The 554,672-nt window shown below is 45.0% G+C and overlaps 3 protein-coding genes across 7 annotated transcripts; 2 read left to right on the top strand and 1 right to left on the bottom strand.

Annotated features, from left to right (window-relative positions):
• Positions 1–6,888: 6,888 nt before the first annotated feature.
• On the top strand, positions 6,889–323,810 carry LOC138671222 (sodium-dependent serotonin transporter-like). Of its 2 annotated transcripts, XM_069759212.1 has the most exons (14): positions 6,889–7,067; positions 60,317–60,434; positions 113,388–113,522; positions 129,965–130,184; positions 149,307–149,445; positions 163,462–163,596; positions 222,786–222,889; positions 232,819–232,946; positions 266,394–266,506; positions 272,283–272,414; positions 280,873–280,972; positions 313,613–313,713; positions 319,184–319,351; positions 322,038–323,810. In XM_069759212.1, exons 2-14 carry the CDS (start codon positions 60,347–60,349, stop codon positions 322,116–322,118), a joined length of 1,644 nt encoding a protein of 547 aa, XP_069615313.1. In that variant the 5' UTR covers positions 6,889–7,067; positions 60,317–60,346; the 3' UTR covers positions 322,119–323,810. The 2 variants fall into 2 exon arrangements, with proteins under 2 accessions (XP_069615313.1, XP_069615305.1); XM_069759204.1 differs by lacking the exon at positions 6,889–7,067 and having other exon boundaries at positions 60,196–60,434; positions 322,038–323,786.
• A 65,613-nt stretch (positions 323,811–389,423) lies between these two features.
• On the top strand, positions 389,424–394,768 carry C1H12orf76 (chromosome 1 C12orf76 homolog). The gene is made up of 2 exons (XM_069759225.1): positions 389,424–389,610; positions 394,191–394,768. Exons 1-2 carry the CDS (start codon positions 389,439–389,441, stop codon positions 394,274–394,276), a joined length of 258 nt encoding a protein of 85 aa, XP_069615326.1. The 5' UTR covers positions 389,424–389,438; the 3' UTR covers positions 394,277–394,768.
• A 32,409-nt stretch (positions 394,769–427,177) lies between these two features.
• On the bottom strand, positions 427,178–501,888 carry ANKRD13A (ankyrin repeat domain 13A). Of its 4 annotated transcripts, none has more exons than XR_011319445.1 (17): positions 501,723–501,888; positions 501,152–501,381; positions 474,389–474,521; positions 473,295–473,419; positions 472,088–472,133; positions 461,069–461,212; positions 451,026–451,215; positions 449,903–449,969; positions 449,721–449,802; positions 445,370–445,431; positions 443,603–443,733; positions 440,004–440,161; positions 437,383–437,493; positions 437,122–437,282; positions 429,839–429,906; positions 428,459–429,623; positions 427,178–428,233 (listed from the first exon to the last, which is right to left on the bottom strand). XR_011319445.1 is itself a non-coding variant. In XM_069759244.1 (16 exons), exons 2-16 carry the CDS (start codon positions 501,245–501,247, stop codon positions 429,428–429,430), a joined length of 1,770 nt encoding a protein of 589 aa, XP_069615345.1. In that variant the 5' UTR covers positions 501,248–501,381; positions 501,723–501,888; the 3' UTR covers positions 427,178–429,427. The 4 variants fall into 4 exon arrangements, 2 of the variants coding, with proteins under 2 accessions (XP_069615345.1, XP_069615337.1); XR_011319444.1 differs by lacking the exon at positions 501,723–501,888 and adding an exon at positions 501,508–501,643; XM_069759244.1 differs by having other exon boundaries at positions 427,178–429,623.
• Positions 501,889–554,672: the final 52,784 nt, after the last annotated feature.

Genomic DNA, 554,672 nt, shown 5'->3' on the forward strand with positions numbered 1-554,672 from the left:
ACTTATCTCCGGACATTAGCTCCGGACATTAGCTCCGCACATTAGCTCCGGACATTAGCTCCGCACATTAGCTCCGGACATTAGCTCCGGACATTAGCTCCAGACATTATCTCCGCACAATAGCTCCGGACATTAGCTCCGGACATTAGCTCCGGACAAAGCCACGGAAGTTGGCACAAATTGCAGGAAGTAGTATTCTAGGCAATTAATCTCCGGACATTAGCTCCGGACATTAGCTCCGGACAAAGCCACGGAAGTTGGCACAAATTGCAGGAAGTAGTATTCTAGGCAATTAATCTCCTGACATTAGCTCCGGACATTAGCTCCGGACATTAGCTCCGGACATTAGCTCCGGACACAGCCACGGAAGTTGGCACAAATTGCAGGAAGTAGTATTCTAGGCAATTATATATTAGATTTGGATGTGAACATTAAAAAGAACTTTTTTTATCTAAGGAAATGTTGTCTTAGCCCCAAATTTGTTATTTTGCACAAAAGGTATTTGTTTCGCAAGTTACCCCAAATGCTGTGATACCCCTCCCCCCCATATGGGATCAAAAAATAACGTTTGGGCACATGGTAAGGCTCAAAAAGTCAAAAGCGTTATTTGAGTTTTGGAGCCCAAATAGGGCTAGATTAGAATTTGAAAACCATGTTGCATTTGCAGAGCCCCTGACGCACCAGAACAGCAGAAATTCCCCTACAAATGACACCATTTTAGAAAATAGACCCCACAAGAGATCCATCTAGGGGTGTGAACTTTATAAAAATTTATAACATTTTGATGTAAAAACAAAAAATTACATTTTTTGCCGTAAAATGTTTTAGCACCAAATTTGTACTTTTCACATGGGGTAATCTGAGAAAATGGATTGCAACATTTGTCATATAATTTCTCCCGAATATGGTGAAATCCCTGTATGTGGTAAAAAATAAATTGTTGATATTATGTTGCATTTGCAGAGCCTCTGAGGTACCAAAACAGCTGAAACCCTCAAAAAGTGACTTCATTTCAGAAACTAGACCTCTCAACTAGAGGTGTGTTCAGCATTTTAACCTACAATTTCATCACAGAACTTTATAAAATTAGGATGTGAAAATGAATTTTTTTTCCACTTAAAGGTTGTTTTACCCCCAAATGTCTATTTCCACAAGGTATATATTAGAAGAAACTAGACCCCATAGTTTGCTATAAAATTTCTCTCCAATGCAATGATACACCATAGCTGGTCAAAAACTAATCCTTGACCATATGGCAGCACTCGGATAAGAAAGAGTGCTATTTGATTTTTGGAGCACAATTTTGTATGCCATTGTGACAATCTGACTGCACTCAGATGTCATCCGAGTGCAGTCCTATTGTGACCGTGAGGACAGAAGAAATGGACAGAGAGTGGACCCTCTGGGTCACAGCACTGAAGCTCCAACGGGCGGGCGAACCTGGGAGACCAACCCCTATACAGGGATCGTGAGGAGCAGGCCCGAGGAGTCAGATACCGCAACTGCTGGAAACCAAGAGGGACGGCTCAGAAGAGTTTAGCAAGAGAAAATAGACTACAGAGAAATCCAGCAAAAAGGCAAGACAGAGAAATAAGGACGAGTCAGATACGGGGCCAGAAGCTTGCATGGAATGCACACGAAAATCAGGCGTCACTGGTAGGGAGAAGACGCCAGATATACCTGATGCCTAAATCTGATTGGAAGGCAAGGACTGCTGGGAGAGAGCAAAAAAGGGTTAATTGAAACAAGGAGTCCGCGCCCGTGCCCTAAAGCACCTGAATGGAGCAGAGACTGACCGAGAGAATGCAGGAAGAGGAGCACCATGCTGAAGCCCCCTACTGGCAGAAGAAGAAAACAGAGAACCAGGAAGACGTCTGGAGCGAGGAGGAGCCGGCCGCACAGGAAGCTTGGGAACAGCAGCGACCGCAATGGACGGAAGGACACTGAGATGAGAAGAGCGGCGAGGAGGAAGAGAGGCGACGGACATTGCAGCAGAACCCGCAGCGGGAATGGGTGCGAGCGAAGAGGAGCCAGTACGACGCCTGGACAGGTAAGAAGAAGCAGCAGTTGTAACAGTACCCCCCCCTCTTAAGACTCCCTTTCCTATGACTGTCAAGAAATCTTCTCAAAATACGTGGAGCATTAATATTCCCACGAGGCTCCCAAGATTTCTCCTCAGGACCAAAACCCTCCCAGTCGACGAGAAAGAAAGTCCTCCCTCTAACTTTCTTCATGGCCAGAATATCTCTCACTTCAAAAGTATTGTCATCCCCGAACGGTAAAGGAAAAACTGTAGGAGAAGAAAATCTATTAAGGATGACAGGTTTAAGGAGTGAGACATGGAAGACGTTAGGGACTCGAAGCGAAGCAAGCAACCTCAATTTATAGGCCACGTTGTTAATGCGTTTAAGGATCTCAAAGGGGCCAATATAGCGAGGTCCCAACTTGTAAGACGGAATCTTCAAGCGAATGTGTCTAGTAGACAGCCACACACTGTCGCCAGGATGAAACGGTGGCAGATCCCTTCTCCTTTTGTCCGCATGTCTTTTCATTCATGTGGCAGCAAGAACAAGAGCATCCTTGGTCTCTCGCCAAACCTGAGAGAAGTCATGAGAAAGGGCATCAGCTGCTGGAACGCCAGAAGACAGAGGCACAGGAAGAGGTACACCAGGGTTACGTCCATATACCACAAGAAAAGGAGACTTGGTAGACGACTCGTTGGAATGGTTGTTATGGGCGAACTCTGCCCAGGGAAGAAGTTCTACCCAGTCATCTTGATGGGCGTTGGTAAAATGGCGTAGGTAAGATGTTAGCACCTGATTAATACACTCCACTTGCCCGTTGGTCTGTGGATGATAGGAGGAGGAAAAATCCAGAGAAACGCCCAGAAGTTTACAGAGAGCTCTCCAAAAACAAGACGTAAATTGTACCCCACGATCAGATACGATTCGCTGAGGTAAGCCATGCAGCCTGAAGATTTGAAGAATGAAGATCTTAGCTAATTCCGGAGCCGAAGGTAAACCAGGGAGTGGAACGAAATGAGCCATCTTGGAGAATCGATCCACTACCACCAAGATTGTTGTGCAACCAGAGGAGCAAGGTAAATCAGTGACGAAATCCATGGCGATTTGCTGCCAAGGACCCTCCGGCACAGGCAAAGGATGCAAAAGACCAGAAGACAATTTTCTAGGAACTTTATTCCTAGCACAAGTTGCGCAGGTGGCCACAAAGTCATGTACATCTTGACGAAGTGACGACCACCAGTAATAGTGAGAGAGAAGATTGAGAGTCTACTTGATTCCTACGTGTCCAGAAATCTTTGAAGAATGCCCCCAGCGAAGTACCTCTAATCTCTTGTCTTGTGGGATGAAAGTCTTACCAGGCGGAGCAGGAAGAACTCTCACAGGGGCTACCGTGAGGAATTTTGCCGGATCAATAACATGTGAAGGAACGTCGTCCACCTTTTTGGGTTGAAAGGATCGAGAGAGAGCATCCGCTTTGGTATTCTTGCTACCTGGTCGAAACTGAAGCTTGAAGTCAAAACGACTGAAGAACAAAGACCACCTGGCTTGTCGGGAATTGAGTCTCTGTGCTGATTGAAGGTAGGCAAGATTCTTGTGGTCGGTAAAAATTGTAAAAGGGTGGATGGCTCCTTCCAAAAGATAACGCCACTCTTCTAAAGCCAATTTTATGGCCAGGAGTTCTCGATCACCGATGGAATAATTGCATTCTGCAGAAGAAAAAGATTTAGAGAAGAACCCACAGGGCACAAGATGTCCGGAGGATGACCTTTGAGAAAGTACCGCCCCGGCTCCTGTGGAGGAGGCGTCCACTTCCAGAACAAAGGGCTTACAGGTCACTGGCCGATGTAGAACTGGCGCAGAAGCGAAGGCCTGCTTCAGGGTGATAAAGGCATCTTCAGCCTTCGGCGGCCAAGAATTAGGCGTAGCTCCTTTCCGGGTAAGAATGGAGAGTGGCCTAGACAAAGAAGAGAAATTGGGCACGAATTGTCTATAGTAATTTGCAAAGCCCAAGAAACGTTGAATGGCTTTTACCCCATGTGGACGTGGCCATTTAAGCACGGCGGACAACTTCTCAGGATCCATTTTCAATCCAGAATCGGAAATAATGTAGCCCAAAAACGGCAACGAGGTTTGTTCAAAAAAACACTTCTCAATTTTGGCGTAGAGACGATTCTCTTGAAGGCGTTGCAAGACCAAGCAGACACTCTTTCTGTGAGAAGCAAGATCGGGAGAAAAAATAAGAATGTCGTCCAGATAGACTACTAGGCAGGAGTGCAGAAGATCCCGAAAAACCTCGTTGACAAATTCTTGGAAGACTGCCGGAGCATTACAAAGACCGAAGGGCATGACCAAATACTCATAATGGCCGTCATGCATGTTGAAAGCCGTCTTCCATTCATCTCCGGCACGTATTCGGACCAAGTTATAGGCCCCCCGCAAATCCAATTTGGTAAAGATTCGAGCCCCTCTCAGGCGGTCGAAGAGCTCAGGGATAAGCGGAAGAGGATACCTATTCGTGACCGTGATGTTATTTAGACCCCGGTAGTCGATGCAGGGCCGTAGAGAGCCATCCTTCTTTCGGACGAAGAAGAATCCGGCCCCCACCGGAGAGGAAGACTTCCGGATGAAGCCCTTGGCCAAGTTCTCTCTGATATACTCGGACATGGCTGATGTCTCGACTGCAGACAAAGGGTATGTTCTCCCTCGTGGAGGCGTGGATCCAGGAAGAAGCTCAATGGGGCAATCAAAGGCCCGATGTGGCGGTAGGGACTCAGCCTCCTTCTTATCAAAAACATCAGCAAACATATGATATGCCTGCGGAAGACCAAGAAGTTTATTGGGTGTTGGAGAGAGGGTAGAAGGAACCACAGAGCGGAGACAATGTTCATGACAGGAGTGACCCCAGGGAAGAACCTCGCCGGTACGCCAATCTAGGACTGGCTCATGCGACCTGAGCCAAGGCAGACGTAGGAGCAAGGCGTGGGATAAATTAGGCAAAACATAGAAATCGATTTTTTTCTCGATGGAGGGCTCCTACTTGCATCTCCAATTTGAGCGTAACTGAAGTAACGGGAACTGATAACTGTTTGCCATCCACAGTCGAGATAATACGCGGATCTTCTAGGGAGACAACTGGAATATGGAATTTGTCCACCTCCTCTTGGCGAATGAAATTGCCAGCTGCACCCGAGTCCACATACGCCTCCCAAGATCTACGCTCCCGACCTAAGAAAAATCAAAACTGAGAAAGTTAATGGTAGAGAGGAATTTGAGTCACCTAGGAAAGCCTCTCTTACCTGTCCTAGGTGGAGGATTTTCCCACTCTCTCTGGACAAGAGCGCAAAAAATGATTAGCTCCCCCACAGTAAAGACACAAGCCCTGCGCCAGCCTATCCATGCATCGCTGTTCCGACAACTTTATGCGATCGACTTGCATAGGCTCAGGGGCAGAAGTACTGGGAAGAGTGGAAGAGGTAGGAACTGGTGACCGACAAGACCTAGGTGGTCTCCTCTCTCTGCCAGACTCGCGGAAACGCTCCTGAAACCGTAAATCGATTCTGGTAGCAAGGGAAATTAAATCCTCCAGAGAGGTTGAAATGTCCCGACCAGCAAGCTCATCCTTAATTTTACCAGAGAGACCCCTCCAAAAAGCTCCAACCAGAGCCTCATTGTTCCACCCCAGTTCAGAAGATAGAATGCGAAAGCGAATGGCGTATTGCCCCACTGTAAGAGTGCCCTGTTGCAGGCTAAAGAGTGACTCGGTAATGGAAGCCAAATGCCCTGGTTCGTCGAAGACCTTACGGAAAGTTTCCAAAAAAACTAAAATATTAGTGACTACAGGATGAGGTGACAAACGATAAAAGCCACTTTGGCTCGATCAGAAGGGTATTGTTGGGGTAATAACTCAAAATGTAATCTGCACTGATTCAAAAAACCCCGACATAACTTGGGATCTCCTGAATATCTAGAAGGTTTAACCAAACGTGGCAGAGGATGGGACACAGAATCACGAGGCAGGACAGAAGCTGCTGCAGTAGCCGTGGCTTGAAGAGAAAGCAGGCGGTCGTCGATAGACGCTATGTAATTGAGTATATGTGACTGTGTATCTCGCTGCTGCGTGAGGTCCTGCTGGAGCCCAGCCAAAAGAGAAGCATTCCCGGGATCAGACGCCTGCAAAGCAGACAACGGGGTGTCCATAGATTTCATAATGGACATGATCTGAGACTGATTTTCACGCAAAAAAAGTAATTCCTTTTGTGTAGCCGTAGTGGAACCAGCGGGGTCCATGGCCTGATTTTACTGTGACAATCTGACTGCACTCAGATGTCATCCGAGTGCAGTCCTATTGTGACCGTGAGGACAGAAGAAACGGACAGAGAGTGGACCCTCTGGGCCACGGCACTGAAGCTCCAACGGGCGAGCAAACCTGGGAGACCAACCCCTATACAGGGATCGTGAGGAGCAGGCCCAAGGAGTCAGATACCGCAACTGCTGGAAACCAAGAGGGACGGCTCAGAAGAGTTTAGCGAGAGAAAACGGACTACAGAGAAATCCAGCAAAAAGGCAAGACAGAGAAATAAGGACGAGTCATATACGGGGCCAGAAGCTTGCATGGCATGAAATGCACACGAAAATCAGGCGTTGCTGGTAGGGAGGAGATGCCAGATATACCTGATGCCTAAATCTGATTGGAAGGCAAGGACTGCTGGGAGAGAGCAAAAAAAGAGTTAATTGAAAAAAAGGAGTCCGCGTCCGTGCCCTAAAGCACCTGAATGGAGCAGAGAATGACCGAGAGAATGCAGGAAGAGGAGCACCATGCTGAAGCCCCCTAGTGGCAGAAGAAGGAAACAGAGAACCAGGAAGACGTCTGGAGCGAGGAGGAGCCGGCCGCACAGAAAGCTTGGGAACAGCAGCGACTGCAATGGAGGGAAGGACAGCGAGACGAGAAGAGCGGCGAAGAGGAAGAGAGGCGACGGACATTGCAGCAGAACCCGCAGCGGGAATGGATGCGAGCGAAGAGGAGCCAGTACGACGCCTGGACAGGTAAGAAGAAGCGGCAGTTGTAACAGCCATGTTGCATTTGCAAAGCGTTTGACGTGCCATAAAAGCAGAATCCCCCACATGTGACCCTATTTAGGATACTAAACCCAACAAGGAATTCAGCTAGATGTAGAGAGCAAGTCCAAAGTGAGTCCATCTGATTTTTTAGGGCTCATACTCACATGCGAGAAACTTGGATGAGTCTCGCACGTCAATACCTGGCACTGCACCCGGCACTCAGATCGGAGCGTGCGGCCGCATAGCAATACATGCAGCCGCACGCTCCGCTCCTGAGTGCCGGGTGCAGTGCCAGGAATTGACCTGCGAGATTCATCCGAGTTTCTCACATGTGAGTATGAGCCTTTGCAGTGAGTTTTTCTGTTGGTGGTTCCGGAATCCGCATAAATCACATTTTTTGAGACTTTACATGGTAACTTGAGTTTAAGTGGTCAGCGGAGAGAACAGTGTAAACGTGAACCTAGTTTAAGGGTATGTGCACAAAACATCATTTAAATGCCAGCATACCAGGTGAGTTTTATTACAGGAAGACGCTTCAGAAAAATTTGGCATTTTTGTGGAAGCTTTCATACCGGTATCTTTTTTTTTTTTTTTTTTTTAAATGATGCCTGAAGAATGGACAGGTCAATTCTCTCAACAGCTTCACATCTTTGGAAAATTGAAGCTGTAAAATAAGTTGAAAATACTGAACATATTAACAGCAAATCGTTTTGACATTACAGTGCATATGTTCATTCTTTTCTTTTTACATTTATTGAGTGCTTTTTCAGATGGGTTAAAAGCACAGTCGCCTGAAAAAGTGCAAATATCCTAAGCCCACTTGTACATGTTGAGTATTTGGTGAGATTTCTGCCTCAGTGTTTGTAAGCCAAAAACCAGGAGTGGAACAGACAGAGGAAAAGTATAATAGAAACACGTCACCACTTCTGTATTTATCACCCACTCCTGGTTTTGGCTTCCAGATACTGAGGTAAAACCTTTTTACCAAAAACTCAACATGTGCATGAGGCCCAACATTGTTTTTTGAGTTGCAGAATTAACAAATTAACAATAATTCAAGAATTGTTTTTTAAAAAAGGTCTGAATCTTATGTGTTGATGTTGCAGATTTTCAAAGCAGATTTTGCCTTTGAGGCTGTGTACCCATGATGAACTTTTGGTTTATCATCTTACAGTTCCAACAAGTGGATGGGATTTATAGAAATCATATGCCCACTGTGCTTCTTTATTACTCCTTATAAACTGACCTGCGGTGCGTGTTTCAAATCTGCAACATGTGAATTTCTCTTGTGGGTATGCTGAGCTTTATGTGCGTATTTCTTCCATAGACTTACGTTAAATGCAGAAAATCCGCAAATAAAAAACAAACATTCGTTTTTAGTGCATTTCCACATTAAAAACGCATGTAAACCAAACAGGACTGTAATAATAAAGTTTTGTCAAAGCCAAATACTTGGAAGAATAAAAAAAGCATCTTTATTTAAAACATGACACATCATAAACAGCAAAAACCACAGCATCAAAAACGTGATAAAAACACAAGTAACCTAATTTTACTTAAACGGTACAGAAATGCTGCTGAAAATCTGCTACGCCAAAAACTCACCAAAAGCTCATCACTGTTACGCCAGCTTAAAATACAACGTTACAGAAAAAATCTGCCGAACAAACTCACCTGTAAAAGTTTGGGCATCTAATGGATATCTTACAACATTTGCTTTCCCGGGTGACAGATTCCCAGTAAGTATAGATGAAAATTCAGAAATGTATCAACAATATATTTGCTTTTGTCACTAGAGGGCCCTTCAGACTGTGAAATAAGCCATGTACATCTCCTGCATAGCATTGCTGCTCATCACTTGCATTATTTTAACTCTTGTGATAAGTATTAGCAAATAAAATATCTATGCAATTAATTTGATTAAAAAAGATCATGTATGTTTATTGTTCCAAGGTCACCTATTTTGAACTATTTCATGCTAATTTTTAAAATCATTAGTATTTATTAAGTTAGTTGATATGTGGTATATAATTTTGGGACTTTGCAATGGGATTTATCATTGTCCTCCATGCGTAAGTAGAGTAAGAAAAAAATTGTCATTTTAGCATAATAAAGGGCGTTTATTGTCTAACTAGATGGTGGCCCGATTCTAACACATCGGGAAATCTAGAATATGCATGGCCATGTAGTATATTGCTCAGCCCACGTAGTATATTGCCCAGCCACGTAGTATATTGGCCAGACACGTAGTATATTGCCCAGCGACGTAGTATATTGCCCAGCCACATAGTATATTGCCCAGCCACGTAGTATATTGCCCAGACACTTAGTATATTGCCCAGCCACATAGTATATTACCCAGCGACATAGTATACAGCACAGAGCCACGTAGTATATTGCCCAGTGACGTAGTATATTGCCCAGTGACGTAGTATACAGCACAGAGCCATGTAGTATATTGCCCAGTGACATAGTATACAGCACAGAGCCATGTAGTATATTGCCCAGTGACGTAGTATACAGCACAGAGCCACGTAGTATATTGCCCAGTGACGTAGTATACAGCACAGAGCCATGTAGTATATTGCCCAGTGACATAGTATACAGCACAGAGCCACGTAGTATATTGCCCAGTGACGTAGTATACAGCACAGAGCCACGTAGTATATTGCTCAGTGACGTAGTATACAGCACAGAGCCACGTAGTATATTGCCCAGTGACATAGTATACAGCACAGAGCCACGTAGTATATTGCCCAGCCACATAGTATATTGCCCAGTGACGTAGTGTATTGCCCAGTGACGTAGTATACAGCACAGAGCCACGTAGTACATTGCCCAGTGATGTAGTATATATAGTATATTGCCCAGTGACGTAGTATACAGCACAGAGCCACGTAGTATATTGCCCAGTGACGTAGTATATTGCCCAGCCACGTAGTATATTGCCCAGCCACGTAGTATATTGCCCAGCCACGTAGTATATTGCCCAGCCACGTAGTATATTGCACAGCCACATAGTATATTGCCCAGCGACGTAGTATATTGCCCAGTTACGTAGTATACAGCACAGAGCCACGTAGTATATTGCACAGCGACATAGTATATTGCCCAGCCACGTAGTATATTGCCCAGTGAAGTAGTATATTGCCCAGTGATGTAGTATACAGCACAGAGCCATGTAGTATATTGCCCAGTGACATAGTATACAGGACAGAGCCACGTAGTATATTGCTCAGTGACGTAGTATACAGCACATAGCCACGTAGTATATTGCCCAGTGACGTAGTATACAGCACAGAGCCACGTAGTATATTGCCCAGTGACATAGTATACAGCACAGAGCCACGTAGTATATTGCCCAGCCACGTAGTATATTGCCCAGTGACATAGTATACAGCATAGAGCCACTTAGTATATTGCCCAGTGATGTAGTATATTGCCCAGTGACGTAGTATACAGCACAGAGCCACATAGCATATTGCCCAGTGACGTAGTATATTGCCCAGTCACGTAGTATATTGCACAGCCCACGTAGTATATAGCACAGCCCACGTAGTATATAGCACAGCCCACGTAGTGTATTGCCCAGCCACGTTGTACAGCCCACGTAGTATATTGCACAGCCCATGTAGTATATTGCCCAGCCCACGTAGTATATAGCAATGTGGGCATCATATCCCTGTTAAAAAAAAAAGAATTAAAATAAAAAATAGTTATATACTCACCTTCCGGAGCCCCCGCATCCAAGCAAAGCGGTTACCGACGCTCCTAGCGCGCTCCGGTCTCAAGAGTGCATTGCGGTCTCGCGAGATGATGACGTAGCGGTCTCGTGAGACCGCTACATCATCATCTCGCGAGATCGCAGTATGGACCGGTTACCCGAACGTTGCGAGCGGAAAAGTCCTGTTGTGGATCCGAGGGGCCGACGGACGGTGAGTATATAACGATTTTTTATTTTTTTTATTATTTTTAACATTAGATCTTTTTACTATTGATGCCGCATAGGCAGCATCAATAGTAAAACGTTGGTCACACAGGCATATTGCCCAGACACATATGTAACAGGTTAAAAAAGACTTAAAATAAAAAATAAACATATACTCACCTTCCGAGAGACCCCTTGTAGTCCGGTCGCCTGTGTGCGGTGCACGCGGCAGCTTCTGGTCCCAGGGTTGGATGAGCGCAGGACCTGTGATGACGTCACGGTCACATGACCATGACGTCATGGAAGGTCCTTCTCGCGTAGCATCCTTAGCACCGGAACCTGCCAATTGCACTGCCGAGAACAGCAGGCCACGTCGGAGGGTGAGAATAACCTTTTTTTTATTATTATTATTTTTAACATTAGATCATACGCAGCATCAATAGTAAAAAGTTGGTCACACAGGGTTAATAGCTGCGTTAATGGAGTGCGTTATACCGCGGTCCATTAACGCTGCCACTAACCCTGTGTGAGCGCTGACTGGAGGGGAGTATGGAGGGGGGCACTGACTGCGGGGAGGAAGGAGCGGCCATGTTGCCGCCGGACGGTGCCCATCGCTGATTGGTCGCGGCTGTTTTTCCGCGACCAATCAGCGACTTGGATTTCCATGACAGACAGAGGCCGCGACCAATGAATATCCGTGACAGATAGAGGGACAGACAGACAGAAAGACGGAAGTGACCCTTAGACAATTATATAGTAGATATATATATATATATATTTTATGTGCATGAGCTATGAAGACTGTGCAATTTCACCACCACTAAATAACAAGGTGAGATATGGCATGTTGAATCATGTTAGCAACTGCCTCCCAACATTTTTTTTCATTCGTAACAGTTCAAATCACATACCAATGTCACCACATCAATGAATGACAAGGTGGGATATGGCATGCTGTTTCACATTTAGCAAGTGAAAAAATAAGATTTAGAATGGTCTACCTGTGCATAGAGCACAACAGAATCAGTGCACAACACACTTTTATGAAATGTGCCCTGCTGTCTTTGTCTGTGGACCTCATTAATGGCACAAAAAAATCTGCTGGCAGGTCAATTTCACAGTCACATAGGACACTAGCTAGCTAAACTATATGACCAATAAACAACCACCTAGCTAACTATATAAAATCTAGCTGCTAGCAGTGACAACATATGGAGCAGCCTCTCTGCGATGTTAGTGTCAAAATGGCGCTAAAACAAGATGTCAGCTCTTTATTTGGAGAGGTGTCATGATCCCAATGGCAGGGGATCACTAAAGGACAAGCACAGATACAAACAAGCTCTAGGGCGATGGAACCTGAGCTGACCGCGACCCTGAACCTAACACACAAATAAAAGTAGCCGGGGAACGTGCCTACGATGATCCTAGACGTCTCGCTCCAGCCGAAGATCTAACTTCCCTTATTAGAAGAAACACAGACCTCTCTTGCCTCCAGAGAAATCCCCCACAGAAATAGCAGCCCCCCACATATAATGACGGTGAAATGAGAGGAAAGCACATACGCAGTATGAAAACAGTTTCAGCAAAATGAGGCCCGCTAAAGCTAGATAGCAGAGGATACAAAAGTGAACTGCGCGGTCAGCGAAAAACCCTTAAAAAAACCATCCTGAAATTACTTGAACTCATGTGCCAACTCATGGTACATGAGGAGCAATTTCAGCCCACTAGAGCAACCAGCAGCAAGAATCACATATCTGCAGGCTGGACTAAAAACCAAATAAAGCAAAACACCAAAACAGGAAAATCCAAACTTAGCTTGACCAGAAGGTTCTAGGAGCAGGGAGCAGAGGTAACAAGACACACTGGATACATTGATAACCGGCGAGGAAATGCCAGCAAAGCCAGGTTAAATAGGAAACTCCCATATGCTGATGGAACAGGTGGAACCCAGAAACCCAGGAAAGACAAGTCACCCAGTACCATCAGTAACCACCAGAGGGAGCCCAAAAACAGAACTCACAACAGTACCCCCCCCTTGAGGAGGGGTCACCGAACCCTCACGAGAACCATCAGGGCGACCAGGATGAGCCCTATGAAAAGCGCGAACCAAATCATCAGCATGAACATCCGAGGCAACCACCCAAGAATTATCCTCCTGACCATAACCCTTCCACTTGACCAAATACTGGAGTTTCCGTCTGGAAACACGAGAATCCAAGATCTTCTCCACAACATACTCCAATTCTCCCTCCACCAGCACTGGAGCAGGAGGCTCAAGCGAAGGAACAACAGGTACCTCATACTTCCGCAACAACGACCGATGGAACACATTATGAATAGCAAACGATGCCGGGAGATCCAAACGAAACGACACAGGGTTAAGAATTTCCAAGATCCTATAGGGACCGATGAACCGAGGCTTGAACTTAGGAGAAGAGACCTTCATAGGAACAAAACGAGAAGACAACCACACCAAGTCACCAACAAGAAGTCGAGGACCCACGCGGCGACGGCGATTAGCAAACTGCTGAGCCTTCTCCTGGGACAACTTCAAATTGTCCACCACATGACTCCAAATCCGATGCAACCTATCCACCACCATGTCCACTCCAGGACAATCAGAAGGTTCCACCTGACCAGAGGAAAAACGAGGATGAAACCCCGAATTACAAAAGAAAGGAGAAACCAAGGTAGCAGAACTAGCCCGATTATTAAGGGCAAACTCGGCCAACGGCAAAAAGGTAACCCAGTCATCCTGATCAGCAGAAACAAAACACCTTAAATAAGTTTCCAAGGTCTGATTAGTTCGTTCAGTCTGGCCATTCGTCTGAGGATGGAATGCAGATGAAAAGGACAAATCAATGCCCATCTTAGCACAGAACGTCCGCCAAAATCTAGACACAAACTGGGATCCCCTGTCAGAAACGATGTTCTCAGGAATCCCATGCAAATGAACCACATTCTGAAAAAACAGAGGGACCAACTCCGAGGAGGAAGGCAACTTAGGCAAGGGTACCAGATGAACCATTTTAGAAAAGCGATCACACACAACCCAGATGACGGACATTTTTTGAGAGACAGGGAGATCCAAAATAAAGTCCATGGAAATGTGCGTCCAAGGCCTCTTCGGGATAGGCAAAGGTGACAACAATCCACTGGCCCGAGAACAGCAAGGCTTAGCCCGAGCACAAACCTCACAAGACTGCACAAAAGAACGCACATCCCTCGACAAGGAAGGCCACCAAAAAGACCTGGCCACCAAGTCTCTAGTACCAAATATTCCAGAATGACCTGCCAACGCAGAAGAATGGACCTCGGAGATGACTCTACTGGTCCAATTATCCGGAACAAACAGTCTCTCAGGCGGACAACGATCAGGTTTACCCGCCTGAAACTCCTGCAAAGCACGTCGCAAGTCTGGGGAGACAGCAGACAAAATCACCCCATCCCTAAGGATACCAGAGGGCTCAGAATTTCCAAGGGAGTCAGGCACAAAACTCCTAGAAAGAGCATCCGCCTTCACATTCTTTGAACCTGGCAGGTATGAAACCACAAAATTGAAACGAGAGAAAAACAGTGACCAACGAGCCTGTCTAGGATTCAGACGCCTGGCAGACTCAAGGTAAATCAAATTTTTGTGATCAGTCAAGACCACCACACGATGTCTAGCACCCTCTAGCCAATGACGCCACTCCTCAAATGCCCACTTCATGGCCAAAAGTTCCCGATTACCAACATCATAATTCCGCTCAGCCGGCGAAAACTTTCTAGAAAAAAACGCGCATGGCTTCATCACTGAGCCATCGGAGCTTCTCTGTGACAAAACCGCCCCCGCTCCAATCTCGGAAGCATCAACCTCAACCTGAAAAGGGAGCGAAACATCTGGCTGACGCAACACAGGAGCAGAAGAAAACCGGCGCTTAAGTTCCTGAAAGGCCTCCACAGCCGCAGGAGACCAATTAGCAACATCAGCACCCTTCTTAGTCAAATCCGTCAAAGGCTTAACAACACTAGAAAAATTAGTTAAAAAACGACGATAGAAATTAGCAAAGCCCAAGAACTTCTGTAGACTCTTAAGAGATGTAGGCTGCGTCCAGTCACAAATAGCCTGAACCTTGACGGGATCCATCTCAATAGTAGAAGGGGAAAAAATATACCCCAAGAAAGAAATCTTCTGGACTCCAAAGAGACACTTTGAGCCTTTTACAAACAAGGAATTGGCCCGCAGGACCTGAAACACCTTCCTGACCTGCTGAACATGAGACTCCCAGTCATCAGAAAAAACCAAAATATCATCCAAATACACAATCATAAATTTATCCAGATATTCACGGAAAATATCGTGCATAAAGGACTGGAAGACTGAAGGAGCATTAGAAAGTCCAAAAGGCATTACCAAATACTCAAAATGGCCCTCAGGCGTATTAAATGCGGTTTTCCACTCATCACCTTGCTTTATTCGTATAAGATTATACGCACCCCGAAGATCAATCTTAGTGAACTATTTAGCCCCCTTAATGCGAGCAAACAAATCAGTCAACAATGGCAAAGGATACTGATATTTTACGGTAATCTTATTCAAAAGACGATAATCTATACAAGGCCTCAAGGAACCATCTTTTTTGGCCACGAAAAAAAAACCTGCTCCCAAAGGGGACAAAGATGGACGGATATGTCCCTTTTCCAAGGACTCCTTAACATAATCCCGCATAGCAGTATGCTCTGGCACTGACAGATTGAACGAACGACCTTTAGGAAATTTACTGCCTGGAATTAAATTTATAGCACAATCGCAATCCCTGTGAGGAGGAAGCGAACTGAGCTTAGGCTCCTTAAAAACATCCCGATAGTCAGACAAAAACACAGGAATCTCAGAAGGAGTAGATGAAGCGATAGAAATCGGAGGTGCATCATCATGAACCCCCTGACAACCCCAGCTTAACACAGACATTGATTTCCAGTCAAGGACTGGATTATGAGTTTGTAACCATGGCAGACCAAGTACTAGAACATCATGCAAATTAAACAGTACCAGGAAGCGAATCACCTCCTGATGAACGGGAGTCATACGCATGGTCACTTGTGTCCAGTACTGAGGTTTATTCATAGCCAAAGGTGTAGAGTCAATTCCCTTCAAAGGAATAGGGACTTCCAGAGGCTCCAGACTAAACCCACAGCGATTGGCAAATGACCAATCCATAAGACCCAGGGCAGCGCCTGAATCCACATAGGCATCGACGGAAATGGATGATAATGAACAAATCAGAGTCACAGACAGAATGAACTTAGACTGTAAAGTACTAATGGCAACAGACTTATCAACCTTTTTTGTGCGTTTAGAGCATGCTGATATAACATGAGCTGAATCACCACAATAAAAGCACAACCCTTTTTTCCGCCTATACTTTTGCCGTTCACTTCTGGACTGAATTCTATCACATTGCATTATCTCAGGTGACGGTTCAGACGACACCGCCAAATGATGCACAGGTTTGCGCTCCCGTAAACGCCGATCAATCTGAACAGCCATAGTCATAGACTCATTCAGACCAGCAGGCGCAGGGAACCCCACCATAACATCTTTAATGGCCTCAGAAAGGCCATTTCTGAACTTTGCAGCCAGAGCGCACTCATTCCACTGAGTAAGCACCGACCACTTCCGAAATTTTTGACAATAAATTTCTGCTTCATCTTGCCCCTGAGAGAGGGCCAACAAAGCTTTTTCAGCCTGAATCTCTTGGTTAGGTTCCTCATAGAGCAAACCCAATGCCAGAAAAAACGCATCCGCATTAAGCAACGCAGGGTCCCCTGGTGCCAATGCAAATGCCCAATCCTGAGGGTCACCCCGCAGGAAAGATATAATTATCTTGACTTGCTGAGCAGGGTCTCCAGAGGAGCGAGATTTCAAAGAAAGAAACAACTTGCAATTGTTCCTAAAATTCAGAAAACGAGATCTATCTCCAGAAAAAAACTCTGGGACAGGAATTCTAGGTTCAGACATAGGAGCATGTACAACAAAATCCTGTATATTTTGAACCTTAGTGGCAAGATTATTCAGGCTGGAAGCCAAACTCTGGACGTCCATGATAAACAGCTGGGATCAGAGCCATTCAAAGATTAAGAGGAGGAGGAAGTAGCCAGGCTGCAATAAGGCTAGGCAGCAAACTCTGAGGGAAAGAGAAAGAAAAGAAAAAAAAAAAAAAAAAAAACTTCCTCAGACTACTTATCCTCCTACTTCAGCCAATACAATTAACACTTTGTGGGCCGGTTATACTGTCATGATCCCAATGGCAGGGGATCACTAAAGGACAAGCACAGATACAAACAAGCTCTAGGGCAATGGAACCTGAGCTGACCGCGACCCTGAACCTAACACACAAATAAAAGTAGCCGGGGAACGTGCCTACGATGATCCTAGACGTCTCGCTCCAGCCGAAGATCTAACTTCCCTTATTAGAAGAAACACAGACCTCTCTTGCCTCCAGAGAAATTCATCACAGAAATAGCAGCCCCCCACATATAATGACGGTGAAATGAGAGGAAAGCACATACGCAGTATGAAAACAGTTTCAGCAAAATGAGGCCCGCTAAAGCTAGATAGCAGAGGATACAAAAGTGAACTGCGCGGTCAGCGAAAAACCCTTAAAAAAACCATCCTGAAATTACTTGAACTCATGTGCCAACTCATGGTACATGAGGAGCAATTTCAGCCCACTAGAGCAACCAGCAGCAAGAATCACATATCTGCAGGCTGGACTAAAAACCAAATAAAGCAAAACACCAAAACAGGAAAATCCAAACTTAGCTTGACCAGAAGGTTCTAGGAGCAGGGAGCAGAGGTAACAAGACACACTGGATACATTGATAACCGGCGAGGAAATGCCAGCAAAGCCAGGTTAAATAGGAAACTCCCATATGCTGATGGAACAGGTGGAACCCAGAAACCCAGGAAAGACAAGTCACCCAGTACCTTCAGTAACCACCAGAGGGAGCCCAAAAACAGAACTCACAACAGAGAGGGACATGTGATTTCAGCATCCAATGACACAAGCCATTGTGACAGGATATTGCTGGATGTTTTAGCTCCCTGATTGGCTAGCCACAATATGCACACATAAGGTTAGAAAAAAAAAATTACAGTTTACAAATATGCCGCGCCTCTGAGCTCTGCAAACCCCCTACCATCATCAAACATGTGCACCACGCTCATCATACACTATCATTATCGTAGCCAAAGTGCTGAAAATATTTTAGTGGTAATGCAAATATTTCCCCCCACTTTTTACCAAAAGTTTCCAATGTTTTCAGATTTTATAAAATTTTGCTCAGGTTTCCGATCACAAATCTGGATGTGCCATATTCGTGCAAAATTTATGTTGACGATCTTTTTTCCAACAAATTCGCTCATCACTAGTCTTGAAACAAAAATAAGAATGAAACATATTTAGCTGGCTGTCTGTATCTTATCTCTGCCAGTTGTACCTCTGCTCAGTTTGATGAGTTTGATTTGTGCTTTGAGTTGTAGTATTTTGATCTTTGTTGACCGACCTTGGATTTGCCTTTGATCATCCATTTGTCTAGCCCCTTTATCTTGATCTGCTACCTTCTTGGAATTCTGACCCCGGACTTCAACCTGACTACAACTTTGCTTCTTTGCTTTTTCTTCCTTCCTTTCTGCATTTTGTAGTGTTTGATGAACTGGGTTAAATTCTCTCTGCTGCTGATTCTATACCTTAATTAAGACAGGAACTAACTCTGTGGGATGTTATGCCATCCCGTTCCAAACCCCATCAACAGAATTGGCCTGAAACAAGACAGTATTTCTGTCAATCTTCTACACTAATTTCCTAGTCTAATAAAGAATAAACTTGCTGGTAGAGATTTGCTGACCTCTCTTTATTATATGATTTCTCCTGGCAACAAAATAGACTGGTGTTCCAAGATATCAAGGGAGAAAGCTCAAGATCTAGGTGAAGGTGGGGGGTTTCCCTTGGGCTTACTGCTACACTCCTCTAAAAACAAGCTGTTTGTGCCTATGTATTTTAATCTTTGGTTCTTCTGAGTTTTCTGCACAAGTCTTCTTTAAATTCTGGAACCACAGAAAATGTTATTGATGTCACATTGGCGAAAAGGTGAATTTCTTTACCTTCATCGCTGACAATTGTTTCCGCAAATAACTCTCCAATTCTGAATGGCTATATCTAATTTTGAACTAAGAAGTTGTATGAGCATTTAATATTGAGGAAATTTTTTCCCTAGTTTTGCGACTTACTATTGCACTGATGCTTTTGCAACTTCCTTAGTCAAAATTGACTTAATACTCTAACTCAAAAACATTTTCTGAAACTTTGCTCTGCTTCCATCATCTCCAACCTGCCAATTTCCTATTAGGCCCTTGTAGATGTGTTTTCCAAACAAGTGGCTGAAACACTACGTCCTCATAAACCCCTGTCGGCATGATTCTTTTCTTTACCTGAGACTGTGTAAGGAGGAAGGCCGCGGGTACCTGTAACAGAACTTTTGAGGCTGCCTCCCTTGTTGCCTGGGGGAAGATATGAGGAGCCGGACCGACCTCATGACCCGGGTAGGAGGGGCAGCTTAAAAAGCAAAGCGTGCGCAGCTGCGGGCAGTTTGGCGCAAATCAGCAGCCAGGTGAGCAGCGTGTTCCATCCTCTGAGCATCAGCACCGCAGTGGGCTGCGTTGTTTCGTCCCCTGTTATGATCAGGTGACCTTGGAGCAGCATGAAAACTTTCCCTGGAGTAGGTGGTAACTATACAGACCGCAAACCCTGATCTTAACACCGCAACTAGAAGTAGCCGTGGGGTGTGCCTAACAAAACCTAGACACCTTGACACAGCCGGAGGACTAAATACCCCTGTATATGGAAATAGGAATACTATCTTGCCTCAGAGCAGAACTCCAAAGGATAGGCAGCCCCCCCACAAATATTGACAGTAGTAGAGGAAAAAACACACGCAGGCAGGAAACAGGATTTAGCAAATGAGGCACACACTAGCTAAATAGGAAAGGATAGGACATGATACTAAGCGGTCAGTATTAAAAAAATCCTTCCAAAAATATCCACCGCAGAAAATACAAAAACTCCACAATCTAACTAAAGATGGGGAGCGTATATCCGCAACTCCAGAGAATCCAACAAGACTGAGAAAAACACTGACACAGTCTAAGCTGGACAAGAGAAAAACAAATGAAAAGCACAGAATATAAGCACACTGCATGTGTGCCACAGAAAAAGAAACAGACACTTATCTTTGCTGAATTGACAGCCAAGCAGGAGAAACCAGAAAGTGATCCAACACTTCACAAGAAACATAGACAACTGGCAAGGACTAATGAATCCTGCACACCTAAATATCCCAGTCCGAACTGCAATCAGCAGATACACCTGGCCAGGACTGTGACTCAGAGACAACTGCATTCCCACCTTCAACCACTGGAGGGAACCCAAAAGCATAATTCACAACAGTACCCCCCCTTGAGGAGGGGTCACCGAACCCTCACCAGGGCCCCCAGGACGATCAGGATGAGCCAGAAGAAAGGCACGGACCAAATCAGCAGCATGGACATCAGAGTCAAAAACCCAAGAATTATCCTCCTGGCCATAACCCTTCCATTTGACAAGGTACTGAAGCCTCCGCCTCGAAAATCAAGAATCCAAAATCTTCTCAACCACATACTCCAACTCTCCATCAACCAACACAGGGGCCGGAGGATCAACAGAGGGAACAACGGGCACCACATATTTCCGCAATAAAGATCTATGGAAGACATTATGGATAGCAAAAGAGGCCGGAAGCGCCAAACGAAGACACCGGATTAATAATCTCAGAAATCTTATAAGGACCAATAAACCGAGGCTTAAACTTAGGGCAAGAAACCTTCATAGGAACATGACGGGAAGACAACCAGACCAGATCCCCAACCCGAAGCCGAGAACCAACACACCGACGACGGTTAGCAAAACGTTGAGCCTCCTTCTGAGACAACACCAAATTGTCCACCACATTAGCCCAAATCTGCTGCAACCTGTCAACCACAGAATCCACACCAGGACAGTCAGAAGGCTCAACCTGCCCAGAAGAAAAACGAGGATGAAAACCAAAATTACAAAAGAAAGGCGAAACCAAAGTAGCCGAACTAGCCCGATTATTAAGGGCAAACTCGGCCAATGGCAAGAAGGCCACCCAATCATCCTGATCAGCAGACACAAAGCATCTCAAATAAGTCTCCAAAGTCTGATTAGTTCGCTCGGTCTGGCCATTTGTCTGAGGATGAAATGCAGAAGAAAAAGACAAATCAATGCCCAGCCTAGCACAAAAGGCCCGCCAAAACCTAGAAACAAACTGGGAACCCCTGTCGGACACAATATTCTCTGGAATACCATGCAAACGAACCACATGCTGAAAAAATAACGGAACCAAATCTGAAGAGGAAGGCAATTTAGGCAAAGGCACCAAATGAACCATCTTAGAGAACCGGTCACAAACAACCCAGATAACAGACATCTTCTGGGAGATCGGAAGATCAGAAATAAAATCCATCGAAATATGCGTCCAGGGCCTCTCAGGGACTGGCAATGGCAAAAGCAACCCACTAGCACGGGAACAACAAGGCTTGGCCCGCGCACAAGTCCCACAGGACTGCACAAAAAAAACGCACGTCACGCAACAAAGAAGGCCACCAAAAGGACCTACCAACCAAGTCTCTGGTACCAAAAATGCCAGGATGACCAGCCAACATGGAACAGTGACCTCAGAAATCACTCTACTAGTCCATCTGTCAGGAACAGTTTCCCCACAGGACAGCGGTCAGGTTTGTCAGCCTGAAATTCCTGAAGAACCCGTCGTAAATCAGGGGAAATGGCAGAAAGGACCACCCCTTCTTTCAGAATACCGACCGGTTCTAAGACCTCAGGAGAATCAGGCAAAAAAATCCTAGAGAGGTCATCAGCCTTAATATTCTTAGAACCCTGAAGGTACGAGACCACGAAATCAAAACGGGAAAAAAACAAGGACCATCGAGCCTGTCTAGGATTCAGCCGTTTGGCAGACTCGAGGTAAATCAGATTCTTATGATCAGTCAAGACCACAATACGGTGCTTAGCTCCCTCAAGCCAATGTCGCCACTCCTCGAACGCCCACTTCATAGCCAACAACTTCCGATTGCCGACATCATAATTGCGTTCAGCAGGCGAAAACTTACGGGAAAAGAAGGCACACGGTTTCATTAAGGAACCAACAGGATCCCTCTGAGACAAAACAGCCCCTGCCCCAATCTCAGAAGCGTCAACCTCAACCTGAAACGGAAGAGAGACATCTGGTTGGCGCAACACCGGAGCAGAAGTAAATCGACGTTTAAGCTCCTGAAAGGCAGAGACAGCCGGAGAGGACCAATTCGCCACATCAGCGCCTTTCTTCGTCAAATCGGTCAAGGGTTTAACCACGCTAGAAAAATTAGCAATGAAACGGCGATAAAAATTTGCAAAACCCAAAAATTTCTGAAGGCTCTTCACGGATGTGGGCTGAATCCAATCATGAATGGCCTGAACCTTAACCAGATCCATCTCTATAGACGAGGGAGAAAAAATAAAGCCCCAAAAAAAGAAACCTTCTGCACCCCAAAGAGACACTTAGATCCTTTCACAAACAAAGCATTGTCACGAAGGATCTGAAATACCATCCTGACCTGTTGCACATGAGACTCCCAATCATCGGAAAAAAATCTAAATATCGTCCAAATATACAATTAAGAATTTATCAAGGTAAGTCCGGAAGATATCATGCATGAAGGACTGAAAAACAGATGGAGCATTAGAGAGTCCGAATGGCATCACAAGGTATTCAAAATGGCCTTCGGGCATGTTAAACGCAATTTTCCATTCATCACCCTGCTTAATACGAACAAGATTATATGCCCCCCGAAGGTCAATCTTAGTAAACCAACTAGCTCCCTTAATCCTAGCAAACAAATCGGAAAGCAAAGGTAAAGGGTATTGAAACTTGACCGTGATCTTATTCAAGAGGCGATAATCAATACAGGGTCTCAAGGAACCATCTTTTTTAGCAACAAAAAAGAACCCCGCTCCCAACGGTGAAGAAGATGGTCGAATATGCCCTTTCTCCAAAAGTTCAGGCACAGACAGGTTGAAAAGTCGACCCTTAGGAAACTTACAGCCTGGAATTAAGTCACTAGCGCAATCGCAGTCCCTGTGCGGTGGAAGGAAACTGGACTTGGGCTCATCGAATACATCCTGAAAATCAGACAAAAACTCTGGAATTTCAGAAGAGGAAGAAGAGGAGATTGACATCAAAGGAACATAATTATGAACCCCCTGACAACCCCAAATGGTCACAGACATGGACTTCCAATCCAACACAGGATTATGTACCTGCAACCACGGAAAACCCAGCATGATAGCATCATGCAAATCATGCAACACCAGAAATCGACAATCTTCCTGATGGGCTGGCGCCATGTGGATGGTCACCTGTGTCCAAAACTGGGGCTTATTTTTAGCCAAGGGTGTAGCATCAATGCCCCTTAAAGGAATAGGGTTCTGCAAAGGCTGCAAAGGAAAACCACAACACTTGGCAAACTCAAAGTCCATTAAGTTCAAGGCGGCGCCTGAATCCACAAACGCCATGACAGAAAATGATGATAATGAGCAGATCAAGGACACAGATAACAAAAATTTAGGTTGTACAGTACTGATGGTAATTGAACTGGCGATCCTCTTTGTCCGCTTAGGGCAGACAGTAATCACATGAGAAGCGTCACCACAATAAAAACACAACCTATTCTGACATCTGAAACCTTGTCGTTCTGTTCTAGACAGAATCCTATCACAGTGCATAGGCTCCGGAATTTGCTCTGAGGATAACGCCACAGCGCGCACAGTTCTGCGCTCCCGCAAGCGCCGGTCAATCTGAATGGCCAGAGACATAGAATCACTCAGACCGGAAGGCGTGGGAAACCCCACCATAACATCTTTAACGGATTCAGAAAGACCCTTTCTGAAAATTGCCGCCAAAGCATCATCATTCCATTTAGTCAACACAGACCATTTTCTGAATTTCTGACAATACAATTCTGCCGCCTCTTGACCCTGAGACAGGGCCAACAAGGTCTTCTCAGCTTGATCCACAGAATTAGGTTCATCATATAACAATCCCAAAGCCTGAAAAAAGGAGTCTACATCAAGCAAAGCCGGATTCCCAGATTCCAGGGAAAATGCCCAATCCTGCGGGTCGCCACGCAGCAGGGAGATGATGATTTTAACCCGCTGAATGGAATCACCGGAGGATCGAGGTCTCAGAGCAAAAAACAGTTTACAGTTTTTAAAACTCAAAAATTTGGACCTGTCACCAAAAAACAAATCAGGAGTAGGAATCTTCGGTTCTAAAACAGGAGTCTGAACAATATAATTAGAAATACCCTATTCCCTAGCAGCAAGCTGGTCTACACGAGAAGCTAATTCCTGAACATTCATGCTAGCACAAGGCTCTCTCAGCCACCCAGATATTAAGAGGGAGGAGAAGACAAAGTAGACTGAAGAAAAAAAAATGGCTCAAGACCTTTCTTCCCTTCTTCTGAGATGCATTTAACTCATTATTGGCCAGTTATACTGTTATTCACTGGAGTAGGTGGTAACTATACTGACCGCAAACGCTGATCTTAACATCGCAACTAGAAGTAGCCGTGGGGTGTGCCTAACAAAACCTAGACACCTCGTCACAGCCGAAGGACTAAATACCCCTATAGATGGAAATAGGAATACTATCTTTCCTCAGAGCAGAACCCCAAAGGATAGGCAGCCCCCCCACAAATATTGACAGTGAGTAGTAGAGGAAAAGACACACGCAGGCAGGAAACAGGATTTAGCAAATGAGGCACACACTAGCTAAATAGGAAAGGATAGGACAGGATACTAAGCGGTCAGTATCAAAAAATCCTTCCAAAAATATCCACCGCAGAAAATACAAAAACTCCACAATCTAACTAAAGATGTGGAGCGTATATCTGCAACTCCAGAGAATCCAACAAGACTGAGAAAAACACTGACACAATCTAAGCTGGACAAGAGAAAAACAAATGAAAAGCACAGAATATAAGCACACTGCATGTGTGCCACAGGAAAAGAAACAGACACTTATCTTTGCTGAATTGGCAGCCAAGCAGGAGATGCCAGAAAGTGATCCAACACTTCACAAGAAACATAGACAACTGGCAAGGACTAATGAATCCTGCACACCTAAATATCCCAGTCCGGGGCATGGCCTAGCGAGCAATGTGAGAAGATGTGCGGCTGAGCTCTCCTGCCACAATCTCCCTAAAAATTGGTACCTGAGGCGCCGCCGAACGCTGAATTCACTCTTAAGAGTGTGCAGGGACCCGGGGAGCAGCAGTGAGCAGTGTGCGGTCAGATGGAGAGGAGTCCCGCATGAGAATGACGCGCAGGAGACAGAAGGAGCTGGCAGCGTCTGGAAGCTCTCAGGCCCAAGATGGCGCCGAGACTGCAGAGGAGGCGGCAAGGGCGAGCGCGGCATATCTAAGGAAGTTGGAGGTGATCGCTCGGCTGGAACGCTTTGCGAGGTCAGAGGTGGCTGCTAATGAGCTGTCAGCGGCTGAAGGTGAGAGACCTGAAACAACATGTCCCTGGGGAACAACAAGAAGGAGGGGGCCAGTCGCAGAGCAGTGGGGAGGAACAGAGATCCCCTGATGTGGATGCACGTGCTGACCAGCTTGAACAGCCAGACACACTAGACATAGCAGAGCCAACGCTCAAAGATATATTCTCTGTGGTGATGTACAACAAGTCTGCCCTTGCAGCTCTGAACAGTCGTGTGGATGAATTAAAGGGAGAGATGGTTGCTATTAATGCTGCAGTGCGCAAAGTTGAACAGAGAGTGGAGGTGGTGGAAGAACGTGTGGGGAGCGCTGAAGACCAGGTTAATGAACTGTTGAAGAGGGAAAAAAAGTATGTGCAGCGTATAGCTGAACTGGAATATAAAACTGATGATCTTGAGAACTGCTCCCGTAGGAGTAACCTGAGGATTGTGGGGGTGCCAGAAAAAGCGGAAGGAAATAACCCCACTGAGTACATTGAGTCATAGCTGAAAAACACTGTAGGTGGGGATGGTCTCACTAAAATGTTTTCCGTTGAAAGGGCCCATCGTGTGCCCACCAGACCCCTGCCCCCAGGATCAGCCCCAAGAGTCATCTTGGCTAAAGTTCTGAATTATCGGGACCGGGATACCCTGCTGAGGAAAGCCAGGAACTGTGCGGATCTAACCATAGATGGCAATTGCATCTTCATCTACCCAGATTATTCTGCAGCCGTCCAAAAGCTCCGAATGACGTTTGGAGAAGTCAAAAGGCGACTACGAGACTTGGATTTGCGCTATTCAATGATTTACCCAGCTAAGCTGAGAGTCGCTGCCTTGGATCGGGTGCACTTTTTTCAGAATCCAGAGGAGGCGACACACTGGCTGGATTCTACCACCAAAAATATCAGAGCGGAACGGTCCCGCTGAAGCAGACTCTGAGTGAAGTGGAAAGAGTGATTACCTGTTATTCAGTTTGAATTTGATAAGTTAATGGTCATCTTTGAGATGACATATTGTTATGATGGTATATGGGGGTTGTGTTCGGCGGCGCAACGGACATTGCAGTTGGATAAATGTGGACGGGAGAGTGGTTGGAGCATTGAGCTTGTATTGCTGGGCTGTAAAAACACCCTCTTAGATCTCAAATAGAGAGGGAGAGGAAATTCTTATCAGCTTAAAAGTTGTGGGAGCCAATCAATGTTTTGGGAGGGGGATGGAAGGGAAGTTTGGGAGTTATTTCAGTTGGAAGGTTGGGAAGGTGGGGGGGCGGGAGGGAAGGGCAAGGGGGGGAGGATCGAGACCTCCTTTCTTAATGAGTCAAACATTTGGTACTGTGATATATCATGGGGGGTAGAATTAAAATTCTAAGCTGGAACGTTAGGGGTCTCGCAAATGTCTCAAAGCAGGCCGGAATTCTACAATATTTGCTGAAACTGAGGCCCTCAGTGATATGCCTTCAAGAAACACACCTGGTAAAAGACAAAGTAGCTATGTTACAAAAAAGATGGGTGAGGAAGGCTTATCACTCGACGTACTCAGCCTATGCTAGGGGAGTGTCAGTATTAATCCACACTTCTACTCCATATGAAGAAGTGGAGGTTATAATAGACAAAGACGGGCAATACGTGTTTATTGTATGTAAGATATTGCATAGATTATTATGTATAGTGTCTTTATATATCCCTCCACCGTTTTCGGGAAAAAAAGATACAGGAAATTCTGGACATATCAGGGAAATGGACTGGAGTCCCGTTGCTTGTAATAGGAGACGTGAATAATATTGCAAATGATCATTGGGATAGGGGCAAACATACAGGGAATAGAGAGGAAGGGAATGTAACACCTTTTGGAAACTACATGAGGGAAATTGGATGGATAGACTTGTGGAGAGTTCAAAATATGGAGAACTACACTTGCTCGTGCTACTCGGCGACGTATGGTTCCTTGTCTCGCATTGATGTGGCTTTGGGAAATGAAGGGATGGATAACTTGGTGCAGGAAGTGGAATATTTGCCCAGAGTTCTATCGGATCATTGTCCTCTGATGGTATCTTTACAATTGGGAGAACAGGGGAGGTTGGCAGGTATGGGATGGAAAATTCACCCCTTTTGGTTACGGTTGCTGGATATGGAAAAGATAAGAGAGGAACTGGGTGAATTCTTTAGGATAAACGAAGGTAGTGCAGAGGGTCATATAGTTTGGGATACTATGAAGGCGTTTTTAAGAGGGATCTTATTCAGAGAAGTATCTCGATTTAAGACTAGGTCTCAAAAACTAGATAAAGCAGTGATGGAGGAATTAAGGGCAGCGGAGGAGGCATTGGGGGCACAGTGTTCCAAAGCTACGCAGACCCGCATGAGAGTGGCCCAGTCGGAGGTTAATAAACTTCACATCCGTAAGGCAGAGAGATTGCGGGCATTTCAGAACGAGGCATTCTATGCGGAGGGTGAGAAAGTGGGGCACCTGCTCTCAGTCGTAGCTTCGGCACAATGGGAATCCTCACATGTATACGCAATTAAAACAAAGAAAGGTAATGTAGTTACACAAGGGGATCAAATTTTGGATGTATTTAAACAATTTTACAGTGAGTTATACTCCTCTAAGATACATAAAGGTCAAGAGGAGATGAACAGGTATATGAGTGTGATTAAGCTTCCTAGACTAGGTGAGGAGGATAGAGAATAGATGGATAGGCCGATGGCGGCGGAGGAACTGAGGGTGGCACTGGCGGATATGGCGGGTAATAAGGCCCCGGGGGCGGATGGCATTCCGGTAGAGGTGTACAAAATTTTTAATGAAGAAATAATAACTAAATTGGAGAAGGTATTTAATGAGTCATTGGAGAGGGGAATACTACCTACATCTATGAGAGAGGCCATTGTTGTGGTCATTCCTAAAGCTGATAAGGATCCGCTGAATCCGGAGTCCTACAGACCAATCTCACTCCTTACAGCGAATATAAATATTTTGGCGAAGGCCTTGGCCAACAGACTAACCCATGTGATTGATAAAGTAATCCACCCAGATCAATCTGGATTTATGCCCAACAAATCTACAGCAATCAATTTAAGGAGACTATATTTAAATATGCAAATTCCAGCCGAAAATGCTGGAAAGAGAGTGGTGGTGTCTTTGGATGCCCAAAGGGCCTTTGATTGTGTAGAATCGAATTACTTGTGGTCGGTTCTGTTGTGCCTTGGGTTCGGGGTTAAGTTTATATCTTGGGTGGGGTTGCTATACTCCTCTCCAATGGCAAAAATTAGAGTAAATAATAAATTATCTGATAGTTTCTCATTGCATAGGGGTACAAGGCAGGGGTGCCCATTGTCTCCGTGGCTATTTGCCCTAGCTGTGGAACCCTTGGCCGCTAAAATAAGGGAGGCACGAAAGATAAAAGGATTTGTCTATGGAATGAAGGAGGAGAAGGTGTCTCTGTATGCTGACGATATTTTGTTATTTTGGGGGGACTCAGGGGAGAATCTGGATAACGCGGTGGCATTAATTGAGGAATTTGGGGAATTCTCTGGACTCAAAATAAATTGGGACAAATCGTGCATTATGCCCATTGATGAGGTAGAAAAGGGTACTGAGGAGGTGGAAATGTCAGCAAAATTGAAGGTAGTTTTGAAATTTAAATATTTGGGGATACAAATCACCCTTCCTCTGACGAGGTTTGAAGAACTTAATCTAAGCCCTCTGCTACAAAAAATACGTACCAAAATTTCAGCGTGGAACGAACTACATCTCTCTGTAATTGGAAGAGTGAACCTGTTGAAGATGATTGTGATGCCGCAGTTGTTATATGTACTGCATAATTCTCCAATTTGGATTCCGCAGAGTAGGTTCCATAAAATCAAATCGCTGTTTGGCGAACTAATATGGGGGGGGGACCCAAGGTTTAAACAAGAAACTTTGCAGAGGCCAAAGGCAGAAGGGGACTTGGCGCTCCCGAACTCTTGGGTATATTTTTTACCAGCACAATGCCAGCATATTGGAGGATGGGGGGAGGAGATGGGAAAGGGGCAATCGCCCAGTAGTTTGAGTTATTTGATGGGAAAATGGCCTCTGGGTGAGAGTTTGGAAGGGGGGCAATTTTTGAAACTGGGTTCTCGGTTTCCTACTGTTCTCCTAATTCATAAGGTATGGGAAAAAGTTAAACAGATTAGGGGTGTCACAGGCCTTACCAAATACTCACCTATATGGGATAATATAAACTTACAAGAATTTAAGCAAATGGAAGGATATGGGGAGGCAGGAATTAGAAAGATGGGCCAGCTAATGGGTCAAGGGAGACTTAAGTCATTTGTGGAGTTACAAACAGAATTCCAGTTATCACATTTAAATTTATATAATTATAAAAGAATTCAGCATGCGTATCGGTCGCAATGTCAGAGAAAACTTATTGAGATCCAGATTGATATCACGCTGGCTTCCATTTTGGAGAACAGCGGGACAAGGGGGGCAATTTCAGAAGTGTATAGAGATTTATTATTCACCTTTCTAGCCAAACATCCCATCAAGTCTAGAGTGAAATGGGAAGCTGACTTGGTAGAGATAAATGATGATAGATGGGAATCTATTTTAGAATATGTGACTAAGATCTCTATGAGCGAACCTGGGAGGATGTCTCAATTATATGTGATTCATAGAGCTTACAGAACTACCGATAGACTGTTCAAGATGGGTTTGATGTCTGATTCCGAGTGTCCACAATGTTCGCAGGAACAGGCAGACATGTTACACATGTTGTGGCACTGCCCTAGATTGTCTGCCTTCTGGACAGTTGTATTGAATCGGATTAAATTGGAATATAGGTGCGTCATTCCCAGAGACCCTTTGGTCTGTATATTAGGCTATGTGGAAGAAATAGCAGTGGTATCTATGGTTAAACTGGCGATTGCTAGACTGTTATTCATAGCAAGGAAATTGATAGCTCGGTTCTGGATCAGGGAGGAGCCTCCGACTAGACTAGACTTTCTTACGCAGGCGGACCATATAATTTTATTGGAAAAAAGTATCTATACTAAGAGAAATAAACTAGATGTATTTCAAAAGATTTGGCAGCCATGGATAGAATGGGATTAAAATTGTGGGGAGGATGCATAATGTTATAGATGATGTTCATACTATACAATTGTATTTGAATTGGGGAAGGAATATCGGATGCGAATTTGGGAAAGCATTAAAGGGGTCTCGAAGGGGGGGATATGGAGGGAAAAGGGGGGGAGTTATGTTCATAAAATATATGATTATCTGTGAATAACAGCTTGATGTAATTTGTTATCATTGATTTTCCTTAATAAAAATGTATCTGATTAAAAAAAAAAAAATATATCCCAGTCCGAACTGCAATCAGCAGATACACCTGGCCAGGACTGTGACTCAGAGACAACTGCATTCCCACCTTCAACCACTGGAGGGAACCCAAGAGCAGAATTCACAACACCAATCCATCTAAGTCTGCATTCCAAATGGCGCTCCTTCCCTTCCGAGCTCTGCCATGCGCCCAAACAGTGGTTCCCCCTCACATACGGGGTATCAGCGTACTCAGCACAAATTGGACAACAACTTTTGGGGTCCAATTTATGCTGTTACCCTTGTGAAAATACAAAACTGGGGGCTAATACAAAACATTTCGGGGTTCAAAGCTCTCAAAACACATCTAGATAAGTTCCTTAGGGAGTCTACTTTCCAAAATGGTGTAACTTGTGGGGGTTTTTAATGTTTAGGCACATCAGGGGCTCTCCAAACGCAACATGGTGTACCATCTCAAGTCCAGTAAATTTTGCATTGAAAAGTCAAACGGCGCTCCTTCCCTTCCGAGCTCTGCCATGCGCCCAAGCAGTCGTTTACCCCCACATATCGGGTATCAGCGTACTCAGGACAAATTGGGCAACAACTTTTGGTGGTCAAATTCTTCTCTTACCCTTGGGAAAATAAAAAATTGGGGGCGAAAAGATCATTTTTGTGAAAAAACATGATTTTTATTTTTACGGCTCTGCATTATAAACTTCTGTGAAGCAATTGTTGGGTCAAAGTGCTCACCACACATCTGGAAAAGTTCCTTAAGGGGTCTTCTTTCCAAAATGGTGTCACTTGTGGGGAATTTCAATGTTTAGGCACATCAGGGGCTCTCCAAACGCAACATGGCGTCCCATCTTAATTCCAGTCAATTTTGCATTGAAAAGTCAAATGGCGCTCCTTCCCTTCCGAGCTCTGCTATGCGCCCAAACAGTGGTTTACCCCCACATATGGGATATCGGCATACTCAGGACAAATTGCACAACAACTTTTGTGGTCTAATTACTTCTCTTACCCTTGGGAAAATAAAAAATAGGGGCAAAAGATCATTTTTGCAAAAAAATATGATTTTTTATTTTTACGGCTCTGCCTTATAAACTTCTGTGAAGCACTGGTTCGGTGAAAGTGCTCACCACACATCTAGATAAGTTCCTTAAGGGGTCTACTTTCCAAAATGGTGTCACTTGTGGGGGGTATCAATGTTTAGGCACATCAGGGGCTCTCCAAACGCAACATGGTGTCCCATCTCAATTCCAGTCAATTTTGCATTGAAAAGTCAAATGGCGCTCCTTCCCTTCCGAGCTCTGCCATGCGCCCAAACAGTAGTTTACACCCACATATGGGGTGTCAGCGTATTCAGGACAAATTGCACAACAACTTTTGGGGTCCAATTTCTTCTCTTACAATGGGAAAATAAAAAATTGGGGGCGAAAAGATCATTTTTGTGAAAAAATATGATTTTTTATTTTTATGGCTCTGCATTATAAACATCTGTGAAGCACTTGGTGGGTCAAAGTGCTCACCACACATCTAGATAAGTTCCTTAGGGGTCTACTTTCCAAAATGGTGTCACTTGTGCGGGGTTTCAATGTTTAGGCACATCAGGGGCTCTCCAAACGCGACATGGCATCCCATCTCAATTCCAGTCAACTTTGCATTGAAAGGTCAAATGGCGCTCCTTCCCTTCCGAAACATTCCAAAAATTCCTGTAAAACACCTGAAGGGTTAATAAACTTCTTGAATGTGGTTTTGAGCACCTTGAGGGATGCAGTTTTTAGAATGGTGTCACACTTGGGTATTTTCTATCATATAGACCCCTCAAAATGACTTTAAATGTGATGTGGTCCCTAAAAAATATTGGTGTTTAACCCTTATAACTCCCTAACAAAAAAAAAGTTGGTTCCAAAATTGTGCTGATGTAAAGTAGACATGTGGGAAATGTTACTTATTAATTATTTTGTGTGACATATCTCTGTGATTTAAGGGCATAAAAATTCAAAGTTGGAAAATTGAAAAATTTTCAAAATTTTCGCCAAATTTCCATTTTTTCACAAATAAACGCACGTTATATCGAATAAATTTTACCACTATCATGAAGTACAATATATCACGAGAAAACAATGTCAGAATCGCCAAAATCTGTTGAAGAGTTCCAGAGTTATAACCTCTTAAAGGGACTGTGGTCAGAATTGTAAAAATTGGCCCGGTTATTAATGTGCAAACCACCCTCGGGGCTTAAGGGTTTAACAGTATGGGTGTCTTGAGAACACCGATTCAGTTAACAATGTAGCAGACAAGGCAGACCATGACCAGACAGGCCCTTCTGGCGTTTGCCAGAATTGCCACATGACCAGGCCGGCCTTTGTGGTACACATCACATCTTCTAGAACTGAGTGTGCATTTCAAAGGTCTACTCTGCTGATCACAGTGGCACCTTATCCCCTTTACCCCCAAGGGTGGTTTGCACGTTAATGACCGGGTCAATTTTTACAATTCTGACCACTGTCCCTTTATGAGGTTATAACTCTGGAACGCTTCAACGGATCCCAGTGATTCTGACATTGTTTTCTCGTGACATATTGTACTTCATGATAGTGGTAAAAATTCTTTGATAGTACCTGCGTTTATTTGTGACAAAAACGGAAATTTCGCAATTTTCCAACTTTGAATTTTTATGCAATTAAATCACAGAGATATGTTACAAAAAATACTTAATAAGTAATATTTCCCACATGTCTACTTTACATGACATATCTCTGTGATTTAAGGGCATAAAAATTCAAAGTTGGAAAATTGAAAAATTTTCTAAATTTTCGCCAAATTTCCATTTTTTCACAAATAAATGCACGTTATATCGAATAAATTTTACCACTATCATGAAGTACAATATATCACGAGAAAACAATGTCAGAATCGCCAAAATCTGTTGAAGAGTTCCAGAGTTATAACCTCTTAAAGGGACTGTGGTCAGAATTGTAAATATTGGCCCGGTTATTAATGTGCAAACCACCCTCGGGGCTTAAGGGCTTAACAGTATGGGTGTCTTGAGAACACCGATTCAGTTAACAATGTAGCAGACAAGGCAGACCATGACCAGACAGGCCCTTCTGGCGTTTGCCAGAATTGCCACATGACCAGGCCGGCCTTTGTGGTACACATCACATCTTCTAGAACTGAGTGTGCATTTCAAAGGTCTACTCTGCTGATCACAGTGGCACCTTAACCCCTTTACCCCCAAGGGTGGTTTGCACGTTAATGACCGGGTCAATTTTTACAATTCTGACCACTGTCCCTTTATGAGGTTATAACTCTGGAACGCTTCAACGGATCCCAGTGATTCTGACATTGTTTTCTTGTGACATATTGTACTTCATGATAGTGGTAAAAATTCTTTGATAGTACCTGCGTTTATTTGTGACAAAAACGGAAATTTCGCAATTTTCCAACTTTGAATTTTTATGCAATTAAATCACAGAGATATGTTACAAAAATACTTAATAAGTAATATTTCCCACATGTCTACTTTACATCAGCACAATTTTGGAACCAAAATTTTTTTTTGTTGGGAAGTTATAAGGGTTAAAAGTTGACCAGCAATTTCTCATTTTTACAACACCATTTTTTTTTAGGGACCACATCTCATTTGAAGTCATTTTGAGGGGTCTATATGATAGAAAATACCCAAGTGTGACACCATTCAAAAAACTGCACCCCTCATGGTGCTCAAAACCATATTCAAGAAGTTTATTAACCCTTCTGGTGCTTCACAGGAATTTTTGGAATGTTTAAATAAAAATGAACATTTACCTTTTTTTCACAAAAAATTTAATTCAGCTCCAATTTGTTTAATTTTACCAAGGGTAACAGGAGAAAGTGGACCCCAAAAGTTGTTGTACAATTTGTCCTGAGTACGCTGATACCCCATATGTGGGGGTAAACCACTGTTTGGGCGCATGGGAGAGCTCGGAAGGGAAGGAGCGCCGTTTGACTTTTCAATGCAAAATTGACAGGAATTGAGATGGGACGCCATGTTGCGTTTGGAGAGCCACTGATGTGCCTAAACATTGAAACCCCCCACAAGTGACACCATTTTGGAAAGTAGACCCCCTAAGGAACTTATCTAGAGGTGTGGTGAGCACTTTGACCCACCAAGTGCTTCACAGAAGTTTATAATGCAGAACCGTAAAAATAAAAAATCATATTTTTTCACAAAAATTATCTTTTTGCCCCCAATGTTTTATTTTCCCAAGGGTAAGAGAAGAAATTGGACCGCAAAAGTTGTTGTACAATTTGTCCTGAGTACGCTGATACCCCATATGTGGGGGTAAACCACTGTTTGGGCGCATGGGAGAGCTCGGAAGGGAAGGAGCGCCGTTTGACTTTTCAATGCAAAATTGACAGGAATTGAGATGGGACGCCATGTAGCGCTTGGAGAGCCACTGATGTGCCTAAACATTGAAACCCCCCACAAGTGACACCATTTTGGAAAGTAGACCCCCTAAGGAACTTATCTAGAGGTGTGGTGAGCACTTTGACCCACCAAGTGCTTCACAGAAGTTTATAATGCAGAACCGTAAAAATAAAAAATCATATTTTTTCACAAAAATTATCTTTTTGCCCCCAATGTTTTATTTTCCCAAGGGTAAGAGAAGAAATTGGACCGCAAAAGTTGTACAATTTGTCCTGAGTACGCTGATACCCCATATGTTGGGGTAAACCACTGTTTGGGCGCATGGGAGAGCTCGGAAGGGAAGAAGCGCCGTTTGACTTTTCAATGCAAAATTGACAGGAATTGAGATGGGACGCCATGTTGCGTTTAGAGAGCCACTGATGTGCCTAAACATTGAAACCCCCCACAAGTGACACCATTTTGGAAAGTAGACCCCCTAAGGAACTTATCTAGATGTGTTTTGAGCGCTTTGACCCACCAAGGGCTTCACAGAAGTTTATAATGCAGAGCCGTAAAAATAAAACAAAAATTTTTTCCCACAAAAATTATTTTTTTAGCCCCCAGTTTTGTATTTTCCCGAGGATAACAGGAGAAATTGGACCCCAAAATTTGTTGCCCAATTTGTCCTGAGTGCGATTATACACAATATGTGGGGGGAACCACTGTTTGGGCGCATGGGAGGGCTCAGAAGGGAAGGAGCGCCATTTGGAATGCAGACTTAGCTGGAATGGTCTGCAGGTGTCACATTGCGTTTGCAGAGCCCCAATGTACCTAAACAGTAGAAACCCCCCACAAGTGACACCATTTTGGAAAGTAGACCCCGTAAGGAACTCATCTAGATGTGTGGTGAGCGCTTTGACCCACCAAGGGCTTCACAGAAGTTTATAATGCAGAGCCGTAAAAATAAAACAAAAATTTTTTCCCACAAAAATTATTTTTAGCCCCCAGTTTTGTATTTTCCCGAGGGTAACAGGAGAAATTAGACCACAAAATTTGTTGTCCAATTTGTCCTGAGTGCGCTGATACCCCATATGTGGGGGGGAACCACTGTTTGGGCGCATGGGAGGGCTCGGAAGGGAAGGAGTGCCATTTGGAATGCAGACTTAGATGGAATAGTCTGCAGGCGTCACATTGCGTTTGCAGAGCCCCTATTGTACCTAAACAGTAGAAACCCCCCACATGTGACCCCATATTGGAAATTAGACCCCCCAGGGAACTCATCTAGATGTGTTGTGAGAACTTTGAACCCCCAAGTGTTCACTACAGTTTATAACGCAGAGCCGTGAAAATAAAAAATCTTTTTTTTTCCCACAAAAATTATTTTTTAGCCCCCAGTTTTGTATTTTCCCAAAGGTAACAGGAGAAATTGGACCCCAAAAGTTGTTGTCCTATTTGTCCTGAGTACGCTGATACCCCATATGTTGGGGTAAACCCCTGTTTGGGCACACGGGAGAGCTCGGAAGGGAAGGAGCACTGTTTTACTTTTTCAACGCAGAACTGGCTGGAATTGAGATCGGACGCCACGTCGTGTTTGGAGAGCCCCTGATGTGCCTAAACAGTGGAAACCCCCCAATTATAACTGAAACCCTAATCCAAACACACCCCTAACCGTAATTCCAACAGTAACCCTAACCACACCTCTAACCCTGACACACCCCTAACCCTAATCCCAACCCTATTCCCAACTGTAAATGTAATCTAAACCCTAACTTTAGCCCCAACCCTAACTGTAGCCCTAACACTAACCCTAGCCCTATCCCTATCCCTAACCCTAACCCTAACCCTAGCCAAAACCCTAGCCCTAACCCTAGCCCTAATGGGAAAATGGAAATAAATACATTTTTTTAATTTTTCCCTAACTAAGGGTGTGATGAAGGGGGGTTTGATTTACTTTTATAGCGAGTTTTTTAGCGGATTTTTATGATTGGCAGCCGTCACACACTGAAAGACGCTTTTTATTGCAAAAAAATATTTTTTGCGTTACCACATTTTGAGAGCTATAATTTTTCCATATTTTGGTCCACAGAGTCATGTGAGGTCTTGTTTTTTGCGGGACGAGTTGACGTTTTTATTGGTAACATTTTCGGTCACGTGACATTTTTTGATCGCTTTTTATTCCGATTTTTATGAGGAAGAATGACCAAAAACCAGCTATTCATGAATTTCTTTTGGGGGAGGCGTTTATACCGTTCCGCGTTTGGTAAAATTGATAAAGCAGTTTTATTCTTCGGGTCAGTACGATTACAGCGACACCTCATTTATATAATTTTTTTATGTTTTGGCGCTTTTATACAATAAAAACTATTTTACAGAAAAAATAATTATTTTTGCATCGTTTTATTCTCAGGACTATAACTTTTTTATTTTTTTGCTGATGATGCTGTATGGCGGCTCGTTTTTTGCGGGATAAGATGCCGTTTTCAGCGGTACCATGGTTATTTACATCTGTCTTTTTGATCGCATGTTATTCCACTTTTTGTTCGGCGGTATGATAATAAAGCGTTGTTTTTTGCCTCGGTTTTTTTTTTTTCTTACGGTGTTTACTGAAGGGGTTAACTAGTGGGCCAGTTTTATGGGTTGGGTCATTACGGATGCGGCGATACTAAATATGTGTACTTTTATTGTGTTTTTTTTTTTATTTAGATTAGATTTATGGGAATACTATTTTTTTTTCATTATTTAGGAATATTTTTTTTAATATTTTTTTTACACATTTGGAATTTTTTTTTAACTTTTTTACTTTGTCCCAGGGGGGGACATCACAGATCAGTGATCTGACAGTTTGCACAGCACTCTGTCAGATCACTGATCTGACTTACAGTGCTGCAGGCTTCACAGTGCCTGCTCTGAGCAGGCTCTGTGAAGCCACCTCCTTCCCTGCAGGACCCGGATCCGCGGCCATCTTGGATCCGGGGCTGGAGCAGGCAGGGAGGGAGGTAAGACCCTCGCAGGAACGCGATCACATCGCGTTGCTGCGGGGGGCTCAGGGAAGCCCGCAGGGAGCCCCCTCCCTGCGGGAAGCTTCCCTATACCGCCGGCACATCGCGATCACCTTTGATCGCGGTGTGCCAGGGGTTAAGGTGCCGGGGGCGGTCCGTGACCGCTCCTGGCACATAGTGCCGGATGTCAGCTGCGATAAACAGCTGACACCCGGCCGCGATCGGCGGCGCTCCCCCCGTGAGAGCTGCCGATCGCATATGACGTACTATCCCGTCGGTGGTCATAGGGGCCCACCCCACCTCGACGGGATAGTACGTCTAATGTCAGAAAGGGGTTAAATTATGCAACCCATCCATTGTCTGTTAGAGTCAAGTAGGGGATCAAATACTTATTTATCACTGCAAAATGCAAATAAATTTATATAATTTATACAATGTGATTTTCTGGATTTTATTTTTGATGTTCTATCTCTCAGTGTTAAAATTATAGACTGTTCATCTTTTTGTCAATGGGCAAACTTACAAAATCAGCAAGGGATCAAATACTTATTTCCCCCACTGTACATATTCTATCAATGTTTTTCAATGATAGAACGCAAACACATTAAAGTCTTTTTTTGGAAACTGTATTTCCACTAAAATAGCATAGAGGCATGTCCTTTTTGATCCAAGCCAAAGATTAAAATCATATATACACACAGGGCTGGACTGGCCATCGTGCAAACCTGGCAAATGGCAGATGGGCCCGTTTAGCCTTGGCCCGCATCAAATGCAATATTGTTAACAGCATTGATGTACTCAGAAACTTTTGGTATGGTTCAGGTACCTTCACACATAACGATTTCGTTAACAATATCGTTGCTTTTTGTGACGTAGCAACGATATCGTTAACGAAATCGTTAAGCGTGACAGCGACCAACGATCAGGCCCCTGCTGGGAGATCGTTGGTCGCTGGGAATGATCAGGACCTTTTTTTGGTCGGTGATCACCCGCAGTCATCACTGAATCGGCGTGTGTGACGCCGATCCAGCGACGTGTTCACTGGTAACCAGGGTAAATATCGGGTTACTAAGCGCAGGGCCGCGCTTAGTAACCCGATATTTACCCTGGTTACCATTGTAAAAGTTAAAAAAGAAAACAGTACATACTCACAGTCCAATGTCTGTCACGTCCCCCGGCGTCGGCTTCCCGCACTGACTGTGTCAGCGCCGGCCGGCCGTAAAGCAGAGCACAGCGGTGACGTCAAGGGGAAGCACGTCAGCGGAGTAGCCCGCCTGTGAAGCTAACTACACTGCCTGTGTATCTAAATTTTTACTGCATCTAACCCAGGAAAGTTTTGGGCCTAGGAGCAGTGTCTGCACGTCAGTGGAGTAGCCTGCCTGTGAAGCTAACTGCACCTCCTGTGCATCTAAATTTTTACTGCATCTAACTCCGTAAATTGTTTTAGGCCTAGGAGCAGTGTCTGACTCTGCACGTCAGCGGAGTAGCCCGCCTGTGAACCTAACTACACCGCCTGTGTATCTAAATTTTTACTGCATCTAACCCAGTAAATTGTTTTGGGCCTAGGGGCAGTGTCTGCACATCAGTGGAGTAGCCCGCCTGTGAAGCTAACTACATCGCCTGTGTATCTAAATTTTTACTGCATCTAACTCAGTAAATAGTTTTAGGCCTAGGAGCAGTGTCTGACTCTGCACGTTAGCGGAGTAGTCCGCCTGTGAACCTAACTACACCGCCTGTGTATCTAAATTTTTACTGCATCTAACCCAGGAAATAGTTTTGGGCCTAGAAGCAGTGTCTGCACGTCAGCGGAGTAGCCCGACTGTGAAGCTAACTACACTGTCTGTGTATCTAAATTTTTACTGCATCTAACCCAGTAAATTGTTTTGGGCCTAGGAGCAGTGTTTGACTCTGCACATCAGCGGAGTAGCCCGCCTGTGAAGCTAACTACACCGCCTGTGTATCTACATTTTTACTGCATCTAACCCAGTAAATCCTTTTGGGCCTAGTACCACAGTTTGGCCACTCAGTTCTGCTCGGTTTTCATCCATCGGTTTTTTGTGCCAACAACTACAGATACAGAGTTGCCAATTAGTTAAGCACCAAAATGAGTGGCAAAAGGCCTGCTGCTGGTGGAAAGGGGAATAGGCATGTTGGGAAAAAAAGGTTGTGTCCGTGGGGTAGGTGGTAAAGCAACAGTAACATCTGCAGAAGAAAGACCATCTTCCAGCCAAAGGAAGATGTCTACTTCTTTTCGTGGACAATCTGATATGATCCCTTTCTTACGACCATCGCTAAGAGCATCGCCAAAAATTCCAGATGAGGCACAAAAAAAAGCAGGTGCATGAACGGATATCAAGTGCTCGTTCAAGTGGGTTCTCTTCCATGTCAACTTCAACATCACAACTACTCCAGTCCTCAGAGTTGTCACCCTCAATCGCACTTGCTTCCTCACAGCTTCTAAGTCTCCAGCCGCCCATCTGAGCATGGGGTAACACAGATGGTTAAGTCTGCAGAGCTGTTTACTCATACTATAGCCTGGGAATCAGAGGTCTGCTCCAGAGCTTTTTGTGAATCCAGATGAGGAAATGATCTGCACTGATGCCCAGAATCTTTTTGAGTTGGATCCAGGCCCAGATGAAGAAGGTTCTGAGCATAATGTAGACCCTCGTTCCCAAACTGTAACTCCTGTTGGTGGAGACAATGAGGAAGATGATGATGAGACTGAGATACCTGATTGGAATGAAAACTTGACTTTTCGGTCGGGGCAGGAAGAGGTTGGCTCTGAGGACGACGGGTGTGCGAACACACAGAATGATGATGACGAGGTTGGAGACCCCACTTACTGTCAACCCACAGTCCGCCAGTCCATGAGGTCAGCAGAGGAGGTGGAGGAGGATGCTAGTGACGAGTCTGATGACGAAGTTAGGTTGCGCCTTCCTGGACAGAGACGGAGTACTGGACGCACATCAATAACTGCATCCTCAACCCCAACTGTGCCTCTGAGCAGAAGTCGTGGTGGCTCTTCTGGTCGCACGGGCTCTAAGCCTTGCATAGCCTGGGCATTTTTTTTACATTGCAAAGGATGACCCATCTCATGTTGTCTGTAAGGCTAGGTTCACATTGCGTTCATTGACTACATTAAACAGACTACATTACACCGCGGCATAACGCGGTGTAACGTAGTCCGTTAACGCCGCCATTGAATGCAATGGCAAACGCATCGCTAGCGCACGCCCACAATGGGCGTGCGCTAGCAATGTGCCATCATTTGAGTGATGGACCCGAGACGCTGGCTGCAGCATTTCCAGGTCCGTCACTGCTAGCTATCTGCGCTAGCGTGATGTAGCGCCGGCACTTGCGCTAGCAGCAGCCCGTTAGCGTATGTGCTGAACGGGCTGCTGCTAACGCAATGTGAACCTAGCATAAGACTTGTCACCAAAATCTCAGTAAAGGCCAAAAAATGACTAGCTTGAGTACTTCATACATGAACCTTCACATGGATATGAAGCATAAGTTGCAGTGGGAAGCTCACTGCGCTACAATGTGGCCTAGTGGGCCAGGTCAACCACCGTCTGCTCCATCAAGTGCATCCGCATCCTCTTCATCCTCTGTGACTGTGGGGACACCAGTCGCACATGGTTTTGGACGCAGACCTTCCACCTCTTTACTCGCAACAGCCAGTGTGATTGGCAGGTCATCAGGACATTTGCAAGTGGAAACACCTGCTGGTGTTGAGCGCTCTCTGACATTGAGACCACATTTTGATCAAGGCAACATAACATGTCCACCTGCACCTTCCTCACAGCCCAGCAGTTTGCCGGGACACCCTACTCAACTCCGTCTAAGCACGGCAGCCAGCCCTCAGTCCCTCAGATGTGGACAAGTAAAAGACCATTTCCTCCTAGCAATGACAAACCTAAGAGGTTGAATTTCACCATCTGCAAGCTGTTGGCTGCAGAAATGCTGCCTTTCCACCTGGTGGACACAGAGGATTTTTGAGACCTTATGTCCGTCGCAGTGCCCCAGTACCAGATGCCCAGTCGCCACTACTTCTCAAAGAAAGCTGTGCCTGTGCTACACCAGCATGTCGCACACAACATCAACGCTTCCTTGAGAAACTATGTGTGTGACAGGGTGCATTTCACCACAGACACTTGGACGAGTAGACATGGACAGGGGCGTTACATGTTGGTGACTGGGCACTGGGTAACTTTGGAGACATCAGGAGAAGGGGCTGCTGTCCAAGTCTTGCCGTCCCCATGAGTTGCTCGTCGATCCTCTGTATCTAGAAGTTCCTCCACTGCTTCTGCCTCCTCAACTTCTTCTCGGTCTTCCACCTGCACGCAAAGCCTGTCTGGTAATGCCACCCGCGTTCTAACTGCGCAGAAGGAATCCTGCACACCTCCTTACTATGCTGTCACCAGGGCTCAATGGCATCAGGCGATGTTTACATTGAAATGTCTGGGAAATGTGAGTCACACAGCTGAGGAGTTGTGGTCAGCTCTGGAGACGGAGTTCCATCAATGGTTGTCTCCACTCAACCTGCAGCCAGGGAAGGCCGTGTGCGACAATGCTGCAAACCTAGGTTCTGCCCTTCGCCGGGGCAATGTCACACACGTGCCTTGTATGGCTCACGTTTTGTACCTGGTTGTCCAGCAATTTTTATCCAACTATCCCGGACTAGATGGGCTTCTGCAGAGGGCACAGTTGCTGTGTGCTCACTTCCGCCATTCGCATCCCGCAGCTCAATGATTTACATCTCTACAGAAGTCGTTGGGCCTGCCAGTTCACCAGCTAAAATGCGATATGCCCACACGGTGAAATTCAACTCTGCACATGTTGCAGCAACTGTGGCAGCACCGACGAGCCCTTGTGCAATACGTTATGACGTATAGCCTGGGCCAACGAGATCCAGAGGTGGGGCAAATCACGCTGCAGGAGTGGTCTCAGATCAGGGACCTATGCACCCTTTTGCACAGTTTTGAAATAGCGACAAAGCTGTTTAGTGCTGATGATGCCATTACCAGCATGACTATTCCGGTGATTTACATGCTGGGGCACACCTTAAACAGTATTCGGAGTCAGGTGGTGGAACAAGAGGAGGAGGAGGAGGAACAGGAGGAGTCGTATGAGGAAGGCATAATATCTTCAAGGTCCAAACGGTCGGCAGCACCAAGGCAGCTGGCATTGGGGGCTGGGGGAGATTGATTACCGAGGGTGCATGGTAGCAGCCAAACTGTTGAGGAAGGTGCAGGAGGCGAGAAAGAAGTGGAGGACGAACTGGTGCTGGGCATGGAAAACTCATCAGATGAGGGAGACCTTGATCAAATTTCTGTTGTGCGAGGTTGGGGGGAGAGGAAGGAAGCATGATTCTCACCTCGCCGCCATCAAGACAACAAGGACTTGGTCCTCCTTTATGCGCAAGACACATGAGTGCCTTCTTGCTGCACTACCTGCAACATGACCCTCGGATTGTCAGAATCCGAAGTAATGCTGACTACTGGGTTGCCACACTCTTAGATCCCAGGTACAAAAGTAAATTTGGCAAAATAATTCCTGCCACAGAAAGGGATTCACGCATGCAGGAGTATCAGCAGAAACTGTTACAGAATCTTACATCTGCTTTTCCACAAAACACCAGTGGTGCACGTAGTGAATCTCTGAGTTCTAACTTGCCAACCGTGGGACTATCGAGTCATCACTCAAACCGTAACAGTAACATCATATCTGGTGGTAACAGCACTTTTTCCCAATCGTTTCAAGATTTTCTTAGACCATCCTTTGCAAGGCCACAGGAGACAAGAAGTCTGATGCACAGCCAACGCCTAGAGAGGATGGTACAAGAGTATCTCCAAGTTAACATCGATGCCATGACTGTGGAACTGGACCCTTGCTCATTTTTGGCTTCCAATCTTGAAAAATGGCCTGAGCTCGCCACTCACGCCTTAGAGATCTTGTCGTGCTCCGCAGCCAGCGTTCTCTCTGAACGTGTGTTCAGCGCTGCTGGTGGTGTGCTGACAGATAAGCGTACGTGGCTGTCCAGTGACAATGTAGACAGACTGACGTTCATAAAGATGAACAAATCCTGGATCCGCAAGGACTTTTCTACCCCTGTGTCATCCTGGGGAGACTAAAAGCTTGATGATTTTTGAAAATCACCTCACCAACCATTCTAAAAAAACTCTGGCGAAATTGATGCCACTTAAGTGGTGTCTGTGGCCGAATTTTTGGAAAATATTGAGACTCTTTATTGAGTCCCCTAGCTGTGTTTTACATGACATTGCCATCGTCAATTCCAGGTGGATGGGGTCGTCTGCAGAGTTGTTTACTCATACTATGGCCTGGTATTCAGAGGTCTGCTCCAAAGCTTCAGTGTCTGCTAGTCAGCAGAGTAGCCCACCCACCCACCGCCTGTTTATCTAAGTAATAATTTTTAACTGCATCTAGCCCAGGAAATCCTTTTGGGCCTAGTAGCAATTTCTGCTACTCAGCAGAGTACCCCACCCATGAAGCAAGCTACACCTCCTGTTTACCTAAGTACTATTTTTTAATGGCATCTAGCCCAGGAAATCCTTTTGGGCCTAGTAGAATTTTGTGCTACTCAGCAGAGTACCCCATCCATGAAGTAAGCTACACCGCCTGTTTACCTAAGTACTATTTTTTAATGGCATCTAGCCCAGGAAATCCTTTTGGGCCTAGTAGCAATTTCTGCTTCTCAGCAGAGTACCCCACTCATGAAGCAAGCTACACCGCCTGTTTACTTAAGTACAATTTTTTAACTGCATCTAGCCCAGGAAATCCTTTTGGGCCTAGTAGAATTTTGTGCTACTCAGCAGAATACCCCACCCATGAAGCAAGCTACACTGCCTGTTAATCGAATTACTAATTTTTAACTGCATCTAGCCCAGGCAATACTTTGGGCCTAGTAGCAATTTCTGCTACTCAGCAGAGTACCCCAACCTTGAAGCAAGCTACACCACCTTCTTCCTTTCTCAATCTAACCCCTTGGCTCTGGGGTGTCCACTTTCCCTCCAGCTCTCTCCTTCTCACAGATGGACTACCGCATGTATTCACACTGTGGCGAATCTTTTGGGCCCAGGCATAAGAAATTGTTAAGGTAATGGATAATATGTGCCGCCTTAGAAACGTCCATGACAACCAATTCAAGGAAGCAACTTAATGCCTCAAATAGTGAGCAGGATATGGAGCACCCCATGGGCAAACAGTGATCTATGTAGTATGCTCCTTTACAGAAGCAGCCCAATGGGAGGACACTATTCGGAGGCACAGGTAGTAACCGGAACGCCCCCTCAATGTCTGTTTTGGCCATTAGGGTGCCCCTTCCCAACTTCTTGACCCACCTGATTGCCTCGTTAATGGAGTTACAGTACGTAGTACTGTACTTCGTTTGGCGTCGATGTTGTCGTTTACTGACCAGCCCCTTGGATATGACAAACGGTGGATTAATCTGAATGTATTGGGTTCCTTTTTTGGCACAACTCCCAACGGGGGTACCACTGCGTCTTCTAAGGAAATTGTCCTGGATGGACCCGCCGCCATTCTACCTAAAGATATTTCTTTTTTAATTTTTTTTGTCACGGTGTCTGGGTGTTGGTAGGGTGATTTTAGATTTTTAATCCAGCCTTTCTTGATTTTAGAAGGGCATTATATGCCTATATCTGTGTCTCCTCCTTTTACTCCTCCACCTCTTTTCTTTTTGCATGACTATGTGTAGTTGTGACTATTCCATGTGTTTGTTGTGTCTTCTGAGCAGTTTGTAAGCATTTGGACACCTTTTAAGCTGTTTTCTATGTGTTTTCTATGTGTTTGTATGTGTTTGCTTGCCATTGGTTTCAATGGGGTTCGTCGGTGTTCGTTGAACGTTCGACGAACATTTGTTGAACACGCCCCAGTTCGACGAACCAAACTCGAACACTAGGGGGGTGGCTCAACACTACTTAGATTCATGGACGTTTTGCAACACATGCGAAGCTACCTGAGACTAAAAGCACCAAACGTTGAACCATTTTTGCACAGCTTCGCATTGCACAAAAAGTTTTAAATATTTCAATTAATTTTAAACTTGCAAAAACTGACTGAAGAATCAGGGCCATTGAGTGCTTTATGCTGTGTTCGCTGGTTTGTTTTAAGTTTATCATTAGACTGTTTCCATTTTAGGACAGGGCACTGCGGCATGTTGTTTGATGATAATTCCCTAATCTGCAATGCGTTTCAATTAAATTCGAACTAGAAAAGCATCTTCAGCAGTACGAAACATCCTGTTTGTATATTTCCATTTATTTTAGCATTTTATGTCCTGCAGCAATAAATTGATTAATCTAAAAGTAAAGCTCAAACTGTGTAACAAGTTTTTAATTATGTGAAGCACTATAATACAATCGGGGCTGTAAATGACACACAAAAAGGAACATGGATTTTACGCTCTCAATGATATATCTCTTTCTACATGACTATTTCTGAATTTTATGCTGGGTTCATATACACCTGGGTTTCAATTTGCTATTTTTATTAAGGACAGAAAAAGATCCCATTTTTTTTAAATAGGATTGTTCCCACCTGTCCAGGGGATCAGTTGTTGGGTCCGACAGGTTCAGAGGCCATAACGCAGCGTTTAAGTAACCTTGTGATTAGGAATAATGGCTAGGAGTGTATGGGGAAAAAACTGAAGGTAACTTTACATTTGTGCATAAGTTGAGATCAAGACAGAGCTGTATCAAGTTGTTTTTTTTTTTTTTAAATAAGCCTGAGGCAATGCATATACAGTATGTGCATTCATCCTTTTCAGTCTATAGATGTTTGCAAGCCAACTTGTAAATACAAAGCACATTTTAATTAAAAGATAAATAATTTACAAATTCCTAATTAAGTCTCCTTATCGATACCACAGCAAAAATAAGATTTCATTGTCCATTTGATCTCTGTATGTTTAAATATTGATTGCAAAGAAGTAATACAGTTGCAGAACTCAGGTTAATGGAAATCAGGCAATCTCAATGCAAAAATGGTGCAATTTATACAGAATGCAGAAGAAGTAATACTCTGTGTACCTTCATGCAAAATAACAGACACATGGATGCCTAATATGGGTTCCATATGGATCCCCACAACACAAACTTGCATCATGGGGCCCTTAGAGCTTATTTGCACATAATTGTAAACATTTCTCCAGCTGAATATTTGTTTTGCTATGTGTGAACACAGCCTTTCAGAGCTTATACACAAAGTATATATCCATTAGTTAGGACCAAGCATTAAGTTTTGTTTGCCAGAGGGATCAAATACTTATTTCTCACTGCAAAATGCAAATAAATTTATATAATTCATACAATGTGATTTTCTGGATTTTATTTTTGATATTCTATCTCTCAATGTTAAAATTAACCTACCCTTAAAATTAAAGACTGTCCATGTGTTTGTCAGTGGGCTAACTTACATAATCAGCGAGGGATCAAATAGTTATTTCCCCCACTGTATATATATATATATATATATATCTATATATCTACATATATCTATCTATCTATACATATATATATATATATATATATATATATATTAGGTATATATCTAGTGTTCACCCTCAAATGACCCATTTGTAGATTATTGATTAGCGGTGGTGGATTTCACTAGATATAGGTGTTGTTTTTTGTTTGTTAAGATTGCTCATTTTATGATTATCTTGCTCTATAACCAGGCTGCTGATCACCCAATGATCGAGCAACACACTCGTTCATTGGGTGCAATTATCTTTTGCATGGTACAAAAGATCACTGTTCACTGTGGTGTGTAAACAATAGAGATGAGCAGTTCTTTTGAGCATCGAATTTGACAACTGCGATGAATTTTACCCCAAAATTAGATTTACAAATATATTTGCATAAATCACATAAATAAAAAGCCTCTAATTGCCTGGAAAATATGGGTAAGACACTGAGTTCCCTGTAATGCAAGCAAAGCCTTTATAATGTTCAAATGACTTTAACCCATCTGGTTAAGGGAAAAAGGATGGTAACCAACAGCGTATTTAACAACACACTGCAGTATCAGCCTTTTTAGGCTGCCTATATTGTATAAAAATGATCCCTTCTGGAGGAACAAATGCTTGCACTGCTGTTTTTTTATAGACAGGTGGTGCTAGTAATAGATGCGGTGGCATTTTCATATGGTTCGATGCAACAATTATCTTTTTTTGCGAAAAATGTCAAGAGGTAATGGCCTCTCAACCAGAAGCTACATTTTTGTTTTCCTTTTTTGTGGTCCACAACCTGTTTGCTAATCATAAAATAATTAGCCTTTTTATCAAGCCATCCAAAAATTATCCCCTAACTCCTGGAGATAAAACAGTGGCATTGTTTTGACCATGAAGAAAATATGGCTTGTTGTCATCAGGCCTTTTAAACAATTAGCTGTTTCTTAAGGGTACAAAAACATGAGAGTTCATTTCCCAGCATCAGTAGTATGATCAAACATTATGAAATAAAGGCCCAGATGATTGGCCTCGGGGAGACCAAAACATCCAACACCGCGGAGACACCATCACGTGTTTCTCAACGCAGTGATTCCAGAACACTGCCCCCATCCCTTATGGGAAATATGCAGATGCATGTAAAGAAGCTGCGGAGACACCATCACGTGTTTCTCGATGCAAGCAGTGAATAGCCAGGCCTTTCCCCGGGAAGGAACAACCACGGGAAGGGCAGCATCCTATGAAGGAAAGCCACCTATGCCAAGCATGGTATCCATCCACAGACAGCTGTTTCGGGGTTTTTGCCCCTCATCAGTGTGGAGTAGGAATCTGGCTATTAGGAGCAGTGCCTAGTAAAAAGGCTATAAAGGCACAGATGATTGGCCTCGGGGAGACCAAAACATCCAACACCGCGGAGACACCATCACGTGTTTCTCAACGCAGTGATTCCAGAACACTGCCCCCATCCCTTATGGCAAATATGCAGATGCATGTAAAGAAGCTGCGGAGACACCATCACATGTTTCTCGACGCAAGCAGTGAATAGCCAGGCCTTTCCCCGGGAAGGAACAACCACGGGAAGGGCAGCATCCTATGAAGGAAAGCCACCTATGCCAAGCATGGTATCCATCCACAGACAGCTGTTTCGGGGTTTTTGCCCCTCATCAGTGTGGAGTAGAAATCTGGCTATTAGGAGCAGTGCCTAGTAAAAAGGCTATAAAGGCACAGATGGTTGGCCTCGGGGAGACCAAAACATCCAACACCGCGGAGACACCATCACGTGTTTCTCAACGCAGTGATTCCAGAACACTGCCCCCATCCCTTATGGGAAATATGCAGATGCATGTAAAGAAGCTGCGGAGACACCATTACGTGTTTCTCGACGCAAGCAGTGAATAGCCAGGCCTTTCCCCTGGCTATGCAAACATTATGAAACGCATTGGGAAACCAGGAGATATGTGACTGTATAGTGGCTGCGGTAGAAACACCACAGTAGAGAGTTAATAGGAGATGCTTGGCAGTTTAGGGAAGCCCTGGCAGCAGCAGTACTACAATATAGTTGCTATGATAGAGAGTGAATAGATACCTGGCAGAGTGTGGTCAATTGCCACTGGCGGCAGCAGAAGACAGTAGAAGACAGTCAACGGACAGGTCAGCAGATACATGGTATGGCCATTTTAATAATTTGAATCAGGTGTTGGTGCATGAAAGCCTGCACTGATCCATACCTTTATTCATTTTGCTAAATGTTAGGTTTTCCATGCTTATGGCAGATAACCTGGCCCGCTTTCGCGTGAAAAATCCACTGGCTGCACTAAATACCCTATCTGACTTGACAATGGAGGCTGGCCAAGACCATCCTTCCATGGAAAACTTGGCACCCCTTTCTGTGAGAAAATATGGTGGCTTGATATCTTCCAGGGAGCCTAAGAGCACACCTAAATTTCCCAAAAACCATTAAAATCCATAAACTGGTAAGGTAGTGATGGCACCACAAGCAACTTGACAAGATCCATATTTAGTTGGCAAACCAGCATATGCCTGGGAGCGTCTAGTTGTTTTCTCACCACACAATCATGGATATTTGCTGTTTCAGTGGAGAATGTGTACTTGGAGTAAAACACTCGGAAGGGGAGGATGACCATGATAATTGTGATGATGACACCGAACTAGTGCTACTAAAGGAGCTGCTAGGCAGACAAAAAAACAACCATTGTGAGATGGTTGAGGATTGCTCAGATTGCTGGTCATCATCATCATCTTTATTTTTATATAGCGCTAAGATATTCCGCAGTGCTTTACAGTTTTGCACACATTATCATCACTGTCCCTGATGGGGCTCACAATCTAGAATCCCTATCAGTATGTCTTTGGAATGTGGGAGGAAACTGGAGTGCCCGGGGAAAACCCACGCAAACACGGAGAACATACAAACTCTTTGCAGATGTTGTCCTGGGTGGGATTAGAACCCAAGACCCCAGCGCTGCAAGGCTGCTGTGCTAACCACTGCGCCACTGTGCTGACCCACTCAACTTGACTTTGCCAAATAAGCAGCTGATACCCCTTCATTTGCTGATGGAGATCTACAATTCCTAGTCTTATTTTCCTCTTTCAAAGCCTGCAGAATGCCAAAGAATCACTTGGCATCAATGTGCAAAAGAACTTGCCACACATGAGAAGCCCCCACAAATGACTCATCACCACGGCGACCAGGATGTTCAGGCAGCATAGAGCCTCTTCCCTCAAAAGCACTTACAGCATTTTCTCCCCCAGAACTGACTGCAAAAAAAGCTGACTTGGCTCCAGAGGATGTTTATATTGCACGGCCCCTGTGCTTGTTGTTGTCATTGATAGCAACCTCTTCCTCTAATGACCTCAACTTCTCATCACCCGTCTGGTTCCAAGGTAAGTGTCTCTGCCAGAGTCGGACTGGAGAAGGACGCAGAGGGGGCCCACTTGTGTCAACTGAATGTGCATCCTCAGACACACATTCAGTTGAAATGTATTGCCCCTTCGCAACAGGCTGCCCACACAGCAAAGGCATACAGCTGACTTGTGTGCGCGCACCTGTCGCAGACAGCGTATAACAGTGACATCCCTGGCGTATAACGTCACTGTCATGTGCCGCCTGTGATGGGTGTACTCGTGTCAGCCGATGGGCTCTGCTAGGTCTGCAGCCATTTGTACATGCATCGGATCTGTTGAGGCAGAGGATGCCATGCAGCGCCGGGAGCGCAGGCAGGTTAGTAGAATCTTTTTTTTTTTTACTTCTGTGGATGAGGAATCGTGCGGGGGCCAGGGTGGCTATATGGGGGGGCAGGGTGGATATATGGGTGGGCCGGATGGATATATAGGAGGGCCAGGATGGATATATTTGGGGGAGCCTGAATGCATACATAGGGGGGGGGGGGCAGGATGGATATATTTCAGCGGGCCAGGATGGATATTTGGGGGAGTCAGGATGGATATATGGGGGGCCAGGACAAGGGACCAGGATGGATATATGGAAGGGCCAGAATGGATATATGGAGGGCCAGGGTGGGGTTAGGATGGATATATGTAGGGCCGGGATGTATATATGGGGTGGGCCAGGATGGATATAAGAAGGGGACAAGCATTGATATATGGGAGGGTTATGATGGATATATGGGGGGACCACCATGGATATATGGAGGGGCCAGCATTGATATCTGGAGGGGCCAGGATGGATATATTAGGGGTCAGGATGGAAATATTAGGGGTCAGATTGGATAGGAGGGGCCAGGATGGATATATGGGGGCCAGGATGGATATAGGGGGCAGAATGGATATATTGGGGGGAGCATGAATGCATACATAGGGGGGGGGCAGGATGGATATATTTCGGCAAGCCAGGATGGATATTTGGGGGAGTCAGGATGGATATATGGGGGGCCAGGACAAGGGACCAGGATGGATATATGGAGCGGCCAGAATGGATATATGGTGGGCCAGGGTGGATACAGGGTGGGGTTAGGATGGATATATGTAGGGCCAGGATGGATATATGGGGGGCCAGGATGAATATATTGGGGGCCAAGATGGATATATGGGGGACCAGGATGAATATATGGGGGGTGGGATGGATATATAAGGGGGCCAGGATGCATATATATGGGGACAGGACAAGGGGCATATGAGGGCAGGACAAGAGGCATATGGGGGCCAGGATGATTATATATGGGGCCAGGACAAGGGGCATATGAGGGTCAGGATTAATATATGGGGGAGGCAAGATGGATATATAGGGGGGGCCAGGACAAGGGACCAGGATGGATATGGATAATAATAATAAATAATAATAATTTTTATTTATATAGCGCCAACATATTCCGCAGCGCTTTACAAATTATAGAGGGGACTTGTACAGACAATAGACATTACAGCATAACAGAAATCACAGTTCAAAACAGATACCAGGAGGAATGAGGGCCCTGCTCGCAAGCTTACAAACTATGGGTGATAACTAGAGTTGAGCGACTTTTTACTTTTTTAGGATCGAGTCGGGTTTCGCGAAACCCGACTTTGTCAAAAGTCGGATCGGGTGAAATCAACCGATTATTTCGAAAAGTCGGGGGCCGACCGAAACACGAAACCCAATGCAAGTCAATGGGGAATCAAAGTCGGTAGTGAGTGGAGGACAGGAAAACACCTACAGTGCCCATTTTAATGCCAAAAACATCAATTCTTATTTCTTAAGCTTGAAAATCTTAATTTACGTTATACTAATAGTTAGGCATTGAAAACAGAGGGTCATTTGGCCAAAGTTGTTGGGGGGTAGGGCTGGCTCAAGATTTTCGTGGGCCCAGGAAACGCGGAATACGTCACGGCGGTGGAGTAGGGAGATGTAAGTATTTCAACTTTGCAAGTGCTGTGGTCCTGAGCAAGCAGGGGGGGGCCCACTCGTTGGCACTTGGCACTGGCACAGGGCCCCTCATAGTACGGCGGTGTGTTTGATGGCGGGTGGCACCTCCCACTGCCAGAGACACTTTTGCATACTATGAGGGGCCCTGTGCCAGTGACGTCGCCAACGAGTATGCCCCCCCACCTGATGAAGGAACCTGCACTTTCATCTGCACCTTCCTCTTTGTCCCCATGTAAGGTGGTATAGTATGCGGGAAGGGGAACCTGACTTTCAGCAGGGTCAGATTCAGGCTGTGTAGAGTGCAAGGGGAATGTAGTGGTCTGGGTCAATGTACCAGCAGACTCATCTAGCAGTGGCTGGGCAATGGGATGAGGAGGAAACACAGATATAGGCCCAAATAATAAAGTAGGCTAAATGCAGTTCAAAATTGGTAACAGGACTAAACAGGCGGCATTGCTCTGTTCAGTGGAGGACAACTGTGATGAGTGGCGCAGACACAGTTTGTAGGCCCACAATAAAAAAGTAGGCTAAATGCAGTTCAAAATTGGTAACAGGACTAAACAGGCGGCATTGCTTTGTTCAGTGGAGGACAACTGTAATGAGTGGCGCAGACACAGTTTGTAGGCCCACAATTAAAAAGTAGGCTAAATGCAGTTCAAAATTGGTAACAGGACTAAACAGGCGGCCTAGCTTTGTTCAGTGGAGGACAACTGTAATGAGTGACGCAGACACGGTTAGTAGGCCCAAATACAAAAGTAGGCTAAATGCAGTTCAAAATTGGTAACAGGACTAAACAGGCAGCATAGCTAGGTACTGGGGTGGGCTCCCATGCTGAGTAGCATACAGTGGTAGTAGGCGCAAAGTATTAACTGGTCTAAATGGAGGCCAGGGCCCCTGTATATTTTAACTATCATCTATCATTTCAACAAATTTGTATTGGCAGTGCCATTGAAGGATTTAACAGCACAGACTACACAGTGGTGGAGCAGGGAGAGGTAAGTATTGCAGGTGGTGGAGCACTGTTCAAGCTGGGGGGGAACACTCTCTCTCGAGGGTGGCTGTACTGGCACAGGGCCCCTCATATTACGACGGTGTGTCTGACGTTGGTTGTGCACCACCACCATCAGAGACACTTCATTGTTGTATGAGGGACCCTGTGCCAGTGCCGTCGCCCAAGAGTGGGCGCACCCACCTGTCCAGGCAAACGACACTCGCACGGGTGCTTGCGCCAGGTGGTGACCACGGCCCCGTGGGGTGAGTCAGCCCATTTAGGGAGGTATAAAAATGGCCTATGGTGGACATTCAGCAGCTGCAAATGGCGGAATTGGAGAAGTCCGTAAGAGGAGGCCAAAAGCAAGACATTTTTCAGTCAAGCTATGTGTCCGCAGGAGAAGGTGGGGCAAAATAATTTGAAATCCATGATTGGTTCATTTTAAGATTTTTAGATCATCAACATTCTGGGTAGCCAGACTTGTCCTTTTTTCGGTCAGTATGGAAATAGCAGCACTGAAGACTCTTTCTGATAGCACACTTGAGGCAGGGCAAGCGAGCTCCTGTAATGCATATTCTGCCAATTCAGGCCAGGTGTCTATTTTAGATGCCCAGTAATCAAAGGGGAATGACCTGTGAGGGAGAACATCGATAAGGGAGGAAAAGTAGTTCGTAACCATACTGGACAAATGCTGTCTCCTGTCACTTTGAATCGATGCAGTGGCAGAAAGTGGCTGGAAGATATATGAAAAAATACAAGGACTGTAGTACAATTTCAATCTCCCTACAATAATCTCAGGAAAAGTATGGCAGCAATAAAAAGGACTGCGGCACACAAAAGTGTGGACAAATAAACAAGATAACTGTGCAGAAAGGAGCAACAGGATTTTTGCTTTTAAAAAAGCAGTTGGTTTGCACAATGGCGTGCAAACAGCAATGCAGCTATCAGGGAGCCTCATAAGGCAGCCTAATAAGCTACAGAGCTGATGCACAAAAATATAGCCTCCACTGTCCCTGCAAACAAATGGTGGTGTTGGACAGTGGAAATCGCTACAGCACAAGCAGTTTCGGGGCTTAATCTTCCCTCCCTAACTATATCCCTTCTTCTGATGAAGCTGCGGCAACCTCTCCCTATGCTACGATCGGCAGAAGGAAGATGGCGGTCGGCGTGCACGCCCCTTTATAGCCCTGTGACACCGCAGAAAGCAAGCCAATCACTGTCATGCCCTTCTCTAAGATGGGATGGACCGAGACCTACGTCATCACGCTGCCCACACTCTGCGTCCTCCTTCATTGGCTGAAAAATGGCGCTGAAAGCATCATACGAAACTTGACTTTGGCGCAAAGATCGCCGACCTCATGGCCGATCCCACACTAGGATCGGGTCGGGTTTCATGAAACCCGACTTTGTCGAAAGTCGGCGATTTTTGAATTTGTCCGATCCGTTTCGCTCAACCCTAGTGATAACTTGTTTTAACCAAAGATCCCCTTTAATGCAAACTACCATAATTGTACATACCAGTTATGGCGGTGCACAGTAGATGTGCTTGAGCCTCCTGTTCTTTACAGTCAATGCTCCACTATATCAGGGATAATAGCTTACAGGTATTTATATACAGCTGTAGAGTGTAACCCTAGGGTCAATTCCTCCTGTGGTCCCAGGCACTCCAGTCGAACCTTGGTCTCTGCGCTCCGTGACCCCCACTCGCGCCTGATTCGAACTTCAAAATTTTCCCTGGCTCAAAGTGCTAAAACGCATGCCATAACTAGGCAAAAATGCACTTTTTTATGCAGTGTTTTTCCTGCCAAGAGACACAAATATGTATAAAGCAAATATGTGTGCAAATTAATGAGGGCACACACCCGTATGCAAAAGGTGTTAACTTATGATCCTTGTCTGTAATTACTAGCTGCATGTCTCATAGACTGTACTAATTCACATTGACATTTACTAAAAATATATTTCCCCTGATTTGTAGCTGATTTTCCATCTGGATAGGAGGTTATAAAAACTCAGCAAGTGGTGGAGTTTTCAGCCACATTGCAGCTTTGTCTTTTCTGCCTTGTACCCTAATGATTGTTAGTTATTAACCCGTTTACGACCTATGACAGAGAGACCCAAGAAGAAGGGAATAGTTCAATTTAATTTATCTACGAGCGGAGATGCAGGCCCGCCCCCTGCCCGAGAAGAGAAGCTACGAATAAGACATCGGAGAGAAGAGTAGTATAAGAAGTCCAGACAAAGCCCTGACATGCCGGGACAGTCCAGCTGAATCCGCGATGGTTGGGAGCTATGCATGTCTCAGCCTTCACCTCAAATAATTTGTACACTTCTCTATAAGCGCAATCGTCTGTGAATGCAGTAATTCGCTTTCCTTCTTTTTCCTTTATCGGGGTTGAAATACTATAGAGTATTCATAAGTCTTCAGAGTTACATCAATTATTTGTTTTCTGTGGATTTTATTTTGCTTAAATTGATTACATATGTTTAGTTTCTCATTAAACACCACTCCTTTTACTCAGTGTCAGAGCAGAGATATAACTTTGATGTTTTCTGACTGTGAGATTTGCCCACTATAACCTTGGCAAATGAAATCTTGACCATAGTGAAGAAAAGGTATCACATATTAATCAATACTGGGCCGATTTTGTAAGCACAGATATATTCAGATTAGATTAAACTCTAATTCTACTCCCTTTTTTAGCTTGCTAAGCATAAACACCCCCAGGGAAACTTTCCTTCAAGGAAGGAAAGTCCACAAAACTTTTATTTATTCAAACTGACACAAAAAATATGCTCATAACGAGGATTCCACTTCTACACTTGACTAACAGCCTCGGGGCAGGCATAAGCCTGATTTTTCATTTTTCTTGATACGTTGAAATTGTTATAGTGATATGCCTGAGTATTACACAAGTTTAATAAGGAAAAATTACAGAATTAAAGTTCAATTTGTAGATCATTTATCCTGTAGTCTTTATTTGTCATCATTATTAAATTGAATTTAATGATATAACAATGTTTGCATTGATATTACATATTCTTTAGATTGTTAAAGCAAAGTTTTACAATTGTTTCTATTAGAGTATATTTGGAAAATTTTACTTGTCCTCTTAGTTTCTTTTAAATAAAATGTGATGGGGACATGATTTTGTGGCAGCATCTTCCAATGAAAAAATGCTTTCCTATGAGTAGTTTGCCGCCGTTTGCAGTTGTCACTGATGCCTTACTGGTCCCTTTCCACCATCTTGTGACAGCATTTTCTTACTGATATTATGTGTAAATCAATCAATGTAAGTCTCTGAGAGTCTCATTCCAGCAAACATTGGAGCAATCCAGCAGGTCACAAATTACAGAGGCCGACTACAGCGGCATTGAGAATAGGTGAAGACGGTGTCTGATACGTATATTACTAGGGGCAGAGAACTTACATTAGTTATGCCACTCCAGGGCTGAAATTTAAAAAAAGCTGCAGGAAGGAAGCTGATGGACAGGTCTGGTCACATGCCCATTTATCACTGTGAGTTTAAAAACCGGACAGTTGCGAAGTCTGTGAGGAAGGCTGCTATGATGCTAATATACTGCATCAATAAGTGTGCTGTTCAGCCATCCTCTTCAGAATTTACAGCCATTGCAGAGACATATGCCAAATATAATATGTCTTGATTCTATTCCTTATGCTGAATGTGTTTATATTCTTTTACTGCCATCTACTGGCCATTATCATAGCATGTTTACATGTATTTGTAGCTGTAATGTCCTACAATGCCTCTCTCTTTAACTCCTCCTATCTTGTTTGCTCACATCCTGTTCTTTCTGGCCAGTGCCAACTTCACAATAATGTGCAACAAAGTTAGAGATAAGATTTTTTTTAGGCTAAATCTATCCTCTATAATCCATCCTCTATCCTCTGTCTTCCATCCTCTACCCTAATACTTGTCCCTTCATATTGTCTAGACATTTCTACTTCATCTTTTCAAGATACAATTAATAAACCAAAAGTTTGCCCACTATATTTGCCTTCCTAGATTATCGACCTGCAGCTAGTCAGGTTAGCGAGGGGAGGATAGTGAGTAATCTATCTACCATTGCTTGTACAAAGATCTGTGCTCACATCCCTTAGACACATCTCATAGATATTGGTGACAGAATAATAAGTGCCACAAAATCATTGTCACGTTTCCTCCAAGACTTGCTCTTGCAACGTCTGTTTCTGTCACCTTGTGCCGCTGTATTCATTCCGTGGATGGCACCGGTGGTAGAGATGTCAGAACCAGAAGCTCTAGGCGGCACAGGCACTGTTCAGCCACTAAGATTAGGGTGGCTGGGACCTATAGTGTCATTCAGTCTGGCATTATGGATGTATGTGCTGTCCAACTAGAGTAAATTATTGACACTAAACTCTGCAGGGTAATCAATACAGAGGAGGACAATTTTATATTACAGGATGATTTATGTAAACTAGAAGCTTGGGCTGATAAATGGCAAATGAGCTTTAATGGGGATAAATGTAAGGTCATGCACTTGGGTAGAAGTAATAAGATGTATAATTATGTGCTTAATTCTAAAACTCTGGGCAAAACCGTCAATGAAAAAGACCTGGGAGTATGGGTGGATGACAAACTCATGTTCAGTGGCCAGTGTCAGGCAGCTGCTACAAAGGCAAATAAAATAATGGGATGCATTAAAAGAGGCATAGATGCTCATGAAGAGAAAATATTTTTACCTCTATACAAGTCACTAGTTCGACCACACTTAGAATACTGTGCACAGTTCTGGTCTCCGGTGTATAAGACATAGCTGAACTAGAGCGGGTGCAGAGAAGAGCGACCAAGGTTATTAGAGGACTGGGGGGTCTTCAATACCAAGATAGGTTATTACACTTGGGGCTATTTAGTTTGGAAAAACGAAGACTAAGGGGTGATCTTATTTTAATGTATAAATATATGAGGGGACAGTACAAAGACCTTTCTGATGATCTTTTTAATCATGGACCTGAGACAGGGACAAGGGGGCATCCTCTACGTCTGGAGGAAAAAAGGTTTAGACATAATAACAGACGCGGATTCTTTACTGTAAGAGCAGTGAGACTATGGAACTCTCTGCCGTATGATGTTGTAATGAGTGATTAATTACTTAAATTTAAGAGGAGACTGGATGCCTTTCTTGAAAAGTATAATGTTACAGGGTATATACACTAGATTCCTTGATAGGGCGTTGATCCAGGGAACTAGTATGTGGAATGCTGTATGTGGAGTCGGGAAGGAATTTTTTTCCCCAATGTGGAGCTTCCTCTTTGCCACATGGGTTTTTTTTGCCTTCCTCTGGATCAACATGTTAGGGCATGTTAGGTTAGGCTATGGGTTGAACTAGATGGACTTAAAGTCTTCCTTCAACCTTAATAACTATGAATTACTATGAAAAGTTGTCTTTTGCTAACATAAATGTATTTAACACAAAACAGATTTTTCTAGTTTACACGATACGACTTTATTATTTTTATGGTTGTACATCAACATTTGGTACACATGCTCCATTGCTTCCTGACATGAATGGCAAGCCTGCATAAGGCAATTAGGTATTTACAGCAGCGTGTCTGCCAGCTTAATTGATGTATGATTGATTTTTTTTCTTTTGTGAGATTCCCCAGTAAATGTTAAAGTTGCAAACAAATGTTAAGCCTGATACTTTACATCATTCATGAAGATTATGGAAAACCCTTAGAGAAAAAACAAAACAGTTTATTCAATGAAAAGTTCAAGTTGTTACTGTTTATTTTTAATCAAATTAGTGGTAAACGAAATAAGTTAATTAAAGTGGAAGTCACAGTAATAAAAAGGCATACAGGTGTTTATCTCATCTCTAGTCACAATGAACTATGCTTTTGGATTTGGCACAGTGAAGATGGAGAATCCACCTTATGTTGTGCCCTCCTCCTTTCACTCTCTGCCTCCTATCAATCGGATTAAGAAATTCTCCCTGACTTACACTTATTCAGCTGAAATCCTGCCTGGTTTACCGGAGAGACATCATGTCTGAGCAGAACTCCACAGCTTCTGGAGACAAACACTCCAAACATGATGCAGTTCCTTCCAACAATAACACTTTACCACTTTCAATTTCTCAGACTGATTCAAGGGACAAGTGGAGCAAAAAGATGGACTTTCTACTCTCTGTCATTGGATTTGCAGTTGACTTGGGAAATGTGTGGAGGTTCCCGTATATCTGCTATCAGAATGGTGGAGGTAGGTTATAGATTTGTCACTGCAACTTAAAATATTTAATATTTAAAATATTTTTCATTCACTAATTGCATAGTTTTGAATAAACACTAATCAAAAAGTAGACAATACTAATGTCTAATATTATAATACATTAATAATTACATTAATATATTGATAATATTAATTCCCAGTGATTTGCAAGCATGTTTTTTTTTAAGAATCATATTTATTATATTGATTTTCAATTTTTTTTTAAAGCAAACACAAGTGATCGTTGTTATCATACTTTGTGTATGTGTTTATTGGAAAACAGAATATTTACATTTACAATAAGAATAACCCTAGGATCAAAAAGATGTAAAAACATTTTTCTATTTTAATGTCTATTTTACAGTCATGAGACAAATCTTTTTGGTAACCTGTATTTGGTTCAGTAGAACCATGGAGAGTCTGAAGTTTGTTTTCGTAATACTGCATATTTTTTTAGAGGCTGTAATTTTTAATAACAGTGTTTAATATTGGTGTTACTTAAGGAAAAAGTAATGCATGGAATAGATTAATTTCATTTATTAATAACTTTTATACAAAATTAAACGATCATGAAACAACATTTTGAATGGTATGGTATGCTACTACTTCCAATACTCTTTAGTACTTTTTAGATTATGTGTGGACAAGATGGATATATTCACTAACACATTTTAACCCCTTTACCCCCAAGGGTGGTTTGCACGTTAATGACCGGGCCAATTTTTACAATTCTGACCACTGTCCCTTTATGCGGTTATAACTCTGGAACGCTTCAACGGATCCTGGTGAATCTGATATTGTTTTCTCGTGACATATTGTACTTCATGACAATGGTAAAAATTCTTTGATAGTACCTGCGTTTATTTGTGAAAAAACTGGAAATTTGGTGAAAATTATGAAAATTTCGCAATTTTCCAACTTTGAATTTTTATGCAATTAAATCACAGAGATATGTCACACAAAATACTTAATAAGTAACATTTCCCACATGTTTACTTTACATCAGCACAATTTTGGAACCAAAATTTTTTTTTGTTAGGGAGTTATAAGGGAGAAAAGTTGACCAGCAATTTCTCATTTCTACAACACCATTTTTTTTTAGGGACCACATCTCATTTGAAGTCATTTTGAAGGGTCTATATGATAGAAAATACCCAAGTGTGACACCATTCTAAAAACTACACCCCTCAAATTGCTCAAAACCACATTCAAGAAGTTTATTAACCCTTCTGGTGCTTCACAGGAATTTTTTGAATGTTTAAATAAAAATGAACATTTAACTTTTTTTCACAAAAAATTTAATTCAGCTCCAATTTGTTTTATTTTACCAAGGGTAACAGGAGAAAATGGACCCCAAAAATTGTTGTACAATTTGTCCTGAGTACGCCAATACCCCACATGTGGGGGTAAACCACTGTTTGGGCGCATGGCACAGCTCGGAAGCGAAGGAGCGCCATTTGACTTTTCAATGCAAAATTGGCTGGAATTGAGATGGGATGCCATGTTTCGTTTGGAGAGCCCCTGATGTGCCTAAACATTGAAAACCCCCACAAGTGACACCATTTTGGAAAGTAGACCCCCTAAGGAACTTATCTAGAGGTGTGGTGAGCACTTTGACCCACCAAGTGCTTCACAGAAGTTTATAATGGAGAGCCGTAAAAATAAAACAAAAATTTTTGTCCAATTTGTCCTGAGTGCGCTGATACCCCATATGTGGGGGTAAACCACTGTTTGGGCGGATGGGAGAGCTCGGAAAGGAAGGAGCGCCGTTTGACTTTTCAATGCAAAATTGACAGGAATTGAGATGAGACACCATGTTGCGTTTGCAGAGCCCCTAATGTACCTAAATAGTAGAAACCCCTCACAAGTGACACCATTTTGGAAAGTAGACCCCCTAAGGAACTTATCTAGATGTGTGGTGAGCGCTTTGACCCACCAAGGGCTTCACAGAAGTTTATAATGGAAAGCCGTAAAAATAAAACAAAAATTTTTTCCAACAAAAATTATTTTTTAGCCCCCAGTTTTGTATTTTCCCGAGGGTAACAGGAGAAATTGGACCTGAAAATTTGTTGTCCAATTTGTCCTGAGTGCGCTGATACCCCATATGTGGGGGTAAACCACTGTTTGGGCAGATGGGAGAGCTCGGAAAGGAAGGAGCGTCGTTTGACTTTTCAATGCAAAATTGACAGGAATTGAGATGAGACGCCATGTTGCGTTTGCAGAGCCCCTAATGTACCTAAATAGTAGAAACCCCTCACAAGTGACACCATTTTGGAAAGTAGACCCCCTAAGGAACTTATCTAGATGTGTGGTGAGCGCTTTGACCCACCAAGGGCTTCACAGAAGTTTATAATGGAGAGCCGTAAAAATAAAACAAAAATTTTTTCCCACAAAAATTATTTTTTAGCCCCCAGTTTTGTATTTTCCCGAGGATAACAGGAGAAATTGGACCCCAAAATTTGTTGCAAAAAAGGGGAGACGCCAGCGCAGCCTAAGGTTAAGACGCAATACATAAAGTGCAAATGCACATATTAATTTCTAACTGTATTATCAAAATGAGACATTTAGCAAACAATTGATCAATTCTTTGAGCCACCCCGCCTCTTCACGGCAATCTCATATTGGGGCAGTCCTACACTACGTTTTTTATATTCGCTGTGCCATAAAGGCCTCCTAAATGAACTAAAAGCAAGACCACATTAAAAGCATGCTGTACCTGGAGCATTACTGAGTCACCCCCATGGCGCCAGAGTAGGCAAGCGAGGATAAAGGTTGACCAGGTCCAGACAGACATTTCGGATCCAACCTCCACACTGCCCATCCAGAGCCACAGATGAAGAGTGAGACAGGCTGAGGAACAGGTGCATAATTAAACAAAGCCTGAGGCAGGGCAGGGCTGCTATATGTGTGTACAGCAGCCTATCAATCACTGAGACACAGAAAGAATGGCGCACATAACCAGGCGCGGCGCACGGCAACAGTGGTGGTCAGCCACTTACCAATAACAGAGCAAAAAAGGGGAGAAGCCAGCGCAGCCTAAGGTTAAGACGCAATACATAAAGTGCAAATGCACATATTAATTTCTAGCTGTATTATCAAAATGAGACATTTAGCAAACAATTGATCAATTCTTTGAGCCACCCCGCCTCTTCACGGCAATCTCATATTGGGGCAGTCCTACACTACGTTTTTTATATTCGCTGTGCCATAAAGGCCTCCTAAATGAACTAAAAGCAAGACCACATTAAAAGCATGCTGTACCTGGAGCATTACTGAGTCACCCCCATGGCGCCAGAGTAGGCAAGCGAGGATAAAGGTTGACCAGGTCCACTCTTTCTGTGTCTCAGTGATTGATAGGCTGCTGTACACACACATAGCAGCCCTGCCCTGCCTCAGGCTTTGTTTAATTATGCACCTGTTCTTCAGCCTGTCTCACTCTTCATCTGTGGCTCTGGATGGGCAGTGTGGAGGTTGGATCCGAAATGTCTGTCTGGACCTGGTCAACCTTTATCCTCGCTTGCCTACTCTGGCGCCATGGGGGGGACTCAGTAATGCTCCAGGTACAGCATGCTTTTAATGTGGTCTTGCTTTTAGTTCATTTAGGAGGCCTTTATGGCACAGCGAATATAAAAAACGTAGTGTAGGACTGCCCCAATATGAGATTGCCGTGAAGAGGCGGGGTGGCTCAAAGAATTGATCAATTGTTTGCTAAATGTCTCATTTTGATAATACAGTTAGAAATTAATATGTGCATTTGCACTTTATGTATTGCGTCTTAACCTTAGGCTGCGCTGGCTTCTCCCCTTTTTTGCCCCAAAATTTGTTGTCCAATTTGTTCTGAGTGCGCTGATACCCCATATGTGGGGGGAAACCACTGTTTGGGCGCATGGGAGGGCTCGGAAGGGAAGGAGTGCCATTTGAATGCAGACTTAGATGGAATGGTCTGCAGGTGTCACATTGCGTTTGCAGAGCCCCTAATGTACCTAAACAGTAGAAACCCCCCACAAGTGACACCATTTTGGAAAGTAGACCCCCTAAAGAACTTATCTAGATGTGTTGTGAGAACTTTGAACCCCCAAGTGTTTCACTACAGTTTGTAACGCAGAGCCGTGAAAATTAAAAAAAAAATCTTTCCCCCAAAAATTATTTTTTAGCCCCCAGTTTTGTATTTTCCCGAGGGTAAGAGGAGAAATTCGACCCCAAAAGTTGTTGTCCAATTTGTCCTGAGTGTGCTGATGTCCCATATGTATGGGGGAACCACCGTTTGGGCGCATGGGAGGGCTCGGAAGGGAAGGAGTGCCATTTGGAATGCAGACTTAGATGGAATGGTCTGCAGGCGTCACATTGCGTTTGCAGAACCCCTAATGTACGTAAACAGTAGAAACCCCCCACAAGTGACCCCATATTGGAAACTAGACCCCCCAGGGAACTTATCTAGATGTGTTGTGAGAACTTTGAACCCCCAAGTGTTTCACTACAGTTTATAACGCAGAGCCGTAAAAATAAAAAATCTTTTTTTTTTTCCCACAAAAATTATTTTTTAGCCCCCAGTTTTGTATTTTCCCAAGGGTAACAGGAGAAATTGGACCCTAACAGTTGTTGTCCTATTTGTCCTGAGTACGCTTATACCCCATATGTTGGGGTAAACCCCTGTTTGGGCACACGGGAGAGCTCGGAAGGGAAGAAGCACTGTTTTACTGTTTCAACGCAGAATTGGCTGGAATTGAGATCGGACGCCATGTCGCGTTTGGAGAGCCCCTGATGTGCCTAAACAGTGGAAACCCCCAAATTATAACTGAAACCCTAATCCAAACACACCCCTAACCGTAATTCCAACAGTAACCCTAACCACACCTCTAACCCTGACACACCCCTAACCCTAATCCCAACCCTATTCCCAACTGTAAATGTAATCTAAACCCTAACTGTAACTTTAGCCCCAACCCAAACTGTAACCCTAGCCCTAACCCTAGCCCTAACCCTAACCCTAGCCCTAACCCTAACCCTAGCCCTAACCCTAACCCTAACCCTAGCCCTAACCCTAGCCCTAATGGGAAAATGGAAATAAATACATTTTTTTTAATTTTTCCCTAACTAAGGGGGTGATGAAGGGGGGTTTCATTTACTTTTATAGTGGGTTTTTTAGCGGATTTTTATGATTGGCAGCCGTCACACACTGAAAGACGCTTTTTATTGCAAAAAATATTTTTTGCATTACCACATTTTGAGAGCTATAATTTTTCCATATTTTGGTCCACAGAGTCATGTGAGATCTTGTTTTTTTGCGGGATGAGTTGACGTTTTTATTGGTAACATTTTCGGGCACGTGACATTTTTTGATCGCTTTTTATTCCGATTTTTGTGAGGCAGAATGACCAAAAACCAGCTATTCATGAATTTCTTTTGGGGGAGGCGTTTATACCGTTCCACGTTTGGTAAAATTGATAAAGAAGTTTTATTCTTCGGGTCAGTACGATTACAGCGACACCTCATTTATATCATTTTTTTATGTTTTGGCGCTTTTATACGATAAAAACTATTTTATAGAAAAAATAATTATTTTTGCATCGCTTTATTCTCAGGACTATAACTTTTTTATTTTTTTGCTGATCATGCTGTATCGCGGCTCATGTTTTGCGGGACAAGATGACGCTTTCAGCGGTACCATGGTTATTTATATTGTCTTTTTGATCGCGTGTTATTCCACTTTTTGTTCGGCAGTTTTTTTTTTCTTACGGTGTTTACTGAAGGGGTTAACTAGTGGGTCAGTTTTATAGGTCCGGCCGTTACGGACGCGGCGATACTAAATATATGTACTTTTATTGTTTTTTTTAATTTATTTAGATAAAGAAATGTATTTATGGGAATAATATTTTTTTTTTTTTCATTATTTAGGAATATTTTTTTTTATTTTTTTTTACACATTTGGAAATTTTTTTTTTTACTTTGTCCCAGGGGGGGACATCACAGATCGGTGATCTGACAGTGTGCACAGCACTCTGTCAGATCACTGATCTCACTTAGAGCAGTGCAGGCTTCACAGTGCCTGCTCTGAGCAGGCTCTGTGAAGCCACCTCCCTCCCTGCAGGACCCGGATTCGCGGCCATCTTGGATCCGGGTCTGGAGCAGGCAGGGAGGGAGGTAAGGCCCTCGCAGCAACGCGATCACATCGCGTTGCTGCGGGGGGCTCAGGGAAGCCCGCAGGGAGCCCCCTCCCTGCGCGATGCTTCCCTGCACCGCCGGCACATCGCGATCATCTTTGATCGCGGTGTGCCAGGGGTTAATGTGCCGGGGGCGGTCCGTGACCGCTCCTGGCACATAGTGCCGGATGTCACCTGCGATAGGCAGCTGACACCCGGCCGCGATCGGCCGCGCTCCCCCCGTGAGCGCCGCCGATCGCGCTGGACGTACTATCCCGTCCGTGGTCATAGGGGCCCACCCCACCTCGACGGGATAGTACGTCCGATGTCAGAAAGGGGTTAATATATTTTTAGCAATCTCACCCTTTAGATAGTTAATTATTATTACACTTTGACCACATTTTACAGGATATAATAGAATTTTAAAGCTAGTGGAAAATAAATGTGCATTACATCATACTGTCTCCAGAAAGCTAGCTATAGAAAAGACATGTAACTTGTAAGTCAGGCCGACTTTACAGCTGGTCAATTTGGTACTGTCGTATGCATGGTGGACTATGGTAAAATTGTAGTCTGCACACTCAGGTACAATAATTGAAAATTATTTTATATAAATGTTGATAATTATATCATTTTCTAAAGCTCATTCTTATCTATTTATATAATTACCTTACATTGTCTGTCATTTACTTCCGTCTGGATGTCCTCGAATCCAACAATCCACCGCGCTGCACCTTAAGTACGCCCACAGCCATATTGGAATACCCAAGTGATGGGTATTCCAATATGCACCGACTGGTGGTACCAGTCTGTCCGTCCCTCCCTGTCTCCCCTCTCTTCTGTCCGACGCTCCCCGTCTCCCTTCTCTTCTGTCCGTCGCTCCCCTTCTCCCCTCGCTCCTCTCTGTCGCTCCTCGTCTCCCCTCGCTCCTCCTGCTCCTCTCCGTCGCTCCTCTCCGCAGACCCCCCCCTCACTCCTCCCACCGACAATCCTAGCGGTGGCGGCCATGTTGGTGGGACAGAGTGCTGATCGCCACTCACATGGATGACAGCAGGCGTGGCAGATGATCCCGGAGCGGAGACAGTGAGAGGCGGTAATACTATACTATGATGGAGGCCCAATGCTATGAGGGAGGGTTGTCACCACCCTCCCGATGCGATAGCATCAGGCCTCCACCTAGTTTACAATAAATAGGACACTCTTTGCTTTTGTTCTGTCTTCTATACATTTCTTCCATCTGTGTCCATAATGTAACTTATTGTAGTTGATGTACATGATTGTGTTGATGATCATGATGTATTTTTTTCTAGGTGTATAGAGCCACACCATTGGTTGCTAGTTAATTAATGGGTCTGGCCTAAAGGTATATAATGGTGGTTGTATTGTCTTTTCACTATGCTTGAAAAAGGTCCACGGACCGAAACGTTGCAGATGGCAGAATAAATACGGGAGCTGCTTTTTCACAATTGTTGTGGTGCTGTCCTTCTCTCCCTGGGTGAGTATAATCTAACCTCTTTTTCTCATCTTTCAGGATACATCGGGGGCTTATCTACAGCATTACAGAATGCTGTAGATAAGCCCCTGATGCCGGTGGGCTTAGCTTACCTTCGATTTTGGGGGTGACAGGTTCCCTTTAAATGGTCACCTGATGCATCAGCTGACTGTTGGTGATAGAGTTTCTCTGGAGACCAACCATGGAGTGAGGGAAGTGGTGAATTGTAAAGATTGTTGCCTACCCCTTCTTCTCTGGTGGATGCAGATAAGGTGCTACCAGGGAATAGGGGCAGGATTCATCCCTCACCTCAAGTAAAACCTGAGTCTCAGGGTCCTCTCAGGAGGAGGGATCAGGGGAGGGTAGTGGCATGGGGGGACACTTCTGTTCTCAGGGAAATTACTCTCTGTTGGCAATCACACGAGTGGAAATAAATGATCAGGTCTGGACCTGTGTGTGAATGCTTACGTGTGGGTATCCACTAGAAACACCAAGTGGAAGTACGCATCTGGGACCTGGAGTTCTAGGGTGATCGGGCCTTATCGGGTGTTGGACATTCTCAGCCCAGGGACTTTCCAGCTGGAGTTACCCCCCGTAATGCACACAACGTATTCTACAGGTCGGGGCTCTGGAGATTTCTTGTGCCTCCGGAGCCTATGTTATTGCCATCTCCATTTGGATGCATTTGTAATAAACCTGAGGATCAGGTGACTACGGAGGTGAATCCTAGTGAATTGAGGCATGTTCACCGTACGTCGTTTCCGGTGAGGTTGGTGTTAAGGGTCCAGAGGCCCCTCGTTGAAAGGGAGGTACTGTCACGATCCATTTTTCGATGCGTGGCAGCTCTGCTTCCACTGTAATTTAAATGTAGCTTTTTTCCTTTCAGGCCAGCAGGGGTTATGTCAGTTTCGCTTGCTGGCAACGTGCTGCAGCTTCTGAATTGCTAGGTCAGCTGAGGTGGGTGGAAACCACTCCCACCATTCTTTAAATGATCACCTGATGCATCAGCTGACTGTTGGTGATAGAGTTTCTCTGGAGACCAACCCATGAGTGAGGAGCTCTCTGGTGTCAGCGTGTATCTTGAGGTCCTGGTTTCGTATCCTCTGCGGTGTGGGGCTTGGCAGCGGAGTCTGGAAGTTAAGTGTAGTGTTTTCATTTTGTCTGTCTCATGCTTGTCACGCCCCTATGTTGTATCATCTGCAGTGATGAGGCTAGTGCCCTTGCTGGCCAGTGCACTAGCCACGGCAGTGCGAGGTGACAGTGAGGGACGAGATTCGTGACGGCGGAGAAGAACTCGCTTAAGGCGTTAGGGAAGTGCAGGGACTGGCTCATGAGGCTCAGGTTGGAGCTCAGGAGGTGTCCCAGCCTTCATTCCCTATCGGTAGGGCCTTCCTCAACCCATTTCCATCCCATTGAGTGCTTGTTGTGCCATCTGCTGATTGACCCCCTGTTGGATCGTTACATTTCGTGACATCTTGTTTCTTTGTCTCTTATGGATTAGGCTACCTCCTGAATATTATAGTCAAAGGAGTAACATGAAGCTCTTGGGGTCCAATGCAAAATATGTTAAAGCATTCCCATTTACTATTTGCTCTTTATAATACTGGAGTCTTCTTGCATACAGCAGGCGCCAGGGTTTGGGTGGAACTGCTACCTCTGAAACCCCTATAGCTGCACCCTTAGTGATGGTGCTGTTATACAGCCTTGTCTAACATGTTACTTCATTGTAGCATACTCTAGTATTTTCAGCCTACATCAATAGTGATAAAATATAGTTAGTCTTTTTTAAAGTAGCTTGTGTCACGCTCAACGGTGGTGCAAGTGGTTCGTGGACTTACTGTGCCACAGGGCTGGGCTTGCCTAGGAGGAGCATAGCTAAGCAACTAACTGGTGTTCACCAGAGCTCTTGAAGTTGGAGTCAGGCTTTAGCTGCAGGTAGCCACCAGATACCACTCCTAGGCAGTTCCCGGTACTACAGCTGCCGATCCCAGGGATCCGGTTTACTGGACAGGAATACAGGAGCAGAGACAAACACTCGAAGGGTTTGGAGACTGACAGACAGACAGGACAATGTGGACTTCGGGGATAAGCTCACGGTCAGACACACAGGTCTCGGGAAATTATTAAGGTGCTGCCAATGCGGTTACAGGGTGAAGGTACCATGGGAACAGTTTCAGGGTAACGTATAACCTACACCAGACTAAAGGGATGACACTGGATAAGAGAACTATAATAGACTAAGGACGGGGGAACTGGCAACATATAGTTGCACATACAAGCTACTACTAAATAACTACAGGGGTTACTCAGGCACCATTTTATTGGGGAGGGTGTCTTTTATACAAGATGCCTCCCAGCTATTGGCTGGGGGCATCTTTGCAGGTGCACGCATTGCCCCTTTAACACTAGAAGTCCCAGAGAGGGGTCATTTAACATTTCTACCTTTGGAACCTTTGGAGCTCGAAATTTCTGGGACTTCTAGTGTTAAGAGCAGGGGAGCATGCACGCACTAGGCACACCACTGAAACCCTGTGCGAAATACACAGGAGGAGAAGGAAAAGCATGAGGACGCTTCCGCGGCTGGGGTGGTGAGTATGCCAGTGTTCCCACATGCAAGGAGGAGGAGAAACATGTGAGGGCGTCAACAATGTGTGTTACACTATGACCCCCTATGCCCACCTCTTCTTCAGGCCCGTGAGGACTCCCAGCAGAGAAGCTGGAGCCAGATTCTTCTGTTTGAACTCCGAGGACCTCTCATCAGGATTATGTTCTCTCCAAGCCATTGGAAGAAAGGTTACATCTCCCACCTTCTTCTTGGCCAAGCTTCTTCTCACTCACTGGACATTCTTGGATCAGAATGGAGTGGGTGTGGAACCAGGAACCTTGGATTGCTGAGTCTCTCTTAGCCCGGCAAGACTAGTTATCTCCTTGGAAGAAACAAAGATGGACTGGGATTCCTCCTACTGGTCAGTAGATAGAAGACACTCTGAACATGCCTTTTCCTTGATATTCTCATCCTGCGACCAAAAGATACATCTCTGGGTAAATCTTAAAATTTGTCTCACCTAGGATATATTTTTGAGGCAGGGGGTTCCAGGAAACTGGAAGAATCGATGGAACAGTGTCGAGATATCGCCTGCACTTCCCTTCTCTCGGAGACATCAAAACACAACAAACCAGCAACTAGTAGACCTGGCGGGGAAGATGCCAACACTGGTGTCCAAGCTGGACAAACAGGGACCAGACACCTCTTTAGCGATGCACTTCTACGGACCTCCAGTCTAGCACAGACTCATGAGTTTTCAGCCTTGCAAGGCTCCTATCTGGAGCTCTACTGATTCTGTGATGACTTGAACATCTTTAGATAGGTCCTTCCTTCAATGGATGATATTCCAGTGGATTTAGGAGACACTGAATGGAAATTTAATACCTGTCCATCACAGCCTGCTGTAAGAAATTTCCCGCCAAAATGGGAGTCTAGTTAATCTGATTGTATTAACTGGATACCTCCAAAGGACATGGATAAGTTCAAAGTCAGCGATGAAGGATCTCCACTCATACCAAGGGAAGCTTCACCTATTGGCCCTAGTTTTTGGAGTTTTTTAGACATCTCACCACAGCAAAGAATGAAGTGCTCCACGCTCCTGCAGCCGAAGCACACTCCCCAGGCACGACCACGTTCTGGCTGCTGCTCTGCCAGCCTTACACGATTGACCTGCATGGATTCAGAGTAGATAGCAGTTTCTGGGAACTGGGGAACAAGCTGTCTCTGGACTTAAACGCGACGGTTTCCTTTGATGCATCACCTTTTTGGTCTGCTCTTGACACCTGAGGCCGATAGGATTGCCAAGTAGAGGAATTTGTCCAGAGTGGCAGGGATGTCACGACCAGCCAATTTGTCCTTGATCCTTCTGGATAATCCCAATGCTTTGTCTTTCCAACCTAGTTCAGAAGATGGTGCTGTACCAGATGGCATACTGGCTTACAGACAATTCTGCCTGACGAAGTCTGAGAAGGGAAGATACAGTGGAGGAAGCATGACCAGACTCATTGAAGACCTTGTGGTAGGCCACAAGGAAGGCTGTTATGGACCTGGTGGTTAGGAGCACCCGGCACGACCTGATAGTTAAACTCACACAGGACAAGCTCTGGGATGTGGGAGCTCTGCTGACCGCAGGCCCTAATCCTATCACAACAACTAGAAATAGCCGTGGAGCGTTCCTGACACTCCCTAGACGCCTCTTCACAGCCTAAGAGCTAGCTAGCCCTAGAGATAGAAAATAAAGCCTACCTTGCCTCAGAGAAATTCCCCAAAGGAAAAGGCAGCCCCCCACATATATTGACTGTGAGTAAAGATGAAAGTCACAAACGCAGAAATGAAACAGGTTTCAGCAAAGGGAGGCCAGACATACTAAACAGAGGATAGGAAAGGTATCTTTGCGGTCAGCACAAAAAACTACAAAAGACCACGCAGAGTGTGCAAAAAGACCTCCACACCGACTAACGGTGCGGAGATGCCACTCTGCATCCCAGAGCTTCCAGCTAGCAAGACAAAATCATGATAACCAGCTGGACAAGGAAACAATGAACAAATAATAACTATCAGGAACTTAGCTTCTGCTGGAGAAGACAGGTCACCAGAAAGATCCAAGAGCGAACTGAACCAATGCAGGAACATTGACAGCTGGCATGGAGTAACGATCTGAGTGGAGTTAAATAGAGCAGCCAACCAAAGGATAAACCACGTCACCTGTGTAAGGAACCTCAGAAGCAGCAGCTTCACTCACAGCCACCAGAGGGAGTCCATGGACAGAACTCTCCGAAGTACCATTCACGACCACAGGAGGGAGTTCGACAACAGACTTCACAACAGTACCCCCCCTTGAGGAGGGGTCACCGAACCCTCACCAGAGCCCCCAGGCCGATCAGGATGAGCCAAATGAAAGGCACGAACTAGATCGGTAGCATGAACATCAGAGGCAAAAACCCAGGAATTATCTTCCTGACCATAACCCTTCCACTTGACCAGGTACTGGAGTTTCCGTCTCGAAACACGAGAATCCAAAATCTTCTCCACCACATACTCCAAACTCCCCCTCGACCAACACCAGGGCAGGAGGATCAACGGAGGGAACCATAGGCGCCACGTATCTCCGCAACAACGACCTATGGAACACATTATGGATGGCAAAAGAAGCTGGAAGGTCCAAACGAAATGACACAGGATTAAGAACTTCAGAAATCTTATATGGCCCAATGAATCGAGGCTTAAATTTAGGAGAGGAAACCTTCATAGGAACATGACGAGATGACAACCAAACCAAATCCCCAACACGAAGTCGGGGACCAACACAGCACCGGCGGTTAGCGAAACGTTGAGCCTTCTCCTGGGACAATGTCATATTGTCCACCACATGAGTCCAAATCTGCTGCAACCTGTCCACCACCGTATCCACACCAGGACAGTCCGAAGGCTCAACCTGCCCTGAAGAGAAATGAGGATGGAAACCAGAATTACAGAAAAAAGGAGAAACTAAAGTAGCCGAGCTGGCCCGATTATTAAGGGCAAACTCAGCCAAAGGCAAGAAGGACACCTGTTATGATTGCTAATGACAGGTGTTATGAAGGCAATCCAGAAACACAGTGTGCTTAGCGATCAGAGCGCACACAGTGATCTGACAAATACCCAAAAATACAAGAACGAGTCCTGAGACGTGGAAACTCTGTAGACTGCACACCTGATCCTATCCTAAACACAACTAAAAGCGGCTGTGGATTGCGCCTAACAACTACCTAGGCAACTCGGCACAGCCTAAGAAACTAGCTAGCCTGAAGATAGAAAAATAGGCCTGACTTGCCCCAGAGAAATTCCCCAAAGGAAAAGGCAGCCCCCACATATAATGACTGTGAGTAAGATGAAAAGACAAAACGTAGGGATGAAATAGATTCAGCAAAGTGGGGCCCGATATTCTAGGACAGAGCGAGGACAGTAAAGCGAACTTTGCAGTCTACAAAAAACCCTAAAGCAAAACCACGCAAAGGGGGCAAAAAAAACCCACCGTGCCGAACTAACGGCACGGCGGTACACCCTTTGCGTCTCAGAGCTTCCAGCAAAACAAAAAACAAGCTGGACAGAAGAAAAGCAACAAAAAAGCAAAAAGCACTTAGCTATACAGAGCAGCAGGTCACAGGAACAATCAGGAGAAGCTCAGATCCAACACTGAAACATTGACAAGGAGCAAGGATAGCAGCATCAGGCGGAGTTAAGTAATGAAGCCTTTAACGAGCTCACCAGAACACCTGAGGGAGGAAGCTCAGAAGCTGCAGTACCACTTGTGACCACAGGAGTGAATTCAGCCACAGAATTCACAACAGACACCCAATCATCCTGATCAGCAGAAACAAAGCATCTCAGATATGTTTCCAAAGTCTGATTAGTTCGTTCGGTTTGGCCATTAGTCTGAGGATGGAAAGCCGAAGAAAAAGACAAATCAATGCCCATCTTAGCACAAAAGGACCGCCAAAACCTCGAAACAAACTGGGAACCTCTGTCCGAGACGATGTTCTCTGGAATGCCATGCAAACGAACCACATGCTGGAAAAACAATGGCACCAAATCAGAGGAGGAAGGCAATTTAGACAAGGGTACCAAATGGACCATCTTAGAGAAGCGATCACAAACCACCCAAATGACCGACATCCTTTGAGAAACAGGGAGATCAGAAATAAAATCCATGGAAATATGCGTCCAGGGCCTCTTCGGGACCGGCAAGGGCAAAAGCAACCCACTGGCACGAGAACAGCAGGGCTTAGCCCGAGCACAAGTCCCACAGGACTGCACAAAAGAACGCACATCCCGTGACAAAGAAGGCCACCAAAAGGATCTAGCCACCAAATCTCTGGTACCAAAGATTCCAGGATGACCAGCCAACACCGAACAATGAACCTCAGAGATAACTCTACTAGTCCATCTATCAGGGACAAACAGTTTCTCCGTAGGACAACGGTCAGGTCTATCAGCCTGAAACTTCTGCAGCACGCGCCGCAAATCAGGGGAGATGGCAGACAAAATTACCCCTTCTTTAAGAATACCCGCCGGCTCCGGAACACCCGGAGAGTCAGGCACAAAACTCCTTGACAGGGCATCAGCCTTCACATTCTTAGATCCCGGAAGGTATGAAACCACAAAATCAAAACGGGAGAAAAAGAGCGACCATCGAGCCTGTCTAGGATTCAACCGTTTGGCAGACTCGAGATAAGTCAAATTCTTGTGATCCGTCAAGACCACCACGCGATGTTTAGCTCCTTCAAGCCAATGTCGCCACTCCTCGAATGCCCACTTCATGGCCAACAACTCTCGATTGCCAACATCATAATTGCGCTCAGCAGGCGAGAATTTTCTAGAAAAGAAGGCACATGGTTTCATCACCGAGCCATCAGAACTTCTTTGCGACAAAATAGCCCCTGCTCCAATCTCAGAAGCATCAACCTCGACCTGAAACGGAAGCGAAACATCTGGCTGGCACAACACAGGGGCAGAAGAAAAACGACGCTTCAACTCCTGAAAAGCCTCTACAGCCGCAGAGGACCAATTGACCACATCAGCACCTTTCTTGGTCAAATCAGTCAACGGTTTAGCAATACTAGAAAAATTAGCGATGAAGCGACGGTAAAAATTAGCAAAGCCCAGGAACTTCTGCAGGCTCTTCACAGATGTCGGCTGAGTCCAATCATAAATGGCCTGAACTTTAACAGGGTCCATCTCGATAGTAGAAGTGGAAAAAATGAAACCCAAAAATGAAACCTACTGAACTCCAAAGAGATACTTTGACCCCTTCACAAACAAGGAATTCGCACGAAGGACCTGGAACACCATTCTGACCTGCTTCACATGAGACTCCCAATCATCCGAAAAGACCAAAATGTCATCCAAATATACAATCATGAATCTATCCAGGTACTCTCGGAAGATGTCATGCATAAAGGACTGAAACACAGATGGAGCATTAGAAAGCCGAATGGCATAACCAGGTACTCAAAATGGCCCTCGGGCGTATTAAATGCTGTTTTCCATTCATCGCCCTGTTTAATTCGCACAAGATTATACGCCCTTCGAAGATCTATCTTGGTGAACCAACTAGCCCCCTTAATCCGAGCAAACAAATCAGACAGCAGCGGCAAAGGATACTGAAATTTGACTGTGATCTTATTAAGAAGGCGGTAATCAATACAAGGTCTCAAAGAGCCATCCTTCTTGGCCACAAAAAAGAACCCTGCTCCCAATGGTGATGACGACGGGCGAATATGACCCTTCTCCAAGGATTCCTTTATATAACTCCGCATAGCGGCGTGCTCTGGCACAGATAAATTAAACAGACGGCCCTTAGGAAACTTACTACCAGGAATTAAATTAATAGCACAATCGCAATCCCTATGAGGATGTAGGGCACTGGATTTGGGCTCTTCAAATACATCCCGGTAATCTGATAAAAACTCAGGGACTTCAGAAGGAATGGAAGGCGAAATTGACAACAATGGAACATCACCATGTACCCCCTGACAACCCCAGCCGGACACAGACATAGATTTCCAATCCAATACTGGATTATGGACCTGTAGCCATGGCAACCCCAAAACGACCACATCATGCAGATTATGCAACACCAAAAAGCGAATATCCTCCTGATGTGCAGGAGCCATGCACATGGTCAATTGAGTCCAGTACTGAGGCTTATTCTTGGCCAAAGGCGTAGCATCAATTCTTCTCAATGGAATAGGATACTGCAAGGGCTCCAAGAAAAAAACCACAGCGCCTGGCAAACTCCAAGTCCATCAAATTCAGGGCAGCGCCTGAATCCACAAATGCCATAACAGAATAGGACGACAGAGAGCAAATCAGAGTAACGGACAAAAGAAATTTAGACTGTACCGTACCAATGGTGGCAGACCTAGCGAACCACTTAGTGCGCTTAGGACAATCGGAGATAGCATGAGTGGATTCACCACAGTAAAAACACAGCCCATTCCGACGTCTGTGTTCTTGCCGTTCAGCTCTGGTCAAAGTCCTATCACACTGCATAGGCTCAGGCCTAAGCTCAGAGAATACCGCCAGATGGTGCACAGCTTTGCGCTCACGCAAGCGCCGATCGATCTGAATGGCCAAGGACATAGACTCATTCAGACCAGCAGGTGTGGGAAATCCCACCATGACATCCTTAAGGGCTTCAGAAAGACCCTTTCTGAAAATTGCCGCCAGGGCACACTCATTCCACTGAGTAAGCACAGACCACTTTCTAAACTTCTGACAGTACACCTCCGCTTCATCCTGACCCTGACACAAAGCCAGCAAGATTTTCTCTGCCTGATCCACTGAATTTGGTTCATCATAAAGCAATCCAAGCGCCTGAAAAATTGCATCAAGATCACGCAATGCAGGATCTCCTGGCGCAAGGGAAAATGCCCAGTCTTGAGGGTCACCACGCAACAAAGAAATAATGATTTTTACTTGTTGAACGGAGTCACCAGAGGAGCGGGGTTTCAAAGCTAGAAACAGTTTACAATTATTTTTGAAATTCAGGAACTTAGATCTATCCCCAAGATATAAATGAGGAATAGGAATTCTAGGCTCTAACATAGGATTCTGAACCACAAAATCTTGAATGTTTTGTACCCTTGCAGTGAGATGATCCACACAAGAGGATAGACCTTGAATGTCCATATCTACACCTGTGTCCTGAACCACCCAAAGGTTTAGGGGAAAAGAAAGACAAAACACAGTGCAAAGAAAAAAAAATGGTCTCAGAACTTCTCTTATCCCTCTATTGAGATGCATTAATACTTTGGGCCAGCTGTACTGTTATGGACCTGGTGGTTAGGAGCACCCGGCACGACCTGATAGTTAAACTCACACAGGACAAGCTCTGGGATGTGGGAGCTCTGCTGACCGCAGGCCCTAATCCTATCACAACAACTAGAAATAGCCGTGGAGCGTTCCTGACACTCCCTAGACGCCTCTTCACAGCCTAAGAGCTAGCTAGCCCTAGAGATAGAAAATAAACCCTACCTTGCCTCAAAGAAATTCCCCAAAGGAAAAGGCAGCCCCCCACATATATTGACTGTGAGTAAAGATGAAAGTCACAAACGCAGAAATGAAACAGGTTTCAGCAAAGCGAGGCCAGACATACTAAACAGACAGAGGATAGGAAAGGTATCTTTGCGGTCAGCACAAAAAACTACAAAAGACCACGCAGAGTGTGCAAAAAGACCTCCGCACCGACTAACGGTGCGGAGATGCCACTCTGCATCCCAGAGCTTCCAGCTAGCAAGACAAAATCATGATAACCAGCTGGACAAGGAAACAATGAACAAATAATAACTATCAGGAACTTAGCTTCTGCTGGAGAAGACAGGTCACCAGAAAGATCCAAGAGCGAACTGAACCAATGCAAGAACATTGACAGCTGGCATGGAGTAACGATCTGAGTGGAGTTAAATAGAGCAGCCAACCAAAGGATAAACCACATCACCTGTGTAAGGAACCTCAGAAGCAGCAGCTTCACTCACAGCCACCAGAGGGAGTCCATGGACAGAACTCGCCGAAGTACCATTCACGACCACAGGAGGGAGTTCGACAACAGAATTCACAACAGAAGGCCTGTAGATCCATAGTCACAATGACCCCTCTCTACCACAAGGGGTTGAGCCATGCTAGGGCTTCTCTTGCAAAGTGGGACATCAGGAATCCCACTGTAACCCAATCAGCTATTGGCTGGGGGCATCTTTGCAGGTGTGCACACTACCCCTTTAAGAGCAGGATAGTGTACCGCCGAAAGCCTGTTTTCACCTTTATGACCAGGCCAAATTTTACAATTCTGACGCTTTTTGGTAAAATAACTCTGTAACGCTTCAACGGATCACACTGATTCTGAGAATGTTTTTTCGTTACATATTGTTCTTCATGATAGTGCTAAAAGTTGTTTGATAAGACTTGCATTTATTTGTCAAAAAATCTGAAATTTGGCAAACATTTATAAAATGTAGCAATTTTTAAACTTTTAATTTTTATGCCCATAAACCAGAGAGTTATACCACACAGAATAGTTACCGTATATACTCGAGTATAAGCCGACCCGAGTATAAGCCGACCCCCCTAATTTTGCCACAAAAAACTGGGAAAACTTATTGACTCGAGTATAAGCCTAGGGTAGAAAATGCAGCATTTACCGGTGAATTTCAAAAATAAAAATAGATGCTCCATACCGTTCATTATTGCCCCATAGATGCTCCATATACAACTGTGCTATATAGAATGCTCTGCACCGTTGATTATGGCCCCATAGATGCTCCTTATAATGCTGTGCCATATATGCTCTGCACCTTTGATTATGGCCCCATAGATGCTCCTTATAATGCTGTGCCATATATGCTCTGCACCTTTGATTATGGCCCCATAGGTGCTCCTTATAATGCTGTGCCCCATATATGCTCTGCACCTTTATGGCCCCATAGGTGCTCCTTATAATGCTGTGCCCCATTTATGCTCTGCACCTTTATGGCCCCATAGGTGCTCCTTATAATGCTGTGCCCCATATATGCTCTGCACCTTTATGGCCCCATAGGTGCTCCTTATAATGCTGTGCCCCATATATGCTCTGCACCTTTATGGCCCCATAGGTGCTCCTTATAATGCTGTGCCCCATATATGCTCTGCACCTTTATGGCCCCATAGGTGCTCCTTATAATGCTGTGCCCCATATATGCTCTGCACCTTTATGGCCCCATAGGTGCTCCTTATAATGCTGTGCCCCATATATGCTCTGCACCTTTATGGCTCCATAGATGCTCCTTATAATGCTGTGCCCCATATATGCTCTGCACCTTTATGGCCCCATAGATGCTCCTTATAATGCTGTGCCCCTTATATGCTCTGCACCTTTATGGCCCCATAGGTGCTCCTTATAATGCTGTGCCCCATATATGCTCTGCACCTTTATGGCCCCATAGGTGCTCCTTATAATGCTGTGCCCCTTATATGCTCTGCACCTTTATGGCCCCATAGGTGCTCCTTAGAATGCTGCTGGTGCTGCCATAAAAAAAAAAAAAAATCACATACTCACCTCTCTTCTCAGGACGCCGGCGCTTTCAATAATTACCTGCTCCTCTGCGGCTCCGTCTCCAGCACTGACGTTCAGCAGAGGGCGCGCACTGACTACGTCACAGCGCCCTCTAACCTGAGCGTCACTGCTAGAGGACGCTGCAGACGGAGCCGGAGCGAGGAGCAGGTAATTATAGCGCTGCGCTCCCCTTACCTGCTGCGGCGCGGTCCCTGGCTTCTCCGGCGCTGCAGCTTCTTCCTGTAATTGAGCGGTCACATGGCACCGATCATTTACAGCAATGAATATGCGGCTCCTCCCCTATGGGGGTGGAGCTGCCTATTCATTTCTGTAATGAGCGGTGCCATGTGACCGCTCAGTGCAGGAAGAATCTGCAGCGCCGGAGAAGCCAGGGACTGCAGGGACCGCGCTGGGAGCAGGTAAGTATAACTACACAGCCCCCGCTCCCCCTTCCCTGCTGACACCCGGGTATATGACTCGAGTATAAGCCGAGAGGGGGACTTTCAGCCCAAAAAAATGGGCTGAAAATCTCGGCTTATACTCGAGTATATACGGTAATAAATAACATTTCCCAGCTGTCTACTTTAAATCAACATAATTTTAAAGCATTTTTTTTTGTTAGGGAGTTAGATGGGTTAACAGTTAACCAGCAATTTCTCATTTTTCCTACAAAATTTGCAAAACTATTTTTTAAAGGACCACATTATATTTGAAATGACTTTGAGGGGGTCTAATAACAGAAAATACCCAAAAGTGACACCGTTCTAAAAACTACACCCTTAAGGTGTTCAAAACCATATTCAAGAAGTGTATTAACCCTTGAAATGTTCCACAGGGGCTGAAGCAATGTGGAAGGAAAAATGAACATTTAACTTTTTTCACATTTTTTTTTAATTTAGACCCAAAATTGTTTATTTTCACAAGGGTAACAGGAGAAAATAGACCCCAAAATTTGTTGTGCAATTTCTCCTGAGCATATTGATGCCCCACTTCTTGGGAAAAAATACTGTTTAAGTACATGGCAGGGCTCGGAAGGGAAGGAGCACCAATTGACTTTTTGAATGCAAAATTGGCTGGAATCAAGAGCAGACGCCATGTTATGTTTGAAGATACAAAAGAGCACAGTAAGACCAAAAACATTCAATTTAAAAAAATCACAGTAATCTGCAAGTGCTAGTAAAAAGATGTAAAAAAACAGGGTATTTGGTTGATACGTTTTTTGCAAAAAATGTATACTAAGCTGCTCCACCAAACGTCAAGGTATACCCATATAGAGCAGTCCTAACTGATGTATGCAATCCCTAGCTGATGTATTTAAAAACCTGATCATCTGTATATTACCTGTGTGAACAGGGTTCAGAGAGGAAATGTCCATGTGGACACGCTGAGTGGAACAGTTTTTATGCAGATAGCCCCCAAGGAGTTGTGGGTAACTCCTCAGTCTTGTAGACACAAGAGAACAATTATGGAAACAGGAACACATGGGCTACTTGCACAGTGAACAAGTCTGTAAGAACATACTCACACACCACCAAGAAACTTGAAGACACAAAAGAGCACAGTAAGACCAAAAACACTCAGTTTCAAAAAGTCACAGTAATCTGCAAGTGCTAGTAAAAAGATGTAAAAAAACCAGGGTATTTGGTTGATACGTTTTTTGCAAAAAATGTATACTAAGCTGCTCCACCAAACGTCAAGGTATACCCATATAGAGCAGTCCTAACTGATGTATGTAATCCCTATCTGATGTATTTAAAAACCTGATCATCTGTATATTACCTGTGTGAACAGGGTTCAGAGAGGAAATGGGTAAGGGGTGTCCTTATGTATCCCCCTTCTATTACACACTCAGCACCTCTTTTGCGATCGTCCTTTCTTTGTGGTTTAAGGCACCTCAACAGGGAAACGTTGGCCTGGTATGATACGAGCATCTTCAGTTGTGGAAGTACTGGGGCCCACATCTTCCTAACGTCCAAAGATTATGGTCTTGATCACTACCTCCTGGAACTGTACCGGTCTGGCCTGCACATAAGCGTTGTACATAGCCAACTGTACGGTGTGCATGGCCAGCTTCTTGTACCACACCTTTGCTTTTCTCATGGCACTGTATGGCTAGAGGACTTGATCAGAGAGATCAACTCCCCTCATGTTCTTGTTGTATCCCAGTACACAGTGTGGTTTGGTGAAATGTATAGAGGTACCTCGTGCAGTGGTGGAGGTGGTGCCATCACCATGTATGGTAGTCAAGAAAAGGACATCCCTCTTGTACTTGAACTTGATCGCTAGCATGTTGTCGCTACATTGACTCTGCTCTAACCCTTTCAGAGCAGCTGCCCCATTATCGTCTTAGGGAGGCCTCTATGATTTTTGTTGGGAGGACATTGTGCATCATCACTGTAATGCAAACATTTTTGAATTGCCTCAAATCGTTTACGGATTATAGCCATGCGGAACACTGGGGTGTTGTATAAAACCTTAACACTCCAATATTGCCGAAGTTCTGGCTTCTTCAATAACTCCATGTGAAGGACAAGGCCCCAAAATGTAATCATTTCTACTGCTTCTACAGGGGTCCAGTTAGAAAATGATGATGGGAGGTTTTGTGCCAAGAATTGCAGCAGGGAATACAAATTTGTCTCTGCCACCATGAGATTTAAAAACTCCTCAGAGAAAAAGACTTTGAAAACATATATTTCTTGTGAGGCTGGTGGTGTCAAATTTGATTCCTGATTGCGTCATAAATACAGGAATAGGTGGCTCATAATCTTTGGGGGGGGAGGGGTGAGGTCCATACAGGGTCTATAACAGTGGGCGCCTGTTTATTTTCTGTCATATGGCGTCTGCGTGGCGGTTCAGTGTCACTTGAGGAAGAGGAGGAGGAGGAAAAATAAAGGAAGGTGTAATCCTCTTCCTCACTATCAGAGTCGAAGGGAAGCAAGGTTATGCCTCCTCCGCTGAATACCATGATTGGGACGAGTGGGACATTTTTTCACATATGCGGTGTTTGTGTGTACCAAGTTTTATTCAGGTGTGTGTGTGTACCGTATGTGGGTGTTTGCTGTAGGATACAAGCATGGATGTAATTATTTTTTTCCACGCTATCTGACACTAACCCTAACTAAGTTCAGTAAAAAATACTGCAGTAGTTGCCGATTACTACAGTATATTTTTACTGTCACTAATGTAGTCCTAGACATATTATTTTATATTAATATTCATTTTATCACTTAATATTCAGAAGATGTAAGTATTTTGGATAGCTACTACTGCTAATACATGCTATAATAGAAAATATTATAATGTATTCCTATTAGTAGCAGCTGGGAAAAAGAATACAAATTTCTGCTCTTTATAAAGTTTATAAAAAACAGTAAATCATACTACTCCTGTTATTCCAGCAATTTTATTTTTATCATCAGCTTGCCCCATGATGTCCTCACAGTTCTGCCCCCCCCCCATTTTATGATGATCCCCAAAGTCCCCCTTACATAGTATGATGGATCCCACACAAAGTTTGATGCCAGCTCTCCACACACATTATAATGTCTGCACAGCCCTCCCCACACCCAGTATAATACCCTCACATAAAGTATGATGTCCCCACACACAATATGATGCCCCCACAACTCTTGACACTGTATGAAGGCCCACACAGTTCCAATTTCCTCAAATTTAGAGGTCTCCATGAATTATAACACTTTGCATTTCCATTTGCAAGGATCGCTAAAAAATAAATGCCCAGCGACTTTTTATACACTGCTGAAGACTCAGAGAACATGCCAATGATGTTAGGTGCATCCGTGAAGGCTTCCTCATAATGTACAGCACCTATTGCATTAAATGGTCTAGCACAGCCAATCACATGGGCTATCACAGCCAGAAAAAAAAATAGGAAAGGCCAAACAGTGCCATTCTTGGCTTTTACAGTATAGTAATAGGAGTTCAGAGTGCACTGCTAATTCAAAAAAAGGATAGAAAAAGTTTGTGATAGATGTGATCACAAAGATCTGCAGTGCTAAAACATATTCAAATTGGGAGTAGTTTTCTCAGTCTGTGAATACTAATCCAAAGATTCAAGTGATATAGGGAAGTTCTGTACCTGTATAGTCAGTGTGACTGTGAAATGATTGATCTGTAATATGCTGAAGTAACAGCACCTCAATAACAGCATTTTTTCTTCATACACTGCAAAAAACAAGGAACATAGTATAAAATCCATCTGTCCTATTTTGCTACTAAGCAAAATTCCTGAAACCAAGGTGTCACGTGTTTACTGCGACATAGAAGAGCCAGAAGACCACAACGTCTGATTTCTCCTACTCCTGCACTGATTAGAAGCACTTCACCTTTATACTAAACAGTGCAAGTTTCTTTTAACAGTGCAGGGTTTAATTAGCTCAGTTGAGAGCTCATGGAAGCTTTCCTGTGCGATGTTAGCCACTCCCATCTCCTATATAATCTGGGCCCTAGCTAGCACTCATTGTCAGAGTTATCGTGTGCTGCATGGCTGGAGGTTGTTGGTGGTTATTATTGGAGTAGGCATTTGGTGGATTTATCTGTGACTGTTGCTAGGTTTTGAGTGTGTGATAATTCTCTTTCTTCTCCTAGTTTAGTTTAACCCCATCCTCTACTCTCCGATGCATTCCTGTGTTGTATGTGTGCGAATATTTCTATGTTTGCTATTTTTCGTTACCCTTGTTCGTATTAGCTTGTTAGTCTGGTTGGTGTATTATGGTACACTACTACTCTCCTCTTCCCTGGGTGGGGGAAGGGTACAGACTGAGGGCGTATTCAGGAGCTAATGCAAGGTACGTGGCCCTAGCTCCTTCACCATCCAAAGTAATTTGGGGAACAGGGCGAGCTAGGGTGCCCCTAGCATTAGGGACAGGGAAAGAGCCCCTTGTCCTGGGACACCCGACAACAGAGTCGTAACACAAGGCTTGTGTGTCACAGAAATGTTCTTTCTGGTTTGTGAGACAGGCAAAGAATTTCTTTTAAGACAAAAGAAAAATCTCCTTAATCCAAAAATTTAAAAACAACTGTCTATCTGAAGTATGAGTGTTGCAAAAAATATTTTCTTTTCATGCCTCTTTATTGTAATAGTCCAATATCACACCATCCAAATACTGCCATTGGTTACCACTGGTTACCCACTGTTTTTCACTAGCAAGAAAGTTTGGGTCCCCTGGACATTAACCCCTTCATGACATGCGCCGTAATAGTACTGCGCATGCCGTGTCACCCCCTTTGATGTGGGCTCCGGCGATGAGCCCACATCAAAGTCGCGACATGTCAGCTGTTTTGTACAGCTGACATGTGAGCGCAATAGCGGCGGGTGAAATCGCTATTCACCCGCCGCTATTAACCTGTTAAATGCCGCTGTCAAACACAGACAGCAGCATTTAACCGGCGCTTCCGGCCGGGCAGCCGGAAATGATGTCATCGCCGACCCACGTCACATGATCGGGGGTCGGCGATGCATCAGGAAGGTAACCATAGAGGTCCTTAAGACCTCTATGGTTACTGATGCCGGCCTGCTGTGAGCGCCCCCCTGTCGTCGGCGCTCATAGCACACCTGCATTTCAGCAACATAGCAGCGATCTGATGGTCGCTGCTATGTAGCAGAGCCGATCAGGCTATGCCAGCCTCTAGCCTCCCATGGAGGCTATTGAAGCATGGCACAAGTAAAAAAAAAAATGTTTTTAAAAATATGAAAAAAATATAAAAGTTTAAATCACCCCCCCTTTCGCCCCATCCTAAATAAAACAATAAAAAAAAAAAACCTACACATATTTGGTATCGCCACGTTCAGAATCGCCCGATCTATCAATAAAAAAAAGCAATAACCTGATCGCTAAACAGCGTAGCGAGAAAAAAATCCAAAATGCCAGAATAATGTTTTTTTGGTCGCGTGACATTGCATTAACCCCTTTCTGACCTCAGACGGGATAGTACGTCCGAGGTCAGATCCCCTGCTTTGATGCAGGGCTCCGTGGTGAGCCCGCATCAAAGCTGGGACATGTCAGCTGTTTTGAACAGCTGACATGTGCCCGTAATAGGCGCGGGCAGAATCGCGATCTGCCCACACCTATTAACTAGTTAAATGCCGCTGTCAAACGCAGACAGCGGCATTTCACTACCGCTTCCGGCCGGGCGGCCGGAAATGACGTCATCGCCGACCCCGTCACATGATCGGGGGTCGGCGATGCGTCAGGATGGTAACCATAGAGGTCCTAGAGACCTCTATGGTTACTGATCACCGGTGGCTGTGAGCGCCACCCTGTGGTCGGCGCTCACAGCACACCTCCATTTCTGCTACATAGCAGCGATCAGCAGATCGCTGCTATGTGGCAGAGGCGATCGAGTTGTGCCTGCTTCTAGCCTCCCATGGAGGCTATTGAAGCATGGCAAAAGTAAAAAAAAAAGTTAAAAAAAATGTGAAAAAAATAAAAAAAATATAAAAGTTTAAATCACCCCCCTTTCGCCCCAATCAAAATAAATCAATTAAAAAAAAATCAAATCTACACATATTTGGTATCGCCGCGCTCAGAATCGCCTGATCTATCAACGAAAAAAAAGCATTAACCTGATCGCTAAACGGCGTAGCGAGAAAAAAATTTGAAACGCCAGAACTACGTTTTTTAGGTCGCCGTGACATTGCATTAAAATGCAATAACGGGCGATCAAAAGAACGTATCTGCACCAAAATGCTATCATTAAAAACGTCATCTCGGCACGCAAAAAATAAGCCCTCAACCGACCCCAGATCACGAAAAATGGAGACGCTACGAGTATCGGAAAATGGCACAATTTTTTTTTTTTTTTTTTTTTTTTTTTAGCAAAGTTTGGAAAAAAATTTTCACCACTTAGATAAAAAATAACCTAGTCATGTTAGGTGTCTATGAACTCGTACTGACCTGGAGAATCATAATGGCAGGTCAGTTTTAGCATTTAGTGAACCTAGCAAAAAAGCCAAACAAAAAACAAGTGTGGGATTGCACTTTTTTTGCAATTTCACCGCACTTGGAATTTTTTTCCCGTTTTCTAGTACACGACATGCTAAAACCAATGATGTCGTTCAAAAGTACAACTCGTCCCGCAAAAAATAAGCCCTCACATGGCCAAATTGACGGAAAAGTAAAAAAGTTATGGCTCTGGGAAGGAGGGGAGTGAAAAACGAACACGGAAAAACGAAAAATCCCAAGGTCATGAAGGGGTTAAAATGTAATAACGGGCGATCAAAAGAACGTATCTGCACCGAAATGGTATAATTAAAAACGTCAGCTCAGCACGCAAAATATAAGCCCTCACCCGACCCCAGATCACGAAAAATGGAGACGCTTCGGGTATCGGAAAATGGCACTTTTTTTTTTTTTTTTTTAAGCAAAGTTTTGAATTTTTTTTCACCACTTGGATAAAAAATAACCTAGACAAGTTAGATGTCTATGAACTCATAATGACCTAGAGAATCACAATGGCTGGTCAGTTTTAGCATTTAATGAACCTAGCAAAAAAGCCAAACAAAAAACAAGTGTGGGATTGCAGTTTTTTTGCAATTTCACCGCACTTGGAATTTTTTTCCTGTTTCCTAGTAAAAGACATGGTAAAACCAATGGTGTCGTTCAAAAGTACAACTCGTCCCACAAAAAATAAGCCCTCATATGACCATATTGACGGAAAAATAAAAAAGTTATGGCTCTGGGAAGGAGGGAAGTGAAAAGTGAAAACGCAAAAACGAAAAAGGGCCGTGACTTGAAGGGGTTAATAAGGCTGTGTTAAAGAGATCAAAAGGAGTTCAATACAGTCATACGAGATGGCAAACTGTTACACTTGTATTTTTCCAGCAATATATATATACTAGATGGAGGCCCGGTGCTATCGCATCGGGAGGGTGGTAATGTCACGATGGGGTCAGGCATGCGACGCTGTTGTTGCCTAATGGCATCCTGTGATAATTTAATGTCTTTTGCATCAGGCTTGACGCCTACTCTGATATACATTGTTTTTGCCCCAGTGATGCTGTTGCTCTTCAAGAGTCTCATTTGCCCTTTGTTGTCTTCGATGTTGTGCCTTTGCTGCTTTCCTTTCATTGTCATTGGTGTACTTGTTATGAGGAGCCATGTTGGTGTTGATATTTGTTTTTTAAAGGGGTTTTCCCACCAACAAAAGTTCATTTTAAAAATTGTCTGTGTCTGACTGTGTACCGAACATACCACAGCTCCTGGGCAGGGGAGAAAGCAAAAGACAATACTGACATTACAGCAAGAGATCGCAGAGGATACATTTTGTGAGGTAAAATATTTTTAAAAAACAGTCAGTGAAATATTTTACCTCACAAAATGAATCCACTGTGATCCCCTGCTGTAATGTCAGTATTGTCTTTTGCTTCCTCTCCTGCCCAGGAGATGTGGTATGCTCCATACACGGTCAGACAAATTCACCTCTGTGTCTGACCATTTACAGAACATGCCACATCTCCTGGGCAGGGGAGAAAGCAAAAGACAATACTGACATTACAGCAGGAGATTGCAGAAGATACATTTTGTGAGGTAACATATTTTTTAAAAACAGTCAGTGAAATATTTTACCTCACAAAATGAATCCACTCTGATCCCCTGCTGTAATGTCAGTATTGTCTTTTGCTTCCTCCCCTGCCCAGGAGATGTGGTATGCTCCTTACAAGGTCAGACACAGTCAATTTTTAAAATGAACTTTCGTTCGTGGGAAAACCTTTTTAATGTGACCGGCTTCCTCTGCCTGTAGGCCCGTCGTGCATCTGCTGCTGGGATCAGCCGAATGATTCAGTGCACCAGCGCGTAATTTGGGCAGGCACAATATATCAGACCACAACCATCTTTGTGCAGACAGATAGCGGCGGTCACATTAAAATGATGCATGCACTCCTCCTGTACAAAGATGGCGGCAGTCAGTGAATCACCGGCGGTGGCATGTTCACGACGGTGTTCCGCTGGTGGTACCACACAAGAGGCTGCGTGAGTGTGAGAGTGTGAGTGTGTGAGTGTCAGTGTGTGAGTGTGAGAGTGTGAGGCCGGCGTCTCACACAACGTATAAAAATACGGTCCGTTTTTTACGGCCGAGAGTCGCAGAAATGTTCCCGAACAGTGATCGATATATCATCCATGTGCAATGCGAGAATGCAATTTGTTCTCATCAAAGTATCTGTGTGACATCCGTATGGCATCCGTATGGCGAGATTTTCTTGCTGGCTTGCAAAATGAACATATAATGGATCCATGGCCTCAAATATTCGTGAAAACATATGTACAGTCTATATACAGTGCCTTGCGAAAGTATTCGGCCCCCTGGAACGTTTCAACTTTTTCCCACATATCATGCTTCAAACAAAAAGATACCAAATGTCAATTTTTGGTGAAGAATTAATAACAAGTGGAACACAATTGTGAAGTTGAACGAAATGTATTGGTTATTTTAAATTTTTGTGGAAATTCAAAAACTGAAAAGTGGGGCGTGCAATATTATTCGGCCCCTTTAACTTAACCCCTTTCTGACCTCGGACAGGATAGTACGTCCGAGGTCAGAACCCTCGCTTTGATGCGGGCTCCGGCGGTGAACCCGCATCAAAGCCGGGATATGTCAGTTGTTTTGAAGCTAGATTTTGGTTTCATTTGACAAGAGCACCTTCTTACACATGTTTGGTGTGTCTCCCAGGTGGCTTGTTGCAAACGTTAAACAACACTTTTTATGGATATCTTTGAGAAATGGCTTTCTTCTTGCCACTCTTCCATAAAGGCCAGATTTATGCAGTGCACGACTGATTGTTGTCCTACGGACAGACTGTCCCACCTCAGCTGTAGATCTCTGCAGTTCATCCAGAGTGATCATGGGCCTCTTGGCTGCATCTCTGATCAGTCTTCTCCTTGTTTGAGATGAAAGTTTAGAGGGACAGCCGGGTCTTGGTAGATTTGAAGGGGTATGATGCTCCTTCCATTTCAATATGATCGCTTGCACAGTGCTCCTTGGGATGTTTAAAATTTTGGAAATCATTTTGTATCCAAATCCAGCTTTAAACTTCTCCACAACAGTATCACGGACCTGCCTGTTGTGTTCCTTGGTCTTCATAATGCTCTCTGTGCTTCAAACAGACCCCTGAGACTATCACAGAGCAGGTGCATTTATACGGAGACTTAATTACACACAGGTGGATTATATTTATCATCATTAGGCATTTAGGACAACATTGGATAATTTAGAGATCCACAATGAACATCTGGAGTTTGCTGCACTGAAAATAATGGGGCCGAATAATATTGCACGCCCCACTTACATTTGGTATCTTCATGTTTGAAGCATGATATGTGGGAAAAAGGTTAAAAAGTTCCAGGGGGAAAAATACTTTTGCAAGGCACTGTGTATATATATATATATATATATATATATATATATATATATATATATATATATATATGTGTATATATATATATATATATATATATATATATATATATATATATATATATATATACTGTATATGTATATATTTATATATATATATATATATAATGTATATGTCACTGAGACATATATATACAGTGACATATATATACAGTATATATATACAGTATATATGTTTATACTTCATACAGAGCTAGATAGCAGAATAGTTGGTAATTTATTTTTCAATCTTTTGCTAAATCATTACAGAACGCGACAGGTTATGAGACATGGTTTACATATAGTATATACACATATATAATGTTAGTAGTGTGTGTATCAAATTTTGGAGCTGTAGGTTTTAAATTAAAGGATTAATTCACGGAAAAAACTGGTGTGGGATCACGTGCAATTTTCTCCACCAGAGAGGGAAAGTGTTATGGACCTGGTGGTTAGGAGCACCCGGCACGACCTGATGGTTAAACTCACACAGGGCAAACTCTGGGAAGTGGGAGCTCTGCTGACCGCACCCCTAATCCTATCACACAACTAGAAATAGCCGTGGAGCGTACCTAACAAGACCTAGACGCCTCTTCACAGCCTAAGAGCTAACTAGCCCTAAAGATAGAAAATAAAGCCTACCTTGCCTCAGAGAAATTCCCCAAAGGAAAAGGCAGCCCCCCACATATATTGACTGTGAGTTAAGATGAAAGTCACAAACACAGAAATGAAACAGGTTTCAGCAAAGGGAGGCCAGACTTACTAAACAGACTGAGGATAGAAAAGGTATCTTTGCGGTCAGCACAAAAAACTACAAAAAGACCACGCAGAGTGTGCCAAAAAGACCTCCGCACCGACTCACGGTGCGGAGGTGCCACTCTGCATCCCAGAGTTTCCAGCTAGCAAGGAAAAATCATGATAGCCAGCTGGACAAGGAAACAATGAACAAATAATTAACTAGCAGGGACTTAGCTTCTGCTGGAGTAGACAGGTCACCAGAAAGATCCAAGAGCGAACTGAACCAGTACAAGAACATTGACAGCTGGCATGGAGTAACGATCTGAGTGGAGTTAAATAGAGCAGCCAGCCAAAGAATAACCTACGTCACCTGTGGAAGGAACCTCAGAAGCAGCAGCTCCACTCACAGCCACCAGAGGGAGTCCATGGACAGAACTCGCCGAAGTACCATTCATGACCACAGGAGGGAGTTCGATCACAGAATTCACAACAGGAAAGCCAGTGACTGAAGGCAGATATTAGTAGCCTAGAGAGGGGCCATGGTTATTGCCCCCCCCCCGGCTGAAAAAATCTACCCCCAGCCACCCCAGAAAAGGCACATCTGTAAGATGCGCCTATTCCGGCACTTAGCATCTCTCTTCCCATTGCTGTTGTGAATTCTGTGGCAGAGCTCCCTCCTGTGGTCACAAATGGTACTTCGGCTGATTCTCTCTGTGAGCTTCCGTTGGTGGAGGAGAGTGGTACTGCGGCTTCTGAGTTTCCTTCCTCAGGTGATGTGGTGAAGTCGTTAGGTGCTGCTCTATTTAACTCCACCTAGTGCTTTGATCCTGGCCTCCAGTCAATGTTCTAGTATTGGACCTGTTTGCTCCTGGATCGTTCCTGTGGCCTGCTGCTCTGCATAGCTAAGTTCCGCTTTGCTATTTTGTTTGCTGTTTTTTCTGTCCAGCTTGTCTATTTGTTTTTTCTTGCTTGCTGGAAGCTCTGGGACGCAGAGGGTGTACCTCCGTGCCGTTAGTTCGGTACGGAGGGTCTTTTTGCCCCCTTTGCGTGGTTTTTGTAGGGTTTTGTGTTGACCGCAAAGTTACCTTTCCTATCCTCGCTCTGTTCAGAAAGTCGGGCCTCACTTTGCTATTTCTATTTCATCTCTATGTTTGTCTTTTCATCTTAACTCACAGTCATTATATGTGGGGGCTGCCTTTTCCTTTGGGGTATTTCTCTGAGGCAAGGTAGGCTTATTTTCTATCTTCAGGCTAGCTAGTTTCTCAGGCTGTGCCGAGTTGCATAGGGAGCGTTAGGCGCAATCCACGGCTGCCTCTAGTGTGGTTGGAGAGGATTAGGGATTGCGGTCAGCAGAGTTCCCACGTCTCAGAGCTCGTTCTATGTTTTTGGGTTATTGTCAGGTCACTGTATGTGCTCTGACCTCTATGTCTATTGTGGTACTGAATTACCTTATCATAACAGTACTGGAGGCCCAAAGTACTAATGATTCTCAATAGAGGGAAAAAAGAAGTTCTGAGACCATTTTTTTTTCTCTGCACTGTGTTTTGCCTTTTTTTTCCCCTAGACATTTGGGTGGTTCAGCACACAGGTGTAGCGATGGACATTAAAGGTCTGTCTTCATGTGTGGATCAGCTCACGGCAAGAGTACAAAATATTCAAGACTTTGTGGTTCAGAATTCTATGTTAGAACCGAGAATTCCTATTCCTGATTTGTTTTTTGGAGATAGAACTAAATTTCTGAGTTTCAAAAATAATTGTAAACTATTTCTGGCTTTGAAACCTCGCTCCTCTGGTGACCCAGTTCAACAAGTTAGGATCATTATTTCTTTTTTACGTGGCGACCCTCAGGACTGGGCATTTTCTCTTGCGTCAGGAGATCCTGCATTAAGTAATATCGATGCGTTTTTCCTGGCGCTCGGATTGCTGTACGATGAACCTAATTCAGTGGATCAGGCAGAGAAAAATTTGCTGGCTCTGTGTCAGGGTCAGGATGAGATAGAGGTATATTGTCAGAAATTTAGAAAGTGGTCCGTACTCACTCAATGGAATGAAGGTGCGCTCGCAGCTATTTTCAGAAAGAGTCTCTCTGAAGCCCTTAAGGATGTCATGGTGGGATTTCCTATGCCTGCTGGTCTGAGTGAGTCTATGTCTTTGGCCATTCAGATCGGTCGACGTTTGCGTGAGCGTAAATCTGTGCACCATTTGGCGGTATTACCTGAGCTTAAACCTGAGCCTATGCAGTGCGATAGGACTTTGACCAGAGTTGAACGGCAGGAACACAGACGTCTGAATGGGCTGTGTTTCTACTGTGGTGATTCCACTCATGCTATCTCTGATTGTCCTAAGCGCACTAAGCGGTTCGCTAGGTCTGCCACCATTGGTACGGTACAGTCAAAATTTCTTCTGTCCGTTACCTTGATCTGCTCTTTGTCATCGTATTCTGTCATGGCATTTGTGGATTCAGGCGCTGCCCTGAATTTGATGGACTTGGAGTATGCTAGGCGTTGTGGGTTTTTCTTGGAGCCCTTGCAGCCATTCCATTGAGAGGAATTGATGCTACGCCTTTGGCCAAGAATAAGCCTCAGTACTGGACCCAGCTGACCATGTGCATGGCTCCTGCACATCAGGAGGTTATTCGCTTTCTGGTGTTGCATAATCTGCATGATGTGGTCGTGTTGGGGTTGCCATGGCTACAAGTCCATAATCCAGTATTAGATTGGAAATCCATGTCTGTGTCCAGCTGGGGTTGTCAGGGGGTACATGGTGATGTCCCATTTCTGTCAATTTGGTCATCCACCCCTTCTGAGGTTCCAGAGTTCTTGTCTGATTATCGGGATGTATTTGATGAGCCCAAGTCCGATACCCTACCTCCGCATAGGGATTGTGATTGTGCTATTGATTTGATTCCTGGTAGTAAATTCCCAAAAGGTCGACTGTTTAATTTATCTGTGCCTGAGCACGCCGCTATGCGGAGTTATGTGAAGGAGTCCTTGGAGAAGGGGCATATTCGCCCGTCATCGTCGCCATTAGGAGCAGGGTTCTTTTTTGTAGCCAAGAAGGATGGTTCGCTGAGACCTTGTATAGATTACCGCCTTCTAAATAAGATCACGGTTAAATTTCAGTACCCCTTGCCGCTGTTATCTGATTTGTTTGCTCGGATTAAGGGGGCTAGTTGGTTCACCAAGATAGATCTTCGTGGTGCGTATAATCTTGTGCGTATTAAGCGAGGCGATGAATGGAAAACTGCATTTAATACGCCCGAGGGCCATTTTGAGTATCTAGTAATGCCATTCGGACTTGCCAATGCTCCATCAGTGTTTCAGTCCTTTATGCATGACATCTTCCGAGAGTACCTGGATAAATTCCTGATTGTGTACTTGGATGACATTTTGATCTTCTCGGATGATTGGGAGTCTCATGTGAAGCAGGTCAGAACGGTGTTTCAGGTCCTGCGTGCTAATTCTTTGTTTGTGAAGGGATCAAAGTGTCTCTTTGGTGTTCAGAAGGTTTCATTTTTGGGGTTCATCTTTTCCCCTTCTACTATCGAGATGGACCCTGTTAAGGTCCAAGCCATCCATGATTGGACTCAGCCGACATCTCTGAAAAGTCTGCAAAAGTTCCTGGGCTTTGCTAATTTTTATCGTCGCTTCATCTGCAATTTTTCTAGTATTGCTAAACCATTGACCGATTTGACCAAGAAGGGTGCTGATGTGGTCAATTGGTCTTCTGCTGCTGTGGAAGCTTTTCAAGAGTTGAAGCGTCGTTTTTCTTCTGCCCCTGTGTTGTGTCAACCAGATGTTTCGCTTCCATTCCAGGTCGAGGTTGATGCTTCTGAGATTGGAGCAGGGGCTGTTTTGTCGCAGAGAAGTTCTGATTGCTCGGTGATGAAACCATGCGCCTTCTTTTCCAGGAAGTTTTCGCCTGCTGAGCGAAATTATGATGTGGGCAATCGAGAGTTGCTGGCCATGAAGTGGGCATTCGAGGAGTGGCATCATTGGCTTGAAGGAGCTAAGCATCGCGTGGTGGTCTTGATTGATCATAAGAACTTGACTTATCTCGAGTCTGCCAAGCGGTTGAATCCTAGACAGGCTCATTGGTCGTTATTTTTTGCCCGTTTTGACTTTGTGATTTCGTACCTTCCGGGCTCTAAAAATGTGAAGGCGGATGCTCTGTCTAGGAGTTTTGTGCCCGACTCTCCGGGTTTATCTGAGCCGGCGGGTATCCTCAAAGAGGGAGTAATTGTGTCTGCCATCTCCCCTGATTTGCGGCGGGTGCTGCAAAAATTTCAGGCTAATAAACCTGATCGTTGCCCAGCGGAGAAACTGTTTGTCCCTGATAGGTGGATGAATAAAGTTATCTCTGAGGTTCATTGTTCGGTGTTGGCTGGTCATCCTGGAATCTTTGGTACCAGAGAGTTAGTGGCTAGATCCTTTTGGTGGCCATCTCTGTCGCGGGATGTGCGTTCTTTTGTGCAGTCCTGTGGGATTTGTGCTCGGGCTAAGCCCTGCTGTTCTCGTGCCAGTGGGTTGCTTTTGCCCTTGCCGGTCCCGAAGAGGCCTTGGACACATATCTCTATGGATTTTATTTCAGAGCTTCCCGTCTCTCAAAAGATGTCAGTCATTTGGGTGGTCTGTGATCGCTTCTCTAAGATGGTCCATTTGGTACCCTTGTCTAAATTACCTTCCTCCTCTGATTTGGTGCCATTGTTCTTCCAGCATGTGGTTCGTTTACATGGCATTCCAGAGAATATCGTTTCTGACAGAGGTTCCCAGTTTGTTTCGAGGTTTTGGCGAGCCTTTTGTGGTAGGATGGGCATTGACTTGTCTTTTTCCTCGGCTTTCCATCCTCAGACTAATGGCCAGACCGAACGAACCAATCAGACCTTGGAAACATATCTGAGATGCTTTGTTTCTGCTGATCAGGATGACTGGGTGTCCTTTTTGCCTTTGGCTGAGTTCGCCCTTAATAATCGGGCCAGCTCGGCTACCTTGGTTTCGCTGTTTTTCTGCAACTCTGGGTTCCATCCTTGTTTCTCTTCGTGGCAGGTTGAGTCTTCGGACTGTCCTGGTGTGGATACTGTGGTGGACAGGTTGCAGCAGATTTGGACTCATGTAGTGGACAATTTGACCTTGTCCCAGGAGAAGGCTCAACGTTTCGCTAATCGCAGACGCTGTGTGGGTCCCCGACTTCGTGTTGGGGATTTGGTTTGGTTATCTTCTCGTCATATTCCTATGAAGGTTTCCTCTCCTAAGTTTAAACCTTGTTTCATTGGTCCGTATAGGATTTCTGAGGTTCTTAATCCTGTGTCTTTTCGTCTGACCCTTCCAGATTCTTTTTCCATACATAACGTATTCCATAGGTCATTGTTGCGGAGATATGTGGCACCTATGGTTCCATCTGTTGATCCTCCTGCCCCGGTTTTGGTGGAGGGGGAGTTGGAGTATATTGTGGAGAAGATTTTGGATTCTCGTGTTTCAAGACGGAAACTCCAGTATCTGGTTAAGTGGAAGGGTTATGCTCAGGAAGATAATTCCTGGGTCTTTGCCTCTGATGTCCATGCTCCCGATCTTGTTCGTGCCTTTCATATGGCTCATCCTGGTCGTCCTGGGGGCTCTGGTGAGGGTTCGGTGACCCATCCTCAAGGGGGGGGTACTGTTGTGAATTCTGTGGCAGAGCTCCCTCCTGTGGTCACAAGTGGTACTTCGGCTGATTCTCTCTGTGAGCTTCCGTTGGTGGAGGAGAGTGGTACTGCGGCTTCTGAGTTTCCTTCCTCAGGTGATGTGGTGAAGTCGTTAGGTGCTGCTCTATTTAACTCCACCTAGTGCTTTGATCCTGGCCTCCAGTCAATGTTCTAGTATTGGACCTGTTTCCTCCTGGATCGTTCCTGTGGCCTGCTGCTCTGCATAGCTAAGTTCCGCTTTGCTATTTTGTTTGCTGTTTTTTCTGTCCAGCTTGTCTATTTGTTTTTTCTTGCTTGCTGGAAGCTCTGGGACGCAGAGGGTGTACCTCCGTGCCGTTAGTTCGGTACGGAGGGTCTTTTTGCCCCCTTTGCATGGTTTTTGTAGGGTTTTGTGTTGACCGCAAAGTTACCTTTCCTATCCTCGCTCTGTTCAGAAAGTCGGGCCTCACTTTGCTAAATCTATTTCATCTCTATGTTTGTCTTTTCATCTTAACTCACAGTCATTATATGTGGGGGCTGCCTTTTCCTTTGGGGTATTTCTCTGAGGCAAGGTAGGCTTATTTTCTATCTTCAGGCTAGCTAGTTTCTCAGGCTGTGCCGAGTTGCATAGGGAGCGTTAGGCGCAATCCACGGCTGCCTCTAGTGTAGTTGGAGAGGATTAGGGATTGCGGTCAGCAGAGTTCCCACGTCTCAGAGCTCGTTCTATGTTTTTGGGTTATTGTCAGGTCACTGTATGTGCTCTGACCTCTATGTCCATTGTGGTACTGAATTACCTTATCATAACACATTGCCCAGTAGCAGTGGCATATGGGGCAATAAGGGGTTAATGTCACCTTGCTATTGTAAGGTGACATTAAGTCTGGTTAATAATGGAGAGGTGTCAATAAGACACCTATCCATTATTAATCCAATAGCATGAAAGGGTTAAAACATACACATTAAGAATAAAGTTTTTTAATGAAATAATTAAACACACAGGTTTAACATCTTTATTACCCTCTCAATCCAAGTGAAGCCCTCGTTAATCTGTAAAAAAAAATCAAAATACAAAAGCAATAATATTTCATACCTGTCTGCTGTACAGTCAAGTCCCATGCTGCAATCCATCTCAAGGGGTTAAATAGTTTATAACCCGGAGCAGTGCTAATGCTACTGGCCGGGCTTTAAATGACGAAAAAATGAATGAAAAGCTGCCTGCGCAGCCTCCCTGCCTGACCGGACATTAACTTATTAGCGTGGGAAAGCTTCTGAACATTTTCCCACGATGTCAAGTTCTCCGCGTCAGGCGGGGAATCTAGCGGGCCTAAGTGATGTTAGAGGTAGTCACTGAGCATGTGTGTGGTGCGTACAGCGTATAGAGTGTGTGTGTGTGTGTGGTGAGACGGTGTTCCGCTGGTGATACCGAGTAATAGGTTGGTACCAGCAGCAGTTTCCATATTGAGGCACCCATCACTTGGGTGTCCCAATATAGCAGTCGGCGAACTTCCTCTGCTTAGAATTCTGAGATACGGTGACATCTGGACAGAACAGGAAATGAAAACATTACAAGGCAATTATATATATATACAGTTAAGTCCATATATATTTGGACAGAAACAACATTTTTCTAATTTTGGTTATAGACATTACCACAATTAATTTTAAACAAAACAATTCAGATGCAGTTGAAGTTCAGACTTTCAGCTTTCATTTGAGGGTATCCACATTAAAATTGGATGAAGGGTTTAGGAGTTTCAGCTCCTTAACATGTGCAACACTGTTTTTAAAGGGACCAAAAAGTAATTGGACAGATTAAACAATTTTAAATAAAATGTTTGTTTCTAGTACTTGGTTGAAAACTCTTTGTTTGCAATGACTGCCCGAAGTCTTGAACTCATGGACATCACAAGACGCTGTGTTTCCTCCTTTTTGTGTGTTTCCTTCAACCGTTACACCGATGCCTCTACCCTGTGCCAGTCATTACACTGGCTACCCATCCACTCCAGAATCCAGTACAAAACTACTACCCTTATCCACAAGGCACTCCATGGCTCAGCACCACCCTACATCTCCTCCCTGGTATCAGTCTACCACCCTACCCGTGCCCTCCGCTCCGCTAATGACCTCAGGTTAGCATCCTCAATAATCAGAACCTCCCACTCCCGTCTCCAAGACTTTACACGTGCTGCGCCGATTCTTTGGAATTCACTACCTAGGTTAATACGATTAATCCCCAATCCCCACAGTTTTAAGCGTACCCTAAAAACTCATTTGTTCAGACTGGCCTACCGCCTCAATGCATTAACCTAACGATCCCTGTGTGGCCTATTTAAAAAAAAAAAAAAAGTTCCTCGCATCATGTTTTCATACACTTTATGCAGTATTAGCCCTCTGTGTCTGTACTGCTACATACTTAGGCAGATAACTGGTTCATGCAGCTTTACATGAACACCTGAGCCTTACACTATGGCTGGTCCGAATAACTAAAGCAATTGTTATCATCCACCTCTCGTGTCTCCCCTTTTCCTCATAGTTTGTAAGCTTGCGAGCAGGGCCCTCACTCCTCCTGGTATCTGTATTGAACTATATTTCTGTTATGCTGTAATGTCTATTGTCTGTACAATTCCGGTCTATAATTTGTAAAGCGCTGCGGAATATGTTGGCGCTATATAAATAAAAATTATTATTATATAAAATTATTATTATTTTATACTCTGCCATGCATTCCCTGCAGTGGTTTTCAGTTGCTGTTTGTTTGTGGGCCTTTCTGTCTGAAGTTTAGTCTTTAACAAGTGAAATGCATGCTCAAATGGGTTGAGATCAGGTGACTGACTTGGCCATTCAAGAATATTCCACTTCTTTGCTTTAATAAACTCCTGGGTTGCTTCGGCTTTGTTTTGGGTCATTGTCCATCTGTAGTATGAAATGACGACCAATCCGTTTTGCTGCATTTGGCTGGATCTGAGCACACAGTATGGCTCTGAATACGGTACCTCAGAATTCATTCGGCTGCTTCTGTCCTGTATCACATCATCAATAAATACTAGTGACCCAGTGCCACTGGCAGCCATGCATACCCAAGCCATTACACTTCATGCTTTGGATCATGAACTCTACCACGCCTTTGCCATACTTTTCTCTTTCCATCATTCTGGTAGAGGTTGATCTTGGTTTCATCTGTCCAAAGAATGTTCTTCCAGAACTGTGCTGGCTTTTTTAGATGTTTTGTAGCAAAGTCCAGTCTAGCCTTTTTATTCTTGATGCTTATGAGTGGCTTGCACCATGCAGTGAACCCTCTGTATTTACTTTCATGCAGTCTTCTCTTTATGGTAGATTTGGATATTGATACGCCTACCTCCTGGAGAGTGTTGTTCACTTGGTTGGCTGTTGTGAAGGGGTTTCTCTTCACCATGGAGATTATTCTGCGATCATCCACCACTGTTGTCTTTCGTGGGCGCCCAGGTCTTTTTGCATTGATGAGTTCACCAGTGCTTTCTTTCTTTCTTTCTCAGGATGTACCAAACTGTAGATTTTGCCACTCCTAATATTGTAGCAATTTCTCGGATGGGTTTTTTTCTGTTTTCGCAGCTTAAGGATGGCTTGTTTCACCTGCATGGAGAGCTCCTTTGACCGCATGTTTAATTCACAGCAAAACCTTCCAAATGCAAGCACCACACCTCAAATCAACTCCAGGCCTTTTATCTGCTTAATTGAGAATGACATAACGAAGGGAGTGCCCACACCTCTCCATGAAATACCCTTGGAGTCAATTGTCCAATTACTTTTGGACCCTTTAAAAACAGGGTGACACATGTTAAGGAGCTGAAACTCCTAAACCCTTCATGCAATTTTAATGTGGATACCCTCAAATGAAAGCTGAAAGTCTGAACTTCAACTGCATCTGAATTGTTTTGTTTAAAATTCATTGTGGTAATGTCTATAACCAAAATTAGAAAAATGTTGTCTCTGTCCAAATATATATGGACTTAACTGTATATATATATATATATATATATATGTATATATATATATATATATATATATATATATATATATATATATATATATATACACACACGGTATGAGCTGTCCATGGTGCTGTTCTGACATGTAGATTTATTTTATGTTACCTATATGCAAAAAAATACTCACAAAAGTGGCATTAGGATATCTAGAAATAGAATAGATATGGAGCACCCCCCCATGTAGGACAATGTAGGTACTCAGATCAGGGCCCTTCTGTTCTCAGTGGGGATGTCACGGTGGCTGACCCGGTCCGTGGCCCTAGGGGACGTCCGTTGATGAAATAGGGAAAGGTCTTTAAAGGGATAATGTTCGTGATGCCACCTGTGGTATTCGGTCAGGGTGACCGACGCTGCTTAGGGGTCCGCTGGGGTGATGTGATGGCAGCTAGATGGTATACCTTCCCACAGGTGAAGTATGTCCCCAGGGCTTCCCAGAATGTAGATGGTGGATGGTGGATGATGTAAGGCGCAGTGAATAACGAGGACACAAGGTTGCAGTCTCTTTACCTTTACTGAAGGCTTCAGCATCCACAGTCCAGGGTAGGGACCACAGGGTAGGCAGAGTCCGGCCGGTCTGAAGGCAAATCCAGAGTCCCCTTATCCAGGTGGAATTCAATAGCCTTCCTCTAGTGCCTGGGCGTTGTAGTACCTCCCTGCTGAGCAACTCGGTAAGGTCCTCACCACTATTGTAGATGTTAAGTCTCTTCTCTCTGTCCCCCTGACGGATAGGACAAACCCATATGATGGGTGGCCTGAGGCTTTTTATAGGGACCCTAGTGACGCCCCGACCCCCACAAGTTGCCACCCTGCCTCCTCGGTAAATGGTCGGGCAGCTAACGTGGAATTAACTGTCCTGCCAGTCTCTGAAGTAACGACATAGATCTCTTTATTCCCTCGGTGTTCTGGCTACCGGTCCTGCGCTTCAGAAAAAGGCAGCTTGCTTCTAGCTGGTCTCCCCTCTGATGTTTCACTCTTGTTGCTCACTCACTGCAACACAATTCCTTTCATGTCCTTTCTTAGGATGCTGCTGCACGTGGGGCAGGCGCAGCTCCGTGTACCTTCCTTCCGTAGGCCGAAGTCTGGAGCTGGCTGGAACCCAACCCAGCCAGCCTCTGCCAAACTCGGTCAGGACCCACTGACTATCTCCGTCTCCCTCCAGTCAGCTTCTGTCCCTTTCTGCCTTACTTACTCCCCAACCCACCAGTTTTACCCAAGTGTGAGGAGTGCTCTAATAGATAAAAGCATGTCTCCCACTGGTGGACTGGAGTGTGAAGTGTGTGTAGTGGTTGTGATACCTGGACAGGAGATCTCCTTCATTGTCTTCAGACGTAACATCACTCCCCCTGGTGGAAGAATAACATTACTGCAACGAACCAGGACTCTGGGGCGCTGCACATACACCATGTGGCTTTTTCTGCTGTCAATCTTTTATGTTTCTAAGTGTTTTATAAATTGTCTTTTTCTTGCTCATTACATATAAGTATATACTGCGCTAAAACATATACTGCTATATATTAAATACATTTTACAAATACACGCTACTTTCTACATTGGTCAAGTCACTGCTCTTAGAATAGTTCTTATCAATTTGAGAATATGTTTCATTGTAAGTGTATTAAAATTACAAACATATTAAAAATACATGCACTTACATTATGTTGCAAGTATTTAATGAGATTTGTTGTTGTTACTATTAGCCATGTGGAACACTCTTTTATTTGTTGTGCTTAATAGAAATATACAACATAGCACAAATAATTTTTAATATACATTAGAGCAGGAAATTCTGTCATTACTTACACTTAATGTTTAAGTGCCTTGTTTCTGAAGAATAATTTTCAAACAAATTAGATAGCTGGAAACAGGATCGACAACAGGCGGACAGCAAATGTGGTTACCTTTAAAAAAAATAATGAAATAAAAAGTTTAAATATGGAGTGCATACGGAGTAAGGAATTGTTAAAGATATATTGCTTTTACTGTTAAGGGGAACCTGTCACCCCCCTTGGCGTTTTTAACTAAAAGAGCCACATTGTGCAGCACTAATACTGCATTCTGTGAAGGTGGCTATTTTTTTCGGGGTGCCTTCCAACGCTGCAATATTACTTTTCATAATTTGCCCGCCATACCTTTAGTCTGTCCAGGGGGGCACATCTTTTCCCCCCAGACACAAACGTCTCCCAGCCATCACTCAGCCCCTTCGGGCGCCGCCTCCTATGCCTTCATTAACGTCCCCGGTGCCTGCGCTGTAAGTTCCCATCATGTGATGTGAGTCGAAGGGCAGCGCAAGCTGCGCATGCCCAAAAAAGGAACTTACAGCGCAGGTGCCGGGGACGTTAATGAAGGCAGAGGAGGCGGCGCCCGGTGCGCAGAGGGGCTGAGTGATGGCTGGGAGGCGTTTGTGTCCGGGAGGAAAAGAAGTGCCACCCAGAGAGACTAAAGGTATGGAAGGCAAATTATAAAAAGTGATATTGCAGCGTTGGAAGGGACCCAAAAAAAAGAGCCACCTTCACAGAATGAAGCATTGGTGCTGCACAAGGTGGCTCATTTAGTTAAAAACGCCAGGGGGGGTGAAAGGTTCCCTTTAAAGTGATGTGTGAAGCCTCGTCATTGATACCAATTTATTAAAATGGTTCTCTTTTTTCACTGGGGGACTATTTTTGAACATAATTTTTGTGGAGTTAAATTTTTCTGCTGATTTAGACTAAGATAGACATGCTGATTTCAATTTTCTCAATTGAAGCTCACTGCTTCTCCCATTCAGAGTTTAGAGTACTATTTTTGCTTATATTTGTACTTTCTCCCCACTGAAATAAAACAAAAATGTTCTAACCCATGTCCTTCACACTCATGCCGTGTGCAGTTTGTCAAGAAATCTCTTTAATGCTATCATGGAATACTGAGTGATTTATATTCAATCAGGATATCCACCATCCAGGGAACCAGAAGACATACCAAGGGCATACAAAATTTGAAGTTTAAAAATTGCAAAACATTCAATTTTTTTTCAAACTTTTTTATATTTTTATATATATATATATATATATATATATATATATATATATATATATATATATATATATATATATATATATATATACGCAAATCACATCGACCACAATTTATCACTAACATGAAACAGAATATGTCATGAAAAAACAGTCTTAGAATTCGTTTGCTGAAGATGTAAGAGGGTGAGCAGGCAGCTGGTTTGAGCCCTGCATTCCTGTGCATGCCTACCTAATGAAACTGGGTATATTTTTGTTTGCTGTGTGCCCTGTGTAGTTTATGATAGTTGACACTATTTAATATGATAATGACTGACACTGTTCTGATATCTGTGTGTTAGGGACAGGAATAGGGACAGTCAGTGGCAGTGGTAGGTCAGCATTAGTAAGGGTTATGGCAGTGTAGTTGCGGGTTAGTGTTAAGGGGCACTGTAGAGTAGGAGATTAGATTGTGTTGAGAACTGGTTTCAGTCAGAGTAGTGACAGTTGAGAAAGGGGGCAGAGCCAGTGTAGTGGCAGGGAGAGTGCCTTTCTGAGGTAATTTTCGGGTAGTGGGAGGAGCTAGAGCAGAGTGAGAGGAATTGTTCTAGAAGGAGTGGTAGTAGTTGTGTGGGGAGTTACACTTGAAAGAGACAAAAGAAGCACTGAGGGAAGCAGGTCTGGAGATGTTAGATCTTAAAGCATGTGAAAAGCGAGGCAGTCTGGAAGGGTCGGTGGCTTGTCTGTGGGTTACCTCCTGTGACGTCCGGGACTTACGGTCCGAACAGGAATTGCAGAGGCAACCTGATTTTTCGCCCAGGATGGGGAAAGTGGACGGGGAGCACCTAGTATCAGAAAGCTGGAATTCCCAGGGGACTGCGGGTCTGGAAGCCACGGTGCTAGAAGATAAGCTGAAGGAAAAGACCAGGGAAAGTGCAGGAGGAGAAGTTCTTATGTCTTTTGAAGATTGTTAAGTCTGTTATGAAGATGCACGAATTGAGTAAAGTTTTTTTGAAAATAAATCGGGACTTTGATAACACTTGTATGTGTCTGCGACTGCGATAGATTGGAGCCCTGTATGCTCTGAAGGATTCTGACTCACAGGTGGGTGAACTACTTGACACACACAGCACACCACAAAATGGACATCATATTTGTGTAGCGGAGCATCGGGGTGTGATGAGGAAGCAGCAGCAATCCCTCGGTACGGCTACCACCCTGGCCCCCATTATGGCAACCACCCTGACCCCCGTTACAAAGACAAGCTCTCTTTAAGATATGGATTACTGGAACCATGTCCTGTGGTCTGACGAGACCAAGATAAACTTATTTGGCTCAGATGGTGTCAAGTGTGTGTGGCGACAACCAGGTGAGAAGTACAAAGACAAATGTTTCTTGCCTGCAGTCAAGCATGACAGTGGGAATGTCATGGTTTGGGGCTGCATGAGTACTGTCTGCTGTGAAGAAACCACTAGAGCAATAGGCGGAGGAGGGGCATGACTTTGGGAAGGGTGGATCTTTAACTTCTGCAGTTTTGTGTGTATAGTGGTGTAGATTTTAAGCAAGAGTGATGTTGCTTTAAGACTGAAGGATATGTTTGTGCCTGGTGTGTCAATGTGAGGAGGGTGGGGCTTATATAGGTGAGGTAATTCTGTCTCTTTCTGCGAGGAGGGTGAGGGCTGGTCTCTCTCTGTGAGGGGATAGGGTTTTATAGAGTAGGTAAATTTGTCTTTCTGCCTCTTTATTTCACCAGATGAAATGGAGAAGACATCACCCACCCTCCCGCCTTGTTATAATCACGGTCCTTAAAATGTTTTAATTATTACTTGTATAATGATGAATGCTTTACAGTATTATTTGTTTTGAATTTGCTATTGTAACACCCCATGTTCCTGGTTGTTAGAGTGGCATTGATTTCCTCACAGGGAGAGTGATGTCATGCTTGGAAGTGAGGAAGGATTCCTTATATAAGGTATTCACAAACATGCAACATGTTCTTACTCCAGGCCAGAAGAGGGAGCTCTGATGCAGCTTGTGGTTAGCTCCCCTATATATATTCTGGCTGGAGGGGAAGTTAATGAGTAGTCTGTCACAGAGGAGAGAGGGGCCGTGCAGCCACGTGAGGTGCTGCAGCTACAGGAAAGGAGAGAGAAAAGGACAGAACAAGCTGTAGAGAGCGTAAAGGAAGAAAGAAGCAAATGAGAGTGAAGAGCTGGAGAGAAGCTGCGACTGGGCTTCCTCCACACTGAGCCCAGATATTGGTAGCCGGAAGACCGAGGCTGTGGGGATAACTCTATGCCCCACGGCAGAAACTGGCGGACAGCAGATTGCAAGTTACCTGTCCACCATTAACATCCGAGGACACAGTAGCAGATAGAGCCCGGGTCGTGATAGAGATTCTGTAAAAAGGCTTGAGCTACTTGTCATACGAGTAGTGTCCTACCTATTGGGGGACAGAGAGAAAAAGTGAGGAACTTGTGCGAGGTCTAGGGCAGCAAGGGACTACAACGCAGCGCTAGAGGGAAGGCTTCCAACCCCACCTGGTAAAGGGGATTCCAGATTCGCTTCTATCCCGGCCGGACCTTACCTGTACCTGTGATCCGGTACCCTGGACTGTGGCTGCCTGAATTCATCAGTAAACCAGGTAAAAAGGCTACAACTTGTTTCCTCTGTTTCTTTCTACACCATCTAACATCTGTCCCTACTACACCAGGAGCCCTGGTGACCCACCTTCACCTGTGGGAAGCCATACCATCCCTGCTGCCATAACATCACCCCAGAGGACCCCGTTAAGTAGCGTCGGTCTCCCCTGACCGATTACCACAGGTGGTGTCATGAACTTTTATTATTCAACAAACACCTTTTAAGACCTTTCCTTTAATGCCCAGGGCCACGGACCGGGTTGCCACCGGTACCAAGTACCTCACGGCCCTGGCGGGCATTCCACTATTGTATATCTTTTACCAGGTATAATTTTATCATGACTATAAAGAGTTAACATTGGCATTAACCTTCTAAGCCCAAGGGAAGGGCAATCCTTCAGCCAAGGTTCCCTAGAGGTTTCCTCCACAGGGAGTTTTTCCTCTCCTGTGCGCTGTAGGATGACTCTTTGTGAGTCAGAGGTTTGCCAGGTTTAGTTCCCTTAATGCTTTTGCAGGTACTTTTAGTTTATAAGTTTACAAAGGTGATTTGTAAAAAAGTGTCAAATGTGACTTGGAATTTATAACCCGTCAGAGCTTTGTGGTTTAGGAGTCAGGTGGAAGTTGCGGACAAGTTAAGGTGGACATATTTTAACTAATAGAGGAGGCAAAAACCTCATGGTGGTGAACAGGCTCGGCTTTGGTGACCAGCCTCAAGGACGTTGTAATGGTAACGTCAGTCGGGGGCAGGCACAGGGTTCAGCACAGGAGTGAGAATAATAGGGTCAATGGTGCCCTGAAAGTTTACTGGCTATGCTTGAATGGCAAGCCAGTGTGTGCCGCCCCTTTCTGGCTGTCTGTCCAGGTGCTATATGACATACAGCTGGGGATATCACAGTACTTGTGAATCCAAATGTACTAGCACTTCACCTGACTCCTACTGTGGTTGTTTTAATCCTGTGATTTAAATAAAGCTGTGGTCATTTTGACAACCAAAATAATGTGTCTTGTGTATTTATTCTAGTGCCTAGGTTTACTGTAGTTATGGTTGTTTTAAGGTGGAGTGGGATCTGTCCCATATCCAAAGGTCATGAGCTACAGTTCATTGAGGAAACCATGAATGCCAACATATACTGTGACACACTGAAGCAGAGCATGAGCCCCTCCTTTTGGAAACTGGGCCACAGGGCAGTATTCCAAATCCAATATAATAACGACCCCAAACACACCTCCAAGATGACCACTGTCTTGCTAAAGACAGTAAGGGTAAAGGTGCTGGATTGGCCAAGCATGTCTCCAGACCTAAACCCTGTTGAGCATCTGTGGAACATCCTTAAACGGAAGGTGGAGGAGCGCACAGTCTCACACATCCACCAGCTCCATGATGTCGCCATGAAGTAATGGAAGAGAATTCCATTGGCAACATGTGAAGCTCTAGTGAACCCCATGCCCAAGAGAGTTAAGGCAGTGCTTAAAAATAATGGTGGCTACTAGTGATGAACGAGTATACTTGTTGCTCGGGTTTTCCCGAGCCCACTTGGGTTGTCTCCAAGTATTTGTAAGTGCTCGGAGATTTAGCTTTTGTTGACGCAGCTGCATGATTTACAGCTGCTAGCCAGCCTGAGTACATGTGGGGGTTGCCTGGCTGCAGCCTGTCTAGCAGCTGTAAATCATTCAGCTGCGGTGATGAAAACTAAATCTCCGTACACATCCAAATACTCAGAGACCACCTGAGCAACGAGTATACTCACTCATCACTAGTGGCTACACAAAATATTTATTTTTTGGCCACAATTTGGCCATTTTCAGTTAGGGGTGTACAGTGGTTTAGACATTAATGGCTGTATGTTGAGTTATTTAGACTGCACACCAAATTTACACTGTTATACAAGCTGTACACTGACTACTTTATATTTTATCAAAGTGTCATATCTTCAATGTTGTCGCATAAAAAGATATAATAAAATATTTATAAAAATTTTTGGGGTGTACTCACTTTTGTGATATATATAAATATATATATATATATATATATATATATATATATATATATATATATATATATATATATATATATATACTGTATATATTGTGACAAATTCTCTGGTAATGTAATAAAGGGGAGATATGTGTCAATGCGCTTAATGGCATCAGTGATATGAAACCAGAGTATTTTCCTCCAGCACGCTATGTGTTCTGAGGGTTAAGTTAAAGTTGCATAATTGGCTGCTTTCATATGGACCTTCATAGAATGGGAGGGAGGAGATCCACTTTATCTCCACCTGCAGAGCTGCCAGGACCTGTGTGATGTCATGATCATGTGGTCAGTCACATGATGGAAAGAGTCACATGGTCTGGGGTTTAACTAAATGGGTTCTACACAGGCAGTCTTTGTTGAGCTAGACTGGAGGGAGGTTATCCAGTGGATTGGTGTCCTAAAGAGAGTCTGAACCTGTATTGCTCCAGAGTGGGGTGCCACCCACATACGTATGGACTGCGTTGCAGTGTTTTGCTTTTGTTTTGTTGTTTTCTGTTTTAGCCAGAAAAGCTGCATTTATTTTCCCTTCTTGTTGGGTTATGCCTTACAAGCTGTGCCATTAATAAGGAGAGACTCCCATCTGCTGGCCAGGAGAAATCAAGCAGAACCAAATTGTGCTGGAAGATTTATGGAGTGCCCGCCAGGGCCGTGGGGATACACGTTACTGGGCCAGTTCTTCTTAAAGGGATGTGTCACGGCAGCAGTGACCCGGATTGTGTCCCTGGGCATCCAATAAAAGAGTTATGATGAAAAGGGGAATACCACCCCTTTTTCTGATGAAAGGCTATCACCACCCCTTCTTCTAAGTGGAAGGTGACCATTACTTCCTGCCGCAATGGGCTTTTGCTCTTATGGGCTTGGGCCTTAGCCTGTAGTTTCCTCTTCTGCCAGAACCTCCTTTCTGCATCATATTTTTTGCCCACTGCCTACGATATTCCTCCCACGTGAAGGCTGGGATTTCCCCCTGGAGCTTGATCATATCAGCCCCCTGGGGTCCCCCTTTAATTACCACCGGCTCAGCGTGCACCTCCTGAGGGCCACTCGTTGGTGTCAGTGCGGCTGGAATCTTGTCTAAAATGTCTGCGTCCGGTTCCAGGATGCACTTCTGGATGCCCAGACAGGCCTAGGGGCTGTAGGGGTGGGAAGTGGGCCTACTAAAGTGCCGTTGGTCACCGGGGCAGGGTCGGTCTCAGTACCTGCTCCTGGTGTCTCACCGGTGCCGGTCTCTTACTCCGCTGTGGTTGATGTTGTTGGTGGCAAGGCCATCCGTCTACCGGTCAGCTTCTCCACTGTCGCCGCCAGCTGTGTCTGCAGGAGCTGGCAGGTCAGCTCCTTCACCTCCGCATCCAGGAGATCCGGATCCACCGCAGGCGACTGGCACAGGTCTTCCGAGTCTCGGCTGGGGTAATCCTCCAGATCCACCCCACGCACCAGCGCTTGCTCACCTTCCTCCGCCATCTTGCCGTCTGGGTCTTTTCTTGCACCCAGGTCAGGTTCCCGCTCTCTTCTCTTTCTCTTTCTATTCCTGCCATACCAGATCAGGAGGCGGATCTCTCTTGCTGACGGACATCTCCTCATCACATAGTAGTGCTGGGTGGGCAGGCATGGTCTTTGCACCTCACAGCTGAATCCTGCCCACAATGACATGCCTTTCTCTTCCTGCGCGCCTCGTGGCGCTGCAATGATGGAAAGTTTTGCACAGTTCAATAAAGTCTATGGCGCTCAGGACTCAGTTTGCTGGGTCGGTCCATCCTGTTCATGATGCCAAAATAGAGCGCCCCCAGGGCTGTGGGGATACTCGGTACCGGGCCAGTTCTTCTTAAAAAGATGTGTCATGGCAGCAGTGACCCAGTCCATGGCGCTGGGCATCCCATAAAAGAATTATGATGAAAAGGGGAATAAAGTTTATGGGAAAAGGGAAATTGTTCGTGACGCCACCTGTGGCATTCGGCAAATAGGAGATGTTAGCCAACGCTGACTGAAGAGACCGCTGAGGCTGATGGTGATGCAGCAGTGTTATTACAGCTCTCCACAGGTAGAGCTACACCCCAAGGCAGTGATGGTATTAAAGGTGATGATGGTGGTTGTAGTGCAGGACAGGTGACACAGTAATAATTCAGAGGACACAGCAGGGTGCAGTTTAACACGTTTACTCGCAGCTCTTAAGGCCCCTTCACATTAAGCGACGCTGCAGCGATACCGACAACGATCCGGATCGCTGCAGCGTCGCTGTTTGGTCGCTGGAGAGCTGTTACACAGACCGCTCTCCAGCGACCAACGATGCCGGTAACCAGGGTAAATATCGGGTAACTAAGCGCAGGGCCGCGCTTAGTAACCCGATGTTTACCCTGGTTACCATGCTAAAAGTGAAAAAAAACAAACGCTACATACTTACCTACCGCTGTCTGTCCTCCAGCGCTGCGCTCTGCTTCTCTGCTCTCCTCCTGTACTGTCTGGGAGCCGGAAAGCAGAGCGGTGACGTCACCGCTCTGCTTTCCGGCTCACAGCCAGTACAGGAGGAGTGCAGAGCACAGCGCTGGAGGACAGACGGCTGTAGGTAAGTATCTAGTGTTTGTTTTTTTTTACTTTTAGCATGGTAACCAGGGTAAACATCGGGTTACTAAGCGCGGCCCTGCGCTTAGTTACCCGATGTTTACCCTGGTTACCAGTGAAGACATCGCTGGATCGGTGTCACACACGCCGATCCAGCGATGTCTCCAGGGAGATCCAGCGACGAAATAAAGTTCTGGACTTTATTCAGCGACCAACGATCTCCCAGCAGGGGCCTGATCGTTGGTCGCTGTCACACAGAACGATTTCATTAACGATATCGTTGCTACGTCACAAATAGCAACGATATCGTTAACAATATCGTTATGTGTGAAGGTACCTTTAGTTGTAGTCCCCAGCCGGGGTGCAGTGTCTTCCGGGTCTGTGGTCCAGCCAGCTCTCAAGTAAATTGAGTGCACCTTATAGAACCCCCTTTCTATGTTCCTTTCCTGGCCGTCTCGCTGTGCTGGCTCTCACCCTTCTGCCCTGCGCCTTCTCACACAGTGTCCCAATCCAGCAGCCTCAGATCTTGTCGGGTGACACTCTCTGTTGGTCCTCTGGATCCTATGTGGCTGCCTTTTTAGCGAATGTGTTGGATGTGGCTGCAGCACATGCAGATACTGCAGCCTCGGGCTTGCTAGCTGAGTCTTGTATTCTTCCACTAGTCTTTGAGGCCGGTTCCCCGCTGTGACCTGGTCGATGGCCAGTGTGGATGCGGGCCCCATGGGTGGATTGCTCACAAACCATGCCCCTAGGACCCCTTCTTTCCTTATGGAGCTTCTCTCTCTTTAGCCTTTTCTCTCTCTCTAGCTCCCTCTGACAGGGAGCCTCTTTCTGCACATCTTACTCCATTCAGCTCCTCTCATAATCTGCTTAACTTTCCTCTTAATTAGCTCCTCCCTTAACTACTCACTCCACCCACGCCCTCTACCTAGTAACCCTCTCCAAACTGGGATGAGGCCATCCTCCCTTAGGGTACACCCAGATGCCCTGACTGGAGTGTTGTCGTGTTGGATGCAGGTGTGGAGTCCCGGTTAGTGCCCCCTCCTTTCCCGAGAGTGGATCCCACACCTCTGGATGAGGTGCAGTACTTCTGTGGCAACCAGATCTCATGGGTGCCACATTTTCATGCGAAGCAACTTCAGGTGCTGGACCTGATCAGGTGACCCACAGGAAGGACTTCCTGTATATAAAAGCCCTGCACACCAGGCACATTTGGTGCTAGAAAGGAGAGGAGAGCAGCCAGGCTCCAGGGATGTCGCTAAGGCCAGCTTAAAAGGCCTCAGCGGAAATCCTACAACAGCAAGTTGTGAGCCATCACCTGACAAGGCCAGGATTCCGCACAGGAGGACTCCGAGTTCTGCCTGTGTTAGTCGGGATCAGGATCCATGCCCCATGGCAGAAAAGCTCAAGAGAATGGAGGTCGCCCATCAGGAGCTGAGGCCTGGTCCACTCCTAAGAGACTTCCGTTGACTGTCAAGCTGACAAGATCTGTAAGGAGACTGCAACAGGTGGGACGCGCCTGCGACTGCGGAAGGACAGTGCGTTTGAGCAGGGCCGTCACTTTCAGCTATCCTCTACAGTACCTAAGTCGGCTAGGAATAGGGTCTCAGGTTGGGAGGGTGCCAGTTGTTGCGTAAGAGGCTCAATGGGCTTTGAAAGGCTACGTCAGGGAGAGACTTGCGGTCTAGCGGAAAAACTCAGTGACCCCTATCAGGGCCACAATTGCAGTGAGAAAACTTATATGGTGGCTCCCACGACTGGGGGCACCATTGCTGTGAACAGAACATTGACGTTAGAGAAAGACTTCCTTTGCTTTTCCAGGTTTATTGTGATCTTTGTTTAAATGTTAATCTGCCGAGCTACAAACACTGATTGTCGAGAGTTGCTGTAAATCACTGTATATAAATAGAGTTACAATAATCCCAGACTGTTTCCGCCTCGTGCCACCATGCGTTGCATCCAGACACCTGTATTACAGTTGCACAAAGTTGACCTATATCGAGAAAGTTCACAAATTTAAGTATTTTGTGCTGTGATATCCCAATGATCTGTAATATCAGTGTTTTCTAGTATCTGTTTTTTCCAGCTATAAAAAGACAAGCTACCGTATGTATTTAATTATCTGTATGTATTATCTATTGTTTTAGGAGCATTCCTGATTCCATATACCATTATGGCTCTATTTGGCGGCATCCCTCTCTTTTTCATGGAGTTGGCTTTAGGGCAGTTTCACAGAACAGGTGCTATCCCCATTTGGAAACGCATCTGCCCTATATTTAAAGGTAACATTTTTCTAGTTTGTATACTTTTGTCTCTAGAATACTTTCTAATGTAATGCTGCATTTTGAAATAATTTTCAGGCTACCAGCAGGAGGTCTGTAGGCTAGAGGGAGACATTTTGAAGATTAAAAATATATATTTCAGATTGGAAAATGCCAATAAATAGATTGCATTTTACAAAGAAAAATGGACCAATAAAATAATTTAGTGTGAAAATTTACATTATTCTTTAGCCGAAGTAGATGAAATTATTTTGAGGAGCTTCCCATCAACCATGATACATACAAAACATGTACACAATGTATTGCCTTGTATACTGTGCTATTTCTGATGGATGCACATTTCATATCATAGTAGTGATATCTTATTTGTGAAATAAGAAAAAACTATGATGAACTAATTTTGGACCTTGATTTATCTAGGCCTTTGTAATTTGTCAAAATACTGTATGAGCTCACTATAAGATCCTCCTATTCACCTACTGTATATACTATTCATTTTTTGGGTAAAATACAGTTAGGTCCATATATATTTGGACAAAGACAACATTTTTCTAATTTTGGTTATAGACATTACCACAATGAATTTTAAACAAAACAATTCAGATGCAGTTGAAGTTCAGACTTTCAGCTTTCATTTGAGGGTATCCATATTAAAATTGGATGAAGGGTTTATGAGTTTCAGCTCCTTAACATGTGCCACCCTGTTTTTAATGGGACCAAAAGTAATTGGACAATTGACTCTAAGGCTATTTCATGGACAGGTGTGGGCAATCTCTTCGTTATGTCATTCTCAATTAAAGATAAAAGGCCTGGAGTTGATTTGAGGTGTGGTGCTTGCATTTGGAAGGTGTTGCTGTGAAGTAAACTTGCGGTCAAAGGAGCTCTCCATGTAGGTGAAACAAGCCATCCTTAAGCTACGAAAACAGAAAAAACCCATCCGAGAAATTGCTACAATATTAGGAGTGGCAAAATCTACAGTTTGGTACAACCTGAGAAAGAAAGAAAGCACTGGTGAACTTATCAATGCAAAAAGACCTGGGCGCCCACGGAAGACAACAGTGGTGGATGATCGCAGAATAATCTCCATGGTGAAGAGAAACCCCTTCACAACAGCCAACCAAGTGAACAACACTCTCCAGGAGGTAGGCGTATCAATATCTAAATCTACCATAAAGAGAAGACTGCATGAAAGTAAATACATAGGGTTCACTGCACGGTGCAAGCCACTCATAAGCATCAAGAATAAAAAGGCTAGACTGGACTTTGCTAAAAAACTGTAAAAAAAGCCAGCACAGTTCTGGAAGAACATTCTTTGGACAGATGAAACCAAGATCAACCTCTACCAGAATGATGGAAAGAGAAAAGTGTGGCAAAGGCGTGGTACAGCTCATAATCCAAAGCATACCACATCATCTGTAAAACACAGCGGAGGCAGTGTGATGGCTTGGGCATGCATGGCCGCCAGTGGCACTGGGTCACTAGTGATTATTGATGATGTGACACAGGACAGAAGCAGCCAAATTAATTCAGAGGTATTCAGAGCCATACTGTGTGCTCAGATCCAGCCAAATGCAGCCAAACTGATTGTCCATCTGTAGTATGAAATGATGACCAATGACCCAAAACAAAGCCAAAGCAACCCAGGAGTTTATTAAAACAAAAAAGTGGAATATTCTTGGATGGCCAAGTCAGTCACCTGATCCCAACCAAATTGAGCATGCATTTAACTTTTTAAAGACTAAACTTCAGACAGAAAGGCCCACAAACAAACAGCAACTGAAAACCACCAGTGAAGGTGTCACGATATGGTATGAAATATCATATAAGTAGTTTCTCTTGTTAGCAGGCTGCGGGCTAAAAAGCCCCCTTCCTTTTCACTCAGCCAAGAGCTGCCTTGCAGCAGTGGAAAGTGACCAGCAAGAACTGGATTCTAAGTCTCTAGAACACATGGAAGTTCTTTGTTTTGTTTTTGTAAGATATTACGCAAACCGTTTACGTTAAGAACACGGAAATATATATTCTTAATTTCCCTCGGTGGATCTACCCATCCCTCGAAACACGGGCTTCTAACTCCATCTGGTAAAGAAGTTGGCATTTCTCTGTAAATATGTATCCCAGATAGGACATATTTGATCTCATTAGAATGCCCACGTTAATCCGAGATGAATGCTGGGTTTGTTATGACTATGACATGTTTTGTAGCGGAGTAATAGAAATTAGATATAGGTTAGGGTAAAATTAGTTAACTGAAGAGGTAGGAGGGACGAGGGGATCCAACCCCTTGCTGGGATGTTACAGGCTTAGCTATAACTGTCTGCCCAGATCCCCAGCATTGGCTTCTTCTTGTTTTTTTTCCTGGAGAGCCCTGAGCACGTCCAATGAGCTGGGACGTATGGAAACTTCACTAGCCTAGTTGCCTGCAATGCTTTGAACACATGTAAGTGTTATTCTCATGTAATCCTTGTTTTTTTTTATAATTACCTTGTCCATATTTGCAATTGTCTCATTTGTAACATCATTTGTAAAATATTTTGATAAAACACTGCCTGAAATTTTTGATGGGGTATATTATTTAATACTAGTTCGTTCTCCTGTTCTAAACCGTACCCTAAGTCTCCTGAAGGGAATTACACTACTGTTGTTTTTGGGTTAGCTTCGGACCCGTTTAATCGAAGCTGGTGGCAGCGACCATGTGCAGACTTTTGGGTGATGCTGTAGCGACTGCGGCGTTGATAATTATTGTTCCTGCCTGAGTGGGAGTAGTTTATCGCGTTGCTGCAGCGTGCCCAATAGCCAGTACATAGCAGGCAGCCTTTCTGGTGACTAATTACCCCAGGTGCAGTACCACATCTGACCTGAGAGTAAGGGGGGCGCCAGAGAGCTGCAAGTTTTAAGTGGAACTGTAAGCGGGATATACATAAATCCCTGCAGTTCGTGGTATATTGCAGAGCAGTGGGATACCTAGAATAAGCCCCTGCTGTAAACTAAGAGGTCAATAGCCTTGGGTGTGTTTTTTCATCACATTGTGAAGTGGAGGGATAACTAAGATAAGCCCCCCTGCACATGTGATGTGTTGGCCCAAAGTCACCCCGATCCGTGACGTAGGGGTGACGGTCACAGTGTGAATCGTGACAAATTGGTGGCAGCGGTCAGGGTTTCCTGACAAGTTGGTGGCAGCGGTGGGATTCCTGACAAATTGGTGGCAAGGCGGTGGGATATTAGAGCATTAGTGATTTGGTTTGAGCAATCATTGCTCTCACTAAAAACTTGCAGAAAGTTCTTGCGAAGACTCTGCGCAAATAAGTTTGGAGAACGAACTCAGTGTTTTTAGTTGTGAGACAATTGTGTACTGGTAATTATCCCCTCCCTTTCTCTTCGTTTTTCTATCCTATCTTTTATTTGGCAACCATGGCTGCGAAAGGAGAAGCCTAGTACGCCCAGCAGAAGAAGGACGCTCTTGCTGGGATATGCACGTACCATGGCCTGAACTCCCAGGGCAAGACCAAGGTTCAAATGGTCGCTGAACTGGTGCAATTTGAAGAGCAGACCAAGCCAGGTCACAGAGCCCAGAGGCCGCAGAAGCCAGCACCAGCGAACATGGTGCTGCAGCAGAGGTCCAACCACTGAATGCCGGCCCGATTAGCAACCAGGGCGAATTGGACCCCCACCTGCAGGCGGCCTTGGGAGAACTCCCCACTGATGACCACGATGGATGCCTACAGCTGATTCAGCAATACCGGCAGGAGGCCCGAGCCGAGCGGCAAGCGGAGTGGGAGTACCAGCTGCGGATGGCCCAACTGCAAATGCAGGGGTCATCCCAGTCCAGCCGTGAGCTCAGCAGCACTCAGACACCAAAGCCCCGGCCTGAGCACTTTCCTGTGATGGAAAAGGATGGGGACTTGGACACGTTTCTGCGGGCCTTTGAGAAAGCCTACAGACAGTACCGGCTGCCTACAGACCAATGGGCCCGACACCTGACACCAGGGCTGAGAGGCAAAGCTCTGGAGGCGTTTGCTGCCCTCCCTCAAGAACAAGATGGAGACTATGAGGCCATCAAGCAGGCCCTGATAGCCAAGTACCAGCTTACACCCGAGGTGTACCGTAGAAAGTTCCGGACCCTCCAACGTGGCCCACACGACAGTTACAGTGATGTGGTGCATGGACTGGGAACCCACTTTGACCAGTGGACCCAAGGACTGTCAGTGACCACCTTTGCACAGCTGCAAGACCTGATGATCAAAGACCAGTTCTTTCATCTTTGCCCAGCTGAAGTGCGACAGTTCGTGATGGACAGAGAACCCAAAGACGTGGCGAAAGCAGCGCAGATTGCCTATGAGGCCAACCGTAGATCGGAAGTGCGGAAGCCAGTCACCACCAGCTGGAGAGGGGGTAAGCCTGCAACCAACGCCAGTACCCCTGCCAGCCAGCACACCAAAGGTCCTGCCCCCGTGGCGAACAACACCAGACCTACCACCGACCCTCGCCTGTGTTTCCACTGCAATCGGCCTGGTTATATCAGTACCTACTGTCCAGCCAAGCCGAAGAGCCCCCAAGCCAATGCCCCAGGGCCTAATGCAGCAGTTCTTTTGGTGGGTGGTGTGGTTGGGAGGGTGTGTGACAACGTACAGCACGTCACGGTGGGAGGCCATGTTGCTACAGGCCTCAAGGACACCGGGGCTGAACGAACCCTCATCCGACCCGAACTGGCGGCCCCTGAAGAAATCATTCCAGGGAAAACCCTAACTGTCACGGGGATTGGGGGCATCAGCTGTCCCTTACCGATGGCCCGGGTTTATCTTGATGTGGTTGGTAGAGTGACTGACTACATTAACTTCTGCACTGATATGTTGGTGTCGGCTAAAAAGATTAGGTGTTTTGCAAACAACAAGCCATGGATAACAAAGGAATTGAAGCATTTGCTCAACAGGAAAAAAAAGGCATTTAAACTGGGTGACAAAGAGGAAATTAAAATGATACAGCATGAATTGAAGCATAAAATAAAGGAGGCCCAGGAAGCCTTCACAATTAAACTTGAAAAGAAACTGTCCCACAATAATACCAGGGAGGTTTGGTCAGGAATGAAATTACTGACTGGGTTTAAGGTGAGGCCTGAAAATGATCGAGGAACATTGGACAAGGCTAATGAGATGAACGAGTATTTCAACAGGTTTAGTAGTACATGTGCACTGCCAACTGATAGTGGATGGGAACTGGGTGCAAATTCTGCAACATCGATATTGGAGGATGAGCAGACTAAATTTAGAGTATCCGAAAATGATGTGAGGAGGCAGTTTAAGTCACTTAACATTGGTAAAGCTGCAGGACCTGATGGTCTCAGCTCACGTGTCCTTAAAGTTTGTGCAGACCAGCTGTGTACTGTCTTTACACGCCTATTTAATGGAAGTATACAAACACAGAGGGTACCAGTGTTATGGAAAACTTTCTGTCTGGTGCCGGTACCCAAGACTTCTTCTCCTGCAACCCTAAATGACTATCGTCCTGTAGCCTTAACATCTCACGCTATGAAGGCCTTGGAAAGATTAGTGCTTGCTCACTTAAGACCAAGGGTCAATGCTTTTATCGATCCCCTTCAGTTTGCTTACCGACATAGATTGGGGGTGGATGATGCTATTCTTTCTCTGTTAGATAGGGTACATTCATTTCTGGAGATTGACGGAGCCATGGTGCGAGCGATGTTCTTCGATTTCTCGAGTGCATTTAACTCCCTGCAGCCACTTTTACTACACAAAAAGATGACTGATATGAACGTTGAGGAGGGGATGAGATATTGGATAACTGACTACCTATCAGATCGGCCACAGTTTGTACAGATGGGAGCAGTGGTGTCAAGAAGATTATTGAGCAGTGTAGGTGCCCCCCAGGGAACGGTGCTTGCACCCTTTCTATTCACACTGTATACTTCAGACTTTCAGTATAAATCTGAACTTTGCCACCTTCAAAAATTTTCAGATGACTCCATGGTTGTGGGATGCATTAGGGGAGATCAGGGGGATGAGGAATATAGAAGGGTGGTGTCAAATTTCGTGGATTGGTGCAATGGTAACTATCTACAACTAAATGTTAAGAGAACCAAGGAGTTGGTGGCCAACTATAGCAGGATTAAGTTGGAATGCTTACCGATCACTATTGCTGGTCAGGAGGTTGAGCAGGTGGAGAGTTACAAATATTTGGGGGTCCATTTGGATAGCAAACTGGACTGGAGATGCCACTCAGAGTTTGTCTACAAGAAGGGGATGAGCAGATTGTATTTCCTAAGGAAACTGAGGTCTTTTAATGTGTGCAGCAAAATGTTAGAAATGTTCTACCAGTCTGTGGTGGCAAGTGCCATCTTTTTTGCAATCACATGCTGGGGTAGTAGTGTGCGGGCCTCTGATGCTAATAAGCTGAATAAGATTATTAAGAAGGCAAGTACTGCTGTGGGCTGCAATCTGGACTCTTTTGGGGAGGTAGTGGAGAAAAGAACTCTGAGAAAGTGTATGGCAATTATGAACAATAATGCACATCCACTATATGAGCTATTCATGAGACAGAAGAGCACCTTCAGTAACCGGCTAATACTTCTGAGGTATAAGAAGGAAAAATATAGGAAATCGTTTGTGCCAACTGCCATGGGAATGTACAACAATAACATTAGGGTTAATCCACCAAGGTGAATGTCTACTTATTTCTCTACATTTCAGTTCACTCGGTGTGTACGTCCTATTCTAATGTATAATGTATAATGTTCTTCTGTCAACTCCACTGTCATGTCAACTATGTAATTCTTTTATGATTTTTATGATTTGATTTAAGTTGTGCTGCTGTGATACCATAATTTCCCACGGGATCAATAAAGTGTATCGTATCGTATCGTATCTTGATTGGGGTGCCGGGAGTGGGGTGAAGGAAGTGGGGCTGTCTGATAATTTGCCCACTGATGTTTTGTTGGGGACTGATTTGGGGAGGATGGTTGCATACTACGTCCCTGACACCCCTCCCCAATCTACTAATGAGGGTAAAGTTAACCATGATGATGATGATGATGATGACGGGAAATCGCATGTGTTACCTGACCATGCTTTTTCTTGTAATGATGCATCTAATCATTTTTTTCCTAGGATTGATGGTGAAAATGTTGTACCTGTGCCAACTGAACCTGATAATGATTTTTCTATGAAGGTTAATGTGTCCATAGGTACAGGCGTGCCCAGCCACATCCCTCTGCGGAGTGAGACGGCTGAGGAACCCCTAACAGGGGCAAGTGTCTGTGCTACAGGAAATGGGGAGATGCATGGGAACTGTGAGGAAGGTGATGCCATGAAAGTGACCGGTGCCACCGAGGAAGGTAACTGGCCCATAAGTAGCACTGCCCCTGGAGTGTTGGGGGTGGATGGGGAGGTAGAGCCCATAGCAGCGCCGGCTGATGGGTCTGAAGAAACCCCCGGGGAGACAGCCTACGTAGCTGCTGTCACCTGCAGTCAGAGTGCCCGGAACGCAGATACCTGTCTGCATTCTAGACCCTCCTCTGTCATCACTGTGACTGAACCAGAGGTGGACCCAGGGCAGGTCCAAGAGGGTTCCCGTGGGGAAGGGATCCTGACATTGCTTCTGGCTTCCCCTAGCCAGGAGTTTCAGGCCGCTCTGCACACAGATGCGAGCCTAGAGAGTTTGAGACAACTTGCCGGGATGCTCGTCTCCGAGACTGATAAGGAGAAGGTGTTCTGGGAACGAGGAAGGTTGTACCGGGAAACAGTACCCGGAGAATCACAAAAGGAGTGGTTGAGGGAAAGACAGCTGGTCGTCCCGCAGCAATTCCGAGGTGAGTTGTTACGGATTGCCCATGAGATCCCGCTAGCTGGACACTTGGGGATCAGCAAAACTAAGGCCCGGCTGTCTCAACACTTCTATTGGCCTAAGATGGGGACAGATGTGTCAAACTACTGCCGCTCCTGTGTCACTTGTCAAAGAGTGGGGAAGGCGGGGCCTGCTCTTAAGGCTCCCCTGATCCCGTTGCCAGTGATAGAGGAGCCTTTCCAGAGGATCGCAGTGGACATTGTGGGCCCACTGGCCGTCCCCAGCAGCTCTGGAAAGCAATATATTCTTACTGTGGTAGACTACGCTACCCGGTACCCAGAGGCAGTAGCTCTGTCGTCAACTAGGGCAGATAAGGTGGCGGATGCCCTGTTGGCTATCTTTGCACGGGTAGGATTTCCCAGAGAAATGCTTACTGATCAAGGGACCCAATTTATGTCTCGCCTAATGGAGGCTCTCTGTAAGAGAATGCAGGTGAAGCACCTGGTATCGAGTGCGTATCACCCACAGACCAATGGCTTATGTGAATGCTTCAATGGTACCCTCAAACAGATGCTACGCATGCTGGTTGAGACCCAAGGGCATGACTGGGAGCGGTACCTCCCACACCTGTTATTCGCTTACCGAGAAGTTCCGCAGGCCTCGACGGGGTTCTCCCCCTTCGAGCTCCTGTACGGCAGGTGAGTCCGGGGACCCCTTGGGTTGGTAAGAGAATCCTGGGAAGAGGAGTCGAACCCTTCTGAAGTGTCCATAGTGGAGTATGTCATGCGCTTCCGTGACAAGATGCAGACCTTGACGCAGTTGGTGCATGACAACATGACGCAGGCTCAGGCTGACCAGAAGCACTGGTACAACCAGAACGCCCGGGAGAGGACCTACCACATGGGTCAAAAGGGGTGGGTGCTGGTCCCCGTACCAACGGATAAGCTTCAGGCAGCCTGGGAGGGCCCGTACGTCGTCCACCAACAGCTCAACCCGGTCACTTACAATGTCACGCTTGACCACGCTCGGGGTAGGTGAAAGGCCTTTCACGTCAACATGATGAAGGCTCATCACGAACGTGAACCTTTCGTCCTACCAGTCTGCAGCGTGCCCGAAGACGGGGAGGAAGACACCCTCCTGGACATGCTGGCCCAAGCCAAGGCCAATGGGTCCATCGAGGATGTGGAGGTAAGCGCCTCGTTAACTGAACCCCAGCGGTTGCAGTTGCAAACCACACTGGAACCCTTCCGGGTCGTGTTCTCCAACCGACCTGGGAAGACTCAGTTAGCAGTCCACGAGGTGGACACCGGGAATCACACCCCACTACGGCAAACACCCTATTGAATCTCTGACCAGGTGCAGCAGCTTATGCGCCAAGAGATCGATGAGATGTTACAGCTGGGGGTGATTCGACGGTCAAAGAGCGCGTGGGCCTCACCTGTAGTTCTCATGCCAAAGAAAGACCAGACCACCCGGTTCTGAGTGGACTACAGGGGGCTCAACGCCATCACAGCCTCTGACGCGCACCCAATGCAGCGCATCGAGGAGCTGCTGGATAAGTTAGCTGGCGCAGATTATCTAACAATAATGGATCTGAGTAGAGGATACTGGCAGATTCCCCTGAGCCCCGAGGCGCAGGAGAAGTCCGCCTTTATCACGCCCTTCGGACTGTACGAGTCCACGGTCATGCCCTTCGGCATGAAGAATGCCCCTGCCACTTTCCAGCGGATGGTCAACCTCCTGCTTCAGGGACTGGAGAAGTACGCCATGGTGTACTTGGATGACATTGCCATCTTCAGTTCCTCCTGGGAGGAACACCTGCAGCATCTCGAGGAGGTGCTAAGGTGAATTCGCCAAGCAGGACTGACTAACAAGCCGGGAAAGTGCCAGATGGGCATGAGGGAGGTTCACTACCTGGGGCACCGGGTAGGTGGGAACACCCTGAAGCCAGAGCCGGAGAAAGTGGGCGCGATCGTGAACTGGCCCACTCCCGTGACCAAGAAACAGGTGATGTCCTTCTTAGGCACTGCAGGGTACTATAGGCGCTTCGTACAGCACTATAGTAGCCTGGCAAAACCTTTGACGGACCTCACCAGGAAGAAGCTACCCCACATTGTCAACTGGACAGTTGGCTGTGAGGGGGCCTTCCAGGCGTTGAAAACCGCACTGTGCAATGCCCCTGTGTTGAAAGCAGTCGACAGCAGTTGACCGTTCTTGGTGCAGACCGATGCCAGCGAGTTTGGCCTTGGTGCTGTGCTCAGCTTGGTTGACTCAGAGGACCAAGAGCACCCCATGTTATACCTGAGCCGGAAACTTTTGCCGAGGGAAGTGGCCTACTCCACCATCGAGAAGGAGTGCCTGGCCATAGTCTGGGCCCTGCAGCGCTTGCAGCCCTACTTGTACGGTCGCCCCTTCACTGTGGTGACCAACCACGACCCTCTGCGCTGGCTAAACGCCATGGGTGGAACCAACGGCAGGTTGCTACGCTGGAGCCTTGCCCTTCAGCAGTTTGACTTCACCATTGAACACAAAACGGGCAAAGAGCATGGGAATGCAGATGGACTGTCCCGCCAGGGTGAAGACCCTGAGGTGCGCATGGAGGCATACCGTCGGGTTCAACCTCCCTAGCGCACACCAAAAGGGGGAGGTGTCACGATATGGTATGAAATATCATATAAGTAGTTTCTCTTGTTAGCAGGCTGCGGGCTAAAAAGCCCCCTTCCCTTTCACTCAGCCAAGAGCTGCCTTGCCAATGTACATGGGGGAAGAGCGTTTTATTGCCTAAAATTATTTACGACCGGCATTCCTGCAGTGGAAAGTGACCAGCAAGAACTGGATTCTAAGTCTCTAGAACACATGGAAGTTCTTTGTTTTGTTTTTGTAAGATATTACGCAAACCGTTTACGTTAAGAACACAAAAATATATATTCTTAATCTCCCTCGGTGGATCTACCCATCCCTCAAAAAACGGGCTTCTAACTCCATCTGGTAAAGAAGTAGGGATTTCTCTGTAAATATGTATCCCAGATAGGACATATTTGATCTCATTAGAATGCCCACGTTAATCCGAGATGAATGCTGGGTTTGTTATGACTATGACATGTTTTGTAGCCGAGTTATAGAAATTAGATATAGGTTAGGGTAAAATTAGTTAACTGAAGAGGTAGGAGGGACGAGGTGATCCAACCCCTTGCTGGGATGTTACAGGCTTAGCTATAAATGTCTGCCCAGATCCCCAGCATTAGCTTCTTCTTGTCTTTTTTCCTGGAGAGCCCTGAGCACGTCCAATGAGCTGGGATGTATGGAAACTTCACTAGCCTGGTTGCCTTAATGCTTTGAACACATGTAAGTGTTATTCTCATGTAATCCTTGTTTTTTTTATAATTACCTTGTCCATATTTGCAATTGTCTCATTTGTAACATCATTTGTAAAATATTTTGATAAAACACTGCCTGAAACTTTTGATGGGGTATATTATTTAATACTAGTTCATTCTCCTGTTCTAAACTGTACCCTAAGTCTCCTGAAGGGAATTACACTACTGTTGTTTTTGGGTTAGCTTCGGACCCGTTTAATCGAAGCTGGTGGCAGCGACCGTGTGCAGACTTTTGGGTGATGCTGTAGCGACTGCGGCGTTGATAATTATTGTTCCTGCCTGAGTGGGAGTAGTTTATCGCGTCGCTGCAGCGTGCCCAATAGCCAGTACATAGCAGGCAGCCTTTCTGGCGACTAAATACCTCAGGTGCAGTACCACATCTGACCAGAGAGTAAGGGGGGCGCCAGAGAGCTGCAAGTTTTAAGTGGAACTGTAAGCGGGATATACATAAATCCCTGCAGTTTGTGGTATATTGCAGAGCAGTGGGATATCTAGAATAAGCCCCTGCTGTAAACTAAGAGGTCAATAGCCTTGGATGTGTTTTTTCATCACATTGTGAAGTGGAGGGATAACTAAGATAAGCCCCCCTGCACATGTGATAGCCGTCTGTTGGCCCAAAGTCACCCCGATCCGTGACGTTGGGGTGACAGTCACGGTGTGAATCGTGACAAATTGGTGGCAGCGGTGAGATTCCTGACAGAAGGCCTGGCAGAGCATCAAAAAGGAGGAACACACAGCGTCTGGTGATGTCCATGAGTTCAAGACTTCAGGCAGTCATTGCCAACAAAGGGTTTTCAGCCAAGTACTAAAAAAGAACATTTTATTTAAAATTATTGAATCTGTCCAATTACTTTTGGTCCCTTTAAAAACAGGGTGGCACATGTTAAGGAGCTGAAACTCCTAAACCCTTTGTTAGGTGTCGAGTTCCTGCTTCTGCACAAGGGGAATCTCGAGCCATCTCCGCTGCGGTCTCCCATTCTTATCCAGCCGCAGTGGAGTCTGCTCAGCAGAGACGTCGGTCCCAGCGTCTTGCTCAGTCTCACTCTGTACAAAGAGTTACTGCTGCTTTTCCTGCTTCTGCCATTGAAGTCAGTGTTGGGCAGCGGCGAGCAGATGCTTTTGGGGCTAAGTCCTGCTTTTCTCTTTCTGAGCATGCCCAGGGCAAGATCTCCCATTGGAGATCGAGGGTCACATGCTCAGGTACTGCAGCACATCCCATTGGTCCTCCAGGAAGGTCCTGAAAGGGCAAAACTTTGGTAGCAGCTTCCCATTGGTCCTTTATTGGAAGGTCCTGAACGTGCTGCAACTATATAAGCTGCGCATGACCGCACGGCCATGCGCTAGTGTACATTTGTAAATGTGTGTGTGTTGTGAGTGAAAGTCGCTCTTTAAATAACCCTCCCTATTGGATGACTGTTCGCGGAAGGTGTATGTTTGCTATCTAGCGCCCGACTTAGCCATCAGCACGTAAACACACAATACAGCGTCTTATTGCTGTGACCGCCAGTGCGGCGCCTTGTGCTTTCACAGCGCTTTCCTGACCCAAGCCTGGGTGGTTAGTGGCGTTCGCCAGTGCGGCACTGCATGCACTCTCGTGCTTCTATTGCTGTCACTCTGACACCTCAGTAGCGCTGTCGAGCGCATGAGGTCTATGTACTCAAATCCTGTGTCTTGGGATTGAGTTCTGAGACTCGTTGCTTGCGCTCTTGGTGCGGTACCACGGCCCTGTGACGTAACAGGGTTCGCTTCCTTCACACAGGGTGAGGTTAGCCCATGTGTGTATTCACTTTGTACCGCCATATAGTCCGTCATTACTTGGCAGCAGGTTCCATCTCTGCACGGTGGACCCCGGGCTGCGAACGCACCATACTCTATCTGTCTTATTATTTGGTGTGTTCCGCTAGCCCTAACACCCTTCATCCAATTTTAATGTGGATACCCTCAAATGAATGCTGAAAGTCTGAACTTCAACTGCATCTGAATTGTTTTGTTTTAAATTCATTGTGGTAATATCTATAACCAAAATTAGAAAAATGTTGTCTCTGTCCAAATATATATGGACCTAACTTTATATAATTAACCCATCTTCATTAATTACCCTAAAATAATTTATAGATCTTCATGTTTTGGAGAGTTGTGATTTTCCTTTATTAGAAAACAATAATGTACATGAAATTATTCAGTTCTCATTGTAACCTTACTGGGTGTCATGTCTGGTTGTTTCTAAGTCCTACTCCATAAAATATTGGTCCCATTCATCAAGACCTTCTCGCCAGTCATGATGAGGGGTCGAGTCAGGTGCTCCTGATCCATTAAGTGGCATAAGCCTTTTAATTTATCAGGAGAATCTGATGAGTGGCATGCACCTCCATTTACCTTGCCACAAATGCTACTGTAGTCAGAGACTGGAGTAAGATGTCTGGCTGAAGGTATCCACAGCTCATGATGAAGTAGACGAGCTTTGGAGACACAGTTTCGCTGCGTCCCATTCCTCCCCAGCTCTGCCCATTTTCACAGAGCTTGAAGAAACTGGCGTCTAGCTATATTTTTGTGCAACTCCGGGTATTGCAATAATTATGCGACTTTTCAAAGCTGTTTACCCCAGAACTCTGCCAAAATTGCTTCGATGAATGTACTAATGAGGGCTAACAAATCTAAATCAGCTTTATGCAGGTTATAATAAAGTAATCCTAAGAACCAGACCTGTGGCACCCCAGGAGTCCAGTTGCCACAGTGGCATTGCATCCCTCACCGGGGAGTGATGACATGCCTGGAAGCAAGGAGGGTTTCCCTGACTAGATAACGCTTACATCCAACACTTTTCCTGACTCCAGACCAGAAGGGGGAGCTGTAAACCCAGTTTCAGGGGAGCTTCTCTATTAGTTCTGGCCTGGAAGAGGGGTCAGTCAGTCAGGAGATTTGGATGTTTCACCCCCAGCAGTTCACCCCAGGTACATTTACTTCACCTGTGGGAAGTTATACCATCCAGCTGCCATACCATCACCCCAGAGGACCCCTTTAAGCAGCGTCGGTCCCTACTGACCGAATACCACAGGTGGCGTCATGAACACAAACTTTATTCACCAAACCCTTAAAAGACTTTTCCCTTTTATTTGAGTGCCCAGGGCCACGGACCCGGTTGCAGCCACTGTGACGTCGCATTCAAGTACCGGACCCAGTACCGAGTACCCCACTGCCCTGGCGGGCGACTCAACTTGGCATCACGAACAAGATGTGCCCAGAGGCGAACTGCTGGGGGCGAAACATCCTATAACCATCAGTCAGTGTCTGGAACAGAGGAAAGAGGAGAGAAGTGAAAGAGAATCTGGGGAGTGGAGCTGTGACCAAGCTCTAGAAGCCGGATGCCGGAGTCCGTGGTTGACGGGTACAATAGTCCCAGCTAAATCCAAAGGGCAGTGGATTGCAGGCCTCCTGGCCCAGCAGACACCCTAAGGCACCGCAGCAGACCAGAGCCCGGAGCCGCCATAAAGGAGCGACACCTGCAATTGGCTCAAGCTGAGGAGACTGAAACAAGCATAGCCTTAGGCAGCAAGGACCTCAGAGGACAGCGCAGTAAGAAGGCCTCAAAACCCATAAGGCTTAGGCTGGTTTCACATTTGCGTTTAAAAACGCAGCATTTTAAACGCAAACGCATGTGGTGAAAAACGCATGTAAATGCGGTAAAACGCCGCATTTTTTAGACGCATGCGTTTTTGCATGTTTTATTACAAACGCGGCGTTTTGAAGCATTTACATGCGTTTTTTCATGCGTTTGCGCATGATGAGAAGTGTGTGACAGCTGCCAATCATCAAAATCAACAAGAAAACCCACTATAAACAGAAATAGCTAGGGTTAGGGTTAGGGTTTGGGTTAGGGTTAGGTTTGGAGCCCTAGTAACCCTAGGGATCCTAACCCTAACCCTTACCCTAACCCTAAGGGATCTTAACCCTAACCCTACCCCTAACCCTAACCCTACCCCTAACCCTAACCCTAAGGGATCCTAACCCTAACCCTACCCCTAACCCTAACCCTTAGGGATCCTAACCCTAACCCTTAGGGTTAAGGGAAGGGTTAGGGGTAGGGTTAGGGGTAGGGTTAAGGGTAGGGGTAGGATCCCTTTATCAATTTTATGGTGTGGGGTGGCTTATCAGTGTGTTTTCTTTTTTTTATAAAAACGCATGCGTTTTTAACGCAACCAAACGCATGTGCTTAAAAACGCATGCGTTTACATAGACAGCAATAAGTTTTTTTGCCGCAAAAAAAGCGCATGCTTTTTTTGCGGCAAAAAAACGCCGCTAAAAAGTTACTACATGTTGCATTTCTGCAACACAACGCATGCATACAAAAGACGCATGCGGCGGCAAAACGTGGCAAAACGCATTTAAAAAAAGCATGCGTTTTTAATGTTAAGTATAGGAAAAAAACGCATGCTTTTTTGCGCTAAAACGCAGCAGCAATAAACGCAAATGTGAAACCAGCCTTAGTGAATCCTAAGTTGCATCCAGGCTCCCCGGACCTCCATTGTCATCTGTAACTAGTGCCCCGGCTTGCACTTCAAACCATGAGTAAAAGTGTGGAAACTGCACCCTGCTGTGTCCTCGGAGTTATTTACTCCACCATTCACCCTGCACTACATCCATCATCACCATCTTTAACAATATAAATGCCCTGGGACTAAGCTCTACCTGTGGAGAGCTGTATCAACTTTGCTGCATCACCATCATCCCCAGCTGTCTCTATAAGCAGCATCGGCCATCCCTAGCCAAGTACCACAGGTGGCGTCACGAATCATCTCTTATAGACTTTATTTCCCTTTAATTGACTATTATATTGGGCCACAAACCAGGTAACTGCTGCCATGATACATCCCTTTAAGAGCCAACCCGGAACCGAGTATCCCCACGGCCCTGGCGGGCGCTCCAGCCCTATACTTTAATCTGTGTACGTAGTTGATAACAAGGCTAAAAATAAATAATTTGTATGTTCAATAAAACCCTTATTTATTGCTTTAATAAATGAAATCATGACTTTCAAAAAAATGTCAGCCATCATTATCGATGGAGGTTTTTGTTTAACCTACTTGTTTAACACAGGTTAGGCTATGTTTATACTAGCATTCAGCATTCTATAGAAATAGAGAAACTGAACGCCTACAAAATCGAATCTGTCCTATCACGGTTACAAAAGTAGAATATACTTTTTGTTTGTCAGATTTAAGGTGTTTTTCTAACACAAATAAAACAATATAATAATCAGTGCTTTGTTTCTAGGCATTGGATTCGCTATATGCGTCATTGGATTGTATGTGTCCTTCTACTACAATACCATAATCGCCTGGGCTTTGTACTATTTATACTCCTCTTTTTCTACAACCTTACCATGGACAAGTTGTGACAATCCCTGGAATACAGCAAACTGCACTAATTATTTTGGAAAGAGAAACATCACTTGGACTAATAACTCCAAATCTCCTGCAGAAGAGTTTTATACGTAAGTGCATGTAAGTGGATTTAACTTAGATGGTCTAGATTTACAATATTGTTAACAGTCTAAATATTTTAAAACAATGCAATAACTTCTCTATCTATTTAAATATACTTTATACAGTTGTGTGAAAAAGTGTTTGCCCCTTCCTGATTTCCTATTCTTTTGCAGTAAAAATTGGCATTTTGTGTTTGCTTGTGTTCTCTTTGTTAATAAGCGACAGCCTCAAAATCTTAATGATATAGAGATGATCTGCAAAAAGGAGTGGACCAAAATTCCTCCCGACATGCGCGCAAACCTCATCATCAACTACAAAAAAATTTTGACTGCTGTGCTTGCCAACAAGGGTTTTGCCACCAAGTATTAAGTCTTGTTTGCCAGAGGGATCAAATACTTATTTCTCACTGCAAAATGCAAATACATTTATTAAACTTATACAATGTAATTCTCTGGATTTTATTTTTAATATTCTATCTCTCAATGTTAAAATTAACCTACCGGTACCCTTAAAATTATAGACTGTTCATGTCTTTCTCAGTGGGCAAACTTACAAAATCATCAAGGGTGCAAATAATTATTTCCTTCACTGTATATAGTATAAACCAAGAATTTTTCTAATCCTCTCTGGAAATCTGTCTCACCTCCTTTCCTCCACAAGTGTGCCCGAGAGCCTATGTACATACACAGTTCTGAGCCTTATTTCTCAACTGTTCTAAGACAGAATATGTCAAGAATTCCTCATCTGTATAAAGAAAAATGACAGCCCCAGTCCACCAATACTTTAACCCCTTCCTGACCTGTGCCGTACTAGTACTGTGCTGCGGGAACTGCATTTCTGCCAGCCGCACACTAGTACAGCGGCACGATCACCGCTGTTGCACGGTGAGCGCCGTGGCGATCGCATGCAGGTGTCAGCTGTATGCGACAGCTGACTCCCCGAAGCAATGCGCACGATCGGTGCTAGCGCCGATCGTGGGCATTTAACCCCTCTGATGCCAGTGTCAGTAGTGACAGCGACATAGAGAACAATCACGCAGGGAGGGGGCTCCCTGCGCGCTCCCACCAAAACAACGCAATGCGATCGTGTTGTTCCTGTGGTCTCCATGGAGACCCCCGGCTCCAAGATGGCCACGGGGTCTTTCCGGGTCGTTCAGTGAGGTGGCTTGTCAGCGCCTGCTGAGAGCAGACGCCTGCAAGCCTCCTACACTGCCTGTCAGATTTCTGATTTGACACTGTGCTATGCAAAGTGTCAGACCAGCGATCTAACATGATATAGTGAGGTCCCAACCTGGGACAATGTTACACAGTTAAAAAAAAATTAGAATGTGTAAAAATATTTTTTTTTAAATCCTCAAATAAAGAAAAAAATATAAATATTTTTCCAATAAATACATTTATTTATGTAAATAAAAAAAAAACAATAAAAGTACACATATTTGGTGTCGCCGCGTCCGTAACGACCCACTCTATAAAACTGTCCCACTATTTAACCTCTTCAGTGAAAACCGTAAAAAACAAAATTGAGGTAAAAAAATGCTTTATCATCAAACCGCCGTGCAATAAAACGCGATCAAAAACACGGATGTAAATAAAAATGGTACCGCTGAAAACGTCATCTTGTACCGCAAAAAACAAGCCACCACACAGCTCCATCAGTAGAAAAATAAAAAAGTTATAGCGATGCAAAAATATATATTTTTACAATAAAATAGTTTTTATTGTGTAAAAGCGCCAAAACGTAAAGCAATGATTGATATAAATGAGATATCTCTGTAATCGTACTGACCCGAAGAATAAAACTGCTTTATCAATTTTATCACACGCGGAACGGTATAAACGCCCCTCCAAAAGAAGTTCATGAATTGCTGGGTTTTGTTCATTCTGCCTCCCAAAAATCAGAATAAAAAGCGATCAAAAAATTTCATGTGCCCAAAAATGGTATCAATAAAAACGTTAACTCGTCCCACAAAAAACAAGCCCTCACATGGCTCTGTGGGCCAAAATATGGATAAATTATAGCTCTCAAAATGTGGTGATGCAAACACTATTTTTTGCAATAAAAAGCATCTTTTAGTGTGTGACAGCTGTCAATCATAAAAACCCGCTATAAAAACCCACTATAAATAGTAAATGAAACCCCCTTTATCACCCCCTTAGTTAGGGAAAATTAATAAAATAAAAAAATGTATTTCCATTTTCCCATTAGGGTTAGGGTTGGGGGTCAGGGTTAGAGTTAGGGCTGGGGATAGCGTTAGGGTTGGGGCTAAAGTTAGGGTTAGAGTTGGGGCTAAAGTTAGGGTTGGGATTAGGGTTTGTGGTGGGATTAGAGTTAGGGTTGTAATTAGGGTTAGGGCTGGAATTAGAGTTAGGGTTGGGATTAGGGTCAGGGGTGTGCTAGGGTTAGTTTTGTGGTTAGGGTTATGGTTATTGTTGGGATTAGGGTTAGGGGCGTGTTGTGGTTAGGTTTGTGGTGTTATGGATATGCAACACAGGACTAAGGCTACGTTCACATTTGCGGCTTTGGACGCAGCGTCGTGGATGCAACGCACGACGCACGAAAGACGCAAGTAGAACGCATGCATTTTTTACGCATGCGTTCAACCCTTTTTTAATATATAGGGTCTTTTCAGTGTCTCTATTTTTAAAGTAAAGAACGCATGCGTCCTACAACGCACAACAACGCAAGTACTTGCGTCTTCTGCGTTGCCAATACACTTCAATGGAGGTTTTGAAGTGCGACGCAAGCGTTTTTAAAAATTTTGGACGCAGAAAAAATGCAACATGTTGCGTTTGCAACGCACTGCCAGGTGCGTCGAAAGGATGTTAAAGATAGGGAAGCATGACACGTGCGTTGTTTTGCGGCGACGCCGCTGCGTCCAAAGCCGCAAATGTGAACATAGCCTAAGGTAGAAGGGGGAAAACTGACCCTGCACTATGACTAGGCTGAAACCCTACGATGGAGTGGGTGACCCATTTCTTACGAATAGACCCACCGTCGATCCTAGGTTAATCTCAAGCGAAGACCTATAGATAAGGGGAAGGGGTCCCCTAAAAGAACTAAGGACTGGGAACAAAAACGGGTCACCTTCTAATAGAAATCACACAGAAGGCTGCAGAAATCAATAGAAAACAGAAACTAAGGCTAGCAGAACCAGAGGTACCAGCACTGCACAAATAACACACACAGAAGACAAAGCAAAGCACCAAGCTAGAGCTCAAGCACAGTGGCGTAACTACAAAGTTATGGGCCCCGGTGCGAACTTTCAAATGAGGCCCCCCACCATGCCAAAATATTTTCCACCCAAATTCACATTTTCCCTATTAATGTTGCACACTATAGCTTTATTGCAAAGTTGTATAGTGTGACCTCAGTTGCATAACTATCCAGTGCCCTATCCTGGCATATATTTGTCCCCCGTACTGCCATTGTTATGTAATGTATAAAAGAAAATAAACCATTATACTCATCAGGGGCTAACATAGAAGTCATGGGGATCCATATAAGAAGTATAATGCACCCCCATAGTACTCCTTATAGTATAATACACTCCCCATAGTCCCCCATATAGTATTGTACACTCCTCAGTCCTCCATATAGTATAATACACTCCTCCGTATATTAAAATACACTCCTCATAGTGCTCCATATAGTATAATACACTCCTCTGTATATTAAAATACACTCCTCATAGTGCTCCATATAGCATAATACAATCTTCGTAGTGCTCCATATAGTATAATACACTGCTCATAGTGCTCCATATAGTATAATGCACCGCCATCGTCATCCATGTTGTACAATTCACTTCCCATAGTATGATGCACCATAGTTCTTCATATAGTATAATATATTCCCCATAGTCCTCGATTCAGTATAATGCATTGCAGCCCACATATAGTATAATACATCCACCCCACAGAGTATACTGCAGCCCCGCTATACAATACAATGTAACCCCCATAGAATATAATGCAGCCCTCCTCATAGTGTAATGCAGCCCCTCCATACAGGGGCAGTGAGAAAGACATGAGCAAATGGTGACTAGGGGGCAGGGGACAAGGACACAAGGGGGGTAGTGGAGACAGGCACAAGGGTAACATAGGGGGGCTAGGGAGCAAGGAAGACAGACACATGGGGGCTAGGAGGCAGGGGAGAAGGTTACAAGGGGACTAGTGGGCAAGGGAGACTGACACAAGGGGACAAAGGAGACTGGCACAAGGGGACACACAAGGACTAGTTGGCCAGGGAGACTGACAAGGGGACACACGGGGACTAGTGGACAAGGCAGATTGACACAAGGGGCACATGGGGACTAGATGGCCAGGGAGACTGACAAGGGGACACACAGGGACTAATGGTCAAGGGAGACTGGCACACGGGGACAAGGGACACAAGCATAAGGGGAGAAGGGAGACAGGCGCAAGGGGACACACAGGGACTAGTGGACAAGGCAGATTGACACAAGGGGCACACGGGGACTAGTTGGCCAGGGAGACTGACAAGGGGACACACAGGGACTAATGGTCAAGGGAAACTGGCACACGGGGACAAGGGACACAAGCATAAGGGGACAAGGGAGACAGGCGCAAGGGGACACACAGGGACTAGTGGGCAAGGGACACTGACAAGGCTACACACGGGGACAAGGGATAGAAGCACAAGGGGACTCATAGGGACTAGGAGGAAGGGGAGAAGGGCACAATGGGACACACGGGAACTAGGGTGCAAGGGAGACAGGCACAAGAGGACACAAGGGGACTCCGAGGGCAGAGTAGATAGGGACGCAAGGGCTGCAAGGGGACAGAGGAAGACGGGGGGACTGGGGAGGAGGGAAGAAGGGGGCACAGGGATTACAAGGACAGGGTAGATGGAGAACACACGGTGAGAAAGGGGACAGGGGAGACTTGAGAGCAGGGCAGACGAGTTACACAGGGACAATGGGCAGGAAATGCATGGGAGATGAGGAGCATTGGGAGACCAGGGGAGGAGGAACAAGGTGTGTACGGGGGGCCCGGAGGAGCACAATGACCTGAACCTGGGGACCTACTAGGACATGGGGCATCATAAACGCCGGTATAGTTCACTGCGGCGGGGGGAGTTGGGTGCCTCTGACCTGTTGGGCCCCTGACTTGCCAGACTGTGGTAGTTACGCCCCTGCCTCACACACACTACAGATATCATACACACACACACGCACTTCAGATATCACACACACACTATAGATATCACACACGTTATATTAAAAATACCACTATTGATGTGTATATTCGTTATATAGGCCATACTGGTGTGTGTGTATATATACACACACACGTACATATATACACAGCAGTATCACCTATATATAACGTATATACACATCAGTAGTAGTATTGCCTATAGAACGTATATAGACTGCTGTATATACGTTATATAGGTGATACTATCATTATATACAGAAGCAGCCAGTATCACTTATATATTGTATATACAGCAGTATATATACATTCTATAGGCAATACTACTACTGATGTGTATATACGTTATATATAGGTGACACTGCTGTGTATATATGTACATGTGTGTGTATATATACACACACACCAGTATGGCCTATATAACGAATATACAAATCAATAGTGCTATTTTCAATATAATGTATATAGACTGATATATATATACACATTATATAGGTGATACTGCTGTATATAATCACTGTATCACCTTTATAATGTATGTATAGCAGTCTATATACATTATATAGTGAATACTGCTACTGATGTGTATATACATTATATAGGTGATACTGCTGTGTATATATGTACGTGTGTGTGTGTGTGTATATATATACATATACACACACACCGCAGTGTCACCTATACAATCTATATACATCAGTAGCAGCATTCCCTATATAATGTATATAAACTGCTATACATACATTATATAGGTGGTACGGTGATTATATACAGCAGTATCACCTATATAATGTATATATAGCAGACTTTACACATTATATAGGTGCAACTGCTGTATATACACATTTTAAAAAAAATCATCTTGGGACTTACCCAGGTCCCTGAGATGGGGGGAGGTCGGTAGGATAAAGGGCTGAGGTGGGTCGGGTCCCAGCATCGGCGGTAGAGGATCCCAGGCAGGCTGGCAGCATTGGTGAGAGGCAGAGCAGTCTTCTCTGACGCTGGTTCAGGCCGGCCAGCCAGCGTCAGACACAGGTGGAGGTCCCAGCGTCGGCGGTACAGGATCCAGGCCGCAGCCAGGCAGCATTGGTGTACACCAGTCTTCTCTGACGCTGGTTCAGGCCAGCCAGCGTCAGACACAGGTGGAGGACCGTCCCAGCGTCGGTGGTAGTGGATCCCGGACCCGCAGGCAGCATTGGTGTGGCGAGCAGTCTTCTCTGACGCTGGTTCGGGCCGGCCAGCGTCAGACACAGGTGGAGGCGCGCGCCCTATTGCGCGCCAGCCTTTTCAAATATCTCCGTGTGCTCTCCTGCTTGCCCGCACTCGCACGGGCAGCAGCAGACGAGCATACGCAGGCGGCAGGATCAAGGACCGCGACCATGCTCATTGCTCCCGCGACCCGCACTGACGCCGGCCTCCGTGGGCGGCCCTTGTCAGTGCGGGCAACTGAACACGCGCATACAGGAACATTTAACGGGCCGGCTGGAGGCCGGCCGGCTCTATGTAGTAAAATCGCTGCCGGTCTGACCTGCCGGGCGGCGGGCCCCTGACCTGCCGGGCCCCGTCGCAGTGGCGACTGCTGCGACCGCGGTAGTTACGCCACTGCTCAAGCACATTAACACTGTTGTCCAGCAAGGACTGGGAGGCAAGTGCTGGCTAATAAAGAGTGATACACACAGACCAAGACATCCAAGATCCAAGATCCAGATCCAAGACAAACCCAGATGAAAAAGACCAGCAGCCAGAACTCCACCAGAAAATGGCGTATAGTCGCAAACTAAACAGATTCTAATAGTACCTCACCTTTAACGAGGATCCCCTGGATCCTCTAGGCCGGGCCTTATTCGGAAATCTCCTGTGAAAAGCCTTAATTAACCTTGAGGCTGAGTCATCCACAGCTTTCACCCAGGAATTGTCCTCGGGCCCGAAACCCTTCCAGGACACAAGATACTGTAACCCTCCTCTATGCCACCTGGAATCAAGAATGCTCAAACTCGCAGTCATAATCAATTGGAGGAGCAGACGGCATAGCCACCTTATCTGGCATGTCAACCTTCTTCAGCAAAGATACATGAAAAACTGAATTAATTTTCCAGGACGAAGGAATGTCTAATCTCACCACCGCCGAGTTGACAATGTGAACCACTTTGAAAGGTCCTACAAACTTCGGCCCCAACTATTTAGAAGGGATCTTCAAATGCAGATTCCTAGAGGACAATCAAACCATGTCCCCAACAATAAACCTAGTCTCTCTTCTTCTCTTGTCAAAATATTTCTTAGACCTCTGTGAGAATCAGACTGCACTCAGATGTCATCCGATTGCAGTCCTATTGGAATACCTGGGGTAGACCCGCAGATCCACGACAACAAACCTCCCCAGGGTGAGCTGACCAGGTAGACCACCCCCTATATAGAGAGCGTTAGGGGCAGACCCAAGGTAGACTATTGCCGCAGAAGCTGTAACCCGGAGACAGGTAGTAGGAAGTACAAGATAGAGAAGCTAGGCGCATTGATACGACACACAACCTCGAAAGGGCCTATGTACCGTGGACCCAATTTATACGAGGGAATCTTAAGACGAATAAACCTAGAGGACAACCACACTTTATCGCCTGACCGATATACAGGAGAATCCAGACGTCGTTTATCGGCATGTCTCTTAAGGTACCGTCACACTAAGCGACGCTGCAGCGATACCGACAACGATGTCGATCGCTGCAGCGTCGCTGTTTGGTCGCTGGAGAGCTGTCACACAGACAGCTCTCCAGCGACCAACGATCCCGAAGTCCCCGGTAACCAGGGTAAACATCGGGCTACTAAGCGCAGGGCCGCGCTTAGTAACCCGATGTTTACCATGGTTACCAGCGTAAACGTTAAAAAAACAAACACTACATACTTACCTTCAGCTGTCTGTCCTCCGGCGCTCTGCTTTCCTCTGCACTGTCAGCGCCGGTCAGCCGGAAAGCAGAGCGGTGACGTCACCGCTGTGCTTTCCGGCTGGCTGGCGCTGACACAGGATGCAGGAGGAGTGCAGAGAAGCACAGCGCCGGGGACAGACAGCTGAAGGTAAGTATGTAGTGTTTTTTTTTTATGTTTACGCTGGTAACCATGGTAAACATCGGGTTACTAAGTGCGGCCCTGCGCTTAGTAACCCGATGTTTACCCTGGTTACCAGTGAAGACATCGCTGGATCGGTGTCACACACGCCGATCCAGCGATGTCAGCGGGAAGTCAAGCGACAAAATAAAGTTCTGGACTTTCCTCAGCGACCAACGATCTCCCAGCAGGGGCCTGATCGTTGGTCGCTGTCACACATAACGATTTCCTTAACGATATCGTTGCTACATCACAAAAAGCAACGATATCGTTATGTGTGACGGTACCTTAAATCCTGGCCTGAGCCTGTTCCAGGGTGATTTTGGTCTCCTGCCAGACCCTGGAGAACTCCTCGGACAGAAGATCAGCCGCTGGTACACCCGAGACAGGGAGTACCAGCAGAGGGATACCAGGATGTTGCCCATAGACGATGAAGAATGGAGACTTGGAAGAAGACTCATTGATGTGGTTATTGTAAGCGAACTCAGCCCACGGAAGCAAATCAGACCAGTTATCTTGATGAGCATTGGAAAAATGGCGGAGATAAGTCATCAGTATTTGGTTTGTGCGCTCTGCTTGTCCGTTGGTCTGAGGATGATAAGCTGTAGAAAAATCCAGGGTAACATTCATTAGTTTACATAGAGCCCGCCAGAAACGAGAAGTGAACTGTACTCCTCTATCAGAGACTATGTGCAATGGAAAGCCATGAATCCGGAAGATATGAGAAATGAAGATTCTCGCAAATTCTGGAGCGGAGGGCAATCCAGGCAAAGGGATGAAGTGAGCCATCTTGGAGAATCGATCCACAACAACAAAAATGACTGTATGACCAGAGAACTTAGGCAGATCAGTAATAAAGTCTATAGCGATATGCTGCCACGGAGCTGAAGGAACTGGAAAAGGATGTAGGAGACCGGAAGGCAGATGTCTGGGTACCTTGTTCCTAGCACAAGACGGGCACGAAGCGACAAAACCTCGAACATCCGAAAGGGATGGCCACCAATAATGGCGCGAGATGAGAGCGAGCATTTTCTTGTACCCGACATGGCCTGCCAGTCTTGAGGCATGACTCCAACGTAGGACTCGAGACCTCTCGCTCACCCGGACAAGGGTTTTACCTGGTGGTAAGGAAGACAAGCTGACCGGAGCCACAAGAATAATTTTGCTGGGGTCCACGATGTGTGCTGGTTCCTCTACAACATCGGAAGCAAGAAATGACCTGGACAAAGCATCAGCCTTAAAGTTCTTGTCGCCAGGACGGAAATGTAGTTCAAAGTCAAAACGGGCAAAGAATAACGACCATCTGGCTTGTCGGGGATTCAATCTTTGCGCAGAGCAGATATATTCCAGGTTCTTGTGGTCTGTAAAGATCTTGAAAGGGTGAACAGCTCCCTCTAAGAGATAACGCCATTCCTCCAGCGCCAATTTTATGGCCAATAGTTCCTTGTCACCAATGGCGTAGTTCCTCTCCGAGGCGGAGAAGATTTTGGAAAAGAAACCACAAGTAGCCAGTCATCCGGAAGAAGATCTCTGGGAGAGTACTGCACCAGCTCCAATGGCAGAAGCGTCTACCTCGAGAATAAAGGGTTTGTTGATCTCAGGCCGACGGAGTACAGGAGCCGAGGCAAATGCATGTTTCAGAGACCGAAAAGCATCTTCAGCTTCGGAAGACCAGATGTGGGGATTGGATCCCTTGTGAGTCAAAGCAGAAATTGAGGCGACCAGAGTGGAGAAATGTGGGATAAACTGCCGGTAGTAATTGGCGAACCCAAGAAAACGTTGAATTGCTTTCACTCCTTGGGGGCGTGGCCAGTCAAGCACAGCAGACACTTTCTCCGGGTCCATTTGCAAGCCAGAGTCAGAAATAATATAGCCAAGAAACGGTAGCGAAGACTGCTCAAAAACGCATTTCTCGAGTTTGGCGTAAAGACGATTCTCTCTAAGACTGGAGAGCACTTGACGGACATCTCTTCTGTAAGAAGCAAGATCAGCGGAGAACACCAGAATGTCATCTAAGTACACCACCACACAGGAGTAGAGTAGATCTCGGAAAACATCATTCACAAACTCCTGGAATACTGCTGGAGCGTTACACAAGCCGAAAGGCATGACTAAATACTCATAGTGACCATCCAGGATGTTGAAAGCAGTTTTCCATTCGTCTCCTGAACGAATACGGATTAAGTTGTAAGCTCCACGAAGATCCAATTTCGTGAAAATTCGGGCTCCTCTCAGGCGATCAAACAACTCAGGTATGAGTGGTAGCGGGTACTTGTTCTTGATTGTGAGATTGTTGAGACCACGGTGGTCTATACAAGGACGAAGAGTCCCATCCTTCTTCTTAACGTAGAAAAAACTCGCACCTGCAGGGGAGGAGGATTTGCGAATAAAACCTTTGGTTAAATTCTCCCGGACGTATTCAGTCATGGCTTGAGTCTCGGCTGGAGACAACGGGTAGATTCGACCTCGAGAAGGAGTAGAGCCCGGAACTAAATCAATTGGGCAGTCGTAGGGTCGATGCGGAGGTAAGGTATCAGCCTCTTTCTTATCGAAGACCTCCAGGAAAGACAAATATGCGGAAGGTAAATTGGAAGACGCTGAGATAGGACGAGAAGATTCTCTTGGCAACACGGGAAGCAAACAGTTACTCTGGCAGAAGAGTCCCCAACGCAGAATTTCGCCAGACCGCCAGTCAATACAAGGCTCGTGAATCCTTAACCAAGGAAGTCCAAGAAGAAACGTATGGGATAAAGAAGGCAGAACATAGAAGACGATCTTCTCACGATGCAGGATTCCAATTTGGAGTTCCAATTCTTCAGTAACCAACATAACGGACTCCCACAGAGGTTGGCCATCGACTGACGCAATCTGTCGAGGAGTCTCCAGGGATCTGACCGGAATCCGCAATCTCCTAACTGCCTCGAGTTGAATAAAGTTCCCGGCTGCCCCGGAATCTATATAAGCAGAGTCAGAGAAACGTTTATTTCCCAGATGTAAAAGAACAGAAAGAGTGAGGGGTTGAGAGGGTTCAGGGATACCTAGGGAGACCTCTCTTACCTACCCTAGGTGGAGGCGTTTCCCGGCCTCAAAGGACAGGAACGCAAGAGATGAGACGCACTACCACAATAGAAACAGAGACCTTGAGCAAGCCTCTCTTTCCGACGCTGCTCCACAGGTTTAAGACGGTCCACCTGCATGGGTTCCGGGGAAGGAGTCGACTCAGACCGAGAAGGGGAAAAATTAGGAGAAACAGGAGTAAGTCGAGGAAATCTCCTCTCTCTAGCGGATTCTCGAGAGTGTTCCTGGAAACGTAAATCAATGCGGGTTGCCAAAGCGATAAGATCCTCCAAAGACGTTGGAGTATCACGACCCGCCAACTCGTCCTTGATTCGAGGAGAAAGCCCCCGCCAGAAGGCTCCCACTAAAGCCTCATTATTCCATCCTAATTTGGATGAAAGGGTGCGAAACCGGATGGCGTATTGACCCACCGAAAGCGTACCTTGATGAAGATTAAACAGAGACTCGGTGGTATAGGCCAAATGACGCGGTTCATCAAATACTTTACGAAATGTTTCAACAAAGGTGGAGAGTTGGGAAACAAGAGGATCATCCCACTCCCAAAGGGGATTAACCCACGCCAAAGCCTCGCCCTCTAAATGAGATATTACAAATGCCACTTTAGAACGGACAGTGGGATACTGCATGGGAAGTAACTCAAAATGAAGCTGGCATTGGTTTAAAAACCCTCTGCACAATTTAGGATCCCCACTATAGCGAGGAGGTTTAGCCAGACGGGGAGACGGATGAGGAGCTGAAGCCTGAGAGGGAATGGGAGCGGAAGACTGGAGGGCACGAAGGCGATCATCCACAGAAGCCATAAAACTAAGAATATAAGCTTGAGTGTCACGCTGTTGGGCCAGCTCCTGTTGGAGACTTGCTAACAGAGAGGCGCTCCCAGGGTCAGAGGCCTGCAGGGACGAGAGTCGGGACTCCATGGCCTTCAAAAAGGACATAATCCTGGACTGATTCTCCCGGAGGAATAATAATTCCTTCTGGGTAGGAGTCGGGGTACCAGCGGGGTCCATGGCCTGTCTGTACTGTGAGAATCAGACTGCACTCAGATGTCATCCGAGTGCAGTCCTATTGGAATACCTGGGGTGGACCCGCAGATCCACGACAATGAACCTCCCAAGGGTGAGCTGACCAGGTAGACCACCCCCTATACAGGGAGCATTAGGGGCAGACCCAAGGGAGACTATTGCCGCAGAAGCTGGAACCCGGAGACAGGTAGTAGGAAGTACAAGATAGAGAAGCTAGGCGCAGGACGGACAGAGTGAGACAAGATGAAGTACAGTTAGGTGAGAGCTGGGAACCGGTGAGACCAAAGGAGAACTGCGAAGGGGAAGACACAAAGGAAGCGGGACAGAGACTCCAGACTACATAGTACGGAGATGACACTGGGAGGACTGGACTGGACGAGGAGACAAGGAAGCCTGGGAAGGCAGAGAAGCTGAACTAGCTGGACAGAGCGGAGACTCAGAACAGGCAGTGCAAAGACAATGGTAGACCTGAGTCACAGAAGCACAAATGACAGACAGGCAAGGAGCAGAGGAAGGAATCACCTTATATACATGCAGTGCTGGAGGACTTCCAGGTCACGGTCCTCCAGGATCACAGAGAGGAGATACAGAGCGCCTGCAAATCAGAAAGAGGAAGTGCTGGAGTGGGTGGTGCGCACGCGCACCCGACGAGGACCAGAGAGCAGAGAATGAAGGAGAGGACGCGCGCCTGCAGGAGGAGCGCACCGCAGTGGGTAAGAATGAGCGGAAGGAGTGGCCGTGACAACCTCCTATTAGCCTGTTTAAGATTATGGCGCACACTGGTCCAAACCCTTTCCAAATTTCCAGAAAAACTCTCCTCCTTAGGCAGCGCCGCCCCAATCCTAGAAATCCTTACAACAAAAGAAAGGGGAACACCCAGCAGAAGAAGACGTATGATTATTGAGAGCAAACTCAGCTAATGGTAGATATTCCGACCACATCTCCTGATTGTCCGCTACAAAACATCTCAAAAACTGCTCAACGTCCTGGTTCTTCCTCTCGGTCTGTCCATTGGACTGCGGATGATAGCCCGACGAAAATGACAAATGAACCTTAAGTCTGTCACAACAGGCACGCCAAGAGCAAGGCAGAAACTGTGGTCCCCTATCGGAGAAAATGTCCGTGGGAACACCATGGAGTCTAACAATCTCTTTCACAAATGCCCTGGCAAGTGTCTTAGCGCAGGGTAATTTATTGTACAGGACCAGATGACACATCTTACTAAACCGGTCCACAACAACCCAGATAGCAGAAAAACCCTCAGAGACCGGAAGGTCGGTGATAAAATCCATTGCAAGATGTGTCCATGGAGAACTAGGCACCTCTAACGGGCAAAGCAACCCTGCCACTGGTGCATGAGAAGTCTTAGACCTAACGCACACGGTACACTGACGCACCCACTTGACAATTTCTCTTAGCCACCCCGGCCACCCGACCAATCGACTTTCTTGTTTCGGCAATCCCTGCATGACCCGCCAAACAAGACTCATGACATTCCATAAACAAAAGCTCTAATCAGGGCTTTAGGGACAAATAATTTCCCATATGGAGTGTTAGTTGGTGCAGCATCCTGGGCTTTAAGAATGCTATTTTCCAACTCAGAACCTAATGCTGCCACCACCACCCCTCTCTGCAGAATAGATTCTTCCTTTTCAGTATTAACCGCTGGGGAGAAACTTCGAGACAAAGCATCAGCTTTAACATTTTTTTGTCCCAGGAAAATATGTCACAGAGAAATGGAACCGGGCGAAAAACAATGCCCACCTAGCTTGACGGGCATTTAAACGTTTAGCAGTATCCAGAGAGATCAGGTTCTTATGATGAGTAAAGACTTGTATAGGATGTCTAGCGCCCTCCAAAAAATGTCGCCAATGCTCAAACGCAAGCTTAATAGCCAGCAATTCTTGGTTCCCAACATCGTAGTTGAGCTCCGCCTTTTAATCTTGGGACAGTACAGCCCCACTCCTACTGATGAGGCGTTCACCTCTACCAGAAATGGCTTAGTGTCATCTGTCTGGATCAAAACAGGAGGAGAGCTAAACCTCTCCTTGAGATGCTCAAAAGCCTTAACAGCCTCAGGGGGCCATTGGACAGTATTGGAACCCTTCTTAGTAAGATCAGTAAGGTGTTTTGCCATAAAAGAAAAATTCTTTATGAATTTTCTATAATAATTAGGAAACCCCAAAAATCTCTGAATCGACTTCAAGCATTCAGGTGTAGGCCGCTCCAATACCACCTGAACCTTCACCGGGTCCATCTCAAAACCACTGGAAACAAAGTACCCCCAAAAAACTAATTTTCTGTACCGCAAACTCGCATTTCTCCAGTTTAGCAAAGAGTGAGTTTTCGCTCAGAATCTGCAGAACCTCACGGACTCTCTGCTAATGTGACTCCAGATCGGGCGAATAGATCAAAATATCATCCAAATAAAGAATCACACTCCTACCAATCAACGGCCTCAGGATGTCGTTAATGAAATTTTGAAAGAACTCCGGAGCATTTGTAAGGCCGAAAGGCATACCTAGAAACTCAAAATGACCATCCGGGGTATTAAAGGCTGTCTTCCATTCATCGCCTTCTTTACCCCGCAACAAATTATATGCCGAACGGAGATCGATCTTAGAGAACCACTTGGCTCCAACTAATTGGTTAAACAAATTCGGAATTAGCAGCAAGGGGTAAAAATTGCGCACAGTGATCTTATTAATCTCCCTGAAATTCAGACACGGCCTAAGACCCCCATCTTCTTTTTACAAAAAGCAGACATGTGGGAAATGTTATTTATTAACTATATTGTGTGACACATCTCTCTGATTTAAGGGCATAAGAACTAAAAGTTTGTAAATTGCCAAATTTCCATTTTTTTCCACAAATAAACCTAAGTCATATTGAAGAAATTTTACCAGTAACATAAAGTACAATATGTCATGAGAAAAAAATCTCAGAATCACGGGGATCCGTTGAAGCATTCCAGAGTTATAACCTCATAAAGTGACAGTTGTCAGAATTGAAAAAAATGGAGCTGTCAGGAAGTTGAAAACAGGCTTCGGGGGGGGGGGGGGGGGGGGGGTTGTTAGAATGGGTTAAGTCATGAAGGTCAGTCAAGCCAGAAAATTTCTAGAACTTTGAAGGTATTCTAAAATATAGTTATGAAAACCATCAATCACTATGTTGAAACTAAATCTCATGAGATCTGTCCCAGGAAAGTTAAACCAACTGCTGAGGTCTGCAGACAATGTGAAGAGACTTTTTTGGGCTAAACAACCCAAGTCCTGGACATATATCCATAATATTCTGTACTGTGGTCTGATGAGTCAGAAAATGCAACATGCCGTGAAGCATGGAGGAAGAAGTGTAAAAACCATGTAAAAAAACGCATAAAAAAATGCATGCTGATTTCCTGGGAAAGGTGTCCGGTTTTGCTCAGGAAAATTCTGCACACATTCCTGAACGTGTGCATATAGCCTAAAAGGGTGATGGTGCTTTTCTGTTGACAAGGTCGGTGATTTATTCCAAATACAAAGCACACTTACCAGCATGTCTATTACTGCACTCTGCCACGACATGTCATCGCATGTAGTTTGCACTTAGTCAGATCATCATTTGTATTGCAACAGGACAATCACCCAAAACACTAGCTATGTAAGGACTATGAGACCAAGAGTGAGAGGGATTGTGTAGAGACATGGTCTCTACAATTGCCCAACTTCAACTTAATTAAGATGGTTTGGAATAAGTTGAACAGCAGAGTAAATGCAAAGCAGCCAACAAGTGTTCAGCACCTCTGGGAACTCCTTCAAGACTGTTGAAAAAACATTCCAGCTGTCATCAGAATAAAAAGGGTACTTTGAGGAATGTAAGATTTAATGTCTATTTTGGTTTGCTTTACATTTGTGTCTTTTTTTCCACATGTGATCCTTCGTGGTTTTGATTGGCACTGAATATGTTTGTGTATAGTGTAATACATATTTTCAGTCAATATAAAAATTTTCCACACTCCTATTGAAATGCCAGGTATGTCTTATGTAAAACAATCATTCCAAAAAGAATCATATCAGAATTGTTGCCACCTTTATTGTCACTTACAATCAGTACATTTGATTTGACTAGTTTGGACGTGCCAGTTGTTTTTCTGTCATTTGTATGTTAGCTTACTGACTCCCATCACCATGTGGTTTTTAATTACATCTATTCACACTTGGTTCCGGCCAACCCATATGTAGTCAGTATGTCACTGACCCGTAGAAGCGCCCATCAGGCGCGAAACGGCCATCGTCAGGCTTGCCGCTCTCATTGTACAGCACCCCCGGCCGTGAAGATTTTAACCATGTGTGAATAAATTTACCTGTCTCGGATGATCGGTGAGTGCTGCCTGTTTCTTCTTTGCAAACGTACAACCCATATGTAGGCCTTGCTGACAGAGGTGTCCACATTCACCCAGGCATACAGACACTGGCCTTCGGTAAGTGTTCACATTTGGACAGGGAGGTCAGGGACCCATCAGTTTTAATGAGACCACCTTGACGATGGTTGATGGGCTCACACTATTTGATCAAATTCTGTGCAAAGCGTCTCTCAAATATTTTCCTAATGTTCAAAAGCCATTTTGCTATTCATATTTCATGTATTCCATATTAGACATGCTTTGGCACAATAGAGTGCAACCTTTTTTTGTATATTGTGTATGGAGGTAGCTGCTCCTGGTATGCACCTATTCACACTAGTTTGGATGTGCCAGTCGTTTTTCTGTCATTGCAAAAGAACTGAGACTGGGATGGAGATTTGTCTTCCAACAAGACAATGATCCCAAACATAAAGAAAAATCTACAATGGAATGGTTCACAAATAAACTTATCTAGGTGTTAGAATGGCCAAGTCAAAGTCCAGACCTCAATCCATTTGAGAATCTGTGGAAAGAGCTGAAAACTGCTGTTCACAAACGATCTCCATCAAACCTCACTGAGCTCGAGCTGTTTGCCAAGGAAGAATGGGCAAGAATTTCAGTCTCTCAATGTACAAAACTGATAGACATACCCCAAGCGACTTGCAGCTGTAATCACAGCAAAAGGTGGCGCAACAAAGTATTAAGTTAAAGGGGCTGAATAATATTGCACGCCCCCGGAGCGCCCCCAAGGGCTAAGGGTACTCGGTCCTTCAGTTCTCAAGGGGGATGGTCACAGTGGCTGACCCGGTCCGTGGCCCTCGGGACGTCCATTGTAAAAGGGGGAAAGGTCTTTAAAGGGGTATGTTCGTGACACCACATGTGGTATTCGGTCAGGGTGACTGATGCTGCTTTAAGGGGTCCGCTGGGGTGATGTTATGGTAGCTAGATGGTATATCTTCCCATAGGTGAAGTATGTCCCCAGGGCCTCCCAGTGTGTAGATGGTGGATGGTGAGAGGTGCAGTGAAGAACGAGGACACAAGGTTGCAGTCTCTTTATCTTTTACTGAAGGCTTCAGCATCCACAGTCCAGAGTACGAGATCACAGGGCAGGCAGAGTCCGGCCGGTTTGGAGGCAAGTCCAGAGTTCCCTTATCCAGGTAGAAATCAGTAGCCTTCCTCTAGCGCCGTGTGTTGTAGTACCTTACTGCTAAGCTTCTCATAATGTCCTCACAACTGTTGAAGATGTTACAGATGTAATGTCTCTCTCTCTCTGTCCCCCGGATAGGATAGGACAAACCCGTATGACCGGTGGCTTGAGGCTTTTTACAGGGACTCTATCATGCCCCAGCCTCTCGTGGGTGCCACCTTGCCTCCTGGGTATAGGGCGGGCAGGTAACGTGAAATTAGCTGTCCTGCTGGTCTCTGGAGCAAGGCATAAAGGACTGTTGCTCCCTCAATGTTCCGGCTACCGGGATCTTGCGCCTCAGAAGGAGGCAGCCTGTGCAGGGCAGAACTCCTCTGATAGCCACTCCTTTGCTACGACTTCTTCACCCTCTCTACAATACAGTTCTCTTTCTGTGTCTCTTTCTGGAAGCTGCCACACTCAGGGCAGGCGCAGCTCCGTGTCCTTCTGTCTCATATTACTGAAACGACCAGGACCCTGGTGCTCTGCACCCCACTTTTCAGTTTTTGAATTTCCACAAAAATTTAAAATAACCAATAAATTTCGTTTAACTTCACAATTGTGTTCCACTTGTTGTTGATTCTTCACCATAAATTTGCATTTGGTATCTTTATGTTTGAAACATGATAAGTGGGAAAAGGTTGAAAAGTTCAAGGGGGCCGAATACTTTCGCAAGGCACTGTACATACATGCATACATACATACATACATACATACTAAATACAATGTGATTTTCTAGATTTTATTTTTGATATTCTATCTCTCAATGTTAAAATTAACTTACCCTTAAAATTATAGACTCTTCATGTCTTTGTCAGTGGGCAAGCTTAAAAAATCAGCAAGGGATCAAATTCTTATTTCCCCCACTGGATGTTTCTAAACAATTTTTTAATATTTGTTTAAATAAAGTTTTATAATATTTTACCTTTTTTGGCTATATAATTTTGTTCATAGGATTCTAACTACTCATATATACGAGTAGCTTATTTACTATTTGTCAGTTTAGAGGTTTATACTTTATATTAGCTTTATTATTACTTTCTTCATATCACTTTAATCTTGGCTCATATAGGTTAATCATTTTTTTTATCAGTAGCTAAAACACCAGAAAAAATCCAAATAGGATGCAGTTTGTTATTGTGTGTTGGTGTGTAGCTTACTTATGGTGCATCATTGTGTTGTTGCAGGAGGCACGTTCTGGGCATCCACGAAGCAGATGGTTTAGATCACGTTGGAGGGATCCGGTGGCAACTTCTTCTCTGTCTGTTTCTGATTTTTACAATTGTTTACTTCAGTTTGTGGAAGGGCGTGAAAACGTCTGGCAAGGTAAAGTGTATTATATACCTCTCCAACACCTTTGTTTGTGTGTAGAAGGAACGTTTTCTTTTAAAGGGAATCTGTTACTAGGTTTTTGCTACTCTATTTGAGAGCAGAACAATGTAGGGACAGAGACCCTGATTCCAGCAATATATCACTTACTGAGCTGCTTGTGGTCATTTTGATAAAATCAGTTTCATCTGAATCAGATCTACTAGTTCTCTGAATGCTGAGCTCTGTGTAACCCCGCCACAGCACTGATTGGCAGATTTCTGCCCATGTACAGTGTATACAGAAAGCTACCAATCAGTGGTAGGGGCAGGGTTATAAAGGGATTATTTATATGGAGGACTACCTGGCAGCAGGTTTACCAGTCCTCTAATGATATTATCCTGCTGCTAAAACCAGTATTTTTTTTAATCAAAACTACAAGTAACTAGGGATAAGCGGACTCATGGAAGTTTGGGTTCTGGTACCCGACCCAAACTTTATTCGGGTACCAAAACTGTACTATTAGTACAGTACTATAGTACTATACTGTAACTAGTCTTACCCATGATGGGGGTTTTGAGTAATGAACCAGGCAGGGAGTTTATAAAAGCCTCAGGTATCTTTTGCATGTGTTTAGAGTTAATTAGTTGATTCAGAAGATTAGGGTAATAGGTCGTTTAGAGAACCTTTTCTTGATATGCTAATTTATTGAGACAGGTTTTTTGGGTTATCAGGAGTTGTATGCCAAAATCATCAGTATTAAAACAATAAAAGACCTGACAAATTTCAGTTGGTGGATAATGAATCTATACTATATGAAAGTTTAATTGTAATCATTACATTATGGTAAATAATGAAATTTAACACTATATGCTAATTTTTTGAGAAGGACCTGTACATGGTTTTTGTTTTATGATTACAATGTGATATGTTAAAGGATAGTAGCAGATCTGGTGATAATTACCCACTGTTAGATACCACCAATTTTTTCTGGCGTTGTATGTTGGGGTATATCAATTTGTATATGGTCTGACCACTGTCATAACCATCTTTAATCTTTGAGTCAATTATATGATCCTTAAAGGGGTATTCCCATCTCAAAGATCCTATCCCAATATGTAGTAGGTGTAATAATAATAATATTAGCAAATACCTCCAATATTAGAAATGTAGTATAGTTCTTCTGATTCTTTGTGTCGCTTACCCCATGTGCAGGGCATTGCAGTAGCTGTTAGCCTGTTGACATCCGTTTTATTTGATTCAGGGATAATATAATCCTTGCATCTCTTTAGGTGATAGATAAACCTTTTGGTTATTTCAACACCATATTTTAAATATATTTACTAAAAGTTACGTTTTATTTCCTCCTCACATTTTTGATGTGACCATCTCATATTAGGTGTCAAAAACCAGGTGACAGATTCCCTTTAAAATAAAATAATCACTTGTTAATACATTTTTCTTCAGTGTCTGATGGATTTGAATATCATGTTTTCCCCTATGTGACTCATACTGGTTTCTGGTAAATCTGTCTGACAACGTTTCTGTCCTGTCTTCTCACCCTTCTCATAAGAATATTGTGTAAATGGAAAGAAGCATGCGCATTAAAGGGACACTGTCACCTGAATTTGGAGGGAACAATCTTTAGCCATGGAGGCGGGGTTTTTGGGTGTTTGATTCACCCTTTCCTTACCCGCTGGCTGCATGCTGGCTGCAATATTGGATTGAAGTTCGTTCTCTGTCCTCCATAGGACACGCCTGTGCAAGGCAAGATTGCACTGTGCAGGCATGTACTACAGAGGACAGAGAATGAACTTCAATCCAATATTGCAGCCAGCATGTGGTTTATGCGAATTGTGAAACATAAGGCAATAAATTCAAAACCCAAAACCTATTGTAAGGCAGTTATGTGCAAATTTTCCTCTTTAGGGCCCCTTTCCACTTGCGAGGAAAACGGACAAGTGCAATCCGATAAAAAAATCAGATTGCACTCGGACCAATGTTAGTCAATAGGTGACATTCCATTTGCAATTTTTTTCCTCAGCCGAAATCGGACTGAGAAAAAAATCGCAGCATGCTGCGTATTGCTGCAATTGCTGCAATTCTCGGACGAGACTCGCCAATGCAAGTCAATGAGTGCGAGAAAAAAAACGCACAGCACTCACACCATGTGAGTGCTGTCCGATTTTTATGCATCAGTGTCCTTTGAAAAGCCGGCAATTCAGCGTAGTGTACAGTAAAATCACACTGACAGGTTAGATTAGAGTAGATATATACACATAGAATAGGTATATACACATATATATATATGTCAGGGAGACACATATATATATATATATATATATATATATATTTAATGCAGCGCTAGATAGCTTAAAAGCTGGCTTTTGTTATCTCCTTCACAAACCCGACATGATATGAGACATGGTTTACATACAGTAAACCATCTCATATCCCCTTTTTTATTTCATATTCCACACTACTAATGTTAGTAGTGTGTATGTGCAAAATTTGGGCGCTCTAGCTATTAAATTTAAGGGTTAAATCACGGAAAAATTGGCGTGGGCTCCTGCGCAATTTTCTCCGCCAGAGTGGTAAAGCCAGTGACTGAGGGCAGATATTAACCCCTCTGTGACCTTAGACGTACTATCCCGTCGAGGTGCCCTGGGCTTATCTGACCCTGGACGGGATAGTACGTCATAGCCGATCGGCCGCGCTCACGGGGGGAGCGCGGCCGATCGCGGCCGGGTGTCAGCTGCTTATCGCAGCTGACATCCGGCACTATGTGCCAGGAGCGGTCACGGACCGCCCCCGGCACATTAACCCCTGGCACACCGCGATCAAAGATGATCGCGATGTGCCGGCGGTGCAGGGAAGCACCGCGCAGGGAGGGGGCTCCCTGCGGGCTTCCCTGAGACCCCCGGAGCAACGCGATGTGATCGCGTTGCTGCGAGGGTCTCACCTCCCTCCCTGCTCCCTCCAGCCCCGGATCCAAGATGGCCGCGGATCCGGGTCCTGCAGGGAGGGAGGTGGCTTCACAGAGCCTGCTCAGAGCAGGCACTGTGAAGCCTGCAGCGCTGCATGTCAGATCAGTGATCTGACAGAGTGCTGTGCAAACTGTCAGATCACTGATCTGTGATGTCCCCCCCTGGGACAAAGTAAAAAAGTAAAAAAAAATTTTTCCAAATGTGTAAAAAAAAAATAAAAAAAAATATTCCAAAATAATGAAAAAAAAAAAAAATATTATTCCCATAAATACATTTCTTCATCTAAATAAAAAAAAAACCAATAAAAGTACACATATTTAGTATCGCCGCGTCCGTAACGACCCGACCTATAAAACTGTCCCACTAGTTAACCCCTTCAGTAAACACCGTAAGAAAAAAAAAAAAAAAACGAGGCAAAAAACAACGCTTTATTATCATACCGCCGAACAAAAAGTGGAATAACACGCGATCAAAAGGACAGATATAAATAACCATGGTACCGCTGAAAGCGTCATCTTGTCCCGCAAAAAACGAGCCGCCACACAGCATCATCAGCGAAAAAATAAAAAAGTTATAGTCCTTAGAATAAAGCGATGCAAAAATAATTATTTTTTCTGTAAAATAGTTTTTATCGTATAAAAGCGCCAAACCATAAAAAAATGATATAAATGAGGTGTCGCTGTAATCGTACTGACCCGAAGAATAAAACTGATTTATCAATTTTACCAAACGCGGAACGGTATAAACGCCTCCCCCAATAGAAATTCATGAATAGCTGGTTTTTTGTCATTCTTCCTCACAAAAATCGGAATAAAAAGCGATCAAAAAATGTCACGTGCCCGAAAATGTTTTCAATAAAAACGTCAACTCGTCCCGCAAAAAACAAGACCTCACATGACTCTGTGGACCAAAATATGGAAAAATTATAGCTCTCAAAATGTGGTATTGCAAAAAATATTTTTTGCAATAAAAAGGGTCTTTCAGTGTGTGACGGCTGCCAATCATAAAAATCCGCTAAAAAACCCGCTATAAAAGTAAATCAAACCCCCCTTCATCACCCCCTTAGTTAGGGAAAAATAAAAAAAATGTATTTATTTCCATTTTCCCATTAGGGCTAGGGTTAGGGCTAGGGCTAGGGTTAGGGCTAGGGTTAGGGCTAGGGCTAGGGTTAGGGCTAGGGTTAGGGCTAGGGTTAGGGCTAGGGCTAGGGTTAGGGCTAGGGTTAGGGTTAGGGCTAGGGTTAGGGCTAGGGTTAGGGCTAGGGTTAGGGCTAGGGTTAGGGCTAGGGTTAGGGCTAGGGTTAGGGCTAGGGCTAGGGCTAGGGTTAGGGCTAGGGCTAGGGTTAGGGCTAGGGTTAGGGTTGGGGCTACAGTTAGGGTTGGGGCTAAAGTTAGGGTTAGGGTTTAGATTACATTTACAGTTGGGAATAGGGTTGGGATTAGGGTTAGGGGTGTGTCAGGGTTAGAGGTGTGGTTAGGGTTACCGTTGGAATTAGGGTTAGGGGTGTGTTTAGATTAGGGTTTCAGTTATAATTGGGGGGTTTCCACTGTTTCGGCACATCAGGGGCTCTCCAAACACGACATGGCGTCCGATCTCAATTCCAGGAAATTCTGCGTTGAAAAAGTAAAACAGTGCTCCTTCCCTTCCGAGCTCTCCTGTGTGCCCAAACAGGGGTTTACCCTCACATATGGGGTATCAGCGTACTCAGGACAAATTGGACAACAACTTTTGTGGACCAATTTCTCCTGTTACCCTTGGGAAAATACAAAACTGGGGGCTAAAAAATAATTTTTGTGGGAAAACAAAAAGATTTTTTATTTTCATGGCTCTGCGTTATAAACTGTAGAGAAACACTTGGGGGTTCAAAGTTCTCACAACACATCTAGATAAGTTCATTGAGGGGTCTAGTTTCCAATATGGGGTCACTTGTGGGGGGTTTCTACTGTTTAGGTACATTAGGGGCTCTGCAAACGCAATGTGACGCCTGCAGACCAATCCATCTAAGTCTGCATTCCAAATGATGCTCCTTCCCTTCCGAGCCCTCCCATGCGCCCAAACGGTGGTTCCCCCCCACATATCGGGTATCAGCGTACTCAGGACAAATTGGACAACAACATTTAGGGTCCAATTTCTCCTGCTAACCTTGGAAAAATACAAAACTGGGGGCTAAAATATAATTTTTGTGGAAAAAAAAATATTTTTTATTTGCACGGCTCTGCGTTATAAACTGTAGTGAAATACTTGGGGGTTCAAAGTTCTCACAGCACATCAAGATGAGTTCCTTAGGGGGTCTACTTTCCAAAATGGTGTCACCTGTGGGGGGTTTCTACTGTTTAGGTACATTAGGGGCTCTGCAAACGCAATGTGACGCCTGCAGACCATTCCATCTAAGTCTGCATTCCAAATGGCGCTCCTTCCCTTCCGAGCCCTCCCATGCGCCCAAACGGTGGTTCCCCCCCACATATGGGGTATCAGCGTACTCAGGACAAATTGGACAACAATTTTTGGGTCCAATTTCTCCTGTTACCCTAGGGAAAATACAAAACTGGGGGCTAAAATATAATTTTTGTGGGAAAAAAATTTTGTTTTATTTTTATGGCTCTGCATTATAAACTTCTGTGAAGCCCTTGGTGGGTCAAAGTGCTCACCACACATCCAGATAAGTTCCTTAGGGGGTCTAATTTCCAAAATGGTGTCACTTGTGGGGGGTTTCAATGTTTAGGCACATCAGTGGCTCTCCAAACGCAACATGGCGTCCCATCTCAATTTCTGTCAATTTTGCATTGAAAAGTCAAACGGCGCTCCTTCCCTTCCGAGCTCTCCCATGCGCCCAAACAGTGGTTTACTGCCACATATGGGGTATCAGCGTACTCAGGACAAATTGGACAACAACTTTTGAGGTCCAATTTCTTCTCTTACCCTTGTAAAAATAAAAAATTGGGGGCAAAAATATAATTTTTGTGAAAAAATATGATTTTTTATTTTTACGGTTCTGCATTATAAACTTCTGTGAAGCACTTGGTGGGTCAAAGTGCTCACCACACATCCAGATAAGTTCCTTAGGGGGTCTACTTTCCAAAATGGTGTCACTTGTGGGGGGTTTCAATGTTTAGGCACATCAGTGGCTCTCCAAACGCAACATGGCGTCCCATCTCAATTCCTGTCAATTTTGCATTGAAAAGTCAAACGGTGCTCCTTCCCTTCCGAGCTCTCCCATGCGCCCAAACAGTGGTTTACTGCCACATATGGGGTATCAGCGTACTCAGGACAAATTGGACAACAACTTTTGGGGTCCATTTTCTCCTGTTACCCTTGGTAAAAATAAAACAAATTGGAGCTGAAGTAAATTTTTTGTGTAAAAAAGTTAAATGTTCATTTTTATTTAAACATTCCAAAAATTCCTATTAAACACCTGAAGGGTTAATAAACTTCTTGAATGTGGTTTTGAGCACCTTGAGGGGTGCAGTTTTTAGAATGGTGTCACACTTGGGCATTTTCTATCATATAGACCCCTCAAAATGACTTCAAATGAGACGTGGTCCCTAAAAAAAAATGGTGTTGTAAAAATGAGAAATTGCTGGTCAACTTTTAACCCTTATAACTCCCTAACAACAAAAAAAAATTGGTTCCAAAATTATGCTGATGTAAAGGAGACATGTGGGAAATGTTACTTATTAAGTATTTTGTGTGACATATCTCTGTGATTTAATTGCATAAAAATTCAAAGTTTGAAAATTGCGAAATTTTCAAAATTTTCGCCAAATTTCCATTTTTTTCACAAATAAACGCAGGTACTATCAAAGAAATTTTACCACTATCATGAAGTACAATATGTCATGAGAAAACAATGTCAGAATCACCAGGATCCGTTGAAGCGTTTCGGAGTTATAATCTCATAAAGGGACAGTGGTCAGAATTGTAAAAATTGGCCTGGTCATTGACGTGCAAACCACCCTTGGGGGTAAAGGGGTTAATAGCCTGGAGAGGGTCCATGGTTATTGCCCCCCCTGGCTAAAAACATCTGCCCCCAGCCATCATGTCGGGTTTGTGAAGGAGATAGCAAAAGCCGGCAATTGAATTACCGGCTTTTAAGCTATCTAGCGCTGCATTAAATATAAATATATATATATAGGTGTCTCCCTGACGTATATATATGTATATATACCTATTCTATGTGTATATATCTACTTTAATCTAACCTGTCAGTGTGATTTTACTGTACACTGCGCTGAATTGCCGGCTTTTCAAAGGACAGCGTTGCGTTAAAATCAGACAGCAATACGGATGTCATACGGATGTTGCGATAAAAAAATCGCATGACACTCGCATGACACTCGCATGACACTCTCATGACAATCGCATATGTTACATCTGTTTTTTCGGTCCGTAAATCGGATCGTTTTTTTTCTCACAAGTGGAAAGGGGTCCTTAGGGTAAATTCAGACAGTTTTTTTTTACTAAGAATTAGAAGTAGAACTTTACTTCAAATCCACATTAAAAATTGCTTCAAATATTCTGAATTCCTATTGGTTTTACTGGGAAAAGTTCAAAATAACGTGGAAAAACACAGCACTTTGTGCACCAAAGGAAGTTTCCCATTATAATCAGTCTTATTCAAAGAGTATTTGACACAGTTTTTGATGTGGATTTAGAAACAGAATCTATTTCAAAATTTTTGTAAGAAAACTGAATATACCATTAGGGTTCAGTGAGACTGCCGTATTCTGAGGATCGCATTGCAATGCATGGACTGGCCGTCGGCTCTCCTGACCTGAGCGTGACAACTGCATAGAAATACATGTTGTCACGCATGGTTCAGGAGAGCCCATGGCCAGTCCAAGGATTGCGATGCAATCCTCACGCGAATAATATGACAATCTGACTGTACCCTTATACTGCTGATTGGTGGAGAAAAGAAGAATTTGCACCTAATAGATTTTATATACGGTACTTTCGATATGCAATATATATGTCACAGAAGGTGATACCCCTTTAATTTTTTAGTGTGGCCCCAGATTGGTTCAAAATGAAAATGTGGCCCTTGTACCAAAAAGGTTGTGCACCCCTGATGTACAGCAGATGGTGACTTGAATCTAAGCAGAGTCCCTATAACAAAATTGACTGAAAGTATTAACAAAGGACTCCAGAGTCTAGTTTGAGAATCTGACAATATAGCTTAAAAATGAAATAATACTAATTTTACAAATGTTTTAGAATTATCACTCGTGGATGTGGACAAATAGAAAATAAGTCTAAGAATTTTTTTAAGGTAACCAAAGGTAACCTTCTGCCACCGTGGAGCCCTATCATTAAAATAATCGTAAGTGTTTATTGACATAACATATAAAATGCTGTGCAAAAGTTTTATGCAGGTATGGAACAATGCTGTAAAATAAGACTGCTGTTCATAGTTTATTTTTTCAATTACAAAAGTGCAAAATGAATGAGCAAAAAAGAAATCTAAATCACAGTAATATTTGGTATGACCCCACTTTGCCTTCAAAACGGAATCAATTCTTCTACGTACACAGTTTTTAAAGAAACTTGCAAGCAGATTGTTCCAAACATCTTGGAGAACTAACTGCAGATATTCTATGGATCTAGGCTTGTACAAATCCTCATATCTCTATTTATAATCCCAGACAGACTCGATGACATTGAGATTAGGACTCTGTGGGGGGCCATACCGTATCTGTGTTTCCAGGATTTGTGTTCTTCTTTACGCTGAAGATACTTCTTAATAACATTGGCTGTATGCTTAGGAACGTTGACCTACTGCAGAATACATTTGGAATCAATTGGATGCCTCTTTGATGGCAGTGGCGTATCCAGGGGGGGGGGCAGCCGGGGCATATGCCCCGGGCGCAGCCGACAGGAGGGCGCCAGCGGGCCGCCTGATGTTGCGGCAGTCCAAGGAGGCTCCTCGTCGGTGGCATTCTGCCGCTCCCACACTGAGAGAGTCCCGTTCTCTGAGCCGGCTGTCAAATTGACAGCCGGCTCAGAGAAAGTGCTGCGCATCGAATCCCAAGTGTCAGCGGCGTAACTACCGTGGTCGCAGGGGTTGCAGCTGCAACGAGGCCGGAGTGCTTAGGGGCCCGCCAGTCCAGCAGAGACTGGGCGGATCCGTAAGCACTCTGAGCTACAAAATTGGCCCGAGAGCCCTTTAAATCTTCTGTACAGGCCCTGGTGCGCGTGCACTATGTCAGTGCGTGCACAATCACGGGTGGGACTGCACTTGTCCCACAGCAGAGCCCCTCCACTGCAGAGAGCCGCACACCACAACTAGAGCTGCCGCTGCTCTGTGCGCACAGGACCTGTGATGAGGTCACAGGAGGGGAGGAGTTAGTAGTCACATGATCAAGGGCCTCCGTGTAGTGCAGGACTCTGCTGGTTGTCATGGTGCTGGACGAGGGTAAGCTTTTGTGTGGGGTCAGGAGTGGTTTGTGTGGATGTAGCAGAGCTGTGTGTGTACGAGGTGTACAGAGCGGAGCCGTGTGTGTACAAGGTGTACAGCGGAACTGGGTGTATGCAAGGTGTATGGAGCGAAGCCGTGTGTGTACGAGGTGTACAGAGCGGAGCCGTGTGTGTACAAGGTGTACAGCGGAACTGGGTGTGTGCAAGGTGTATGGAATGGAGCCGTGTGTGTATGAGGTGTACAGAGCGGAGCCGTGTGTGTACGAGGTGTACAGAGCGGAGCCGTGTGTGTACGAGGTGTACAGAGCGGAACTGGGTGTATGCAAGGTGTATGGAGCGGAGCCGTGTGTGTACGAGGTGTACAGAGCGGAGCCGTGTGTGTACGAGGTGTACAGAGCGGAGCCGTGTGTGTACAAGGTGTACAGAGCGGAACTGGGTGTGTGCAAGGTGTATGGAGCGGAGCAGTGTGTGTACGAGGTGTACAGAGCGGTGCCGTGTGTGTACGAAGTGTACAGAGCAGAACTGGGTGTGTGCAAGGTGTATGGAGCTGAGCCGTGTGTGTACGAGGTGTACAGAGCGGAGCCGTGTGTGTACGAGGTGTACAGAGCGGAACTTTGTGTGTGCAAGGTGTATGGAGCGGAGCCGTGTGTGTACGAGGTGTATAGAGCGGAACTGGGTGTGTGCAAGGTGTATGGAGCTGAGCCGTGTGTGTACGAGGAGTACAGAGCGGAGCCGTGTGTGTACGAGGTGTACAGAGCAGAACTGGGTGTGTGCAAGGTGTATGGAGCGGAGTCGTGTGTGTACGAGGTGTACGGAGCGGAACTGGGTGTGTGCAAGGTGTATGGAGCGGAGCCGTGTGTGTATGAGGTGTACAGAGCGGAGCCGTGTGTGTACGAGGTGTACAGAGCGGAGCCCTGTGTACGAGGTGTACAGCACGAGGGCAGCACGGTGGCGCAGTGGATAGCACAGCAGCCTTGCAGCACTGGAGTCCTGGGTTCAAGCCCCACTAAGGACAACATCTGCAAAGAGTTTGCATGTTCTCTCCGTGTTTGCGTGGGTTTCCTCCGGGTACTCTGGTTTCCTCCCACATTCCAAAGACATACTGATAGAGAATTTAGATTGTGAGCCCCAACGGGGACAGCAATGATAATGTGTGCAAACTGTAAAGCGCTGCGGAATATGTTAGCGCTATATAAAAATAAGGAATATTATTATTACAGAGCGGAACTGGGTGTGTGCAAGGTGTATGGAATGGAGCCGTGTGTGTATGAGGTGTACAGAGCGGAGCCGTGTGTGTACGAGGTGTACAGAGCGGAGCCGTGTATGTACGAGGTGTACAGAGCGGAACTGGGTGTGTGCAAGGTGTACGGAGCTGAGCCGTGTGTGTACGAGGTGTACAGAGCGGAGCCGTGTGTGTACGAGGTGTACAGAGCGGAACTGGGTGTGTGCAAGGTGTATGGAGCGGAGCCGTGTGTGTATGAGGTGTACGGAGCGGAACTGGGTGTGTGCAAGCTGTATGGAGCGGACCCATGTGTGTATGAGGTGTACAGAGCGGAGCCGTGTGTGTACGAGGTGTACAGAGCGGAGCCGTGTGTTTACGAGGTGTACAGAGCGGAACTGGGTGTGTGCAAGGTGTATGGAGCGGAGTCCTGTGTGTACGAAGTGTACAGAGCGGAGCCGTGTGTGTACGAGGAGTGCAGAGTGGAGCCGTGTGTGTACGAGGAGTACAGAGTGGAGCTGTGTGTGTACGAGGTGTACAGAGCGGAACTGGGTGTGTGCAAGGTGTACGGAGCGGAGCCGTGTGTGCGAGGTGTACGGAGCGGAGCCGTGTGTATGAGGTGTACGGAGCAGAGCTGGGCGTGTACAAGCATTTAGGATACCATTAATCCTGAATAAATCTCCAATTTTCTGTAATGCAGCCCCAAACTTGCAAGGAACCTCCCCATGATTCAGCGTTGTCTGCAGACACTCACTGTTCTACTGTTGTCCACTTATCCAGCCACTCAAAAAACAAACTGCCTTTTAGGCCAGTCTCACACATCCAGATAATTCCAGTACCAGAAAAATCGGTACCGGAATTATCCGTGTCCGTGTGTCCATGAGCTCACGTAGGCCATCCGTGTGGCACAAGTGGAGCAGCCATGTACCGCCCGTGTGCCGACTGGGTACCACTCGGAGCGTGCAGGAGACAGCGCTAGAGATAAGCGCTGTCCCCTGCATCTGGTGCTGAAGCCGCCATTCATATCTTCTCTCCAGCAGCGTTCGCTAGAGAGAAGATATGAAAAATCCTTTTTTTTTTTTCGTGTTTAAAATAAAGATCCCTGTCCCCTCCCCCCTTCCACCCCCTGTGCGCCTGCCCGCTGTTAATAAAATACTCACCTGGCTCCCTCGAAGCGTCCTCTCCGTGCAGCACCTTCTCCAGTATGAGCGGTCACGTGGTGCCGCCCATTACAGTCATGAATATGCGGCTCCACCCCTATGGGAGGTGGAGCCGCATATTCATGACTGTAATCGGCGGCACCACGTGACCGCTCATACAGGAGAAGCTGGCGCTGAGAGGAAGCTGCGAGGGAGCCGGGTATTTTATTAACAGCGGGCGGGCGCACAGGGGGTGGGAAGGGGGGAGAGGACAGGGATCTTTATTTTAAACACACACAAAAAAAAAAAAGGATTTTTCATATCTTCTCTCTAGCGAACGCTGCTGGAGAGAAGATATGAATGGCGGCTTCAGCACCACGCTGGGGGGACAGCGCTTACTGTAGTGCTGTCTCCTGCACGGCACACAGACTGCACACGGACAGCGTCCGTGTGCGGTACTTGTTTTATTATTATTATTATTATTTATTGTTATAGCGCCATTTATTCCATGGCGCTTTACATGTGAGGAGGGGTATACATAATAAAAACAAGTACAATAATCTTAAACAATACAAGTCATAACTGGTACAGGAGGAATGAGGACCCTGCCCGCGAAGGCTCACAATCTACAAGGGATGGGTGAGAATACAGTAGGTGAGGGTAGAGATGGTCATGCAGCGGTTTGGTCGATCCGTGGTTACTGCAGGTTGTAGGCTTGTCTGAAGAGGTGGGTCTTCAGGTTCTTTTTGAAGGTTTCGATGGTAGGCGAGAGTCTGATGTGTTGTGGTAGAGGGTTCCAGAGTAGGGGTGATACGCGAGAGAAATCTTGTATACGATTGTGGGAAGAGGAGATAAGAGGGGAGTAGAGTAGGAGATCTTGTGAGGATCGGAGGTTGCGGGTAGGTAAGTACCGGGGGACGAGGTCACAGATGTATGGAGGACACAGGTTGTGGATGGCTTTGTACGTCATGGTAAGGGTTTTGTACGTTTGTATATTTTACATGGACCTATTGACTTTAATGGGTCCGTGTAATCCGTGCGCTCCCACGAACACTGACATGTCTCCGTGTTTTGCACACGGACACACGGTCCGTGAAAATACGCTGACATGTGCAGAGACACATTGATTTCAATATGTCTACGTGAGTCAGTGTCTCCGGTACGTGAGGAAACTGTCACCTCACGTACCGGAGCCACTGACATGTGAAACCGGCCTTATTAGAGTCAAATAATTCACATTTTGAGTGCAGTGCACCTGCTGTTATATTTCTGTGCCTATGTTTTTCATTGATAGTTGAGTCACATGGTCTTGTTTCTATGGTATGGCTTTATGGCCACAATTGTTCAATGAAGACCACTTCTAGCTGAATAGTAGATGGATGTAGCTGCTACCTACTGCTTGCTGCCAGTTTGTGAGCTAATTATATTGCTGGACATCTTCTGATGTAGAAGGGAAATAAGCATGACGTGACTTTCGCCTGCTGCGATAAGTTTCTTAAGCTGACTTATGGTCCTCAAAGTTGTCTATTCCTTGGTTCTTCTTAAAAAGGGTTTGAACATCACATCTTGAAATCTTTGTCCGGGAGAGACCATGCTGATGCAGAATAACTACCGTAACTTGTGTCTTGCTGCTATGCTCAGTCTCACTATGGTTTATGTCCTGGTTCTTCCACATCTTAACCTTTTGTTTTGCCTTTCCCCACCCAGTTTTAAGCCTCCTGAACAGCTGTTGCTGTGGATGCTTGTGTTTCAAGCTAGATATGAAAATGATGATCATTTTTACCTGTTTGGTACAATTGGTTATTCAAACACCTGACTATAATCTTAAAAAATCCCTTTTTGTGCAAGTATATATAGAAGTATTAATGATGTTTTGAAGGCAAAAAAGGGTGGCCACTGCAAATTTTGATTTAGACTTCTTTTTTCGCTTTTTAATAATTGATGCAAATAAATAATAGAAGAACAATTTAAATTTTTAAAGCATTCTTACTTTGCAGCATTTTTTTCACAACTGTCTAAAAGTTTTGCAAAGTAGTGTATGTAGCTTCAATAGTTGAAATGAAGAGAATAAAATAATAATTTAATACATAATAATTTAATAAGAAAGCTATAAGGAAGGGTTGATGTGAAGTTTATGAGTAGGCAGTGACCTACCAGTTGAGAACTCAAAAGATGTCTTGATGTTTGTGCCATAGAAAAAACTACTGTGAAGAGAAAGAGAAATGGTCCTGTAAAATGTCAGTTCTACAGTTACACCCACGGCTTTGCCTTCCAGGTAGTGTGGGTGACAGCAACTCTTCCTTATGTGGTCCTTCTCATACTCCTGATCAGAGGTGCCACGTTGCCTGGAGCATGGAGAGGAGTCCTGTTCTACCTGAGACCCAACTGGCAGAAGTTGACAGACACTACAGTAAGGAACAAAATGCTACAAATGGTGACAATGTTTGGAAGCACAAACAAATTCTTCTTCTAGGTGAACCATACACAAAGTAATTTTTCTTAGCAATAGCAATATGTATGAAGATCGTAGATATACTGTCATGACTATGGATGGGCTGGTTCTGGCTCCTTCCTGGTCAGGTCTGGGTTAAATTAGTCTGCCTCTTTTTGGATCTGGGGCTGCTATTTATTGCTGGTAGTTCCTGGATTCTGAGTTGGTTATACTTCCGTCTATTCGGTTTAAGATAGCTGACCCAGGTCGTTCGTCTGTAATCGCTGTGCCTCTGTGCGTGTGTGTTTTGCTGTGTATGACCCGGTTTGCCCCCTGACTACTGCCCCTGTTTTCTGCTTGGTACTTCTCTGTCTGTCCTGGCTTTCTGACCCCTTGCCTTGTCTCTGACTAATCTGCTGTTTTGCCCCTTGGTACCTTGCTCCCGTCTGACTCCTGACCCTCGGCTTGTCCTTTGACTACGTCTCTATCTTAGTACTCTGTGTCCTGCATTTTTTGTAGACCCTCCGTTCTCGCACGGTAGCTGTGCCCCTTTCGTCCCTGCAGTGATCACGTGACCTACCTAGTTCAGGTCCTGTGTGCACTGCATGCCTCATTCCTTCCTCTCCCTGCGCTCCCGCTAGCGCCTCCTTAGGCTGCTTCTCTGCTACACCAGGCAGTATCATTACATATACAGTGTATATATATATATACCGTATATACTCGAGTATAAGCTGACCCGAGTATAAACCGACCCCCCTAATTTTGCCACAAAAAACTGGGAAAACTTATTGACTCCAGAATAAGCCTAGGGTGGAAAATGCAGCAGCTACCGGTGAATTTCAAAAATAAAAATAGATGCTCCATACCGTTCATTATGGCCCCATAGCTGTGCCATATAGTGCTCTTCACCGTTCATTATTGCCCCATAGATGTACCATAGAAAGCTGTGCCATATAGTGCTCTGCACCATTCATTATTGCCCCATAGCTGTGCCATATAGTGCTCTGCACCGTTCATTATTGCCCCATAGCTGTGCCATATAGTGCTCTGCACCGTTCATTATTGCCCCATAGCTGTGCCATATAGTGCTCTGCACTATTCATTATTGCCCCATAGCTGTGCCATATAGTGCTCTGCACCGTTCATTATTGCCCCATAGCTGTGCCATATAGTGCTCTGCAATAAAAAAAAAATGCCGTACTCACCTCTCTTGCTTGCAGCTCCTCAGCGTCCCGTCCCGGCGTCTCTCTGCACTGACTGATCAGGCAGAGGGCGGCGCGCACAGTATATGCGTCATCGCGCCCTTTGACCTGCACAGTCACTGCAAGAGGACGCGAAGACAGAGCGGCGCCCGGCGTGTGGAACGCAGACAGGTGAATATGTAATACTTACATGCTCCCGGCGTCCCGCTCCTTCCCCCGGACAGCTGGTCTTCGGTGCCGCAGCCTCTTCCTCTATCAGCGGTCACCGTTACCGCTCATTAGAGAAATGAATATGCGGCTCGACCCCTATGGGAGTGGAGTCCATATTCATTTCTCTAATGAGCGGTCCCACGTGACCGCTGAACAGGAGAAGAGCTGCGGCACCCGGAGACCGTGGGACGGGCTGAGGGAGCACCAGGAGCATCGGGAGCAGGTAAGTATGCCTCAGCGCCCTCTCCCCCTCACACGCCGACCCTGCCGCCGACCGTGACTCGAGTATAAGCCAAGAGGGGCACTTTCAGCCTACAAATTTGGGCTGAAAATCTCGGCTTATACTGTGTATATATATACACAGTGGGGAAAATAATATACAGATGAGCAATTCTTGACATATTCTGGCTTAGAACAGTTGAGAAATAAGGCTCAGAACTGTGTATGTACATAGGCTCTCGGGCACACTTGTGGAGGAAAGGAGGTGAGACAGATTTGCTGAGAGGGTTAGAAAAATTCTTGGTTTATACTATATTCAATGATGGAAATAATTATTTGATCCCTTGCTGATTTTGTAAGTTTACCCACTGACAAAGACATGATCTGTCTATAATTTTAAGGGTAGGTTAGTTTTAACATTGAGAGATAGAATGTCAAAAATAAAATCCAGGAAATCACATTGTATAAATTATATAAGTGTATTTGCATTTTGCAGTGATAAATAAGTATTTGATCCCCCTGACATAATACTTGGTGGCAAAACCATTGTTGGCAAGCACAGCAGTCAGATGTTTTTTGTAGTTGATGATGAGGTTTGCGCACATATCAGGAGGAATTTTGGTCCACTCCTCTTTGCAGATCATCTCTAAATCATTAAGATTTTGAAGTTGTCACTTGGCAAGTCAAAGCTTCAACTCCCTCCATAAGTTTTCTGTTATGAACAGGTGATTCAGAACCACAATGGACCTAGTGGTTAAGAGCACACAAAGTGACCTGATAGTTACTAACATAGGACGAGCTCTGAGACGTGGGAACTCTGCTGACCGCAATCCCTAATCCTATCATACCACCCTAGAGGTAGCCGTGGATTGCGCCTAACGCTCCCTATGCAACTCGGCACAGCCTGAGAAACTAACTAGCCCTGAAGATAGAAAAATAAGCCTACCTTGCCTCAGAGAAATTCCCCAAAGGAAAAGGCAGCCCCCCACATATAATGACTGTGAGTTAAGATGAAAATACAAACACAGAGATGAAATAGATTTAGCAAAGTGAGGCCCGACTTACTGAATAGACCGAGGATAGGAAAGATAGCTTTGCGGTCAGCACAAAAACCTACAAACAACCACGCAGAGGGGCAAAAAGACCCTCCGCACCGACTAACGGTACGGAGGTGCTCCATCTGCGTCTCAGAGCTTCCAGCAAGCAAGAAAAACCAATATAGCAAGCTGGACAGAAAATATAGCAAACAAAAGTAACACAAGCAGAACTTAGCTTATGCAGGGCAGACAGGCCACAAGAACGATCCAGGAGAGAGCCAGACCAATACTGGAACATTGACTGGAGGCCAGGAACAAAGAACTAGGTGGAGTTAAATAGAGCAGCACCTAACGACTTAACCTCGTCACCTGAGGAAGGAAACTCAGAAGCCGCAACCCCACTCACATCCACCAGCGGAAGCTCATAGACAGAACCAGCCGAAGTACCACTCATGACCACAGGAGGGAGCTTGACCACAGAATTCACAACAGTTTTCTATGAGATTAAGGTCTGGAGACTGGCTAGGCCACTGCATGACCTTAATGTGCTTCTTTTTGTGCCACTCCTTTGTTGCAATGGCTGTATGTTTTGGGTCATTGTCTTGCTGGAAGACCCAGCCCAATCCATTTTTAATGTCCTGGAGGAGGGAAGGAGGTTGTCACTCAGGATTTTACGGTGTTTTGGGTCATTGTCACTTCAGGATTTTAAATCTTTAAGACGTAATGTGTTACCAATCGTTTTCTTTGTGACTGTGGTCCCAGCTGCATTGAGATCTTTAACAAGTTACCCTTGTGTAGTTTTCTGCTGATCTCTCACCTTCCTCATGAACAAGGACACCCCACGAGGTGAGATTTTGCATGGTGCCTGTTGTGAATTCTGCTCTTGGGTTCCCTCCAGTGGTTGTAGGTGGGAATGCAGTTGTCTCTGAGTCGCAGTCCTGGCCAGGTGTATCTGCTGATTGCAGTTCTGACTGGGATATTTAGGTGTGCAGGATTCATTAGTCCTTGCCAGTTGTCAATGTTTCTTCTGAAGTGTTGGATCACTTTCTGGCTTCTCCTGCTTAGCTGCCAATTCCGCAAAGATAAGTGTCTGGTTTTTGTTTCTGTGGCACACATGCAGTGTGCTTATATTCTGTGCTATTCATTTGTTTTTCTCTTGTCCAGCTTAGACTGTGTCAGTGTTTTCTCAGTCTTGTTGGATTCTCTGGAGATGCAGATATACGCTCCACATCTTTAGTTAGATGGTGGAGTTTTTTTATTTTCTGCTGTGGATGTTTTTGGAAGGATTTTTAATACTGACCGCTTAGTATCCTGTCCTATCCTTTCCTATTTAGCTAGTGTGTGCCTCATTTGCTAAATCCTGTTTCCTGCCTGCGTGTGTCTTTTCCTCTACTACTCACAGTCAATATTTGTGGGGGGCTGCCTATCCTTTGGGGTTCTGCTCTGAGGCAAGGTAGAAATTCCTATTTCCATCTATAGGGGTATTTAGTCCTCCGGCTGTGTCGAGGTGTCTAGGTTTTGTTAGGCACACCCCACGGCTACTTCTAGTTGCGATGATAAGATCAGGGTTTGCGGTCAGTATAGTTACCACCTACTCCAGTGAAAGTTTTCATGCTGCTCCAAGGTCACCTGATCATAACAGGTGCCCCAGATCGATGTCGATTGACAGTCATTTTGTATTTCATCCACTTTCTTACTAGTGCACCAACAGTTGTCTCCTTCTTACCCAGCATCTTACTTATGGTTTTGTAGCCCATTCCAGCTTTGTGCAGGTCTATGATCTTGTCCTAGACATCCTTAGAAAGCTCTTTGGTCTTACCCATGTTGTAGAGGTTAGAGTCTGACTGATTAATTGAATCTGTGGTCAGGACTCTTTTATAAAGGTGACTATGTAAGACAGCTGTGTTTAATGCAGGTAACGAGTTGATTAGGAGCTTCTAACTGGTCTCTCAATGGTTGTTAGGGGATCAAATACTTATTTCTCACTGAAAAATGCAAATAAATTTATATAATTTATACAATGTGATTTTCTGGATTTTATATTTGATATTCTATCTCTCAATGTTAAAATTAACCTACCCTTAACATTATTGACTGTTCATGTCTTTGTCAGTGGGAAAACTTACAAAATCTGCAAGGGGTCAAACACATATATATATATATATATATATATATATATATATATATATATATATATATATATAATATATTTATATATATATATATATATATATATATATTTAAGGACCTGGAGGAAGACACATGTGGTGTCGAAACATGTCGTCCATAAGGGATAGTATGTATGCAATATTGTAACTGAAGAAATCTGGAACTTTTTAATGGATAAATAAAAGTTATATTTTACTCTACCATTGGACTGATCGCTGGAGAAACAAAAAGTTTTCTCTTTACATGTGTGGATTTGTCCCAATCCGTTTTCCGTGCGAACTGTAACCACAGGTTAGATGTATTCCCGTTTCTTCAAAGCGGTAAGCTGGCTGTGCCAAAAACTCTTTATATATATAAAAATGGTATATATCTAATATATAAAGCTGAATGTGTGTGTGTATGTGTGTGTGTGTGTATGTATGTCCGGGATTGGCATCTGCACCGTCACAGCTACAGCCACAAAATTTTGCACAGTCACACGTCTGGACCCCGAGAGCATCATAGGCTATGTTGTGAGGCGAAATTTTAACCCCGCGCGTTCCAATTCACCAAACAATTTTGCCCCTATCTACATAATGGGGAAAAAAGTGAAAGGAAAAGTGTTGGAAGCGTCGCCGCTACAGCCACAAAATTTTGCACAGTCACACGTCTGGACCCCGAGAGCGTCATAGGCTATGTTGTGAGGTGAAATTTTAACCCCGCGCTTTCCAATTCACCAAACAATTTTGCCCCGATCTACATAATGGGGAAAAAAGTGAAAGGAAAAGTGTTGGAGGCGTCGCAGCTACAGCCACAAAATTTTGCACAGTCACACGTCTGGACCCCGAGAGCGTCATAGGCTATGTTGTGAGGTGAAATTTTAACCCCGCGCTTTCCAATTCACCAAACAATTTTGCCCCTATCTACATAATGGGGATAAGTGAAAGGAAAAGTGTAGGAGGCAAATTGACAGCTGCCAGATGTGAACAAGGGGGACTTAAAGAATGAGAGCGATGGCGCCAAAGAGTATATACCGTACAGTTGCTAAGGTGGGGCCCCGACATGGCATACTCACCACACACGGGGATATGAACACACACAAAATGCGCCACACACTACCACGTGCTTGAACACATATACCACCCTCAGCACACATTTCACCACACATACACCAACCTCGCCACATGAAAGTCGAAACACAAAAGTCGCCGCTCAAAACTCGCCACACGCAAAACTCGCCACATGCAAAAACTAGGCTCACGCAAAACTCGCCACAAGTGCAAAACTCACGGAAAACTCGCCACACGCAAAACTTGCACACGCGGAAAAATTGCCACATGCACAAAAGTTGCAGCCCCTGCAAAAGTTGCCTCACACACAACTTGCACATACTCAAAAGGCACCACACATAAAACTCGCCATGCGCAAAACTCACCATGCGCAAAACTTGCTGCACACAACTTGCTACACTAACCTGTCACATGCAACTAGACACACAAAAAGTTGCTACACGCATGTTGCCACACAATACTCATCTCACAAAAGTCGCTATATGCATGTCACCACACGCAACTCAACACACACAACTTGACAAACGAAACTCTCCCTAAAACACACACAAGTCTGGTATTATCCTTCAAAAATAAAAATTAGATTAATAAGCAGACAAACTACAAGAGCAACAAATGTACCATATAGGAAATACGGCAGCTGTCAGTCACATGACCTGTCTATTATGTGTATGTGTGAGCTAATATATACTGCCAGGGGGAGGGCTTCCTGTTGGCTGGGGATTTATCAGGCTGCCAATTTAGCTTACAAATACTGAGGTAAAAATACTGAGCAAATAATGTGTGAACGAGGTCTAATACAGGAGGAGATGACACACAGGTATATACTATATACAGGGGAGATGACACACAGATGTATACTATATACAGGAGAGATGACACACAGGTATATACTATATAGAGGAGATGACATACAGGTACATACTATATACAGGAGGAGATGACACACAGGTATATACTATATACAGGAGCAGATAACCTACAGGTATATACTATATACAGGAGGAGATGACATACAGGTATATGCTATATAGAAGATGACATACAGGTATATACTATGTAAAGGAGGAGATGACACACAGATATATACTATATACAGGGGAGATGACACACAGGTATATACTATATATAGAAGGAGATGACATACAGGTATATACTATATATAGGAGGAGATGTGTTCTGAATTCTGTGATCAAGCTCCCTCCTGTGGTCACGAGTGGTACTGCGGCTTCTGAGTTTCCTTCCTCAGGTGATGAGGTTAAGTCGTTAGGTGCTGCTCTATTTAACTCCACCTAGTGCTTTGATCCTGGCCTCCAGTCAATGTTCTAGTATTGGTCTTGCTTCCTCCTAGATCGTTCCTGTGGCCTGTCTGCTCAGCATAAGCTAAGTTCTGCTTGTGTCCTTTTGTTGCTATATTTTCTTTCCAGCTTGCTTTTTTGGTTCTGCTTGCTTGCTGGAAGCTCTGAGACGCAGAGGGAGCACCTCCGTACCGTTAGTCGGTGCGGAGGGTCTTTTTGCCCCTCTGCGTGGTTGTTTGTAGGTTTTTGTGTTGACCGCAAAGCTATCTTTCCTATCCTCGGTCTATTCAGTAAGTCGGGCCTCACTTTGCTAAATCTATTTCATCTCTGTGTTTGTATTTTCATCTTACTCACAGTCATTATATGTGGGGGGCTGCCTTTTCCTTTGGGGAATTTCTCTGAGGCAAGGTAGGCTTAATTTTCTATCTTCAGGACTAGCTAGTTTCTCAGGCTGTGCCGAGTTGCATAGGGAGCGTTAGGCGCAATCCACGGCTACCTCTAGTGTGGTTTGATAGATTTAGGGATTGCGGTCAGCAGAGTTTCCACGTCTCAGAGCTCGTCCTATGTTTTGTGGTTTTTGTCAGGTCACTTGTGTGCTCTCAACTTCAAGGTCCATTGTGGTTCTGAATTACCTATTCATAACAGAGATGACATACAGGTATATACTATATACAGGGGAGATGACACACAGCAGGTATATTATATATACAGGGGAGATGACATACAGGTATATACTATATACAGGAGATGACATACAGGTGTATACTATATATAAGGGAGATGACAAACATGTATATACTGAGGTGAAAATGAAAAGGTGTGAGTGCAAAATGAGTGGAGTGAGGGAAAATAGTGGAGTGATCGGAAAATGACAGATGTGAGGTCGAAAGAGGAGTGAGGGAAAATAGTGGAGTGATTGGAAAATGACAGATATGAGGTCGAAATGACAAGTGTTAGGGGGGAATGAGAGGAGTGAGGGAGAAAATGAGAGGTGTAAGGGAGAAAATGAGAGATATGAGGGGGAAAATGAAATATGTGATTGGGAAAATGAGAGGCATGATGGGAAAATAAGAGAAGTGAGGTGCTATAACTAACCACAGATATTTACTATGCCCAGGCATCGCCGGGCTCTTCTTGTGTGTATGTGTGTATGTAAGTATGTGTGTATGCTATATACAGGAGGAGATGACACAAGTATATACTATATACAGGAGGAGTGACACAGATATATACTATATACAGGGGAGATGACACACAGGTATATACTATGAAGACACAAAAGAGCATAGTAAAACCAAAAACACTCAGTTTAAAAAATCACAGTAATCCGCAAGTGCTAGTAAAAAGATGTAAAAAACAGGGCATTTGGTTGATATGTTTTTTGCAAAAAATGTATACTAAGCTGCTCCACCAAACGTCAAGGTATACCCATATCAGAGCAGTCCTAACTGATGTATAGGAAAAACAAAATCCAGCTCACCATACCGACATTCCCAAGGGCTCGGAGCACGGAACCGCTGTGTCAGGGCGTGGACGAACAGGAAAGAGAAGGAAAGGAAGGAAAGAGAAGGAGATCCAGCTCAACGAAATAGTGAAAAATCCATAATTTATTTCACTTAAAATATAGTGAAAGGACAAAACATCAGCATACAGAAAAAATTATAAAAACAAGGTCAACGCGTTTCCGGTGACTAAGCACCCTTAATCATGAGCTGGATCTCCTTCTCTTTCCTGTTCGTCCACGCCCTGACACAGCGGTTCCGTGCTCCGAGCCCTTGGGAATGTCGGTATGGTGAGCTGGATTTTGTTTTTCCTATACATCAGTTAGGACTGCTCTGATATGGGTATACCTTGACGTTTGGTGGAGCAGCTTAGTATACATTTTTTGCAAAAAACATATCAACCAAATGCCCTGTTTTTTACATCTTTTTACTAGCACTTGCGGATTACTGTGATTTTTTAAACTGAGTGTTTTTGGTTTTACTATGCTCTAATTTATTTCACTTAAAATATAGTGAAAGGACAAAACATCAGCATACAGAAAAAATTATAAAAACAAGGTCAACGCGTTTCCGGTGACTAAGCACCCTTAATCATGATTAAGGGTGCTTAGTCACCGGAAACGCGTTGACCTTGTTTTTATAATTTTTTCTGTATGCTGATGTTTTGTCCTTTCACTATATTTTAAGTGAAATAAATTATGGATTTTTCACTATTTCGTTGAGCTGGATCTCCTTCTCCTAACTGATGTATGCAATCCCTATCTGATGTATTTAAAAACCTGATCATTTGTATATTACCTGTGTGAACAGGGTTCAGAGAGGAAAAGTCCATGTGGACATGCTGAGTGGAACAGCTTTTGTACAGATAACCCAAGAGGAGTGGTGGGTAACTCCCTAGTATATATAGTATATAAATATATATATATACCATATATACTCTAGTATAAGCCGAGATTTTCAGCGCCCATTTTTTTAGGCTAAAAGTGCCCCTCTCAGGTAATACTCGAGTCATTGTCTCAGGGGGTCGGTGGGGGAGGGGGAGCGGCAGGAGTAGCAGCTGTCACATCATACTCACCTGCTCCTGGCGCGTTCTCTGCACTCCCCTGCTTCTCCGATGGTCTCTGGCGCTGGCAGCTTGTTCCTGTGTTCAGCGGTCACATGGTACCACTCATTAAAGTAATGAATATGGATGCGACTCCATTCCCATAGGCGGAGCACATATTCATTGCTTTAATGAGCAGTACCATGGGACCGCTGAACACAGGAACAAGCTACAGGCATGTGCCGGAGACCATCAAAGAAGCAGGGACATACAGAGAGACCGCGCAAGGAGGGGGTGAGTATGATGAGGGAGGGTGAGCCGTGCGATGTTCACCTCTCCTCGTTCCACCGCCACACTGTGTCTTCCGCGTCCTCTGGCTGTGAGATTCAGGTCAGAGGGCACGATGACGTGTTTAGTGCACGCCCTCTGCCTGAACATTCACTGCAGAGACCCGGAAGACACAGCAGTGCGCAGCGGTGGAACGGGGACAGGTGAATATCGCAAGTGCCGGTGTCCTTAGCCAGCAGCGACTCCAGTACCTTACCCCCATAGCGCAACGGTGTCCCCCTCCTGCTTAGGACACCGGCACTCGGCGCCCAGCTATGAGAGGTATGTCATTTTTTTATCGCAGCAGCATATGGGGCATATTATTCCATTGAGCATCTTATGGGGCCATCAACCTTTATGGACCAGCATATGGGGAATAATATGCTATCGTGCAGCATTATATGGGGCATAATATGCTATGGAGCATCTTATGGGGACATCAACCTTTGTGCAGCATTATATGGGGCATAATATTCTATGGAGCATCTTATGGGGCCATCAACCTTTGTGCAGCATTATATGGGGCATAATATTCTATGGAGCATCTTATGGGGCCATCATTAACCTTTTATGCAGCATTATATGGGGCATATTTTAATATGGAGCATCTTATGGGGCCCATCATGAACTTTATGGAGAATTATATGGGGCTTCTGATATGGATATTCAAAAACACTTAACCTACTGATGTCTCTATCAATTTTACTTTTATTGGTAACTATTTTTATTTTTGAAATTTACCAGTAGCTGCTGCATATCCCACCCTAGGCTTATACTTGAGTCAATAAATTTTCCCAGTTTTTTGTGGCAAAATTAGGGGTCTCGGCTTATACTCGGGTTGGCTTATAGTCGAGTATATACGGTATATACTGTATATATAGATATATACACTACCGTGTAAAAGTTTAGGGTCACTTAGAAGTGTCCTTATTTTTTAAAGAAAAGCAGTTTTTTCCAATGAAGCTAACATTAAATGATTCAGAAATACACTCTATACATTGTTAATGTGGTAAATGACTATTCTAGCTGCAAATGGATGGTTAGAATACCCTTGAAAAGCCTTGTGCAAGTATGTTAGCACAGCTGAAAACAGTTTGGCTGATTAGAGAAGCTATAAACATGTCCTTCCTTTGAGCTAGTTGGGTATCTGGAGCATTAAATTTGTTGGTTCCATTAAACTCTCAAAATTGCCAGAAAAAAGAACTGTCATGTGAAACTCGACAGTCTATTCTTGTTCTTAGAAATGAAGGCTATTCCATGCGAGAAATTGCCAAGAAACTGAAGATTTCCTACAATGGTGTGTACAACTCCCTTCAGAGGAGAGCGCAAACAGGCTCTAACCAGAGTAGAAAGAGAAGTGGGAGGCCCCGCTACACAACTGAGCAACAGGACAAGTACATTAGAGTCTGTACTTTGAGAAATCGACGCCTCACAGGTCCTCAACTGGCAGCATCATTAAATAGTAAACGCAAAACGCCAGTATCAACATCTACAGTGAAGAGGTGACTCCGGGATGCTGGCCTTCAGGGCAAAGTGGCAAAGAAAAAGCCATATCTGAGACTGGCTAATGAAAGGAAAAGATTAATATGGGCAAAAGAACACAGACATTGGACAGAGGAAGATTGGAAAAAAGTGTTATGGACAGACTAATCCAAGTTTGAGGTGTTTGGATCACACAGAAGAACAATTGTAAGACGCAGAACAACTGAAAAGATGCTGGAAGAGTTTCTGATGCCATCTGTCAAGCATAATGGAGGTAATGTGATGGTCTGGGGTTGCTTTGGTGCTGGTAAAGTGAGAGACTTGTACAAGGTAAAAGGGATTTTGAATAAGGAAGGCTATCACTCCATTTTGCAGCGCCATGCCATTCCCTGTGATTGGAGCCAGTTTCATCCTACAACAGGACAATGACCCAAAGCACACCTCCAAATTATGCAAGAACTATTTAGGGAAGAAGCAGGCAGCTGGTATGCTATCTGGAGTGGCCAGCGCAGTCACCAGATCTCAACCCCATTGAGCTATCATGGGAGCAGCTTGACCGTATGGTACGCAAAAAGTGCCCATCAAGCCAAACCAACTTGTGGGAGGGGCTTCTGGAAGCATAGGGTGAAATTTATCCAGATTACCTCAGCAAATTAACTGCTAGAGTGCCAAAGTTCTGCAATGCTGTAATTGCTGGAAAGGGAGAATTCTTTGACGAAAGCAAAGTTTGAAGGAGAAAATTATTATTTCAAATAAAAATCTTTTTTTCAAACCTTGTCAATGTCTGGACTAGATTTTAAATTCATTTGGCAAATGCTTTGATTAATAATAGTATGAGTTTTCATGGAAAACACAAAAAAGCCAACCCCCGAGTATAAGCCAATGCACCTAATTTTGCCACTGGGTAAGCTTATTGACTCGAGTATAAGCCGGGTATGTATTGTCCGCTCATCTCTATCCCAATATGCGTGGTTCCCCCATTCTGTCCTGCTCTGTGTGGCTCTCCCTGTTATGTGCATGGCTCCCCCGGTCCCCTCATTGTATGCATGGCTCCCCCCATACCATCTTGTATGCATGGCTTTCTTCGTCCCATCTTGTATGCATGGCTCCTCCGTCCCATCTTGTATGCATGGCTGAGCTCCCCTGTCCTCCCCAGTCATACCCACCCTCCTCGCGGTGTCGCTGAGCGTCCTTGCATCTCCATTGTCCCGGCGCGGGAGCTTCTTCCTGTGCTGAGCGGTCACTTGGTACCGCTCATTAAGGTAATGAATATGCGCTCCATGCCTATGGGAGTGGAGACGCGCGCATATTCATTACCTTATTGAGCGGTACCACGTGCCTGCTAAGCACAGGAAGCGCTGCCGCATCGGGACAATGGAGGATGCAGGGACGTTCAGCGATGGCGCGAGGAGGGTGAGTATGATGTCACAACCACCGACTCCTGCCGCTGTTCCCCTCCCCCTTCCCCACTGGCTTTCTGGACCATGACTCATGTATAAGCCGAGGAGGGTGTTTTCAGCACCTCTTGGCTGCCTTGTCTCACGGCTTTTTCGTGAGTAGTGACTCAGTGTTGCATTTTTGACTCTGCATCACATTATGACTGGCTTTATCCTTATTTTTTCTCCAATAGTACGGATCAAATTCACACAGTTTGCAATCAGATGGCAATTCAGGATCTAGCCAAGGAGCACCAGAATCTAGAATTGTCTTAGTCCCAGCTGCAGAGTCAATTTTCTAGTGTGTTGAGTGCTTACCAGTGCACTCCGCTACCGGCAGTAGCTATGATGTCTGTGCCTTGTCATGTGCAATTGGTCTCTCCCAAAACAGTAGTGGCCCTTTCTGACAAATTTTCAAGGGAGAAAACCCAGTTTAGGGTATTTTGTGGATGCCTTGTTTTATGCCTTAGGGTTGATCTATGATTAACCTGACAGGATCCAGGTTGCCAGGTTGTAGAGGCAAGGTTTATGAGCTTGACACAGGGAGTCAGCACCGCTGAGGACTATAGTACCAAGTTCTGGCAATGGTCCACTGCAGTTCTATAGAATAATGCAGCTCTCAGATGGAATTTCCGTAGAGGCCTTTCTGAAACACTTAAGGACTCTCTGGTTCTGCTTAATCCTCCTTCTTCCTTTGGGGAAGCCATGACCAAGGCCATTTGGATGAATCAAAAAATTCAGGAGAGGTGTGGTGAGAGGCACTGTGTTTTAGTAATTCCCCCTAATCTGTCCACTTGCCTGAGGAGGGACCGATGGAACTTGGAGCTGCCAGCTCTCAGACCATTCAGAGGAAATGGTTAAACATGTACCATCTGGGACCACATAAATAAGGGGGTGCCACAGAGACAAAAACCCATGTGGATGTCTCAAAGATACACCACACGGACACTCCCAAACATATTAGCAAACATATGAAAAAATGGAATAAAAAGTCCAAGAGTAATACAAAAATAGGTTTATTACAAAGAATGATAAATACAACAAATAAATGGACTAGGACCAGGTAATAACAGGACACACAAATCCTGACCACAGATGTTCAGTATTAAAGATGGATACAGTGCCAAAGTGCCATATAGAGCGACCAAAAATGTCCGGAATGCATTGGTAAATAAGTGACCAGATCAATGTACGTACTATATCATTCCAAGGACAAGGTCCCAGACTAAGAAAATCGCTTTCCCATACTAATGTACTGTCAGGATCGGTATCCCCGCCGCCACCGACGCGCGTTTCGCTTTCTTCCTCAAGGTGCGGAGGTTTCAGAGGAAATGTCAGCACAATCTCGGAATTTGCCTCTACTGTGGTCGTGCTGGGCATTTTCTTAAGGACTGTTCTATTCATCCTCTAGGAATCAAGCTGTCGTGAAACACCTAAGTCTGGGAGATTGTTGAGGGGGTCACCCAGACTTCCAGAACCTCTTTACTCCTCAAATCACATACTGCTAAACATGGAACTACTTTTCAATAACCAGTTATTAATAGCGTTAGCTTCCATTGACTGCGTGTCTACAGCCAACTTTATCGATTCAGGACTGGTTCAGAAATCAGGATTTGGACAGTTAGATTGAATAGACCATTCAAATTTTTGCTATGGACAGGACACTGTTACTTCAGAATTTTGTCCATATAGTAATGGTGTGTGTTATGATGCGGTGGTCTAGGAGCAACATGGAACAAGCTCTGAGGGAAGTGGTAACTGTACTGACCGCAGACCCTAAGCTCAACACAACACTAGAAGCAGCCGTGGAATGCTCCTAACTCTCCCTAGGCATCTCGTCACAGCCTAAGAGCTAACTACCCCTGAAGACAGTAGCAGGAAAACTATCTTGCCTCAGAGAAAATCCCCAAAGGATAGATTAGCCCCCCACAAATAATGACTGTGAATGGAGAGGAAAAAGACATACACAGAATGAAACCAGGATGAGCACAGGAGGCCAGTCTAGCTTGATAGATAGGACAGGATGGAACACTGTGCAGTCAGTATAAAACACTACAAAAATCCACGCAGAGTAAACAAAAAATCTCCACACCTGACTAAAGGTGTGGAGGGTCACTCTGCTTCCCAGAGCTTCCAGCAAGACAAAAATACTTCAAACTGATACTGCTGGACAAACAAAGAAAGCACAGAATGGATAAGTCCACAAACTATGGACAGAAAAAGTAAGCAAAAACTTAGCTTTGCAGAACTGGTCAGGATAACGGGGAACTCCAAAGAGATGTGAATCCAAGCAGGAACCATTTACAAGTGGCACTAGCTGAAGGAACAGCCAGGCTTAAATAGGCGAGAGAGGAGATGATAAGTGGAGGCAGCTGACAACAGCTAACTCCAAGGAGCAGCCATACCACTTGAAACCACAAGAGGGAGCCCAAGAGCAGAACTCGCAAAAGTGCCACTTACAACCATCGGAGGGAGCCCAGGAGCAGAATTCACAACAGTACCCCCCCCCTTGAGGAGGGGTCACCAAACCCTCACCAGAGCCCCCAGGCCGATCAGGACGAGCCAAATGAAAAGCACGAACCAAATCGGCGGCATGGACATCGGAGGCAACAACCCTAGAATTATCCTCCTGGCCATACCCCTTCCACTTGACAAGATACTGAAGCCTCCGCCTCGAAAAATGAGAATCCAAAATCTTCTCAACCTCATATTCCAATTCCCCCTCAACCAACACCGGGGCAGGAGGGTCAACCGAGGGAACAACGGGCACCACATATCTCCGTAACAAAGATCTATGGAAAACATTATGAATGGCAAAAGAGGCTGGAAGAGCCAAACGAAAAGACACCGGATTAATAATTTCAGAAATTTTATAAGGACCAATAAACCGAGGCTTAAACTTAGGGGAGGAAACCTTCATAGGAACATGACGAGAAGACAACCAAACCAAATCCCCCACACGAAGCCGGGGACCAACACACCGACGGCGGTTAGCAAAACGTTGAGCCCTTTCCTGAGACAACGTCAAATTGTCCACCACATGAGTCCAAATCTGCTGCAGCCTGTCCACCACAGAATCAACACCAGGACAATCAGAAGGCTCAACCTGCCCAGAAGAAAAACGAGGATGAAAACCAAAATTACAAAAGAAAGGTGAAACCAAAGTAGCCGAACTAGCCCGATTATTAAGGGCAAACTCGGCCAACGGCAAGAAAGCCACCCAGTCATCCTGATCAGCAGACACAAAGCATCTCAAATAGGTCTCCAAGGTCTGATTAGTTCGCTCAGTTTGGCCATTAGTCTGAGGATGAAACGCCGAAGAAAAAGACAAATCAATGCCCATTCTAGCACAAAAGACCCGCCAAAATCTAGAGACAAACTGAGAACCTCTGTCCGAGACAATATTCTCCGGAATGCCATGCAAACGAACCACATGCTGAAAAAATAATGGAACCAGATCCGAGGAGGAAGGCAACTTAGGCAAAGGTACCAGATGGACCATTTTAGAGAACCGGTCACAAACAACCCAGATAACAGACATCTTCTGGGAAACAGGAAGATCCGAAATAAAATCTATGGAAATATGCGTCCAGGGCCTCTCAGGGACCGGCAAAGGCAAAAGCAACCCACTAGTGCGGGAACAGCAAGGCTTGGCCCGGGTGCAAGTCCCACAGGACTGCACAAAAGCACGCACATCGCGCGACAAGGAAGGCCACCAAAAGGACCTAGCAACCAAATCTCTGGTACCAAAAATCCCAGGATGACCAGCCAACACTGAACAATGAACATCAGAAATTACCTTACTTGTCCATCTATCAGGAACAAACAGCTTCCCCACTGGACAGCGGTCAGGCCTATCAGCCTGAAATTCCTGAAGCACCCACTGCAAATCAGGGGAGATAGCGGAAAGAATCACCCCCTCCTTAAGAATGCCAACCGGCTCAAGGACTCCAGGAGAATCAGGTGAAAAACTCCTAGAGAGGGCATCAGCCTTAACATTCTTAGATCCCGGAAGATACGAGACCACAAAATCAAAACGGGAGAAAAACAGGGACCATCGAGCCTGTCTAGGATTCAGCCGCTTGGCCGACTCGAGGTAAATCAGATTCTTATGATCGGTCAGGACCACAACGCGGTGTTTAGCACCCTCAAGCCAATGTCGCCACTCCTCAAACGCCCACTTCATAGCCAACAACTCCTGATTGCCGACATCATAATTGCGTTCCGCAGGTGAAAACTTTCTGGAAAAAAAAGCACACGGTTTCATCAAAGAACCATCAGATTCCCTCTGAGACAAAACAGCCCCTGCCCCAATCTCAGAAGCGTCGACCTCAACCTGAAAAGGAAGAGAAACATCCGGCTGATGCAACACAGGGGCCGAAGTAAATCGGCGTTTAAGCTCCTGAAAGGCCTCAACAGCCTCAGAGGACCAATTCGTTACATCAGCGCCTTTCTTTGTCAAATCAGTAAGGGGCTTAACCACACTGGAAAAATTGGCAATGAAACGGCGATAGAAATTAGCAAAGCCCAAAAATTTTTGAAGGCCCTTCACAGATGTGGGTTTGATCCAGTCATGAATAGCTTGGACCTTAACAGGATCCATTTCTATAGAGGAGGGAGGAAAAAATAAAACCCAAAAAAGAGACCTTCTGAACTCCGAATAGGCACTTATACCCCTTCACAAATAAAGCATTATCACGAAGGATCTGGAACACCATCCTGACCTGCTTCACATGAGACTCCCAATCATCGGAAAAAATCTAAATATCATCCAAATATACGACCATGAATTTATCAAGATAATTGCGGAAAATATCATGCATGAAAGACTGGAACACAGATGGAGCATTAGAAAGCCCAAATGGCATCACAAGATATTCAAAATGGCCTTCGGGCGTATTAAATGCAGTTTTCCATTCGTCACCCTGTTTAATATGAACAAGATTATATGCCCCTCGGAGGTCAATCTTAGTAAACCACCTAGCCCCCTTAATCTGAGCAAACAAATCCGTAAGCAAGGGCAAGGGGTATTGGAATTTGACCGTGATTTTATTAAGAAGACGATAATCAATACAGGGTCTCAAGGAGCCATCCTTCTTAGCAACAAAAAAGAAACCCGCTCCCAAAGGTGACGAAGAGGGCCGAATATGCCCCTTCTCCAAAGACTCCTTAACATAGCTCCGCATTGCGGCATGCTCCGGCACAGACAGATTGAAAAGTCGGCCCTTAGGGAACTTGCAACCAGGAATCAAGTTAATAGCACAATCACAGTCCCTGTGCGGAGGAAGGGAACTGGACTTGGGCTCATCAAATACATCCAGGAAATCTGACAAAAACTCAGGAACCTCAGGAGAGGGGGAAGAGGAAATTGACATCAAAGGAACGTCACTATGTACCCCTTGACAACCCCAACTAGTCACCGACATAGTTTTCCAATCCAGCACCGGATTATGTTCCTGTAACCATGGGAAACCTAGTACAACATCATGCAGGTTATGCAACACCAGAAAACGGCAATCTTCCTGATGTGCTGGAGCCATGTACATAGTCATCTGTGTCCAGTACTGAGGTTTATTCTTGGCCAGGGGTGTAGCATCAATACCCCTCAAAGGAATAGGGCTTTGCAAAGGCTGTAAGGAAAAACCACAGCGCCTGGTGAATTCTAAGTCCATTAAGTTCAGGGCAGCGCCTGAATCGACAAATGCCATGACAGAAAAGGACGACAATGAGCAAATCAGGGTTACAGATAAGAGAAATTTAGGCTGTATAGTACTAATGGTAACAGACCTAGTGACTCTCTTAGTACGCTTAGGGCAATCAGAGATAATATGAGCAGAATCACCACAGTAGAAACACAGCCTATTCTGACGTCTGAATTCCTGCCGTTCTATTCTAGTCAAAATCCTATCACATTGCATAGGTTCAGGACTTTGCTCAGAGGATACTGCCATATGGTGCACAGCTTTGCGCTCGCGCAGACGCCGATCGATCTGAATGGCTAGAGACATAGATTCGCTCAAACCGGCAGGCGTAGGAAAGCCCACCATAACATCTTTGAGGGCTTCAGAAAGACCCTTTCTGAAAATAGCAGCCAGAGCCTCTTCATTCCATTTAGTGAGCACAGACCATTTTCTAAATTTCTGGCAGTATAACTCTGCCTCTTCCTGACCTTGACACAGGGCTAACAGGGTTTTTTCTGCATGATCCACAGAATTAGGTTCGTCGTACAATAATCCGAGCGCTTGAAAAAATGCATCAACATTCAATAATGCCAGATCCCCTGCTTCAAGAGAGAAAGCCCAGTCTTGAGGATCACCCCGCAGCAAGGATATTATGATTTTTACCTGTTGAATGGAATCACCAGAAGAACGGGGTTTCAAAGCAAAAAACAATCTGCAGTTATTTTTAAAGTTCAAAAACTTGGATCTGTCCCCAAAAAACAAATCAGGATTAGGAATTCTAGGCTCTAAAGCATGAGTCTTGACAACATAGTCCTGGATGCTCTGTACTCTTGCAGTAAGTTGAATCACACGAGAAAACAAACCTTGAACATCCATGCCAAAGCATATATCCTGAACCACCCAGATATCAAGAGGAAAAAAAAAAGGCAAACTAGAGCACAGAAAAAAAAATGGTTCAGAACTTTCTTTTCCTTCTCTTGAGATGCAATTAATTCATTTTTGGCCACTTGTACTGTTATAATGCGGTGGTCTAGGAGCAACATGGAACAAGCTTTGAGGGAAGTGGTAACTGTACTGACCGCAGACCCTAAGCTCAACACAACACTAGATGCAGCCGTGGAATGCTCCTAACTCTCCCTAGGCATCTCGTTACAGCCTAAGAGCTAACTACCCCTGAAGACAGTAGCAGGAAAACTATCTTGCCTCAGAGAAAATCCCTAAAGGATAGATTAGCCCTGTTGTGAATTCTGTTGTCAAGCTCCCTCCTGTGGTCATGAATGGTACTTCGGCTGGTTCTGTCCATGGGCTTCCTCTGGTGGTTGTGAGTGGGGCTGCGGCTTCTGAGTTTCCTTCCACAGGTGACGAGGTTAATTCGTTAGCTGGCTGCTCTATTTAACTCCACTTAGATCTTTGCTCCAGGCCACCTGTCAATGTTCCAGTATTGGTCTGTTCGCTCCTGGATCGTTCTTGTGACCTGTCTTCTCCAGCAGAAGTTAAGTTTCTGCTTGTTTTTCTCTTGTTTGGTATTTTTCTGTCCAGCTTGCTATTTTGATTTTTGTCTTGCTTGCTGGAAGATTGGAGCAGGGGCTGTTTTGTCGCAAAGAAGTTCTGATGGCTCGGTGATGAAACCGTGTGCCTTCTTTTCTAGAAAGTTTTCGCCTGCTAAGCGCAATTATGATGTTGGCAATCGAGAGTTGTTGGCCATGAAGTGGGCATTCGAGGAGTGGCGTCATTGGCTTGAAGGAGCCAAGCATCGCGTGGTGGTCTTGACGGATCACAAGAATTTGACTTATCTCGAGTCTGCCAAACGGTTGAATCCTAGACAGGCTCGTTGGTCGCTATTTTTCTCCCGTTTTGATTTTGTGGTTTCGTACCTTCCAGGCTCTAAGAATGTGAAGGCTGATGCCCTGTCAAGGAGTTTTGTGCCCGACTCTCCGGGTGTTCCTGAGCCGGCGGGTATTCTCAGAGAAGGGGTAATTTTGTCTGCCATCTCCCCTGGTTTGCGGCGGGTGCTGCAAAAATTTCAGGCTGATAGACCTGACCGTTGCCCAGCGGAGAAACTGTTTGTCCCTGATAAATGGACTAGTAGAGTTATCTCTGAGGTTCATTGTTCGGTGTTGGCTGGTCATCCTGGAATCTTTGGTACCAGAGATTTGGTGGCTAGATCCTTTTGGTGGCCGTCTCTGTCACGGGATGTGCGTTCTTTTGTGCAGTCCTGTGGGACTTGTGCTCGGGCTAAGCCCTGCTGTTCTCTTGCCAGTGGGTTGCTTTTGTCCTTGCCGGTCCCGGAGAGGCCCTGGACGCATATTTCTATGGATTTTATTTCGGATCTCCCTGTCTCTCAAAAGATGTCGGTCATTTGGGTGGTTTGTGATCGCTTCTCTAAGATGGTCCATTTGGTACCCTTGTCTAAATTGCCTTCCTCCTCTGATTTGGTGCCGTTGTTTTTCCAGCATGTGGTTCGTTTACATGGCATTCCGGAGAACATCGTTTCGGACAGAGGTTCCCAGTTTGTTTTGAGGTTTTGGCGATCCTTTTGTGCTAGGATGGGCATTGATTTGTCTTTTTCCTCGGCTTTCCATCCTCAGACAAATGGCCAAACCGAACGAACGAATCAGACTTTGGAAACATATCTGAGATACTTTGTTTCTGCTGATCAGGATGATTGGGTGTCCTTTTTGCCTTTGGCTGAGTTCGCCCTTAATAATCGGGCCAGCTCAGCTACTTTGGTTTCGCCGTTTTTCTGCAATTCTGGTTTCCATCCTCGTTTCTCTTCAGGGCAGGTTGAGTCTTCGGACTTGTCCTGGTGTAGATACTGTGGTGGATAGGTTGCAGCAGATTTGGACTCATGTGGTGGACAATTTGACATTGTCCCAGGAGAAGGCTCAACGTTTCATAATGTTCCAGTATTGGTCTGTTCGCTCCTGGATCGTTCTTGTGACCTGTCTTCTCCAGCATAAGTTAAGTTCCTGCTTGTTTTTCTCTTGTTTGGTATTTTTCTGTCCAGCTTGCTATTTTGATTTTTGTCTTGCTTGCTGGAAGCTCTGGGACGCAGAGGGAGCGCCTCCGCACCGTGAGTCGGTGCGGAGGGTCTTTTGCGCCCTCTGCGTGGTTTTTTTTGTAGTTTTTGTGCTGACCGCAAAGTCACCATTCCTATCCTCTGTCTGTTCAGTAAGTCGGGCCTCTCTTTGCTTAATCTATTTCATCTCTGTGTTTGTGATTTTCATCTTAACTCACAGTCATTATATGTGGGGGGCTGCCTTTTCCTTTGGGGAGTTTCTCTGAGGCAAGGTGGGCTTATTTTTCTATCTTTAGGGCTAGCTAGTTCCTTAGGCTGTGACGAGTTGCATAGGGATCATTAGGAGCAATCCACGGCTATTTCTAGTGTGTGTGATAGGATTAGGGATTGTGGTCAGCAGAGTTCCCACGTCCCAGAGCTTGTCCTGTATTATTGTAACTATCAGGTCTTTCCTTGTGCACTTAACCACCAGGTCCATTATTGTCCTAACCACCAGGTCATAACATAGCCCCCCACAAATAATGACTGTGAATGGAGAGGAAAAAGACATACACAGAATGAAACCAGGATGAGCACAGGAGGCCAGTCTAGCTTGATAGATAGGACAGGATGGAACACTGTGTGGTCAGTATAAAACACTACAAAAATCCATGCAGAGTAAACAAAAAATCTCCACACCTGACTAAAGGTGTGGAGGGTCACTCTGCTTCCCAGAGCTTCCAGCAAGACAAAAAATACTTCAAACTGATACTGCTGGACAAACAAAGAAAGCACAGAATGGATAAGTCCACAAACTATGGACAGAAAAAGTAAGCAAAAACTTAGCTTTGCAGAACTGGTCAGGATAACAGGGAACTCCAAAGAGATGTGAATCCAACCAGGAACCATTTACAAGTGGCACTAGCTGAAGGAACAGCCAGGCTTAAATAGGCGAGAGAGGAGATGATAAGTGGAGGCAGATGACAACAGCTAACTCCAAGGAGCAGCCATACCACTTGAAACCACAAGAGGGAGCCTGTTGTGAATTCTGTGGTCGAGCTCCCTCCTGTGGTCATGAGTGGTACTTCGGCTGGTTCTGTCTATGAGCTTCCTCTGGTTAGGTGCTGCTCTATTTAACCCCACCTAGTTCTTTGTTCCTGGCCTCCAGTCAATGTTCCAGTATTGGTCTTGCTTTCTCCTGGATCGTTCTTGTGGCCTGTCTGCTTTGCATAAGCTAAGTTTTGCTTGTGTTACTTTTGTTTGCTATATTTTCTGTCCAGCTTGCTATATTGGTTTTTCTTGCTTGCTGGAAGCTCTGAGACGCAGAGGGAGTACCTCTGTACCGTTAGTCGGTGCAGAGGGTCTTTTTGCCCCCTCTGCGTGGTTGTTTGTAGGTTTTTGTGCTGACCGCAAAGCTATCTTTCCTATCCTCGGTCTATTCAGTAAGTCGGGCCTCACTTTGCTAAAATCTATTTCATCTTTGTGTTTGTATTTTCATCTTAACTCACAGTCATTATATGTGGGGGGCTGCCTTTTCCTTTGGGAAATTTCTCTGAGGCAAGGTAGGCTTATTTTTCTATCTTCAGGGCTAGCTAGTTTCTCAGGCTGTGCCGAGTTGCATAGGGAGCGTTAGGCGCAATCCACGGCTACCTCTAGTGTGGTATGATAGGATTAGGGATTGCGGTCAGCAGAGTTCCCACGTCTCAGAGCTCGTCCTATGTTAGTAACTATCAGGTCACTTTGTGTGCTCTTAACAACTAGGTCCATTGTGGTTCTGAATCACCTGTTCATATTAGGAGCCCAAGAGCAGAACTCACAAAAGTGCCACTTACAATCACAGGAGGGAGCCCAGGAGCAGAATTCACAACAGGTGGAGTTTACATTGCGTGTAGAAACACTTCACTCTGAGCCCACCTCCTGTTTTGTTTTGAACTATCTACCTGCTGGTTTGATATTGGGGTTTCCATGGCTGCTTATTCACAATCCTGTTATCGAATGATGTCAGAAGGATATTGTTACATGGAGCCTCAATTGTCATAACTTGAGATGTCTTAGTTCTGTACAAATTTGCTCAGCAAATCTGGAGGGCCTGCCGGGGTTCCTGACAGACTTTTTAGATGTACTTTCGGAAGAAGAGATACTACCTACCTATCGCCCTTATGATTGTGCTATTAATATTTTCCCTAATGTCAAATTACCTAAAGCTTGCCTATACAATTTTTTTGGCATCTGAATGTACTGCCATGAAAGAATATGTGAACTAACGTTTATGGAAAGGTCATATCCCTCCTTCCTCCTTGCCTGTAGCTGCTGGGTTTTTCTTTGTTAAAAAGAACGATGGTGAACTTCGTCCTTGCCTCAATGTCCGTTTATTAAACAAAATTATGGTTAAGAATACTGTTACGTGTTACGGAACCACTCAGCACCCAGAATATGTTGTGCAGTTATATGTATGTATAATAGGTTCCATGTAAAATGCATGTCCCTAATGCATCAGCCCACAGGCTGCGCCCTGGGCAGAGGGGACATGATATTCCCCTTTTGTCCTCCCCCCACCTTTGTAATTCCCACAGTAAATATCGGCAGGCTCCGTCCACTTGCAGCTATTGTAATGTATGTCTGGCCTACCGCTATTTACTATTGGCCTGCCCTCTGTATCTGTGTGATGTATTCTGTGTCCTGTGAGTAAAGTTTGGTCAGACTGGAAATACGTGGAGAAGCAGTGATCTTTTATATGCACCCATGTAACCAAGCAATTCCAGCCAGCGTCCTTCATTCAGACTCCAGCCAAAGCAGAGTGGACCTCCTGAAACACGCGGTGGTACTGAAAGAGGTACCCCAGCTTGGTAGACCCCGTTACAAATACATACCCACTTTTACTTATACCGACCCATATAATCAGCTTATGGAGGCTAAATGGTCTTCTAAACTTGATCTGAGAGCAGTGCTTTTATCGCCTGAGGGTCTATTTGAAAAACTAATCATGCCTTTTGGGTTAACCAATGCGCCAGGAGTATTTCAAAATATTATGAATGATATATTTTCTGATTGCATTGGAAGATTTATTGTTGTATACCTAGATGATATTCAAATTTCTTAGCCCGATCTAGATTCAAACATTATTACAAAAGCTGAGATAGAATTCTTTTTTGCTAAATTAGAGAAATGTACTTTTTCTGTTCAAGAAATATTGTTCTTGGGGTTCATTGTATCAACTGGAGGGTTTGAGATAGTTCATAGAATCATAGAGTGTTAGAGTTGGAAGGGACCTCCAGAGTCATCACGTCCAACCCCCTGCTGTTTGAAGACTTTAATTGAAGGAGAACTCATCACCTCTTGTGGCAGCCTGTTACACTCATTGATCACCCTCACTGTTAAAAAGTTAGGTCTAATATCTAATCTACAGTTCTGCTCAAAGGTTACATACCCCAGCAGAATTTTTGCTTTCTTGGCCTTTTTTTCAGAGAATATGAATGATAACATCAAAACTTTTTCTCCACTCATGGTTAGTGGTTGGATGAAGCCATTTAATGTCAAACTACTATGTTTTCTCTTGTTAAATCATATAAACAACCCAAAACATCCAAATGACCCTGATCAAAAATTCACATACCCCATTTCTTAATACTGTGTATTTCCCCCTCTAGCATCAATGACAGCTTGAAGTCTTCTGTGGTAGTTGTGGATGAGGTTCTTTATTTTCTCAGATAGTAAAGCTGCCCACTCTTCTTGGCAAAAAGCCTCCAATTCCCGTAAATTCCTGTGCTATCTAGCATGAACTGCTTCACTTGAGATCTCCCCAGAGTGGCTCAATGATATTGAGGTCAGGAGATTGAGATAGCCACTCCAGAACCTTCACTTTGTTCTGCTGTAGCCAAAGACAGGTCGACTTGGCCTTGTGTTTTGGATTGTTGTCATGTTTGAACATCCAAGTGCGTCTCGTGTACAGCTTCCAGGCTGATGAGTGCAAATTTGCCTCTAGTATTTGCTGATAATGTGCTGCATTCATCTTTCCTCCAACTTTGACCAAGTTTCCTGTGCCTTTGTAGCTCACATATCCCCAAAACATCAGGTATCCATCTCCTTGCTTTACAGTATGAATGGTGTTCCTTTCATCATAGGTCTTGTTGACCTCTCTACAAATGTAACATTTATTTTTGTGGCCAAAAAGTTCAGTTATGGTCTCGTCACTCCAAATTACCTTGTTCAAGAAGTTTTGATGCTTGTCTTTGTACTGTTTTGCGTATTGCGCAGTAATGGCTTTCTTCTGGCGACTTGACCATGCAGCACATTTTTCTTCAAGTGCCTCCTTATTGTGCATCTTGAAACAGCCACAACGGTAGTTTTCAGAGAGTCCTGTATTATTTCAGCTGATGTTATTTGTGGGTTTTTCTTTGCATCCCGAACAATTTTCCTGGCTGTTGTGGACTACATTTTTGTTGGTCTATCTGACAGTGGTTTTGTTTTTACAGAGTGTCATGATTCCAATGGCAGGGAATCACAAAAGGACAAGCACCAACGAGCTCTAGGGTGATGGAACCTGAGCTGACCGCGACCCTAAACCTGAACACACAAATAACAATAGCCGGGGAACGTGCCTACGTTGATCCTAGACGTCTCGCACCAGCCGAAGATCTAACTTCCCCTATTAGAAGAAACACAGACCTCTCTTGCCTCCAGAGAAATACCCCACAGAAATAGCAGCCCCCCACATATAATGACGGTGAAATGAGAGGAAGGCACATACACAGTATGAAAACAGATTCAGCAAAATGAGGCCCGCTAAAACTAGATAGCAGAGGATACAAAAGTAAACTGCGCGGTCAGCAAAAAACCCTTCAAAAAACCATCCTGTAATTACTTGAACTCATGTTCCAACTCATGGAACATGAGGAGCAATTACAGCCCACTAAAGCAACCAGCAGCAAAGAGACAATTATATGCAAGCTGGACAAGACAAAAATAAAGCAAAACGTGGAACAAGAAAATCAAAACTTAGCTTGTCCTGAAGATTACTGAAGCCAGAAGCTGAGGTAACAAAACACTCTGATAACCTTGATAGCCGGCGGGGAAATGACAAGAAAGCCCGGTTAAATAGGAAACTCCCAAATCCTAATAGAACAGGTGGACACCAGAGACAGCAGAACACAAATCACCCAGTACCATCAGTAACCACCAGAGGGAGCCCAAAAACAGAACTCACAACAGTACCCCCCCCTTGAGGAGGGGTCACCGAACCCTCACGAGAACCACCAGGGCGACCAGGATGAGCCCTATGAAAAGCGCGTACCAAATCATCAGCATGAACATCAGAGGCAACCACCCAAGAATTATCCTCCTGACCATAACCCTTCCACTTGACCAAATATTGGAGTTTCCGTCTGGAAACACGAGAATCCAAGATCTTCTCCACAACATACTCCAATTCTCCCTCCACCAGCATCGGAGCAGGAGGCTCAAGCGAAGGAACAACAGGTACCTCATACCTCCGCAACAGCGACCGATGGAACACATTATGAATAGCAAACGATGCCGGGAGATCCAAACGAAACGACACAGGGTTAAGAATTTCCAAGATCCTATAAGGACCGATGAACCGAGGCTTGAACTTAGGAGAAGAGACCTTCATAGGAACAAAACGAGAAGACAACCACACCAAGTCCCCAACACGAAGTCGAGGACCCACGCGGCAACGGCGATTAGCAAACTGCTGAGCCTTCTCCTGGGACAACTTCAAATTGTCCACCACATGACTCCAAATCCGATGCAACCCATCCACCACCATGTCCACTCCAGGATAATCAGAAGGCTCCACCTGACCAGAGGAAAAACGAGGATGAAACCCCGAATTACAAAAGAAAGGAGAAACCAAGGTAGCAGAACTAGCCCGATTATTAAGGGCAAACTCGGCCAGCGGCAAAAAGGTAACCCAGTCATCCTGATCAGCAGAAACAAAACACCTCAAATAAGTTTCCAAGGTCTGATTAGTTCGCTCCGTCTGGCCATTCGTCTGAGGATGGAATGCAGATGAAAAGGACAAATCAATGCCCATCTTAGCACAGAACGTCCGCCAAAATCTAGACACAAACTGGGATCCCCTGTCAGAAACGATGTTCTCCGGAATCCCATGCAAACGAACCACGTTCTGGAAAAACAGAGGGACCAACTCAGAGGAGGAAGGCAACTTAGGCAAGGGTACAAGATGAACCATTTTAGAAAAGCGGTCACACACAACCCAGATGACAGACATTTTTTGAGAGACCGGGAGATCCGAAATAAAGTCCATGGAAATGTGCGTCCAAGGCCTCTTCGGGATAGGCAAAGGTGACAACAATCCACTGGCTCGAGAACAGCAAGGCTTAGCCCGAGCACAAACCTCACAAGACTGCACAAAAGAACGCACATCCCTCGACAAGGAAGGCCACCAAAAAGACCTGGCCACCAAGTCTCTAGTACCAAATATTCCAGGATGACCTGCCAACGCAGAAGAATGGACCTCGGAGATGACTCTACTGGTCCAACTATCCGGAACAAACAGTCTCTCAGGCGGACAACGATCAGGTTTACCCGCCTGAAACTCCTGCAAAGCACGTCGCAAGTCTGGGAAGACGGCCGACAAAATCACCCCATCCCTAAGGATACCAGTGGGCTCAGAATTTCCAGGGGAGTCAGGCACAAAACTCCTAGAAAGAGCATCCGCCTTCACATTCTTTGAACCTGGCAGGTATGAAACCACAAAATTGAAATGAGAGAAAAACAGTGACCAACGAGCCTGTCTAGGATTCAGACGCCTGGCAGACTCAAGGTAAATCAGATTTTTGTGATCAGTCAAGACCACCACACGATGTCTAGCACCCTCCAGCCAATGACGCCACTCCTCAAATGCCACTTCATGGCCAAAAGTTCCCGATTACCCACATCATAATTCCGCTCAGCGGGCGAAAATTTTCTAGAAAAGAACGCACATGGCTTCATCACCGAGCAATCGGAGCTTCTCTGTGACAAAACCGCCCCCGCTCCATTCTCGGAAGCATCAACCTCAACTTGGAAAGGAAGCGAAACATCAGGCTGACGCAACACAGGAGCAGAAGAAAACCGGCGTTTAAGTTCCCGAAAGGCCTCCACAGCCGCAGTAGACCAATCAGCAACATCAGCACCCTTCTTAGTCAAATCCGTCAAAGGCTTAACAACACTAGAAAAATTAGTTATAAAACGACGATAGAAATTAGCAAAGCCTAAGAATTTCTGCAGACTCTTAAGAGATGCAGGCTGCGTCCAGTCACAAATAGCCCGAACCTTGACGGGATCCATCTCAATAGTAGAAGGGGAAAAAATATACCCCAAGAAAGAAATCTTCTGGACTCCAAAGAGACACTTTGAGCCCTTTACAAACAAGGAATTAGCCCGCAGGACCTGAAACACCTTCCTGACCTGCTGAACATGAGACTCCCAGTCATCAGAAAAAACCAAAATATCATCCAAATACACAATCATAAATTTATCCAGATATTCACGGAAAATATCGTGCATAAAGGACTGGAAGACTGAAGGAGCATTAGAAAGTCCGAAAGGCATTACCAAATACTCAAAATGGCCCTCAGGCGTATTAAATGCGGTTTTCCACTCATCACCTTGCTTTATTCGTATAAGATTATACGCACCCCGAAGATCAATCTTAGTGAACCATTTAGCCCCCTTAATGCGAGCAAACAAATCAGTCAACAAAGGCAAAGGATACTGATATTTTACGGTAATCTTATTCAAAAGACGAAAATCTATACAAGGCCTCAAGGACCCATCTTTTTTGGCCACGAAAAAAAAACCTGCTCCCAAAGGGGACGAAGATGGACGGATATGTCCCTTTTCCAAGGACTCCTTAACATAATCCCGCATAGCAGTATGCTCTGGCACTGACAGATTGAACAAACGACCTTTAGGAAATTTACTACCAGGAATTAAATCTATAGCACAATCGCAATCCCTGTGAGGAGGAAGCGAACTGAGCTTAGGCTCCTCAAAAACATCCCGATAATCAGACAAAAATACAGGAACCTCAGAAGGAGTAGATGAAGCGATAGAAATCGGAGGTGCATCATCATGAACCCCCTGACATCCCCAGCTTAACACAGACATTGTTTTCCAGTCAAGGACTGGATTATGAGTTTGTAACCATGGCAGACCAAGTACTAGAACATCATGTAAATTATACAATACCAGGAAGCGAATCACCTCCTGATGAACGGGAGTCATACGCATGGTCACTTGTGTCCAGTACTGAGGTTTATTCATAGCTAAAGGTGTAGAGTCAATTCCCTTCAAAGGAATAGGGACTTCCAGAGGCTCAAGACTAAACCCACATCGCTTGGCAAATGACCAATCCATAAGACTCAGGGCAGCGCCTGAATCTACATAGGCATCGACGGAAATGGATGATAATGAGCAAATCAGAGTCACAGACAGAATGAACTTAGACTGTAACGTACTAATGGCAACAGACTTATCAACCTTTTTTGTGCGTTTAGAGCATGCTGATATAACATGAGCTGAATCGCCACAATAAAAGCACAACCCATTTTTCCGCCTATAGTTTTGCCGTTCACTTCTAGACTGAACTCTATCACATTGCATTGTCTCAAGTGCCTGTTCAGAAGACACCACCAAATGGTGCACAGGTTTGCGCTCCCGTAAACGCCGATCAATCTGAATAGCCATAGTCATAGACTCATTCAGACCCGTAGGCGCAGGGAACCCCACCATAACATCTTTAATGGCCTCAGAAAGGCCATCTCTGAACTTTGCAGCCAGGGCGCACTCATTCCACTGAGTAAGCACTGACCATTTCCGAAATTTTTGACAATATATTTCTGCTTCATCTTGCCCCTGAGAGAGAGCTAATAAAGCTTTTTCAGCCTGAATCTCCTGGTTAGGTTCCTCATAGAGCAAACCCAATGCCAGAAAAAACGCATCCACATTAAGCAACGCAGGATCCCCTGGTGCCAATGCAAATGCCCAATTTTGAGGGTCACCCCGCAGGAAAGATATAATAATCTTAACCTGCTGAGCAGGGTCTCCAGAAGAGCGAGATTTCAAAGAAAGGAACAGCTTGCAATTGTTCCTAAAATTCAGAAAACTAGATCTATCTCCAGCAAAGAACTCTGGAATAGGAATTCTAGGTTCAGACATAGGAGCATGTACAACAAAATCTTGTATATTTTGAACCTTAGCAGCAAGATTATTCAAGCTGGAAGCTAAACTCTGGACGTCCATGATAAACAGCTAAGGTCAGAGCCATTCAAGGATTAAGAGGAGGAAAAAAAAAAATCAGCCTGGCTGCAATTAAGGCTAGGCAGCAACCTCAGAGGAGAGAAAAAAAAAAAAAAAACTTCCTCAGACTACTTTTCCTCCTACTTCAGCCCAAACATTTTGGACGGCTATACTGTCTTGATTCCAATGGCAGGGAATCACAAAAGGACAAGCACCAACGAGCTCTAGGGTGATGGAACCTGAGCTGACCGCGACCCTAAACCTGAACACACAAATAACAATAGCCGGGGAACGTGCCTACGTTGATCCTAGACGTCTCGCACCAGCCGAAGATCTAACTTCCCCTATTAGAAGAAACACAGACCTCTCTTGCCTCCATAGAAATACCCCATAGAAATAGCAGCCCCCCACATATAATGACGGTGAAATGAGAGGAAGGCACATACACAGTATGAAAACAGATTCAGCAAAATGAGGCCCGCTAAAACTAGATAGCAGAGGATACAAAAGTAAACTGCGCGGTCAGCAAAAAACCCTTCAAAAAACCATCCTGTAATTACTTGAACTCATGTTCCAACTCATGGAACATGAGGAGCAATTACAGCCCACTAAAGCAACCAGCAGCAAAGAGACAATTATATGCAAGCTGGACAAGACAAAAATAAAGCAAAACGTGGAACAAGAAAATCAAAACTTAGCTTGTCCTGAAGATTACTGAAGCCAGAAGCTGAGGTAACAAAACACTCTGATAACCTTGATAGCCGGCGGGGAAATGACAAGAAAGCCCGGTTAAATAGGAAACTCCCAAATCCTAATAGAACAGGTGGACACCAGAGACAGCAGAACACAAATCACCCAGTACCATCAGTAACCACCAGAGGGAGCCCAAAAACAGAACTCACAACAACAGAGCCCCTGATTTTCCATTTGTTAATCACAGTTTGAATGCTCCTGACTGGCATTATCAATTCCTTGGATATCTTTTTGTATCCCTTTCCTGTTTTATACTGTTCAACTACCTTTTCCCGTAGATCCGTTGACAATTCTTTTGCTTTTCCCATAACTCACAATATAGAAACGTCAGTGGCTGGATGAAAGATGCAAGAGTCTGTCTGAATCCCATAAACTCACTCAGCTTTTATGCACACACACTGGGACAGGTGGGTATGCCAGTCAGTAATAAAGATGATGATGTCATCCAAGTACGCTGACGCATGCTTCCAATGGGGTTCTAAGATGATGTCCATCAGCCTCTGGAATGTGGCTGGGGCCCCATGTAGTCCAAAAGGCAGGACGATATAGTGGTACAGACCCTCCGGTGTTATGAAGGCAGTCTTTTCCTTTGCTGACTCTGTAAGAGGCATCTGCTAATAACCCTTGGTCAGATCGAGCGTGGTAAAGTATTGGGCCTGACCCTATCACTAGATCAGCTTATCCACCCAGGACATTGGGTAAAGGTCGAACTTTGACACCTCATTTAATTTATGGAAGTCAATCCAGAAGAAACTCAGCTGACAGCACCACCGTACTAGGGAAATAACTTGTGCCTGCTCACCTGTGATGGGAGTCCTGACCGCCAGATCTGAGGTGCTCCAGCCACTGAACAAGTCCAATATCAAACAACGAAGAAGAAAGGAAAGGCGGCACTCACAGATCCATTCCGAGCGGTTACTTTATTGCTTAAAAAGCCATCACAGCCGGGGGTACTGAACAAACAGTGCGGCAAGCCTTATGGAAGTCATTACAGAACGTAATGATCCGTCCGGCTTCGGGATTAGCACAATTGGGCTAGCCCAGTCACTCCAGGATTCCTCAATTACTCCCAGCTGGAGCATTTGTCTAACCCCACTTGCAATGGCTTGTCTCCAGGCCTCGGGCACACGGTATGGTTTGGTTTCATTCGTACCCTTATGAAGGCTTGGTGACAATGGTCATGCTGGATGAGGTATGACCGGGTAGTCCCCAGAATACATCCGTATTCACTTGTACCAATATCCACACATTTCGCTGCTGTTGTTTCGAGAGGGCGTCTCCTATCTTTACCTCTCCCTTGGCCTCTGCCCGGGCCAATATTGGAGGGTCCCCAGATGACATGTCTAGAGTCACCTCTGTAAACATACACTCCCGATCCTTCCGTGCTTTCAACAGATTAACGTGATACAACTGTTCGGGTTTCCTTTTCCCGGGCTGGTAAACTCCGTAGTTTACTTCCCCCTCTTTTTCCCGAACTTCATATGGCCCTAAACTTGCTTTCGGTGGTGGGCACCAAAACTAACACCCAATCTCCTGCTTTAAAGGAGCGGACCGTGGTCTTTTTGTTATATACGCGGCTCTGCACTGCCTGAGCATCCAACAAATGCTCATTTCCTGTCGGCATGACTGCTGCAATTTGGTCCTGCACGTTGGCCATGTGCTCAATGACACTCTTGTGTGGGTGTAGGTTCCTGCTCCCATATCTCTTTGGCTACATCCAGCAGACCCCTAGGATGCCTGCCATACACAGCTCACAGGGTGAAAATCCCTTGGAAACCTGTGGTACCTCACGAATGGGGAACATCAGGTTGGTCAACAACATGTCCCAATCCCTTCCATCCGTGGAGACCACCTTCTTCAACATGGATTTGTGGGTTTTGTTGAAGCGCTTGACTAATCCGTTGATCTGAGGGTGATACACCGACGTGCGCAACTGTTTTCTTTTTAGAAGTTTGCAGAGTTCCTTCAGTGAGGATCTCCTTTGGTAGCCCAAGGTGACAGAACAAGGCAAACAACGCCCGGGCTATAAGTTTAGCTGAGGTGCGCGGAAGCGGAATGGTCTCTGGGTATCAGGTGGTGTAGTCTACGACCACTAATATGTGTTGGTGGCCCTGGGCAGATTCGACTATTGGACCCACCAGATCCATCACAATCTTCTCAAAAGGTACCTCTATGATGGGCAGAGGCACCAATGGACTCTGGTAGTTCATGGTGGGTGAGGTTAGTTGGCACTCCGGACATGTGTCACAGTACCTCTGGACTTCCGCGTAGACCCCAGGCCAAAAAAAGCCACAACATATGTTCCTGTGTCTTTTTGGCCCCCAAATACCCTCCCAGCACATGGGTGTGAGCCATGTTGTGTACCTTGCACAGTTGGGGTTCGCTGCCGGCAGTGCCCGTAGTGGCAGTGAAGACTGGCTGGGTATACATGGACACACGGCGAGTATACCTGCAATCCATGGGTTCAGCTGTCAGGAGACAGTTGGCAGCCATATGTCTTGGCCCTTGGCACCGCCAACACTTGATAGCTGCGGCACAACTGGACCTTGGAGCCGAATTAGGGGAAAGAGGTCTGCTGTCACTCTCACTTTGGGATACCTCCTTAGCACGGGCATGGTTCTGATTGGTCCCAGTAGAGGGTCATTGACTTTTCCCAGGCTCCTGGGCTGGCGTGGCCCGACGTGACAGTCGAAGTGGAGCAGTGTCCTGGATAAAGTCCTGAGTGGCAGTATACCTCTCAACCAGTCCAATCACCTGGTCCAGAGTGCCTGGGTTCCCTTGCCCCACCCAACGCTGTATGGCCACTGGCAGAGCCCTCAGTAGCCCGTCTATTACCAGCATCTCTACCATCTGGAGAGGGGTCAAGGTCTCAGGCTGGAGACCCTTTTTTACCAGCTTCAGCATGCCATAGGCCTGAGACCTGGCGGGACAAGACTCCACAAAGGACCACTGGTAAACTCGTTGAGCCCGCACATAGGTATTAACCCCGAGTCGGGCAAGGATCTCACCTCTCAGCTTCTCATAGTCCAGTGCATCATCCCGACTGAGGTCCAGGTAGGCCTTCTGGGAATCTCCTGTCAGGAAGGGGGCCACCACTTCAACCCACTGGGTCACTGGCAAGCCCTCCCGCTCCGCTGAGCATTCAAACACGGTGAAGAATGGCTCCAATCGTCCTCGGGACTCATCTTCCTCCACGCTGACCAAACTTTATACCTGGCCTCCGATCGTAATGGGGTCGCTGTGAGGCCGCGTCTCGCATAGCCGCAATCTGCTGTATCTACAGGTTATTTGTTGGCTGCTGTTGCTGATTATATAGTTCCTACTGCTGCCACTGCAACTGCAGCACCTCTTGCTGTTGTCGTTGAAACTGTATTTGCTGCTGCTGCTCCTACTGCTGTTGCTGAGTGAGGACCAACTGTTTCAAAAGCTCCTCCATTTTGTCCGTAGGCTTGAGCTGTAGCATTGCAGGCTTAATCACTGACATGCAGCACGCTTTGGGGTATGCCTCATTTCACTCTGCCCACATTCTCCAACCATATGTAGTACAGCGGGCTTGGTGCAGTGTGACAGACAGGCAGTGACCCTGGAAAAGTTAAATAGCAAAGTCTCTTTTAATGGTCAGCTTACTCACAAACAGAAAGCAAAATAGTATCCTCCAGATCGCAGCTGAGAAAAAAGATAGTCTGGAACTGGTTCTTGCGGGCGACTGCACCGCCGAGTATGCTGAGGCTCCACTTGGCTGCGTGTTGCTTCACACAGGCTGAAGCTATGGTAGAGTCTTCTGCTATGCACAGTTGCAAAACAAAACTAACACACCCAACCCTATGCTGCAGGGTTTTTACAAGGAACCTGTGGCCGTAGGCCACATGGAAGACCCGGCCGAGAGGAAACAGACTGCACCACTACCATCCTGTAGTCCGTTTAAAAAAAAAAAAGCCCATGGCAGGTTTTCATTAAATCTGCCTTTAGCAAATAGCTTGCCCAAGACCAATTCTTTCTTTTATTTCGAAATGCAATCACAGCTATGCCTGTGACTGCAATGCACTCCCGCAGCCTCAAAATGCTTCTGTGGGCATCCTGGGGGACACATAGCGACCCTCGCATATGACACTGGTCACTGCCTCACCTCACTTACATAGTCCAATTAATTCCACAACGTTTACAGACATCATCATTACTGTCCTCATTAGGGCTCACAATCTAAATTCTGTATCAGTATGTCTTGGAGTGTGGGAGGAAACCAGAGTACCCATAGGAAACTCACGCAAACACGGGTAGAACATACAAACTCCTTTCAGATGTTGCTCTTGGTGGGAATTAAACCCAGGAAATCAGTGCTGTAAGGCTGCAGTGCTAATCACTGAACCACTGTGCTGTCAATTGTATAGGTGTGTGCGTGTGTGTTCATGGCTTTATTATTATGTTTGTGATAGTATAAACTGTACTGAGATGGGTGATGATAATTGCACTGGAATGGGTGCAATTCTTGATAATCAAACGAGTGAAATCGACGTTCTCTTGTTTTTTTTTTTTTTCAATATTGTCGTCATTTGTGATTTGTTCATGCATGAATTTGCATTTATGACAATATCACAATGTACAGTAAAAAGTTGTCAGTTAAGTTAACAGTGCAATGAAAAATAGCTTTAGGGGTATTTGGTTGAATACTGGGGAGTACTGGGAAAAGGAAGTCTGAAAAACACTGTTGTAGATGACAAAAGACATTTGCTTTAAGGAAGAATTTGATGACATCTACCAGTATGGTTTCTTGCATTCTGATTGAGAAATCTATTAAAACAAACTCTAACTAGATTTCATGAAAATGTAGTCAAGATTAATTCCATAGATCACAGATAAATAATACTGTTTCAACTTTTCTAGTTGGTGTTTCTGATAAAATAGGGCTTTGCTTTGGCATACTATGCTTATTTTTGGACAAGATCTGAGCAAATCTTATATTATGGAAGGACATTTTAATCTTTTATTAATTAGATTTATTATATGAAGTATAGCCGAATGGTACATGTTCTTAAGCTATGAAATGTTTTATATCTATGGAATAAGGTGGAAAAAGAAAGACAAAAGCTAACAGGATTCATATCCATTGAGTTCTATGTCTGATTATGTACGGGCAGCTGGTTTAACATCAGACATGCTTGTATTTGTAGAGCTGATTAGATCAGAGACGTGAATAGTAAATATTGCATTGTAATTTCCCGTGTAGAGACAGAAGAAACCCTTGGAAATGTAAATGTTTCATTCAATTACACATCTCATTTTTCTCAATATTGTATTAATGCTTTTTCTTCTGTTTTCCAAATCACAGGTTACAATAGACTTCCTGTCTGTAATTACAGACCAGGAATCTCTTTTAAAAATTTGAAATTCAATTACGCTTATACTTTCAAATTATCATGTTAAGTAACATCCAGCTACCATCTGATTTATAAAAAGCATATAGTGTATTTAAGTAGTGTGTGTATGTTTATGAAAATAATAGACATTGCCTCAAGTTTTGTATTTTATATATGCAAAAAAGCAGTACTGTTAAATCCTTCACAACTCCAGTGCAGTTGGTCCCTGATCTGAGCAGCTAAAACAAGCCATATCAGTATAAGACATGATGTCAGCATGTACCGCACATGACTGCTGCAGCCAGTCTCTTATAGTTTGCTGCGATCATATACTAATAGGCAGGGTCGGACTGGCATGATGGTGTACCGGTGAAATGCCTGGTGGGCCCAAGAGAAAAGAAAAAATATTTGTGGGGACACGGGTCCTTTAAAAGCGCACTACATACCTAGTTTTAAAAGCAATTTTCCACTCATCTCCCGGGGAAATTCGTATGAGATTATAAGCCCCTCATAGATCGAGTTTGGGAAAAATCTTGACAGAACACAGTCTCTCCAGCATCTCAGGCGTTAAGGGGAATGGGTAGCAATTTTTAATCATTATCATTTATTTCTTTGCAATCAATACATAGCTGCAGGGTTGAATCATTCTTTCCTACAAAAAACAAGGATGCACCAGCTAGCAAAGAAGTAGGTTGAATGAAGCCTTTCTCTAAATTTTCATCTAGGTATTCCTTTAGTACTTTCAATTCTGGTTCAGAAATAGCATAAATTAGCCCAAATGGAATGGATGCTCCAGGAAGCAATTCAATGGAACAGTCGTAAGAACGATGAGGAGGCAGTTGATTGGCTTTCTTCTTACTGCAGACCTCACTGAACTGCTGGTAGGGAAGTGTTAGTTTATCATAATTCTGATAAGAAATCTTGGATGACTGGCTGCCATTTACCGCCCCCCAGGGCCAGTCACCACCTTCTTTGACCACTTCACCACCTAGCTACTTCATTTCCTCTCCACTGACATCCCCATTATCATCTTGGGCGACTTCAACATCCCCATTGACACTTCCCTCTCAGCTGCCACTAAACTTCTATCTCTCACTTCCTCCTTTGGCCTCACTCAATGGTCTTCTACAGCCACCCACAAAGATGGTCACAAACTGGACCTCATCTTCACCCACCTCTGCTCCCTATCTAACCTCTCTAACTCACCTCTTCCTCTTTCTGACCATAACCTACTCACATTCTCTAAACAGTTATTCAACACCTTCAATTCTCTCCTCCGTCCCCCAGCACCTCCTCCCTCCCCACTCATCTCAGCTGAAGACTTTGCCTCATTTTTCAAGCAGAAGATTAATAACATCAGAGACAGTTTTGGTCGACAACCCTCAGAGCCCTTCCTCCCAACTTCCCAGCCCTCCACCTCCAAAACCAACTTCTCCACCATTACAGAAGATCGACTCTCCACTCTACTCTCAAGATCGCATCTCACCACCTGTGCACTTAACCCTATCCCATCCCCCTTCATCCTAAACCTCGCCACAGTCTCCATCCCAACCCTAACCCATCTCTTCAACCTATCACTAACAACTGGTGTTTTCCCCTTAAGCTTTAAACATGCCTCAATCACACCAATCCTCAAAAAGCCCTCTCTTGACCCATCCTCTATCCTGCATCTCATCATACCTAACAGACCAGACATTAAGCATCTCCCACTCACACACCACCTCGCCATCTTGCCCCCTATCTGTCGGAGTCCCGCAAGGTTTAATTCTAGGGTCCCTGCTCTTCTCCATTTACAACTTTGGCCTGGGACAACTCATAGAATCTCACGGACTTCAGTATCATCTCTATGCCAATGACACACAGATCTCTGGACCAGATATCACCACCCCACTAACCAGAATCCCTCAATATCTGTCTGCTATTTCATCCTTCTTCTCCGCTAGATTTCTAAAACTTAATATGGACAAAACAGAATTCATCATCTTTCCTCATCTCACGTGACCCCCCAACGAACCTATCCATTACAGTAAACGGCTGCCCACTCTCCCCAGTCCCACAAGCTCGCTGCCTCGGGGTAATCCTTGACACTGATCTCTCCTTCAAACCACATATCCAAGCCCTTTCCACTTCCTGCTGCCTTCAACTCAAAAATATTTCACGGATCCGTACATTTCTAAACCAAGAATCTGCATAAATCCTAGTCCATGCCCTCATCATCTCTCGCCTTGACTACTGCAACCTCCTGCTCTGTGGCCTCCCCTCGAGCACTCTCGCACAACTCCAATCTAGTCTAAACTCTGCTGCACGACTAATCCACCTGTCCCCGCTATTCCCTGGCCTCTCCCCTCTGTCAGTCCCTTCACTGGCTCCCCGTTGCCCAGAGACTCCAGTACAAAACCCTAACGATGACATACAAAGCCATCCACATCCTGTCTCCTCCATACATCTGTGACCTCATCTCCCGTTACTTACCTGCACGCAACTTCCGATCCTCACAAGATCTCCTTCTCTACTCCCCTCTTATCTCCTCTTCCCACAATCGCATACAATATTTCTCTCGCGCATCACCCCTACTCTGGAACTCTCTACCACAACACATCAGACTCTCGCCTACCATCGAAACCTTCAAAAAGAGCCTGAAGACCCAACTCTTCTGACAAGCCTACAACCTGCAGTAACCACCGATCGACCAAACCGCTGCACGACCAGCTCTATCCTCGCCTACTGTATTCTCACCCATCCCTTGTAGATTGTGAGCCCTCGCGGGCAGGGTCCTCTCTCCTCCTGTACCAGTTGTGACTTGTATTGTTTAAGATTGTACTTGTTTTTATTATGTATACCCCTCCTCACATGTAAAGCACCATGGAATAAATGGCGTTATAATAATAATAATAATAATAATAATAATAATAAATAAGAATAATAATAATACTTGAGTTTGTTTGAGAACAGATAAATTAGCATGGCAATTATTCTTACAGCACTCAGAGGGAAAAGTAATGGTCCTCCATTCCCAGTCGATATACAAGTTATGGATTTAAAACCAGGGAATTCCTAGAATAACTGGAAATTTTGGAGAGGAAATAAGATGCAAACTAACAGCTTCATAATGATTTGGTTCAATACAGATTTCAAGTTCAATTGTCTCGTAACAGGTCCAGAAGATAAAGGTGATCCATCCACAGTTTCCATATCAATTGGCATGGATTTAGTCCTACTTGCAATGATATTATCAAGTGTAAATTGTAAGTCCATTAAATTTCCTCCTGCTCCAGAATCTAACATAGCAGAGCTTTGTATGTTTTGGCTCCCAATTATGACTTGTATGGGAACAACAAAATGAGATGATATTGATTGCACTTTGCCTTTATCCTGCATTACAGATGAAATGGTTTGCATTACAGGATCTGGCCTTTCAAAAAGGTCTAAATCGCTTGCAGTTTTCACATTTGTGAAGGCTATAGTCCTTTTATTAGGACAGTTAATGGCAAAATCTCTAGCGTCCCCACAATAGAGAAAAAACACAAAAATTGAGCTTGACTTAAGTTGGTACACATACAGCACATAAAAGCATGTTCACATTGGCCATAAAACATATAAAACCTACAAGAGAAAAACAAAACAAAAACCCTGCTATAAATAAGTAAAAAGCAAAAAGTGCATCTAAATAACACAGAGTTTTTAGTAATACTGTTTTTGATCAAAAATGGCATAAAAGCCATCCCACACGACAAGGTAACTCTGATTGGGACAGTCCTATACTGTCTAATATTAAAAACCTTACCATGTGTCAATGTTGACCTCAGAGTGTGAAAAAGGGCAGACATCAGGACTGGGCCCAACCAGTAGAACACCAGCCTGGGTGAGCTTTATATACAACTAGATGGTAGCCTGATTCTAACGCATCGGGTATTCTAGAATATGTATGCGTAGTGTATAGCACAGCCCACGCAGTACATTGCGCAGCCCACGCAGTACATTGCGCAGCCCATGCAGTACATTGCGCAGCCCACGCAGTACATTGCGCAGCCCATGTAATACATTGCGCAGCCCATGTAGTACATTGCGCAGCCCACGTAGTACATAGCGCAGCCCACATAGTACATTGCACAGCCCACGTAGTACATTGCCCAGCCCACGTAGTACATTGCCCAGCCCACGTAGTACATTGCACATCCCACGTAGTACATTGCCCAGCCCACGTAGTATATTGCGCAGCCCACGTAGCATATTGCGCAGCCCACGTAGCATATTGCGCAGCCCACATAGTATATTGCGCATCCCACGTAGTATATTGTGCATCCCACGTAGTATATTGCGCAGCCCACGTTGTATATTGCGCAGCCCACGTAGCATATTGCGCAGCCCACGTAGCATATTGCACAGCCCACGTAGTATATTGCGCATCCCACGTAGTATATTGTGCATCCCACGTAGCATATTGCGCAGCCCACATTGTATATTGCGCAGCCCATGTAGTATATTGCCCAAACATGTAGTATATTGCGCAGCCCACATTGTATTTTGTCCAGCCCACGTAGTATATTGTGCAGCCCACGTTGTATATTGCGCAGCTCACGTTGTATATTGCGCAGCCCACGTTGTATATTGCGCAGCCTACGTTGTATATTGCACAGCCCACGTAGTATATTGCCCAGCCCATGTAGTATATTGCACAGCCCACGTTGTATATTGCACAGCCCATGTAGTATATTGCGCAGCCCACGTAGTATATTGCGCAGCCCACGTAGTATATTGCGCAGTCCACATTGTATATTGCGCAGCCCACATAGTATATTGCGCAGCCCACGTTGTATATTGCGCAGCCCACGTAGTATATTGCGCAGCCCACGTAGTATATTGCCCAGCCCACGTAGTATATTGTGCAGCCCACGTAGTATATTGCACAGCCCACGTTGTATATTGCACAGCCCACGGAGTATATTGCCCAGCCCACGTAATATATTGCACAGCCCACGCAGTCTATAGAAATGTGGGCACCATATCCCTGTTAAAAAAAAGAATTAAAATAAAAAATAGTTATACACTCACCTTCCGTTGGCCCCCGGAACGAAGCGGTTACCGACGCTTCTCGCGCTCCGGTCTGAAGAGTGCATTGCGGTCTCGCAAGATGATGATGTAGCGGTCTCGCGAGACCGCAAGTCATCATCTTGCGAAACCGCAATGCATGGAGCGGTCACCGGGGCGTCGCGAGGAGCGGGAAAGGCTGGTTCCTGATCCGGGGGGCCACCGGAGGGTGAGTATATAACTATTTTTTATTTTTTTTATTATTTTTAACATTAGATCTTTTTACTAGGGTTGAGCGAAACGGATCGTTAATTTTCATAAGTCGCCGACTTTTGGCAAAGTCGGGTTTCATGAAACCCGACCCGATCCCTGTGTGGGCTCGGCCATGCGGTACGCGACTTTCGCGCCAAAGTCGCGTTTCAATGACGCGAAAAGCGCCATTTCTCAGCCAATGAAGGTGGACGCAGAGTGTGGGCAGCGTGATGACATAGGTCTCAGTCCCCACCATCTTAGAGAAGGGCATTGCAGTGATTGGCTTGCTGTCTGCGGCGTCACAGGGGCTATAAAGGGGCGTTCCCGCCGACCGCCATCTTACTGCTGCTGATCTGAGCATAGGGAGAGGTTGCTGCTGCTTCGTCAGAAGCAGGGATAGCGTTAGGCAGGGTCCATTAACCCCCAAACCGCTTGTGCTGTAGCGATTTCCACTGTCCAACACCACCTTTTGTTAGCAGGGACAGTGGAGGCTACATTTTTTTCCTCAGCGCTGTAGCTCATTGGGCTGCCCTAGAAGGCTCCCTGATAGCTGCATTGCTGTGTGTACGCCGCTGTGCAAACCAACTGCTTTTTTCAAAGCACAAATCCTGTTGTTCCTTCCTTTCTGCACAGCTTTCTTGTTTGTTTGTCCACACTTTTGATTTAATTTGTGCAGCAGTCCACTCCTTGTTATTGCTGCCTGCCATACCTTGCTGAGATTACTGCAGGGAGATAGTAATTGTAGGACAGTCCCTTTTTTTTTTCTCGTTACATCTCTTCAAGCCACTTTCTGCCACAGAAAATATACTCTAATAGAGTGGCCCACATTTATTCACTAGTCTCCCTGAATAAAAAAAGGGTGCAGATTAAAATTGGCAAATCTGCATCAGTGGCAGTCCTGTGTGTGGCATCTGTGTGTCATTTTCTGGCACAGAAAACATACAGTCTAACAGTGGGCCTGATTTCTTGCCAATTCTCCCAGAAAAAAAAAATAGTGGGAGATTAATATTGGCATTTGTGCTTCAGTGCCATTCGTGTGTGCCATCTCTCTCAAATTGTGGGGCACAAAAAGCCTAGTGTCTAATACTGGTTTTTTTTTGTGGTTTTTAAATTCTCCCTGAAAAAAAATAAATAGTGGGAGATTAATATTGGCATTTGTGCTTCAGTGCCAGTCGTGTGTGCCATCTCTCTCAAATTGTGGGACACAGAAAGCCTAGTGTCTAATACTGTTTTTTTTTGTTTGTTTTTAAATTCTCCCTGAAAAAAAATAAATAGTGGGAGATTAATATTGGCATTTGTGCTTGAGTGCCAGTCGTGTGTGCCATCTCTCTCAAATTGTGGGGCACAGAAAGCCTAGTGTCTAATACTGTTTTTTTTTTGTTTTTTTTAAATTCTCCCTGAAAAAAAAAAATAGTGGGAGATTATTATTGGCATTTGTGCTTGAGTGCCAGACGTGTGTGTGCCATCTCTCTCAAATTGTGGGGCACAGAAAGCCTAGTGTCTAATACTGTTTTTTTTTGTTTGTTTTTAAATTCTCCCTGAAAAAAAAAATAGTGGGAGATTAATATTGGCATTTGTGCTTGAGTGCCAGTCGTGTGTGCCATCTCTCCCAAATTGTGGGGCACAGAAAGCCTAGTATCTAATACTGTTTTTTTTTTGTTTTGAAATTCTCCCTGAAAAAAAATAAATAGTGGGAGATTATTGGCATTTGTGCTTCAGTGCCAGTCGTGTGTGCCATCTCTCTCAAATTGTGGGGCACAGAAAGCCTAGTGTCTAATACTGTTTTTTTTTTTTTTTTTTTAAATTCTCCCTGAAAAAAAAATAAATAGTGGGAGATTAATATTGGCATTTGTGCTTGAGTGCCAGTCGTGTGTGCCATCTCTCTCAAATTGTGGGGCACAGAAAGCCTAGTGTCTAATACTGTTTTTTTAGTTTGTTTTTAAATTCTCCCTGAAAAAAAATAAATAGTGGGAGATTAATATTGGCATTTGTGCTTCAGTGCCAGTCGTGTGTGCCATCTCTCTCAAATTGTGGGGCACAGAAAGCCTAGTGTCTAATACAGTTTTTTTTGTTGTTTTTAAATTCTCCCTGAAAAAAAAATAGTGGGAGATTAATATTGTCATTTGTGCTTGAGTGCCAGTCGTGTGTGCCATCTCTCTCAAATTGTGGGGCACAGAAAGCCTAGTGTCTAATACTGTTTTTTTTTTTTTTTTTTTTAAATTCTCCCTGAAAAAAAAATAAATAGTGGGAGATTAATATTGGCATTTGTGCTTGAGTGCCAGTCGTGTGTGCCATCTCTCTCAAATTGTGGGGCACAGAAAGCCTAGTGTCTAATACTGTTTTGTTTTGTTTTTTTAAATTCTCCCTGAAAAAAAATAATTAGTGGGAGATTAATATTGGCATTTGTGCTTCAGTGCCAGTCGTGTGTGCCATCTCTCTCAAATTGTGGGGCGCAGAAAGCCTAGTGTCTAATACTGTTTTTTTTTTTTTTTAATTCCCCCTGAAAAAAAATAAATAGTGGGAGATTAATATTGGCATTTGTGCTTGAATGCCAGTCGTGTGTGCCATCTCTCTCAAATTGTGGGGCACATAAAGCCTAGTGTCTAATACTGTTTTTTTTTTGTTTTTAAATTCTCCCTGAAAAAAAATAAATAGTGGGAGATAAATATTGTCATTTGTGCTTCAGTGCCAGTCGTGTGTGCCATCTCTGTGAAATTGTGGGGCACAGAAAGCCTAGTGTCTAATACTGTTTTTTTAGTTTGTTTTTAAATTCTCCCTGAAAAAAATAAATAGTGGGAGATTAATATTGGCATTTGTGCTTCAGTGCCAGTCGTGTGTGCCATCTCTCTCAAATTGTGGGGCACAGAAAGCCTAGTGTCTAATACAGTTTTTTTTGTTGTTTTTAAATTCTCCCTGAAAAAAAAATAGTGGGAGATTAATATTGTCATTTGTGCTTGAGTGCCAGTCGTGTGTGCCATCTCTCTCAAATTGTGGGGCACAGAAAGCCTAGTGTCTAATACTGTTTTTTTTTTTTTTTTTTTAAATTCTCCCTGAAAAAAAAATAAATAGTGGGAGATTAATATTGGCATTTGTGCTTGAGTGCCAGTCGTGTGTGCCATCTCTCTCAAATTGTGGGGCACAGAAAGCCTAGTGTCTAATACTGTTTTGTTTTGTTTTTTTAAATTCTCCCTGAAAAAAAATAATTAGTGGGAGATTAATATTGGCATTTGTGCTTCAGTGCCAGTCGTGTGTGCCATCTCTCTCAAATTGTGGGGCGCAGAAAGCCTAGTGTCTAATACTGTTTTTTTTGTTTGTTTTTAAATTCTCCCTGAAAAAAAATAAATAGTGGGAAATTAATATTGGCATTTGTGCTTGAGTGCCAGTCGTGTGTGCCATCTCTCTCAAATTGTGGGGCACAGAAAGCCTAGTGTCTAATACTGTTTTTTTTTTGTTTTTTTTAAATTCTCCCTGAAAAAAAAAAATTGTGGGAGATTATTATTGGCATTTGTGCTTGAGTGCCAGACGTGTGTGTGCCATCTCTCTCAAATTGTGGGGCACAGAAAGCCTAGTGTCTAATACTGTTTTTTTTTTTGTTTGTTTTTAAATTCTCCCTGAAAAAAAAAATAGTGGGAGATTAATATTGGCATTTGTGCTTGAGTGCCAGTCGTGTGTGCCATCTCTCTCAAATTGTGGGGCACAGAAAGCCTAGTATCTAATACTGTTTTTTTTTTGTTTTGAAATTCTCCCTGAAAAAAAATAAATAGTGGGAGATTATTGGCATTTGTGCTTCAGTGCCAGTCGTGTGTGCCATCTCTCTCAAATTGTGGGGCACAGAAAGCCTAGTGTCTAATACTGTTTTTTTTTGTTTGTTTTTAAATTCTCCCTGAAAAAAAAGAAATAGTGGGAGATTAATATTGGCATTTGTGCTTGAGTGCCAGTCGTGTGTGCCATCTCTCTCAAATTGTGGGGCACAGAAAGCCTAGTATCTAATACTGTTTTTTTTTTTTTTTTAAATTCTCCCTGAAATAAAATAAATAGTGGGAGATTATTATTGGCATTTGTGCTTCAGTGCCAGTCGTGTGTGCCATCTCTCTCAAATTGTGGGGCACAGAAAGCCTAGTGTCTAATACTGTTTTTTTTGTGGTTTTTAAATTCTCCCTGAAAAAAAAATAGTGGGAGATTAATATTGGCATTTGTGCTTCAGTGCCAGTCGTGTGTGCCATCTCTCTCAAATTGTGGGGCACAGAAAGCCTAGTGTCTAATACTGTTTTTTTTCGTGGTTTTTAAATTCTCCCTGAAAAAAAATAAATAGTGGGAGATTAATATTGGCATTTGTGCTTGAGTGCCAGTCGTGTGTGCCATCTCTCTCAAATTGTGGGGCACAGAAAGCCTAGTGTCTAATACTGTTTTTTTTTTTTTTTTAAATTCTCCCTGAAAAAAAAAAATAGTGGGAGATTAATATTGGCATTTGTGCTTGAGTGCCAGTCGTGTGTGCCATCTCTCTCAAATTGTGGGGCACAGAAAGCCTAGTGTCTAATACTGTTTTTTTTGTTTTGTTTTTAAATTCTCCCTGAAAAAAAATAAATAGTGGGAGATTAATATTGGCATTTGTGCTTGAGTGCCAGTCGTGTGTGCCATCTCTCTCAAATTGTGGGGCACAGAAAGCCTAGTATCTAATACTGTTTTTTTTTTTTTTTTTTTAAATTCTCCCTGAAAAAAAAAATAGTGGGAGATTAATATTTGCATTTGTGCTTCAGTGCCAGTCGTGTGTGCCATCTCTGTCAAATTGTGGGGCGCAGAAAGCCTAGTGTCTAATACTGTTTTTTTTTTTTTTTAATTCCCCCTGAAAAAAAATAAATAGTGGGAGATTAATATTGGCATTTGTGCTTGAATGCCAGTCGTGTGTGCCATCTCTCTCAAATTGTGGGGCACATAAAGCCTAGTGTCTAATACTGTTTTTTTTTTTTGTTTTTAAATTCTCCCTGAAAAAAAATAAATAGTGGGAGATTAATATTGTCATTTGTGCTTCAGTGCCAGTCGTGTGTGCCATCTCTGTGAAATTGTGGGGCACAGAAAGCCTAGTGTCTAATACTGTTTTTTTAGTTTGTTTTTAAATTCTCCCTGAAAAAAAATAAATAGTGGGAGATTAATATTGGCATTTGTGCTTCAGTGCCAGTCGTGTGTGCCATCTCTCTCAAATTGTGGGGCACAGAAAGCCTAGTGTCTAATACAGTTTTTTTTGTTGTTTTTAAATTCTCCCTGAAAAAAAAATAGTGGGAGATTAATATTGTCATTTGTGCTTGAGTGCCAGTCGTGTGTGCCATCTCTCTCAAATTGTGGGGCACAGAAAGCCTAGTGTCTAATACTGTTTTTTTTTTTTTTTTTTTAAATTCTCCCTGAAAAAAAAATAAATAGTGGGAGATTAATATTGGCATTTGTGCTTGAGTGCCAGTCGTGTGTGCCATCTCTCTCAAATTGTGGGGCACAGAAAGCCTAGTGTCTAATACTGTTTTGTTTTGTTTTTTTAAATTCTCCCTGAAAAAAAATAATTAGTGGGAGATTAATATTGGCATTTGTGCTTCAGTGCCAGTCGTGTGTGCCATCTCTCTCAAATTGTGGGGCGCAGAAAGCCTAGTGTCTAATACTGTTTTTTTTTTTTTTAATTCCCCCTGAAAAAAAATAAATAGTGGGAGATTAATATTGGCATTTGTGCTTGAATGCCAGTCGTGTGTGCCATCTCTCTCAAATTGTGGGGCACAGAAAGCCTAGTGTCTAATACTGTTTTTTTTTTTGTTTTTAAATTCTCCCTGAAAAAAAATAAACAGTGGGAGATTAATATTGTCATTTGTGCTTCAGTGCCAGTCGTGTGTGCCATCTCTGTGAAATTGTGGGGCACAGAAAGCCTAGTGTCTAATACTGTTTTTTTAGTTTGTTTTTAAATTCTCCCTGAAAAAAAAAATTAATAGTGGGAGATTAATATTGGCATTTGTGCTTCAGTGCCAGTCGTGTGTGCCATCTCTCTCAAATTGTGGGGCACAGAAAGCCTAGTGTCTAATACAGTTTTTTTTTGTTGTTTTTAAATTCTCCCTGAAAAAAAAATAGTGGGAGATTAATATTGTCATTTGTGCTTGAGTGCCAGTCGTGTGTGCCATCTCTCTCAAATTGTGGGGCACAGAAAGCCTAGTGTCTAATACTGTTTTTTTTTTTTTTTTTTTTTAAATTCTCCCTGAAAAAAATAAATAGTGGGAGATTAATATTGGCATTTGTGCTTAAGTGCCAGTCGTGTGTGCCATCTCTCTCAAATTGTGGGGCACAGAAAGCCTAGTGTCTAATACTGTTTTTTTTTTTTTTTTTTTAATTCTCCCTGAAGAAAAAAAAAATAGTGGGAGATTAATATTGGCATTTGTGCTTCAGTGCCAGTCGTGTGTGCCATCTCTCTCAAATTGTGGGGCGCAGAAAGCCTAGTGTCTAATACTGTTTTTTTTTTTTTTTAAATTCCCCCTGAAAAAAAATAAATAGTGGGAGATTAATATTGGCATTTGTGCTTGAATGCCAGTCGTGTGTGCCATCTCTCTCAAATTGTGGGGCACAGAAAGCCTAGTGTCTAATACTGTTTTTTTTTTGTTTTTAAATTCTCCCTGAAAAAAAATAAATAGTGGGAGATTAATATTGGCATTTGTGCTTCAGTGCCAGTCGTGTGTGCCATCTCTGTGAAATTGTGGGGCACAGAAAGCCTAGTGTCTAATACTGTTTTTTTAGTTTGTTTTTAAATTCTCCCTGAAAAAAAATAAATAGTGGGAGATTAATATTGTCATTTGTGCTTGAGTGCCAGTCGTGTGTGCCATCTCTCTCAAATTGTGGGGCACAGAAAGCCTAGTGTCTAATACTGTTTTTTTTTTTTTTTTTTTTTAATTCTCCCTGAAAAAAATAAATAGTGGGAGATTAATATTGGCATTTGTGCTTCAGTGCCAGTCGTGTGTGCCATCTCTCTCAAATTGTGGGGCACAGAAAGCCTAGTGTCTAATACTGTTTTTTTTTTTTTTTTTTTAATTCTCCCTGAAGAAAAAAAAAATAGTGGGAGATTAATATTGGCATTTGTGCATGAGTGACAGTCCTGCGTGTGTGGCATCTCTCTCATTTTGTGCCACAGAAAACCTAGTGTGTAACATTGTGCCTGATTTTCCTTGCAGTCTCACCCACCCATAAAGGGATATCTAAATCCTACAGAAGTTTGAGTTCACCTTGTAAGTTGTTTTACAGTAACAAATACCATTACTTTGGTTACGTTTTGCAAACAATGAGGAAGTCTGGTGGAAGAGGTCGTGGCCGTGGGAGGTCATTGCCAGCTGGTAATGATGGTAGTGGTGGTGGAGCATCAGGTGGTCGTGGGAAAAGCAATATAGCACCTAAGTCTCGAGTTGTGGAGACAGGTTCGTCGTCTGGCTACACAAGGCCTCGAACGCTCCCTTTTCTTGGAGTAGGAAAACCCCTTTTAAAGCCGGAGCAGCAAGAGCAAGTTTTGGCTTTCCTTGCTGACTCAGCCTCTAGCTCTTTTACCTCCTCTTCTGAAACTGGTAAATGTAAAAGCAGCGCGTCGTTAGTGGATGTTCACGGTCAGGGACAAGTCGCTCCCTTGTCCTCTTCAGCAAAAACAACACAACGGGTTACTCCATGGAGCTCTTTACACATACCGTTCCTGGGTTAGAAAGTGAAACAGTTAACAGGCCATGCCCATTACAAGTTGAATCGGACATGGAGTGCACAGATGCACAGCCACAGCCAGATTACTATGCTGTTCCTTTGACTCAGACCACAACATTGCCCTCGCAGTGTACTGATCCAGAATCAGACCCTGATGAGACCCGTCACGAACGCTATACCACCGGCTTACACAGTGACACAGACGAAGTTGCACACGAGATAGAAGAGGAGGTCATAGATGACCCAGTTGTTGACCCCGATTGGCATCCATTGGGGGAACAGGTGGCAGGCGGCAGTAGTTCTGAAGCGGAGGAGGAGGGGCCGCAGCAGGCATCAACATCGCAACAGGTTCCATCTGCCGGGCCCGTATCTGGCCCAAAACGCGTGGCAAAGCCAAAACCAGTTGGAGGACAGCGTGGCCATCCGGTTAAAGAAGCTCAGTCTGCAATGCCTGAAAAGGTATCCGATGGTAGAAAAGAGTGCAGTCTGGCATTTTTAAACAACATCCAAATGATCAGCGCAAAGTCATCTGTCAAAAATGTTCAACTACCTTAAGCAGAGGTCAGAATCTGAAAAGTCTAAATACAAGTTGCATGCATAGACATTTAACCACCATGCATTTGCAAGCCTGGACTAACTACCAAACGTCCCTTAAGGTTGTAGCACCCTCGGCCAATGAAGCTAGTCAGCAACGCTACATCCCTTCCGTCACTGTAAGGCCACCATTTCCCGCACCACCTGCAGTATCTGTGCAGGTTTCGTTGCCAGGCCAAAGCAGTCAGGGTCAGGGAATCACCAGTTTCATAGTAGGAAACACTGCATGTAGGGCACCAGCAAGAATACCGTCTCCAACCGTCTCTCAGTCTGCCATGTCCACCGGCACCCCCGCTAGTTCCACGATCTCCAGCTCTCCAGTCCAGCTCACCCTACATGAGACTCTCGTTAGAAAAAGGAAGTACTCATCCTCGCATCCGCGTACACAGGGTTTGAACGCCCACATTGCTAGACTAATCTCGTTAGAGATGATGCCCTACCGGTTAGTTGAAAGCGAAGCTTTCAAAGCCCTGATGGACTACGCTGTACCACGCTACGAGCTACCCAGTCGACACTTCTTTTCAAGAAAAGCCATCCCAGCCCTCCACCAGCATGTTAAAGAGCGCATCGTCCATGCACTCAAGCAATCTGTGAGTACAAAGGTGCACCTGACAACAGATGCATGGACCAGTAGGCATGGCCAGGGACGTTACGTGTTCATCACGGCACACTGGGTGAATGTGGTGGATGCAGGGTCCACAGGGGACAGCAATATTGGGACAGTTCTGCCTAGCCCACAGTCTAGGAAACAGTTGGCTGTAGGCGTTCGCCCTCCCTCCTCGTCCTCCTGCAGAAGCGAGAGCTCGTCCACAGACCGCAGTCGCACTACCACTCCATCCGCAGCTGCCACACCAGGTGTCCCATTATGGGGCAGCTACTGGCAAGCGTCAGCAGGCTGTATTGGCAATGAAGTGTTTGGGCGACAACAGACACACTGCGGAAGTTCTGTCCGAGTTCTTGCAGAAAGAAATGCAGTCGTGGCTGGGCACTGTAGATCTTGAGGCAGGCAAGGTAGTGAGTGATAACGGAAGGAATTTCATGGCTGCCATCGCCCTTTCCCAACTGAAACACATTCCTTGCCTGGCTCACACCTTAAACCTGGTGGTGCAGTGCTTCCTGAAAAGTTATCCGGGGTTATCCGACCTGCTCCTCAAAGTGCGCAGACTTTGCTCGCATATCCGCCGCACTCCAGCCGTATGCAGAACTATCAGCGGTCTTTGAACCTTCCCTAGCATCGCTTAATCATCGACGTTGCAACAAGGTGGAACTCAACACTTCACATGCTTCAGAGACTGTGCGAACAGAGGCCTGCTGTTATGTATTTGTGGGAGGATACACATACACGGGCAGGTAGTTGGATGGCAGACATGGAGTTGTCAGGTGTGTCCTTCAGTGTTTTGAGGAATGCACACGGCTGGTTAGTGCAGACAACGCCATAATAAGCATGAGCATCCCCCTAATGCGTCTGCTGATGCAAAGTTTGACGCACATAAAGGAGCAGGCGTCTGCAGCAGAGGAAGAGGAAAGCCTTGATGACAGTCAGCCATTGTCTGGTCAGGGCAGTGTACAGGACGAGGTAGCGGGCGAACAGGAGAGGAGGAGGAGGAAGAGGAGGATGATGGGGATGAGTATTTTTTTAATGAGGAAGCTTCTCCGGGGCCAATGGAAATTTGTGGCGTGCAAAGGCCGGTTTCAGGTTTTTTGAGGGACACAAGTGACGTAGATTTGCCTGTAACTGCCCCTCAACCCAGCACAACCGCAGATTTGACAACTGAAACTTTGGCCCACATGGCGGATTATGCCTTACGTATCCTCAAAAGGGACCCACGCATTATTAAAATGATGACCGATGATGATTACTGCTTGGCCTGCCTCCTTGATCCTTGCTATAAAGGCAAATTGCAAAATATTATGCCACATGAGAACCTGGCACAAATATTAGCAACCAAACAATCAACTCTTGTTGACCGTTTGATTCAGGCATTCCCAGCACACAGCGCCGGTGGTGGTTCTCACACGAGCTGCAGGGGGCAGCAGACCAGAGGTGTTAGAGGTGCACAAATCAGAAGTGGCGTTGGACAGAGGGGTTTTCTGACCAGGGTGTGGAGTGATTTTGCTATGACCGCAGACAGGACAGGTACTGCAGCATCAATTCAAAATGACAGGAGACAACATTTGTCCAGTATGGTTACTAACTATTTTTCATCCCTTATCGATGTTCTCCCTCAACCATCATTCCCATTTGATTACTGGGCATCCAAATTAGACACCTGGCCAGAATTGGCAGAATATGCATTGCAGGAGCTTGCTTGCCCAGCAGCTAGTGTGCTATCAGAAAGAGTATTCAGTGCTGCTGGTTCAATATTAACCGAAAAAAGGACTCGTCTGGCTACCCAAAATGTTGATGATCTAACCTGCATTAAAATGAACCACTCCTGGATTTCGAATTATTTTGCCCCACCTTTCCCGGCTGACACCTAGCTTTCCTATGAAAAGGTCTTGCTTGTGGACTGGTCTGACTGAGTTTTCCAATCTCGTAATTTGCAGCAGCTGTTTGTCCAGCATACGACATGTTTACACCCCCCTAAATGGGCAAACTTCCCCCACGGGGCCGTGGTCTCGCCACTTGGCGCAAGCACCCGTGAGAGTGCCGTTTGTTTGAAGAGGTGGGTGTGCCCGCTTTTGGCCGACGGCACTGCCACTGGGTCCCTCATAGTACAATAAAGTGTCTCTGGCGGTGGTGGCGCGCAACCAACGTCAGACACACCGTTGTAACATGAGGGGCCCTGGGGCTGTACCGCCGGCCACAAGACAGTCCCCCCCACCAGCTCAAACAGTGCTCTACGATTTGCAAAATTATCTCTCACAGCTCCACCAATGTTTAGTCTATGCGCTGACATCCTTCAATGCCTGGCACTGACAATACCAATGTGTTGACATGTATGATGCTACTTAAAATAGTCTGGGGCAGTGTCCTATATTTACACCAGTAAATATTTAGCGCCAAATTATGTATGCCACCCTTTTGTTTTTGGTTTTGTTGTATTGAGAGACATTAACATCTATTTATTTTTTGGGAGTACTAACTGTCAGACACTCCTTATAATCGGCCTCCGCTGACAACACCAATGCTGCCTGTGTACCCCTGCAAGATAATTCCAAGTGCATAGAGCCTACTTTTGTTATGTTAGGCCTACTAAGTTTGTCTGCGGTCCATAATAGAAATTGTCCTTCACTGACCACACCACTGCTGCCCTTGTACCCCTGGAACCTATTTTAAAGTGCCTACAGCCTACTTTTCTTATGTTAGGCCTACTAAGCCTGTCTGCGGTCCCCCCTTCCAATAGTCCTCCACTGACCAGACCAATGCTAGCCGTGTACCCCTGGAACCTATTTTAAAGTGCTTACAGCCTACTTTTCTTATGTTAGGCCTACTAAGCCTGTCTGCGGTCCCTCCTTCCAATAGTCCTCCACTGACCAGACCAATGGTCGCCGTGTACCCCTGGAACCTATTTTAAAGTGCCTACAGCCTACTTTTCTTATGTTAGGCGTACTAAGCCTGTCTGCGGTCCCTCCTTCCAATAGTCCTCCACTGACCAGACCAATGCTGGCCGTGTACCCCTGGAACCTATTTTAAATTGCATAGAGCATCCTTTTTTTTAATTGTAGGCGTACTAAGTCTGTCTGCGGTCCATAATTGAAATTGTCCTTCACTGACCACACCACTGCTGCCCGTGTACCCCTGGAACCTATTTTAAAGTGCCTACAGCCTACTTTTCTTATGTTAGGCCTACAAAGCCTGTCTGCGGTCCCTCCTTCCAATAGACCTCCACTGACCAGACCAATGCTGGCCGTGTACCCCTGGAACCTATTTTAAAGTGCCTACAGCCTACTTTTCTTATGTTAGGCCTACTAAGCCTGTCTGCGGTCCCTCCTTCCAATAGTCCTCCACTGACCAGACCAATGCTGGCCGTGTACCCCTGGAACCTATTTTAAATTGCATAGAGCATCCTTTTTTTAATTGTAGGCATACTAAGTCTGTCTGCGGTCCATAATTGAAATTGTCCTCCACTGACCAGACCAATGCTGGCCGTGTACCCCTGGAACCTAGCTGAAAGTGCATAGAGCCTACTTTTTTTTCTTTATTTTATATTTATAAAGCCCAGATGAACTACGCTGTACCACGGTTCGAGCTACCCAGTCGACACTTCTTTTGCGAGAAAAGCCATCCCAGCCCTCCACCAGCATGAAAAAGTCCGCATTGTCCATGCACTCAGGCAATCTAAGAGTAGAAAGGTGCACCTGACAACAGACGCATGGACCAGTAGGCATGTCCACGGAAGGTTACGTGTCCATTACGGCGCACTGGGTTAATGTAGTGGATGCATGGTCCACAGGGGACAGCCTACTAAGTCTGTCTGCAGTCCCTAATTCAAATTGTCCTCCGCTGACCACACCAATGCTGCCTGTGTAACCCTGTAACCTTTTTAAACTGCATTGAGCCAAATTTTTGGTTTAAGGCCTACTACCTGTGTCTGTCTGCGCCACTCAATACAGCTGTTCTCCTCTGAAAAAAGCTGAGCGTCAATTGTCTGGTTTTCAGCCTATAGGAATTTGAAAACTGCATTGGGGCTACTACTTTGGTAGGGCCTACTAACGGTGTCTGCTGCTCCAAGGTGTTCTCTAGGTTGCCTCTCCATAGCTTCAATCTTCATGCTCTCGTTAAGTAGTTGTTGAAACAACACTGCATTAGGCCTACAAGTTGGGTCTGGGTCGTAGAGACTGTGTCTGCCGCTCCAAGGTGTTCTCCAGGTTGCCACAGAATCGAAGCTGCATAGAGCCTATTTTGTTATTTTAGGCCTATTAAGTCTTTCTGCGGTCCCTCCTTCCAATTGTCCTCCACTGAGCACACCAATGCAGACCGTGTACCCATGTAACCTTTTTTAAACCTGCGTTGAGCCAACTTTGTGGTGTAAGGCCTACTTGTAGTGTCTGGCTGCGCCACTCAATACAGCTGTCCTCTTTACAAAAAATGACCTGCAATTATCTGGTTTTCAGCCTATCGGAATTTTAAAACTGCAGTGGGCCTACTAGTTTGGTTGGGGCCTACTAACAGTGTCTGCCGCTCCAAGGTGTTCTCCTGGTTGCCTTTCCTGAGCTTCTATCTTCAGGCTCTTGTTAAATAGTTGTTAAATGGAACAACTGCATTTGGCCTACTAGTTGGGTTGGGGCCTACTAACAGTGTCTGCCGCTCCTTGCTGTTCTCCTGGTTTCCTGTCCTGAACTTCCATTTTCAGGCTCTCGTTAAGTTTTTGTTATTGTTAGACTGCATTTGGCCTACTAGTTGGGTTGGGGCCTACTATCGGTGTCTGCCACTCCTTGCTGTTCTCCTCCACTGAACAAAGCTGTGCCGCCTGTTTACTACTGTTGCCAATTTTGAACTGCATTTAGACTACTTACTGATTTGGGCCTACTCTCTGTGTCAGCCTCTCATTACAGTTGTCCTCCACTGAACAAAGCAATGCCCCCTGGTTAGTCCTGTTACCAATTTTGAACTGCATTTAGCCCACTTTATTCTTTGGGCCTATATCTGTGTTTCCTCCTCACCCTGCCCATTGCCCAGCCAGTGATAGATGAGTCTGCTGGTACATTTCCCCAGACCACTACATTCCCCTTGCACGCTACACAGACAGAATCTGACCCTGCTGAAATTCAGGTTCCCCTTCCAACATAGTATACCACCTTACAAGGGGACAAAGAGGAAGGTGAAGATGAAAGTGCAAGTTCCATCATCAGGTGGGGGGGCATACTCGTTGGCGACGTCACTGGCACAGGGCCCCTCATAGTACGCAAAAGTGTCACTGCCGGTGGGAGGCGCCCCCGCCGTGCAAACACACCGCCGTACTTTGAGGGGCCCTGTGCCAGTGCCAATGCCAACGAGTGGGCCCCCCCTGCTTGCTCAGGATCACAGCACTTGCAAAGTTTAAATACTTACCTCGCCCTGCTCCACTGCCGTGACGTGGTCCAGATTTCCTGGGCCCACAAAATACTTGAACCAGCCCTACCCCCAACAACTTTAGCCAAATGACCACCAATTTCCAATGCCTAACTATTATTGTAAGGGAAATTAAGATTGACAAGCTTCATTAAAAAGAATGGATGTTTTTGCCATTAAAATGGGCACTCTAGGTGTTTTCCTGGCCCCCACTCACTGCCGACTATGCTGCCCCATTGACTTGCATTGGGTTTCGTGTTTCGGTCGATCCCGACTTTACGACATAATCGGCCGATTTCACTCGACCCGACTTTTGAGATAGTCGGGTTTTGCGAAACCCGACTCGACTCTAAAAAAGTCAAGGTCGCTCAACCCTACTTTTTACTATTCATGCTGCATAGGCAGCATGAATAGTAAAAAGTTGGTCACACAGGGTTAATAGCAGCGTTAACCGAGTGCGTTACACCGCGGTTAACGCTGCCATTAACCCTGTGTGAGCGCTGACCGGAGGGGAGTATGTGGGCGCCGGGCACTGACTGTGGGGAGGAAAGAGCGGCCATTTTCTTCCGGACTGTGTTCCCTTCGCTGATTGGTCGTGGCTGTTTTGCCACGACCAATCAGCGACTTGGATTTCCATGACAGACAGAGGCCACGACCAATGAATATCCGTGACAGACAGACAGAAAGACAGACAGACAGACGGAAGTGACCCTTAGACAATTATATAGTAGATCTCCAGCTCAGAAAAGGGTGGCCAAACCCCGGCTTGCACAGAATGCAATAATACAAAGAAAAAAACACAAAAATTGAGCTGGACTTAAGTTGGTACACATGCAGCACATAATTCTGAGGTATATTCAGCTACAGAGCTGTGATGAAGGAAACTAAATCGTTAAGGAGGTCAGAATTATTTTCCACATATAGGTGAGACACATGCAAGAGCCTCATCAGTGAGAAGCTTAATGATAAAAATAACCTTTTTCCTGTCACTGGTAAACGGAAAAGGTTGCATCTGGAAATAGATACGACATTGATTAAGAAATCCACGGTAATGATGACGATTCCCACTGAACTTTGTGGGCAGTAGCATGCGTGCGTTTGATTCCGGGCCTGAGTTGTGTAAATTTAGAAGTTGCTTCTCTAGCTCAATAATTTCCTTTGCTGACCCAACACCTGTGTTCGAAACTTAGAAAATGTTTCTTGATATGTGGCACAAAAATTTAGACGTTCAGCAACTTGTTGCCTCAGGGTGGCTGCAACAGGCTCCATTTTGTCAGCAAAATTGTTCTGTTATGGACTGACCAGGGTTGGAGTAGTGATATTGCAACCACTCTGGGCAGCACTGGCAGGTAGCATATTGAGGAATAGCCAGAGGTCGGTATGTGGGAACAGCAGTATCGTTGTAGGATCAGCAGGCTGCCTAGTAAGGAATAACCTATTCTGAAATCAGTAAACAGGAGCAGAAGTAGAGTTAAAGCATCAGCAGGTTGCATAGTCACAAATAGTCAGAGGTCGGTACACGGTTGTAGCAGTATATTCTTGAGGATAGGCAGTAGATGGAAATAGAGCTTGACTAAAGGCAGGGAGCTCAATAATCTCCCAAGGAAGGAAGTGTAATGCCATGTTTAAGTTGGGTGTTCAATGAGGAGATCACAGGGTGGAGCCAATCAGGAACTCAGGGTGGAGACAATCAGGAACAACACAGGTACTAGTATTTGGGTTATCAAAGAACTGTCCAGTGAGCTGAGTAGCTCAAAGGGAAGAGCTGCTGGGTTCAAGTCAGTATTATTGTACCTCCAACACTGAGAGAATAAAAACAGAGAACAGAGAGAGACATCAGGACTGAGCAGGAGATTTGACGGATTTGTAATATAATTTTTAAAAGCACTGAGGTAAAAAAAAAAAAAGGACTGAGGGTGCTTTCACATTGCGTTCTGTGTCCCCGTCGGGACATATGTCCTAAATACCCTATAAAAAGGGGTATGGACATATGTGCCGATGGGGCCGTAGACTGTGATGATGCAGACAGAGCAAAAGTGAGCTCTGGCATGCATAATTTCGGGCTGTGTCCACTTACTTAAGGAAGACACCTAGAGGAAGTTTACTACGTGTGAGTATCCACCTCCAGTAGGCGTATACTGCCGAAAATGAGGCACATCAGAGCGCATGTTTGCTCTGTTTGCATCATCAAAGTCTATGGCCCATTTGAGACATACGCTTGGATCCCGTTTTTCGGAGGATTTCGGACGTATGTCCCGACGGGGACACAGAACGCAATGTGAAAGTTCCCCTACAGATTCTCTCTTCAGCGACAAAATGGTCAAATTTTTTTAAATGAAGGCTACCTAGAAAGTTGCTTAACCTTGCATTTAGGAGCAGTAAAAAAATAATCTGCTGTACATAGTCATTAAACAGCATAATTCAATAGCATAAATAAAATCAGTAACCAATATATACCTTAAATATCTAACAATCATGTTAGTGATAAGGTGCAGCGCACACATAACTGTCTTTTAGTCATAATACATGCTTTGCTGTATGCATTCTGTAAGTACTGTGTTGTTTCGTTCTCAAGGTGTGGATAGATGCCGCAGCTCAGATCTTTTTCTCGTTGGGACCTGGATTTGGTGTTCTTCTAGCTCTAGCAAGTTATAATCCATTCAACAACAACTGCTACAGGTAGGATAGCACAACAGTATCTGATAATAACAATTAGTCTGCAATTAATTAGTTTTATAAAGCTGTAGTGTTCTGTAAAGTTCTAATTTACTGTATAAAGACATTCTATATGGCCAAAAGTATGTGGACACCTGACCCTCACACTATAATGAATCACCTGCGTTCAAATGATGGCAGCGCTTTGGACGGAGCAGACATGTGCTGCTCCAAAGCGCTGCCAATTATTGAACGTCTGCACATACCCTAATAGCTGGAGAGGTTGCAGTCGCACATGGGCCCTTGAGCCTAGTGAACCCAAAAGAACCCTTTGGCCTATATGAGAATACCTATGGTATTATTATTATTATTATTATTTATTTCTATAGCACCATTGATTCCATGGTGCTGTACATGAGAAGGGGTTACATACAAGTTACAGATATCACTTACAGTAAACAAACTAACAATGACAGACTGATACAGAGGGGTGAGGACTATGGGGAAGGAGACAGTAGGTTGGGGGTTGCAGGAGCTCCGGCGTTGGTGAGGCGGTAGCTTCGGTAGTGATGAGGAGGCAGCGGGGTCAGTGTAGGCTGTAGGCTTCCCTGAAGAGATGAGTTTTCAGGTTCCATCTGAAGGATCTGAATGTGGTTGATAGTCGGACGTGTTGGCGCAAAGAATTCCAGAGGATGGGGGATATTCGGGAGAAGTCTTGGAGGCGGTTGGATGAGGAGCGAATAAGTGTGGAGGAGAGAAGGAGGCCTTGGGAGGACCGGAGATCATGTGAGGGAAGATATCGGGAGATTAGTTCAGAGATATATGGAGGAGACAGGTTGTGGATGGCTTTGTATGTCAGTATTAGTAATTTGAACTGGATACGCTGAGGGAATGGGAGCCAGTGAAGAGATTTGCAGAGAGGGGAGAAGCAGAGGAGTAGCGAGGAGAGAGATGAATCAGTCGGGCAGCAGAGTTAAGAATGGACTGGAGAGGTGCAAGGGTGTTAGCAGGGAGGCCGCAGAAAAGGATGTTGCAGTAGTCAAGGCGGGAGATAATGAGGGCGTGCACAAGCATTTTAGTAGATTGAAGGTTGAGGAAAGGACGGATTCTGGAGACATTTTTAAGCTGGAGGCGACAGGAGGTGGAAAGAGCTTGGATGTGCGGTTTGAAGGACAGGGCAGAGTCGAAGGTTACTCCGAGGCAGCGGACTTCCGGTACGGGGGAAAGCATGATGTCATTGATTGCGATAGATAGGTCAGGTAAGGAAGATCTGTGGGATGGAGGAAAGATGATGAGTTCAGATTTGTCCACATTGAGTTTGAGGAAGCGAGAGGAGAAGAAGGAGGATATGGCTGATAGGCATTCTGGGATTCTGGACAGCAGAGCGGTGACGTCTGGGCCAGAGAGGTAGATCTGAGTGCATAGAGGTGGTACTGGAGCCCATGGGACTTTATGAGTTGTCCCAAGCCAAGTGTACAGATTGAGAAGAGTAGGGGTCCTAGAACAGAGCCTTGAGGGACTCCAACAGAGAGGGAGTGGGATGAGGAGGTAGTGTGGGAGTGGGAGACGCTGAATGTGCGGTTGGAAAGGTACGAGGCGATCCAGGATAGGGCGAGGTCTTTGATGCCAAAGGAGGAGAGGATCTGTAGTAGGAGGCAGTGGTCGACTGTGTCGAAAGCAGAGGACAGGTCTAGAAGGAGTAGTACAGAGTATTGTCCAGTAGCTTTGGCGGTAAGTAGGTCGTTAGTGATTTTGGTCAGGGCAGTCTCAGTTGAGTGATGGGGGCGGAAACCAGATTGTAGATTGTCGAACAACAAGTTAGATGAGAGGTGGGAGGAGAGTTCAGCATGGACGTGCTGCTCCAGGAGTTTGGAAGCGAGTGGGAGCAGCGATATTGGGTGATAGCTGGACATAGCAGTTGGATCGAGGGTTGGCTTTTCAAGGATAGGCGTGATTGTGGCATGTTTGAACGCAGAGGGGAAGGTGCCAGAAGTTAGTGATAGGTTGAAGAGGTGGGTTAGGGATGGGATGAGTGTGGTGGTGTGGTTGGGGAGGAGGTGGGATGGGATGGGGTCGAGCGCACAGGTGGTGAGGTGCGATTTGGAGAGGAGACAATTAAGCCCCCCTTCAGTGATGTTGGATAGGGAGGTTATGGGGTTTGGGCATTGGTCTGGTATACAAAGGGGTTGTGGTGGTTGAACAATAAAGACTTGCCTTGTCTGGTCGATGGTATTAAAGAATTAAAGACCAGTAATAGATGGGGGACCTGTTGGTTATGCTGATGGAACTTCCAGATGCAGTTTGAATTTAGTGATTCATCAGGGGATAGGTGATTTATATGCTCCACTCCAGTAGCGTAGCTACCGGGGGGGCAGAGGGGGCGAGCGCCCCGGGCCCGGTGCTCTGAGGGGGCCCACCCAGAGCTACGCTACTGCAACTGTAGCCTGCAGTTGGCCCCCCGCCATTATCGGAAGATCAGCTGTAATGGCATTTAGCCGATACAGCTTATCGCATTGATGGGCGAAGTAGCGCTGCGCTCTTTCTCCCATCATCCCCCTGTCAGTGACGGCGTCTGACGTCGCCGACACTGACAGTGGGTACGATGACATCACTGCCCGGCGCCTGCTGTCAGGAGATCAGCGGGAGCAGCGCAGGAACCAGGAAGAAAGGTGAGTATTTATTTATTTATTTTTTAATGGGGGCTGCCTTATTACAGGGTGTGCCTATGGTGGGCTGCCTTATTACAGGGTCTGACTATGGGGGCTGCCTTATTACAGGGTATGGCTATGGGGGTGCTGCCTTATTACAGGGTCTGACTGTGGGGGGCTGCCTTATTACAGGGTCTGACTATGGGGGCTGCCTTATTACAGGGTCTGACTATGGGGGGGCTGCCTTATTACAGGGTCTGCCTATAGGGGTGCTGCCTCATTACAGGGTCTGACTATGGAGGTGCTGCCTTATTACAGGGTCTGCCTATAGGGGTGCTGCCTTATTACAGGGTCTGACCATGGGGGGCTGCCATATTACAGGGTCTGACTGTGGGGGCTGCCTTATTACAGGGTCTGACTATGGGGTTGCTGCCTTATTACAGGGTCTGACTATGCGTGCTGCCTTATTACAGGGTCTGACTATGGGGGCTGCCTTATTACAGGGTCTGACTATGGGGGCTGCCTTATTACAGGGTCTGACTATGGGGGCTGCCTTATTATAGGGTCTGACTATGGGGGCTGCCTTATTACAGGGTCAGACTATGGGGGCTGCCTTATTATTGGGTCTGACTATGGGGGTGCTGCCTTATTACCGGGTCTGACTATGGGGGTGCTGCCTTATTACAGGGTCTGACTATGGGGGTGCTGCCTCATTACAGGGTCTGACTATGGGGGTGTTGCCTCATTACGGGGTCTGCCTGTGGGGGTGCTGCCTCATTACAGGGTCTGCCTATAGGGGTGCGGCCTTATTACAGGGTCTGACTATGGAGGTGCTGCCTTATTACAGGGTCTGACTATGCGTGCTGCCTTATTATAGGGTCTGACTATGGGGGCTGCCTTATTACAGGGTCAGACTATGGGGGCTGCCTTATTATTGGGTCTGACTATGGGGGTGCTGCCTTATTACCGGGTCTGCCAATAGGGGTGCTGCCTTATTAAAGGGTCTGACTATGGGGGTGCTGCCTCATTACAGGGTCTGCCTGTGGGGGTGCTGCCTCATTACAGGGTCTGCCTATAGGGGTGCGGCCTTATTACAGGGTCTGACTATGGAGGTGCTGCCTTATTACAGGGTCTGACTATGCGTGCTGCCTTATTATAGGGTCTGACTATGGGGGCTGCCTTATTACAGGGTCAGACTATGGGGGCTGCCTTATTATTGGGTCTGACTATGGGGGTGCTGCCTTATTACCGGGTCTGACTATGGGGGTGCTGCCTTATTACAGGGTCTGACTATGGGGGTGCTGCCTCATTACAGGGTCTGACTATGGGGGTGTTGCCTCATTACAGGGTCTGCCTGTGGGGGTGCTGCCTCATTACAGGGTCTGCCTATAGGGGTGCGGCCTTATTACAGGGTCTGACTATGGAGGTGCTGCCTTATTACAGGGTCTGACTATGCGTGCTGCCTTATTATAGGGTCTGACTATGGGGGCTGCCTTATTACAGGGTCAGACTATGGGGGCTGCCTTATTATTGGGTCTGACTATGGGGGTGCTGCCTTATTACCGGGTCTGCCAATAGGGGTGCTGCCTTATTACAGGGTCTGACTATGGGGGTGCTGCCTCATTACAGGATCTGACTATGGGGGTGTTGCCTCATTACAGGGTCTGACTATGGGTTGCTGCCTTATTACAGGGTCTGCCTATAGGGGTGCTGCCTTATTACAGGGTCTGACTATGGGGGTGCTGTCTTATTACAGGGTCTGCCTATATGGGGGTGCTGTCTTATTACAGGGTCTGCCTATATGGGGGTGCTGCCTTATTATAGTTTCTGCCTATCGGGCTGCCGTATGCTATAGAGTCTGCCTATGGGGAGTGCATTATACTATATTGTGATCTATTTGGTGCATTATGCTACTGTATATGGAGGCTATCTAGGGGGCCATCATACAGTATGGAGATTACAGTGTGGGGGTCATTATACATTGTTGGAGCCATCAAACAGTTTGGGGGCTACTAAGGGGTCAGTATACTGTATATAAGAGAGCATCATGCTGTGTAAAGGGGAGCTGTACAGGGGGAGACTCGGGACTTTATTAAATGTAAAGTGGGCACTTATTGTCATAGGGGAACTCGGGTAACTGTGGCTATCAAAAGGAGCACACAGGGCATTATTACTTTCTAGGGGCAAAATATGGGCACTGTTTTCTAGGGCACTGGCAACCGGCATTACTATATTATAGAGGGTTGCTTTAGAATTTAGAGGGCACAGAGAACCACACAGCCGGTGCAGTAATAGGGACACATACGGCAGCAGCAGCAGGAGCTCAGTATTGGGGTATCAGGGGCAGTAATAGGGTCACATACAGCAGCAGTGGCTCAGTATTGGGGTATCAGGTGCAAAAATAGGGACACATATGGCAGCAGCGGCTCAGTATTGGGATACCAGGTGCAGTAATAGGGTCACATACGACAGCAGTGGCTCAGTATTGGGGTATCAGGGGCAGTAATAGGGACACATACAGCAGCAGCGGCTCAGTATTGGGGTATCAGGTGCAGTAATAGGATCACATACGGAAGCAGTGGCTCAGTATTGGGGTATCAGGTGCAGTAATAGGGACACATACGGCAGCAGCGGCTCAGTATTGGGGTATCAGGTGCAGTAATAGGATCACATACGGCAGCAGCAGCTCAGTATTGGGGTATCAGGGGCAGTAATAGGGACACATACAGCAGCAGCGGCTCAGTATTGGGGTATCAGGTGTAGTAATAGGGACACATACGGCAGCAGCGGCTCAGTATTGGGGTATCAGGGGCAGTAATAGGGTCACATATGGCAGCAGCGGCTCAGTATTGGGGTATCAGGTGTAGTAATAGGGACACATACGGCAGCAGCGGCTCAGTATTGGGGTATCAGGGGCAGTAATAGGGTCACATATGGCAGCAGCGGCTCAGTATTGGGGTATCTGGCAGTAATAGGGACACATACAGCAGCAGCGGCTCAGTATTGGGGTATCAGGGGCAGTAATAGGATCACATACGGCAGCAGCAGCTCAGTATTGGGGTATCAGGGGCAGTAATAGGGACACATACGGCAGCAGCGGCTCAGTATTGGGGTATCAGGGGCAGTAATAGGGTCACATATGGCAGCAGCGGCTCAGTATTGGGGTATCAGCAGGATGAGGGGTTTGTGCAGGTTGGGAATAGATGGTGATGGGGCTGGAATATGAGAAGTGAAATGTGTCTTTGTTGTATTCTCTGCAGGTGAGTTGTTGCTGGAAGTTGTCATGTCGGTCTGGGCCAGATGGAAAAGATGGGAAAAATGAACGATTCCATCAGAAAGGATGTCAGCGGTAAGTCATTATCTGTACCTGTGCTGTGATCTGTTATATGTTCCATAGGACTGTTATCTACCACTGACTGCCATAATATCCATATTGGTCTTTATATAGAGATTATCTTCAGCAACAGCGCGGTCATCTGCTGAGGTTCTCCTCCACTATTAGGGCGCATCACCAAGTTGTAATCAAGGTTACCTGGTTAGGGGCCCACTCAGAAGCTTTGCCCCCCCCCTTGACCAAAACCCTAGCTACGCCTCTGCTCCACTCTGTTCAGTACTCAGTGAGGTCATGTATGGTGCTGTCTCTGGCTGAGCTATTGCTACATCTAGGTGCTTCCAGTTGAGTGGTAACCACCCAGCAATAGGTATGGCGTAACAATGACCAAAGACAATAATGAATTTAAAAAAATGATAAGTTACTTAAATATTACTTTTCATAAGTTTCTTGAACTGTGTGATGGCTAGAGGGCAAAAACAAAAATTGTATTTTAAATTTATTGCACAAAAAGAAAAAAGAGAGCTGCACAGCTGCAGAGTCCTGAGAAACGCTCAGCGGAGACTTTCAATCAATGATTCATCCGATACACAACAGGAGGTGCTAAGCGTGAGAAGACAAAGGGATCAAGTGCTAGTAAATCATGAAGTAACACGCGATAGCACTCACCAGTCCTGGAGTCAAAGGTTCCTTTATTCAATATACATGTAAATCTTCACGGCACGGGGGAGCAGAGCAGTGAAAGGAGTGTGCAGGAGGAGACGATGGCCGTTTCGCACTTCACACAGTGCTTCTACGGGTCCAACCAACTGCCATCTCCAGAAGATCTCTCTTCATTGCTCGAGATCATCATAGACATTTTCTGGCTTTCTAGTTGGTCATGCAACTTTCTGACAGGTTGTCAATTTGCAATATTTGCCACACACTGCTACCCTGTACCCCTGTTTTAGGATTCAGACAATGAGATGTCTATTGTAACACTTTCACTTTGTTGTCTATAAGAAATGGAAATGCAACATCCGCTAGGGCCGTGGGGTACTCGGAATCGGGTAGGACGGCTCTTAAAGGGGTGGCCACGGCAGCAGTGACCCGGTCCGTGTCCATTGGTGCGTAATAAAAGGGATGAGGGAAATGTTTGTAGGGGACGCCATCTGCGGTGTATGGCTAGAGATGGCCGACGCTGCTTAAGGGGACTGCTGGGGCCGATGGTGTTGCAGCTGAGATGGTTTGACTCCCCACAGGTTGAGTGGGGCCCCATGGCTACCAGAACAGTCTATGAGGGGTTGTGGACGTTGGGGTGCAAGAATAATTTGAGGACACAGGGACTGTAGTTTATTTACCTTTAATTGTAGGTGCAGTCCAGAGCACAGGTAACAGGTGGCATTAGATATCCGGGCAGCCTGGAAGCAGTTCAGAATTTCCCTAGCTAGGTGGGGTTGGAAGTCTCCCTACTGTGCTTCTTTCTGGGTTCCTGATGTTTGTAGTTCTGCTCAAGTCCCTCCCTCAGTCTGTCCACTAGTGAAACGCTACTCGCATGGCAGGCAGTTTGAGCCTTTTCCAGGTGTCACTCCCTCGTGACTCCGGGCTCTGATATACAGCTGTGCCTTCGGGTGTCAGTTTTGGCCAGGAAACCTGCAATCTCCTGTCCTCCAGATTTGGCTGCGGGGCCTGTAGTTCCCACACAACCACTGACTCCGGTGTCCGCTCTGTTGCACTCAATCCTGGGGTGAGCTCAGTCGCAGATCCACTCCTAGGCTCTCCTCACATGCTTCCCCTCCCTTCAGTGTCTCACACTGAACTAACTCCGCCTTCAGAACTTATAGGGAAGTTACCCTGAAAACCGGGTTAGAGCTTCCCCTTCTGGTCTGGAGTCAGGAGAGGTGTCGTATGCCAGCGTACCTGCTAAGGGAATCCCTTCTTGCTTCAAGGCATGGCATCACACCCTGTGAGGAAGGCAATGCCACTGTGGCAACTGGACTCCTGGGGTGCCACTGGATCACCCCCACGTAAGGGCAATGGGGTACTCGGTATCGGGTCCTTCAGTTCCCTCAGCGAGGATGTCACTGTGGCCCGACCCGGACCGTGGCCCTATGAGGGGCGCCCAATAAAAGGCAGAGTTCGTAGATAACGGTAGTGTTTTTGACGCCACCTGTGGTATTCGGTCAGAGTGACCGATGCTGCTTAGGGGTCCGCTGGGGTGATGGAATGGCAGCTAGATGGTATACCTTCCCACAGGTGAAGTATATCCCCAGGGCTTCCCAGAAGTGTAGATGATGATGGTGGATGGTGCAAGGTGCTGTGAATAACGAGGACACAATGGGTGCAGTCTCTTTACCTTTACTGAAGGCTTCAGCATCCACAGTCCAGAGTGCCGGATGACAGGGTAGGCAGAGTCCGACCGGTCTGATGGCAATTCCAGAGTCCCCTTATCCAAGTGGAAATCAGTAGCCTACCCCTTGCGCACAGTAACGTAGTAGGTCCCTACTTGCATTAGCTACCATAAGGTCCTCACTGTTGTCACTTCTCTCTCTCTGTCCCCCAGATGGATAGAACAAACCCGTATGACGATGGTGGTCTGAGGCTATTTTATAGGGACTCTAGTGACGCCCCTCCTCCACGATTGCCACCGTGTTTGCTTAGGTGTTTCGGTCGGACAGCCAACTTGGAATCGACTGCCCTGCCGGTCTCTGAAGTAAAGCATAGAGTCTATTACTCCTTTGGTGTTCCGGCCACCGGATCTGCGCTTCAGATGGAGGCAGCCTGCTTCTAGCTGGTCTCCCACTGATGTTTCACTCCTGTTGCTATGACTTCTGTGCTCACTCACTACAGCACACTTCCTTTCGTGTCCTTTCTTAGGATGCTGCCACATGGGTTGCAGGCACAGCTCCGTGTCCTTCTTTCTTACTGAGCCGCTGATGTTCTTCCTTTTCCCTCTGTCTGCCTGACGGGAATTCCCTGGGCCGAGCCCAGTCTGCTTCTCTCCCTCTCCTTCTCCTTCCGACTCTCTGACTGACTATCTCCTTCTCCCTCCAGTCAGCTTCTGTCTGACTTCCTAACCAACCCACCAGTTTTACCCTATGTGAGGAGTGGCCTAGTGAACAGAACCCTTAGCTTCCTCCTGGTGAAAGAACGACATTACTGCAACGACCAGGACTCTGGGGCGCTGCACCACATTAGCACTGAAGGTTTTGTGATCTCATTGGAAGATCAAGTTGCAACCACATCTCAACTTGCAGGCTGATATTATGATGTGTAGTCGCTTCAGTACTTCTAGATAAACTTCTGTTATTATAATAACATCTATTTTCTAAAGTGACACAAAAAGAAAGGCTTAAATACAAAATCAGGTTTTTCTTTTTTTGTCGCGCTTGTCTCTGTTATACAAATTGGCAACACACTGTTTTTAGTTATCAGTGATGTCCACTGTTTTTAAGTATTAATATCTATTTTCTAAAGTACACTGATCCTTTATGTAGTGAAAAACAGGCTTAGAACAAAGGACTTGTCTAAAAAATAGTTTCTTTGTGTTTCAACCACATAACTCCTTAACAATCTGCCTGTTTTGGGCACATAAGGACCTATCCATTTTATATTTTTTTTATTTTCTGCCCTAACTGGTTTATTTTTTCTTTGAATTGACATTTGGTACGACATTTGGAACCTTTCTCATTCTGACTTTGGGGAAGCAAAGTGACTTAAAAACAGCAATTCTGGCATTGTTTTTTATTTCAGTGTTGACTGTGCAAGTTACATGTAGTCATATATTTCTAGTCTGGTCAGTACAAGCACAAGAATAATAATTAAATGTATGCAAGATCTCTATGACAAAAATATCCGGTATGTCATGGAGAATTAACAGGCAGCCACGCATGATGTATATTTTCTTTATGAGTCCTTTAGTGGTTTAGTAAAATAATTGATATCATAACTACTTGTAGTAATCAGACCTTATATGTATTTTTATTACCTTTCAGGGATGCTATTATCACCAGTGTGGTCAACTGCTTGACCAGCTTCCTTTCCGGATTTGTAATCTTTACAGTGCTCGGTTATATGGCCGAAATGCGTGATGTTGAAGTGGAAGATGTTGCAAAGGACAAAGGTAGGCAATGAGTCTTCTATGTTTCTAAACTCGTATTATATTGATTTTAGTTATTAATATTGCAAGAATAATGGATTTCAATGCATTTTATATTTGAATACCCCCAACAATAATCCAGCTGACATGGCAACCTGACAATACTTTAAAATAATCATCACATTGAATTTAGCAATCATATAGGTGGTATTCAGTGAAATCAAGTAATCACGTATCTACAGGATAGTTGATAACTCAATGATCAGTGAGGTGTGACTGCTGTGACCCACACCAATAGGCAGATCAGAGAACTTTTATACCCGTTAGAATGGAGCGGAAGTGCGCATGCTTGACCTGACGCCCCATACACTCTCTATTTGGAGCAGCAATTGGTCATCCAACCTGCTGCTTCATTTTGTAATAGGGATAATCGTTCCCCGTCGGGATAAAAGTTTTCCATTCTGCCGATCATTGTGGGTCCCAGCATTTTCCAAAGCTACCTATCAGCAAGTTATCACTTGTCCAGTGGATGATACCCTGAAGTTGCACTTGGTGGCAGCGCAAAGCATCAGCTCTTCCCTGTGTAGCAGTCCTCTGATTGACTCGATAGCATCGCAAAGCGTCAGCTCATCCCTGTGTAACAGTCCTCTTATTGACTCATAGCATCGCAAAGCATCAGCTCTTCCCTGTGTAGCAGTCCTCTTATTGACTTGGTAGCATCACAAAGCGTCAGCTCTTCCCTGTGTAGCAGTCCTCTTATTGACTCGGTAGCATCGCAAAGCATCAGCTCTTCCCTGTGTAGCAGTCCTCTTATTGATTCAGTAGCATCGCAAAGCGTCAGCTCTTCCCTGTGTAGCAGTCCTCTTATTGATTCGGTAGCATCGCAAAGCATCAGCTCTTCTCTCTGAAGCAGTCCTCTTATTGACTCGGTAGCATCGCAAAGCGTCAGCTCTTCCCTGTGTAGCAGTCCTCTTATTGATTCGGTAGCATCACAAAGCGTCAGCTCTTCTCTCTGAAGCAGTCCTCTTATTGACTCGGTAGCATCACAAAGCGTCAGCTCTTCGCTGTGTAGCAGTCCTCTTATTGACTTGGTAGCATCGCAAAGCATCAGCTCTTCTCTCTGAAGCAGTCCTCTTATTGACTCGGTAGCATCACAAAGCGTCAGCTCATCCCTGTGTAGCAGTCCTCTTATTGACTCGGTAGCATCGCAAAGCGTCAGCTCTTCCCTGTGTAGCAGTCCTCTTATTGACTCGGTAGCATCGCAAAGCATCAGCTCTTCTCTCTGAAGCCGTCCTTTTATTGACTCGGTAGCATCACAAAGCGTCAGCTCATCGCTGTGTAGCAGTCCTCTTATTGAGTCGGTAACATCGCAAAGCGTCGGCTCTTCCCTGTGTAGCAGTCCTCTTATTGACTCGGTAGCATTGCAAAGCATCAGCTCTTCTCTCTGAAGCAGTCCTCTTATTGACTCGGCAGCATCACAAAGCGTCAGCTGTTCCCTGTGTAGCAGTCCTCTGATTGACTCGGTAGCATCGCAAAGCGTCAGCTCTTCCCTGTGTAGCAGTCCTCTTATTGACTCGGTAGCATCGCAAAGCGTCAGCTCTTCCCTGTGTAGCAGTCCTCTGATTGACTCGGTAGCATCGCAAAGCGTCAGCTCTTCCCTGTGTAGCAGTCCTCTTATTGACTCGGTAGCATCGCAAAGCGTCATCTCTTCCCTGTGTAGCAGTCCTCTTATTGACTCGGTAGCATCGCAAAGCGTCAGCTCTTCCCTGTGTAGCAGTCCTCTTATTGACTCGGTAGCATTGCAAAGCATCAGCTCTTCTCTCTGAAGCAGTCCTCTTATTGACTCGGTAGCATCACAAAGCGTCAGCTCATCCCTGTGTAGCAGTCCTCTTATTGACTCGGTAGCATCGCAAAGCGTCAGCTCTTCCCTGTGTAGCAGTCCTCTTATTGACTCGGTAGCATCGCAAAGCATCAGCTCTTCTCTCTGAAGCAGTCCTCTTATTGACTCGGTAGCATCACAAAGCGTCAGCTGTTCCCTGTGTAGCAGTCCTCTGATTGACTCAGTAGCATCGCAAAGCGTCAGCTCATCCCTGTGTAGCAGTCCTCTTATTGACTCGGTAGCATCGCAAAGTGTCAGCTCTTCCCTGTGTAGCAGTCCTCTTATTGACTTGGTAGCATCGCAAAGCGTCAGCTCTTCTCTCTGAAGCCGTCCTTTTATTGACTCGGTAGCATCACAAAGCGTCAGCTCTTCCCTGTGTAGCAGTCCTCTTATTGACTCGGTAGCATCGCAAAGCATCAGCTCATCCCTGTGTAGCAGTCCTCTGATTGACTCGGTAGCATCGCAAAGCGTCAGCTCTTCCCTGTGTAGCAGTCCTCTTATTGACTCGGTAGCATCGCAAAGCGTCAGCTCTTCCCTGTGTAGCAGTCCTCTTATTGACTCGGTAGCATCGCAAAGCGTCAGCTCTTCCCTGTGTAGCAGTCCTCTTATTGATTCGATAGCATCGCAAAGCGTCAGCTCTTCTCTCTGAAGCAGCCCCTTGATTGACTTGGTGGCAGCGCATTATGGGCCAGTATCTATATATATAATTGTCTAAGGGTTTTTCCATCTGTCTGTCTGTTTGTCTTTCTGTCTGTCTGTCCTGGAAATCCAGCGTCTCTGATTGGTCGAGGCCCCCAGGCCTCGACCAATCAGCAACGGGCACAGCGACGATGATGTCATAAAGGACGTAGAAATCCCACGTTTCTGATTCAGCGACGGGCACAGTATCGATGTAGATGTCATAATGGTTGCCATGGCGACGATGATGTCATAAAGGTTGCATCGACCAATCTGCCGCGAATTCTGGAATCATCATTGTCCATATACTATGGGGACATGCATATTCTAGAACAGGGGTCCCCAACTCCAGTCCTCAAGGCCCACCAACATGTCATGTTTTCAGGATTTCCTTAGTCTTGCCCAGGTAATAATTGCATCACCTGTGCAATGCAAAGGAAATCCTGAAAACATGACCTGTTGGTGGGCCTTGAGGACTGGAGTTGGGGACCTCTGTTCTAGAATACCCGATGCGTTCGAATCGGGCCACAATCTAGTCTATATATATAATTGTCTAAGGGTTTTTCTGTCTGTCTGTCTGTCCTGGAAATCCCGCGTCTGATTGGTCGAGGCCGCCAGGCCTCGACCAATCCGCAACGGGCACAGTATCGACGTAGATGTCATAATGGTTGCCTCGACCAATCAGCGACGGGCACAGTCTGCCGCAAATTCTGGAATCATCATTGTCCATATACTACGGGGACATGCATGTTCTAGAATACCCGATGCATTAGAATCGGGCCACAATCTAGTAATGGAATAAGGGAGAAAGAAGGATGGGGGCGCACAAGCGCCTTAACACTCGTTTCACCACACTGGGCTTCGTCAAGAGGCATGATAGTAAAACTTGGGCACTTTATAAAGTGCACTGGCAGCATGCGCCATGCATGATGGGAAGGGGGCATGGTTCACCAACACATCACTATGGCAACAGGAAAACCACGCTATAAGGTCAGGTACCACTTGCTGAGACATCTCAGCATGGAATGGGAGGAGAGCAAATCAGTGCCTTGCTGCAAATGATGCTCTGCCCCCCAATGACACAGGCAGCATGCGACATGCATGATGGGAAAGAGGACGGGCGCCATTGCCCACATCACCACAGCAACAAGCTATAACCATGCCACAGCAGGAAGTCTAGGCAGTGCATGCATGCACCGTGTCTGTGCTGAATATGTGAATAAGTAGCAGAGAAAAGATTAAATGACCATTGTGATACTAAAATAGAATACTAAGCCAATAGGCTAAAGTAAATATAATAATAATGGACAAAAGAAATAATATTAACCCCTTCACTACCTTGGGCTTTTCCATTTCTGCGTTTTCGTTTTTGCCCCCCTTCTTCCCAGGGCTATTGTTATTTTTCAGACAATATGGCCATGTGAGGGCTTGTTTTTTGCAATACGAGTTGTACTTTTTGAACAGCACTATTGATTTTACCATATAGTGTACTGGAAAACAGGAAAAAAATTCCTAGTGCGGTGAAATTGGAAAAAAAAGTGCAATTCCACAATGGTTCTTTGTTTTATTTTTTTTTTTTACCAAGTTCGCTAAATGCTAAAACTGACCTGTTATTATGATTCTCCTGGTGATTATGAGTTTGCAGATACCAAACATGTCTAGGTTCATTTTTATTTCAGTGGTGAAAGAAAATTCTAAAAAGTTTGTTAAAAAAATAAAAAGGTGCCATATTCCAAGACCCGTAGCATCTCCATTTCTCGGGATCTAGGACTAGGTGAGGGCTTATTTTTTTGCGCCGCCCAGATGTTTTTATTGATACCATTTTGGGGTCGATACAATGTTTTGATCGCCTGTTATTGCATTTTATTACAATGTGAGACCCAAAAAATGTAATTCTGGCATTTTGATATTTTATCACATTATGCCGTTTACCGATCAGATTAATTCTTTTTATACTTTGATTGGACGTTTATGAAAGCAGCGATACCAAACTTGTGGATTTTTTTTTTATTTTGAATGGCACAAAAGGGGGGTGATTTGAACTTTTTTATTTTTTTTATTTTTTTTATACTTTTTACTTGCTTCAAAAGTCTCCTTAGACTTGAAGCTGTGATCATCTGATTGCTTGTGCTACGCATAACATCTCTTCAATCCTTCTACGTGTAAAAGAAATTATTATCTCATATAAAAGCTTGCCATGGGCCGGCGTCCATAAGAGATCTGTAATGACAGCGCATATCCGGAAGTTCACTCGGCCCTGCACATGGTGGACTGATCGTATACGCCACAGCATCCTCACAGGTGATTTTCATTTTATTTATGATTTGCTGATACATAAGGGGCACGTTTGGGATGTGTCATTCACAACCTTCCCCTGATGAAGACGCTCTAGCAGCGTCGATACGCGTGGGGCCCTGATCCCCTTATGGACTTTTTTTTGGTAATAATAATAATAATAATAATAATTTTTATTTATATAGCGCCAACATATTCCGCAGCGCTTTACAAATTATAGAGGGGACTTATACAGACAATAGACATTACAGCATAACAGAAATACAGTTCAAAACAGATAACAGGAGGAATGAGGGCCCTGCTCGCAAGCTTACAAACTATGAGGAAAAGGGGAGACACGAGAGGTGGATGGTAACAATTGCTTTAGTTATTCGGACCGGCCATAGTGTAAGGCTCGGGTGTTCATGTAAAGCTGCATGAACCAGTTAACTGCCTAAGTATGTAGCAGTACAGACACAGTGGGCTATTAACTGCATAAAGTGAATGAGAACATGATGCGAGGAACCTGATATTTTTTTTTTGTTTTTTTTTATAAATAGGCCACATAGGGATAGTTAGGTTAATGCATTGAGGCGGTAGGCCAGTCTGAACAAATGAGTTTTTAGGGTACGCTTAAAACTGTGGGGATTGGGGATTAATCGTATTAACCTAGGTAGTGCATTCCAAAGAATCGGCGCAGCACGTGTAAAGTCTTGGAGACGGGAGTGGGAGGTTCTGATTATTGAGGATGCTAACCTGAGGTCATTAGCGGAGCGGAGGGCACGGGTAGGGTGGTAGACTGATACCAGGGAGGAGATGTAGGGTGGTGCTGAGCCATGGAGTGCTTTGTGGATGAGGGTAGTAGTTTTGTACTGGATTCTGGAGTGGATGGGTAGCCAGTGTAATGACTGGCACAAGGTAGAGGCATCGGTGTAACGGTTGGTGAGGAATATGATCCTGGCAGCAGCATTCAGGACAGATTGGAGCGGGGAAAGTTTGGTAAGAGGGAGGCCGATTAGTAGAGAGTTACAATAGTCCAGACGAGAATGAATAAGTGAAACAGTGGTAACCTCTTTATGCACTTTAGCCTTGCTATTTGCACATATTGATGTGCACTTACCGCTTGGGTATTTCCATTAGGGTTATTGCTACATCCTCTCCGTGATTTGTATAATCTACCACAATGGTTGGGGTTAGGATAACCTTTATGGTTGCGTATTTTATAGTGCATCAGTATTGAGGCAGGTTTCAAGGCATATTACATGGTATAGAAATATTGTTATTCATTCTGACATCTTGTCTATTCCTGCCTTCTTGAATAGGATACCAGCATACACACGGGCTGGTGGTATATGGCTAAGGTCAGCTGGCAGCACAGGGAGTGATTGTTTATTTTTATTTTTTTATACCTGTGTGCAATTTGCTGTATAGTAAATTTAATATATATTTCTGTATGTGTTTTGCTTACATTATTCTTGCATATTGCTATGTTGGTCTATTTCTACATCTGTATTTGTCCTGGGGGATCTAGGTTGGTCCATTGGATTTTTAAATGTTTTTAAATTGTATGTCCTTCTTGCTGCCTCTTTTGTAGTGATGTGTTAAATAAAATATATTATAGTTGGTTGATCCCACTTGTGTGCATATTTTTTCTTCTCCTTTTTTGTGCCCGCTACTTCTCTGTTTTTGCTACATATTGGTCTTTTGTACCTGGTGTATTCTTTTGACCAGGGCTTCTTGGCGGTGGCACGCTTGTATATATATATTAGGATGGATTTAGAGGCCCGTGAGGCGGCTTGGCGTGATCAGGCCTCAGGTGTTTTTGGAGTTGTGGACAGTGTGGTTAATGCAACCACAGAGCGTGATGAGGGTTTTTCTAAATTATGTATTGAGATCACCTATTTGCACAAGTCTTTGACCATTACATGGTGGAATATAAAAAGCTTGGAGGAATATAAAAGGCTTGGTCTTATCCCCAGAGGGCTGCGGGTGGGCGCATACGTGGTTCTTTTTTTTTTTTTTTGCTACTCAAGCGTGATGTGTATAATCCATGTTTACATCAAAGGCCTTGGTTATCCTCGCAATGCAAAGATTAATAGCCTTATTGGTGATATCTTTGATTATTGGCCAGCGCATGCGCTCTGCTTATGCCCTCCGGGTATGGATACAGTTAGGGCCAGAAATATTTGGACAGTGACACAAGTTTTGTTATTTTAGCTGTTTACAAAAACATGTTCAGAAATACAATTATATATATAATATGGGCTGAAAGTGCACACTCCCAGCTGCAATATGATAGTTTCCACATCCAAATCGGAGAAAGGGTTTAGGAATCATAGCTCTGTAATGCATAGCGTCCTCTTTTTCAAGGGACCAAAAGTAATTGGACAATGGACTCTAAGGGCTGCAATTAACTCTGAAGGCGTCTCCCTCGTTAACCTGTAATCAATGAAGTAGTTAAAAGGTCAGGTGTGTGGTTTTGCATTTGGAAGCTGTTGCTGTGAGCAGACAACATGCGGTCAAAGGAACTCTCAATTGAGGTGAAGCAGAACATCCTGAGGCTGAAAAAAAAGAAAAAATCCATCAGAGAGATAGCAGACATGCTTGGAGTAGCAAAATCAACAGTTGGGTACATTCAGAGAAAAAAGGAATTGACTGGTGAGCTTGGGAACTCAAAAAGGCCTGGGCGTCCACGGATGACAACAGTGGTGGATGATCGCCGCATACTTAATTTGGTGAAGAAGAACCCGTTCACAACATCAACTGAAGTCCAGAACACTCTCAGTGAAGTAGGTGTATCTGTCTCTAAGTCAACAGTAAAGAGAAGACTCCATGACAGTAAATACAAAGGGTTCACATCTAGATGCAAACCATTCATCAATACCAAAAATAGACAGGCCAGAGTTAAATTTGCAGAAAAACACCTCAAGAAGCCAGCTCAGTTCTGGAAAAGTATTCTATGGACAGATGAGACAAAGATCAACCTGTACCAGAATGATGGGAAGAAAAAAGTTTGGAGAAGAAAGGGAACGGCACATGATCCAAGGCACACCACATCCTCTGTAAAACATGGTGGAGGCAACGTGATGGCATGGGCATGCATGGCTTTCAATGGCACTGGGTCACTTGTGTTTATTGATGACATAAGAGCAGACAAGAGTAGCCGGATGATTTCTGAAGTGTACCGGGATATACTTTCAGCCCAGATTCAGCCAAATGCTGCAAAGTTGATTGGACAGCGCTTCATAGTACAGATGGACAATGACCCCAAACATACACCCAAAGCTACCCAGGAGTTCATGAGTGCCAAAAAGTGGAACATTCTGCAATGGCCAAGTCAATCTCCAGATCTAAACCCAATTGAGCATGCATTTCACTTGCTCAAATCCAGACTTAAGACGGAAAGACCCACAAACAAGCAAGACCTGAAGGCTGCGGCTGTAAAGGCCTGGCAAAGCATTAAGAAGGAGGAAACCCAGCGTTTGGTGATGTCCATGGGTTCCAGACTTAAGGCAGTGATTGCCTCCAAAGGATTTGCAACAAAATATTGAAAATAAAAATATTTTGTTTGGGTTATGTTTATTTGCCCAATTACTTTTGACCTCCTAAAATGTGGAGTGTTTGTAAAGAAATGTGTACAATTCCTACATTTTCTATCAGATATTTTTGTTCAACCCTTCAAATTAAACGTTACAATCTGCACTTGAATTCTGTTGTAGAGGTTTCATTTCAAATCCAATGTGGTGGCATGCAGAGCCCAACTCGCGAAAATTGTGTCACTGTCCAAATATTTCTGGCCCTAACTGTATATGCCAAATGGCAGAAAAAAGTCTGGACTTACAGGTTTGTCATGCAATATACATATTCCATACATTTCTTTATTGTAGGATGATCTATAGTACTTGTAAGTGGCAAGGAACCATTATGGAGAGGGTTGGCGCATGTGCATTCTTTGTACGCGGTCTCCTTATAAATGCTATTTAAGCGTGATGCTTCGTGATCCGTGTTTGTATCGATGGCCTTGGCTACTCTCATGATGTAAATAAGAATAGCTCTTCTAGTGATATCTCTGTGTATTGATCAACGCATGCGCTCTGCATGCAGTATATGCTGGTGGACTTTATTGTCCTCATGCTTATTCTGCTGCCAACACATTAAAAAGTCTGGCCGTTTAGTTAAGTAGTTGGTACTCTGTGCGCTCGATCTCTAGGCACAGTAAATGCCTTGCTCGTGATTGTAAGGCCGGGGTCACACTAGCGAGTTTTACGGACGTATGAGATGCGCAGAAAATACGGATTGCACACGGTACAATGATTCTTTATGGCCCAGCTCCTCTCTGCCGTATTTTATGTATCCGTATTATACGGTCTTGAATGACCGTAGAAAATCGCAGCATGCTGCGTTTGTCAGCGTATTGCGCAAAAAATCCGCCAATGAAAGTCAATGGGGGTGAGAAAAAATACGGATTACACATGGACTAACAGTGTGACTTGCGAGAAATAGCAGCGGTGTTCTATAGAAAACCGGCAATTCAGTGCGGTGTACTGACAGGTTAGACTAGAATAGCTAAAATAAATGTCTACACATAGACATTGACTGAAAATGATTGCAAACACAAATTATTTGGTATTATTATCTTCATTTAATTTGTCTTAAATGAAAAAACACAAAAAGAATTGTCCTAAAGCCAAATTGGATATAATTCCACAACAAACCTAAAAAAGGGGGTGGACAAAAGTATTGGCACTGTTCGAAAAATCATGTGATACTTCTCTAATTTGTGTAATTAACAGCACCTGTAACTTACCTGTGGAACCTAACAGGTGTTGGCAATAACTAAATCACACTTGCAGCCAGTTGATAATAATACCAAATAATTTGGGTTTGCAATCATTTTCAGGAAGAAAATGAGTATTATCTGACAAAATTGCAGGGGTGTCAATACTTTTGGCCATAACTGTATATATATATACCCCTATACTATGTGTATATATATATATGTGTCAGTGAAATACATATATATATATATATGCATTTATATTTTATACAGCGCTAGATAGCAGAAAAGCCGGTAATTCAATTGCCGGCTTTTGCTATCTCCTTCCCAAACCCGACAGGATATGAAACATGGTTTACATACAGTAAACCTTTTCATTTCCTTTTTTTTTTTGCATATTCCTCACTACTAATGTTTGTAGTGTGTATGTGCAAAATTTGGTCGCTCTAGCTGGTAAAATAAAGGGTTAAATCGTGGATAAAACTGGTGTGGCCACCCGCACAATTTTCTCCGCCAGAGTGGTAAAGCCAGTGACTGAGGGCAGATATTAATAGTCTAGAGAGGGACCATGGTTATTGCCCCCCAGCTAAAAACATCTGCCCCCAGCCACCCCAGAAAAGGCACATCTGTAAGATGCGCCTATTCTGGCACTTGGCCACTCTCTTCCCACTCCCGTGTAGCAGTGGGATATGTGGTAATAAAGGGTTAATGTCACCTTGCTATTGTATTAAGCCAGGTTAATAATGGAGAGGCGTCAATAAGACACCTATCGATTATTAATCCTATAGTAATAAAGGGTTAATAATACATACACACATTATGAAAAAAGTATTTTAATGAAATAAAGACACGGTGTTGTAATAGTTTATTATACTCTCAATCCAATTGAAGACCCTTGTCACCTGAAACAAAGTTAAAATAAAAAACCAACAATATCCCATACTTTCTGTCGTTCAGTCTTGTCCCATGCTGTAAATCCATCTGAAGGGGTTAAATAATTTTACAAGCAGAAGCCTGCTAATGCAGCCGCCCCTGCCTGTGAAAACCCGGGGAATGAATGGAAAGCAGGGGAACGTAGCTACCTAGACTTGCGGTGCTGCGCCCCCTGCTGGCATAACCTCAGATGAACTCGAGCGTGAGAAAATATTCAGCAGGGGGCCCCGCAGCACCGCAAGTCTGGGTAGCTACGTTCCCCTGCTTTCCATTCATTCCCCGGGTTTTTACAGACAGGGGCGGCTGCATTAGCAGGCTTCTGATTGTAAAATTATTTAACCCCTTCAGATGGATTTAGGTGGTAAAGCAACAGTAACATCTGTAGAAGAAAGACCATCTTCCAGCCAAAGTAAGATGTCTACTTCTTTTCATGGACAATCTGATATGATCCCTTTCTTGCGACCATCGCTACAAGCATCGCCAAAAATTCCAGATGAGGCAGAAAAACAGCAGGTGCTTGAACGGATATCAAGTGCTCGTTCAAGTGGGCTCTCCTCCATGTCAACTTCAACGTCACAACTACTCCAGTCCTCAGAGTTGTCACCCCAATCGCACTTGCTTCCTCACAGCTCCCAAGTCTCCAGCTGCCCATCTGAGCATGGGGTAACACACATGGTTGAGTCTGTAGAGCTGTTTACGCATACTATAGCCTGGGAATCAGAGGTCTGCTCCAGAGCTTCTGTGAATCCAAACGAGGAAATGATCTGCACTGATGCCCAGAATCTTTGTGAGTCGGATCCAGGCCCAGATGAAGAAGGTTCTGAGCATAATGTAGACCCTCGTTCCCAAACTGTAACTCCTGTTGGTGGAGACAATGAGGAAGATGATGATGAGACTGAGATACCTGATTGGAACGAAAACTTGACTTTTCGGTCGGGGCAGGAAGAGGTTGGCTCTGAGGACGACGGGTGTGAGAACACACAGGACGATGATGACGAGATTGTAGACTTCACTTACTGTCAACCCCCAGTCCGCCAGTCCATGAGGTCAGCAGAGGAGGTGGAGGAGGATGCTAGTGACGAGTCCGACGACGAGGTAACGGTGCGCCTTCCTGGACAGAGTACTGGAAGCACGTCAACAACTGCATCTTCAACCCCAACTGTGCATCAGACCAGAAGTCGTGGTGGCTCTTCAGGTCGCACGGGTTCTAAGCCTTGCATAGCCTGGGCATTTTTTGACATCGCAAAGGATGACCCAACTCATGTTGTCTGTAAGATTTGTCAACAAAATCTCAGTAGAGGCCAAAAAATCACTAGCTAGAGTACTCCATGCATGATCCGTCATATGGATATGAGGCATAAGTTGCAGTGGGAAGCTCACTGTGCTACAATGCGGCCTAGTGGGCCAGATCAACCACCGTCTGCCCCATCAAGTGCATCCGCGTCCTCTTCATCCTCTGTGACTGTGGGGACAGCAGTCGCACATGGTTTTGGATGCAGACCTTCCACCTCTTTACCGGCAACAGCCAGTGTGATTGACAGGTCACCGACGAGCCCTGGTGCAATACATTATGACGTATAGCCTGGGCCAACGAGATCAAGAGGGGGGCAAATCACGCTGCAGGAGTGGTCTCAGATCAGGGACCTATGCACCTTTCTGCACAGTTTTGAAATAGCGACGAAGATGTTTAGTGCTGACGATGCCATTATCAGCATGACCATTCCGGTGATTTACATGCTGGAGCACACCTTAAACAGTGTTCGGAGTCAGGTGGTGGAACAAGAGGAGGAACAGGAGGAGTCGTATGCGGAAGGGATCATATCTCCAAGGTCAAGAAAGTTGGCAGCACCAAGGCGGCTGGCATTGGAGGCTGGGGGAGAGGGGTTACCGAGGGCACATGGTAGCAGCCAAACTGTTGAGGAAGGTGCAGGAGGCGAGGAAGAAGTGGAGGACGAACTGGCGCTGGGCATGGAATACTCATCAGATGAGGGAGACTGTTATGTTTGCTAATGACAGGTGTTATGAAGGCAATCCAGAAACACAGTATGCTTAGCGATCAGAGCGCACACAGTGATCTGACAAATACCCAAAAATACAAGAACGAGCTCTGAGACGTGGAAACTCTGTAGACTGCACACCTGATCCTATCCTAAACACAACTAAAAGCGGCTGTGGATTGCGCCTAACAACTACCTAGGCAACTCGGCACAGCCTAAGAAACTAGCTAGCCTGAAGATAGAAAAATAGGCCTGACTTGCCCCAGAGAAATTCCCCAAAGGAAAAGGCAGCCCCCCACATATAATGACTGTGAGTAAGATGAAAAGACAAAACGTAGGGATGAAATAGATTCAGCAAAGTGGGGCCCGATATTCTAGGACAGAGCGAGGACAGTAAAGCGAACTTTGCAGTCTACAAAAAACCCTAAAGCAAAACCACGCAAAGGGGGCAAAAAAAAAACCCACCGTGCCGAACTAACGGCACGGCGGTACACCCTTTGCGTCTCAGAGCTTCCAGCAAAACAAAAGACAAGCTGGACAGAAAAAAAAGCAACAAAAAAAAAGCAAAAGGCACTTAGCTATACAGAGCAGCAGGTCACAGGAACAATCAGGAGAAGCTCAGATCCAACACTGAAACATTGACAAGGAGCAAGGATAGCAGCATCAGGCGGAGTTAAGTAATGAAGCAGTTAACGAGCTCACCAGAACACCTGAGGGAGGAAGCTCAGAAGCTGCAGTACCACTTGTGACCACAGGAGTGAATTCAGCCACAGAATTCACAACAGGAGACCTTGATCAAATTTCTGTTGTGCGAGGTTGGGGGGAGAGGGCAGATGAAGGAAGCATGATTCTCACCTCGCCACCACCAAGACAACAAGGACTTGGTCCTCCTGGATGCGCAAGACACATGTGCACGTAGTCAATCTCTGAGTCCTAACTTGCCAACCGTGGGACTATCGAGTCCTCACTCAAACCGTAACAGTAACATCGTATCTGGTGGTAACAGCAATTTTTTCCAATCGTTTCAAGATTTTTTTTTAGACCATCCTTTGCAAGGTCACAGGAGACAAGAAGTCTGACGCACAGCCAACGCCTAGAGAGGATAGTACAAGAGTATCTCCAACTTAACACCGATGCCATGTGTTGTGAATTCTGCTCTTGGGCTCCCTCCGGTGGTTATGAGTGGTAGTGCTGCGGTAGTTGGATCGCAGCATTTATCAGGTGTATCTATTTTTTGCAATTTGGGCTGGGCTATTTAGTCCTGCTTTATCCTTTAGTCAGTGCCAGTTGTCCATTGTTTTTAGAGGATTCACATCCATACCTGGTCTCTCCTGTTCTGCTGTTCATTTCAACAAAGATAAGTTCTAGCTTTGTTTTTGCTGTCCACCTGCTGTGGACCTTATAGTTCTGTGTATTTTCATGTTTTGTCTTGTCCAGCTTTGTCTGTGAAGGATTTTTTGCAGCCAAGCTGTGTCTCTGGAGATGCAGATATACCCTCCATGTCTTTAGTCGGATGTGGGGATTTGTATTTTCTGTGATGGATATTTTCTAGTGTTTTAATACTGACCGCATAGTACTCTGTCCTGTTCTTTCTTTTTAGCTAGTATGGCCTCCTATGCTAAATCCTGATTTCATGTCTGCGTATGTTATTTCCCTCTCCTCTCACAGTCAATATTTGTGGGGGGCTGTCTATCCTTGGGGATTTTCTCTGAGGCAAGATAGGTTTCCTGTTTCTGTCTTTAGGGGAAGTCAGTTCTTAGGCTGTGTCGAGGGGTCTAGGGAGTGTTAGGTACCCCCCACGGCTACTTCTAGTTGCGCTGCTAAGTTCAGGGTTTGCGGTCAGTACAGGTACCACCTTCTCCAGAGTATGTCTCATGCTGCTCCTAGGCCACCAGATCATAACAGTACAACTGGCCCACAATGAGTTAATTGCATCTCAGAAGAAGGGAGGAAAGGTTTTGAGCCATTTTTTTTCCTTAGCCTATTTTGTCTTTTCCTCCCTCTTAATCTCTGGGTGGCTACGGAACCTAGTAATAATATGAATGTTCAGGAATTAGTTTCTCGGGTGGATCAGCTTGCTGCTAGGGTACAGGGTATTTCAGATTATATTTTTCAGACTCCTGCCTTAGAACCTAAGATTCCCACTCCTGATTTATTTTTTGGTGACAGATCCAAATTTTTGAGTTTCAAAAATAACTGTAAACTGTTTTTTGCATTGAGACCCTGGTCCTCTGGCGATCCCATTCAGCAGGTTAAAATCATCATATCCCTGCTGTGTGGTGACCCACAGGATTGGGCATTTTTCCTGGAATCTGGCAATCCTGCTTTGCTTAATGTTGATTCTTTCTTTCAAGCATTGGGGTTATTGTATGATGAGCCTAATTCTGTGGATCAAGCTGAGAAGATCTTGTTGGCCCTGTGTCAGGGTCAAGAAGCGGCAGAATCGTATTGCCAGAAATTTAGAAAATGGTCTGTACTGACTAAATGGAATGAAGATGCCTTGGCGGCAATTTTCAGAAAGGGTCTTTCTGAATCCGTTAAAGATGTTATGGTGGGGTTCCCCACGCCTGCTGGTCTGAGTGATTCTATGTCTCTGGCCATTCAGATTGATCGGCGCTTGCGCGAGCGCAGAGTTGTGCACACTGTGGCGTTGTCCTCCGAGCGGAGCCCTGAGCCTATGCAGTGTGATAGGATTTTGTCTAGAGCTGAACGACAAGGATTTAGGCGTCAGAATAGGTTGTGTTTTCACTGCGGCGATTCTGCTCATGTTTTTTCTGATTGCCCTAAGCGTACAAAGAGAATCGCTAGTTCTGTTACCATCAGTACTGTACAACCTAAATTTCTGTTATCTGTGACCTTGATCTGCTCATTATCATCATTTTCTGTCATGGCATTTGTGTATTCAGGCGCCGCTCTGAACTTAATGGACTTAGAATTTGCCAGACGTTGTGGTTTCCCCTTGCAGCCTTTGCAGAACCCTATTCCTTAAGGGGCATTGATGCTACACCGTTGGCTAAAAATAAACCTCAGTTTTTGACACAGCTGACCATGCGCATGGCGCCAGCCCATCAGGAAGATTGTCGTTTTCTGGTGTTGCATAATTTGCATGATGATATTGTGCTGGGTTTTCCATGGTTACAGCTACATAATCCGGTGTTAGATTGGAAATCTATGTCTGTGACTAGTTGGGGTAGTCAGGGGGTTCATGGTCACGTTCCTTTGATGTCAATTTCCTCTTCCCCCTCTTCTGAAATTCCTGAGTTTTTGTCAGATTTGCAGGATGTATTCGATGAGCCCAAATCCAGTTCCCTTCCACCACATAGGGACTATGATTGTGCTATTGACTTGATTCCAGGTTGTAAGTTCCCTAAGAGTCGACTTTTCAACCTGTCTGTGCCAGAACATACCGCCATGCGGAGCTATATTAAGGAGTCTTTGGAGAAGGGGCATATTCGGCCATCTTCTTCACCATTGGGAGCAGGTTTTTTTTTTGTTGCCAAGAAGGATGGCTCCTTGAGACCGTGTATTGATTATCGCCTCTTGAATAAGATCACGGTCAAATTTCAATACCCTTTGCCTTTGCTTACTGATTTGTTTGCTAGGATTAAGGGGGCTAGCTGGTTTACTAAGATTGACCTTCGAGGGGCATATAATCTTATTCGTATTAAGCAGGGTGACGAATGGAAAACTGCATTTAATACGCCCGAAGGCCATTTTGAATACCTTGTGATGCCATTCGGACTCTCTAATGCCCCATCTGTGTTCCAGTCCTTCATGCATGATATCTTTCGGAGTTATCTTGATAAATTCATGGTTGTATATTTGGATGATATTTTGATTTTTTCCGATGATTGGGAGTCTCATGTGAAACAGGTCAGGATGGTATTTCAGATCCTCCGTAATAATGCTTTGTTTGTGAAGGGGTCGAAGTGCCTCTTTGGAGTGCAGAAGGTTTCTTTTTTTGGGCTTCATTTTTTCTCCCTCATCTATAGAAATGGATCCGGTTAAGGTTCAGGCCATTCATGATTGGATTCAGCCCACATCTGTGAAGAGCCTTCAGAAATTCTTGGGGTTTGCTAATTTTTATCGTCGTTTCATTGCCAACTTCTCCAGTGTGGTTAAACCTGTGACCGATTTGACGAAGAAAGGCGCTGATGTGACGAATTGGTCCTCTGCGGCTGTTTCTGCCTTTCAGGAGCTTAAACGCCGATTTACTTCTGCCCCTGTGTTGCGTCAGCCGGATATTTCTCTTCCATTTCAGGTTGAGGTTGACGCGTCTGAGATTGGGGCAGGGGCCGTTTTGTCTCAGAGGAATTCTGATGGTTCCTTGATGAAACCGTGTGCCTTCTTTTCTCGGAAGTTTTCACCTGCAGAACGCAATTATGATGTCGGCAATTGGGAGTTGTTGGCTATGAAGTGGGCATTTGAGGAGTGGCGTCATTGGCTTGAGGGGGCCAAGCACCGTATTGTGGTCCTGACCAATCATAAGAATCTGATTTACCTCGAGTCTGCCAAACGATTGAATCCTAGACAGGCTCGATGGTCCCTGTTTTTCTCCCGTTTTGATTTTGTGGTCTCGTACCTTCCTGGTACTAAGAATGTTAAGGCAGATGCCCTCTCTAGGAGTTTTTTTCCTGATTCCCCTGGGGTTCTTGAGCCGGTCGGCATTCTGAAGGAAGGGGTGGTTCTTTCTGCCATCTCCCCTGATTTACGATGGGTTCTTCAGGAATTTCAGGCTAATAAACCTGACCGCTGTCCAGTGGGGAAACTGTTTGTTCCTGATAGATGGACTAGTAAAGTGATTTCTGAGGTTCATTGTTCTGTGTTGGCTGGTCATCCTGGGATTTTTGGTACCAGAGATTTGGTTGTGCGTTCTTTTGTGCAGTCCTGTGGGATTTGCACGCGGGCTAAGCCTTGCTGTTCCCGCGCTAGTGGGTTGCTTCTGCCTTTGCCGGTCCCTGAGAGACCTTGGACGCATATTTCTATGGATTTTATTTCAGATCTTCCGGTTTCCCAGAGGATGTCAGTTATCTGGGTGGTTTGTGACCGGTTTTCTAAGATGGTTCATTTGGCACCTTTGCCTAAATTGCCTTTCTCTTCTGATTTGGTTCCGTTGTTTTTTCAGCATGTGGTTCGTTTGCATGGCATTCCGGAGAATATTGTGTCCGATAGAGGTTCTCAGTTTGTTTCTAGGTTTTGGCGGGCCTTTTGTGCTAGGCTGGGCATTGATTTGTCTTTTTCTTCCGCATTTCATCCTCAGACAAATGGCCAAACCGAGCGAACTAATCAAACTTTGGAAACTTATTTGAGATGCTTTGTGTCTGCTGATCAGGATGACTGGGTGGCTTTCTTGCCATTTCTTCAGGGCAGGTTGAGCCTTCTGATTGTCCTGGTGTGGATTCTGTGGTTGACAGGCTGCAGCAGATTTGGGCTCATGTGGTGGACAATTTGGTGTTGTCTCAGGAGGAGGCTCAGCGTTTTGCTAACCGTTGTCGGTGTGTTGGTTCCCGGCCTCGGGTTGGGGATTTGGTCTGGTTGTCTTCCCGTCATGTTCCTATGAAGGTTTCTTCCCCTAAGTTCAAGCCTCGGTTTATTGGTCCTTATAGGATTTCTGAGATTATCAATCCAGTGTCTTTTTGTTTGGCCCTTCCAGCCTCTTTTTCCATCCATAATGTTTTCCATAGATCTTTGTTGCGGAAGTATGTGGTGCCCGTTGTTCCCTCTCCGGCCCCGGTGTTGATTGATGGGGAGTTGGAGTATGTGGTTGAGAAGATTTTGGATTCTCGTTTTTCGAGGCGGAAGCCTCAGTATCTGGTCAAATGGAAGGGTTATGGCCAGGAGGATAATCTTGGGTTGTTGCCTCCGATGTTCATGCTGACGAATTGGTTCGAATTGGTTCGTGCCTTTCATTTGGCTCGTCCTGATCGGCCTGGGGGCTCTGGTGAGGGTTCGGTGACCCCTCCTCAAGGGGGGGGGTACTGTTGTGAATTCTGCTCTTGGGCTCCCTCCGGTGGTTATGAGTGGTAGTGCTGCGGTAGTTGGATCGCAGCATTTATCAGGTGTATCTATTTTTTGCAATTTGGGCTGGGCTATTTAGTCCTGCTTTATCCTTTAGTCAGTGCCAGTTGTCCATTGTTTTTAGAGGATTCACATCCATACCTGGTCTCTCCTGTTCTGCTGTTCATTTCAACAAAGATAAGTTCTGGCTTTGTTTTTGCTGTCCACCTGCTATGGACCTTATAGTTCTGTGCATTTTCATGTTTTGTCTTGTCCAGCTTTGTCTGTGAAGGATTTTTTGCAGCCAAGCTGTGTCTCTGGAGATGCAGATATACCCTCCATGTCTTTAGTCAGATGTGGTGATTTGTATTTTCTGTGGTGGATATTTTCTAGTGTTTTAATACTGACCGCATAGTACTCTGTCCTGTTCTTTCTATTTAGCTAGTATGGCCTCCTATGCTAAATCCTGATTTCATGTCTGCGTATGTTATTTCCCTCTCCTCTCACAGTCAATATTTGTGGGGGGCTGTCTATCCTTGGGGATTTTCTCTGAGGCAAGATAGGTTTCCTGTTTCTGTCTTTAGGGGAAGTCAGTTCTTAGGCTGTGTCGAGGGGTCTAGGGAGTGTTAGGTACCCCCCACGGCTACTTCTAGTTGCGCTGCTAAGTTCAGGGTTTGCGGTCAGTACAGGAACCACCTTCTCCAGAGTACGTCTCATGCTGCTCCTAGGCCACCAGATCATAACAGCCATGACTGTGAACTGGACCCTTGCTCATTTTGGGCTTCCAATCTTGAAAAATAACCTGAGCTCGCCACTCACGCCTTGGAGATCTTGTCGTGCCCTGCAGCCAGCGTTCTCTCTCAACGTGTGTTCAGCGCTGCTGGTGGTGTGCTGACAGATAAGCGCACGCGGCTGTCCAGTGACAATGTAGATAGACTAACGTTCATCAAGATGAACAAATCCTGGATCCGCAAGGACTTTTCTACCCCTGTGTCATCTTGGGGAGACTAAAAGCTTGATGATTTTTGAAAATCACCTCACCAACCGATTTAAAAAACTCTGGCAAAATTGATGCCACTTAAGTGGTGTATGTGGCCGAATTTTTGGAAAAAATGGAGACTCTTTTATTTAGTCCCCTTGCTGAGTTTTACATGATGTTGCCATCGCCAATTCCAGGAGGTTGGGGTCGTCTGCAGAGTTGTTTCCTCATACTATGGCCTGGGATTCAGAGGTCTGCTCCAAAGCTTCAGTGTCTGCTAGTCAGCAGAGTAGCCCAGCCACCCACCGCCTGTTTACCTAAGTACTATTTTTAACGGCATGTAGCCCAGAAAATCCTTTTGGGCCTAATAGAATTTGGTGCTATTCAGCAGCGTACTTCACCCATGAAGCAAGCTACACTGCCTGTTTACCTAATGTAAGGATTCGGAAAGGAATCGGAGAGTGGACCCTCTTGGTCGTGACTCTAGAGCCCCCGGGGTCGAGCGGACCAGATGGAACCACCCCCTATACAGGGAGTGTTAGGAGCAGGACCTCGGGGGAATGGAGACACAACAGCTAGAGCCAAAGGGACGACCCGAGAGAAAGAAAGAGACCACAGAGCTATAGGAATGGCGGGGAACAATAGGAAAACAGGACTTAGCTGAATACGACAGGAACACGAGACGAAGCAGGACACGGCAGGGACTCAGGACTAGGCTGGACACGGCAGGAACACAGGACTTGGCAGGACACGGCAGGAACACGGAACTTGGCAGGACACGGCAGGAACACGGAACTGGGCAGGACACGGCAGGAACACAGGACTTGGCAGGACACGGCAGGAACACGGAACTTGGCAGGACACGGCAGGAACACGGAACTTGGCAGGACACGGCAGGAACACGGAACTGGGCAGGACACGGTAGGAACACAGGACTTGGCAGGACACGGCAGGAACACGGAACTGGGCAGGACACGGCAGGAACACAGGACTTGGCAGGACACGGCAGGAACACGGAACTAGGCAGGCACGGCAGGAACACAGGACTTGGCAGGACACGGCAGGAACACGGAACTAGGCAGGACACGGCAGGAACACTGAGCAGAGACACAGAAGAACCAAGCAGGGAAGAGATACTAAGACTAGGGAGCCTAGGGCATAGGAACGCTGACAGCAGACAGAGCACCTACAAAACAAAGGCGTCTTACCTGGAAAGACGCCGGGAAGAAATACCCGATGGGTGCCGCCATGTTGGGGCGGAGCCATCGGGTCGCGACCTCCCAGAGGGCTCAGTGACGGAGGAGACGCGACCGCGCATGCGCAAAGACACCGGACGCCGTGAGCCAGCGAAAGAAGAGGCAGAGCGGCGAGGGACAGAATCGTGAGTGCGCCGAGGGATGGGAGAAGGTTGGTAAGTATGTGCGGACGTGACAGTACCCCCCTCCTTAGTCCCCCTTTTTTATGGCTAGAAAGGAATCTTTTCATGATAAGAGGAGCATTGATGTTCTCTCGGGGCTCCCAGGACCTCTCCTCAGGACCAAATCCCTCCCAATCAATCAAAAAATAGGTTTTACCCCTACCTACCTTTTTGGCAAGAATATCTTTAACATTAAAGATTCCATCAGAAGTACAGAGCTGAGGAGAGAGAGAGGTAGCGGAGTGAAAACGATTAAACACTGCGGGCTTGAGAAGAGACACATGGAAAGCATTGGGAATGCATAAAGAGGCAGGTAGCTTCAATTTGTAGGAAACATCATTAATGCGACCTAAGATAGGAAAAGGACCAATATAGCGAGGACCCAGTTTGTAAGAGGGAATTTTAAGCTTGATATAGCGAGAGGAGAGCCAAACTCTATCACCCGGAGAATATGGAGGAGCATCCAAACGCTTCTTATCAGCAAACCTTTTCATATTATGGCTAGCTCTCTCAAGAGCCTCTTTGGTCTCATTCCAAATCTTAGAGAATTCCCGGGACAAGAAATCCGCTGCCGGTACCCCCGAGGAGAGAGAAACAGGAAGAGGAATGCTCGGATGTTGACCATAGACCACAAATAAGGGAGATTTGGAGGAAGACTCACTGGGAAGATTGTTATATGAGAACTCAGCCCAGGGGAGAAGGGAGACCCAGTCATCTTGGTGTGCATTGGAAAAATGTCGCAGGTATGTAGTCAGAACCTGATTAACTCGCTCCACTTGACCGCTGGATTGAGGGTGATAAGCGGAAGAGAAGTCCAGGTTAATCTTCAATAGACTGCAGAGAGCTCTCCAAAAACGTGAGGTAAATTGTACTCCACGGTCTGAGACAATATGATGTGGAAAACCATGAAGACGGAAGACTTGGTGTAAAAAGATTTTTGCCAACTCAGGAGCGGAAGGCAGACTAGGCAACGCGATGAAGTGAGCCATCTTAGAGAACCGATCCACAACAACTAGGATGACAGAGCAATCCGAGGAACAAGGTAGATCAGTGATGAAGTCCATAGCGATATGGCTCCAAGGGACGGAAGGCACAGGCAGAGGATGCAGGAGACCGGAAGGAAGCTGCCTAGGAACTTTATTTTTGGCACAAGAAGAACAAGAAGCAATGAATTCGGTGACGTCTTGTCGGAGAGATGGCCACCAGTAGTGCCGAGAGATAAGGGAAAGTGTCTTCTTGACTCCTACATGTCCCGCAATCTTGGAGGAGTGACCCCAACGTAAAACTCTCTCCTTGTCTTGATTAGACACAAGAGTCTTGCCAGGAGGAGCTGAAATCACTCTTAGACGAGCAAGAGTGACGATCTTCGCTGGGTCAATGATGTGAGCCGGAGAGTCCTCTATGTCCTGAGGCTGAAAGGATCTTGAAAGAGCATCCGCTTTGACGTTCTTATTTCCGGGTCGGAAATGAAGTTCGAATTCAAATCGTCCAAAGAATAAAGACCATCGGGCTTGTCGTGGATTTAGTCTTTGAGCAGACTCAACATAGGCCAAATTCTTGTGGTCTGTGTAAATGGTGAATGGATGAAGAGACCCCTCAAGGAGATAACGCCACTCCTCTAAGGCTAACTTGATAGCCAATAGTTCCTTATCTCCAATGGAGTAGTTCCGCTCTGGAGCAGAAAAGGCTTTACAGAAAAAAACACAGGTCACCAAATGTCCGGAAGAAGATCTTTGCAAAAGTACAGCTCCGACTCCGACAGAAGATGCGTCGACTTCAAGGACAAACGGTCTATTTGCATCAGGACGGTGAAGCACAGGGGCTGTAGCGAATCTTTGTTTAAGGGACTGAAAAGCCTCTTCAGCCTCAGGGGCCCAAAGACTGGAGTTGACTCCTTTGTGAACTAGGGCAGAGATAGGCTTGGTAATTGAAGAGAAATGAGGAATAAATTGTCTATAGTAGTTGGCAAAGCCAAGAAAACGTTGGATTGCTTTTGTTCCAAGAGGACGAGGCCAATCCAGGACAGCAGAAACCTTCTCTGGGTCCATCTCCAGGCCAGACTTTGAGACAATATATCCAAGGAAGGGCAGTGAGGATTGCTCGAAGACGCATTTCTCAATCTTAGCGAACAGATGATTCTCCCTTAGCCGTTGCAGAACACGGCGGACATCTCGTCTATGAGTGGAAAGATCCGGAGAAAAGATGAGAATGTCGTCAAGATAGACTACGACAGAGGAGTAGAGAAGATCCCAAAATACATCATTCACAAATTCCTGGAAAACCGCTGGAGCGTTGCAGAGACCAAACGGCATGACCAAATACTCATAGTGACCGTCACGAGTATTGAAGGCGGTCTTCCACTCATCGCCTGCACGAATTCGAACCAGATTGTACGCGCCACGCAAATCCAATTTGGTAAAAATTTGCGCTCCTCTGAGACGATCGAAGAGTTTCGGAATGAGTGGCAGAGGATATTTGTTCTTCACCGTGATGTTGTTTAGGCCTCGATAATCAATGCAGGGACGAAGTGAGCCATCTTTCTTCTTCACGAAAAAGAAGCCTGCTCCGGCAGGAGAAGAAGACTTGCGAATGAATCCCTTAGCAAGATTTTCTTGAATATACTCAGACATAGCTTGTGTCTCAGCAGGAGAGAGAGGGTAGATTCTTCCCCTAGGCGGGGTAGTTCCAGGCACGAGATCTATGGGACAATCATAGGGACGGTGAGGAGGTAGACCCTCAGCCTCCTTCTTGTTGAAGACATCAGAGAAAGAACTGTAGACACAGGGTAGGGCAGGGAAAGAAGAAGAAGAAGAAGCACCCACAGGACGCATCGGCAGCAGACAACATTCCCGACAAAGCTCTCCCCAGCGCAAGATATTGCCATTGCGCCAATATAAAGTGGGCTCGTGACTCCGTAACCAAGGGAGACCTAAAAGCATAGGATGAGACAGACCTGCTAAAACATAAAATGCAATTTTCTCCCTATGCAGAGCCCCAACTTGAAGTTCCACCTCAAGTGTTACTTGAGTAATGGTCTCCTGTAAAGGTTTACCATCCACAGATGCAAGAATTACAGGAGTCTCTAAGGTTTTGACTGGAACGGAAAATTTCAAAACCTCTTCCAACCTGATAAAATTTCCTGCTGTGCCAGAATCCACATAGGCATCCAAAGAAATGCCCTTGCCAGAAATATGCAAAAGGACAGACAAAGTGAGGGGTTGAGAGGAATCACACACACCTAGGGAGGCCTCTCTTACCTGACCTAGGCGGAGAAGTTTTCCGGACGTTCAGGGCAAGACCGCAACAGATGAGAAGCACTCCCGCAGTAGAAACATAAACCGTGAGTACGCCTCTCTTTACGTCGCTGTTCGGACATTTTTAGACGGTCCACTTGCATAGGCTCAGGTGCGGACGCCAGAGAGGAAGTTCTAGGCTGCGGGCTGAGTGGCTTACGGGTGGCAGGGGAAGGACGAAGAGATCTCCGCTCCCGGGCGCGTTCTTGGAACCGAAGGTCAATACGGGTAGCTAAGGAAATTATATCCTCCAAAACCGTAGGGGTGTCCCAACCAGCCAACTCGTCTTTTATGCGCCCAGAGAGGCCCCGCCAGAAAGCACCCACTAACGCCTCATTGTTCCAGCCTAAGTCGGAGGAAAGGGTGCGGAACTGAATAGCGTATTGGCCCACGGATAAAGATCCCTGATGGAGAGACAATAGAGCCTCAGTCGCAGAAGCCAGACGACCAGGTTCGTCAAAAACAAGACGAAAAGTCTCCAGAAATTCGGACAACCGGGAGACTAGAGGATCGTCTCGCTCCCAGAGAGGATTTACCCATGCCAAGGCGTCACCCTCCAGATGGGAAATCAAAAAAGCTATCTTGGCCCGATCAGTTGGGTAATGCTGGGGCTGAAGCTCAAAGTGAAGACGGCATTGGTTTAAAAAACCTCGGCAGAATTTAGGATCCCCATTGTACCGAGGTGGTTTAGCCAAGCGGGGTGGAGGGTGGGAAGTAGAAGCAGAAGCGGCTGTTTGAATAGAAAGCAGCCGATAGTCTATCGAAGACATATAACTGAGGATATGAGCCTGGGTGTCACACTGCTGGGCTAACTCTTGCTGTAAGCCAGCGAGTAGAGCAGCGTTGCCAGGATCAGAGGGCTGGAGCGTAGAAAGGCAAGAATCCATTGCCTTCATGAAGGACATAATACGGGACTGATTCTCCCACAAAAAGAGTAGCTCCTTTTGCGCAGCAGAGGCCCCAGCGGGGTCCATGACCTTTGCTTACTGTAAGGATTCGGAAAGGAATCTGAGAGTGGACCCTCTGGGTCGTGACTCTAGAGCCCCCGGGGTCGAGCGGACCAGATGGAACCACCCCCTATACAGGGAGTGTTAGGAGCAGGACCTCGGGGGAATGGAGACACAACTGTTGTGAATTCTGTGGTCAAGCTCCCTCCTGTGGTCATGAGTGGTACTTCGGCTGGTTCTGTCTATGAGCTTCCTTTGGTGGATGTGAGTGGGGCTGCGGCTTCTGAGTTTCCTTCCTCAGGTGACGAGGTTAAGTCGTTAGGTGCTGCTCTATTTAACTCCACCTAGTTCTTTGTTCCTGGCCTCCAGTCAATGTTCCAGTATTGGTCTTGCTCTCTCCTGGATCGTTCTTGTGGCCTGTCTGCCCTGCATAAGCTAAGTTCTGCTTGTGTTACTTTTGTTTGCTATTTTTTCTGTCCAGCTTGCTATATTGGTTTTTCTTGCTTGCTGGAAGCTCTGGGATGCAGAGGGAGCACCTCCGTGCCGTTATTCAGTACGGAGGGTCTTTTTGCGCCCTCTGCGTGGTTGTTTGTAGGTTTTTGTGCTGACCGCAAAGCTATCTTTCCTATCCTCGGTCTATTCAGTAAGTCGGGCCTCACTTTGCTAAAATCTATTTCATCTCTGTGTTTGTATTTTAATCTTAACTCACAGTCATTATATGTGGGGGGCTGCCTTTTCCTTTGGGGAATTTCTCTGAGGCAAGGTAGGCTTATTTTTCTGTCTTCAGGGCTAGCTAGTTTCTCAGGCTGTGCCGAGTTGCATAGAGAGCGTTAGGAGCAATCCACGGCTACCTCTAGTGTGGTTTGATAGGATTAGGAATTGCGGTCAGCAGAGTTCCCACGTCTCAGAGCTTGTCCTATGTTATTTGTAACTATCAGGTCACTTGTGTGCTCTTAACCACCAGGTCCATTGTGTTTCTGAATCACCAGTTCATAACAGTACTGGAGGCCCAAAGTACTAATACTTCTCAATAGAGGGAAAAGAGAAGTTCTGAGACCATTTTTTTTTCTTTGCACTGTGTTTTGTCTTTCTTTTCCCCTAGACATTTGGATGGTTCAGGACACAGGTGTAGTGATGGACATTAAAGGTCTGTCTTCTTGTGTGGATAATCTCACTGCAAAAGTACAAAAAATTCAAGACATTATGGTTCAGAAATCTATGTTAGAACCTAGAATTCCTATTCCTGAGTTATTTTCTGGAGATAGAGCTAAGTTTCTGAATTTCAAAAATAATTGCAAACTGTTTCTGGCTTTGAAACCCCGTTCCTCTGGTGACCCAGTACAACAAGTTAAGATCATTATTTCTTTATTACGTGGCGACCCTCAAGACTGGGCATTTTCCCTTGCGCCAGGAGATCCTGAATTATGTAATATTGATGTGTTTTTTCTGGCGCTCGGATTGCTGTATGATGAACCTAATTCAGTGGATCAGGCAGAGAAAATCTTGCTGGCTCTGTGTCAGGGTCAGGATGAGGTAGAGATATATTGTCAGAAGTTTAGGAAGTGGTCTGTGCTCACTCAATGAAATGAATGTGCGCTGGCAGCAATTTTCAGAAAAGGTCTCTCTGAAGCCCTTAAGGATGTCATGGTGGGATTTCCTATGCCTGCTGGTCTGAATGAGTCTATGTCTTTGGCCATTCAGATCGGTCGACGCTTGCGTGAGCGTAAGACTGTGCACCATTTGGCGGTATTATCTGAGCATGGACCTGAGCCTATGCAGTGCGATAGGACTTTGACCAGAGCTGAACGGCAAGAACACAGATGTCAGAATGGGTTGTGTTTTTACTGTGGTGATTCCACTCATGCTATCTCCGATTGTCCTAAGCGCACTAAGCGGTTCGCTAGGTCTGCCACCATTGGTACGGTACAGTCGAAATTTCCTTTGTCCGTTACTTTGATCTGCTCTTTGTCATCCTATTCTGTCATGGCATTTGTGGATTCAGGCGCTGCCCTGAATTTGATGGACTTGGAGTATGCTAGGCGCTGTGGGTTTTTCTTGGAGCCCTTGCAGTATCCTATTCCATTGAGAGGAATTGATGCTACGCCTTTGGCCAAGAATAAGCCTCAGTACTGGACCCAGCTGACCATGTGCATGGCTCCTGCGCATCAGGAGGATATTCGCTTTTTGGTGTTGCATAATCTGCATGATGTGGTCGTGTTGGGGTTGCCATGGCTACAAGTCCATAACCCAGTATTGGATTGGAAATCAATGTCTGTGTCCAGCTGGGGTTGTCAGGGGGTACATGGTGATGTTCCATTTCTGTCTATTTCATCATCCACCCCTTCTGAGGTCCCAGAGTTCTTGTCGGATAACCGGGATGTATTTGATGAGCCCAAGTCCAGTGCCCTACCTCCGCATAGGGATTGTGATTGTGCTATCGATTTGATTCCTGGTAATAAGTTTCCTAAAGGTCGACTGTTTAATTTGTCTGTGCCTGAGCACGCCGCTATGCGGAGTTACGTAAAGGAATCTTTGGAGAAGGGTCATATTCGCCCGTCGTCGTCGCCATTGGGAGCAGGGTTCTTTTTTGTGGCCAAGAAGGATGGTTCGCTGAGACCTTGTATTGATTACCGTCTTCTAAATAAAATCACGGTCAAATTTCAGTACCCCTTGCCGCTGCTGTCTGATTTGTTTGCTCGGATTAAGGGGGCTAGTTGGTTCACCAAGATAGATCTTCGTGGTGCGTATAATCTTGTGCGTATTAAACAGGGCGATGAATGGAAAACGGCATTTAATACGCCCGAGGGCCATTTTGAGTACCTGGTTATGCCATTCGGGCTTTCTAATGCTCCATCAGTGTTTCAGTCCTTTATGCATGACATCTTCCGAGAGTACCTGGATAAATTCCTGATTGTATACTTGGATGATATTTTGGTCTTCTCGGATGATTGGGAGTCTCACGTGAGGCAGGTCAGAATGGTGTTCCAGGTCCTGCGTGCGAATTCTTTGTTTGTGAAGGGGTCAAAGTGTCTCTTTGGTGTTCAGAAGGTTTCATTTTTGGGTTTCATTTTTTCCCCTTCTACTATCGAGATGGACCCTGTTAAAGTTCAGGCCATTTATGATTGGACTCAGCCGACATCTCTGAAGAGTCTGCAAAAGTTCCTGGGTTTTGCTAATTTTTATCGTCGCTTCATCAATAATTTTTCTAGTATTGCTAAACCGTTGACTGATTTAACCAAGAAGGGTGCTGATGTGGTCAATTGGTCTTCTGCTGCTGTGGAAGCTTTTCAAGAGTTGAAGCGTCGTTTTTCTTCTGCCCCTGTGTTGTGCCAACCAGATGTTTCGCTCCCGTTCCAGGTCGAGGTTGATGCTTCTGAGATTGGAGCAGGGGCTGTTTTGTCGCAAAGAAGTTCTGATGGCTCGGTGATGAAACCATGCACCTTCTTTTCCAGGAAGTTTTCGCCTGCTGAGCGTAATTATGATGTTGGCAATCGAGAGTTGCTGGCCATGAAGTGGGCATTCGAGGAGTGGCGTCATTGGCTTGAAGGAGCTAAGCATCGCGTGGTGGTCTTGACTGATCACAAGAACTTGACTTATCTCGAGTCTGCCAAACGGTTGAATCCTAGACAGGCTCGTTGGTCGCTGTTTTTCTCCCGTTTTGACTTTGTGGTTTCGTACCTTCCGGGCTCTAAAAATGTGAAGGCGGATGCCCTGTCTAGGAGTTTTGTGCCCGACTCTCCGGGTTTGTCTGAGCCGGCGGGTATTCTCAAAGAGGGGGTAATTTTGTCTGCCATCTCCCCTGATTTGCGGCGGGTGCTGCAAAAATTTCAGGCTAATAGACCTGACCGTTGCCCAGCGGAGAAACTGTTTGTCCCTGATAAATGGACGAGTAGAGTTATCTCTGAGGTTCATTGTTCGATGTTGGCTGGTCATCCTGGAATCTTTGGTACCAGAGATTTGGTGGCTAGATCCTTTTGGTGGCCGTCTCTGTCGCGGGATGTGCGTTCGTTTGTGCAGTCCTGTGGGATTTGTGCTCGGGCTAAGCCCTGCTGTTATCGTGCCAGTGGGTTGCTTTTGCCCTTGCCAGTCCCGAAGAGGCCCTGGACACATATCTCTATGGATTTTATTTCGGATCTCCCCGTCTCTCAAAAAATGTCGGTCATTTGGGTTGTTTGTGATCGCTTCTCTAAGATGGTCCATTTGGTACCCTTGTCTAAATTACCTTCCTCCTCTGATTTGGTGCCATTGTTCTTCCGGCATGTGGTTCGTTTACATGGCATTCCGGAGAACATCGTTTCTGACAGAGGTTCCCAGTTTGTTTCGAGGTTTTGGCGAGCCTTTTGTGCTAGGATGGGCATTGATTTGTCTTTATCCTCGGCTTTCCATCCTCAGACAAATGGCCAGACTGAACGAACCAATCAGACCTTGGAAACATATCTGAGATGTTTTGTTTCTGCCGATCAGGATGATTGTGTGTCCTTTTTGCCTTTGGCTGAGTTCGCCCTTAATAATCGGGCCAGCTCGGCTACTTTGGTTTCGCCGTTTTTCTGCAATTCTGGTTTCCATCCTCGTTTCTCTTCAGGGCAGGTTGAGTCTTCTGACTGTCCTGGTGTGGATACTGTGGTGCATAGGTTGCAGCAGATTTGGACTCATGTGGTGGACAATTTGACATTGTCTCAGGAGAAGGCTCAACGTTTCGCTAACCGCAGGCGCTGTGTGGGTCCCCGACTTCGTGTTGGGGATTTGGTTTGGTTGTCATCTCGTTATATTCCTATGAAAGTTTCCTCTCCTAAGTTTAAGCCTCGTTTCATTGGTCCGTATAGGATTTCTGAGGTTCTTAATCCTGTGTCTTTTCGTTTGACCCTTCCAGCTTCTTTTTCCATCCATAACGTATTCCATAGGTCATTGTTGCGGAGATACGTGGCACCTGTGGTTCCATCCGTTGATCCTCCTGCCCCGGTTTTGGTTGAGGGGGAGTTGGATTATATAGTGGAGAAGATTTTGGATTCTCGTATTTCGAGACGGAAACTTCAGTACCTGGTTAAGTGGAAGGGTTATGGTCAGGAAGATAATTCCTGGGTCTTTGCCTCTGATGTTCATGCTGCCGATCTGGTTCGTACCTTTCATTTGGCTCATCCTGGTCGGCCTGGGGGCTCTGGTGAGGGTTCGGTGACCCCTCCTCAAGGGGGGGATACTGTTGTGAATTCTGTGGTCAAGCTCCCTCCTGTTGTCATGAGTGGTACTTCGGCTGGTTCTGTCTATGAGCTTCCTCTGGTGGATGTGAGTGGGGCTGCGGCTTCTGAGTTTCCTTCCTCAGGTGACGAGGTTAAGTCGTTAGGTGCTGCTCTATTTAACTCCACCTAGTTCTTTGTTCCTGGCCTCCAGTCAATGTTCCAGTATTGGTCTTGCTCTCTCCTGGATCGTTCTTGTGGCCTGTCTGCCCTGCATAAGCTAAGTTCTGCTTGTGTTACTTTTGTTTGCTATTTTTTCTGTCCAGCTTGCTATATTGGTTTTTCTTGCTTGCTGGAAGCTCTGGGACGCAGAGGGAGCACCTCCGTGCCGTTAGTCGGTACGGAGGGTCTTTTTGCGCCCTCTGCGTGGTTGATTGTAGGTTTTTGTGCTGACCGCAAAGCTATCTTTCCTATCCTCGGTCTATTCAGTAAGTCGGGCCTCACTTTGCTAAAATCTATTTCATCTCTGTGTTTGTATTTTCATCTTAACTCACAGTCATTATATGTGGGGGGCTGCCTTTTCCTTTGGGAAATTTCTCTGAGGCAAGGTAGGCTTATTTTTCTGTCTTCAGGGCTAGCTAGTTTCTCAGGCTGTGCCGAGTTGCATAGGGAGCGTTAGGAGCAATCCACGGCTACCTCTAGTGTGGTTTGATAGGATTAGGAATTGCGGTCAGCAGAGTTCCCATGTCTCAGAGCTTGTCCTATGTTATTTGTAACTATCAGGTCACTTGTGTGCTCTTAACCACCAGGTCCATTGTGTTTCTGAATCACCAGTTCATAACACACAACAGCTAGAGCCAAAGGGACGACCCGAGAGAAAGAAAAAGACCACAGAGCTATAGGAATGGCGGGGAACAATAGGAAAACAGGACTTAGCTGAATACGACAGGAACACGAGACAAAGCAGGACACGGCAGGGACTCAGGACTAGGCAGGACACGGCAGGAACACAGGACTTGGCAAGACACGGCAGGAACACGGAACTTGGCAGGAACACGGAACTGGGCAGGACACGGCAGGAACACGGAACTTGGCAGGAAACGGCAGGAACATGGAACTGGGCAGGAAACGGCAGGAACACGGAACTTGGCAGGACACGGCAGGAACACAGGACTTGGCAGGACACGGCAGGAACACGGAACTAGGCAGGACACGGCAGGAACACAGGACTTGGCAGGACACGGCAGGAACAGGGAACTAGGCAGGACACAGCAGGAACACTGAGCAGAGACACAGAAGAACCAAGCAGGGAAGAGATACTAAGACTAGGGAGCCTAGGGCATAGGAACGCTGACAGCAGACAGAGCACCTACAAAGCAAAGGCGTCTTACCTGGAAAGACGTCGGGAAGAAATACCAGATGGGCGCCGCCATGTTGGGGCGGAGCCATCGGGTCGCGACCTCCCAGAGGGCTCAGCGATGGAGGAGACGCGACCGCGCATGCGCAAAGACACTGGACGCCGTGAGCCAATGCTCATACATTGTGAATGTTATACCTATTTCGCACTGCTGCTTTAGTTTTGAATAACCCTTTAAGAAAGACATCTATATAACTTTATGTATTGTGGTCTTTAATGTTGTTGTTTTTGTTTGTAGGATACTTTTGTGACTCTAATTTTAAGCTGGTTTATTATGTACTGAAATATATAAATACAGACATATGATAAAATATCAGAACTGTCAACGCCAACTTGTTAACAGTTTCAAGGTTTCAATGGGGTTGTCGACTAATTGGGCAACTCCTTCTGAATGCCTATGTTTCCACCCAAAATAATACATATACTCGTCTCTGGTGCCGGGGCCTTTCCAGTGGTGTCTGTGCTGTCTCTCCCAGGGATTGAGTTACATCATTATGTCACTCAATCCCTGCAGCCAATCAGTGCTGACTTTAGGCTGGTTTCACACTTACGTTTCAAAATGCATGCGTTTTAAAAAAAAAAGCATGGTGAAAAAACGCATGTAAACGCGTGCAAACGCTGCGTTTTTTTGAAGCATGCGTTTTTGCATGTGGTGAAAAAAACGCGGCGTTTTGACGTGTTTACATGCGTTTTTTCATGCGTTTGCGTTTTTTAAACGCATGCTGAGAAATGTGTGACAGCTGCCAATCATCAAAATAAAGTAAAAAACGCACTATAAACAGAAATGGTTAGGGTTAGGGTTAGGGGTAGGGTTAGGGGTAGGGATCATAACCCTAACCCTAACCCTAAAGGGATCCTAACCCTAACCCTACCCCTAACCTTAAGCCTAAAGGGATCCTAACCCTAACCCTAACCCTAAAGGGATTAGGGTTAGGGTTAGGATCCCTTTAGGGTTAGGGTTAGGGGTAGGGCTAGGGTTAGGATCCCTTTAGGGTTAGGGTTAGGGGTAGGGTTAGCGTTAGAGGTAGGGTTAGGGTTAGGGATAGGGTTAGGGATAGGGTTAGGATCCCTTTAGGGTTAGGGTTAGTGTTAGGGTTAGGGTTAGAAAGCCTTTAGGGTAAGGGTTAGGGTTAGGATCCCTTTATCACCTTTATGGTGGGGGGTGGCATATTAGTGTTTTCTGTTTTTTTTTTTATAAAAACGCATGCGTTTTTAATGCAAACAAACGCATGTGCTTAAAAATGCATGCGTTTACATAGACATCAATAGGTTTTTTTGCCGCGAAAAAACGCAAAAATTACTACATGTTGCATTTCTGCAAATGAATGCATGCAGAAAAAAAAACGCATGCGTTCATAAACGCGACCAAACGCGTATACAAAAAAACGCATGCGTTTTTAATGTTAAAGATAGGGAAAAGAACGCATGCGTTTTTTTGCAGTAAAAACGCTGCAGATGAAAACGCAAGTGTGAAACCAGCCTTACACAAACAAAGTAAAAACAAGCTGAAAAAATAAAAGCAACATAAAGGTTAGATAGAAAATTGTAAATATGATGGATTTTTCATGTATAATATGTAGCTATGTAATTAATAATACTCGAAAGTGTGACCTTTATTTATCATAACTTACAGCACAATGTGCTATTTAACAACTATGAAGTGAGAACATGGTTTAATATGCTTTGCATTATTTTGTATGTTTTCTTGATAGGACCTAGCCTTCTATTTATAACATATCCAGAAGCAATTGCTAACATGGTCGGATCAACTTTCTTTGCTATTATATTTTTCCTGATGATGATTACTCTCGGATTGGATAGTACAGTAAGTCAAACCATGTACCATCAAATTCATATTCTTCCTATCCCTTCCATACATACATTCCAAAACAATCAAAATAGATTTTTACTGCCAGTAAACAAGTATTATTGAAAGCAATCAAAGATTATTATTATTATTATTTATTATTATAGCGCCATTTATTCCATGGCGCTTTACATGTGAGGAGGGGTATACATAATAAAAACAGGTACAATAATCTTGAACAATACAAGTCACAACTGGTACAGGAGGAGAGAGGACCCTGCCCGCGAGGGCTCACAATCTACAAGGGATGGGTGAGGATACAGTAGGTGAGGATAGAGCTGGTCGTGCAGTGGTTTGGTCGATCGGTGGTTACGGCAGGTTGTAGGCTTGCCGGAAGAGGTAGGTGTTCAGGTTCTTTTTGAAGGGTTCGATGGTAGGTGAGAGTCTGATATGTTGTGGTAGAGAGTTCCAGAGTAGGGGTGATGCGCGAGAGAAATCTTGCATGCGATTGTGGGAAGAGGAGATGAGAGGGGAGTAGAGAAGGAGATCTTGTGAGGATCGGAGGTTGCGTGCAGGAAAGTACCGGGAGACGAGGTCACAGATGTATGGAGGAGACGGGTTGTGGATGGCTTTGTATGTTATGGTTAGGCTTTTGGACTGGAGTCTCTGGGTAATGGGGAGCTAGTGAAGGGATTGACAGAGGGGAGAGGCCGGGGAATAGCGGGGGGACAGGTGGATTAGTCGGGCAGCTGAGTTTTGGAATAGATTGGAGGGGTGTGAGAGTGTTAGAAGGGAGGCCACAGAGCAGGAGGTTACAGTAGTCGAGGCAGGAGATGATGAGGGCATGCACTAGGGTTTGTGCAGATTCTTGGTTTAGGAATGTACGGATCCGTGAAATATTTTTGAGTTGAAGGCGGCAGGAAGTGGAAAGGGCTTGGATATACGGTTTGAAGGAGAGATCAGTGTCAAGGATTACCCCGAGACAGCGAGCTTGTGGGACTGGGGAGAGTGGGCAGCCGTTTACTGTAATGGATAGGTTTGTTGGGGGGGGGTCGCATGAGTTGGGGGAAAGACAATTGATTCTGTTTTGTCCATGTTAAGTTTTAGAAATTTAGCGGAGAAGAAGGATGAAATAGCGGATAGACATTGAGGGATTCTGGTTAGTAGGGTAGTGATATCTGGCCCAGAGATGTAGATCTGTGTGTCATCAGCATAGAGATGATACTGAAAACCGTGAGATTCTATGAGCTGTCCCAGGCCAAAAGTGTAAATGGAGAAGAGCAGGGGCCCTAGAACTGAACCTTGCGGGACTCCGACAGATAGGGGGCGAGGTGAGGAGGTGGTGTGTGAATGGGAGACGCTGAATGTTCGGTCAGTTAGGTATGATGAGATCCAGGATAGGGCCAAGTCTGTGATGCCAAGGAATGAGAGGATCTGTAGTAATAGGGAATGGTCCACTGTGTCAAAGGCAGAGGACAGGTCCAGGAGGAGGAGAATAGAGTAGTGTCGCTTGCTCTTGGCGGTTAATAGGTCATTGGTGACCTTAGTTAGGGTAGTTCCAGTGGAGTGGTGTGACCGGAAGCCTGATTGTAAGCGGTCAAAAAGGGAACAGGAAGATAGATGGGAGGACAGTCCAAGATGGACGTGGTGTTCCAGTAGTTTAGAGGCATAGGGGAGAAGTGATATAGGGCGATAGCTAGATACAGAGGATGGGACAAGAGAGGGCTTTTTAAGGATAGGTGTGATTGAGGCATGTTTAAAGCTTGAGGGGAAAACACCAGTTGTTAGTGATAGGTTGAAGAGATGGGTTAGAGTTGGGATGAAGACTGTGGCGAGGTTTGGGATGAAGTGGGAAGGGATCGGGTCAAGTGCACAGGTGGTGAGATGCGATCTTGAGAGTAGAGTGGAGAGTCGATCTTCTGTAATGGTGGAGAAGTTGGTTTTCGAGGTGGAGGGAGGGCTCTGGGGGTTGTCGACTAAAACTGTCTCTGATGTTCTCAATCTTCTGCTTGAAAAATGAGGCAAAGTCTTCAGCTGAGATGAGTGGGGAGGGAGGAGGTGCTGGGGGACGGAGGAGAGAGTTGAAGGTGTTAAATAACTGTTTAGGGTTGTGAGACAGGGAGGATATGAAAGATGAGGAGTAGGTTTGTTTAGTTGTGGCGAGTGTGGTCTTGAAATTAGTGAGGCACTGTTTGAATGCGATAAAGTGCTCGCTGGAGTGGGATCTTTTCCATCTTTACTCTGCAGCCTTGGAAGCTCGCCTCAGTTCTTTGGTCAGGCTGGTGTGCCAGGGCTGTCTGTTGATTTTGCGAGCTTTGGTATGTGTGAGAGGGGCAAGAGATTCCAAAGCTGCAGCTATTGTGGTGTTATATAGAGCGGCAGCGTCATCCGCATTGTGTAGGGAACTTATGTCTGTGAGAGGGAGGAGGGATTCAGAGAGTGAATGTAGATCAAGGTGTTTAAGATTTCTGCGAGGGTGTACAAGTTTGTGGGGTGGGGATTGTAGTCAAGGAGTGGAGAGGGAAGAGAATGTGAGTAGATTGTGGTTAGAAAGAGGAAGAGGTGACTTAGAGAGGTTAGATAGGGAGCAGAGGCGGGTGAAGATGAGGTCCAATGTGTGACCATCTTTTTGAGTGGCTGCAGAAGACCATTGAGTGATGCCGAAGGAGGAAGTAAGAGATAGAAGTTTAGTGGCAGCTGAGAGGGAAGTGTCAATGGGGATGTAGAAGTCGCCCATGATGATAGTGGGGATGTCCGCAGAAAGGAAATGAAGTAGCCAGGTGGTGAAGTGGTTAAAGAAGGTGGTGGCTGGCCCTAGGGGGTGGTAAATGACAGCCAGTTGGAGGTTGGTGGGGGCATAGATGCGTGCAGAGTGCACCTCAAAGGAAGGGAGAGTAACAGAGGGTGGCAGTGGGATTGGGGTGAAGGAGCAGTTACGGTATCTGACAGGAGAAAACCAACTCCTCCGCCATGCTTGCTGCTGGGGCGGGGTGTGTGAGAAAGGTGGAAGCCACCATAGGAAAGTGCAGTAGGAGAGGCTGTGTCAGAAGGGGTGAGCCAGGTTTCAGTGATGGCGAGGAAGGAAAGTTTGGTAGTAACAAAAAGATCGTGGATGTAGGAAAGCTTGTTGCAGACAGAGCGAGCGTTCCACAGAGCTCCTGTTAGTGGGACTGGGGAAGTGGGGGCTGGGCGAATGGGTATAAGGTTAGAGAGGTTACGGAAATTTGTGATGGAGCGTGGATGGAAGATAGAACTGACTGTGGGGATGTGGTGAGGAGGAACAGGATTTGGAGAGATATCACCAGCAGTGAGAAGGAGCAGAGAAAGTGTTAGCAGGTGGGAGCAGGAGAGGGCATGAGGTGGCTGTCTGTCCTTGGAGACAGAGGATTGTATGTTAAGGAACAGTTCTGAGGAGGAGATGAGATGAATGGGGAGGATTGAGGAAGAGATGAACAGTTCTTTACTAGGAGTAGGGATTAGGGGAGCTTGCAGAAAGTGAAGGATTATAGGGGTGAGAGTGACAACAAACAGAAACATTGTTTACAGTGACTGGCCAGTTACCTTCAGTTCCCTTCTGGTTCAATTCTGGTTTTAATTCTAAATTAATCGTCACACTTCTAGGACACACTTCTAGGAATCACACAGCAGACTAAAGTCATTGCAGACTTGTACTATGCAATATATGTAAAACTAAGTGCATTTAGGTGTGAAGCAGAGAGGAGTGGTCTCTGCTCATCTTGGTCAGAGAATTAAGGGTGGACCAGATGCATACAATCAAGCATTGAGTAAACAAGGTCATAAATAACACTGGGGTAAACTGGGGTTAGCTGAAAGGCATACCATGTGAATGCTAGGAGCAGAGGAAAGTCTGTGTGGAAAGTTGGGTGATGTACTATGTGCACTTCATAGACAGACAAAGCTGGAGAGCTGGGTGCATGAACATACCATGTGAATGCTAGGAGCAGAGGAAAGTCTGTGTGGAAACTTGGGTGATGTACTATGTGCACTTCATAGACAGACAAAGCTGGAGAGCTGGGTGCATGAACATACCATGTGAATGCTAGGAGATTTGGCTAAGGGAATAATTTAGAAAATGTGGTTACCTGATACTTTAATATTGATAGCTATCATAATAATGTTGATAGCTATGATAATAATGTTGATAGGACATCAATATCAGATCGGTGGGGGTCACTCGTCACTCCTGCCAATCAGCTGTTCTGGATGCGAGAGGCGATTTGTAAAAGCACAGCTCTGTCAACTACATAGAGGCTACAGCGTGGTACTGCACATCCACCAATACCCATTTTAATAGGGACGGATTTACAGTAACTTTACATGTCCACTATACAGTTGACGGACCTGTGCAGCTCTACAGCTAATCACATCCGTCCGCCGTTGGCACCAGGAATAGCTGCTTGGAGGGGGTGCTGGGTGTTGCACCCCCACCAAAATGCTATCGATTACTTATCCAAAGAATAGCCCATCAATATTAAAGTACCTAAAGACCCCTTTAACACAATTTCAAGAGGTGGTTTCTGACAGTAGGCTTTCAATATACAGTTGCTTCTCACAACATTAGAATATCATAAAAAAGTTAATTTCTTTCAGTTCTTCAATGCAAAAAAGTGAAACTCATAATTATTGCTTTAAAAGCCACCACACAGAGACTTATCCAGGACATGGCCTACAAGTGTCACATTCCTTGTGAATTGTCTCTTCAGAGAGGAAGAGGACTAGAACTCCAGTGCCACCTATTGGAAGTAGCAATCCTAACAGTCAATGTCAACCCTTTAATGAGCCTTGTGACATGACTTAGGATAAGAGCCAAACCAGATCTCAATTTGCAGACACTGTGTTTCGGGGTACTGCCCCTCCTCAGTGCAAAGTGGAGATCTGGTTTGGCTGAATGAGAGGCGTCTGCCCTGGATCCAAAAAGTAACATTTCTCCTTGCGGAGAGTGACATGTCAAGATGAGGCGACTTAAAGCTGCAATGCTCCTTCCTTGTGTCAAGACACTCATGACCAAAAGAAAATGCCAGAAGCGTCTTACCTGGCCCAAGGAGAAAAAGAACTGGACTGTTGCTCAGAGGTCCAAGGTGTTGTTTTCAGATGAAAGTACATTTTTCATTTCATTTGGAAATCAAGGTCCCAGGCCTCTAAACAAATGCACTATCAGGATGCAGTGGACCCATGTGGTTAAGATGGAGACTACACAGGTGCAGCATAACCGATGAGGCAGCCACTCTCAACCTACCAAACTAATGGAGGGGGTGGCTGCTTTGCACATTGCACATTGCCTCGTTTTGCTGTTTTTTCTAATTTTTGGAGGATCTCTGAATCCTCTTCTTGTGCTCTTACTGTAATTGATGCAAAAGGAGCCCTTACCAAGTATTGAGTGCATTTACTGACTATACATTTCAGTAGGCCAGCATTTTGGATTTTAAAATCATTTCTTCAAGCTGGTGTTATAAAGTATTCTAATTTACTGAGATAATGACTTTTAGGTTTTCATTGGCTGTAAGCCATAATCATCAACATTAACAGAAATAAACACTTGAAAAAGATCACTCTGTTTGTAATGACTCTATATAATATATGAGTTTCACTTTTTGTATTGAAGAACTAAAATAAATTAACTTTTTGATGATATTCTAATTTTGTGAGAAGCACCTGTATGATAAAATACTTTCATTCATTTGTACACCAATTGTACAATAATTTCAAGAAAAACTTGCCTATAACACCATTCCAGTTTTAACAGTAACACTCTTTCTATATCTGTTATGATTAGTTTGGAGGCCTTGAAGCTGTTATCACTGCAATCATGGATGAATATCCAGACATTTTGGGAAGGAGGAGAGAGCTGTTTGTCCTTGGATTGGTCACAGTCTGCTTTACTGGTTCACTCAGCACTTTAACTCAGGTACGATGGAATTTTGAGAAAACAGACATGATTCCAGTATTGTGGGTTAGATACAATGATAATACTATATGTAACGCAAATTGTTACCTTATATGAACTTGTTGTCCAATATTCATACTTGATTTACAGAACCTGAAGGGGAAGATTTTACCCTGAACCAAGAACTCTTTGCATTTTAAAATCTAATAAAAACCCAAACTAAACCATCGGAAAACTACTAATTAAAGGGGTTGTCTCATGTTTGGAAGTTATCAACTGTCAACCTTAAGGGCTCGCTCACACCACTGAATAAGTCAGATGAGTGCAATTTAATTTTTTTTTTTCATCAAAAAAGTAGAACAAAGGAGTGTTTTTGTTTTTTTAAAAGTACACAATTTTAATTAACACATCTGGACAGAAAATGACATAACATACAGTACAGATCAAAAGTTTGGACATTTAAAGATTTTTCTGTATTTTCATTGCTATGAAAATTGTACATTCACACTAAAGGCATCAAAACTGTGAATTAACACATGTGGAATTATATATTTAACAAAAAAGTGTGAACCAACTGAAAATATGTCTTATATTCTTGGTTCTTCAAAGTAGCCACCTTTTGCTTTGATGACTGCTTTGCACACTCTTGGCATTCTCTTGATGAGCTTCAAGAGGTAGTCACCGGCAATGGTCTTTCAACAATCTTGAAGGAGTTCCCATAGATGCTTAGCACTTGTTGGCCCTTTTGTCTTCACTCTGCGGTCCAGCTCACCCCAAACCATCTCGATTAGGTTCAGGTCTGGTGACTGTGGAGGCCAGGTCATCTGACGTAGCACCCAATCACACTCCTTCTCGGTCAAATAGCCCTTACACAGCCTGGAGGTGTGTTTGGGGTCATTGTCCTGTTGAAAAATAAATGATGGTCCAACTAAACGCAAACTGGATGGAATAGCATGCCGCTGCAAGATGCTGTGGTAGCCATGCTGGTTCAGTATGCCTTCAGTTTTGAATAAATCCCCAACAGTGTCACCAGCAAAGCACCCCCACACCTTCACATCTCCTCCTCCATGCTTCACGGTGGGAGCCAGGAATGTACAGTCCATTTGTTCACCTTTTCTGCGTCACACAAAGACACGGTGGTTGGAACTAAAGATCTCAAATTTGGACTCATCAGATCAAAGCACAGATTTCCACTGGTCTAATGTCCATTTCTTGTGTTCTTTAGCCCAAACAAGTCTCTTCTGGTTGTTGCCTGTCCTTAGCAGTGGTTTCCTAGCAGCTATTTTACCATGAAGGCCTGCTGCACAAAGTCTCCTCTTAACAGTTGTTGTAGAGATGTGTCTGCTGCTAGAACTCTGTGTGGCATTGACCTGGTCTCTAATCTGAGCTGCTGTTACCCTGCGATTTCTGAGGCTGGTGACTCGGATAAACTTATCCTCAGAAGCATTGGCGACTCTTGGTTTTCCTTTCCTGTTGCTGTCCTCATGTGAGCTAGTTTCTTTGTAGCGCTTGATGGTTTTTGCCACTGCACTTGGGGACACTTTCAAAGTTTTCCCAATTTTTCGGACTGACTGACCTTCATTTCTTAAAGTAATGATGGCAACTCGTTTTTCTTTACTTAGCTGCTTTTTTCTTGCCATAATACAAATTAAAACAGTCTATTTAGTAGGACTATCAGTTGTGTATCCACCAGACTTCTGCATAACACAACTGATGGTCCCAACCCCATTTATAAGGCAAGAAATCCCACTTATTAAACCTGACAGGGCACACCTGTGAAGTGAAAACCATTTCCGGTGACTACCTCTTGAAGCTCATCAAGAGAATGCCAAGAGTGTGCAAAACAGTCATCAAAGCAAAAGGTGGTTACTTTGAAGAACCTAGAATATAAGACATAATTTCAGTTGTTTCACACTTTTTTGCTAAGTATATAGTTCCACATGTGTTAATTCATAGTTTTGATGCCTTCAGTGTGAATGTACAATTTTCAGTCATGAAAATACAGAAAAAACTTTAAATGAGACGGTGTGTCGAAACTTTAGGTCTGTACTGTATATAAAAAGTGCAAAATAAGGACACATAGTAGTGACACTCAGCAATATGTAAATCTATAATCATCACTTATTACGGTGCATAATTATCAGGGTAAGATAGACCATATACATTTTATACATATGTGAAGCAATGCCTCCAATTAAATAATAGTCACCTATCCACCATCAATCAAAAAGTCTTTAGTATATGTGGATCACAGTAGTGTATAGAGGCATATTCACATGGTTAACCATTAGAAAGGTCAAGCATATATTAAAAGATAAAGTTGTCATATATATACAGCTAGCTATTGAACCCGTTCTACGCCCGGGTGGCGAGCATTTATATTGGTATATGGTCTCCATCCTGTCATGTGCTGCTCCCATCCTGTGTCCCCATCCTGTCATGAGCTGCTCCATCCTGCGTCCCCATCCTGTCATGTGCTGCTCCATCCTGCGTCCCCATCCTGTCATGAGCTGCTCCATCCTGCGCCCCCATTCTTTCATGTGCTGCTGCCATCCTGCACCCCCGTTCTGTCATGTGCTTCCCTATTCTGTCCTGTGCTGCTGCCATCCTGCACCCCCGTTCTGTCATGTGCTGCTCCCATCCTGTGCCCCCGTTATGTCATGTGCTGCTCCCATCCTGCGCCCCCCGTTCTGTAATTTGCTGCTCCCATCCATATGCCCTATACGCTGCTCCATAAAGGTTTATGGCCCCCAAACAATGCTCCATAGTATATGCCCGTACACTGCTCCATAAAGGTTTATGGCCCCCATAAGATGCTCCATAGTATATGCCCCGTACACTGCTCCATAAATGTTTATGGCCCCCATAAGATGCTCCATAGTATATGCGCCGTACACTGCTCCATAAAGGTTTATGGCCCCCATAACATGCTCCATAGTATTATATGCCCCGTACACTGCTCCATAAAGGTTTATGGCCCCCATAACATGCTCCATGGTATTATATGCCCCGTACACTGCTCCATTATGGTTGATGGCCCCATAAGATGCTCCATGGTATTATATGCCCCCGTACACTGCTCCATTATGGTTGATGGCCCCATAAGATGCTCCATGGTATTATATGCCCCCATACACTGCTCCATTATGGTTGATGGACCCATAAGATGCTCCATGGTATTATATGCCCCCGTACACTGCTCCATTATGGTTGATGGCCCCATAAGATGCTCCATGGTATTATATGCCCCCGTACACTGCTCCATTATGGTTGATGGCCCCCATAAGATGCTCCATGGTATTATATGCCCCCGTACACTGCTCCATTATGGTTGATGGCCCGATAAGATGCTCCACGGTATTATATGCCCCCGTACACTGCTCCATTATGGTTGATGGCCCATAAGATGCTCCATGGTATTATATGCCCCCGTACACTGCTCCATTATGGTTGATGGCCCCATAAGATGCTCCATGGTATTATATGCCCCGTACACTGCTCCATTATGGTTGATGGCCCCATAAGATGCTCCATGGTATTATATGCCCCCGTACACTGCTCCATTATGGTTGATGGCCCACATAAGATGCTCCATGGTATTATATGCCCCCGTACACTGCTCCATTATGGTTGATGGCCCCATAAGATGCTCCATGGTATTATATGCCCCCGTACACTGCTCCATTATGGTTGATGGCCCCATAAGATGCTCCATGGTATTATATGCCCCCGTACACTGCACCATTATGGTTGATGGCCCCATAAGATGCTCCATAGTATTATATGCCCCGTATGCTGCTGCGATATATATAAAAAAAATACCATACTCACCTATCGTCGCTGGGCGCCGAGTGCTGGGGGGGCGTGAGCAGGCGGAGACACCGGCGCGCTGTGGGGTCATGTGCCGGAGTCGCCGCTCGCTCAGGCCCCCGACACTTGCTAAATACACCTGGCCCTGATCCAGCGCTGCATCCGCTCCGTGTTCCGGCTCCTCTGGCTGTGACTGTTCAGTCAGATGGCGGCGCGCATTAAGCGCGTCATCACGCCCTCTGAACTGTGAACGTCACAGGCAGAGGACCCGGGAGACGGAGCTGCACGCAGCGCTGGAACGGGGGACAGGTGAATATACTTACCCTCCTGGCGCATCCCTGCCTCTCCGATGGAGATCGCGGTGTGCGTTCAGTGCTTATGCATACCGCGATCTCCTGGGAGCGTCACTCTGTGGGGTCCAGACTGCGCCGGCGCTTGCGCTTGCGCAGTCTATAAAGGCTTCAGACAGAGTGACGCTCCCAGCGTTATATTATAGATAGTATAGATATAGATCGTCTTACCAAATGCTTAGGGCAAGTCACTCAGACCTTTTAACAACCCCGACGCGCATTTCGCTTCTTTAATATGCCATGCGTAAAGCACATAAATCACATTGTATAAATTATATAAATGTATTTGCATTTTGCAGTGAGAAATAGGTATTTGATTCCTCTGGCAAAGAAGACTTAATACTTGGTGGCAAAACCCTTTTTGGCAAGCACAGCAGTCAGACTTTTTTGTAGTTGATGATGAGGTTTGCGCACGTCAGGAGGAATTTTGGTCCACACCTCTTTGCAGATCATCTCTAAATCATTAAGATTTTGAGGCTTTCACTAGGCAACTCGGATTTTCAACTCCCTTCATACATTTTCTATGGGATTAAGGTCTGGAGACTGGCTAGGCTACTCCATGACCTTAATGTGCTTATTTTTGAACCACTCCTTTGTTGCCTTTGCGGTATGCTTTGGGTCATTGTCTTTCTGGAAGACCCAGCCACGACCCATTTTTAATGTCCTTTCTCTTCCTCCAAACATGGCGAGTTGAGTTAATGCCAAAGAGCTAAATTTTTGTCTCATCTGACCACAGCATCTTCTCAAAATCACTCACAGAATCATCCAGGTGTTCATTGGTAGATTTCAGACAGGCTTGCACATGTGCTTTCTTGAGCAGGGGGACCTTGCAGGAACTGCAGGATTTTAAACCTTTACGGTGTAATGTGTTACCAATGGTTTTCTTGGTGACTGTAATCCCACCTGCCTTGAGATCAATAACAAGTTACCCCTCGTGTAGTTTTAGGCTGATCTCTCACCTTCCTCATGATCAAGGATACCCCACAAGGTGAGATTTTGCATGGTGCCCCAGATCGATGTTGATTGACAGTCATTTTGTATTTCTTCCATTTTCTTACTATTGCACCAACAGTTGTCTCCTTCTCACCCAGCGTCTTACTTATGGTTTTGCCCATTCCAGCTTTGTGCAGGTCTATGATCTTGTCCCTGACATCCATAGAAAGCTCTTTGGTCTTGCCCATGTTTTATAGGTTAGAGTCTGGTATTTTTGGTTTTGCATTTTCATTTTTTGCTTCCCTTCTTCCCAGAGCTATAACTTTTTTAGTTTTTTGGTCAAAATGGCAATGTGAGGGCTTGTTTTTTGCAGGGCGAGTTGTACTTTTGAACAAGACCATTGGTTTTACACATCGTGTACTGGAAAAAAATTCAAAGTGTGGTGAAATTGCAAAAGAAGTGCAATCCCACAGTTGTTTTTTTGTTTTGCTTTTTTACTATGTTCACTAAATGCTAAAACTGATCTGCTATTATGATTCTCCAGGTAAGTTCATAGACACCAAACATGTCTAGGTTCTTTTTTTTCTAAGTGGTGAAAAAAATTACAAGCTCCAAGTCTCCATTTTTCGTGATCTGGGGATGAGTGAGGGCATATTTTTGTGCGCCGAGCTGACGTTTTTAATGATACCATTTTGGTGCAGATGCAATGTTTTGATCGCCCACTATTGCATTTTAATGCAATGTTGCGGCAACCAAAAAAACGTAATTCTGGTGTTTTAGCTTTTTTTCTCGCTACACCGTTTAGTGATCAGGTTAATCCTTTTTTTTATTTGATAGTTAGGGCGATTTTGAACTCAGCGACACCAAATATGTGTTTGTTTGATTTTTTTAATTTTATTTATTTTGAATGGAACGAAAGGGGGGTGATTTGAACTTCTACAGTTAGGGCCAGAAATATTTGGACAGTGACACAAGTTTTGTTATTTTAGCTGTTTACAAAAACATGTTCAGAAATACAATTATATATATAATATGGGCTGAAAGTGCACACTCCCAGCTGCAATATGATAGTTTCCACATCCAAATCGGAGAAAGGGTTTAGGAATCATAGCTCTGTAATGCATAGCGTCCTCTTTTTCAAGGGACCAAAAGTAATTGGACAATGGACTCTAAGGGCTGCAATTAACTCTGAAGGCGTCTCCCTCGTTAACCTGTAATCAATGAAGTAGTTAAAAGGTCAGGGGTGGATTCCAGGTGTGTGGTTTTGCATTTGGAAGCTGTTGCTGTGAGCAGACAACATGCGGTCAAAGGAACTCTCAATTGAGGTGAAGCAGAACATCCTGAGGCTGAAAAAAAAGAAAAAATCCATCAGAGAGATAGCAGACATGCTTGGAGTAGCAAAATCAACAGTTGGGTACATTCAGAGAAAAAAGGAATTGACTGGTGAGCTTGGGAACTCAAAAAGGCCTGGGCGTCCACGGATGACAACAGTGGTGGATGATCGCCGCATACTTAATTTGGTGAAGAAGAACCCGTTCACAACATCAACTGAAGTCCAGAACACTCTCAGTGAAGTAGGTGTATCTGTCTCTAAGTCAACAGTAAAGAGAAGACTCCATGACAGTAAATACAAAGGGTTCACATCTAGATGCAAACCATTCATCAATACCAAAAATAGACAGACCAGAGTTAAATTTGCAGAAAAACACCTCAAGAAGCCAGCTCAGTTCTGGAAAAGTATTCTATGGACAGATGAGACAAAGATCAACCTGTACCAGAATGATGGGAAGAAAAAAGTTTGGAGAAGAAAGGGAACGGCACATGATCCAAGGCACACCACATCCTCTGTAAAACATGGTGGAGGCAACGTGATGGCATGGGCATGCATGGCTTTCAATGGCACTGGGTCACTTGTGTTTATTGATGACATAAGAGCAGACAAGAGTAGCCGGATGAATTCTGAAGTGTACCGGGATATACTTTCAGCCCAGATTCAGCCAAATGCTGCAAAGTTGATTGGACGGCGCTTCATAGTACAGATGGACAATGACCCCAAGCATACATCCAAAGCTACCCAGGAGTTCATGAGTGCCAAAAAGTGGAACATTCTGCAATGGCCAAGTCAATCTCCAGATCTAAACCCAATTGAGCATGCATTTCACTTGCTCAAATCCAGACTTAAGACGGAAAGACCCACAAACAAGCAAGACCTGAAGGCTGCGGCTGTAAAGGCCTGGCAAAGCATTAAGAAGGAGGAAACCCAGCGTTTGGTGATGTCCATGGGTTCCAGACTTAAGGCAGTGATTGCCTCCAAAGGATTTGCAACAAAATATTGAAAATAAAAATATTTTGTTTGGGTTATGTTTATTTGTCCAATTACTTTTGACCTCCTAAAATGTGGAGTGTTTGTAAAGAAATGTGTACAATTCCTACATTTTCTATCAGATATTTTTGTTCAACCCTTCTAATTAAACGTTACAATATGCACTTGAATTCTGTTGTAGAGGTTTCATTTCAAATCCAATGTGGTGGCATGCAGAGCCCAACTCGCAAAAATTGTGTCACTGTCCAAATATTTCTGGCCCTAACTGTATATTTTATTTTATTTTACTTTTTGCATGCTTTAATAGTCTCCTTTGGAGACTAGAAGCTAACATAACCCGATAACCTCTGCTACATACAGGCGATGAACAGATCACCTGTATGTAGCAGAATTACTCACTTGCTATGAGCGCCGACCACTGAGTCGGTCTGCAGGAGACCTCTGGTTGTCATGCCAACCCATTGGTGATCTGCGATTATGTGACGGGGGTTACTGATGGCGGATTTCCAGCATGTGAAATGCCGCTGTTAGAGTTTGACAGCGGCATTTAACGGGTTAACAGCCGTGGGAGGATCGCAATTCAGCTGACATGTGCTGGAAAAGATGTGGGATCAGCGCTGGAGCCCACATCAAAGGAAGGATGTACTATTTCGCCCGATGTCGGAAAGGGGTTACTGCAGGTAATAAGTTGATTAGGAGCGTCTAACTGGTCTGTAGGAGCCAGAACTCTTAATGGTTGGTAGGGGATCAAATACTTATTTCTCACTGCAAAATGCAAATAAAGTTATATAATTTATACAATGTAATTTTCTGGATATTATTTTGATATTCTATCTCTCAATGTTAAAATTAACCTACCCTTAAAATTATAGACTGTTTATGTGTCTGTCAGAGGGGAAACTTACAAAATCAACAAGGGATCAAATAATTATTTCCTTCACTGTATTTTAATTCTGTATACAATTTTCCCTTCCAATTTTCATATTTTTGTGCAGTATTCTATTGCCTCATGTCAATATTACTGATCATATAGTCCACTGCAATTATCATGTAATTTTATTAGGGAGGAGCATATGTCGTGAAGCTTCTGGAGGAATTTGGGGCTGGCTGTTCTATAATCGCAGTTGTATTCTTAGAAGCAATTGCTGTGTCTTGGTTCTATGGTAAGAAAAACATCATCTAGTGATTTAACTTTAAATATGTCACATTTTAAAATGCTGTTGTACAATATTGTTTTTAATTTTTTTGGGAGGCACTGGTGTCGCTCACTGCTTTTATCACTGACGTCTGATGACAATTTGTTTGAGGGCAGTGATAGAAGCTGTGGGGCGGCACTGGTGTCATTCACTGCAGCGCCTTCTTTCACAGTTAGAAGCATCGGCGGCAGAGATGGAAGCAGAGTGCAGACGTTGCACTCACATCTCCCACGGATTCTATCGCCATGACCATGGATTCAGGAAATCTTTAGAAGGCGGCGATGCAAGAAACTTTAGTAAGCAAGTGCAGTGCCTCCCCCTGATTATGTCCTATTAAGGGGTGAAGGGCAATAGATGCTGCAGTGAGTGCTGCCCCAGCCTCCTGTGATGTCCTGTTTGAGACTATCAAGCGAAATGTCACAGGATGTGAAGAACAGTACAAAAATATCTATTTAGCCCTCTAGAAATCACAACATCGTAGTAGCTTGCACACAGCCACCTGAGCCAGCCTTAAAAGACCTTAGATGATGACATTAGAGTTGCATTTCAGTTTACCTTAGTAACCAGGTGCGGATCCAGTACAGTCAGATAGCCTGGTCAAATCTAAGAGTGCCGCAAGGGTACAAAATTGTCAGGCAGGGGAAACATCAATAAACAAGCCGAAGTCAAAACAGGAAAACACAACACTAAACAGGAGAAGAAAATACTGACCTTAACCAGGGAAGTATAAAGTTATATCTTGCAGCTTCCAGCAGTAAGCTGGAAGCTTTAGTAAGGTGTGGTGCTTTCCAATTAGCTGAAGCACGGAGCTGATAACATTAGCAGGACAGCACACACACTCATACTGTCAGACTAGACAGCACTGACAGTGCCAGTCCCTACCAACCTAAGCTTAGTGGCTGGACAGAGCCTGCGCCGTCCATAGCTTCTGAATCCAAACTCTGTTCTATCTTCTATCACCAGTGGCACCCACAGAGTAAATATGGTGGCACCTGGTGAAAAAAGCAGACATTGCAGAAGCAGGTTATAGTGGAGATATGGACCAAGTTTATTTGGAAGCAGAAGATGAAATTTTTTTGCGAGCGGCTTCGGGCTGCCATTTGTAGGCTGTGCGGGGGGGGGGGGGCAAAATCCATGGCCCCTCACCATCATGAGAATACCAGCCACCAGCTGTCTGCTTTATCAAAGCTGGTTGTCAAAAATTGGAGTGACCCCATGCCATTTTTAAAATTTATTTATTTAAATAATTAAACAATACAGCATGGGGACCCCTCTATTCTTGCTAACCAACCTTGCTATGCTGACAGCTGAGGGTCACAGCCCCCAGCTGTGAGTTTTACCTGGCTGGTTATCAAAAATACAGGGGAACCCATGCAATTTTTAAGAAAAATTATTTATTTACAGTGTAGGCATCGGCCGGTTATTAGCGGGCTACGATCGATGGGAGCAGTAGTCCCATCAGCTGACACCATTGACAGGAGGTAAACTTTATGCCTCTGATCACAGCTGCGCGCTCACGATGATGATCAAAAGCGGTGTTTGCAGCGTTGTCATGCACATGATGGCGTGGCAAACAATGGATGTTCAGTCCCCCATTCAAGTGAATGGTGTCCGGGTTTGGGTCTGGGTACTGTTCTGGTACCCGAACCCAAACTTTTTGTAACTGCTAAGTCGAACCTGCCGGACCTCAGCATTCAGGTGTCCGTTAATTTCTAGCCATAACCTTTCCAAAGCACCTGATTTTGCACACACCCTTTCACCCTACGAGAGTCTAAGATTCTCTTCAGCTAATATTCTAAATTGCCTTTAACTACCACAGTAGGAAAAATATTTCTGACTGGGTGAATTGGGAGAACGATACAACTTAAGGAGGTATTTGTGAAACACAGTGGGTATCTTAAAAGATGGAGGAAGTTTGAGGCAGAAAGCTGCAGGGTTAATGACCTCGATTATTTTATAAGGACCAAAAAATCTGGCACCCAGTTTGACAGAATGTACCTTAAGCTTAATAGTACCATACCTTGTCCCCAACTCAAAAACTTGGGCCTCCAGAACGTTTCTTATTAGCAGCTGATGTCTAACTAACCGGTGCCTTTTTCAAGTTCTCTCTGACTTCAGACCAGGTAAACTTTAATTTATCTACAGCTCCGGAGTATCCATCATGGTGAGTTGAAAAGGAACCAAAACGAGAATAAAATTAAAGATTACAAAAAAATGGAAAAGTTTTATTGGATTCTTGATATTATTAACAAATTCCGTTAGCTAAAGATGTTTCCACCAAGTCAGGTTGATGATCAGACACATAACACGGAAGATATTGCTCAAGCATTTGATTAGTATGCTTGGTCTGACCATTGGTCTGAGTGGTAGGCAGAAGAAAAAGCCATCTCAATATTAATCTTTTTAATGGGAATGAACTGAGCCCCCTGGTTGGAAACTATGTTTTCTGTGACACCCTGTAAAAGCGCAATGTGTAAATGCTTAAGGCTTGAGCGTTAGGCAACCCAAACAGCGTTCAAAATTACATGAACCTGTCAATCACCACCCAAGTCTTCCCTTCTGAGGGTGGGAGGTCAGTTATGAAGTTCATAGAGAGGTGGGTCCAATATCTCCTAGGGGTGCATAGGTGCTGGAGAAAAACAGCGGGACGGTTTATTGGTTTGGTCTTGGTTTGGGCACAAATTTCACAACCAAGAACGTTTTCCCTGCAGTCTTTATCTATGGTTGGCCTCCAAAAATTTCTGGTTACCGGTAGGATCGTATTGTTAATATCAGGGTGATCTGCAAACATAGAATCATGAGACTCCTGAAGAATATATAGGTCAAACTTCAGAGGAAATAATAATTTTGGCTAGAGGTAGTGTCAGGGGCTTGCTCTTGGGATCTATGGATCTCTTCTGCAAGATCTAAAAAACAGACGACACAACTATACCTTCAGCTAGAATAGTAATTGGTTCAGAGTACTTAAACTGAGTAGGACAGAAACTTCGGGAGAGTGCATCACTTTTTATATTCTTAGTGCCAGGTTTGAACTTAACAAAAAAATCTAATTTAGAAAAGAGCAAAGCCTATGTAGATTGCCTAAGGTTGAATCTTTTTCATTCGTGGTCAAAATTGCTGGTACCCCTCGTTTAATGACAAAAAGCCCCACAATGGTCAAAGAAATAACTTGAATCTGATAAAAGTAATAATAATTAAAAAATCTATGAAAATGAACAAACGAAAGTCAGACACTGCTTTTAAACCATGCTGCCACAGAATTTTTAAAAAATAAAACTCATCAAATAGGCCTGGACAGAAATAATGGTACCCTTAACTTAATATTTTATTACACAACCTTTAGGCAATCACTGCAATCAAACGATTCCTGTAACTGTCAATGAGACTTCTGCACCTCTCCACACGCATTTTGGCCGACTCACCAAGAGCAAACTGCTCCAGTTGTCTTGTGTTTGAAAGTTGCCTTTTCCAGACAGCATGTTTCAGCTCTTTCCAAAGATGCTCAATAGGATTTAGGTCAGGCCTCATAGAAGGCCACTTCAGAATAGTCCAATGTTTTCCTCTTAGCCATTCTTGGGTGTTTTTAGATGTGTGTTTTGGGTCATTAGTCGTTATCCTGTTGCAAGACCCATAGACTGCGACTGAGATCAAGATTTCTGACACTGGGCAGCACATTTCTCTCTAGAATCCTTTGATAGTCTTGAAATTTCATTGTACCCTGCACAGATTTTAGACACTCTGTGCCAGATGCAGCGAAGCAGCCCCAGAACATAACAGAACCTCCTCCATGTTTCACAGTAGGGACAATGTTCTTTTCTTGATATGCTTCATTTTTCCATCTGTGAACATAGAGCTGATGTGTCTTGCCAAAAAGTTCCATTTTTGTCTCATCTGTCTATAGGGCATTCTCTCAGAAGCTTCAGAAGCTTTGTGGATTGTCAACATGTAGTTTGGCAAATTCCAGTCTTTTTTTTAATGATTTTTTTCAACAATGGTGTCCTCCTTTGTCGTCTCCCATGAAGTCCACTTTGGCTCATATAGCGACAGATGGTGTGATCTGACACTGATGTTCCATGAGCTTGAAGTTCACCTTTAATCTGTTTAGAAGTTTTTCTGAGCTCTTTTGTTACCATTCGTACTATCCATCTCCTTGATTTGTCATCAATTTTCCTCCTGCAGCCACGTCCAGAGAGGTTGGCTACAAACCAATGGATCTTAAATTTCTGAATTATATGTGCAACTGTAGTCACAGGAACATCAAACTACTTGGAAATCATCTTATAACTTTTAACTTTAACATGTTTGTCTATAATTTTCTTTCTAATCTCCTGAGACAACTTTTTCCTTCACTTCCTCTGGTCCATGTTGAGTGTGATACACATCATGTCACCAAACAGCACAGTGAGTATCTGTAGCCCTACATACAGGCCCACTCACTGATTCTAAGATTTCAGACACCTGTGATGCTAGTTAGTGGACACACCTTGGTTTAAGGCTGGTTTCACACTTGCGTTTTTGAACGCATGCGTTTTTAAAAAAAAACGCATGGTGCAAAAACGCATGTAAACGCGTGTAAACGCAGAGTTTTTTTGACGCATGCGTTTAACGCATGCGTCAAAAAAACGCTGCATTTACACGCGTTTACATGCGTTTTTGCATGCGTTTGCGTTTTTTAAAGCATTTCCCAAAAAAAAAAAAATAGAAAAAAAAGGTAACCAGACACAACCAATGGGAATAGAGAGGGCGTATATGATTGACTCTCAATATATTGACCCTAGGGGTACAGAAATTTTCACAGCTTGCTACTGTTTCCGGTGTCATGATGGATCTTTCCATGGAGAGCTTTTATTCCAACCTGGATTTCAGCTTCAAGATTTTCCTGGCCTGTGTTTTTGCTTGGGAGCAAGACCGAAACCGCCAAAGATGGAGAAGGAGACAGCATAGGCGTTTTTGGAGGCACCCCATCATTGAAGTGCGTGAGAGCCGTGGAGCATATCACACGCTCTATGCGGAGCTGAATGCCAACCCGGAGAAATTCCAGGATTACACGAGAATGTCACAAGAATCTTTCCGGGATTTACTGTCTCGTGTCCAAGGATCCATACGGCGACAGGACACACGGCTCCGTAGAGTGATTCCACCCGAGGAACGTCTGCTAGTGACATTACGGTACGTTCCAAAACTAAACCAATGACCGTCAAATTTTTGGTTATGACATGTATTTTATGTTGTTTTTTTCTTTTTCTTATTTGTAACCACACCATAAAAAGATTAGATTTTAAATTTTTTTTTTGTTTCTTTTTCTTCTAGATTTCTTGCCACAGGAGAGAGTTTATCTTCCCTCCACTTCCAATACAGCCTTGGAATATCAACCCTGTCCGGAATTGTTGTGGACACCTGTCGTGCGTTATGGAATGTACTCCGTGAGGAGTTTATACCAGTACCCACCGGGGACATGTGGCGGGAAATTTCTGATAAATTTTTGAACGTGTGTGATTTCCCCAACTGTTTAGGGGCGGTGGATGGAAAGCACATCCGCATTATCAAACCTGCCAGAACCGGATCTGAGTTTTTTAACTACAAAAAATATTTTTCGGTAGTTCTCATGGCAATAGCGGATGCGGAGTGTCGCTTCATCGCCGTGGACATTGGAGCTTTTGGCCGTGGCAATGATTCCCAGACTTTTAAGAGCTCGGATATGGGCCGTCGTGTGTATGGCAACAATTTTAATTTTCCCACTCCACAGCCTCTCCCCAACAATCAAGGCCCACCGCTGCCATTTGTTATGGTTGGGGATGAGGCCTTCCAGATGTGTGAAAATCTCCTGAAGCCATAATCTAGTAGGGACTTGGACCACACTAGAAGGATCTTCAACTACAGACTGACCAGTGCCAGAAGAACAGTAGAGTGCACCTTTGGCATTCTGGTTGCTAAATGGCGCATTCTTGCAACAGTCATCAATCTAAAAGTGGAAACAGTGGACGAGGTGGTCAAAGCCTGTGTGGTTCTACACAATTACCTCATTGCTAAGGAGCGACCCCACATTGAACTTGATGAACCAGTTTCACACCCACTGCCTGATTTTCAGCATCACCCGATGCGGTCAACTGCAGCCGTTGGTCTTATGCGGGACCAATTTGCGGCCTATTTTGTTTCCGATATTGGACGGGTGTCATGGCAGGACAATGTTGTGTAAATGTCCTGTTGTATGTTTATCTTTACCAATTATTAAATACTGATACAAATTTTTCAAATTAATAAACTTGAGTGTTGGTTGTGTTGACCATGTCTCCTATCTTTTTCCTCTCTAAACAAAGGTTGACCAAAGATGGGCAGTAGATATGTATATCATATTTTGTAATCCAAAACCAGGAGTGGGTTATAGATGATGAGGTAATAGTTATTATTTTATTTATCATAATTGACCTCTTATGTTGTTGCACTCCCTATTTTGGTTTACAAATAATGATCTAAAACACTGGCCGCATACTTCTAATAATGGCAACCATGTTGATTTATTGGTAACCATGTTGATTTATTGGTTATCTTGTTGACGTCATTGCGTCAAGACTGTCACGCTCTCTATACCCATCAAGTCAAGTGTAAGAAATAATGAATTCATGATAAACATATACATGCTCATGAATTCACAATTTCTTACACCTGGCCAGGTGAGCATAGATATGTAGCGTGTGACAACCATTGTCACATAAGTTTGACAACCATTGTCACATACAGTAATTTGCTATATAAATAAGAGAATATGGTGAATATACAAGGCAGTAATCAACTCAATAGGTCAGGTGTCTTTTTGGACATCTGACCGGTTCAGTTGAGTACTGAACTTGATTTCCACCATTTTCTCTTTGTACAGTGACACTACACTAGGTACAAAAAAAAGAGTATGGAAATAACTAATATTTTTTTGGCCAACTCATATCTGTATACTGAAGAAACACATATAGATGTAGTCTTGTATTTGATACTACTGGAGATATGTTTTGGCCAAAAGAATAAGTGTGTGGTTGGTGTGTATTGACAGCGGTGAAAGACACAATAAACCAAACATAATTGTTGCAAATTAAATTTTTTTATATTGAGTCAACAAAGAAATTGAAAAATTTATTTTTTGTACCGCGACGCGTTGTACCGCGACGCCTTGAGGTACAGTGACGTAACCGGGGGGTATTAAGAACAGAAGCCTGGCTCACCGTGGAGAAGGCAGAGGTGGCAGGAGAAGGGGCAATAAATCTGGAAGGGTCTGGAAGTTCGGGGATGGGGCTTAACACATGAGGGGCTTGAGACACACTGGAAGGGTGAGACAACAGACAATACAGACACATCGGTAGGTGATGGGGGAGGAATACTCAGAGTTTTTTGTTTTTTATGTGTTTTTGGCGTTTTCCTTTGGGTTTTCCTGGTAGGGGGATGTCTTCTTGGGCTAATAGGATGTTGAGTGTTGGCGGGAGACACGTCAGGATCCGGCTCCACAATTTCACAGTCCGTATCCATTGTGGAGCGCTAGGCAACGCCAGAGTCCAACTGCATCGTAGTGGGGGGGAAAGATAAAGCCCTGCCAGGGTCCTGGTGCATCATAACATAGTAACATAGTAACATAGTTAGTAAGGCCGAAAAAAGACATTTGTCCATCCAGTTCAGCCTATATTCCATCATAATAAGTACCCAGATCTACGTCCTTCTACAGAACCTAATAATTGTATGATACAATATTGTTCTGCTCCAGGAAGACATCCAGGCCTCTCTTGAACCCCTCGACTGAGTTCGCCATCACCACCTCCTCAGGCAAGCAATTCCAGATTCTCACTGCCCTAACAGTAAAGAATCCTCTTCTATGTTGGTGGAAAAACCTTCTCTCCTCCAGACGCAAAGAATGCCCCCTTGTGCCCATCACCTTCCTTGGTATAAACAGATCCTCAGCGAGATATTTGTATTGTCCCCTTATATACTTATACATGGTTATTAGATCGCCCCTCAGTCGTCTTTTTTCTAGACTAAATAATCCTAATTTCGCTAATCTATCTGGGTATTGTAGTTCTCCCATCCCCTTTATTAATTTTGTTGCCCTCCTTTGTACTCTCTCTAGTTCCATTATATCCTTCCTGAGCACCGGTGCCCAAAACTGGACACAGTACTCCATGTGCGGTCTAACTAGGGATTTGTACAGAGGCAGTATAATGCTCTCATCATGTGTATCCAGACCTCTTTTAATGCACCCCATGATCCTGTTTGCCTTGGCAGCTGCTGCCTGGCACTGGCTGCTCCAGGTAAGTTTATCATTAACTAGGATCCCCAAGTCCTTCTCCCTGTCAGATTTACCCAGTGGTTTCCCATTCAGTGTGTAATGGTGATATTGATTCCTTCTTCCCATGTGTATAACCTTACATTTATCATTGTTAAACCTCATCTGCCACCTTTCAGCCCAAGTTTCCAACTTATCCAGATCCATCTGTAGCAGAATACTATCTTCTCTTGTATTAACTGCTTTACATAGTTTTGTATCATCTGCAAATATCGATATTTTACTGTGTAAACCTTCTACCAGATCATTAATGAATATGTTGAAGAGAACAGGTCCCAATACTGACCCCTGCGGTACCCCACTGGTCACAGCGACCCAGTTAGAGACTATACCATTTATAACCACCCTCTGCTTTCTATCACTAAGCCAGTTACTAACCCATTTACACACATTTTCCCCCAGACCAAGCATTCTCATTTTGTGTACCAACCTCTTGTGCGGCACGGTATCAAACGCTTTGGAAAAATCGAGATATACCACGTCCAATGACTCACCGTGGTCCAGTCTATAGCTTACCTCTTCATAAAAACTGATTAGATTGGTTTGACAGGAGCGATTTCTCATAAACCCATGCTGATATGGAGTTAAACAGTTATTCTCATTGAGATAATCCAGAATAACATCCCTCAGAAACCCTTCAAATATTTTACCAACAATAGAGGTTAGACTTACTGGGGGGAACATAAAACCCTCCCAGGGTCCTGGTGCATCATTGGGGGGGAACATAAACCCATACCAGGGTCCTGGTGCATCGTTGGGGGGGACCTAAACCCCTCCTGTGGTCCTGCTGCATTGCTGGAGGGGGGGAACATAATGCCCTCCCAGGGTCCCGCTGCATTGCTGGTGGGGGGGGAACATAAAGCCCTGGCAGGGTCCTGCTGCATCGGGGTGGGTCCTGCCCGGAAAGCCATGGCTTGGTCCTGCTGCATCGTGGGGGGGGGGGGGCGGTGCGATACACCATGCCTCGGTCCTGCTGCATGGGGGGGCCGTCCTATACGCCAGGCCTGGGTCCTGCTGCATCGGGGGGTGTCCTGCCCGGAAAGCAATGCCTCAGTCCTGCTGCATCGGGGGGGGCTGGTCCGATATGCCATGCCTGGGTCCTGCTGCATCGGGATGGGGCCGGGCCGATAAGCCACGCCAGGGTCCTGCGTCATCGTGGTGTCAGCGGAGGAGGTCCAAGCCGGAGCAGCGGTTGTCACGGTGGTGGCGGTGGGATGTCCAACAGCACTCGTCATCGTGTTGGCGCTGTAGTGGAGTACACCTGTGGATGGAATAGAGGTGGCCGTGCAGTGGTATGCAGCAGAGGTAGGAATGGTGGTTAATCGTGACAGTGACGGCACAGTTGGATATGCCGCCACTGTCTGCTGTAAATTACGACTCTGACTCTGCTGCATAGCCTGCACAAAAGCAACATTGCAGGCCTGCATCACACTCAGCTGGAGATCAGGGCTAAGGTGTTCCGACATGCCCTGCTGTATTTGGTTAAAAAAATGATGAGCTGGCCTCTGGAGGTCGGCTTTAACTTGATCAAGGCTTTTGGCGACATCCTGGATCCGGCAATCTAAGAGGTTATGTGACACATCCATTCTGTCACCTAAAGCCTTGATTGCTTCGTGTAAAACCGAGCTGCCGGGATGAGCCCGCAAAAATGGGTGCAGTGAAAGAGGACTGCAAAAGGGGAATACCTGATGGGCCAGCTCCCTGGTCTCTACTGAGTGTGGAAGGCCCACCTGCTGCTGCGCTGCTGGATGGCTGGGAAGGGTCCGTGGCTGCCGGCTGAAGGACCGCTCCAGAACCTGTTGCGACAGTCGGGCAGTGTGTGCTGTGAAAAAAAAAAAAAAAGAAAATTAATACCAAAATATAACAAGACGGTACATCCTGTGGAATTTAAAATTACATATTATGTCAATGCAATACAACCAGAAGCATGTGAGAAATACTTACGTTCTCATGAGAAGGACCGGTCTTAAAAAGGCCAGCACACGGTGGTATTTGTATAGACAGTGCCTTGCTCCGGAACCACTTGCTGCATGATTCTCTGCGCGAAGGTCCTTGTTGAAGCGGTCCTTCATGGAACGCCAACGTGTTCTTATTTTGTCCACTGTGAAATAACAATAACATATAATGGTCAGAAAATGTACTTTTGACCGTGCTCTCTTGACTGTGTGTGATGACAGAAACTCCGAAAAGTTACTTTCATCACACACAGTCAAGAGAGCCCGGCCAAGGTCTCTGCTGCTTCACACTGCAGTGCAATACTTACCAAATGCATTACGGACCCGTGGCGGGGCATTCTCCCAGCCATCCCACAACGCTTGGGCCACCTCACTCCACAACCGACGGAGCGTACTGTTGACGGCGTGCTGTGGATCCCGGCTGTCCTACAACGGGACTCGCTCCTGGACCAGGGTGATCAGGAGGTCATTATCGATCCGGTCATCGTCCCGTTGTGAAACCTAAAAGTAAAAGATAATCATATAAGTTTACTCAATCACATGTGGAAAAAAAATACCAGAAGATGAGAAATGGCAGGAATATGAAAGTCAACTTTCAGAAAAGGATCATACAAGAAAAATTAAAAGAAAATCAAGGGTACAGAAAGGAAGATTCAAGAATATTACAATGAGGACAGTCTGCCTTGTATACATACCCGCTGCCGTCTTCCCACCGGACCTTGACTCCGCTGCTCCGTCCCTCTCTGTCCCTCAGTTGAAGTGCTCTATAAAAAAAAAAAAATCAAATTGTCTCATGTGTCGATGTGGCAGTCAATACTTACCAAGCTGAAGAACAAAAAACTAACCTCACTGACATGATCCACTTCTGACTGACATGGCTCAAACTCCTCATCAGATGAAGACTCCGCAGAAGACATTCTGATGCATGTTGAAAAAAAAAAAAAGAAATTAGGACATGTAGATCCAAAAAATGTAAAATAAATGCATTGGCTAGGATATACTCACATTGCTCTGGGTCTTGTCCACCAATGCGTCCGGGCAGTGTCTTGTCTTCTTTGGAGTCTGATGAGAAGTGACCAAAAACTTCCCCAAACCTTCCTTTTATAATCCTGCTGCTATGGGGGAGGCTTATCAGTGTCTAGACAACCTTATCTACAGTCTATTCAACCTTTGTTAAAAAAAAAACGCATGCGTCCAAAAACGCATGCAAACACATGCACAAAAAAACGCATGCGTCCCCATTGACTACAATGTATTTTTGGACCCAAAAAAAACGCATGAAAACGCATGCGTTTTTATGTGTCCAAAAAACGCCTCTCAAAAATACTACAAGTTGCATTTTTGAAAATGAACGCATGCAGTAAAAAAAATGCATGCGATTGAAAACGCGACCAAAAGCGTACACAAAAAAACGCATGCGTTTTCAATGTTAAATATAGGAAATAAAACGCATGCGTTTTTTTGTGCAAAAAACGCTGCAGACAAAAACGCAAGTGTGAAACCACCCTAACATGCACCTTTTATAACATTATTTTCAAGGGTACCATCATTTCTGTCCAGGCCTATTTCATGAGTTTTTTTTTTTTTGTTTAATTCTGTGGAAGCGTGGTTGAAAAGCAATGTCTGACTTTCATTTGTTAACTTTCATAGATCTTTTATTTATTATTACTTTTGTCAGATTCAAGTTATTTATGTGACCATTGTGGGTTTTTCTGTCATTAAACGAGGGGTACCAACAATTTTGACGATGTGTATAGATTTTTGTTGTCCAGGATAACAGTTACATTATGTTTGGCACCTTCGAGTAAGTGGCACTATTCCTCGAAGGACAACTTAATTGCCAACATTTCACGATTACCGATGTCATAATTCCTCTCAGCAAAAGAAAATTTTTGTGAAAAGGCACATGGATGAAGTTGAATGAGAGACGAGGTACCTTGCTATAGCACTGCTCCCATTCCAACTTCTGAGGCATCGACTTTCACAATAAAAGGACGCACTAGATCGGGGTTAACCAACATCAGGTCAGATTAAAAACGTTCCTTTAAGTCAGTGAAGGCCCAGATTGCCTGAGGCTTCCAATTAACCACATCCTCATTTTAGTCAAGTCAGTCAGTTAAGCAATCTTGGAAAAATGTTTTAATATACTTACAATAAAAGCTTGCAAACCCTAGAAAATACTACAAGGCTTTTAGGTTTGTGCTATGTAATCTAAGTGCAACATAATATAAGGCAAGAGAACCTGATTAGTGTTTGGACTGCTTAGTGTAGTGGTTATAGAATTTCTGTTTTATCTGTTGCAGATGAGGCAGTAGTCATAATGCTGAGCTATGTATGTGCAGCGCCCCAGAGATCTGGTCGTTGCAGTATGACACTCTGCCGCTAAGGGGAGTGATGGTACGTCTGATGGCACTGAAGGAATTCTATTGACCAGGTATCCCCAGCACACATTACACTTCACACTCCGGCCACTAGGGGGAGAAAAAGGCTTTATTTATTGGGCCACTCCTCACACTGGTAAAACTAGGGGTTGGATAGGAAGTTAGTCAGAAGCTGACTGGGTTGGATTCAGGCAACATCTCGTGGCAGGGGGTGTTGCAGGGAGAAGATTCAGGGGGGTGCCTGTCAGGTGTGGGAACCTGGCAGGTACCTAGCAAACAGAACAGAACGTTGCGGCGGTATCCTAAGAAAGAGACACGAAGCGAAGGATATTGTGGAACAGTGAGAAACGAGATCAGCACAAAGGAGATCCAGTAGGAGTCGTGCCTCGAGAACGGCAACATCCTACTGAGGCGCGTAGCCGGTGGCCGGAACACCGAGGAAGTAACTGACTCTATGCCTTACTTCAAACTCCGCAGGACAGTTAATTATAGGTTGGCTGTCTACCTTAAATTTCCTACGAAGACATAGGGGGCAACGCGTGGAGAGGGGCTTCTCTAGCGTCCCGGAAGAGCTCCGAGCCTTCCCGTCACACGGGTGCGTCCTAGCCATAACATACCTGGGGGACGAGAAACTAGTAACATCTGGAACGAAATAGAAAGAAAGAGAAAGAACTAGAACGAACGAACGAACTAGAACAGAAGTTGTGAGGACTATACCGAATGCTCAGCAGGGTAGCACTACTACTATTGGTAGGCAACGATTTCCACCTGTAAAGGGAACGCTGGATGTGCCATCGGACCGGCCGGTCTCAGACAGCCCTGTTAACTGTGCTCTGGATTGTGGATCCTGAAGTCTTCAGTAAAGAGGTAAAGAGACTGCAACCTTGTGTCCTCGTTGTTGTCTGCACCTCACACCATCGCCATCTACATCACTGGGAAGCCCTGGGGACACACTTCACCTGTGGGAAGGTATACCATCTAGCTGCCATTCCATCACCCCAGTGGGCCCCAAGCAGCGTCGGTCATCCTGACCGAACACCACAGGTGGCGTCACGAAAACTTGACAGACTCCTATCACCTTTTATTGGATGCCCCTTAGCAGGGTCACGGACCGGGTCCAGCCACCGTAACAACCCCAGAACTGAGACAGAAAGGACCGGTACCGAGTAAGCTGTGGCCCTGTGTCTGGGGGCGATCCAACTTGGCGTCACGAACAGGATCGTACTTAAGCCTGAAGAATTGGGTCATGTGTGCCTTGGAACTGTCATTTATTGCAAAGACTGTGTATTGCTGTTTGCCGTGAGATTCCCGCCAAAACCGCCGCCATTACAGCACCACGAGGAGCGCAGGAGAAGAAGAAGGGCGTGAAAGTGGGAGTGGACAAACTGCAGAGCGCGAACGACAATGACCGCCCAATCTAAATATTTCTGCACCCTGAGGACGTGTCCGTCAGCGGCTGAGATCCGCCTCCTGATTCTCAATGGAGGGCAGAGACAAAGGAAACGGAACCGCCCACGAAGGAGAGAGCGAGAAAGAGACCAGGAAGCGACCCACGTGGAGGACGCCATGGCCAGTCGCTCAGACCCAGACTGCGGGGTTGAAGCAGAGGGCTCCCCCAGCTACCCGGACGAGCACAGCAACCAAACCTCCACAACTGGGACCGGCCTCCTGCAGGGTGAGATGGAGGATCTCATGGAACAGCTTCTCCAGTGGCAGCTGGAGACCAAGGCCTCGGGCCAGGAGGCACCGGCAGAGGAGCTCTCGACTCTGGATCCTTTGCCATCACCGGAGCCGGCTGCAATGGAGGAAGTCGCATCGAGCGGTGAGTCTGCCGACCCCATCCCGCAGGCAGAGGACCTGTTAATAGGCTCCATCGCAGCGCCCCCTCTCCCCGGCACCCATAGGCTCCAGCGCCTCCCACCCTGGGACCGGGCCACGGGCATGGAACACTTCCTAAAGGCCCCGATCTCGCCGATCACCATGCCAGGCGAGGTCTACGCGGAGCGCACAGTGTGTCGCTGGGTGAACCCGGGATCTGACTTCATGGGGTTCCCCAGGGTGAAGACACAGGAAGGGGAGATGGTGGAGGCCCTCAGCTGGGAAGCATACCAGGCCCAGCTGGACCGGCAGTGGGAGGAACAGGAGAAGAAATACCAGGCCGGGCGAGAGGCCCACTACCGGCGGGACCTCGCGTCAAGGATCGGGCCCGCAAGGACCGCACCACCCACCAGGCCCCGCGCAGGCAGGGCACCGTTGTGGATTTCAAGCTCTGTGGGGGATGGGGCTTCATCAAGGAGCCGACCTGTATTCCGAGGTTTTCGTTAACTGGAGGGATGTGGAGTCCCATCTCAGAGAAGGCCACCCAGACCGGGATCTCTACCCGGGGGACGAGGTAACCTACATGCGACACTTTGGGGAAAGGGGGTGGTTCGCCCTGAATGTACACAAGCGGCCAGTCCATGTGACACCGACAGACAAAGCATCGGAGAAGCCGTCCCCCGTAGCGAGGGTACCCCTTGTGATCGGACCACGACCATCACTAAGACTACGGTAGTGACCCCCACATGCACTATCGTGAAAACCACCACTTGTACCGTGGACACTACCACTACGGTGGTGGCAGAAAGCTCAGCCTCAGGAGTGGTTGGCACCTTGGTCGCTGCGAGGTTCAGAACAATTGCCACACAGACCCCTGACTGGAGCCCGGGATCTCCTGTGACCACACCGAGTGCCCGTGGGTACCCGGTGGGATGGCCCCGCCCACTGCTGCCGGTGGAGTTGTCACAACCACCCATGCCGAGGAAATAAACCTTGGAAACCTGACAAATGTACATAGTTAACTCTCTGCTTTCCTTCCCCTTTTTCTACTTAAACCCGTCCAGGGTTAACTCTTGGGATCCATTTGTTTACCCGGGATCTCTATTGTTTTATACTTTCTTTTGCACAAGTTCATCATGGTTTCCAAAGACTGCCGGATCATGAACAGTGAATGATTCCAAAACTGTTTTGTACATAGTTCGCACCTTATTAACCCCTTCATGACCCAGCTTATTTTGACCTTAAAGACCTTGCCGTTTTTTGCAATTCTGACCAGTGTCCCTTTACGAGGTAATAACTCAGGAACGCTTCAACGGATCCTAGCGGTTCTGAGATTGTTTTTTCGTGACATATTGGGCTTCATGTTAGTGGTAAATTTAGGTCAATAAATTCTGCGTTTATTTGTGATAAAAATGGAAATTTGGCGAAAATTTTGAAAATTTCGCAATTTTCACATTTTGAATTTTTATTCTGTTAAACCAGAGAGATATGTGACACAAAATAGTTAATAAACAACATTTCCCACATGTTTACTTTACATCAGCACAATTTTGGAAACAAAATTTTTTTTTCTTAGGAAGTTATAAGGGTTAAAATTTGACCAGCGATTTGTCATTTTTACAACGAAATTTACAAAACCATTTTTTTTAGGGACCACCTCACATTTGAAGTCAGTTTGAGGGGTCTATATGGCTGAAAATACCCAAAAGTGACACCATTCTAAAAACTGCACCCCTCAAGGTACTCAAAACCACATTCAAGAAGTTTATTAACCCTTCAGGTGCTTCACAGCAGCAGAAGCAACATGGAAGGAAAAAATGAACATTTAACTTTTTAGTCACAAAAATTATCTTTTAGCAACAATTTTTTTATTTTCCCAATGGTAAAAGGAGAAACTGAACCACGAAAGTTGTTGTCCAATTTGTCCTGAGTACGCTGATACCTCATATGTGGGGGTAAACCACTGTTTGGGCGCACGGCAGGGCTTGGAAGGGAAGGAGCGCCATTTGACTTTTTGAATCAAAAATTGGCTCCACTCTTTAGCGGACACAATGTCCCGTTTGGAGAGCCCCCGTGTGCCTAAAAATTGGAGCTCCCCCACAAGTGACCCCATTTTGGAAACTAGACGCCCCAAGGAACTTATCTAGATGCATAGTGAGCACTTTGAACCCCCAGGTGCTTCACAAATTGATCCGTAAAAATGAAAAAGTACTTTTTTTTCACAAAAAAAATTCTTTTAGCCTCAATTTTTTCATTTTCACATGGGCAACAGGATAAAATGGATCCTAAAATGTGTTGGGCAATTTCTCCTGAGTACACCAATACCTCACATGTGGGGGTAAAACACTGTTTGGGCACATGGTAAGGCTCGGAAGGGAAGGAGCGCCATTTGACTTTTTGAATGAAAAATTATTTCCATCGTTAGCGGACACCATGTCGCGTTTGGATAGCTCCTGTGTGCCTAAACATTGGCGCTCCCCCACAAGTGACCCCATTTTGGAAACTAGACCCCCCAAGGAACTTATTTAGATGCCTAGTGAGCACTTTAAACCCTCAGGTGCTTCACAAATTGATCTGTAAAAATGAAAAAGTACTTTTTTTTCACAAAAAAATTTTTTTCGCCTCAATTTTTTCATTTTCACATGGGCAGTAGGATAAAATGGATCATAAAACTTGTTGGGCAATTTCTCCTGAGTACGCCGATACCTCATATGTGGGGGTAAACCACTGTTTGGGCACTCGGCAGGGCTCGGAAGGGAAGGCGCGCAATTTGACTTTTTGAATGGAAAATTAGCTCCAATTGTTAGCGGACACCATGTCGCGTTTGGAGAGCCCCTGTGTGCCTAAATATTGGAGCTCCCCCACAAGTGACCCCATTTTGGAAACTAGACCCCCCAAGGAACTTATCTAGATGCATATTGAGCACTTTAAACCCCCAGGTGCTTCACAGAAGTTTATAACGCAGAGCCATGAAAATAAAAAATAATTTTTCTTTCCTCAAAAATGATTTTTTAGCCTGGAATTTCCTATTTTGCCAAGGATAATAGGAGAAATTGGACCCCAAATATTGTTGTCCAGTTTGTCCTGAGTACGCTGATACCCCATATGTGGGGGTAAACCACTGTTTGGGCGCACGGCAGGGCTCGGAAGGGATGGCATGCCATTTGGCTTTTTAAATGGAAAATTAGCTCCAATCATTAGCGGACACCATGTCACGTTTGGAGAGCCCCTGTGTGCCTAAACATTGGAGATCCCCCAGAAATGACACCATTTTGGAAACTAGACCCCCAAAGGAACTAATCTAGATGTGTGGTGAGGACTTTGAACCCCCAAGTGCTTCACAGAAGTTTATAACGCAGAGCCATGAAAATAAAAATAAAAAATTATTTTCTCAAAAATGATCTTTTAGCCTGCAATTTTTTATTTTCCCAAGGGAAACAGGAGAAATTTGACCCCAACAGTTGTTGTCCAGTTTCTCCTGAGTACGCTGATACCCCATATGTGGGGGTAAATCACTGTTTGGGCACATGCCGGGGCTTGGAATTGAAGTAGTGACGTTTTGAAATGCAGACTTTGATGGAATGCTCTGCGGGCGTCACGTTGCGTTTGCAGAGCCCCTGATGTGCCTAAACAGTAGAAACCCCCCACAAGTGACCCCATTTTGGAAACTAGACCCCAAAAGGAACTTATCTAGATGTGTGGTGAGCACTTTGAACCCCCAAGTGCTTCATAGAAGTTTATAATGCAGAGCCGTGAAAATAATAAATACGTTTTCTTTCCTCAAAAATAATTATTTAGCCCAGAATTTTTTATTTTCCCAAGGGTTACAGGAGAAATTGGACCCCAAAAGTTGTTGTCCAGTTTCTCCTGAGTACGGTGATACCCCATATGTGGGGGTAAACTACTGTTTGGGCACATGCCGGGGCTTGGAATTGAAGTAGTGACGTTTTGAAATGCAGACTTTGATGGAATGCTCTGCGGGCGTCACGTTGCGTTTGCAGAGCCCCTGATGTGCCTAAACAGTAGAAACCCCCCACAAGTGACCCCATTTTGGAAACTAGACCCCAAAAGGAACTTATCTAGATGTGTGGTGAGCACTTTGAACCCCCAGGGGCTTCATAGAAGTTTATAATGCAGAGCCGTGAAAATAATAAATACATTTTCTTTCCTCAAAAATAATTATTTAGCCCAGAATTTTTTATTTTCCCAAGGGTTACAGGAGAAATTGGACCCCAAAAGTTGTTGTCCAGTTTCTCCTGAGTACGGTGATACCCCATATGTGGGGGTAAACTACTGTTTGGGCACATGCCGGGGCTTGGAATTGAAGTAGTGACGTTTTGAAATGCAGACTTTGATGGAATGCTCTGCGGGCGTCACGTTGCGTTTGCAGAGCCCCTGATGTGCCTAAACAGTAGAAACCCCCCACAAGTGACCCCATTTTGGAAACTAGACCCCAAAAGGAACTTATCTAGATGTGTGGTGAGCACTTTGAACCCCCAAGTGCTTCATAGAAGTTTATAATGCAGAGCCGTGAAAATAATAAATACATTTTCTTTCCTCAAAAATAATTATTTAGCCCAGAATTTTTTATTTTCCCAAGGGTTACAGGAGAAATTGGACCCCAAAAGTTGTTGTCCAGTTTCTCCTGAGTACGCTGATACCCCATGAGTGGGGGTAAACCACTGTTTGGGCACACGTCGGGGCTCAGAAGGGAAGTAGTGACTTTTGAAATGCAGACTTTGATGGAATGGTCTGCGGGTGTCACGTTGCGTTTGCAGAGCCCCTGGTGTGCCTAAACAGTAGAAACCCCCACAAGTGACCCCATTTTAGAAACTAGACCCCCCAAGGAACTTATCTAGATATGTGGTGAGCACTTTGAACCCCCAAGTGCTTCACAGACGTTTACAACGCAGAGCCGTGAAAATAAAAAATCATTTTTCTTTCCTCAAAAATTATGTTTTAGCAAGCATTTTTTTAGATTCACAAGGGTATCAGGAGAAATTGGACCCCAGTAATTGTTGCGCAGTTTGTCCTGAGTATGCTGGTACCCCATATGTGGGGGTAAACCACTGTTTGGGCACACGTCAGGGCTCGAAAGTGAGGGAGCACCATTTGACTTTTTGAATACGAGATTGGCTGGAATCAATGGTGGCGCCATGTTGCGTTTGGAGACCCCTGATGTGCCTAAACAGTGGTAACCCCTCAATTCTAACTCCAACACTAACCCCCCCACACCCCTAACCCTAATCCCAACTGTAGCCATAACCCTAATCACAACCCTAACCACAACCCTAATTCCAACCCTAACCCTAAGGCTATGTGCCCACGTTGCGCATTCGTGTGAGATATTTCTGCACCATTTTTGAAAAATCCGCGGGTAAAAGGCACTGCGTTTTACCTGCGGATTTTCCGCGGATTTCCAGTGTTTTTTGTGCGGATTTCACCTGCGGATTCCTATTGAGGAACAGGTGTAAAACGCTGCGGAATCCGCACAAAGAATTGACATGCTGCGGAAAATACAACGCAGCGTTTCCGCGCGGTATTTTCCGCACCATGGGCACAGCGGATTTGGTTTTTCATATGTTTACATGGTACTGTAAACCTGATGGAACACTGCTGCGAATCCGCAGCGGCCAATCCGCAGCCAAATCCGCACAGTGTGCACATAGCCTAATTCTAAAGGTATGTGCACACGCTGCGGAAAACGCTGCGGATCCGCAGCAGTTTCCCATGAGTTTACAGTTCAATGTAAACCTACGGGAAACAAAAATCGCTGTACACATGCTGCGGAAAAACTGCACGGAAACGCAGCGGTTTACATTCCGCAGCATGTCACTTCTTTGTGCGGATTCCGCAGCGGTTTTACAACTGCTCCAATAGAAAATCGCAGTTGTAAAACCGCAGTGAAATGCGCAGAAAAACCGCGGTAAATCCGCCATAAATCCGCAGTGGTTTAGCACTGCGGATTTATCAAATCCGCAGTGGAAAAATCCGCAGAGGACCAGAATACGTGTGCACAAACCGAAACCCTAACCCTAGCCCTAACCCTAGCCCTAACCCTACCCCTAACCCTACCCCTACCCCTACCCCTAACCCTACCCCTACCCCTAACCCTACCCCTACCCCTAACCCTACCCCTAACCCTAACCCTACCCCTAACCCTACCCCTAACCCTAACCCTAACCCTACCCCTACCCCTACCCCTACCCCTAACCCTACCCCTAACCCTAACCCTATTCTAACATTAGTGGAAAAAAAAATTTCTTTATTTTTTTATTGTCCCTACCTATGGGGGTGACAAAGGGGGGGGTGTCATTTATTAGATTATATCTCAGTGATCAAAATGTACTTTGGAACGAATCTGCCGGCCGGCAGATTCGGCGGGCGCACTGCGCATGCGCCCGCCATTTTGGAAGATGGCGGCGCCCAGGGAGAAGACGGACGGGACCCCGGCTGGATCGGTAAGTGTGATGGGGTGGGGTGGGGGTTTCGGAGCACGGGGGGGGGAATCGGAGCGCGGGAGGGGTGGAACGGAGCACGGGGGGCGTGGAACGGAGCACGGGGGGTGGAACGGAGCACCGGGGGGGGTGGATCGGAGTGCAGGGGGGGTGATTGGGGCACGGGGGGGTGATTGGAGCACGGGGGGAGCGGACAAGAGCACGGGGGGGAGCGGAGCACTGGACGGAGGGGAGCCGGAGCAGTGTACCGGCCAGATCGGGGGGCTGGGGGGGCTATCGGTGGGGTGGGGGCACATTAGTATTTCTAGCCATGGCCGATGATATTTCAGCATCGGCCATGGCTGGATTGTAATATTTCACCCGTTATAATAGGTGAAATATTGCAAATCGCTCTGATTGGCAGTTTCACTTTCAACAGCCAATCAGAGCGATCGTAGCCACGAGGGGGTGAAGCCACCCCCCCTGGGCTAAACTACCACTCCCCCTGTCCCTGCAGATCGGGTGAAATGGGAGTTAACCCTTTCACCCGATCTGCAGGGACGCGATCTTTCCATGACGCCACATAGGCGTCATGGGTCGGATTGGCACCGACTTTCATGACGCCTACGTGGCGTCATGGGTCGGGAAGGGGTTAAAGGTGCCTCCTACTGGTTTTACAAAAGAAAGAAGACTTTGCGAAGAGACTACTTTTGGACATGACGCAGAAGGTCTTGCTTTCATCGGACTTGCAGACAGAGAGAATCTGCACTATTCCAAAGAGACTTGGTTCCCTCTTAAAGGGAATGTTCACATGTTGCACTGAAGTTATAATGTTGCCTTAAGAAAAGTTGAAATGTTAATAATGTTGTGATTCAGAAAAGTTTGATAATGTTACTAGAGATTGAGGACAGGAAAGATTGAAAGTGAACCCGTAGGGGTTAGAGAGAGAGTCCTCCTTAGAACCGTAGAACGATAGTTGGTTGCTGATAGAAAGACAATGACAGTAGGCCCAGCCAAGGAGCTAGGCGGTCCTGCATTGGTGAAGCTAGAAAGAAAAGAAAAAGTTGAGTTTGTCTTATAGTACTTTATAGTAGGCCTCTAGTGGGTTCAGCTTATACGCCCTTAAAGGAAAAGTTAAATTACACAGGTCAACAAAAAAAAAAATTTTTTCTGGTGTCCAAAATATTTTAATGAATTTGGGGTATTTTTGGGGTGCTGATTCTGAATATGCTATCAGTTTTGCCAGATTGGCTCAAGTTTTTGAGATTTTTGGTATCTTATTTATAGCACTTGTTGGTAAATGCGACGCATCATCTCATTAATTTCTTTGGATTAGTACTTGAACTGAGCAGTTCTCAATATAGTTTTGTGTTAATTAGTGTTCTAAAAGTTTGTTCATAGCTTGATTTTTGCACTAACTTTATGTTGTTGTCTGTTTTCCAGTGAAAAGCATGAACTCATCAAGAAGAAGTTGTCTTAACGATCCAGACTCATTCTGTTACATTTGTGGTGAATACACACTGCCAATACACACTTCATCATCATCAGGTGGGGGAAGGTCAGGTAACATGGTAAACACAGGTACAGGCACATCTTCACAATGAGGGACAGGCCTTCTTGCAGATTCCATGTTAGGATACTCCCATTTTCGTTTCTTATGCTTATTGAATCCTTGCACTTGCACTGCACAGAAATAACAGTCATCATGATGATTTTTTTGCTCTCTCCACACCATTGGAACACCAAATTTGAAGCTTTTTCTTTGTCCTTTGCTCCATTTTCGTAATAATTCGATACATGCTTTGCACACTATGTGTGGTGCCCAAAACTTGTCTTGGTCCCCAAGCATAACCCCAAAATAGGCAAAATACACTTTTTTTACGAAGTCTGTTATGTTTCTTCTATGTTTTGGCAGTGTGTATTCACCACAAATGTAACAGAATGAGTCTGGATCGTTAAGACAACTTCTTCTTGATGAGTTCATGCTTTTCACTGGAAAACAGACAACAACATAAAGTTAGTGCAAAAATCAAGCTATGAACAAACTTTTAGAACACTAATTAACACAAAACTATATTGAGAACTGCTCAGTTCAAGTACTAATCCAAAGAAATTAATGAGATGATGCGTCGCATTTACCAACAAGTGCTATAAATAAGATACCAAAAATCTCAAAAACTTGAGCCAATCTGGCAAAACTGATGACATATTCAGAATCAGCAGCCCAAAGTTACCCTAAATTCGATGAAATATCTTTGGCACCAAAAATGCTGTTGACCAGTGTTATTGTTCAGAATTTGCACTTAGTAGAATACCCGGAAGGGTACCAGAAGTTATTTATAGTCAGAACGTTATTTAACCCCTTCCCGACCTGTGACACAGCGTATGCGTCATGAAAGTCGGTGCCAATCCGACCTGTGACGCATATGCTGTGTCACAGAAAGGCGTCCCTGCAGGCCGGGTGAAAGGGTTAACTCCAATTTCACCCGGCCTGCAGGGACAGGGGGAGTGGTAGTTTAGCCCAGGGAGGGTGGCTTCACCCTCCCCCCTCCCCGTGGCTACGATTGCTCTGATTGGCTGTTGAAAGTGAAACTGCCAATCAGAGTGATTTGTAATATTTCACCTAAAAAACTGGTGAAATATTACAATCCAGCCATGGCCGATGCTGCAATATCATCGGCCATGGCTGGAAACACTTATGTGCACCCTCCCCACCCCACCGATCGCCCCCCCAGCCCTCCGATCTGTGGTCCGCTCCCCTCCGTCCTGTGCTCCGCTCCCCCGTCCTCCTGTCCGCTCCCCCCGTGCTCCAATCAAACCCCCCCCGCACTCCGATCACCCCCCCGCACAGCGATCCCCCCCTACCGTGCTCCGATCCACCCCCCTGCACAGCGATCCCCCACCCCGTGCTCCAATCCACCCCCCCGTGTTCCGATCCACCCACCCATGCTCCGATCCACCCCCCCGTGCTCCGACGCCCCCCGTGCCCTGATCTCCCCCCCCCCTTATACTTACCTAGCCTCCCGGGATCCGTCCGTCTTCTTTCCTGGGCGCCGCAATCTTCCAAAATGGCGGGCGCATGTGCAGTGCGCCTGCCGAATCTGCCGGCCGGCAGATTCGTTCCAAAGTGAGTTTTGATCACTGAGATAGGTTATATCTCAGTGATCAAAATAAAAAAAATAGTAAATGCCCCCCCCCCCCCTTTGTCACCCCCATAGGTAGGGACAATAAAAAAAAAAAAAAAAAAATTTCCACTAAGGTTGGGGTAAGAACTAGGGTTAGGGTTAGGGTTAGGGTTAGGGGTAGGGTTAGGGGTAGGGTTAGGGTTTCGGTATGTGCACACGTATTCTGTTCCTCTGCGGATTTTTCCGCTGCGGATTTGATAAATCCGCAGTGCTAAACTGCTGTGGATTTATCGCGGATTTACTGCGGTTTTTCTGCGCATTTCACAACTGCGATTTTCTATTGGAGCAGTTGTAAAACCGCTGCGGAATCCGTAGAAAGAAGTGACATGCTGCGGAATGTAAACCGTTGCGTTTCCGTGCAGTTTTTCCGCAGCATGTGTACAGCGATTTTTGTTTCCCATAGGTTTACATTGAACTGTAAACTCATGGGAAACTGCTGCGGATCCGCAGCGTTTTCCGCAGCGTGTGCACATACCTTTAGAATTAGGCTATGTGCACACGGTGCGGATTGGCCGCTGCGGATTTGCAGCAGTGTTCCATCAGGTTTACAGTACCATGTAAACCTATGGAAAACCAAATCCGCTGTGCCCATGGTGCGCAAAATACTGCGCGGAAACGCTGCGTTGTATTTTCCGCAACATGTCAATTCTTTGTGCGGATTCCGCAGCGTTTTACACCTGTTCCTCAATAGGAATCCGCAGGTGAAATCCGCACAAAAAACACTGGAAATTCGCAGAAAATCCGCAGGTAAAACGCAGTGCCTTTTACCCGCGGATTTTTCAAAAATGATGCTGAAAAATCTCACACGAATCCGCAACGTGGGCACATAGCCTTAGGGTTAGGGTTGGAATTAGGGTTGTGGTTAGGGTTGTGATTAGGATTATGGCTACAGTTGGGATTAGGGTTAGGGGTGTGGGGGGGTTAGTGTTGGAGGTAGAATTGAGGGGTTACCACTGTTTAGGCACATCAGAGGTCTCCAAACGCAACATGGCGCCATCATTGATTCCAGCCAATCTTGTATTCAAAAAGTCAAATGGTGCTCCCTCAATTCCGAGCCCCGACGTGTGCCCAAACAGTGGTTTACCCCCACATATGGGGTACCAGCATACTCAGGATAAACTGCGCAACAATTACTGGGGTCCAATTTCTCCTGTTACCCTTGTGAAAATAAAAAAATGCTTGCTAAAACATCATTTTTGAGGAAAGAAAAATTATTTTTTATTTTCACGGCTCTGCGTTGTAAACGTCTGTGAAGCACTTGGGGGTTCAAAGTGCTCACCACATATCTAGATAAGTTCCTTGGGGGGTCTATTTTCTAAAATGGGGTCACTTGTGGGGGGTTTCTACTGTTTAGGCACACCAGGGGCTCTGCAAACGCAACGTGACGCCCGCAGACCATTCCATCAAAGTCTGCATTTCAAAAGTCACTACTTCCCTTCTGAACCCCGACGTGTGCCCAAACAGTGGTTTACCCCCACACATGGGGTATCAGCGTACTCAGGAGAAACTGGACAACAACTTTTGGGGTCCAATTTCTCCTGTAACCCTTGGGAAAATAAAAAATTCTGGGCTAAAAAATTATTTTTGAGGAAAGAAAACGTATTTATTATTTTCACGGTTCTGTGTTATAAACTTCTGTAAAGCACTTGGGGGTTGAAAGTGCTGACCACATATCTAGATAAGTTCCTTTGGGGGTCTAGTTTCCAAAATGGGGTCACTTGTGGGGGGGTTTCTACTGTTTAGGCACACCAGGGGCTCTGCAAATGCAACGTGACGCCCGCAGACCATTCCATCAAAGTCTGCATTTCAAAAGTCACTACTTCCCTTCTGAGCCCCGACGTGTGCCCAAACAGTGGTTTACCCCCACACATGGGGTGGCAGCTTACTCAGGAGAAACTGGACAACAACTTTTGTGGTCCAATTTCTCCTGTAACCCTTGGGAAAATAAAAAAATTCTGGGCTAAATAATTATTTTTGAGGAAAGAAAACGTATTTATTATTTTCACTGCTCTGTGTTATCAACTTCTGTGAAGCACTTGTGGGTTCAAAGTGCTCACCTCACATCTAGATAAGTTCCTTTCGGGGTCTAGTTTCCAAAATGGGGTACTTGTGGGGGGTTTCTACTGTTTAGCCACATCAGGGGCTCTGCAAACGCAACGTGACGCCCGCAGAGCATTCCATCAGTCTGCATTTCAAAACGTCACTACTTCACTTCCGAGCCCCAGCATGTGCCTAAACAGTGGTTTACCCCCACATATGGGGTATCACCGTACTCAGGAGAAACTGGACAACAACTTTTGGGGTCAAATTTCTCCTGTTACCATTGGGAAAATAAAAAATTGCGGGCTAAAAAATCATTTTTGAGAAAATAAATTTTTTTTTTAATTTTCATGGCTCTGCGTTATAAACTTCTGTGAAGCACTTGAGGGTTCAAAGTGCTCACCACACATCTAGATTAGTTCCTTTGGGGGTCTAGTTTCCAAAATGGGGTCATTTGTGGGGGATCTCCAATGTTTAGGCACACAGGGGCTCTCCAAACGCGACATGGTGTCCGCTAATGATTGGAGCTAATTTTCCATTTAAAAAGCCAAATGGCATGCCTTCCCTTCTGAGCCCTGCCGTGCGCCCAAACAGTGGTTTACCCCCACATATGGGGTATCTGCGTACTCAGGACAAACTGGACAACAACATTTGTGGTCCAATTTCTCCTATTTCCATTGGCAAAATAGGAAATTCCAGGCTAAAAAATCATTTTTGAGAAAAGAAAAATTATTTTTTATTTTCATGGCTCTGCATTATAAACTTCTGTGAAGCACCTGGGGGTTTAAAGTGCTCATTATGCATCTAGATAAGTTCCTTGGGGGGTCTAGTTTCCAAAATGGGGTCACTTGTGGGGGAGCTCCAATGCATAGGCACACAGGGGCTCTCCAAACGCGACATGGTGTCCGCTAACAATTGGAGCTAATTTTCCATTCAAAAAGTCAAAAGGCGCGCCTTCCCTTCCGAGCCCTGCCGTGTGCCCAAACAGTGGTTTACCCCCACATATGAGGTATCGGCGTACTCGGGAGAAATTGCTCAACAAATTTTAGGATCCATTTTATCCTATTGCCCATGTGAAAATGAAAAAATTGAGGCGAAAATAAATTTTTTGTGAAAAAAAAGTACTTTTTCATTTTTACGGATCAATTTGTGAAGCACCTGAGGGTTTAAAGTGCTCACTAGGCATCTAGATAAGTTCCTTGGGGGGTCCAGTTTCCAAAATGGGGTCACTTGTGGGGGAGCTCCAATGTTTAGGCACACAGGGTCTCTCCAAACGCGACATGGTGTCCGCTAACGATGGAGATAATTTTTCATTCAAAAAGTCAAATGGCGCTCCTTCCCTTCCGAGCCTTACCATGTGCCCAAACAGTGGTTTACCTCCACATGTGAGGTATCAGTGTACTCAGAAGAAATTGCTCAACAAATTTTAGGATCCATTTTATCATGTTGTCCATGTGAAAATGAAAAAATTGAGGCTAAAAGAATTTTTTTGTGGAAAAAAAAGTACTTTTTCATTTTTACGAATCAATTTGTGAAGCACCTGGGGGTTTAAAGGGCTCACTATGCATGTAGATAAGTTCTTTGGGGCGTCTAGTTTCCAAAATGGGGTCACTTGTGGGGGAGCTCCAATTTTTAGGCACACGGGGGCTCTCCAAACGTGACATGGTGTCCGCTAAAGAGTGCAGCCAATTTTTGATTCAAAAAGTCAAATGGCGCTCCTTCCCTTCCAAGCCCTGCCGTGCACCCAAACAGTGGTTTACCCCCACATATGAGTTATCAGCGTACTCAGGACAAATTGGACAACAACTTTCGTGGTTCAGTTTCTCCTTTTACCATTGGGAAAATAAAAAAATTGTTGCTGAAAAATCATTTTTGTGACTAAAAAGTTAAATGTTCATTTTTTCCTTCCATGTTGCTTCTGCTGCTGTGAAGCACCTGAAGGGTTAATAAACTTCTTGAATGTGGTTTTGTGCACCTTGAGGGGTGCAGTTTTTAGAATGGTGTCACTTTTGGGTATTTTCAGCCATATAGACCCCTCAAACTGACTTCAAATGTGAGGTGGTCCCTAAAAAAATGGTTTTGTAAATTTCGTTGTAAAAATGAGAAATCGCTGGTCAAATTTTAACCCTTATAACTTCCTAGCAAAAAAAAAATTTGTTTCCAAAATTGTGCTGATGTAAAGTAGATGTGTGGGAAATGTTATTTATTAACTATTTTGTGTCACATAACTCTCTGGTTTAACAGAATAAAAATTCAAAATGTGAAAATTGCGAAATTTTCAAAATTTTCGCCAAATTTCCGTTTTTATCACAAATAAACACAGAATTTATTGACCTAAATTTACCACTAACATGAAGCCCAATATGTCACGAAAAAACAATCTCAGAACCGCTAGGATCCATTGAAGCGTTCCTGAGTTATTACCTCATAAAGGGACACTGGTCAGAATTGCAAAAAACGGCAAGGTCTTTAAGGTCAAAATAGGCTGGGTCATGAAGGGGTTAAAAATATTTAACCTTGTTTTGTTTGTAACGTTCAAGTGTCCTCCCCTCCCATAAAGGGAAGCCTTGTTATATTTACTTGTTTCAAGCATTCCAACATTTTGTATGTCTTTTGCTGACATGTATTGTTGTTCTTCTTCCCAGTCCAGGAGTACTGGATTTAACCGGGGGGGAGTGCAGCGCTCCAGAGATCTGGTCGTTGCAGTATGATACTCTGCCGCTAAGGGGAGTGATGGTACGTCTGATGGCACTGAAGGAATTCTTCTGACCAGGTATCACCAGCACACATTACACTTCACACTCCGGCCACTAGGGGGAGAAAAAGGCTTTACTTATTGGGCCACTCTTCACACTGGTAAAACTAGGGGTTGGATAGGAAGTTAGTCAGAAGCTGACTGGGTTGGATTCAGACAACATCTCGTGGCAGGGGGTGTTGCAGGGAGAAGATTCAGGGGGGTGCCTGTCAGGCGTGGGAACCTGGCAGGTACCTAGCGAACAGAACAGAACGTTACGGAACCGCGCCTGCACTACCTTGCGGCGGTATCCTAAGAAAGAGACACGAAGCGAAGGATATTTTGGAACAGTGAGAAACGAGATCAGCACAAAGGAGATCCAGTAGGAGTCGTGTCCCGAGAACGGCAACATCCTACTGAGGCGCGTAGCCAGTGGCCGGAACACCGAGGAAGTAACTGACTCTATGCCTTACTTGAAACTCCGCAGGACAGTTAATTATAGGTTGGCTGTCTACCTTAAATTTCCTATGAAGACATAGGGGGCAACGCGTGGAGAGGGGCGTCTCTAGGGTCCCTGAAGAGCTCCGAGCCTTCCCGTCATACGGGTGCGTCCTAGCCATAACATACCTGGGGGACGAGAAACTAGTAACATCTGGAACAAAATAGAAAGAAAGAGAAAGAACTAGAACGAACGAACGAACTAGAACAGAAGTTGTGAAGACTATACCGAATGCTCAGCAGGGTAGCACTACAACACACAGGCGCTATTGGTAGGCAACGATTTCCACCTGTAAAGGGAACTCTGGATGTGCCATCGGACCGGCCGGTCTCAGACAGCCCTGTTAACTGTGCTCTGGATTGTGAATCCTGAAGTCTTCAGTAAAGAGGTAAAGAGACTGCAACCTTGTGTCCTCGTTATTGTCTGCACCTCACACCATCGCCATCTACATCACTTTGAAGCCCTGGGGACACACTTCACCTGTGGAAGGTATACCATCTAGCTGCCATTCCATCACCCCAGCGGGCCCCAAGCAGCGTCGGTCATCCTGACCGAACACCACAGGTGGCGTCACGAAAACTTGACAGACTCCTATCACCTTTTATTGGATGCCCCTTAGCAGGGTCTGAGACAGAAAGGAGACAGAAAGGACCGGTACCGAGTAACCTGTGGCCCTGTGTCTGGGGGCGATCCGTATGACCTTACCCACACCATTGGCACCTTCATGTGTACAGTGTACATTATTACCAAACTGCTACGCAGATTAGTTGGACTGCTGTGCACATGAGACCTAGTGATGCAGTGGAAATTCCTTGCTGATAAAACACTGATTATATTGAAACTACAACACACAAACTAAAGGTACCTTCACACATAACGATTTTGTTAACGATATCGTTGCTTTTTGTAACGTAGCAACGATATCGTTAACGAAATCGTTATGCGTGACAGCGACCAACGATCAGGCCCCTGCTGGGAGATCGTTGGTCGCTGGGAAATGATCAGGACCTTTTTTTGGTCGCTGATCACCCGCTGTCATCGCTGGATCGGCGTGTGTGACGCCCATCCAGCGATGTGTTCACTGGTAACCAGGGTAAATATCCGGTTACTAAGCTTAGTAACCCGATATTTACCCTGGTTACCATTGTAAAAGTAAAAAAAAAAGAAAACACTACATACTCACATTCCGATGTCTGTCACGTCCCCCGGTGTCAGCTTCCCTGCACTGACTGTGAGCGTCGGCCGTAAAGCAGAGCACAGCGGTGACATCACCGCTGTGCTCTGCTTTACGGCCGGCCAGCGCTGACACAGTCAGTTACTGTTACCCGGGGACTTCGGCATCGTTGAAGACAGTTTCAACGATGCCGAAGTCGTTGGTCGCTGGAGAGAACTGTCTGTGTGACAGCTCCCCAGCGACCACACAACGACTTACCAACGATCACGGCCAGGTCGTATCGCTGGTTGTGATCGTTGGTAAGTCGTTTAGTGTAACGGTACCTTTAGGCTATGTTCACACGTGGGTTTTCCCGCAGCGGATTTGATAAATCTGCAGGGCAAACCCGCTGCGGTTATCCCTGCAGATTTATCGCGTTTTGTCCTGCGGTTTCCGCTGCGGGGTTTACTCCTACTGTTGATGCTGCATATGCAGCAATATGCAGCATCAATAGTAGTGTTAAAAATAATAAAAATAATGATATACTCACCCTTTGACGTCCCGATCTCCTTGGCGCTGCAGGCGGCGGTCCGGTTCCAAAGATGCTGTGCGAGAAGGACCTTCGTGACGTCATGGTCATGTGACCGCGACGTCACCGCAGGTCCTGGTTGCATAGCAAACCTGAGAACGGACGGCTGCGTGCAGCGCTGAGAGGTGAGTATAGCATTATTTTTTATTTTAATTCTTTTTTTTTTTTACACAAATATGGTTCCCGGGGCCTGGAGGAGAGTCTCCTCTCCTCCACCCCGGGTGCCACCTGCACATTATCCGCTTACTTCCCGCATGGTGGGCACAGCCCCATGCGGGAAGTAAGCGGATCAATGCATTCCTATGGGTGCAGAATCGCTGCGTTCCCGTGCGGTTTTTCCCGCAGCATGTGCACAGCGGTTTGCGGTTTCCATAGGGTTTACAGGTTACTGTAAACGCTATGGAAACTGCTGCGGACCCGCAGCTGCAAAATCGCCGCGGTTCCGCGGTAAAAACCGCAAAGTGTGAACATGGCCTTAGGCCCCTTCACACATCCTTTTTTTATGTCAGTATGCAATCCGTTTTTAAGGTCCACAAATACGGACACGCACACATTGTATTTCATGGAGGTGCACATACATCAGGTTTTTCACAGGGACCGTGAGTCCATGTAGAAAACTCGAAGACATGTCATTTTTTTGCGTAGTACGGACAAAATGCACATGCACACGGATGACATCCGTGTGTCATCAGCGTGATACATACCGACCCCTGGTGAGAAGTGGTACAGTTCCCACTGTTCGAAGGCGCCGACCGGCTGCTGAAGGCAGCTCTCATCATTGTCTCTTGCTCACACTGAGATCTGTGCGACTAGTTGACAATGTTGGGAGTTGTATTCAGCAGTTGTGTCACTCCTGTGTATAATAAAGAATTACATTTAAAACAACGGTGTAGGCTCCCGCACAATTTTCATAACCAGCAGAGGGAAAGCCCATGGCTGGGGGCTGATGTTAATAATCTAGGACAAGGAACAATATCTCGTATGGTTCACAGGCTATTAATAACAGCTCACTGCTGTTTACTTTACCCTTCCTGGTGAATTTACGGAAGACCCCAGAAAAGAGATATTTTATTTTATTCTTTATTTTACACAGGAGTTACACTGCGCCTGCTGAACACAACTTCCATCATTGTTGCCTGAGTGGGAGACCATGAGAGCTGTTTCAGCAGCCGGCACCTGGGAACAGCGCGAACTGTGCTGCTTTTCCCAGGCGCCGCCACGTGTCACATGGACACGGACAGCACACGGATGTAACACACAGACAGCAAACACAGATAAACCGATGTCACACGGCTGTCACATACGTACACATTGACTATGGTTCTCATCAGTACTATTTTTTCCAGTAAAGGAATCATCACAATGTGTGAAGGATTCCTAATAAATGAAACATCCCTGTAATAAGACTCTCTAGCTCTATATTATGCCGCTCTCAGATTATATAGCAAAAATCTTGTGATAGATTCTCTTTAAATCAGTTTGTCCTCAATTTGCAGGAATACAAAGGTTCTGTAATGATGTGAAGGCCATGCTGGGATTCACTCCTGGAATATATTGGAGAGTTTGCTGGGTGGCAATCAGTCCTGCATTTCTTGCTGTAAGTATATGTCTTTTAAATTACACTACTGTAATTACATTTCAGTGCAAAGTCAAGGCAGACAACTGTAGGTTACATTTGGTTTTAGAACAATCAGCTAACAAAACCACCACCAATTAAATTAAGGCTGTGTGCCCACGTTGCGTTTTTTATGCACTTCTACCGCATTTTTTGCCCCAGCGGAACCGCATTCCCATGCAATCCTATGGAATTCTGCAGTTGCTGTGCCCATGCTGCAGATTTTCCCGCTGCAGAATCGCATAGCGGTAAAATCAGCAGCATGTTCATTATTTCTGCGGCGATTCTGCAGCCATTGAAAAGCTCACTTTACGCATGTGACTAGGGTTGAGCGACCTTGACTTTTTTAGGGTCGAGCCGGGTTTCGGGAAACCCGACTATCTCAAAAGTCGAGTCGAGTGAAATCGGCCAATTATGGCGAAAAGTCGAGGATCGACCGAAACACGAAACCTAATGCAAAGCCAATGGGGATTTTTTTCTCTCTCTCTCTCTCTCTCTCTCTCTCTATATATATATATATTTACCCTGGTTAGCATTGTAAAAGTAAAAAAAAAAACAGTACATACTCACATTCTGATGTTTGTCACGTCCCCCGGCGTCCACAGGGTTAAAACTGCTTTCAGCAGGAGCGCTGCTAATGCACGCGCTGTTGCCGAGAGTTTCCCTGCACTGACTGTGTCAGCGCCGGCCGTAAAGCAGAGCACAGTGGTGACGTCACCGCTGTTACTGCCGGCGCTGACAGTCAGTGCAGGGAAACTCTCGGCAGCAGCGCGTGCATTAGCAGCGCTCTTGCCGAAAGCAGTTTTAACCCTGTGGACGCCGGCTGGGGACGTGACAGACATCAGAATGTGAGTATGTAGTGTTTTTTTCTTTACTTTTACAATGTTAACCAGGGGAAATATCGGGTTACTAAGCGCGGCCCTGCACGTAGTAACCCGATGTTTACCCTGGTTACCCCGGTGCTGCAGGGGGACTTCGGCATCGTTGAAGACAGTTTCAACGATGCCGAAGTCGTTCCCCTGATCGTTGGTCGCTGGAGAGAGCTGTCTGTGTGACAGCTCCCCAGCGACCACACAACGACTTACCAACGATCACGGCCAGGTCGTATCGCTGGTCGTGATCGTTGGTAAGTCGTTTAGTGTGACCAAAGCTTTAGTATATTACATAACCCAGAAAAAGCAATAGTGTGCAAAAAACACACCGTACATATATCCTCTGGCTAAAGACAGAATCAGTTGTGGAGGATACCCACTAATAAAACATAACTTTTAATATTAAATGCTAAAAAATGCACATCCAACAGGACACAAACGAGAAAAAAAACAAAAAACATACAAAGTGCTCAGGTGAACCAGTGCTCAATTGAAAAGAATGGTTTGATCTCACCCAAGCTGCCGGACACTGTACACTTCCGTACGACACAGTGAAGATCCAATTAGATGAGGAGGGGCAGGGCTAAAGTAGTATGTCTACCCTGTAACCCCTATGTAACTCCTGTCCTAACAAGGAACCAGCCCACCCAATATGTATAAAGGCAGAGTCCCAAAACCTCTTAAAATGTGGTATCTTCCTCCCTACGCGTTTCAACTCCGGTCATGGAGAATCATCAGGGGAGTCATATGGAAAGAAGTGCCAACGGGCACAGAGATGTAAGTCCGTCTAAGTTATGGGGCCTGCAGTGGCTAGGCAACCCAAGCTGGAAATGACCGTCTGTACTATTGGTCCCTTTAAAAAGAGGGTGGCACATGTTAAGGAGCTGAAACTCCTAAACCCTTCATCCAATTTTAATGTGGATACCCTCAAATGAAAGCTGAAAGTCTGAACTTCAACTGCATCTGAATTGTTGTGTTTAAAATTCATTGTGGTAATGTCTATAACCAAAATTAGAAAAATGTTGTCTCTGTCCAAATATATATGGACCTAACTGTATACATGGATATTGCTGCCAAAGTACAGATATGATGTGACCTCAACGTAAAATTGAATTCAGTAGATATATGTGTCATTGGCAGTGCTAACTCAAGAATGGCTTTAAACAAGCCTAAACAAATAAAACATGAAGTGAAGGGGTAATCTTACTGATTATGACGTGGCACACGTTATAAACACTGGCAACACGCTGTCCCCACCACCCCAACGCACATTTCGGTTAGACTTCTTCAGGGGGCGTTTTTCAGATATTCTTTTTCCCTTTTTTTAAAAATATATACTTATTAAAGATCTAATTTTAAAAGGATTATACTCTCCGGTGGTGGTCCATTCACTTCCTCCTCTTAGTGTTTCATAATTCACTGAAGATAGATTTTACCAGTGAATTGAGAATTTTGACAGTGACTGATGAGTCTAGGAGGAGAAAAACACTTATTTCTTTGATAAAATATATTAAACATATTACAAAGTTTCTTGCTTTCACCCAGACTATTGATTTTTAAAAACAAATTAAAATAGTTACTCTTTAACACCTTACCGACATATAAGTCATATGTAGACTCCCTATCTTTGTTGCAGGCTCAGGAACTCACACAGCATCTTTACTCACAGATGATGGCTGTGTTATTCAGCCATCATCTGCCTCTTACAGTCGCGGATGAAACGGAGCTCTGAAAGTGACTGTTGACCCATTAAATAGCTTTGTCGATCTCTCACAACAGTATTTACAACGCATGCCCAGGAGAGCACTGTTTTAACTGGCCCATGCCCAGTAGTGCACTGTTCTACCTGCCCATTGCCCTCTATGTGATGTGATCACGGGGTGCCATTAGGTTGCCATGATGGCCAAGGGCCTACCAAAGACCTCCAATCCTGGCATAACGGTACCCCTATGAAAGGCAGACGATGGCTGGCATTCATAGAAGACTGTGATACTGCTAAATATAGTGAAAAGTAAAAACAAGTTTTTAAAAATATTTTAAAAAAATCAAAAATATATCAATTTGAATTGATTTCTTCTCTTCCATTAAAAAAATAAAAATAAAAAATAAATGCACACATATATGGCATCTCCATGTCCCTAAAAGTCTGATGTATTAAAATATAAAATTAATTAACCTGATCTATAAACACTATGAGATATAAAAATCAAGAATTGCTTTTTCAGCCACTACAGAGTTGCAAAAAAGGCAATTAGAAGTGATGAAAAGATTTACCCAAAAATAGTATAAATGAAATGTCAACTCAAGGAATAAAAAACAAGTCTTCACACAGCTAAATCGACCAAAAATGTAAACCGTTACAGGTCTTGAAAAATGCCAACACAAGTAAAAAAATGTCTGGACGAATTCTTAAATAAAAATGTATGTTTGGTGTCAGCATAATAATGCTTACCTGAAAAATCATATTGTCAGATCATGTTTACTTTATAATGAACGCTATAAAAACAAAGCCCAAGAAACAATTGCTGAATTGCGTATTTTTTTCCTGCTTTCCAGTACATCCCATGATAAACTGAATGATATCATTCAAAAGTGCAACTTGTCCCTTCCAAATCAAGCCCTCATTCAGCCATATCAATGGAAAAATTAAAAAAAATGATGGCATCTTGGCAGGCGAACAAAAAAGAAAAGTGCAAAAATGAAAAATTGTACAGTCAGAAAGGAGTTAGTTGTCATGTATGTTGTTGAATAATAGTGTACTAATATTTAATTACATTTTATAAATAGGAGAAAAAATTGGAGTAACCAAATAATGAGTAAAAAAGTGCAAAATGTATTAAAGATAATCAAAGAACACACTATAAAATTGTCAACCAGGACGGACACACAGGAATATATATAATAGTAATGTGCACATAGTAGTAGATCATGGGATAATGCATCTACCCAGGGTTTTAACTAGATGTTAACAAAAGTACAAGGTAAGTCGAGCCCAATAAGATATAGTAATGTAATTGCCCGCAGAGTAGAAAGGGCTATATAATCAATTAAAGGCAAGGCTTATCAAGACTTGTTACAGAACCGGCAGGATGGCAATCAGCCCCAGATGATGGCGTGTGGCCCCAGTAATGTGCATATAGAAAAAAGATCATTGGGTAATGCATCTGCCCGGAATTAAACTAGATGCTAACAAAGTACAAGGTAGGTCAAGCCCAGTGTAATATAGCAGTATAATTGCCCACAGAGCAACAAGGGCTATATAATAAATTAAAGGCAGGGCTTACCAAGGTTTGTGCACAAAACTAGCAAAGTGGCAATCAGCCCCAAATGATGGCGGGTAGCCCCGACGTGCGTTTCGTGTCTACAGTAGACACTTCCTCAGGGGGTGTAGTGTCAGTGTGAGGAAAAGGACCTTATATTGCCATAGAAACAGGTCACAAGGTGTATCACATGGTTGTGATCACCCAATAATAAATGGCGCTGTCGACGCATGCGCAGTGCATCCAGACAGGTCCTAGCATGGAAGCTGAGCGTCAGGCATCACTGTGCATGCGCCGGCAATAGTATCGCCTGGGACATGCACTGGAGGCAAACAAAGACGCCCAGTTACATGCTGGACGTGGAAGACAGCAGCGCGCATGCGTACGGCCGTATATGGGTATAAAAGGTACCGGAGGACATGATACATACGGTATAAGTAACCTGGAATATCAGCCATAATAACATATATAAAAAATGTAATCACGATTTATACAGTAGTACAGCATAGCCATCCTGAAACAAAGGGGACAAGCAATGTATTTAATAAATATAGCGTAATAGTAACAAGATATATTTGTCCGCTTGTTTCCAGTAGCAAGTTGTGTAACGAGATGTTCATAATTGGCATAAGGTCCGATGGAAAAACGCATGGCCATATGACATATATAAAAAACTATAAACAAGATAAGAGAAGACAATGTTAAAATAACAATAAAAAAACACACAAAAAGAAACGATCTAGGGGTAACACATCATGCACATAAATGTACAATACAACAGTAAATCTGTAATATATTATTTGACCACAAAATATCCAGTTGTCTAGGCTAAATATTTTATGTACAATACTGCTTCTCACAGAAAATCCTTAGGGTGCTTTCACACTGAGTTTTGGCATCTGTTCGATGGTTTAGTCAGGGCTTATGTCCAAATTCTCTGCAAAACTGCATTTGGGTGTATGCGCCAATGGGCCATAGACTATGATGGAGCCAACAGAGCAAACGTGCCCTCTGCCATGCTTCATTTTAGAGTGTATACGCCTACTGTATACGGACACTCAGACATTATCCACTACGTCTGAGTGTCCGCCTCCAGTAGGCGCACACGCCCGAAAATGATGCACGTCAGAGTGCACATTCGCTCTGTCGGCACCATTATAGTCTATGGCCCTATCAGCGCATACACCTGAGTCCCGTTTTGCTGAAGTTTCGGATGTAAGCCCCGACAGGACCAACAAACAGATGGCAAACCGCAGTGTGAACGCACCATTGCAGACAGATCACTATTTGAATTCTCATATCAACCACCTATCTGTTTAGTTTATCATAGTAAGCTCATTTATGGATCAACCACCCCTGATGCTATTTGACTACAAATATCCGGAATGGACCATTTGGGTTGGATACCTAATTGGAGCATCATCCTTTATCTGGATTCCAATATACATGGTGTATAAACTAGTATGGACGCCAGGATCCCTCAAAGAGGTAAAGCATGTGCAATAGAAATGCTTTCTATATTAAACTGTTATATTTTCTAGATTAAACTAAATTCTGATGGGATCCAAAACAGCACTGTATACTGTAGATAGGTCCATGAATATACTGTAACTCACAATATAGAGATTGAAACGAAGCAAAAAAGTGAGAGGTACTAAAATATTACTTTTAATAAGTATCAATTAGCCACAAGAGCGGTACACATAAAATAGTGAGTAGTCTACTAATCAAATTGAATATCCGATAAATCTCTATCAAATATAGATGATCCAATTGGACACACACCAATTGATCTAATCTAAATAAATTAAAAACACTACTATGTAAGCGGTTGTCAGGTATATAACTCAGGGTAGTCAAATACAGTTAAAAAACGACAGTGGTTAATGCTATATATTAATATACCCCATTTTCCATGTATCTGCCAAATACAAATTCAACAAGAAAAGAATGATACCCTACATCCCTCTATTGAAAAGACTGTGTATATGAGAATAAATAGAACAATCTTACCTATTTGGTTGATCTGATTGGTGGGATGTGTGAATACCAGTCACCTTGGAGGCATCCAGAGGCACTTAAAGGCCCTAAAATCCCTCAAACCAGGTACTGTCTCTCCCTAGGGTCCCATTAAACTCCCGCCATTAGAAGGGCAGTTCACAGCTGTGTCTCTAAAAATTGGCGACAAAATACAGCCGCCTAGGAGACACCTCGGACCACCATTTCAGGCGGCCCAACAGTGCTCAGGGCAAATGTCCAGCCTGACACCCCTAGATATGGCCTTATTATAATCTGATATACTAATACAATCATATTCCCATTATTAATCAATGTTAGTTAATAATATTATTTACTATTCTTTTCTTCTGTACCATTATATTTCGCAGTGCTATACATACATGCTGTCCCCTATGGGGCCGCCCACAGTCTAAATTCCCTATCCGTATGTCTGGGAGGAAACCCACACAAGCTCCTTGCAGATGTCATCATTGTGGGTTTTTAGCTCAAGACCACAACACTGTAAAGCAACAGTGCTAACCACTGAACCACTGTGCTGCTCAAATAATATGCTATCTAAATATCAAGTAATCACTTAGAAAAGGGATTCAGTATATAGTGGGGAAAAAAAGTATTTAGTCAGCCACCAATTGTGCAAGTTCTCCCACGTAAAAAGATGAGAGAAGCCTGTAATTGACATCATAGGTATACCACAACTATGAGAGTCAAAATGAGTAAACAAATCTAGAAAATCACCTTGTCTGATTTGGCAAGATTTGTTTTGCAAATTATGGTGGAAAATAAGTATTTGGTCACCTAAAAACGTGCAAGATTTCTGGCTCTCACAGATCTGTAACTGCTTATTTAAGAGGCTCCTCTGTCCTCCACTCATTACCTGTAGTAATGGCACCTGTTTGAACTTATCAGTATAAAAGACACGTGTCCACAACATCAAACAGTCACACTACAAACTCCACTATGGTGAAGACCAAAGAGCTGTCGAAGGACACCAGAAACAAAATTGTAGCCCTGCACCAGACTGGGAAGACTGAATCTGCAAAAAGGAAGCAGCTTGGTGTGATGAAATCAACTGTGGGAGCAATAATAACAAAACGGAAGACATACAAGACCACTGATGTCCAAGGGAATGACCTGCATAGAGCTGGGACAACTGTAACAAAGGCTACTATCAGTAACACACTACACCGCCAGGGACTCAGATCCTGCAGTGCCAGACGTGTCCCCCTGCTTAAGCCAGTACATGTCCGGGCCCGTCTGAAGTTTGCTAGAGAGCATTTGGATTATCCAGAAGAGTATTGGGAGAATGTCATATGGTCTGATGAAACCAAAGTAGAACTGTTTGGTAGAAAAAAAACTCATCGTGTTTTGAGGAGACAGAATGCTGAGTTGCATCCAAATAACACCATACCTACTGTGAAGCATGGGGTGGCAACATCATGCTTTGGGGCTGCTTCTCTGCAAAAGGGACCAGTATGACTGATCCGTGTACATGAAAGAATGAATGGGGCCATGTATCGCGAGATTTTGAGTGCAAACCTTCTTCCATCAGCAAGGGCATTGAAGATGAAATGTGGATGGGTCTTTCAGCATGATAATGATCCCAAGCACACGATGGAGTGGCTTCATAAGAAGTATATGAAGGTCCTGGAGTGGCCTAGCCAGTCTCCGGATCTCAACCCCATAGAAAACCTTTAGGAGTTGAAAGTATGTGTTGCCCAGCGACAGGCCAATCACTGCTCTAGAGGAGATCTGCATTTAGGAATGGGCCAACATACCACTAACAGTGTGTACCAACCTTGTGAAGACTTACAGAAAACATTTGACCTCTGTCATTGCCAACAAAGGATATATAACAAAATATTGAGATGAACTTTTGTTAATGACCAAATACTTATTTTCCACCATAATTTGCAAAATAAATCTTGCCAAATCAGACAATGTGATTTTCTGGATTTGTTTTCTCATTTTGACTCTCATAGTTGTGGTCTACCTATGATGTCAATTACAGGCCTTTCTCGTCTTATGAAGTGGGAGAACTTGCACAATTGGTGGCTGATAAAATACCTTTTTTCCCCACTGTAAATAAAATAATTTGGTTTTATGTATTTTGTTGCCTGATCCTGACTGATCTCTTATTTTTTTCATTTATCTTTAGAGGCTGGCTATTTGTATTCGACCTGAAAATGTTGTGAAGGATCAGCAGTCTGATTCCTTGTGTATGGCAATGGCACCCTAGTTACACCTCTCTAGCCAAAGAGTTTTGCTCACTAACCTGAGATGTGGCAGGGAATTGGCCAATGGTGCTTTAAAACAGTCTTCACTCCTCGTGGAGGGGTTTTGCCAAGTCAGAAGCTACTGCTATTGGTACAACTGGAGAAATGTACATAGTCATGTTTTTTATATGGTAACAGTTAAATTATGGCACAGATTTTGTCACTAAGATTTATTTATTATAAAATATGTCTAGTCTCTTTCTGCTAGCAATACAGAGGTAGTAAAGGGGTTGTCCACTACTAAGAAAACCCCTTCTCATACCCCACGCTTGGCCTTGATAAAATAAAAAAAATATACTCACCTCAAGTGCCTGCGCCATTCCAGCTGTGTCAGCAATTGCTGCCGGGGCTCTTGTGTGGTACCTGGTGCTGGGTACCCAACTTCGGACAGTGACAGCAGCACTGATTGGGTGCAAGGCACCACGTGTCATACAACCGCATGAGAGCCCCCGGTAACGCGAGTGGCGGCACTGCTGGAACGGTGCAAGTGAGTATAGGCTGTCGAGGCCAAGTGTGGTGAATGAAAAGGGGTTGTCCTAGTATTGAACAACCTCTTTAATATGAGGCATAATATTTGTCTGTCCCTAACTCCACTAAACTATACTGTATATTATCAGTGCTAATTAATTCTCAACAACTAATTCTACTAATATGGGGATGTGCCATAATCTAAATGCCAAGTATGTAGATTTAGATGATTCTTTAGCAATGTATAACTAAAATAAAAATATCCCAACCAATGATAGAAGCTGGAATCATTTGGGCTCTTCCTCAATATTTGCCTTCTTGCCTCCTCCTTGACCAATGAGAAGATAAAATAACTATCAGATTATACAATATAGTTGTCAATATGTACATAGAATAGTTACTTCTAAGCATATACGGTATTTATGATCTATTTTAAAAAGCACTGTACATGACGAGAGGAACCTTGGAGGAACTTTACTTGCTTTACAGAATTACTTGTGTTTTCAGTATGTTCCAAATTTATTTATGAAACAACATATGTCTGTTAATAATAAATGTTAAAGATCCTAACTATGGAAATTCACAATGTAATATTTTAAATTCTATAAATTCTTGTTCGTCTTCTTGAAGCTCTAGAATGTCTGTATCATCAACATGAGGATGATCCTTTATATTCCTAGATGACATATTGCAGCATATACAAAAACTATACTAAATGAAGATATACTGTATAAGCAACAAATTAATGTATGGACATACTATAGAATACAACTATATTAAATATGGATATATGAAATTTCAGATGGTAAGAATGCATAATAAGACAAATGCATTCTTGCAACAGGTTATGTTTATGGATAAAATGAAAAACAACAGTTCTTGTAAATTCTCTGAGTTTTGGAAAAGTAGAGTGAATTCTGCTATCAATCACTACTGAATTTTAATACCATTTTGAGATAACAAATACTGAAGAATAGCAAAGAAATAGAATATATTTAGTAGATTATTTGTGCTAAGACAGAACTGGAAAATAAGTGGCATCGCACAAGGGTTCTCATTTTTATTGACTGTCAAAATTTAATAATATGTTTTGAGTGTTAAATTATTGTTTACCCTATTTAAACAGTTCAACTTATATGGTAACTAATGTATTAAGTACAATGAAAATAAAGTAAACTAAAATAGCAACTGGGGTGTGTAGTAGTTACAAGCAAAAATGAAAATGTGACCGTATTTTTTTATCCTTATGAGTAATTGCAGTCTTTTCCTTTATGTAAGAGTCCCAATATACCTGAGGTTACTAGTTGAGAAATCGTTTAATAAATTATTGTTAAATGAACATTCATAGCCATGCTTTTAGTCCAAACAGGCCATAAATGTTTAGTGTTACCCACCAAACCAGAGATTGGAAAACTATGTGTATATGTAGCCACTCCTGACTTCTCGACTCCCGCTATTAGGGAGCTCACATGGGTTGCATCCAAGAGTTATTCAGGAACTCAGTTCAATTATTGATGTGCCCCTGTTCATAATTTATAGAGATTCTTTAATGACTGTTACAATGTCAGTCAACTTACACAAAACTAATGTGTCTATTTTCAAAAAGAGATCTAGGTTTTTTCAGGTAATTACAGACTAGTAAGTGTAACAATGATTGTATAAAACATTATTTTAGGAGGTTATATACAGAAGTATATGAAATCAAATAACATAAGTGATAGCCAGCACAGTTTTACTAAGAATTGAAGTTGTCAACCTAGCCTGATTTGTTTTTCTGGAAGAAATTAGTAGAATCCTGGACAGAGGGGTAGCTCTGGATGTTGTGTTTTCAGACTTTGTAAAGGTGTTTGACACTGTCACGCTTAGATACCTAATGGGGTTTAGAAAGTGAGGTTTGCAATTGACTTCAAAACTGACTCAAATACTTCACCCAGAGAGTTATAGTGAAAGACTGTTATTCTGAATGGTCTCTGGTTATAAGTGTAGTCCCTCCAAGGTTCAGTGCTCACTCCACTACTATCGAACTTATTTAATAATTGTATAGAAAGTAGAGTTGAGGGAATATGTTCGGATTCCCTCTTATTCGGTGCCCCAGCTGCATGTGTCGCGGCTGTGTCACAGTCACAACACATGCATGGAGAGCCTGTTTGTTGGTCTCGTAACACATGCAGCTGTGGAGCCGATCAGCTGATCGACCGGCACTTTCCAGGAAGCCAGATTCCCTCTGCAGCTTATTCAGCAAGCACTGAATATGCCGAATAAGAGGGAACCCAAACTTATTCGCTCATCTCTAATAGAAAGGAGGATTAATAGTGTTGTTCCTAATTTGCAGATGTCATTAAGCTGTAGTAGAGGATGGAGGATGTTCATAAGTTGCAAACAGACTTGGACATAGTGAGCATTTGGCAGATTAGGCCGATAAATGTACAGTTATAGATGGGCTAACAATATGTAGACATTGTATGTTCTAGGGTAGTGATGGCGAACCTTTTAGAGACCGAGTGCTCAAAAAGAAACCCAAAACCCACATATTTATCACAAAGTCCCAAAATGGCAATTTGACCTGAATACTGAGATTCTAGTTTAGAAAAAACAACCCATACATTAACATCTTTTGTCTTACTAGAAAAACACAATATGATTGACTCACAGCTCCTCTATACACAGAACGGTATAATGAGCCCACAACGCCCCTACACACAGTATAATGGGCCCACAGCTTCCCCATACACATTATAATGCCCCTACAGCTCACCTATACACAGTATGGGCCCACAGCTTCCCTGTACACAGTATAATGGCCCACAGCACCCCTATGCACAGTATAATGGGCTCGCAGCTCCCCCATACACAGCATGATGGACCCACAGTTTTCCTATACACAGTATGATGGGCTCACAGCTCCCCTATGAACAGTATGATGGACCCACAGCTCCCCTACACATAGTATGATGAGCCACAGCATTCCTATACATTGTATTATGTCCTCACTACTCCCCCAAAACACAGTATAATGACCCTCACAGTAGTCCTCACATTGCATAATAGCTTCACACGGTATAATGGACTCCACTTTACTCCCCACAATTTGAGGGCCCCATCAATAGTCCTCACACTTTATGATCGCTCCCACAATAGTCCCCATACTTTGAGGGCACCCAAACTGTATGAGAACGCCCACATTAGCTCCCACACTGTATGAAGGCCCCCCACAGGAGTCCCCACACTTTGAGGGCCCCCACACTATGAGGGTCTCCACAATAGTCCCCACACTGTATGATTGCCACCTCATTATCTCCCATACTGTATGAGACCCCCACCACAGTATTCACCAAACTGTATAATGGCCCACACATTACCTACCATACTGCATAATTGCCCCTACACTTTGAGGGTCCCCCACAGTAGCCCCTAAAATGTATAAGAGCCCTCCTCCACACTATATGAGTGTCCCACACACTGTATGATGACCCCACAGTCACCCCAAAAGTTTTAAGTAAAATTAAAAAAAATCATATACGGTACTCACCTAATCAAGGATCCTGACGAGTCCACAGGGTGGACAAATGTGTAGAGGTCACCACCCCAGGACTCTGACCTCATGACCTTCAGCCACAGAATCATCCTGCCATTCTGTAGATTTCAGACTTAAAGCGAACTGCAGTCTACAGAACAGAGAGTGATAGTGTAGGGAGATTATGTCTCCCTGCTCTACCACAGGGCTTAACTGCTACAATACTGGGGTAGATGCTGGAGTGCATGGGACTCGTAGTGTTGGGGCGACAGTACACACGTGCCATAGGTTCATCACCATTGTTCCTAATTTGCTTTGATGGTTGAATAATTTTGATTGCAATTGTTCCATGTGAAAGGACATGTCTGTTTCTTCTCCGCCTTCTAAGGATTGTGCGTGTTTTGTGAAAATCAGTGAAGGTAATGCACTTTGTATTCTTACAAAAACTCATAAAATGTTTGGGGATGGTTCAAAATCCTCAATGGCACCCACCAGTTTATTGTTCTTAGAACATTTAAAGAAGCATGTTATTTTTTTATACCCTAAATCTGTGTAAATGTTAGTGTAGTGTATGTGGCCATACTCACGGATTGCTGTTTCCAGCACCACTTCAGTCCTCTTCACAGTCAAATGATGTATTTCCTGACTTGTTGGCTTACACTGGGTTCTATGTGTGAGTCGGAAGTTGCCTGTACAATGAAAGCCTATGGAGTGTCAGTACAAGGTCCCATTGCCTTACATTGAAACAGCAACTTCCAGCTCATACATAGAATGCAGTGTAATCCCAAGAGCTAGAATTGTTGTCAAGTGACTCAAAAGGACCGAAGCTGGATGTGTGAAACTGGGGAATATGGTAAAAAGTGAGTATATTAGTACACTTACACTCAGCGTTTGACTGGGGTGTCTTGGGCCCACAGGAGGAATTGACCCTAGGAGCCCACCCTACAGCTATACACAAATACTTGTGATCCATGTTATAGTGGAGCATTGACTGTAAAACACAGGAGGCTCCTGCACATCTACTGTGTGCACACTATAACTGGGATGTACTATTATTGTAGTGTGCATTAAAGGGGATCTTTGGTTGAAACAAACCGATCCCTGAGCTCCACAGGCTAGGTGATAACTTCTTGATCGTTTGGGTCCGATAATTGGAAACCACACTACTCAAAATAATTGGGAAGTTTTATCCCTGACTGGACACTTTTATCCTTATTTTAAAAATGGAGCAGTATATGGGACATCTGACCACAGCTCCATTCATTCTCTTTGGGTCTTCCAGAAAAAAACAAGTGCAGTGTTTACAACCACTGAGGAAATGAATGGATCAATGGTCAAGTCACACATGTCGCTCAAGTCTAATGGGGATAAAAGCTTGACATTCTGCCCATCAGTGCAGGTCCCAGCAGTTAGAACCCAACCAATCAATGGGTTATCACTTATTCTATGGAGTGGTGAGTACTTGTTTCCACAGAAGCACTTGTACCAAGTATTTAACCACTAATAGAAATAAAGAATCTTATAATTAATATCAGAGAGAACAATTGATTGCCATACATAACACAATTCACTATTCCAAGACCAATAATACCACATACAAGGGAGAAATACTGCCACACCGTGACCAGAGCACTTATTATTATTATTATTATTTATTTATATAGCACCATTGATTCCATGGTGCTTTATATGAGAAGGGGTTACATACAAGTTACAGATATCACTTACAGTAAACAAACTAACAATGACAGACTGATACAGAGGAGCGAGGACCCTGCCCTTGCAGGCTTACATTCTACAGGATTATGGGGAAGGAGACAGTAGGTTGAGGGTTGCAGGAGCTACGGTGTTGGTGAGGCGGTAGCTTCGGTAGTGATGAGGCGGCAGCGGGGTCAGTGCAGGCTGTAGGCTTTCCTGAAGAGATAGGTTTTCAGGTTCCGTCTGAAGGATCCGAATGTGGTTGATAGTCGGACGTGTTGGGGCAAAGAATTCCAGAGGATGGGGGATATTCGGGAGAAGTCTTGGAGGCGGTTGGATGAAGAGCGAATAAGTGTGGAGGAGAGAAGGAGGTCTTGGGAGGACCGCAGATCATGTGAGGGAAGATATCGGGAGATTAGTTCAGAGATATATGGAGGAGACAGGTTGTGGATGGCTTTGTAGGTCAGTATTAGTAATTTGAACTGGATGCGCTGAGGGAATGGGAGCCAGTGAAGAGATTTGCAGAGGGGGGAAGCAGAGGAGCAGCGAGGAGAGAGATAAATTAGTCGGGCAGCAGAGTTAAGAATGGACTGGAGAGGTGCAAGCGTGTTAGCAGGGAGGCCGCAGAAAAGGATGTTGCAGTAGTCAAGGCGGGAGATGATGAGGGCATGCACAAGCATTTTAGTAGATTGACCGTTCAGGAAGGGACGGATTCTGGAGATATTTTTGAGCTGGAGGCGACAGGAGGTGGAAAGAGCTTGGATGTGCGGTTTGAAAGACAGGGCAGAGTCGAAGGTTACTCCGAGGCAGCGGACTTCCGGTAAGGGGGAAAGCATGATGTCATTGATTGCGATAGATAGGTCAGGTAAGGAAGATCTATGGGATGGAGGAAAGATGATGAGTTCAGATTTGTCCACATTGAGTTTGAGGAAGCGAGAGGAGAAGAAGGAGAATATGGCTGATAGGCACTCTGGGATTCTGGACAGCAGATCGGTGACGTCTGGGCCAGAGAGGTAGATCAGAGTGTCATCAGCATAGAGGTGGTACTGGAATTCATGGGACTTTATGAGTTGCCCCAAGCCAAGTGTATAGATGGAGAAGAGTAGGGGTCCTAGAACAGAGCCTTGGGGGACTCCAACAGGGAGAGGGTGGGATGAGGAGGTAGTGTGGGAGTGGGAGACGCTGAATGTGCGGTTGGATAGGTATGAGGAGATCCAGGATAGGGCGAGGTCTTTGATGCCAAAGGAGGAGAGGATCTGTAGTAGGAGGCAGTGGTCAACTGTGTCGAAAGCAGAGGACAGGTCTAGAAGGAGGAGTACAGAGTATTGTCCACTAGCTTTGGCGGTAAGTAGGTCGTTAGTGATTTTGGTCAGGGCTGTCTCAGTTGAGTGATTGGGGCGGAAACCAGATTGTAGATTGTCAAAGAGCAAGTTAGATGAGAGGTGGGAGGAAAGTTCAGAGTGGACGTGCTGCTCCAGGAGTTTGGAAGCGAATGGGAGCAGTGATATTGGGCGATAGCTGGACATAGCAGTTGGATCGAGGGTTGGCTTTTTAAGGATAGGTGTGATTGTGGCATGTTTGAAAGCAGAAGGGAAGGTGCCAGAAGTTAGTGATAGGTTGAAGAGGTGGGTTAGGGATGGGATAAGTTTGGTGGTGAGGTTGGGGAGGAGGTGGGATGGGATGGGGTCGAGCGCACAGGTGGTGAGGTGCGATCTGGAGAGGAGACCATTAAGCCCCCCTTCGGTGATATTGGATAGGGAGGTTATGGGGTTTGGGCATTGGTCTGGTATACAAAGGGGTTGTGGTGGTTGAACAATAAACACTTGCCTTGCCTGGTCGATCTTATTTTTAAAGTGTGTGGCAAAGTCCTCAGCAGAGATGGGTTTGTGAGTGATAGCGAAGGAGAGAGAGGAATAGTGGAGCAAACACTGTAAAGGCATAGGTAAACATGGTGAAGGAGTAAGATGGGTTAATAGAAAAGCTAGATCCAAGTAATAAGAAGTGCTAACTCAGCAGACATACCCAAAAGAGACAGATCATAGAGTGGGATCCTGACTCCTGCCGTGACTAACTGCCGTTGAAATAACTGCGGCGTCTTTATGCTTATCTGCGCAATGATTTGCTGCAGAAATGCGCGTGCCTGACCCCACACGCATGCACCCCTTAAGAAGCTACTAAATTTATAGGGCAGAGTAAAGGATCAGGTGAGAGGGATTGTGGGTCCTTATTTGGGATAAATTAGCAATTGGCCAACACCCCAGGGGAGGTTACATGATCAAAGGCACTGAGCCTGGCTGCAACCATATGCTATAACACCTTGAACAGGATAATATCTCCTGTGACCCCAGCATGGATGTACAGCAGTAAGTAATACAATGCAACAAATGAATTTAACAAACATTCAGCAGGTACGTTAAAGGCAATGTTGCAGGATCGTAGGCGGCAGATAACAGCGAGAAGAGATGTTTGTACCATTAAAGGGGAAGGTTGCAGGATCGTAGGCGGCAGATAACAGCGAGAAGAGATGTTTGTACCATTAAAGGGGAAGGTTGCAGGATCATAGGCGGCACTTATAATCACCACATAGTGACTGAATAATACCACATACTGTACAAGGGAGAAAAACCGCCACAACGCGACCAGACCAGATTTTACCAGGATATATCGACCAATTCCACATACAAGGGAGAAATAGCGCCACACCATGACTGAACTACTTGTTACCACCACATAGTGACAGAATATTACTACATAAAAGGGACAAACGCCGGACCACCATGACTGGAAAACATATTAGCACCACATAGTGACAGAAAAATACCACATACTGTACAAGGGAGAAATACCAGCACACCGTGACGAGACCAAATATTACCAGCAGATAGCGGCCAGATAACTCCACATACAAGGGAAAAATAGCACCACAAAAAACAAAAAAGAAACACAAGGATCCCTAAAATATAACTTTTAATATATAAAGTTTAAAATAGTATTCCAAAATTGGAGTCAAGTAACAATAGTTTAAATATATAGATACCATAGGGAATAATATAAATATCAATAATGTGTCCTATTGGGCCCTATAGATATACAAGAATGACCCCTACCTGACAGTGGAGTTTGGCACCCTAAGTTTCAGCGGTAGGCGCCCCCACTCCATGGTGGCTCTCCCTCCTGTCCCTATAAATCCCTATGATCAAATATAAATATGTCCCAATACACCCATTGCCCATGTGAAAAACACACAAAAAAACTTAAAAAGAAAAATAGAAAAAATGAAAAAGATGAAATAATAAATAGAGAGGTTATTTACCCTAATAATAAACACTCTGATTTACCCCCAAATGGGAAAAATTGGAAATAATATCCCCTTTATAGAGAAATGTCCATATCAATCTATAGGCAAATACAGTGTGAGATTATATACTTGTCTCATTTGTTCTGCAGTATTGCTAAGAGGAAGCAAAGACTGCACATTCTATATCACTTTTTTTCATCCTAAATGACCAGCAAATACCATGATGTCTGTTTATATAGAGTCTATTACAGCTGGTCAATAATATCTAATGGTCCAAAAAAACAGAGTTTGCTATCCACATTGGGCCACCGGTCAATGGCCCCGTATATTTTTTGTTTTTACTGGTCCATTTAGGGCTGTATCTATTCACTCACCTTGAAAATGGGGCTTGTTTATGCCCATATTATAAAATGCATGGTATTTAGGACATAATATCTGCATACTAGTATCTCTGGTCACTGATTATCTTTTTTGCTACATATCAACGTATTTATGGTATTTGACTGATGATTGGAGCACAGTAGAGGTCCACATCATGTATTTTTGTCATTCGCGGCTTGTTCTTAGTCACTGCTGAATATCGCCGCATTTATCTTAAGCGGTGAAGCGCTTTTGCGTTCCCCGCTACGTCACTTCCGATTGGGGGACGAGAGACTGTGCGCCAGCTGGTGGAACGCAACAGTTTATTCAGAAGGACTATCAGCTGTGTATCCACCAGACTTCTGCTCAACACAACTGATGGTCCCAACCCCATTTATAAGGCAAGAAATCCCACTTATTAAACCTGACAGGGCACACCTGTGAAGTGAAAACCATTTCCGGTGACTACCTCTTGAAGCTCATCAAGAGAATGCCAAGAGTGTGCAAAGCAGTCATCAAAGCAAAAGGTGGCTACTTTGAAGAACCTAGAAAATAAGACATATTTTCAGTTGTTTCACACTTTTTTTGTTATGTATATAATTCCACATGTGTTAATTCATAGTTTTGATGCCTTCAGTGTGAATTTACAATTTTCATAGTCATGAAAATACGGAAAAATTTTTAAATGAGAAGGTGTGTCCAAACTTTTGGTCTGTACTGTATATAAGAATGGGGTGAGTGGAGAGGATTCCAGCCCTATCCTATCTTGATGGCCAGCATTCCCTGATGAACCCCCGCTATTCCCATGGGGGGCAACGCGTCGGATATAATCTGGGATGTCGTGGTGGCTTACCGATGACTCAGTGTGACAGCAACCCTTTACATCATAGCACAGATGAGTATATGGCTATTGTGCAGGATATGTGGCATAAGTTGATGAACACTATCAGCCTCAACTGTGTACACTGTGATAATGTTTTAACCCTATTAACCCCTTCATGACCAGGGGATTTTTCGTTTTTCTGTGTTCGTTTTTCGCTCCCCTCCTTCCCAGAGCCATAACTTTTTTATTTTTCCGTCAATTTGGCCATGTGAGGGCTTATTTTTTGCGGGACGAGTTGTACTTTTGAACGACATCATTGGTTTTAGCATGTCGTGTACTAGAAAACGGGAAAAAAATTCCAAGTGCGGTGAAATTGCAAAAAAAGTGCAATCCCACATTGGTTTTTTGTTTGGCTTTTTTGCTAGGTTCACTAAATGCTAAAACTGACCTGCCATTATGATTCTCCAGGTCAGTACGAGTTCATAGACACCTAACATGACTAGGTTATTTTTTATCTAAGTGGTGAAAAAAAATTCCAAACTTTGCTAAAAAAAAAAAAATTGCGCCATTTTCCGATACTCGTAGCGTCTCCATTTTTCATGATCTGGGGTCGGTTGAGGGCTTATTTTTTGCGTGCCGAGATGACGTTTTTAATGATAGCATTTTGGTGCAGATACGTTCTTTTGATCGCCCGTTATTGCATTTTAATGCAATGTCGCGGCGACCAAAAAAACGTAATTCTGGCGTTTCGAATTTTTTTCCCGCTATGCTGTTTAGCGATCAGGTTAATACTTTTTTTTAATTGATAGATCGGGCGATTCTGAGCGCGGCGATACCAAATATGCGTAGATTTGATATTTTTTTTATTGATTTATTTTGATTGGGGCAAAAGGGGGGTGATTTAAACTTTTTTGTTTTTTTTATTTTTTTCACATTTTTTTAAACTTTTTTTCTTAACTTTTGCCATGCTTCAATAGCCTCCATGGGAGGCTAGAAGCTGGCACAGCACGATCGGCTCTGCTACATAGCAGCGATCTGCTGATCGCTGCTATGTAGCAGAAATGGAGGTGTGCTGTGAGCGCCGACCACAGGGTGGCGCTCACAGCCACCGCTCATCAGTAACCATAGAGGTCTCTGGGACCTCTATGGCTACAATATACAAGCATCGCCGACCCCCGATCATGTGACGGGGGTCGGCGATGACGTCATTTCCGGCCGCCCGGCCGGAAGCGGTAGTTAAATGCCGCTGTCTGCGTTTGACAGCGGCATTTAACTAGTTAATAGGTGCGGGCAGATCGCGATTCTGCCCGCACCTATTGCGGGCACATGTCAGCTGTTCAAAACAGCTGACATGTCCCGGCTTTGATGCGGGCTCACCGCGGAGCCCTGCATCAAAGCAGGGGAGCCGGCATCGGACGGTATAGTACGTCCGATGCCGGTAAGGGGTTAAGGGGAGTATATGACTCATGAGGTGTCGCTTGATGGTGGTCCCAGGAACTATTATGTTTGAAGGTGGCCTTTTATTTTACTTATGTGGAGTCTGACCGGTGGCACAATATAGATACCAAACTCTGTTTTTTTGTACCATTAGATATTATTAACCAGCTGTAATAGACTCTATATAAACAGACATCATAGTATATGCTGGTCATTTAGGATGAAAAAAGTGATATAGAATGCAGAGTTGCCCGGGTACGCCGGGTGCTAACGCCGGCCCTGCCCCCTAGATAGCCTCCATATAGTATAATGCACCAGATAGACCTCAATATAATGCACTCCCCATAGGCAGACTGTAATACAAGGCAGACCCCCATAGGCAGACTGTAATATAATGCACCCCTCAGGCAGACTCTGATATAAGGCAGCCTCCCATAGGCAAAATCTAATATGATGCAGCCCCCCAGGCAGACACTAAAATGAGGCAGCCTCCCATAGGCAAACTCTAATATAATGCAGCCTCCCATAGGCAAACTCTAATATAATGCAGCCCCCCATAGGCAGACTTTATATAATGCACCCCCCAGGCAGACTCTGATATAATGCAGCCCCCATAGGCAGACTTTAATATAATGCACCCACAAGGCAGACTCTAATATAAGATAATTAAATCCCATAATGAACAACACTAGTTCCCCTATATTAGGTCATCTCCATGTGGAGAAACCCCATATATAGGGACCATAAGAATTTACATAGGACACTCCACTATCAAGATACCATAACCCCGGAGGAAACAGAGTACATGTCCCAAATTAAATAAAGGTAAAAATCAATTTTATTTAACATATATAAATTTGTTATTTACAAAATATTGCCATAAATGTAAAACATGCTCAGCAAAAGAAACATTTGGCACCAGACCTGTGTGACTGCACACACCTGCTCACTATCAAAAATACAATGCTCAGTGCGTATCAGTATGATTTATGGGATCCAGAGTCCCCCTAGGAAAAAAGGGGAGGGTGGGATTTTTCACCTCCTTACTCCCACCATCTCTAGTCGCACATAACCCAATAGTCACTAAAATAAATCAGTTATCCCAGGTACGACTCCTTACTCATGTGGCCGATGCAGCGCGATCACACAGTACAGCCCCAACGCGCGTTTCACAACCACAAATACATACTTCACACTCCAGGCCGCCAGGGGGAGCCATGCTTCTATCTATTAGGGCACTCCTCACAATTAGGTAAAACTGGTAGTCTAGGCAGAACATTAGAAGGAGGAGAGGAGAGCAGACGGAAGGTCTGTGGGAGAACGAGGGTTCACGGAGCTGCGCCTGCCCCACGTGCGGCAGCATCCAAAGAAAGAGACATTGAAAGGAATTGTGTTGCAGTGAGTGAGAAACGAAGTCATAGCAAAAGTAGAGGAACATCAGGGGGAGACCAGCTAGAAGCATGCTGCCTCTTTCTGAAGCGCAGTAACCGGTAGCCAGAACACCGAGGGAGTAAGGATCTCTATGCATTACTTCAGAGACTGGCAGGACAGTTGATTCCACGTTGGCTGCCCGACCATATACCCAGGAGGCACGGTGGCAACTTGTGGGGGCTGGGGCATCTCTAGGGTCCCTGTAAAAAGCCTCAGGCCATCAGTCATACGGGTTTGTCCTATCCATACCATCTGGGGGACAGAGAGAGAGAAAGAGACTTAACACCGACGATAGTTGTGAGGACCTCACTGAGGAGCTCAGCAGGGAGGTACTACAACACTCAGGCGCTAGAGAAAGGCTATTGAATTCCACCTGGATAAGGGGACTTTGGATTTGCCTTCAGAACAGCCGGAATCTGCCTACCCTGTGGTCCCTACCCTGGACTGTGGATGCTGAAGCCTTCAGTAAAGGTAAAGAGACTGCAACCTTGTGTCCTCGTTATTCACTGCGCCTTACATCATCCACCATCCACCATCTACACTCTGGGAAGCCCTGGGGACATACTTCACCTGTGGGAAGTTATACCATCTAGCGGCCATAACATCACCCCAGCGGATCCCTAAGCAGCGTCGGTCACCCTGAGCGAATACCACAGGTGGCGTCACGAACATTATCCCTTTAAAGACCTTTCCCCAATTTATCAATGGACGTTCCCCTAGGGCCACGGACCGGGTCAGCCACCGTGACATCCCCACCGAGAACAGAAGAAGGGCCCGGCTCCGAGTAACCCCTAACCCTTGGGGGCGATCCAACTTTGGTGTCACGAACAGGATCTACTTAAGCCTGAAAATCGGGTCATGTGGGCCTAAGAACTATGCCAGAACTGTATTGGAACTGTGATTTATTGCAAAGATTGTGTATTGCCATTTACCGCCAAAATTCATGCCAAAATCGCCGCCATTACAGCGCCACGGGGAGCGCAGGAGAAGAAGAAAGGCATGGTGTTGTGGGTGTTAATGAATTGAGAACCACGAAAAATAATGGCCGCCCAGTCTAAATATCTTTGCACCTTGAGGACGTGTCCATCAGCGGCCGAGATCCGCCTCCTGATCCTCAATGGTGGGCGGAGACAAAGAAAATGAAGCCGCCCACTGAGGAGAGAGCGGGAAAAGGACAAGGAAGGAGCCAGACACGTGGAGGATGCCATGGCCAGCTGCCCGGAGCCAGAGCGTGGGGTCGGAGCAGAGGACTCCCCCAGCTACCCGGAGAGACGCAGCATCCATGCCTCCACCGCTGATGCTGATTCCCTGCAGATTGGAGTAGACAAACTGATTGAACAGCTTTCACAACTGCGGGTGAAGACCAAGGCCCCATACCAGACGACCCCTGCGGAAGAGCTACCACCATTGACACCGCTACAAGAGCCGCTGTCAGAATCACCGCAGACACTGTCGTCAGTAGAACCAGCCGACATCGGGGACACTGCTGCGGAAGGTAAGCATGCTGACCCTGCCCCGGTGACAGAAGACCTACTGGTAGGCCCCGTAGCCGCGCCACCTCCTCGTGGTACCTACCGCCTGCAGCGTCTCGAGCGGTTTATGTCGGCCCCAATCGTGCCCACCACCCGGACGGGTGAAGTCTATGCAGAGCGGACTGTGTACCGCTGGGTGAATCCCAGACCGGATTTCATGGGGTTCCCTGGGGCAGAACGACAAAAAGGAGAGACAGTGGAAGTTCTAAGTTGGGAGGATTACCAGGCCCAACTTGCCCGAAAGTGGGAGGAGAAAAAGGAGGAATACCAGGCCCAACGCAAGGCTCATGACCAACAGGACCTAGCAGTCAAGGCCCAGGCCCACAAGGACCGCAACACTCACTAGGCCCCGCGTAAGCAGGGCACAGTCGTAGCCTTCAAACTCCGAGGAGGATGGGGCTTCATCAAAGAGCCAGGACTGTATGCCGAAGTCTTTGTAAATAGAAGGGACGTGGAATCCCGCTTCTGGGAAGGCCATCCCGACCGCGACTTGTATCCGGGAGACACGGTCACCTACACCAGACATTTCGGTGAGAAAGGCTGGTTTGCCCTAGACGTGCACAAGAAAAGGGCCATTGTGACGCACCACGACAGAGCTCCAGCTGTGCCGATCCCCGTCACCACCTCGTCCCCATGCGTACGGGCCACTGCGACCACCACTACCACTACCGTTACCCCAGCATGTACTGTTACCAGGACCACCACATGCACCGTCACCACCACTACCACTGTTGTGGCTACAGAATTAACTCCCGTGGTGGCCCGTGCTTCGGCTGCCCCTGAGCGGAACACTGTGGGTACGCAGACCCCCATCTGGAGTGAGGGAGCCCCTTATGTAGCACCTGGTAACCGCCAGTATCAAACCGGGCTACCTCCACCAGTGCTACCTCCGGAACTGCAGTAAATCTCGAAAACCCGATAAATGTATATAGTTTTTTAAAACATTTCCTTTTTTCTGCTTTAAAACCCGTCTAGGGTTATTCCTTAAAGGGGTCCCGCGTTAAAGGGATCCTCAGTTTTGCACAAGTTTTATCTTTGTTTCAAAAGAACTGCAGAATCATGAACTGTGCATGATCACAAACTGCTTGTATATAGTTTGCACCTTCTTAAAGGTGCTCTCTACTGGTTTTACAAGAATAGCTTTTCGAAGAGACTGTTCCTGATGACATCATGAAAGGTTTTGCTGTTTTAAAGTTAACAAGTGACTTGTGTATTGATACTTTGCACTACCTCAGAACCGGACCTGAGTCGCCCTTAAAAGGCATGTACATTTGTTGCACTTGGCCAACGAGTTAATATGTTATAGGGTAATATAGCGAATAAAGTTAGAAATTTAAGTCAGATAGTATTAATGTTTACATAGGTGATAGTATGTAGCTAGAAAGTTAGATAATAGTAAAATGTTGATAAGGCACTTTTGAATAAAATAAATGGAGCTTGTCATGGAACATCAGCTAGGTGGAGCTGGTACGTAAGGAGAATAGCTAAACAGGTGTGAGTCTGTAGCTCCTAGTAGCACGTTTGATGTACTTTGAGAATAAGATGTTAAATGATGTACTTTAAATAAAAATGATAGGTTTTAGGAAAGGAAATGCAGTAGGCCCGTGGGGGTAGACAGATAGTCCTGAATGTGTAGAAGAGAGATAAAGAAAATGTTGATTAGCACTTTAAGGGTTAATGATAGTATACCCTTGGAGGGTACTTGCACTAAGTAGATAGAATACCTGTATGGGTAATTGTGTTTCATAGTCAGATAATAATTGTTTTAGTAGCGCGCGCAATGTAAATATGTTATTGTTTGCAACGTTCAAGTGTTCTCACCTACCATAAAGGGAAGCTTATTATATATTAACTTGTTTTATAGCATTTCAAAAATTTTGCATGTGAGTCCTGGTAGTTGCAGTAATGTTATTCTTCCACCAGGAGGAAGTGATGTTACGTCTGAAGGCAATGAAGGTGATCTTCTGTTCAGGTATCACAACCACAAATACACACTTCACACTCCAGGCCGCCAGGGGGAGCCATGCTTCTATCTATTAGGGCACTCATCACAATTAGGTAAAACTGGTAGTCTAGGCAGAACGTTAGAAGGAGAGGAGAGCAGACGGAAGGTCTGTGGGAGAATGAGGGTTCACGCAGCTGCGCCTGCCCCACGTGCAGCAGCATCCAAAGAAAGAGACATTGAAAGGAATTGTGTTGCAGTGAGTGAGAAACGAAGTCATAGCAAAAGGAGAGGAACATCAGGGGGAGACCAGCGAGAAGCAGGCTGCATCCTTCTGAAGCGCAGTAACCGGTAGCCAGAACACCGAGGGAGTAAGGAGCTCTATGCTTTACTTCAGAGACTGGCAGGACAGTTGATTCCACGTTGGCTGCCCGACCATATACCCAGGAGGCACAGTGGCAACTTGGGGCTGGGGAGTCTCTAGGGTCCCTGTAAAAAGCCTCAGGCCATCAGTCATACGGGTTTGTCCTATCCATACCATCTGGGGGACAGAGAGAGAGAGAAAGAGACTTAACACCGACGATAGTTGTGAGGACCTCACAGAGGAGCTCAGCAGGGAGGTACTACAACACTCAGGCGCTAGAGGAAGGCTATTGAATTCCACCTGGATAAAGGGACTCTGGATTTGCCTTCAGAACGGCCGGTGTTGTGAATTCTGTTGTCGGGCTCCCTCCTGTGGTCATGAATGGTACTTCGGCTGGTTCTGTCCATGGACTTCATCTGGTGGGTGTTTCTGAGTTTCCTTCCTCAGGTGACGAGGTTAATTCGTTAGCTGGCTGCTCTATTTAACTCCACTTAGATCTTTGCTCCATGCCACCTGTCAATGTTCCAGTATTGGTCTAGTTCACTCCTGGATCGTTCTTGTGACCTGTCTTCCCAGCAGAAGCTAAGTTCCAGCTTGTATTTCTTTGGTTTGCTATTTTTCTGTCCAGCTCGCTATTTTTATTGTTGTCTTGCTTGCTGGAAGCTCTGGGACGCAGAGGGAGCGCCTCCGCACCGTGAGTCGGTGCGGAGGGTCTTTTTTGCGCCCTCTGCGTGGTCTTTTTGTAGGCTTTTGTGCTGACCGCAAAGTAACCTTTCCTATCCTCGGTCTGTTCAGTAAGTCGGGCCTCACTTTGCTAAATCTATTTCATCTCTGTGTTTGTATTTTCATCTTTACTCACAGTCATTATATGTGGGGGGCTGCCTTTTCCTTTGGGGAATTTCTCTGAGGCAAGGTAGGCTTTATTTTTCTATCTTCAGGGCTAGCTAGTTCCTTAGGTTGTGCCGAATTGCATAGGGAGCGTTAGGCGCAATCCACGGCTATTTCTAGTGTGTTTGATAGGATTAGGGATTGCGGTCAGCAGAGTTCCCACGTCCCAGAGCTCGTCCTTTATTATCAGAAACTATCAGGTCATTCCGTGTGCTCTTAACCACCAGGTCCATTATTATCCTGACCACCAGGTCATAACAGTACAGGTGGCCCAAAGTACTAATGCATCTCAATAGAGGGATAAGAGAAGTTCTGAGACCATTTTTTTTTCTTTGCAGTGTGTTTTGTCTCTCTCTTCCCCTTTACCTCTGGGTGGTTCAGGACACTGGTGTAAACATGGACATTCAAGGTCTGTCCTCTTGGATGGATAATCTCACTACAAGGGTGCAAAACATTCAAGATTTTGTGGTTCAGAATCCGATGTCAGAGCCTAGGATTCCAATTCCTGATTTGTTTTTTTGGTGATAGATCTAAGTTCTTGAATTTCAAAAATAATTGTAAATTGTTTCTTGCCTTGAAACCTCGCTCCTCAGGTGACCCTGTTCAACAAGTGAAGATCATTATTTCTTTGTTACTTGGTGACCCTCAAGACTGGGCATTTTCCCTTGCGCCAGGAGATCCGGCATTGCGTGATGTTGATGCGTTTTTCCTGGCGCTTGGATTGCTTTATGACAAACCTAATTCAGTGGATCAGGCAGAGAAAATCTTGCTGGCTCTGTGGCAGGGTCAGGATGAAGCGGAGATATAGTGTCAGAAGTTTAGAAAGTGGTCTGTGCTCACTCAGTGGAATGAATGTGCCCTGGCAGCAATCTTCAGAAAGGGTCTCTCTGAAGCCCTTAAGGATGTCATGGTGGGGTTTCCCATGCCTGCTGGTCTGAATGAGTCTATGTCCTTGGCCATTCAGATCGATCGACGCTTGCGTGAGCGTAAAGCTGTGCACCATTTGGCGGTACTATCTGAGCATGGGCCTGAGCCTATGCAATGTGATAGGACTTGGACCAGAGCTGAACGGCAAGAACACAGATGTCGGAATGGGCTATGTTTTTACTGTGGTGATTCCACTCATGCTATCTCCGATTGTCCTAAGCGCACTAAGCGCTTCGCTAGGTCTGCCACCATTGGTACGGTACAGTCGAAATTTCTATTGTCTGTTACTCTGATTTGCTCTTTGTCATCCTATTCTGTTATGGCATTTGTGGATTCAGGCGCTGCCCTGAATTTGATGGACTTGGAGTATGCTAGGCGCTGTGGTTTTTTCTTGGAGCCCTTGCAGTATCCTATTCCATTGAGAGGAATTGATGCTACGCCTTTGGCCAAGAATAAGCCTCAGTACTGGACCCAATTGACCATGTGCATGGCTCCTGCACATCAGGAGGATATCCACTTTCTGGTGTTGCATAATCTGCATGATGTGGTCGTTTTGGGGTTGCCATGGCTACAGGTTCATAATCCAGTATTGGACTGGAAATCTATGTCTGTGTCCAGCTGGGGTTGCCAGGGGGTACATGGTGATGTTCCATTTTTGTCTATTTCGTCTTCCACTCCTTCTGAAGTTCCAGAGTTTTTGTCGGATTATCGGGATGTATTTGATTAGCCCAAAGCCAGTGCCCTACCTCCTCATAGGGATTGCGATTGTGCAATTAATTTGATTCCTGGTAGTAAGTTTCCTAAGGGCCGATTGTTCAAATTATCTGTGCCAGAACACGCCGCTATGCGGAGTTATATAAAGGAATCCTTGGAGAAAGGCCATATTCGCCCGTCGTCATCACCGTTAGGAGCAGGGTTCTTTTTTGTGGCCAAGAAGGATGGTTCTTTGAGACCTTGTATTGATTACCGCCTTCTTAATAAAATTACAGTCAAATTTCAGTATCCTTTGCCGTTGCTGTCTGATTTGTTTGCTCGTATTAAAGGGGCTAGTTGGTTCACCAAGATAGATCTTCGAGGGGCGTATAATCTTGTGCGTATTAAACAAGGCGATGAATGGAAAACAGCATTTAATACGCCCGAGGGCCATTTTGAGTACCTGGTTATGCCATTTGGGCTTTCCAATGCTCCATCAGTATTTCAGTCCTTTATGCATGATATCTTCCGAGAGTACCTGGATAAATTCCTGATTGTGTATTTGGATGATATTTTGGTCTTTTCGGATGATTGGGAGTCTCATGTGAAGCAGGTCAGAATGGTGTTCCAGGTCCTTCGTGCTAATTCTTTGTTTGTGAAGGGGTCAAAGTGTCTCTTTGGAGTTCAGAAGGTTTCATTTTTGGGGTTCATTTTTTCCCCTTCTACTATCGAGATGGACCCTGTTAAAGTCCAGGCCATTTACGATTGGACTCAGCCGACATCTGTGAAGAGCCTGCAAAAGTTCCTGGGCTTTGCTAATTTTTATCGGCGCTTCATCGCTAATTTTTCTACTGTTGCTAAACCGTTGACTGATTTGACCAAGAAGGGTGCTGATGTGGTCAATTGGTCTTCTGCAGCTGTAGAGGCTTTTCAGGAGTTGAAGCGTCGTTTTTCTTCTGCCCCTGTGTTGTGCCAGCCAGATGTTTCGCTTCCGTTTCAGGTTGAGATTGATGCTTCTGAGATTGGAGCAGGGGCTGTTTTGTCGCAAAAAAGTTCTGATGGCTCGGTGATGAAGCCATGTGCTTTCTTTTCTAGAAAGTTTTCCCCTGCTGAGCGTAACTATGATGTTGGTAATCGTGAGTTGTTGGCCATGAAGTGGGCATTCGAGGAGTGGCGTCATTGGCTGGAAGGAGCCAAGCATCGCGTGGTGGTCTTGACAGATCACAAGAATTTGACTTATCTTGAGTCTGCCAAACGGTTGAATCCGAGACAGGCTCGATGGTCGTTATTTTTCTCCCGTTTTGATTTTGTGGTTTTGTACCTTCCGGGCTCTAAGAATGTGAAGGCTGATGCCCTGTCAAGGAGTTTTGTGCCTCACTCTCCGGGTGTTCCTGAGCCGGCGGGTATTCTCAAAGAGGGGGTAATTTTGTCTGCCATCTCCCCTGATTTGCGGCGGGTGCTGCAAAAATTTCAGGCTGATAGACCTGACCGTTGCCCAGCGGAGAAACTGTTTGTCCCTGATAGATGGACTAGTAGAGTTATCTCTGAGATTCATTGTTCAGTGTTGGCTGGGCATCCTGGAATCTTTGGTACCAGAGATTTGGTGGCTAGATCCTTCTGGTGGCCGTCTTTGTCATGGGATGTGCGTTCTTTTGTGCAGTCCTGTGGGACTTGTGCTCGGGCTAAGCCCTGCTGTTCTCGTGCCAGTGGGTTGCTTTTGCCCTTGCTGGTCCCGAAGAGGCCCTGGACGCATATTTCTATGGATTTTATTTCAGATCTCCCCGTCTCTCAAAAGATGTCGGTCATTTGGGTGGTTTGTGATCGCTTTTCTAAGATGGTCCATTTGGTACCTTTGTCTAAATTGCCTTCCTCCTCTGATTTGGTGCCATTATTTTTCCAGCATGTGGTTCGTTTACATGGTATCCCAGAGAACATCGTTTCTGACAGAGGTTCCCAGTTTGTTTCGAGGTTTTGGCGATCCTTTTGTGCTAGGATTGGCATTGATTTGTCTTTCTCCTCGGCTTTCCATCCTCAGACAAATGGCCAAACCGAACGAACTAATCAAACTTTGGAAACATATCTGAGATGCTTTGTTTCTGCTGATCAGGATGATTGGGTGTCCTTTTTGCCGTTGGCTGAGTTCGCCCTTAATAATCGGGCCAGCTCGGCTACTTTGGTTTCGCCGTTTTTCTGCAATTCTGGTTTCCATCCTCGTTTCTCTTCAGGGCAGGTTGAGTCTTCAGACTGTCCTGGTGTAGATACTGTGGTGGATAGGTTGCAGCAGATTTGGACTCATGTGGTGGACAATTTGACATTGTCCCAGGAGAAGGCTCAACGTTTCGCTAACCGCCGGCGCTGTGTGGGACCCCGACTTCGTGTTGGGGATTTGGTTTGGTTGTCGTCTCGTTATGTTCCTATGAAGGTTTCCTCTCCTAAGTTTAAGCCTCGTTTCATTGGTCCGTATAAGATTTCTGAGGTTATCAATCCTGTGTCATTTCGTTTGGCCCTTCCTGCTTCTTTTGCCATCCATAATGTGTTCCATAGGTCGTTATTGCGGAGATACGTGGCGCCTGTGGTTCCATCCGTTGATCCTCCTGCCCCGGTGTTGGTTGAGGGGGAGTTGGAGTATGTGGTGGAGAAGATTTTAGATTCTCGTGTTTCGAGACGGAAACTCCAGTACCTGGTCAAGTGGAAGGGTTATGGTCAGGAAGATAATTCCTGGGTTTTTGCCTCTGATGTTCATGCTGCCGATCTGGTTCGTGCCTTTCATTTGGCTCATCCTGGTCGGTCTGGGGGCTCTGGTGAGGGTTCGGTGACCCCTCCTCAAGGGGGGGGGGTACTGTTGTGAATTCTGTTGTCGGGCTCCCTCCTGTGGTCATGAATGGTACTTCGGCTGGTTCTGTCCATGGACTTCCTCTGGTGGGTGTTTCTGAGTTTCCTTCCTCAGGTGACGAGGTTAATTCGTTAGCTGGCTGCTCTATTTAACTCCACTTAGATCTTTGCTCCATGCCACCTGTCAATGTTCCAGTATTGGTCTAGTTCACTCCTGGATCGTTCTTGTGACCTGTCTTCCCAGCAGAAGCTAAGTTCCAGCTTGTATTTCTTTGGTTTGCTATTTTTCTGTCCAGCTCGCTATTTTTATTGTTGTCTTGCTTGCTGGAAGCTCTGGGACGCAGAGGGAGCGCCTCCGCACCGTGAGTCGGTGCGGAGGGTCTTTTTTGCGCCCTCTGCGTGGTCTTTTTGTAGGTTTTTGTGCTGACCGCAAAGTAACCTTTCCTATCCTCGGTCTGTTCAGTAAGTCGGGCCTCACTTTGCTAAATCTATTTCATCTCTGTGTTTGTATTTTCATCTTTACTCACAGTCATTATATGTGGGGGGCTGCCTTTTCCTTTGGGGAATTTCTCTGAGGCAAGGTAGGCTTTATTTTTCTATCTTCAGGGCTAGCTAGTTCCTTAGGCTGTGCCGAGTTGCATAGGGAGCGTTAGGCGCAATCCATGGCTATTTCTAGTGTGTTTGATAGGATTAGGGATTGCGGTCAGCAGAGTTCCCACGTCCCAGAGCTCGTCCTTTATTATCAGAAACTATCAGGTCATTCCGTGTGCTCTTAACCACCAGGTCCATTATTGTCCTGACCACCAGGTCATAACAGGCTGGAATCTGCCTACCCTGGACTGTGGATGCTGAAGCCTTCAGTAAAGGTAAAGAGACTGCAACCTTGTGTCCTTGTTATTCACTGCGCCTTACATCATCCACCATCCACAATCTACACTCTGGGAAACCCTTGGGACATACTTCACCTGTGGGAAGTTATACCATCTAGCTGCCATAACATCACCCCAGCGGACCCCTAAGCAGCGTTGGTCACCCTGACCGAATACCACAGGTGGCATCACGAATATTATCCCTTTAAAGACCTTTCACCAATTTATCAACGGACGTTCCCCTAGGGCCACGGACCGGGTCAGCCACCGTGACATCCCCACCGAGAACAGAAGAAGGGCCCGGCTCCGAGTAACCCCTAACCCTTGGGGACGGTCCACTGACATCGGGCACTATGTGCCAGGAGCGGTCACGGCACATTAACCCCTGAAACTCTGCGATCAAACATGATCGCAGTGTTAGGGGGCATAGGGAAGTATCGCGCAGGGAGGAAGCTCCCTGCGGGCTTCCCTGAGACCCTCGGTACAACGCGATGTGCTCGCGATGTACCAAGAGTCTCCTCCCTGCAGGCCCCTGATCCAAAATGGACGCGGGGCTGCATCCAGGTCCTGCAGGGAGGTGGCTTACCAGCGCCTGCTCAGAGCAGGTGCCGGGAAGCCTCCAGGAGTACACAGTGCACAGCAAAGTGTCATCATTAGTGATGCCCCCTCCCCGGGGCAATGTTATAGTGTAAAAAAAAAAATATTCAGATGTGTAAAAAAAATAAAAAAAAAAAAATCCCTAAATAAAAAAAAATATATTGTTATATGTTATATGGTATATTGTTCCCATAAATACATTTCTTTATCTAAATAAAAAACAATAAAAGTACACATATTTAGTATCACTGCGTCCGTAATGACCCGACCTATAAAACTGTCCCACTAGTTAACCCCTTCAGTGAACACCGTAAATGAAAAAAAAAAAACGAGGCAAAAAACACTTTATTATCATACTACTGAACAAAAAGTGGAATAACACGTGATCAAAAAGATGGATATAAATAACCATGGTACCGCTGAAAATGTCATCTTGTCCCGCAAAAAACGAGCTACCATACAGCATCATCAGCGAAAAAATAAAAAAGTTATAGTCCTCTGAATAAAGCGATGCAAAAATAATTATTTTTTCTATAAAATAGTTTTTATCGTATAAAAGCGCCAAAACATAAAAAAGGATATAAATGAGGTATCGCTGTAATCGTACTGACCCGAAGAATAAAACTGCTTAATCCATTTTACCAAACGCGGAACCATATAAACGCCCCTCCCAAAAGAAATTCATGAATAGCTGGTTTTTGGTCAATGTGCCTCACAAAAATCGGAATAAAAAGCGATCAAAAAAGCCACGTGCCCAAAAATGTTACCAATAAAAACGTCAACTCGTCCCATAAAAAACAAGACCTCACATGACTCTGTGGACCAAAATATGGAAAAATTATAGCTCTCAAAATGTGGTAACGCTAATAATATTTTTTGCAATAAAAAGCATCTTTTAGTTTGTGATGGCTGCCAATCATAAAAATCCGCTAGAAAACCCGCTATAAATAGTAAATCAAACCCCCTTCATCACCCCATTAGTTAGGGAAAAATTTAAAAAAATGTATTTATTTCCATTTTCCCATTAGGGTTAGGGCTAGGGTTAGGGTTGGGGCTAGGGTTAAGGTTGGGGCTAGGGTTAGGGTTTGGATTACATTTACGGTTAGGATTAAGGTTAGGGGAGTGTCAGGGTTAGGGGTGTGGTTAGGGTTATGGTTGGGATTAGGGTTAGGGGTGCGGTTAGGTTTGGGATTAGGGTTAGGGGTGTGTTGGGGTTAAAGGTGTGGTTGGGGCTAAGGGTGTGTTTGGGATTAGGGTTAGGGGTGTGCTTGGGTTAGGGTTTCAGTTAGAATTGGGGTTTTTTGCACTGTTTAGGCACATCAGGGGCTCTCCAAACGCAACATGTTGTCCCATCTCAATTCCAGTCAATTTTGCATTGAAAAGTCAAACGGCGCTGCTTCCCTTCCGAGTTCTGCCATGCGCCCAAACAGTGGTTTACCCCCACATAAGGGGTATCAGCGTACTCAGGACAAATTGCACAACAACTTTTGGGGTCCAATTTCTTCTCTTACCCTTGGAAAAATAAAAAATTGGATGGCGAAAAGATAATTTTTGTGAAAAAATATGATTTTTTATTTTTACGGCTCTGCATTCTAAACTTCTGTGAAGCACTTCGTGGGTCAAAGTGCTCACCACACATCTAGATAAGTTCCTTAAGGGGTCTACTTTCCAAAATGGTGTCACTTGTGGGGGATTTCAATGTTTAGGCACATCAGGGGCTCTCCAAACGCAACATGGCATCCCATCTCAATTCCAGTCAATTTTGCATTGAAAAAGTCAAGTGGCGCTCCTTCCATTCCGAGCTCTGCCATGCGCCCAAACAGTGGTTTACCCCCACATATGGAGTATCGGCGTACTCAGGACAAATTGTACATCTTTTGGGGTCCAGTTTCTCCTATTACCCTTGGTAAAATAAAACAAATTGGAGCTGAAGTAAATTTTTTGTGAAAAAAAGTTAAATGTTCATTTTTTTTTAAAACATTCCAAAAATTCCTGTAAAAAACCTGAAGGGTTAATAAACTTCTTGAATGTGGTTTTGAGCACCTTGAGGGGTGCAGTTTTTAGAATGATGTCACACTTGGTTATTTTATATCATATAGACCCCTCAAAATGAATTCAAATGTGATGTGGTCCCTAAAAAAAAATGGTGTTGTAAAAATGAGAAATTGCTGGTCAACTTTTAACCCTTATAACTCCCTAACAAAAAAAAATGTTGGTTCCAAAATTGTGCTGATGTAAAGTAGACATGTGGGAAATGTTACTTATTAAAGGGAACCTGTCACCCCATTTTTTCAGATTGAGATATAAATACTGTTAAATAGGGCCTGCGCTGTGCGTTACTATAGTGTATGTAGTGTACCCTGATTCCCCACCTATGCTGAGAAATACATTACCAAAGTCGCCGTTTTCGCCTGTCAATCAGGCTGGTCAGGTCAGATGGGCGTGGTGACATCGCTCTTTCCTTCCCCAGCTTTCCGTTGGTGGCGTAGTGGTGTGCGCATGTCGCAGTGACGAATCCACTGCGCGCACGTGAAGAAGCAGCGCGCGATCTGTGCTTTTACCCCCTGTCATCGTGGGGGCGGCCATCTTCCTGGGGCCGCGCGTGCGCAGATGGAGTGCTCTGCTGCACGGGGCTTCAGGAAAATGGCCGCGGGATGCCGCGCGTGCGCAGAAGAGATCGCGGCGGCCATTTTCCCAAAGCCGAGTTTGCATCTCGGCTTTGGGAAAATGGCCGCCGCGATCTTTTCAGAAAGAGTGACTGGGCTGTGGGCGGGGCTGGGGGCTGTCTGCAGGGCTGTGCTGGGGGCGGGCGGGGCAGTGCTGGGGGCGGGCGGGGCTGTGTGTGCTCACTGCTCAGTGCTGGGATGTGCGGGCGGGGCTGTGCTGCGGTCGCCAGGGGTCTGCCCGCCGGCGCCGGTGTTTGCGGACAGCGCCGGTGTCTGCCCGCCGGCGCCGGTGTCTGCCCGCTGGCACCGGTGTCTGCCTGCTGGCATGTGCGTGCCGGCGCTGTGTGTGTGTGTGCCGGCATCGTCCGATGGGACTACAAGTCCCATCGGGCTCTGCCTGCTACACTGACAGTGTGTGACACATTAGCCAATGATGGGACAGTAGTAGTCCCATCATCCGGCTAATGTGTTGAATGTAAAAAAAAAAAACCATACATACATACATACATACAACACACACGACATGTGACATGCACCATGCGACGACATGCGACATTCAGCATGCGACGACATGCACCATGCGACGAAATGCGCCGACATGCGACATGAACCATGCGTCAACATGCACCATGCGACATGCACCATGCGACGACATGCACCATGTGACGACATGCGCCATGCGATGACATGCTGCATGCACCATGTGACGACATGCGACCTGCTGCATGCACCATGCGACGACATGCTACATGCACCATGCGACGACATGCTACATGCACCATGCGACATGCACCATGCGACGACATGCGCCATGCGACTGCATGCACCATGCGACGACATGCACCATGCGACATGCGCCAACATGCGACATGCTGCATGCACCATGTGACGGCATGCGACATGCACCATGCGACGACATGCGACATGCACCATGCGACGACATGCACCATGCGACATGCACCATGCGACGACATGCACCATGCTACATGCACCATGCGACGACATGCGACATGCACCATGCGGCGGCATGCAACATGCACCATGCGACGACATGCTACATGCACCATGCGATGACATGCACCATGCGACGACATGCACCATGCGACGACAAGCTACATGCTACATGCACCATGCGACGTCATGCACCATGCGACGTCATGCACCATGCGACGACATGCACCATGCGACGACATGCACCATGCAACGACATGCACCATGCAATGACATGCGACATACAGTACATACATACATACTACAGACATATAGTACATATAACATAGAGTACATACTCACCATCACTTGTCACTTTGTTCCCCGAAGCCATTGTCACCTGTAAAAAATATTAAAATAATAAACAAACAATATACTCCCTGTCCGCAGAAATCCAATTAAAACGAGTGTCCCACGACGATCTCCCGTGGAGAGCAGGAGCATCAGCTGATGCGACCACTCTCCAGGGGCTCCAGGAACACAATGATGGAAGGTATCCTTCCATCATGTATTCCTCACAAGGTATTCCTACGCCCCTGTGAGAAAATAGTCCCTAGTCTCACTATTGGCATTGCTGGGTGAGACATTTTCCCACGCAGCAATTGCCATAAAGTGAGACCAGTGAACTAGGGTAACCTCAGTGATGCACTGCAGGAGCCATTGTCTCCTGTCAGTATGTCACTGAGGGTCCTATAGAGCAGTGACATCACCCGATGTCACTGTTCTATAGGGGAGATCGTCGTGGGACACTCGTTATTAATTGGACTACGGCGGAAAGGTAGTATACGGTTTATTATTTTACTTTTTTTTGCAGGCGCTGAAGTATGGTAAGTATGGTTAAATGAAGAATATTAAAATACTTTTTTCCAAATGTGTGTGTTTTATTAACCCTTTCTTACTATTGGATTAATAATGGATAGGCGTCTTATTGACGTCTCTCCGTTATTAACCTGGCTTAATGTCACCTTACAATAGCAAGGTGACATTAACCCCTTATTACCCCATATCCCACCGCTACTCGGGAGTGGGAAGAGAGGGGCTAAGTGCCATTTCTGGGGCGGCTGCGGACTGGTATTTGTAGCCGGGGGGGGGGGGGGTAGGCAATATCCATGGCCCCTCTCTAGGCTATGAATATCAGCCTGCAGCTCTCTGCGTAGCCTTTCTGGCTATAAAATATAGGGGGACCCCACGTCATTTTTTTTTGGGGGGTCCCCCTATTTTAATAGCCAGTAAAGCTGCGGGCTGGTATTCATAGCAGGCTACAGATATTGGCCCCGGCCGTCGGCTTTCCCCCTCTGGCGCAGAAAATTGCGCGGGAGCCCACGCCGTTTTTTTCCGCTTTTTTTTTTTCGTCTTAAATTCAACGCTCATTAAGGCCTCTTTCACTCTTGTGTCGGTACGGGTCCATCGCTATGCTACGTACCGACGCACGTTGTGAAATTAGTGCACGACGTGGGCAGCGGATGCAGTTTTTCAACGCATCCGCTGCCCATTCTGAAGTGCGGGGAGGAGGGGGCGGAGTTTCTGCCACGCATGCGCGGTAGAAAATGGCGGGCGAGACAGCCAAAATTTTTTTCAATTGAACGTTTTTTCGTGCCGACGGTCCGCCAAAACACGACAGATCCCTAGCACGACGGAGGCGATGTCTGGCCATCCGTCACGATCCGTCGCTAATACAAGTCTATGGGTAAAATGCATCCTGCGAGCACATTTGCAGGATCCGTTTATTTGCACCGGATCGCTTTTTTCTGCCAGATCTGTTTTTTTCAACCGGATCCGTTTTTTCGCGCTGGATCCATTTTTTTCCCCCGGATGTTTTTTTTTCCGCCAGATGTTTTTTCTCAGAGTTGTATTAGCGCCGGATTGCGCCTTGTGGCCACACGTTTAATCCGTTTTTGCTGTTTCCGCCGGATGGAAAACACATACAGAGGAACGGTTTTTCGGTACGTCGAAAAAATGCACTGCGACTGATCTAGCAAAAAACGGATGAAACGTGTGGCCATCAGACGCACTCCGGCGCTAATACAACTCTATGAGAAAAAAACGGATCTGGCAGCAAAAAACGATCAGGTGGAAAAAAACGGATACGGCGGAAAAAAAAAGATCCGGCGAAAAAAAACGGATCCTGCAAATGTGCTCACAGGATGCGTTTTGTACCCATAGACTTGTATTAGCAAAGGATCCGTCGTGTTTTGGCGGACGCGACACACAAAAAAAGTTCAATGTAACTTTTTTTGTGCGACGTGTCTGCCATTTCCGACCGCGCATGCGTGGCTGGAACTCCGCCCCCTCCTCCACGCTCATCACAATGGGCAGCGGATGCGTTGTAAAACTGCATCCGCTGCCCACGTTGTGCTAAATTTAGCATAATGTCCGTCGGTACGTCTGGCCGAAGGTTTGCGACGGCCCCGTACCGACGCAAGTGTGAAAGTAGCCTTACATCTGAATTTGGTGAATATAATGCAGCCACCCCAGAGTATAATGTAACCCCCAAAATAATATAATGCAGCCCCCCCATAGAGTATGATGCAATTACCCCTCATAGAATATAAATATAATACAGCCCCCCATAGAATATAATGTAGCCCCGAATAGAATAGAATGCAGCCCACCTCCCCATAGAATATAATGCGCCCCATCAAAGAGTATGATGCAATCATCCCTCATAAAATCTAATACAGCCCCCAATAGAATATAATGCAGAACACCTCCCCATAATATATAATGTAGCCCCCATTGAATATAATGTAGCCCCCATAGAATAGAATATACCCCCCATAGTATATAAGACAGCCTCCCCCATAGAATAGAATATACCCCCGCAATAGTATATAACACAGCCACATAGTATATAACACGGCCTCCCCCATTGAATATAATATACCTCCTATAGTATATATCAAAGCTCCCATATAATATAGCACAACTTGCATAGTATATAGCACAGCCTGCATAATATAGCACAGCCCGCGTAGTAATATACAGCACAGCCCGTGTAGTAGTATACAGCACAGCCCGGGTCGTAGTATATACAGCACAGCCCGGGTCGTAGTATATACAGCACAGCCCGCGTAGTAGTATATACAGCACAGCCCGCGTAGTAGTATATACACAGCACAGCCCACACAGTGATATATACACAGCACAGCCCACACAGTGGTATATACACAGCACAGCCCACACAGTGGTATATACACAGCACAGCCCACACAGTGGTATATACACAGCACAGCCCACACAGTGGTATATACACAGCACAGCCCACACAGTGGCATATACACAGCACAGCCCACACAGTGGTATATTCAGCACAACCCACATCTCATCCCCCCGATAATGGCTCCACAGTCCAGTAAAAAAACAAAACACTCTCCTCACCTTTCCTCTTGCCTGCGCTGCTCCTGTCTCGGCGGCTGCAGTCTGCCCGGGACACAGCAGGTGTGCGATGATATGACGTCATCGCGCACCCGCAGTGTCAGAGGCAGAGCGGGGAATGATGGGAGAGGGAGCGTCAGCGGACGCTCTCTCCTCCATCATTGCATTGAACTATACCGGCGTCATAGACGCCGGTATAGTTGAATGCGGCGGCGGCACTGGCGGGAGTAGGGGGGAAAGAGTGCAGCGGCCCACTACTGGCACCGGCCCTTCTGGCATTTGCCAGAAGTGCCCGATGGCCAGTCCGGCCCTGGTCACCGCCCACACACTTCCCTCCTCCTGAACTGCAGCGTTTCTTGGACCCACTTCCGCAGCAAAACTGCAGATATTTGTTACATCTCAATGAAAGTCTAAGGCCGGAGTCACACTACAGCGAGATACGGCCGAGTCTCGCAGGTTAAATACAAGCTCTGGCACCGGTACTCCGGAGCGGAGCGTGCAGCTGCATGTATTGCTGTGTAGCCGCACGCTCCGCTCCAGAGTGCCGGTGCAGGAGTTTGGCTTTAACCTGCGAGACACGGCCGTATCTCACTGTAGTGTGATCCCGGCCTAAGGGTGCAGAAACGCTGCAGATCGGCACAAAAGAAGTGACATGCTGCGGAGAAAAAAAAAAACTGCGTTTCGGTGCGGCCTTTTCCGCAGCATGTGCACAACAAGTCTGTGGCTCCCATAGACTTACATTGGTTGTGCACAACACTGTGGATTTAAAGCAATTCCGTACTGCAAAAAACGCTGCGGATCTGCAATCAAATCCGCAACATGTGCACACAGTCTTAGCATTTAGTGAACCTATCAAAAAGCCAAGCAAAAAACAAGTGTGGGATTGCACTTTTTTTGCAATTTCATCGCACTTTGAATTTTTTTCGCATTTTCTGTTACACGACATGCTAAAACCAATGGTGTCGTTCAAAAGTAGAACTTGTCCCGCAAAAGACAAGCCCTCACATGGCCATATTGACGGAAAAATTATGGCTCTGGAAAGAAGGGGAGCGATAAACGAAAAAAGCTCCAGGGGTGAAGGGGTTTAGAAACATGGATATGGACATATCTATGGAAATAGATATATAGTTATATCTCTATCTATCTATCTATCTATCTATCTATCCCATAACTATCTAATTCTATCTATCTACCTGTGTCTATCTATCGATGCCATATCTATCTATCTATCTATCTATCTATCTATCTATCCATCTATCCCATATCCATCTATCTATCGATCCATCTATCCCATATCTATCTATTTATCTATCTATTATCTATCTATCTATCTATTTATCTAATATCTATTTATCTATCTTTCCGATATCTATCTATTATCTATCTATCTATCTATCTATCCCATATCTATCTATCTATCTATCTATCTATCTAATATCTATCTATCCATCTATCTATCTATCTATCTATCTAATATCTATCTATCTATCTAATATCTATCTATCTATCTATCTATCTAATATCTATCTATCTAATATCTATCTATCTATCTATCTCTGTGTGTAATAGTGTGTGGGTTGGACAAATGTAAAAGAGGAGTTGGACAGAAATGACACCACAAATCTTTTTGAAGAGAGAGGAGGGAGAGGAGGGAGGTGTTTGGGTGTGTTTTGGAGCGGGTGTGCTAGGTTCAGGCTTAGTGGCAGTGCAAAGCATCATGGAACTTGTAGTATTAGGGCACAATAACTCAGGAGAAAGGAAGTTGTCGATTAACCCCATGAGAGCTGAATCCAGCACTGAAGATGTGCTGCTACAGCATGATAACAGGTAATATTGCTAAAATAAACACAGTAGATGTTTTCAGTGGCACATAATAGCAAGATTTATGAAAAAAAACAAAAAACTTTATAGTAGTGGACAACTTCTTTAAGTATTTTATGTGACATATCTCTGTGATTTAAGGGCATAAAAATTCAAATTTGGAAAATTGCTAAATTTTCAAAGTTTTCGCCAAATTTCCGTTTTTACACAAATAAAAGCAGGTAACATCAAATAAATTTTACCACTATCATGAAGTACAATATGTCATGAGAAAAAAATGTCAGAATCACCGGGATATGTTCAAGCGTTCCAGAGTTATAACCTCATAAAGGGACAGTGGTCAGAAATGTAAAAATTGGCCGGGTCATTAACGTGCAAACCACCCTTGGGGGTAAAGGGGTTAAATGACTGAATTTAGAAATTTTGCTATGACTGGTCTGTTGTATTTGGCCATCTCTGTGAAATTTGTGTGGGTGTATTCTGCATTTGCTTTCATAGGTCAGCCAACCCCTTCACAACATGCGCCATACATATACAGCACCTGCCGTGTCCCTCCCTTTAATGTGAGCTCCGGTGCTGGGCCCACATCTTTCCCAGCACATCAGCTGTGCCCTTAACAGCCGTGGGTGGAGTCGTGATCCACCCGTGGCTGTTAACTCATTAAATGCTGCTGTCAATCTCTGACAGTGGCATTTAATGTGATTGCGCCGGAAGCGCGCCATTAATCCCGCCCATTGGCACCCGTGTCACATGACCATGGGTTGCCGATGGGTTGGCATGACAACCTGGGGACTGTAGGAGACCCCTGTGGTTATCATTGCCAGATTGCTATGAGCGCCGCCCAGTGCTCATAGCAAGTGAGTAGTTCTGCTACACACAGGCCATCTGATCATTGCCTGTGTGTAGAAGAGGTGATCAGACAACTGCAGCTTTTAGTCTCCCATGGAGATTATTGAGCATGCAAAAAGTAAAAAAAAAAGTTTTTAAAAAATATATAAAAGTTCACATCACCCCCTATTTGCCTTATTCAAAATTTAAAAAAATACACGTTTGGTATGGCTGTGTTCATAATTTCCTTATCTATGAGCTATAAAAATAATTAATCCGATTGGTAAACATTGTAGCAAAAAAAAAGTCAAAACGCCAGAATTACATTTTTTTGGTTGCCACCAAATGGAATTAAAATGCAATAACGAACGACCAAAAGAGCGTATCCACAACAAAATGATATAATTAAAAACACTAGCTTGTCATGTAAAAAAATAAGCCCTCACCCGACCCCAGATCACGAAAAATGGAAACGCTACAGGTCTCGGAAAATTACACCATTTTTTTTTCTTAACAAACTTTGGATTTTTTTTTCACCATTTAAATAAAAAATAGCCTATACATGTTTGGTATCTACAAACTCGTAATAACCTGTAGAATCATAATGGCAGGTCAGTTTTAGCATTTGGTGACCATAGTAAAAAAATATCCAAAAACAGTTGTGGAATTGCACTCTTTTTGCAATTTCACCGTACTTGGAATTTTTTTCCTGTTTTCGAGTACACGATGTGGTAAAACCAATGGTGTCGTTCAAATGTACAGCTTGTCCTACAAGCCCTCACATGGCCATATTGCTGGAAAAATAAAAAAGTTACGGCTTTGGGAAGAAGGGGAGCGAAAAAACAGAAATGCAAAAATGAAAAAGGGCTGCAACGTGAAGGGGTTAATACCTTAGTTATTATTTTTAGCTTTTTTTGTAAGGCCAAGTTAACTGAGATATAAGAAATATCTATTCTTTTGTCAAACAATGGTGAGAGTAGATGGGAAGACTCTCATTTGGGGTAGCTTGTAAAATATCAAGATCCATTGCTTTTGCTGAATTACTATATAGTGAATGGTCAGAGGTATCATTCCTGGTTTGAAAATGGATTTGTATGTAGACTGGGTCAGAGATTTTGAACAAATAAGTTGCAGTGAATAAACAATTAGAGTTTTACTAAGATATCTGTTCATAACCTGTGAATAAATAACCGGTGAATAAATGATTACCTTATACAAGTTTGTGAGGTTTGAGAGGTATCTCTGTGATTCAAGCTACTGTCATAATAATGTTCACACTGATATAAGCAGACTCTTCGGAGCATAACATAGGTGCTGCTTATCAAAACACTAGCAATGGCAGGAATGGGCCAGGGATCAGCCCATAACTAATAATTTAGTTGAGCAAGTTATGTTACACTGGTGATTGACTGTGGGCTTACCAGAAATGTATCTTCAGTGCAAGAGTTCTCTCCAGTGTCAACTCTAATACCAATCAGCGGGGTTGCCACTATAGCATCCACAAACATAACCAAAAATTCATCATTATTTCAGCACTTAAGTTACTGGGATGTATAGGAAAGAAGGGCTCAATTCACTTGTCCCGCTATGCTAACAAGGAACAGATTTAATTGGCTCAGGTTTTGGTAAGGAAATGAAGATAAAATTGCGATATACCAGCTCCTTTGATAAAATTAAAAATGTATTCATCTTGGATTAAAACATTTTCTAGCAAGCTCCTGAAACGCACTCATGCAGGGAAAATGCAGCAACACGTTTCGATCGTGGATCAATCTTTATCACAGCTGATATTTTCCAGGAATGACAGGTGCCTTAAATAAGGTAACCAATCAATCCAAAGAACTGTATCATGTGACGCACTGAAGGTCCTTTATGCAACATTGCTGGGAATACCCACATATGTTATGGAAATTTGGGTTGGATAAATCTATTCGGTGTGTGCTGCGGGCGTTCCCAATAAGACTGAGTATTTTGAGCGCTCAAGAATGAGACTGCACAACATTGTGACAATAACATTCCATCAATACTGATCATTTATTGTACATACACAGTTTTATAATTGCATATAGAAAGGAGTGGTTAGGGGTGGTTAGTTAATTACCATATTGTCTAGCTCCTCTGTTATTGGTTATCTAAATATATATGGAATATTGTGATTAATGCACATATGAATGTTGATTAAGCAACTACATTTTAGCTGTCTGCATCTTTCTGCATCTAGGACAAAGTTGAGACATCTGATCAGCACTTAATACATCTGGAGTTGTTCCACTTTTTGCCTGGAAAACCCCCATACAGTAGGCCTAAGTCTGACCCTACTACTGACCAGATCTCCCGTGTTAGATTTGCTGTGAATGCGGGTCCCTGGTCAATCTCTATCACTTCTGGGACCCCATATCTGCATATCTCATCTCTGAGAGTAGCTTCTTTGCTACCAGTCTTTGCTGACTGGTTGCTCACTGGGAACACTTCTGGCCATCCTGAGAACATGTCCATGACCACAAGGGCATATTCAAATCCTCCACTTGGCGGCATCTGGATGTGGTCTATCTGGATCCTCTGGAAGGGGTACAGTGGTCTGGCAAGATGACGTGTGGGAACTTTCTCCATTCTTCCAGGGTTGCATTTGCCGCAGGTCAGACAGCTGCTAGTGAATTTGGCTGTTAGGGTAGAGATCCCTGGAGCGAACCAGTAGGCACCTATCAGATCATTCATCTATGTCTTTGATCTGTGTGTGGGCCCATGTGCCCACTGGACCACCATAGGATACATGCTTCAGGGTAAACAGGGTTTGTAGTCCATTGTGTATACCCTTCCTTCTTCATGTGTTGCTCCCTTCCGCATCCAGCATTCCTTCTTGTCCTTTTGGGGCTTGCACCTGCAGCTTTTTGAGCAGATCCCAGGACATCATCTGGTCAGGTTGATTGTCTTCAGTCGTTATGTAGTAGCTGTCCGGCTCTACGACCTCTTCCACTTCTCCATATTGTGTTCCTTTGGCTGCTTCTTTGGCTGCCATATCCACCATGTTATTACCCCGTGCCTTTAATGTGTTCAATTTTCCATGTGCTTTGACTTTTAGTACTGCCACCATTTTTTGGAAGTTGGAGTGCATCCAGCAGGTCCTTGATGGCTCCATGATGCTTCATGGCTGTTCCGCTTGCTGTGATGAAGTCCCTTGCAGCCCAGATGGGTCGAAAGTTGTGTGCTATGCCATGCGAGTACCTTGAATCGGTGGATATGTTCGCAGTTTTGCCTTCTGCAATCTGGCAAGCCTTCGTCAGCACTATCAGTTCTGCTTCCTGGGCTGACAGGCTAGGCGGCAGACTTCTGGACCACAGGATCTCTTGATTGCTGGTCACTGCACATCCCGTGTGGAATCTTCCTTCATCATCTGCTAATCTGGAGCCATCCATGTAGAGGATCAACTCTGGTTTGGTCAGTGGCTCTTCTGCCACCTTGGGTAGTCCTGCTGTTTCCTGTTGCATGATGCTGAAGCAATCATGGTCATCCGTCCGGAGCAAATCCAGATCCCTGCTTAAGGTATCATGCAGATTTTGATCAGAATTTTGATCTGAGGGTCCATATCTGTATTCCCCCTTGGGAGTGGGAGTAGAGTGGACGGGTTGAGGAGTAGAGAGCACTGGAGGCGAAGATGCCTGGTGGTGGAGAGATGTTTTGGCTGGGTTTGGCTGAGGATTTCTGAGATGTCATGCGGAGCCAGGATTTCCAATCTGCAATCCACGAATGATGTCAGCAGTCTTGTCCAGGAGGGCCGGTGCTGCAAATGCTGATCTCATGCAGGAGGGGGCTTCCCTTTGCAACTGGATCCAGGCGAGCTGAAAAATAGCCTAAAGGTCTCTGCTTTCCCCCTGAAGCTGTGTCAGAACTCCAGTAGCAAGGCCTTCTTTTTCCATCAGGTAGAGACGGAATGCCCTCTCGTAGTCAGGTAGGCCTAGTGCTGGCACTGAGATTACAGAGCCTTTTAACTTCTTGAACGAGCTGAAGGCTGCATCTGTCAGGATGCTGAATTGTGAAGGGCTGTTCTGGGCCCACTGTGGCATCACTGTCCATGTGTGCTGTCCCCCTGGTGCGTTAAGGCAAACAGGTACTGGTCATCCGGGTGAAGGGGAACACTGAAGAAAACATTAGCTAGGTCGGTCACTGTGAAAACTTTTGCTGTGGCAGGCACATTTGAGAGCAGAGTGTGCAGATTCGGCACAATTGGTGTTTCAAACACCGTGGCGTCATTCACGTCTCTCAGGTCATGTACCATTTTGAACTTGGCTGGCTCTCATTTTACAGTCTTTTTCTTGACAGGGAAAAGCAGGGTATTGCAAGGAGACGTGCAGGGGATAACGACCCCTATCTCCAGGAACACCTTCAATTGGCCTGAGACGGCTTGACTCTGGGCGATGGACAAGGGATACTGGGCCCTATGAGGATATGGAGTGCCTGGCTTAAGTGATACCCGCACTGGGGCAACTTGAAGTCTTCCCACGTCTTCGGATCCTTTGGACCATAGACTTTCTGGTACTATGTCCAGTACCTCCTTGGGTAGGCTTCCATCGGTTGTTTGAGGTTCTTGTAGGGCTGCCAGCATGATTCTTCTTGGGTCAGGGATGAAGAAAGTGTCACGGTCCCATCTTCCTGGAACACTGTGGTTGCGTTCAGCTTCTGCAGTAGGTCCGCTCCCAGCAGGTTGAGTGGCAGGTCCATGACACCACAAACTGGGACAGGATAGAGTGTCCTGGCTGAGTGCACACGCTCAGAGGCTTTGTAGGCTGGGAACATCTGACTTGACCATCAATGCCCATGTGAGACACAGAGGATTCTGATAGGCAGGTGGGATCGGGGAGTTCCACAGGTCTCATCACACTTCTGGCTGCACCGGTGTGCAGAAGAAAAGATCTGACAACGCCATCCACTTTCAGAGTAATTTGAGGTATTGGTCCTGCAGATGGGGTTTTACATGTCAGGTGCGTAGTGTCTTGCAGACCTGGCTTGCTTGCCCCTGTCCTATAGATGGGGTACTTCACTGCCTTCTGTACTTCTTCCTTGACCTGTTTCTCTGGACCAACTCTTGGGTTGCATGGGTGCTCTGCACTGGTTCCGGAAATGGCCAAACTTGCCACAGTTGCAACACTTGACACTTCTTCTGTGTTTGTAGGGTGGTCGCGCTTCCAGGTCAGTGGTCACCATGAGAGGGGCCGTCTTCTGCACTCCTGGTTGGGACTCAGTCCCTTTGGCTACCGTGGACAATGGTATGATGGGCACTGTAGCAGCAGCGGGGTCTGGCCTGCTGATTGAAGCTGTGGGCCCTGCGGGGTAAGATGGGGCCTGCAGGTGCGTCCATGGTGAGGCCTGGGGGTGCCATGAGACGGCGGCTGCATCCAACCCGAGGTCTTGGGGCATTACAGGGGCTGCGGCTGCATCTGCCGCCACTTCTTCCCCCTGGTTTGACATAGCTTCTCCCCTTTGCTAACCTTGTTGAGGTCGATATCTCCTCTCCGGAGTCTGCAGCGGTTCTTCCGGTGTGTCGCTCGGCACTTTGCAGCGTCTTCACTTCTGGCTCCCCTTCCAGTGTTCTCAGCAGCGCGGCACCCGTTTCCTTCTTCGCGCTCTTTGTGGCGCTATGATGGCAGCACATATCCCGTTTTGCTGGGTCAGTCCACTGCTGTTGACCTGTTCTCGGGCCTAACCACTATCAGTGGTTTCCAGTGGAGAGAGATGTGCGGAGGAGAGAGATAGAGAGAGAGAGAGAGAGAGAAGAGAAAAGTGTGGAGAACGAGGAGAGGAAAGTAGAGGGAGAGAGTAGAAGGAGAGAAAGAGTGGCAGAGAAAAAGGAGGATAGAGAGGAGAAAGATGGAGGAGAAAGACAAGAAGAGAATTCCTTCTTCTTTGATGCAGCCCGAGACGGCATGGTCAGAGCAACAGTGTCATCTCCCTGTACAAAGGTCGGGCGGGGCTCACCACATACTGTGCAAATACTCCCTATACCATGGATTCTGCTAAGAGCAGACTACACAGATCTAATATCTGGGGAGGCGCTGATGGCTTAATACCTTTCCCCATTTTATACACACAAAAATCACTGGTTTGCTCACATATCTTTTTGTACCACCTAAACGATGTAAGCTCTGCTGCTACTTTATACCATGTATTAGTATTCAGCAATATAACATCAGCTAACTTCCCTTATTTTCCTTTCTACGTCATGTCATTCTGCAACTTGAAGTCTGCCATTCTTATGGATTTCACATACTTTATACCTTCTAAAATTCTTCACATACTTAACACCTTTGTGTTCTGACAGTCCCTGGGGGGCCGTCTTCTCATCAGGAAGTAAAAGACTCTCCTGTTGCCTGGCCACCTTATTCCCATTGCAAAAATAAAAATAAAAAGGACAAAAAAAAAACTTCAAACAGATGGGTATATAAAAACACACAAAAAATAAAAAAGTATGAAACACTTCAAAAAGTTGGTGCAAGAAGGCGAAGCCAAAAGAAAAGAAAACCATAAAAAAACCTTGGTGCACGACCAAAAAACCTTAAAACCTTGATACAGAAAGAAAAAACTTTTTTTTTCCCAAACTCTCTGCGCTCAAACGCAGTCAGACACACACTTCATTTTTTCTTATGCTGCTGTATCCAATGTTACTAAAATCACGTATCTGAAAACACGTATGTCACATCAAAAATGATAGATACCATTTAGTTTCACTTCTTCACAAATAGCTACACCATAGCCAGCACTGCAGTAACAGGAAACTTAGCAAAAAAAAAGAAAAAAAAAAACAGATATGACAGTGTGATTTACAATGGATATATCTTTGCCAGCGGCAGAAAGGGAAGTTCAGAAAAAAGAGAAAAGAAACTTTCCTTTACAATTGTATGCACTTAAAGCAGCAATTCGTGACACAAACAGAAACAGATACAGACGTCCGGGAGAAACCGATGCCCTTTTATCATTTTGTGACACGTGCAAGTTGCTCTGGGAACAGACTATTGCCAATCGCACTGGGCACACCTGTGCCCAGGCCGCCTGAGTGAGAAACACAACAAGCGGGAAATCTACCACCCCGGTCCGGTCATCCTCACTGGCTCACCGGCACTTCGGGAATCTGCAGTAGCCCTCTAAGTTATCACTACCCGTGCCTGGAGCCTGGAACCACCTGTCCCCGGACTATCTGTCCCTCCTATACACGGGAATCCTGCAATAACTTATCGAGCGATTTGACCTTCTGCGGTCTGTTACCCAGCAACCACAAGCAAAACAGTCACCGTTCACCAACTGTCTCCCGGATCTTACACAAACATGGAACACATACACGGCACACAGCAGACACCTTGATCCCAGCGTTTTGGATACGGGCTTGGACTTTTTATACTACCTGGGAAGGCGGTGTTGACCACACCTGACCGGCAAGAGGTATAGACCCGGACTGGGCACAGGGGACTTTCAGGTAAGATGATAATATTTTCTTACCTTACTTATGGAGCTGCGCAGTCTCCGTCCCGTGAACCAAGGCCGTGGCCAACACCTCTGTCTCTCCGGTCAGCAGGGTCCCCCGTGTGTTTCGTCTACGCCTCGCGGTAGGCGCTTGTGATAGAAATATGTATATCATGTAGATCTCACTTGCATGTATACTCCTCTATAATAATATATACTCATATAAGCGCAAATATATCTATATACATTATAATCAATGGCTTAAAATGGCTGACATAAACTGATATAAGCCAGACAGACTGTATGGGGGTTTTCCAGGCAAAAAGCGGAACAACTCCAGATGTATTAAGTGCTGATCAGATGTCTCAACTTTGTCCTAGATGCAGAAAGATGCAGACAGCTAAAATGTAGTTGCTTAATCAGCTTTCATATGTGCATTAATCACAATATTCCATATATATTTACATAACCAATAACAGAGGAGCTAGACAATATGGTAATTAACTAACCACCCTTAACCACTCCTTTCTATATGCAATTATAAAACTATGTATGTACAATAAATGATCAGTATTGATGGAATGTTATTGTCACAATGTTGTGCAGTCTCATTCTTGAGCGCTCAAATACTCAGTCTTATTGGGAACGGCCACAGCACACACATGGATAGATTTATCCAACCCAAATTTCCATAACACATATAAAATAACATACAAGACATTTGATAAAACATTCAAACAGAAAAACTCAAATACATTAGATCATATTTGTGATACATTTTCAATCGTGAAACATGACTTCATTACGTTAGTTCAAACCATTAGGGATACGTGTGCCGAGATTATATATCCAAAAGGCTTCTTGTGTGAAGAGGCAGCGTCTGATGCCCCTCCCTGAAATCGATTTTTAATCTGCTCTATTGCACATTCCTGGAGGGAAGTTATGTTCTGTGAATGGTCGTAAATGAAGTGTCTGGCTACCAATGATATATTACCATTTACGTGGACTGTATTAGTTATGTCAGAGATGTTCAAATATCCAAGTTTTTAATTTTCACGAGGTACATCCCACACAAGCTTTAATACAGATGGAACAATCAGGGCTGCCATCAGGGCATTACTGCCCTGACTGGCGTATGGGGCCCAGTGGCAAGGGGGCCCGCATTGTCGCCATTGTCATTCGCCGGCAACTGCGTGCTGAAACGCCGGGAGCGCGGCAAGGTAAGAAGAAAGTTTTTTTTATTTTTTTAACTGAAAGCGGCAAGCCGCAATGTGGACCGTGTGTCTCCATCCAGCCATGAGACAAGGGGGTAGAATGAGACAAGGGGGCAGAATGGAGACAAGGGGGCAGAATGAGACAAGGGGGCAGAATGAGACAAGTGAGCAGAATGGAGACAAGGGGCAGAATGGAGACAAGGGGGCAGAATAAGACAAGGGGGCAGAATGAGACAAGGGGCAGAAGGAAGATAAGGGGGCAGAATGGAGACAAGGGGGCAGAATGGAAACAAGGGAGCAGAATGGAGACAAGGGGGCAGAATGAGACAAGGGAGCAGAATGGAGACAAGGGGCAGAATGAGACAAGGGAGCAGAATGGAGACAAGGGGCAGAATGAGACAAGGGGGCAGAATGAGACAAGGGGCAGAATGAAGATAAGGGGGCAGAATGAAGACAAGGGGCAGAATGAAGACAAGGGGGCAGAATGAGACAAGGGAGCAGAATGGAGACAAGGTGCAGAATAGTGACAAGGAGGCAGAATAAAACAAGGAGGCAGAAAGGAGACAAGGGGGCAGAATGAGACAAGGGGGCAGAAAGGAGACAAGGGGGCAGAATGTAAACACAGGGGCAGAATGGAGATATGGGGGCAGAATGCAGACACGGGGCAGAATGCAGACACGGGCAGAATGGAGACAAGGGGGCAGAATGGAGACACGGGGGCAGAATGAAGACACGGGGGCCGAATGCAGACACAGGCAGAATGGAGACAAGGAAGCAGAATGGAGACACTGGGGCAGAATGCAGACACTGGGGCAGAATGGAGACAGATCGGGCAGGAATATGGGGCAGGAAGAAGGCAGATGGGGCAGGATCATGGGGCAGGATGGAGACAGATGGTGTAGGATCATGGGGTAGGATAGATACGATGGAGACAGATAGGGCAGGATAATGGGACAGATGGGGAGATCATATGGGGCAGGATGGGACATCACATGGGGGCAGGATAGGAGAACATATGGCTGGAGCCAGAAATGAGACACACGGGGGCCAGGATGGGGAATATTGTTATCATAGGGGCTAATTAAGGGATATTATTACTGCAGTAACGTATTTATTTTATTTTTTGAGGATACTGTTTTAAATGGGGGTGGGGCGGTCCTGTTACTGTGCAGACCAACACAGTCACTTTTTTTCTTCATCTGTTGTAGTTTAGAATTTGGGAAAAAAATAAGTAATGTGTTCTGCAAGCGGTGCTCTAGATAACTGTTATTTCCTGCAGAGACGAGCCCTGGCTGGAAGAAGTGACAGCGATCTGTGCTGGATGAAGATTAAAAGCAAAGATGAAGGACTTCACCTAGATGTCAGTGGTGAGTCAGTGTTTTACACTGATGCTACACACTGTATGCTATATATATAGTGGTCCTGTGTACAATGTCACCAGTGATCACTGAATTACCTTTACATTATACACTATATACAGAGCACCAGTGTATAATGTCACCGGTGATCACTGCATTACCTGTACACAGACACTGCATACTAAGTACAGATCTCCTGTGAATACTGACACTAATGGTGATATTAGTATTGTGGGCTTTTTTTCTTACTGATCAGTATTGTAGTATTCAGTCACTATGTGGTGGTAATATGTTGTCCGGCCATGGTGTGGCGGTATTTGTTCCTTATATGTGCTATTATTTGGTTACTATGTGGTGGTAATATGTGGTCTGGTCATGGTGCGGTGGTATTTGTCACCTGTATGTGGTATTGGTCATTTTAAAAATTGAAAAATAAATTAAAATATACCTAAATTGTATTGGATACTTTAACAAATGTTTCATAGGTTAGAGTAGGGTAGGGCCTGACCTTGTCATGGTGGTGGCTTTAAAAATCTTTTGACTGTGGGTAGTTCAAGGGGTGGAGGCGGGGCTGGGCTGGAGCCTGGGCGGAGTCTCAAGGGGGCCCTGAAATTCCTAGTGGCAGCCCTGGGAACAATCAATCTTATATATGACATTTGATGATTCAAGAGACCAAAGTTTGGTGGGATCAAACCACACTACAAAATTATATTGCCAAAAATTTTATTCCCAGAGGGCTACGAGTGAAAAAAAATACCCAAAACTATTTATTCTTCAGAATTTACAGAATGGAATAAGATTTTAAGCAATTGTTCAGATAATTTAATGCGCTTGATCATAAAATATGAAGAGTTTAGACTATCTGACACACAGAGGGAAATAGAGCAAGTTATGCTTCTTTTGGATAAATTTACACACTCAATATTGATGAATCAATGAAAAGATGCAACTAGTCATTTCAGCACTAGAGGATGATATCATGAGCCGCAAAAAACACAAATTCTTGCGTGATACCAATGACTATGCATCGAATAAAGTATATGGGGGGGGGCCAGTGGGATAACTCACCCAGCACCAAAAAACACAGTTTTAGCACAAACGATTTGTAGTATAGGGTGGGCCATTTATATGAATACACCTAAATAAAATGGGAATGGTTGGTGATATCAATTTCCTGTTTGTGGCACATTAGTATATGGGAGTGGGAAAACTTTTCAAGATGGGTGGTGACCATGGTGGCCATTTTGAAGTCGGCAATTTTGGATCCAACTATTTTTTTCAATGGGAAGAGGGTCATGTGACACATCAAACTTATTGAGAATTTCACAAGAAAAACAATGGTGTGCTTATAAAATGTGTTCAAAGTGCTACCTATTGTGTTGGATTGTCAATGCAACCCTCTTCTCCCACTCTTGACACACTGATAGCAACATCACAGAAGAAATGCTAACACAGGCTTCCAGTATCCGTTGTTTCAGATGCTGCACATCTGGTATCTTCACAGCATAGACAATTGCCTTCAGATGACCCCAAAGATAAAAATCTAAGGGGGTCAGATCGAGAGACCTTCGTGGCCATTCAACTGGCCCACGACGACCATCATGATGATGTGTTGCCCTCTTTATGCACTCAAGATGGCATGTTCCCAGAGTTTTCCCAGCAAGATGGTGCACCACCACATTATGGGTGTCAGGTCTGAGCATTCCTACATGAACAGTTTCCTGGAAAGTGGATTGGTCATCGTCGGCCAGTTGAATGGTCACCAAGGTCTCCCGACCCCCTTAGACTTTTATCTTTGGGGTCATCTGAAGGTAATTGTCTATGCTGTGAAGATACCAGATGTGCAGCATCTGAAACAATGGATACTGGAAGCCTGTGGTAGCATTTCTTCTGCGGTGTTGCTATCAGTGTGTCAAGAGTGGGAGAAGAGGGCTGCATTGACAATCCAACACAATGGGCAGCACTTTGAACATTGTATAAGTGGTCAGAAACTTGTAAATAACTCATGAAAGAATAAAGTAATGTTAAAGCCAAGCACATCATTGTTTTTCTTGTGAAATTCTCAATAAGTTTGATGTGTCACATGACCCTCTTCCCATTGAAAAAAATAAAGTTGGATCCAAAATGGCTGACTTCAAAATGGCCACCGTGGTCACCACCCATCTTGAAAAGTTTTCCCCCTCTCATATACTAATACGCCACAAACAGGAAGTTGATATCACCAACCATTCCCATTTTTAGGTGTATCCATATAAATGGCCCACCCTGTAGATAATTGGGCCTCGTGGCTGCACCCTAATATTAGGCCTAACTATTTTTAAGTGGAAAACTGGCCTTCTGAGTTGATACTGAAACAGTTTTTGCGCAAACGATTCGGAGTAGCAAATGGGGCTTCCGGAAACTGCCACACAATATTTGCACAATCTACTTCAATGCTGGCAGATCGATTTCACACAGGATAAGTTCACTTTCAGCAGCACCAGTACAGGAGTGACCTCGCTGCACTGTGACACTGAGCAAATGGCACCAGCAAAAGAAGATGTCCATTTTTTGTATGGTCAGGGACATGTGACTTCGGCAACCAATCACAGAAGATGTTCTGTCTTCATACACGTTGATACGGTGTGTGATCCGACATACGGCATAAACCACTTCTGTCTCCCAAATAAGCAGACTGTTCTCTGTAGTCTAACTTGTTTATTGGTAAACATGAGCGCGGTAAAACTATAAGAATACAAATGATTTGTATAAGTATTGGGCAAATAATAACATGACTGCAACTAACAGGGAAAGCATACAGGATGATGCAACTTCTAGAATAACTACATACAGCAGGTAACCAAAAATCACATTTCCTGTGTACTAGCTGCTATACAGTTAATCACACTCTGTACAACATTACATAGCAAGAACAGGGATAATGGTCTTACCGGATAATCTTAACCGGAATGGCAAGTAAGTGAGGTAGTTCAACACAGCAGATTAACACGTGTGTCCAGGGAAATACACAGAGAGAAAATGGAGTTTCCCCTTCCCATGATACCTTGGTGAATCCCAGAATGCAACACTCTAATAGTTACTGAAAAACACAAGTAATAAATTTAACCACCACTGGGTGGTGCTATAACACAGCAAAACCAAAACTATGGTATTAAACCTTTTTAAAGCTAGATACGAAGCCTGACCTTCGCTAGAATGGGCAGAACACTCCCCGCTTGGCATCAACCGATACCACCCACAGGTTCTTTTGGCGAAAACAGTAAGACAAGTTCCGCAACTGGTCTGAGGAATAGTTTACTCTCCCCGGATTTGCCTACTTTGACCTCGACCTTACACACCTTCCCATCTTTGCTTGGGAGTATCTTAGTGATGAGGCCTAGTGGCCACTCATTACGGTGAGACTGGCTGTCTTTCATGAGAACGACATCACCGGTCTTGATGTTTGGTTTGTCGGTCTGCCACTTCTTCCTGGGTTGTAAGGTAGAGAGGTACTGCTTCCTCCATCTGTCCCAGAAGGTATTGGAGAGACTTTGGACTTGTCTCCATTGTCGTCTGTAGAGGTCTTTGTTGCTAAATTCTCCAGGTGGAGCGCTGAGAACGCTGGCTTTCTGAGTAAGTAACATGGCAGGAGTGAGAATGGTCGGATCCTCAGAGTCACTAGAAAGTGAAGTCAATGGTCTAGCATTAATGATGGCCGAAACTTCTGCCAGGAATGTGGTTAAACTTTCATGTGTGAGTCTTGCTTCAATGGATCTGGTTGCGTGGTCCGCAGGATTGTGGTTTGTGGACACATAATGCCACTGTTTAGGGTCGGTGGATCTCCTGATCCTTAGCACCCGATTGCTGACATAGAAACGACGAGTTTCATTGCAAATGTACCCCAACACTACCTTGCTGTCGGTGTAGAACTCGATTTCTTTGACCTCCAGGTCCATTTCTGTCGAGATAAGCTCAGCTAACTCTACTGCTAACACAGCTGCACAGAGTTCCAGTCTGGGTACTGTGTGTTCACGGAGTGGGGCCAATTTTGTCCGGCTCATAACAAGCCTCACATGGCATTGTTCATTGATGTCAGTAGTTTTCAAATACACCACTGCTGCAATTGCTTTGGTTGAGGCATCGCAGAAGATACAAATCCTTTGCATCTTGATTTCTGTTGATGGCACAGAAGCATATGGTCGGGCAACGTAGAGACTTGACAGGGCTTCTAAAGAGTTCTTCCATCTTACCCACAAGTTTCTTTTCTCACTGGGAAGCGGATCATCCCAATCAGACGTCTCTTGGGTGAAGTCTCTCAACATCATTTTACCTTGGATAGTTACGGGAGTTACAAATCCCAGAGGATCGTACAAGCTGTTCACAACGGACAGGACGCCTCTACGCGTGAAAGGTTTCTCTTCTTTGCTGATCTGGAAGGTGAATGCATCCTTTTTCAAATCCCAAAGTAAACCCAGGCTCCGCTGCATAGGAAGGGAGTCCGTGCTTAAATCCAAGTCTTTTAAATCGGTTGAGTAATCTTGAGAGGGAAAGGCTGCCATTAGTTTTTGGCTGTTGGAAGCAATTTTGTGCAACCTCAAATTGGATGAAGCGAGCATTTCTTGTGCCCTTTTCAGGAGACTGACTGCCGACTCATCTGTGGGTGTGGATTTCAGGCAGTCATCTACGTAGAAATCCTGAAATCCTTTTGCACAAAAGATCTTACATCCGATCCATACTTTGCTTCACCCTCTCTGGCTGAATGTCTAAGCCCATAGATAGCGACAGCAGGGGAAGGGCTGCTCCCGAAGATGTGTACGTTCATACGATATTCCACGATGTCCTTGTAGGGGTCATTATCGCGGTACCAGAAAAACCTCAAGTAGTTTCTGTGTTCTTCTTTAACAAGGAAGCAGTGAAACATCTGTTGTATGTCGGCCGTAAATGCTACTGCATCTTTGCGGAAACGAAGGAGTACTCCCAGAAGTCTGTTGTTGAGGTCTGGACAAGATAGAAAGACGTCGTTTAAAGAAACACCTTCGTATCTGGCACTTGAGTCAAATACCACTCTTATCTGACCAGGTTTCTTCGGATGATACACGCCGAAAATAGGTAAGTACCAACATTCCTCGGAATCTTGAAGTACAGGTGCAATTTCCGCGTGGCCACTCTGGAATATTCTCTCCATGAAGGTAAAGAAGTGTTCTTTTGTCTCTGGTGACTTCTGCAGTTTGCGTGTAAGGGAGACAAATCGACTGTACACAAGTTCTCTGTTGTTGGGTAAGCGTTGCCTCTGTGGTTTGAATGGTAAAGGTGCGACCCAACTCTTTGATTCATCTCTTACTATCTCCCGCTCCATGATGTCCAAGAACAGTCTGTCTTCTATGGACGTTGCTACCTGGTTGTCTTCTCTTGTCCTGTGGAAAACTGTGCACCCTATATGATCTTCCTCACCATCGCATGCATGGTCTTCACAGGAAGGATCAGCTAACGGACAAGGTGGAAGGGCGTTGTGTGGCAATTCTTTAATCAGGAAACTGCTCTCGCATGGCTGGAAGAGAGACGGGCGTCCATTCTCGAGGGTATTGGTGAGCATGCTGTTGACTGATGTCTGCCTGTGTGCTCCACCCAAACAGACAAAATACCAAAAAATAGAGCGGGCACCATCCACTGTTAGATTAAAAGGGGATCACCTGATGCATGTGTGACGCCCGAGAGACCGGGGTACCCAGCACCGGACCAATGGGGTCTGTCTCTTGAGGGGGATGTCACGGGTGGCTTGACCCGGTGTTGTGGCCTCAGGCAATGCACAGTGTAAAGGGTATCGTGAGGGAACAGGCACTTACTTGATCAGCAGCAGGTTCTCCCAGCGGTGATGATCCCAATCCTGGATAGATGGCTATTGTCCAAATGAAAGACTGAGGCACTGAAACGTTTAACCAGTTTACTTTAACAAAAAAGGATTTACAACCAGTCCTGTCACCGGAGTCTGTATGGGAACTCTGAGTTACTTTAACCCTGCCGGGGTCTTCGCCTCTTATTGTACGCAATATCTGTGTGGCCCTGCTGCTGTATGTGAACTGGCTGCCGGCCCAATCTGTCCCCTCCGGGTCCTGGTTCGACGGGCAACCCGAGTCTTATTATCGGCTTACCCCCTCCGGGAGTACCGCTGAACTCTGTGTCTGTTGCTGCGTCCGACCCTAGTGAAGCTGATATCACCTCACGTTTTTCCGGTTGCTGTATTATATGTAATGAATACAGCCACGGATCCGGTATCCGTCTTTGCGCCTGTTCTGGGTAGTGATTAATGCTACCCGGTTCTCACAATGTCCTTTTTCTCTATCCCTCTTCTCCTCAGGCCGGTGATTTGGGCCTGGAAACCGTCATAGGGCTGTTAGAAATTCAGCTGTATGACCTCTCACTTTCAGCTCCTTAGCCCAACTGCCCAACTGCCAGTTCTTCTCTCAGACCAGAATGGATCAAGGGGAGTCTCTGGAGCTCTCCCTTCTGGCCGGAGGAGGTAGTGCAGTCTTGCTATTTTAGTATTTGTATTCAGTGTCAGTAACTATATTTGTGGCAAATACCTCTAGGGGTGCCACATTCCCCCTTAGTTAAGAACAGCACTCCGGGACTGTGGGACGATAACATTTTGAAATAACAATTAATATGTACAGAGTCTTAAAAATGAAAAGTTACAAAAACCACTCAAGGAAACAAGAATAGAGTTCTGTAAAAAGTCACTTCAAATAGCGTCCATTAATACAGTTCTATCCTTGAAGGTACTAGGAAAGGCACTGCACTTTGTGTCCAAGAATTTAGGTCCATTTTTCCAACGGAGTTATCAATATAACATCTAAAGAAAGTTCAAAAAGAGCAAAAAGCAAAGTTCAAAAAGCAGTCTTTCCGGAGCTTTGATTTAGTGCCTCCGGGCTGATAAAAAGTTCAAGAATATGCAAGAAGTTCATACAGACAAGTCTCTGTAGGTACTGGGCTTAAACGTTGCAGAATGATAACAATGACTATAGTTTTATAGTTGGTAATCTGCATACCTGGCCGGTAATTGACCCTGGGTACTACGCTGTGATCTACGTAACAGCGGTATCTCTCCATGTGGTGTACTACTGTCTACTGCGGATGTAGTATCTGCCCGCTCTGCTAAATATAATTCCACGACTATGGAGTTGGCAAGTCCACCGTGAATGGGATCACTCTGATCAGGAATCTGTTCTTCCTGGCCTGGAATCTCCTGTAGTACGGGGTCAGCCTCTTCCTGTCTTCGGACTTCTGGTATTGGGTTCGGTGTTGGGTAAAAGGCCACCATGGGAACCACTACTGCACCATGGTATGTTAGTAGGGTTTTGGGAAAGTCTCCTATACAGGTGTGATACATTTCCTCTTCTTTTTCCTTTACTGGTTGGACCTGCATGGGTTAAATAACTTCTGGTTCTGGCTGGACAACTTCTGTCTCTTTCAATGCTTCCGGACATAATTTAAGATTGTCTCTTGACACTAGTACAGATGATAAGCCCCCGTTTTTGCTAATGAGACACATTTTAGGATTATCCATTCTTGTTGGTAAAACTATGTAGGGTACGGCTTCCCACTGATTGTCTAGTTTATTGGTTCGACGATTTCTCTTGAGCAATTGGTCACCCGGTCTTAATGGGGTCGCTAGAGCATTCTGGTTGAAAGTTCGCTCTTGTCTTTCTCTAGTTTGCTGAAGGCTTCTTTCCACACTCTCTTGCACTTGGCGATACTGCTTTTGCCGTATGATATCCCAATTGGAGTCTTGGACTTCTGCGTCTGGTTTCAGAATTCCCATTTCTAGATCGATTGGTAATTGGCCGGGTCTTGCACGCATAAGGTAAGCTGGGGTGCAATTGGTGGAACTCACCGGGACATGATTATACAGATCCACCAAGTCAGGCAATTTCTCTGGCCATTGATTCCTTTCTGCCTCAGGTAAAGTCTTTAGTAGTTCTATTACAATATGGTTTATCTTCTCGCATAAGCCGTTTGTTTGTGGATGATAGGCCGCCGTCCGGATCTTTTTGCAACCATACATATTACAGAATTCTCTGAAGATCTCTGATTCAAAGGCTGTACCTTGGTCGGTGAGAACCTGTTCCGGATATCCATGGGGTCTACAAAAGTACGTTTGGAACGCTTTGGCTGCTGTTTTTGCTGTCAGATCTTTTACGGGTACTACTACCAAGAAGCATGAATAATGGTCCACGATGGTCAAGGCATAGACATAGCCGGACCGGCTTGGTGTCAACTTCACGTGGTCCATGGCTACAAGTTCAAGTGGTTGTTTGGTGATTATGGGCTGCAGTGGTGCTCTTTGGTTCTTTTGATCGTTTCTTCTGAGGTTGCACGGGCCACAATTTCTGCACCACTGTTCGATTGATTTTCTCATCCCGACCCAATAAAATCTTTCTCTTAGAAGTACTTCTAACTTTTTCCAACCGAAGTGACCAGCACCATTATGGTAAGCTTCGAGGACCATCTTGACATCTTGTTTAGGCACGATAATCTGCCAAACCAATTCATGTGTTTTCGGATTGGTGTACCTTCTACAGAGCTTCCCTTGATACAGGAACATTTTGCCTCTCTCTTTCCAGAGTTGATGCGTCTCTTCTGGGGCATCCTCATCGGGATATGCACTTTGCTCAGTTAACAGTTCCTTCACCAACTTCACAGCCGGATTGCTGTCTTGGGTGTCAGCCCATCTATGGTGTGCTAACGGATTAAAATTCACCTCTTGTTGTTTCTGATAGGTACTTGACTGATGATGTTTTGCCTTGGGATGATGGAAGGCTGGTAGTTCAATTTCTTCAAGCTCCCCCGTTTCTTCTTCTACATCTCTCAAGTGTGGCATCCGGGATAGGGCATCAGCATTTCCATTCTTGCGACCTGCCCGAAACTTGATCTTGAAGTTGTAATTAGATAACCGGGCTATCCATCGCTGTTCTAACGCACCTAATTTGGCTGTGTCCAGGTGGGTCAACGGATTGTTGTCAGTATAGACAATAAATTCTGCAGCAGCCAGATAGTGTTTGAAACGTTCAGTCACAGCCCAAACTACTGCCAGTAGTTCCAATTTGAAGGAGCTATAATTTTCTGGATTTCTTTCAGTAGGCCGGAGCTTTCTACTTGCAAAGGCGATGACTTTCTCCCGACCTTCTTGCTTTTGTGACAGCACCGCTCCTAGTCCCACATTACTGGCATCGGTGTAGAGGATGAAAGGTTGATGGTAATCTGGGTATGCCAGAACCTCTTCTCCGGTTAGTGCCTTCTTTAGTTGTTCAAAGGAGTCTTCCCTTTCATCGTTCCACTGAAAAGGAGGGTTTCGGTTTGAAGGTTTCTTCGTCTGCCCTACCAAGGCGTCTTGCAAGGGTGCTGCCAATTTGGTAAATCCTTTTATAAATCTGCGATAGTAACCCACCAATCCCAGGAATTGCCTCACTTCTTTTGCGTTGGTAGGTCTTGGCCAATCCCTTATGGCGCTTATTTTCTCGGGATCCGGTGCTACTCCCTTCGAACTCACGATGTGTCCCAGGTACTGTACCTTTGGCTTGAGAAGGTGACATTTGGATGGCTTGATTTTCATTCCATACCTGGATAAGGCTTCGAACACTTCTGCCAGGTCTATTAAGTGTTGTTCGTAAGTCTTTGAGTAGACGATCACATCATCTAGGTACAGGAGGACGGTCTCGAAGTTCTTGTGTCCGAGGCAGCATTCCATCAGCCGCTGGAAGGTACCGGATGCGTTGCAGAGTCCGAATGGCATGCGATTAAATTCACATAGACCCATTGGTGTGGTGAATGCCGTCTTTTCCTTATCTCTCTCAGCCACAGGGACTTGCCAATACCCGCTTGTTAAGTCTACGGTGGAAAAATAATTAGCAGATTTCAAAGCAGTCAAGGACTCTTCTATCCTAGGCAAGGGGTAGGCGTCTTTATGGGTGATGTTATTAATCCGCCGGTAGTCTACGCACATTCTCATGGTTCCGTCCTTTTTTTTGACAAGCACTAGAGGGGCCGCCCAGGGGCTACAGCTGTCTCTTATTACCCCGGCCTGTTTCATCTCCCTCAGCATATCTTTTGCACATTGATAGTGAGCGGGCGGTATGGGTCTATATCTTTCTTTTATTGGGGGATGGCCACTGGTGGGGATTGTGTGTTCTACCCCTTCTATCCGTCCGAAGTCCAATGGGTGTTTACTGAAGACTTGTTCATATTCCGTCACTAGCCTATACACCCCTTGTTTTTGATGGGTAGGTGTTGAATTTATGTCCACGTGTAGCTGTTGACACCAATCCTCCAATTCTCCGTCTGAGCTGTTGCCTTCCACCTGACAGGTTGGTTCTAAGGGCTCAATGGTTGTGATGGCATTGTTGTCAACAGTATATAGCTTTGCCACTGTAGCATACCTTGGCAAAGTGACCTCTTCCTCTCCACAGTTCAAAAGTCGTACCGGCACTCGTCCCCGGTGTACCTCGACTACCCCTCGTGCTGTGAGTATAGTGGGCCTGCTGTCGGTGTACACTGGTTCTATTAAGGCTTGATAATCTCGTCCCTTAGTACCAATGGCTGCTCTACACCATACCAGCATTTCTGTTTTTGGTGGGATTACAATAGATGTTGGATCACTTACCCTCACACTGCCGATTTCTCCACCTGCAACTTCTACCTGTTGCCTTAACATCAATACTTTTATTTCCCTTTGGAGAACTCTCTGCTGGCAGGATTGGGCAGTTTCAGCAATTTGCTGTAAGACAGAAATAACTTCGGAAAAGCAGTTCTCTAACACATTCATTCCTATCAATACAGTTGGTTCACAGTTCCGCCGGTCAACATCAACAACAATTATACCCTGTTTCTTCAATTCTACTTTACCAATCTTTATGGTCATCTCCCTGAATCCTAGTTTCGGTACCAACTTACCATTACTGGCCCATATATCTAGTTCAACATCAGAGGGCCCTTTATCAATAGCTGCATCAGCCCAGTACCTCTTATAAAGGATATACGGTATAGATGAAATCTGGGAACCTGTGTCCAGCAAAGCGTTGAGGGGAATTCCGTCCAGCACGATAGGGATAATGGGTCGTCCTCCGATGTACCTGTCGTGCCAGGGTGTTGGGCATTGAAAGTTCATTCCTGCGAAGCGGCCCGCATTCACAGGGGATTCCCGTTTAAATCACAATCTCGTGCAAAGTGGCCTGGCTGCTGGCAACGGCGGCAAATGGGCTGTCCATCCGGTTGGTAGCGGTCGCGGGGTCGTCCTCTCCATGTCGGGTATCTCCGGGGTCTCATCCATGGAACATCCTCTCTACGGTTTGCGAACTCTATCTTGGGTCCTCTCATCTCCTGCATGGTTTTAGCCATTGAAGCAAAAACATCAGTTAAAGAGTCAAGCTTTTGTTGAAGAGCCTCATTAGTACTGGGCCCCAGGGGCTTAGCAATGGCCCCGGACATAGCTGATGTCACTGGCACTCCCTGTTGTTGAGGTGCCTCTGCCATAGGTTGCGCAGGATCCTGATCCCGAGGTGCCTCTGCCAGCTGGAGACGTATAGCGCTCTCCTTTAATTGAGCAAATGTCAATTCAGGGTTCTTAAAAACAAGCATGCTCACATGCCCCCGGTGAGAAGGGGTGTAGAGTCCCTCCATAAATTGATCTCTTAGCAGTTTATCCGCTCCGGTGTTAAAAATGGGTTCAGCCAGTGTAAGTGATTTAAGGGCTTCCTGCAGGTTTAAGGCAAAGTCTCTCACGCCCTCATTAACTTTTTGTTTGCAATTAAAGAATCGTATTTTAGCTTTGCTGCTGGCAGTGGTTTCAAATGTAGCTTTTAATCCAGCAAATATGCGTTCAACAGTGCCTTTTAGATCAGCTGCCAATGCTGTGACTTCTCGCTTAGCATGGCCACTTAACTGCATCATCAGGAGACTAAAACGCTGAACTTCACCCACGGGGAACATGTTAAAATGGGCCAGCATCTTTTCTCTGAAATCGTCAAGGGTATTAGGCTCACCTTCATACATTGGAAGCCACGGGCCACCTGGGGTATATGGCATCAGCACCGGCATGATGGGCGCCACTCCTTGCACCGCTGCGCTACCAGACGCTCTATCGACACTCTGTCTTTCAGCTGCATTAGCGCCGCCGGGTGCTGCGGCGTCTCCGTGCTGCGACATACTGTGCCCCCTTAGTTAATCCGGACCCTTCCGGTCCTCCGCTTCCGTCGGGATAGTGTAGATTCGTTCTGCTGTGCAGCAGGATTGGTTTTCCCCTTGCTCTGACGTCACAGTGCTCAGCTTGGTGCCGTCCACAATGACACGCCCCCTGCTGCTCCCGCCCGCCGCGCGCTCTGTAGTGGCGGATTCTGAAGTTTTTCAGTTAGACTGGGGCTCAGGTAATGGCGTAGCTCAATTAACAGTCTCGCGCCTAACGGTTATGAGGTGATTACCTCAGGGGATGGCGGCCATCTTTACTCCATTATAACCAATAGGGAAAGGTCACTTTCAATAGTTTTTAATGGGAAATGGAATTTTCTTTAATAAAGTCAATTTTCACGATTTTTCATCCAAGTTTTCAAAGTTTTGGGCTCCAATCACGGCACACAATACCCGGTATATGGGCTGGTTCGTATCCTGTTCGTAACGCCAATTGTGACGCCCGAGAGACCGGGGTACCCAGCACCGGACCAATGGGGTCTGTCTCTTGAGGGGGATGTCACGGGTGGCTTGACCCGGTGTTGTGGCCTCAGGCAATGCACAGTGTAAAGGGTATCGTGAGGGAACAGGCACTTACTTGATCAGCAGCAGGTTCTCCCAGCGGTGATGATCCCAATCCTGGATAGATGGCTATTGTCCAAATGAAAGACTGAGGCACTGAAACGTTTAACCAGTTTACTTTAACAAAAAAGGATTTACAACCAGTCCTGTCACCGGAGTCTGTATGGGAACTCTGAGTTACTTTGACCCTGCTGGGGTCTTCGCCTCTTATTGTACGCAATATCTGTGTGGCCCTGCTGCTGTATGTGAACTGGCTGCCGGCCCAATCTGTCCCCTCCGGGTCCTGGTTCGACGGGCAACCCGAGTCTTATTATCGGCTTACCCCCTCCGGGAGTACCGCTGAACTCTGTGTCTGTTGCTGCGTCCGACCCTAGTGAAGCTGATATCACCTCACGTTTTTCCGGTTGCTGTATTATATGTAATGAATACAGCCACGGATCCGGTATCCATCTTTGCGCCTGTTCTGGGTAGTGATTAATGCTACCCGGTTCTCACAATGTCCTTTTTCTCTATCCCTCTTCTCCTCAGGCCGGTGATTTGGGTCTGGAAACCGTCATAGGGCTGTTAGAAATTCAGATGTATGACCTCTCACTTTCAGCTCCTTAGCCCAACTGCCCAACTGCCAGTTCTTCTCTCAGACCAGAATGGATCAAGGGGAGTCTCTGGAGCTCCCCCTTCTGGCCGGAGGAGGTAGTGCAGTCTTGCTATTTTAGTATTTGTATTCAGTGTCAGTAACTATATTTGTGGCAAATACCTCTAGGGGTGCCACACATGCAAACGTAATTGAGCACAAAACCAGAAAAAGGGCAGCATCAAAAAATGGGATCACCACAAGTCAATAACACAAAACTATATCAAATTTTATTTTTAGAACCACACCAAACAAACAACCGTAGTAAAAACAATTAAAAACTCCTATAAACAAATAGGAGATAAGGGTCCATGCAATACATAGTATAATACTACACAAGCATATTAGGGTCTAATCACAGCAAAATCATACCGGCTACACAGTCTAAATAATGGAGTAAAAAAGACAATAATGAGGTATACATAGATCAAAACCCCTATGTGCATGCTGTGTCACCTATGGTAATCTGGTTAGCCTCCCCACTAATACATCAAAGGTACGAGACAAATACTGTCTAAACAGGCTTGTAATGGTGTACAGAAAAAGTCCAGGGGGACCTAACTGGGATCGGCTACAAGGTGAACAAAGAGCCGCCCAGAGTAAAGTACACTACTCACAGCCGGGACGTAAAGCCGGTAGAAATAAATACAAAGACCCTAATACTCCATGACCCACGCGTATCGACGCTGGAGGCGTCTTCCTCAAGGTCCACAATCATCTGGTGGCGTGGACCTACTATATATAGTATAAATGGAATTGAATAACACATACCAGGTGAGCAGCAAGGTTGCGGCCATGGTTTACAGGAAGTCCAAGTAGCGTGCACATAAGCACAGTGCGCAAGCGCAGGGGACAATAACCATCGTGCACTGCAAAAGCGTCTGTGTAGTCTACAAGGTTACCAAGGCAACCCAGCGAACGGCGCGAGGCGGTGGCGTCAGCACAAACAGCGTGTGCAGGCGGCACCCAGAGTACACCAACGCAAACGCTGACTGGACTAAGTAGTTGCCTAGGGGACCCATGTAACCACGGCAGCTGTACACAAGAGCTAGAGCCGTCGCACACATGTGCCACCCTGCCCCCAAACGAGTAAGGTACAAGTACTGCACCTACCCGCCTGAGAAGTAGAATCAATCTGTTCTAAGGCTCAGGCCAGAGATATGAAAGCTGTCATTATACTCCGCCGGTGTCAGCCGCAAGAAGGAGTGAACCCTGCGCAGGCGTCAGTCCGCCACATCATCGAACCTATCACAGGTTCCAGGCGCGCAGAAATTACATCTGGACACACTGAGTCACCTAGCCCAAAAGAAGTGAAATAATACCAAGGCCCTTAAAATACAAGATCTAGTGCCCGTGCGGATGCGCCCCCAGCATAACCCCATATAACATTTGTTAGAAGCTCAACGGACCGGTATTGTCATCACAAAACCCCATGCCTTATGCGCAAGCGCAGTAGTTAAATAGATACAAATTGCACTAGTGTACGGCGAGGCAAGTAAAAAAATATATATACATTATGTTACACTGAGGTATAATCAGACAGAAGTATACACTTAATGTGGTATTTTCGGCTAAGATCCCATTTAATTGTGTCCAACAAAAGATGGAGACATGCTCATACAGGGCAAATACACTCCAATATGGGTATATAGAGAGCCTAACACAACAAATATTGAGTAATGGGCTAGGAGAAAACTGGCAAACCAGTAATACAGAGAATAACATAAGGACAATCCCTTTCCCCTAGGTCACACTACAAGGCTTATGGTGGCAGAAAATGGATAAAAAGTCACAAGACGAAGACAAAATAGAGGCTATGACTAATAATACTAGAAGCTACAGGAGGCTAGACCCGACAAGGGCAAAAAAGGCCCAAAAGAGCTATAAGATGAGTTCTTTGAGGAGAAAAATGGTATACATAAATGGCGGGACAACATGCACAGAGGGGGAGAGAACACCAACTAGATACAACAATCAGTAATGTATATAAAATTAATATTCATAAATGAAGATATCGGAGTTCATGGGAAAGTCGCCATCCTTAACTGGATCTTCAAAAGGAAGGGGCTCTGAATCCAGGGTCACGTCTCCAGAAGAGTCTGGTGAAATTTCTAGATATATTCATATTTAAGTTGGCCCCGGAATGAAATTTAGTAATCTTCCATGGTCCCCGATGTCCAAATCCAGAGAAAAAAGAAACTGCTGCAAAAGCATCAAAAGTAAAAATATAAAAAGAAATGAAACAATAAAGAAAGAAAAAATAAAGAATAAAAAATAAAAAGTATAAAAATAATAATGACCTACAAAAACAAACAAGAAAAGATATATACCCCCTCCTTTTTCTTTCTTTTACTCTTTCCTCCCCTCCGTCATGCAAATCCACATTATAATCTCCTATAAAAGCCTGTATATAGTAACTCCTCATTTAGGCCACACGGTGCCAAACTTTTTAACTTGTAAATCCACCGGGATTCCCTCCTCAGTAGTTCGTCCGTGATTCTCCCACCCCTGATACTAAGGGGAATACTCTCCAAACCCATGACCCTGAGAGTCCTGGGGGTCCCATTATGTTTGTCCAAAAAATGGGCCGCCACTGAGGTGATTTGCTTACCCTTACTCCTGTCCGTCCTAGCCATACCAATGATGGACACATGTTGCTGGATCCTCCGGCGCAGCTCTTGGGTGGTTTGTCCAACATAGATTTTATCGCATCCGCAAATCAAGGCATAGACCAAATTACGGGTGCGGCAGTTGAAAAAAGACTTAGGGGACACCTGGAAGGGTAAAGATGGTAACGTCACACCCGTCTCTGATAGCATATACATACAGACGGAACAACCCTGACATGGGTATGAGCCAAAGATCGGACGATTCACCCGAATCTTCTCCGTGGGACGTCTAAAATGACTGTTCGATAGACAGTCTTTAAGGTTTCTTGCCCTCCTGGCCACAATCCTGGGTTTATCTGGAATGACCAATCTAAGCCTGCTGTCACTTAATAGGATTCCCCAGTTATCCTCCATGACCCTACGTATGTCCCCCCATTGATTGTTAAATTGGGTGATCAGACTGGAGGAATAAGCATTGTTTCTCACCCGTGGTTTCAAAGCGTCCTCCCTTGACTTGTGCCGGGAATGTTCAAAGGCCTCAGCAATGATCCTCCTTGGATACCCACGTTCCCGGAATCGGTCCGTAAGCATTCTAGATTCTGCTTGAAAATCTGTTAACCGACTGCAGTTTCTCCTCAAGCGTAAAAACTGGCCCTTCGGAATGCTATTCCGCAAATGGCGTGGATGAAAGCTGGAATAGTGCAGGAGGTTGTTTGTAGCCGTGCTTTTCCTAAAAAGGGTCGTGTAGATACGCTTGTCCTGGAGCATGATCTTCAAATCCAGGAAGTCTACAGCACTAGTGGAAAAATGAGAGGTAAGTCGAATGTTCACACAATTGCTATTCAGCTCTTCCACGAAGGTCTCCAATTCCACAGCAGAGCCCGTCCATAGAACAACAATGTCGTCTATGAAACGATACCATTTCAAAATGTTGTGACAAAAAAGTGGGCTGTTCTTAACCTGAGTCTCCTCCCACCATCCCATGAATAAATTCGCGTATGACGGCGCGCACCTAGCCCCCATCGCGGTACCAGAGACTTGTTTATAATACACTCTATCAAAAACAAAGTAGTTTTTTTCCAAAATCATCCTTAGTAGATCTAGGATGAAGGAGTCATACCTGTAGAGTGTTTATCCAGAAAGAAAGATACAGCCATAATGCCTAATTCATGGTTGATATTCGTGTAAAGTGCTTCTACGTCAAACGTAGCGAGAATGGTGTTGTCCGGTATCTCCAGTGTGTCCAATTGCTGGATTAAAAACGAGGAATCCCGGATATAAGACTCCAAACCAAGCACAATGGGCTGTAAGAAAAAGTCCAAGTAAATGCAGGCTTTCTCAAAGAGTCCACCAATCCCCGAGACAATAGGTCTGCCGGGGGGATTGGATAGTGACTTATGCACTTTTGGGAGCATGTAGAAAGTCGGAATTACTGGAAATTTGACCGTTAAATAATCCAATTCCCTCTTATCAATAATGCCCCGAGTGTAAGCATTCATAAGCAACCTATCAAGACTGGACTTAAACACCAACGTGGGATCAGAAGGTAGGGCAACATAGTGCTGCGCATTGCCCAACTGACGTCTAGCCTGCAGGCAGTACATATCTTTAGGCCACAGCACTATGTTGCCCCCCTTGTCCGCTTCCTTGATTTCAAACAAGTCATTTGATTTTAAATTGTCCAGGGCCTGTCTCTCCTCCCTAGACAAATTATTCTGACGGTATTTGTGAACCCTCAGTTCACGAATATCCCTGCTGGTCTTATCGAAGAAAATTTGAATGGCCGGGAAGAGCGAGAAGGATGGTGTGGCCTGTGATGGTAAGCGGCCATAAAACTTCCTCTTGCCCTGATGGTTCTCATTCTCAGCTAATAAATCAGTCAAGTCCTGGAGAGCTTGTCTATCAAGGTCGCTCATCCCGTCCATTACAGAAGGGTGTTGGTATATAAGTTTGAAGGTCAATTGCCTGCAGAACAAATACAAATCTTTTGTGAGTTCAAATTTGTCTAAAGTACTCATAGGGGAGAAGGACAAGCCCTTAGACAACACAGATCTTTCTATATTAGTCAAGGTATGGGAGGACAAATTGATGATACTTAACTCACCGATCTCATTCTTCAGGTGACTAGGCCTTGCCATTTCCAAGTCTATCTCCTGCGATTGCTGGGACGGGTCACCCTCCTGAAACTCGGGGACCATTCCTTCTGTCTCCCATTCCTCTTCCTTGTTACTCGTGCGTCTTCTTCTCCCCCGTCGGTGCCGCTTTCGTGTTCGCTGGTGTCCGTAGATAAAAAAATCACTGGAAACAATGTCCAAGTTCCCTGGACCATTTGCTGATGTAGCCTGTTGCCTCCTAAAAGTCCTCCTCCTGTTACCCTGATGCGTCCACCTGAATGCTTTCCCTTCTGCATAATCCAACTTGTCCCTCTGGAACTTGTCACGTTTGCCCCTAATAATGTCTTTCTCAAAACGGTCAATTATCAATTTGAGTTTCTCCTTAAAGGGAATGACCAGGTCTTTCTTATTCTCAAAGGAGTCAAGCACCCAAACAGACGTCTCCCACAATGACCCATCCTAGGTCAAGTCTCTGAGCATATGGGGCGTTTTGTGGGCCGTTGATCTGTCCTCTAGCCTTGTGGACCTGTAAAATGTCTCTTCCGAGGAGTAAGACGATAGGAGCTCCTTGGTCAAGCTCCGGTATCAGGTGAGCTATACATTTCAAGTGGGTATGATGAGCTGCTACCTCTGGTGTAGGTATCTCCGACCTGTTGTCGGGAATTTGATTGCACTCCAGTATCGATGGCAAGGATAAGCAGGTTTGACCGTCTATAGCAGTGATCCCCAACTCCAGGCCTCGAGGGCCGCCAACAGTGCAGGTTTTCAGGATTTCCTTAGTATTGCACAGGGGTTGGAATCATCACCTGTGCAGATGATCACATTACCACCGATGCAATACTAAAGAAATCCTGAAAACCTGCACTGTTGGCGGCCCTCGAGGCCTGGAGTTGGGGACCCCTGGTCTATAGACTCTACTTTGAATCCGGTCGCCTTTCTCCCCGCCGTCTCGACAGTACCTGCACATGTCTTCAAGGAGTACGGAGAGCCGGGACCAGCAATGTTGAAGGTGTTGAAGAAAAAGGACTTAGCTAGAGACCTGTTGCTCTGATCGTCCAATATTGCATATACCTTGATTGCCTTATCCCGTTGGCTCACTGGGAATACTCTGACAAGACAGATCTTCGAGCAGGATCTCCCTGCTACAAATTCCTTGCAGATCTCTGTACACTGAGAAGTGACCACTGGGGTGTCAATGTCAGTGTCCGTCTGTTTTTCGGCAGACTCTTCTACTCGTGACGATACCCCTGAGGGTGGTCCAGGGTGTAAAGCCGTGTTGTGCTCCACACTACTGCATTCTGCGCATTTCACAGTTCTTGGCGAAGTGTGAGGTAGTCGCGCAGCATCTGAAGCATATCTTGTTTTCCCTTAGGAAGCTCTTACGGTCTTCTAGAGGCTTCTCCCTGAAGGCTCTACATTTTAGTAGAGGATGAGGTTTCTTGTGTAGGGGGCAGTGTTTGCTGAGATCCTGAGGTTTGTCCTCCTCTGGAGAGGACTTACTTGCCCTGTAAGGAAAACCTGTGGAGGTAACATTAGTTTTGTGTACTGCCACTGGTGTTTTACTGGGTTTTACACCGGAGGCAGTGGTACATGACAAAGTGAAATCGAAACTGGGGTCATTTCTAACTAGCCTGCTGAGCAACAAAGTCTACAAACACCCTGAAAGGAGGAAATGGCACCTTATGAGCCTGTTTGTAACGGGACCCGTGACTGACCCACTTTTCTTGTAAATTGTAAGGGAGCTTTTGGACAATCGGGTTGACACCTCTGGCAGTGTCCAGGAATGCCAACCCTGGTAGGTCACCTTCTGCCTGAGCAGCATGTACCTCCATTAACAAGTCGCTCAGTTCCCTGAGCTTTTGATAACCCTTATTTGCTATCTTGGGGAAATCATCAATTCTTTTATACAAAGCATTTTCTATAGCTTCTATTGACCCATAACATTCTTCGAGTCTCTCCCACACCATGCGAAGTCCTGTGTGTGGGTACTTTATGTTAATGTTCCTGATTCTTTTGGCGTGTTCAGCTGACTCGTTCCCAAGCCACTTAACCAGTAGATCTAACTCTTCACTACTGGAAAGATGCAAGTCTCTGATGGCATTCTGGAAGGAGGCTCGCCATGCTCTGTAGCTTTCAGCTTGATCAGTGAACTTTACAAGTCCCTTGGTCACCAGCTCCCGGCGGGTAAAGAACCTTGCAAAGTTCATAGTGGCTGAGTCAGTGCCAACATGAGCTGGTGTGCTGTTGTCATGCGGTGTGTGTGGTGCATCCTCATACCTGGTAGGAGCTTCTGGCTTAGGAAAGTCTGTATAAAACCGTTCTGAAGCGAAGGGTGTCCCTGTCAGTCTGGGAGGAGGCCGTACCTTCTGTTCTGTAAGACGGTAGTGGTGATCGACGTCGTTTCGCAGTATACCTTCCTGCTTCCAGTATGGTGTTTGGAGGAAGGATCTCTGGTAATCTGTATAGGCTGGTTGGTGTAACGGATCAGAGTTGTCTTCTATTCCGGGATGTTGGAGGACATATTCTGAGACGCGTTGAGCAGGGTCCTGACGATCAAGGTCTGGTCCACGTACATCGCAGTCACGCTCAGATTCGGGAAACTCCACGGCTTCTAAGAACTCAGCTTTGGCTATTGCGGCTGCTGCTTCTTTTTCGGCGGAAAGCCTTTCTAAGGTCGCTCGCAGGCGTGCTGTATCTGCGTCTCTATCGGCTTGCAGGCGGGCTCTTTCTGCTTCTTGCTCGGCTTGCAGGCGGGCTCTTTCTGCTTCTTGGCAGGCTCTTTCTGCTTCTCTATCTGCTTGCAGGCGGGCTCTTTCTGCTTCTTGCTCTGCTTGTCTTAACTTTAACTGCATCTCTTGTGCAGCGAAGGAGGATCTCACCTTCGCCGCCTCAGCTTCTGCTCGGGCGAGGGTGACAGACCTTTTCGAGGAAGACTTGCTAGAGCGGCTTGTTTGAGACCTCGTCCTGACTGAGGATGCTCGACTTGCAGACATTGTGTGTCCGTTTGCAGGCTGTAGGACGTCTCAGAGCGGGTAGGAATGACTTCAGCGTAGACTGAGACGTGTAGCGCTTGGCGGGCAATATGGCGGCCGCTGCGGTATCTGCAGGCTGTGCGGTGAGGTACAAGCGGCTGTGTAAGTGGTCTTGTTATTGCTGGCGTCTAGCCTGGTTTTGCTAGCCTCCGCTGGTATTTAGCTTCTGTTTTACTGCTTGCTGGTATCTAGCCTGCGTTTTACTGGCCTCCGCTGTTATCTAGAATCCGTTTTACTGGCCAAGCTGGCGTCAAGAATCCGTTTTACTGTTCTGTCTTCATACACGTTGATACGGTGTGTGATCCGACATACGGCATAAACCACTTCTGTCTCCCAAATAAGCAGACTGTTCTCTGTAGTCTAACTTGTTTATTGGTAAACATGAGCGCGGTAAAACTATAAGAATACAAATGATTTGTATAAGTATTGGGCAAATAATAACATGACTGCAACTAACAGGGAAAGCATACAGGATGATGCAACTTCTATAATAACTACATACAGCAGGTAACCAAAAATCACATTTCCTGTGTACTAGCTGCTATACAGTTAATCACACTCTGTACAACATTACATAGCAAGAACAGGGATAATGGTCTTACCGGATAATCTTAACCGGAATGGCAAGTAAGTGAGGTAGTTCAACACAGCAGATTAACACGTGTGTCCAGGGAAATACACAGAGAGAAAATGGAGTTTCCCCTTCCCATGATACCTTGGTGAATCCCAGAATGCAACACTCTAATAGTTACTGAAAAACACAGGTAATAAATTTAACCACCACTGGGTGGTGCTATAACACAGCAAAACCAAAACTATGGTATTAAACCTTTTTAAAGCTAGATACGAAACCTGACCTTCGCTAGAATGGGCAGAACAGAAGACCTTGTGTCATGAAGTTGAGGATGGTGTCTACGCACTGATTGATTGCAGATTCACCACACAGAAAGTTAAGTTTAAAAAAGGGGCGCGCCGCTCCCGAAATCTCATCAGATGCTCCTGTGGCACCCCAGGAGTTCAGGTACCACAGTGGTATTGCCTTCCTCTTGGGAAGGGTGATGCCATACCTGGAAACGAGGAGAATCCCTTTGGCAGGTAAACTGTACATTCAGCACATTCTGATTCCAGGCCAGAAGGTGGAGCTCTGAACCCAGTTTTCAGGGGAGCTTCCCTAGATAATATACATTCTGGTCTGGAGGAGGAGTTAGTCTGGTGCAGACAAGGAACAGAAAAGGAGCACAGAAGTCAGGAGCTAGAGAGTTGTGAGTGGGCTCCCTTAAGCTAGAGCACAGAAACCGGGCACCAGGAGCCTGTGGCTATGAGGAACTACAAGTCCCATGGCAGAACTAGAGAGCAGGAAACTGAAAGTGACTTGTCCACATTACTCCTGAGGTACAGCAACAACCAGAGCCCGGAGTCACCGTGAATAGAGACCCCCAAGGAAACGGCTCGAGTTGCCTACCGTGCAGGTACTGTCCCAGGACAGGAGAGAAAGAGGACCTTGCCAGAAAGCTGCAGGCAGCAAGGGATTATTACAGTGCCTTGAAAAAGTATTCGGCCCCCTGGAACTTTTCAACCTTTTCCCACATATCACGCTTCAAACATAAAGATACCAAATGTAAATTTTTGGTGAAGAATCAACAACAAATGGAACACAATTCTGAAGTTGAACGAAATTTATTGGTTATTTTAAATTTTTGTGGAAATTCAAAAACTGAAAAGTGGCGCGTGCAATATTATTCGGCCCCTTTAACTTAATACTTTGGTGCGCCGCCTTTTGCTGTGATTACAGCTGCAAGTCGCTTGGGGTATGTCTCTATCAGTTTACGCCCTAGCGGGTGACTTACTCCATTAACCCCTCCCCTCATCAAACATGTCCTCTCCCAGCTCATCATACAGCACCACTATCCTAGCCAAAGTCATAACAAAAGCATTAATGGAAACGTGATGATTTACAAAACTGTGACCGACTTTGAGCAAAAATGCTTGCGAACACAAATCCAAATGTGCGTTTTCCGAACACAGTCGCTCATCTCTAGTCGACCAAAACGTCTGTTGTTATGTACTAATTGTAAACTGCATTATAACTTTACTTACGCATCATCCAGTGTGAGCGCCAAGTTTATGCTACTAGTTACTACGGTTCGGGACCCTACTTGAGCAGCAGTTTATAGTGCCACGTTTTTGTCTTGGCTACAATTACAAAACACATGACCACTTCAACCAATCACTGAGCCAAGGTAGATGACACAAATGGCTGAGTCCAGAGATTGGAGCGGTCGTGTTTTATTCTGACGTAACTGATGCCGCCTGTGAAAAAAAACTGGAGTAGTTGTCGCGGAGAAGCAGAGTTTAACCCAGAGAAGAGGAATAACTCTGAGATTATTATTTTTCCCTAACACAAGCACATGGGCATAACATGGAAAACCCCTGTCAAAGATGGTGGCCCATACACAGTTCTCACAGAGGGGCTCCTGTCATAATATCTCAGTTTACAATACACTATCCTATGTCCCATATTGTACACAGTATTGCAGCCATGTTCAGCACACTGCCTGGCGGAGGAGCGGGGCATGCACAGCAGCAGCACACGGTACACTGCACAGGGAGCCGCTCCCGCCATCCTCCCTCTGAGGTAATCGCTTATCGCTGCTGAGCGCTCGGTCCACTCATCCCTCAGCTCCTCCCAGTCAGGTCAGTAGAGCTCCTCCTCCTCCAGGATCCCGGCCCCGCCCTCCACTGCAGGATGGATGAGATGGAGAGCGGCCGGGTGCTGAGGAGGATGGAGGCTGTGCGCGCGCTCTTCCCGCTGCTCCTCGCCCTGCACCTGTCCCTGTGCACACACAGCGGCCATGCCCAGACTGACAGCACGCCGGAGCACAGCCGCCCTTATCATGTGCTGCTCAAACAGAACCTGGGTGAGTCCAGCGCTCTGTCCGCCCCATGTGCCTGCCGGAAGGACGGGCGGGCGTGTGTACAATCAGCGGAGCGGGGACTTGTCTGCGGCCATTATCCCTCATTATTGGGGCCGTGGGCAGCAATTGTAGTGAATCCGGCACATGGCCCTCACTGCCAGCCACAGGGCCCCTACAGCAGCCATAGTCATGCTTGACCCGCCCCCCATGCACCTCCAGCCTGATTTACATATAGCTCCTACTAGATTCTGCATGCCCTGCCACACCACTGTACATGGCTTGGATAGCCGCAGATATGAGCCACGGATATTTATGTGGCCAGTTCGTTCCTCTGTTGCTGAGAAGCCAGAGTTTGGATTGATATTGGTTGATCAGATGCCTCTGTCACTCCAACTCTATTCCCCACTTCCTGCTGCTTAATACCTGAGTGGCTGTCAGGCAGGATGAGTTGTTACTGGACTGTCAATAGAGCTGGTGTGAGAGAGGCTTCAGATCTACCATAGTCCTTCAGCCTCATTTGCAAATTAATTCAAACGCTGATTTCTCCGAGGAACAGACTGGCCCTGTAAAAGTTTTGCTGGACTTGTCTTTGATAGAGCTACATGGTCATATAAATCATTTAAGAGTTGAAATACTTCTGACAGATTCCCTTTAAAGGGAAATTCTCAACTTTGAAAGATAATCCCTATCCATTCAAAGGGAATAACTTCCCGATTGCTGGGGGTAAAACCGCTGGGACCCCCTATAAATTCTGAATACTGGGGCGCTGAGGCAGTGGTCTATCATGTTCTCTGGCTCCATTTGTTCTTATGTGAGTACTAAAGACCGGTTGAGCACAGCGCTCTATCTCCGGCAGTCCCATTAAGAAGGAATAGAGCATCACTGCGCAAGATCAACCACCGCTCCATTCACACAGGGCTTTGTAAACCATGATTCTTGGGATCAGTGGTGTTCCAAGTGGTTAGACCAACAGAGATCTAAAAGGTATCCCCTAGTCTATAGTGTTCATAAGGCTGCTTAGTTGCAAACTCTTGAGTGAAGCAGTATGATGATCTTGGGGACCGATACAATATTGGGCTGGTGGTTTCATTATTATGTCAGGTCAGTATATATCATATGCAGCACCAAAGAACAATAGTAATAACATATGCAAGATATGCAACAAAGCCCAAGATGCGCTGGACCAAGACAGCGATGCACCTCGGACCATCCCACAGGTATAATAAAAGGTCTTTTTCTTGCCTTGCAGGTCAGGTCAGGGGCTTATTATATACAGCATTATAGAATGCTCTATATCAGGCCTGAAAGATGGTGACCATATATCATATTGGTCAAACCTTCTGCTTTAAAGTTATTCTGTCAGCCCAAACCTACAGTATAAACTAAACACTTAGCTTAGTAGGGGATATAGCCCCTGTAAAAAAAAAATCACATGCTTGAGGTATGTGCACATTGAGATTTTTCAGGATTGTTTTGGAGCTGTTCCTCTCAGAAAAATGCCTAAAAAATTGCTTTGAAAAAAAATGCTTGAAATACTCTTGCTAATTATTTTTGTTGAACAACCCCATAGGAGAGGCTTGGAAGCGCCCAAGTAATAAATATGATATTAAGATCCCTAACTTTATTAAATGCATCACATAAAAATATATAAAACAATAAAATGAATCTATAGTATAAAAAAAAGTGGGACAATCAGAAACCCTATATATGTGTAAGGTTGGATACATATAGAAGCAATAACACGATCAAACCAAAGGTAATAGGTCTATGTATAAATATGTGTAAAACAATATAGCAGCTGTAAATTCACAATGTAAAACATTAAAAAAGGACTATTATATCTAAACAATCTACTATATAATTGTCTAAGGGTCACTTCCGTCTGTCTGTCTGTCCTTCTGTCTGTCATGGTTATTCATTCGCTGATTGGTCTCGGCAGCTGCCTGTCATGGCTGCCGCGACCAATCAGCGACGGGCACAGTCCGGAAGAAAATGGCTGCTCCTTCCTCCCCGCAGTCAGTACCCGGCGTCCGCATACTCCCCTCCGGTCAGTGCACACACAAGGTTAATGGCAGCGTTGACCGCGGTGTAACGCACTCGGTTACCGCCGCTATTAACCCTGTGCGACCACCTTTTTACTATACAGCTGCCTATGCAGCATGAATAGTAAAAATGTCTAATGTTAAAAATAATAAAACAAAAAATAGTTACATCTTCACCCTCCGGTGGACCCCCCCCAATTCAGGAACCGGCCTTTCTCGCTCCGCGCGACGCCCCGGTGACCGCTGCATGCATTGCGGTCTCGCAAGACCGTAATGCAACCAGGAGGAGGATGGCACCGCTGCTGCTGCTCCTGTTGTTCTGTGCAGGGAGCCTCCGCGCTGCCGGGTGTCCGGAGGCTGTGAGCCCGGAGCGGAGCCTGGTGGGGCCGGGGCTGCAGGCGGACATCACCCTGCCCGTCCGACACTTCCACATCCAGGCTGTGAGCGGCGCCGGCCGGAACTTCACCTCCTCCCCAGGTAACCACGTGACCGCGGCTAATCATCAATGATCCCAGACGGGAGCGGCGGCCACACAGCCCCGTCCTCTGACGTCACCGCCCCACCATATCGGATGATGGGACTACTACTGTCCCATCATTGGCTAATGTGTCAATCACTGTCACTGTAGTAGGCATCGTCCGATGGGACTTGTAGTCCCATTGGTAGATGCCTGCACACAGGCACAGAGCCCCGGCACACACGCACAGAGCGCCGCACAGCCCCGGCATGGCACACAGGCACAGAGCCCCGGCACACAGGCACAGAGCGCCACACAGAGCCCCGGCACACACGCACAGAGCCCCGGCACCCGCGCACAGAGCGCCGCACAGCCCCGGCAGGCACGCACAGACACCCGAGAGGCCCGTACAGACCCCGCCCGCACACAGACACGCACAGTGTCTGCCCACACTCTTCCCCCCTCCGGAACAGGATGTAGAAGGGCAGAAAGGGCTTATTTACATTCTGATATTTGGGTCCCATTGACTTGCATTGGTATCTTGTATCAGCGGTATCGGCGATATCCGATATTTTTTGAAGAAAAAAAAATCAAACCTACACATAATTGGTATAGCCGCGTTCAGAATCAACTAATCTATCAATAAAACTAAAGAATTAACGGCGTAGCAAGAAAAAAATTCAAAACACCAGAATTACGTTTTTTTGAAAGCCGCGACATTGCATTATAATGCAAAAACGGGTGATCAAAAGAACGTATCTGCACCAACATGGTATCATTAAAAACGTCAGCTCGGCGCACAAAACATAAGCCCTCACCCAACCCCAGATCACGAAATTTGGAGACGCTACGGGTATCGGAAAATTGCGGATTTTTTTTTTGCAAAGTTTGGAATTTTTTTCACCACTTGCATAAAAAAAGAACCTAGACATGTTTGGTGTCTATGAACTCGTAATGACCTGGAGAATCATAATGGCAGGTCAGCTTTAGCATTTAGTGAACCTAGCAAAAAGCCAAGCAAAAAACAAGTGTGGGATTGCACTTTTTTTGCCTTTTCACTGCACTTGGAATTTTTTTCCCGTTTTCTAGTAAACGACATGGTAAAACCAATGATGTTGTTCAAAAGTACAACTCGTCCCGCAAAAAACAAGCCCTCACATGGCCATATTGACGGAAAAATAAAAAAGTTATGGCTCTGGGAAGGAGGAGAGCGAAAACAAAAACGCAAAACCAAAAAAAGCTTCGGGGGTTAAGAGGTTAATACATTACCATTGCTGAAATTTAGTTGTCTCCTCCGCTCCACATCTCACCAATGACTGACAACCACACTGTAAATTAGTAGCTTTCTTAGGCCGGAGTCACACTACAGCAAGATACGGCCGAGTCTCGCAGGTTAAAACCAAGCTCTGGCATCGGCGCTCCGGAGCGGAGCGTGCAGCTCCATGTATTGCTGTGCGGCCGCACGCTCCGCTCTGGAGTGCCGGTGCCAGAGCTTGGTTTTAACCTGCGAGACTCGGCCGTATCTCGCTGTAGTGTGATCCCGGCCTTCGAAGAAGTCAATCATTAATGAGATGGGGCAGTTCCAGACTGAAAATTGGAGTCAACCTTGTTACTTATTTTGTGCCATTTGGTATATTACGTCAACAGACCTTAGGCAACATATTTTTATGACAGATCACTTTATGGTGGTGAAACTTTTTCTTTTTTTTTTTTACCACTGCACAAACCTGAAACATCCAAAAAACTGATACCAGTACAAAGTAACCCCAGGGGGTTGCCTTGTCTTATGTTGGATCTACTGTAAAGCTAGACCTAGTACCGTAATTATCATGGGGTTATGAAGTTTTATAGTGGGACAGTCTGTAAAAAAATTTAAAAAAACCACACCTTTCCACTGGTTGTGACTGTTATTGCAGCTCTTTTACATAGAAATAAATCGGACCGAGCTACAATGCCACACGCAAACGGTTGACAAGGATGTCTCTATTTGTAAAAGAAAGCAGCCATGTTTATCTAAACTTGAGTCAACTATCAACTGAACACATTCACTGCGTTACGTAAACTAATTATATCTTTTCTTCCAGTGATGCTTGGAAGCGTCTTAAGTGTCCTGTTCATTGCTATGATCCTCCTGGCTGTCTGTGTGTATAAACCTCTAAGAAGACGGTAACAGAAATATGAACTAAACAGGAAAGAAGGATGAAGAGCACCCCTCCATCATCAGTCTCTGGTCTCAAAGAGTGGTTGCCCTCCTTTCATCAGGATGGAAAAAGAGATTTCGGATTCTCTTCTTTATGCTGCTTAGAATGATTTTTTTCTAATATTGTATTATTCTGTGCATAACTGTCCTCAAAGCAATGCTCAGCTTCAATGTATGTGACCATAAATACAGTGATAGTTTCAGTGTATAGTAGTACGGTAGGAAACAAAGTAATTAAAAGGGCTAAAATGATCTACTGACAGATACAATTGTATTTGTGCGGCCTCAATCTCTATTTCAGTGGTTGTCCCGACTTCTATATGTTATATTTCTTTCGGACTAAATTTCTATAATGTATGTGCAGTATTAGATTTTTGCTAATATTTATTTTGTTTTTTTTATGAGCGAGCATGTCATTTAAGTTTTATACGTTTTACTATGTAAAATAAACATTAAATGTGTTTTTCTTTTTTTTTTTTTTTTTAAATATCTACACTTACAAACAACTATAAACATCATCACAGTGTTAGTAAATCGTGTATTTTATACTATCCAAGGTATAAGGGTATGTGCACACGATGCAGATTTAGTGCAGAATTGGTGCAGAACTGCAGCAGATTTTTCTGCTGCAGAAACGCTGCAGAACTGCACTGTGATTTACAGTACAATGTAAATCAATGTAAAAAGAAAAAAGCTGTGCACATGGTGCAGAAAAATCTGCGCAGAAACGCTGCAGATTTCAAAGAAGTGCACGTCGCTTCTTTTGTGCAGTTCTGCAGCGTTTCTGCAGCAGATTTTTCTGCACTATGTGCACAGCTTTTTTCTTTTCACATTGATTTACATTGTACTGCACAGAAACTGCATAGAATCTGCACAGAAACTGCACAGAAACTGCATAGAAACTGCACAGAAACTGCATAGAAACTGCACAGAAACTGCATCAAATCTGCAGATGCAGATTTAGTGCAGAAAATTCTGCACCACATTTCCTATGTGTGCACATAGCCTAATGATATCAGCGCCGTCCCTTTTATTAGGTTTTGGAGCATTTGACTGATACGTACTGTATATGGGACCTGAGACTGGAGTTGGACATCCCTATACATAGATACAAGTCTGAGTAAATTTATCCATAGAAATGTGAATCATAGGTCTAAGCTTTTCCATCAGGCGGATGGATGTCTTTTTTCTTTGTAAATAGATCTGATATAGAAGGAGGAACAGTTTTTTTTTTCCAAAACAAAGGAATTAAACATTTTGCTGCTGGTAAAAGTTGGAGGAGAGGCCTGGTCCATGCTTTATCTAAATCTTTCTGGAACACATTTAGAACATATGTATTATGGGCTTAAGGAATTCGCTTATCTAGCACATTTCCCACCAAGTTCTCAACTGCCTTCCAATAGTTTGATAAAAAGGGACAGGTCAAAAATATACGATAGAGAGACCCCTCCCTGTGTTACATCTCCAGTACATATTAGGAATTGCACAGTTAAATTTGTGTAGAAGCTCAGGGGTATGATACCAGGTCTTAAGTATGGTATTTTGATTTGGTTCTCTTTGTAAAGCGTATTAATGGTAGAATAAAGCAATGCAAAGTAATTATTTTTTCTATAAAATAGTTTTGTGTAAAAGCGCCAAAACATAAAAAACAATATAAATTGGATATCGCTGTAATCGTACTGACCCGAAGAATAAAGCTGGCTTCCCAATTTTACCACACGCAGAGCGGTATTAAAAAACGAAACAAAAAGCAATTCCTGAATTGCTGGTTTTAGTTCATTCTGTCTCCCAAAAATCGTAATAGAAAGCGATCAAAAAATGTCTTGTGACCGAAGATGGTACCAATAAAAACGTTAGCTCGTTCCGCAAAGAACAGACCATAACATTACTATCATATGGAAAAATTAAAGCTGTCAAAATATGGTGAAGCAAAAACTAGTTTTCGAAATAAAAAGCGTTTTTTAGTGTGTGACAGCGACCAAACATAAAAACCTGATATAAGTCTGGTATCGCTGTAATCACACCGACCCGAAGAATAAAGTCGCCTAATCAATTATACTGCACGAGGATCGGCATAAAAAATGAATAAAGCCAATTCTTTACATGCTGTTGATCTTTTTCATTCTTCCTCACAAAGATCGCAGTAAGGCTCGGCGTACATTTATCCTGCGCTGAACACTTACACCGGGGTTTCTGTGTAAATCTCAAATATGTGATTCAGACAGAACCTAAGGCGGAAGATTCCCTATAATGAGGCAGATGGAGGCACTGCGGACGCCATAGGACTTGTGATCCGGTGGTGTCCATCTTTTTAGGATTACATAAAAGTGCTGCGGCCACAGTTTTGTGCACTTCTGAAAAGGACACCGCTGAACAGAGGCCAGAGGGAGTCCAGAGGGAGTCCAGGGTAACTGCTGCCTCGTTATAGTGAATGGGGTTTCATCTGTCACGTCAATCTGAGATTTAGATGGAAACCCCCATGTAAGTGCTCAGCGTAGAGCGCCGGATAAATGTGATCATAAATGCTATGTAAAATGTTCCCAATAAAATCTTCAACTTAATCTACAAAAAAGTCCACTCAGGTCCGTCATCTATTAACGGAAATATAGGGGCTTCCACTTGCTGGTAGCACAAAAAAGGCTCTGGAAAAGTGAAATGGCTCCTCACCTGCTGGAAAGAAGAAATTTGGCAAATTATCCGCTCCCAAATCCAAATGCCCCCCTCCCTTCTGAGCCCCAGTGTGTCTAAACAACATTAATGCCACACATTTGGCATTTCTGTAGTGATGAGTACCTGCCTAATTTACAGGTGTGTGTCTCCAGAAGCATGAGCTGGGCATAAGGTACTAGTCACTACAACGGCAGTTTGCAATTTTCACGCAGCAACATCCACTGCTGCTTGTTTCTGTAAAACACCTATGGAATCAAAATAGTCACTACATCTGATAAATTCCCAAAGGGTTATAATTTCTAAAATGGGGCCACTGGAGGGGGGATTCTGCTTTTCTAGCATGTAGGGGCTATCTATATGGAGTCCACAGATTAGTCTAGGAAAATCTGTATTCCATGAGGCAAATAGCGCTCCATCCCTCCCAAGTCTCTCCATATGGCTAAGTAGTACTGTAAAGCCACATACGGGGTATTGCTATGTTGAGCAGAAATTGTGGGACGAATTTTGGTGCCAGTTACTCATTTCCTAGTATGAAAATGTAAAACTTGGGGCTAACACACAATCTTGGTGGTAAAAATGTAAATTTTATCTTCACTGCTCAATGGTATAAAAGTCTGTGACACACTTGTGGTGTCAATAAAATCACTGCACCCCTAGATGAATTCATTGAGAGGTTTAGTTTGTAAAATGGAGTCACATATGGAGGTTTCTGCTGTGTTGGCTCCGCAGGGGCTCTGCCAATGTAACATGGCACCCTCAAAAAAGTGCAGCAAAATCTGCACTGTAATACGGCGTTTCTTCCCTTCTGAGCTTTGCACTGTGCCTCAAAAGTACAGTAGTTTTCAACTACATATGGGCTATTGGTGAAGTCAGGAGAAATTGCACAACAAATTTTGGGGTCTATTTTCTCCTGTTACCGTTGTGAAAATGCAAAATTTGGAGCTAAAAAAAGATTTAGCTGAGAAAAAATGTGATTTTTTTTAAATTTTTACGGCTTAACGTTATAAACTTCTGTGAAGCACCTGGAGATTCAAGGTGCCCAATACACATCTAGATAAGTTCCCTAAGGGATCTGGTTTCTAAAATGGTGTCACTTGGGGGGTTTCCAAACGTAACATGGCATCCGCTTATTATTCCAGCAAATTTTACATTCAAAAAGTCAAATGGCATGCCTTCCCTTCTGAGTTCTGCCGTGTGCCCAAACAGTAGATTTCCCCCACATATGGGGTATTGGCATGTTCAGGAAAAATTGCACAACAAATTGTAGTGTCCATTTTCTACTTTTACCCTTGCGAACGTAAAAAAAAAAAAAAAAAAATATTCAGTCTTAAGGAAATGGTTTTTTTTTAAAAGAAAAGTAAATGTTTATTTTTTCCTTCCACATTGCGGCGGCCATTTTCCTGAAGCCGAGATGCGAACTTGGCTTCAGGAAAATAGCCGCCACGATCTCCATCTGCGCACGCGCGGCATCCCGCGGCCATTTTTCTGAAGCCCCGGGAAGCAGAACACTCCATCTGCGCACGCGCGGCCTCAGGAAGATGGCCGCATCCACCGATAAACCGCTGAATAGCGCAGATCGCGCTCTTTTTCTACAGCTGCGCAGTGCATTCGGCACTTGCGCATGCGAGAAGCACTACGCCACCAACAGGAAGATAAGCAAGATGTGGGGGTAAAACAGCGCTGTGACCACACCCTTTCGACCAGACCAGCCTGATTGACAGGCGAAAACGGCGACTTTTGTAAGGTATTTCGGCAGCATAGGTGGGGAATCAGGGGACAAAAAATACCCTATTGTAAAGCATAGCTCAGGCCCTATTTAATGGTATTTTTTATCTCATACTGAAAAAACGGGGTGACAGGTTCCCTTTAACGGGATGAGTTTTGAAGCTGCCATTTTAAGGGATTGCGGATTTTCAGAGTTGTTAGCCAAACTATGTTTAAGGCCAGGAAACATTCCTTGTCTAGAATCTTCAACCAGTACGTTTTTATTTGTCTGTATCCTTCCTCTAACAGGGGGTACATTTTTGACTGGCCCTGGCTTCCCTTAAAGGAAATCTGTCACCTCGTTTTGCCGCTATAACATGTGGCCACTGCCTTTCAGGGCTTATCTACAGCATTCTGTAATGCTGTAGATAAGCCCCGGTCCTACCTGAAAGAGAATAGAAACAAGTTTTATTATACTCACCCGGGGGGCGGTCTGGTCCAATGGGTGTTGCAGGACCCGGCACCTCCCATTTTCATGCTCAAGCAGGAGTCGGGCCTCTCTGACCTTTCCCAGTACCTGCGCACTGCAGTACTTTTCTCTGCTCTCAACAGGGCAGATCAGTACGCCTCCACAGGAGCACAGCATGAAGCAAGCAGGATGACGACATCGCATGAAGATGGGAGGAGCCGAACCCGGACATGCGACACGCATCGGACCGGACCGCCCCCGGGTGAGTATACTCAAACTTGTTTTTCTCTTTCAGGTTGGACAGGGGGCTTATCTACAGTTTTACAGAATGCTGTAGATAAGCCCTGAAAGCTGCATTTTTAAGAGCAGAATCCCAGCAATTCTACACTAAAATAACATGGCTTCAAATATGTACCAAAACGCATAAAACTGCAAAAAAAGCAATATCAGATCATATTACTATTGCATATTGTGTCGTGGATACCTGCAGAAAAAAAAAGCAGTAGAAAAAACCCCAACATTTTTATATGTGGGAACATGGTCCAACAATTTGCTATTCTTTTTAACGCCTATGGGAGATCTTGATCGATCTTCTGACTTAATGGGGACTTCCTTGCGGTGATAATCTCCATCAAAAGAGTTTCTGAACATTCACAGCTTTTAAATGTATATATATGATCTGGCAAAAAATTACTAAAGCCAAATCAGTTCTTATGCTTCGCACTGATGAGGGCCAACAGCCCGAAACACCGTGTCTGCGAATTGAGATACTGATTTGGCTTTTATTCTAAGGCTGGGGTCACATTGCGTTTTGGTCAGAGCGCTAACGGACAGCGTTGCACGGCGAAATTAACGCCATGCAACGCGTCCGTTAGCGCTCCCATTGCCCGCAATGTACCAGCGCATTGCTAGCGCGTGTCATTTTGGGCACGCGCTAGCGACGCGCCGGTCTTTTGTAGCGCGCCTCGGACGCTGCTTGCAGCGTCCGCGGCGCGCGCCGGTCTTTTGTAGCGCGCCTCGGACGCTGCTTGCAGCGTCCGCGGCGCGCCCGAGGTCCGTTCCCCGCTCTCGCAGATCGGGGATCTGCGAGAACGGGGACGTTAACGCGACCCCGAAACGCGACCCTTTAAAAACATTGCGTTAGCGCAATCCGCTAGCGCTAAACGGATTGCACTAACGCAATGTGACCCTAGCCTTAGTTATATTGCACGACTAGTTAAAGGGTTGATTGTGACTTGTAGGATCGCTACTTCCAACAGGTGGCGCTATAGAGTTCAAGTCCTTTTTTTCTCTGAAGAGGTAATTTGCATAAAGAAATTATGTGCATTATCATTATTTCTAAAAGTTCTGTATGGAAAAGCTATATGTTTGCATAAAATGACATCAGCCACCTGACAAATTGCTGAGTAGCATGAACCAGTGCCAGGGTGTATTCCTTTTAAACACACTGGCGTTTCAGAGAAAATATACTTTAAATATAAGTCACTGTGTTATAGCTGGAGATGAGTCTAGACTCACTGCCACCTGCTGGCTTTTCCCAGCACCATTATAGGTGAAAAGTAGATACTGATTAACCTCTAACCTCCACTTTCCGACCTATCTGGATGACTAGTATTCTAAATCCACACAAATAAAACTTATACAAAAGGTGCCAATCACATGTATATATGTAGTGCACCATGCTAACAGCAGCATAGAGTTCCATCCATACTATTATGTAAGGTGGGCTGCATGGCCCTCTTTACAGTGGTATGTAAAAGTATTGGCATCCTTGGTCATTATTACTGTTATTGTGATCAGTTAAAGGGACACTGTCACCTGAATTTGGAGGGAACAATCTTCAGCCATGGAGGCGGGGTTTTTGGGTGTTTGATTCACCCTTTCCTTACCCGCTGGCTGCATGCTGGCTGCAATATTGGATTGAAGTTCATTCTCTGTCCTCCATAGGACACGCCTGTGCAAGGCAAGATTGCACTGTGCAGGCATGTACTACGGAGGACAGAGAATGAACTTCAATCCAATATTGCAGCCAGCATGCAGCCAGCGGGTAAGGAAAGGGTGAATCAAAAACCCCGCCTCCATGGCTGAAGATTGTTCCCTCCAAATTCAGGTGACAGTGTCCCTTTAAGCAAATTGAAGATGAAATGATCTCTAAGGCTGGTTTCACACTTGCGTTTTTATCTGCAGCATTTGTACGGCAAAAAAACGCATGCGTTTTTTTCCTATGTTTAACATAAAAACGCATGCGTTTTTTTATACGCGTTTGGTCGCGTTTTTGAACGCATGCGTTTTTTTGCTGCATGCGTTCTTTTGCAGAAATGCAACATGTAGTAATTTTCAGAGGCTTTTTTTGATGCAAAAAAACGCATGCGTTCGTATGCGGTTTTTTTGCGGCAAAAAATGCATTGGAGTCAATGGAAACGCATGCGTTTTTAAGCACATGCGTTTGGTTGCGTTAAAAACGCATGCGTTTTTATAGAAAAAAAACAAAACACACTGATATGCCACCCCCCACCATAAAGGTGATAAAGGGATCCTAACCCTAACCCTAAATGGATCCTAACCCTAAAGGGATCCTAACCCTACCCCTAACCCTTTGGATCCTAACCCTACCCCTAGAGATCCTAACCCTACCCCTAACCCTAGGGATCCTAACCCTACCCCTAAGGGTTAGGATCCCTAGGGGTAGGGTTAGGATCCCTTTACGGTTAGGGTTAGGATCCCTAACCCTAGCTTTTTCTGTTTGTAGTGGGATTATTACTTGATTTTGATGATTGGCAGCTGTCACACACTTCTCATCATGCGTAAACGCAAACGCATGAAAAAACGCATGTAAACACGTCAAAACGCCGCATTTTTTTCACATCCAAAAACGCATGCGTCTAAAAAACGCAGCGTTTGCACACGTTTACATGCGTTTTTCCATGCGTTGTTTTTTTTTTAAAAACGCATGCGTTTTAAGACGCAAGTGTGAAACCAGCCTAAAAGGCTGTAAGTTAAAGAAGACGCATATCCTTCGTATTTTAAGCAAAAAAAAAAAGTATGTGTAAAAGCTTGAGAAAAATGTTATATTTAAAAATTACAAAAAGGAAAATGGGCCAACGCAAAAGTTTGGGCACCCTGCATAGTTCGTACCTTGTAGGCAGCCAAGAGTTTTTCAATTCTTGTTTGAGGGATTTTCAGCCATTCTTCCTGGGAGAATTCTTCCAGTTCTGTGAGATTCCTGGGTTGTCTTGCATGCACTGCTATTTTGAGGTCTAGCCACATTTTCAATGATTTCAGATCAGGTGACTGTGAAGGCCATTGTAAAACCTTCAGCTTCTACCTTTTTAGGTAGTCTATTGTTTTTTGATGTGTGTTTAGGATCATTATCCATTCATAGAAGCCATCCCCTTTTCAACTTCAGCTTTTTTTTTTCTATTCGCCACGACAGCACCCACTGAGAGAGGGGATCTGCCCCTAGGAACAGGAAACCTACAGAGATAAAAGGGGCAGCCCCCCTCGCTCCTCAGTTGGTTTCCTGTTCCTAGAAGGTAACCTACAGAGAAGTTTCTCTGGAGTTTATGAGAAGAGGAATACCCGCCTGGATGGCGCCTGTGCAGTTTCTGATGGAGCGGCAGGGGCTCCAGTGTGGGGGGCAGGGTCGGGGGAATGTTCCTGTTGGCTCCCCCTCCTCTGTGACATGGGATCCTAATGTCCATGTTATGCCAAACAGTCTCCCTGCTGGGACACTGTTTTGGGAGATGCCCCACTCTGTGTGCCGCAACTTGGGACCGGATGGTGGAGTGTGTGGTATCGCCGGCAACAGCCATCTACCTGATTCAATGGAGGTCCAATAAGAGACGCTGCTGGGGAACACTGAGCAATACCGTGGAGGCGCACGCATGTGCAGTGATCGGAGCGCCCCGGAAGTAGATGGGTATACTTCCGGGAGCGCTATGACAGATGCGGGGACGTACCTGGGTACGGCCGCTGTTCTATAGGACGGAAAGCGGTAGTAACGGAGCGGGCCTATCCGGAGGATGAAGGGCTTCGGTTCCGGTGGAAAAAAACCCCCACAGGGGGCGTGTGTGTGTGATAGCCTGCCTCCATAACTATTTAGGAAGTATGCTAAGGTGGTTGTAGGTGCACCAAAATGTCATTCCCAAGTGACAATACCACGCACCCACTGGAGGAGCTAATGCTGCCAGTACGTGACAGTAGCAAGAAAGGTAGTGGACACTAAATTGAGTGATTCCACTGACAAAATGGGAAAGGACAGACGTTCAACGCGGTCTACACCCCAGGCTAAACTAAAATCCCTACAGCCGGTATTTTTTATGGTAATTCAGCCGGGTGAGTTTTGTCTTATACTATACTAACCTGATGGTCGCCGATTTTTCTATTGTTTTTTTTATAGGCCAAAAAACGGGCAAGACTAAGCATAAGCAATGTGCATTATGCTCTGAACCCCTGCCAGACACTTACCCCAAGAGATTATGCCAATTCTGTATAAGTAGTACCTTACAGGAGGAGGGGTCGGTCAAAATGGAGGACATTCGCTTAATGATCCGGCAGGAACTACAGACCTTTACTGAACTGTCTATAAATGTAGGAAAGAAAACCAGCAGAAGGTTACCCTCACCCACAGCAGGCACATCTTCTGAGAGTGGGGAGATAGATTCAGACATTTCATAGACATCCGTATCCTCAGACGAAGAGGACTATGTATGTTTCCCAACAGACGGGGTTAATAATCTAATTAAATCTGTAAGAGACACAATGGGTCTATCAGAATCTAAGGAGCCCCAGACTGGGCAAGAGGTTATGTTTGCGGGTCTTTCCCAGAGGAAGGCTCGAGTGTTTGCGGTAATTCAGACTATTAAAGATTTGGTTAAAAAAACAGTGGAACAAACGGGCAAAAAGGGTTTGTGTCCTCGTAGCTTGTTAAAGACGCTCCCCTTTTGATGACGAGGACCTAGCCACTTGGGCTAAAGTACCTAAGGTGGACGCTGCGGTAGCTTCTACTTCTCGACGCTCCTCCTTACCTGTAGAGAATGTGGGGACCCAGTCTGATCCAATGGATCAAAAATTGGATGCGCTTCTAAAAAGATCCTGGGAAGCTTGCATAACGGCATTCAAACCAGCAATTTCGGCCACATGTACAGGCAGGTCTATGCTGGTTTGGCTGGACCAGCTAGGTCAGAATATAAAAAATGGAATGTCGAGAGAGAAATTACGTTCATCTATTCCCTTGATTAAAGGTGCTGCGGCTTTTTTATCGGATGCCTACATAGACTCTCTCCGTTTGGCAGTCAGAACAGCTAATCTAACCAATACAGCTCGTAGAGCGTTATGGTTAATGTTATGAAAGGCAATTCAGAATCACAATGGACATGGAGGTCAGAGCACATAGAGTGAACTGACAATAACCCAAAATAATAGAACGAGCTCTGAGACGTGGGAACTCTGCAGACCGCAATCCCTAAGCCTATCAAACCACACTAAAGGTAGCCGTGGAGCGCTCCTGACCAGAACCTAGGTGCCTCGTCACAGCCTGAGAAACTAGCTAATCCTGAAGATAGAAAAATAAGCCTACCTTGCCTCAGAGAAATTCCCCAAAGGAAAAGGCAGCCCCCCACATATAATGACTGTGAGTAAGATGAAAACACAAACATAGAGATGAAACAGATTTAGCAAAGTGAGGCCCGACTAGCTGAACAGAACGAGGATAGGGAAGATAACTTTGCGGTCAGCACAAAAACCTATAAAAACCACGCAGAGGGGACAAAAAGACCCTCCGCACCGACTAACGGTACGGAGGTGGTCCCTCTGCGTCTCAGAGCTTCCAGCAGGCGAGAAAAACCAATAAAGCAAGCTGGACAGAAAAATAGCAACAAAATAACACAAGCAAAATTTAGCTTTGCAGAGCAGCAGGCCACAGGAATGATCCAGGGAAAAAACAAGTCCCACACTGAAACATTGACAGGAAGCATAGATCAAAGCATCAGGTGGAGTTAAGTAGAGAAGAAGCTAACGAGCTCACCAGATCACCTGAGGGAGGAAACTCAGAAGCTGCAGTACCACTTTCCTCCACAAACGGAAGATCCCAGAGAGAATCAGCCGAAGTACCACTTGTGACCACAGGAGTGAACTCTGCCACAGAATTCACAACAGTACCCCCCCCTTGAGGAGGGGTCACCGAACCCTCACCAGAGCCCCCAGGCCGACCAGGATGAGCCACATGAAATGCACGAACAAGATCGGGAGCATGGACATCAGAGGCAAAAACCCAGGAATTATCCTCCTGAGCATAACCCTTCCATTTAACCAGATACTGGAGTTTCCGTCTTGAAACACGAGAATCCAAAATCTTCTCCACAATATACTCCAATTCCCCCTCCACCAAAACCGGGGCAGGAGGCTCAACAGATGGAACCATAGGTGCCACGTATCTCCGCAACAATGACCTATGGAATACGTTATGTATGGAAAAAGAATCTGGAAGGGTCAGACGAAAAGACACAGGATTAAGAACCTCAGAAATCCTATACGGACCAATAAAACGAGGTTTAAACTTAGGAGAGGAAACCTTCATAGGAATATGACGAGAAGATAACCAAACCAGATCCCCAACACGAAGTCGGGGACCCACACGGCGTCTGCGATTAGCGAAAAGTTGAGCCTTCTCCTGGGACAAGGTCAAATTGTCCACTACCTGAGTCCAAATCTGCTGCAACCTGTCCACCACAGTATCCACACCAGGACAGTCCGAAGACTCAACCTGTCCAGAAGAGAAACGAGGATGGAACCCAGAATTGCAGAAAAACGGTGAAACCAAGGTAGCCAAGCTGGCCCGATTATTAAGGGCGAACTCAGCCAAAGGCAAAAAGGACACCCAGTCATCCTGATCAGCAGAAACAAAGCACCTCAGATATGTTTCCAAGGTCTGATTGGTTCGCTCGGTCTGGCCATTAGTCTGAGGATGGAAAGCCGAGGAAAAAGACAAGTCAATGCCCATCCTACCACAAAAGGCTCGCCAAAACCTCGAAACAAACTGGGAACCTCTGTCAGAAACAATATTCTCTGGAATGCCATGCAAACGAACCACATGCTGGAAGAACAAAGGCACCAAATCAGAGGAGGAAGGCAATTTAGACAAGGGTACCAGATGGACCATCTTAGAAAAGCGATCACAGACCACCCAAATGACTGACATCTTTTGAGAAACGGGAAGGTCAGAAATAAAATCCATAGAGATATGTGTCCAAGGCCTCTTCGGGACCGGCAAGGGTAAAAGCAACCCACTGGCACGAGAACAGCAGGGCTTAGCCCGAGCACAAATCCCACAGGACTGCACAAAAGCACGCATATCCCGCGACAGAGAGGGCCACCAAAAGGATCTAGCCACTAACTCTCTGGTACCAAAGATTCCAGGATGACCAGCCAACACCGAACAATGAAGTTCAGAGATAACTCTATTCGTCCACCTATCAGGGACAAACAGTTTCTCCGCTGGGCAACGATCAGGTTTATTAGCCTGAAATTTTTGCAGCACCCGCCGCAAATCAGGGGAGATGGCAGACACAATTACTCCTTCCTTGAGGATACCCGCCGGCTCAGATAAACCCAGAGAGTCGGGTACAAAACTCCTAGACAGAGCATCCGCCTTCACATTTTTAGAGCCCGGAAGGTACGAAATCACAAAGTCAAAACGGGCAAAAACAACGACCAACGAGCTTGTCTAGGATTCAAGCGCTTGGCAGATTCGAGATAAGTCAAGTTCTTATGATCAGTCAATACCACCACGCGATGCTTAGCTCCTTCAAGCCAATGACGCCACTCCTCGAATGCCCACTTCATGGCCAGCAACTCTCGGTTGCCCACATCATAATTACGCTCAGCAGGCGAAAACTTCCTGGAAAAGAAAGCGCATGGTTTCATCACTGAGCAACCAGAACCTCTCTGCGACAAAACAGCCCCTGCTCCAATCTCAGAAGCATCAACCTCGACCTGGAACGGAAGAGAAACATCTGGTTGACACAACACAGGGGCAGAAGAAAAACGACGCTTCAACTCTTGAAAAGCTTCCACAGCAGCAGAAGACCAATTGACCACATCAGCACCCTTCTTGGTCAAATCGGTCAATGGTTTAGCAATACTAGAAAAATTGCAGATGAAGCGACGATAAAAATTAGCAAAGCCCAGGAACTTTTGCAGACTTTTCAGAGATGTCGGCTGAGTCCAATCATGGATGGCTTGGACCTTAACAGGATCCATCTCGATAGTAGAAGGGGAAAAGATGAACCCCAAAAATGAAACCTTCTGCACACCAAAGAGACACTTTGATCCCTTCACAAACAAAGAATTAGCACGCAGGACCTGAAAAACCGTTCTGACCTGCCTCACATGAGACTCCCAATCATCCGAGAAGATCAAAATGTCATCCAAGTACACAATCAAGAAGTTATCCAGGTACTCTCGGAAGATGTCATGCATAAAGGACTGAAACACTGATGGAGCATTGGCAAGTCCGAACGGCATCACGAGATACTCAAAATGACCCTCGGGCGTATTAAATGCAGTTTTCCATTCATCACCTTGCTTAATTCGCACCAGATTATACGCACCACGAAGATCTATCTTTGTGAACCAACTAGCCCCCTTAATCCGAGCAAACAGATCAGATAACAATGGCAAGGGGTACTGAAATTTAACCGTGATCTTATTAAGAAGGCGGTAATCTATACAAGGTCTCAGCGAACCATCCTTCTTGGCTACAAAAAAGAACCCTGCTCCTAATGGCGACGATGACGGGCGAATATGCCCCTTCTCCAGGGATTCCTTCACATAACTGCGCATAGCGGTGTGCTCAGGCACGGACAAATTAACAATCGACCTTTTGGGAATTTACTACCAGGAATCAAATCGATAGCACAATCACAATCCCTATGCGGAGGTAGGGTATTGGACTTGGGCTCATCAAATACATCCCGGTAATCAGACAAGAACTCTGGGACCTCAGAAGGAGTGGATGACGATATTGACAGAAATGGAACATCACCATGTACCCCCTGACAACCCCAGCTGGACACCGACATGGATTTCCAATCTAATACTGGATTATGGGCTTGTAGCCATGGCAACCCCAACACGACCACATCATGCAGATTATGCAACACCAGAAAGCGAATAACCTCCTGATGTGCAGGAGCCATGCACATGGTCAGCTGGGTCCAGTATTGAGGCTTATTCTTGGCCAAAGGCGTAGCATCAATTCCTCTCAATGGAATAAGACACTGCAAGGGCTCCAAGAAAAACCCACAACGCTTAGCATATTCCAAGTCCATCAAATTCAGGGCAGCGCCTGAATCCACAAATGCCATGACAGAATATGATGACAAAGAGCAGATCAAGGTAACGGACAGAAGAAATTTTGACTGTACAGTACCAATGGTGGCAGACCTAGCGAACCGCTTAGTGCGCTTAGGACAATCAGAGATAGCATGAGTGGAATCACCACAGTAGAAACACAGACCATTCAGACGTCTATGTTCTTGCCGTTCAACTCTGGTCAAGGTCCTATCACACTGCATAGGCTCAGGTTTAAGCTCAGGTAATACCGCCAAATGGTGCACAGGTTTACGCTCACGCAAGCGTCGACCGATCTGAATGGCCAAAGACATAGACTCATTCAAACCAGCAGGCATAGGAAATCCCACCATGACATCCTTAAGGGCTTCAGAGAGACCCTTTCTGAATATTGCTGCCAGCGCAGATTCATTCCATTGAGTGAGCACTGACCACTTTCTAAATTTCTGACAATATACCTCTATCTCATCCTGAGCCTGACAAAGAGCCAGCAAATTTTTTTCTGCCTGATCCACTGAATTAGGCTCATCGTACAGCAACCCAAGCGCCAGGAAAAACGCATCGATATTACTCAATGCAGGATCTCCTGACGCAAGAGAAAACGCCCAGTCCTGAGGGTCGCCGCGCAAAAAAGAAATGACGATCCTAACCTGTTGAATTGGGTCACCAGAAGAGCGAGGTTTCAAAGCCAGAAATAGTTTACAATTATTTTTGAAACTCAGAAATTTAGTTCTATCTCCAAAAAACAAATCTGGAATAGGAATTCTCGGTTCTATCAAAGAATTCTGAACCACAAAATCTTGAATATTTTGAACTCTTGCCGTGAGCTGATCCACACATGAAGACAGACCTTTAATGTCCATTGCTACACCTGTGTCCTGAACCACCCAAATGTCTAGGGGAAAAAAAAGACAAAACACAGTGCAAAGAAAAAAAAAATGGTCTCAGAACTTCTTTTTTCCCTCTATTGAGAATCATTAGCACTTTTGGCTTCCTGTACTGTTATGAAAGGCCATTCAGAATCACAATGGACATGGAGGTCAGAGCACATACAGTGAACTGACAATAACCCAAAATAATAGAACGAGCTCTGAGACGTGGGAACTCTGCAGACCGCAATCCCTAAGCCTATCAAACCACACTAAAGGTAGCCGTGGAGCGCTCCTGACCAGAACCTAGGCACCTCGTCACAGCCTGAGAAACTAGCTAATCCTGAAGATAGAAAAATAAGCCTACCTTGCCTCAGAGAAATTCCCCAAAGGAAAAGGCAGCCCCCCACATATAATGACTGTGAGTAAGATGAAAACACAAACATAGAGATAAAACAGATTTAGCAAAGTGAGGCCCGACTAGCTGAACAGAACGAGGATAGGGAAGATAACTTTGCGGTCAGCACAAAAACCTATAAAAACCACGCAGAGGGGACAAAAAGACCCTCCGCACCGACTAACGGTACGGAGGTGGTCCCTCTGCGTCTCAGAGCTTCCAGCAGGCAAGAAAAACCAATAAAGCAAGCTGGACAGAAAAATAGCAACAAAATAACACAAGCAAAACTTAGCTTTGCAGAGCAGCAGGCCACAGGAATGATCCAGGGAAAAAACAAGTCCCACACTGAAACATTGACAGGAAGCATAGATCAAAGCATCAGGTGGAGTTAAGTAGAGAAGAAGCTAACGAGCTCTCCAGATCACCTGAGGGAGGAAACTCAGAAGCTGCAGTACCACTTTCCTCCACAAACAGAAGATCCCAGAGAGAATCAGCCGAAGTACCACTTGTGACCACAGGAGTGAACTCTGCCACAGAATTCACAACAGGTTAAAAACTGGAAGGGTGATGCCCAATCCAGGTCTAAGCTTTGTGCGATACCCTGTCAGGGTGAGTACCTTTTTGGGACTGTGCTAGATGATATCCTGACTAAAGCAGGTGAAAGAAAAAAGGGTTTCCTAATCGTACAGAAGGGCACTCAGGAAGCCAGCATTTGGCAGAAGGAAAGACTTTAAGGACCGCTGGAATAATAAAGATTTCAGACAAAAGAGAAACCAATTTAACAGACGTCCTTTCAAACTGGCTGATAGGTCCTGCTAGTTCTTCCCTGCCAGTAGGGGGTAGATTGCTAAATTTCAGTCACCAATGGAAGAAAATAACTTCTAATTCCATTAATATCGTGTCATCCGGCCTGACCTTAGTCTTTATCCGGAGACCTCCGGATTCTTTCCTTTTGACTTCCTTAAAATCTCCTCCACAGCAACAGGCACTAGAGCTAGAAATTAAGTCACTCTTAGCCAAACAAGTGTTGATAGAAGTTCCGACATCTCAAAGAGAGGATTTTACTCTCCTTTGTTCCTGATTCCCAAGCCTGATGGTTCATTCAGGACTATAATAAATTTAAAAAAATTAAAGGGAACCTGTCACCCCCGTTTTTTCAGTATGAGATAAAAATACTGTTAAATAGGGCCTGAGCTGTGCGTTACAATAGGCTGGTCTGGTCAGATGGGCGTGGTGACATCGCTGTTTCTTCCCCCAGATCTTGCATATCTTTCCGTTGGTGGCGTAGTGGTTTGCGCATGCCCAACAGGCGAAGATGGAGATCGTGGTGGCCATTTTCCTGAAGCAGAGATGCGAACTCGGCTTCAGGAAAATGGCCGCCACGATCTCCATCTGCGCACGCGCGGCATCCCGCGGCCATTTTCCTGAAGCCCCGGGAAGCCGAGCAGTACCATCTGCGCACGCGCGGCCTCACAAAGATGGCCGCGCCCACCGATAAACGGCTGAATAGCGCAGATCGCGCTCTTTTCCTTCAGCTGCGCAGTGGATTCACCTGTTGGGAATGCGCAAACCACTACGCCACCAACGGAAAGATATGCAAGATCTGGGGGAAGAAACAGTGATGTCACCACGCCCATCTGACCAGACCAGCCTGATTGACAGGCGAAAACGTCGACTTTGGTAAGGTATTTCGGCAGCATAGGTGGGGAATCAGGGTACACAAAATACACTATTGTAACGCACAGCTCAGGCCCTATTTAACAGTATTTTTATCTCATACTGAAAAAACGGGGTGACAGGTTCCCTTCAAATACCTTTTTAAAATCCTAAACCTTTAAAATGGATTCTATACGTTCAGCTATTAAAATCCTGTTTCCTGGCTGTTATATGGCGGTTTTGGATCTTAAAGATGCGTATTACCATCTACCTATACACCAATCACATCAACAGTTCCTTCGAGTAGCTGTTATGATAGGAGGCCAGATTTCTCATCTACAATTAAGAGCAATGCCCTTCGGATTGTCTATGGCTCCCCGAATTTTTACCAAATTATTATTAGAGGTAATGTCCTATCTACGGGTAAAAGACACCCTGGTTATTCCGTACCTAGATAACTTCCTAATGGTAGGGAAATCCCCCTCTTCAATGTGAGCAGAGGTTGGGGGATGTTGTTTCTTCTTTGCAAACACTTGGCTGGATTATGAACTGGGAAAAATCCAGACTCCAACCGGTGACGTGTCAAAGGTTCCTTGGACTTCTAGACTCAGTGAGCCAGAAATGTCTGCTTCCTGAGGCAAAGACATCCATAATTGATAAAGTATGCCTAGCTGTGGACAGACATAGTATGTCATTAAGGAAAACAATGTCTTTGCTAGGATAATTAACATCACGTATTCTTGCAGTCCGGTGGGCACAACTGCATACTAGGGAGTTACAAAAATTTGTGTTACAGGAAGATAAAAGGATGCAGGGGCAGTTAGAATGCAGACTATTCCATCAGATGTAGTTCACTCCCTTACGTGGTTAGACCCAGGAAATCTCTCGGGTGGAGTTCCTTGGGTGGTGGTCCCTTCAAACATAATTACCACGGATGCTAGTCCTTGGGGCTGGGGTGCACATTTTAAGGAGGAAGTAGTTCAAGGTCAATGGTCTAGAGCAGAGACTAGTGACTCCTCAAATATGAAGGAATTGAGGGCAATATATTATGCCATACTTCACTTTCTTCCGCAGTTACGAGGCTCCCATACAAGAATTCTTTCCGACACCACCTCAGTAGCTTACATAAACCGTCAAGGAGGTACGCCTTCAAACAATCTCATGAGAGTTACAACAAGCATCATGAATCTGGCCGAAGAACATCTTTTGTCCTTGTCAGCTGTACATATCAGGGGTATAGACAATATTCAGGCAGATTTTCTCAGCCGCCACACTCTTCATCAAAGAGAATGGATGCTCAGCAGACGGGTCTTCAAAATGATAACTTCCTGATGGGGAATACCTCAGATAGACTTATTTGCAACAAGATCCAACAGACAGGTCAAAACATCCGCCTTGTTGTGCAGGCAGGACAATCCGGACGTATTCGACACCCTGCAGATTCCATGGACATTCACTCTGTTCTTATGCCTTTCCCCCATGGAATCTTTTTCCTATAGTCATAAGGAAGATAAGGGAAGAAGGGTCAAGAATATTGTTAACAGCTCCGTTTTGACCCAAAAGGCTGTGGTTTTTATAGCTGAAAACAATGTCGATTTCCAACCCTTGGATTCTTCCGCAAACCAGAGACCTGCTGTCATAGGGCCCCTTCTTCCACCCTCAGGTCAAGGGTATGAACTTGACAGTTTGGAATTTGAGAGGCAATTATTAAAACTTAGAGGATTCTCTGAGGGGTTAATAAACGCCCTCATGAAAAGTAGAAAACCGTCCACTACAAAAATTTACGCTAAGGTCTGGAGAAAATTTCTTGAGTTTCACACAGCACAGTTAACCTACAGACATACCAATATTTCCCATATTAGAGTTTCTGCAGAGGGGTCTTGAATTAGTTCTCAGTAAACACTCTTAAAGTTCAGATTTCAGCTTTAGGAGCTCTTTTTAATTATGACATTGCAGGTAATAGATGGGTATCTCGGTTTGTATCTGCGTGTCAACATTCAAAACCGGTCCATATTCCACAGGTTCCCCCACGGGATTTAAATTTGATTCTGGATGCATTAACTGAAAGCCCTTTCGAGCCTCTTCAAATAGCCTCATTGAAATGTATCTCGTTAAAGACAGTATTATTAGTAGCTTTGGTATCTGCTAGGAGAGTGAGCGATCTCCAAGCTTTGTCAATAGATCCTCCGTTTTTATCAAGAACACCTGATAAAATAATTTTAAAGATGGACCCGTCCTATCTTCCCAAAGTCACTTTTAGATTTCATAGATCTCAAGAGATCTTTCTTCCTACCTTTTATGAGAACCACTCGACTCCAAGCAAGGAGAAACTTCATACCCTGGATGTAAAGAGGACTGGTTTGGCCTACCAAGACAGAACAAAGGACTGGGGGCAGAGGAAGGCTCTCTCTGTATCTTTCCAGGGAAATAAGAAGGGTTCCAAGGTCACAAAGAATACGTTATCCCGCTGGAATAGAGATGCCATAATATTGGCATATAAATAGTGTTGAGCGATACCGTCCGATACTTGAAAGTATCGGTATCGGATAGTATCAGCCGATACCCGAAAAGTATCGGATATCGCCGATACCAATATCCGATACCAATACAAGTCAATGGGACACCAAGTATTGGAAGGTATCCTGATGGTTCCCAGGGTCTGAAGGAGAGGAAACTCTCCTTCAGGCCCTGGGATCCATATTAATGTGTAAAATAAAGAATTAAAATAAAAATTATTGATATATTCACCTCTCCGGCGGCCCCTGGACATCACCGCGGGTAACCGGCAGGCTTCTTTGTTTAAAATGAGCGCGTTTAGGACCTGAGGAATGACGTCGCGGCTTCTGATTGGTCGCATGCCGCCCATGTGACCGCCACGCGACCAATCAGAAGCCGTGACGTCATTCCTCAGGTCCTAAATTCCTAGAATGAGTTTAGTGCCTGAGAATGACGTCGCGGCTTCTGATTGGTCGCGTGGCGGTCACATGGGCGGCACGCGAACAATCAGAAGCCGCGACGTCATTCCTCATGTCCTAAATTCCTCATTCTAGGAATTTAGGACCTGAGGAATGACGTCGCGGCTTCTGATTGGCCGCGTGGCGGTCACATGGGCGGCACGCGACCAATCAGAAGCCGCGACGTCATTCCTCAGGTCCTAAACGCGCTCATTTTAAACAAAGAAGCCTGCCGGTTACCCGCGGTGATGTCCAGGGGCCGCCGGAGAGGTGAATATATCAATATTTTTTATTTCAATTCTTTATTTTACACCTCACTATGGATCCGATACCGATACCCGATACCACAGAAGTATCGGATCTCGGTATCGGAATTCCGATACCGCAAGTATCGGCCGATACTTGCGGTATCGGAATGCTCAACACTACATATAAAGCTAAATGAAAAGATCCACCAAGAAATGTGGGAGCACACTCTACAAAGGCTATGTCGGCTTCTTGGGCGGAAAAGGCGGACGTGCCAATAGATCTTATATGTAAAGCTGCAACCTGGTCTTCGCCTTCTACCTTTTATAGGCACTATAGGCTAGACTCATCTTCTTCCTCTGACTTGGCATTTGGAGTACCAGTTCTTGACACGGTGGTCCCACCCAGGTGATTGTCTCTGTAAATCTCTCAGTGGGTGCTGGCGTGGCGAATAGAAAACACGGCTATCACATACCTGGTAATGTGTTTTTTCATGAGACATGACGGCACCACGAGAGGGGATCCGCCCATCAAGGACAGGACATTTTTAAGATAAAAGGGGCGGCTCCTCTCTACATCAGTTGTTTTACAGAGTACGAGAGGAACTCCGCCGGTTAGTGTACACATAAATAATACATCCTATATGGTTTTACTCACCGACTCCCGAGGGAGTGTATAAATACAAATAATGCTAATAATGCACCCAACTAATGACGTGATCAAAAGGGTGAAAACATAAGGGTGCCGTCATGTCTCATGAAAAAACACATTACCAGGTATGTAATACCCGTGTTTTTCCATCATACATGACAGCACCACGAGAGAGTTACAGAGATTTGTATTCTCTTTTAGGGAGGGATCACTGCTTGTAACACTCTTCTCCCAAATGTGAGATCAGAGGTAGCAGATAGGTCTAGCCTATGTTTAAAAAATGTAGACAGAGAGGACCAAGTGGCCACCTTACAGATTTGGTCGATGGTAGCATCTGCTCTCTCCGCCCACGACGTCGCCATGGCCCTCGTGGAGTGGGCTTTCAGACCCTGTGGAACAACCCTGCCTGCACTACTATACGCTAGAATAATGGCCTCTCTCACCCATCTAGCGATAGTTTGTTTTGAGGCTTTAAGGCCCTTCCTTGACCACTGGAATGAAACAAATAAAGCCCTCTGTTTCCTCCAGGATCTTGTCATCTCTAAATATTGTAGGATACATCTCCTGACATCTAGGCAATGGAGTCTCTCCTCTTTCTTTTTACTAGGATTGGGACAGAAAGAGGGTAGAGTTATATCCTGAGCCCTATGGAATCTCGATACCACTTTGGGGAGATATGCCGGATCTAATTTTAATACAACCCTATCGTCCATAATTTGTGTGTAAGGGGGTCAGCTGACAACGCGTGTCAATCCCCAACCCTACAGGCCATGTAAGTGCCACTAACAAAGCTGTCTTTAACCCCTTCATGACCGTGGGATTTTTCGTTTTTCCGTGTTCGTTTTTCACTCCCCTCCTTCCCAGAGCCATAACTTTTTTACTTTTCCGTCAATTTGGCCATGTGAGGGCTTATTTTTTGCGGGATGAGTTGTACTTTTGAACGACATCATTGGTTTTAGCATGTCGTGTACTAGAAAACGGGAAAAAAATTCCAAGTGCGGTGAAATTGCAAAAAAAGTGCAGTCCCACTTTTGTTTGGCTTTTTTGCTAGGTTCACTAAATGCTAAAACTGACTTGACAATATGATTCTCCAGGTCAGTACGAGTTCATAGACACCTAACATGACTAGGTTATTTTTTATCTAAGTGGTGAAAAAAAAATCCAAACTTTGCTTAAAAAAAACAAAACAAATTGCGCCATTTTCCGATACTCGTAGCGTCTCCATTTTTCGTGATCTGGGGTCGGTTGAGGGCTTATTTTTTGCGTGCCGAGATGACGTTTTTAATGATAGCATTTCAGTGCAGATACGTTCTTTTGATCGCCCGTTATTGCATTTTAATGCAATGTCGCGGCGACCAAAAAAACGTAATTCTGGTGTTTCAAATTTTTTTCCCGCTACGCTGTTTAGCGATCAGGTTAATGCTTTTTTTTAATTGATAGATCGGGCGATTCTGAGCGCGGCGATACCAAATATGTGTAGATTTGATTTTTTTTAATTGATTTATTTTGATTGGGGCGAAAGGGGGGTGATTTAAACTTTAATATTTTTTTTATTTTTTTAACATTTTTTTCAACTTTTTTTTTTTACTTTTGCCACGCTTCAATAGCCTCCATGGGAGGCTAGAAGCTAGCACCACTCGATCGCCTCTGCTACACAGCAGCGATCTGCTGATCGCTGCTATGTAGCAGAAATGCAGGTGTGCTGTGAGCGCCGACCACAGGGTGGCGCTCACAGCCACCGGCGATCAGTAACCATAGAGGTCTCAAGGACCTCTATGGTTACAATGGAAACGCATCGCCGACCCCCGATCATGTGACGGTGGTCGGCGATGACGTCATTTCCGGCCGCCCGGCCGGAAGCGGTAGTTAAATGCCGCTGTCTGCGTTTGACAGCGGCATTTAACTAGTTAATAGGTGCGGGCAGATCGCGATTCTGCCCGCGCCTATTATGGGCACATGTCAGCTGTTCAAAACAGCTGACATGTCCCGGCTTTGATGCGGGCTCACCGCGGAGCCCTGCATCAAAGCAGGGGATCTGACCTTGGACGTACTATCCCGTCCAAGGTCAGATAGGGGTTAATGTTAGTACTTTATCTGAAGTTGTATTAAACGGCTCAAATGGGTTTTCTGTCAAAGCTGTCAATACTAAATTTAGATCCCATGGTGGAGGCGTAGGGGATGGAACAGAGGCAGCTCTACTACAGGCTCGGATAAACCTCACCATCCACCTATTGCTTGCCAGGTCACAGTTGAATAAGGCTGCTAAAGCTGAAATGTCTACTTTGAGGGTACTAACAGCTAATCCCAGATCTAAGCCCTTTTGCAGGAAATCCAGTATTGCCACTACCGGGACCTCCCCTTCCCGTATTGGCCCTGAGCTGGAGAGGAATTTCTTCCATATTCTCCCATAGATCTTGGTCGTTACTGGTTTTCTGCTACGGAGCAAGGTGGATATTAAACCAGCTGAGAACCCTTCTTTCTCTAACAAAACTGTCAAATGTAGCCCGGAATTCTGCGGGTGGTTGAAGGGACCCTGTGTTAGAAGGTCCTGGTCTTCCGGGAGTACCCACGGGTCCGTCACTGACATCACTCTTAGCCAGTAAAACCATGGTCTTTTCGGCCAGAAGGGAGCTATTACAATCACTCTGGCCTTGTCCTCCCTGATCTTCTTCAGAACTGCTGGGATTAGACACATCGGTGGGAAGGCATACAAGAGTCCTGACGCCCATTCTATGCTGAAGGCGTCTACTGCCAACGACCTGTCTGCAGGGTTCAGGGAGCAGAACTTTTGAAATTTTTTGTTGGCTTTTGAGGCAAAGAGGTCTAGACTGGGTCTTCCCCACATGTGCACTATCCATTGAAAAATTGACTTTTTTTAGGGACCATTCCCCTTGCCTTAAGTGGTTCCTGCTTAGAAAGTCTGCCTTTATGTTGTCCACACCTCAAATATGCAGGGCCGATAATGAGAGGAAATGCCTTTCGGCTAGAGTCATGAGTCTTTTGGTTATGTGCATCAGTGACCGAGAACGGGTGCCCCCCTGGTGGTTCACATATGCGACCGCTGTTCGGTTGTCCAATAGGACCCTCACATGATGCCCTGTCAAGTGTAGAAGTAACCTCCTTAGCGCTTTTTCGATTGCTAGGAGTTCCCACTCGTTTGAGGATAGATTTTTCTCCTCTTGAGCCCTGGGGTCTTGGACCCATAGTGTGTCGGAGTGAGCTTCCCACCCCCATGGACTGGCGTCCGTTGTGATTACTTTGGAGGCTGTGTATGTCCAGGGAACTCCTCTTGGAGATGACTATCTGTAACCACCATCTGAGTGATTGGAGTACAGAGTGTGCGAGAATGAGCTTCTGCTCTAGCTGCCCCTGAAGTTCCAGGTCGTTCTGCAGTGCACACCATTGCAATTTTCTTGCATGGAACTGGGCCCATTTTACTGCCGGTATGCAGGAGGTTAGGAACCCCAATACCGACATGGCTCTTCTTAAAGTCATCTCTGTTTTTTTTAATGTTGTCATAATCATTTGATTTTTTCCTCTGGTAGGCGACACTCCTGCGCTATGGAGTCTACCATTATCCCTAGGAAATTCTGGACCATTGCTGGCTCTAGTTTGGATTTTTTGAGGTTCAGTTGCCATCCTAGTGTCTGTAGCGTGTCCATCACTATTCTGACTTGCTCCTGACAGTGAGAAAAGTTTTTCCTCACTATCAGGAAGTCGTCTAAGTAGGGTATTATCAGAGTATCTTTTTCTCGGAGATGTGCTGTGACCTCTGCAATCAGTTTTGTAAATACCCGTGGGGCTTTTGCTATCCCAAAGGGCAGAGCCCTGTACTGAAAGTGACGCAACTGGGACCCCATCTGAACTGCCACTCTGAGAAACTGACGATCTTGTTGTCTGATTGGGACGTGGTAATAAGCGTCCTTTAGGTCTAGGACCGCCATGTAACACTGAGGATATAGGAGCTTCACTGCTGATTTTATTGTTTCCATCTTCAACGATGGAATTATTAGGTATTTGTTGTGGACTTTTAAATTTATTATTGTCCTCCAATAGTTGTCCGTTTTTTTTATGAGAAAAAGGGGGGAGTAAAACCCTTCCATCCTTTCCTCTATTGGAACCTCCTCCACTGTCTTGTTAATAATAATAATAATTTTATTTATATAGCGCCAAGATATTCCGCAGCGCTTTACAAATACACTCCTGACAGTCTTTTACTCAAGGCTGTTTTTAAAGGCTTTTTACACAAGGGACATTCCTTATTTTTAGCTTTTGTCTTATACTTTTTGGGGACCTCCTATACTCCACCCCCCAATGTATGTAAGAAAAGAGGGGAGAGATGGAGATAAGAGAAGAGAAAAGAACAGACATTAGCGTGCTGGACTTTCTCGACGTTCACTCACCACTCGGACGCTTTCAAAGTACGGGTACCGGATCCGGAGGTTGACTGGTTTTCTCCGTGTCTCCCAATGAGACTAGGGACCCCTCCTTGGTATGGCGATCCGTCCGTACGCTGTCCGAGCGGCTTCTGCTGCTGCCATGGCGGGTCTGGCTCTTCTCACTTGAGCAAGACCACCTCTCCTACACCTCTTGTTGTGGCATTAAATGTTCTGGCGAAAAGCTCTCCATCTTACACACTACCACGTAACAAGAGCAGTCACATTCAACCTGGCCTGGTTTAGCGACACAGGGCAGCACTTCTGGATCGTTTAAATAGACTCACTTTCCTTTTTTTTTTTTTTTTAAATGGATCACCTGGTTGATCCTGCCTTTACTGGCCACTCAGCACCTTGAGCTACACTCAGGTGTATGTTTAATCTCATCGATTGAATACCTGGTTGATCGTGCCTGCTCCACTTCCAATGCACGTATATGCAATCAATCACCTGGCTGATCCTGCCTCTGCCGCCATCCAGCTTCAGCTGGTAATTTAATTGTTCCAGCATTTGAGTCTTATCCTATGCGCGCCGCCGGTAGTCACGTCCGGTGCACACTCAACTATTCACCTGGTTGATCCTGCCTTTGCTTCGAGTGCCAGCATCTACGCGTACTCTTCCTCCACATGCACCCCTGGCCATTACTTCCGGTGCGCACTGGAATTCCTGGTCCCCCTGCCCCTTTGCCCGCAACTAAGGTTCCGAGCGCTGCCGAATCCCAGATGAAGCCCATGCGCGAGCGCGCTTCCTGCCGCGTGACACACGCGCTGAGAAGAAACTTCAGTGTCCTGGGCTCCTGGTCACCGGACTGAAGTTGCCGTCACCCCGCTTTCGCTTGTCCCGTACACCGCTCTCCTCTACTTACAGGTACTCCATACAGGGAAGGAGGGGGAGGGAGAGGGGGGGGAAGAGTTAAACCCCCTTTCAGCGCTCAACAGGGAGGGTTCAATACCTTCCGAGGAGCCTTACCTAGCCTGGGCACCGATGTGTCTCACAGGCTGCATGGCCACCATAGATCAACAGGGAGGGCACCATAACTGACCTCCGTGGATCCCAAGGGAGCCGCAGGTTTTATGGTCACAGGGAGGTTACACCGCCGTGGCCTCTGAGGCCCTATCTTCACCCGGGCGTTTGTCTCACGGGCTGTGGCCATGCTTCGCTCAGGGAAGGGGGGGGCATGGAATACATGGCCCCCGAGGTGACTACCGGTACCTGGTGACGGGTGCAGCAGACCAGCGCCTGCCCAAATCCACCCAACCCAGGCATCCTCTTCTGTCTTCATCAGAAGTCTTCATCTTGAGGGTTCCCCGTCAAGGACAGGAAACCAACTGATGTGGAGAGAGGCGCCACCCTTTTTATCTTGAAGATTTCCTGTCCTTGATGGGCGGATCCCCTCTCTCGTGATGCCGTCATGTATGATGGAAAAAAAATGGATTACTTACCGGTAATGCTCTTTTATAGAGCCCATGACAGCACTCATTCACATCCCTCCCTTATTATAGTAACACGTGGTGCCTTGGTGGTGAGTTAAGGTAGACTATATAATAAGGTTTATAACACCTATAATATATCCTTATGTGGTTTACCAAACTACAAATAAACACCTAGAAACAAAGGCACCACACATTAATAATATAAAAGAATCACTTTATTAATAGAAAAATGACCACAGCGTGGTCTATTTTTAAAATAAGCCATAACAGGCACACTGGTAAGACATAAACACAGAACGGGTAGACAGAACCTGGTAAATAACAGCAAATCAGTATATAAAAACCCAGCCTCTAACCTTGTGCCAAAAAAACAGCAGCTATGGATTCTTCTAAGCAGCTGCCTTGCACTCTGAAAATTATGGAAACCCACAAAGCAGGAGAAAGATATAAGAAGATAGCAAAGAGTTTTCAAGTTGACCTTACCTCAGTTTGAAATGGCAGTTAACAGGAACAGTGGAGTTCAAGATAAGGTCTGGAAGACCAATCTAAATTTCAATGAGAGCTGATCTTAGGATTGATAGAGAAGAAAATCAGAATCCTCACTTGACTGAAAAAGACCTTCAGACAGATTTAGCAGACTCTGGAATTGTGGTACCTTGTTCTTCTGTTCAGAGACCTCTGCACAAATATGGCCTTCATGGAAGAATCATTGCAAGAAAACCACCACCATAAAATACAGTGTCAGAAGTATGCAAAAGAACATCTAAACAAGCCTGAGGCATTTGGGAAACAAGTCCAGTATCCAGATTGATGAGGTTAAAACAGAACTCTTTGGCCACAATGATCAAAGGTATGTCTGTAGAAAAAAGGGCACAGAATTTCAGGAAAAGAACATCTCACCAACCAATAAGCATGGGGGTGAATTAATTATGCTTTGGGGTTGTGTTGCAGCCAATGGACCTGGGAACATTTCATTGGTAGAGGTAAGAATGGATTCAATGAAATTTCAACAAATTCTTGATTCAAACATTACAAGATCTGTAAAAAAAAACGGATTACTTACCGATACTGCCCTTTTATAGAGCTCACGACATCACCCACTGAGAGAGGGGATCCGCCCCTAGGAACAGGAAACCTACAGAGAGCTAAAAGGGGCAGCCTCCCCTTCGCTCCTCAGTTGTATTATAGAGTGAGAGAAACCGCCACCAGGTTTTAGTTAATAAGCTCAATTATACATATTTACAACCTTATTATATATATAAAAAAAACACCTAGAAACAAAGGCACCACACATTAATAATGTAAAAGAATCACTTTAATAGAAAAAGGACCACAGCGTGGTCTATTTTTAAAATAAGCCGTAACAGGCACACTGGTAAGACATAAACACAGAACGGGTAGACAGAACCTGGTAAATAACAGCAAATCAGTATATAAACGCACTAAGTGTGACAATAAAAACTCTCATTACAAAACAGGCATGCTAAATATGGCAGTAGGGCAGCTGTGGAGTTATTTTATTTACTCCAAGACAGTGCTATAGTCACTGTTCACAAAATAGAGGTGTATATATAGAACGGTACTGGAGCAAAAAATAACTCCACATATATTTGCACATGGCTCTTACAAAAAATCAACATACATTATAACGTGAGGTTAAATAAGCCATCAACACCTAATATGCATGATGTCCAGAAATTACCGAAGCATGCATATACCCTGCTACAAAGTATATACATAAGACATGTGTTACCCGTGTAAAGGAGAGGAACCAGGAGTCTACCACACCCGACGCGCGTTTCGCAGTGAAATGCTTCGTCCATTTCACCCCTGGACGAAGCATTTCACTGCGAAACGCGCGTCGGGTGTGGTAGACTCCTGGTTCCTCTCCTTTACACGGGTAACACATGTCTTATGTATATACTTTGTAGCAGGGTATATGCATGCTTCGGTAATTTCCGGACATCATGCATATTAGGTGTTGATGGCTTATTTAACCTCACGTTATAATGTATGTTGATTTTTTGTAAGAGCCATGTGCAAATATATGTGGAGTTATTTTTTGCTCCAGTACCGTTATATATATACACCTCTATTTTGTGAACAGTGACTATAGCACTGTCTTGGAGTAAATAAAATAACTCCACAGCTGCCCTACTGCCATATTTAGCATGCCTGTTTTGTAATGAGAGTTTTTATTGTCACACTTAGTGCGTTTATATACGGATTTGCTGTTATTTACCAGGTTCTGTCTACCCGTTCTGTGTTTATGTCTTACCAGTGTGCCTGTTACGGCTTATTTTAAAAATAGACCACGCTGTGGTCCTTTTTCTATTAAAGTGATTCTTTTACATTATTAATGTGTGGTGCCTTTGTTTCTAGGTGTTTTTTTATATATATAATAAGGTTGTAAATATGTATAATTGAGCTTATTAACTAAAACCTGGTGGCGGTTTCTCTCACTCTATAATACAACTGAGGAGCGAAGGGGAGGCTGCCCCTTTTAGCTCTCTGTAGGTTTCCTGTTCCTAGGGGCGGATCCCCTCTCTCAGTGGGTGATGTCGTGAGCTCTATAAAAGGGCAGTATCGGTAAGTAATCCGTTTTTTTTTACAGATCTTGTAATGTTTGAATCAAGAATTTGTTGAAATTTCATTGAATCCATTCTTACCTCTACCAATGAAATGTTCCCAGGTCCATTGGCTGCAACACAACCCCAAAGCATAATTAATTCACCCCAATGCTTATTGGTTGGTGAGATGTTCTTTTCCTGAAATTCTGTGCCCTTTTTTCTACAGACATACCTTTGATCATTGTGGCCAAAGAGTTCTGTTTTAACCTCATCAATCTGGATACTGGACTTGTTTCCCAAATGCCTCAGGCTTGTTTAGATGTTCTTTTGCATACTTCTGACACTGTATTTTATGGTGGTGGTTTTCTTGCAATGATTCTTCCATGAAGGCCATATTTGTGCAGAAGTCTCTGAACAGAAGAACAAGGTACCACAATTCCAGAGTCTGCTAAATCTGTCTGAAGGTCTTTTTCAGTCAAGTGAGGATTCTGATTTTCTTCTCTATCAATCCTAAGATCAGCTCTCATTGAAATTTAGATTGGTCTTCCAGACCTTATCTTGAACTCCACTGTTCCTGTTAACTGCCATTTCAAACTGAGGTAAGGTCAACTTGAAAACTCTTTGCTATCTTCTTATATCTTTCTCCTGCTTTGTGGGTTTCCATAGTTTTCAGAGTGCAAGGCAGCTGCTTAGAAGAATCCATAGCTGCTGTTTTTTTGGCACAAGGTTAGAGGCTGGGTTTTTATAAAGCTGGAAAATTTGTATCACCAGGCCTTTCCTAATGATGATCATGAACAAGCTATAACTAACAAGCTAATTAAGGTTTGAAACCTTGGTCAATGCTATCTGAGCACACAAATCTCCAACGGTGTACAAACTTTTACACTGGCCCATTTTCCTTGTTGTAATTTTTAAAATGTAAAAAAAAAAAAAAAAAAAAATAGTTAAATAAAATGCACACTATATACAAAAACAGACACCACCTTTTGCCTTATCTTCCGATCTCCGCTTTAAAAACAAAACATACTATTCTTAGGGTACCGTCACCCAGTGGCATTTTGATCGCTACGACGGCACGATCCGTGACGCTCCAGCATCGTAACAATATCGCTCCAGCGTCGTAGACTGCGGTCACACTTCGCAATGCACGACGCTGGAGCGATAATTTCATGACGTGTTTGCGATGTAGAAGCCGTTGGTTACTATGCGCACATCATATACAATATCGTGCACACCTTTGTTACACCATGCGATCATGTCGCCACAGCGGGACACTAGACGACGAAAGAAAGTTTCAAACGATCTGCTACGACGTACGATTTTCAGCGGGGTCCCTGATCGCAGGAGCGTGTCAGACACTGCAAGATTGCTGGAACGTCACGGATATATCGCTGGAACGTCACGGATCGTGCCGTCGTAGCGATCAAAATGCCACTGTGTGACGGTACCCTTATTCTGAAAAGTGGATAAGGCTTAACTGGACTGCAGCAATCAGCCACAAATGTCACATGGGATATAAGGACTGCAACATCTGCAGCCACTGTAAACAGAATGGCAAGAGGAAGCACTGAGGACAACAGTGAATGGCTGGGGGTAAAGGTGTGAGGCTATATTATTTTACATGTATTGACCCTGCTTTGTAGCCTTTTCATCATCTTATCTTAGACACCACTTAAGTTTTAATACTGCAAAATGCTTGTATAGCTAAAATCATATTGCTATATCTTCTCCAATGGATCGACAGCAACTACCTTCCTATGCAGCTCCCACAAAAGACTAAAAAAAAAAAAATAAGAGGGAAATTACATCCTATTCGAGAGCTTGGCAGTACTGATGGTGCAGGAATAATAGGTAATTTGCTGTAAAGAAGGCGATCACCCTGGATATGCAAAGCAGTAATGAATGGAAATAATGGCAGCATGAAGGCTGCCATTCGAGTTGTCAGACCTAAATCTGATGAAGGCGATCTACAAAATAATGCAAATTTATGGTAATGTTAGAATTACCCATGTTAGTATAATAGATAGTGTGGCTGTCAGTTAGGTTATTTATTGCGAATAGGTCATACAGACTGTACTGCCAAAAAGCATTGGCAGTCATCACCTAGCCTACAATCAGTGCAGGTATCCGCTCTTAAAACATTGACAAGGCATCCCAAATAGGAGCGCCAGTCAGTCTCCAGTATAATTCTTCTTCTGCGCTACACTTATATTCCCCAAGGAAAACTTACATAAGCAAAAAGGGAGCATCACTAGCAAACTATATGCCTACTGTCTGTACGTCTTAGGCTGGTTTCACACTTGCGTTTCAAAACGCATGCATTTTTTTAAAAAAACGCATGGTGAAAAAACGTATGTAAACACGTGCAAACGCTGCGTTTTTGCATGTGGTGAAAAAAACGCGGCGTTTTTATGCGTTTACATGCGTTTTTTTTCATGCGTTTGCGTTTTTTAAACGCATGCTGAGAAATGTGTGACAGCTGCCAATCATCAAAATAAAGTAAAAAACCCACTATAAACAGAAATAGTTAGGGTTAGGGATCATAACCCTAACCCTAAAGAGATCCTAACCCTAAAGGGATTAGGGTTAGGATCCCTTTAGGGTTAGGATCCCTTTAGGGTTAGGATCCCTCTATCACCTTTATGGTGGGGGGTGGCATATCAGTGTTTTTTGTTTTTTTTTTTTTAATAAAAACACATGCGTTTTTAACGCAAACAAACGCATGTGCTTAAAAACGCATGCGTTTACATAGACATCAATAGGTTTTTTTGCTGCGAAAAAATGCATGTTTTGCGGCAAAAAAAAATGCCGCAAAAATTACTACATGTTGCATTTCTGCAACACAACGCATGCAGAGATAAAAACGCATGCGTTGCAAAAACACGTCAAAACGCATGCAAAAACGCATGCGTTTTAAATGTTAAATATGGGGGGGAAAAACGCATGCGTTTTTTACCGCAAAAAACGCAAAAAAACAAAACGCAAATGTGAAACCAGCCTTACAGATCCGCTATACAACACCCAAAAACCCTAAATCTGTTGACCATATTCTAATGATTAGAAGATTATGGTCGCCTTCTGAATCTTGCCCTGTTAATAAAAGGTAATTAAAAAAATTCGGAAAAAAAAAAATCAAACAAAAATTGAATAAAAAAAAAGGTTTTATGTGTTCTGCTTTATTCATACAGCGTGCACTCAATATACAACACAACAGAAGCCCTGGACATTTCATCTCCTCCTCTGATAACAGCAGGCCTAAAAGCTTCTTTCCTGCGCAGGAAACTAACCTATGGCCATAAATACCTGTGCTGAACTAATCAGCAGTAAATAGTTAGTTTTTTTTAATCTATAAAATATATGCAAACACACGAGTTATGTTCCTTTCAAAAAAACAAAATCCTGCAGTAATAAAGTCATATATACACACACACCACATATTCAAATGCAAGTAAATATAGAAGAGAGTTTGGAAGAAATTGTATATTTTAATTTTTTTAAGCCATGGAGTGATCATATATTACATAAAATGGATTAAAGATTATTTAGATTCATGTATCAACATGTCATAAAATACAAAAATGACCAAAATTTGTCTGTAAAAATAGTGGTGGAAATATGTGACATTTGTTCTTTTGGCCTGGCAGTCACAAGAATGTAACATTCAGTACTGTATGTACACCACAATAACTTTGCTCTAGCAAAGTTATTACAAAACTAAATGTCTAATAGTTCAGAAACATGTGATAGCTTTCACCAAGGTCAAAAACTTCAAAAATGCAAAATTGGCTTGTGAAACCAAAGTGTGTCTTGCAGCCATTTAATAGTCCTAAAGATAAAAACTCCAATCATTCTATTTTACAATATTAAAACCCTTATCAGTTATTGGCAGGCTTGGAAATATTTAGAATGTTAATAAACAAATCCCCAATTTAATTTTATCCTATGTAGCATCTTTTCAAAATTGGATTTTATTTTTTAAATGTTTCCTACTGAAATAATTTAGCTGGAACACAACGATAGGCACGTGCCCACTGACACCTATGTGGACTGACAGGTAACAACATGGCTGACCTTTTCTGGGGATGAAATATATATCTAACCTAATTAATAAATAAATGTAATTAGTCGCTTCAAAGTAGAAACTGCACTGTAACAGCGTCCAGAGAACGTATCGCATTTACAACATTGTGCACATAAACTGATATTTTTCATTTTATAATTTGACTTCATTTATGCTTTTGCCCTATTTGGAAAGCTGCATTCTTTTAAAGAAGAAAAAATAAAAATCAAAGACATTAGTGAAATTTTTTTAAAACTACAAAAAATTGTGATGAAAACATCTTGTCTATAGCACCACGAGAGTCAACGGGGAAAGGCAACTGTAGTCGTCCAATTCATCTATTAGTTAGAAGAGCCTTTTGGGAGCAGTAATGTATCAACATTAAAGAAGACAAATGTGATATCTATCAGTTTGGTAAAAAAAAAAAAAGACTGCATTGTCCCAGATTCTTTAAAGGGAACCTGTCACCTGAATTTGGTGGGACCGGTTTTGGGTCATATGGGCGGAGTAAGATTGCCTTGCGCAGGCGTGTACTACGGAGGACAGAGAATGAACTTCAATCCAATATTGCGGCCAGCATGCAGCCAGCGGGTAAGGAAAGGGTTTATCAAACACCCGAAAACTCCGCCCCTATGACCGAAAACCAGTCCCGCCAAATTCAGGTGACAGGTTCCCATTAAGTGAACCGTCATGTTGAAAACGTTTTCTGATCTTTAGGCAGGATATTATTATAAAGCAGATCAGATTGGACTTTGTGGGAAAAGTTTCCGTAACACTTACATTTTATTCACTGAATGCCTTGGTGTTTGTATGTATACGAGTCCAGTGGGTGGTCCCTACTCTGCGACGACAGTCTCCCCTGTAGGACTGTACATGTAGAGAGAACTGTTAAGCGCTCTTTGGACCGCCCACTGGACTAGTATGTACATACAAACACGAGGGATTTCAATAAAAAAAAATAAAAATCAAAAACATTAAACTGAAACTTTTCCTACAAACCTTAACATCATTCTACTCCTTTATACATGGCTGTCCACTGATCGGACTGCGTGTACGTGCCGTTCTCTTTAAATACAGCCTGTGAGCTGACCTGGAAATGTTTTTGATCCACTGTTACAAATTAGTTTTGTTCTATAATTTTATTTCTATACAGCACTTAAATACACTATAAATCATCCACGATGCGGTAGCGACTGATGGCAACTTCTGGTCACCTCTAGTTCAATAAAATGACGCACCGGATATACAGTATTTACATGCCAGTGCCCCCCACATGGGGGTCTACACTGCTCTGCATTCACTTTAAATAAAAAAGGACACTTCTGCTGTACTGCTTCCTGAAAAGAGAAAAACCTGTAAAACAATTTATTCCATTTACATCCTGAATTTAGCTCTTTAGCTATGGTTGTTCATTAGAAACTGCCTGTTCGACTACAAAGAAATCAAAAAGGAGGAGGCAGAGTCCCTGGTTTGCAACAGAAAAAAAATAAACATCAGAAGTATTAAAAATGTACAGTTCTTTGGTGGATACAGAGTCTGTGGGTGACTTTTAGCCCCCCACTTATGGCATCTTCACTGCTGGCATTAGAAAAGTGAAGGCTAGACCCGTATCATAAGAGGTTCCCAAGCCAGTTCAATTTTTTGTAATTCATAGTTTATTTCTCTGTAAGCGAGAGACGTAGAATCTCCGCCAGCTCAGCCTCTTCTTGGAGACGCATTTTTTCCTGTTCTTCTTGTTCCTTGGCAGAGAGTTCCATAGCAACTTGTAAGTCTTTGTCGAAGCTCTGAGAATGGCTGCTAAGACTGGAGTGGGCACTTTGAGAGTTGGCAAGAATGCTTTCCTGCAGAGCCCTGGTGGATATAAAAACATTTTTTTTTTACTTATATTTTTTGTAAATGTGAGCCTTTATCAACAGGCAAAATATAAGATACTGCACGTGTATACAAAACTGACGAGAATATATGTCCTCTCCAAGAGCTGGAACGGCGAGTACCAGGCCTATAACACAATCCTTTTGCATAAAAATGACTTTACGATATAAACTTATAGGCGATTGTTAGTTTACCTTTCATACTGAGCATCAAACACCTGATTTGTAGAAATACTTCCATTTGAAAAGCTTGGCGGCATTTGCTACAAGAACAAACACAGATTATTAATATATTTCATGAAGTAATGGTGTTTTAGAGAAACCAATGCTTACAAGTACAGTTGAGCAAAAGTCTGGTCCTCCATGGCAGCTAAAACAAGGCAGTCTTCACAAATCTTGACCATACTTCAAGGCTACGTTCCCACAATGAGCATTTAAGTTTTTGATGCTACAAATTTTCTGTACTTTACAGGCAAATTAGGTTACTTGCATTTTTCATCGACTGAGTGCTTTTTTTTTTTACATATGTTTTTATTGTGTTTTTGACTAATGACCTTTTTTAAATAAAGCTTCTGTGATTTTCATTCTTCTTGGTATGAACCTTGGAGAAAACATTATTGATATAGTCATGTGCGGATTACATGTGGTTTTAACCTGCAGATTTTCCGCATCTAATGCATTTCAATGGGGAAAATCGAAACATAAAACTCAACGTACTAGCAAGAGAAAAATCGACAGGTTGCAGAGATTAAAGACGCGCCGATGGTCGGTTTACACAGAGTAAAATAAAGCACAGAGTATAAGATTTCTGTAAATCCCATCTACTTTTCTGAAATTTAGTGAAGCAAAAATACACAGTATCAAAAGCTCACCTAAAACCGCATTGTGGGAACCTAAAGAAGCACTTCCATCAAAATTTGTATCCCCTTAATATACTGCAATCATATTATATAGACTGTGTACTTACAATTGCTCATTTGCCTTTCTACTCAGTTAATCATTGTCTTTTTCCATTAGGTTTATGACATCATGACAAACCTACTAGGCTCTATATAGAAACAGGAGGTCTCTTTTCACTACATGAGTCAGCATTACAACTACAATTCCACATCACTGCACAATCCCTGGCAGGAAGGGGGAGTGGAGCAGCTGGTTCAAGTGTTGAAGAGGGGAATGACTCTTGCAGGGATAAGTGACTACCTGTTTCTACATAGAGCTTAGTAGGATTCAGCTAATCACTTTTTAATTCATGTGATGTTATAAAGTGAATAGAAAAAAAAAGGAGAAGGATTAACTGGGTAGAAAGGCAAAAACAGGATTTTTGGTTGCTTACCGTAAAATCTGTTTCTCGGAGCCTTCATTGGGGGACACAGGAAACCATGGGTGTATGCTGCTGCCACTAGGAGGCTGACACTATGCAAATAAAAAAGTTAGCTCCTCCTCTGCAGTGTACACCCTACCGACAGGAAGTAGGATATTCAGTTAGTGAGAAAGCAGTAGGAGAAGCAACGTGTAAAAGAGAAAGAATAATAATAATATAATAATAATACTCTATATTCATCTAGCGCCAGCAAATTCTGCAGCGCTGTACAGATTAACAGTTTCAAACACTCAGAGTGTTCAAAGAACTCAAACGTTAACAGTATAACACAATAAACAGAGCTGTTCAACTTGGGAGGGTGCTGTGTCCCACAATGAAGGCTCCGAGAAACAGATTTTACAGTAAGCAACCAAAAATCCTGTTTTCTCTATCGCCTCATTGGGGGACACAGGAAACCATGGGACGTCCCAAAGCAGTCCCTGGGGCGGGAACAGCAGTCAACTCCAATCTAGGTCAGAGGAACTCACCACCGTCGCCTGCAAGGTCTTCCTACCTAAGCCGGCATACGCCTAAGCTAGGCATGGAAGATTCGCGAACATGTGGAGGACCGATCATCGGTCTGTAGATGTGCAAGGCAGAGGCCCTATATGTGCACGGCCGGGAGGCGCCCGCTGCCCGGGTAGAGTGCGTCTTAAAAACTGGAAAGAGGAGCACTGCTCTGACCTGGTAAATCTAAACATTGCTGACCGGATTTTGCGGGCATACGTCGATTTGGAGGCCGGAGGGCCTCTCTACGCCGAGCCCTATACTGAAAACGGGGCCTTAGCTGAGTAGACGTACCTCGCCCTGACCGGTAGTGTGATGAGAGAACGCTACAAAGGATGAGTCCGAGCAGGACGAAGGGAAGGGAATCAAGAATGATGAACAGAACCATGGAGAACCTCGGCAAGGTAAGGGCAGAGTACTGAACCTGTGATCCACAGAATGTACAAAACTGCTGCCACAGACTCTGGAAGTGGTTGAGAGCCTAAAAAGAAGGTATAAAACGAAAAAGTACTCGCCCCTCGCAAAAATGCAGGAGTGTCCGATGTCTTGAAGAAAAAAGGAAGACCTGGATAAAGGCTTCCATAAAATAAAGGAAAGCACACGCGGTCCAAGGAGGACCCTGTCCCTCCGATGACCCCCTTAATTATTGGTTCAAGTTGGAGACAAACTGACGGAAACCCTCGGAAGGCAAGCTGTGAGGGACTTCCTAGAGGATAAGTCCTGTCACGCCTTAAACAAAAAGATCCTTCGGAAGGGCACCCTATAGCTAGAGGTCCAAGCAGCACCTGCATCCGCGGGGACGGATACCATGTACTTCCTGCAGGAATAAATTAGTCCACAAGGACAGCGATTTTCTCCGATCGGACTCCATGAAGGGTGCCCTGATGGAGCAGCTTAGCCCATGCATCTATAAACCTTGCTGTCTAGGTGGAGACAAAGGTAGGGTACAATGTAGCGGCGGACACTTCAATGGTCGACCTTGCCATGGACTATTAGTCCGTCGTTGGTATCCTTGAGGGATGTTCTCTGTTGGAGAGGAGGACTGTATCGGTGGAAAAGCTGGAAACTGAAAGGTCCAGAGACGGAGAAGAGGTCCAGTTCGCAGTAAGCTCAGGAGAGAGGGAATATAGGAAAACCGAGACGCTTCCCTCTTTGGAACTGTTGAACTAAGGATTCCAAGAGAAAACCCAGAAAAGACCATTACATTGAAATGACAAGAAAAGACTTGAGAGTAGGGTACTGGGAACCTGCTAGAAAGCATGACAAGATGGGCATTGATAGGCACAATCGGACATGAGCAGTCAAGGGAGGAGAGTCCATGGAAAACCTGGAGTATGTCAATTCCATGGCAGGTTGGCCCTAGAAGGAGTACATAGGCCCCAGAAAAAAAAAAAAAACAAAACAAAACTTGACTGCCAAAAGGAAGATCCTTACCTACAACGACATGAGTGACCCTATCCGTCCCGGACCCTCTGGAACGGGGAGAGGATGGAAGTGTGTGGATCTACTTACGTAAGTATAAGATACACACAAACGAGGAGAACAGTGAAAGGGATACGAATCCTGCTGAAGGAAGGCACGTATTATCACAAAAACCCATCATTGGATCCAGGCGTATAGCAGACTTGTACACTGGACGATGCTTGCATGGAGTAAGATCCAATTCCTATCCGAGGTGGAAGAACCTGTTCCTGCCACAGTCGGAAATAAAATCCTGGAGCTGCTCGGGGTTGAATCCAGTGTCTGTAAGAAAAAAGAGTTAAGTACAGACACATAAATAGGAAGCTCTGTATTGAGGTAGTTCAAAGGCCCCTAGGATAGTGCCGTTAACAATCCTGGGTCAAGGTATTATATGGGCTTTGACTCCATAAAAGACATCCAGAACGTATAATACTGTAAATCCTATATGATAGGAGTAACGCACTGGATAGTGCAGATAGATCTAGGACAGCACTGTAAACTGACCTACTGGATAGTTGGTGGTAGGCCCGAATAACCGAATGGAGAGAAAAGGTCCCTGGGGAGCAACACGCAATTAAGGCCCAGTGCGTGGCTGAAGAAAAACTGCAACCAGTCGGTACCTGACACCGGCGAGTCCGACCTACCTGAAAGTGGACTGGCCACTTATGCTGCCACTGAGGTCCATCCTGTGGCACCGAGATCCGCCTTGAGGTACGTGGTAGATGTTCTGTTTAGCTGCTAATAGACCACAGACGTTATTGAACGTGAAGCACACAATAAAAGTTGCGCCTCTGACTCACCTGAATGCGGATTGTAACTGCGGCGGCACCCAACCAGAAGTGATAAATACCGGGCACCTCTCTCTGAGTGGTGACTAAAGGGGAGCCTAGGCAGATGCTGCAAAAGACCCTTAAGAGAGTGATAGAGGGCGTTTCTGACATACCTGACTCTAGATCAAAAGAGCAGGACCAATGCAGCAATCGATCTCGGGCACGTCTAATCCACTGGGACGACGGCAGGTATTGACAATGTGTCTGGAAGATGACATCTAAAACCTGGATAGCGGATAGCACTGCTGCAATCGACGGGAGGAGTAGGGGAGTGCACCTGACTTACCTGAATACAGTACAGAACGCTGGAACCACTGCGGTGGTTAATCCAAGACACGACTGATCCGTTTCAAATAACATACTCTACCTGGAAGGTGGTGCGTGTGAAACCTGGATGGCGGATAAAGTACTGCTGCGATCGGCTCCCGGTATCCTGCGACTATGGCAGATAGCGTACGGCTGCGATCGGCTCTCGGTATTCTGCGACTATGGCAGATAGAGTACTGCTGCGATTGGCTCAGTATCCTGCGACTATGGCAGAGGAAGTACTGCTGCGATCGGCTCCTGGTATCCTGCGACTATGGCAGATAGAGTACGGGAGAACCCTGGAGAAGGGTATAGGCGAGAGTTGATTCTGTGTTGCGGTCTAGGTCATGATACCTGACGGCCTTATGCAGAATAACAGCTTCCGTGTAGTAAGCCGCAGCACGGAGTCTGTCTTGAAGTATGTCCTGCCATGCTCATTCTCCTGAAGGTAGAATAGTAGGCTTGTCAACAGAGAGCCAAAACACTACTCTCTGTTGTGCACCTGAGTTCAAACCTTTGCGCCTGCGATCTGTGGTCAGATTCTTTATCCACTGAGCCACAGCAGACATTGCTGGGAAATACGGACTCTTAACCAGCTGGAAGTCAGGTCTGAACACTGCAGTCGTGCAGTGGGTAGGAGCAGCTCCTCTCTCTGCTTAGAGCAGTGTAATGGTTGCATCCGGAGGGGCTGCAGGAAGATGGAGGGCGGGTGCCTGTGAGCAGGAGAAATGGAAGCGTTTGATATGCCAGGGCTCTAGCATCGCTGTGTGTAGAGAAATAGCTGAGGCTCCCACCGTTGAAAATCAAGGCACAGGTCCGCAATAGCAGAAATCACAACAGCAGAGACTCCAAGGAGAAATGTGCAACTGAAACCTCTATGAAGAGAACGCCATATGGCAGGCTTTATAATGGTCCATCTCCCTGTGGAGGGTGAGGGGCGGACCGTGGCACAGATGACGGCAGCGTGGGGCATACTACCAAACCCCGCTGGTAACTGCACGGCTCTAGGGCACTTATTACACCAGAGACTGCACGGCTTTAGTACTACTATGCCAGTGACGGCTCTAGAGAGCTACTACGCCAATGATTGCGCGGCTCCAGAGGACTATTACACATTACGCCGGTGACTGCATGGGTCTAGAGTACTGATATACCATTGACTGCTTTAGAGTACTATTACGTATTACACCAGTGACTGCATTACGCCAGTGGCTGCACGGGTCTGCACGGTTATAGAATATAATTACACCAGTGACCGGCTTGCATGAAAGGAGGACGAGAACACCCTCCTATAGGATTAGGCATGGTAAGCATACCTACTAAGGAATGCCAGAAGGTTAGGGGAACAGGAGAGATGCAGAGAGGAGGGCCAAACAGCTAAGCAGCGCTACTCACAGCAGGTGTAGTATCCTGTAGTCTGCTCCAAGGTTGTTAACTGTGACAAGTATTAGGACACAGGTCCAGGGCACCAGCATGAAGATGGAGGCGGGAACCCGGCCGGTGCAGAACACACTGGTTGGAAAGGACCAGCACGTAGATCAAAAGGGGGAGGAGGGGGGGGCCTTGGCGCGAACAGCCACCGGGTCCGGAGGAGAACGCTCCCCAGCACAATAGCTGTGATCCCTGGCCGAATGGGGCGGCTGGGAGTAGTGGGCGGAGCTAGCCGCTCTGTATAGAAATGGGGACAGAGCAAACCGCCTGTAGTGGGAGCACCAAGATGGCGCCGGTGGGCGGAGAATGCGGGGAGAAGGTTGTCGGGCGGGAGAAAAGCCCGCCCGAACAAACCGGAAGTGGCAGAGTCGCGGCACCGGATGTAGGCCCCGGCCGAAGCCGGGACCTAAATTAGGGGCCGGCGCCGCCGGAAAAGAGAACCGCGGCGCCGGAGCAGTGAGCCGCAGGGACTAAGCAGCGCGGCAGCCTGCCAAGGCCGCCGCGCAGACACAGGACGCACTGCAGCCGCCGAGTAGTGTGGGCGCAGGGGAAGTGGCGCGGCAGCCTGTCAGGAAGACCTCGCGGCTGCCGAGCAGTGCGGCTGCAGGGAGAGCACTGCGGCCGCCGAAGGAGGAGACAGGTCCAGCATCCCTAGCCTTCTGCAGCTAGGAGGGAGCGTGGCCTGAAAGGCCGCCGTGCGAAGAGATTCTGCCCGTGTGGCTGGCACTGGGACCCCTCATAAAAATAAAGGTAAAAATCGTGCATTTCCAAAGGGACATCTTCTCCCCCACACTGCGAGTGATCTGGGAATGGGAGGGGAAAATACTCACCTAAACATCCCACGCAGTTACTAACCTGAGGGGAATGAGACGTCCATGGAGCCGATGATGGACGTCCTCGTCACCTCCAACCGACAGGCTCTGGTGGGCGAGTGGGTGGGGGACGGAGCCAGGACCGGACTTCTGAGCACGCTTGTGTGCTAGGCTCTTGGTCCTGGAGAGGGATCTATGAGGATACGGGGTGGCAGTACACGCCGTACACATAGTCCGCTTTGTGGGAGTACAGGTGTGACTGTTCACCCTGTATCCCTTCCGGAAAACCTGAAAGAAAACGACGCACATTGAGGTAGATAAGGGTCTAATGAAAGACCCGTGTCCACCTCCTACTGACACTAAGCTAAACTGAATATCCTACTTCCTGTCGGTAGGGTGTACACTGCAGAGGAGGAGCTAACTTTTTTATTTGCATAGTGTCAGCCTCCTAGTGGCAGCAGCATACACCCATGGTTTCCTGTGTCCCCCAATGAGGCGATAGAGGAATGAGCAATTGTAAGTACACAGTGCTATATAATGTGATGACTGCAAAATACCAAGAGGATAAAAACTTTGATGGGAGGGATTTTTTTTTTTTTTTAAACTTTCTCTTCCTGGTCCTTTTGCATCCGGCAAAATGGCAGTCAGCTGCCTTTTTACGTGAAGCAAATATGGTCAATTTGACTTTCTTTTTGTGTAATAGGAGGCAAACTCAATTCACCTAGAATCGATTTGCTCAATATTTCCACTGGATGAACATGTAAAGCTGACCTGATTTCCACTGGACTCTAGAAGACTCTGCTGAATAGCAAACTGCATGATTTCATCATCTTCATCACGAATATGAAGGCTCCTTCCATTTTCCTGAATATGGTAGGACGGTGGAATCACAAAGACAGATTGATCTACTTCAAATTTTGGAGCAGCAGTGGCTAAAAAGAAAGAAGAGTAGGAAAGATATATGAAGCAGGACCAAAATATCAGAAAAAGAAAATATAATGTACAGTATGTAGAAAGTTATCAGCTGTGAACCTTCATCTGGCGTTCCACTCGGAGTACTTGGAGAACTCTCTTCTGCCGTGGAGCAGGTGTTCACATTCCCGAATGTAATTCTTGCATTAAGCACATGAAATAATGGGATTTCTGAAGGAAGAAACAATGACTTTAAAAAGGAACCTGTCAAATCCAGAAACACCACACATATAGGAGCTATCTGCAGGTATATTTACCATTTTGGGATTCGACCGGTTCTTTGTAATCTACACAAGCATTTCACCACATAACATTGTAAATGGGACATTTATTGAACATACTCAGATTCCATACCAAATACACATAAATAGGGTTTTTCAAAACACTTATATTATTTCAGAAACAAGAGCTGCAAGTGAGCAGGAGCTCTAAAAAGGTACGGTAATCAGGGAGCAACAGGAATTGCTGTGCATTAGTGGTCTTAAATGTGGTCAACTGCCAGTGATGTACCAGCTTCTATAGACAAGCTACAGCCACTCAACGGAGATGGCAGCGCTGTTCTCATAACTGCTAAATACCCCGAATAGTGTGTTTCTATAGGATTATCAGACAAGCTCAACAGTTTATGGACAGTTTACCTCAAACATGGATTTTGCTGCCCTAAATTGCCATCGTAAATCTTCAGGACCAGAATTTTCCCCCCCTATTTTAGTGAATTCTAGATTAACCCCTTCCTGTATAAGGGCATGAAATAATGTCCTGAGAAAGGGTCTGCATGTGGAGGTGGAGATGATCGTACTATATTGCCCAGCCACGTACTACATTGCCCAGCCACGTACTACATTGCCCAGCCACGTACTACATTGCCCAGCCACGTACTACATTGCCCAGCCACGTACTACATTGCCCAGCCACGTACTATATTGCCCAGCGACGGAGTATACAGCACAGAGCCATGTAGTATACAGACTTAAAATAAAAAACAAACATATACTCACCCTCCGTTGAAGTCCTGGCCCTGCGTGCAGTGCACCCGGCAGCTTCCGGTCCCAGGGTTGGTATGGGCGCAGGACCTGTGATGACGTCGCGGTCACATGACCGTGACGTCATGGCAGGTCTTTCTCGCAGGCCCTGTGATGACGTCACGGTCACATGATCGTGACGTCATGGCAGGTCCTTATTGCATACCATCTTTGCCACCAGAACCTGCCGCTTGCATGGACTAGTCACCGTAGCGTCGCGAGGAGCGGGAAAGGCGCCGTAATGTGAGTATATGATGATTTTTTGTTATTTTTATTATTTTTAACATTAGATCTTTTTACGATTGAGGCTGCATAGGCAGCATCAATAGTAAAAAAAGTTGGTCACACAGGGTTAATAGCAGCGTTAATGGAGTGCGTTACACCGCGGCATAACGCGGTCCATTAGCGCTGCCATTAACAATGCGTGAGCTCTGACTGGAGGGGAGTATGGAGCGGCCATGTTGCCGCCGGACTGCGCCCGTTGCTGAATGGTCGTGGCAATGGTTGTGGGAGTTTTGCCTCGACCAATCAGCGACTTGGATTCCATGACAGAGGCCGCGACCAATGAATATCCGTGACAGACAGAAGGACAGACAGAAAGACGGAAGTGACCCTTAGACAATTATATAGTAGTCCCTGCAGGACCCGAAAAGACCCTGCGGTCACCTTGGATCCGGGGGTCTGCAGGCAGGAAGAACCTCAGAACAACGCAATCACATCGCATTGTTCTGAGGGTCCGAGTTAAGCACGCAGGGAGCCCCATCCCTGCGCGAAGCTCATCTATGCCACCGGAACGCTGCGATCTTGTTTGATCGCAGTGTTACAGGGGTTAAAGTGCCGGGAAGGGTCCGTGACCGCTCATGGCACTTACTACTGGGTGTCAGCTGTGATAAATCAGTTGACACCCGGCCGTGAGCGTGGCTGATCGCATGTTACGTACTGTTCAGTCCATGAGAATTAGGGCCCAGGTCACATGCACGGAATAGTACGCCCGATGGCAAAAGGGGTTAAAGGGTTGTCCGAATCTTAAAGAAAGGTTATAAATTACAGTGAAATATTGAAAGCAATAAAATCAGGCATATCCACGTTTTGATACCCATGGATCGAGCGCAGGCTGCTCTGGTGGTCTGCGTTATTGGACATGTCTCAAGTCACCTGACCACTGCAGGCAATCACAGGTCTCAGTGGTTAAGCAAAAAGAGAATGGGAAGTCATGGCTTTTGGTCCTGCTGCACAAGTAAAACGGCCCAAGTTGGATCCAAAGGATTACAGAAGGTGACCATAGTGAGTTTTGTTTCTTAAATTTCTGCCGTTTGTTCTACCTATAGAGAAATTTTGCAATCTATTTAACAACTGCAGCATCAGAACAGTGACAAATCCATTTTAAAATACTAATAATGGAAAGAGACTGGATATCTGGATGATAAATTGAACGCACAGATGACTGCCTATGTTGGATAACAATTGTACCAAACGCTCTGATGTTAGAAGTGGCATTTATGTGTTTTTAGAAGTGGAAACAGGAATATTTACACTTATCACCAACCTATAAATCTAGAAAATGGTGTAGAATTAGAGAAAAGTATATTAGGATGCAGAACTTTTCCTTATACAATGATTTCAGTTTACCAACATTACATGTAGTACATAAATTCGCACCTATTTTTACTGGAAAGCCAGGAGGGAATTGTAGTGTTATAAAGTCCCGCAGATGAGCAAAGTGAGAACTTGTCCTGGCCATTAGGTCAATGATGGGAGTGACTTGCTCAACTAGCGAGAGAGGGAAATCTTCGCACATCCATAGAGTGCCTTTAAATCTGTTAATAAAGTCACAGGTTTTATACTGAATATACTGAGAATCAATTTTATATACAGTCATGGCCAAAAGTGTTGGCACCCTTGAAAATTGTTCCAGGAAATCTTCCAATTATTGTTATACATGTCTTGATATACACGTTTATTTCCTTTGTGTGTATTGGAACTAAAGAAATAAAAAAACAAATTGGACAGTTTCACCAACCAAACCTCCCCCCCCCCCAAGATTGCCTCGTGCAGGCATGTACTACGGAGGACAGAGAATGAACTTCAATCCAATATTGCAGCCAGCATACAGCCAGCGGGTAAGGAAAGGGTGAATCAAACACCAGAAAACCCCGCCCCTATGGCTGAAAATTGTTCCCTCCAAATTCAGGTGACAGAGTCCCTTTAATCGCTTCCTATAGCAATCAACAAGCATCTCGCACCTTTCAATTGGAATTTGGGACCACTCATTTTTTCCCAAACTACCGTACTTCAGGTCTATCATATTTGAAGTGTGCCTTCACCCAACAGCAATTCGAGGATCTCTCCAAAGTGTTCAATGGGATTTAGATCCTAACTCATTGCTGGCCACTTCAGAACTCTCCAGCGCTTTGTTTCCATCCATTTCTGGGTGCTTCTTGAAATATGTTTGGGGTCATTGTCCTGCCGGAAGACCCATGCTGCAAACCCAACTTTTTGACACTGGGCACTACATGGCAACCCAAAATGTTCAGATTTCATGATGTCTTGCACATAGTCAAGGCACCCAATTCCAGAGGCAGCAAAACAATCCCTAAACATCTTTGAACCTCCAATATTTAACTGTTCTTTTCTTTGTGGGCCTCATTCCGTTTTCAGTAAAATTAGAATGATGCGCTTTACGAAAAAGCTCTATCTTGGTTTCATCTGTCCTCAAGACTCTTTCACAAAATGATTTGGACTTGGGTACACTTTGGCAAAAAGAGCAGTCTAGTTTTTTTTTTTTTAGGTCTGTCAGCAATGGGGTCCCTCTTTGTTCTCCTGCCATAGTGTTTCATTTCATTCAAATGTGGACGGATAGTTTGCGCTGACAATGATGCACCCTGAGCTTGCAGGACAGCTTGAAATTCTTTGGAACTTGATTACATTGGAAGATTTCATCAATTTGTCACATTCAGGGATATTAGCTACAGTGGAATGTAAACTTTTTGATTATGTTGTGCACTGTGGCCTAACAAACATCAAGATCTCTGGATATGGACTTGTAACAGATTTTTTTTATAATTTTTCAACAATTTTGATTCTCAAGTCCTCAGACAGTTCTCTTCTTTTTCTGTTCTCCATGGTTAGTGTGGCACACACTGACACACAATGCAAATATTGAGCCAACTTAGGGTACCGTCACACAGTGGCACTTTGATCGCTAGGACGGCACGATCTGTGATGTTCCAGCGATATCGTTACGATCTCGCTGTGTCTGACACGCTACTGCGATCAGGGACCCCGCTGAGAATCGTACGTCGTAGCAGATCGTTTGAAACTTTATTTCGTTGCTGGATCTCCCGCTGACATCGCTGAATCGGCGTGTGTGACGCCGATTCAGCGATGTATTCACTGGTAACCAGGGTAAACATCGGGTTACTAAGCGCAGGGCCGCGCTTAGTAACCCGATGTTTACCCTGGTTACCAGCGTAAATGTAAAAAAACAAACACTACATACTTACATTCCGCTGTCTGTCCTCCGGCGCTGTGCTTCTCTGCACTGGCTGTGAGCGCCGGCCAGCCGGAAAGCACAGCGGTGACGTCACCGCTCTGCTTTACGGCTGACCGGCGCTGACAGTGCAGAGGAAAGCACAGCGCCGGAGGACAGACAGCGGAATGTAAGTATGTAGTGTTTGTTTCTTTACGTTTACGCTGGTAACCAGGGTAAACATCGGGTTACTAAGCGCGGCCCCTGCGCTTAGTAACCCGATGTTTACCCTGGTTACCAGGGGACTTCGGGATCGTTGGTCGCTGGAGAGCTGTCTGTGTGACAGCTCTCCAGCGACCTAACAGCGACGCTGCAGCGATCGACATCGTTGTTGTATCTCTGCAGCGTCGTTTCAGTGTGACAATACCTTTAGTCTACTTTCACACATCAGTTTTTTGCAGTCAGGCACAATCCAGCGAAATCTGAAAAAATGGATCCGTCGCAGATTGTGAAAAACTGATGCGACAGATCAGACTAGCTTATCCAGCTAATTGGATTCCCAAAAAACTGGAGCATGCTCAGTTAAAAAAACAAAACAAACAAAAAAAAAAAAACAGAATCCATCACCGGATTCCGTCATTTGTTACTGTGTACATTTATTCCCAGACGCCGGAAAACCAATTTTTCGCGGGATCCGGCAAAAAAACGGACTAAACGTGAGGCCAATACGGCGCTAATACAAGTCTATGAGAAAAAGAAAAAAAAAAAAAGGATTTTGCCGGATCCGTTTTTTTTCAAAATTCGCCGACTGAGCTTGAAGGTGAAAACCTGATGTGTCAAAGTAGCCTTATACCCTTTTTATTGGTTTTCAAGTGTTATTTTCATATTGCCCACACCTGTTCCTTGTTACAGGAGAGTTTGAACAAGCATCACATCCTTGAAACGAAGTTGTTTAACCACAATTTTGCAAAAGTGCCAACAATTTGTCTGGCTCATTTTAGAGGTTTTGTCTGAAAGGATGCCCAATTTGCCTCTCTCAGTATTTATTTCCTTTGGGTGTATTGGAACATGTGTAATTGCAATAATTTTCTAGGAGAAACACTTGGTTTTCCTAAACAATTTCAAAGGTGCCAACACTTTCGGCCATGACTGTAGATGTGTGTATACACACACACACACAAGTATATTAGCAGTAAGACATGCCTTAGTCACTATAAATATCCTTGTATGAAGCATTATGTCTAAATTTACAATAGAGACAAATACATGCAGATTCTAACATTGTGAAACATCATCACTATGAGAGTAGGTTCACACAAGAGTAGAAAAGAAAAAAAAAGTTCAGTTTCCTCCAGAAAAAGTGTATGATTATTTTTTTCACTTAGTGTGAAGTCTGTATGCAATCATTTTTTTACAGCAGCTTTTAGCCACTTGCACAATCATTTAGAGTTCCCTATGCTACAGAATTGAAATGCATTTGTAAAAAAAAAAAAAAAATGGATACTGTACGGTTTCTCTGTACGGCATCCAATTTTTTGGTACCAATAGACTTGAATAGGTGAGTCTCCTCCAATTTATGGGAGAAACTAGTGCATGCTGTGATTTTTTCAAACGCAGATTTGGTCAGGGAAAGCAAGAAGAAAAAAAAAATCACTCATCTACACTGCCCTATTATATAACATTGGTCCACATGTGGTCTGTTTTCCATAAACAGCAATCGGGCAGAAAATACAGTCGTGAGAAGGAGCTCAAACAGAAAGAATGCAAATCTTCATTCACGCCTACTCACTTCTGGGTCCTTATGGCCAGATCCTTAGGCCTTCCAATGTCCCGGTTTTTAAGGTCAAAATCAGGGTTGAAGTATTCCTCTGGAGTGATAGCTGTCGGATTGTTGGCGGTTGCAAACTCTGTGGTAAGATCCTGAAAGATAGCAACAATGCAAGCACATTATAAAGGTATACAGGAGACAAAACAAATGAGCTCCTGAGCAGTCAGTGCATACAAGACTGCAGAACTTCTTTTATTTGGGCTATCCTTTTTTACCCTTGAGGCCATACTTGTATTAAAGGCGGTGTTTGCCATGACTAGAATATTCCCATCATTCTTCTCATATGACCCCCTGCGTCTCAAGTATTGTACATAAAACCCTTTACTCCCCTCCACCCCACGCACCTGTAAAGATTCTTTCCTGGTCCATAAGCTAAATTTATTATAACAAGAGAAGTAAACCAAAAAAACCTGAAGATTAATAATCACAGCAGGAGCAGAGTGACCATCCATGAGTAATGGGATCCTTCACATGTAACATTAATATTTGGACAGGCTCCTCTATAGTTACAAAGCTCTCGGTGGCTAATCGTGTTAACCGCTCCCACGTTGCCGAGAACCATGTCAGCCTATGTGCACTGAGCAATCTATCAGATCGCTTAGTGTGCATTGTTTACTTTGGTCTGTCTCTGTAAACAGGCTATTAAACAACCGCCGATTGGTAAAAGCATAATGATCGGCGGTCGTATCATGCAGATGTTTGGTCCATGCAAATGGACCCCAAGAAAAGCAGCCAAAGCTTCCAGAACAAGACTTTAATCTATTTAGGACCACATGCCATGTACAATACATGGTCCTGCTACTTGAAACTGCACCATCGAGAAATCAAATTATTTCGTTAGCCCAAGAAAGTTCCAAAGACAACGCACTAAATTGCTAAAGTGATCATTTCATTTTAAAGATAAAACACTCCGGCTATCAAAGAAAGTCTCAGGCAAAAATACCCAACTGGAGATGGGAAATCAAAAACAGAGGATGCTGTCCAGCCAAGACTGCTTCACAAGAGGATATCCAAATGATAACATTTTTACACCCTCCAACCCAATGATCTAATGCAGACCCTCCAGCGGTGACTCCAGTCTTTATTTACATCCGGCCGGCATGTGAATGCTGCAGCCAATCAGTGGCTGTTGTTCATACAACAACAGTCGCACTCAAATAAAGATTATCGGAGGTTTGATTTTTGTCTCAAAAAATTGTGGTTTTCTTTATTTACAAACACCAAACTTAAAGGTAGCACCGCAGTGTTTCAAGGTAGGTAACGTTTCGACCCACAGGGTCTTTCTCAAACCTTAGAATTGTAGGAGCGGAGCGAAGGACATAGGTCACTGGATGGGTGCAGAAGTCCCGATCGGGGCTTTGACTTTGAAGATACCAGTGGCTGACAGATGACGCATTACATGACTGAGCAGCGATGAGCGCAGTATGCACAGATTGGCTGCAGCACTCACATGCCGGCCGGCCGCATGTAAATAAAAACTGGAGTCATTGGGGGAAAAGATAATGTGAGGAGTCTCTTTATTTTTTTAATAAAACAAAACTCAGTAGTTTGTATATAAAACAAAAAAAAATTAGTTTTGATTACCCCTATGCCTTAAAATTCTTCTTTGTGATACAAAATAATTTGCTGAAGACATGGTGAGTATACAGATATAATATATTACACAAGGCAAAAGCATCATTGTATAGTTAAAAGCCAGGAAAATATATAAAGTACACCAACACTCACCCCTTGTGCTCCAAACTGGTGTTCTACAGTCCCCAATAAAGACTCCAAAAAGTTTCTGTCCGCTAAATGATCAAAAGGAAAAACAAAAAAACACACACATTATGTCCAATATACATTATACAGGCACAAAATACGTACATATACACACACAGCACTGGGTGTAGTAAGAAATGCACCCACTTTTCATGCTGCCGTACTGCTTCTTTCCGGAAATTCCTGCCGTGTACAAGTACACAGCCCCTACATGTTTACTAATATGGCAGCTCAGTCCCATTTATTGAGAGGGGGAATCCATCATCGCTGAAGTGCTATGGTCCCTTCTATAAACTGATTGGCCAGTTTGTTGGGGGTCAAACCCCACCGATCTGGTCATCAATTTTGTAGCCCTGATCAACCCCTTTAAAACCTTCCTGACAAGGCAATTCTCTGTTTTTCCTCCCCATCTTCCAATAGACGTAACATTTTTTTAAAAAAATTTTTCAACATAGCCAGTTGAGGGCATGATATTTGGATGAGGTGGTGTACTTTTGAATGAAATCCATTTTATCATGTTATGTACTGGAAAGCAGAAAACCTGTGTACAAAGAAAAAGTGTAATAACACAATTGTCTTGTTTTTACAAGATTACTATATAGTAAAAATTACCTGGCAATACAATTCCCCAAGTCAGTATAATTACCGTAATACCAAGTCAAAATGATATTAAAAATTTTTTTCCCCACACTGGTGAAAATAAAAAATTTCAGTTAAAAACTGTTTTTGAGAAGCACGTTTGAAATGTTTAGGTTGATGGCGCTTCTTATTATGCGCTCTGAGCCGACGCTTTTATCGATACCATTTTGGGGTAGATAAGATGCTTTGAATGCCGCCTCTTGCATTTTTTTTTCACTTGCGTTGCCCGAATAAAACGCAAAACTGGAGCTTAGATTTTTTTTTCTTCATTATAGCGTATACTGGTTATATTTTAATAGATCCGACTTTCATTGATGTTGAGATGAAATGTGTATCTTTTTACATTTCTTTTATTTTTAATAAAGAAAGGAAGGGCGATTTAAACTCATTCATCTTTGTAACTTTTCAGAGTATTTTGTAGTCCTTTTTAGGGACTTGTACCTGCAATCATCTGATCGCCTGTGGATATACAGCAATACCACAGGGCTTCTGTATACCAAAAATCACGGTCACCTATGAATGCCAGCCATGGTCTGGCTTTCATAGGAGTACCGTCATGACAGGAACAGGGACTTCAGTAGACCACAGGGCTGTTATATCAAACCAACAGCACCCGACAAATGCGTTATGGGGGAACCAATAAGAACATCATGCATTTTGGCCACATGCTGTAAATGGCGCTATTACAATGGCATTTAACACGTTAACAGCCACGGGCAGGGCTTTGCTCTGTTAAAGGCAGATAATGGCTGAATAAACCCAGCTATCGTCTGCAGGGATGGGTGGGGGGGATTGCAGGCTCAGCTCCTGACAGAGTTGATTTTTGATATACCAGTATGTCAGATCGATAAGGGGGTCTAGATTTAAAAATAACATTCAGTCATAATTATCTGGATCCTGGTTTAAAAAAAAAAAAATTATATACCGTATATACTCGAGTACAAACCAAGACCCCTAATTTTGCCACAAAAAACTGGGAAAACGCAACTGGAAAATGCAACAGCTACCGGTAAGTGTCAAAAATAAAAATAGGTACCAATAAAAGTAAAATTAATTGAGACATCAGTAGGTTACCGTAAATACTCGAGTATAAGCCGACCCTCCTAATTTTGCCACAAAAAACTGGGAAAACTTAACCCCTTTCTGACCTCGGACGAGATAGTACGTCCGAGGTCAGAACCCCCGCTTTGATGCGGGCTACGGCAGTGAGCCCGCATCAAAGCCAGGACATGTCAGCTGTTTGAACAGCTGACATGTGCCCGCAATAGCGGCGGGTGAAATCGCGATTCACCCGCCGCTATTAACTAGTTAAATGCCACTGTCAAACGTTGACAGCGGCACTTAACCGGCGCTTCCGGCCGCGCGGCCGGAAATGAGCGCATCGCTGACCTCCGTCACATGATCGGAGGTCAGCGATGCTTCTGTACAGTAACCATAGAGGTCCTTGAGACCTCTATGGTTACTGATCCCCGGTAGCTGTGAGCGCCACCCTGTGGTCGGCGCTCATAGCACACCTGCATTTTTGCTGCATAGCAGCGATCTGATGATCGCTGCTATGTAGCAGAGGCGATCGAGTTGTGCCAGCTTCAAGCCTCCTATGGAAGCTATTGAAGCATGGCAAAAGTAAAAAAAAAAAAAAAGTAAATAAAAATGTGAAAAAAATAAAAAAAAAATATTAAAGTTTAAATCACCCCCCTTTCGCTCCATTCAAAATAAATCAATAAAAAATTTTTTTTTTTAAATCAAACCTACACATATTTGGTATCGCCGCGTTGAGAATCGCCCGATCTATCAATAAAAAAAAAGCATTAACCTGATCGCTAAACAGCGTAGCGAGAAAAAAATTAAAAAGGCCAGAATTACGTTTTTTTGGTCGTCGCGACATTGCATTAAAATGCAATAACAGGCGATCAAAAGAACGTATCTGCACCAAAATGGTATCATTAAAAACGCCAGCTCAGCACGCAAAAAATAAGCCCTCAACCGACCCCAGATCATGAAAAATGCTCAAAGATGTTCCATACAGATATTTGCCCCATATAATGCTGCACATGGCCACATAAGATGCTCCATTCAAATATTTGCCCCCATATAATGCTGCACATGGCCCCATAAGATGCTCCATTCAGATATTTGCCCTGTATAATGCTCCACAAATGTTGATTATGACCCCATAAGAAGCTCCATACAGATAACTGTCCCATATAATGCTGCACATGGCCACATAAGATGCTCCAAACAGATATTTCCCCCCCATATAATGCTGCACATGGCCCCATACAGATATTTGCCCCATATCATGCTGCACATGGCCCCATACAGAAGCCTCATACAGATATTTGCCCCCATATAATGCTGTACATGGCCACATAAGATGCTCCATACAGATATTTGCCCCATATGCTGTTGCTGCGATTAAAAAAATAAAAAAATTACATACTCACCTCTCCGGCCCCTGGCACTTGCAATAGTCACCTGCTCCCCATTCCACCGCTGACTGCCGCTGTGTCTTCCCATCCTCTGAACCGACGTTCAGGAAGAGGGCGGCACGCACTAATCGTGTCACCGCGCCCTCTGACCTGAGCGTCACTGCGGAAGACACAGTGGCGCCGACGGTGGAACGAGGAGCAGGTGAATATCGCGCACTGCCCCCGTCATACTTACCTGCTCCTGGCGCCGTCGCTGCACGTCTGTTCCCCGACGCTGCATTTTCTTCCTGTAGTGAGCGGTCACCGTTACCGCTCATTACAGTAATGAATATGCGGCTCCACCTCTATGGCAGTTTATGATGGGCCCCATAAAATGCTCCATATTAAAATATGCCCCATACAATGCTGCACAAATGTTGATTATGACCCCATAAGATGCTCCATAGAAATATTTGCCCTATATAATGCTGTGCATGGCCACATAAGATGCTCCATAGAGATATTTGCCCCATATGCTGTTGCTGAGAAAAAAAAAAAAAAAAAAATCACATACTTCCCTCTCGTCGCTCAGGTCACGGGCACTTGCTCTACTCACCTTTCCCGTTCCACCGCTGAGCGCCGCTGTGTCTTCCGCGTCTTCTGCACTGACTGTTCAGGCAGAGGGCGGCGCGTGCACTAATCGCATCATCGCGCCCTCTGACCCGAGCGTCACTGCAGAGGATGCGGAACATAGAGCGGCACCGACGGTGGAACGTGGGACAAGTGAATATGCCCCCGCTATACTCACCTGCTCCCGGCGCGGTCCCTGCACGTCCCTGGTTCTCCGGGCGCTGACAGCTTCTTCCTGTATTGAGCGGTCACATGGTACCGCTCATTACAGTAAAGAATATGTTGCTCCACCCCTATGGGAGTGGAGTCGGGTCCATATTCATTACTGTAATGAGAGGTACTATGTGACCGCTCAATACAAGAAGAAGCTGTCAGCGCCCGGAGAACCAGGGACGTGCAGGGACAGCGCCAGGAGCAGGTGAGTATTATTACACAGCTGCCGCTCCCCTTCACCTGCCGACCCCTGGGTATGACTCGAGTATAAGCTGAGAGAGGCAATTTCAGCCTAAAAAAATGGGCTGAAATTCTCGGCTTATACTCGAGCATATACTATATATGTATATATTTTTTTTTCATTCTATTTCAACTGCTGGAATTATGCCATATATTGTCTATCATTTATTGAAAAAATATTCTGCTACCTTTATATCGAGACTTTTCTTCTTCTGTTAAATGTTCTGTCCGTGTTTTTGTAACAACATTTACATTATTGGCAGAGTAAACCTAATGAAAAGAAAATTATTACATAACCAGTAGACCAAGGAAAGAGAATGCGATTATAACCATAGCATTATATATGGATGGCAATTCACACAATCATTACCTTTGCTTCATAACCATTCACCGATTCCACTTTGTCTGTTCTCCAGCCCCAGATCCCAGTCTTTGTTCTGAAAAGAGAGAATTACAAAATTAGCAATAATTATGGCAAGAAAGGTTTTATTTGAGATGTAGAATATAGGTTTCTTACTTAGAGAAGGTGTACGGTCAGTAATTGGCAGCGCTTTGGACATAGCACATGTCCGCTGCCTCCAAAGCACTGCCGGCTTTTGAACGCAGGTGTCCAATACATTGTTTGGATGAGATTTATCTTGCGGAGACTCGCGTCTCTGGCCTTTTTTTTTTACGAGTGGGCCATGGCTGCCAAGATGGGCACAAGGGGGTCATGTCCGCCAAGATGGGTACGAGGTGGCCATGCCCGCCAAGATGGGCATAAGGGGGACTATGCATTCCAGGGTAGGGATGAGGGGCCATGCATACCAGGATAGGGATGAGGGAGCCATGTATACCTGAATAGGGATGAGGGGGCCGCGCATGCCAGGATAGGGTATATTAAGTACAGAATTGACCATATTTTTTTACTTCAATTTTTTTTTCTAATTTTCCCTCTAAAACCTAGGTGCGTCTTATAGTCCGGTGCATCTTATAATCCAAAAAAATACGGTACATTCCTTGCACACTTGAGTATGTCAAGAACTATGAACAATACATCGGAGTCATCAAAGCTTTTATTCCAGAAAAGTGGCATAAAAGTGCTGAAAAGTTGTTACATTTGTCAAATTTATCAGAAGTGCCGTTTTGTAGGCCAGAAATGGTACTCCAGTCATTGACTGGAGTATCATTTCAGGCGTGGCAAAAAGCCACTCAGCAGAGGCGCTAAATTCATTAACTGGCATGTACCTTTAAATTTGGAGCCTCCTGTACTCCATCAAGAATGGCGTGGCGCGAGTGTATGCTACACTAGTCTTGAGGAATCTGACCAACAGAATTTTAATCCTAACAGTACCCGGCCACAAGGTGTTTGCATCAATAGAAAGAATCAAATATTTTGATAAGATTTCTGAGCCTGGAATTTGCCAAAAGCATCATGGAAGCGATAACTAAACCGGGTGAGTAATACTGCCCAGACTCCGTGAAGAGATGCATTCCGCCGTACATTGGACTACCTTTCAAATGCAATTGAAGTGGTGTCCAAGGAGGTGTTAATAACCGGAGAGGTGAGCCTCTTGCTGACTTCCCTCTCTGCTGGCTGCATCGAATCCAAAGTAATGCCCTCGATTTCCTGCGAGATGTCAAAGCGTTCCTTTGTGACGGTCCGGTCATCGTGGTTGATCTCCATCAGCTCTGCCCAGTTATCTGTGGACATTGGAAGTCTGTTTGTTTCTTCACAGCATTAACTGGGAAATTAGATTTAAAAAGCTCTCAACATGAAAAGAAGCCATATCCTTCTGTGAGTAAATCAGACCTCAAAAGCTTTTTGTGAAGGCTTATATTACAAAAGGAACTTATCAATAAATGGCACTAAGTGGTGAGATTGTAGAGGCTATAGACACTTCATTCATTTAAAGGGGCTATCATGGGGCAATTTACCGACAAGCAGGTAGTAAACTTTCTGACACTGGCTCAGTGATCATAGACCGCTACTGCTGGCGATTCAGCTACTTCACCTTAGCAGAGCTGCTCTATGGAAGTGCACGTTATCTGCAGCAGGGTGCTGGCTGTTAATCAGTGTGACATCCACAGTTGGCAGAGCAGAGCGGAAAAGAAGCAGTTGCTCTATCGAGCTGACAGGAAGCCGCAGAGTCGGCGGGGAACCGAGCCATGCACAACAGGCATATTGTTAGCAAGTTAGTTAGTTACCTGCCTGTAAGTTCTTGAGACCAATGAAGAAAACAAAATAAAAAAAAAGTCCCATGTAACACCTTTAAATGCATGTACTTTGGGTTAAAAAAAATGTAATCAAAGTTAAGTAAACATTTGCAGTTTACATTGCATTACTTATTGCTGTCTGAAAAAAAGAGTTAACTAAGAAGGAGTCAGCCAGCCGTACTGACAGGGGAATTTGAAACACTTATCTGTCTCTTTCTGAGCTTCTCTTGGCCAAATTATGACATTAAAACTCAGCTCTCCTGTTGAGTGATAAAAGAGGGGCTCAAGGAAAAAAAAAATAAAGTTACAAACACCCCATCAGAACAAGGTAACATAGTATGGCGCTCACCACGCATCCCAGGTGAACGTGTGGAGCCGGTGAGTGCCAGATCTTAATGGTGCTGCATACTACTTGAAAAGGGAATTTCGGCACATCCATGAATACTATCATTCAGGGAGATTTCCAAGCCAAAAAAACACGTTAGTTTTTTAATCTCTGCAAGGATTTGTTAGTTTTAATGGATTAATATTAAAGGATTTTTAACCTCCCGGATGGATGTGCCGAAAGTCCCTTTTCCAGGAGTCTCCATCAGAACTACTTCACAGACTTATTCCTAGATAATTCATTCTGCAGCCAGCAATGGAAAGTGCAACATGGAGGCTGTAGAAGGAAAAACTAGCTAGCAACGGAAAGTGCAACATGAGGGCTGTTGAAAACAAAACATTAAAATTGTTTAAGAGAAAGCATTAAGCTACTTACTGGTAGCGGCATTTTTCGGAGGCCCATGACAGCACACGAGAGAGAGGGGATCCGCCCTTAAGGAACAGGAAACCTACAGATACAAAAGGGCGGCACCTCTCCCCATGCATCAGTTGTATTTCAGAGCCTGAGAGGACTGCCGCGGTTAGTGGTACACAAATATACAATATATACATTATATACATTTGAAACAAAATAACCCATTATTGTAATAAGACACCATACGTGAGATTTACATATTACGCTATATACATATCAGGAAGTGCTACCCCCACGTGAATAGGGAGGGAACTAAGGGTGCTGTCATGGGCCTCCGAAAAATGCCGCTACCAGTAAGTAGCTTAATGCTTTATTCGGACTCCCATGACAGCACACGAGAGATTTACAGAGATGTAAGCTACCTTAGGGAGGGACTATAGATTGTAGCACCCTTAACCCAAAGGAAAGATCAGAGGAGGACCCCAAATCCAACCGATAGTGTTTAAAGAAAGTGGAAGGGGATGACCATGTGGCCGCCTTACATATCTGCTCCACTGACACTCCAGATCTTTCTGCCCAGGATGACGCCATGGCCCGGGTGGAATGTGCCTTTAGGTTCTGCGGAGCTGGCCCCCCACCTGCTGTATAAGCTAGAGAGATAGTTTCCCTAATCCATTTAGCCAGTAAATATTTCGATACTCTAAATCCTTTCTTTGGACCTTGGAAGGAAAGAAGCAGTGCCCCATCCTTCTTCCAATTATCAGTAGCTGAAATATACTGAAGAAGAGATCTCCTGACGTCTAACGTATGAAGCTCCTGCTCTTTAGGATTAGAGGGGTTAGGAATAAAGGATGGTAAAACTATCTCCTGTGATCTATGGAACCGTGTCGCCACCTTTGGCAGATATGCTGGGTCTGGTCTAAGGACTACTCTGTCTGACAAGATTTCAGTGTATGGAGGAGCTCTGGAAAGTGCCTGTATATCCCCTATCCTGCGAGCTGAGGTTATGGCGATCAGGAAGGCTGTCTTAAGTGTCAACATTTTGATCGAGGCCTCCTGCAGAGGTTCAAAGGGGGGTTTAGTTAGAGAGGACAGAACTAAATTTAAATCCCATGGAACTGTTCTGTCTTTATGCAGTGGTGTAGATCTACTAACTGCCTTCATAAACCTCGCTATCCAGTAGTTATTCGCTATATTACAGGAAAACAGGGCACCTAAAGCTGAGACCTGTACCCTAAGGGTACTAGGAGAGAGTTTCAACTCGAACCCCTTCTGTAGGAACTCTAGGATTTGTTGTACTGGCACCCCGTCTTGGATATTAAACTTTGAACAAGACAAGAACTTTCTCCAAGTCCTAGAGTAGATTTTCGTAGTTATTTGCTTTCTACTCTTTAGGAGCGTCTCCACCAAGTTTGGAGAGAAGCCTTTTCCCACTAATAGTGACCGTTCAAACACCATGCCGTCAAATGGAGCCCCGTCACTTGTGGATGGGAGATCGGTCCCTGCGAAAGCAAGTTCGGGATCTCTGGCAGTACCCAGGGGACCGCTACAGACATTGTCTTGAGCCAGGCAAACCAGGTTCTTCTGGGCCAAAAGGGGGCGATAAGGATGACTTTCGCTCGATCCTCCCTGATTTTCCTCACCACTAGAGGTATCAGGTTCAGTGGTGGGAAAGCATAGGCTAGTGGAAAATCCCATTTTATGAGAAACGCGTCTATCGCCAGGGGATTCTCCCTGGGATTTAGGGAGCAAAAAAGTTTTACTTTTCTGTTGTTTCTGGTGGCGAATAGATCCACCACTGGTTGACCCCATCTGCGGACGACAAGGTTGAAAATGTCCTCGTTGAGAGACCACTCTCCCTGTTTTAACACATTTCGGCTGAGGAAATCTGCTGCCACATTTTCTTTCCCTTTGATGTGAAGAGCTGTCAAAGATAGAAAATTGAGCTCTGCCACCTGGAACAACCGATCCGTGATCCGCATTAAAGTTTCGGAACGAGTTCCCCCTTGCCGGTTTATGTAAGCGACCGCCACTCTGTTGTCCGACAGAATTCTGACGTGCTGGCCCTGCAGATATACGAGGAATTTTTTAACAGCCAGTTCAACCGCCAACAACTCTCTTTGATTTGATGAAAATGTTGTGAAGGGTTCCCACTGTCCCTGGACCACCATGTCCCCCATATAGGCTCCCCACCCTGAAGAGCTGGCATCCGTGGTTATCACGTGGGTGACATCTATCATCCAGGGAACCCCTGCTGATAAATTTTGTTTATCTAGCCACCATCTAAGGGAATTCAATGTTATCGGCCTCAATGTCAATTTTCCATTCAATGCGCCTCCTAAGGCTCTGTCATGGAACAGGACTTCATTTTGTAGGGACCTGGTGTGGAACTGAGCCCACTTAACTGCTGGGATGCAAGATGTGAGTGACCCAAGTAGAGACATTGCTTGCCTAAGTGTCATGGAAGGTGTATTGATTGCTCTTAATACAAAACTCTGAATTTGGTCCATTTTCTCTATAGGGAGGAGACACTGCTGTGTCACTGAATTCAACATTAACCCCAGGAATTTTTGAACATTTAGGGGCTGTAATTTAGATTTTTCAAAGTTTATGATCCAACCCAACCGTTCTAGTTTGGTTTTAGCAATCTCCCATTGTGACAGACAATGATCTACCGAGTTACCTACAATGAGGAAATCGTCTAAGTAGGGGACTATAAGGATATTTGACTCTCTTAAATGCGCCATAACTTCCGCAATTATTTTAGTAAACACCCTAGGTGCCGAGGTGATCCCAAAGGGGAGCGCTCTGAATTGAAAATGTCGAATCCTACCCCCCATTAGTATCGCTACCCTCAGGTATCGTTGGAAATCAGCATGAATGGGTACATGATAGTAGGCATCTTTCAAATCCACTACTACCATGAAACAGTTGTTGAAAAGCATTTTTATTGCCGAATTGATGGACTCCATTTTGAAGGTATGTTTCACCAAAAACTTATTGAGACCCTTAAGATTTATAATGGTCCTGTAAGATTTATCAGGCTTCTGGATTAGGAACAGGGGAGAGTAAAACCCTTCCCCTGCCTGAGAATACGGCACTTCTACCAAAACATTTTTGGAACAAAGAGTCTTCACTTCCTCTTCTAGGGCGAATTGTTCAGTGGGAGATGAGCGCCAGGGTGTTAACCTAAATTTGTCCTGTGGAATATGAACAAATTCCAGCTTGAGACCATGGGAAACAGTGTCTTTTATCCAAACGCTGTTTGTGATTTTCGACCACTCTGCCGAGAAATGCAATAGTCTCCCTCCCACTGGAATTGCCAGTCATTGGTCTTGTTTTTTATTTTCCGTCTGGTTACGGCGAAACATGAGACCTGTACCTCGCTTTCGCCTATCCTCCCATCTGGGACGATCTCTCCCTGGTGAAAAAGCTCGCTTTCCTCCCCGGTTGAACCTTCTTTTGTTGAAGGGACGACGGTATGGATTGAACAGGTTGGGAAACTTTTTCTTATCATCTCCTGCTTTCTCCAGGAGTTCATCCAGGGTAGGCCCAAATAAATATTCGCCTTTACAAGGGATAGCGCAGAGCTTCGCTTTTGCCTGCATATCCCCCGGCCAGCATTTCAGCCATAGGGCTCTCCTTGCAGCATTAGAAAGTCCTGCTGCTCTAGCTGCCAACTTTACGGAGTCAATTGAGGCGTCTGATAAAAAAGCCGCCCCCTCCTGGATTACAGGTAATGCTGAGAGAATGGACTCTCTAGAGGCCCCTTGTTTTAATTGGGTCTCCAACTGGTCCAGCCAGACCATCATTGACCTTGCCGTGCAGGTTGAAGCTACCGCAGGTCTTAAGGAGCCAGCTGCCATCTCCCAGGTTCCCTTCAGGAAGGTATCCACTTTCCTATCCAGGGGGTCTTTAAGTGTTCCCATATCTTCAAATGGGAGAGAAGATCGTTTAGCTACCTTGGCAATTGCTGCATCCAGCTTGGGTGCTTTCTCCCAGTTACCTACTGCTGGGTCATCAAAAGGGTATCGGCGTTTTTGCGCAGGTGGTAAGGAGCCTTTTCTCTCAGGTTTCCTCCATTCCCTATTAATAAGATCTTGTATTTTCTCATTTAAAGGAAACACTCTGCGCTTCTTTTGCTCCAATCCACTGAACATCATTTGTTCTTTGGATAGTTGAGGCTTGGGTTCCGATATACCCATTGTGCCTCTGACCGCCTTTACCAATTTGTCTATCCTTTCTAGGGGTAGGCAAAACCGAGCAGCGTCTTCTTCCGAAGAGGAGGATGATGCTGCTGAATTGTCTGATTCTTCGGACTTGTCCTTTTCCACAGACGAATCAGATGCCCACTCAGTTCTCTGCCTAGAACCTCCTGACTGTGAAAGGTTTTTAAAGGACTCTTTAACCTCCATTCTAATCATCTCCTTGAGACTGGCCGTAATAGAGGAGGATTCTTCGGCTACCTACGGGGATAAGTAAGGTAGACTAGAGTGTAAAATCTACATGCTATACCCCCTCCCCTCCTTCCAGAACCTCACCGTCTGCTGGATACAGGGGTCACATAGTTTTTTAGGGTGTGAGTCAGGCAAGGGAACCCCGCAGATGGCACATTCCCTATGCTTCGCCTTACTGACGTTTTTCCTTCCCTGCATAAAACACATGAGGGGAGACTAGTCACTAAGTGAACTTTCTCGAAGATCACTTACCAGTGGCTGCTCACACCCAGAAATACCGAAGCACGAGGGGGATCCTTTTTGACTGACCCTCCAGACCCCTGTCTGGAGGAGCTTCTGCGGCCCGAACCATCGCTCCTTTTTTCATGTTCCTTCTCCTTGGGTTTCTGGGATGCTTGTTCCAGCAGCACAACCTGCTGATCCTGATCTGAATCCATTTTCAGTAAATTGGAGCCAGAACCCGGGAACATGCTGCTGGAGCCGCCTTATAAGGCCCCTCCTTCGGTCAGCGCACCTTGCCCAGCTTGCTTGTTTAATTTTCCCGCCCCCCCGCAGCTGTGGGGAATCAATCATCGCTCCGGAGGGATTGCGGCATGATCTCCGGTGGGCGCCGCCATCTTGGAGCCCCCGCGCATGCGCAGGAGCTCACCGATCCGGAAGACGTCGCTGGCTCCGCCCCCCGACGTCACCACAGCTTACAGCGCTTCCTGTCAGCGCTGCAGCTCTCGTGGAACGCCGAGGCCGGCCAGCTACGATCCGATCGGCGCCCCCCAGATGCCGCCGCGCTCCCCCCTGCTCCAGAGAGACCCACAGCCCACGGGAAGGGCGACTTACCAGACGCTGGCCCCGGAGACCGGACACCCTCTGGCGACCGCTCCTCGCTGCCTAGTCACCGCCGTGCCGCCCTGCCAGGGCCACCGTGACTACTTCAGGTACCCGCACCGGCCGAAGTGGGAGACCCTCTCGCCACCAGAATCGGTCCGGCCGGCCTGGACTCCTGTAGTATCTATAGGCATCCAGTCCCTTCAGGAACAGGAAACCAACTGATGCATGGGGAGAGGTGCCGCCCTTTTGTATCTGTAGGTTTCCTGTTCCTTAAGGGCGGATCCCCTCTCTCTCGTGTGCTGTCATGGGAGTCCGAATAAAGATAATTGCCAAACTGAAATCTAGCCTAAAATATGCTTATTTAAAAGGTTATTCTAATGTTCCTTCAGCAGTAATGAACTGCTGCCTGCCAGCTAGTTTTCTGGGGAATGGCAAACAAGAAGAATGTGATAAAGTCAGGACAGGCTGCAATCTGAAGAAACAGCTCCGGAGAAGTGTCTCAACTGTCGGAGGAGCAGTATAATAAACATTCATACCTCCATCGGATGCTGCAACAGGGCTGTAACACAAGAAGACATCTTCCTCTAGCTGACTGCATGGAAGACTGAGGCTAGATAAAAATTCATTATGCTTAGGAAACAAGAAGATTTACTTCTGATTTCACAGCTCTGTACTGCAAATCCTGGGCACAGTTTTGCAGACACACACTTGTGAAGGCATCCTTCAGGTAATAGGAGCTTTGATCTCCTATCCTGCTGCCATGCTTCTTTGCATGTCTTTTCAGGAACTACAGCATGAGAAAGATCTATGCAGGTCCTGTTGAGCTTCTCCTGCCCTGGTAGACCCATGTCAGGCTGTGCACTTGTGTAGCTGAACAGTTCTTTCAGTGATCAGGTAGGATGTTATACGAGAACACCTCTCAATCACAGAGGTTGCCTGCAGACTACAAAGCACAAACGTTTTTTTCTATTCACAGAGCAATACTACATATAGCATTGGTCAAAAGTTTGGTCACATTTGCTTATTTAATGGTTTTCCTGGTTTTTATTGGAATTTGCCCAGTGTGGACTCAGACTGAAGCAGCAAAATCACGAAGTAACACATGAAAACAAGGAGTCAAGAAAACAAAAAGTGTGAAACAAACCAAAATGTGGGTTAAAAACTTAGATTCCTAAAAATACCCCCTTTCACTCTTAATGACCGCTTTATAAACCCTTGGTATCCTCTAACGCAGCTACATCATGCAGTCACTTGGAATTGCTTTCAATTAACAAGCACACCTCATCAAGAGTTCATTTGTGGAATCGCCGACCTTCAAAAAAGCGTTTGAAACCACCAGGATTTTTTTTTTTTTTAACATAGGCACTTTTAGTGCACTGTTCCACACAGTGCTAAGCCATATTACACAAAAGTTTGAAGCCAGAATATAGTAAGAACCACTCAACCAAGTAGGCATGGTCAGTCAATCTGGTAAGTTGCTAAAACTATGAGGACAATTCACTATGAGGACATTCAAGTTCAGTCAGGAACAGCAATCATTATGATGAAACTGGCTTTTTCATGAGGACTGGCTCAGGAAAGGACGACCAAGAATTACCTCAGCTGCAGAGGATGCATTCATCATTTACCAGCTTCAACAAACAGCAAATTGATGGAACATCAGATAAACAGCCTTAATGATCCTCAGACATCAAAATCAACTGTCCAGAGGAGACTGCAAGGAGGCCATAATGGTCAAGTTGTTTAAAAAAAAAAAAAGCCACTACCGAGGACTACAAACAATAAGATTTATGTGGCCCAAGTAACACATCGATAGTTTCTACATGTGCCCACCATGAAGCATGGAGGGTGAGGGGTGACTGTGTGGAGATGCTTTGCTGGTGACACTTGATATTTTTTTCAAAATTCACGCTTACCCAGCATGGCTGCCACAGGACACCTAGACAAGACCTCTCCATGTGAAACGTGCATTGGATCCATGGTTCCCTGCCTCTGCCTCCTGATAGGTATCTCTTGGATATTTGATATTACTTATGCTTCATCTATATCTCTATATTTGGAGTGTTCTAATATAGCTGTACTTACTATACAACTTCTGTACATATATATGTTTTATATGGGAGGTGAATTTGGTTTGGTCGATCCTCCACCACATACTTACCATTTAACCTACGCATGTGTATGTTTAGGAGTTTTCACTAATTGACTATATGCATTAAGATATCCAGGTTATCCATTTACATGTTGTCATAGCAGGCAGGTTATTTTTCATTACACTTTCCAGGTGTTCACGCTTTTAGTCGCACTTGTGTTGTCTTAATATTAATACATATGGTATTTGACTTTTCATACTTGAATAAAGCGATTTCTTTTTATTATTTTTGGCTTGCCTTTCTTTATTGTTGGTGTTGCCAGAGCATTCCACAATGACATGCCAACCCACCTGGTTTGTACTTAATGGGACTGTTTGTATTGCAATAATACAATGATCCAAAATACACCTCCAGGCTACGCAAGAGCTATGTGACCAAGAAAGAGAGGGTTGGAGTTTTAGGTTAGATGACATGACAATCAACTGACCTCAAACCAATTGCAATAGTTTGGGATGAGTTGGACAACGGATTGAAGGCAAAGAAACCACCAAGTGCTCAGCATCTCTGGGAACTCCTCTAAGACTTTTGGAAAGCCATTCCAGGTGACTACTCTATGAAGGATGCCAAGGGTGTGTAAAGCGATCATCCTAGTAAAAGTGGGGAGTGGGTACTTTGAGGAATCGACTGTTCCTTTGTAAATTCAGACTCAAGACAACAAAACCATGCTGTGGACAATCCAAAAGAAGAACAAAGCAAACCGCTGAATTAACAGGTGTGTCTAAACTTTACACCAGTACAGTATATTGGAGTAAGATTTTGTCACATATATTGTCTCCTTTAACATCATAACATTTCCAGGAGGAGATCGTGCCTCTTTAAGCTTTGTTCACATCTTGAATTTTTCAACTAATCCTGTTTTTGTGATGGAAGATAATGAAAAAAATGGATGCAAACAAAATAAATTATACAGCTTACTCAAAAAAACAGAAACTTGGTGTAGCCAAACAAAACTAAAGGCAACCGAGAATTAAAAAATAAAATCAAGTGTTGCCTTATAGATGCTTAATTTTTCATGTTTTTGGTCAACAGAAGTGAAAAGTGAATGCACTATGCAGATTTGTACCCAGTCTCAAATAGAGAAGAGGAAAATATAAAGATAAATACCACAACTGACAAAATCTTTTTAGAACCTGGCAGACAGGGTCATAATGAAGATCAGATCTCACCTTCCTCTTTAAATATAAAGCTATGCTTTCCTCGGATCCAGCTCATGTTCTCAAAACCCAACAGAGTGGCATCAACACGAAGTTTGGCCCCACTTTTCCATATCCGACAAATATCGCTGGGACAGAACCTGGAGAACAATGGAACTGCAAGATAATGGACAAATACGTTAACATTTTTCCGCCCCCAAGCACAAAACAATTTTCCTTTGGGGGCAAATTTGCTATAAATGAAGAGCGATTTTCAGCACTTGCAAAGCTAGATATCCAGCTGATGTCAATAGTTTCTGGCTATCCTTCCACAGCCAGAGAGGATAAAATTTTGGTTTCCTTATTGCGTGTGAATGTATTCAAGAAGAAATCTCATCAACATCTTCATTCCATAATCCGCTCGAATAATTATCTATGTAATGCTCTCCAAGTGTATTAAAATTCTTACAGAACGCAGTCTTCCATGGTTTCCAGCACTGCTCTGGTCCTCGCCTGGCCCATGTGATCTGAAAACAGGCTAGACAGCTCACATAAGGTTTTGTCTGTGGATCAGAAGCTTTCTCAATCTAAGGGTACCGTCACACTATACGATTTACCAACGATCACGACCAGCGATACGACCTGGCCGTGATCGTTGGTAAGTCATTGTGTGGTCGCTGGAGAGCTGTCACACAGACAGCTCTCCAGCGACCAACGATGCCGAAGTCCCCGGGTAACCAGGGTAAACATCGGGTTACTAAGTGCAGGGCCGCACTTAGTAACCCGATGTTTACCCTGGTTACCAGCGTAAAAAAAAACCCAAAACACTACATACTTACATTCCGGTGTCTGTCCCTTGCCGTCTGCTTCCCGCACTGACTGACTGCCGGCCGTAAAGTGAAAGCACAGCACAGCGCGCTGTGCTCTGCTTTCACTTTATGGCCGGCAGTCAGTCAGTGCGGGAAGCAGACGGCAAGGGACCTGACGGACACCGGAATGTAAGTATGTACTGTTTGTTTTTTTTTACATTTACGATGGTAACCAGGATAAACATCGGGTTACTAAGCGCGGCCCTGCGCTTAGTAACCCGATGTTTACCCTGGTTACAAGCGAACGCATCGCTGGATCGGTGTCACACACACCGATCTAGCGATGACAGCGGGAGATCCAGCGACGAAAGAATGTTCCAAACGATCTGCTACGACGTACGATTCTCAGCGGGGTCCCTGAACGCTGCTGCGTGTCAGACACAGCGATATCGTATGGATATCGCTGGAAAGTCACGAATCGTAACGTCGTAGCGATCAAAATGGCACTGTGTGACGGTCCCCTAAGTCTAAGAAGCCTTGTTTTAAGCCTCAGACTTAGGGCTCATTCCAAAATCAGTTTTCCACTGATCTGTGGGGTTGTTCAAATGTCCGTGTATTTTTGTTGACCCAGTAGTCTGCACAAAGTCATATAAGACATTTCCGATTTTCATCAATTCTTGGATCAAACTTGCCAAATGCAAGCCTATGGGGTGAAAGTAGTTAAAAAAAAAAAATAAAAAATTGTACAGCATCATGCCATCCATGTGCTGTCCTTTTTTTCATAAACTGTTTGACAGAAGAAGCTTGAGACACCTAATTTTTTTTTACATGCGAGAAAAACTGATGAACTTCTGATATCAAAATCTGACACTAACTAAATTCTGATAATCATTGATGGAGAGGACAGATTTTTTTAATACGAGAAAACTCACTGTCTGAATGAGCCCTTAAACTGGGAAAGCAGCTACCGCTCCAGAAGACTCTGCATGAGCCGGCTGCAGGGTGGTCATGTAAGACTGGAGCAGTGCTAGAAAACGGAGAGGTCGGCGATCAGCGAGTGGTTTTATACACTTACACACCATTACAACAATGAGAAGGGATTATTACGGAATAAACATGACAGAATTTAAATGCTCAGCACCCAATCAATTGAGACTAAGGCGCTCGTAAAGAGAATCCATTCGGCAATTATTTCCAAGATACAGCACTCTCTAAGAGAAAGATTTCTCTGTGATTTGTTTTTGCCAAATATAGTTTACAATCAAAGACCAGATATGAAGAGGTGACTAATATTTAACGTTTCAGCTCATCTCGAGTCTTGATCATAAAGTCATTTTTGTGTAGAGAAGTACTCCCCACAGTATGAATGGGAGGAAAAAAATGCTCATCTACCCTTAACTATGTAATGCGATTCAGGAGACTTGTAGCTTTGACCCTTAAGGTACCGTCACACTAGACGATATTGCTAGCGATCCGTGACGTTGCAGCGTCCTCGCTAGCGATATCGTCCAGTGTGACAGGCAGCAGCGATCAGGCCCCTGCTGTGCTGTCGCTGGTCGGGGAAGAAAGTCCAGAACTTTATTTGGTCGCTGGACTCCCCGCAGACATCGCTGAATCGGCGTGTGTGACACCGATTCAGCGATGTCTTCACTGGTAACCAGGGTAAACATCGGGTAACTAAGCGCAGGGCCGCGCTTAGTAACCCGATGTTTACCCTGGTTACCATCCTAAAAGTAAAAAAAACAAACACTACATACTTACCTACAGCCGTCTGTCCTCCAGCGCTGTGCTCTGCTCTCCTCCTGTACTGGCTGTGAGCGTCGGTCAGCCGGAAAGCAGAGCGGTGACGTCACCGCTCTGCTTTCCGGCCGCTGTGCTCACACAGACAGTACAGGAGGAGAGCAGAGCACAGCGCTGGAGGACAGACGGCTGTAGGTAAGTATGTAGCGTTTGTTTTTTTTACTTTTAGGATGGTAACCAGGGTAAACATTGGGTTACTAAGCGCGGCCCTGCGCTTAGTTACCCGATGTTTACCCTGGTTACCGGCATCGTTGGTCGCTGGAGAGCGGTCTGTGTGACAGCTCTCCAGCGACCAAACAGCGACGCTGCAGCGATCCGGATCGTTGTCGGTATCGCTGCAGCGTTGCTAAGTGTGACGGTACCTTTAAAGGGTTACAAATCATTATATAATGATCAGCACTGAATTTTGAACATAAATGGATTATCCACCAATTGGTCCATGCCATTCTTAATACTCAAATACTGTAGTCTCCCAAGTAAACTAAAAATACCTTATCCACACCTCCCGTGCCAGCGCAGATCCAGTGTTGTCGGCGTCTTGTCTACCGGAGCTTGCATAACATTATGTCATGCGAGTACTGAAGCACATCGGCTCTCTGACTGAGCACTCCACCCCTCAGACTTTAATTACAGCAGGATCCTACCTTGCCACATAAATCTGGGCTATTGCAGTAGCTTCAGTATCCAAGGCTACGACCACTCATATAGTGACAACTAGTTTACCGATAATGATTGTAACCACAGCGACTTATGAGAACTATACTACATTTCTAATTTGAGGCATTTGCAATTATTATTAATTCTACATAATACATATTGGGATAGGATAATGGAGATGGGAATACCTCTTTAATGTCATGCACACACCAGGAGACCTGGCGCCGCTATCACTAAAACTGCACCAGCGTGAAGGGGAGTGGAAAGGTAATTTTTATTTTACGGCACTTAAAAAAAGGGTTGTCTAGATCGTGGTCAATCCCCTTAAAGTGGAAACTGTACAATTAAACAAATAAATAATTCAAGAGAACATGAGAAACTTTGTAGTATGTCTTATCAGAGAAGAGACACTTCTTCCCCCACTTCATTCTGCTTCTTGAACTCACCACTATGAAAAAAAACAAACAAACAAAAAAAAAGGCTCAATTCCATCTCACGCAAGATAAGATGGAATGTCAGCAAAGTTTGTCAGGTTACGCCACCAATAATACTCTAATACAGGTACATCAAACTCAAATACACAGAGGGCAAAAATTAACCCCTCTGTGACCTTAGACGTACTATCCCGTCGAGGTGCCCTGGGCCTATCTGACCCTGGACAGGATAGTACGTCATAGCGATCGGCAGCGCTCACGGGGGAAGCGCCGCCGATCGCGGCCGGGTGTCAGCTGCTTATTGCAGCTGACATCCGGCACTATGTGCCAGGAGCGGTCACGGACCGCCCCCGGCACATTAACCCCCGGCACACCGCGATCAAAGATGATCGCGATGTGCCGGTGGTGCAAGGAAGCACCGCGCAGGGAGGGGGCTCCCTGCGGGCTTCCCTGAGACCCCCGCAGCAACGCGATGTGATCGCGTTGCTGCGAGGGTCTTACCTCGCTCCCTGCTTGTTCCAGGCCCGGATCCAAGATGGCCGCGGATCCGGGTCCTGCAGGGAGGGAGGTGTCTTCACAGAGCCTGCTCAGAGCAGGCACTGTGAAGGCTGCAGCGCTGCATGTCAGATCAGTGATCTGACAGAGTGCTGTGCAAACTGTCAGATCACTGATCTATGATGTCCCCCCCCTGGGACAAAGTAAAAAAGTTAAAAAAAAAAATTTCCAAATGAGTAAAAAAAAAAAATTTAAAAAAATATTCCTCAATAATGAAAAAAAAAAAAAAAAAAATATTATTCCCATAAATACATTTCTTCATCTAAATAAAAAAAAAAACAATAAAAGTGCACATATTTAGCATCGCCGCGTCCGTAACGACCCGACCTATAAAACTGGCCCACTAGTTAACCCCTTCAGTAAACACCGTAAGAAAAAAAGAAAAAAAAAAAGAGAGGCAAAAAACAACGCTTTATTATCATACCGCCGAACAAAAAGTGGAATAACACGCAATCAAAAAGACAGATATAAATAACCATGGTACCGCTGAAAACGTCATCTTGTCCCGCAAAAAATGAACCGCCATACAGCATCATCAGCAAAAAAATAAAGTTATAGTCCTGAGAATAAAGCGATGCAAAAATAATTATTTTTTCTGTAAAATAGTTTTTATCGTATAAAAGCGCCAAAACATAAAAAAATGATATAAATGAGGTGTCGATGTAATCGTACTGACCCGAAGAATAAAACTGCTTTATCAATTTTACCAAACGCGGAACGGTATAAACGCCTCCCCCAAGAGAAATTCATGAATAGCTGGTTTTTGGTCATACTTCCTCACAAAAATCGGAATAAAAAGCGATCAAAAAAGTCACGTGCCCGAAAATGTTACCAATAAAAACGTCAACTCGTCCCGCAAAAAACAAGACCTCACATGACTCTGTGGACCAAAATATGGAAAAATTATAGCTCTCAAAATGTGGTAACGCAAAAAATATTTTTTGCAATAAAAAGCATCTTTCAGTGTGTGACGGCTGCCAATCATAAAAATCCGCTAAAAAACCCGCTATAAAAGTAAATCACACCCCCCTTCATCACCCCCTTAGTTAGGGAAAAATAAAAAAAATGTATTTATTTCCATTTTCCCATTAGGGCTAGGGTTAGGGGTAGGGCTAGGGCTAGAGTTAGGGTTGGGGCTAAAGTTAGGGTTAGGGTTTAGATTACATTTACACTTGGGAATAGGGTTGGGATTAGGGTTAGGGGTGTGTCAGGGTTAGAGGTGTGGTTAGGGTTACCGTTGGAATTAAGGTTAGGGGTGTGTTTGGATTAGGGTTTCAGTTATAATTGGGGGGTTTCCACTGTTTAGGCACATCAGGGGCTCTCCAAACACGACATGGCGTCCGATCTCAATTCCAGCCAATTCTGCGTTGAAAAAGTAAAACAGTGCTCCTTTCCTTTCGAGCTCTCCCGTGTGCTCAAACAGGGGTTTACCCCAACATATGGGGTATCAGCGTACTCAGGACAAATAGGACAACAACATTTGGGGTCCAATTTCTCCTGTTACCCTTGAGAAAATACAAAACTGGGGGCTAAAAAATAATTTTTGTGGGAAAACAAAAAGATTTTTTATTTTCACGGCTCTGCGTTATAAACTGTAGTGAAACACTTGGGGGTTCAAAAGTTCTCACAACACATCTAGATAAGTTTGTGGGGGGGTCTAGTTTCCAATATGGTGTCACTTGTGGGGGGTTTCTACTGTTTAGGTACATTAGGGGCTCTGCAAACGCAATGTGACGCCTGCAGACCAATCCATCTAAGTCTGCATTCCAAATGATGCTCCTTCCCTTCCGAGCCCTCCCATGCGCCCAAACGGTGGTTCCCCCCCCACATATGGGGTATCAGCGTACTCCGGACAAATTGGACAACAACTTTTGGGGTCCAATTTCTCCTGTTACCCTAGGGAAAATACAAAACTGGGGGCTAAAAAATAATTTTTGTGGGAAAAAAATTGTTTTATTTTTATGGCTCTGCATTATAAACTTCTGTGAAGCCCTTGGTGGGTCAAAGTGCTCACCACACATCCAGATAAGTTCCTTAGGGGGTCTACTTTCCAAAATGTTGTCACTTGTGGGGGGTTTCAATGTTTAGGCACATCAGTGGCTCTCCAAATGCAACATGGCGTCCCATCTCAATTCCTGTCAATTTTGGCATGAAAAGTCAAACGGTGCTCCTTCCCTTCCGAGCTCTACCATGTGCCCAAACAGTGGTTTACCGCCACATATGGGGTATCAGCGTACTCAGGACAAATTGTACAACAACTTTTGAGGTCCAATTTCTTCTCTTACCCTTGGAAAAATAAAAAATTGGGGGCGAAAATATAATTTTTGTGAAAAAATATGATTTTTTATTTTTACGGTTCTGCATTATAAACTTCTGTGAAGCACTTGGTGGGTCAAAGTGCTCACTACACCTCTAGATAAGTTCCTTAGGGGGTCTACTTTCCAAAATGGTGTCACTTGTGGGGGGTTTCAATGTTTAAACACATCAGTGGCTCTCCAAACGCAACACGGTGTCCCATCTCAATTCCTGTCAATTTTGCATTGAAAAGTCAAATTGCCCTCCTTCGCTTCCAAGCTCTGTCATGCACCCAAACAGTGGTTTACCCCCACATATGGGGTATCGGCGTACTCAGGACAAATTGTACAACAACTTTTGGGGTCCATTTTCTCCTGTTACCCTTGGTAAAATAAAACAAATTGGAGCTGAAGTAAATTTTTTGTGAAAAAAAGTTAAAATGTTCATTTTTATTTAAACATTCCAAAAATTCCTATGAAACACCTGAAGGGTTAATAAACTTCTTGAATGTGGTTTTGAGCACCTTGAGGGGTGTAGTTTTTAGAATGGTGTCACACTTGGGTATTTTCTATCATATAGACCCCTCAAAATGACTTCAAATGAGATGTGGTCCCTAAAAAAAAAATGGTGTTGTAAAAATGAGAAATTGCTGGTCAACTTTTAACCCTTATAACTCCCTAACAAAAAAAAATTTTGGTTCCAAAATTGTGCTGATGTAAAGTAGACATGTGGGAAATGTTACTTATTAAGTATTTTGTGTGACATATCTCTGTGATTTAATTGCATAAAAATTCAAAGTTTGAAAATTGCAAAATTTTCGCCAAATTTCCGTTTTTTTCACAAATAAACGCAGGTACTATCAAAGAAATTTTACCACTATCATGAAGTACAATATGTCACGAGAAAACAATGTCAGAATCACCAGGATCCGTTGAAGCGTTCCAGAGTTATAACCTCATAAAGGGACAGTGGTCAGAATTGTAAAAATTGGCCTGGTCATTGACGTGCAAACCACCCTTGGGGGTAAAGGGGTTAAAAAAAAACAAAAAAAACAAAACTTGGACAAAGTCCTGGTCCGACCTTGAAATTTCTTAAAACTGTCTACAATTGAGGACATTTTTACTTAAAGGGAACCAGTCACCCCCAAAATCGAAGATGAGCTTAGCCCACCAGCATCAGGGGCTTATCTACAGCATTCTGTAATGCTGTAGATAAGCCCCGATGTATCCTGAAAGATGAGAGAGAAGCTATATTATTAGTCATCCAGGGGTGGCCCCGCTGCAGTCCAGTCCCTCCCATCTTCTTACGATGATGTCCTCTTCTTGTATTCACGCTGTGGCTCCGGCGTACTTTGCCTGCCTTGTTGATGTCAGAGAGGCCCCACGCCTGCGCACTGCAGTAGTTTGCTCTGCCCTCAACAAGGCAGACAAAGTACGCCTGCGCTGGAGCTGCAGTGTGAAGACCAGAAGAGGACGTCATCCTATGAAGAAAGGAGGCCCCAGAACGGACCGCGACACCCATTGAACCAGGACCGCCCACCCAGGTGAGTATAATCTAACCTCTTTTTCTCATCTTTCAGGATACATCGGGGGCTTATCTACAGCATTACAGAATGCTGTAGACAAGCCCCTGGTGCCGGTGGGCTTAGCTCATCTTCAATTTTGGGGGTGACAGGTTCCCATTAACCCCTTTCTGCCAGCTGACGGAATAGTACATCAGCTGGCAGAACCCCCGCTTTGAGGTGGGCTCCGGCGGAGAGCCCACCTCAAAGCCGCGACATGTCAGCTGTTTTGTACAACTGACATGTGCGCGCGGAATCGCGATCCACCCGCGCCCATTAACTAGTTAAATGCCACTGTCAAACTCTGACAGCTGCATTTAACTAGCGCTCCCGGCCGGAAGTGCTCGCACCGCTGACCCCATCACATGATCAGGGGTCATCGGTGCGTTGCCATAACAACCAGAGGTCTCCTTGAGACCTCTATGGTTGTTGATGGCCGATTGCTTTGAGCGCAACCCTGTGGTCGGCGTTCAAAGCATCCCTGCTATATAGAGGTGATCTGTACTTCACCTCTATGTAGCAGAGGCGATCGAATTGTGCATGCTTCTAGCCTCCTATGGAGGCTATTGAAGCATGCCAAAATTAAAAAAAAAAAAAAAGTTCAAATCACCCCCCTTTCACCCCAATCAAAATTTAAAAAATAAATAAATAAAAAAAAATCAAACCTACACATATTTGGTATCGCCGGGTTCAGAATTGCCCAATCAATAAAAACAAAGGATTAACCTGATCGCTAAATGGCGTAGCGAGAAAAAAAAATCAAAACGCCAAAATTACGTATTTTTGGTCGCCGCAACATTGCATTAAAATGCAATAACAGGTGATCAAAAGAACATATCTGCACCAAAATGGGATCATTAAAAATGTTAGCTCGTCACGCAAAAAATAAGCCCTCACCCGACCCCAGATCACGAAAATTGGAGACGATACTGTTATCGGAAAATTGTGCAATTTTTTTTTTTTTTTTTTTTTACCACTTAGATAAAAGAGAACCTAGACATGTTTGGTGTCTATGAACTCGAAATGACCTGGAGAATCATAATGGCAGGTCAGTTTTAGCATTTAGTGAACCTAGCAAAAAAGCCAAACAAAAAACAAGTGTGGGATTGCACTTTTTTTGCAACTTCACTGCACTTGGAATTTTTTTCCTGCTTTTTGTTACACAACATGGTAAAACCAATGGTGTTGTTCAAAAGTACAACTCTTCCCGCAAAAAATAAGCCCTCACATGGCCATATTGATGGAAAAAAAAAAAAAAAAAAAGTTATGGCTCTGGAAATAAGGGGAGCGAAAAACGAAAACAAAAAAAGCTCCGGCGGTGAAGGGGTTAACAACTGTGACTGCAGACTGAATCCTCTCAGTGCATGCCCTGCTCCCTGTGAGAATTCTCCAGTCACAGCGGTCACGTGATTTTAAGTATGCATTATGCAAACTCCTGGCCAGAACCTGACTGCACTGTTTTGGTATGCTCAATACTAGTATATTGCAAGAGGCCAAAAACAGCCTAGTGAGGTTCTGGCCAGAGGTTTGCATATCGCATACTTGCGGTCAGTTCCCGAAGCGAACAATCCTCAAAGCGAGCAGTGTGCACTGGGAGGATTTACAAGTCTGCAGTCACATGGAGTCAGTACAGACTTGTCATTTTAAACTGGACAACTCCTTTAATGAATCTCAAGATGACTGTAGCTGAAATGGCGCCTCCCAGGTTCGACACCAGGGACGTGCCATTACTCCTTCAGGGTACAACTCCACTCTCACTGTTTGCTGCAGGGGCGAGTTACCTCACAGGAAGAGCACTAGATTCAAGCACTTTATGCTGGACCCCATTCCTACTCTTCGCTACAGAACCTGGGTATGGGAGAGAGGGGTAGGCAGGGGAGGTGATGCTGGTGTTCTTTCTCTGGTGCCTTTTAAGACGGCAAATTTTGGATCTTGAAGTAAAACTTAAGCACACTAGCTATTCGACAAGACTGAAATCAAAAGCCTCAAGAATGTAGCAAAAAAAAAAAAAACAAGTGGTATGGAATGAACATAAGCAAACCTACAATGCTGTAATGTTCAGCCCAGGAGAGCAGTACGTGTGAGGAACCCCTCCTGTGTTTCAGAATGGCACAGGAAAGAGTACAATTTTCCCGCCGCGTCCTCCCAGCAGAGGCAAGCTGCAGTCACATGGGAATTTACTAGATACACAAGAAACGTCTCATCTATCCTTGCACAGAAGCATCTCTTGTCTGGTCACCTGCTAGGACAGTGCAGTGGGAGGTCTGAAGAATTGCCGGCAAGTAACATTACATTCACTGTGCACAGGGCACTTGCTTGTCTCTGATGCAGTTCCTTCAGACTGCAGAACAGGGGTGTGAGGGCTGTCTTCCTTGCAGGCTTCATATTATCAGCTCACGGGCCAGATTTGGCCTGCGGGCTACAGTTTGACACATGTGCTCTAAAGGTAAGGGAGGGTAGAAGAGGAGTAAGGAGCAGATTGGGGAAAAACTACCAGAGAGATAGTCTGAGCTTTGTAGCAAATCTTTTACCTCACCCCAGGGCTGGATTCACATCTACACAGCTCAGTACTACTGTTGTGTCTGTATTCTAACTAAGGGATGAAGAGTAAGAATCCCTCTCTCTCTTTGTGTCATGTATGGGCGACCTCGTAGCAGATAATCTCCTCTCTCCTTCTACCTGCTCAAAGTCAATTGCAAAAAAAGAGGCAAAGCCTGCAGTGGGGAAAACATGTGAAAATGTAAAACATAACACACAGAATAGCCAATAAAGAAGGTTATTCCTCATGTGAATATACGATAGCCTATTCTGGATATAGCTGGAGGAATATAAGAACCATAAAAGCATAAAACATTGACAAAATAAAAACCAGTAAAAACCTGTATGAGCGAGTTTGATGTCAAAATGTTTTTGTATTGTGTAAAATTTGGTATCAGCTTACCCCAGCTTGTGAACTCCCATTTCATTTCCACATAAAAATCAGAAGCCTGATGAAAAATAAAACAAAAGAGAAAATGATGTGAACCTGCCATTTACTAATAAATGCTAAATATAACGCATCATAATAAATGAGATCTGCCTCTCATTAAAATGCTTCTAATGTATAGCGCCTATCCAATATTTAAAAAAAAAAAATATATAGATTATATTGAGATAGGATAATACATCCGAAACGTTGCCACGCCATTTGGGCATTAAAGTCCACTTTTTTTCTGCAGCGATTAGACTTAGCTTCGGTCGCTGGAGTTGCACAGGCAGATGGATTATTAAAAGGAACCTGTCAGCAGGGTAGTGCACGGTAACCTACACACAGTGTCAGGTCGGCGCTGTTATACCAATTAAAATGATACCTTGGTTGGTTGACGAAATCTGTCTTGTGGTTGTTCAATCTCTATTTTTAGTTAACGATATGCTTGTGCTTTGGGGTGGCCTGTAGGGTGGGTCTTTATGTGGTGCTTTGCTTACATACCCATCTGTATGACCTCAATGACCTGCACCCAATTTTACATATTGAATATAATATGTATTGAAAAAATAAAATAACCCCATCCAGCAGGCAGGTGCTGCAGCATGATCACATCTATAATATGCAATCCATTTTATTTAGTGATATATATTTATTCTGGAAAAAAAAAAAAGAAAGAAAAAAAACTCTGTCTCAAAATGACGCTGGCCGTGCCGTAGCAGCCATCGGTGACCCGATAGATGCTACTGCACAGGCGCCACCATATTGGTGGAGACTAGTTTGTTTTTTTTCCTCCGGCAAAATGGCACGGCTGGCACCATTTTGAGAGACTTTTTTTTTTTTTTTTCAGAATAAATGTAGATCACTAAATAAAATAATTGAATGCATATTATACATGCGACCATGCTGCAGCAATGTGATTTTTCTTTTTCACTATACATTATATTCAGTATGTAAAATAGGGGGTAGGTCAGTGAGGGATCGGTGACCTGTCATAAGCCATCAGTATGAATAGCTAAGCAGAGAACCACATGCAGAAAAATAGTGTAGTGGGGCCTTAAAACAGTGGGCAGATATGACACTTGGAATAGCGTTAAGGAAAAAAAAAGGTTCTCAAATAATCGGTTGCGGTGTTGACCTGGCCCCTACAGTATGGTGTTCGTATAGATTAGTATAAAGTCACCTCCAGCGTCTTCTTCAGTAGTTCAGGTACTCCTCCAAGGGCTGTGGATGCCTTGTGATATTCCCGATACTGCAGAACCATCTGCACCATCTCTGGGTCTCCTGTGCTGACTGCTTCATGCAAAACTGGAAGACATTATGTGCTGTAAATACACTACAAATATACAGGCACATTACAAGAAGCATGCACTTAGTGACTATGGAGGCTGATCATTCCCTTCATGGGCATGTGTGCCAGATCACAATTTATGTTAAATCAGAAAAATAAGCTTCTTCCCCCACTTATGGGCCACTTTCTCTTACGTTTTGCCTCAATTCTTCGAGTCTCTGTGAACAGCAGACATGATAACACTAATTCACCCACTAGCTCAGAGACTACTGAAAATTAAAGAGAACCGCTATCACAGGGGAAGCCGTGTGAAAAAGTCACAAATCAAGTAATGAAAATAAAAGAAGAATGGGTGCTCCATGTGTAAAATCGGTGGAAAGCTAGGGAATAGACTCATTTGCAAGCAACACTGCATGAAGTTTAGAAGGTAAAGGGGATGTGGCTGCTGATCCACCTGCTGAACCTGGTACCGGTCAGAGGAAAATAAAAAAAGAGGTAATGTGACTAAAAGGTCGAAAACGGGAGACTTTGACAATGCGCTTCAGAGTTGCTCTAAGCCTTTCGTCAAGTCTGATGATGACGTTAGAACAACTCCTTAATGCCTTGCCGATAAAGTCTAACTTTTTTGATCTTTTGGTCACATACCGCCTTTTTTTTTTCTTAAATTAGTCCCTTCTATTCTAAATCAAGTAATGGGCACAGCGTGATTTCTCATGTAGGCACAACAGCTTATCCTGAAAACTTACTTGAAGAGTACAATAATCCCTAAATAGCACTCTAAAAACCTTTTATTTCTCCGTGATGATAACTCTGGTATATCAATGAATAGATTCACCCCATACTGAAGGAGTGTGCACACAGATGACATCGATTAAGGTAGTTCACTCTGTACGCACACAGAAATGTTCTATCACACTGAATGAATTCAAATTAATGGAGCAAAATTTAATACAAGGGACAAAAAAAAAAAAAAAAAAGTACATTACCAGTCCATCCATCTCTGTTTTCTTTTGTGACATCTGCTTTATGCCTGAGAAGTACCCTAGCAGACTCAAGATGTCCTAGGGAAACCGCAAGGTGCAACGGTGTCCTGCCACGTGGGTCCAGCTCCTCAATATCCTGTTGCGAAAAATGAAAATTGGCAATTAAAAGCACCTGTTTAATATAATTTATTTTACTAGATGAAACAGGAGAAGACCGAAGGGACACTCCTCTGCTGCTACATTAGTACCACATCTGGCTTTGACCTTGGAAATGGCGCATGCAAGCAATTTGGGTGTACAATGTTTGTCCACTTAAAGCAATGAAACTGGAAGGAATATAGCTTACAAATATCCAAAATGCATATATGGATTGCTTTAGAGTTATGGGTGCCCCTAGGTTCTAGAATATCAACAGGGAAGGATATGTCCAATTGCAGTTAAAGTGGTGTGTTCATCTTTCTTGTTGAAGGGGCGGTGCGCTCCTGAAGACTGACAGCTCTGACCTGCGGTATGGCTGGCCTCAACTGTGCCCTCTCCCATGCTGCTGGGACAGTCAAGCCAGTTGGCTGGATTCGGCTAGCGTCAGAGTGGCACTTGCACGCACAGCGTCTTGCTTAGGAGACTTGCCACTCTGAAGTCTAGCTATGTGCCGTCCACTATAGAAAAAAAAAATTACCTCCACTCTTGGGAACGGAGTGTATTTTTAATAAGAGGTCAGTATCAAAGTTGCCCTGTTTTTACATATTCTTACCATTAACGAACATGAGAACCCCCTTTAAATCTAGACAAATTAATGAAGAGTGCGCTATGAGACGGATCATATTATCAGCCCACAAACCCATATACATCGACAATAGAGCTAGACGTAAATTATTTAGTCCGCTGAAACCTCTGTTTTTTTGGCTGTCAGACATGAGGAATTAGTATTAGAGTAGCCACAAATATAGATGGCATACAGAAATCACAGCTCCTGGCTTGGAATATTCTTTATTAGAGGCATATTCTAATGATTAACAATTCAGAAATCTCCTTCACCTATGGGAGGAAGAGAGGGATTTTTGGGTGCAGAAATCATATTGCAGACTGTATGATTACCGCAGTCACGAGGATTTCTGAGATTCCCTGTAGATCCGGAATACCTGTTCATTATCTACTGGCACCTTGGTTTGTAAGAGGATAGTGGTCTTCCAATGTATTTGTGCTAGCCTACGATGGTGACGAACTGGACACAAGCCAGCACTCAAATGAAAACCTCAGGCACAATAAGACTAAAGACGTGATTAATCCATCGCAGTTAAGTGCCCATTAATAGTAAATGGTTTGGGGTAATAGAAAGAGGATTACAATAATTAGGAATATAACTACAGTATCACACAATAAGATGTCAAAGAAAAAGCCTTTAGTAAATGTAAGCCAGTACCCACATTTATAGAAATCCTGCCAATACATTCATCTCTATTATGCAGCATATGAGCAATATGAAACCCCGGCGGGGATTTCTCCAATGCAGCAGTGCAGGCTTAGTTACCGGCATGCTTATTACCAGTCAATAACAATAGAATGAAAATATTAAAAAGGAATAAAACCGTATTGAAAAATGTATCAACTGAAAATATTAATAATTCTTCACATAATGCAACGATTACTGCAGGGGTTATACTACGGTAATAGAAGACAACACTGCCCTGAATACTACTAGGGGCTCCTACTATCAATGGATCTAGCATATCCCAGTTTAAGACCAACAAGACCCACTTTAATTGCTTTTACCATACACATTAATTGGGCTGTCATACAGATGTACAAATCGGGACAGATCTGACCGCCATGCACAGACTAGTCAGATATCAAGGCAAACAGACAAACCGGAGCAAGCAGCGGCAGAGAGTCAACCCTAGATCCAGGGAGGGTATATAATGCTCAGCCTTTTTTTTTTTTTTTTTTTTTTTTTTTTTGGAACTACTGCAGAGTATGACAAAAACACCTGAAGAGATGAACTGGAAAATAAGTTGATGTGCATGCAGATTGTAAGCACATGTTCACACTGGCCACTAAACAGACAAAACCCAAGACAAAAAAAAAAGAGCAAATATCCTGCAGTAAATAAACAGCAACAGTGCATGAAAATAAAGGGTGCTTCGTTTTTTTTTTTGTGTTAAACAATTAATGAAAAGTGGATTTGATTTAATGAAAACTCATGCCCACTATGTGATTAAAGATGCTGTTGAAATGTCACAAATCCCCCTCGTGGGAACATTCTATGCATGATGTCACAAACCCCCCTCGAGAGAACATTCTATGCGTGATGTCACGATTATCGCCTGTGGGAACATTCTATGCGTGATGTCACAAGCCCCCCATGGGAACATTCTATGGGTGATGTCACAAATCTCCCCTTAGGAACATTCTATGCATGATTACATAAATTCCCCATGGGAACATTCTATGCATGATGTCACAAATCCCACCCGTGGGAACATTCTATGCGTGATGTCACCACCCCCCGTGGGAACATTCTATGAGTGATGTCACAAATTACCCCCCCCCCCCTCCGTGGGAACATTCTATGTGTGATGTCACAAATCCCCCATTGGGAACATTCTATGCGTGGTGTCACAAATCCCCCCCGTGGGAACATTCTATGCGTGATGTCACCACCCCCGTGGGAACATTCTGTGCGTGATGTCACAAATTAGAACATTCTATGCGTGATGTCACAAATCTCCCCCCATTGGAACATTCTATGCGTGATGTCACAAATCTCCCCCCATTGGAACATTCTATGCGTGATGATGTCACAACCCCCTGTAGGAACATTCTATGCGTGATGTCACAAATATCACCTGTGGGAACATTCTATGCGTGATGTCACAACCCCCCAGTGGGATCATTCTATGCGTGATGTCACAACTTCCAGTAGGAACATTCTATGCATGATGTCACATATCCCAACCGTGGGAACATTCTAAGTGTGATGTCACAAATATCGCGTGTGGGAACATTCTATGCATGATGTCACAACCCCCCCTTGGGAACATTCTATACGTGGTGTCACAAATCCCCCCCATGGGAACTTTCTATGCGTGACGTCACAACCCCCCGTGGGAACATTCTATGCGTTAGGTCACAAACATCACCTGTGGGAACATACTATGCGTGATGTCACAACACCCCCAGTGGGAACATTCTATGCGTGATGTAACAAATATCGCCTGTGGGAACATTCAATGCGTGATGTCACAAACCCCCCCGTAGGAACATTCTATGCATGGTGTCACAAATCCCCCCTCGCGGGATCATTCTATGCGTCATGTCACAACCACCCCCCGAGGGAACATTCTATGCGTGATGTCACAAATCCCCCCCGTGGGAGCATTCTATGGGTGATGTCACAAATCCCCCCTTAGGAACATTCTATGCGTGATTAAATAAATTCCCCATGGGAACATTCTATGCGTGATGTCACAAATCCCCACCCGTGGGAACATTCTATGCGTGATGTCACAACCCCGTGGGAACATTCTATGCGTGATGTCACAAATATCACCTGTGGGAACATTCTATGCGTGATGTCAGAACCCCCCAGTGGGAACATTCTATGCATGATGTCACAACCCCCCGTGGGAACATTCTATGCGTGATTAAATAAATTCCCCATGGGAACATTCTATGCGTGATGTCACAAATCCCCACCCGTGGGAACATTCTATGCGTGATGTCACAAATCCCCCCCGTGGGAGCATTCTATGGGTGATGTCACAAATCCCCCCTTAGGAACATTCTATGCGTGATTAAATAAATTCCCCATGGGAACATTCTATGCGTGATGTCACAAATCCCCACCCGTGGGAACATTCTATGCGTGATGTCACAACCCCGTGGGAACATTCTATGCGTGATGTCACAAATATCACCTGTGGGAACATTCTATGCGTGATGTCAGAACCCCCCAGTGGGAACATTCTATGCATGATGTCACAACCCCCCGTGGGAACATTCTATGCGTGATGTAACAAATATCGCCTGTGGGAACATTCTATGCATGGTGTCACAAATTCCCCCTCGCGGGATCATTCTATGAGTGATGTCACAAATCCCCCTCGTGGGAACATTCTGTCACAAATCCCCCCCCCCGTTGGAACATTATGTGCGTGATGTCACATCTCCCTCCGTGGGAGGATTCTATGCGTGATGTCACAATATCACCTGTGGGAACATTCTATGCGTGATGTCAGAACCCCCCCAGTGGGAACATTCTATGCGTGTTGTCACAATCCCCGGTAGGAACATTCTATGCATGATGTCACATATCCCAACCGTGGGAACATTCTAAGTGTGATGTCACAAATGTCGCCTGTGGGAACATTCTATGCATGATGTCACAAATCCCCCCCCCCTTGGGAACATTCTATGCGTGATGTCACAAATCCTTCTCGTGGGAACATTCTATGCTTGATGTCACAACCCCCGTGGGAACATTCTATGCGTTAGGTCACAAATATCACCTGTGGGAACATTCTATGCGTGATGTCACAACACCCCCAGTGGGAACATTCTATGCATGATGTAACAAATATCGCCTGTGGGAACATTATAAGCGTGGTGTCACAAATCCCCCATAGGAATATTCCATGCATGGTGTCACAAATCCCCCCCATTGGGAACATTCTATGCGTGATGCCACAAATCTCCCCCATGGGAACATTATAAGCGTGGTGTCACAAATCCCCCTCGTGGGAACATTCTATGCGTGATGTCACAAATATCGCCTTTGGGAACATTCTACGCGTGATGTCACACATCTCCCTCCATGGGAGCATTCTATGGGTGATGTCACAAATCCCCCCTTAGGAACATTCTGTGTGTGATGTCACAAATCCCCCCCATGGGAACATTCTATGCGTGACGATGTCATAACCCCCTGTAGGAACATTCTATGCGTGATGTCACAAATATCACCCGTGGGAACATTTTATGCGTGATGTCACAACCCCCCAGTGGGAACATTTTATGCGTGATGTCACAACCCCCCAGTGGGAACATTCCATGCGTGATGTCACAAATCCCCCCCTGGAAACATTCTATGCGTGGTGTCACAAACCCCCCCCCCCCCCCCCATGGGAACATTCTATGCGTGATGTCACAACCCCCCGTTGGGAACATTCTATGCGTTAGGCCTCAAACTCAATGTGGACAAATCTGAAATCATCATCTTTCCTCCATCCCATAGATTTTCCTTACCTGACCTATCTATCGCAATCAATGACATCATGCTTTCCCCCGTACCGGAAGTCCACTGCCTCGGAGTAACCTTCGACTCTGCCCTGTCCTTCAAACCGCACATCCAAGCTCTTTCCACGTCCTGTCGCCACCAGCTCAAAAATATCTCCAGAATCCGTCCTTTCCTCAACCTTCAATCTACTAAAATGCTTGTGCACGCCCTCATCATCTCCCCCCTTGACTACTGCAACATCCTTTTCTGCGGCCTCCCTGCTAACACCCTTGCACCTCTCCAGTCCATTCTAAACTCTGCTGCCTGACTAATTCATCTCTCTCCTCGCTACTCCTCTGCTTCCCCCCTCTGCAAATCTCTTCACTGGCTCCCATTCCCTCAGCGTATCCAGTTCAAATTACTAATACTGACCTACAAAGCCATCCATAACCTGTCTCCTCCATATATCTCTGAACTAATCTCCCGATATATTCCCTCATGTGATCTCCGGACCTCCAAAGACCTTCTTCTCTCCTCCACACTTATTCGCTCCTCATCCAACCGCCTCCAAGACTTCTCCCGAATATCCCCCATCCTCTGTAATTCTTTGCCCCAACACGTCCGACTAGCAACCACATTCGGATCCTTCAGACGGAAATGACGGAGAAAGGGGAAAATGTTTTACTGTACCTGCTCTCAAACTATAAAGACTGAAAAAAAAAAATCAACGCTTCCGCACAATGAAAGTAGATTCATGGGGTTTTCTTGGATTTTAGACTTTTTTTTATTTTTTTTAAAGAATAGGGAATGCTATAAAATAGAATTGCAGTAAACATCAGTTAACTGTTGAATTTCCAATGCGCCAGAATTACCTCTCTTATGGTTGCTGCATTGATGAAATCCTGTCCATCATTCACATAACTGCTGCAGCCAATCACTGCTCAGCATTGAGTTCTGTGCGTACAAAATCTGACCACTCGGGTGGTCAGCGACTGGTTGCATCACTTATCTGAATGATGGAGACAAAGTGTAATCACTGCAGGACCACCACAGTGGTGACACTGGAGCAATTGGACATTCCCTACTTTGGGGGAAAATATTTAAAATCACAGAAAATGTTTAACTTCTATATGGCATTCTGACTGCTGAGTCCAATAAATCAAGAAAACTCAGTGAGTGCCAGGCCAAGAAAACACCTACTAGTCACCAGTGTTAAAGTTCACATGTCCAGTAGAATTTTTTAGCCCCCTGTCCATGTTTCTGGTACCTGTAGCGTCATTTTTCACACCTACCGGAGACACGTACATGCAAACACCAATTATATACTATGGGGCTGTGCACAAATGTGGTGAAGGACAGCTGTTTCGCATGGGTCTTACGCTTCAACGGGTCCAGGTCTTTTTAATCCTGATGTATTGAATAAACTGATTTCCGGGCAAAAAAAAAAAAAAAAGAAAATCTAGAGTGCCACTTGGCATTGTACGTCTGGGGTGCTGCACCTGTATCTGTGAAGCCGAAGTGCTGCCAGCCTGCCGTGGATCCATCAAGGTACAATTACTGTGTTTAGTGCCGATGTCTCTATGCTTGTTTTCAATTGACGGGGTTAGTAATGTAGTGTCTGATAAACACCTCTCGATTACTAAAACCGGGGCTTGATGTCAGTTGTGTTTTTTGGACAATTCACAGCTGACATCAACCCCAAGTCTCATTACCCTGACTGCCAATGAACCAGGGCAATCGGGAAGCATGAAGGCAAAGCATGTCTAATGAGATGCGCCACTTCTGGGGCTGATGCAGGCTGGTATTTTTAAGCTGGGAAGGGCCCAATATCAGCACACAGCTGTCTGCTTTACCTTTGCTGGTTACCAAAAATTGGGGGACCCCCACAATTCTCCCCCCCCCCCCATTCACTCATTTATTAGGTTAATACATGTACAGTAAACTACACATGCAAGTGACAAATTATATATCTGATGGATATTATCTATCATCTATGCACCCCATATCTATCCTTGCACGTCTAACACCTAAAATTCTGTAATTTCTATTCTGCATTCTATTTCGGTACGTGTCACACAGACAGCACACATGTACACGATGATGGCCAAAAGAAAAACCACACGAATAGTAAAAATCAATCGTCTCATGCAGACATTTTTTTTTTTTTTATAAGCGGATGTGTAAAGGGAGACTCAAATATTTATTTTTCCACCTCCAGTAAGCAAAAAACGGATCCTTTCCAAATGGGAGAAAAACAGATGGCTATTTCATGGATCAGCTTCCCACGGACTTTGTTAAAATTAAAAAAAAAAAAAAAAACACATGGATCCAGCGGAAGTCAGTTTTTTAAAAATGAACAATAGTAGTAGTATCTGCACTTTGTTAACGGATTGCTGCTGGGTCCTTTCTAATGGATGACTACTAGTGATGAGCGAATATACTCGTTACTCGAGATTTCTCGAGCACGCTCGGGTGTCCTCCGAGTATTTTTTAGTGCTCGGAGATTTAGCTTTTCTTGCCGCAGCTGAATGATTTACAGCTATTAGCCAGCTTGATTACATGTGAGGATTCCCTAGCAACCAGGCAACCCCCACATGTACTTATGCTGGCGAACAGATGTAAATCATTCAGCCGCGGCGATGAAAACTAAATCTACGAGCACTAAAAAAAACTCGGAGGACCCCCGAGCGTGCTCGGGAAATCTCGAGTAACGAGTATATTCGCTCATCACTAATGACTTCTGGACATGTGAACATAACTTTTATAATCTGGTGGCAGGTCTTCTTTAAAGCTATTGCTCATATGTTATTCCTGCTGCTGCCAAGTATTCAGATTTGTATTTTTCTAAAATCTGCCACATGGTTAGAGATCTGAGCCTTTTTGTTTAGACCTCATTTTTATGGTCTTTACACCGGGGCAGTGCTCACAAGATTCTCGGGGGCATATTTGAAACATTACCCTGTGACCACAACCCCCTTGGAAAATACCATAGAAATTAGCACTAAATAAAATAGGCCCATATGTCCAAGACTATGGCAGATTTAAGAAAAACAAAAAAAGCAGAATATTCAAAGAGCAGAGGGAATAAATCAAGAGCAGACTGTCCACGTTTAATCTGGCGATAAGCCCTCTTTAAAGCAATACCATTTTCATTTAAAAAAAAACAAAAAAAAAAACAATAGCACACATGGAGATAACAGGATTTTTGGTTGCTTACCGTAAAATCTGTTTCTTGAAGCCTCCATTGGGGGACACAGGAACCATGGGTGTATGCTGCTGCCACTAGGAGGCTGACACTATGCAAATAAAAAAATTAGCTCCTCCTCTGCAGTGTACACCCCACCGACTGGCATTAAACTCTTCAGTTAGTGAGAAAGCAGTAGGAGAAAGAACAAGGTTGAAAAACCATAACCACAAACTTGAGAACTGTAAACGTGAGAACAGTCAGAGAACATATAACAAAAACATTGGGAGGGTGCTGTGTCCCCCAATGGAGGCTTCAAGAAACAGATTTTACGGTAAGCAACCAAAAATCCTGTTTTCTTTATCGCCTCTCATTGGGGGACACAGGAACCATGGGACGTCCCAAAGCAGTCCCAAGGGCGGGAAAAACAGACTTCCATCAGGTCAGAGGACTCACCACTGCCGCCTGCAGGATCCTTCTGCCTAGGCTGGCGTCCGCCGATGCGTAGGTATGGACCTTGTAAAATTTGGCGAACGTGTGGATGGAAGACCAAGTTGCCGCTTTGCACAGCTGTAGGGCGGAAGCCCTGTGGTGCACCGCCCAGGAGGCGCCGACTGCCCGGGTAGAGTGAGCCTTAATCCCAGGAGGGGGCACTCTGTTCTTGACCTGGTAAGCCTCCAAAGATTGCCATTCTGATCCATCGAGCAATAGTCGCTTTAGAAGCCGGCTGGCCTCTGCGCGTGCCATCAGGAATGACGAAAAAGGAATGTGTCTTCCGGAAAGTGGACGTTCTGTCCAGATAGATCCTCACAGCCCTGACAAGATCCAGCTTGTTCAATGATCGCTCCAGAGGATGAGTCGGAGCTGGACAAAAGGAAGGTAGAACGATGTCCTCGTTGAGGTGGAAGGTGGAAACCACCTTAGGAAGAAAAGAAGGTGGGGGCCGGAAGACCACCTTGTCCTGGTGAATGACCAAAAACGGAGGACGGCAAGACAGGGCCGCCAGCTCGGAAACGCGGCGAATGGACGTGATGGCCACAAGAAAGGCTACCTTCCATGATAAAGCTGATAGAGGAATCTCCCTAAGAGGTTCAAAGGGAGAAACCTTCAGAACGTCCAGTACCAGGTTTAGGTCCCATGCCTCCACAGGGGCCCTGTACGGCGGGACGACGTGGGCTACCCCCTGAAAGAAGGTCTTAACCTGTGGCCGAGAGGCCAAGGTCTTCTGAAAGAGGATGGAAAGCGCAGCGACCTGACCCTTCAGAGAACTAAGAGCCAGGCCCGAATCCAGTCCTGCCTGAAGGAAGGCCAAAAGAGAAGGCAGGGAAAAAACCATAGGCGGAAGGCGGTTGGACTCGCACCACCGGAAGTAGGCCTTCCAGGTGCGGTAGTAGATCCTGGAAGACGAAGGCTTCCGAGCCTGAATCATGGTGTGAATCACCCGGTCCGAAAGGCCCGACGCTCTCAGAACCGCGGTCTCAACAGCCACGCCGTTAAACTGAGCGACCGAGAATTCGGGTGGCAGATCGGACCCTGGGACAGCAGATCGGGCCTGTCTGGAAGGCGCCAGGGAGCGTCCGCGAGAAGGTTGACGAGCTCCGCGAACCAAGCTCTCCTGGGCCAATCCGGGGCGATCAGGATGACCGGCACCCCTTCCGCTTTGATCTTCTTCAACAGTTTGGGAAGTAATGGAAGGGGTGGGAACAGGTAGGGCAGCTCGAACTGTGACCAAGGAATGGCCAGAGCATCGACGCCCACTGCGAGAGGATCGCGGGACCTGGAGACGAACTGCGTAACCTTCCTGTTGACTCGGGACGCCGTGAGATCCACATCCGGAGTTCCCCATCGAAGACAAATCTGATGGAAGACCTCCGGATGTAAGGACCATTCCCCTGCCGCGAGGCCCTCGCGGCTGAGGAAGTCGGCGGCCCAGTTTTCCACGCCGGGGATATGCACCGCGGATATCACCGGAACCGTTGCCTCTGCCCAAAGGAGGATCTTGGATACCTCGGCAAGGGCCAAGGAGCTCCGAGTCCCCCCCTGATGGTTGACATATGCCACAGCCGTGGCGTTGTCCGTCTGGATCCGGACTGGAAGGCCCCTGAGAATCCTTTCCCAGTGGCGGAGGGACAGGAAGATGGCCCGAATTTCGAGGACGTTGATCGGCAGAGAAGACTCCTGCAGCGACCAGCGGCCCTGGACCGTCAGGTGGCGAAAAACCGCACCCCAGCCGAGCAGGCTGGCGTCCGTTGTCACCACCTGCCAGTGAACTGGAAGGAAGGACCTGCCCTGGGAGATGAGAGGTGACGTCAGCCACCAGTTGAGAGACCGCCTGACCCGAAAGGAGAGTTTGATCTGTCGATCCAGGGAGAAGACCGACCTGTCCCACTGAGACAGAATGGCTTGCTGAAGGGGTCGCGAATGGAATTGGGCGAAGGGAATCGCTTCCAATGTAGCTACCATCCTCCCCAGAACCTTCATGGCCGAACGGAGGGAGGGAGGACGAGGACCCTGGAGCAAGCGTATGTCTTGACAGAGAGTGGATCTCTTGTCTGTGGGAAGGAAGACTCTGCTCTGACGAGTATCGAAAAGCATGCCCAGAAAGATGATGCGCTGAGAAGGAATAAGGCAGGACTTCTTCCGGTTTACCAGCCACCCGAAACGGGCTAAGGTGTCGAGAACAATGGACAGGCTTTCGTGGGCCTGAGCGAAGGACGGAGCCTTGATGAGGATGTCGTCGAGATATGGAAATAGGACCAGGCCTCTGACTCTCAAGATGGCCATCAGCGCCGCCATGATTTTCGTGAACACTCTTGGCGCGGTTGCGAGACCGAACGGCAGGGCGACGAACTGAAAATGGTCTCGTTGCACTGCAAAGCGCAGGAAACGGTGATGTCCGGGAAATATCGGGACATGGAGGTAGGCGTCCTGGATATCTATTGAGCATAGAAACTCCTGAGCCTCCATGGAAGCAATTACTGAACGAAGGGATTCCATCCTGAAGTGTCTCAGGCGAACTCTCCTGTTCAGCAATTTGAGGTCCAGAATGGGGCGAACTTTGCCGTCTTTTTTCGGTACCACAAAAAGATTCGAGTAGAAACCCGTGAAGCGTTCTTTTTCTGGGACGGGAACGATTACCCCGGATTTGAGCAGAGAAGCGATGGCTGAGAAGAAGCCCGGAACTAGAGCGGGGTCTCTTGGAGGACGGGATTGGAAGAAACGATCCCGAGGTTGGGAAGCGAACTCTATTTTGTATCCCGAGGATACAACTTCCCTGACCCATGCGTCCTCTACTGCGGAAATCCAGACGTCCCTGAAAAGGAGAAGACGGCCGCCCAATCTGGGAGTTGGGCTGGAGTCTTGCCGAGAGTCATGCCGAGGTGGATCTTCCAGTCCTGGGCCTGGAGGATCTACCCTGGGAGAAACGAGGACGCCAGGACGGAGTGGGCCTAAAGGACACCGCCTTCTTCTCTTGACGTGCCTGTGGCCTCTGTTGCTGCTGGGAAAGGGAGTTTGACGCAGCGAAGCGACGAAAAGGCCGAAAAGAACGAAACTGTCGTCTAGGGGGAGGGCGACGAGGCTTAGCCTGGGGGAGAAGAGAACTTGTACCCCCGGTGGCGTCCTTAATTATTTGGTCCAGCTGGGAACCAAAGAGACGAGAGCCCTGGAAGGGCAGACTAGTGAGGGACTTTTTGGAGGACAAGTCCGCCTGCCAGGCCTTGAGCCAAACGGTCCGGCGGATGGCAACGGCATTGCTGGAAGCTTGAGCCGCACAAGACGCGGCATCCAGGGAGGCGGAAACCAGGTATTCACCAGCATGGGAAATCTGGTTGGCAAGTTCCGCTAATTGCGCGGGAGGCGCCCCATCCAGGATACCCCGCCGAAGATCCTTGGCCCATTTTGAGATGGATTTTGAAGCCCAAGTGGACGCAAAAGCTGGACATAGAGCCGCTGAAGCCGCTTCAAAAGCAGATTTCGCGAAGGATTCTATAACTCTATCGTTAGAATCCTTCAGAGATGCTCCGCCGGACAGAGGAAGCACCGTGTTGGTGGACAGCCTGGAAACAGGGGGGTCCACCGAGGGAGATGCTGTCCAATTGGCGGTAAGTTCTGGAGGAAAAGGATATAATACACCCAGGCGTTTTCCCCTCTGAAAACGCCTAGTGGGGTTCTCTCTCTCTCTGGACACGATTTCCTCGAATTCAGGATGAGGAGCGAAAAATTTTGAAGGTGGTTTGGCCCGTCTGAACGAAACCGCCTGATCTGCGGGTTCCGTAGAGGGATCCTTGATGCCACATGTTTGGTTTATTGCCCCAATGAGGTTCTGAACTGTCTCACTCATGGTGGCGATTTGGTGAGGATCCAGCTCCGAAGTATCCTCCGAAGGCGCATCAGATAATGCCTCGCCTGACTCAGGGGAGGAGGATCGGTGGGACACCAACTGCGGGGGAGGGCCGAGCGGCGAGATGGAGCGCGAAGAGGACTCAGACCGACGTTCCTGTCTGGACCTTTTATGGCTTATCAAGGAGGGTTCGGGCGGCGGTTCCTGCGACCCGCTGGCCACTGCAGGGGTCTGCAGGGGTAACCGATCCAGCGCGGACACTAGAGTTTGAGATACCCGTGTTAAATCGGCCACCGATTGTGACAGAGAGGCGGCCCAGCCTGGGATGGGGGGATCACTCTCGGGCGGAACAGCCGGGGATCCTGGGCGGTGGGAACAATCGGGTTGCTGCAGGACTGACACAGCGGGGAGGACTGACCTGAGGGAAGTTTGCTGTTACAGGACGAACATGCAAAGTACGTGACTAAGGCAGAAGATGAAGAGGTAGGGGGACGAGAGCGGCCCCCTTTAGAGGTAGACATTTTTAGGGACCCTGAAGATGCCAGTGGGTTAGGGGACAGTGGGCAGAGGGGGGTGTCAGTCTGCAGTGCAGCTACTCACGGACCCGGTCCTGGAAGATGTCCCACTTGTCCTCGGCGGAGAACTTCCCTGAGGTGCTGATTCTGCGATGCTGAGCCACAGAAGATGCGAGTGCTGCTGCTGTGAGAAGCGGTGCACACCGGCCGAGGGACCCACGAGGAAGGGGGTGGAGCCAGACGCAGAGGCGCCGGTGGGCAGGGCGCAGTATGTCGGGCGGGAAAGAAGCCCGCCCGCAGAACCGGAAGTGAGGAGCCGAGAAACCGGAAGTAGGCCCCGGCCTAAGCCGGGACCTAAATTAGAGACCGGCGCCGCCGGAGAAGGGAACCGCGGCGCCGGAGCAGTGCGCCGCAGAGTCTGAGAAGAGCGGCAGTCTGCCAAGGCTGTCCGAACGGAACTGGCGGGGTCGCGGCGCCAGAGGTAGGCCCCGGCAGAAGCCGGGACCTAAATTAGAGGCCGGCGCCGCCGGAAAATCGCGGCGCCGGAGAATCGCGGCGCCGGAGCGTCGCCAGAGAATCGCGGTGCCGGAGCGCCGCCTGAGAATAGCGGCGCCGGAGCGCCGCCGGAGAGTGGCGGCGTCGGAGCGCCGCAGAAAGTAAGTGGCACGGCATCCTGCCAAGGACGCCGTGCAGACACAGGACGCCGTGCAGACACAGGACGCATTGAGGCCCCCGAGCAGTGAGACCGCAGGGGGAAGCGGCGCAGCAGCCTGCCAGGCTGTGACTCTGTAAGGGGCTGTGCGGCTGCAGGGAAAGAACTGCGGCCGCTAAGGAAGAAGAGCTTATGGCTGTCCCTGGGATCCCAAATAAACGCCATGAGGGGAGACAGGGGGACATCTGGAGAAAAGATCCCGGGGGAATGGAGGGGAAATACTCACCTAAACATCCCACGCCGTTACTAACCTGAGGGGAATGAGACGTCACGGAGCTGTGATGGACGTCCTCGTCTCCTCCAACCGACAGGCTCTGGTAGGCGAGTGGGTGGGGGACGGAGCCAGGACCGGACTTCTGAGCACGCTTCTGTGCTAGGATCTTGGTCCTGGAGAGGGATCTATGAGGATACGGGGTGGCAGTACACGCCGTACTCATAGTCCGTATTGTGGGACTACAGGTGTGACTGCTCACCCTGTATCCCTCTGGAAAAAAACCTGAAAAGAAACGACGCACATTGAGGTAGATAAGGGTCTAATGAAAGACCCGTGTCCACCTCCTACTGACACTAAGCTAAACTGAAGAGTTTAATGCCAGTCGGTGGGGTGTACACTGCAGAGGAGGAGCTAATTTTTTTATTTGCATAGTGTCAGCCTCCTAGTGGCAGCAGCATACACCCATGGTTCCTGTGTCCCCCAATGAGAGGCGATAAAGAAAAGTAACTTTGTAATACACCTCAGAGAGATGTTTTTTTTCTCTGCCAAAATCGATTGGCAACATTCTCAGCTCAGAGGTAAAATTTGTATTCAGATTTACTGAGATAGATAAGTTTATTTATTTTTATTTTTTTTCAAGAAGTCAAGGTTCATTGGAGTGATGGGAAAAAAAAAAAAAGGAAATAATAGCCAATGCTAACTAAGAAACATGTACCGTAAATTGCCTCTTCAGAGAGGACGAGGACTAGAACTCCTGTGTCACCCATTCGAAGTAGCAATGCCAATTTCGTCCCATTAAAGGGAATCTGTCACCCCCTGGACAATACTGAGCTATTACCATGGGCATACAGGTAATAGAATGGTTAAACCAGTCTTGCCCGTATGCCTCATAGCCGCAGTGTAGATCTTAAGATTATGCAGAAGGTCAGTGCAGACACTGCCCATAGGAGTGCAGACAGGGTTCGTGTAACCGTGCGCCTGCATAGCGCATGTGCGGGATTACAGCGCCGAACAGGTCCGTGTACATGGGAGTGGGGTGTCATTATAATGAAGAGAGGAGGCAGGGTTTTCTTGCAGGCACCGCACGCCCCAGAACCTGGAAGAAATCATTTACATATAACATTATAAATAAGTTTCTCAAGATCTACACTGCAGCTATGAGGCATACAGGTAAAACTGGTTTAACCACTCTATTACCTGCATGCCCATAGTAATAGCTCAAAATCGTCCATGGGATGACAGATTCCCATTAATGAGCCTTGTTGCATGATTAGAATAAAAGCCAAACCAGAATCTCTTACCTATTAGAAAACAGTGGGTAACGGAGATAATTACTGTAGATTTATTTAATTTAAAAAGACAGCAGCAAAATGGAAAACTGCATCTATTAAAAACAGCGATTGTGGAGTTTGCTTGTTTTTTTTTTTTTAATCACACGACAAAAAAAAACAAAACTAAAATTTAGTAAACACAAATTTGATTGCTAAATGTGGATAAGACTATGTGCACATGTTGCAGAATTGCTGCTGAAATTTCTGCGACTCCCTGCCGCAAGAAATACGCTTGCAGAATTGGCATGCATATTCCGTTAAACACTAGTGTTTTGCAAGCGTAATTAGCTTGCCATCTGTAGCATCGCTACACCAGAAAAACTGATCAGACAGGTGTCCTTCTGCTCTACACAAAGTATATGGCACTGAAGGAAACAACCAAGAGACCTTATGGGTGGTAAGGAGGAGGATTGGGGTCCTCCACTCAGATCAAAGGTCTTTGTCCATCTAGTAATCATTCATTATCCTGCAGTAGATAAACCAAAAAGGTTCTGGCTGGAATATCCTTAAGAGGATCTGTTACCAAGTTAAAAGGGACCCGTTTCGCCCTTATGTCATTTTTGTCGCTCATGTGAGTATTCCATTTTTTTTTCTTCAGAAATGGACAGTACAGTTCCAGAGATATTGGACTTTTTATTTAGTGCTAATTTTTGTCTGTATCATCAAAGGATAATAGTACAATGCAACCTAAAAACAAGACCCCGAGAATCCTGTGAGCCATGCCCCCTTGGAAAGATCAGTGGTATACCCCTTGACGAAGCTGCAAGCGAAGCGCGCATTGGGGACAGGGCAGTGTGGTTGTTTACATTTTGGCACACGGTTTTTATTGATCAATATTGATCTTTATTGGGAGGCCTTTTGATATTTTCTGCTTTTAGCAACAGCTTGTGACCAAGGGTTTTAATGATGAACTAGGCTATGCTTTAATACTTAGGCACTTTTACATGCCCTGAAATGTGACTCGAGTCTGTCACCGCCTTGTGTAAAGTATGATGCAATGTTTTGGCTATTTGCAGTCTTTATCCATTTAAATATATCTACATTTCCTATTTAAAGTGGTATTTGTGATAAGCAATGTGCCTTTTAACCACACTGCCTTTTAATGTGACTTTTTTTTTTTGGGGGGGGGGGGATCTCTTTATGGGATTTCTGTGTCTGTCTAGTTGCTTGTAATAATAAAGATTGATTGTTAATGAGAAATTTTTGGTACATGTTCGTTATTTTTCTAGTTGGTGGTAATGGTTTGGATAGGATATAATTTTATGGAGGTACCAGAATTGTAAGTACCTTTGATGCAATAAAGCAAATACTGTACCACCACATAAGCAGGGGTCACCCTAAAGAACACTCTTGGACAGATCATAAAAATAAAAGGTAGCACTAAAAATAAGTCCTTTTTTTTATTTATTTTTTTATACAAAGCGGAAATAGAATATGAGCAAAACATGGCCTATTTTGATTTGGTGACAGGGCCTCTTAAATGCCTTGTTCAGACATCAGTATTTGCAAAGGACACATCCATTAGCATTGCACAGGTGAGGTTTAAAAAAAAAAAAAAAAAACAATCCACACATAGATGCAGGAAATTGGAGCAAAAAATGTGAACATGTTAATGATTTTAGCAGATTTGGCACCAAGTACGCAGCAATATCCAATAGAAATTGCAGCAACACCAGATGAGAAGGCCAATGTCGGAGAAAGTAGTTGTATTAGGCTACGTTCACACTAGCGTTCGGCTATTTAACATGGGGACGCATGCGTTTTTGCTTGTTGCGTTTTCCGACACGTGCGTTTTTTTTACGCTAGCGTCGGACCAAGAAAACGCAACAAGTTGCATTTTTCTTGCGTCCGATTTTCGTCAAAAAACGACGCACGCGTCGAAAAACGCAGCGTTTTTGCGTGCGTTTGCACGTGTTTTTCGGTGCGTTGCGTCGCCGACGCAGCGGCGCACAACGCTAGTGTGAACGTAGCCTTAGTGATGCTGTGAAATGAAGCATACATGAGAATAATAAGAACTGGAAAATATAGCACACATCGGCTTACAGTAATCTTATACTACTGGGTGGGAATATTACAATCTGTTATAGTAGGGGGATGGGCTCTGGAATACCAGGTAAAGGGGGCGTTGCCATAGCTACCAAATTCTATGGGGGTGCAAAATCTGAAGGAAGTGCCCGCCTGGTAAGCTGGACGAGAAACACTGGACTGCACAGTCGGAGCTGCAGGTTCCTCAGCGAGGCATGGTAGTCCGGTAGAGTTCATCATAGGCTGCTGCACTTTGAATAGGCAGCTGCGTGATGACAAAAAAACTCTATAAAGAGAGTTTAGTGATCTCGGTTACGCTCCGGATTATAAGACGCACCCCAAATTTTGAGGACAAAAATAGGAAAAACACTTTTTTTTAAATAAAATGGTGGTGCTTCTTATCCTTGCATCTTATTGCTTACCGGGGGGTGGTGGCTGCGGTTTAGTGGTGTCCCAGGGTCGCTGCTGGATGAGATAGGAGTGGGGTGATGCAGGCTGGGATGAGGGGGTGCTCCGATGTTGCGTCCGGCGCTGCTGCTGCGCCGCGCCCGGCTGCAGGGGGCTCTGCTGACATTTTGTGAAATGCCAGAGCCCCCGCAGTTCCGTGGTTTCCTGTGCGATGGACTCTGGGAAAATGGCCGCCAAGGGGTGGCGCATGCGCAGATGGAGATCTTTGTACCAAGATCTCAGGAGATGAGATCTCAGGTATCCGCTCCTCTCCCGCTGTACCCATGTTATGGACTAAAAGGAATGTTTTACCAGATGGTGTGTCAACTTTTTTTTGTTTTTGATGTAAATGGTAAATGTGGTTTAAGGACACTGGGGCTCAGAAAGGAGGAAGACACCTGAAAGGACAGAATTTTTTTTTTTGGAGGGGCGAGGACCATTTTGCTTTTCCAGAGCCTTTGTACTAACAACAACGTGGAAGCCCTCTATATTTCAATTAACAGACGGCGGACCTGAGTGAGGACTTGCTTTTCTGTGCATTGAGTTGAAGCTTTTATTGGAACATTTTACATAACATTTGGGATCACATTTATCCGGCGCTCTACGCTGACTACTTTCCATCTTAATATCCTAGTGACGCGATGCAGATGAAATCCCCGAGGGATCCATTCACTATATTGCAGCAGAGTTACTCTGTTCAGTGGTGTCCTTTTCAGAAGTGCACAAAACTGGTCGACTGCGCTTTTATGCATGCCTAAAAAGATGGACACCGCCGCATCACAGGCCAGATGGCATCTACAGAGTCCATCTGCTTCATTATAGGGAATCTTCCACTGAGGGTTCCATCTGAATCACGTATTTCAGAAATTTACACTGAAGCCCCAGTGTAAGCACTCAGGGAAGGATAGATTTGAGCAGAACCTTACTGCGATCTTTGGGAGACAGAATGAACAAAACAACAGCATGTAAAGAATTGGTTTTATTTTATTTTTTACGCTGTTCCTGGTGCGGCATAAGTAATTAAGCGACTATTTTTCAGGTCACAGCGATTGCAGCGATACAAGATTTATCTCATTTTTTTATGTTTGGCTACTGTCATTCACTAAAAGACGCTTATGCTGAGAGCAATCATTTTTCCATATTTCGGCTGACAGTCAAGTGAAGGCTTGCTTTTTGCAGAACGAGTTGACGTTTTTATTGGTACCATGTTCGGGTACATTATTTTTGGGGTTTTTAAATTGCTTTTTATTCAGATTTTTCAGAGGCAGAACGAACGAAAACAAGCGATTCTAGAATTGCTTTTTGGAGGATTTCTATGCCGTTTCGTGTGTAGTACATTTGATAAGTCAGCTTTATTCTTCGGGTCAGTGCGATTACAGCAATACCACATCATTTACATTTTTTTTTATGTTTTGGCGCTTTTACACAAAAGCTATTTTATAGATAAAATAATTTTTGCATCGCTTTATTCTGAGACCTGTAACTATTTATTATATTTCCGCTGATGGACTGTTATGGCAGCTTGTTTTTTGCTGGACAAGATGACGCTTTCAGAAATAGCATTCTATTTACATTAGTCTTTAACCCCTTAGCGACCGCCGATATGCCTTTTAACGGCGGCCGCTAAGGGTACTTTTCCCACAGCGCCGTTAATTAACGGCGCTGTGGGAAAAGTAAATAGCGCCCCCCAGAGTTGGATTTTCTCCGGGGTCTCGGCTGCCGGGGGTAGCCGAGACCCCAGAGAACATGATTCGGGGTTTTTTTCCCGACCCCGCATTTGCGATCGCCGGTAATTAACCGTTTACCGGCAATCGCAAAAAAAAAAAAAACGCGATTTCTTTTTAATTTCTCTGTCCTCCGATGTGATCGCACATCAGAGGACAGAGAAAAGGGGTCCCCGATCGCCCCCCGATACTCACCTGTCTCCCCCGGTGCTCCTCGTGGCTCCCGGTGGGCGCCACCATCTTCAAAATGGCAGGCGCATGCACTGTGCGCCCGCCGGCCGGCCCCGGGAGAATCTTTGGGGTCTCGGCTGCCGGGGGTAGCCGAGACCCCAAAGAGCATGATCGGGGTCGGATTTACCGACCCCTGTTTTGCGATCGCCGGTAATTAACTGTTTACCGGCGACTGCAAAAAAAAAAAAAATCAAAGTGTAATTCTCTGTCCTCTGATGTGATCGCACATCAGAGGACAGAGAAATAGGGGGATTCGGGGACCCTATCATACTTACCGGTGTCCCTGGGTCCTCCTGCTGCTCCTCCTGGCCGCCGGCGTCTTCTGTGGAAAAGAAAATGGCGGGCGCATGCGCAGTGCGCCCGCCATCTGTCTCCCTCTGCCGGCCGGCAGGAGAACAGCAGTTGGGGCTAAAATTAGGGTTAGGGCTAGGGTTAGGGTTAAATTTAGGGTTAGGGCTAAATTTAGGGCTGGGGCTAAATTTAGGGTTAGGGTTGGCGTTAAATTTAGGGTTAGGCTTCTTTCACGCTTACGTCGGTACGGGGCCGTCGCAATGCGTCGGCCCGACATACCGACGCACGTTGTGAAAATTGTGCACAACGTGGGCAGCGGATGTAGTTTTTCAACGCATCCGCTGCCCAATCTGGGGAGGAGGGGGCGGAGTTACGGCCACGCACGCGCGGTCAGAAATGGCGGATGCGACGTACAAAAAAGCGTTACATTGAACTTTTTTTGTGCTGACGGTCCGCCAAAACAAAACTGATCCAGTGCACGACGGACGCGACGTGTGGCCATCCGTCACGATCCGTCGGCAATACAAGTCTATGGGCAAAAAACACATCCTGCGGGCACATTTGCAGGATCCGTTTATTGTCCAAAACGACGGATTGCGACGGATGCCAAACGACTTAAGTGTGAAAGTAGCCTTAGGGCTAGGGTTAGGGTTAAAGTTAGGGCTAGAGTTGGGATTAGGGTTAGGGTTTGTATTAGGGTTAGGGTTGGCATTAGGGTTACGCTTGGGATTAGGGTTAGGTTTGGGATTAGGGTTAAGGTTAGGGTTGTGATTAGGGATGTATTGGGATTAGGGTTAGGTTTGAGGTTAGGGTTGAGATTAGGATTAGGGGTGTGTTGGATTTAGGGTTTTGATTAGGGTTATGGTTAGGGTTGACATTAGGGTTGTTTTGGGGTAAGGGTTGTGATTATCGTTAGGGTTAGTGATTAGGATTATGGATCAGGTTGGGTTTAGGGGTGTGTTGGGGTTAGGGTTGGAGCTAGAATTGGAGGGTTTCCACTGTTTAGGTACATCAGGGGGTCTCCAAACACGACAGCCAATTTTGCGCTCAAAAAGTCAAATGGTGCTCCCTCCCTTCTGAGCTCTGCCGTGCGCCCAAACAGTGGTTTACCCCCACATATGGGGCATCAGCGTACTCGGGATAAATTGGACAACAACTTTTGGGGTCCAATTTCTCTTGTTACTCTTGTGAAAATAAAAACTTGGGGGCTAAACTATCTTTTTTGTGGAAAAAAAAATATTTTTTATTTTCACGACTCTGCATTCTAAACTTCTGTGAAGCACATGGGCATTCAAAGTTCTCACCACACATCTAGATAAGTTCCATGGGGAGTCTAGTTTCCAAAATGGGGTCACTTGTGGGGGATTTCTACTGTTTAGGCACATCAGGGGCTCTCCAAACGCGACATGGCGTCCGATCTCAATTCCAGACAATTCTACATTGAAAAAGTAAAACGGCGCTCCTTCACTTCCAAGTTCTGTGGTGCGCCCAAAAAGTGGTTTACCCACACATATGGGGTATTGGCGTATTCAGGAGAAATTGCATAACAAAATGTATGGTTACATTTCAGTTTTTACACTTGTGAAAATAAAAAAATGGTTCTGAATTAAGATGTTTGCAAAAAAAAGTTAAATGTTCATTTTTCCCTTCCACATTGTTTCAGTTCCTGTGAAGCACGTAAAGGGTTAATAAACTTCTTGAATGTGGTTTTGAGAACCTTGAGGGGTGTAGTTTTTAGAATGGTGTCACACTTCGTTATTTTCTATCATGTAGACCCCTCAAAATGACTTCAAATGTGATGTGGTCCCTAAAAAAAAAAATGGTGTTGTAAAAATGAGAAATTGCTGGTCCACTTTTAACCCTTATAACTCCCTAACAAAAAAAAATTTTGTTTCCAAAATTGTGCTGATGTAAAGTAGACATGTGGGAAATGTTATTTATTAACTATTTTTCGTGACATATCTCTCTGATTAAAGGGGCATAAAAATACAAAGTTTGAAAATTGCAAAATTTAAAAATTTTCGCCATATTTCCGTTTTTTTCATAAATAATCGCAAGTAATATCGAAGAAATGTTACCACTAACATGAAATACAATGTGTCACGAAAAAACAATCTCAGAATCAGCGGGATCCGTTGAAGCGTTCCAGAGTTATAACCTCATAAAGGGACAGTGGTCAGAATTGTAAAAATTGGCTCTGTCACTAAGGGGTTAATGTGGTTTATGCCACTATGTCTGGTAATATGATGAAATAGCATTGTTTTTGCCTTTTTTTTACCTGTTGACTGAAGGAGTCAACTTGTGTGACAGTTTTATAGGGTGGGTCGTTCCAGACGCAGCAATTTCACATGCGTACTTTAGTTTATCTTTTTTTGTACATAAAAATTGATATTCAATAAAGGAATTTGGCACTCCAAAATATGATGCAAATAATGCAAAAATTTAAATGACGTTTCAGCTCAAAAGGCCTTCCTCAGAACTACAAAAAGAAAATTACAATAAATATATTTATAAAGGAAAACTAATTGTAGTCTACATAAGGCAACAAAGTAAAAACAGAAAAAATATCAGAGCATTAGGCTATGTGCACACATTAATTATGTGCTTGCAGAAATTTCTGCAAGGTTTCTGCATCTCTTGGCAGAAAAAGCACAATTTTTGCTGCGGTTTTGTATGCGTCTTTGCACTAAATAAAGATATTAAAAATAACTGGTGTAAATTCTTGGTTCAACACCCCATTTTTCAGTCTGATGCAGTAGCATCAGAGTAATGGGATTAGGGCTTGGTGTCAGGAGCGGTCATTGACACCAAGCCTTAGTAATGAAAAGGTGTGAGTCCGACACGCTCACTACTAAGTCGGTAAGCGCACACACACACACACACTCTCTCTCTCTCTGTCACCAGGCTATGTAGGAGAATTAACTAAAAGAACCTACATAGGCTGGAACTCCTGGGAAGGAGTAAAAAGCCACAAAGGTTCCCAGGCTATTAATATCAGCTCACAGTTGTTTGCTTAGCCTTTACTGGCTAGTTTACATTGGGACCCCAGAAAAAAAAATTACATAGGGTCACTCTATAAAAATCTAACTAGCAAAAGCTAGGCAGACAGCTGTGGACTGATATGAATAGCCTAGGAAGGGGAAATAGATATTGCCACCCCTAGGGCTAAGAAAAGCTGCTCTCAGCCACCCCAGAAAAGGCGCATTATAAGATGCGCCAAATGTGGCGCTTAGCCTTGTTCTTCCCACTTGCCCTGTAGCGGTGGCAAGTGGGGTGATGATTGGGGGCTTGATGTCACCTTTGTATTGTCAGGTGACATCAAGCCCACAAGTTAGTAGTGGAAGAGGCATATATAAGACAATCCCAATTACTAACCCCATAGTGATATTATAAAAACACACACACAAAGTCCTTTATTTAAAATGACACAAACTGCTTTAATAAATCTAAATTAAACTGTACTCATCGACTGACACCAATGTCTCCTGCAACAAAAAAAACAAAACAACACACAATATTCCTCACCTGTCCACTGAGAAGGTACTCCATAATGTCCCACGACGATCCTGATCACTTTGAGAGCAGTCACTGCTCTCAAAGACAGCCAGCGATACACTGCGGGGATGATTATCTCCTGTCAGTGAGCTACAGTGAGAGAGTTCACCAGAGTTCATCAGCTCCGATGCTCTCCCTTACGACACCACTGCTGAGTGAGAAAGCTCTCACACAGTGGTGGTTCCTCAAGTGAAAGCACGGGAGCTGATGAACTCCGATGAACTCTCTCATGGCAGATCAGTGATACACCGCGGGAGGGATTACCTCCTGTCAGCGTATTGCCGGCGACTGATGTGATCGCCTTGGGACACTCAAGATTAAGTGGACTATGGCGGACAGGAGAGCATATGATGGTTTATTATTTTTTTCCTAGGAGACATGGGCATCGGGGATTGGGCGTTTGGCGAGTATAATGTGTTTTTTATTTTTATTTGAATATGTATGTAATTATTTTACATATCGTGTTTAACAGTGTCAGCAGATGTAGGCTGATGGGAGGAGTAGTCTCATCAGCCCACACCTGTAGTAAGGCTACTTTCACATTAGCGTCTTGCGGTGGTGCGTCGGGCGCCACCGCGGCGACGCATGCGCCCCTATATTTAACATGGGGGCGCATGGACATGCGTTTTGTGATGCATGCGTCTTTTTTGCCACAAGCGTTAGGGCGCAGAGGACGCAGCAAGATGCTTTTTTTTTTGCGTCCAAAATCTGGCAAAAAAAGGATGCATGCGTCGCAAAACTATGCGTTTTGCATGCGTTCTTGTTTGCATTGTGCGTTGCGTCGCCGACGCAGCAGCGCACAACGCAAATGTGAACGTATCCTTAGCGTTTAACTGCAGGTCATCCCTGAGGGTCACAGTATCTCTGCGGGGTCAAGCTGACATCTGACAACATGACCCCAGTGCTCTGACCGACAGTCTTACTGGCTGTAGCGTTATAACGGGTCAAAGTCACAGCTGCAGGGTCACACTGACATCTGACGGCATGACCCTACAGCTCCCTGACCAACAGTCACAGTCACCACTGTGGGTCAGTTACAGCTGGGGGGGTGTCACAAGGACATCCGACAGCGTGACCCCACAGAGCATTGAAGGACGTTCCTACAGGCGGTTGAGTTACCGCCGATAAGAACCTTGCCGGTGTTTCCCTCGCTGTCATCTGTGTAGGAAACGCCACACAGTCCCAAAAAATTTTGGGGGAAAATGGGGGTGAATCTTATAATGCGGATATACCTTACTGGCTATGGTGGAGCAGGGTCCCAGGGTCGCTGCAGGTCGCAGGCTGGGATGAGGGGGTGTTCAGATGTGCAGAGTGCTGCTGTGGGTGTTCGGTGGTGTGGGGGCTCTGCTGACATTTTGTGAAAGCCCAGAGCACCCGTACTTACATGTTTTACTATGTGGTGGACTCCGGGAAAATGGCTGTTGGGGGCGGCGAAGATGGAGATCTCAGGCACCAAGATCTCAGGAGAAGAGATCTCAGCGCCGAGTCCACCGACTGTATAGTAAACCATGTAAGTGTCGGCAGAGCCCCCACCACCGAACACCCCCTCATCCAAGCCTGCCGCCTGCAGCTACGCTCCACTTTTGCCTCCTCCAGCAGCAACCCTAGGACCCCGCTTCACCTCAGCCACCACCCCCGGTAAGCAATAAGATGCATGGATTATACGCAGCATCACCATATTATTAAAAAAAGTATTTTCCCTAACTGTCTCCTTAAAATTTAGGGTGCGTCTTATAACCCACAAAATACGGCATTCTGCCAGAGGAGGGACAGAATACACCCGTACAATAGAATATCTAGGTCAGCATTCCCCTTATACTATGCTGGCCTCTCTTTTTGCTTGGTCTGAGGCACCAATCTATTCTATTTTTGCATGGTTTATATTTTTTGAATTAATAAATTTATTGTTTAAATATTGTGGTCTAGAAATACTCTTTGATCCTAAATATGGCTTTCTATAGAAGGATCTATGTGTTTTCTATGTGCTGCCTATCCTCGTGTAGGATTTATGGGCATGGGTAGTGTGCTTACTATATAAAATTATGTTTAGAATCCAAATTGGGGAAACAGCAGAAGAACCCTTACTAACACGCCCTAAAATCATACTTTTATTGGTATTTAATGAGTGAGCTATTTAGACATTTATGTCGCTACACTGCCTAAATCATTCTAATCGTATAGAGAGGCGCTAGCCAAGATTATCGAAAGGTGGCACGTCTATTGGCAAGATAGGACAAATTATTAGAACAGCACAAGTCCCCCCCAACATGTTCCACCACAAAAACGGCATCATCAGGCGTTGGAACGTTACCGAGAATATGCACGCACTTACTTAGCCCCTCTATGGGACTTTGACTGCTTTACACCTGCCAGTGCTGCACTGACAGAGGCCTCCTGGATGTCGTCATGATGACATCGGGTCACCATGGCAAAGATGGGACCCCAGCAATGACATTGCGGGGGCGCTGATCGGAATAGAGAGGGAACACACTCCCTCTATCTACCTGATCTATAGCGATCACAGCATTTAGGGGGTTAACGTGCCAGGGACAGGGCTCTTGACAGTGAGAGCTGGAAGTTAGCTGAAAACCTGGTGACGATCGAGCGCGATCACATGACGGATCTATATGTCACCAGTTGGCGACTCCTTCCCTTCCATGACATATGGATACGTCAAATGTCGCGAAGGGATACGGATGAACGCGCCAGACAAATCCATCATAATTTATGGTGGCAAAAATGACAGCAGAAATGAATTCCTTCCCCTCTCAGGTAGCGGTGCGGCAGCTGAAACGCGTGCCACATCCATTAGGGGGCGCACTCCGTAATGTACTCGGTGCATCTTACTGTACTATGGAGGGACAGAAAACAGAAAGTAAAAAAATACAACATTAACTTAATAGCATTTTATGCATTTCAGCAAAAATAACTAGGGATAATGGGCTGAATGCCGGCCTGGTGGAAGGGGCTCCGGCGCTCTTACCTTGCCCTCCAGCTCCCTCTCCAGGGCCCGGAAGTCATTCTTCCAGACCAGCACATGCAGGGGGTAGTGGTCCGGCCGCTCCTCTCCGGCACTCATCCTACAGCACAGGCTGCGCTCTGGGCCCGGACGCCGGATCTCCCCCTCGGGTGGGTGGGCCCGTCCTGCGGACACCGGGCTCTCCAACACAACTTTTCAAAACAGGGAAGTGCCGGGAGGCTCACAAGTGACAGCTGCAGGGGGGACACAAAAACAGACCATCACTCCACAGTCACCGAGCCGGCGCAGGCGCACAGCGCGCACATAGCGGCATGCTGAGCCGCTCACACATGAGAGCGCCACACCCCAGCGTCACTCGCCTACATCAGCCGGCATTCTAGCGCAGCAGCTGGACACCCCCGCTGGGAGGTGCTGCAGATGGTGCGGTCCATGGGATGGACGCGGCCATTGTCATAGTGCGGGGAGGAGTTGTCCTCCCGAGTTTCCGTACGTGACGAAGGCCCGCTCTGGGCGCGACCACTAATGTTTACGTTACGAGGTGCTGGTGTCATTCCCATGAGCCGTAGCTACAGACCTAGTAGTGGAGTATCCCTGGGCAGCACATAGCCGACACTGGCTGGGTACACTGCGATGACAGTTACATGGTGCGCCTAGGCAGCGTGATGAAGAAAAGACATGCGGAAGTAGGAGAAACCTTTTGCGTTCCAAAAGTTGCGTTTCACGCCTCTCTGTGTCCGCGCAGCTCTACGTGCGGCCGCTGTTTGTGGGCGGGGCAATAGTGACATATTGCAGTTCTAAAGCTGAAAGCTCATTCGCTGGATAGTGGTGAGGCCACGCCTACAATCACTAAGGTGATTGGCTGGCGCAGGCTGGTTTGGTAGTCTGTGATTAGGCCTTATTCACACGTCAGATTGGATGAGCGTTCTCTTCACAGTGATGCTGCCACCTGGAGTGCAGCCTCAGCACCACTAAGGCCTCTTTCACACTTCCGTCTGTTTGTTTCCGTCGTTTCGTGAAAAAAAACGGATCCAGCAACTGTTTCTGCTGGATCTGTTTTCTTCTCATAGGCTTGTATTAGTGACGGATGGCCTTCCGTTTCATCTGTCGTGCACTGGAGCCGTCGTAAAATCGCTGTCCGTCAGGCGGAGACAAAGTACGTCGGAAAATTGCCCAGATCCGTCGCTGACCGTCAAAAGCAGGAATCCAGCGACAGGTTCCGTCTTTTGAAACTGAGCATGCGTGGAATAATTTCCAGTCAGGGACATTCTCTCTCACTCGCTCTCTCTCTTTTTACTATTGATGCTGCCAATGCATCATGAATAGTCAAAAGATATAATGTTAAAAATAATTTAAAAAATTAAAAATCGTGATATTCTTACCTTCCCACAGCCTTCCCGATGCTCCCGGCAGCGCCCGTTCCCATTGATGCTTTGCAACAATAACACGATGACGTAGCGGTGTCGCGAGACCGCTACGTCATCACAGGTCATTGTCTCAAAAGGCATCACTGGGAACGGGAGCATCGGGAAGGCTGCGGGGGCCGTGGGAAGGTAAGAATATTACAATTTTTTATTTTTATTATTTTTAAAGGGAACCTGTCACCTGAATTTGGCGGGACTGGTTTTGGGTCATATGGGCGGAGTTTTCGGGTGTTTGATTCACCCTTTCCTTACCCGCTGGCTGCATGCTGGCTGAAATATTGGATTGAAGTTCATTCTCTGTCCTCCGTAGTACACACCTGCGCAAGGCAAGATTGCACCATAATGCGTATTTTTCACGCAACCTGACATAATGGACATTTAACGGTTTTTGAGGCTGAAATTGATTTAAATCACCATCATCAACCCTATTTAAGGCCTCTACAGGTGGCTCACTCCCATATGGCCATTTTGTGGTTGTGCATCTGTTGTTGTGTTGTGGTAACATTTGCACCATGTCTGACCACCTGCAGTTCACCCCAACGCAGCGGGTTTTGTTTAACTGGGTCTTGTCGCGTCGGTTTGGCCAGCCATACCCTGTGATTGTGGATCCGCGAAGGAGGAGAAGAAGACTAAACGCCTCACTAAAGGCCATTTTCAGAGGCTCTATACAGCTCTGCGGGCACATCCTGAGAAATCTGTACTGTCGAATGACAATCCAAACATTTGATATATTGTTGGAGATGTTACGTCCAGGTATCACATATCAGGACACAAGGATGCGCAAAGCAATATCCGCAGAGGAGCGGCTTCTCCTTACCTTACGGTATGTATTCAACATCCTCACATACTGTATGTTGATGATATTTTTTGGTTATGTGTTTGTTTCTAGCATGTATTTTCATGTATATGTGTACATTAGGGCACAAGCAGATATAAAAAAAAGTGTTGGAAATGTTGTAGTGAAGTACCCTAAGTACATTTTTAATTTGACAGCGTTAATCATGTTTTACACGAAACAAACAAAATTTGGGCTTAGTCCTCTTTTTTTGGAAGTGTTTTAACCTAGCTAATATTTTTTTTTTTTTGTCACTTTCAGCTTCCTGACAACTGGATTGTCGTATGCGGGACTTCATCTGGAGTTTTTGATTGGCCGCTCAACAATTTCGGGCATTGTGCGGTCAACCTATAGGCAAATATGGGACAAACTGAAGGACCTTGTGATGCCTAAGCCAAAGCAGGCTGATTGGCTCAAAATATCCCATGGTTACCTGGAAAATTGTGACTTCCCTAACTGCATTGTAGCCGTGGATGGGGAACATATCATTGTATGTAAGCCGCCGAACTCTGGCTCCCAATTCTACAACTAAAAGCAGTTTTTCTCTGTAGTTTTGTTAGCTGTAGTTGACAGTAACTACAGGTTTATAATGTAGACATTGGGGCCTATGGGCGAACAGGAGACTCGAGGGTCTTCAATTTGTCCATTATGGGTCGGCAGCTCCGTGACAACCAGTTAGACCTACCACCACCACAACAACTCCCAGGCTCCACTGCAGAAGCAGTGCCTTTTGTTTTTGTTGGAGATGAGGCGTTCCAACTGACCAGACACGTCATGAGGCCTTATCCCCGCCGCAACCTCGACCACCGGCGGAGGATATTTAATTTGCGGCTTTCTAGGGCGCGGAGACTGGTGGAGTGCGCCTTTGGTATTCTGGTGGCCAAATGGCATGTTCTCCAGTCTGCCATTCAGCTCGGTGAAACTTCTGTGAATGAAGTAATCAAAGCCTGTGTAATTTTGCACAATTACACCCGCATATATGATTGCTCCTCAGATCATATTGGTGAAGACATGTTGAGCAATGTGAGTAGGCCTACACCACATGGCCCTCCTCCGCGCCGTCCCCTTTCTGGACTAAAAGTTAGGGATGTTTTTACAAATTATTTTGGCTCTCCTCAGGGTGCTACTCCCTGGCAAGATTATGCAGTGTCTCAATTGTGATGTTGTTTTTTTCTTAATATCTTATCAAAATATAATTTTTGATGCCATTTAAACAGTACTATGTGTGTTGTATTTCCTTAATTAACAGATGATTATGAACAGACCATATGTGTGTGATGTTTAAATGATGAGTCCACAAACCTCAATTGGGTATTTTAAATGATTTTTAGTAACTGAAATATTTAGCTTTTTGCAAACTTGAAAACATTTATTTTTTATTTTTGGGTTTTTGTTATAATAACAACACATAACAAAGTGTACATACACTACAAAATACCCAAACACATTGTTTAGCGGAACATATGTTCACAATCCCAAAATTTAATAAACCATTAAAGATCCCTGTAAGTTGGCGGGGGAGATGCCAGCAGCTCAGGGTCGTGTTCAGGGGGCCTTTGTTGGGCCAATTGGCCTTCACCCTGTGACGATGATGTGGCTTGCAGAGCCAAATACATGCCTTGCCCATATTGGTCATTTGATTGTTGGCCATAATTTAATTGTTTCTGCCCATCCTCCCGCTGACGGAGATATTGCCTGTAGTCATACCCCACCCCAAAATGGCCATGTTGTCCAAACCCAGGTTGGGACCAGCCTACATCACTGGGTCTGGAATAGTGGCTATATTGGGAATGGGGGTTGTAGGCTGCCATTTGGTTCAGTGCTTGCATTTGCACATTTTGAGGTGGGAGGGGTTGAGGTGTAGGCATACGTGGAGTAGGTGCTTCAAATCCTGATTGATTCTGCACCTGTTGAGGAAATTGAAGGCGCAAGAGATTATTTTGTGAAAGCTGCCTTCTCTCCAGAAATTCAAAAACCTCATAGGGGTTATTTGGAGGGGTGCTTAGATCAATCAGGATTTGAAAGCACCCTCTCACACGTAGCCTCACCTCACGGGGAAGGGGACAAATGTAACGGGCAAGGCTGCGCGCAAATGCCTCCTCTCCATCATCCGTGGCTGCCCTGGCCAAATAATTGAGGACGCCAGCGTCCACATCCCTCCTTGCAGCTTGCACCTCTCTTCTTTGGCGCCCTCTCTGTATTAAAGGCCCAACTGGCTGTGTGGAGGACACCTGTGGGACAGTAGGACTGCTGCTCTGTGCTTGCTCATCCTGGATTTCAGGATCATGTGGTGCTGATAATGGAGGTGGGGCAGCATCTTCTACACTGGCTGCTCTGCCTTGTGATGCAGAAGCTGATGTTCCCGGAATGATGGAGGTCGAAGATTGCAAAGATGGTCCTGCAACATCTTCAAGACCCACAGGATCAATGACAGCTTCGGATTCAGACCCGGTGGTCTCCCTCTCTGTGACGTTGACTTGTGTTCTGTTAGTAAACAATCAAGATTGACAAAAAAACATTAAGATTTGACTAATTTTCAAACATTATTTTAGGACACATCTGTGACCTCATCTAAAGAAAATTATCTACACACAACCTCCGATACTCACAAGATCTCATTCTATACTCCCCTGAACTCTCCTCTTCCCACAATGGGATACAAGATTCATCTAGTGTATCACCCCTACTGTGTAAACCAATACCACAACACATCATACTGTCACCTACCATTGAAAGCTACAGAAAGAGCCAGCAGACGCACCTCTTACAACAATCAGATAACCTGCATTAACCACAGATCCACCAAAACAATGCATGAACAGCTCTAACCTGGCCTAATGTATGATAAACCATCCCTTGTTGGAGGTTGTGAGGCTTTGCTGGCAGGGTCCTCTCTCTTCCAGGCCCTTTTTTTTTTTGTTTCAGTTTAAAATTTGTTTGGGAAAAGGTTGACCCCTACTTGCATCTAACGCGCCATTGAATAACCTGAAAAACTGATATTAATAAGACTAATTATAAAACTAAATGTGTACTGTCGTTCTGACTTACTGCCTTAGATCCATACTTGCTTCCAAAAATGAAAGCTGGTCATAATAAATGTATTTCTTTTTTTTTGGTGGTGCTGCTGAGCCACTTCATGCACGCATCTGACGTTCCCGCCGGTACTGGTCCCTTATGCTACGCCATCTTCTCATAACATCATCCACTGCAATGACGTGACAAATATTGTTTACACTCATTATGCACATTACTTAACCCCTTAGCGACCGCCGATACGCCTTTTAACGGCGGCCGCTAAGGGTACTTAAAACACAGCGCCGTTAATTAACGGCGCTGTGGAAAAAGTCAATAGCGCCCCCCAGAGGCCGATTTTCTCCGGGGTCTCGGCTGCCGGGGGTAGCCGAGACCCCAGAGAACATGATTCGGGGGGTTTTTAACCCACCCCGCATTTGCGATCGCCGGTAATTAACCGTTTACCGGCGATCGCAAAAAAAACCAAAACGCGATCTCTTTTTAATTTCTCTGTCCTCCGATGTGATCGCACATCGGAGGACAGAGAAAAGGGGTCCCAGGTGGCCCCCCAATACTCACCTAGCTCCCCCGATGCTCCTCGTGTCTCCCGGTGGGCGCCGCCATCTTCAAAATGGCGGGCGCATGCGCAGTGCGCCCGCCGGCCGGCACCGGGAGAATCTTTGGGGTCTCGGCTGCCGGGGGTAGCCGAGACCCCAAAGAGCATGATCGGGGTCGGTATTACCGACCCCTGTTTTGCGATCGCCGGTAATTAACTGTTTACCGGCGACCGCAAAAAAAAAAAAAAAAGTAAAGTGTAATTCTCTGTCCTCTGATGTGATCGCACATCAGAGGACAGAGAAATAGGGGGATTCGGGGACCCTAGCATACTCACCTAGGTCCCTGGATCCTCTTGCTGCTCCTCCTGGCCGCCGGCAGAAGAAAATGGCGGGCGCATGCCCAGTGCGCCCGCCATCTGTCTCCATCTGCCGGCCGGCAGGAGAACAGCAGTTGGGGCTAAAATTAGGGGTAGGGTTAGGGCTAGGGTTAGGGCTAGGGTTGGGGCTAGGGTTGGGGCTAAATTTAGGGTTAGGGTTGGGGCTAAATTTAGGGTTAGGGTTGGGGCTAAATTTAGGGTTAGGGTTGGGGCTAAATTTAGGGTTAGGCTTCTTTCACACTTACATCGGTACGGGGCCGTCGCAATGCGTCGGCCCGACATACCGACGCACGTTGTGAAAATTGTGCACAACGTGGGCAGCAGCTGTAGTTTTTCAACGCATCCGCTGCCCAATCTATGTCCTGGAGAGGAGGGGGCGGAGTTACGGCCACGCATACGCGGTCATAAATGGCGGATGCGACGTACAAAAAAACGTTTCCTTGAACTTTTTTTGTGCCGACGCTCCGCCAAAACACAACTGATCCAGTGCACGACGGACGCGACGTGTGGCCATCCGTCACGATCCGTCGGCAATACAAGTCTATGGGCAAAAAACGCATCCTGCGGGCACATTTGCAGGATCCGTTTCTTGTCCAAAACGACGGATTGCGACGGAATGCGAAACGACGCAAGTGTGAAAGTAGCCTTAGGGCTAGGGTTAGGGTTGGGGCTAAAGTTAGGGCTAGGGTTGGGGCTAAAGTTAGGGTTAGAGCTGGGATTAGGGTAAGGGTTTGGATTAGGGTTGGTATTAGGGTTAGGGTTGGCATTAGGGTTACGCTTGGGATTAGGGTTAGGTTTGGGATTAGGGTTAAGGTTAGGGTTGTGATTAGGGGTGTATCGGGATCAGGGTTAGGTTTGAGGTTAGGGTTGAGATTAGGATTAGGGGTGTGTTGGATTTAGGGTTTTGATTAGGGTTATGGTTAGGGTTGACATTAGGGTTGTTTTGGGGTAAGGGTTGTGATTATGGTTAGGGTTAGTGATTAGGATTATGGATCAGGTTGGGATTAGGGTTAGGGGTGTGTTGGGGTTAAGGTTGGAGCTAGAATTGGGGGGTTTCCACTGTTTAGGTACATCAGGGGGTCTCCAAACACGACAGCCAATTTTGCGCTCAAAAAGTCAAATGGTGCTCCCTCCCTTCTGAGCTCTGCCGTGCGCCCAAACAGTGGGTTACCCCCACATATGGGGCATCAGCGTACTCGGGATAAATTGGACAACAACTTCTGGGGTCCAATTTCTCTTGTTACCCTTGTGAAAATAAAAACTTGGGGGCTACAATATCTTTTTTGTGAAAAAAAAAAATATTTTTTATTTTCACGACTCTGCATTCTAAACTTCTGTGAAGCACTTGGGCATTCAAAGTTCTTACCACACATCTAGATAAGTTCCTTGGGGGGTCTAGTTTCCAAAATGGGGTCACTTGTGGGGGGTTACTACAGTTTAGGTATATCCGGGGCTCTGCAATCGCAACATAATGCCCACAGACCATTCTATCAAAGTCTGCATTCCAAAAAGGCGCTCCTTCCCTTCCGAGCTCTGCCGTGCGCCCAAACAGTGGTTTACCCCCACATATGGCGCATCAGCGTACTCGGGATAAATTGGACAACAACTATTGCAGTCCAATTTCTCCTGTTACCCTTGTGAAAATAAAAACTTGGGGGCTACAATATCTTTTTTGTGGAAAAAAAATATTTTTTATTTTCACGACTCTGCATTCTAAACTTCTGTGAAGCACTTGGGCATTCAAAGTTCTCACCACACATCTAGATAAGTTCCTTGGGGGGTCTAGTTTCCAAAATGGGGTCACTTGTGGGGGGTTACTACAGTTTAGGAACATCAGGGGCTCTGCAATCGCAACATAATGCCCACAGACCATTCTATCAAAGTCTGCATTCCAAAAAGGCGCTCCTTCCCTTCCGAGCTCTGCCGTGCGCCCAAACAGTGGTTTACCCCCACATATGGCGCATCTGCGTACTCGGGATAAATTGGACAACAACTATTGCAGTCCAATTTCTCCTGTTACCCTTGTGAAAATAAAAACTTGGGGGCTACAATATCTTTTTTTGTGGAAAAAAAAAATATTTTTTATTTTCACGGCTCTGCATTATAAACTTCTGTGAAGCACTTGGGCATTCAAGGTTCTCACCACACATCTAGATAAGTTCCATGGGGGGTCTAGTTTCCAAAATGGGGTCACTTGTGGGGGATTTCTACTGTTTAGGCACATCAGGGGCTCTCCAAACGCGACATGGCGTCCGATCTCAATTCCAGCCAATTCTACATTGAAAAAGTAAAACGGCACTCTTTCTCTTCCAAGCTCTGCGGTGCGCCCAAACAGTGGTTTACCCCCACATATTGGGTATCGACGTACTCAGGAGAAATTGCACAACAACTTTAGTGGTCTAATTTCTCCTGTTACCCTTGTGAAAATAAAAATTTGTGGGCAAAAAGATCATTTTTGTAGAAAAAATGCAATTTTTTTTTTCCACGGCTCTAAGTCATAAACTTCTGTGAAGCACATGGGGGTTCAAAGTGCTCGCCACACATCTAGATAAGTTCCTTAAGGGGTCTAGTTTCCAAAATGGTGTCACTTGTGGGGGGTTTCCACTGTTTAGGCACATCAGGGGCTCTCCAAACGTGACATGGCGTCCGATCTCAATTCCAGCCAATTCTGCATTGAAAAAGTCAAACGGCGCTCCTTCACTTCTAAGTTCTGCGGTGCGCCCTAACAGTGGTTTACCCCCACATATGGGGTATTGGCGTATTCAGGAGAAATTGCATAACAAAATTTATGGCTATATTTCTGTTTTTACACTTGTGAAAATAAAAAAAAATGGTTCTGAATTAAGATGTTTGCAAAAAAAAGTTAAATGTTCATTTTTTCCTTCCACATTGTTTCAGTTCCTGTGAAGCACGTAAAGGGTTAATAAACTTCTTGAATGTGGTTTTGAGAACCTTGAGGGGTGTAGTTTTTAGAATGGTGTCACACTTTATTTTCTATCATATAGACCCCTCAAAATGACTTCAAATGTGATGTGGTCCCTAAAAAAAAATGGTGTTGTAAAAATGAGAAATTGCTGGTCAACTTTTAACCCTTATAACTCCCTAACAAAAAAAAATTTTGTTTCCAAAATTGTGCTGATGTAAAGTAGACATGTGGGAAATGTTATTTATTAACTATTTTTCGTGACATATCTCTCTGATTTAAGGGCATAAAAATACAAAGTTTGAAAATTGCAAAATGTTAAAAATTTTCGCCATATTTCCGTTTTTTTCATAAATAATCGCAAGTAATATCGAAGAAATGTTACCACTAACATGAAGTACAATATGTCAATATGAAAAAACAATCTCAGAATCAGCGGGATCCGTTGAAGCGTTCCAGAGTTATAACCTCATAAAGTGACAGTGGTCAGAATTGCAAAAATTGGCCTGGTCATTAAGTACCAAATTGGCTCTGTCACTAAGGGGTTAATACAGTTAACATTGATATATCATTATTATTATTATTATTACTTAGTTATATAGCACCATTAATTCCATGGTGCTGTACATGATAAAGGGGTTACATACAGGGTTATATATACTTTACAGTAAACAAGTTTACAGTGACAGACTGGTACAGAGGGGAGAGGACCCTGTCCTTGCGGACTTACATTCGATCATATTTGAACGAGGAGACTAAAAATCCTTTAGAAATGATTTACATAGCGTTCTAAAAAAAATTAATAACAAGAGAAGGACATGGTCCACACCCATGTGTACGAGTTTTATGTTATCAAAAATACTACACAACGCAACAACAATATTAGCTATGTACGTAAACACTTGATCATGTTAATGATACTTGCTTTTGCAAAAAAAAAATCATACTAAAATTCAAAAACAAAAACATTGCATCATGTAGGACAAGCATTTCTGAAGGTTACATAAAGTCAATACATTACTGTACTTACAAAGTCTTGTCTGCTCCGCACTTGGCCGTTGGGCATAATCTGGGAATAAGATCCCACATATGGTCCTCCAACTGCCTCTTTCCTGGCCCGGTTAGAATAATTAGGATCCTTCTGGTCCCAGATTTCTGGCCTTTCCTGGACCAGGATGAGGAGCATTTCAACATTTATGATGCTGGCCACGCTGCTTGCATCTCCGTGGAGGCGAGCACCAGACTTCCGGGATGTATGTGTGGCTTTTTGACCTAATTAGCATGTCTGAGCTTCCTGATTGAGCGTTTGCCACAGTTCCTTGCACCTGGCGATGTCTGGCGTATTTTTCTCGCAAGTCACACTGCTCGTCCGTGTGTAATCCGTATTTTTCTGGCCCCCATAGACTTTCATTGGCATATTTTTTGCGCAATACGGTGACAAACGCAGCATGCTGCGATTTTTACGGCCGTAGAAGACCGTATAATACGGATGCGTAAAACACGGAAGATAGGAGCTGGGCCATAGAGAATCATTGTACCGTATGCAATCCGTATTTTCTGCACCTCTCATACGTCCATATAACTCGCTAATGTGACGCCGGCCTAACAGTGTAATCCTGCAGCTGGCCCAAACTGTCAGTTATGTTTCAGATCACCAAACAGATTTAAATATTAGACAAAGATAATACAAGTAAACACAAAATGCAGTTTTTAAATTAAGGTCTTTATTATTAAGGGAAAAAGAAATCCAAACCTACAGGGCCCTGTGTTAGAGTTATTGCCACTCCCCTTAAAACATAAATTAACCATGGTTTATCAATTATCACATTTTTGGGAAGTGGAGTTCAAATTCCCTAGCCTCCAGGGCTGTGGAGTCAGTATCTATTTTGGTGGAGTCGGTATAAAATGGACCAACTCTGACTCCTAAAATATACAGTTAGGTCCATATATATTTGGAAAGAAACAACATTTTTCTAATTTTGGTTATAGACATTACCACAATGAACTTTAAACAAAACAATTCAGATGCAGTTGAAGTTCAGACTTTCAGCTTTCATTTGAGGGTGTCCACATTAAATTGGATAAAGGGTTTAGGAGTTTCAGCTCCTTAACATGTGCCACCCTGTTTTTAAAGGGACCAAAAGTAATTGGACAATTGACTCCAAGGCTATTTCATGGACAGGTGTGGGCAATCCCTTTGTTATGTCATTCTCAATTAAGTGGATAAAAGGCCTGGAGTTGATTTGAGGTGTGGTGTTTACATTTGGAAGGTTTTGCTGTGAAGTTAACATGCTGTCAAAGGAGCTCTCCATGCAGGTGAAACAAGCCATCCTTAAGCTGCGAAAACAGAAAAACACATCCGAGAAATTGCTACAATATTAGGAGTGGCAAAATCTACAGTTTGGTACATCCTGAGAAAGAAAGAAAGCACTGGTGAACTCATCAATGCAAAAAGACCTGGGCGCCCACGGAAGACAACAGTGGTGGATGATCGCAGAATAATCTCCATGATGAAGAGAAACCCCTTCACAACAACCAACCAAGTGAACAACACTCTCCAGGAGGTAGGCGTATCAATATCCAAATCTATCATAAAGAGAAGACTGCATGAAAGTAAATACAGAGGGTTAACTGCACAGTGCAAGCCACTCATAAGCATCAAGAATAAAAAGACTAGACTGGACTTTGCTAAAAAAAAAAATCTATAAAAGCCAGCACAGTTCTGGAAGAACATTCTTTGGACAGATGAAACCAGGATCAACCTCTACCAGAATGATGGAAAGAGAAAAGTATGGCGAAGGCGTGGTACAGCTCATGATCCAAAGCATACCACATCATCTGTAAAGCACGGTGGAGGCAGTGTGATGGCTTGAGTATGCATGGCTGCCAGTGGCACTGGGTCACTAGTATTTATTGATGATGTGACACAGGACAGAAGCAGCCGAAGGAATTCTGAGGTATTCAGAGATATAACGTGTGCTCAGATCTAGCCAAATGCAGCCAAACTGATTGGTCGTCGTTTCATGCTACAGATGGACAATGACCCAAAACATAAAGCCAAAGCAACCCAGGAGTTTATTAAAGCAAATAAGTGGAATATTCTTGAATGGCCAAGTCAGTCACCTGATCTCAACCCAATTGAGCATGCATTTCACTTGTTAAAGACTAAACTTCAGACAGAAAGGCCCACAAACAAACAGCAACTGTAAACCACCACAGTGAAGGCCTGGCAGAGCATCAAAAAGGAGGAAACACAGCGTCTGGTGATGTCCATGAGTTCAAGACTTCAGGCAGTCATTGCCAACAAAGGGTTTTCAACCAAGTACTAAAAATTAACATTTTATTTAAAATTATTGAATCTGTCCAATTACTTTTGGTCCCTTTAAAAACAGGGTGGCACATGTTAAGGAGCTGAAACTCCTAAACCCTTCATCCAACTTTAATGTGGATACCCTCAAATGAAAGCTGAAAGTCTGAACTTCAACTGCATCTGAATTGTTTTGTTTAAAGTTCATTGTGGTAATGTCTATAACCAAAATTAGAAAAATGTTGTCTCTGTCCAAATATATATGGACCTAACTGTAGGTAACACTTTGCCACCAACTGAAGTTAGTGTAGAAAGGTTGTTCTCTAGCCTGAAAATAATTGGATCAGATTTGAAGTAATTTGTGAAGGAGGATTTAATGTCGACTGTGGAGACACAGGGGTCAGCAGGTGCTCTAGTCCACTAGCTCGAAACAGCATGGACCAGGGCTCATCTCACCAAAGACCCACTCTCCTTTTACTGTGGGCAGGGGCGGGCTGGGCCGGGTGGCAGGAATGCATATGCCCCCTGGGCTGGTGCCTGAGCAGCTGCACAGGGCCGCTGGAAGACCGTCAGCGATTTTACTGCATCATCCCACCAGCCGGCCCTTTAAATGGTCCTGTATGCGTGCATTTAGTTGCCCGCACTGACAAGGGCCGTGGCGGCCAGCGTCTGTGCGGGTGCAGTGAGCACGGCCGCGGTCCTCATTCCTGCCCTGCGTGTGCTCATCTGCTACCCGTGCCAGTGCAGGCGAGCAGGAGACCACACGCGGCACCACACGCACACGGAGATATTTGAAAAGGCCGCCACCATCTGACTGTGTCTGATGCTGGTCAGCCTGTACCAGCGTCAGAGAAGACTGCGCTCCTCTCCAATCCCTGGGATCCTCTGCTCATCACCACCGACACTGGGACCCGACCCACCTCAGCTCTTCATCCTCCCTACCCCCCCCCATCTCAGGGACTTGGGTGAGTCCCAAGATGAATTTTAGACAGCAGTTGCACCTATATAATGTGTATAGACTGCTATATATATATACATTATATAGGTGATAATTACTATCACCTATATAATGTATGTATAGCAGTCTATACATTATATAGGGAATACTGCTACTGATGTATATACATTATATAGGTGACACTGCGGGGGGGGTGCGTATATATATACCGTATTTTTCGGACTACAAGACGCACTTTTTCCCCCACAAAAAAGGGAAAATAGGGGCTCAGTCTAATAGTCGTAATGCAGGCTTACCTGCAGTGGTGTGGTGGCGGCGGCAGAGGTGCGGGGATGAGGAGGCGCGGTGAGCGGGGTCCCTTTCACTGGTGAGATGATGCAGCAGCCCGGTAAGCAGCAGCGCCGGGTGAATCATGTTGTTATCGGTGGTGGCGGCCATCTTCCTGAGATGCACAAGATTGCCTTGTGCAGGCGTGTACTACGGAGGACAGAGAATGGACTTCAATCCAATATTGCAGCCAGCATGCAGCCAGCGGGTAAGGAAAGGGTGAATCAAACACCCAAAAACCCCGCCCCTATGGCTGAAAATTGTTCCCTCCAAATTCAGGTGAGAGAGTCCCTTTAATTCATAGTTTTGATGCCTTCAGTGTGAATTTACAATTTTCATAGTCATGAAAATACAGAAAAATCTTTGAATGAGGTGTGTCCAAACTTTTGGTCTGTACTTTATATACACACATATACACACACACACGTACATATATACAGAGCAGTATCACATATATCATGTATATACACATCATTATATCATGGAGAACAAAGTCAATTCTAATTACTAGAAATATGAGAAAACTTTATTGGAATCAATTAATCACTCATTTAAAATCTTTAAGAAAGAGCACAATTCACGAAGCAGCTAAGCAGCTAGTGTACAAATATATTCATGCGAGGTTAGAAAGAGAAGATCCAAACTAAGTACCAATCCGAAATACCAGGGCAACGGGGTACTATAAAGCACATGCTATAATGTATATACATTGTGCTCTTTCTTAAAGATTTTAAATGAGTGATTAATTGATTCAAATAAAGTTTTTTCATATTTCTAGTTATTAGCATTGACTCTTTGTTCTCCATGGTATAATATGTTATTGAGTCGCTTTTTTTCTCACAGCATGCAATTTAGCATGTGAAAGCAAATATATGCGAGGGAATGGTTCTGCCCTGTTTAATTCAAATATGCATTTGGGACTACTTTTGCAAGTATATACACATCCATAGCAGTATTCCCTATATAACGTACAGTATATAGACTGCTATACATACATTGTATAGGTGATACAGTGATTATATACAGCAGTATCACCTATATAATGTATGTTTAGCAGTCTATATACATTATATAGGCAATAATGTTACTGATGTGTATATTCATTATATAGGCGATACTGGTGTGTGTATATGTGTATATATATACTGTATATCTATATACATAATTGTCTAAGGGTCACTTCCGTCTGTCTGTCTGTCCTTCTGTCACGGTTATTCGTTCGCTGATTGGTCTCAGCAGCTGCCTGTCATGGCTGCCGCGACCAATCAGCGACGGGCACAGTCCGATTAGTCCCTCCCCTACTCCCCTGCACTCACTGCCCGGCGCCCGCTCCATAATCCCCTCCGCTCACCGCTCACACAGGGTTAATGGCAGCGGTAACGGCCCGCGGTATTACGCACTCCGTTACCGCTGCTATTAACCCTGTGTGTCCCCAACTATTTACTATTGATGCTGCCTATGCAGCATCAATAGTAAAAATAGGTAATGATAAAAAAAAAAAAAAACTGCTATACTCACCCTCCGCCGCTTTTCTCGCTCCTCGCCACGCTCCTGGGACCACTCCATTGCGAGCGGCAGCGTCCGTTCCCTTCTCAGAGCTGGTGTGCGACAAGGACCTGCCGTGACGTCACGGTCATGTGACCGCGACGTCATCATAGGTCCTGCTCCAGCACTACACCAGCCCTGGGACGGGAGCGCAAGCTGCCGCTTGCAATGGAGCGATCCCGGGAGTGTGGAGAGGAGCGAGAAAGGCGGCGGAGGGTGGGTATAGCACAACTTCAACGGGCTATAGGTGAGTATATGTTTTTTTTTTTTTAAAGTCTCTATACTACGTGGCTCTGTGAGGGGCAATATACTACGTGACTTTGCTATATACTTGTTAAAAATGGTTATTTCGCAAAAATATTTAATCAAGACTTAGCCAGGTGCGTTATTCTTAAAAGAAAAATGTCATGATATTCTGATGAAAAGTATAGTGGTTTATTGAATTATCCACCATTGCAGCAAAACATAAAAGTAGATTGTCCATGTGTAGATATCAGCGCTTGTCTTGTTACTCATCTTTCCCAAGGTCCTGAATGGTAAAACCGTCTGTCTGTGTGAAGTTTGAAGGTCATCATGGCTTCCGCTATCAGCTGTTGCTTCTTCATCTGTTGTCCATGGAGAATGATGTGTAGGAAGGGAGGTGACCGTCCCACGTGACAAAAGCCCCCCACACCCTCCTAAGAGACGTTTATATATGTCCAACACAGATCACGTGTTCCCTGTATATGGTGTTAACTTATACTCTGAGCTACATACACAGAAATAGCTTTTGATAGTGTCAGCAAGAAACAATGGTCAGTACAGAATAAGAATAATTAATATTTAACAATTCCCCCTTTTGAGGGTGACAGACATTGATTGGAACCCTCAAATTAAAAATATTAATAAGATCTATTTTCTTCTTTGGCAAAATAATGTAATAATAATAATATCAATAATAATATTGTTATATGTTCTCAATAATATAATGATATGTAAATTCATGTTATGGTAAGCCGTGACTAATATTCATATAAAATATATAATTATACTTCCCTATATCTACTTGAAGCATCTCAGATCTGATGTCATCTGGTCTTCATCTTGGTTCTTCTTCTTGGTTCTTTTAAAACAATCTTTAATATAAGTCTTTTGAAATAGTTGATAGCATGTAGATATGTAGACACTGTGTGTCATGTGTCAATCAAAGTCCATAAATTCAAATGTTGATAAAAACACAAAGTTCATAGATGAAATGTAGCTGTAATATCTGTGCAGTGTCACCTTTAGAGACCTGGACTTACAATGGCTCGCCTTGAAAATCATCTGGAATCCTCATATCATCCGCACTGGTCTTGAAACAGTTGTGACGTCTTTGGTCAGCACAGCAAGGGTTACATTGACTCTTCCTTGCTAAACATAGCACCATAACCAGTCCTTAGTGCACAGGACACATGTCAGGGTTATTACCTGAGTGTTCACCAGCTTTCATGGAAGTCTTATAGGTGATAGAAAACCACTGGAACGTAATAACACAGTTCATCTTTGATACTGTACTCAGTTGTCAGTGATGGATGCTGTAGTTGTGAGTGGTGACATGAATTGTATTTGACACAGTCTATTATTACCGTACTCAGAAATCATAGCATTGTTACCTTGTGGAACTTCTGGATAACGGCTTTTCTTCTTGCAACTTTTAAGAATCAATTGAATTTAGAAATATGAAAAGTCTTTATTAACGTATCTCCAGTATCTTGATTGAAGTCTTCATTCCCTATTCTATACCAAATCTGGTAATTTTCCTAACTTATAACATCACAGCGTACCATAGCAATCAGTAATATCCATATACCCGTATATACTCGAGTATAAGCCGACCCGAGTATAAGCCGACCTCCCTAATTTTGCCACAAAAAACTGGGAAAACTTATTGACTCGAGTATAAGCCTAGGGTGGAAAATGCAGCAGCTACTGGTAAATTTCAAAAATAAAAATAGATGCTCCATACCGTTCATTATTGCCCCATAGATGCTCCATATGCAACTGTGCTATATAGAATGTTCTATACCGTTCATTATGGCCCCATAGATGCTCCATAGAAAGCTGTGCCATATATATATTGCTCTGCACCGTTGATTATGGCCCCATAGATGCTCCTTATAAAGCTGTGCCCCATATGTATTGCTCTGCACCATTGATTATGGCCCCATAGATGCTCCTTATAAAGCTGTGCCCCATATACGGTATATTGCTCTGCACCATTGATTATGGCCCCATAGATGCTCCATATAAAGCTGTGCCATATGGAATGCTCTGCACCATTGAATTATGGCCCCATAGATGCTCCACATAAAGCTGTGCCATATAGAATGTTCTGCACCGTTGATTATGGCCCCATAGGTGCTCCATATATAATGCTGTGCCATATAGAATGTTCTGTACCGTTGATTATGGCCCTATAGATGCTCCACATAAAGCTGTGCCATATAGAATGTTCTGCACCGTTGATTATGGCCCCATAGATGCTCCATATAAAGCTGTGCCATATATAATGCTCTGCACCGTTGATTATGGCCCCATAGATGCTCCATATAAAGCTGTGCCATATGGAATGCTCTGCACCGTTGATTATGGCCCCATAGATGCTCCACATAAAGCTGTGCCATATAGAATGTTCTGCACCGTTGATTATGGCCCCATAGGTGCTCCATATATGATGCTGTGCCCCATATAGAATGCTCTGCACCGTTGATTATGGCCCCATAGGTGCTCCATATATAATGCTGTGCCCCATATAGAATGCTCTGCACCGTTGATTATGGCCCCATAGGTGCTCCATATAAAGCTGTGCCATATGGAATGCTCTGCACCGTTGATTATGGCCCCATAGATGCTCCACATAAAGCTGTGCCATATAGAATGTTCTGCACCGTTGATTATGGCCCCATAGGTGCTCCATATATAATGCTGTGCCATATAGAATGTTCTGTACCGTTGATTATGGCCCCATAGATGCTCCACATAAAGCTGTGCCATATAGAATGCTCTGCACCGTTGATTATGGCCCCATAGGTGCTCCATATATAATGCTGTGCCCCATATAGAATGCTCTGCACCGTTGATTATGGCCCCATAGATGCTCCACATAAAGCTGTGCCCCATATATAATGCTCTGCACCGTTCATTATGGCCCCATAGATGCTCCATATATAATGCTGTGCCCCATATATATTGCTCTGCACCGTTGATTATTGCCCCATAGTTGCTCCATATAATGCTGTGCCATATAGAATGCTGCTGCTGGTGCTGCAATAAAAAAAAAAAAATCACATACTCACCTCTCTACGCTCAGGACGCCGGCGCTTTCAATAATTACCTGCTCCTCGTGCGGCTCCGTCTCCAGCACTGACGCTCAGCAGAGGGCGCGCACAGACTACGTCACCGCGCCCTCTAACCTGAGCGTCACTGCTAGAGGATGCTGCAGACGGAGCCGCACCGGAGCGAGGAGCAGGTAAATATCGCGCAGCGCTGCGCTCCCCTTACCTGCTCTGGCGCGGTCCCTGCTTCCCCGACGCTGCAGCTTCTTCCTGTAATTGAGCGGTCACAGTTACCGATCATTTACAGCAATGAATAGGCGGCTCCACCTCTATGGGAGGTGGAGCCGCCTATTCATTTCTGTAATGAGCGGTGCCATGTGACCGCTCAGTACAGGGAGAATCTGCAGCGCCGGGGAAGCAGGGACCGCGCCGGAGCAGGTAAGTATCACTACACAGCCCCCGCTCCCCCTCACCTGCCGACCCCCGGGTATATGACACGAGTATAAGCGGAGAGGGGGACTTTCAGCCCAAAAATATGGGCTGAAAATCTCGGCTTATACTCGAGTATATACGGTAATTATTAAATGATATTAATATGGAATTTATATTTGGAAAATAAAATAATAATAATAATAAATGATAATATATATTATTAACCATATTCTTCATGTGATTGGACATTTTTATGTCATAGGTGTAATTTCTTTTTGAACCCATAGATGTCAGTGTGTCTTTTACTGAAACTTTATTAATAATTTATTTTTATTAAACCAATAATATGTATGTACAGTATGTATAGCCATGAACCAAAATAAGAATATATATGAATGAATGAATGAATGAATGAATGAATGAGTGAAAGAATTGTTGTATTCAACTCAGAATTAAAACATTTCTTATATAATGAAACCATATGATCACTATATTTGATAAAGCAATATTCTTGTATTAGACATTACTTTATGAAATATTGATTTTTTCTTGAGATAAAAAATAAAAATGAAAAATAAAAATGAAGAAAAAATTAAAAATGAAAAATAAAAATAAGGTCTTCATTTGTTGATGAAAAAATGAAAAATAAAAATGAGAATAAAAAATAAGAATAAGGCCTTTATATGTTGATGACAAATGCAGAGGTTATGTCTCAATAACACATTCCCTTTAATATTTCCTCATGTAGATGTTGTCATAACGTTGGATTACCAAAATATTGAAATTATGCAGCTTTGCATAGAATACCCTTCATTAGAGGAAAAAAATGACTTTTATAATACTTAATGTTATTGTACCCAATAATACCTTATTAATATTTCTTCTTTATTAAAATGTGTGAAGAAGAGGTATTGATGAAATGTGATGATGTGATCTGGATCAAAAACACATTTCCCCCTTAATATAAAAAAATATTATTTTATGAAAAAATTAATTTGTAAAAACCCAAGTGAAAAATAATTATTTTTATAACTGTCATATCAGCTTTATGACTTATATTTGTTTGAAGATGTGTACTCATCTATGTAACTATAAAAAAAAACACTGAATATCATAAAATTATCATTAGGAAAAATGTTTTAAATGTTGATAAACCATATTGATGTATGATTGTACTTATTTACTATTAACTAAAACTTACTTTCTCATAACCACAAGTTTTTTTTTTGTTTTTTTTTTCAACATACCATGAATCATAAGGCCTCTGTCAAACTGTGCATACCACGCTCCACTCTTACATTAGGTTCACTCTCAGCAGCTGCTCATATGCTCTCATCTGTCATCTGTCACTCAAACTGTGACACACACATAGACGTTCACAACACATATTTCACATACAAAAAATAAAATCATGTATATTAACCCAAAATATTGTATCCTAATTATCAATCAATGCGCATTGTAATCTATTAAATTTAGTATTCTAATATTCCTTTGAATATTCCCTGTTGTGAATTCTGTTGTCGGGCTCCCTCCTGTGGTCATGAATGGTACTTCGGCTGGTTCTGTCCATGGACTTCCTCTGGTGGGTGTTTCTGAGTTTCCTTTCACAGGTGACGAGGTTAATTCGTTAGCTGCTGCTCTATTTAACTCCACTTAGATCTTTGCTCCACGCCACCTGTCAATGTTCCAGTATTGGTCTAGTTCTCTCCTGGATCGTTCTTGTGACCTGTCTTCCCATCAGAAGCTAAGTTCCAGCTTGTATTTCTTTGGTTTGCTATTTTTCTGTCCAGCTTGCTATTTAATTTGTTGTCTTGCTTGCTGGAAGCTCTGGGACGCAGAGGCAGCGCCTCCGCACCGTGAGTTGGTGCGGAGGGTCTTTTTGCGCCCTCTGCGTGGTCTTTTTGTAGGTTTTTGTGCTGACCGCAAAGTAACCTTTCCTATCCTCGGTCTGTTCAGTAAGTCGGGCCTCACTTTGCTTAATCTATTTCATCTCTGTGTTTGTATTTTCATCTTTACTCACAGTCATTATATGTGGGGGGCTGCCTTTTCCTTTGGGGAATTTCTCTGAGGCAAGGTAGGCTTTATTTTTCTATCTTCAGGGCTAGCTAGTTTCTTAGGCTGTGCCGAGTTGCATAGGGAGCGTTAGGCGCAATCCACGGCTATTTCTAGTGTGGTTGATAGGTTTAGAGATTGCGGTCAGCAGAGTTCCCACGTCCCAGAGCTCGTCCTTTATTATCAGTAACTATCAGGTCATTCCGTGTGCTCTTAACCACCAGGTCCATTATTGTCCTTACCACCAGGTCATAACAATTCCCCAAATATTATCTAACACTATGTTTTAACCTATGGAAAGGACTCCTCCATTTACAAGAAACCCGAGTTGAATGTTTCACAGCTAAATCGGTACAGGAATCCATTTGCATGTAAAGGCTGAGGAAAATTCTTAAAACTAAAAACAAGGCTATATGATATCCTTAACTCACAGCTGTCACGTCATGCACCATGCAGTGGAAAAAAAACATTATATTATGTTACAGAAAGACTTACAATACACACATTTTATGTTGTTATTAATATGTCTTATTTATTAAAATGTTAACTATATAAAAATCATGCAGTTAATATACCGTATATACTCGAGTATAAGCCGAGATTTTCAGCCCAAATTTTTGGGCTGAAAGTGCCCCTCTCGGCTTATACTCGAGTCAAGGTGGGTGGCAGGGTTGGCGCGTGAGGGGGTGAGGGCGCTGAGGCATACTTACCTAGTCCCAGCGATCCTGGCGCTTTCCCTGCCGTCCCACGGTCTTCGGTGCTGCAGTTCTTCCCCTCTTCAGCTTTCACGTGGGACCGCTCATTAGAAAAATGAATAGGCGGCTCCACCTCCCATAGGGGTTGAGCCGCGTATTCATTTCTCTAATCAGCGGTGCCGGTGACCGCTGATAGAGGAAAAAGCTGCGGCACCGAAGACCAGCTGTGACAGGTAGAGGGAGCGTCAGGATCGCTGGGAGCAGGTAAGTATGTAATATTCACCTGTCCGCGTTCCAGCCGCCGGGCGCCGCTCCATCTTCCCGGCGCCTCCATCTTCCCGGCGTCTGCGCTCTGACTGTTCAGGTCAGAGGGCGCGATGACGCGTAGAGTGTGCGCGGCACCCTCTGCCTGATCAGTCAGTGCAGAGACGCCGGGAAGATGGAGGCGCCGGCAGGGCCGCCATCAGGGCATGACGGCCGTGACTGGCGTATGGGGCCCGGTGAGCAGAGGGGGCCCACATCGGGCCCCATCTTATCTGCTCACCGGGTCCCTACCAGCAGCCGCAGGCTGAACCGGGCCCTTAGCGCCGACGCTGCAGCTGTTTAAAGCTATTGACGTGCGGGCGCGGGCCGGCACGTCAATAGTAAACAGCCGCGGCGCCGCCAGCCAATCTGAGGCTGGCAGGCGCTGACGTCAGCCGCAGCGTGCGTGCATGTCGCCGGCGTCTGACATCATTGTCAGTCGCCGGCGAGTGCATGCACGCTGCAGCTGCGTGGAGACTTCGCCCGCCGCAGAAGCGCGGCAGGTAAGAAGAACTTCTTTTTTTTTTTTTTCCTGAGAGCGGCGATCCGGGGGCCCAGGGCAAAACGCTGGACAGAGATGGGGCAGAGTGCTGGACAGAGATGGGGCAGAGTGCTGGGAAGAGATGGGGCAGAGTGCTGGACAGAGATGGGGCAGAGTGCTGGGAAGAGATGGGGCAGCGTGCTGGACAGAGATGGGGCAGAGTGCTGGACAGAGATGGGGCAGAGTGCTGGGAAGAGATGGGGCAGAGTGCTGGGAAGAGATGGGGCAGAGTGCTGGACAGAGATGGGGCAGAGTGCTGGACAGAGATGGGGCAGAGTGCTGGACAGAGATGGGGCAGGATTGGACACAGATGGGGCAGAGTGCTGGACACAGATGGGGCAGGATTGGAAACAGATGGGGCAGACTCAGTGCTGGACACAGATGGGGCAGAGTGCTGGACACAGATGGGGCAGAGTGCTGGACACAGATGGGGCAGATATGCTGGACACAGATGGGGCAGAGTGCTGGACACAGATGGGGCAGAGTGCTGGACACAGATGGGGCAGAGTGCTGGACACAGATGGGGCAGAGTGCTGGACACAGATGGGGCAGAGTGCTGGACACAGATGGGGCAGGATTGGACACAGATGGGGCAGGATTGGAAACAGATGGGGCAGACTCAGTGCTGGACACAGATGGGGCAGAGTGCTGGACACAGATGGGGCAGAGTGCTGGACACAGATGGGGCAGATATGCTGGACACAGATGGGGCAGAGTGCTGGACACAGAGGGGGCAGAGTGCTGGACACAGATGGGGCAGAGTGCTGGACACAGATGGGGCAGAGTGCTGGACACAGATGGGGCAGAGTGCTGGACACAGATGGGGCAGGATTGGACACAGATGGGGCAGATGTGCTGGACACAGATGGGGCAGAGTGCTGGACAGAGATGGGGCAGAGTGCTGGACACAGATGGGGCAGAGTGCTGGACACAGATGGGGCAGGATTGGACACAGATGGGGCAGAGTGCTGGACACAGATGGGGCAGGATTGGACACAGATGGGGCAGATGTGCTGGACACAGATGGGGCAGAGTGCTGGACAGAGATGGGGCAGAGCTGTGCCCCATATAGTGCTCTGCACCATTCATTTTGTCCCATAGCTGTGCCCCATATAGTGCTCTGCACCGTTCATTTTGTCCCATAGCTGTGCCCCATACTGTGCTCGGCACCGTTCAGTATTGCCCCATATCTGTGCCCCATATACAATGCTCTGCGCTGCACCGTTCATTTTGTCCCATAGCTGTGCCCCATACAGTGCTCTGCACCGTTCATTTTGTCCCATAGCTGTGCCCCATACTGTGCTCTGCACCGTTCATTTTGTCCCATAGCTGTGCCCCATACTGTGCTCTGCACCGTTCATTTTGTCCCATAGCTCTGCCCCATACTGTGCTCGGCACCGTTCATTTTGTCCCATAGATGCTCCACATAAATCTGTGCCGCCGCTGCTGCTGCAATAAAAAAAAAAAAAAACACATACTCACCTCTCTTGCTTGCAGCTCCCAGCGTCCGGTCCCTGCAGGAAATAACACAGTTATCTCGAGTTCCATTTGCAGAACACATTACTTAATTTTCACAGCCTCTACATTACACCACATAAAGAAGGTGACATAGTATCACTCTACACAGTAACAGGACCTACCCCCATTTAAAACAGTATACTCAAAAAATAAAATAAATACATCACTGCAATAATAATATCCCTTAATTAGCCCCTATGGTAATATTCGCCATCCTAGCCCCCGTGTGTCTCATTGCAGGCTCCAGCCATATGTTCTCCCATCCTGCCCTCATGAGTATCCATTCTGCCCCATATGATCTCCCCATCCTGCCCCATCTGTCTCCATCATATCCATCCTGCCCCATCTGTCTCCAATCCTGCCCCATCTGTCTCCATTCTGCCCCATCTGTTTCCAATCCTGCCCCATCTGTGTCCAGCACTCTGCCCCATCTGTGTCCAGCACTCTGCCCCATCTGTTTCCAATCCTGCCCCATCTGTGTCCAGCACTCTGCCCCATCTGTGTCCAGCACTCTGCCCCATCTGTGTCCAATCCTGCCCCATCTGTGTCCAGCACTCTGCCCCATCTCAGCTTGTAGTCCCTTTGCTTTTACAACGCTGGGCTCCGGACTTCAGCACGGCTATTTTCAGCACGTCAGTCTTCAGTACTTTCGATGCTACTGCTTGTCACACCGTCTTGCACCTGTTAGTCTGTTTCATAGGTTCTTGTGAGATCTTTGTGACTTGAAGTTTTGAAGTGAAATTTCTGAAAACTTGCACAATCTAGTGGAACTCTTCTGTCTTCCCCCGTGTGCAATAAGAAGGAAATTCACGCAAAAATAGCACAAAAAATCAAAACTGGCTGGCTTGGCCAATGTTAAAAATGGTTATTTCGCAAAAATATTTAATCAAGACTTAACCAGGTGCGTTATTCTTAAAAGAAAAATGTCATGATATTCTGATGAAAAGTATAGTGGTTTATTGAATTATCCACCATTGCAGCAAAACATAAAAGTAGATTGTCCATGTGTAGATATCAGCGCTTGTCTTGTTACTCATCTTTCCCAAGGTCCTGAATGGTAAAACCGTCTGTCTGTGTGAAGTTTGAAGGTCATCATGGCTTCCGCTATCAGCTGTTGCTTCTTCATCTGTTGTCCATGGAGAATGATGTGTAGGAAGGGAGGTGACCGTCCAACGTGACAAAAGCCCCCCACACCCTCCTTAGAGACGTTTATATATGTCCAACACAGATCACGTGTTCCCTGTATATGGTGTTAACTTATACTCTGAGCTACATACACAGAAATAGCTTTTGATAGTGTCAGCAAGAAACAATGCTCAGTACAGAATAAGAATAATTAATATTTAACAATACTACGTGGCTCTGCTATATACTATGTGACTGGGCAATATACCGTACTACGTGGCTGGGCAATATACTACGTGGGCTGTGCTATATACTATGTGGCTGGGCAATACCTGACTGGGCAATATACTACGTGGCTGGGCAATATACTACGTGGCTGGGCAATATACTGTGTGGCTCTGTGCTGTATACTATGTGGCTGGGCAATACACTACGTGGCTTGGCAATATACTACGTGGACATGCATATTCTAGAATACCCGATGAGTTAGAATCGGGCCACCATCTAGTATATATATATATATATACACACATACATATATACACAGCGGTATCACCTATATATAGCTTATATACACATCAGTAGTAGTATTGCCTATATAATGTATATAGCCTGCTGTATATACAATATATAAGTGATACTGGCTGCTTCTGCTGTATATACACTGTGTGCAGAATTATTAGGTAAGTTGTATTTTAGAGGATTATTTTTATTATCGATCAACAACTATGTTCTCAATCAACCCAAAAGACTCATAAATATCAAAGCTTAATATTTTTACTAGTTGGAGTGGTTTTTTTTTTTTAGATTTGGCAATCTTAGAAGGATATCTGTTTGTGCAGGTAAGTATTACTGTGCAGAATTACCGTATATACTCGAGTATAAGCTGACCCGAGTATAAGCCGACCCCTGTTGTGAATTCTGTGGCAGAGCTCCCTCCTGTGGTCACAAGTGGTACTTCGGCTGGTTCTCTCTGTGAGCTTCTGTTGGTGGAGGGAAGTGGTACTGCGGCTTCTGAGTTTCCTCCCTCAGGTGATCTGGTGAGGTCGTTAGGTGCTTCTCTACTTAACTCCACGTAATGCTTTGATCCTGGCTTCCTGTCAATGTTCCAGTGTTGGACTTGCTTTTCCCTGGATCATTCCTGTGGCCTGCTGCTCTGCATAGCTAAGTTCTTCTTTGCTATTTGTTTGCTATTTTTTCTGTCCAGCTTGTCTAATTTGTTGCTGAAAGCTCTGGGACGCAAAGGGTGTCCCTCCGTGCCGTTAGTTCGGTACGGAGGGTCTTTTTGCCCCCTTTGCGTGGTTTTCTTTAGGGTTTTGTGTAGACCGCAAAGTTACCTTTTCTATCCTCGATCTGTTAAGAAAGTCGGGCCTCACTTTGCTGAATCTATTTCATCTCTACGTTTGTCTTTTCATCTTAACTCACAGTCATTATATGTGGGGGGCTGCCTTTTCCTTTGGGGTATTTCTCTGAGGCAAGGTAGGCTTATTTTCTATCTTCAGGCTAGTTAGTTTCTCAGGCTGTGCCGAGTTGCATAGGCAGAGTTAGGCGCAATCCACGGCTGCCTCTAGTGTTGTTTGGAGAGGTTTAGGGATTGCGGTCTGCAGAGTTCCCACGTCTCAGAGCTCGTTCTATGATTTTGGGTTATTGTCAGATCACTGTATGTGCTCTGACCGCTATGTCCATTGTAGTACTGAATTGCCTTTCATAACAGTACAGGAAGCCCAAAGTACTAATGATTCTCAATAGAGGGAAAAAAGAAGTTCTGAGACCATTTTTTTTTCTTTGCACTGTGTTTTGCCTTTTTTTTCCCCTAGACATTTGGGTGGTTCAGTACACAGGTGTAGCGATGGACATTAGAAGTCTGTCTTCATTTGTGGATCAGCTCTCGGCAAGAGTACAAAAGATTCAAGACACTATTGATCAGAAATCTATGTTAGAACCAATAATTCCTATTCCTGATTTGTTTTTTGGAGATAGAACTAAGTTTCTGAGTTTCAAAAATAATTGTAAATTATTTCTGGCCTTGAAACCTCGCTCCTCTGGTGATCCAGTTCAACAGGTTTTGATTGTTATTTCTTTTTTGCGCGGCGACCCTCAGGACTGGGCATTTTCTCTTGCGCCAGGAGATCCTGCATTGAGTAATATCGATGCGTTTTTCCTGGCGCTCGGATTGCTGTACGATGAACCTAATTCAGTGGATCAGGCAGAGAAAAATTTGCTGGCTCTTTGTCAGGGTCAGGATGAGATAGAGGTATATTGTCAGAAATTTAGAAAGTGGTCCGTGCTCACTCAATGGAATGAATCTGCGCTGGCAGCTATCTTCAGAAAGGGTCTCTCTGAAGCCCTTAAGGATGTCATGGTGGGATTTCCTATGCCTGCTGGTTTGAATGAGTCTATGTCTTTGGCCATTCAGATCGGTCGACGCTTGCGTGAGCGTAAATCTGTGCACCATTTGGCGGTATTACCTGAGCTTAGACCTGAGCCTATGCAGTGCGATAGGACTTTGACCAGAGTTGAACGGCAAGAACACAGACGTCTGAATGGGCTGTGTTTCTACTGTGGTGATTCCACTCATGCTATCTCTGATTGTCCTAAGCGCACTAAGCGGTTCGCTAGGTCTGCCACCATTGGTACGGTACAGTCAAAATTTCTTCTGTCCGTTGCCTTGATCTGTTCTTTGTCATCGTATTCTGTCATGGCATTTGTGGATTCAGGCGCTGCCCTGAATTTGATGGACTTGGAGTTTGCTAAGCGTTGTGGGTTTCTCTTAGAGCCCTTGCAGTGTCCTATTCCATTGAGAGGAATTGATGCCACGCCTTTGGCCAAGAATAAGCCTCAATACTGGACCCAGCTGACCATGTGCATGGTTCCTGCACATCAGGAGGTTATTCGCTTTCTGGTGTTGCATAATCTGCATGATATGGTCGTGTTGGGGTTGCCATGGCTACAAGCCCATAATCCAGTATTAGATTGGAAATCCATGTCGGTGTCCAGCTGGGGTTGTCAGGGGGTACATGGTGATGTTCCATTTCTGTCAATTTCGTCATCCACCCCTTCTGAGGTTCCAGAGTTCTTGTCTGATTACCGGGATGTATTTGATGAGCCCAAGTCCGATGCCCTACCTCCGCATAGGGATTGTGATTGTGCGATTTGATTCCTGCTGGTAAATTCCCAAAAGGTCAACTGTTTAATTTATCCGTGCCTGAGCATGCCGCTATGCGCAGTTATGTGAAGGAATCCCTGGAGAAGGGGCATATTCGCCCGTCATCGTCACCATTAGGAGCAGGGTTCTTTTTTGTAGCCAAGAAGGATGGTTCGCTGAGACCTTGTATAGATTACCGCCTTCTAAATAAGATCACGGTTAAATTTCAGTACCCCTTGCCATTGTTATCTGATTTGTTTGCTCGGATTAAGGGGGCTAGTTGGTTCACCAAGATAGATCTTCGTGGTGCGTATAATCTGGTGCGAATCAGGCGAGGAGATGAATGGAAAACTGCATTTAATACGCCCGAGGGTCATTTTGAGTATCTAGTGATGCCATTCGGACTTGCCAATGCTCCATCAGTGTTTCAGTCCTTTATGCATGACATCTTCCGAGAGTACCTGGATAAATTCCTGATTGTGTACTTGGATGACATTTTGATCTTCTCGGATGATTGGGAGTCTCATGTGAAGCAGGTCAGAACAGTTTTTCAGGTCCTGCGTGCTAATTCTTTGTTTGTGAAGGGATCAAAGTGTCTCTTTGGTGTGCAGAAGGTTTCATTTTTGGGGTTCATCTTTTCCCCTTCTACTATCGAGATGGATCCTGTTAAGGTCCAAGCCATCCATGATTGGACTCAGCCGACATCTCTGAAAAGTCTGCAAAAGTTCCTGGGCTTTCCTAATTTTTATCGTCGCTTCATCTGCAATTTTTCTAGTATTGCCAAACCATTAACCGATTTGACCAAGAAGGGTGCTGATTTGGTCAATTGGTCTTCTGCTGCTGTGGAAGCTTTTCAAGAGTTGAAGCGTCGTTTTTCTTCTGCCCCTGTGTTGTGTCAACCAGATGTTTCTCTTCCGTTCCAGGTCGAGGTTGATGCTTCTGAGATTGGAGCAGGGGCTGTTTTGTCGCAGAGAGGTTCTGATTGCTCAGTGATGAAACCATGCGCTTTTTTTTCCAGGAAGTTTTCGCCTGCTGAGCGAAATTATGATGTGGGCAACCGAGAGTTGCTGGCCATGAAGTGGGCATTCGAGGAGTGGCGTCATTGGCTTGAAGGAGCTAAGCATCGCGTGGTGGTATTGACTGATCATAAGAACTTGACTTATCTTGAGTCTGCTAAGCGGTTGAATCCTAGACAGGCTCGTTGGTCGCTGTTTTTTGCCCGTTTTGACTTTGTGATTTCGTACCTTCCGGGCTCTAAAAATGTGAAGGCGGATGCTCTGTCTAGGAGTTTTGTGCCCGACTCTCCGGGTTTGTCTGAGCCGGCGGGTATCCTCAAGGAAGGAGTAATTGTGTCTGCCATCTCCCCTGATTTGCGGTGGGTGCTGCAAAAATTTCAGGCTAATAAACCTGATCGTTGTCCAGCGGAGAGACTGTTTGTCCCTGATAGGTGGACCAATAAAGTTATCTCTGAGGTTCATTGTTCGGTGTTGGCTGGTCATCCTGGAATCTTTGGTACCAGAGAGTTAGTGGCTAGATCCTTTTGGTGGCCGTCTCTGTCGCGGGATGTGCGTGCTTTTGTGCAGTCCTGTGGGATTTGTGCTCGGGCTAAGCCCTGCTGTTCTCGTGCCAGTGGGTTGCTTTTGCCCTTGCCGGTCCCGAAGAGGCCTTGGACATATATCTCTATGGATTTTATTTCTGATCTTCCCGTTTCTCAAAAGATGTCAGTCATTTGGGTGGTCTGTGATCGCTTTTCTAAGATGGTTCATCTGGTACCCTTGTCTAAATTGCCTTCCTCCTCTGATTTGGTGCCATTGTTCTTCCAGCATGTGGTTCGTTTACATGGCATTCCAGAGAATATCGTTTCTGACAGAGGTTCCCAGTTTGTTTCAAGGTTTTGGCGAGCCTTTTGTGATAGGATGGGCATTGACTTGTCTTTTTCCTCTGCTTTCCTGTTGTGAGTTCTGTTTTTGGGCTCCCTCTGGTGGTTACTGATGGTACTGGGTGATTTGTGTTCTGCTGTCTCTGGTGTCCACCTGTTCTATTAGGATTTGGGAGTTTCCTATTTAACCGGGCTTTCTTGTCATTTCCCCGCCGTCTATCAAGGTTATCAGAGTGTTTTGTTACCTCAGCTTCTGGCTTCAGTAATCTTCAGGACAAGCTAAGTTTTTGATTTTCTTGTTCCACGTTTTGATTTATTTTTGTCTTGTCCAGCTTGCATATAATTGTTTCTTTGCTGCTGGTTGCTCTAGCGGGCTGTAATTGCTCCTCATGTTCCATGAGTTGGAACATGAGTTCAAGTAATTACAGGATGTTTTTTTGAAGGGTTTTTTGCTGACCGCGCAGTTTACTTTTGTATCCTCTGCTATCTAGTTTTAGCGGGCCTCATTTTGCTGAATCTGATTTCATACTGTGTATGTGCCTTCCTCTCATTTCATTTCACCGTCATTATATGTGGGGGGCTGCTATTTCTGTGGGGTATTTCTCTGGAGGCAAGAGAGGTCTGTGTTTCTTCTAATAGGGGAAGTTAGATCTTCGGCTGGTGCGAGACGTCTAGGATCAACGTAGGCACGTTCCCCGGCTTTTGTTATTTGTGTGTTCAGGTTTAGGGTCGCGGTCAGCTCAGGTTCCATCACCCTAGAGCTCGTTGGTGCTTGTCCTTTTGTGATTCCCTGCCATTGGAATCATGACAGTATAGCCGGCCAAAAAATGTTTGGGCTGAAGTAGGAGGAAAAGTTGTCTGAGGAAGTTTTTTTTTTTTTTTTTTCTCCTCTGAGGTTGCTGCCTAGCCCTAATTGCAGCCTGGCTGATTTTTTTTTCTTTTTTTTCCTCCTCTTAATCCTTGAATGGCTCTGACCTTAGCTGTTTATCATGGACGTCCAGAGTTTAGCTTCCAGCTTGAATAATCTTGCTGCTAAGGTTCAAAATATACAAGATTTTGTTGTACATGCTCCTATGTCTGAACCTAGAATTCCTATTCCAGAGTTCTTTGCTGGAGATAGATCTAGTTTTCTGAATTTTAGGAACAATTGCAAGCTGTTCCTTTCTTTGAAATCTAGCTCTTCTGGAGACCCTGCTCAGCAGGTTAAGATTATTATATCTTTCCTGCGGGGTGACCCTCAAAATTGGGCATTTGCATTGGCACCAGGGGATCCTGCGTTGCTTAATGTGGATGCGTTTTTTCTGGCATTGGGTTTGCTCTATGAGGAACCTAACCAAGAGATTCAGGCTGAAAAAGCTTTATTAGCTCTCTCTCAGGGGCAAGATGAAGCAGAAATATATTGTCAAAAATTTCGGAAATGGTCAGTGCTTACTCAGTGGAATGAGTGCGCCCTGGCTGCAAAGTTCAGAGATGGCCTTTCTGAGGCCATTAAAGATGTTATGGTGGGGTTCCCTGCGCCTACGGGTCTGAATGAGTCTATGACTATGGCTATTCAGATTGATCGGCGTTTACGGGAGCGCAAACCTGTGCACCATTTGGCGGTGTCTTCTGAACAGGCACTTGAGACAATGCAATGTGATAGAGTTCAGTCTAGAAGTGAACGGCAAAACTATAGACGGAAAAATGGGTTGTGCTTTTATTGTGGTGATTCAGCTCATGTTATATCAGCATGCTCTAAACGCACAAAAAAGGTTGATAAGTCTGTTGCCATTAGTACGTTACAGTCTAAGTTCATTCTGTCTGTGACTCTGATTTGCTCATTATCATCCATTTCCGTCGATGCCTATGTAGATTCAGGCGCTGCCCTGAGTCTTATGGATTGGTCATTTGCCAAGCGATGTGGGTTTAGTCTTGAGCCTCTGGAAGTCCCTATTCCTTTGAAGGGAATTGACTCTACACCTTTAGCTATGAATAAACCTCAGTACTGGACACAAGTGACCATGCGTATGACTCCCGTTCATCAGGAGGTGATTCGCTTCCTGGTGTTGTATAATTTACATGATGTTCTAGTACTTGGTCTGCCATGGTTACAAACTCATAATCCAGTCCTTGACTGGAAAACAACGGCTGTGTTAAGCTGGGGATGTCAGGGGGTTCATGATGATGCACCTCCGATTTCTATCGCTTCATCTACTCCTTCTGAGGTTCCTGTATTTTTGTCGGATTATCGGGATGTTTTTGAGGAGCCTAAGCTCAGTTCGCTTCCTCCTCACAGGGATTGCGATTGTGCTATAGATTTAATTCCTGGTAGTAAATTTCCTAAAGGTCGTTTGTTCAATCTGTCAGTGCCAGAGCATACTGCTATGCGGGATTATGTTAAGGAGTCCTTGGAAAAGGGACATATCCGTCCATCTTCGTCCCCTTTGGGAGCAGGTTTTTTTTTCGTGGCCAAGAAAGATGGGTCCTTGAGACCTTGTATAGATTACCGTAAAATATCAGTATCCTTTGCCTTTGTTGACTGATTTGTTTGTTCGCATTAAGGGGGCTAAATGGTTCACTAAGATTGATCTCCGGGGTGCGTATAATCTTATACGAATAAAGCAAGGTGATGAGTGGAAAACCGCATTTAATATGCCTGAGGGCCATTTTGAGTATTTGGTAATGCCTTTCGGACTTTCTAATGCTCCTTCAGTCTTCCAGTCCTTTATGCACGATATTTTCCGTGAATATCTGGATAAATTTATGATTGTGTATTTGGATGATATTTTGGTTTTTTCTGATGACTGGGAGTCTCATGTTCAGCAGGTCAGGAAGGTGTTTCAGGTCCTGCGGGCTAATTCCTTGTTTGTAAAGGGCTCAAAGTGTCTCTTTGGAGTCCAGAAGATTTCTTTCTTGGGGTATATTTTTTCCCCTTCTACTATTGAGATGGATCCCGTCAAGGTTTGGGCTATTTGTGACTGGACGCAGCCTGCATCTCTTAAGAGTTTGCAGAAGTTCTTGGGCTTTGCTAATTTCTATCGTCGTTTTATAACTAATTTTTCTAGTGTTGTTAAGCCTTTGACGGATTTGACTAAGAAGGGTGCTGATGTTGCTGATTGGTCTCCTGCGGCTGTGGAGGCCTTTCAGGAACTTAAACGCCGGTTTTCTTCTGCTCCTGTGTTGCGTCAGCCTGATGTTTCGCTTCCTTTCCAAGTTGAGGTTGATGCTTCCGAGATTGGAGTGGGGGCGGTTTTGTCACAGAGAAGCTCCGATTGCTCGGTGATGAAGCCATGTGCGTTCTTTTCTAGAAAATTTCCGCCCGCTGAGCGGAATTATGATGTGGGTAATCGGGAACTTTTGGCCATGAAGTGGGCATTTGAGGAGTGGCGTCATTGGCTGGAGGGTGCTAGACATCGTGTGGTGGTCTTGACTGATCACAAAAATCTGATTTACCTTGAGTCTGCCAGGCGTCTGAATCCTAGACAGGCTCGTTGGTCACTGTTTTTCTCTCGTTTCAATTTTGTGGTTTCATACCTGCCAGGTTCAAAGAATGTGAAGGCGGATGCTCTTTCTAGGAGTTTTGTGCCTGACTCCCCTGGAAATTCTGAGCCCACTGGTATCCTTAGGGATGGGGTGATTTTGTCGGCCGTCTTCCCAGACTTGCGACGTGCTTTGCAGGAGTTTCAGGCGGGTAAACCTGATCGTTGTCCGCCTGAGAGACTGTTTGTTCTCGATAGCTGGACCAGTAGAGTCATCTCTGAGGTCCATTCTTCTGCGTTGGCAGGTCATCCTGGAATATTTGGTACTAGAGACTTGGTGGCCAGGTCTTTTTGGTGGCCTTCCTTGTCGAGGGATGTGCGTTCTTTTGTGCAGTCTTGTGAGGTTTGTGCTCGGGCTAAGCCTTGCTGTTCTCGAGCCAGTGGATTGTTGTCACCTTTGCCTATCCCGAAGAGGCCTTGGACGCACATTTCCATGGACTTTATTTCGGATCTCCCTGTCTCTCAAAAAATGTCCGTCATCTGGGTTGTGTGTGACCGCTTTTCTAAAATGGTTCATCTCGTACCCTTGCCTAAGTTGCCTTCCTCCTCTGAGTTGGTCCCTCTGTTTTTCCAGAACGTGGTTCGTTTGCATGGGATTCCGGAGAACATCGTTTCTGACAGGGGATCCCAGTTTGTGTCTAGATTTTGGCGGACGTTCTGTGCTAAGATGGGCATTGATTTGTCCTTTTCGTCTGCATTCCATCCTCAGACGAATGGCCAGACGGAGCGAACTAATCAGACCTTGGAAACTTATTTGAGGTGTTTTGTTTCTGCTGATCAGGATGACTGGGTTACCTTTTTGCCGCTGGCCGAGTTTGCCCTTAATAATCGGGCTAGTTCTGCTACCTTGGTTTCTCCTTTCTTTTGTAATTCGGGGCTTCATCCTCGTTTTTCCTCTGGTCAGGTGGAGCCTTCTGATTGTCCTGGAGTGGACATGGTGGTGGATAGGTTGCATCAGATTTGGAGTCATGTGGTGGACAATTTGAAGTTGTCCCAGGAGAAGGCTCAGCAGTTTGCTAATCGCCGTCGCCGCGTGGGTCCTCGACTTCGTGTTGGGGACTTGGTGTGGTTGTCTTCTCGTTTTGTTCCTATGAAGGTCTCTTCTCCTAAGTTCAAGCCTCGGTTCATCGGTCCTTATAGGATCTTGGAGATTCTTAACCCTGTGTCGTTTCGTTTGGATCTCCCGGCATCGTTTGCTATTCATAATGTGTTCCATCGGTCGTTGTTGCGGAGGTATGAGGTACCTGTTGTTCCTTCGCCTGAGCCTCCTGCTCCGGTGCTGGTGGAGGGAGAATTGGAGTATGTTGTGGAGAAGATCTTGGATTCTCGTGTTTCCAGACGGAGGCTCCAATATTTGGTAAAGTGGAGGGGTTATGGTCAGGAGGATAATTCTTGGGTGGTTGCCTCTGATGTTCATGCTGATGATTTGGTCCGCGCTTTTCATGGGGCTCATCCTGGTCGCCCTGGTGGTTCTCGTGAGGGTTCGGTGACCCCTCCTCAAGGGGGGGGTACTGTTGTGAGTTCTGTTTTTGGGCTCTCTCTGGTGGTTACTGATGGTACTGGGTGATTTGTGTTCTGCTGTCTCTGGTGTCCACCTGTTCTATTAGGATTTGGGAGTTTCCTATTTAACCGAGCTTTCTTGTCATTTCCCCGCCAGCTATCAAGGTTATCAGAGTGTTTTGTTACCTCAGCTTCTGGCTTCAGTAATCTTCAGGACAAGCTAAGTTTTTGATTTTCTTGTTCCACGTTTTGATTTATTTTTGTCTTGTCCAGCTTGCATATAATTGTTTCTTTGCTGCTGGTTGCTCTAGCGGGCTGTAATTGCTCCTCATGTTCCATGAGTTGGAACATGAGTTCAAGTAATTACAGGATGGTTTTTTGAAGGGTTTTTTGCTGACCGCGCAGTTTACTTTTGTATCCTCTGCTATCTAGTTTTAGCGGGCCTTATTTTGCTGAATCTGATTTCATACTGTGTATGTGCCTTCCTCTCATTTCACCGTCATTATATGTGGGGGGCTGCTATTTCTGTGGGGTATTTCTCTGGAGGCAAGAGAGGTCTGTGTTTCTTCTAATAGGGGAAGTTAGATCTTCGGCTGGTGCGAGACGTCTAGGATCAACGTAGGCACATTCCCCGGCTATTGTTATTTGTGTGTTCAGGTTTAGGGTCGCGGTCAGCTCAGGTTCCATCACCCTAGAGCTCGTTGGTGCTTGTCCTTTTGTGATTCCCTGCCATTGGAATCATGACACTTTCCATCCTCAGAATAATGGCCAGACCGAACGAACCAATCAGACCTTGGAAACATATCTGAGATGCTTTGTTTCTGCCGATCAGGATGACTGGGTGTCCTTTTTGCCTTTGGCTGAGTTCGCCCTTAATAATCGGGCCAGCTCGGCTACCTTTGTTTCGCCATTTTTCTGCAATTCTGGGTTCCATCCTCGTTTCTCTTCAGGACAGGTTGAGTCTTCGGACTGTCCTGGTGTGGAAACTGTAGTGGACAGGTTGCAGCAGATTTGGACTCATGTAGTGGACAATTTGACCTTGTCCCAGGAGAAGGCTCAACGTTTCGCTAATCGCAGACGCCGTGTGGGTCCCCGACTTCGTGTTGGGGATCTGGTTTGGTTATCTTCTCGTCATATTCCTATGAAGGTTTCCTCTCCTAAGTTTAAACCTCGTTTCATTGGTCCGTATAGGATTTCTTAGGTTCTTAATCCTGTGTCTTTTCGTCTGACCCTTCCAGATTCTTTTTCCATACATAACGTATTCCATCGGTCATTGTTGCGGAGATACGTGGCACCTATGGTTCCATCTGTTGATCCTCCTGCCCCGGTTTTGGTGGAGGGGGAATTGGAATATATTGTGGAGAAGATTTTGGATTCTCGTGTTTCTAGACGGAAACTCCAGTATCTGGTTAAATGGAAGGGTTATGCTCAGGAAGATAATTCCTGGGTTTTTGCCTCTGATGTCCATGCTCCCGATCTTGTTCGTGCCTTTCATGTGGCTCATCCTGGTCGGCCTGGGGGCTCTGGTGAGGGTTCGGTGACCCCTCCTCAAGGGGGGGGTACTGTTGTGAATTCTGTGGCAGAGCTCCCTCCTGTGGTCACAAGTGGTACTTCGGCTGGTTCTCTCTGTGAGCTTCTGTTGGTGGAGGGAAGTGGTACTGCGGCTTCTGAGTTTCCTCCCTCAGGTGATCTGGTGAGGTCGTTAGGTGCTTCTCTACTTAACTCCACCTAATGCTTTGATCCTGGCTTCCTGTCAATGTTCCAGTGTTGGACTTGCTTTTCCCTGGATCATTCCTGTGGCCTGCTGCTCTGCATAGCTAAGTTCTTCTTTGCTATTTGTTTGCTATTTTTTCTGTCCAGCTTGTCTAATTTGTTGCTGGAAGCTCTGGGACGCAAAGGGTGTACCTCCGTGCCGTTAGTTCGGTACGGAGGGTCTTTTTGTCCCCTTTGCGTGGTTTTCTTTAGGGTTTTGTGTAGACCGCAAAGTTACCTTTTCTATCCTCGATCTGTTAAGAAAGTCGGGCCTCACTTTGCTGAATCTATTTCATCTCTACGTTTGTCTTTTCATCTTAACTCACAGTCATTATATGTGGGGGCTGCCTTTTCCTTTGGGGTATTTCTCTGAGGCAAGGTAGGCTTATTTTCTATCTTCAGGCTAGTTAGTTTCTCAGGCTGTGCCGAGTTGCATAGGCAGAGTTAGGCGCAATCCACGGCTGCCTCTAGTGTTGTTTGGAGAGGATTAGGGATTGCGGTCTGCAGAGTTCCCACGTCTCAGAGCTCGTTCTATGATTTTGGGTTATTGTCAGATCACTGTATGTGCTCTGACCGCTATGTCCATTGTAGTACTGAATTGCCTTTCATAACAGACCCCCTAATTTTGACACAAAAAACTGGGAAAACTTAATGACTCGAGTTTAAGCCTAGGGTGGAAAATGCAGCAGCTACTGGTAAATTTCAAAAATAAAAATAGATACCAATAAAAGTAAAATTAATTGAGACATCAGTAGGTTAAGGGTTTTTGAATATCCATATTGAATCAGGAGCCCCATATAATGCTCCATACAGTTTATGATGGGCTCCATAAGATGCTCTATATTAAAATATGCCCCATATAATTCTGCAAAAATGTTGATTATGACCCCAAAAGATGCTCCATACAGACATTTGCCCTATACAATGCTGCACAAATGCTGATTATGGCCCCATAAGATGCTCCATATAGATATTTGCCCCATATAATGCTGCACATGGCCCCATAAGATGCTCCATAGAGATATTTGCCCCATATAATGCTGCACATGGCCCCATAAGATGCTCCGTACAGATATTTGCCCCATATAATGCTGCACATGGCCCCATAAGATGCTCCATACAGATAATTGCCCCATATAATGCTGCACATGGCCCCATAAGATGCTCCATACAGATAATTGCCCCATATAATTCTGCACATGGCCCCATAAGATGCTCCGTATAGATATTTGCCCCATATAATGCTGCACATGGCCCCATAAGATGCTCCATACAGATAATTGCTCCATATAATGCTTCACATGGCTCCATAAGATGCTCCATACAGATAATTGCCCCATATAATGCCGCACATGGCCCCATAAGATGCTCCATACAGATAATTGCCCCATATAATGCTGCACATGGCCCCATAAGATTCTCCATATAGATATTTGCCCCATATAATGCTGCACATGGCCCTATAAGATGCTCCATTCAGATATTTGCCCCATATAATGCTGCACATGGCCCCATACAGATATTTGCCCCATATAATGCTGCACATGGCCCCATAAGATGCTCCATACAGATAATTGTCCCATATAATGCTGCACATGGCCACATAAGATGCTCCATACAGATATTTGACCCATATAATGCTCCACATGGCCACATAAGATGCTCCATACAGATAATTGCCCCATATAATGCTGGACATGGCCCCATAAGATGCACCATACAGATAATTGCCCCATATAATGCTGCACATGGCCCCATAAGATGCTCCATACAGATAATTGCCCCATATAACGCTGCACATGGCCCCATACAGATATTTGCCCCATATAATGCTGCACATGGCCCCATTAGATGCTCTATTCAGATATTTGCCCCCATATAATGCTGCACATGGCCCCATACAGATATTTGCCACATATAATGCTGCAAATGGCCCAATAAGATGCTCCATACAGATAATTGCCCCATATAATGCTGCACGTGGCCCCATACAGATATTTGCCCCATATAATGCTTGCACATGGCCCCATACAGATATTTGCCCCATATAATGCTGTACATGGCCCCATACAGATATTTGCCCCATATAATGCTGCACATGGCCCCATAAGATGATCCATACAGATATTTGCCCCATATAATGCTGCGCATGGCCACATAAGATGCTCCATACAGATATTTGCCCCATATAATGCTGCACATGTCCCCATAAGATGCTCCATACAGATATTTGTCCCCATATAATGCTGCACATGGCCCCATAAGATGCTCGATACAGATAATTGCCCCATAGAATGCTGCACATGAAACCAGGGATTCAAGCTTCAGGAGGCTAATTTGCATATTCCAGGTGCCTTCTGGGAGAAGCGAAGTCTCCCTAAGCTAGAAGATCGTTGGGTACAGCCGGGACCAGCTGCTTCGAAAGCATCACCAAACCAGGGATTCAAGCTTCAGGAGGCTAATTTGCATATTCCAGGTGCCTTCTGGGAGAAGCGAAGTCTCCCTAAGCTAGAAGATCGTTGGGTACAGCCGGGACCAGCTGCTTCGAAAGCATCACCAAACCAGGGATTCAAGCTTCAGGAGGCTAATTTGCATATTCCAGGTGCCTTCTGGGAGAAGCGAAGTCTCCCTAAGCTAGAAGATCGTTGGGTACAGCCGGGACCAGCTGCTTCGAAAGCATCACCAAACCAGGGATTCAAGCTTCAGGAGGCTAATTTGCATATTCCAGGTGCCTTCTGGGAGAAGCGAAGTCTCCCTAAGCTAGAAGATCGTTGGGTACAGCCGGGACCAGCTGCTTCGAAAGCATCACCAAACCGCGCGCCGTAAGGCGCGCGAATTTTTGCCTGTAGGACATTATTGCAAGAGAGCTTGGCTGAGTAGATTACACAAGAAGGAAAACACACAGCAAGTCAGCAGGATCTAGGAGCAACATGGCAGATGTGACAACCTACATGGTGAGCTGCAGCATGTGCTACATGTTCACAGATCGACCAGAAGAAGAATCCAATTTCACCTGTCAGAAGTGTAGACTAGTGGCCCTTTTAGAAGAAAAGGTGCGGGGTCTGGAAGAAAGAATAGCAACTTTGAAACTCATCAAAGAGAATGAAGACTTTCTAGACAGAACAGAAGCATCTCTACTGGTCACAGAAGGTGCAAAAAGTGTCAGAGAACCTCCAAAAGCAGATGAGTGGAAGCATGTGACCAAAAGAAGCAAGAAGACCATGGAGAAATCACCAACCACACAACTGAAGAACCGATATCAAATCTTTGTAGAGGATGAAGATGGCACACCTAAGAATGAAGCAATACCAGCAAGCAAAAAAGAAAAGGGCACACAGCAACAAGTGACAGCAAAAAGTACAGCCAAGAAGCAACGAAGAGTGGTGGTGGTGGGAGACTCACTACTGAGAGGCACAGAAGCAGCCATCTGCAGACCGGACATAACTGCAAGAGAAGTATGCTGCCTTCCAGGTGCGATGATCAAGGATGTGACCGATAGGATACCAAAGCTCTTCAGCTCCAAGGACGTCCACCCATTTCTTCTGATACATGTTGGCACCAATGACACGGCAAGGAAGGACCTACCGACAATCTGCAAGGACTTTGAAGAGTTGGGGAAGAAAGTAAAGGAACTGGATGCACAGGTAGTTTTTTCTTCTATCCTTCCAGTAGATGGGCATGGCACCAGGAGATGGAACAGGATCCTTGATGCAAACAACTGGCTAAGACGATGGTGCAGACAACAAGGATTTGGATTCCTGGACCACGGTGTGAATTACTGGTATGATGGACTCCTCGCCAGAGACGGACTACACCTCAACAAACCTGGGAAACACACATTCGCCAGAAGACTCGCTACACTCATCAGGAGGGCGTTAAACTAGAAGAAGAGGGGACGGGAAGAAAAACATTAGACTCGTACAAAGACGACCCAGGAAAACATACTCAGAAGGGAGGTAAGAACATTTCTAAAACAATCCACAGTGAGGAGATTGGAACAAAACAAAATCCTCTAAACTGCATGCTCGCAAACGCCAGAAGCCTGACAAACAAGATGGAAGAACTAGAAGCAGAAATATCTACAGGTAACTTTGACATAGTGGGAATAACCGAGACATGGTTAGATGAAAGCTATGACTGGGCAGTTAACTTACAGGGTTACAGTCTGTTTAGAAAGGATCGTAAAAATCGGAGAGGAGGAGGGGTTTGTCTCTATGTAAAGTCTTGTCTAAAGTCCACTTTAAGGGAGGATATTAGCGAAGGGAATGAAGATGTCGAGTCCATATGGGTTGAAATTCATGGAGGGAAAAATGGTAACAAAATTCTCATTGGGGTCTGTTACAAACCCCCAAATATAACAGAAAGCATGGAAAGTCTACTTCTAAAGCAGATAGATGAAGCTGCAACCCATAATGAGGTCCTGGTTATGGGGGACTTTAACTACCCGGATATTAACTGGGAAACAGAAACCTGTGAAACCCATAAAGGCAACAGGTTTCTGCTAATAACCAAGAAAAATTATCTTTCACAATTGGTGCAGAATCCAACCAGAGGAGCAGCACTTTTAGATCTAATACTATCTAATAGACCTGACAGAATAACAAATCTGCAGGTGGTTGGGCATTTAGGAAATAGCGACCACAATATTATACAGTTTCACCTGTCTTTCACTAGGGGGACTTGTCAGGGAGTCACAAAAACACTGAACTTTAGGAAGGCAAAGTTTGACCAGCTTAGAGATGCCCTTAATCTGGTAGACTGGGACAATATCCTCAGAAATGAGAATACAGATAATAAATGGGAAATGTTTAAGAACATCCTAAATAGGCAGTGTAAGCGGTTTATACCTTGTGGGAATAAAAGGACTAGAAATAGGAAAAACCCAATGTGGCTAAACAAAGAAGTAAGACAGGCAATTAACAGTAAAAAGAAAGCATTTGCACTACTAAAGCAGGATGGCACCATTGAAGCTCTAAAAAACTATAGGGAGAAAAATACTTTATCTAAAAAACTAATTAAAGCTGCCAAAAAGGAAACAGAGAAGCACATTGCTAAGGAGAGTAAAACTAATCCCAAACTGTTCTTCAACTATATCAATAGTAAAAGAATAAAAACTGAAAATGTAGGCCCCTTAAAAAATAGTGAGGAAAGAATGGTTGTAGATGACGAGGAAAAAGCTAACATATTAAACACCTTCTTCTCCACGGTATTCACGGTGGAAAATGAAATGCTAGGTGAAATCCCAAGAAACAATGAAAACCCTATATTAAGGGTCACCAATCTAACCCAAGAAGAGGTGCGAAACCGGCTAAATAAGATTAAAATAGATAAATCTCCGGGTCCGGATGGCATACACCCACGAGTACTAAGAGAACTAAGTAATGTAATAGATAAACCATTATTTCTTATTTTTAGGGACTCTATAGCGACAGGGTCTGTTCCGCAGGACTGGCGCATAGCAAATGTGGTGCCAATATTCAAAAAGGGCTCTAAAAGTGAACCTGGAAATTATAGGCCAGTAAGTCTAACCTCTATTGTTGGTAAAATATTTGAAGGGTTTCTGAGGGATGTTATTCTGGATTATCTCAATGAGAATAACTGTTTAACTCCATATCAGCATGGGTTTATGAGAAATCGCTCCTGTCAAACCAATCTAATCAGTTTTTATGAAGAGGTAAGCTATAGGCTGGACCACGGTGAGTCATTGGACGTGGTATATCTCGATTTTTCCAAAGCGTTTGATACCGTGCCGCACAAGAGGTTGGTACACAAAATGAGAATGCTTGGTCTGGGGGAAAATGTGTGTAAATGGGTTAGTAACTGGCTTAGTGATAGAAAGCAGAGGGTGGTTATAAATGGTATAGTCTCTAACTGGGTCGCTGTGACCAGTGGGGTACCGCAGGGGTCAGTATTGGGACCTGTTCTCTTCAACATATTCATTAATGATCTGGTAGAAGGTTTACACAGTAAAATATCGATATTTGCCGATGATACAAAACTATGTAAAGCAGTTAATACAAGAGAAGATAGTATTCTGCTACAGATGGATCTGGATAAGTTGGAAACTTGGGCTGAAAGGTGGCAGATGAGGTTTAACAATGATAAATGTAAGGTTATACACATGGGAAGAGGGAATCAATATCACCATTACACACTGAACGGGAAACCACTGGGTAAATCTGACAGGGAGAAGGACTTGGGGATCCTAGTTAATGATAAACTTACCTGGAGCAGCCAGTGCCAGGCAGCAGCTGCCAAGGCAAACAGGATCATGGGGTGCATTAAAAGAGGTCTGGATACACATGATGAGAGCATTATACTGCCTCTGTACAAATCCCTAGTTAGACCGCACATGGAGTACTGTGTCCAGTTTTGGGCACCGGTGCTCAGGAAGGATATAATGGAACTAGAGAGAGTACAAAGGAGGGCAACAAAATTAATAAAGGGGATGGGAGAACTACAATACCCAGATAGATTAGCGAAATTAGGATTATTTAGTCTAGAAAAAAGACGACTGAGGGGCGATCTAATAACCATGTATAAGTATATAAGGGGACAATACAAATATCTCGCTGAGGATCTGTTTATACCAAGGAAGGTGACGGGCACAAGGGGGCATTCTTTGCGTCTGGAGGAGAGAAGGTTTTTCCACCAACATAGAAGAGGATTCTTTACTGTTAGGGCAGTGAGAATCTGGAATTGCTTGCCTGAGGAGGTGGTGATGGCGAACTCAGTCGAGGGGTTCAAGAGAGGCCTGGATGTCTTCCTGGAGCAGAACAATATTGTATCATACAATTATTAGGTTCTGTAAAAGGACGTAGATCTGGGGATTTATTATGACGGAATATAGGCTGAACTGGATGGACAAATGTCTTTTTTCGGCCTAACTAACTATGTTACTATGTTACTATGTTACATGGCCCCATACAGATATTTGCCCCATATAATGCTGCACATGGCCCCATAAGATGCTCCATACAGATATTTGCCCCCATATAATGCTGCACATGGCCCCATACAGAAATTTGCCACATATAATGCTGCACATGGCCCCATAGGATGCTCCATACAGATAATTGCCCCATATAATGCTGCACATGGCCCCATACAGATATTTGCCACATATAACGCTGCACATGGCCCCATACAGATATTTGCCCCATATAATGCAGCACATGGCCCCATACAGATATTTGCCCCATATAATGCTGCACATGGCCTCATAAGATGCTCCATACAGATATTTGCCCCCATATAATGCTCCACATAGCCCCATACAAATATTTTCCCCATGTAATGCTGCACATGGCCCCATAAGGTGCTCCATACAGATAATTGCCCCATATAATGCTGCACATGGCCCCATAAGATGCTCCATATAGACATTTGCCCCATATGCTGTTGCTGCGATTAAAAAAAAAAAAATCACATACTCACCTCTCAGGCCCCCGGCACTTGCTATATTCACCTGCTCCGCGTTCCACCAACGGCCCCCACTGTGTCTTCCCGTCCTCTGCGCTGACGTTCAGGCAGAGGGCGGCGCGCACTAATCGCGTCATCGCGCCCTCTGACCTGAGCGTCACTGCAGATGAAGCGGAAGACGTAGCGGTGCCGACGTTGGAACGAGGAGCAACTGAATATTGCGCACTGCCCCTGTTATACTCACCTGCTCCTGGCACCGTCGCTGCACGTCTGTTCCCCGGCGTCAGCAGCTTCTTCCTGTAGTGAGAAGTCACATGGTACTGCTCATTACAGTAATGAATATGCGGCTCCACCCCTATGGGAGTAGGGTCCATATTCATTACTGTAATGAGCGGTAGCATGTGACCGCTCACTACAGTAAGAAGCTGTCGGCGCCGGGGAAAAGACGTGCAGGGACCACACCAGGAGCAAGTGAGTATTATTACACAGCTGCCGCTCCCCCTCCCCTGCCGACCCCTGGGTATGACTCGAGTATAAGCGGAGAGGGTTACTTTCAGCCCAAAAAAGTGGGCTGAAAATCTTCGCTTATACTCGAGTATATACGGTATTAGGCAACTTAATAAAACCAAATATATTCCTATCTCACTTGTTTATTTTTACTAGGTAAACCAATATCACTGCACAAAATTTAGAAATAAACATTTCTGACATGCAAAAACAAACCCCACAAAAATGAGTGACCAATATAGCCACCTTTCTTTATGATGACACTCAACAGCCTTCAGCCATAGATTCTGTAATTTGCTTGATCTGTTTACGATCAACATTGCATGCAGCAGCTACCACAGCCTCCCAGACACTGTTCCGAGAGGTAGACTGTTTTCCCTCCCTGTAGATCTCACATTTTATGAGAGATCACAGGTTCTCTATGGTATTCAGATCAGGTGAACAAGGGTGCCATGTCATTATTTTTTCTTCTTTGAGACCTTTACTGGCCAGCCACACTGTGGAGTAGTTGGAGGCATGTGATGGCGCATTGTCCTGCATGAAAATCGTGTTTTTCTTGAACGATACCGACTTTTTCCTGTACCACTGCTTCAAGAAGTTGTCTTCCAGAAACTGACAGTAGGTCTGGGAGTTGAGCTTCACTCCATCCTCAACCCGAAAAGGTCCCACAAGTTCTTCTTTGATGATACCAGCCCATACCAGTCATGTTTTTCTTGAACGATACCGACTTCTTCCTGTACCATTGCTTGAAGAAGTTGTCTTCCAGAAACTGGCAGTAGGTCTGGGAGTTGAGCTTCACTCCATCCTCAACCCGAAAAGGTCCCACAAGTTCTTCTTTGATGAAACCAGCCCATGCCAGTACCCCACCTCCACCTTGCTGGCGTCGGAGTGGAGCTTTCTGCCCTTTACTGATCCAGCCTCTGGCCCATCCATCTGGCCCATCAAGAGTCACTCTCATTTCATCAGTCCATAAAACCTTTGAAAAGTCATTATTCAGATTTCTTGGCCCAGTCTTGACGTTTTATCTTATGTTTCTTGTTCAAATGTGGTCGTTTTTCAGCCTTCCTTACCTTGGCCATGTCCCTGAGTATTGCACACCTTGTGCTTTTTGTTACTCCAGTAACGTTGCAGCTCTGAAATATGGCAAAACTGATGAAAAATGGCATCTTGGCAGCTTCACTCTTGATTTTCCTCAATTGATGGGCAGTTATTTTGCACTTTTTTTGCCCAACACGCTTCTTGCGACCCTGTTGGCTATTTGCCATGAAACGCTTGATTGTTTGGTGATCACGCTTCAAAAGTTTGGCAATTTCAAGACTGCTGCATCCCTCTGCAAGACATCTCACAATTTTGGACTTTTCAGAGCCTGTCAAATCTCTCTTCTGACCCATTTTGCCAAAGGAAAGGAAGTTGCCTAATAATTAAGCACACCTTATATAGAGTTTTGATGTCATTAGACAACACCCTCATTACAAAGATGCACATCACCTGATTTACTTAATTGTTAGTTGGCTCTCAAGCCTGAACAGCTTGGAGTAGGACACTATGTATAAAAGTATCATGGGATCAAAATACAACTTGCCTAATAATTCTGCACACAGTCTATACACTGCACAGTACCACTTCTCCTGTCCTGTATATATACACTGCACAGTACCACTCCTCCTGTCCTGTATATATACACTGCACAGCACCACTCCTCCTGTCCTTTATATATACACTGCACAGTACCACTCCTCCTGTCCTGTGTATATATACACTGCACAGTACCACTCCTCCTGTCCTGTATATATACACTGCACAGTACCACTCCTCCTGTCCTATATATATACACTGCACAGTACCACTCCTCGTGTCCTGTATATACACACTGCACAGTTCCACTCCTCCTGTCCTGTATATATACACACCGCACAGTACCACTCCTCCTGTCCTGTATATATACACTGCACAGTGCCACTCCTCCTGTCCTGTATATATACACTGCACAGTACCACTCCTCCTGTCCTGTATATATACACACTGCACAGCACCTCTCCTGTATATATACACTGCACAGCACCTTTCCTCCTGTATATATACACTGCACAGTACCATCCTGTATATATACACTGCACAGTACCACTCCTCCTGTCCTGTATATATACACTGCACAGTACCATTTCTCCTGTTCTATTGTCAGAGAGGTGACATTGGTCTTTGGGAAGGTCAATACTGGTTTTCTATTTTCATTTTTTTATGGGAAAATAAAAAAAAATATTGGAAATCCCATTTAAATGGATTATCAACAGATGACAGCAGAAGCCATGACCAAACTCAATACTGATCTTGATACGGATTTTTTAAAATGGGAAAAGGATATTGTTCAGGCTAAAAGCAAGAAATACCAGAGGGATCTCGGTGACTATAAGAACCATCGGGTTTATAAATGGCGTAGGTCTGGGCAAAGTAATTGGAGGGTATTACTCTCTCAAACCCGTTCCAACTCATTCTCTTCGGCCTCATCTGTGGACGAAGACCTAATGTTGGGTGCAGGTGCCGGTTCACAATGGAATGAAAGACTTAGACCTATGAGGGCCACTAATATGATATACAATAAATCTAAAACCAAGCACAGGGCTGCTCCTTCACGACCAAAGGACAAGAAAATTAATAAAAATAATTTGGAGGTAATTAACCTTTCTTCTCACGTGTTATCTGATATACAGCGTGAGGTCTTGTGTTTGGGTTTAACTTTTGTGCCCAATAATAATTTTGATTTTTTCACCACAGTGAATCCCACGAATCTCCTCCTCCATTTCCTTAATCGTACTCTCATTAGATTGAATGAGTAGCCGCATAAAGCTCATGGAACAGGTGTTAGCAGTCTCCTCCCATTTATGTTTAAATTCCTCATTATCCATGTTGAACGAGGGAAAGACCTGAACTCTCAGGCCCCTGGGAATAAGACCTTTTTCAACATAGCGTTCCAAAAATGATTTGTTCCACCACCACCGTGTGCGCTTATTCAAAAAGTCCCTGAGTCTGACAATGAGAACGCCAGTGTCCCCGGAGTCTATATTAAAAGTTGGAGATGCATCATCACTAAAGACCTGATCCAATTTGGTCAGCCACGTCTTATCCCGTGCCTGAAAGCCCATCTGTCCCAGAGGGGTTGCTGTGAAAATACACAGTACATAGATTATGATAACATACCAGAACCGATCACAAAGGACCATATTTAACCGGAACACTCCAAAACAACAATAGAGAACATACGGAAAAAAAAAACCCCTGGAGTTTTTACATTCCTCAATAATAACTAATGAAGGTAAAGTAATAAATGCCTAAACAAAATAATGAAAATTTATAACACTCTTTATTAGTAATATAGAAAGAACAAGGCACAAAAAATATATTTAGAAAAGTCACATAAAATATACAAAAATGATATCACAACTATTGGACAGGTCTAAAGATAGATGATGCAAGAAAACTGGCGTGGCAGGCTATCCATAATGTGAGAGCGTTCCCAGTGCCCACATAAATATATCAACGGGGGGAAAAAGAACAACTCTAGGAATGAACCTATTAAACAGGGCAGAGACTATGTAGGGCTGATCAGCATAATAAATAAGCCATGTGGCTAAAAATAGGGTGCAATAAGTGCATATAAAGAGACCCATCAGCCCATCTTACCTATAGGATGCCAAATGCCACGACTCAGGTACCCCAACGCGTGTTTCACCACTGCTTCCTCAGGGGGCAGTGTGTCATTGTACGACATAAACCGGCTTAAATATCCTAAGAACGCCAATACGAAAAAAGGGGGAGTGGTTGGCACTGTGCGCGTCTGTGAGCGCACGAGGATGGGGGCGGCCGCCGCCCGACGTCATATCCGGCGTCAAGAAGCCGGAAATACTGGGAAAGTTCCCATAGTAACCGCTGCTTCATAGAGACGCCGGAGGAGATGCGGGCCGAGGCAAGCTCCCGCGCACATGCGCTGCCCGCAACCAGGGCAACCAGGCAAAGGCTGAACAACACGGAGCAGGTAGATGGAACTGATGCGGCAGATATGCATACACATACAAAAGGAATGCACAGATGTGGCACATTATATAACAGTCATGAAAAGAAATAAAAAATAAATAAAAAATAATAAATGGCATTAACAAAAATAGACAAGATAGAAATAAACAGAATAATAACATATAAAGTGCAACAGAAAAATAAATAAAAATAAAATTGAAAAAAGAAAAAGAAATGACATAATAATGAACATAAAAAACCAATGTATGCATGAGACCGTCGCAACAAAAAGCGCCAAATAGCCCAAATGAAACATACATTTAAATATACATAAATGAATAACTAATCCATGGGACACAAATATTGACGTCCTGATGATCTATCGTGAATGATCCTACAGAGCTTGTCGAGATTTCACCCATGGAAAGGATGTGGGCCGACATGCAGAACCTGATCCATAAGGCATAAGTCACACCAGGAGTATGGAGTGGTATCCAGAAGCCGGAATATCAACGTCCACTAATAATATATGTAAAAAAACACAAAAACACACAAAATTAAAAACAAAATAAAAGCACACAGACTCCGAGGACATGCCGTCAACACTGACAACAAAGGAACCAATGTTTTTCAGAAAAAGGCGCACACGGTTAGAGGAACGACGAGAAGCTAACTTTTTCATTCAACCCGAATGGGGCAACTGTATCGAGAGTAACAATCCATCGACAACCCCTTCGCGCCATGCGCCGTACTAGTACTGCGCTGCCGGCACTGCATTTGTGCCAGCAGCAGTACTAGTACGGCGCACCGATCACCGCGGTCTCGCGCTGAGCGCCGCGGTGATCGGGTGCAGGTGTCAGCTGTATATGACAGCTGACACCCCGCAGCAATGCCCACGATCGGCGGTAGCGCCGATCGCGGGCATTTAACCCCTCTGATGCCGCTGTCAGTAGTGACAGCGGCATAGAGGGGGATCGCGCAGGGACGGGGGCTCCCTGCGCTCTACCACCGGAGAAACGCGAGAGATCGCGTTGCTCCGGTGACCCGGAAGGAGTCCCCGGATCCAAGATGGCCGCCGGACTCCTTCCGGGTCATGAAATGACATGGCTAGCCGGCGCCTGCTGAGAGTTGCTGAGAGCAGGCGCCGGAAAGCCACCTAAGCTTGTCTGTCAGATCGTTGATCTGACAGAGTGCTATGCACACTGTCAGATCAACGATCTGATCTAATACAGTGATGTCCCACCCTGGGACAATGGTAGAAAGTAAAAAAAAAAAAATAGAATGTATAAAAAAAAATAAAAAAAATCGCCAAATAAAGAAAAAAAAAAAAATTTCCCAGTAAATCCATTTATTTATGTAAATTAAAAAAAAAACAATAAAAGTACACATATTTGGTATCGCCGCGTCCGTAACGACCCGCTCTATAAAACTATCCCACTAGTTAACCCCTTCAGTGAACACCGCGAAAAAAAAAAAAAAAAACAAGGCAAAAAACATTGCTTTATTATCATACAGGCGAACAAAAAGTGGAATAACACGCGATCAAAACGACGGATATAAATAACCATGGTACCGCTGAAAACGTCATCTTGTCCCGCAAAAAAAAGCCACCATACAGCGTCATCAGCAGAAAAATAAAAAAGTTATAGCTCTCAGAATAAAGCAATGCAAAAACAATTATTTTTTTTATATAAAATAGTTTTTATTGTGTAAAAGCGCCAAAACATAAAAAAAATGATATAAATGAGATATCACTGTAATTGTACTGACCCGAAGAATAAAGCTTCTTTATCAATTTTACCACACGTGGAACGGTATAAACGCCCCCCCTAAAAGAATTTCAGGAATTGCTGGTTTTTGTTCATTCCACCTCATAAAAATCGGAATAAAAAGCGATCAAAAAATGTCATCTGCCCGAAAATGTTATCAATAAAAACGTCAACTCGTCCCGCAAAAAATAAGACCTCACATAACTCTGTGGACCAAAATATGGATAAATTATAGGTCTCAAAATGTGGTGATGTAAAAACTATTTTTTGCAATATAAAGCGTCTTTTAGTGTGTGACAGCTGCCAAACATAAAAATCCGCCAAAAAAAACGCTATAAAAGTAAATCAAACCCCCCTTCATCACCCCCTTAGTTAGGGAAAAATAATAAAATGTAAAAAAAATGTATTTATTTCCATTTTCCCATTAGGGTTAGGGCTAGGGTTAGGGCTAGGGTTAGGGTTGGGGTTGGGGCTAGGGTTAGGGTTACCATTGGGATTAGGGTTAGGGGTGTGTTTGGATTAGGGTTTCAGTTATAATTGGGGTGTTTCCACTGTTTCGGCACATCAGGGGCTCTCCAAACGCGACATGGCGTCCGATCTCAATTCCAGCCAATTCTGCTTTGAAAAACTAAAACAGTGCTCCTTCCCTTCCGAGGTCTCCTGTGCGCCCAAACAGTGGTTCCCCCCAACATATGGGGTATCAGCGTTCTCAGGACAAGTTTGACAACAACTTTTGGGGTCTAATTTGTCCTGTTACCCTTGGGAAAATAAAAACGTGGGGGCTAAAATATCATTTTCGTGGAAAAAAAAATATTTTTTATTTTCACGGCTCTGCGTTATAAACTGTAGTGAAACACTTGTTGGTTCAAAGTTCTCACAACACATCTAGATAAGTTCCTTGGGGGGTCTAGTTTCCAATATGGGGTCACTTGTGGGGGGTTTCTACTGTTTAGGTACATCAGGGGCTCTGCAAATGCAACATGACACCTGCAGACCAATCCATCTAAGTCTGCATTTCAAATGGCGCTCCTTCCCTTCCGAGCTCTGCAATGGAACTAGAGAGAGTACAAAGGAGGACAACAAAATTAATAAAGGGGATGGGAGAACTACAATACCCAGATAGATTAGCGAAATTAGGATTATTTAGTCTAGAAAAAAGACGACTGAGGGGCGATCTAATAACCATGTATAAGTATATAAGGGGACAATACAAATATCTCGCTGAGGATCTGTTTATACCAAGGAAGGTGACGGGCACAAGGGGGCATTCTTTGCGTCTGGAGGAGAGAAGGTTTTTCCACCAACATAGAAGAGGATTCTTTACTGTTAGGGCAGTGAGAATCTGGAATTACTTGCCTGAGGAGGTGGTGATGGCGAACTCAGTTGAGGGGTTCAAGAGAGGCCTGGATGTCTTCCTGGAGCAGAACAATATTGTATCATACAATTATTAGGTTTTGTAGAAGGACATAGATCTGGGGATTTATTATGATGGAATATAGGCTGAACTGGATGGACAAATGTCTTTTTTCGGCCTTACTATGTTACTATGTTACTATGCACTCAAACGGTGGTTCCCCCCCAACATATGGGGTATCAGCGTACTCAGGACAAATTGGACAATAACTTTTGTGGTCCAATTTCTCCTGTTACCCTTGGCGAAAAAAGAAACTGCGGGCTAAAACATCATTTTGTGGAAAGAAAAAATGATTTTTTAATTTTCACACCGCTACATTCTAAACTTTAGTGAAACAATTGGGGGTTAAAAGTGCTCACCACACATCTAGATAAGTTCCTTAGGGGGTCTTCTTTCCAAAATGGGGTCACTTGTGGGGGGTTTCCACTGTTAAGGAAAGTCAGGGGCTCTCCAAATGCGACATGGCGTCCGATCTCAATTCCAGCAAATTTTGCATTGAAAAGTCAAATAGCGCTCCTTCCCTTCCGAGCTCTGCCATGCGCTCAAACAGTGGTTTATCCCCATATATGAAGTATCGGCGTACTCAGGACAAATTGCACAACAACTTTTGGGGTCCAATTTATCCTGTTACCCTTGGGGAAAAAAAATTGGGGGCAAAAAGATCATTTTTTGTGAAAATTAATAAGAATTTTTTTTTACGGCTCTACATTATAAACTTCTGTGAAGCACGTGGAGGTTCAAAGTGCTCACCACACATCTAGATTAGTTCCTTAGAGGGTCTACTTTCCAAAATGGTGTCACTTGTAGGGGTTTCCACTGTTTAGGCACATCAGGGGCTCTCCAATCGTGACATGGGCTCCGATCTCAATTCCAGCAAATCTTGCATTGAAAAGTCAAATGGCGCTCCTTCCCTTCCGAGCTCTGCCGTGTGCCCAAACAGTGGTTTACCCCCACATATGGGGTATCGGCGTACTCAGGACAAATTGTACAACAACTTTTGTGGTCCAATTTCTCCTGTTACCCTTGGTAAAATGAAACAAATTGGACCTGAAGTAAAAATTTTGTGAAAAAAAGTTAAATGTAAATTTTTTTTTAAACATTCAAAAAATTCCTGTGAAGCACCTGAAGGGTTAATAAACTTTTTGAATGTGGTTTTGAGCACCTTGAGGGGTGCAGTTTTTAGAATGGTGTCACTTTTGGGCATTTTCTGTCATATAGACCCCTCAAAGTCACTTCAAGTGTGAGGTGGTCCGTAAAAGAAATGGTTTTGCAAATTTTGTTGCAAAAATGAGAAATTGCTGGTCAACTTTTAACCCTTATAACTCCCTAACAAAAAAAATTATGTTTCCAAAATTGTGCTGATGTAAAGCAGACATGTGGGAA

Source organism: Ranitomeya imitator, chromosome 1 (genome assembly GCF_032444005.1).
Source record: "Ranitomeya imitator isolate aRanImi1 chromosome 1, aRanImi1.pri, whole genome shotgun sequence".
NCBI classification, from domain to species: domain Eukaryota; kingdom Metazoa; phylum Chordata; class Amphibia; order Anura; family Dendrobatidae; genus Ranitomeya; species Ranitomeya imitator.

Excerpts from the sequence above, each read along its gene's own strand:
- ANKRD13A (XM_069759244.1), bottom strand. The coding sequence starts at position 501,247 with ATGAGTGCCGGAGAGGAGCGGCCGGACCACTACCCCCTGCATGTGCTG. Across the intron at positions 443,734-445,369 it reads ACCAGTTTGGAGCACAAGGG|GATCTTACCACAGAGTTTGC; the intron begins GTGAGTGTTGGT and ends GCTATCTTTCAG. Across the intron at positions 429,624-429,838 it reads TTTGATGCTCAGTATGAAAG|GGCTCTGCAGGAAAGCATTC; the intron begins GTAAACTAACAA and ends TATATCCACCAG.
- C1H12orf76 (XM_069759225.1), top strand. The coding sequence starts at position 389,439 with ATGGATGAGATGGAGAGCGGCCGGGTGCTGAGGAGGATGGAGGCTGTG. Across the intron at positions 389,611-394,190 it reads GCTGCTCAAACAGAACCTGG|TGATGCTTGGAAGCGTCTTA; the intron begins GTGAGTCCAGCG and ends CTTTTCTTCCAG.
- LOC138671222 (XM_069759204.1), top strand. The coding sequence starts at position 60,221 with ATGTCTGAGCAGAACTCCACAGCTTCTGGAGACAAACACTCCAAACAT. Across the intron at positions 130,185-149,306 it reads CCTGCAGAAGAGTTTTATAC|GAGGCACGTTCTGGGCATCC; the intron begins GTAAGTGCATGT and ends GTGTTGTTGCAG. Across the intron at positions 319,352-322,037 it reads CGCCAGGATCCCTCAAAGAG|AGGCTGGCTATTTGTATTCG; the intron begins GTAAAGCATGTG and ends ATTTATCTTTAG.